The sequence below is a fragment of the Colias eurytheme genome, chromosome 9 (assembly GCF_061535395.1).
Source record: "Colias eurytheme isolate Ceu_HAF_F1 chromosome 9, ilColEury1 Martin Lab GWU primary, whole genome shotgun sequence".
NCBI classification, from domain to species: Eukaryota; Metazoa; Arthropoda; class Insecta; order Lepidoptera; family Pieridae; genus Colias; species Colias eurytheme.
This window is the reverse complement of record NC_142988.1, coordinates 11,386,763-11,963,413: the sequence shown is the minus strand read 5'-3', so window position 1 is coordinate 11,963,413 and position 576,651 is coordinate 11,386,763. Positions and strand designations below refer to the sequence as shown.

General features: G+C 34.9%; 16 protein-coding genes, 2 long non-coding RNA genes and 6 other non-coding genes across 27 annotated transcripts; 13 read left to right on the top strand and 11 right to left on the bottom strand.

The window, feature by feature from the left end:
• Positions 1 to 15,076: 15,076 nt before the first annotated feature.
• Positions 15,077 to 20,818, bottom strand: LOC149906167 (RWD domain-containing protein 4). Its single transcript, XM_090105046.1, has 5 exons — positions 20,642 to 20,818; positions 20,216 to 20,339; positions 19,786 to 19,889; positions 16,188 to 16,374; positions 15,077 to 15,503 (listed from the first exon to the last, which is right to left on the bottom strand). The coding sequence occupies exons 2-5, from the start codon at positions 20,321 to 20,323 to the stop codon at positions 15,339 to 15,341; spliced, it is 564 nt and encodes a 187-aa protein (XP_089961172.1). The 5' UTR covers positions 20,324 to 20,339; positions 20,642 to 20,818; the 3' UTR covers positions 15,077 to 15,338.
• A 470-nt stretch (positions 20,819 to 21,288) lies between these two features.
• aurA (aurora kinase A) lies at positions 21,289 to 22,555 on the top strand. The gene has a single exon (XM_090105036.1). It carries the CDS (start codon positions 21,350 to 21,352, stop codon positions 22,394 to 22,396), a length of 1,047 nt encoding a protein of 348 aa, XP_089961162.1. The 5' UTR covers positions 21,289 to 21,349; the 3' UTR covers positions 22,397 to 22,555.
• Positions 22,556 to 22,572: 17 nt separating this feature from the next.
• On the bottom strand, positions 22,573 to 25,878 carry Ir68a (Ionotropic receptor 68a). The gene is made up of 6 exons (XM_090105035.1): positions 25,849 to 25,878; positions 25,550 to 25,698; positions 24,857 to 25,238; positions 24,458 to 24,744; positions 24,101 to 24,237; positions 22,573 to 23,653 (listed from the first exon to the last, which is right to left on the bottom strand). Exons 1-6 carry the CDS (start codon positions 25,861 to 25,863, stop codon positions 22,767 to 22,769), a joined length of 1,857 nt encoding a protein of 618 aa, XP_089961161.1. The 5' UTR covers positions 25,864 to 25,878; the 3' UTR covers positions 22,573 to 22,766.
• A 1,818-nt stretch (positions 25,879 to 27,696) lies between these two features.
• LOC149906164 (peroxisomal acyl-coenzyme A oxidase 3-like) lies at positions 27,697 to 51,007 on the bottom strand. Its single transcript, XM_090105037.1, has 13 exons — positions 50,693 to 51,007; positions 49,639 to 49,776; positions 48,827 to 49,142; positions 42,119 to 42,290; positions 41,318 to 41,457; positions 40,352 to 40,494; positions 38,876 to 38,978; positions 37,534 to 37,671; positions 36,934 to 37,167; positions 36,192 to 36,346; positions 34,856 to 34,987; positions 34,048 to 34,200; positions 27,697 to 27,882 (listed from the first exon to the last, which is right to left on the bottom strand). Exons 1-13 carry the CDS (start codon positions 50,846 to 50,848, stop codon positions 27,772 to 27,774), a joined length of 2,091 nt encoding a protein of 696 aa, XP_089961163.1. The 5' UTR covers positions 50,849 to 51,007; the 3' UTR covers positions 27,697 to 27,771.
• A 552-nt stretch (positions 51,008 to 51,559) lies between these two features.
• Positions 51,560 to 71,209, top strand: LOC149906163 (uncharacterized). Its single transcript, XM_090105436.1, has 11 exons — positions 51,560 to 51,750; positions 54,355 to 54,396; positions 64,955 to 65,064; positions 65,607 to 65,798; positions 66,030 to 66,178; positions 66,429 to 66,618; positions 67,132 to 67,267; positions 67,495 to 67,648; positions 68,031 to 68,140; positions 69,395 to 70,803; positions 71,051 to 71,209. The coding sequence occupies exons 1-11, from the start codon at positions 51,720 to 51,722 to the stop codon at positions 71,195 to 71,197; spliced, it is 2,670 nt and encodes an 889-aa protein (XP_089961562.1). The 5' UTR covers positions 51,560 to 51,719; the 3' UTR covers positions 71,198 to 71,209.
• A 25,470-nt stretch (positions 71,210 to 96,679) lies between these two features.
• On the bottom strand, positions 96,680 to 201,343 carry if (integrin subunit alpha inflated). 4 transcript variants are annotated; one of them, XM_090105056.1, is made up of 28 exons: positions 201,064 to 201,343; positions 169,678 to 169,835; positions 151,437 to 151,534; positions 129,367 to 129,493; positions 128,485 to 128,505; positions 127,693 to 127,754; positions 116,989 to 117,037; positions 116,749 to 116,805; positions 115,319 to 115,494; positions 113,471 to 113,677; positions 113,274 to 113,373; positions 112,475 to 112,709; positions 112,062 to 112,228; positions 110,443 to 110,588; positions 109,824 to 110,011; positions 108,727 to 108,882; positions 107,963 to 108,065; positions 107,086 to 107,243; positions 106,306 to 106,481; positions 105,057 to 105,191; positions 103,932 to 103,997; positions 103,035 to 103,830; positions 102,563 to 102,681; positions 101,468 to 101,770; positions 101,168 to 101,256; positions 100,395 to 100,541; positions 99,282 to 99,506; positions 96,680 to 97,767 (listed from the first exon to the last, which is right to left on the bottom strand). In XM_090105056.1, exons 1-28 carry the CDS (start codon positions 201,210 to 201,212, stop codon positions 97,690 to 97,692), a joined length of 4,491 nt encoding a protein of 1,496 aa, XP_089961182.1. In that variant the 5' UTR covers positions 201,213 to 201,343; the 3' UTR covers positions 96,680 to 97,689. The 4 variants fall into 4 exon arrangements, with proteins under 4 accessions (XP_089961182.1, XP_089961178.1, XP_089961180.1 ...); XM_090105052.1 differs by lacking the exon at positions 96,680 to 97,767 and having other exon boundaries at positions 98,791 to 99,506; XM_090105054.1 differs by lacking the exons at positions 96,680 to 97,767; positions 128,485 to 128,505 and having other exon boundaries at positions 98,791 to 99,506.
• Positions 113,707 to 115,094, top strand: LOC149906162 (uncharacterized). The gene is made up of 2 exons (XM_090105939.1): positions 113,707 to 113,982; positions 114,150 to 115,094. Exons 1-2 carry the CDS (start codon positions 113,975 to 113,977, stop codon positions 114,961 to 114,963), a joined length of 822 nt encoding a protein of 273 aa, XP_089962065.1. The 5' UTR covers positions 113,707 to 113,974; the 3' UTR covers positions 114,964 to 115,094.
• A 442-nt stretch (positions 201,344 to 201,785) lies between the features above and the next one.
• Positions 201,786 to 203,934, bottom strand: LOC149906160 (uncharacterized). The gene is made up of 2 exons (XR_016457074.1): positions 203,030 to 203,934; positions 201,786 to 202,418 (listed from the first exon to the last, which is right to left on the bottom strand). It is a non-coding gene; the product is annotated as an uncharacterized LOC149906160 (long non-coding RNA).
• Positions 203,935 to 205,774: 1,840 nt separating this feature from the next.
• On the bottom strand, positions 205,775 to 234,049 carry hob (bridge-like lipid transfer protein family member hobbit). Its single transcript, XM_090105047.1, has 39 exons — positions 233,885 to 234,049; positions 233,220 to 233,346; positions 232,535 to 232,831; positions 232,088 to 232,342; positions 231,675 to 231,833; positions 231,266 to 231,355; positions 230,094 to 230,255; positions 229,769 to 229,916; positions 229,299 to 229,517; positions 228,897 to 228,958; positions 228,702 to 228,812; positions 228,098 to 228,404; positions 227,638 to 227,982; positions 227,226 to 227,415; positions 226,559 to 226,727; positions 226,364 to 226,486; positions 225,970 to 226,208; positions 225,545 to 225,717; positions 225,054 to 225,218; positions 224,502 to 224,702; positions 224,012 to 224,205; positions 222,892 to 223,007; positions 222,598 to 222,745; positions 221,956 to 222,183; positions 221,395 to 221,631; positions 221,089 to 221,202; positions 220,555 to 220,750; positions 218,799 to 218,987; positions 218,336 to 218,496; positions 212,897 to 213,061; positions 212,347 to 212,499; positions 211,381 to 211,497; positions 210,167 to 210,387; positions 209,544 to 209,643; positions 208,834 to 208,975; positions 208,119 to 208,306; positions 206,640 to 206,836; positions 206,125 to 206,236; positions 205,775 to 205,887 (listed from the first exon to the last, which is right to left on the bottom strand). Exons 1-39 carry the CDS (start codon positions 233,941 to 233,943, stop codon positions 205,825 to 205,827), a joined length of 6,642 nt encoding a protein of 2,213 aa, XP_089961173.1. The 5' UTR covers positions 233,944 to 234,049; the 3' UTR covers positions 205,775 to 205,824.
• TRNAD-GUC (transfer RNA aspartic acid (anticodon GUC)) lies at positions 208,566 to 208,637 on the top strand. The gene has a single exon. It is a non-coding gene; the product is annotated as a tRNA-Asp (tRNA).
• TRNAD-GUC (transfer RNA aspartic acid (anticodon GUC)) lies at positions 209,263 to 209,334 on the top strand. Its single transcript has one exon. It is a non-coding gene; the product is annotated as a tRNA-Asp (tRNA).
• On the top strand, positions 211,120 to 211,191 carry TRNAD-GUC (transfer RNA aspartic acid (anticodon GUC)). The gene has a single exon. It is a non-coding gene; the product is annotated as a tRNA-Asp (tRNA).
• TRNAD-GUC (transfer RNA aspartic acid (anticodon GUC)) lies at positions 211,752 to 211,823 on the top strand. Its single transcript has one exon. It is a non-coding gene; the product is annotated as a tRNA-Asp (tRNA).
• Positions 234,050 to 235,102: 1,053 nt separating the features above from the next.
• Positions 235,103 to 238,225, bottom strand: mRpL50 (mitochondrial ribosomal protein L50). Its single transcript, XM_090105893.1, has 5 exons — positions 238,069 to 238,225; positions 237,895 to 237,980; positions 237,592 to 237,788; positions 236,413 to 236,532; positions 235,103 to 235,291 (listed from the first exon to the last, which is right to left on the bottom strand). Exons 1-5 carry the CDS (start codon positions 238,111 to 238,113, stop codon positions 235,176 to 235,178), a joined length of 564 nt encoding a protein of 187 aa, XP_089962019.1. The 5' UTR covers positions 238,114 to 238,225; the 3' UTR covers positions 235,103 to 235,175.
• Positions 238,226 to 239,608: 1,383 nt separating this feature from the next.
• skd (mediator complex subunit skuld) lies at positions 239,609 to 309,140 on the top strand. Its single transcript, XM_090105016.1, has 30 exons — positions 239,609 to 239,887; positions 257,158 to 257,458; positions 272,771 to 272,855; positions 275,175 to 275,258; positions 276,326 to 276,489; positions 278,609 to 278,742; positions 279,389 to 279,532; positions 283,707 to 283,795; positions 285,934 to 286,057; positions 286,418 to 286,525; positions 286,828 to 287,063; positions 287,442 to 287,607; positions 287,754 to 287,876; positions 288,184 to 288,381; positions 288,846 to 289,026; positions 289,474 to 289,769; positions 290,459 to 290,611; positions 290,962 to 291,167; positions 292,045 to 292,203; positions 292,553 to 292,807; positions 293,254 to 293,430; positions 293,756 to 293,895; positions 294,196 to 294,491; positions 294,940 to 295,143; positions 295,503 to 295,732; positions 296,302 to 296,447; positions 305,096 to 305,373; positions 305,680 to 305,937; positions 306,349 to 306,599; positions 306,935 to 309,140. Exons 1-30 carry the CDS (start codon positions 239,819 to 239,821, stop codon positions 307,065 to 307,067), a joined length of 5,388 nt encoding a protein of 1,795 aa, XP_089961142.1. The 5' UTR covers positions 239,609 to 239,818; the 3' UTR covers positions 307,068 to 309,140.
• A 3,373-nt stretch (positions 309,141 to 312,513) lies between these two features.
• IPIP (Inositol phosphatase interacting protein) lies at positions 312,514 to 314,427 on the top strand. The gene is made up of 4 exons (XM_090105045.1): positions 312,514 to 312,921; positions 313,031 to 313,216; positions 313,364 to 313,510; positions 313,720 to 314,427. The coding sequence occupies exons 1-4, from the start codon at positions 312,717 to 312,719 to the stop codon at positions 313,866 to 313,868; spliced, it is 687 nt and encodes a 228-aa protein (XP_089961171.1). The 5' UTR covers positions 312,514 to 312,716; the 3' UTR covers positions 313,869 to 314,427.
• osp (myosin phosphatase Rho interacting protein outspread) lies at positions 314,422 to 550,585 on the bottom strand. The gene is made up of 17 exons (XM_090105379.1): positions 550,087 to 550,585; positions 454,939 to 455,019; positions 367,656 to 367,721; positions 341,624 to 341,812; positions 335,894 to 335,966; positions 335,464 to 335,613; positions 325,748 to 325,876; positions 324,496 to 324,650; positions 323,902 to 324,255; positions 320,213 to 323,782; positions 319,789 to 319,958; positions 319,206 to 319,373; positions 318,689 to 318,841; positions 318,055 to 318,151; positions 317,302 to 317,437; positions 316,235 to 316,336; positions 314,422 to 315,920 (listed from the first exon to the last, which is right to left on the bottom strand). The coding sequence occupies exons 1-17, from the start codon at positions 550,201 to 550,203 to the stop codon at positions 315,829 to 315,831; spliced, it is 5,802 nt and encodes a 1,933-aa protein (XP_089961505.1). The 5' UTR covers positions 550,204 to 550,585; the 3' UTR covers positions 314,422 to 315,828.
• TRNAD-GUC (transfer RNA aspartic acid (anticodon GUC)) lies at positions 325,037 to 325,108 on the top strand. The gene has a single exon. It is a non-coding gene; the product is annotated as a tRNA-Asp (tRNA).
• TRNAD-GUC (transfer RNA aspartic acid (anticodon GUC)) lies at positions 325,397 to 325,468 on the bottom strand. Its single transcript has one exon. It is a non-coding gene; the product is annotated as a tRNA-Asp (tRNA).
• LOC149906149 (uncharacterized) lies at positions 354,688 to 355,942 on the top strand. Its single transcript, XM_090105659.1, has 2 exons — positions 354,688 to 354,863; positions 355,316 to 355,942. The coding sequence occupies exons 1-2, from the start codon at positions 354,716 to 354,718 to the stop codon at positions 355,810 to 355,812; spliced, it is 645 nt and encodes a 214-aa protein (XP_089961785.1). The 5' UTR covers positions 354,688 to 354,715; the 3' UTR covers positions 355,813 to 355,942.
• LOC149906148 (uncharacterized) lies at positions 397,106 to 398,799 on the bottom strand. Its single transcript, XM_090105200.1, has one exon. The coding sequence runs from the start codon at positions 398,797 to 398,799 to the stop codon at positions 397,156 to 397,158; it is 1,644 nt and encodes a 547-aa protein (XP_089961326.1). The 3' UTR covers positions 397,106 to 397,155.
• On the bottom strand, positions 399,228 to 401,211 carry LOC149906147 (uncharacterized). The gene has a single exon (XM_090105968.1). The coding sequence runs from the start codon at positions 400,976 to 400,978 to the stop codon at positions 399,272 to 399,274; it is 1,707 nt and encodes a 568-aa protein (XP_089962094.1). The 5' UTR covers positions 400,979 to 401,211; the 3' UTR covers positions 399,228 to 399,271.
• LOC149906146 (uncharacterized) lies at positions 514,398 to 515,038 on the top strand. The gene is made up of 3 exons (XR_016457046.1): positions 514,398 to 514,591; positions 514,718 to 514,779; positions 514,854 to 515,038. It is a non-coding gene; the product is annotated as an uncharacterized LOC149906146 (long non-coding RNA).
• A 1,456-nt stretch (positions 550,586 to 552,041) lies between the features above and the next one.
• LOC149906144 (peroxisomal acyl-coenzyme A oxidase 3-like) lies at positions 552,042 to 571,236 on the top strand. The gene is made up of 13 exons (XM_090105260.1): positions 552,042 to 552,235; positions 552,407 to 552,547; positions 557,863 to 558,024; positions 559,227 to 559,385; positions 560,428 to 560,575; positions 564,587 to 564,761; positions 566,610 to 566,752; positions 567,835 to 567,968; positions 568,724 to 568,846; positions 569,138 to 569,257; positions 569,624 to 569,858; positions 570,178 to 570,617; positions 571,143 to 571,236. Exons 2-13 carry the CDS (start codon positions 552,419 to 552,421, stop codon positions 571,230 to 571,232), a joined length of 2,058 nt encoding a protein of 685 aa, XP_089961386.1. The 5' UTR covers positions 552,042 to 552,235; positions 552,407 to 552,418; the 3' UTR covers positions 571,233 to 571,236.
• The last annotated feature ends 5,415 nt before the right edge of the window (positions 571,237 to 576,651 follow it).

The window sequence follows — 576,651 nt, the reverse complement described above, 5'->3', positions numbered from 1 at the left end:
CGTCAGGATCTGATATTCTGTTCAGAGCCGTTTTAAAATTGGCTAATTTGGGTAAAATTTCAACAGGAATATTTACATTTTCAATGATATCAGTATGCACTGGTCCAGGAGTAACTGTATTCACTCTCACGCCATGTGGAGCTAATTCAGCAGCAGTTGCCTTCGTAAACTGGTTTAAGCCAGCCTTCGAAACTGCATACGCAGAAAAATGGGGAACTTTTGGTGTTTCACTCCCAGCTACACTCGAAATCATAATAATATTTCCCTTTGTTTTGACGATGTGAGGCGCAGCAAGCGAAGTTACATTCATGATGCCTCGTAAATTTACATTTATTATTTCATCGTAGGACTTCATCAAATTTCCATCAAGAATGCATCCAAAACGTAATATGCCAGCGTTGTTGATGAGTATGTCTATTTTACCAAATTTCTTGATAGTTTCATCAACGGCAGTAGATGCTCCACTGTCTTGAGATATATCTGCTTTAATTATGAATGTAGATTTACCAAGTTTCTTGCATTCTTCATCGACATCATGTAATTTCTTTTCATTGCGAGCAACGATAGCAACATCGGCCCCTTCCTTAGAGAATTGTTTAGCTATTGCTGCTCCAATACCTGAGCTGCCACCGATAACTAACACCACTTTATTTGAGAAACTCATAACGTCTGCCTTGTTTGATATTCGATCAATAACAATGGATTGAAGCAAGTTGTTCATGTTCATATAGTGTTTTTATTTATTATAGATAGCATTGACTCATCGACCCTTCGTCAAGATAAATATTTAATTAGTAAGTATTGTTCAGTTATCATATCAGGTAATTAATTGTTTAAGAAGATAAATTTGTTGTTGATGGACGATGTTCTATAAAATATTGAGATTTATATACCTTACTTTGTTCATCCTCATGATAGAAGCATAGGCTGTATCAATACATATAAATATGTACCTACAATACTAAGATTTATTATTTTTATGGCCTTAGACGGGAAACTGTAAAATGACCACAGAATAATGTGTGAGACATTATTCTTCTTGGCCATTTACACCATTATCAACTATAAGGGTATGAAGAGGTAAATAGAACAAGGATGTAATGTTTCTTTATTTGAAAGCATTGGAGTGTAGTTACAATACCATGAAGCATCAAGCATAAATTATTATGAATTGGAATTTGAATTTTAAGTAACTTGTATTCGCGAAGTTCATCCTCGTAATAACTTAACATTATAATACCTATCGTTTTTTTATTCTATTATTAAGATAACATTCGTAGTTCATTGCTACATTTTATTACATAGTACACATACATAGTCTAGTGAAACTTTTATTACATCGTCTCAAACTTTTTGGTCTGTGTGGCGCATGTCGCGTGACGGTCGAACCCACAGACATGTATCAAGACATGATATCAGACATGTATCATCTATGTCTGTGGTCGAACCGTACGATAATAATAATTATGAACTACGAATGTTATCTAATACTATGATAAAAAACGATAGGTATTATAATGTTATGTTATTACGAGGATGAACTTCGCGAATACAAGTTACTTAAAATAAAATAAAAAATTATCAGTGAAGATAATTATTATCGTACAAATACGATAATTTTGTGCCTAAGTTTCACTTTTACCGTGGTTTCATAAAACCACACTTTTTTCTATATCCTTTATTTGTACGCGCCTAATTGCTAAAAGTAAATAATACTCTTTGAGCAGTGTGTAATATTTTTCACGTAGGAGCATATAAATTAAGTGCATGAGAAATAAAAAAAAAAATTCGGTAAAAACTCTGTTAAATATATTGATTGTAAAATGATTCACCATCCTTAAATTAAATCGTTTAGTTTGTCCACCGATCGGCCCGATCGGGCCACGACACAATAGATTTTCTATTGTGTCTGTGATTCCGGGGGCTGAGGCATTTATGCCTTACATATATTTTTATCAGATTACATATTATGTAGATTAGATTATAACATGACTAACCTTATGCGGTATGCCTAACACAGACAGGGTTAAGATTTGTACCGTTTCTAAAATCTTATTGAATTCAAATTCAAATTCAAATTCAAATATATTTATTTGCTCGTATATGGTTCATAAGGGTGTTACACAAAAATTTTTTTTATCGCATATACTGCCATTTTAAATGGCGTGCAAAAATTTACAAATTAATACAGTCAAGTTATAAAATACATTAATAGACAATTACAAAATTACCCACAAAATACATTAATAAACAATTACAACAACAATTACACATAAAATTACAATTAAATTAAATTAAGATTCATACATTAATGTCACGATCATATAAAATAATATTCCTTAACACTAAAAATTACACATAAAACAATTACACATAAAATTACAATTAAATTCAATTAGGATTCATACATTAATGTCACGATCATTTAAATATTCCTTAACACTATAATAATTTTTAGCTTGTAGCAGTCTATACAGTTTATTTTTGAAAAAATTCAGTTTCAATTCTTTAACGTTTATGGGTAAGTGGTTATAAATAGTTATCGCCATGCAATACGCATTATTTCTATATAGTGCAAGGCGGATCTTAGGTGAGCGTAATCTTTCTTTGTGTCGTGTAGTATTTGTTTCATCATATTTTTCAAAGAAGATCATATTTTTTTTAACAAATAAACATATTTCCAAAATGTATAAACAAGGTAATGGCAAGATTTTTAATTTTTTAAAGAGGGGTTTGCAGCTATCCATAAAATGTACTCCACACATTGCTCTAATACATTTTTTTTGTAATTTAAATATTGGTTGTATTGCTACAGAGTTACCCCATATTATTATGCCGTATCTAAGTACCGATGATACGTACGCGTGATAAGCGATCATAGCAACATCTAAATTAATCGTCTGTTTCAACTTTTTTAGTACATACACAAAACGATCCAATTTATTTATAATTTTTGCAATGTGTGGTTTCCAGTTACAAAATTTGTCTAGTGTTATACCCAAAAATACACATTCATTAACAGTAGTCAATTGATTATTTTCGTATTTTATGTCAAGTTGTATGTTTGTATTATATGATTGGAAATTAATTATATTTGTCTTAGTCATATTAATCTGGAGATTATTCAGTTTTAACCATTTTATAGCGTCGTCTAGAGCTTTAATTATGTCCCTTTCTAAGTCTTCCTTAGTTTTACTTTTTATTATAAGTGTAGTGTCGTCTGCGAAAAGTATACTGTCTACGTTTATTGCATCTGGGAGGTCGTTAATGTATACCAAAAATAGGAGGGGGGCTAATATGCTGCCTTGTGGTGTACCATAATTATTGCATGTATATGTAGACCTGTATGATTTTTGGTGGGATTTATCGGTTTTAGTGATTTCCACGCACTGTAGTCTATTTTCTAGGTAGCTTTTAACCCAATTATAGGCGTTACCTCTAATTCCATAGCACGACAGCTTAGACAGTAGTGTTTTGTGACAGACAAAATCAAAAGCTTTTGTCATGTCTAGGAATACACAACTAATGAGTGTTTTATTATTGAGGCATTCTGTAATTTGTTTGATTAATGAAAAACATGCTACGGTGGTGGAGCTATCTTTTTTAAATCCGAATTGTTCTTTTTTAAGAATATTGCAAGATGTAAAGAAATTCTCAATTTTCTGAAACATAACTTTCTCAAAGACTTTTGATAATATGGGAATTAGAGTAATGGGTCGGTAGTTGCTCATATCTGTTTTTAATCCTTTTTTGTAGAGTGGCTTTACAATTGAGAATTTTAATTTATTGGGAAATATTCCTTCAGTCAGCGATAGGTTAATTATGTATGTTAGAGGGGTAATTAGGTAAATTGCACACAGTTTTAAAACTTTAGTGTCCATGTTATCATAACCTACGGAGTTAGTGTTTTTTAGCGTCATAATTATTTTATAAATGTCTTCTTCGATTACCGGTGACAGAAAGATGCTTTTAGAATTTTGAGGGATATTAGGGTAAGAGTTCTCATTGGTTTTGTTTGTAATTTTTGATTGTGATGATAATGACGTAAAGTATTTGTTAAATAGATCGCATATTTCGTTTGGTTTAGCATACATTTTACCATCAACGTAAATCTCATCAATTTCGGTCTTTAATATATTGTTATTTGTATGTCCATTAATTATAGTCCACGCAGCTTTACTTTTATTTTTAGCATTAAGAATATATCGTTGATTATTTATTTGTTGTGCTTTGTTAATACATTTTTTGAGTATATAATTATATCGATTGTAAATATATTTGTTATGTTTTTTATTATGTTTACATTGGTGATATTTTAGATATAGAATTCTTTTTTTTATACAACATTTTTTAATACCTTTAGATAATTTTTGGTTTTTTATGTGTTTGCATGTATGTTTTATTTTAAGTATGGGAAAACAAAGATCATAAAATAATGTAATCGTGTCATGGAAAGTGTTAAACGCTTCATTGGTTGTATGGTAGTTATATACTTCAGAAAACGATAAATTTGAGATACTATCTATGAATTTTGCAATATTTTCCTTACTATGATCTCGTATGTTTTTATAATAAAAAGTAGGGTTGTCTTTTACTTGGTTGTTAATTTCTAGATTTATTGAAAGTGACTGTGCTGTTTCGTGATCTGAAAGTGCTAAATAGTGTAGACCCGATTGGGCCCCTGGTATGTTGCTTACTATAAGGTCGAGGGAGGCGTTTTTACGTGTAGGTACTTGTATATGGTTATTTAGATTGTTGTTACTGAGAATAGATTGAAGATCATTAGCTTTTTTTGTATTTTTCAGTGTATCTATATTCCAATCACCGCAGATAATAACTTTTTTATTGTTTTTTTTACAAATATTATTTAATAAATGTTCAAAGTTGTATAAAAATGTAGATACGTCTGGTGTAGGTGTTCTATATATACAAATTATTATGAGGTTAAATTTAATTATTTCAACGGCACAGTATTCAAATTGAAGTAGTGTGGGGGGAATGAGGTTATGGATGAGTTTGTATTTGAGGTTATTTTTAATTAAAATGCAAGATCCACCACGGCGTTGGTTTGGCCGAGAAAAGTATGAAACTAGTCTATAATTACTTATTCTCACATTTGGTTCTGATCCATGTTTCAGGAAGGTTTCTGTGAAGCAAATTATGTCAATATCACCTAAATCATTATGTAAGTTAGATAGAGCCATCTCAATTTGTTGTTGTTTACTGAGAAGTCCGGCTATATTTTGGTGAATTATCGTAAGTTTGGCATATTTATTTTGCTCGACGAAAAAATGTTTTATTCATATTGGTATTATTGCCTAATATTTGAAAGTAGTTAGTTATCTTCGCTTGGATTGTTGTGCGTGGGATTGTTTTATTTTTTTTGTTTGATTGAAATGTGCAGAAGTGTAAGTGGTCAATTTCAGTATTTAATGTATAGGTTAAATTTATTAGATAATGTGCATGATAGCTTAATTTTTTAATAGTATCATAATATAGTGATGTGTGTATTTTTAGGTATTTACATTTTTTAAAATTAGATATTATAGTTTTTAAGTGATAATTAATTAATTTTTCGTTTAAGTAAGGATTGTGTTGCACCTGTGTAACAAATACTGTTTGGTTTCGTAGTTGATGTAGTGTATTACATAAATTTGAGAACAGATTAAAAGGATTCTTGTCATTAGCGCCGATTGCAAGTATTACTATATCTTCTGAAGAGAGAGACTTTAAAAATTCACTGTTGCAGCTACTTAAGATTCGTTCGCTGGTTGCATAGGGCTTGATGAAAGCTGTTATTATATAGTCATTATTTTCTAATTTTGATCTAGATTTTATTAAAGATTTTGACAGTCCACGGGCGCTTTGATCTCCAAATATTATTATTTTCGGTTTTAAGTTTATAGATATTTTATCTTCTATTTTCGTGTCTTCTATACTATTGTTTACTGTAAGATTTTTTGATCCCGAAGCAATATTAATCGACATTTTTTTCTTGTTTGGTAAGCCATTTTGGTTATTGATTTGAGAGGCTGTAGTATTTGCTGGTTGTGTATTTTTCTGGGGACATTCTGGAGAGTGAGTATCTGAAGAGCCTTTTTCTTTTTCCGGGGACTTGTTGGAGTTTGGATACGCACTTTGTTGTTTGAGATGCATATTTTCCAATGTTAAAGAGTCAATCTTTTTTAGGGCGTTCTGTAATTCAATATTTAGTTTTTGTATTTCATCTTTAAGAATCTCGATTTCATCGGAGCTGTTTGTAGAGATGTCTTGAAGGCTTCTTGATTGCGAGTTTGATGTTAGTGATGTGAAAGAAAGGTTTAGGGATTCTGAGGATAAATTTATTCTCCTTTTTCTTAGGGTTACGTTGCTGACACACAGTTCCTTCTCTGCATTCTCCATTTCTGAGTGTTAATGAGCTTTTATATATATTTAGTTATTGAATTGCAGTTTTTATTGTTGTTTATCCTGAGTATAGTAATTCATAAATTTATTTATTTTATTTAGCGCCATCTACTGGGGAGCGGCTGTGATTCAATTGTTTATTTTTTTAATATAGCGCCATCTATTGGGGAAGTTCTCATCACATATTATGGGTTTGAGTCTAAGTTTAATAAGTAGATCTTCATTCGTTGTGAGAGAAATTTTCGCTATTCGCCACTAGATGTCTCATTCAGTTATTTAGTGTTGGAGGTATTTTTAAAAACTTGAAGAAATAACGGTTTCACAGGAAATATTGTTTATTATTCACCTGTGAAACACCTCTGTATAACACTTCTTATTCTTAAATATCACACTGAGATTTTCCAGTTATTTTTAGGTGTAAGATTCTAGTTAATAGATTGTTTTCATAAACATATCGTCATCACAGGAGTAGTATTTACGGCATTATAAAATGTTTAATTAATTCACTTTAGAGTTCACATATTTCGGAGATAACATTTGCACTTGAAAAACACATATTTGTTAACAGTTTAATACGTATACTTTCAAACTTTATCCACTTTTAATATTTTTAATTATTATTTTTAACGGAGCGTAATGTTTACTTTGCGGCAGCGCCACCTAGCCTTAAAGGTGAACGTACCTGAAAGTAGCATATCGCATGATTGGGTATATCATTACTATGTAATCCTAAAATAAAATAAAAACATCAATATACATTATTATCATTTTATTTTATTTCCTTGTTGCATCTTATATTTCAGCTTGTTTTGTAACTAACAAACCAATAGTAAATGTAAATATAATTGCAACGTTTAAAACGATATTTTTATAGACTCTTATCACTGGAGACATGTGTATCATATAATGGGGCAAACCCAAAATCATCGTGATTCATATTTGTGTCACATTACGCAAGCTTGCGATTTGACATTTCATAATGATTATATTCCTAGCTTTGCGTTTTCATCGTGGATTCATTATCGCGTAGCAATATTTCATTTGATCAGCTTCGTTCCTTCATAATCAAATAAATCCATCACACTAACAGTTTCCCATTGTCGATCACAAAGTTTGAACCAGTTGAACTTTTTGCCTTATCGCTTGCCACATGTAAGATTAATTTCGCGACCTCTTCTGGCTCGATCCATTTATCAACCATCGAATTAAATACAGAGTTATGCTGAAACATTTCCTTATCAGAGTTTTCTAATAAATCTGTTCTGAATATGCCCGGTGTAATTGTATTAACTCTGACACCGTGTGAACTTAATTCTAACGCTGTGGCCCTTGAAAAGTGGCTCAGTGCCGCTTTTGACATGCAGTAAGCATTGTAATCCGTACATATAATCTTTTCTGCACCGATAGACGACACAAAAATAATATTTCCTCGACTTCTAATTAGATGAGGAGTCGCAAACATTGTCAAATTGACAGCACCCCGTAGATTCGTGTTCATAACTTCGTCATACGTGTCTAATATACTCCCATCTACTAATGAACCGCATCGTAATATTGCAGCGTTATTAACCAATATATCAATATTGCCAAATTCTTCAATCGTTATATCTATAATTTCTTTGGTCTCTTCTTCATTAGACACGTCGGCCTTGATCGTGAACGCCGGCCAGCCTTCGGCGTCGCATTTCTGCTTGACAGTGTTTAATTTTTCTTCATTTCTCCCCACCATTACGACAGCTGCTCCTTCTCGGGAAAATTGCAGAGCTGTGGCCGCTCCAATACCAGAACTGGCACCAGTCACAATAACAACTTTATTACTAAAACTCATTTTTGTCGCACGAAATCAGCAGCGAGCCGATATAACCACTCCGTACAGCTGTTTCTTGTGAACTGATGACCGCTAGTCCGCTTACCGCTATGCATATAATATGATATATACGTAACCGTTCACAAACAACAGGATAAAAATGTACAAAATATACCGACGGGTTTTACGTATGTATGGTGCAAGTTACGATATCGAATTCGTCATCTTCTAATCTCTTTTTGGGTTTAAGTATTTACCTTACTTATCTTGATAAATAATTTACTAATTAAATACCTACCTTTTGATGGAAGTCGTTGGAGTACAAGTCCCATACTTACTTACTATATATTTTTTTATTAAATTATGAAACGATAGACAACTTGTAAATTAAGTACATATAGTTACTTCTTGAATAAATAATACTTATATACATATGTATAAGTATAATGAATAAATACATTTATTTATTGGCGATATAGGTACAGTCTTTATGCAAAAATAAATATCGACATGGACATTATGTTCGTATTCAAATAAAATGAGAGTGCGTGTGAAAATAATATATATTATACCGAAATGCACAATACATTTTTAGAGTAGGTAGAGCACGTATTACTTTCTTATCTGAAAAATATATTTAACATTTTTAATGATACCTACCTAGGTATATAGATAAACTAACTTTGGAGTATACTTGTAAATGTTTTCTTTAAAATAAAATGAAATCGACTAGTAGTTTTTTATTTTTTTCAGAGTTGAAGGAATATAAATGCATATATAAAGATCAATTAACTACTTTTATCAGTCATCGAACCGCGAACGATACAAATAGCTAGAAAAAGGAAATTGTTCTGCCAAATACACTATGAGAAAAAAAGGCAATAAACGGAGACACAATTTAAAAAATTATTCATTATTTACTGATCTTCAGAAGGTAACCATTATCAGCGACATATTCAGAGCCAGTAATGCCCACAGCTTTGTCACTGGCGAGGAACAAAATGATGTTTGCAATCTCGATAGGCTGCGACACTCTATTCAGTGGCATTTCTTCGGTCAAATCCTCAAATTTCATATGTGTAACTCCAACATTCTCCAGGAGATCTGTGACAACTGGCCCTGGACTCACTATATTAACTCTTACACCATGACTCGCCAACTCACGAGCTGTGCAGCGTGAAAAGAAGTTCAGAGCTGCTTTTGACGTATGATATGGAGTATAATTTGGTATAGCTGGTAATGCGGTAGCGGCTACACTCGAGATATTAATAATATTGCCCTTTGTTTTTATTAAATGTGGAGCAGCCAACATTGTAGCGTGAATATAGGCACGAACGTTTACATTCATCGTATAATCGTAGGCTTCTAAAATATTACCTTCTAGGACGGAAGCAAATTTCATAATAGCTGCATTATTAACAAGCACGTCCAGTTGTTTAAATTTATCCATCACAGTATCTATTACTCTTTTCATTTGATCATCAAATCCTATATCGGCTTTAATGACGAGAGGTTTTAACCCAACTTTTTCGCATTGCTCGCTTACTTTCTTCAGTTTATCTTCTTTTCTTCCAACGATTGCAACGTGAGCCCCTTCTTTAGCGAATTCAATTGCTGCAGTAGCTCCAATGCCTGAACTACCACCTGTTACTAACACAACTTTATTTTTGAAACTCATTTTAGAAGTATAATGTTCAAGTCTGAAACTAGTACATATTCAATACTGAAAAGTAAGTTCTTATATATTTCAATTTTAATAGCACTCCAGTTGTTATTGATTGCAAGTACTAGAAAATCGATCAACAAGTGTGTTCCTTTCAGTACCCACTTGTAAAAACTGATAATTAAAACTTGTATGGTTAATTAACATGCTAATTTAATACCTACTTATGTAACAATGATGATACGTAAAACAAGCGTAACAAATTAGTTTACAGGTGATAAAAACCAAATAGAAAAGAGCTAAGTGCGGAATGTCTTGTGAGTACAATGAAAAGTAAGCATCTTGGAATTCTATTTTCCTTCGTAACTTTGTCCGGTAAATGATCACATCTAATCAATTTAGTTAACAAAGATTGAACAAATAGATTTTTTTTAAGTTTGTAATCAATCATAATAACAATACCTATTGTTCATATTCGAATATCAGAAATGGCTGATGAGTATAAGTTGATAAATAGTCACATCAAAGAAAACACATTTATTTATTTATACTTTTTTATTTCCATTTAATTATTTTGTTCGTCGTGATTTCCTATTTGTCATATTTATGCCTTCACAAGAAAACCATTATCAACAACATAGTCTGAGCCTGTGACTCCTACTGCTTTATTGCTTGCTAAGAAAAGTATAACATCCGCAACTTCACTCGATTCTGAAACTCTCTGAAGAGGTGTTGAATCAGACATATCTTCTAGTTTTATATGCGTGACACCAGCGTTCACCAAGAAATCTGTCTTAACAGGTCCAGGACTCACACTATTCACTCGGACACCTCGCTTACTCAGCTCCAAAGCAGCGCATTTTGTAAAATGATGCATTGCTGCTTTGGAAACGTAATATGAAATCATCGATGCATGTTCTGGAATCGAATGCGCAGCTATACTCGAAACGTTAACAATATTTCCCTTAGTTTTCACTAAATGTGGTGCTGCCAATGCTGTAACGTTTATATGAGCACGTACATTTACCTTCATAGTATCATCGTATGCATTTAAAAGGTTTCCTTCCAAGATACTGCCGAAGCAAGTCAGCCCTGCGTTGTTAACAAGTACATCCAGTTTGCCAAAGTTTTTAATAACGTCTTCAACCACGCGTTTCGCATCATCGTCAACGCTGATATCTGCCTTTATTATGAGAGCTTTCGGTCCAACATCTTCGCATTTTTCTGCAACTTCCTTTAGTTTCTCCTCCTTTCTACCTACTATTGCAACGCTAGCTCCTTCTTTAGCGAATGCGATAGCTGTAACCGCTCCAATTCCAGAACTTGCTCCCGTCACCAAAACTACTTTATTCACAAAACTCATTTTATTGGTTTATTTTGATGTGAACTGACTGGAATTCACTGACAATTTGATTAAAATCACGACGATTAAGAAAATTTTAACTTCGATTACGCTTTAAAATAACTTATCATGTTTTTTGGAGATATGCTATCTCTGTGGCACAACTATTCGAAAAGGAAAACTGTCACTATGCAATTTTACTACTCAGTAGGTACTCACTTACCTATTTAAAAAAAATGTCTTTCCTATTTATATTCCCTATACTTAAGCTTTGTTTTGAGAATCATGGAAAATATCGAAAATGATGCAAATATTATGACTCGCATTTTATACTATTTTTTCAGATATTTAAGACTTTTTTGTTAGTTTCGGGGACTTTTGATGTAATGGAAAGGAAATTGAGAACCTTTTTAGATCTTTTGCAGTTGACTTTAATGTGTAACTATGAGTTTACGTAAAAAAATAGAGATCTTTAAAAGTCTTTTAAGTAACTATCCATGTTTTCACGTCAGTTTAATAAGGAAGATAATAATAATTAAAATTAATAGATAGATAATAATGAATTATTTTATTCACTTTAAAGTTGATTATTCAGTTGTGTAATATTAAGTATGTCCTTCACAATAATTATGTATTGTTATCAAATTATTTAAACACAATATAACACTTAGAGCGTATACGCAATATGCGGGTAGCCGCATTGCGGGTAGCCGTCCGGCTGACCGCAAGCACAATTATGTACGTAATATTCATTTCTATGCGCACTGCGATGCGGCTACCGCAGACCGCACAGTGCGCATAGAAATGAATATTACGTACATAATTGTGCTTGCAGTCAGCCGGACGGCTACCCGCAGTGCGGCTACCCGCATAGTGCGTATACGCTCTTAATAAACAAGAGAAATACTTTAAAGATAAATTAAATGCCAGTAATTTTATTAAAAAAAAGACGTGTGGCACTCGGGGACTGCCGCGGTAAAGCTATTGCATAGCACGCCTTCAAGCCACACCTCCGCCCGTCGGAGTGGGGAGCGTGAGGTTTTTTCGTTACGGAATTTCTAGATTCGGTCCTCGCGCTCAAGGCCTGCGATAGAAGCTATGCAATAGCTTAAAAATTTAAAACCTGTGAAAAATTATGAGATCCCTAATATGTATCTATAATATTGTACAAATACGATAAAAACAATTAGAATTCAAATACATATTACATCGGTAAATTAACATTTTAATTTCGCTCCATTATCACAAACATAATTAGAACCCGTTATACTTTTCGCCTTGTCACTCGCCAAATACATAATAAGTTCAGCTATTTCTTCAGGTTCTGCTATTTTATTGAGCACCGTTAGAGGTTTGGCTTCGTCCCAGGAGGCTTGGATTCCAGAATTTTCCATCACATCTGTTCTAACTGGCCCTGGGCTGACTGCATTCACTCGCACACCAGATGGCGCTAGTTCCAAAGCCGCCGCTCGAGTAAAATGATCAACACCCGCCTTGGAAATTAAGTACGACAAAATACATGGTATCGCCGGTAAAGATGAACCACCTGAACTAGATACATTTATGATATTACCTCCACTCTTTATCAAGTACGGTAACGCAAGATGCGTCGTGAACACGTGTGCACGTAGATTTGTACGCATAACTTCGTCGTAGCATTTCATTAGGTTTTCATCTAAAATACTAGCGTATCGACCTATTCCAGCGTTGTTCACTAGAACATCTAGTTTGCCAAATGTATCTATAGTATCTTTTATGAGATTTCTTACTTCGTTGTCGTTGGATATATCGGCTTTTATTACCAAGGGTTTCGTTTTACACTGCTGTGCAACGTTCTGTAGTTTCTTTTCATTTCTACCAATCATGGCGACCTTTGCACCTTCTTTGGCGAAAAGAATTGAAGTAGCGGCTCCTATACCAGAACTGGCTCCAGTCACAAGAACAACTTTGTTAAGGAAACTCATGGTTATAAAGCTAGCGCTAAAATTGGACTGAGACAAAATATTTTTGCATATGAGATATTTCTCGTATTGACCCAAGTGTGAGTTCTTTGTTAAGTACACATTTGGTAAACATTTATGAATAACTCTTAATTGCATTTCAGAAATTAAGAATTTTATAACTGCTCTATTGTATAATATAAGTTATAGTTATAGGTATAAAAAAATTATGAGACGTTTACAAACAATCAGTGAGAGGGAATAATTTATTTCAAATTATGATTTAATAGGTATGAAAAACAGCAAGGAACAGTAAAATAAAACGTACATAAATGACTTCATCTTTATATTATAAACAAGTCTATGATATAAAATTTAAGCTATGAGTTGTAACAATATTTTCTTGAGAATTGCGTGTTCGTAACATCTTATATATAAAAATGAATCGCAAAATGTGTTGGTAAGCGCATAACTCGAGAACGGCTGAACCGATTTCGATAATTCTTTTTTTATTATATTCCTTGAAGTACGAGGATGGTTTTTATGTAGAGAAAACGTCAACATGTACCACGGGCGAAGCCGGGGCGGACCGCTAGTTTCTAAATAAAAATGTTTTTGTGTATGTAATGATTATTGCGGCAGCTATTTCACAGATAAATATTCTGTATAAAAATACTTATTTAAAATAAAGTATTTTATAATAGTGATGAATTAACAAATTTAAAATATATTAAGGAACTGTAGACATAAAAATTAACAAAGCATTTGAGAAGCGCTTCATAGTCTGTGGTGTTAAGAGATTAATTCATACAGTAATACATAATTTATTTAAAAAAGACTAACTGAATAGACCAGTTTACTTTTTTCAAATTTCCTTTAAATAATAGCTAGCTACTATTTAAAATTTGAAGTTGGGACCTGAAATGCTAAGAAAATCTCTAATAGAAATTTCATATCATTTCACAGGTTATAATATGATTTTAAACATTATCCAGGACTCAAAAAGCTATTTTTTTAATCAATCATAACAAAATGAATAAGGGCCGATTTTTCAATCCTTAGTTAAATCTTATTCGTGGAATATCGTATTAAACAACCATATCAAAAAAGTGTTATTTGCTCGTTTTTTGACATTTTACAGGCATCTGTATATTATTGTGTAATACTTTATTGGAAGGATAAGATTAATAATTATCCAAGGATTGAAAAATCGGCCCTTAATGTACCAGTACCTCTAGTCTTTCGCCTATACCGACGCATGTATAAAAAATTTTCGGCTTTTATAAAAGATTCAGGACACATTTTACAGAGCATATTCTGTGCTACCAACAATAAAATAAAAATTATTATATTAACAACACGACTAAACAACATACAGCACAGTATTCAATTTCTATAATACTTTTAAACACGAAAATGTACAAAAAATTTATTCTGTCAATATTGCCTCGCGTTTCCATCATGTTTAGTCCATTGAAATGTTACATTTTTTAGGCCTAGCCTTGCGTTTTTTAGAGGACTTTATTTTATTTTTTTGATGTGTAAGGGAGGTCAGTGTGAAGCTAACACCAAGTTTGTGGGGTCGCCCCCCTTGTCCCACGGCCGCCATATTGAAAATAGCGGTTGAAATGGTTTTTACGATATATCTCTTATACTATTTATCTGATAAAAAAAAAATGTTAGCATTATTTGTTGCAAAATAAATTCTCTACAACTTTGACTCAGTAACTTTTTGTCGTAGAACTATAAATAAAAAAGTTATAAGTGAAAATAATAATAAGACAGTGGTGGCGACCCCACAAACTTGGTGATAGCTTCACACTGACCCCCCCTACCTACACATAAAAAAAATAAAATTGCGTCCTCTAAAAAATGCAACCCCAAATGTCCTCTAAAAACTTTTCAATGGACTAGTTGTCAACTAATTGACATACAATAAACAACGACTCACAATCACGCTCAAAAATGTCCGAAACAAAACTCTACCTACGCGTGTAAAGACAGAGTTTTTAATGAGTGATGCAATAGACTTTGAACATTACTACAACGAAATAAGGTATTAATTTCAATTATCATTTTATACAACACTCTTTGACGATCTTTGCACGGCGATTGCGAGTCTAATTCTTTATAATACATCAATTGCCCCAATTTGCCCTTTGCCCCCTATCCCATCTATTGTCAAGAGGGTTGAACATGTGGTGCTTGTGACAGATGTTTGACGATATCGACCCAATCCCACCCGCGTGGTTTCTCCCCCCCACGCCCCATTTCTGCGCGATCCCACGCTCTTCGCTTTTGTGCTTTGCTTAACTGCTCTTTCTTTTCCGGTTTCTTTGTGTCCGCCTGTGGATTTGTTCAATAATTATATAAATAATAAGTAAAATATTTACTGGTAATACATTGATTCAATCATAAATTGGTTAATTAAGTAGAATTGTGTTCAGCATGAAAAATAGCTAGACCTGCAGTATTATATTATATATTAAATAGATGAAAAATCTATTGTTTTGCGTAAAATTGCGATATTCCTTTATAACCCAAAATCTGTCTCAAGTAAAGTAAATGACATTTGGTACAAATAGGCTAGAGTTTCGACTACATGTAAGTACATTACTTATACTTATATAGTGTCTGTGTAAAACATAAAATTTTTCAGCAATATCTGTTGAAAATGTCAGAGACATGGAACATAATGTCTGGAGCTTAGAATTTTAAGCAAATAACGATACCATTCTCATAATTTAAACAGCTATACTTCTATGTACTAGAGATCTATTTGCGAGGCTTAGTTCAACATCAAATATAAACTTTTATAAAATACTAGCTGTGCTCTGTGGTTTTACCTACAGTGCTCCACTCCTGTTGGTCTCAGCGAGATGATATATAGCCTATAGCATTCCTCGATAAATGGGCTATCTAACACCGAAAGAATTTTTCAAATTGGACCAGTAGTTCCTGAGATTAGCGCTTTCAAACAAACAAACTCTTCAGCCTTATAGTATTCGTACAGATAGAATGAAAACTTACTGGATCTGGATCGCTGATAGCAATCTTCTCAACTCTAGCGGCTATAACCTCATCTGTTTGTTCCGCCAATATCTCCGGAACTTTCTCCTTGAGGAACTCAAACATTGTGTATGTCATAGCGCAGCCAATCCACTGATCAGCCTCTACATTTAGTAAGTTTAAAATGTTCTCTTTTACTGATGGCAGTCTGGAATTTTAAACAGGTAGCATGTAAATATAAAACAACTTTATTTTTTTTTGTTTTCCAAACCAATTTACGTAAAGTTTACTCAAACTAGCATTAGCTTATGTTAAGGCTGCAGTCTAGCAAAATTGCGTTTTCAACAAGTTATTTGACAATTTTTTCCCGGCTAATGAAATGATAAACTGAATTTTTTTTTCTTGATTATCAATTAGTGTTATATACGCAATGCGCGTGAATTTTTTCACATTTATAAAGTTACTTTATGTTACCTTAATCAGGCCTTCAAGATAAGTCTCTTTCCCCCAAAGACATTTCGAGCTAAGTTTGTGCACTCACTACGTTGCAACCGATTACAATTTACACAATCTGATCAGCGCATTATTATCCTTATATAGTCGTTATTAAAAACTGCTGAATACAATTGCCGAAAAACTTATGATTTTCTTAATTAGAACGTTATAAATTCATTAAATTTCCCATTTTTTGCCTTACAAAATCTATTGATAAATACTGCTAAAAGTTATTTTTTCCATTAATTTATTCGAGTTGGTTGAAGACCAATGAGTATTAATCCTTTAAAAATTTTTTTTTTTAAAGGATTAAAATTTTTTAGGAGGATTAAAATTTAAAAAAATATTTAAAATAATTAGGAAAAATCCTAGCGAATTTCTTTAGTCGCGCTCCGTGGGCCAGAGCGTTCTGACGTGTGCTCTACGCTCGATTTTCCTTCATACCGAAGTGAAAGTTGCTCTACTTCATTAAATTTAATATTTTTGTTAATTGATTATTTTTATCTTAGTTTTGTGCAAATATTCGTATTTTTAAACATTTGATTTCGATATGGAAAATAAACGAAAAAAATACGCGTGTAACTACTAGAAAAAAAATTATCTTCGAACATAAAGTTAATGAAACCAAATAGATTGCAAAGGTGATTGGCAACAATTTCTTTATTTTACGGGGTGTCAGTAAAGGGATGTATATTTCTTTAAAACTAAAGTAAGCTCATAAATTTTCTTATAATATAATTTTTTTGAAGTTCCAAAAATGTTTATTTTTCGTTTGAGAAATACGAAATATAATATAAACTTGTATTGAGAACTTGAACTTCCCAAGTTCATCCGGGGAAATCCCCATACGGGGAAAATGATTTGTTTACTCCAAAATTGATCCGAGGTGTTTTAATTTTTTCTTCTAGTCATTTTCAACGTAGCGACATGTTGTTTGATTATTAATTTTGTAACTTAAATACAGGATGTTGGTTTTATATTCTGATCTTACAGACGCGCTGACAAATTTAGTCCGCCATTTCTAGTTTAGTCTACCAACTCTAAGTACCAATATTAAAACGAATGGATTATCATCACATCATCAAAACTCAGATGTAATGGAAGATCACAATAACATAGAAAATTCAGTGGGTGTTGAGAACTAAACAAACAGAAGTAACAGAGACGCGAAGAATAAAAAAAGAGGACGAAAACGATAATTCGTTGATGCTTTCCCTTTTCGACGTATTGTTAGGGTACATCACCAATCTGAAAAAAACAAAACTGATGATTCCCAATTGCTGATTAAAAATGAAAAACAAATAATCGACAACAGTGGTGAAAATTTGCTGATAACAATGAAACATCCTTCAGAGGTAGCAGATTTACTCAATTCAAATGTATCGGTGAACAGCGTAAAGGAGAGGAGGACAGGAAAACATTATGAATGTGGATGGTGGATTGTATACAGGGTGTAATCGATAAGTATGTGCAGGCGATTATGACGTTATTATTGCAGGTATCAAAAAACTTAAAACTGATATCGAAATTACTTTACCTAATGAGCAAAATGACAATAATAACTTTTTAAAAGTATAACGAGAAATATCTAAAAAATTTACTTTATACACTCCCATATCAAAAAGGGAAAATGGGACTAGTAGAAGTTAAATGTCTAATTCCGGCAAAAGACAGGAATGCGGAAGATGCGGTTAAAAAAAATTTAATATTTGAAATACAATGCAAAAAATAACACTTTTGTCATAGATAAGAATCATGACTATTTTTTCTAAATTCAGGGACAACTAAACGTTGCAGAAGCAGAAGTCTGCTTATTTGCTGTTTGGACTGGAGTGAATAATTCGTTAAAAATAGAATATATAAAAAAGTATGTAACGTTTAGGCAAAATAAAATGATGGACCATTATCAAGATTTTACATAAATTGCCTACTGTCAGAATTGATTGATTCGAGACTTCAGCATTCGATGCCCATCAAGGACCCATCCTATATCATTCAAGCGATTGAAAAAAAAGAGATAAATCCAGTGCAACCGATAAAGCATCAGAATGCTAGCAAAAGATTTATTAGGTTTATCAATATAAATCTATACAGGATGTCCCACTGTTGGTATACTAAGCTCAAAGGAGGTTATAGTTTTGCATACGCTGAGTACGTAACTAATACTTATAAAATTCTAGATGCATTTTTTTTCAAATAGATGAATTCTTAAAACTCTTTGTGTGCACCCATAACAAGAAACCCGCCCAACTTTGACACCAGCAAGTGAGCTATTGTTGATTGATTATATTTTCATAGACAAAATGCTCTGAATATTAGAGAAGCGGTATATGCCGGCTGCGCGAAACTAGAGAAGAAAACATGGATTTACAGGAAAAATTGAGCAAAAAATTTTTGGCGTAATTTTGTTGTTGAAATTTTTTTAAAGTATTTTTTACGTGATTAGTGTATGCAAAACTACAAGTCACCTCGCGCTTAGTATACCAATAGTGGGACACCCTGTATATTACACATAATATAATAAATCTGTAGAAGACGCGAAGACTGACATCCGCGCGGACGGAGTCGCGGGTGGAAGCTAGTCAGAAATAAATATCTTTTGTTTTCATTTAACACAAACATTACATTTTTTTTATTATATACAAAATTTGTTTATCCGTTTTATTAGTTAAACTGAACAACTTTCACTAAGAAACTTAGGTCGAAAAAAATGTATCAATAGAAAGTATTCGCAAATTTTGTGTACTGATAAAAGAAAAATCACCCGGTGTAATTTTCACGAAAATTGTTTCAAATTGTCATTTTAGGTACTTATTACGAATTTTAAATAATGCATACGAATGATTTAATTTTTAAAAATTAAGTGGAGCAACTTTCCCTTAGTACATTTGTATTATTTACATATAGGATGACAGGATGCATTTGTTTGCACTACTAGACCAAGCCCTTAACATAAGACATGCATTTACTTGATTTTACACGATAATATTAAAATGTCACGTAAACTGTCAAATACAGGCAATTTGAATACATTTTTAAAATGGTAGTTTTATACATTATTCAACGAATAAGTTTTAACCAAGGATTGAAAAATCAGCCCTTAATAAAAATTAAATTAACTCACAAGTGTTGATTATAGAATATTTCCAGATTAAAATTAGGTTTTTCTGTTGGATATGTGGGGCCCCACGAGATCTCAACAATGAAGGATTTCTCACCATCTTTATACTGAAATAATAAAAATAAATAAAAATGTGTGTGTGTACTAGTGTACACAACTACACACGTAAGAAGTGAAACTTTTTTATGACCTTATTTTAAAAAAAAATAACTAACTATAAGCAACTTTACAGAAATACGTCGAATCACAAGTGGCAGGGATAAGAAAAAGATGGCGCGTAACGGAAAATGTCACACGTAACAAAAAATGTTACACTAAAATTTTTTCCAACCCCGATAAAGAAGTTTCACTTCAAAAATGTTTTTCAACATACTTATTGCTCTTTATAAATTGCAATATTTTTTAAGTTAAAATGTAAAAGAAATATTCACACCTTATATTGATAAGTTTTATCATTTAACTGCTTGAAATTATCATCTCCTTCATAAATAGATTTTAAAACTTCAATTTCTTCAGCCTGTTGCTCCGCATCATCAGACATTATTACCGAAAAAAATCTGAAATTAAATATATAAATATATTTGTAACAAATTTTTTTCCTCACATTTAGGTTAAGCATTTATAATACAATAAGAAAGACATAATAAAGCCCATGTGTATGCAATTGTTCTCATATATTTTACTTGTCTCACAAGCAATGAAATGCAATGCGTCTCGTATGTGAAAACAATTTTCATTTGTGTGTTTACAGGTATTTATGAGAATTTATATCCCATGGCCTGTACACACATTTTAAAATGTTATTTTTAAAATAAAAAAACGAAGATGAAAGTACAAATTATAGGTTGCTTATACTTACCAGTGATAAAAGGGTGACTGGTTTGTGTTTTATGTCCTAATAGTTAAATACAATATTTTATAATTGTAATTATAATTAACTGTGTTTTTCAGGAGATCAATTGTTTTATTTTATATTCATAAACGTAAACGATATAATACCTATACCGTGAAAGAACAGCTGTACATTGACGTTTAAGTTTTGACGGCTCACCTGAATGTTTTTCTTGCGAATATAGCGTGGATATTGCTAATCTCAAAACTCCAAATGTTGCATATCTGGGTTTATGTTTAAATAATTTCCAAGTTTAACTATAATAACTAATATTAATGAATAGTTTGAAAAACGTTTATTATTTATTTTCATTGTAAAAAATATGAATTTAATAATTTGTTGTATTTGTTTGGTTGACAAGGTTGACAAGTGGAATGCACTTTTCAAATTAAAATAATATTAAATTCATCAAGAAAGAAGAAGCAATTTAGAAATCAATAAGATAAAATTATCTTAAAACAATTTTTTAAATCTAAAGTTATTAATATAAACGTTCAACATTCAATCACACTAACTTAGAAAGAAAAACATTAAAAACAAATTTTTATATGGTAACTTGACGACTAAATACGTTGGACTTGTCATTTTATTCAAAATTCAAATCAAATCTAAAATCCGCGAACATTGTGTTCATGAGTGCCTAACTACTAAAATAGGATTAAAGTATAATAAATTATGAATATTCAAAAGAGCGAGTCCAAAGAAAATAGACCTCCAATTGGTGGACGATCTTTAGTGCCTTCTACGAGTACACCGATGATTCAAGCAACAACAGATGGTTTCAAAGTACCAACACTGCCTGTAAGTCGACCCCTCGCTCACAACAACAAAGCAACAGCAGCGGGAGAGCCAGTAAAACCTGAAGCAAAGAAAGAGGAGAAAAAGAAACAATGGACTATTTCGGATTTCGACTTAGGACGACCTCTGGGAAAAGGTAAATTTGGAAATGTTTATTTAGCGAGAGAGAAAGAATCGCACTACGTAGTTGCGCTTAAAGTATTATTCAAAAGTCAAATTCACGATTCGGAAATAGAGCATCAAGTGCGTCGCGAAGTCGAGATACAATGTCGCCTTCGACATCCCAACATACTGCGAATGTACGGTTACTTTCATGACGAAAAACGCATATACTTTATTCTGGAATACGCGAAACATGGGGCTTTGTACAAATTGTTGAAGGAACGCGGGCGTTTCGATGACAGAACTGCAGCTATTTATGTAAGAGATTTGACCAAAGCCCTTATTTATTGCCATACAAAAAAAGTTATACACAGAGACTTAAAACCTGAGAATTTATTAATCGGACATAATTGGGAGTTGAAGATAGCTGATTTTGGTTGGTCAGTACATTCACCATCTTCTAGACGCATGACATTATGTGGTACTTTGGATTATTTATCTCCTGAGATGATAGATGGGAAGCCACACAGCTATGCCGTGGACATTTGGAGCTTAGGAGTATTATGCTATGAGTTGTTAGTTGGTTTACCTCCCTTTGACGCAAAGGATTCTCACCAAACTTATAAAAAGATACGCTATGTTATAATCAAATACCCAGATTTTATATCTGAGAAAGCCAAAGATTTGATGGGGAAATTATTAGTGATTAATCCTGAACAAAGGTTACCGTTGGCCAGTGTACTTCAGCATCCATGGATCTTAGAAAATGCCCCTGAAGGTGCAAAGGCACCGGCTTTTCATCCAGAACAAAAACTATTGTAGTATTAATTTAATAAAGTATACTCATTTCTCTTTGGATAATGTTCATATGACAGAAATATTTGGACAAATTTATTTAAACTTTGAAATACTGCATTATTTAAATTTTGTGAAATGTTTAATGAGATTTGATGTTTATGTATTTTTAATGATAATATGTTAGTCTAATTTTTAATTATGTTTAGAATGATAAAAATAAAAAAGTACATACTCAGTTAAATAGTATATTTTGTAATGACATTAGTTAATACATTCCTCTAAGTTCTATGGTGCCACTTAATTATGTTTGGAAAAAGACTTAAAAACGACTGACAAAATATTTATTTCTAAACAATCATGTAAAATAATTTTAATAATAAATTAGTTATACAAATCAATGCTTTTTATTCTTGGCCTTGTAATATTCATCTAAATAGTATTTATCAAACTGAGGGTCTTTTTTTACAATGAAATTCCAATGAATGAATTCACCTATGAGGCATAAAAAGCTCACAGAATAGCCAATGGCTAAAGCAATGAAGGCACAGTACATTTTTTTCAAATTTATTAAAGCCTTGATTTCCTCCTCACTGGTGTCTAAAGATCTTATTTTATACATGGCATCATTAAGCCATTTTTCTACCAGCCCTACTTCAACTATTCGACGTAAATATATATCGGCTAGAGGCTTCAAAGGTGAATTCTTATGAAACCCTATAGAGATAGGCGTGTTAACCACGCAATCGGACATTATATGAAGATTCCTTTCCATTCCCGTGGCATTCACCATTTCAGTGGCATTGATCGTCGAATTATCGTCTTGGATGTGCATGTTTGCATTTTTTCGTTTAACACTAAGGTATTTAAGGAAATTGGCGCTATCGTAGTATGCGAAAACCCCCTTTGCGATTCTTTCAGCGGCTTCATCAGGATCGTTAATGCTTTCAAATTTATCTCCGATTTTCTGCCCTTTCTCGTCTAAGGATTGTTGGAAGAAGTTCTTGGTTTCGCTGCCCCAGCCACCACATGTGAGCTTGCTATCAACTAGTTCTTTTAGCGTATCTATAGTGACCCTAGGTGCAGGGTTGGCTAGAATGGCCGTCATACTCGCTCTGTACGATACCACTAATAAGATACAGTATAGCCAGTACCATCCAGTCAAAAGTCGTATCGACCAGCCCGTTGGCAGCTTAGGCAGGGAAACGACAAGTAACATTCCATAGGTATATAGAATACTGTTTGTAATTTCGCCGAACAAGTATAAGCCGACTGGTTTTGCATCTGCAAACATTAGGCGTCAGTTAGCGTTCAAATGAGTCAGGATTACCTGCAAGCCTGTTTTTAATGAGTAAATTTACATTCAATATATGTATTATAAAGGCATGAGTTGAGAGGTTAATAACATTTGTAAGGTTAATAATGATATATCGGACGAAAAATTAAAGAATATTTAAATTTAACAGTTAAACTCATACAGATAAAGTTCAAATAAAAAGTAAATAGAATTCCTTTTAAGTAGTTTTCTCTTTCTAAAAATTAGATTTACCCACTAGCTGTGCCCTCAACTTAGTTCGCTCGTGCGTAAATTTAAAATAATTTTGTTTTTAAGCTGGACAATAGACAGATAGACAAAACTTTCAAAATTATAATTTTTTGCATGTAGAACCAGATTTCCATTTTGATATATAATAGATTTCAATTTTCAACTCTTTTATGCATTTGCTTTACCACTAAGGTTTTCTTTCTTGTCTGGATTTCTTGATTGTTCCTTGAAATCTAACAAGTCCAAGTAATAATAGGCTAAGCCGTAGAAAATCGATCCTGTCACCAATAGCACCAGGAGAACCGCGATCCACATGTACAATCTAGACAAAAAGTTTATACTTACATTAAAAATTAAAATAAATATTATGTTATAAAACCATTGAGATAAACGTTGTGCCGTGTGGAATGGACGACATTACCCTCATCGTTTTAATTTTTTTTTACACACAAGACAGACAGGTTAGAATTAAAATAAGGGAAATTACGCAATAAATATTAAATATTGTCAATTAAATAAAATTATCAAATAGAAGAGCTTACTTAAATGGCAAGATGAGCGTTTTCCACGAATTATCAGTCAGCGCTTCAGGCGTAAGGAACGTCCAACACTGCGATGTGTATGGTATACTTAGATCCGTTAAATCCAAATGGTACGGTGTGTACTGCAGATTGCCCAGCGCTAAATCCGCTTTACCATTCACTATTTCACCGAGTAGACCAGAAAAAGAACCATTGGCCTGCTTTTCACCCCATTTATCCAGCTCTGCGTTGATCGCTTGGTACAATTTTGGTTTGAAATTCATCTTTTGGGAGAGTGTGTTGAGGATCTGTAAGATTTATCTTCGTCATTTCTATATATCGCAGATATTTCTACTAGGTTTATGTTAGCACTATGAGTAACTAAATAAACGATAAGCATTGAAAAACAACTAAACTTACTTCTACCTCAACACCGCTGACTTTATTTGTCTCATTCGTTTTCATAACCGTCACAGAAGGGACGTGTTCCAAATACACCACCTTTAAAACCTCACCATTCAGATTGCTTGTTTTATCAACAAACAAGTCTCTTCCATAGTGAAACCTACCATTCCTCCAAGTATCCACCCTTTGAGATATAAAAACCTCTTTTATTGGGTTCGGGAATGGTATTGTAGAGAGATCGAACCAGGCTTTGCTTTTGAGTTTTCCAATGACTTTCTTATGGTGCTTTATAAAAATAACGTTGACTATTCGCTTCCAAAGATAGTGGAAGTCGCTGTGAAATAGTCGTATGTCGTGGAGCATTATGTACATGGCTCTTGTGTCAAGCAGACGGTATCTATTGAGAAGAAATGAATGGTTTTAATTACAAAAGAACAGCAGACTTGCAATTTTTTTTGGAGTTAATGCAAACTATTATCATAATATGATAGGTAACTACTATCTGACTTCGTCTGCTTTAAACGTTTTTTTCCATCTTTTGTTCATAGCTTTCCTTAATAAATGGACTATCCAATACAAAATGATATAACTTACGAGGTAACAAGCGTGCGAGGTAGGTAGGTGCGTGGCAGTATAAAAACATCATGATTGATTGCACCTATAATCAAGAAGGTAACATCACTCATAAGATAGGTGTAACAATATTACCTATCTCCAAAAGTAAGTAGTCTAGTAGCTTGTAAACCGTTGACTAAAATAATTAAGTAGACATTGCAGCCATCTTTCTTCGCTTGTCGTATAGATTCCAATGTATAAAAGTTTGGGGAGAGCAAATCTTCGCGTTCTTCTACAACAATCTAAAAACATTTTCTGATACATAAGTGATTTTTAATTACGTATCTAGTTAATTAATAAGTATATGGAAATTGTAGATGTGAAGGAATTATTATTATCAAATCGTTTCTAACTAATTAGGTATATTATTTTCAGTATAATATTGTGGTTACCGTTACAAAAGGCATTGGGAAAGTCTTCTTAAACAGCCCTCCTTCAAACACGTTCAAATAAACGGTATCGGTGATAGCGGCGACGCATGAAACGTCCTCCTTCCTTGCTATGCGATTCAATAGATCGATGATAACATACTGCAAATCTGTCTTTACTTTTAACTCTTTTATAATCGGCCCAATATCTGCAGATACCCTGCAAAATCCATACTAATATTATAAATGCGAAAGTAACTCTGTCTGTCTGTTACTCAATCACGCCTAAACTACTGAACCAATTTGCATGAAATTTGGTATGGAGATATTTTGATACCCGAGAAAGGACATAGGCTACCTTTTATTGCGAAATATGTACCACGGGCGAAGCCGGGGCGGACCTCTAGTATCAAAATATGTCTCAATAAACAATGGAATTGAAATACCGTCACTTTGGGTAAGTAAATTATTATAGAAGTTTTTTTTTTAGTTTTTTCAGCATATAAAGTATAAATGTTTCAAGCTACTCTTGTTCATTCCTTATCGTTTATTTATATGCTAAAAAATATTTTAAAATTAATGTTAAATCTACAAAGTTAATGAAATATTTTACTCACAGGAAAACCCCACACAGTACGAACGTTGTTATTCGAAGCATGGTTTAAAATGGAATAGCTTCTAGAAGGCTTCTAGCTTGTGGTGATTGACAGCTTTCGTTTATTATGTAAATTAAAGGGAACCTGACATTTAATCTAAATACATGTTTCTATCTTTACCTGTAACAGCTTTTTGGTTGAATGGAATTGACCAATACCTTGATGAATTGTTAATTTAAAATTAAGCTCTATTTCTTTGTTTATTTTCCATTCAACAATAATGTGTTTTAATATAAAAGGTTGTGCCATAGGAATCGTTACTGAGCACTCTTTCCTAAAGAAATGTGCTGTGAAAATTTATATTTATTTAAATTGCAATAGAATTTATGTTTATATTTTTAACGACAGTTATTTTGCATAGTAAAGTTTCGAGTGCAAATTAAAAAACAAAGTTGTATTTGTATAATTTATTACGTAAACCATTGTATACAATATAAAAGTATAAAAAAATCCCCAACAAATTTATATTACTTAATATTAACCATCCAACATACAAAATATAAATATCACATAAAAAAAGACTAAAAACTAAACTAAAAACTAGTCATTCATAAAAAATACAATATTATCATTAAAAAATATGATCTAAATATGTATATTTCATAATTTTTATTCATTTTTCATTTGTACAGCATTCATTAGTTGCCTATTATTGCACCATACTTGCTCATTTTTTTTTATTTATTACATTTATGTATTTATGTTTTTCATGTGATGTCAAAATAATTATTTAAATGTTAATACTATTAAGTATATTTTAAAAACCTTAATAAAATTGCAAGAATCGGCACCTATATGTAGTAACCACATTTTAAAACCAGTCTTTTAAATTACCTATTTAACTTTTAAAAATCCCATGTAAAGTAGGGTTAAGTATTTATCTTTATAATATCTTGATTATATTTTACTACGTCTATCAATGATTTTATAAGTAAAAACGTGTATATTGGTTATTTGCGCTCAGGGACACATCAAAATGTAGCTAATTAGCCAGATTTTACATCAGTTGTCTCTTTTTCATTGATTTTATAAGTAAAAAGGTGTATATAGGTTATTTGCGCTCAGGGACACATCAAATGTGGCTAATTGGCCAGAATTTACATCAGGTTTCTCTTTCGTTCACGATAATTGAAATAATGCCATCTCACTTTAAATTTGTTAAATAACTGTTTGCAAATAAATTATTTATGATTATTTTGTCGTCTAATAGTGTGTATCTCTTTCGGAGATGAAATGTGTTGATAACCTACATACACCTCTTACTTAAATATATTTTTAAGTTAGTAACTTATTATAACTTAGACGTAACATAATTGTGCCAAAACACGACGTCTTTCCACCACTCCGGTCGTGTCATAGAACCGGGGAATGTCATTACTTTGTCTTGTATATGTTTGTATGCCTGCAACAAAATATTATATTAGTTTTTGACGAATAACGGCCCTACATCTAATATATGGCAGCGTTGTTGAAATTTAAGAGATGCAGGCATTATAATTATAGGCATCTCAATCGTGTATCTCTTGTTTTAGTTATCAGTGAACGTATGTCAATAAAAAAAAGACGGGTTGCACTCCGGGAGTGCCGGCAGAAGTGAAAACTTGATTATTAACGTTGAACATGTTTGATATTTTGGAATGGTATCCGTCTTACGCTTTTTCGATCAGGTCACGTGTCCTGACGCGAGTTTAAGATTTTATACCCATTACAGAAAAAGTGCTCAACGCCGCTAAAGAAGTTTTCACTTCAACAACCAAACTTTGAAAACATACAATATGATATAAAATCCTATCAATAAAACATAATATGTATAATTAAATATACAGCTTGCAAAAATTTACACTCCTCCAAACGCGAAAATAGCTGTGTTTTACCTGAAAATAAAACACATATTAAATACTTACCTATATTTGAAGCTTACTTCATTGAGAAGGCACCTAGCTTTTTCCGCCTATTCTTCCCTCTCTTTCCGTTGTATGTATGCTATCTCTCTCGCACACCTCTCCACCAGGTGGCGGGGCGCACGATAATGTCGGGCGCTGGATGTTTTTCATTGAGTCGAAATCCACAACAGGTGGACGTTAAGTGTAAGCTTCAAATATAGGTAAGTATTTAATATGTGTTTTATTTTCAGGTAAAACACAGCTATTAAACACTTGACCGTAATTTGAAGCTTACTTCATTGAGACCTGCTTGTTACCCACCTGGTGTACAATATATGGACGCCAATGTGAATTTGAATACATAAGTAATTACTTATTTCTTTATTTGAAAGAGTAAGGTGTGCAGATAGTATACCTACCAATAAATCACACAAATTTTTATATTATATAATGTATTAACAATCCCAGATGAAAAGTTAATCAAATAAGAACCAAAAAGTTAATCATAATGATTAAAAGTATTAGAACTTATGAGATTGGTTCAAGCGTACCTTAGTTAACCTTTTGGGCTTGAAAAGTTAAAGTTACTACAATTTTCACTATCTTTAGCGTAAATCTGCGAAAGCGCCAGTAACGACTTTCAATTACGCATTTAGATGTTACTTACAAAATGAAGCAACAGCTGATCCCGACGAGGCAAAAATACCTAAAAACTCAAACCTTTATTTATTCAATTAGAACTCTGTAGAAGCACAATTGAATCATCTTAACATAGAATTACCACCTGTCTCAACTCACACAGTTTTAACCCAACCTGCTACAAGCGGACAAGAAGAGAACTTGGTCCTTACTTTTGGGGTCAGAAATAAATTTAAAAGGTCACCCCTTGAATAAGGCAATAAAATATCAAAACAGGTAAACGGTTTTAATTATAATACAGATTTTTAACATCCAACCAAACCGTGCGGTATCTATTAATGTTTAGAGCCAACGCCACCAATCATAATCTAAACATGGCTAGTACTTTCAGTACAATGCATGAATTATTTATTTAAAACTGATAGGTCATAAACTCTGTACTGGAAACAAATATACTGAACTTAAGAGACTAAAATGATAAGGAGCTTATCTGTGTCCCAAAACTGCAATTACTACAGCCAAGTACGTTACTTTTAATCAATTCGGTTTTAAGATATAATTATGATTTACATCAGAACTTATATACCGAAAGCCTCGGGACTACATAACGTGACTTATCTTCTTATACTTATATAAAAATGAATCGCAAAATGTGTTGGTAAGCGCATAACTCGAGAACGGCTGAACCGATTTCGATAATTCTTTTTATACTCCTTGAAGTACGAGGATGGTTTTTATGTAGAGAAAACGTAAGTACCACGAGCGAAGCCGGGGCGGACCGCTAGTTTATAATAATAGTGTTTGTGCACAACACTAGGCAGTCAACAGCTATATGAACGTCAGATAGGAAAAGAGCCAAATTTATCCAGTCAGTAACAAAGGATTTTAACTATAGTTACTTTATTCTAATTCAACCTACCTATTCTAACAACCTACTACTAGCTACTCCGTATGTCTTTTGGATAGACGGAGGCAAATAGGATTTTTATTCCAACTATATCATTTGATATTTTGAAAATGTACTCCACATTTTCATACCGTCAGTCATTTTGCAGATTATAGTGGTGCAGCACTGAACACTGTCTATTAGGTGGCTGATGCTGCTGACCGGGCCTTCAGTTCCGCTTTCCAGAATACCTTCACCCTTCTAGGTGTTACTACTACTGAAATAGCGGTACTCTATCGCGTCGTTCAGGTCTCTAACTGACTAGGATTTCTCATATTATCGTAACAACCCTTGCTCGTTCTAACGAGGATAAATTATCGCCAAGGAATTCTGCTGCAGGATAATGGCAAGAGAGATTATAAGCTTAACTATGCATTATTATGTTAAGGAATATGGTGGGTTTTGAATACTATCGTCGTCTGAAAGTATCTCCTTTCGATTAACTGCATTAAGGATGCAGATCTGATCCCATCTTTGTTCCGTAGGAATGCTACGACAGTCTAAACGTTACACTGAACAAAGAAAATTTCCCTGAATATAGTCGGTTGTTCCAACATCCGTAATATGGCTAGCCTAAGGTTAGTTATCCCCTGATTGTAACTGCTACCAATGGAGGCATTGCTCTTGTGTTGTCCACAGTTGTGCGAGTGCAAAAATGAAGAACAGAGCTCGTGGGGAGCTATGTCGAATGAATCTGTGTTAAGATTATGACAGTATAGGACAGTCAGCTGTGGATGCGAAGACAGGACATTACTTTATTCATCCGTAAACACGCGAGGCAGCCACGGACAGCGATATAGCAAGAACTAAGCGATATAGCAAGAACTAAACCAGCAAAGTTTAGTTCGCTTACCAGACTTATATTTTAAAAGCCGTATAGCCTGTACATTTCATTTATTGCCCCCCCCCCCTCAAAGCAAAGAAATGAGAAGTCATTTGGCAGAGCTTTCTCGTTAAGGGTAGGGGTTCCAAGTAATATCTAATAATAAGAGGCTTTTGTTTGGAAAGATTGACTTTCTGTTATTTATCCTCTATCCTATGTAACTCAACAGTCAGTATTCTTAGCATTCGTCGAGTACTTAAACGTTTTACGTTAATAGTTGTATATAACTTTATTATACAATATAATAATCCTGGTGGGATGACAAAAAAACTTGTCTAACAAACGATTATCCTAATCCCTCAGCGATTTATTGTTTGAGCCCCGAAGAAAAATCTCATGGGTGCAATAATGAGGTCAAATGGGTTGAAAAACGAGTCAAATAAATTGCCTACAAGACCGGGCAACTAAAATAGGCCTATGAGAGGTCAACTATACGTAATCAATCGTCATTTGTTACATTCAATCGCTTTGCGATTAAAAAATCTCTTCCGATGTTTGTATATGAAAATTGGTCGTCTAGTGCCATTTAATTACGATACCAAACATACCGTTGACACAAGGCTTGGTGACAATCCTCGAAACCACCGCCACAAATCATCTGCGAGATGATATTTGATCCGACTCGCCTTCCTTTGTTGTGATTAGGCTTTGCATTGGTAAATACAATTTGTTCAATTCTAATTTCCATAATTGGTAAACCAATGGTGGTTTCCTGATTCCTGAAGCGTAAACTTTTAGGATACGAAGTATCAATTTCATGCGCCCATTATTTGACGTATCTAACCTTTATTGTATTTATTAGATCATTTACTATACTGCCCACTGTGAAGTAGATTTCAAAACCTATTTCTACCTACCTTAGAAGAGTGAAGATCCGATACGGTCATATCCAAAACTTCTTTCGTGGGTCCTCGTTGACAAAAGCAAATATCTATGATCATTTTAATGATCAATCCTTTGTATATTTGCACCAATCGCCATTAAAGCCCCGCGAGGGCTGATATATATGTGCACCATTTCCCCGTGGGGACGGTTGTTATCAAAGCCCCGCGAAGGCTGATATATATTTGCACCATGTCTCCGTGAGGTACTGTTGTAATCAAAGCCCCGCGAGGGCTGATATATATTTGCACCATTTCTCCATGAGGGACGGTTGTAATCAAAGCCCCGCGAGGGCTGATATATATTCGCACCATCTTTTCCGTGAGGGACGATTGTAATCAAAGCCCCGCGAGGGCCGATATATATTTGCACCATTTCCCTGCGAGCGACAGCTGCGCGAGGGATGTTTGTAACTAGAAATAAGTAGGGCCTGCCAAAAAATGCTTAAGAGACACCCTGCGAGGGTGAATTTGACCTGGCTAACCCCTGCGAGGAGTAGTGGCCACATTTATGTATTCTGCTTCGAGCAAGAATACACCTTAGTGCTAATATAAAAATAGCAGTAAATAATAATTTAAATAATATAGCAATTAACAAGGTCCTTTAACTTATTTTCCAATGTTAGCGACATTTAATAAATTCATAATTCAAATCAATTCACTAAATTTTAAAATGAACTTCGATTCATATTTATTTTTGTTCATGCAATCGATGTAACATTTAGTTGCTTTATATCCGTTAACATTCCTTACGAACGCAACCACACCGTCGTAGGACGTTATATTTAATTGCACAAAATAATCTCCACTCACCCGCAATTTTTTACTTTTTGTCAAGGTGTACAAGTTTATAATATTATTCTAAAACGTTAGAAGTGAATTGTAAATCCTTTGAAATAAGTGTATCTAAATCTAATTTATATTAAGATATCTCGATAATTATTATACGATAACCCTTTCAGCACAAGTTCAGTAAACCAAAGAATTTAATTGTAAAATTTTTGGTACTTACTCGTTTTAACAAAAAAGTTGCATCATTTGAACATAGGAAACGTAATTTTCAATCAAATTAGCCATTGTAATATGTCTATTTTCACATAAAAACGGATCAGAATAATACTCATAAAAGGACACGTATAGACTACGGATAGTTTTGAATGTGTGGAACATTCATGGTACGTATCTACTATACATGAGCGAATTCCATCATTATTCAGTTGAGCGGTAACTCCCGTACGATTTATAAAATAATATCACAACGTGTTCTGACATGTCGTGACTTCTTGGAGCTGACTCATCTCGTTCGATAATTTTTAGTAATAAACTATGATAGGAATTCCGAACCGTTCCTAGCGATAACGACAATGTAATAAAGTCGTAGCAATGGATTGTATGCCTGTAAAGCTTTGAGTTGGCTCATATCCATACTAAGTATTAATTGTAATTTTTCCACGAAAAATTCACTTGTACCCTTGTAATAAAAACACATTATTAAAAATGAAATAAAATATTAAAAATATCTATATACAAGAGAGGGTATTTGATATATCTAGTAATATCAAATAATCACAAAAGTAATATTAACGATTCGAGTAAAGCCGAACGGTAACACCGTTAAAATAGCTTTACTCACAGTATTAAAAATTCAAATATTAATTAGTACATATTGCATAATGAAATATTTCAAAAGAAAAGTTACTATTTCAAGTAAAATGTAACGGTTGTATCGTTAATTTTAAATATCTTTATTCATGCTATTAAGTATTTAAGCATATTGAAAAATAAACTATTGCTGAAGGATTCATTAAAAACCTCAGCATTTTAAATAAAGTCCAACGATTATACCGTTGACTTTAAAGATTTTTACTCATTTTTAAGTAAAATATTATTAGAATAGATGTAAAAATAACTCACTGTACCGATCCGACGGGATACACTTTTTAACACTTTTAGCACTTGCTTTAAGCAATACTTAATACTTAATACTTAATAGCACCAAGGTTGTAGTCTTGTAGACAACCTTCTCGCGGCGGAAGCTAGACGCCAATGAAAAACATCCAGCGCCCGCACATTATCGAGCGCCCCGCCACCTGGTGGAGAGGTGTGCGAGAGAGATAGCATACATACAACGGAAAGAGAGGGAAGAATAGGCGGAAAAAGCTAGGTGCCTTCTCAATGAAGTAAGCTTCAAATTACGGTCAAGTGTTTAATTTGTTGTTTGGATCTATGTTTGTAACTCTTTCACGCAAAAACAACGCCTATTTTGATGATACTCGGCAATAACTAACAAATAACATTAAAAATACTTGCTTTAGAAGATAATACAAAAACATACCTGTCCATCAGCCATGCCCAGTATGGAGTTAAGACACCAGTCAGGCGGAGCCAGGGTATCAGCTAGGCTCACAGATTGTGTGCTTAATTTCCCACATAGATGTAGTACACCCTCACGGATTTGCAGCCCTTGGTCGTGGGTGAAGTAACCGCCCTAGGGGTAGTGATAATTGTTAGTAATTTAAGACTTTAACGGATTTTTAACCATGAGGTATTATTACTAGAGAGGACACCACGAACAAAAACTGTGCGAGGCGCGCGGCGGCTTGTGAGTCATACACTTTGTAGATATTCTGCCTCTTATTATTTATAAATTAAAACCAATCAATGTAACAAATAAATATTGTTTATCTTATTAAAAAAATATGAATAAACTTATCAATTCAAACCAATCAATGTAACAAAAATAAATTGAGTTTGAGACGATTGACTCTAACTCGTGTTACAAATAGTGTAGTAGCGATGTCCTCTCTAGTACGCAGTACATGTAACTCAATGTTTTAAACGCGATATATTCATTATATTATTTCATCAGTTTTGATCACTTTATAGCGAGTGTGGTCACGAATGGCCGTAAGGTAGATGTTGCCCCGGTATGGCAAAAAAAACGCGGGTTCGAATCCCGCCACATGATCGATTTTTAATTTTTTTTTATTTTATTTTCATTTACAAAGCATTTGAATGATATTTAAATGCTGTAAAATCGTAACAAAATTATAAAATTTACAAAATATACCCAAAAGCTAAGTGATCATAAATACTAAGAGTCCTTGATAAAAAAAATAACAGCCAAATGTAGCATTACTCACAATATACAAAGTCGCCAGATGCTTTTCCAGCAAGAAAGCTCCATACAAGGAGACCAGATCGAGTAGAACTTTCCTGCACGCTTCATCGGGGAACTCTTTCGCCGTCTTGTAGAAGTGGTTTATTATGAAGTTCTGCAAAAATATATGGTAATGTTAGACGTAACTTTTAATTTAATATTTTAGTGGATGAATAGTTATCAATGTAATAGTCATTATTTTATGTCTGAATATGCTTAGCTGTCGAATACTATAAATTGCCGGCTGCCGCTTTCATTTGACTCGTGGCGCATTCGTACGAATCGTGCCTAGGGGCTCGGACGTTGTTTATGCAACGTTCGACCCAACTACCCTCACTTTATTAATAGTCGTTGACTTGCTGCGATTTGTTATCAACTACCTGCATCAATTAGGTAGCTGTGTAGAATCGCAGTACATTCTTATTAGTTATTACATTCAAACTAATATTTAACCCAGCCTCGCGTGTAATTTCTTATAGTAAGTTAATTTTTTATGTCAATGATTTCAACGATAAAGGAAGTGTGTCATTATAACGATGGATGTAAAGGAACCTAAAATTTATGTATTTTTTACAACAACAATTTAAACACGGGATGCAATTCAATTCTATAATATAACTAGCGGTCCGCCCCGGCTTCGCCCGTGGTACCTACATGTTTAAACTATCCTATCTCTCAAGTTGGATCGAACTGCACATGGTGTGCTTAGAAGATATTCTAAAATGCAGTTCCATTAAGAACTAACAATACAAAAAAGAAGTTATTAATCAAGTGTCTTCATAGGGAACTAGTTTGTCTTGGGCCCTGGCCACTCCAGAATAAAAACCACAGGAGTTCAAAATAATTCTGAATCGGTAGAAAATACTTAAACATAAAGCTGTCATTATTTAGTACGTGTTATAATTAACTAGCTGTTCCCCGCGGTTTCACCCGCATTGCTCCGCTCCTGTTGGTCTTAGCGTGATGATATATAGCCTATATCCTTCCTCAATAAATGGGCTATCTAACACCGAAGGAATTTTTCAAATCGGACCAGTAGTTCCCGAGATTAGCGCGTTCAAACAAACTCTTCAGTTTTATAATATTAGTATACAGGGTGACTCGTAAGACGTCAGACGCATTTTGACAGGAGCTTCGTCTCATGAAACTGAACAACTTTTGTTCTACAACTTTGCTGAATTCGTAGAAAAAATTTTGGACTTTGTATGGAAATCGGTCAGCTGATTAGCGAAGTTTCCTTAGTAGAAGCTCCTGTCTTAATCCGTCTAACGTCTTACCTTTCACCTGGTAGATATGAATAAAAAATTGTTTAACTTTACCTCTCCATAAACACACGACAAAGCTACAGCATTGTACGACTGCGACTCGTTCTTAGCCTGCACGTTGTTTTTCCCCTCTTGTTTCAATTTCTGCACTTTGTCGTATGTCATCTTGAGAGTGTATGCAGTTAGCCATTTGTACATTTGCGTTATATCTATAAAAATAGTGGAATATATAAAAAGAGCATTTGTGCAGAGCATACGTGAAGTGAAACTTCTTTGGCCAAATTCACAGATACCAAAATTGTCGCCTTACTCCATGAAGTGACGGTATTGCCATGAAATTGTAATCTCAACGCTCCTTAAGATGTTTCACTTAAAAATACTCACATATATTTTTTAAATCTTTAACACTTGATTTGTTAAAAATTATGAATGAAAAAATTATAACCTCAACATTTTCAGTAGTGGTGACCTCTATTATAAGACATATAAGAAGATTTTAATAGACAGTTAATCAACAGGAATTTTGTTACAAAGATAATCATATGAAAATTTGGGGATAAATCTATACTAATATTATAAAGAGGAAAAGTTTGTATGTATGGTTTTCACGCATAAACTACTGGACCGATTTTGATGAAATTTGGCACAGATAATCTTTAGACCCTGAGAAAGAACATAGGCATACCTTATATTGAGAAATATGTACCACGGGCGAAGCCGGGGCGGACCGCTAGTAATTAATAATTGTTATTTAGCAGTACATTAAAAAGTCATCATTTTAATACATTTCACTTACTATACGGATCCATGAGCTCCTCCACCTTCCACCAGGGACAGCTCTTAGCCAGTGTATCATCAGAACCAACCAGGAACTCCAAGGAACCAAGTGGACCATCAGCTCCAGTGAGTAACTTCCTCCGAGGATACACTCCGAGCAGCCAGTTGCTGGTCTGCTGCAGCAAAAGGCTGTTCTCACCCTCGTAAGTACAATTTGCGTCGTTGTCGTTGCGTATGTCGCCTATTCCTGCCGCTGGGATTAAAAGGTAAATGTTAATAATATGAGTAAAATGATCCTTTTTTTGTGGATTGCCTGAAAAAGATCACATTTCAAGGCCACCTCATGTATAAGAATGATCATGTAAGATAATTAATCGGCAATTAATAAGTATAAATTAAAGTGAATCGTCAATAATGTTGATAAGTGCAAAACGGCTCGACCAATTCGTCAAATTTTTAACGTTTTTGTTAAGGCGAAAGGAAGGTTTCTATGTCGAGAAACCACGAAAAAGGGACAATATGGCAGAACAACGTCTGCCAGCAACAAGTTATAACTAATTTTTAACTGTATGAGAATTGTTTATTTCACTTTTCTTTTATTTTAAGTATATTTATTTACCTTTCAAATACCCATGTCCCCCGCACGCCTCCCTACAGTTCTGTATGGCGTCTCTCGCCAACCAACCACAGAGCGGCTTAACAGCTGACGACAATGCGTGCATCTCTATACCTTGGTTCGCTGCGTTTTCTAATTTACCTGTAATTTTTTCAATAAATAAATATTTCGGGACAATTTTCACACGGCACGATCTGATCCCATACTAAGCTTTCGCTTGTGTTATGGAAACCAGATGGCTGATAAACATACATATATAATTTTAAATAAATACTTATATAGATAATCAACAGACACAGAGCAAACATCTATGTTCATCACACAAATATTTGCCCCGGGTGGGAATCGAACCCACGACCTCTGGCTTGGAAGGCAGGGCCACTACCAACCAAGCCAACCAGCCAGTCGATCGAAATGTATGAGAAAATTTTAAAGAATAGAAAATAAAAACTGGTCACTAGGCGGGATTCGAACCCACATCTTTCACCTTATCGAATTTCACAGCTATCGATTTCTTCTGCCGAAACAATTTAGATCGATAAATCTTTTCTTTAAAATTTTCTCATTTATAAAGCACTAGAGGTCCGCCCCGGCTTCGCCCGTGGTACATATTTCGCAATAAAAGGTAGCCTATGTCCTTTCTCGGGTATCAAAATATCTCCATACCAAATTTCATGCAAATTGGTTCAGTAGTTTAGGCGTGATTGAGTAACAGACAGACAGACAGAGTTACTTTCGCATTTATAATATTATTAGTATGGATTAGAATGCTTAATGTTAAATGATATGTTTTTTTTGGTGGCTATACATCGACTGTATATCGATTGGGTGAAGACTCAGAGTATTTTGTAGAATTTTATAGTATAGTATAGGAAGTATAATATCTAAAAGTAAATAATACTAAAATCTAAAAATAATTTTTAAACAGACAATATGGCGATGATACAATGTGAATGTGATATCCTTAAGACTATTTACAATTACTCATAAACTTGATTGATAAACAAAAAATGGAATCGAGAAAAAATAAAAGATGGTTATCTGATATAGCCATGGTAACTAACACTGGCACGTTTACAGTTTTCAAACTAACATAATTTTCTTTTAGTTTGTTGTTAACAACAAAAAAAGAGCGTGTGTGCCAAGCCCACGTGTCAGAAGTGAAACTTCTTTGGAAAGATTCAAAGATACGAAAATCGTCACCTTGACGAATGACGTGACGGTATCACCATGATGCGACCTTGAAATTTTACTCTCAACGCGCCTAAAGAAGTTTCACTTCAAAAATCCTACTTAATATAATATGGTTCTGTATTTTTGGTAATTATACAAAAAAAAAACTTACCCATGAAGTTATCAATGGTAATATTGACGTGTGTGAGGCTAAACCAAGAACAGAAGACACGGAACGCGTAAGCTGCCGCAAGGTAAGGCAATAGTCGGATTTGCTGAAACAATAGAGATAATGTTGTAATAGATATTTATTAAGAGTATTTGAGATACACGTTCGACCTCACTCGAGTTTACCCGGGAAAATGTTGGCCAGGAAAAGAAAATCTAAAGGTCGAAATTTTTTTCTTCTTCTCTACAAGATCTTTAGAAATATTTCTTTACCAAAAGTCAAATGTCTTTTAAAATTTATTTGTATAGATCTGGGGCCCAGGTGATCCTTAATCGAGATTATTTTTATCGAGTCTATCTCTATATATAAAACTCAAAAGGTGACTGATATAGTGATCTATCAACGCACAGCCCAAACCAATGGACATATCGGGCTGAAATTTGGCATGCAGGTAGATGTTAGGACGTAGGCGTCCCCTAAGAAAGGATTTTAGAAAATTCATCCCCTAAAGGGGTAAAATAGGGGATGAAAGTTTGTACGATGAAAATTTATCTTTTCCACGCAGGCGAAGCTGCGGGCAACAGCTAGTCTAATATAAGTGTCATTGTTTATAAGTTAACAAAATATATTACACACACAATCAACTTCATAGTATGTAGTCTTGAAAACATTGCCGAAAAGTATAATTATGATATACCAACATAATATGTATATGTTGCAAAAATCCAACTATTATGTTTGATTTTTCGTGAGAATTTATACATTTAGAACATTGAACTTACGACTACATTAAATAATTATGACGTACGCTTGTATAATAAATAAGTAGTTTTTTTTATAATTCGGTAATAAAAAATTCGGTAAAATTATTATTATAACATTATTTTTCACAGTAAATATATATTTTTATAACTACCTTATCCAACATCATTAATTCTTAACCTACACTGATGAATTAGTATGAAGAGGAATAATTAAGTGAATATTTTGTAACCAATAAATTCAAAAACAATGATAACGATAAAAAATCCATTCCCAAGCGCTACATTATTACTTAATGACAAAGTAGAAACTAGAATATTATATTTTTGTATTAATCTCAGATAAACAGAGATGCCTAAAGACAATCTTTTGTGCATTTCACTTTGATAACATATTGATTAGATAAGATAAGACCGATTGCACAATAAAGACAAAATAAATAAATAAACAATATATATATATATATATATATATATATATATATATATATATATATATATATATATATATATATATATATATATATATATATATGTATATATAAATGAATCGCAAAATGTGTTGGTAGGCGCATAACTCGAGAACGGGTGGACCGATTTCGATAATTCTTTTTTTATTATATGTATTCCTTGAAGTACCAGGATGTAGAGAAAACATAAATATGTACCACGGGCGAAGCCGGGGCGGACCGCTAGTAAACAATAATTTCTCATATACCTGCTGCTGATATTCCAACACAGGAGTTTCGTCCGCGCCATTTTCGGCGCCAAATTGTTTTCTCACCGCCGAGTATCTAATGGCGATCACTATGGCCTTCACGAGGTAATGTGTTGTTATCGAAGTAATGTGCACTCTACCGCCTGGAAATAAAGCTCATTTTTTATTGGCAGATATTGAAGTAATTTGTAGTATAAACGGTTTTTAATGGAAAATTATTAATAGAATTATATATTCTGTTGTGACAAAATTTATGAATAATTCATAATCAATGAATATTTTTTATTGTACCTATTTCATCGTTTAATTCCATGGTGATTAAAGAAATATTCTTAACACAAAGTCCATCATTTTATAGCAGTATTTACGTCATAATAATTGGTTACATTTAACCTTAAATAATTACAGTTCCCTTGATGTTTTTATTAAATCTTTAAACCTATTACTATTGTAATGTAAAATATTTTTTTTATGTAGGTCTTAGGGCGATATCTCAATGATTCAATTACTTATTTTAATTATTTAATTATGATTGTTTTGACTTTGATCGATAAATATATTATATAGAATCACTTAGATTCTCTTATACCAAGTAAATAAATGAATTTTAAGCTATAGACCAAGGTTAAGGTTTTTGTATGCGATCGATAACCCAATTAATTTACAATTTAAAATCATATAAACATCGCTGGTTCAACTTCAAATTAATTTATTTTGAAGTTTGAATAAGGGCCGATTTTTCAATGCTTGGATAAAACTTATTCGTCGGTTAATGTATAAAACTACCATTTTAAAAACGTATTCTAAATGTCCGTATTTGAAAGTTTGTGTGACATTTTAATATTATCGTGTAATACTTTATTGGACGGATAAGTTTTATCCAAGCATTGAAAAATCGGCCCTAAATGTATTTATACTTAAAAAAAGGGAATTCCTATAAAACAATTAACCGTAATATTCACATACCAGATAAAATTCCCAGGGCTGCTCCGAATCTCTTGTTAGGGTCTCTGAAAGGTGTCTGGTAGACTCCATTGTCATCTACTCCACCAAGCTTGTCCAACGCTAGGTCTTTTGGAATCCGGTACTTGTTGAACATAACGAAACTGGAAAAGGAATTATTGAGGGTAGTTGAATAAAATATCTAATTTTATTAGAAACTAGATTTCCGCCTAGTATTTTTACAAGGGTATTACGCGAACGAAGCCACGCGCTCAAGATAGTAAGTATACATATACAATCAGTAAAAAAAATATGTAAATCAACTTAAATATTTGCATTATACTATGTACTAACATATTAACGTTTGTAGTATTGCACTTGGACCTTCGGCCTTCGGCATTTGCTTGCAATACTAAAGATCGTAAATCACCTCTGTATAGGTACTTAGGTATGTATATTTTGTTACTTGTTTATACATCAACTACAAGTCTGTCATTCTTAACACATATTATAAAGGATTTTTCGCTCGTTTTTAGCTAATAAATCTCAGCTGATTTGGAATTCGCCAGCAACAAGCTACATAAATATGTACAAAAGTATTGTCTACATCACTCAGAAAGCATATTTTTTGTTCGTGGGGTTTTAGTCGGTAAAAATCCAACATAACATAAACATCAGGTGGCCCATCTGCTCCTTTACTTGCTCTGACATAAAAAAAAACATAACTCTTTCCCAGGACATCAAGGGTACCTATCTATGCAAGATTTCCCCAGAAAAAACGGGAAGCTACTCAAAAACAAAGGTAAAAAAATCCCAAAACCTTACCCATTATCCACTCCATTGAGGCCAATCTTTTCTCCAATATCGCCCACAGTGACCCCCGCGAAAGGCTTCAAAGTCTTAGGGTCCCGTAGCGGCACGATGAACGAGTGCAAGCCGTGGTTCGTGCCATTGGATATCAGCATTGCGTACACGATCGCGTGAGTTGCGCATTTCCCTGTATTTAATTAACATTAATACATAAAAAAATCAATTAAAAATACCTGTAACGATGTTCAATTAGTAAACTTATATTATGTTAAGTTTGTAATACTGTGTGGAGTTTTCCTGTCACAAAAATGAGCTGATCGGATATACATATGTGGTTCAGATATAGAAAATATTTTGAAAAATAGGTTTTTACCACGGGGGTGTAGCCATTCATTCAGATATATGTTAAGCTGAAACACTTAACAGGTTTTTATAAGATAGACCCAGAGGCATATAATTCTAGTCTCAAGTTTCCTACTTAATTTTAATTAAATCGACACCTAAATAGCAAATGTACACTTTAATTGGGAATAACGTTAATTTTGTGTTAAGCGTGTTAAAATTTTAAATTGGAAATCGATCTTAGCTATATGAAAAATTGTAGAAATATTAAATTACGCTCTCCCTGTTTATGGACCTTGTCTAACGGCAAAAGTGCAGCGTCTTATTCAGAGAGTGCAAAACTCCTGTGCCAGATTTTGCGTGACAATCCCACCCAGGTCTCATGTCACCCCTTTTCTTAATAGCATAAAGTTTTTAAAAATGAAAGGTCGGCAAGATTTATTATTGGCTTGCCTTTTATTTGATACGATCCATACAAAGCAGCCTGGATATCTGTACACAAAACTATTATGGCGTAAGGATACTGAAAGGGGTGAAATAAGAAGTGGAACTCAAGATTTATCCATCCCCCAACATAAAACTACCGCCTTTCGTGGGTCATTTAAATATAATGCGACGAAATGTTGGAACAACATACCACCTCCAATAAAAAAACTCAAGTGCAAATCCAACTTTCGTCGCACTTACAAATCACTACTGCTCAAATTACAATCATCATAATTTTATTTCCTTTGACTATACGTATCCAAACTTATAAATTAACACATTATACATACATACATACCTACCTATATACCTACATATAAATACTGATTTTACTTGACCAAATATATCTAAATATATCTATTCTACTGCTTATATATTATTATTATTACACATTTATTATTTCTTTACATTCATAATTAATTATTCTATTTTTATTATACTTATATATACCTACTTGATTGGAGGCGCAAACTATTCATCTGGGTATCTGGCAGAATTATCAGCGTTGTGGAGCTTGCTCCCACAACACTATGCTGAGCCAGGGCCTAATTGCAGCCAGCGCGCAACACAGATAATACATTCGTGTACTTTTTTAACTATAAGTGTAACTAATAACTGTAAGTGTTGTAAATTCCTTATAATTTTGTGTTATTTTATGTCTTTTTTCCTTTTTTTGTATTGTGTATTATTATGTATGTTCTGTTGGTTGCAATAAATCTTTTGTATTATTATTATTATGTTTCTCGGTTCCATAATACTCGGGTACCACCAGAAGGACGGTACCCGGACCTTTGGAAGGCTTACGTGGGGACACGGATCCAACACGCAGAGGCCCTTTCGAGAATTTTACTGTGTTGTGGGACACCAGCCGCAGCATGCCCATGACTGCACTATAGAGATACAGTCCTGGGCAGTCCGCGGCCGATGTAGGACTATTGTGAGAAATGGAAGCAAAATAAACCGGGCTATGGAATGGGATGCTACATGGACTGGAATTGGGGACTATGGAAACTATGGCACCTGCCTTTCTACTTAAGGGAAGTAAAAATTTGTTGGCAGGTGGTGACTCGCCCTCTCACTGTATGGGCCCCCGAAATAAGTCGCTGCAATAGTGCGACAAGGGGGCAACATATTGCGAGCAGCTAAGGGTGGAGAGGCGTCCCTGGACTTTAAACTACGATCACGCGCTCCCTGAGGGTCCAGCATCACGTGCCCACTCGCCACTTACGATTCGCATCCACCCTTCGAGCTAAAAGCTCTCGCGACTCCACTCTGGCCGGCCGGTTAAGGCAAGCCAGAGGTGGGGGTCCTGTCCTCGTCAGGCTTCACTCCGACCAGCCGGTAAAGGCGAGCCGGAGATGAAGACAGGGGCCTCCCCCGGGAGCACTCGGTTCCCGCGGGGTCGCTACTCCCCGACACCCCGCCACAAGGTGTCCTGCGGGTTGACTGATTGCACGGGTGGAATATCTGTTGTCACGTAGACAACAGATATTCCAACCGTGGGCGATGGGGTCGTCACATCCCTACGCCCTTATTATTATTATTATTATGTTTTTTTGTATTTTATAAGTTCTCTCATAATCGAGGACTCGAACATTTTTGCGGGCTTTTGGCCAAACAAAGATGCCTATACAAGCTTATATTTAATGGGTGGGACAAACAGACAAACTTAATTAATCTAAAGATAAAAATTTGCGAACTATACGGCACGTGTTTAAAATAACGGCCTTTTGTAAAAGAATATATTGTGTGTTACTATGAATGCTTAATGTTTTGAGGCTTAAGTGAAGTGATTTTGGTATGATTCCTGTAGTGGAGATAACTATTGGGACCGTTTTGACTGTACTGACTCGCCATTGAGTTTTAATTTCAATGGAGAGATCAGTATACTTAGCAATTTTGTTGGAGAATGTGGATGTTAGGTTGTGTGTATTAGGGATAGCGATATCTATTAAATATACAACTTTGTTTCGTTTATCTAGGAGAGTAATATCAGGTCTATTGCTTTGTATTGTTTTATCCGTGATAATGGTTCTGTCCCAGTAGAGTTTGTAGTTTGTGGAATCTAGAATTATTTTAGGGGTGTATTTATAGTAAGATACTTTTTCGGTGATGAGATTATATTTGATGGCCAGATATTGATGTATTATAGACGCGACTTGGTCGTGCCTATGCTTGTAGTCTGTCTGAGCAAGCGACCTGCAAGCCCCTGTAATGTGCTGGATTGTTTCGGATGCGCTGTGACATTGTCTACATTGGTCTGTAACTAAATTTGGGTCTTTCCGTATGAACTTCCTATAGTTTCTCGTATCAATTATTTGGTCTTGTATGGCAATCATAAAACCTTCTGTCTCTGGAAACAACTCGCCGCGTTTGAGCCATGTGTTCGATGCCAGCTTGTCGATGTCAGTATTCATCAAATCGCGTCGGTGTCTGCCATGTAGAGATTTCTGTAGCCATGCATCTATTTTCTCTTGTGGTTTTCTAATTTTTTCATTTTTTTGGGTACTTCTGTCTGATAGGTTTAGAGGTGTGAGTTTTTTGTCGGTGTGAGAGATAGCCTTGTGCAGTATGGAATCTAAGGTTTTATTGTGAAAGTATGAACGTAAATTAGTAATAATTTTATTATGTAGGTTTTGTATATCGATAATACCCCGTCCTCCTTCGGCTCTAGGTAGCGTCAGACGTTCTATTGCAGATCTTGGATGGTGTTTACGGTATTTAGTGCTTAAAGTATTTATAATTCGTTGAAGCTTTATTAGTTGTGTTTGAGACCAGTTAATTGTTCCAAAAGAGTAAGTTAATATAGGTATAGCAAAGGAGTTAATGGCTTTGACAATATTTTTAGCGTTAAGATGTGTGTTCAATATTTTATGTAATCTAGCTCTAAAGCATTTTTCAATTTCGATTTTAACCTGTTTATGGAGAATATTTTGATTTTGGTAGAAGCCTAGATATTTATATCCTATTTGGTTATCTACTGGCTGGATAACTTCGTCATTATGTAAAGTGTATGAATTAGATTCTAATTTACCTCGTTTAACACTCTGTATCTTACATTTATCAATACCGAAATTCATCTGTATGTCGGAAGAGAAAACTTGCGTTATATCTGCTAATTTGTTGATTTCAGCTAAATTTGAAGCGTATAATTTTATGTCATCCATGTACATTAAATGTGTAAGTATGAATTGATTATTGTTATATTTTAAACGGAAACCTACATTAGCCTTGTTTAATAAATTAGAAAGCGGATTTAATGCTAAACAAAACCAAAGAGGGCTTAGAGCATCCCCTTGAAATATACCACGGCGAATACTTATGGGCGCTGTTTCTGTAAATTTAGTTTGTGTGTGGAGTCTTAAAACTGTCTGCCAATTATTCATAATGGTTCGTAAAAAATTTATGAGTGTAGGATCTATTTTGTAGTGTTCGAGTATATATATAAGCCAACTGTGGGGGACCGAGTCAAATGCCTTTTGGTAATCTATGTACATTGTATATATATTTCTTTTCTTGTTGTATGCCTGCTTTGAAACCACTGAATCAATAACAAGCTGTTCTTTACATCCCTGAGTCCTTTTACGACATCCTTTCTGCTCTTCTGCTATTATGCTATATTTTTCTAGGTGCTGATACATTATTTGACTTATACATGAAGTGATAATTTTGTATATATTTTGTAGGCATGTGATTGGTCTGTACTTTGCGGGATTTTTTGGGTCTGATTTGTCTTTAGGTATCATGACGGTTATTCCTTGAGTAATATATTTAGGCATTGATTCGGGTGATTTAATAAAAGTGTTTATATGAGTTAATAACAAATGGTGGATGGCAGTAAATTTTTTATACCAGTAATTGTGTAACTTATCAGATCCAGTAGCTTTCCAATTGTGTGTCTTTCCTATGACAAACCGAAACAATTCAATAGAGACATCTTCATATTTCATGTCTAATACGTCGGTAAGACTGTCTTTTTCATCTTTAATCCATTCTGCGGGGTTGTGTTGAATTGGTTTCGCCCAAATATTTGACCAGAAACCATGGACATCTTCAGGATTCGGTAGTTCATCTAACTCGTCGCGTGGCTCTGAAGAAGATTGATTAAAGTTCCTATAGAAAGATTTTTCATTCATAGTGAAATGGGTATTTTGAGATTTCCTCAGTGTAGTTTGCTTATACCTACGTAGCCTACTGGACAGAGCGCTAAGTTTCTGCTTCAGAGTATCTAAGAAATGTGAAAGATCTGTATTTTCATTTTCATGCTGAGAGTGAATTTTATAGCTGCGTTTAATCGATTCAATATGTCTTTTTAATCTTGGGCTGCTGTTTCCTTTTATGTATTCGGTGAGTCTGCCAATTTTAACTTATTATTATTAAAGTGATAACAATATATTATGGCATATGTAAAACTTTGGTATTTTCTTAATCTCTTTAAATAAGTTTAATTGATGATTTCTTGCATATACATATTAAACGAATAGCTAGCCGTTACAACACGAAAATGAAACACACAAAAATTAATAACGTTAACGTTAGTAGACATTATAAGGGATATTATCATATTAGATAAGATATTAGAAGGGACTTAAGAGGAGGCTCCCTAAATTTTATGTGAATTTGCATTAATATTCTGAAACAGTCACACATACAATCAAAATGGAATATTTACATTTTCGCTCGATTCATTTTTTATTCAAAAATTATGCCTTTCAGAGAGCGCACGCGATAATCAACTTTATTACGACTGTGTTAGCGTCTAGCACCGTAGCGGTCTAACCGGTCTCTCAGTGCCAGAAATTATGTTAGGGAGCCTCCTCTTAAGCGACTTAAACAAGTTTTTATACGAATAAAGCTATATAATTATTATTCACAAAAACAGTCATAAATAATGGTTATTAATTTCTGTAAGCACAGAAATTAATAACCATTATTTATGATTTTAATATTAGACTTTGTTCATAACTTGGTATAAAGCACTGACCTTTGTGGTGTGATTGTACACATAATGATGAATGTACATAAATTAAAATAATTCATGCAATTGTTTCCAATCGCCGCTCACAATAATATTACATAATTTAAGGGAAACCAGTATTCTATTTTTTAATGAACAAGGCCAAGGAATATCCATCAACCGACTTCAAAAAAGGAGGTTATCTATGGTATTGTTAAATTTAATAGGTTTTCAAAGAAATAATACCTCAGTACTATTTTTTCTGTAACAATCAATTGGTATTGATCTACCTATATTTTTTTACGACATTTAGTTCAAGACGTATCCTTTTTATACGAAATTGGTGTGTATTTACGTAATTTTTTTTGCAAATTAATAAATATATCAACCATTAACAATAGTTTTGTATTTGCATTATGACAAGGCATTATTTTTATAAACAATATATGTTAGTAGTTAGTACCAAGTACATATAAGTATGTAAATTAGTTAAACTATGTTGTAATATTTATTTATTAAAACCGTTTACGAAAATCACCGCCTAAAGATCTGTCATTTCATCACAGTGAGTCAGAGCTTAGGAAAAAACTTTGAAGGTTGCTCAAATACTTGATTAGTGAAATGTATCTTTATGACATGAATCTATATTCTATACTCAATACTCAATGTAATAAAGCAGAAGAGCTTATTTGTTTAGTTGTACACACTATACTTAGGAACTCCGAACTACTAAACCGACTTTGAAAAAAATTTAAGGACAAATCTCTAGCTTCTAAGCTAGGAGGTCCCATAAATGACTGTGTATGAAAAAAAAGTTTTTTAAAGCTACATTACATTAAAGCTACATCCAAAATAGTACATTCTTTCCCAGCTTCTTCCTTGTACATTTGTGTTAGACTATAAAGAAAATACACCTTTGTAAAATATTCACCACTCACCCATACATCCCACCCAGAACTTCGCAGCTTCAAAGTCGGGTGTATGCAGTATAAACTCTTTCGTCTCCGGACAATAAGTTGCAGTCGTTCTCATTCCCTTGGCATTAGAACCATGCGACACTTCTGTTAAGGCAAAGCATCCACCAATCCTTGCCTTTTCTATATCCTCTATAAATCTATAGTGGTGTGGTCTCCCGCTCCCTTGTATCGTGTTCGAGAACATTCGAAACGTGAGAGAGACCTTTACAGCAAATGAACTGTCGAACATGAACATTGCTTCCGATTCTGCTTGGAATATTCTTGGATCTTCCACTATCTAGAAGTTTTGGTGTAATGACTTTATTCGGACAAAGAAAACACATATTTACTTACAGTAGAATTAATTATTATAATGTGCATTATTATGGCATTATAATTTTATTAAATTGTATAAAATAAAACACAGGTGTAGGTAGTTTAATAAAAATGGGGCACATTTGTAATTTTATTTGTGTAGCACAAACATATTATGTTTATTTTTTAAGTATGTAGGCGTCAGGCTCCGAGATAGATTTTTTCAATCATACATTTATACATAATAATTATTTTAGTTAATATTGTAGAAATATATTATGTATATCATTCAACAATATAAAATTATTAGAAGGATTTTTAAGCATAATAACAAGTAATATTTTTAGATTAATAATTGCGATATGAATCTAATCTGTGAATCCAATATAATGATGTGAATGTCTCCCAAGAGGTCAGCTGTCGTTGAACTGTGGTCAATAACCTAGGTCATATCTACGTAAAATAATAATAAAAAATACCTTCTCCAAAGTTGCAAATTGTTCATTGTAGTATGCATACATTCTCTTAACAGCCAAATGTCTCTGCTCATCCATGGAGAGAGGTGTATCGGAGTGTTGGAATAGGGGATGATTGCGCATAAAATTCCAGATGTCATGCTAAAACAAATTTTAATGCTATGTAGTTAGAATCTAAATTTGAAGAACCACTTAACCAAATGATACTTTGAACATGAATTTAGGTTGATGATGAAATTTTAATTTTAATAAAATTTTATCACAATGTTTTATATAATAAAAGGATTTTCCAATACCTCATTTAAATAAATAACTGTTATCTATACTTATATTATAAAGAGGAAAGGTTTGTATGTATGTATGTATGTATGTATGGTTTTCAAGCATAAACTAACTACTGGACCGATTTTGATGAAATTTGGCACAGATAATCTTTAGACCCTGAGAAAGAACATAGGCTACCTTTTATTGCGAAATATGTACCACGGGCGAAGCCGGGGCGGACCGCTAGTGTTGTATATAAAGATTATTTATGGTGATTTTGACCTTTACAAGTTAATGTACAAACTACATATAAATATGTACAAGTAATTAGTGTCCATGAACTTGTATAATTACTACAAATCACTTAAGTATAAATATTAATTTGAAGATTTAGCTGAATAAAGACACATTCATAAAACTATGCATGTTATCAAGACAAAATAATAATTAGACAGTATCTGTGCAGAAATAGATACAATATCTTCATAAACAAGTAACAAAGTGATAAACAGAATAGTTTATCATTAATCGATTCACATACAAAATTGTTTCAAAAGTTTGTTCATGTTCTGGAAAATCATGTGTAAAAAAAAATTGTGTGGAAAAAATAAACTTAGTTTAATAGCAAAACATCAACACCTAACATCATTAACAACTAAGATATTACACCTATTATAAAAATTGTAGATAATGGAATAAAAATATATTGTGTATATTTATCTATGAGTTACGAAAATGTAATTATTTATAAAGTGAGTAATAACTGTAGCTAGAGAACTAAATGCTAACTTACTTTTATTTTAATGGTCGCTAAATTGTCGTAAACCAGTTTCATTCGCCGCCAATTGAACGATGCTTTTTTTCTATAGCTGTCTAAGGGCCCGCTGGGTAAATCCGGAAAATATTTAACTAACTCGTCATCATCAAGAAGCTTACTCGACCGCATCATAATTTCTTTTCGTAGCACTAATCACTTAAAATAACAGTATTCTCAATAAATTTCATAAAAGCTATTAAATAATAGGAGAAAGTAGTTATCGATTTATTATTTTAATCTTATCACTTGGAACACGGCCGCCTACAGCACTAACATAACGATTATAAAATATGACGATTATAAAGTTTATAACGTATTGTAGATTTGTAGATACAATAAAAACAGCGTAAACTAATAAACACTTCACTTTAGAATAATTAATTTTGTACTTTGTACAACTTGTACTATATTATGTCAATTGTCATATGTCACCATATGTCAAAATATCAGCTGTTTTGTCTGTGTTGCCACATGTGTACTTGCGTTGCACGCAAAGACAAGACTTTTTATGGTGGGTTCAGACGCTTTCTGCCAAAGTGACATTCAACGAGAACAACTTGAGCACAAGCACGGGCACAAGCATGTGGGCTGCTTGTCAAGCTACTTGCCGGGCTACTTGCCAAGCTGCTTTCCACGCGTCTGAACGTACCATTATTAACTATTAATTACTAGAGTCTAGACCACATAGGAACCAATCAGAACATTAGTTTATTATGTATTATGCAGCTTCTAGTAAGACAAAAATAATGCATTACAACATGTCAAATTATTTGTGGTAGTTTAACTTAGTTTTATGATGTTAAAAATTAAAAATATTGTTTATGGTTAAACTGCAAAGTGCAAATGTCAAAACTTATTGAAGGTTGTCTGTCTTGTGTTTTCAAAAGTTCGAAAACTTTTTGAGCTTTTTGTTTTTTTTAATATTTATTTTATTATGTACGATTAAGGATTTAATGAGAAGAATATACCATCTACTATCTAGTTAATAACGAATTATTGTACAATGCACATTCATAACATTATGAAGAGAAGTAGTAAGTAACCATTTTAAAAGCTTTACTGCATCCCTTATCATTTCTATTTTCTAGAATAATTTTGAGCTGTAGCTGTATGAATATTTGTTTGAAAAATAAATTTAACTCAAGTCTTATTTGTATTATTTCGCTCGAATGCAGAATACCGTGCATAACAACTTTTAAAACACAAAAACCGCACAATGAATTAAAAAATATTTAAAAGCTTCATTTCATGAAATATCTAATCACACGCAAGGCATTTTGGGGTTTCTTTAGAGAACTGCCGCACGTATTATAGGTTTTTTGTGGGGGGAGGAGGGGGGGGAGGAGGGGGGGACCCTCCCACCAAAAGGGGAAAGTTAGGAAACCAATAGTTTTGGAGAAAATTCAATTTTCCTATTCTAACCTCAAAATGTATGGAATTGGTGTAAAATCATTTTAACTAAGCATTAGACGATAGTAACATATTTTACGATACATAAATAAAATACAAACAAGTTGTGAAAACCTATGTAGTTTTTTTTATTTGAGTGGGAATCGCCCTAAAGTCGCTTCTGGCACTCGCCGGCCGCTGCTGCGGCACGCTCGCTTCGCTCGCTAAGCTCGTGCGGCAGTTCAAATGTTAACCTAACACGCTCGTCGCTTCGCTCCTCGCTACCTATTTGGATATTAAAAATAAAAGTTTAATAGTTTTTTAACCTACGTAGATTTTTTTTAAGCTATTGCATAGCTTCTATCGCGGGCCTTGAGCGCGGGGACCGAATCCAGAAATTGCGTAACGAAAAACCTCACGCTCCCCACTCCGACGGGCACGGAGGTGTGGCTTGAAGGCATGCTATGCAATAGCTTTGCCGCGGCAGTCCCCGAGTGCCACACGTCTTTTTTGTTTGAGTGGGAATCGCCCTAAAGTCGCTTCTGGCACTCGCCGGCCGCAGCGTAAAGTCACAGTACAGTGAAATGGAACGTCATGTTCTGCTTTTTTTGCACAACAAAACGGATAAATGCACTTTTTCGCAAAAAAAATTATTAACTTTAAAAATTAATAACTAAAAAACTACAAGTTTCCTAACGATAATATTTTGGAATTACAATCTTACATTACCTAGCTAACTAAAAATATAAATATTTCCAACAAATTCGTGCGGCAGTTAACTAAAGCCAACCCGGCATTTTTATCATGAAATAGGTATAATTAAATTTTATTACATATTAATTACCATTTCCGTAATTTATATATGCAAGAATATTCAAAACTGACTAAAAAGATTAATATAAACTTCTAGTATCATGCTAAGTTACCATTTCTATAAGTTTATTTAGTTTTATTTACCAGGTCTCAATAGTTTTTTCTGTGGATTTATTGTTTTTTTTATATTTGCACCATATAGGCTTAGTAGCAAAACTACTTTACCAAAAATGTTGAAATTCTTTTTCAGTACAAAGAATTACATGTTCGGTACTGAATTAATTCTTTTTGGGTTGTTATGTTTGGCATTTAGACCGAAACGGGACTAGAATAATATAATAATCCCTAATAGAAGCAAGTTTCATAAAGACTCTTATTAACAGTTAGTCGCACAATATTGTGTTTTGTGAAAGTTGGGTAGGTTATAATAAAAATTGGCACGCAACAGATTTTTATGGCATTCATTGAATATTGAGAGTTATTATACATTGATATTGAAAACTTTAAATAATTGTCTGTCCATTATAGTGAGTCCAATTGGAAAATTATTTACCGAACAGTACTTAGGTACACACACCCTTTTGGACAGGTATAAATATCAATGAATTATATAGAACAATATGCAGATAACAATAATTAGTATCTGTCTCAAATGAATAAGTATTTTATGGAATTGGAGAAGTTTCTGTTTACTTTATTAAGAACTGGTGGTCAACTCTGTGAACACATATTTAACAAATCCAATAGTAAAAGAATTTTGAAATCGGTCAGTGGAATTTACACTTTACTGACCGATTTACATAGTGCATATTATAGAGGTTTATAAAATTATTTGCCTTCTTTTCTAAGATACAAGCTTTTCTGAAACCACTTCACAATCACAATCACTTTATATAAATTTTTATTTTGCTTTTCAAATAAGTTTTTGTCCGCCAATATTCAGCTAATAATATTTAAAATTTTCTAAATTAAATATACGCAAAAACCCTTGTCTTTTATAAAAGCTCAAATCGTGCCAAGAAATAGATTGGTAATTTCAAACAAAACTGCGATCTCTTCAAACAGTCAATTTCCGAGCTGCTTTCATGTTTCATCTAAAAATTTGCACGAAATTTTCGTATTTCCTCAACTGAAACGAACCTTTGGCTGTGTGTTAACCTTTCAGTTGAGTTTTGTGTTTATCTGTGGCACGGCAGTATCGCTCGAGTCATAGAGGGGTTCGCGCGCTTGCCGCGTAATTTCCCGCCAATATGATCGCGAGAGGTAATTTTTTTTTTATTAAAATAGAAAGTCAAGATATTTGTTTCTTGATATACACATATTATCAATATGGGCTAAAAGTTAAATATGTACATCGAATTGTAAACGTATTCTACGTTAAAAAGTTATTCAAATATTATCAAATATAAAAATGATAAATTATTTATTTGTTACAGTTTTAATTCTGTTCATCTTGGCTCACGTGGCGAAAAGTTTCGGTAAGTCTACTTGATTCTATTATTATTTATTTTAGTTTTATTTATTGAATGTATCGTAGGTATTCGTATGCGATCTGTTATGACAAAACAGCTATTGTAGATATTGAGAAAAATGTTTCATGATAAGGTACTTAATTAATAAATAGATTATTATTCTTTATTGCCTATAGTGTATAATTACGATTAAACTTAAATTTAATAAACAAAGAAATTACATTGAACCAGGTAACTACCTACTCACTAGGTTTTGGACATTACAAATAAAAATAGACGCAAGTAACGTTACAAGTTTGAAGTAGGTATAAGTTGTTAAAACTAAAATTAAAAACAGTCAAAAATAAATTTGCATTTTTATAATAGCTAGCCTGTATTATTAATATTAAACCATGAAATAAACACTTCACATTGTCTATCACAGTTATTATACCTACGCAGTTCTAAATGCTAAACGTAGTTTAAAATAATTTGGAAAATCCAAAAGTGCACGCCTCATAATTTTTTTTAAATAAATATTTATTAATTATTATTTTTGTTTATTTAATAACAATTAAACCACATCGAATCAGACCCTGAAAAATGAAAGGGTTCTATTCCTGAGCATACTCAAGCGTAAGAGAAAAAAAAAAGACTCGATTAGTAAAGTATTTCGGTCGCTATCGTGTTAACAAGAAAAAGGATCCGCACATACAGACACACGGACGTCCAAGACAGAACTTTTTTAAACTGTTTTTTAACTAGTTTAAATAACAAAAATGACATCAAAAATATCATGAACGTTAAATATAGTGTTTTTTCTTAATATGTGTGTGTATGTATTATCTTACAAGTGCAATGCATGATACATAAAGACATTTTAAGTTTGAAAAATCAGATGTTTTGCGCGAAGTGACAGTAGTACCCACCTCAACGCTTCGCTTATGAGGCGTGCAAAATAATTATACGTTTCCACAAAAAATAGTTTTAATTTATTTTCTATTCTCTTTGCAAGTATCGTCAAATGGGCGTACCCGGCGTTACAAATATTAATTTTGGACCTTCATAAAATGTATTCATTAGGCTAATTGCACTCCCCACTCGTATTATTAAACTTTGTTTCTATACTGAAACGTTTATTTACCTGTTTTATTATTTACTTTTCATTAAAGAGATTTTCAAAAATAGTCTCCTATTCTGTCGTATGCTAGTTTCTAATTAAATAGACACTACAATAGAATAATTTTATAATTATTAGCCTGTGTTTTCTTTTCATTTCATTATTTTAAGGTAGTTAGGAAACAAAGTAGTCGACTGACCGGTTGGCTTGGTTGGTAGTGGCCCTGCCTTCCAAGCCAGAGGTCGTGGGTTCGATTCCCACCCGGGGCAAATATTTGTGTGATGAACATACATGTTTGCTCTGTGTCTGGGTGTTAATTATCTGTATAAGTATTTATTTAAAAATTATGTATTTATGTTTATCAGCCATCTGGTTTCCATAACACAAGCGAAAGCTTAGAATGGGATCAGATTGATGGACAGGTGTGCCGTGTGTGAAAATTGTACTGAAATATAAAAAAAAAAGAGTTGTTTAAGTTTAATATCAGATTAAAAAGTTTGTAAGTGGAAAGTATAATTAAAAGTTCCTGAATGTAATTCATTTATATCTTATATATAAATTCTCGTGTCACAATGTTAGTCTGCATACTCCTCCGAAACGGGTGGACCGATTCTCATGAAATTTTCTGTGCATATCGGGTAAGTCTGAGAATCGGCCAACATCTATTTTTCATATGTACCACGGGCGAAGCCGGGGCGGACCGCTAGTAATTTATATAATTTATATATTTATTTTATAATACAAGGAAAATGCACGAGTAAGTTCCACTCTTCCAAAATAAATACATGACCCTGTAGATACTGTCCTGTCAGAACGTTCTCTTTACTACACTGTGTTCAGTGTTACTACCGAATGTTACCTACACAAAAAATAAATAACAAATCGATCAAAACGTTTCGCAGTAGCTTGATTACAAACCCTGTTACGAATTCAATTTTAGATAAACCTACGTACCTACCTAAGTATCTAGTACCTACCTACATAATACATATCTATATGTATTTTGTACCCTGTAGTGTAGATACTGTCCTGTCAGAACGTTCTCTTTACTACACTGTGTTTAGTGTTACTACCGAATGTTACCTACACAAAAAATAAATAACAAATCGATCAAAACGTTTCGCAGTAGCTTGATTACAAACCCTGTTACAAATTCAATTTTACATAAACCTCCGTTCCTACCTAAGTATAGCTAGTACCTAGTACCTACCTACATATAGATATGTATTATGTAGGTATATACCGACCAAATATAAAAGCCATGAAATAACAGACCATTCGACAATTCATCACTCAAATTAACTAATCCCTTCTTGGTTATCAAAGCAACTAGGGGCAAAGTAAGCGTTTACCTTGCTTCCAATCAATCAGATTGATTCGTTTGTAAACCCGGTTGGTATAAAATTTATCGTGTTGCGAATACACACCGACCTTATTTATTGACTCCGACGGTACAGTTCAAAGAGCAATTTTTGTGCCGTTTGTAGGATTTTGCGTAGTTTTGTTGCTATTTCAATTAGAGAGCAAATACGGGATGATATGTGATGGATGTCAAATTGATTAATTTATTGTTACTCTTTATAAAACTATCGAAAGTTTTTGTGTCGCGTTATATGTGGGCGTTATTTGCGAGAATATTAATTTAAAAAGAACGGAATTATGTATTGTAACTTTCACATATAAAAAAAAACTAATAACGACACAAATAGGTACGTAAAAATACTAAAAGTCATATGATATTTTATAATGTAAAAAAAATTTACCTCACTAAAATAAAGCCAAGGATATTCAATATTTTGTCAATACAAAGTAAATAGCTAGCTTACAGTTAGTCATAAATATCGAGAGAACAGTGGTAAATTCAGCCTTCCGATTTAAAATCTGTTAGGTTATTTGTTACTCTATTACAATTTTTATTACTAATGGCTTTAGAGCCTCCCATATTTCCGTTTTTGTTAGATTTTTCTGTCTTTGTCGTTAGTAAATAACTGCTTACTTACGAAATATAGTAAGTATTCTATTTTCAATAAACCCGAAGCATAGATTTCTTAATAGTCAATGAATATACTACACAATATTCATGGGAGAACAGCAACAAACTTGTAAGTAATAAACGCGCTGAAATTTCATACACTGCTGTACCATACCTATCGGAAAGTTACTTCCTCCAATATTGTTAAGGAAGCTTTTATTAAGAATTTACGGTAAAGTTGTAAGCTCCGTGCAGCGTCTCCGCATAATTTAGCCGTTGTATACTTAGTCAAGTTGGTGCCCAGATTGTCTTTTAGTTGAGCTACTCTCGTGTTTTCGGTAAGAAGGTACTAATTAGTTTTACGAAGAGGTATTATTTCATACAAAGTTATTACAAAAACGACCATAATGTAGTGGTTAACAAAATGTTGAAAAATTATGCTGAAGGTAGATATTACGATAGTTTTCGGCACCCTTAAAGCTAGAAGTTGCATCAAAAGCGCTGCTTTCGTGCGGGCTCGACACAGTTCTACTTTAACAGAAACGTTTCAGAGTTTTGAGTAAACACTGCATTCTCATATTTCTTTTGAACTCAAGACAACGTTGAAATGCAAAAGCTATCCAAAACAACGTTCAAATGAAAAAAAACCGGCCAAGTGCGAGTCGGACTCGCGCACCGAGGGTTCCGTACAAATAAGTTTAAAATTATGTATTAAAAAAAAATATTATGTGATGTAACTAAAAATTTATGGTTTTCGTAATTTTTCCTTTATCTATGCTATAAGACGTTGCTTCGTACCAAATTTCAAGATTCTAAGTTCACGGGAAGCACCCTGTAGGTTTTGATTCCCTGGCAAGTGTCGAAAATTTGCGGCTGTATCTTTTGATTGCGTTGGCTTAGAAGCTTGATTTTTTCACAGTTTCAAGGGACAGTAGACCTGAGTAATTGATATAAATTTCAGCTTCATACTTCCACCCGTTCCTGAGAAAAAGGGTCTTGACAGACGGACGGACGGACGGACGGACAGACGGACAACAAAGTGATCCTATAAGGGTTCCGTTTTTTCCTTTTGAGGTACGGAACCCTAAAAATTAAAGCCAAATTATGTTGGATACGAGACCTATTTAATATTTATACAGCCTTTTGTTATATATACGTTCATTAACATATTACAGGCGATAATGTTACCTCTTTTCTTAAATTATGTGTCTCTTAAAAATAAGATTCTTCAGATTTGACTCCAATATTTGGCTTGTTAAGAAACAAGTTAGGTAACAACATTATTTCTCAGTTATTATGAAGGTAGAAGCATGAAGTAACTAAGTTTTAAGCCTCTGCCTACGTGTCTAGCATGACATTGCGAATTTTTAAGATTCAGTTTTTCAGGACTTGTTATATTATTAGTCATTTATTAAACTTTGTTAAGATTGTATGTGTTTTTCCACGTTTTTTTTATGTCCTATCATAATAATTTAAGTAACCGCTTTTTTATATAACATAAAACGATGGAAATTTAAATGTTCCTATAATTTTTTTGGGGTAGGTATAAAAATTATAATCGATGTAATTAAATGAATTTGTCTTACAACCTGCAGCTACTAGCTGCATGATGTCGAGTCAATTCTAAAATTATGTTTCGTGAACTATACGTGTTTTGGCTCAAATTGAAGTATTATTATGTAAATATGCACTGCTCAATATGACTAATAAATATTAGCAGAACGGAACGTTGAAAGGAAGCCATACAGAAAACTGTAATTTTACATTGAATCAATATGTACAAAAGATAGAAAAAGCACGGAAGTTTCAAACTGTATTCGTTTTGGAAAATATTTTATTCTGAAGTAATTTATATACATATTTACAAACATTCTATTTCACCTGATTTGATTTGTATTTACTCATACCGGAAATTTAAATCGAGAGAACTTAACGTGGGCGTTTTTAAATGTCTTCAAACCGTTTCAAAGTACTAAAAAGGATCATGCGGTATCATAAAATCAAATATTTATCTGTAAAATGTCGTAAATATATTTCATAGAAATAATACCTACTAAAAGCATTTTAAATTAACAGGAAATATTTAACATTATGTATTCACGTTCCTTTGAGCATTTCAACTCTGTTAAGAAATACGCTGCAAATATGAAAGATAAGTAATTCAAGAAAGCAAATCCACTGCAGTGCTTTCTGAAGTAAAAATATCGGTCCAAAGTTAAATCTGATAAGGCGAGTAAATACTCCTTACTATTTGAATTTCTATTTCAAGTAAACTCTACGTTCTTAGTGATCTTATTACTTGCGAGATCACAAACATTTTCGTCACTAGACGCTAATACCTACTTGACCTAGAATTTTAATTTCTCGCGTAAGAAAGAACGGAATAAAATGTAAACTCCACTCAAGGAAAATGTTGTTACATTTCTTTTGGACACTTAAATTGAAAATGACGTGTTTTTATTTTATTTTTTTCTAAAATAATAAATGATGCTAAAATTCACATACTTCCCTATTTAGACCGGGAGATACTGACACAAAATTTCGAGTCATTTGTAACAGGATGGCGGTTCTACAGGGGTCTTAGTACGCAATGACAAAAAGAAAAACGATGGTGTGAACGCTGGTACCGGCGGCTTAGTCGCGTGGGCGTTAGTCGAACTCGTCGGAAAATAGCGAAAGTCAAACGATTTGTAACAGTATGGCACTTATTTTTCCTGTAAGTTTGAGGATCAACAAATATAAATACAAAATTTCAAAGATCTATGTGTTGGAAATCTTCACTTATATAAATTAATAATAAATTAAGTTTTCAAGTATGACAGCACTTTTTCCCCCTACTAGAAGTATGGCAAATATAATAATGGTCACATTTTATCAAATACTCTCCAAAAATCCAAATGCAATACTGGTACAAAAAGTTTGGCGAAATAAAAAATTTTTGCAGATTTTCGGCGGTATGGCGACCATTTGGAATCGTCCGAAAAGTATGGCATGGTGATTTTCGTAAATGGCTGCACGACAATAGTTACCTGTGCAAAAGTTAGCCTGGTACAAATGGTTGAATAATTGTTTTATTTAAATCAACACATTCGCGTCGGTATGGCAGGCTGTAAGTCACACCGGAAAAGTATGGCATGACACTACCGCCTACTTCTTTTTTATGGGCTATCGGTAAATTCTAAAATTTTTGTGTTACAAATCGTTTGACTTTCGCTATTTTTCCGACGAGTTCGACAAACGCCCACGCGACTAAGCCACCGGTACCAGCGTTCACACCATCGTTTTTCTTTTTGTCATTGCGTACTAAGACCCCTGTAGAACCGCCATCCTTGTTACAAATGACTCGAAATTTTGTGTCAGTATCTCCCGGTCTAATTCTCCAGTGAATTAAATAAATAATGAAGTTTCGCTAAAAGTGTGGTTTTACCTGAAAATGTCAGCATGGGTCAGGTATTAATAGGATCATCTTATCTATACTAATAGTATAAAGCTGAAGAGTTTGTTTGTTTGTTTGTTTGAACGCGCTAATCTCGGGAACTACTGGTCCGATTTGAAAAATTTTTTCGGTGTTAGATAGCCCATTTATCGAGGAAGGCTATAGGCTATATATCATCACGCTACGACCAATAGGGGTGGAGCCACGGGGGTGAAACCGCGCGGAGCAGCTAGTATGATTTACTTCGTAAAGTATCATTGTATATAATGTTATTATTAGATTGACCTATAATTAAAAATATAGATACGTAAGACAGAATTTCCAAGATTTACTATTGACCTAAGCAGCGTCCTCCAGTCGAGGATGCTTATAGTTTCGAGATAGAATCTTAAATGACACGCTGACTCATATAAAACCGCTATCTCATCGTAAGCATTGTCAATCCAGATTGTATCAAACTTAAGTACTATAACGATAGTGCCACAAAGGAGCCCGTTCCCCTGTGTGAGTTCAAAGTAACCAGGAATCCAAATAACATTATTTTATTTGAGTACCTGGATCGAGGTATATGTAATTTTAAAAATCAACCTTGCATGCACTGGCAAGCAAGGTAGATACCTTCATTCTATATACAGGGTGTCCCACTATTGGTATACTAAGCGCGAAGGGCCTTGTAGTTTTGCATACACTGATCACGTAAAAAATACTGAAACAACAAAATTACGTCAAAAATTTTTTGCTAAATTTTTCCTGAAAATCCATGTTTTCTTCTCTAGCTTCATGCAGCCGGTATATACCGCTTCTCTAATGTGAGCATTTTGTCTATGAAAACATAATCTTAAACGATAGCTCACGTGCTGGTGGCAAAGTTGGGCGGGTTGCTTGTTATGGGTGTACACATAGAGTTTTAAGAATTCATCTATTTGAAAAAAAAATGCGTCTGGAATTTTATAAGTATTTTTTACGTACTCAGCGTATGCAAAACTATAACCTCCATTGAGCTTAGTAAACCAACAGTGGGACACCCTGTATATAGTATACTGGAAGATTTTTTTATTCATATTTGGAATATAGAAATTGAGCACATTTTTATCAACAAAAGAAAAAAAAATAGAAAAAGACATGGTGAGCCAGAAAGAAAATCCGGACATTCCATCCACTTCGATATTTCGCAATCTGAGACTGCATTTAAACTCAACACTCAATGAAATGGATAAATGAATTCGTAAGTCGGTAAAGGTGATCGAGTCGGTTCCCACCGGAGGCCTGGTGCACGAATTATTGATGGCCACTCGTCGAGGTGCCGCCGCTTCGAGGGGTTTTATTTCTATCTCTCCCTTTACTACGCAACGCCGCAAAAATGCCGTCGTTAGCTAACGATTCAGATAGAATTCTCTTTTTTAAACAACTCCCCACTTGGGAGGATTTTTGGAGGACGCTTTTCCTAATTGCATAACTGAAATTTAATGTTTTTGAGGATTGAAAATACAGAACACATGAAATTTCTTACACAACATTTTTTTTATATATTTTTATACCCTACCTATTCTTAAAGAAAATAACGATATTCATTTCTATTAAAAATAGAAAGGATAAAATGTAAAATTTAATAAAAGTTATAAAAATTCACAACTCTGAGCGAAATTTTTAGACATGCTAATCCTAAAATATAATATGAACCACTTATCGCTACTTGGATTTGCAGAATCGTAAATGTGGTGATATAACAGTGTCAATATAGGATCTCGGATCAGAATTAGGGATAATCCCAATAGATTTGAATGGAATCCGTCCGTTCGTAGCAATGGTTGCGAATTATTTATCATGCCTGATGCTATTTGCACCTTATCGGGATACGTCGCAGAAAACTCGACGGCAATGGAGATATAAATGATATTTGAGAAAATAAGATTCTGTAAGTTGTGAATTGGATAAGTTTAATTATAATTTTCGAAATTTTGCTTTTAAATGCTCTTAATAGTTACAATCTTGTGGTTGGGCAACTATAAAGGATAGTTCACGAATTATGAAGTTGACTAAGTTAGGCGACAGTCCGGAGTTATCATAACATAAGCTGAAATTTTAAGTGAGCTTTCAGGTTCAAATCTGAAAGTATGATGAAGTATCGAAAAATACTTAAAGAATAGCTTTTGTATTTTTATGCCACTGAATATATATTAGTAGTCTCTTAAAATATGTCCTTTTGATTCAACTATACTGTTCAAGTTTCCAATGATAAGCTTATTGAACGATCGTACGAAATTTAAGCATATTCTCTTTAGGGAAGTTTTAAAATTCCCATCCTACTTTGACTACATAAATCATGAGCGCGATTCGCGCTCGACCAAGTGGAAGAATCTCACCTTTAAATCCCTTATCCATGACCCTATCTTCAGAAGGGAATGTTGCAATAAATCCGCGAGCGGGCCAAGTTGCCGCCATGAATAATGTAGGCGATCACCTGAGATGCGACACATTAAAACCTCGTTGGCTGTACTTTATGGCACTTAAGTCAGTTTGGATACTGCTCTATTAGATATGCTCGATGGCTAATTGCGTTGGAGGAGCGCAGATAAAGCGCGGTTTTGTTTCGCATACTGCATCTTATGATAATCTATAATAGAATGATAATTTTTTAGGAATGGTCTGTCCCTTTTTTATACATTTATATATGTATAAGATAATAAAATGTACATGAACTTGGAAAAAGACGCAGACTACTTTTATTACGGAAACAACAATCGTAGCGCAATAGGGGATGAGTATAACTTTTGCTAATATATATTTAAGCGTTGTCTGCCGTATTTGAAATAGTTGCTTTCCAAAAATATGTAGTATTTTTTCCAGCGGCATTCTAATAACTTTTGAACTCGTTTTGATAATAATCAACATAGATTTTTTGCCATTCGTTATTCGTAGCTGTTCTATTCAACCGACGCTTTTAAGTAATTTACATACTATATTTTATTCATAGCGTTTATTTTAGGAGAAATTCTAATATTATTGACGCCAATAGCTGGCACGCATCCTCAACTTTACATACGATAAAATTCTCAAAAGTTTCAGACTGCATCCAGCTTCTGAGGTTATTATCTTCTGAATTATTCATCGACCTTTCTGATGTTTGTCATCTCTACATTTGTTGGATTTTAGACCATAAAGTTTTGTAGAACTGAACTGATAAGAGAATTTTCAGTTATTGAACAGACTCAGTATTGGATACATTTATGAATGTTGGATTTGTGTGTATTGATTCCATTTAATTGATTAATTGGCACATTTAAACAAGATTGAGAAATAAGGCATATAAGGAACTATAAAATCTAGAATCTTTTGATTATGGAATTGTTTTGGGCTCACTTAAGCGGAGAAGGCATGTATCCCTAAAATTTAATATTACAATGGACCTGCTTTTGATAGGAAATTTCTCCTAACTGGAACAAAGCACAAGTAGAATTGGCCAGTATAATTTCATACTGCATGTATGTGTCTTAACAGGTATCAAGTACCATTGCAACTAATGGCGAATTAAACACAATTCTACAATTTGCCGTCTTGGAGCATTGAGCCGTTGATACACTACTAAATAAATATGAGTTATGTGCCAACATGATTATACGGAAATGCCATCCAAGCCTACCCTGTTATCATATCAGATATCTGATTAATCTTCAGTTCGACACAATCCATACATGATGCCTCAATTGATTGATGTTCCCTCCGGCTCTGCATAGCTATTTGTCATAATTTGATGATGTCGTTACCGCAGGCTGTGTAGTGCTTTAATGGCATAGGTATGACAATGTGGTATCGATTGATGATAAATGTACCGTGAAGTGTTCAAACGCTTCGGTGGCGGCGTTATTTACGCGACGTATTAGTTCGATAATGATGTTTTAATCATGTCCGTAAGCACATTTAGTATACTCAATTAAGTAACTTTTGTACTAACTTTCTTTTTACATTTAATTTAATATCATATATGACTACTCCACCCGTTAACGTAATTTTACCATACATTTGGGAAATATTATTTTAACGAAAAGTTTATTTGCAGACTCTACAAATATTGTGTTCACAATAATAAGTCAATCGGAGCCTTATCATGCGAGCGTCGCAAGTCGGCTCAAAATGGATATTGAGAACCAAATATATGAGTTAGAAGGGGTAAGTTGAGCTTACTGTTATTTACGGCAAATGAATATTATGACTTACTTATTCATCCCTTGATAGTTGATACTACCGTGTTAGAGATATGAAAATACACTATAAATCATATTTTATTATTAGAAAGTTTGTTAGTTTGTTACTTTTTTGTCGGAACATATTTTTGCCAAAGCTTTGAAGCATAGCAGGCAAGCTGTGGATTGCAACTAATTAACGATATCTCATGCATTTATATTAGCCATAACGCTCTCTTCTCTTACATAAAATAATTTTTATTTTTGCCTAACGGATCTTAGTCGTCCATAACAATTAATGTACATAATAATTCAATAAAGGATATTTTATTTTATTTTATTTATTTATTTATAAAACTATAAAAAAAATCTGCCACAAAGTTTCGTATTATTTTAATTATTATCTAGCGGGATGCAAAAGTGCACTTAACGCACGAAGACACTACCCAAACACTTCCTTTGCTTATATAAAATGTTCTGTCCAAAATTTCTTGGCCAACTTTTCCAATTAGCTCCATTATTGTGTAGCGGGAAGCAAAAGTGCACATAACGCACGAAGACTTCGCAGTGCCGGGAGCGTGGACGATCATACCGTTGCTCAGACCACTAGTCACCAAATATAAGGGGAGTGACGTACGGTGGGTGGTATTCGTGGAGCCGCATACCGCTGTAAGGTGTGGGAAGCTGGTTGATGCGCTTGGTGTAGCGGATAAACAGAAGGTAGGAGTTAGAGGGTTTTAATTTTAAAGTAAAAATATGGAGATAGGTTACCAACACAACATTCGATCTTCAAAAACGGCACACTAACGCACTCAGGATTAGACGTCGAAGTGAGATAGAAAAATTTGCCATTTTTGGACGTTTGGTATTTGGACGTTTCTAAATGGTAATATGAATATCATCTTTTTAAGTACCTATTCGATCGTATAAAATCTTAATTATTTGTGACAGGACACAATGTGGATAGGTTATCCTCTAAGTGATGATGAACCAACTATAATTCATCACTTCACGGTTTTCGAAGAGCTAGAAGAAGATGGTGGATTCGTGTATCCGAACTTTGCTAGTGGATTTGCAATGAGGATGGAATTAATTGAAAGGTATGAATCGAAACTCTGCATAAACTTCTTAATTCTGAAAAATAACGATTATTGATTTGTATAATAATGAATGCATAGAAATTAAATCATTGTAGTCTTTAAATATGTTGTCGTTGCTTTAAATAGTATTTGCTCCTTTCATTAGTATAAACACAGCAACTATTTGCATATCGTATTGTTTAAGACATGCTTTTCTAAAATCGACTCCCCTTTCTATATTTAAGTAGATTAACTCTTAGTCTTTTTCCAGTCTCGTAAACAAAATCGAAAGTGGCGAAAGGCAACTAGAAGCAGATTTCTCGATAGACCCGGCGTTTGAACTAGCTCGGTTTGTGTACGGGTCCAAAGACCAGCGTGGTCCTCTACTGACTCCAGACCTTAGTTTCTGTGTCGTCTCCATGGATAATTGTGCTACGTATCCGAGGCAGTTTGAAACTTGTGTGAGTATGGTTTGCAATTAAACTATGGAATTATTATTGTTGTATCGATGCGTTAAAGTTTGAAAGCTGTTTGAAATTATTGAAGATAGAAGAAGAAGAATTATGAAGCTGTTTGATATAGAGTTAAATCTTCCTTTGTTCTTTACATATTACAAAATTCGACTCCGAACAATGATGCAGACTGTCTAAATTATTTTCCCAAAAAAGATATTGAGTATTAAAATAATTCCTAGTCGAATTGAACATTGTGCAATGATTAAAAACTTCTCAAGATTATCTTCTCTATATACTTATCCTTTTTTGCTGACAGTGCCCAATCCCTGATCAATTACCTACTATAATTTTTTTAAAAATTTAGAAATTAGAGTTTTAATGAAAATGTCCAAATCGACTGCCAACAACGACTTTACATTTCCGAAATAAACTTTCTCTTCAAAAACTATCAGCCAAAACAAAGGAACTTTTCGAAATGACCCCCTGAAACTTGTGGAAATAACCCCAAACCATCGGCAGGGCAGTGCGATACCTGAAAGCGCGGTATACTTCGCAGTGAAGACGTGGAGCGGCTTTCATGAATCACGAGCTCGGGTCGTCAAGAAGACCTGGGGCAAGCATGTCACTAATCTGCACTTTTTTAGCGATCTGGAAGGTGGGTTGTTAATGAAATGATGAGATATAAAGTATGAAGTAATAAAAAAGAAGATAATGAAATGATATAAAAAAATTATGAATCGCCCATTACAAAACTTTGCCTAAAATATGCGTAGGCAGTTTTGCTTCGGTCTTTAGTTTGGCGTAAATAGATTCACTATTTGTTATTTTACATTTATGACAGAACCCTATAAGTATGAATTTAATTTATTATTATTTCAACAGATCCAACATTACCATCTACGAATCTCGGAATACCAAATACCAAAACGGGTCACTGTGCCAAAACGATCGCCATTTTGAAAGAAGTGCTGCGAAGGGTTGAGAAGATGCCGCAGATCAAGTGGATATTCTTAGCTGATGATGATACCATTTTGGGGTGAGTTTTAGCGTAAAAAATATATATAAACTATGCCTTCTTACTTGAGCTATTATTTCATCAAATAAAATTATTGATATAAAAAAGACTATTTTTGCAAACATTATTACACATACATATTTTGTTCTTAAGTACCTATTAATTGTCTCCTCCTATTCCATTGCACAATTATTTCTTAATAAATAAATTTCTACTGAATATTTTTACGTTTTACAATTATGTAAATAAAGCTATAGAGTTTACGCACACGCCCGCACGCACGCACATACGTGTCCGTACGCAAACTTACACACACACACACACACCTAAACACAAATACAAGTCAGTTTTAAATAAATTTATGCTTCATTCTAATCAGAATATTTATTTCCTTTTTCATTAGTGTGCGAAGACTATGTGAAGTGCTGAGCTGTTACCGTGGAGGTGGTGACGTCACCATACTGGGCGAGAGATATGGATACGGCTATGGAAAAACTGAGACGGCTAGTAAAGGTAATTTAATTCTTTTATTTACATGAAATAAAAATTTTCTTTTGAATGAAGAACTTTTTCAGGCCTGCTTGTCATTTAAGGTATGTTCACTCATTACTATTATGAATGTACAGTTTAAAATCGACTTTGAATAAATTCAAATCATAAATATAATTTTTCACGTCCTTACTCTGTTCAACAATGGAATAATTATTATTTATGTTACTGGAATAAACCGGCAAATACTATCAAATAAATATATTATCTCGAGTTTACATCCGCATTGAAATTGACATTGAATTAGTAATTTTTTTCTCAATAATAATAGTGATGTTTTTCTCTATATTCATATCGCCGTCATCTGGTTGAATTTGTTATTTGATTGAGTGACTAGCGCGTTCATTAAATGACGACATTCAGTTTAATGACTAGGCCGAAAGTTGATTAAACAAGTCAAACTCAACGTCCAATTAGTTAACGCATTTTAATAGCGGATATAACGCTCGGCATACTGTAATATGCTGCGAATTTACTTTTTCCAACTAACTTGTACCATCTCTTTTTTATGCGGGCGGAGTGAGCGGAAACGTGTGATGTCGCTTCGACGCACCATACGTTGATTAAGGGCCGGCGCAAATATAGCGAGGCGCAGCGCAGCGCATTTTCATAGTCAAATTATTATCGGCATTGTCCTCGTTAAAATAATATTCAAAATTAAATTAGGTACAACAATTTATTCCCGTAGCGCGTGACGCGCTACTCCGCATGCACCCGCTTTCGGTCGCCGCCGGCCGCTGGCCGCGCCACCGACACGCTCACGCGGCACTCAAATTTCGTCAGCCCAAATGTTCTGTTTCTTTTTCTCAACTCTTTTTTATACAAGTAATAAAAAAACATGTCCCAATCCATAATTTTATTCACGATTGTACACGTGTATCTCTCGAAAAATTTCAAAACGAATCACGATGAGTGCGTCAAGTAAGCGAACGAAGACTCGAGCGTCTGCGCGCGCTGGCGCGGGTATGCGCGGGCATGCGCTTCGCTATATCTGCGCCAGCCCTTAGATTAGCTGTAAAAATATTTATTGAAGTGAAAACGCGTTGAGCACTTTTTCTGTAATGGGTATAAATTCTTAAACTCGCGTCAGGACACGTGACCTGATCGAAGAAGCGTAAGACGGATACCATTCCAAAATATCAAACATGCTCAACGTTAATAATCAAGTTTTCACTTCTGCCGGCACTCCCGGAGTGCAACCCGTCTTTTTTTTCATAGGCTATGACTACATAACCGGCGGCGGCGGCTCCGCGCTGAGCGTGGGCGCGGCGCGGCTGCTGGCGCGCTGCGGCTGCGCGGCGACACACGCGCCGGACGACATGTCGCTGGGCGCGTGCGCGCTGCGCGTGCGCGTGCCCGTCACGCACTCGCCGCTGTTCCACCAGGTGCGGCACTATACACACCGCTCCTGTATACAGTGTGTACACTACTGCGCGGCGACACACGCGCCGGACGACATGTCGCTGGGCGCGTGCGCGCTGCGCGTGCGCGTGCCCGTCACGCACTCGCCGCTGTTCCACCAGGTGCGGCACTATACACACCGCTCCTGTATACAGTGTGTACACTACTGCGCGGCGACACACGCGCCGGACGACATGTCGCTGGGCGCGTGCGCGCTGCGCGTGCGCGTGCCCGTCACGCACTCGCCGCTGTTCCACCAGGTGCGGCACTATACACACCGCTCCTGTATACAGTGTGTACACTACTGCGCGGCGACACACGCGCCGGACGACATGTCGCTGGGCGCGTGCGCGCTGCGCGTGCGCGTGCCCGTCACGCACTCGCCGCTGTTCCACCAGGTGCGGCACTATACACACCGCTCCTGTATACAGTGTGTACACTACTGCGCGGCGACACACGCGCCGGACGACATGTCGCTGGGCGCGTGCGCGCTGCGCGTGCGCGTGCCCGTCACGCACTCGCCGCTGTTCCACCAGGTGCGGCACTATACACACCGCTCCTGTATACAGTGTGTACACTACTGCGCGGCGACACACGCGCCGGACGACATGTCGCTGGGCGCGTGCGCGCTGCGCGTGCGCGTGCCCGTCACGCACTCGCCGCTGTTCCACCAGGTGCGGCACTATACACACCGCTCCTGTATACAGTGTGTACACTACTGCGCGGCGACACACGCGCCGGACGACATGTCGCTGGGCGCGTGCGCGCTGCGCGTGCGCGTGCCCGTCACGCACTCGCCGCTGTTCCACCAGGTGCGGCACTATACACACCGCTCCTGTATACAGTGTGTACACTACTGCGCGGCGACACACGCGCCGGACGACATGTCGCTGGGCGCGTGCGCGCTGCGCGTGCGCGTGCCCGTCACGCACTCGCCGCTGTTCCACCAGGTGCGGCACTATACACACCGCTCCTGTATACAGTGTGTACACTACTGCGCGGCGACACACGCGCCGGACGACATGTCGCTGGGCGCGTGCGCGCTGCGCGTGCGCGTGCCCGTCACGCACTCGCCGCTGTTCCACCAGGTGCGGCACTATACACACCGCTCCTGTATACAGTGTGTACACTACTGCGCGGCGACACACGCGCCGGACGACATGTCGCTGGGCGCGTGCGCGCTGCGCGTGCGCGTGCCCGTCACGCACTCGCCGCTGTTCCACCAGGTGCGGCACTATACACACCGCTCCTGTATACAGTGTGTACACTACTGCGCGGCGACACACAACTAACAAACAACAAAAAAAACCAGCTTCACACCCTATAATTTTACAAGTCAATAAATATCAAAAACTAATCACACGCAATTTTGAAACTTCTCTCCACCATAACATCCTAAACGCCAGAACAGAACCTAAATAAACAAGCACGATAACATCCCCAACTTAAAAAAAAAAATGTAATCTCCTACAGGCCCGACCACAAGACTACCCGCGCGAAGTGCTAGCTCGAGACAGGCCGGTATCCTTCCACCGCCTCCCGCGTGAACCTGTTAAAGTCTACGCGGCGTGGTTCCAACACGATGACCTAGCTCTTAGTAGTTTTAGGGACGAACTGTGAAATTAATTAGATTGTATGCAAAAGAAGAAAAATACATTGTTCTACGTGACACTTTCTCCGTTTTATTGTAAAAACTTAAATTGTCCTGATTGAAATCCAGACTTAAAAGTGGTTTAATTTGGTATAGAGGTTTAAACATGTCTTTGTCTATGGTTTAACGCTAAAACATGTTTTGCAATGGCTGGCGTCCACTAGGCGGATCGGGCCGGGCCGTATCGCAACGCAAAATTATGCCTATGTTTTGTATGAAACATCGTTCATTAGCGACGGATCGGGTCGGGGCGGGCCGCAACGCATTAGCGGATATCGCTTCGCAGGCGGATTTCTGCCGGCGGTGCGCTGCGGCCCGGCCCGCCCCGACCCGTCTAGTGGACGCAGGCAGGCGGATGTGAGCGGCGAGCGTCTGTTAGATAAAATCCGCCTAGGCGGTCCGCCGCGCCCCGTACAGGTGGACGCAGGAGCAAACAGCGCGTCCATTAGAGACGGCCCGTTGCGATGCGACCCGCCCCGATCCGTCTCTAATGGACGCCTAGCATAATAAGACTTTTACTTAGTCCATGGTTTTGATATATTTTAGACCCTGTTTTTTAGTCTGTGTTTTGTAATGAGACGGAAAATGTATGATTGTAATGATATTATGTGTTACCGGGTGTAGATACCAACACAATAAGCGATATTCAAAAAAGGCACACTAAAGCACAAAGTAAGTTAGCATGATTTCGCTATCGTAAGCGAAAAACGGATTACTGAAGTAAATTCGACGTGCTACTTCCGAAGCGCTAATAACATATCTACCTTTTACTTATAATATCATTGTATGATTGTATGTTTTATATTAAACTAGCGGTCCGCCCCGGCTTCGCCCGTGGTACATATTTACGTTTTCTCTACATAAGAACCATCCTCGTACTTCAAGGAATATAATAAAAAAAGAATTATCGAAATCGGTCCACCCGTTCTCGAGTTATGCGCTTACCAACACATTTTGCGATTCATTTTTATTGTATAAGAATAAAGACATTTTAAATAAAAAAAAATGTTGTATTTTAATACGCTTCGAATTATTCTGATGTAAGGTATTCACTTGCCCGATTCACTCTACCGAAAAATGTTTAGAAAATTTATGTTTTTAATATTTTATAATAAGTGGTTCATATTTTATGTAACTCGAATAAAAAGCTTTCTGATTTTATTTAGATTGAAACTAATTTTTGACAATGTTAGTTATTAGGTTTTAAAAATACGATTTTATTGAAACATTCCAATAAAAAATATTAATTAGGTACTAATCAAGTGATGCTTTATATATTATTTTGTTATTTTAGCAACATTAAGTTCTTATATAAATATACAACGAGTTTATGTAATGTTGATGTGCTTGTGATAGCACGTTTGTACTTATATTAATTTTATAATATAATAGTTATAAATAAATATGTATTATGTGCCAGTATTTGTGTAGATAAAGTACATATCAGTTGTGTTTTAAATAAATTTAATATTTTTATACTTTGGTGTTTTATTTATCAAATACCTATTTAAGAGACACAGGTTTCTACTTCAAATATAAAAAAAATACCTAGTTATTGTTTATACAGTAGAAAAATTATAGTTTTAAAAAGCTTAGTAGAATGAATGAATGGATTTTTGAAGTTAAAGTAAATTTAAATTTCAATTGTGGTATAAACGGAACTTTCATTTCAAATCAAATCAAATTTAGACCCCCTCCTTGGTACAGTGGTTGACGCGTGAGCGAAGAACCGAGGGGTCCTGGGTTTGATTCCCGGTGGAGACGAAGAAAAAAAAATGTCTCGGTCTGGCAGGACACAGATGGCTGATCACCTTCTTGTCTTTCATCTGCCCCTTACCCCACTAGGGGACACGGGACTTCACTTTTTTTATAAACGGAACTACTCAGATAATGTATTTTCTGTATATCGTAAACTAGGTTTCCGCCCGCGGCTTTGCCCGCGCAGTCAAAGAAAAACCCGCATAGTTCCCGTTCCCATGAGATTTCCGGGATTGCGTCATTTTCCCGGGATATAAAGTAGCCTATGTCCTTTCTCGGGTATCAAAATATCTCCATACCAAATTTCATGAAAATTGGTTCAGTATTTTAGGCGTGATTGAGTAACAGACAGACAGACAGAGTTACTTTCGCATTTATAATATTAAGTATGGATAAAACGTCCATACAGTATTTCTACATCGACACATTTAGCACTACTTTTTGCTTAAATAATTCTGCTCTACTAAAATATAGGTAACTGATAATTGTAAGTTTTTACGTATTCACAGATCCAAATTCCGATTTTTTAAATAAGTATACTTAAACAGAAAATATGGCCATAGGCTTTTTTAACCAATTTATATATTATCTAGTATTATTATCCTAAGTACACTAAGAAACGTACTTCACCACCATTAGTCATCTCGTAAGCCTTGTTTTACTAATGGATGTATTGAATTCAATGAAAAGCTCAAAGTGGCGAGTCATCGTCTTTTATTTTACAGTGAGACGAGCTTTGTCTTAACTCGCAGCAACTTGTTTGCTGAAATTCAAGTTAAATTGAATTTTGAGACCAATTTTAGGTAAGTAATGTTATTTCTAATAAGATTTACACTTTGTTATCATTGCTATTTGTTCTTTATCACTGCTGTTTATTATAAGAAAAATATGGATTCAAAGGTAGTCTTAAAGTAAAAAATTAAGAATATTGATCATTTAAGAACTGATAACGAATCTATTAAATAAAATACGTTTTTACGTATTTCAGTTAATAGATTCGTTATCAGTTTATATTATCTAAAAGTTGTATCGGAAAACTAAATAAAAATTGATGTAACACATAATATCTTGTAAGTAATAAATTACCATCAGTTTAGACTTTAGACAATATCTTCTACAGAAAATAATTTCCTACCAAGATACTGTGTTATATTGCTATTCAAATTTAAAAAGGCCTCTGTGATTTATGCAGCAATTCCAAACAAATATATTAGACTGGACTGGACAGACTCAGAACGATAGATTGATGAAGCAATATAGTTAAAAACAAAAACCTTACGCTTGCAGCGGGGACATAATAAACATCCATGACAAGAACAAATAACAATTGAACCGAGAACAAACTAACACGTTTACACATAAATATTTGGACCAGAGTCCAGAATTCAATTTACTGTGATTAAATTTATTAGGGGACGCTTGTTTTAAAATATAAAATGTAACTAAGTGTTCAGAATTATAATATATCACAACATGGTCACAACATAGATAGGTAACTATACATAGGTACCTACTTCTGCCTAACTGCTCATGTTACACATGTTACATATCTATACTAATAAAAGCTGAAGAGTTTGTTTGTTTGAACGCGCTAATCTCTAGAACTACTGGTCCGATTTGAAAAATTATTTCGCTGTTGGATAGCCTATTTATCGAGGAGGGCTATAGTAGGAAATAATATTGTAATACATACTGTGGCTATAGGCTATAATATATCACCACGCTAAGTCCAACAGAAGCGGAGCCGTGCGGGTGAAACCGCGGAGCGCAGCTAGTTGTAACATAAATTATGAAAGTTTGTATTTAAACTGTATATACCTACTTAAATATGATTAAAATAGAGCATTCCAAATATGGATCGAGTCATTAGGATGAAATACGAATAATAAAGTAGGTATATTTTTTAGGGTGCTCTTTACGAAGCAGGCCGACTGATTTAATAATTAAGTCTGTAGTTATCTTATAATAATATTTAGCTGCTTACTCTTATATTTTTCAGAAACATATTTTTCTACTTAAACTAATAAAAGCAATCTGAAAAAGCTTTTCAATACGCAATCATTGGGTAAGTGCTTAAGAAATCTCGTTCAAAATATCTTATTTCTACCACTAACAAAGCAAGCGGGAACCTATTTAGAATGGATAATGAAAGTCGTCAAGGAAAGCAAAAGGAAAAAAGCAAGAAAAGTAATTCAAAGCCAATTATTGTCTTGCCGCAATCGCAGAAAAGTCAAATGCTTTGTGCGAGATTTTCCAAAAAGTTTTAACTAAAAAGCTTTGAGAGACTCTATTGGCTTTAGAAACTTAATATAATAAATGCTTCGATACTAGATTATATTTAATCTTAGGATAACTTTTTATTTGTGTGTTACAGAATTAGTAATGTAGTGGAATAAATATTGTTAATCTAAAAAAGTAGAAAAATACGATTCTATTTACACTTTGAAAGCATTCTATGTAGGAACTATTATAATAATATAAGCTTTTTTATGTAATCTGCGCTTTATCAATTTATATAATACAGTAAAATAAAGTAAACAGTTAAATTATACAATAGATAAAATTAAATGTGGGCTTATAAAACGTAGGATATTTGTAGATATTATATACCTACTTTCAAACATTAATGAATCATTCATGTTTACATGCAAAACATTATAATTAAACTTCAATCGATTTGTATAGCAAATTTTTCTCAAATCCCAACAAATACTTCCACTAAATTGGCAACAGGATAACACGAAAATGATCTTAAAAGCCATTAACAGCATCCGACCGGTAATTGAAAATCCACTCTCCGATCTGTAAGGCCGGACGTGAAACCAATTTTAACGCAAGAAACTCCTTTACACGGATGCGAGATCTATTGTGATTCAATATTGGACTTAAACTAAAACTCAAACTCAAACATTTATTCACTCAATTAGACTTCTAGAAGCATTCTTTAAGCGCCGATTTTTCAATGCTCGGATAAAACTTATTCGTCGAATAATATATAAAACTACCATTTTATAAACGTATTCTAATTGCCCGTATTTGACAGTTTACGTGACATATTAATATTATCGTGCAATACTTTATTGGACGGATAAGTTTTATCCAAGCATTGAAAAATCGGCCCTAAAAGTCATAACATAGTTTTACCTTTTAGTAGGACTTTTTACTAACAGTTGAAATGCTTTGTTTATTTTGTAATTTATAAGTAACTAGCTTTCTACCAGCGGCTTCGCCCGCTTTTTTCAAAGCCTTATAAATTATATACATACTAAAACCTTCCTCTTGTATCACTCTCATCATCATCATCACCATCAGCCCACATACTTTCCCACTGCTGGGACAAGGGCCTCCTAAATCGTTCCGTAGTTTTAAAGCGTAAGAGAGTTTAGGGCACAATACAATGATTCGTTCCGAATTTTATTCAAACTACCGCGTTGGTGTAGCGCGTCTAGCATGTTCGTGGAAGCCCGCGTGCCGGTTCTCGATGCATTGATCAGGCATCGCGTTGCTAGATTTAGGAATTTTCATTTTACTTCTAGTAACTCGATTATAAATGCTTTAACGAATTTTGGTAGCAGCATCTTGGCTTTTTATGCCCGGCTTCTGCGTTAATATTTATGAATTCTAAACTTTTCTACTTTTGTATTATTTCAATAAATGTGTAATGTAACTCTTGTATTTTTTATTTTTGCCTAACGGATCTTAGTCGTCCATTAATATACAAAATAATTCAATAAAGGATATTTTATTTTATTATTTTTATTTTTAAAGATTTAAAAGCATTCATAGGGACAGAAAGTGACTTTGTTTTATACTATGTAGTGATAAACACTAAAAACTTTTTGTTTTTGTGTTAATTCGTATTATCATTTAACTTTACGTTTTGTATTAAATAAATTCATTCCTATTTTATTACGGCAACAGCAGTTTTTTAAAAACAAAAGCACAAAATTAAAGCACACAAAAGTCCCTTTAACATAATTTGTTGAGTCATGAATTATACTAATATTATATTTTTCAAGTATCGGAAGAGTTTTGTATTAGAGTTGAGTATCAGAAAGAACACGAAAAACAAATAAACTAAAAATGTAATAGCCACTTGAGAATAAGGGGCTCTCAGGTTACAAAAAAAAATTTATGCTTATCAGTCCGTGTAACAACCTTAGATCATTAAGTAATGGATGGAGCACGCTGGCAAATGTTCTAACTAAACTTTCTGCCGGTTTTGGTGCGGGGAGGGTAACTCACACTTTGAAACACAATCACACATTCACAAAAATAATTTGTGTCTTTACAAACTCAAACTATTACAAAATGGACAGACTAGCATGTTTTTGCACACATACATCGATTACACAGAAAAATCTCTATACATATACGTAATAATACAATCGCTCTAAAGGGATGTAACCATATCGATATTACAAAAATAATAATTTTGTTTAAATTAGAAATAACATTAATATTATATTCATAAAAAATACTACACAGGTCATTTGTAACGTTTTCATCATTATTATATGCATATGAAAAAACAATAAAACGCCATTTTATTTGTATTTGAATATGTATTTATTCAACACATCACATATTATATTCAATAAAATAAATATCGGTCCAGAAATTTTTATTATTTCTGTACCGAGGTGTCCATTCTGATTTTCTCCCACAGCATTCAATCCACCTTAGCCTTAAAGCAGGATTTTTTGTAAATCTGAAATATACGCAATATTCGTACATACATATAAATAAAGTAGCTGCTCCGCGCGGTTTCACCCCAGTGGCTCCACTCCTGTTGGTCGTAGCGTGATGATATATACCTTCCTCGATAAATGGGCTATCTAACACCGAAAAAATTTTTCAAATCGGACCAGTAGTTCCCGAGAATAGCGCGTTCAAACAAACAAACAAACTCTTCAGCTTTATAATATTAGTATATATTACATAATTTATAGAAAGGTTACAAGATTAACATTACAAAAAAAACGGCTAAATGCGAGTCGGACTCGCGCACGAAGGGTTCCGTACCATTAAAATGTTCTGCCAGTTAAAAGTAACCGAGCGTAAATTTTAATAAATATATACAAGACTTACAAAATAAACATTATACTCCTTTTTATGCAGTTGTGTAAATTTTTAATATAATAAAGATTAATTCTCATCTCATTTCAAATTATACTTAGAAAAATATTTTTTTATCGACGTTCAAGTTAAAAGCAGTCCGTCACTAAGAAAGTCGTAAAAATTAACGACCTTTTAAGCGACGAGTTTTTAAATTCAACTCTATCACTAAGTTCATAAAGATTAAATTTGAATTTCTCTTCAAGATAGTCTCGCTACATCACTTTATAGTCTCGTGGGGAGTGCGGTTCAATATCGCGTTCTAAATTCAACTTTATCGCTTAGTTCATAAAGATTAAATTTGTATATTTTCTCTTCAAGATAGTCTCGCTACATCACTTTATAGTCTCGTGGGGAGTGCGGTTCAATATCGCGTTCTAAATTCAACTTTATCGCTTAGTTCATAAAGATTAAATTTGTATATTTTCTTTCCATGATAGTCTCGTGAGGCCGCATCAATGATCGAGTACACACATGACTCGATTATTTGTCTTGATCATATCGCTAAACGATACATCGACGATTATTAGAAATTGCATTTAATTAGAAATGTACGTTAAATAAATAAAAAAATATACACAAATGAAAGGTTATTCCATCTTTTTTAATATTCGACATGTTTGAATTGCTTCTGCAAGACTTGACAGTGCAAAACGGCATTTTTAGCGGAGCACTCGCAGACGTCCTTTCGATGTTTTACGAATACGCAGAGTGTTCGTAATCGATTACGCAAGTAGTTTTTATGAAAGCATAAGATTTTTCGATTCGAATAATCTTATACCTCGGCAAAAGGGGAAACGCCTGCGTGTGTTATCCATTACTTAATGATCTAAGGTAACAACCGTGCCCATAAATTATACCTGTCGTAAAGCTTGCCCTATTCAAATTTGGTTGAGTATCTGTGCCACAGCTGTCACATTTATTATCTGGAGAGAACCAGAGACTACTTTAGAACAAAGGTTCATACAATTTGACGTCCTGTTTTAATGACAGACCAGTTTCAAAGGTCGTCATTTTTTCACCGTGCCGAGCAAAATATCGCTGCGCAAAAATGGCGTGATTACTTGAATGTTATTACTTCTTCCTTTGTGTGTTATATGTTATAATTTTCTATATAAAATTCTCTTTACAGTGATATATACGTATTGTAGTATTTCATTAGCCAAAGTTCTTATTTTTAACAAATAATGTAGGTCAAAATGCGCGTTCCAAACATGGCGGGTTTCGGTGTTGTTTACGAATTGTTGAAACTATATTTTTATATTTTGATACGTTATATACGTACTAGAAACTATCTAGATTAAGTAATTACTAATATAAATCTATTACATTCTTATATTTACGCAGATTCAACATTTTAAAATATTTGAAACGTAACAATGGCCAAGGACGTAACGATCCGGATAGCGTGCCGAGTCATTTTTATTAGTAAAAATAATAGACATATCCTGTATAATTTGTATATATTATGCATTCATTTTAAAGGAAATATAGTCTAGTTTTAAAATAAATAAGTAAAAATGAAGCCGAGCGCATAAATTTGTCGTAATAAAATTAAATTGCGAGAAAATCTAACAAAAAAAAGTACAATTAAGTATTATCATTTTTTTTAAAATATGAAATTGTAAGTTCGAAGTATATATTTTCTACTCTAATGATGCCTCATTTCATTACCTATCTAACAGTATTTTTTTTTCGTAATCTGAGCTATACTTTTCTTTCAACAAACGTTTTTGTAGGGATGGGTCACGCGATTTTTTTTTGAGCAGATAATGAGAGATATAGCGATAGCGTCGGACAGAGATCTCACGCGTCAGTCTGACAGTTCGGACCAGCTACTGGCAAGTTTGTAGTCTGAAATCTCAATATGTTTACAGCAGCCTTTTTCTCTACACTGCCCGAATATACCAATATATTTAAATTCAACCTTAACACGATAGGTAGAAGGGGCAAATTGGTTTGTCGTTTAAAAAATCTGTAATAAGTAAGCGAACCATTTGGCCAATACTGAAGTGATATCATACAGAGGTATTATTAAGAGCTCGTTTGGGATTCCTCTTGTGTTGCGCGAACTGGCTGTATGTTTCCATTTATTCACGTCACGTTATTAAGAAAGGGTTGTGTAGTAAAAATTTTTCAAAATCACTTTTGAATCGTTAAAATAAAACAAAAAAAAGTCGTCGATTATTATTGACTGAAACTATTTGTTAGAATATGCTATGTAAGTTTTAAATTTGACATTTTTTAATTTGCCTATCTGAAGCTTGATTTATGAGTTTTATTAATTAATCTGTATGTCTAGGTGTGTAGTATGTGATTCTGAAAAACATTTTTATTTCTTAACGTATGAAATGAATTGAAAAATGTAAGATTACCTACCTAATTCTAATGAAAAAATAAGAACTAGAAAAAAAATAAAAATAAGAACATACAACGAGAATAAAATATATAAAAAGTAGAATGGAACCACAACATCGGCTGCATATAATATTCAGGTCTGGTCCGCGGCGCGGGTGCGACTCGGTTATTGTGTCAATATTCTTTATTGTCTGCCGGACCCCGGAGATTATCCCGGCTTATTAACTCTACACTACTCCAACTTATAATTAATATGTTTGCTTTTCTCATTCCGTCGCGTCTGTGCGACGCTGAGCTGTCTTTTTGAAGTGGAATTCGATTTTCAGTTTTCAGTTGCTAGTGTAGTGATGAACTTGCTATTTTGTGTTTGCAGTTTCTTTAACTTAATTTTAAGAACATTTTTTTTTAATTTTGTTCAAAATATTTTTACAAAGAAAAGCTAAGCGAATTCGTTTAACAAATTAAAGTTCGTAGCGCGCGTAGATTTTACGTGTAGCACTATGTGTAGCACTTTCTAAACTATTTTGTTTGACTGCAAGTTTAACAGCATACCTACATTTATTTATAGCCTTAATAATCTACATTTTTTTTAAAGTAAAACTGAAAAATAAATTGTTCAATCGAAAATGCAAACCATATAATCGAGTAGCAATATCACTAAAACTGCACTTTGTACAGCGCAGCGAGCTGAAAATATTACCAATTTAAAGCTTCATGTAAAATTTCATCAGAGTGTTATCATGAATATTAATCGTTTATTTAAAATTAACCATAAATAGATGATCGTGTAGGTAGTTTGGCATGGCACGATATTGGCATGGCACGTTACGGTTATGGCACGTTACTCGTACATTAACCAAATTGGCACATACGATGATCAAATGTTATGCATTACATGTTGATTTCGATGCAAATTTGCAACTGTTTTTGTGTTGACGATTATATGTTATCAGTAATGAGCGTGTTAATGGTGGATGAAACGGTTTTTTGTTTCAGTGGATTTAAGTATAGAGCTGTTTTTTCTGTTAAAATAAGTATATTTTTCATATATATTCAGCAAAACATGATTACTAATTTGATTTGAAAAGAGGTTTAATAATAAAGCTTAATTAAAAATTAAGTACTGTATTCTTTAATACGATGTTCTTTCTAGTATCAAAGTTTTTCCAAATCGATTTAGAAGTTTTAAAGAAGCGAGCATTCTATAGACATACCTACATGTAAAATAATAATCTAAGAATTCCTACTAATACGAAGCTAATTTCATTTTAAGTAATGAAATTTTATAGAATACATAATACTAGTAAGTATATATCGATAGGTAACAGCAAAACAGGAGGCATTGGCTGTAAGTTTGGATGTAGCGAAAGCCTTCGATCGGGTCTGGCACAAGGCACTTCTAGCGAAATTACCATCTTTTGGACTTCCTGCGAAGTTATGCGATTGGGTTGCCAGCTTCCTGGAAGAGAGGAGCATTAAGGTCGTTATCGACGGTTCTTGCTCTAAGCCTCTTCATGTGAATGCTGGTGTCCCACAAGGCTGCGTGCTATCTCCTACACTGTTTCTTCTGCATATCAATGATTTGTTACAAATCAGTAACATTCATTGCTATGCAGACGACAGTACGGGGGATGCTCTTTATCCCGGCCGTGCAAACACTTCAAAGGAAAGCCTCAATGAGAGCCGAAACAAACTTGTGTCTGAAGTCGAGTCTTCTCTTCAAGAAGTCTCGGATTGGGGCGAACTTAATCTTGTCGAGTTCAATCCCCAAAAGACACAGGTTTGCGCGTTCACCGCTAAAAAGACCCCATTTGTCGTAGAACCTCGGTTTAAGAGTACTCCCCTTAGTATATCGCCGAAAATCGGAATCCTCGGAGTTGAAATCTCGAGTGACGTTCAATTCCGCAGTCATTTGGAAGCGAAGGCTAAATTAGCCTCGAAAAAGCTTGGTGTGCTCAGTAGATCGAGACAGTACTTCAAGCCGGCCCACCGACTTCAGCTGTACAAGGCTCAGGTGCGACCGCATATGGAGTACTGTTCTCATCTCTGGGCCGGAGCCCCACAGTACCAACTCCTTCCTCTTGACCGCATCCAACGTCGAGCAGCTCGAATTGTCGATGACCGTAGGCTTTCCGATAGGCTCGATCCTCTGTCAGTGCGAAGAGACGTTGCGTCTCTCTGTATACTGTACAGAATCTACTATGGGGAGTGCTCTGAGGAATTGTTCCACCTACTACCAGCCGCACAGTTCCACCACCGGACCACACGCCGTAAAAATCTGTTCCATCCGCACCATCTGGATGGTTGGCGCTCCACCACTGTCCGCTTCACCCGCAACTTCCTTCCGCGTACGGTGAAACTGTGGAACGATTTACCACCTGCGGTGTTTCCGAACAACTACGACATTGGGGCCTTCAAGAAAAGAGCTTATTTGTCCCTAAAAGGCCGGCAAAGCACCTGCAACACTTCTAGTGTTGTAAGTGTTTATGGGCGGTGGTGACCACTTACCATCAGGTGGCCCACCTGCCCCTTTGCTTGCTCTGACATAAAAAAAAAAAAAAAAAAAAAAAAAAAAGCAATGAACGGTAAATCAAATTCCGACATTGAGTATTTCCCGCCAAAGTTTGATGCTCTCAATTAATAAACAGGCGAGTCCCAAGTTGGAGCACGTCGCAAGTCGCAGGCTGCACCTGATGTATTGTGCAAGTTACCAACTTTACGTCATATACACACCTATATTAGCTCAAGTTGAATATTGTGAAGTATTAATTATAACGAATCTTGTAGTTATAACTATGTATATTGTTAAGGTAAGGGGGTTTTAAAGATTTTCAGAAAAAATTGGTTGGCATTGAATTTGGATAATACGACAATTTTGTTGAAATTAAACAAGAGAAAGAAATAAATAGTTTACTTTGCTACAAACTTATCATTAAAATTCATATTATAAAAAAAATATGAATGGAACGTGAAATAAATCATGTAAAGTTTTATGTATCTAATAATTTTAAAGCAGTAATGTCTACACAAAATATTAATTTATATCTACCACTAGCGGTCCGCCCCGGCTTCGCCCGTGGTACATATTTACGTTTTCTCTACATAAAAACCATCCTCGTACTTCAAGGAATATAATAAAAAAAGAATTATCGAAATCGGTTCAGCCGTTCTCGAGTTATGCGCTTACCAACACATTTTGCGATTCATCTTATCTTAATACTATTATAAAGGCGAAAGTTTGTATGGATGTATGGATGTATGGATGTATGGATGTTTGTTACTCTTTCACGTAAAAACTACTGAACCGATTACAATGAAATTTAGCACACATATAGAGGGTAACTTGGATTAACACATAGGATAGGTTTTATCCCGGAAATCCCACGGGAACGGGAACTATGCGGGTTTTCCTTTGAAAACGCGGGCGAAGCCGCGGGCGGAAATCTAGTTTTTATATATAAGAGATTAGGTATTCATAATTAACATTTCTAAAGTGTGAACATGGACTCAAGATTAATTGCTGAACTGAAATAATTTTTCAAATTGTAACCAACGTTTCATTAATTGGACCAATAAAAAGGAAATCGTTTTCCTTCACACGCTACATTCATTATACATGTGTCGGAAAAAATATAAAACGATGCTTCGTTAACTTACATATGTTGTTTGATAAATTCCATCAGATTGCGGTTTATTCGGTTCAAGGAATGTTAAATTATTATATAATATACTAGCTTCCGCCCGCGACTCCGTCCGCGCGGATGTCGGTCTTCGCGTGGATGGTCTCCATTTTGATTAACTCTGACAATGACATCTTATAAATATCTATTGGACCCAAATACGGCTAGGCCTATAATAATACCCAACGTGTGTTCGCCGCGGTTCTACAGAACAACATCTATGGATAAAACTGAAAAATTAAGATTAATTTTTTTTCTACGTATTTTTCCAGGATAAAAAGTATCCTATTTTACGCCCAGGATAATAAGGTATAATTATACCAAGTTTCATCGAAATCGTACCGTTAGTTTTCACGTGATGTCTTCACATACAGACAGACAGACAGACAGACAGACAGACAAAAAATTTTTTAATCACATATTTGGGTTTGGTATCGATCCAGTAACACCCCCTGCTATTTATGTTTTCAATATTTTCAATGTACAGAATTGACCCTTCTACAGATTTATTATATGTATAGATTATGGTATTATACTGATTATTTTTCCGTCCCAAATGTCGGCCAATAATTTCACAATTGAATTCAACCTGTCAGTTTGACGTCAACGACCAGAGAAAATTTTCAAAAAATTATCAGTATAATACCATGTAGGTTGTACCACGTGACGTCGAATGGTGCAATTCTATTGGTCGATATTTGGGTCGGAAAAATAATCACTTATAATACCACGAGAGCTTCAAAATTATCGGGTATTTTCCGATAGGTTCGTTGCAAACAAATGATGGAGTCAAGTTTTTAGTCAAGGTTAAAAAATCACTAGAACATTATCTAAAGCTTCCAATTTATCTTTTCCATAAACAAAGATGATCAAATTGTATTTTTCACCGTTGATCAGATGGTGTTGACAAAAATATCAAACGCTTGAACTTCCAAAGTAATTTCCAATAACAATCTTTTTCTATCGCACAAGCAATTTCCTCTAATAGATGTTTTAATTAAAACTTAACTGGATTTCCCGGGACGCGTAATTGAAGCGTTAACAAAATAGTTTGAGCCAGCGTTCATTTCTTAAATAATAAAATTTCTTCCGTAATATGTAAAGTTAAAATTCTTCAGTAAGTATTTGAAATTACAGCACAATACATTAACACGAATTTATTTAAAACATATTATGTATTAAAAAAAATCAAATTGAAACGAACTGGAGTCACCTGTTGTAAAGTTTGTAGTTATATATCTAATTAGAATTATATTTTTAAAGTTAGGTGAAAAATTGGGAGAAAGTTTGATGCTGGCTTTTAACTCTAGTTTTAAATTATAATAGGTACAATTTTTTCAGGAAACAAACTACTTAAATAAAACTTTTCTACACTGAAAAATTTACAAACATTTATATTTTACCTACATGTATATAACAAACATTAACAGTTCCATTTATATTTTCACACCAAATCCACAAGCAATTTTCGATAAAAAGATAACACTGAATCCCAATATAAGGATGTGATTTCTCGTTTCATTTGTAGCCGGAGAGGACAAAATACAATGAGGCTAGAAGCAGCTACGTCCAATTTATTTTTATTACCGTTTATATATCGTTTTGTTACATCTCATCCGCCCTCGAACATAAACTCGGCATCTAATTTTTGTGCAATTTATTGTGATGGCCCAATGTCTGGAGAAATCTAGGATTGTGATTCGTAGCTCGATTAACAGATGTTTTTTGTTTTGTAGGTTGAAGCACAGACTAATAATAATATACTACGTAAGTATTGCTAATAACTAATAAGGTAGTTAAATATACACAAATAGATATATACACAAATCGATTTATCCACAGAAAATTTTTCAATCGTAGACCAAGATTCGGACTTAAAAAACATGTTTACTGACAGTTACTTTAAAAATTATTCCTCTTAACAATATTATACGTAACTCGTAAATTCGATACTCAAATGGTGTTATAATCATTGCCTAAAGTGAAGTCCCATGTCTCCAAGTGGGTGTACGGGCCAGATGCATTATACATCTGTTTCACTGATTGATTTTCTTTAGGGACAAGTAGGTGATCAGCCTTCTGTGTCCTGCCAGACCGAGACATTTTTTTTCTTCGTCTCCACCGGGAATCGAACCCAAAACCCCTGGGTGTTACGCTCACGCGTCAACCACTGTACCAAGGAGGCGGTCAATAATCATAATAATCATTGCCTAGATATTTTTAAATCTTGAAATCCTTCCTTACAGCTCTTAGTTTGGCAACTACAACACGTGAAACAAAATATTTAGCAGTAAGTGTACGGAAAATAATTTGGACGTTTCTCAAAACCTACTTTGCTTGTGTTATGTTGGCCATATTTTCAATAAGTTTCCTGTACGGAAAAGCGTTCAGTGTAATGGCTTTTCGCATTTCGATTTGCAGATTGCATGCGAGCGAGCGAATTATAGAATAATAGAGAAATGTATTTTTCGGTAAGATTATAATATTATGAAGTCTATGGTAACTATACTTTTATTTGTGTTATGAGAAGACGAGAATTATATCAATTAACTCCTCAATACGATTACGCAGAGCTGAATAAATTATAAGGTGTTGTAATCAGGTTGTAATTGTATTGTTTGTATTTTATAATAGTATAAAAAACTAGCGGTCCGCCCCGGCTTCGCCCGTGGTACATATTTACGTTTTCTCTACATAAAAACCATCCTCGTACTTCAAGGAATATAATAAAAAAAGAATTATCGAAATCGGTTCAGCCGTTCTCGAGTTATGCGCTTACCAACACATTTTGGGATTCATTTTTATATTATAAGATAAAAAACTAGCGGTCCGCCCCGGCTTCACCCGTGGTACATATTTACGTTTTCTCTACATAAAAACCATCCTCGTACTTCAAGGAATATAATAAAATAATTTGGAAAATCCAAAAGTGCACGCCTCATAATTTTTTTTTAATAAATATTTATTAATTATTATTTTTGTTTATTTAATAACAATTAAACCACATCGAATCAGACCCTGAAAAATGAAAGGGTTCTATTCCTGAGCATACTCAAGCGTAAGAGAAAAAAAAAGACTCGATTAGTAAAGTATTTCGGTCGCTATCGTGCTAACAAGAAAAAGGATCCGCACATACAGAAACACGGACGTCCAAGACAGAACTTTTTTAAACTGTTTTTTAACTAGTTTAAATAACAAAAATGACATCAAAAATATCATGAACGTTAAAAATAGTGTTTTTTCTTAATATGTGTGTGTATGTATTATCTTACAAGTGCAATGTATGATACATAAAGACATTTTAAGTTTGAAAAATCAGATGTTTTGCGCGAAGTGACAGTAGTACCCACCTCAACGCTTCGCTTATGAGGCGTGCAAAAAGAATTATCGAAATCGGTTCAGCCGTTCTCGAGTTATGCGTTTACCAACACATTTTGCGATTCATTTTTATGTATAAGAGAAGATAAGTAATTTTAAAAATAATAATATGCTGTGAAGTGTTTTTATTCTATACCATGGATATGCTTCAACATGACGCTAACGTAAAAAAACAGTAGAATTAATTAAATTCGTGTTAAATTCCTTTTAGAACATACGACATGACGGTTGTATTTTATATTGTATTTCATTGGAGTCGTACGTCCTCAAAGACTGCCCGAGTGGCTTGATTTACGATTTCGAAGAAAACCTTCGTTTTATTTGCATTTGCTCAAAGAGGCAGCCGAGTGCCTCATCCTCGGATGTTGTTTATACAATACGATACGATTACGATATTTTCTATTGCCACAAAAGATTATGTAGAGCGAATTATCTCAATGAGAGCGAAATGATTTTTATTAGAATATCAATTTGTATTAAGATTATGAGTAATAATAATCTAACTGTAACATTTTAGATTCCTAAAAAAATAAAATAACCCTCCAAGAAAATAAAATAACGTTTAAAAAATTAAGCTTAAGCCTTAGGCCCTTAGACAACAAAAAATCTGTCATCTTTATATAACAAAATAATACTAATCGTCAGATGTGAAATAGTTTTGAATTTATCGAAGCAAATATAAAACCTACTATGGGAAATATTTTCTTAAATCTCGACGAAACGTAGGTTAATGTGTGCTTCAGATCTCCGATTTGTGACCCATTATACGTGAACGGCGTAATGATGTCTGTATGTACATATACCTACTAGCTGTGATTGGTCTGGGAGGAAATATTGATGTTTATTTAGCTTATCATTTCTAGGATCAATCTACTACAAAAGGGATTAAGAGAATTTATACCAACGAATAGTTAGTAAATAAGTAGGTATAATTACATTCTAAGATAATTCGTGTATAATGTTCGGATACATAAGAAAACCCCCCTAGATTTTCTTATGTATCCTGATTACGATTGATTTGGGATAGCTGCTAAACGTATCTATCTAATAATGTGTTGTCGATAATTTATTATGATGTACCTACCTACATTGTACATAATATTTGCTAGTAAATTCTACATAGTAAGTTAAATTTCTTTAGAATAATATCTTAAGATCTTATAAGCTTTAAGTCTTCCACGCTGATGTCATAAGAGTATTTATTTGTAGAAATATTAAAAATAATGGAACTTTCATGTTTAACCGTAAAGCGAAAGAGGATTCAACAGGCAATAAAAGCCATGCCAGTGCTCCGACACTCGGTTAATTCAGCCTTTGTTTATTGTTTAATCTGTGGACTGACATTTGGAATGCTTTAATTATCTGTCCGTGTGATTAATCGTCGCCATCTTAACGTTAATGTAACAGCAACACAGAATCATTATTGTTGGTACGCTATAAATCTTATTAGTTGCAAATAATTTATTGTTCAAGGACGTTGGGTTTTAGACTTAGTAATATACTTTAGTTTAATTGTATGTTGTATAAATATTTAATCGAATGAGAAATGTGTAGAGACATACCTAATCATACTGGCCGAAGCTCTCATATTACGCTGTATATTCTGATAAGCTTTTGATAGGTGTAACACTTTAGGAGGAATGAAATTAATTTTTAAAAACAATAATTGTAAAAGAATATAGTTTTTATAAAACAACTTTCATTTGTTGACTGAAGAATTCAACGTCGTTTTAACGTTGAAATATTTTCGCAATAACAACCAATTTATTGAATTCAAAGTGCCTTTCTTCGATACATAAAGTATATTTACTTTATGTATCGAAGCATTAAGAAAACCATACATTATTCAGCATCAATGAGTTCGTCGTGAGTGCCAATTTGATTAATAGACGTCCTAAAAGTGTTGCCAAGTGAGAAAAGAACGTGACAAGGGATCTAGCGAATAACAGTACAGATGACTTATTTTACTTCAATTATTATTGAAAGGTTGCTGTGTTTATGTTTATTTTTGTGAAATTAAAAACGTTTTCATTGAGTATATAAAGGTATATACTGTACCTAATCTATAATCAAATAAAGGTAAGGACCTTACCTACCTTTTTAAAAAGAATCTAATAATATTTAAAAAGGATTTTAATTTTCATGTAGGTATATATTAATCGCTCTAGTAAAAGTTCAGCAACAATTACATGTGTACCTATAAGTACCTATTGATACGGAATTCTATATAACGAATCTTATTATCATTGGACTGTTAGGAGAAAATAAAACAATATTTTACATACAAATGTATTTATTCAGATATTTTTATTAACAAAATAACAACATAAAATCTTAAGCCACAACATTTCAAAGCCCCACATGAGCCGACTTACGACCACAAAGTTGGTGAAAAATGCAAGTTGGAGTACTTACCCTGAGTGTCGCGTGACGCATGATTAATGGCGGACCTTAGAGGGTTTCCCGCCAACTTTCCGAAAATATCGGTTATGTGACATCAATAAGTTTCGTGATAATTTATTATTCCAATTGATATTTTTCCTTGAGAGATGAAAACTTTTGTGAACTTTTTGCGCAGCAATCTTTCACAGAAATAAGGATAAATTTGATGAAAGCATCTTGTTTTGAATATTTCATCGATGATATACATACATATAATATAATGGTTCCCATATATCTATATTCTAACTGACTAAATAGGTATATATAGATAGGTATCCACTAACCATCTAATTCTAATGAATGCGGTTTGAATTTTCAAGATTTTCTTTGTACCTATTATTGGTAAAAGTAATATCATACCCAAAATATGTAGAGATCAATTAATGAAAGACCTATTCGTATAAAAACTAATTTCAAATTATAAATTAAGTTATTACAATTATATGTTTTCAATACTCCAAGCATGAAGCAAGTACTGTACAAGTGGCTTAGAAACTTTGATAGTGAATCTCGCTACTAATACTTTGAAAACAATAAGTAGGTACCTATTTAGCTCGCTCTTGTTACTTAAGGGGGCGCATAAAGCAAAATAACCAATCTTCTACTTCTTCTTCTTCTCTTAATTAATGGCTCCACCCAATAAAAAGGGACTTCGCCAATGTCCAGTATATATGGGAGAGACAGGACTCAAATTTCAGCCAGTTAGACTTGTTCGGTTGTGACATTTAACATTTGGAACTGAGTGGGAAAATGCAGAAATTTTGATCAACTTGGAGCGGCTAGAACAAACACATAAGACAATACAGGTTATACAGGGTGTCCCGCTATTGGTATACTAAGCGCGAAGGAACTTGTAGTTTTGCATACACTGATCACGTAAAAAATACTTTAAAAAAAAATTACGTCCAAAATTTTTTGCTAAATTTTTCCTGAAAATCCATGTTTTCTTCTCTAGCTTCGCGCAGCCGGCATATACCGCTTCTCTAATACGAGCATTTTATCTATGAAAACATAATCTTAAACGATAGCTCACGTACTGGTAGCAAAGTTGGGCGGCTCGCTTGTTATGGGTGTACACATAGAGTTTTAAAGGTAGCATTCGGATCTGGGCAGTCGCGACCCGGCAGCCGCTGCCCCGCAGCCGCGACCGTGGTCGCGCCGTACCGCTTCGTAGGGAATTGTATGCGATAGTTACCGACGCAAGCGACCGAGCCGCGCGGCCGAGGGGCGTGGCCTGCTCGCGACTTTGGCAGCGCCGCCGGACCGCTCCGGGAGCAGTACGGTCGCGCTGCTGGCGATGTTTAAGGTAGCATTCGGATCTGGGCGGTCGCGACCCGGCAGCCGCTGCCCCGCAGCCGCGACCGTGGTCGCGCGTACCGCTTCGTAGGGAATTGTATGCGATAGTGTCCGACGCCAGCGACCGAGCCGCGCGGCCGAGGGGCGCGACCTGCTCGCGATTTTGGCAGCGCCGCCGGACCGCTCCGGGAGCAGTACGGTCGCGCTGCTGGCGACGTTTACCGATGAAAACGACGAGTTTTTAGTTGAATTAATTGCTAAAAATCCACCACTTTACGATCCTCGACTCAAAACCTATAAGGATAATGTTATGATAAAATAAATCGATTTTATTCCTCTTTGATGATAGTAAGACCAACATTATTTGATCGTCCTCTTCTTCGTCCTCTATCAGTCTCTTCACGAGTTCTCGCTTTCGTATATTTGACTATTATTTTGACTGAGTGCTGTTTGACTACTGCGCGTGGCAGTCGCTGCCCGGGTCGCGGACGCTGTTATCCGTAAGCTTCTGGCAGCGCCGCACAGCAGTGACAATTTTCCCGGCTGCAGGGCCGCGGCTGCCAGGTCGCGACAGCCCAGATCCGAATGCTACCTTTACCGATGAAAACGACGAGTTTTTAGTTGAATTAATTGCTAAAAATCCACCACTTTACGATCCTCGACTCAAAACCTATAAGGATAATGTTATGATAAAATGAATCGATTTTATTCCTCTTTGATGATAGTAAGACCAACATTATTTGATCATACTCTTCTTCGTCCTCTATCAGTCTCTTCACGAGTTCTCGCTTTCGTATATTTGACTATTATTTTGACCGAGTGCTGTTTGACTACTGCGCGTGGAGTCGCTGCCCGGGTCGCGGACGCTGTTATCCGTAAGCTTCTGGCAGCGCCGCACAGCAGCGACAATGCAGGGCCGCGGCTGCCAGGTCGCGACCGCCCAGATCCGAATGCTACCTTAAGAATTCATCTATTTGAAAAAAAAATGCGTCTGGAATTTTTTAATTATTTTTTACGTACTCAGCGTATGCAAAACTATAACCTCCTTTGAGCTTAGTATACCAACAGTGGGACACCCTGTATATATTACAGACTACAGGATACACTAATATAGTTTATAAATATAATAAGGGGTTAATACTTTAGTTTGTTAAAGGAAATAAATTTAGATAGAATTTCAACAAATTTGGAAGGCACTACACTACACTACATGTCAACAAACATTTAAAATTTGTGGGACGAGGGATTTCAGGAGGGAGGACATCCAGTAATGAAGAACGAAGCTTGTTACATTCAAAGAATAAGTGGTCAGTAGTACCTTCATCCAAACCACACTCACAAATAGAGTGATCACGTACTCTAATTTTCGCCAGGTGGACAGGAGTACAAGCATGGCCGAAGCGGAGTCGACAGATAGTGGATGTTACTAGTTTGTCAAATTTGCGAAAACGGAAAAACCACGGTTTGTGTGGAATAGTAGGCTGAATATCCCAATAGAATTTACCTTTTGTGCGGCTTTTGTTTAGTTTAGAAGTTTTGCGTATATAACATAGATAGATATATATTGTAAGTTGGCTTAAATAATAGGGCAGAGTTTCTCTTTTAATAAAAAAGGCAGCAGATTTTTTTTTGTAACACATACAGTAAGAATATTAGTAGGTTAAGTACCTGATTGTTATTCAATATAATTTTAGAAAACCCGATATATTTGACGAGATTTTAATCTAATTATATTATCTCACTACATAGTATAAAACAAAGTCGCTTTCTCTGTCCCTATGTCCCTATGTATGCTTAAATCTTTAGAACTACGCAACGGATTTTGATGCGGTTTTTTTTTAATAGAAAGCTAGTTATTCAATAAAAATGGACATGTGCACTCACAGTGTGCACAGATTTCGTTTTGTTCACAAATATTCAAAAGATGTCTACGTTGTAGGCACTTAATTCCTTTAATTATAACTATGATAGTTCTTTTAATATAAGTAGGTAGTAAATCCTAAGATGTTGTTCCTTTGTTATACTGGAAGTATTAACGCCAAGATAAGGTGTAAGAAACGGTTGCTCGTATATAATACCTTATTGTTTGAGTTTAATTAATTTTGTCGCTGAAACACGCAGATGCAGCTGCAAAATAAATATATAGTCTATTTTACATTTATCCTTTCGCATTGGTAATAGCGATGTCCCTAGATTTACATACATAGTATATGTATAAGCGTGCATTAAGAGGATGAAAAAAAAGCTAAAATGTTGTGTGATTTTATGAAACCACGGTAAAAGTGAAAATTAGGCACAAAATTATCGTATTTGTACGATAATGACTCCGAACACTGCTTTATACCTACTCGGCAGCCGACCGTCACGCGACATGCGCTACACAGACCAAAAAGTTTGAGACGATGTAATAAAAGTTTCACTTTAAAAACGTTTATTTGCTTAATATGATGTACAATGTACAATGAGCTTTAATTTGTCAAATTAGAAATGAGCATTCAATTCATTTCAAATTTAAATTTATTAAAAGCTCATGTAGATTTTACTTATAACACAGAATACATAATAGTAGCTGAACGGTACTTATAATTATTAAAGTACTAGATTTCCGCCCGCGGCTTCGCCCGCGTTTTCAAAGGACAACCCGCATAGTTCCCGTTCCCGTGGGATTTCCGGGATAAAACCTATCCTATGTGTTATTCTGATGTATATTGTGGTAAAGTTTCATTCAAATCCATTCAGTAGTTTTTACGTGAAATAGTACAAACATCCATACATCCATACATCCATACTTACAAACTTTCGCCTTTATAATATATATTAAGATTTTCAGAGACAATAAGATGCTGCATAATTTTGTTCAGCTTAAGCATGTGTGTGGTATGGACAATCCACAATGGACATGAAAATGGTATAATATGTATCTAATAATGCAATTATGAAAGTATGAATAATCTTTATTTTTCAATTCAAAAGTTTCATATGATCGACCAACAAAAAGGCACGCGAAACATGCGTGACTGCATATCATGTGTACTTTTTGTGGATGGTATTCGCAATAACGCGGGTATCTATGATTTATGAGCGATTCGTGTCGGCAGCGGCGCCGTTTGTGTCAACCAGCAGTTTGTGCTATTGTTTTTATTTGAGTGCCTTTTCGCGATATCGCCTAGCTTTGTCGTTTGAGAGACTGCTTGGTATGAATGTAATTTATGAATTGAATAGGAATGGATTGGCTGGGAAATGGGTGTTTTTGTGAGCCTTATAAGATTAAATTAGCGACGATTAACATTAACATTGTAGCTCTCAAAATTCTATATCAAAATTACTCATGAATCCCTCAAAATTCATACCTGTTTAGTTGAATTAATATCTGGAATAACAGAAAAGTAACTAAAGGCTTACACTTTATTTTTTATTTATTCATTGTTTAACGCTCTACATACACTACTCTAAGAACAAGTTACATTAAAAATTATATTTTTTGTGTATTCGTTTGAATGATTTTGAGTTATCCTTGACTGAGTAGATTATCCAAGACGTTTAATTTCTGTAAAGTCGGGCACCTCGCCCCACCCAACAGGCACCAGCCACTTGATAAGTCCCGCCGTGGAAAGATTTACGAATCGTTGCGTGGTACTGATCGCAACGAAGGTCTAATATGTTGAAATAAATTCTATTAAAATAGTGCTAAATATTTGTAGTATGTGTGTGTTTAATATAGGATTATTTAATATCTATGTAACTAATGAATTAATAAGTAGCCGCTTGTGAAATAATTTTTGAAATCGGTTCAGTTGTTTACGAACACAGAATAATTCCTGTTTAATTTTTTTTGTGTAGTACATAAGTTTTAAAATTTTGTATATTATGTACTTAAACAGATTATTTTATGTTCGGCTGGAATTTTTTTAAATTATTTTGTGTTTCTTTAAAGAACCCTGCAGTGGTTGGTCAAATGAGTGTGCAGCATAGGACGGTCTCCATAACATACTCATTTAAGAATCACAAATAACATATTATTATGTAATAGTTATCCTGAGAGTACCAAAATTAGTGTAAATAAAATATTTCTTTATTTGCCATCAGTACACCGTAAAGTAAATTTAATCGGTGCGAAGTTTGGCATTTGGTTGCTCATCTATCTTCTGTGCCAATCCATACGGATAGTGATTCTTACAATTGATAGACGGGTATTTGTCGAAACATATTATAAAGAATTACCTGTTTTTACCTTTGTAAACTGTCTAGATTTTATTACATCTAGACAGTTTACAAAGATGATATACGTAGCTAAAATTTGCCTGTGTAATGCACTGACATAAGCATAGCAAATTTCATAGAAATCGGTCTAGTCATTTTTGAGTGAAAGAGAAATAATATTTTTTTTACCTTTATTACCATTTTTCAAACATTTACTAGGTTTTTTATAAAATTCCTATTTAATCTCAACAGACCGTGAGCTTAGGAACTAGATAAATATAATATGTATAGTAGAATGGATTATGGAAAAGGATACAGAAATGAAAAACAGAAATGATTAAAAACAAAAAATGTAATTACAGTTCATTCTTTTTGGTAAATGCAAGTTACCGAGACAACCCAATTTTATTACATGTACATATTATGGCATCCACATTCTTCAGTTTATTTCATTTAACTTATAAGTAGAAGCGGAATTATTAATAAAGTTACGTAAAATAAATATTTAATTAATTAATATTATAATAAAATAACAATGTCCTATACTAAATAAATAATATTTAATTTTTCCACAGAAAGATTGTTCTAGAAACAAAAATAATTTTGGTATTTTTGATATACGGCCTAAAATTTTATCGAAGATTCGTCTTAAAATAATTAAGTACTATAATACTTTAAATAAATCTTTACAGAGTCTGTGAAAAAATGTTACAAAAAGAAATAAAAATCCTATTTATTTACATTAATTATATTACAGATTAACTGGCAGTTTTTAGAAGGCACAACTTTTTTATTCATACTATTGAAACTAGCATTACATTGTCTGCCCTTTTTTTATATATTTTTCAGTAATTTTTATAAACAAAATTATTTGTTACAAGGCACTAATTACATTCGACAATTGACTATAATATGATATTTTTACTTATTTCAAATTACTATTTTTATTGCTCTACAAGCTCTCAATTTTATATAATTACTGATTATGTATTTATTACCACCATTTCAATATTTAATAAACTATATAATAATATAATTGCATAAGCTCTACATCTATAGAATATTATAGAATACAATAAAAAAGTTTGACTAAAAATATTTCTCAAATAAATGTTACTATTTTTACAAAAACATTTCAATTAATGCATATTTATAAACAAATAGACTGCCTCACTAAATCATTTTAAAAATAATATATTTTTGTAGAGCCAATGATAAAAAATAAAAATTTAATTAAAATGCCTTCCAAAAAGTTAATTTTAAATCAATGTTTCTATTAGTATACAAATATAATTAGAAAACTAATACATAGTTTCATTGCTTGATGATAATAGTGTTAATAGAAGTTATAGCTCAGTACTCCCATCTCGCTCTTTCAATGCATTGTATCAATATGTTAGAGTGAGAAAGCGATAGTTTGCATATTTTATATGCGCTCGATTTCAAAAATTAAATTGAAACCCTGTTTGAAAAAAACATATTTAATGTATATTTTATATTAATTTATTTAATAATATTCCATTATCAACATGCAATGAAAACATCTCAATTTATTTTAATATAGAGTTCGTTTTATATAATTTATTTATAAAAAACGACATTCATAATCCAGCATCAAGCAAAAATACACCTAAACATTACAACATAGATCACATAATTCAACACATGCCGGACCCACGTGGATACCGCGTGATCATCTATTCGTGACTAGTTAAGTTAGTATAATTTTTAAATATTTATCGTCCCTTGAAATATTTTTAAAATAAAAATATTTAAGGATTTTTTTTTGTAATTATAATTATTATATACATTACCTATTCGAATTATTTTACAAACACACACCGACACAGGTGGTCGAAAATATAATTGTGCGACTTCTAAATTTTCTTAGCTCTATGTGAAAATTGACGAAATCAATTTTTTTAAGCAAAACACTACAACTACTAAGTTCTTTATTACTTTCACAAATCGTTTCACAGTACTTTTAACACTGCACACACTTAGAATTTGATAATAATTGGTTTCTGTCAGTAGCGATCCATGCTGGTAGTGTCGTGGCTTGTGACGTCACTCGCCGCGTCTGTGGACGAACTGTATGAAGCGCGTCTGTCGGAGATAGAGTCACTGTCATGTGTGTCGGTAGTGTCATGTGTGTCGGTAGTGTCGCGAGTGTCGGTGTCGCGAGTGTCGGTAGTGGCGTCGGTAGCGAGGCCGAGGTCGGTGGTCGGATATCAAAGGTGTTCGTCGCGACCGTTCAAGGGTTGGCGCTCAGCGTGGTCGGACGGACGGTTGCGTTTGAAGAAGCCGCACTGTGGAAAGAAGAATATTATCAAAAAAAATATGTGGTATTTTTACTGGGCATGTAAATTGTAAATTAGCATATGAACTAATCTGCTATATTATTGATGGACAATCGAGTAGTCATAAAAATTGACCAATTTTACGAAAATATTACAATACAAATCGTGTTATATTATATTGTTACTAGCTTTCCGCCCGCAGCTTCGCCCGCGTTTTCAAAGACAAACCCGCATAGTTCCCGTTCCCGTGGGATTTCCGGGATAAAATCTATCCTATATGTTTATCCAAGTTACATTCTATATGTGTGCTAAATTTCATTGTAATCGGTTCAATAGTATTTGCGTGAAAGAGTAACAAACATACACACACACATCCATCCTCACAAACTTTCGCATTTACAATATTTGTAGGAACAATACAATAAAGTATATTTTATTCATTCATACATCTACATGACCATCCTCAAGCCCATCTTTACCACCTCCCCACTCACCTTCTACAGCAGCAGCACGGGTCCATCTTTACCACCTCCCCACTCACCTTCTACAGCAGCAGCACGGGTCCATCTTTACCACCTCTCCACTCACCTTCTACAGCAGCAGCACGGGTATACTACACAATACGGCCCCAGCGGGCTCTCGCAACATTCTCAAACCGGTCATTTTCCATCTTGCAGAAGCTATACTGCCCCAGTGGGCTCGCAGTATCCTCAAGTCCATCTCTACCACCCCTCTCACCTTGTACAGCGCCAGCACGAGCAGCAGCAGCAGCAGCGCGCCCAGCACCGCAGCGAGCACGATGACCCACAGCGGCACGGCGCCGCCCGCGCGCTCCAAGCGAGGAGACACTTGTGTGTGTGCTTCTGCTGAACGCCATTACCAGCTCCCCACTCACCTTGTACAGCGCCAGCACGAGCAGCAGCAGCAGCAGCGCGCCCAGCACCGCAGCGAGCACGATGACCCACAGCGGCACGGCGCCGCCCGCGCGCTCCAAGCGAGGAGACACTTGTGTGTGTGCTTCTGCTGAACGCCATTACCAGCTCCCCACTCACCTTGTACAGCGCCAGCACGAGCAGCAGCAGCAGCAGCGCGCCCAGCACCGCAGCGAGCACGATGACCCACAGCGGCACGGCGCCGCCCGCGCGCTCCAAGCGAGGAGACACTTGTGTGTGTGCTTCTGCTGAACGCCATTACCAGCTCCCCACTCACCTTGTACAGCGCCAGCACGAGCAGCAGCAGCAGCAGCGCGCCCAGCACCGCAGCGAGCACGATGACCCACAGCGGCACGGCGCCGCCCGCGCGCTCCAAGCGAGGAGACACTTGTGTGTGTGCTTCTGCTGAACGCCATTACCAGCTCCCCACTCACCTTGTACAGCGCCAGCACGAGCAGCAGCAGCAGCAGCGCGCCCAGCACCGCAGCGAGCACGATGACCCACAGCGGCACGGCGCCGCCCGCGCGCTCCAAGCGAGGAGACACTTGTGTGTGTGCTTCTGCTGAACGCCATTACCAGCTCCCCACTCACCTTGTACAGCGCCAGCACGAGCAGCAGCAGCAGCAGCGCGCCCAGCACCGCAGCGAGCACGATGACCCACAGCGGCACGGCGCCGCCCGCGCGCTCCAAGCGAGGAGACACTTGTGTGTGTGCTTCTGCTGAACGCCATTCCCGCTTGCCCGCACCCGCCAGGGATAGACGGGAGACACGAGTAGCGGCTAGAGTGGATAGCTTTACTGCGTGTTCCGCGGATATCTGTGAATACAATAATTTATAAAGGAAATTCGATCCGTGATATAAATTTATTTTTTTAAAGCATTTCCATGCCGTAAAAGCAAAAAATTATAGTCAACAGTACAATAAGGTTCAATAATGTATAAAGGCAAGAATTCGATCATCCGTGATTATACGTTTATATTTATAAAGCATTTCAATGTCAAACCAAAAAATCAAATACAACAGTACAGTATTTTAGAAACCATTGATAGAACACGTAAAATTGTGGCCGTAAAGTATATGCTGTATGTACAGATTTTAGCAAAGCGTTAGATTTATTTGACCATGAGATTTTGCTAGAAAATATTATATTTTACATAGGTATCCAAGTATCCTATATGGATCGCATTCCCGAAATCGTACTCGACTTGTTAAGATTCAAAGGTTTCAAAAAAAAAGTTTTTGTAAAAGTTCGATTCCAACGGGAGTTCCCCAAGGATCTCAGTTTGGGCCTTTGTTATACAATTTGTATGTGAATAATGTAATTTAAATGTACATGAATACTTTATTTAATAAAAAAAAGAGATTCAATGCATTCGTTTACGATAATTTTTCAAATGAATTACAAAATGTTGATAAATGAAATAATATTGAATGAATCTAAAAAATTTTCAATCGAGTTATGTTTTAAGAAAAAAATTGGTTGTCTGTAAAGTCGGTTTACTGACGATAGTTGAACGTGACAACGTCCGATTGTGCTTCTTTGTCGCTCGTTCCGCGCTCTCGCTTGCACTTCAAACCTAACGGAACGCCTCAGAGCGAGGTAACGCCGCATGAGTCATGTTTTTTCGTGCGTGCAGCCGGCTCTATCGAATTATAAGACGTCACGTCAATAATACTAAAAACAATTTCTATTTCCAAACTAACCTCATTGAGCACAGTAGCGTTAATCCTGGCTCTCAACGCGAGCCACACCTCCTGCCCCTTGAGCAGCCGGCCCGTGCGACAGCGCACCACCTCGCACTTGTACTTCTCCTCGCAGCGACGGAGCATCTCCATTAGGGATGGGTCCACCTGGGGGCAATTATTTAATATGAGCTTTTTTCCCGCCATCGTAGTCAAAAAATACTCTGATAATTCCTGTTCCCATGGGATTTTTAGGATAAAAGCTATTCATGTTACCCGCTACATGTGTGGCAAATTTTACGAAAATCGGTTTAGCACTTTTTGCGTTTCGAAGTAACAAACAAATTCAAACTTTAGCATTTATAATATTATAAAGATACAGGGTAGAATAATTGGCCATCCAGATTGACCCAGGAGCAATTAAAATACAATTTAAATCCAGATCAGAAATAATCAGTAAGTATGCAGATATAATAAAACAGATCTTAATATGCCAATTCTCATATTTATAGTAAAAAGTAAATGATTACATATTTAATGCAATAAAGCCAAAGTAAGCAAATCTGATATAAAATCGAGCAAAGAGACACAAACTACAGAAATTTAATGTAGCAAGATTTTTAGAACCTTGAACAACACAGGCTATTTCTTGTAGTTGAAAAAAAATGGTGAAATATGGGAAAATTCGTATGAATAGTATAACAAAATTGTGCAAATTTTTACGCAGCCGAAGCTGTAAGTTAAAATTTTAACTGGAATAGAACAAATAAATAAATCTAAAAAGGACTATATACCTCATCTTGTCGCCGGCGTCTTGTGCTTTCGTGTCGTTGTTCAGACGATGAGCTGAAACCACCGCCTGATCGGGAGTAAGAATGGCCGCCTGGAAATTAAAACGATCATTTAACTTTAAAAACATAAAACACAAACAATATGTTTCATGTTGCGAAATTTCTACTACTTCTTGAATTTTTATTCTAGAATCTTTAAGTGTCCTTTTCACAATAAGTAAATTTGTATTTATAATTATTTTGATAAAAAAAATTGAGTATAATGACAACAAGAGTTAAAAATTCAAATGTTTATTATCTCACCTGATCTTGAAGAATACGAGTATCCTCCGCTAGTTCCATAAGCTCTACCGCCCATGCTTCCTTGATAACCTCCACTTTGGAACCCACCACTTTGAGCCCCACTTTGAGCACCACTTTGGTACCTAGTACCACTTTGGTACCCACCCCCACTTTGGAAGCCTTGTCTTTGCCCAGAGTTAACAGCACCGGTAACATCAGCCATGCCAACTTTGAATTCATTGTTTGAGTTCTGAGCTGCGTACGCGCCGAATCCTTCGAGTCTGTCTTCGTCTTCGTCTCCTACTACTGTGACGTCAGAGCCACCTAGAAGAAATATAAACATAAAATAAATTTAATAGCTGGAAAAATTTATTTCATTATACTTAAAATAAATTGACGAATTATAATTGAATATGTAATTGAAATTAAAATTTAACGCTGTAATTTCCTGTAATTAGGTACAGCAGACCATGGATTTAAATAAGCTGTAATATGTGTAATCTGTATCCTTTGTTGGAAATTCTTAAATAAATAGACTATTTTACAATATTTTCAAAGAATGCTAGTGCAGCAAGTTTCTTCTATTATTTTATTTGTGTCAAATATTTATGCATGTATTGCAGTAAAAGTGTTCAAAAATGAAAAATGTTGATATTGTTTTAGTCTTTTATCATATTGTCATATCGTGTATTTTACATACGAGTATATTAATGATTATTTTTCCGACCCAAATATCGACCAATAGAATTGCACCATTCGACGTCACGTGGTACAACCTACATGGTATTATACTGATAATTTTTTGAAGATTTTCTCTGGTCGTTGACGTCAAACTGACAGGTTCAATTCAATTGTGAAATTATTGGCCGACATTTGGGACGGAAAAATAATCCCCCGAATACCACACGAGCTTCAAAATTATCTGGCATTTCCCTCAAGGTTCCCTGCAAACAAATAAAGTCGTCAAGTTTTTTAGGAAAAATCACTCGCGCTTCGCGCTCGTGTTTTTTTAACCTTGACTAAGAACTTGACTCCTTCATTTGTTTGCAACGAACCTATCGGAAAATACCCGATAATTTTGAAGCTCTTGTGGTACCTATTATAAGTGAATATTACCTCCAAATGAAGCAGAGCCGACGTTCATGATATTCGGGTTGACAGTTTCAGTGGTCGCCCACGAGCCGTGGATGAAGCCTTGCGAGGAACCAGAGTTACTTCCTTGGTTGTTGAGGTAGCTGAAAAACCAGAATAAGTATTTAAAATTAAACTTTATTAATTAAATTTTAATTTATTCATTCATTCAAACGAAATAGTTTGTTTATTTCTTTTTTTTTTTGTAAAATTATTTTTTTATTGTGTGTCGTATTTTTTTTGTAATTTGTAATCTACGACAAGATTATTGAATTTCGGCATGTCTAAAATCTGATTAAGTTACCTGCTTTATTATGTTCTTCTTTATTATATTATTTTTTCACAAAATTGAGAAAATAAGAAATAAAATCAATATTATTTTGACCACTGTGACTATGACTGTATATTTTAACAAAATTTTAATAACTAGTACAATTATGAATTTTAAAATACTCACGTATTAAACGAGCTACCAGCTTCACCCTCATGGCCCAGCGATCCGTACTCCGTGCTCGTCTCCGTCTGCGATATGATGTTGTGGTTCGAATCATAGATCACAGTACGATTCTTCACTCGCACAATACGACCATCCTTGTCAAAACCACCTTCAAATTCTTGACCACCAGATACGTAAACTTTCTGGCCATAACCTTGACCCTGGTAATTACCCTGGCTTTGATAACCTCCTTGCGCTTGTCCGTAGTTCACGCTTCCGTAATTACCCTGGCCTTGACCCTGTCCCTGTCCCTGGCCTTGATAAAAGTGGCTTTCACTTTGCGATCCTTGGAAACCACGGCCAGTTTGATAATTGGGATTTTTGGCGAGTACTTCCAAGTTCTTTCTTAGTGCTTCCCGCTCTTCGACGCTCAAGTTATCTTCACTTGTCCAGGTACGGTTGTATGTGTGTATTCCTCCTTGACCGCCAACTGCACCAGAGCTACCACCAGAGTGACCACTAGACATTCCTTGACTGAATTGACTACCGTGAACTTGACCGTTTTGACTAACTTGGCCACCACTCTGACTAAACTGACTGCCACTTTGACTGAATTTAGCACCACCCTGACTAACATGGCCACCGCTCTGACTAAATTGAGCACCACTTTGAGCAGATTGACCGTATTGACCAGTTTGACTGGAATGTCCTTGGGTAGAAAATTGGCCACTTGCTGCTCCATATTGAGCACCACCAGCTTGAGCACCGCCTGCTTGAGATCCACCTATAACACCTGAATAATTTTCTTCCCAGTATTCTGTTGAAATATTAATTTAAACTTTAGTAACTTGGCACAAAAAATAATTATAATTACAGGCGTTTTAATTACCGTTATAAATAAGAAATTGGTGCACTTACTTTGTCCATAGTAGGTTCCAGCTTCACCAACTTGAGCAGCCGAATATAAGTCACTGTTCATCATAGCTGTAAACAAAACAAATATAGTATTTACTACATGTTCCAAGACATTTATATGCGAACAAATAAATCACAAGTAAATCACAAGAATATTATCAATTATAACATGAATCATGCAAAAAACTTCCTTTAGTCAATTATTATATTTAAAAAATGAACAGGAATGTTTGTTATATTTATTCTAAACAAAACATTCGCATGCACTAATATAAAATCTCACATTAAAACAATCTATACTATTGTTCGTTTGAACGCGCTAATTTCAGGAACTACTGGTCCGATTTGAAAAATTCCTTCGGTGTTAGATAGCCCATTTATTGAGAAAGGCTATAGACTCTACATAATCATTACTTCGCATCATTGATCGCAAAGTGAAAGCCACTTTTATTATCATTACCACCCACTGCGGCTGGACTAGCATGTACAGCAGGTTATATATACTGACCGTCCTTCTCCTTGGCCAGCAGGAAGGCGTACGGGTTCTGCACGAACAGGTTGTGCGGGTTGACGTGCCGCGCCGCGACCCACTGCGGCTGGACTAGCATGTACAGCAGGTTATATATACTGACCGTCCTTCTCCTTGGCCAGCAGGAAGGCGTACGGGTTCTGCACGAACAGGTTGTGCGGGTTGACGTGCCGCGCCGCGACCCACTGCGGCTGGACTAGCATGTACAGCAGGTTATATATACTGACCGTCCTTCTCCTTGGCCAGCAGGAAGGCGTACGGGTTCTGCACGAACAGGTTGTGCGGGTTGACGTGCCGCGCCGCGACCCACTGCGGCTGGACTAGCATGTACAGCAGGTTATATATACTGACCGTCCTTCTCCTTGGCCAGCAGGAAGGCGTACGGGTTCTGCACGAACAGGTTGTGCGGGTTGACGTGCCGCGCCGCGACCCACTGCGGCTGGACTAGCATGTACAGCAGGTTATATATACTGACCGTCCTTCTCCTTGGCCAGCAGGAAGGCGTACGGGTTCTGCACGAACAGGTTGTGCGGGTTGACGTGCCGCGCCGCGACCCACTGCGGCTGGACTAGCATGTACAGCAGGTTATATATACTGACCGTCCTTCTCCTTGGCCAGCAGGAAGGCGTACGGGTTCTGCACGAACAGGTTGTGCGGGTTGACGTGCCGCGCCGCGTCGCACTGCAGCGCGCCCACCCACTGCGGCTGGACCAACATGTACAGGAGATTTTCTCCTGGAAAACACAATATTTAACATAAACACATTTTTTATCCCTACTATCCCTACTAATAATATTAAAATTGCAAAACAAACTGTCTGTCTGTTTGTCTGTTACGCTATCCCGCTTAAACCTCTCAACCGATTTTGATGAAATTTGGCACAGACAATCTTTAGACCCTGAGAGAGAACATAGGCTACCTTTTATTGCGAAATATGTACCACGGGCGAAGCCGGGGCGGACCGCTAATTCTTTATAAATTCATATTTATAAAGCATTTGAATGCCATAAAACTAAAAATATCAAATTCAACAAAGAGGTCGTGTTCCATTGTAACAATATTGTATTCATTGAAAAATGTTTCGTGTTGTTTGAGATGGTTGTTAATCAATAAATGGCGCTGCGGCGCGGTGTGTCCCTTAGACACATAAAACTGAAAGAATAGAATAAATTTGATTGCTCTGGCGGGTCATGAGTGGCTGAGTTGGTCAGGCATCCGTCCCGGATTGGCGTGAAGGGATGCGGGTTCGAGTCCCACCTCGTGATCGAATTTTTTATATTCTTTATAAATTTATATAAATACAATATTTAACGTCTTATAAATAAATAAAACAAAATGAAATAACATGTATCCTGACGCTCAGAGCGGCTTCACATTTGAGTGACTCAGTAGTGCGCCAGTAGCGCTGCTGCAAAATTTCATAGTATAAACAGAAGCGAGAAAGACTGTTAAATCAACGATGAGTCATGAGCCAGTGTTGCTAGCGCACATAAATATGAACTAATTGTATACCGAACGATTTATTTTGGAAATTCCTAATTAACCCTAAAAAAACTGGATGGAATTATGTGCATTGTTTTTTTCTACTTTATTGTAGAAATATTTCCCCGTCAGAATCCATTTTTGAAATGAAGAGTGTCACACACAAGTCACACACAAAACTACAGCGCGACTTGTCACTCTGCAAACGCAGAGCTGTTGTTATATTTTGAAAGGTTAAAAAAGTTTTTTAAGGTTTTGATAAGAAAAGCTGTTCTTATATTTTGAAATTCTTACGCGCTACTGTCGTACTTATACCTCAAAAATTAATACATTTGTTTTATACATTTTATTAAGAACATAACTTACCAGTAAGGGTCTGGTAGGGCCACATGATGTATATTTCCGCCTCGTCTACAGTGAAAGGACCTTCGTTTTTGATATTGTATTTATGAATTACTTGAGGTCCAAGTTTCGTATCGTCTTTTAGATCTTGAGAATCGTATAGCGATGCGTTGTAATGGAGTTCTGGAGGATCTGATGTACTGTAAGGGTAATAAATAATAATATGATAAATCAAATAATTGCTTTATTGTCAGTTACTTCTTATTGTGGTATCGTATTTGATTAAAGTCGTGGACGATATTTCACTTAACAGTCATCTATTAAATGCTAGAGATTTTAAATTCTTAGGGATGAAAGAGAATTAATTTCAATATTAACTATTGGTCCTTCGAGCCGGATTTAGAAAAATTATTGCGTCGACAGTCATTAAAATTCTCAAAAATGTTTTGAGAGCATAAATTATAAACACAAAGTATTGTAAGATCTGACAAGGACTATACCACCATCAATCAAATAAATAAATATTTTTTCGGGACATTTTTCACACACGGCACGATCTGATCCTATACTAAGCTTTTCGCTTATGTTATGGAAAGCAGATGGCTGATAAACATACATATATAATTTTAAATATATACTTAAATCAATAATTAACACCCAGACACAGAGCAAACTTCTATGTTCATTACACAAATATTTGCCCCGGGTGGAAATCGAAATCACGAGCTCTGGCTTGGAAGGTCACTACCAACCAAGCCAACCGGTCAGTCAAATAAAATAAATTTTAAATTCAAAAGAACTTACCCAATAATAGAGAGCTCAGCTTTAATCACTACGCCTATGGGCAGATGTCGCACGTTGTCGAAGTCGGTGCCTTGTTCCGGGTTCGTGGAGTTGGTCTCCATGTCGAAGTTCAGTGACGTCACGTGAGAATCTACTTCCATGATTATGCGGAAGTTTGCCTGGAACATATAATGAGTTTATTAGAAACTAGTTTCCGCCAGTGGCTTCGCCCGCGTAGTCAAAGAAAAACCCGCATAGTTCCCGTTCCCATGGGATTTCCGGGATAAAATTTATCCTGTGTTAATCCAAATTATCCTCTATATGTGTGCTAAGTTTCATTGTAATCGGTTCAGTAGTTTTTACGTGAAAGAGTAACAAACATCCATACATCCATACTTTCGCCTTTATAATAGTATTAAGACTAGCTAGTATAATATTATAATAGCTAGAAAGATAGACGCTAGAAAATATAATGAATAAATCGCGTTTAAAATCCGTAAAATAAATCTTTAATTTAGCTAGGAGAACAATATTTTTTAAGTTTTCCTAAAATTAGCTTAAACGAACGAAATTTTTTTTGAAAGTTTTCCAAATCCTAATAAAATTGGAGAAAAATCTAAGCAGAAATTCGTTCTTGAATTATAAGTTGTGCAAATTAACACGAATTTCTTGCGTACCTTGTAAATTTAATGCAATTTATTAGTTAAGATCACAAAAGGATATTTACAAAAATCTGAATAAAGAAACAAGAGATCATGTTTGGAGATTTATTAAAGGAAGCAGGACAAAACAAAAATGGTAAAACCATCTTAGTTTTAATGCTACATAGAAATAAATTTAACAATTTCATTAAAATGAAAGAAATAAGTTATTTTCTTATTAAACAAAATGTACGTACACTCTGACCAGTAGCCATGGGGTTGCCGAGATCACATTTGAGCGTGGTGTTGCCATCGTTGTCCTTGTTCTTTATCGAGCAGTAGATCGGTTGTGTGTCCGCACTGGGAATGTGAAATAAATTATATTATTAATTATTCCTAGCCTATTTAATGTATTATGTATGTATTATTTTTAGCAAGTCTCAATTAATCTCTCACGCGTCCTACTATAACATACTGATTTAGTTACGAGCAACTAATGTACGTAGGACGCGTGACGATTTAAAGAGGATCTTGCCAATCGGAAGTATCGTTTGTATGGAATTCAATGTCGGAGTCTAGTCAAACGTTTAGAAAGTTGGTCATTTTTGTTTTGTCTGTCTGTTTCTTTCCAGTATGGTTGTCTATATTTTTAACTAGCTGCGCTTCTCGGTTTCATCCACGTAGCTCCGCTCCTGTTGGTCATAGCGTAATGATATATTATAGCCTTCCTCGATAAATGGGCTATCTAACACCGAAAAATTTTTTCAAATCAGACCAGTAGTTCTTGAGATTAGCGCATTCAAACAAACAAACGAACTCTTCAGCTTTATAATATTATAGTATAGAGTGGTTTGATTATCCAGTTTGTTTGTGTTTCGTCACATGTCCCATCCCCACGTACTCTCGATTTTAGGCAGCTTGTCAAATCGAGATGTAGAAGTACTGTTGACGCCCTTAGCCCCATCTAGGGGCCTTAGGATATTAAGTAAGCAGGTGTAAGTAAGTAAGTAAGTCTACGTACTCAGACTTGGTATCCAGTCTCTCCATCCTAGCGTAAGTAACGCCGGGCGGCAGACGCAAGTAGTACGCGGCCTCAAACGCGTCCTCCGCCGCGTTGTCCACGCGCACGTCGATGTACACGTCCGAGCCTGAGCCTAGCACGTAGTTCACTATTGGCCTGTGGGGTAAGATAAGAAAAAATAATTTAATTAAAAAAAAATTGGTTGTTTGTAAAGTAGGTTTACGATCGAGATGTTTACGTGATAACGTCTTATTGGTGGCAGCGCTCGAGATGAGACGGGAGATCGGTCCGTCTCTCTCTCGTTATACCTGCGATCGCGCTCGTGAGGTTTTGGTGTGACACAACTTTCTGAACATGTCACCCGACTAAAACGATTTTAAAAACGTTATCACGTTAACAAATGAAGATAAGTATATAGGTTTGGTGGATAAATAAATGGCTTTAGATTAAAATATCTTGGAAGTGGAAATGCTGAATGCTTTATGGTAATAAGTATTAACAGCAGAGGATAGGCAAGAATGGATAGGATGTAGTTATGTTGCAATTTGTCTCAATGTTTTTTTTTTTCAAAAGCTATTAAAGTTAAAGTTACTGGATTATTTATTTCAAATTATTTTTTCTCTTTAAGAGCCCTAGACAGAATATAGTTACAACTTCTAGTAGATATTCATAATTACGTGCACGATCTAGATATGGATTTCCAAAGGGTGGAAAAGCCATACGCAAGTTTTAAAAAAGCATAACTTATGCGACCGTCGAAGAGGGTACAGACAATGCGATTTCCCAGAATACAATCCGTTGATGTTGCACCTTTTATTATAATGAATTAATTATTTTAACAAACATATTTAATCAGCTCGCAATCGGAATCCGCACCGGGCGGAGCTCAATCATAAATCTCAGTAATCTCATATCATCCCATCAGTCCATTATAGTGAAGAAATAAATAACTCAATATATCTCAATCTTATATCTTATAATTTATCCCAACCCCCAACAGTAACCTAACCAAAACTACCCTTATAAGTAACTAGACTATATGCCTTTTTATTTCATTTTTAATTTTCATATGCCCGCAATCCTGCCCCTATACTCACGTAGTAACAGCCATTCGCAGATCCGGTACACACACATTATCCGGTCCACAGTTCTTCTGTATGTGCAACGCGTCAGCCGCAGACACGTGCGTGTTATCTAGTACGGGGGGAACTGAGCCCCCGGAGGGTTGGATGAGGGCGTAGGTCAGACGGACCTCGAGGGGGGTGAGTTTGTCGCGGATTTCTTCCTGTGGGGGAAATGTAGAGTAGATCTTGATATTTTGTTTATGGCATTCAAATACTTCATAAATTAAAGAATTTTAAGCGGATTGGATAAAATGCGGGTTCGAATCCCGCCTCGTGATCGATTTTTTTTTATTATTTATTAATTTATATTTTATAGTAGATCTTTGCAACTGCTAATGGTAATGGTGTTTAAACAAGTGATCGCAGTTTGGATAAAAACCAATTAAAGTACAGTATACAAGGGCAAACACCTTTATAAAAATGGCAGATGCTTCTGCTAGAAAATTATGTGGGAAAAGAAAAATAGACAGAAAATATTATTCCAATCAAACAGTCACTCAATCACTCAATACACCCAAAGAAACTTAAAGTAATTAACGATAATTACACCTTAAGAATTAATTGAAATACATAAGATATAAATTACACTTACGTCCAAATAAACCATAGCTTCCTTGCACTCCTGTTGTCCCTGAGTCAACAAAATGTGCGTCTTGTAAACTGTCTGTCTGCTCTCCATCAGGAACATCCGTTTGCTTGTCTTTTGGCGGGAATCCAGGTCCAAAGTTACTTCGAAATCTGTTAAAGCAAAAATCGTTAAATTTCCTTCTTCTCTTTATTATTTTTCAGTATTACAGTGATATCCTCTAAAGGATTTGTGGCCATGCAAAAATGTTTTACTACAGTCGATGTGTTTGCCAATAACTCCGAAATATCGATGTCGACCACTACATCACTATCGGTTCTTAGGCAAATACTTTCTGCTTCTTAAATATTTATTATGATTTGTGACAAAGGAATGATGACATCTATTCGACCACTATGGATACTCTGCTACTTGTATAATACATTTTTTAAACATAAAGTGAATTTTGTCTAGTTGTATTTACAGACGCAGTTTCATTGCAGAAATTTAAAATTCGCAAGCCACGAATTATAAATTTGAAAATGATATTGCGTTTAACATAAAATTTTGCCATCTACTGCCAATTGTGCTGCCTCTACGACTCACCGAAGTAGCAAATATATCCTTCCGCTAGAAAAGGGAATAAAATCTAATTAAATGGATTAATTATGACCTAAAACATTTCTAACCTCATCATCATAGACACTGATGTTGGATAATATTGTTTTCACGACCGAAAACGCAAATGCTTTAAGGAATTCCACAAGAGCATATTTAGAAAAATACTATTAAAATAGGATATCATTAAATGCTCTATTTTTGTCAATTTCAAAGTTCAAATAAGTCCCTGGGGCCTTAGACAAAGTAACAATTAAAAAACGATAACGAAGTTAGAAAGGCAAAAATGTATGGGATTGACATACGCCGCGTTAGATCACGTGGTCTATCTAATGTCAATCCCATACATTTTTCCTTGTCTAACTTCGTTATCGTTTTTTAATTGTTACTTTGTCTAAGGCCCCTGATCGTATACCAGTCAAATTCTTAATTCTGAAGTACTAGTATACAAATCTATCACACTCTTATCTTCTTTTGACCATTTTGCCCATAAACAACAAGAACAATTTCTTATTTTGACCATTTTATCCATACTACAAGAACTTACTACTTCATATTCGATCTCTAAATCTACTTCAAAACTAATGAACTATTTTCTATATAATAGCTCCATATTAGGTACTAGCGGTCCGCCCCGGCTTCGCCCGTGGTACCTACATGTTTAAACTATCTTATCTCTCAAGTTGGATCGAACTGCACATGGTGTGCGAATTTTATTATAATCGGTTAAGTGGTTTAGGAGTCCATTGCGGACAAACATTGTGACACGAGATTTATATATATTAAGACTAGCTGCTCCGCGCGGTTTCACCCCCGTGGCTCCACCCCTGTTGGTCGTAGCGTGATGATATATAGCCTATAACCTTCCTCGATAAATGGGCTATCTAACACCGAAAGAATTTTTCAAACCGGACCAGTAGTTCCCGAGATTAGCGCGTTCAAACAAACAAACAAACAAACTCTTCAGCTTTATAATATTAGTATAGATATAGTCCGTATTATATCTCTAAATCTCCAAAAATACTCACTGATCTGCTGGTCCACATTGACCCCATTATAAGTTAAGCAGAACATAAGCTGCGCACACGCAACCTGCGTGCCGTTCGCGAGCCGACAGCGCTTGTCAGTTAGGGATATTAACTTGCTTTCCCCCATGAACTTCACGTCAGCCATTACTTTTACTACTGGACGGGATCTGGGAAAAATATGAATATTAGGTAAGTCTCTTCTAGATTTCTTTAATTTTCTTTTCGTGAAATAAATTAAGTTCAATGATGACAAGAGTCGTTATAAATTTATTATCTTATAATTATTTTTTACCAAACTATGTTATTTTTTATCTAAATCCTTAAAATGTCGAGTCTTAGAATTTTCGTAGCTAAAATATAGTGCAAATTAATTACAATAAAATGATTCAAGAAATGAAATAAATATTACTTACTTCAAGAAAACAACACTGTCTGACTTATAAGCACCAACAGCCAAATCCGTATAGTTATTATTGTCTAAATCCACACCCCCAGACAATGAAAAACCAAAGGTGGTAAGAGTAGGACTTATTTCTTCAGCAGTTATCGCTTGGGAGTACTTCTCTCCAATACCCATTTCACTACCATGGTAGATGTATACCACTCCACGGCCATTTTCACCCCCGTAAGGGGCACCTACTGCTATGTCTGAAAACGGTAGGTGAGTTTAGTAAAAATATGATAAAATGATCGATGGCTAAATGATGTAAATTAATAAATCTTAATCTTAATACTATTATAAAGGCGAAAGTTTGTAAGGATGTATAGATGTATGGATGTATGGATGTATGGATGTATGGATGTATGGATGTTTGTTACTCTTTCACGTAAAAACTACTGAACCGATTACAATGAAATTTAGCACACATATAGAGGGTAACTTGGATTAACACATAGGATAGGTTTTATCCCGGAAATCCCACGGGAACGGGAACTTTGCGGATTTTCCTTTGAAAACGCGGGCGAAGCCGCGGGCGGAAATCTAGTGTTTAATAAAACTATCATAGGAATATCATTTTAGGTACATATGAAAAATATCGATATTCCGACAGTTTTTACTAACGCTATCAAACAAAACTACACGAGTGTGAAGATATAAGATATTTAAAGGGTGTACAAAATGTAAGATATTTTAAGTCAATTTGAAATTCAAGCATTTTTCAACTGTGACAATATTGCTTAGTTAGCTAATTGTTAATCAAAAGTACTTACCACCAAAACCATCGTAATTGATGTCGCCAAGTGAAGTGACTGAGAGACCAAATCTACCCCGTGATACTTCTCCAGTTCTTGCGTGGTTTTTCGAAAATGACTGTAAAAAAATAATGTGTAATATTAATTTACTTGTTGATTTTCTATCATGGAAAAATATTAGTAATATCTTCATCAATACAGAAAGATAAACTTACCCTATTCTTCCCTTGGTAAATAACGTAAACCCTGCCATGTTCATAACCATCGCTCTTAGGCTTGGTGAACATTGGAGCCCCCACAATGATATCATCAGCTCCATCACCGTCAATGTCACCACTCGCCAAGCTGTACCCGAAGTAAGCACCGATTTGAGAGCCACTGATGTTCTTTATGTTCTGGAGTTCCCAGGTGTATAATACGACCTGAAAAAGAAAATAATTTAACCCTCTATATCATGATGTAGACTGTAAGCAACATACCGTCCGATCTATCACTACATCCATACAATTCGTTTTCTGACAATACATCGCACTGTATACTGTAGTCTACTAACAGAAGTAACGAACAAGTTTAAAAACTAATCACTAGATGGCGTTACTTGTCACCAATTGAAGTTTTTTTACTAAGTCGTTAGTGGTTTGAACAAGTGCGCGCGTGCTCCGAATTGAAAATTATTTAAATATAGTTATTTCGAGTTTTAAGGCTTTATTTTCAATAACATGAACAGGTAAGTGTTTGAATATTTAATATTTGACGTTATCAATAACATTTATTTTCATTATATTGATCTTTTTTTTGAATTTGTGTTTGTTGCCCGTAAGCTACATTGACGGATAGGGGTATTATTTTGTGTGTGTATAGATTATATCGTGATCACTCGATATCATGTTTCAGGGCAGCTCGTAAGCGTCCTCATCGAGTCCTTTTAGAAGAGGATATTACCTCGATGCTGCAGGATGATGATGACAGTGAGGACGGTTTGGATTTCGACGATGACAGCCTCGCCGACCCAGATTTTTCCCCCGAATTAGAAACTTTTGAAGACAATACTTCCACCTTAGATATCGACGTTGATTCTATAATAGAAACCTTAGAAAGTAACCACGAAAGCTCAGTTCCATCACCTCCAAGCGCTGAAACTGCATCACACGGTCCTCTTCCTTCATCAGCTCAAAGCAATCAATCAAATAAAACTGCAACGAAACCTACTAAATTGAATTTACGCTGGAAGAAGAAGAGCCTACAGGTAAATTCTGAGCAGCTTAGATTCAAGGGTAACATGAACTTAGGCACTGAACTTTTAGAACTAGAAACCCCTATCCAGTTTTTCTTTTACCTCTTTCCACAAGAGCTTATCAAGATGATATCAGAAGAGACCAATCTTTACCAAGTTCAGAATGATCCTAATAGCACTTTTCGTGTGACAGAAATGGATATTAGGCAGCTAGACGCCGTTCGCTGGAAAACGAGATACAAGCCAAAAAACATAAAGGACCTGCACAGCATGCACCTCCTATGGCAGTACGGCAAGACCAGATTGGGCACTGGCCCCAATGGTCTGACAAAAAAATTAGGTGCAAGTTTCCGCGTTTCCGCGCCGGATTTACTCACAATACATGCGAAAAATGCGGGGTTGCTCTATGCTATACCAAAACCAAGAACTGCTTCAGGAACTTCCATCTCTCATAACTTCCTTTTATATGTATAGTTTTTAAGATCACAACTCAGTGTTGCCCCTAGGCAACGCTCCCTATTTTTCAATTTTTTTCGGAAAATAATTACAATAAATAAAAACTATGAAACACGTGTATTTTTATTTTGGTTTAATTACCCAATAACAACTAAAAAAATAAAAAACATGTTATTGAGTTATAGAGGGTTAAATAAGGAACGAAATAAAGATCCATGAATCGTACTTTTTTCTGTTTTATTTTTTTTATTCATTTGAAATGAAAATATCGCTATGTATCGTCACACAGTTTTGCTAAGTAAAATCTTATGCAATATACTACAATAATGTTACTTTTGGTATCGGATAAGTATGTATTTTCCAAGAATCTTACCAAGCCTCTTAATTCTGATCCTCTGGGAACACCGACTGCCACTCCTTGAATTCCTTGACCAGCGAAGTCACCAACAGTCACAGAGTATCCCATGTACGAGTCATCATACTTCGGGCTGGCTTCAGGCGTCGATATAAGTACTGGTCTTTGATTTAGCGTCTGCACTTTAAGTTGACCTAAAATAAAGAATTTGTATAGAAAGGGACTATTTGGCAGCCACAGGCCCTGGAGACAGATTAGCGTTCTGTGATGTCCTTTTAACTTTTAATGCATTTATGTACGGTCAAATAAGCTTAGGCCTTTATCTCTTTTTACTTTTTATAGTAGTTAGTAGACACGATATTGAGTTTAATTGCAAATAACTTCATGTATTCATTGAAGTATTTGACATTTAACAAGCATAATTAGGAACTGTACATCAAGCTAAGTTAAAAAGTATAAAAAATGAATGAGACTGATGACCAGACGAAAAGCTCGTGACGATGCATTCAATGAATCAAATCAACCTCAATCGATATAGCGTAAAATTTAGACAAAAGTTATTTTTCAATACAACTCGACACACCAATTTTTACGAACGATCGTAAAATAAAGAAACAACAATTAATTTAAATCACATTAGGAATCACACCTCAAAATTTAATCACCATAATTTTAATCATGTTAAGACCACCAAATCGTAGCGACCAATTAATTTTAAAGCCAATAGGAGAGGAACTTAAATCATTTCCACTATAAATTAGTTTTTAAGCAATGGGCGTATGTTTGAAGCGTTAATTAAACCTCTTTAACCCATTCTAATCGTAATACCGGTTCAAACCGTGTACCCTCATCTATTTTAATTTATGGGATCTGTTAAATTTGATTAAATGGGGTTTTGTACAGCTGTCCGAAGTTTTGGAAATCACCGTCATCAAGTAATAAGAAAATAAACAAGTATGTTTTAAATGTTGTCTTTTTTGATTCGATTGTAGACCTCTCATGAACAGCAATGAAATAAATATTGATTGAAGTAATAGATAATAGAACAATTTAAGATGGACAGGAGAACAAGAAGTTAGCACTGCACTATGCCACTATAGAGCAACTAACTCGTGCAAAGACTAAACTATGGAACGGAAACCTTCAGGACAACGATGTATGGAAAGCCGATGATGGAGCTATTCACGCCTCGTCCGTACCAACGCGTTCTAGATGGTTCGATAGCTGCATGAATAGACTGCTTTATTTTAATTGTGAATATTTGAGCACGATTTAAAATGGTTCATGCGATTTAAGTTTCTGGAAAATTTTTGACTAAGAATGACTCAAATTTTCAACAATTAAATTAAAGCTAAATGATTGGGCAATTATTTTGTTTGGATTATGCGTTCGTAAGCCGTCGCTATGTTATTCGGTTAAGATGTTACGAGGTCAGACGGTTGTTTTACCTTCCTTCGGCATATAGTAGTTGAACCTTGCACTAGGATCTATCGATAACGTTCTCCCTGTGGATTTTTATTAACATTCAGAATCACAAATACATCTACTGAGAATACATTTTTGCTAATGAAACAATCGGCAAATTTATTTATAAATTCAGTTTTTTAATTTTATATGGAATTGATTGTTTGACTAGCTATTAAATTTTTAAAATACTAGAATTGATAATAAACTGTTCAAAATCTCACCTTGCCAGTAAAAGCTACCAGGAGCTCCCATAAACAGCCTTTGTCCATCCTGTAAATAAAAATAAATAAAACATTAAACAAAGGCAGCAGTATAAACTTAAATTAATAAAGTTGCAATATTGTTCGAAATTTTATACATAAGTATGTAATTTAGAACGATAATATTTATACAATTTCTTCTACGCTATAAAAATGTGATAAAAGATAATTTAGATTACATTGTAATCTTGTAATAGGTAAGATAATTTCTTTACTATTTTATTTTTCTACAAATGCCGAGCTTTTAAATATAATACAGCGTAGTATTGTAATCAACATGTTTTACATCTTGTTAAAAATGCATACTTATAATGCGTGTGAATAATTGTTTAAAGTATCAATACGTTTTATGGTAGCACTCAGGGTATCTTGTGGAGTGCTCGATAAGTATAGTGGTTCATGTGTGAAGATCCACTTTATCATATGGAGGAAATGGAGTCAAATTATTTGGAGTAATAAGCGTAAAAGCATTGGAATGGCGCCGGTTATAGTAACGTATCGAAGTTTTGGAAAGAATGTATTTTTGGTTGATATTTCAAGTTTAGATATGAAATGAAAGAATATAACTTTTTGGGGTGAATATAATATTGAACGAGAGTAAACTGAAGTTTATAAGACGTGAATATTGAATGATGAAAAACCTGTATAAAAGTTAGTGTAGCTTTTCATATTAGGTACGTTATGCCTATTATATTGTGAATAGCGAAAAATAAATAATTAAATTACTGACCTTTTGTCAGGAGCTTTGCATGCAATTGCAATGGCAATGTCATCTATACATATAACGCCATATATATTTGTATGTACATAATAGTATTTCCTATATCCATCGAAGGATGTGTCACAAGATCATACAGAGAGATCGAGCGTAGGCGCCGGTTGATCAATAAATATGCGCAAGCGCCGTCAAGCCATATACAGAACAGCGTAGTCGGCGCAGGCGGGCGCGTTTGTGCTTGTCAAACGATTCCGTAAAAAAAGTCGATGAAACACTCATATTTTATAATAAATCATTGAATTGGTATGAGTTATTTATTGAGAAGAGGGGCTTTTTGCTCGATGTTCAGCGTTGTCGTTGCTACTATAATACGAAAGTATTGAATGTTTGTTTTAACGCCGCAGCTTAATCTTTGGATTTTATGAATTTTGATATGGACACAATAAATTATAGGCTAGTAAGATAAAGCAAACCCTATTGTTCCTTAAACAAAACTTGAATTGACCAAATAATGAATGGAAATTGGAACAGTTGTTGAATTACTTATGTAATGTTGTTTGTGAGCTAAACATTCAAAACAGATAAATTATCTGTTTATTAAAAAAATACTTTAAGTACTAAAGCAAACAACCCTTAACATACTACTAGTAAATGAGAATTAACATATAACTACAACATTCTAACAGACAAGTCGGATGCACTAATTGATATGGAGCCCATAAAGCCAAAAAAAACTAATCTCGAGAGGTTTGTGACAAATCAGTGCACATGGCGATTGGGAAGCCATCTTGTGATCTTCGTTCACACGACTTTTTTGTTTATTTGTTTTAAATTGCGAGAACGGATGTAGTGAAAGTAAAAGGTAAACATTTGAATGTGCAAAAAATATGATAGTTGTTTGTAATAAAAAAATAAAATGTCCTAGAAGACAATGTAAAATAAATAGGTTGTACAAATTTTAATCGTGTTTATTGAATGAATAAATGTTTTTTATAAGTATTATCAGTATTATAAAATTATTATAAGTTTTTTTAAATCTTTTTAAAATTCGACGCTTGAGATACGTGTTGTATTTGGTTAATTTATTAAAAAACGTTTTTTCGTGGTTTGTTTTAAATTTAAATATAGCTTAAAATTAAAGATGCTTCAATTAAATCTATTTTACGTATGACAATAAATTTTAATATTACAATTACAAAATACAACTAAAAACTAATTAATGTTGATGTGAACTATGATTTCTATTATAAAACATTTCGTTTTGATTTCGTATATATACGCCTATACTTATGTCGTTCACGTAAAACTTTTCTCTTATAATAAATATTCTAGTGTGATTATTTTTATCCAATACATAAAAAGTTAGAAACCAATAATATGAAATACGTATATAATACGCCATTGTCGACGTCCAACCATTTCTATTCTATTATTCCCAAGGGATAAGTAATTGAAAATAATATTTCTGTAGCAATTGCATAAGCACGTCCAACGAATAAAACATGTCGCAGCGATGCTAAGTAGAGCCGTGAATAATTGAATATTCTATTAGTGGTGATAAAATGAAGCCGTTTAAAACCCCATAACGCACCTATAACCTGTTCACTTCATGCTAATTTTCTCTAGGAAACGTTCACAATTGAATGTTAAAGACAGGAGAAACCCCTGTAAGGTTGAGGTTATGTTTTTAACTAAAAAAGTACTTCCAACGATATAAGAAGGAATCTAATATCTAGTTTTAAATTTAAATTACTTGTACTAGCCCCAAACGTAAACCAAGATAAAAATTATTATACCTAATTATTTTGACAAGCAAATGTTTTTAAAATTTTCCAAATAAAATATATAAGTAAGTGCATTGGTACCTGTTGGATAATACTCCTTACAGTTGTAACGTGCACGCCTTCAACAATAAATAAACACAACAATTATTCCGACAAATCCCTAAATGTCGTCGATTCAATTTCGAAATGGCGCGCGTATCGCTTTTCCCGCCAACGCCATTGTCTGCAAATGGCCGCCGTTTACGGCTGCGTTCCGAAACCATGTTTGTAGAACCACAAAGAATGTTTAAGACGTTGCAATGACAGGGAATTTTGTTTTGCATAAGAAAAAGGCAGGGAGAAATAAAATTATTTCAAGTAGCTCGTAAAATGTCTGGACAGCGTTCTGTAATGCATCTTAGGCGAATAGTAAATGCTTCACGGTTGAATCTGAGACTATGGCACGTCTATGGTATACGGCCCACCAAAGAGGTTTTACATCTTATGGTAAATATCTTTTCAATTTATTGCTTCCTACTTTTAAGATATATTGTAGTTTATTCGTTCCTATTTTTTCTACGTACATATTTGTTAAATTGTAGCTAACTTATGAGAAATAAAATTTGTCTTCGAAATTAAGTCATTCGTTCTAATTATTAAACGTAAAAATAGGAAAAAAAGTTATATTAAGTTTTTTTTTTATAGTTATGCGTAATATATATATATATATATATATATATATATATATATATATATATATATATATATATATATATATATATATATATATATATATATAAAATAATATAATATAATCTATACATATAATAAAATCGTAGGAAAGTCAAAACTGTACATTGAATATTTTTTTAAAAGAATACATAATCCATGATCTATAATCGATATAGAAGCCAAAAACATAGTTTTTAGAATTTTTGTCTGTTTGTCTGTTTGTCTGTTTGTCTGTATGTTTGTCCAGGCTAATCTCGAAAAGTACTGCATAGATTGACTTCAAATTTTGCATGAATATTACTAACAGGTCGGGTGAGGCTTTTTTAAACATATTATCATGCTATCACCTCCGGGGGAGGAGCTGTGAACCTTTTTTTTTTCTTACGTATTCCGTGTATTACGACAGCGTACAATCTAAAGACTCATGTTTAAATGTTGGTTTCGGGTAAGCCATGCTATTATCTAGCTTTACACAATAAAAACTATGTCATTTACGTAATTTGGGCAGAGAATCAGTTTAATGAATTTATTAGTATACAAATTTGAAACAGCGCCATCTATGAGATTTCGTAAAAATCAAATCAATTTACATGTTAACACTACTGAACACAATGTTAAAAATTAATAATTTAAATATAATTATGTTATTTATTTATTTAACTCTTTAACCCATATCTTCCCTTCCCTATAAGGTGCGCTTATAATTCGTGTGAATATACTACATTTTTAAAAGTGAGGGTAGATGTTTATTATTTTAAGTCAAACTAGACACCATTACAGTTAATCTAATATTGATTGTGTTCATTGGTTACATTTTTAAAAATCTTCGTGTTTTAAAAATTCGATAACGAGGCGGGACTCGAACCAGCATTCTTTAGTGGTCGAATTTTTTCTATTTCTATTCTTTATAAATTTATTGTTTATGAATTTATATTTATAAATAATAATACAAAAAGGTTAGTTCGTTGATAATTATTATTCCTTCATCATTTACATGTTGTAAGTAAAAATTTACTTTGACTGTTAATACTTTTGTTCAGTATTTACCTGTATGATTATTGCTTGGTAATTAATATATTTTCATGTCGTATACCTAATTAAAAACATAAGTTTGATGTGAAACTAGCTGGATTTATTTTTACACACTCACAGTCTTATATTTTGTGTTAATGTTAAAATAGTATTTATAGTGTAAATCATAATATTTTTTCACAATTAAAAATATTTCCTTTTTTTGATGGTGTTGGCATCGAATTAAACCGCGCTGTCGTTTCGTTCACAAAAAGTGAAGTTATGAGGACCGAATATGTAGCCGCCTCAACTTACGGAAACGAGAGTAACCTGCGTTGTCTGTTACATGGAAATTGGCATCTAATTATATGAATAATACTTATATTAAATCTGTAGAGGTCAATTCTGTACATGAAATATATTTCCTAAATAACTATCACGAGGTGATTAGGGATCGACACTGACGCCAAAAATTTTTGTCCGTCTGTCTGTCTGTATAGGGCATGCACCCGGGTTTACCCGGTTCCGAAAAACCCGGGTAAACCCGGGTTTTTTGATGATCTTGAGAACCGGGTCTGAATAGTATGAAACCCGGTTCTCCCGGTTCCGACCAAAATATTAAAATATAAAGTATTATTTATATTTTGCTGCATTATTTTAACAAATTTATTGTATCTGGCAACGTCAGACTCACGTGCATCGCGAATTTTCGTGCCACGCCTCAAACGTGGCTCGATTGGTTGTCTAACCTTAGTTATAAGTTTCCTAAGTTTACTATAAGTTTCCTACGGTTGTATTACCAAAAAAAATTAGGCTTCGAAAATGACAAAAATTAGGCTACAGAAATATTTTTATTAGATTTCTCGTGAATTTGAAAAGCTGTTTATTTTACTGATTCATATTTAATGATCCAGTCATGTTTTTGTTTTTGGTACCAAGCTGAAATTTATATCGAATACTCAAGTCTTCGGGCCCTTTTATGTGAAAAAGTCGAACTCACAAGCCAACGCATCAAAAGATACAGCCGTAAATGCTGAAAATTTTCGAAAATTTCGACATTCGCATAGGACTCAAAACCTACAGCTGGGTACTTTTCATGTTTTTATGTGATATTATGATAACAAGAGCGCCGAGACAACCGTCAAAACGCTAAGGAATACGCTATCGATACAAATTGACATAAGCGTATGATGTTTTGCCTAAGGATTCGGTCACACTACCAACGACGACGACGACCACGAACAAAATTTTCATCCAGTCGAAATTAAATAAATTGTGCAAAACACAATTAAGTAAAAAAAAATTTTCGAGATCAATGGATAAAAAAATTGGTTTTTCGTAGAAACGGTAGCTCCTAGAAAAAAATGTATTGAACCTTTTTTATAGATAATTTTATGATGTACAATTTTGGTTCCAGGTGATTGTATGATAAACTTACCGTCTCGGCGAAAATCGCAAAAAAAAAACTATTTTTTTATTAATTGACCTCGAATTAATTTTTTTCCGAGTACCGTAATGACGGGAGATTGAAATATTTTATTTTGAATAAATTTTGGCAAGATTTGAATTTTTGTCGTGGTCGTCATCGTCGTTGGTAGTCTGACCGAACCATTACCAAAATATCATGAGCTTATGTCAATAATTAGCGTTAGCAATTTCTATTCCTCGGCGATACTGACGTTTGACTAAGGGCCAAGGTACTTTTATAAGACTGATAAATAAAGAGCAGTATTGAAATTTTGTTTCTTTATTAATTTAATAAAATAAGACACAAGCCGCGTATAATAAAGGCCTATCAGGTACTTTTACAGTTACTTTTGTTTAATTTCGTATTTTTTCCGAAGTATTATAAAAGAACCGGGTAACCCGGTTCTACCCGGTTCTGAGCTCGATTTGGAACCGGGTTTCAAAAACTTGGAACCGGATCCGGTTCTGCATGCCCTATGTCTGTATAACCGTTATAGAAACAAAAACTACTCGACGGATTTAAACGAAACTTGGTACAATTATTAGTATGAAAGAAATGTTCTCCATATTATATAAAAAATATCTCCCGACATCATAATTAATGTCTATCTTTTATGGTTGAGCTTAGGAGTTCAAAGCTTTCTGATTATATTTGTCTACTAGCTGTGCCCGCGACTTCGTCCGCGTGGAATAGTGACTATGGGACCTATGACCATGGGCTCAGGGTGGGGCAACAATAATTGTTTTTATTTTCATGCTTCCACTCCCACGCCCACTCCCAGGCCCACGCCAACGCCCACGCCCACTCCCCTTCACAATTGGTACCTACCAGATCAAAGCCAGGGTAAGCGCCCCACCCAGCGCCACCGTGGCTACGCCCATGCTGAATTACTACTTAACATACAATTATTGAGTAAATACGTACTACCATAAATAATTAAAAGAATTGTTATTAAAATTTCTTACTAAACTGAGCTAAAAAACTTACGTACCAACTTATTAAATAAAATCAAGAAATGAAATGCCTAACCTATACCAAATAGTTACTACATATTGTAATTAAAAATTATGATTAGTATATAATATCGAAAATCAAAAAAGAAATGCCTAACTAATTCTACGTAAAATTTCTTTTAAATTATGTCATATTATTTTTTAGGAACCAGGGGGGGAGAGGAGCAAATTCTATTTCCTTCCTTTCTTAAATGGATGTTTTTAATAATGTATGGTGTAGCCACTGATCAGCTTAATCGATACTCAATTTTTATCAAATCCAGCAACAAATCCTAATTAGATGTTTCCTGTCTCACGCACGTAACTAAAGGCTGAAGAGAGAGAGAGGGAGCACATAACTTAACCGTTTAGACGAAGAAAAGTGTATTATTTTCCGGATATTTTCCAGGCATTTTTCAGGGATTTTCCCACGGTTTTTCCCGGTAATTTCCACGCATTTTCCAAGCATTTCCCAGGCATTTTCCGGTTATTTTCCGGGAATTTCCCAGGCTTTTCCGGGGATTTTCCGAGCATTTCCCGGGGATTTTCCGGATGTTTTCCAGACAATTTCCGGACATTTCCCTGGCATTTTCCGGGGATTTTCCAGACATTTTCCGGGGATATCCGAGCATTTCCCGGGGATTTTCCGGATGTTTTCCAGAAATTTTCCGGACATTTCTCTGGCATTTTCCGGTTATTTTCCGGGAATTTCCCAGGCTTTTCCGGGGATTTTCCGAGCATTTCCCGGGGATTTTCCGGATGTTTTCCAGACAATTTCCGGACATTTCCCTGGCATTTTCCGGGGATTTTCCAGACATTTTCCGGGGATATCCGAGCATTTCCCGGGGATTTTCCGGATGTTTTCCAGAAATTTTCCGGACATTTCTCTGGCATTTTCCGGGGATTTTCCAGACATTTTCCGGGGATTTTCCCACGGTTTTTCCGGAAATTTCCACGCATTTTCCGAGCATTTCCCAGGCATTTTCCGGTTATTTTCCGGGAATTTCCCAGGCTTTTCCGGGGATTTTCCTAGCATTTTCCGGGGATTTCCGAGCATTTCCCGGGGATTTTCCGAGCATTTCCCGGATATTTTCCGGACATTTTCACGCATATTCCGAGCATTTCCCAGGCATTTTCCGGTTATTTTCCGGGAATTTCCCAGGATTTTCAGAGCATTTCCCGGGGATTTTCCGGATGTTTTCCAGACATTTTCCGGACATTTCCCTGGCATTTTCCGGGGATTTTCCAGACATTTTCCGAGCATTTCCCGGGGATTTTCCGGATGTTTTCCAGACATTTTCCGGACATTTCTCTGGCATTTTCCGGGGATTTTCCAGACATTTTCCGGGGATTTTCCCACGGTTTTTCCGGAAATTTCCACGCATTTTCCGAGCATTTCCCAGGCATTTTCCGGTTATTTTCCGGGAATTTCCCAGGCTTTTCCGGGGATTTTCCGAGCATTTTCCGGACATTTCCCTGGCATTTTCCGGGGATTTTACAGACATTTCCCGGGGATCTTACGAGCATTTCCCGGACATTTTCCGGACATTTTCACGCATTTTCCGAGCATTTCCCAGGCATTTTCCGGTTATTTTCCGGGAATTTCCCAGGCTTTTCCGGGGATTTTCCGAGCATTTCCCGGGGATTTTCCAGACATTTACAAAAAAAGAAAAAGAAAGCTAAAATCTTTCATATTAAATGTAGGTATATGGGATATTCATATTTCATACTTAATGTATGGGAGGGTTTAAAGATAATTTTTTTGATATTTCTCGATTTATTTTTAAAAATTTATTACCGCCATTTTACTCATTAGGTTAAGTACTTTCGATATCAGTTTAAAGTTTTTTGTTATCTGTGATACTTACGGAAAAATCGCCTGTGCACAATTAACGAATACACCCTGTATAATGATGCGCTCAAACTGTTAATCTACATTTAATTTAGATTATTATTTGAATTACTAAGTAATGTAGAATTTAAATCAAATTCATGTTTTCCTCAGATTTACGATGTCCTCCGATTTTAAGATTTTCTTATCAGAGTATTCAATTTTAATGTAGTTTATTTTTATAAGAGACAATTAAGCTGAACTTGGTCCTTGATTATGCTGAACTTGGTCCTTTTTGGCGATACGGGGGCACTTTCATATTACATTGATTTATTTTTTGTTTTATTTTATTATTGTTTTCCATTTCTTTTTTGTATGTTTTTGTTTTGCTTTTATTAATGTTTTGTGATGATTGTGTCTTACTGATTGCCGAATAAACGTATTTTCTTTCTTTCTTTCTTTCTTTCTTTCTTAAGAACATTCAAAAATAAAGTGTCACGTATTTTTTTTAAACGACGAATGACGAAAAACGACGTAATCGCGGACGAAGTCGCGGGCAACAGCTAGTATAATATAATTCCAAATATAAAAAGAAGTCATATATATATATATGACTTCTTTTTATATTTGGAAGGTTTTTTTTGGGTTTTTTATTTAAATTCTGAGATGGAGTTGCAAAGATTTGAAAGACTTTTTTTATAAAAAATATATTTCGCTGAAGATCTTAAGCAGGTAGAACGAAATTTATGCAATACATGCCTCGGGTTCGTCGAAAAGATATCATCTTTCTATGCTTCTGGTGTAATATTGCTAATCTCTAGCCTCATCTCAGCAACTGGTCCTTTATTTACGTGGTCTCGCATAATAACAATGCTAAAGTATGTACTATTTATATGTATTCATTATATCGCACATACTCATTAGAGGATCATATTGATCTGATGATCGTCAATTTCCGGGAATATATAAATTTATTTATTTCTTGTATCTACTCCCATACATTGAAATACATTATAACCCGTCTTTCTACTCATGTGTTATATAACTATTCATTCATAAAGCTACATAACACTATTGTTTATACAAGTCTATAAAATACAATCCAATAATGGAAATTGATGAATGGAACGCCTACCGATCGAATACAAGATTACGCACCGCAATACAATTCATCAAGACCAAATAGAGACAGCTATAAAACAGAACAATCTTAACCATTTTCCGAATAGACCCGGTCATCTATTTTGCGATACTTTTTGCTGGCAACAATAAAAGTTAAATAATTCATAAGTTATGTTCGCATGCGCGTCACGTGCCCGCTCAGATGCGATCGCTATGATAATGCGCAGCAATGCTCTTCCCACGATTGTAAAATCACGCTTTACGTGAACTAGGATTTTTTGGCGCGAAATGGGGTCCACGATATACGTGCGTCGCGATAAAGGCGATTTATGGTTAACTTACAGAAGCCATATAGAGTGAATAAAGAATGGCCTTAAATAATTACGATACCCGAATTAACGTTAAAATAATCGCTGCGGATAAAAAGACGAACGGTACACGGAATATATTTACGATTTTGTACAGCCAATTCATTTTGCGGCATATTGAAGGTTTTTTGCAAATTCACCGACGAATTACTAATTAGCGTGTCCGAGTCGATAATGACAGTCATTTTGCAAGAACTGCAGTTTACATACGCAGCGTAAATTCAATGAATTTACAGCGTTTCGCTAATTTAAATTGTCGCTAATTTGCTTCCTTATCAGACGTGGAACGATACGACAGAATGTGAGAACATTCGCATTTTTTAAATAAACTTTAATCTATTTTTATTATGTCGTGTCATATTATGAACGACTCATAATTTTATAAAGAAAAGTATTTTTAAAATTCTTGTTAAAATAGAGAATTGGCTATGTAATAGGTAACTTATGCTACAGACATAATACTATTCACTAACAATAGATTTCAAAGTTCTTATTTTGAATTGATATTCGTTATTTATAAACCCCAATATAATAATAACAGAGAAGTTTATCACTAACTGACTTAAATTGCATAATAATAATTTGTTATAGCGACATTTATATTCCGACCGCCTCCTTGGTATTAAGAAAATGACTGTTATTAATATTGCATTAGCTTACCTTTGATACAGCCGCTGAAAAACCAGCTTGGCACACTCCGGTCTTACGTTGACCATGACTTGCTGCGGAATTATTGAAAAAAATCAATTTATAAAAGATGAAAAAATATCGCGCGCAATGCGCGCGTCAAATGGGATTATGGCGGGAACATGTGACAGACCATAGAATATGCTAATTTCTTCAGTTTGTCAGTGTTTTTTTTTGTGAAAGTATACATATACTATTTTTTTATTATTTTTTAGATATAACCAAATGGTAAATAAAATATACTGTTTTATAGAAACAATTTGGAAAAAGAATGTTTTTCTTGAATAATTTCGTAATGTCTGTAAATTTCAAATTTCAAATTAAAAATAAATTTAGTAAAAAAGTAACAACTACACTATTTAAATTATCGATTACTAACACTAAGCGTGTGTATTATACATTTATAACTGAAGCACATACGGAGATACTTACATCAATTGAATTTTTACATGCACATTTTTTTATATTTATTCATTTATTTAAACCACACTAAGTGTGATAAAATTATTCAACCTATAATATTTATATTTAATTTTGGAACTTAAATTATTTTTTACATAACGTAGTTTAAAAAGACATCACCAGTGATAAAATTTAAAAAATATATTCATTTCTAAGTTATACTACGACAATGACGAAGTTATTTACAATGTCTTGTGGGGTTACAACAACAAATGTTTTGTGACTCTGTGAACGGTTTAAATAATGATTATTTTCCTGTGTATGCGTGAAAACATCCATTGTACACCCATTTACTTTACTCACCATCGTCCTGCGTGCGGAACCCTAAACAATATTATATCATAAAAATAGTTGTCATAGAAATAAGCTTTAGAAAACATATTAGTGTTAAAATACCATAATAGAATAAATATCTAATATAATAATTAATATACACATTACACCAATTATAGAGGGAAGTATTATAATATTTCCACCACAGATAGACACGTAGATAATAATAATTATTATATGTTTTAAAACATGCGAATACATATTTTTCCAAGCACAATCTATCTCCCATTTATATAATGTAACTATTTATACATATAAGAAATATATTTTACCATAATAGTGTTATGTAAAACCAATCGGGCTCGCCCCTGAGTGATCGTCACGCTAATTTCACTTCTCAATTCGCCATTACCGGCGGAAGTGACCGGGTTATTTCGCGCGCTTTTATGTTCCGCCGCCATTTTAGTTTACCGTAACATTTCTCTGTTATGGCAACTTTTTTGGGAAATTATCATAAGTAATTACCTACCTTGTAATTACTTGATATAAAATTCTTCAAACTAAATTTAAGTACCTATGCAAAATTACATTTATATTTGTGTGTTTGATATTTTATTTTACTTTTATGAAATTGAATTTTTATTCTTTGATTTGATATCTTATTTATATAGTCTATGGCTACTGCTCTGAAGTCAGACACGTGGAATAAAAAAAAAGAATACAAATGACATTCTATTTTTAAATTTTTTGGTGGCCTTTGTAAACGGCAATGATGATTGTTTAATTTTTGTTCATAGTTTGTCTATTGTACTATCAATTAAATTCCATATTTCTGCAAAACCAGCATATTTAACTGGATTCATATACAAGTTTATTATTCGATAATAGAAAATATCCTTAACATGAACTCACAGTTTCGACAAGGAGAGAACTCATTTACATCAACAGCATCAGGTGTTTTGGCAACGAAGCAGGATCCCACGGGATCCCGCTGGTTCAGCTTGGCTGTCACGAAGGATACGTAGCGGGGAGCACAGGCCTGGAACAAAGAGAACACGTAAATAAGTTGGGACAAGAAGGTAATTAGCCAATAGCCATATTGCCACTTAAAAAATCTATAAGTAATCAAAAGAAAGGTAAGAAATGAATTTTTTCAATAAATAGGTGTCATGTTTTATCACTCTGAAACAGTTGTAAACATTGACTAAATAATAGCAAGTAGTGCCTTATATAAATAAATTTTAATAGGTATAGGAAGTGTTGATTGGGATGCATAAAAATTAAAAACTTTTCTATAGCTTTAAAACACATTTACTAAATGAATTTGAATTTGAAAGCAATTTGTTTTAAAATAACGTCCTAGTTATTTTTGTATGTTTGTTTTTTTTTTGAGTAAGACGAGACGAACATATTTTATTCATTCGAATAGTCTTTCTCCAGATTTACTTCACTGTTTATAAATTAAAATGTATTTTTATCACACTAAATCATAATCCCGGTACACCGGCCAGTGTCACGATCGTACATTTATGTTCATAACATTCGGTTTCTTCCACCTTCATTTCTGTTAACTTAAATCTAAATATATCCCTGTAAATATAACGAAATGAACTTGAAAGTTCGGCAGTTCATCTGTCCTGTAATAACACGGGGTGAATACTAGGGTTGCCAACTGCCATTGCTGTAAAAATATTTCAGAATGGAATGTTATAAAGAATAACTTAGACTTGTCGTTTATATGTATATGTCACGGCTAAAGGTAGGTGAGAACATAAACTTAAGATTAGCCGGCTAAACTTAGGTTTATTTTCGACGAGGTGTTAATGTTAGTTTGTTCTATCTTTAGCCGGCTAAACTTAAGTGTAACCGCAGGCCCGTGGCTAAAAATGTCGGGGTGGGTAGATTTGGTTAGCGCCGGGCCGGTGGAGGGCTTGAGGGGCCCGCACAGTGCCAGAAAACACTCGCCCTGTTCCTTACATGTATTATAGTAACCAAATCTACCCACCCCGACTCAGGGCAGAAAGCTGGTGGCTAGGTTAGGTTAGGTTAGAACTCTTAAGACCCGCACGAGCCGAGCGAGCGCAGCGAGCGTGCTGCGGCAGCAGCCGGCGAAGTGCCAGAAAACACTCGCCCTGTTCCTTACATGTATTATAGTAACCAAATCTACCCACCCCGACATTTTTAGCCACGGGCCTGCGGTTACACTTAAGTTTAGCCGGCTAAAGATAGAACAAACTAACATTAACACCTCGTCGAAAATAAACCTAAGTTTAGCCGGCTAATCTTAAGTTTATGTTCTCACCTACCTTTAGCCGTAACATATATATTATATAGGAATGAAATTAAAGAAAATTTGTTAAATAATATTTTATTAGTATCAGTATCTAATCACTTATCAAATCAATGTGTATGAACTGTATAATTATAAAAACAGAAAAATTATTTCATCATTTCACATTTCGGATACTTCAGGATGACACATACCTACTTTTACGTTTTCTAATTGCCATCATAATATAATAATCATATAAGTAGGCAGCCCTACAAGCCCCAACAGAATCAAATTAAAATAGTCGCGTGTGCGCGTGCGACGCGTTAAACACTATAACAAACAAAGTAACGCAGAGCTGTCAGAAACAACAGAGCCATCTGGTGTCCGTAAAATCATATCTAATGGTTATTATAGTAATTAGGCGCCTTATGGTCGAACGGGTGAGAACCTTTTTGATTAATTGAAATGCTTTAGCTTTTAATGCTAAGTTATAGTTATTGATCCCGAAATTTTACAAACTAAGTCTTGTTTCTTGGTGATTGGGTATCAAGAATTATTGTAGGAAACGTGTCCCGCTATGTGTGCCCATAACTTAACAATAATTGTTCTATCTTCGTTTTAATAATCAAGAATCATATAAAAAAACTTTCACATTTATTAATTAACTGTCATAAGTTTTAGATTCAGCTAAAACCCAGTTCTATAATTTACTCTATACCTACCTACCATTTAATGCGCACACAAAATGCTAATCACTTAGCTTCAACGTTCCTAGAAACGCAAAAATCGACCAAAAACCACACAGCTAACATGATTCATAATCCTGGCCTCTGAAGTTAAACGTAAAAGAAATAAAGAAACAACGTCTCACGAATCCAGCGTCATCTTGCAACACGACATCGGGCCCATAAAATGGTCCATCTGTTTGTTTACAACGGTTTTACGACAAGCGATCAATGGACCATTATTGGCATCACACTCGCCCGAATGACTCAAACATCGGGAAGATAAACTTTCTTTAATTTATATTAGATGTTCGCTCTTTGACCGCGGGGTATTTATGAGGCTATATACTGAGGGAGAGATTTGAGATCCCCGAGGTTAATTTTAATCGATGTTATTATATGGTATGCTTATCCAGAGCGAAAGGATAAAACAAAGTATAAAAGTACATATAAGGGTTCCTGCTGTAATTTGGCTGGTTCTTTAAAATTTCGGGGCAGTTTTATCCTATTCTACAGTCTCAACGATCAGTCAGTCAGCTCGACGATCTCCATACTTTTATATAGGTAGTTAGTTCATTTATCACTAAACGATAACATTCATTTGACCATTTATACCTTCATAATATATCCGCTTAGTATGTCTGAGATATTTATTGTTATTTTCTTATTCGATTTCTATAGCCCTTTTAACGTAGGTATGTTAGACTGATTCAGTTTCTGAGTCACGTGACAAACACAATGTCCTTTATGCTCGTCAGCTGATTTAGTGTCGGTTATTAACCTTTCGGATAATTTCCTACGTTACTCATACTTGAGCAATGGACCGTTTAAAATATAATCAGTACAGTTCGGAAGAAATGTTTCTCAAATTACGATTTCACTTGAAGAATTTTAAAAATTTAGTCACATATTATGATCATATGTGACTATTTTCTTGGCTTAAATATGGCATTAGTCAGCTGTATTTATACAAGTGTTATCATAATTTAAGCCTTGTGAATGAATTACCTAATTTACATATCAGACTACCTACACATACTTTATTACAAAACTAATCTTGAGAAAGACGATTTACTTCTTTTCCCTGTTCTTTTCGTACGAAATAACTTACTACTAAAACCCCCCATAAAAGTAGCCACAACATGGCCACGTCAAATCACAGACAACCAATATGTAGACGTAAATCAGCACAGATTGCACAAAGCGGCCCAATTGACACAACTGACCCAAATCGGCGACGAGAATAGTGCTGGAAGTGGGCTAATGTTGCCAGTTTATTGCTGTCTGTTCCATTAAACAATCCGAATTAACAATTTTAAACTAATTCGAAACTTTTACAAGTTGCATAATGTCATTCAACAAATTCTACGTGGATTAGTCAGAGCTTTTTCATTCCTTTTAATTCTTGTTTGTTTTGATGTTTTGAATTTTGTAAGGGGTTTTCCACTACTTGCTGGGTTTTATCTGAACTATTCTTACTTTAAGATACGCTAGTACACATTATTTTACCGTATGTACCTCGTGGGTCATATAAAAATAAACTTGTATTCGTTAAGAAACCGCAAAAATGTCGTATTTGATAATATGTGTAATTTTTACGTACGGATATTAAATTGGCAACCCCTTTTATGTTACGGAAACGGTAGTGGTTATCTGACCATAAAATCACAGGTGTCGTTAGAATAGGTACTTATATTTGAAGCCTACAATATAAATTGGCGATATTAATTGATATTATACCTACTGTAGCTGTGTAGCATTTGTACATTATCTTCACAATACTTTCATAACTCTATTTCCATAACACCTCAGACCTAATTTACGTATATTCTTGATCTCAAGTCATTATTTGTTTAACAAACACAGGGTCCACAGCAAACATTTGTTCACAGCACGCGCTCCCTTACATTTGACACAATGTTGTAACACATTCCCCACAGAGTATATTTGACATATTTGACTCATTTGACACATTTGACCCAATTGACACATTTGACACACACCGACACAATGCCTGTGTGATTAACGGTTGTAAATCATAGAAATGTACAACTATGTTATTATGAGGTTACGTAAGAAGTTACCTACGTAATATCGTATAGAATTATACTATCTGTTGTAATATTGATTTAAGATGTTGGATCTTGATTTAAAGCTTTATTCGAATTGAATTGTTTTGTATTGTTTATGTTCATGTTTTGTGGATTTATTAGCCGTTTAGTATCGAGATGTTTTCGAAAACAGTATTCATAATATATAGTTATAGATGTAAACAATTTTTTATAATAATTCAAAGTACATTCATTATATTCCTTAATCATTTTGAGAAGTAAATTTCCAATTTTAGAATTTCTGTTTGTGTAACTATAACAGTAAAGCATCCAATATCACATACTGGTACATCGAAATCCACTTACTCAAGTATATAGCGCACGCGCAGCTTAATTGCTTCTAAAGTCTGTCACTTATCACCTAATATTTTCGTTATCTCTTCTAAATGAATATGCAAATATCTCCCTAATAACGTTAATCTTTATAATTATTGTTACTTCTTCAAAGTAAAGACTTAAATAGGTCGATTTCATTGAAGGCCTTGTAACCTCTTTAGATACAGAAATCTAACAGTACCTACGTTTGCTGTTAATTTCGCGAAGCAACGCTACTGTTTAGGGAGAGGAAAAAGTGTCCACTACAGTTGTGCTCTTATAAGGGAGAATGGTCTCAATAGACGAGCTGGTGTAAAAACTTGATAACTGGGAACTGTTACTCGTACTTGAGGGTAAAGTTTTATTTTCTAACAATTGATAAGTATTACAGATAATTTTCTATGAGATGTATGTAAGGCTGTTTGCTTTATCTATGGTAACATTACGAAATACAAGCAAATATTCATTGCAATAAACCCTTTAACTTATAAATACGTCATGAATAATATTCTGAGAATAAATTTAAGATCCTGCACCAGTTTCTTTTTTTAATTTGTTAATTGATACGAAAATTCAATTGCGAAACAGAATTCACATGTTTTCATAATTATTGATGAAACATGCATCTTATTATACTCAGTAAATTAAGTTTCATAATATTAACAGAATGATAATTTTGCGCACTCATTTCTGTCCGAGCAGAAAGATTAAAATTGTTGATGCAATCATGAAAATTAAAATAATCACCACATTAACTTCATATTCGTACAAATTCTTGAATTGGAGGAGCGTAATTTTCATCACGTGTGTTGATGATGAGTAGAGTAGTAATATTAATTAAAATAAATTATGTTATTATAAATAAACATGTAGCTAGACATGATATTACGATGATACTCCATACCAGTAGTTGGGAAAATAAGTATAGAAATATTTAATAACATAGAGGTATTTGTGATGATATTCATTTTGTAAAATTTGTTCAAATGATAAAACCTTTAAAAATAGTTGTTTATATTAAACAGCTTGTAACACATATACGGACGCTCTTGTTCTCAAAACATTTTTTTACAGTGCATTCATGTAATTTACTAGAAACATGAACATATCCAGTCAGTATACCACACAATTAAATATAGAGCATCCAAGAGCGACAGTTACGATTTACGAAGCGACCCCTGCCATACCACGGGTTTCTTTCTCCTTTAATTGTCTACATGCCGTTAGATCTTAAAAAGGGAAACTGGGCAGGTTGAGATTAACTGTAGTGCGACATAGTACACAGTTATGAGCGATGCCAAATACGGATCAGCCCGGTATGGCAATACCAATGTATTGAAATAGAAATGAATAAAATGCAACTCGTTCCCTATATCCTTGTGTGGATTTTTGTGTGAGATTTTTGTGTCGACTGTGGTTTTGTTGCTATTTTAGGATTGTGATTACGTTAGACGATTGCCCAATCTTTATAAATTAAATTCAGTCCCTTGTTGCTAGATACTATTTTATGTCTAGGTACCTACTTGTTATTGTTATATTTTCTTTAACCGATTGTTCAAAATCTATCTCAAAATTAAGCAAAATTTATATTTCATACTGATTTTATCACAATGAAGAAAGTACTTCTTAAATTTTAGTGACGGAACTTAGAAATCGAACAATTTTTATCACAATGAAGAAAGTACTTCTAAAATATTAAGTGACGGAACTTTCAAAACGAACATTTTAAACGTAATAAAATTATTTTTCTTATCTTTAGCCTGTTTCGTATAAACGTTTTTGTTTTAAAAGTAAAAAAGACAAAATACTGATAAAATTAACCACCATCAAATTATTTTTATAAATGCACTAAAGCCGAAACTACATATAATTAATGTAATCAGAACATAATTGTTATCACTTTGCGCCTGTGCCGCAATAAATGACACAATAATATTAAGAAGTAATAAATTGTGTGAAGATAAACTATCTTCCGAAGCAAGTTATCGGAGAGGAAGCTGTAAGGGTCGCGTTATCTTGGGAACTTTCTTCACTTGTTCCTAATTATAACTACCGGTATATGATTTTTTTGTATGTAATAACTAGAGCAATTAGTTACTTGAAGACTAAGATATTATGTTTTTCTGTATAAGTGCGATATGCTCTTGTTTCTAATAAATAATATAATTCCTCATTACGCACTGATTTTCGTTACATTCAGGAAATATGTTCTTTTTTCCTAAAAGCTACGTTAACTTTTAAGTACACATTTTCTAGAAATAACTTTGGAAAAATGTATATTATGCAAAAATTAATTCAAAACTAAGCGTTACAAATGTGTGATTAAAACTTAAGTTTACAATATAACCACCACAAAAATACAGTCACTAAACGCAGCCATTGTAAAGCTCAAGATTTATACATCACATCCTGAAAGCACGCTAAATAGCAAGCCAAGTATACAATAGAGGATAAATCACATCAATTTGTCGGATAGACAAGCTTAGGGTAAGTTTATCTCGCCATGTATAGCTAAACCCATTGGCGGAGCGACGAAAACCTTTCAGTGCCATTTATCCCAAACTTGGCTTCTTTGTTTTACAAAATATAAGGTTTAGATCGTGAAAAATATGGGCTGTGTTTGGTGCGTGATACAACTTTGCCTTGATGTTTTGTGCAAAATGTACAACAAAATATAATGTTTAATGTTTAGTAAATAATTTTATAGGTTGTATTGCATTCATGATTTAGGCTTAATAAAAAGAGTCTCTCTTGTAATCAAATAAAGAATAGTAATCTGTAATACACACAAACCATAACTTCATCACAACAAATTGCTAAATTTCACAAAGATTCAAGTGTCCGCAAAACTACCGTAACATTTAATTATAGCTATCCGATGATAGGGTATTTATAATGCAGTATCTGCCGCAGGACAATGGGGTATTATTAGCTGAAGACGCCGCGATATTATACATATAGCGAAGATGTTGCCGTGTGTGGTGGTACATGGTGTAAGAGAAAGCGTTTCAGTAAGAGGAGGCTATTTTCTATGTAAAGATAGCTGAAGTGAAGAATTTTTAGTGTGATGTAAGTAATTTTGATAAGGGAAGTTAAAGGATCTTTAGATTTTATAGCCATATTATACACATTAATCATAATATTATAAATCAATATGTTACTTACAAAAACATTATTGAGATAGTAGAAACATAAATATAAGATTGAAAATATAATTTACCATAACAAAAGAATATCAATAATAAAAGTTCAGAACAATAAATTCTAAGATAAAAATAATCTTAAATACTTGTAAAAACAAAGAATTAATTAACCATTTGCTAACCGCTTATAACTGAATCACTAATCAAAGCAAGGAATAGTGAATGCCTGCGCAGTATATCACGCCTATTTGCTGCGCAGACGCCTCAACAGGAAACAAAATGATTTTCTTATTGATCTTTTATCACACAGCTCGGAGATATTGACAACAATACAAAAGGCAATGTGCTGTTAAAATTTAAATCCTTGTTAAAATGCACATGCCTTTTAGAAATCGTATGCATGATAAATGTATAATATCGCGTAAAATCAAACACTAGAAAATACTATCGTATGCATGAATTGGTTATATTTTATTGTTAAACGTACAGTTACTTTAACTAGCTAATATAATGTTATATAATATATTCTTGAGGAGATACATCGTAATATTCTTGAGGAGAAGTACCTACTTCTTTATGTTTAAGAACAACGTCGACTTCAATAATAAAATTTATTCCTGCATTATATTATGACTGATCGTATTCCAGCATTGCTTTTAATAAATCTTTAATAGTTGTCTTATAGACCAATTCAATTTATAATACGCTAGTATCATTCTCTATCTTGCTTGGATCTTATAGTACAATTCTACAATTTCACCGTGTTTGTAATAATTATTTGAAGGTATTTTTATCGTCGTATCAAAACAACTATTCAACTGTTTAGAGCACTGTGAATTTCTCTATAGGTACATTTAGAGAGAAAGTATTCTTCGCGTAACTGAAAAAATATTATACCCGTTGAATTCATCTGATTATTCATTTCTACATCAAATAAGTACCCTTGACCTTGTAAAGCCACGCTAGTGACTTATGCTTTCTCTGGTTATCACGAAGGGCTATGGGATAGTGCACAATGACTTGGCAGTCCTTGATGCCGATAATTGTCGGTATTCCTCCTCAAAGGGAGGAGGCGCCGACACTTGGCTAGCTTGCAGGATAGCCATGTTAGGCGAAAGAGTAGTATGTTATATGCTTGAGTTTTTTGTGTAATTTACTAATGTTTATATTACATAAATCTTATATAATAGATGTTCAATTATCTGTCATTAAATAACGCTGCTAATTGAAAACGTAACGAACGCTAAAAGGATCAACATTCATCAGTATCTGAGGAATTGCAAAAGTAGTGAAATATTTATGCATACTTAAGTTAAAACTTTAGTTTGAAATTGCTTAAAAATGGCAAGTAGGTAACTGTGAAGTAATTGCAACAAAAGCAGATTAAACGTCATTAACTAAATTGAAAATATCAATAAAAATATTTTGTTTTTATCTGTCTACTTTTACTATAGGTACAGGATAGGAATAAACCGCCTCTATTCAACAAAAATAGCACGCGCTATAAAATCCAATCATCTCGATTGTATCAAATTGAAATTGTTTAATTTTTAACTATAACAATACAGTAATTAAATAGTTAAGCGGAACAAATCCACGGATATAATAGATCATAATGAAGCCTCATAACCCTATCTCCAATGGTTTTTGCTACATTTCACGGCACGCGTGTCTAATTTCATATTCTTTGATACTTTAATAGAATGTTAAATGGATTTATTTGAGATTTCTATAAGATGATATGTTGTTAATGAATTAATTTGAACTATTCGTTTTTTCGATGTTTCGATTCGAATACTTGCAAGTCAATAAGACACAAAACAAATGTAAAGACAATTACGATTTCGAGACTTTTCTTTAATAAAAAAATACGGTTCATAGCGGTATATTCATACTTATGTAGACCTACGACACGGGGCACCAAAAATCATATTATTTTCATAATAGAAAAAGTCACTATGGTACACAAACTCAAACCACCTCAAACTGTTCCAAATTTGAATGGCCAATATAAATATTTTCATAATTCGAAATCGTTTTTATCATCGAAGCGCGCCATTTCAGTGGTCGCCAGCTTCGCAAACCAGCATATTTATTATCTGTTAGGGGGCTTACAAAAAAGGTCTGATAGCACAAAACATCGCAGACACGGCTGAAGACAATACGTGAAATGCGACGTATAAGGCGCAGACGCGCGCCTGTCAACTGCGGCCATATTTGGCGCGTCACAAGAAATCAACATGGCTGACAAATCACCGCGCAATTTGTTTGTTTAAATACCCTTTTCACAGGGTGACCGGAATTTGGTGCAATGTTTATTCATTAATTTTCCAATATAGGGACAAAAAGTATATAGTGATTTTATTAAATGCAGTATGTTTTTGTGGCCTGTAATTTGAATTAAGAATGTTTTGTCATTCGCGATGAGTTTAAATTTAGTAATACCAGTAGTCAGTACTACATACTTAGTATATTATCTGTTTGCAAAAAAATATTTTGACCGCGATTTTCAAAAACGATGGAATTCCTAGTAGAATGTTTTACTCACTTACCATCTCTGACTATTGATATACCTAATTCTGTTTTTTAGATTTATCATTTAACTATAACTGTGCTTTAAGAGAAGATAATATATTTTATACTTTATGTTATTCATGTAAGTACCTAGACGTATATGTAATTGAATTCATAATGTGTAGAAAATTTTAAATTTCTTTTAATTCTTAATTAATTACTTACCCGTTATGCAGCTATAAATAGTCACATAACTAAATTAATAATATTACATATCTAAAATTATATAATACTGTGAAATACATTAAGAAGCTGTAAGTGGAAGCTAGTAAACAATGCGAAGTACCTACTTAGAAGTCGTCTATCGTGACACCGATCAGTCGGACACCATATATAGCTGTCTCATCAACATCCACACAGACCTCACAAAGTATAGATATGCCCAAACTTTTAATTTCTATTAATTTTGAAAACAACCCACGTTTTTGCTAAAGTTAAAAAATAACAGGAAAGAAACTTTCTTTAATTAATGTTAATATAGCCAAAGTATTAGGTACGTAGCTTTTCCTCGACGCATAAGTTCGACCGCAAAATATGACATGTAGGTACTTTGTGGTGACAAAAAAATTGAATAATGTCATATTCATTGACCACACAAATGAAATAATACTATTGTCATCTATACATATAATAAAATCGTAGGAAAGTCAAAACTGTACATTGAATATTTTTTTAAAAGAATACATAATCCATGATCTATAATCGATATAGAAGCCAAAAACATAGTTTTTAGAATTTTTGTCTGTTTGTCTGTTTGTCTGTTTGTCTGTATGTTTGTCCAGGCTAATCTCGAAAAGTACTGCATAGATTGACTTCAAATTTTGCATGAATATTACTAACAGGTCGGGTGAGGCTTTTTTAAACATATTATCATGCTATCACCTCCGGGGGAGGAGCTGTGAACCTTTTTTTTTTCTTACGTATTCCGTGTATTACGACAGCGTACAATCTAAAGACTCATGTTTAAATGTTGGTTTCGGGTAAGCCATGCTATTATCTAGCTTTACACAATAAAAACTATGTCATTTACGTAATTTGGGCAGAGAATCAGTTTAATGAATTTATTAGTATACAAATTTGAAACAGCGCCATCTATGAGATTTCGTAAAAATCAAATCAATTTACATGTTAACACTACTGAACACAATGTTAAAAATTAATAATTTAAATATAATTATGTTATTTATTTATTTAACTCTTTAACCCATATCTTCCCTTCCCTATAAGGTGCGCTTATAATTCGTGTGAATATACTACATTTTTAAAAGTGAGGGTAGATGTTTATTATTTTAAGTCAAACTAGACACCATTACAGTTAATCTAATATTGATTGTGTTCATTGGTTACATTTTTAAAAATCTTCGTGTTTTAAAAATTCGATAACGAGGCGGGACTCGAACCAGCATTCTTTAGTGGTCGAATTTTTTCTATTTCTATTCTTTATAAATTTATTGTTTATGAATTTATATTTATAAATAATAATACAAAAAGGTTAGTTCGTTGATAATTATTATTCCTTCATCATTTACATGTTGTAAGTAAAAATTTACTTTGACTGTTAATACTTTTGTTCAGTATTTACCTGTATGATTATTGCTTGGTAATTAATATATTTTCATGTCGTATACCTAATTAAAAACATAAGTTTGATGTGAAACTAGCTGGATTTATTTTTACACACTCACAGTCTTATATTTTGTGTTAATGTTAAAATAGTATTTATAGTGTAAATCATAATATTTTTTCACAATTAAAAATATTTCCTTTTTTTGATGGTGTTGGCATCGAATTAAACCGCGCTGTCGTTTCGTTCACAAAAAGTGAAGTTATGAGGACCGAATATGTAGCCGCCTCAACTTACGGAAACGAGAGTAACCTGCGTTGTCTGTTACATGGAAATTGGCATCTAATTATATGAATAATACTTATATTAAATCTGTAGAGGTCAATTCTGTACATGAAATATATTTCCTAAATAACTATCACGAGGTGATTAGGGATCGACACTGACGCCAAAAATTTTTGTCCGTCTGTCTGTCTGTATAGGGCATGCACCCGGGTTTACCCGGTTCCGAAAAACCCGGGTAAACCCGGGTTTTTTGATGATCTTGAGAACCGGGTCTGAATAGTATGAAACCCGGTTCTCCCGGTTCCGACCAAAATATTAAAATATAAAGTATTATTTATATTTTGCTGCATTATTTTAACAAATTTATTGTATCTGGCAACGTCAGACTCACGTGCATCGCGAATTTTCGTGCCACGCCTCAAACGTGGCTCGATTGGTTGTCTAACCTTAGTTATAAGTTTCCTAAGTTTACTATAAGTTTCCTACGGTTGTATTACCAAAAAAAATTAGGCTTCGAAAATGACAAAAATTAGGCTACAGAAATATTTTTATTAGATTTCTCGTGAATTTGAAAAGCTGTTTATTTTACTGATTCATATTTAATGATCCAGTCATGTTTTTGTTTTTGGTACCAAGCTGAAATTTATATCGAATACTCAAGTCTTCGGGCCCTTTTATGTGAAAAAGTCGAACTCACAAGCCAACGCATCAAAAGATACAGCCGTAAATGCTGAAAATTTTCGAAAATTTCGACATTCGCATAGGACTCAAAACCTACAGCTGGGTACTTTTCATGTTTTTATGTGATATTATGATAACAAGAGCGCCGAGACAACCGTCAAAACGCTAAGGAATACGCTATCGATACAAATTGACATAAGCGTATGATGTTTTGCCTAAGGATTCGGTCACACTACCAACGACGACGACGACCACGAACAAAATTTTCATCCAGTCGAAATTAAATAAATTGTGCAAAACACAATTAAGTAAAAAAAAATTTTCGAGATCAATGGATAAAAAAATTGGTTTTTCGTAGAAACGGTAGCTCCTAGAAAAAAATGTATTGAACCTTTTTTATAGATAATTTTATGATGTACAATTTTGGTTCCAGGTGATTGTATGATAAACTTACCGTCTCGGCGAAAATCGCAAAAAAAAAACTATTTTTTTATTAATTGACCTCGAATTAATTTTTTTCCGAGTACCGTAATGACGGGAGATTGAAATATTTTATTTTGAATAAATTTTGGCAAGATTTGAATTTTTGTCGTGGTCGTCATCGTCGTTGGTAGTCTGACCGAACCATTACCAAAATATCATGAGCTTATGTCAATAATTAGCGTTAGCAATTTCTATTCCTCGGCGATACTGACGTTTGACTAAGGGCCAAGGTACTTTTATAAGACTGATAAATAAAGAGCAGTATTGAAATTTTGTTTCTTTATTAATTTAATAAAATAAGACACAAGCCGCGTATAATAAAGGCCTATCAGGTACTTTTACAGTTACTTTTGTTTAATTTCGTATTTTTTCCGAAGTATTATAAAAGAACCGGGTAACCCGGTTCTACCCGGTTCTGAGCTCGATTTGGAACCGGGTTTCAAAAACTTGGAACCGGATCCGGTTCTGCATGCCCTATGTCTGTATAACCGTTATAGAAACAAAAACTACTCGACGGATTTAAACGAAACTTGGTACAATTATTAGTATGAAAGAAATGTTCTCCATATTATATAAAAAATATCTCCCGACATCATAATTAATGTCTATCTTTTATGGTTGAGCTTAGGAGTTCAAAGCTTTCTGATTATATTTGTCTACTAGCTGTGCCCGCGACTTCGTCCGCGTGGAATAGTGACTATGGGACCTATGACCATGGGCTCAGGGTGGGGCAACAATAATTGTTTTTATTTTCATGCTTCCACTCCCACGCCCACTCCCAGGCCCACGCCAACGCCCACGCCCACTCCCCTTCACAATTGGTACCTACCAGATCAAAGCCAGGGTAAGCGCCCCACCCAGCGCCACCGTGGCTACGCCCATGCTGAATTACTACTTAACATACAATTATTGAGTAAATACGTACTACCATAAATAATTAAAAGAATTGTTATTAAAATTTCTTACTAAACTGAGCTAAAAAACTTACGTACCAACTTATTAAATAAAATCAAGAAATGAAATGCCTAACCTATACCAAATAGTTACTACATATTGTAATTAAAAATTATGATTAGTATATAATATCGAAAATCAAAAAAGAAATGCCTAACTAATTCTACGTAAAATTTCTTTTAAATTATGTCATATTATTTTTTAGGAACCAGGGGGGGAGAGGAGCAAATTCTATTTCCTTCCTTTCTTAAATGGATGTTTTTAATAATGTATGGTGTAGCCACTGATCAGCTTAATCGATACTCAATTTTTATCAAATCCAGCAACAAATCCTAATTAGATGTTTCCTGTCTCACGCACGTAACTAAAGGCTGAAGAGAGAGAGAGGGAGCACATAACTTAACCGTTTAGACGAAGAAAAGTGTATTATTTTCCGGATATTTTCCAGGCATTTTTCAGGGATTTTCCCACGGTTTTTCCCGGTAATTTCCACGCATTTTCCAAGCATTTCCCAGGCATTTTCCGGTTATTTTCCGGGAATTTCCCAGGCTTTTCCGGGGATTTTCCGAGCATTTCCCGGGGATTTTCCGGATGTTTTCCAGACAATTTCCGGACATTTCCCTGGCATTTTCCGGGGATTTTCCAGACATTTTCCGGGGATATCCGAGCATTTCCCGGGGATTTTCCGGATGTTTTCCAGAAATTTTCCGGACATTTCTCTGGCATTTTCCGGTTATTTTCCGGGAATTTCCCAGGCTTTTCCGGGGATTTTCCGAGCATTTCCCGGGGATTTTCCGGATGTTTTCCAGACAATTTCCGGACATTTCCCTGGCATTTTCCGGGGATTTTCCAGACATTTTCCGGGGATATCCGAGCATTTCCCGGGGATTTTCCGGATGTTTTCCAGAAATTTTCCGGACATTTCTCTGGCATTTTCCGGGGATTTTCCAGACATTTTCCGGGGATTTTCCCACGGTTTTTCCGGAAATTTCCACGCATTTTCCGAGCATTTCCCAGGCATTTTCCGGTTATTTTCCGGGAATTTCCCAGGCTTTTCCGGGGATTTTCCTAGCATTTTCCGGGGATTTCCGAGCATTTCCCGGGGATTTTCCGAGCATTTCCCGGATATTTTCCGGACATTTTCACGCATATTCCGAGCATTTCCCAGGCATTTTCCGGTTATTTTCCGGGAATTTCCCAGGATTTTCAAAGAAAGAAAAAGAAAGAAGAAAGAAAGAAACATTTATTTATCAGAGACAACACAACACACACATACATAGACATAAAACATAAAACCGTACAAGTAAAATAAGAAAACATCGCAATAAGAAATAGTTACAATAAAAGAAGCAAGTACTTAAATTAATAACATAAAAACACGTACAAAAAAATAGAATGATAACTACATTTATTAAGGTGTGTCCTACGACCCTGACAAAAAGGAGGCAGCTCAGCATATGCTGCAACGTCCAGGAACATTGGCAGCGCTGTTTTTCAGTGCCCCCTTTATAATAAAGGCTTCGAGTTGGGACGAAAGGAGTTACTTATGACTACATATTATATACATAAATATATAAAAATAAATAAATAAAGGAGTTATAATAAACTTATAGATCATACGACGATATAACGCGACTAACGGCCAAGGTAAATATTAAATACATATAAATAATAATTAATAAATACATAAATAATAAGTATTTTTAGGACAATTTTCAGGTATGTTTAATTTACCACTAAACCTGGATTTGGTGAGCTAATAATATACTTTTAAATTTAGATTTAAAAGTATATAGTGTTCGTAAGTTCCGTAGCGGTGGTGGCAAATTGTTCCAGCATTTAGTGGCGTTATATTTAAAACTACCCTTAAAACAAGCGGAATGGTGTTTGGGTACGAGGAGTTTGTGTGCGTCCCTGGTGTTGTATTGAGTGTTTTGTTCACTCCTCCAATTAAGTTTTTCAAACAGATAGCGAGGCGATTCTGTCTTGACAACGCCAAAGAGAAGGGACGCAAAGTGCAGTTGCCTGCGGTGCTCCATGTTTAGACATCGCGCATTATTAAGATATGGCGTGATGTGTTCCCTCGGAGGGACATTCCAGCAGAACCGTGCACATGCATTCTGCACTCGCTGGATTACCCGTTTTGTACGACCTAATAACCGGTGTCCATAAATCACATCCATATAATTGAACTTTGATAGAACTAGACTATCACATAATTTGAGTCTGAGGCTGGGTTCAATATATTGTCTAATGCGATATAAAACCTTAAGTCTATAGAAACAATTAGCTGCTGTAGTGCTAATGTACTTCTCAAATCTCAGATTCTCATCAAAAACGATGCCAAGATTTCTAACCTCCTCAACACGCTGTATAGGTACCCCGTCTATGTGTAAAAGTACGGATGGCAGCTTATTTTTTATTATTTTGACAGTAGAAGGGGTCCCGAGTATCATATATTTGGTCTTATTGGGGTTGAGAACAAGAGAGTTATTTTCCGACCACATTCGAATTGAATCCAAGTCTGAATTTAGCTTTTCTTCTGCTATTTGCGTCTCATGTGGGCAGAATGAAATATATAACTGCACATCGTCCGCATAGATGTGGTACCGACACGATTTTATTCGCGTCACTATGTCTGCACTGTACAGTATATATAACAGAGGCCCCAAAATAGATCCTTGAGGAACTCCTCGTGTTACCACTTTACATTCAGAGAGCATAATTCTACCATCCTCCTCTGCAACTGAAACAGTCTGAGTTCGTGACGATAGGTAGCTATTGAACCACTTTACGGTCAATGAGCTTAGACCGTAATATGTGAGTTTAGATAGTAGCAAAGGCACGTTTATGGTTTCAAATGCTCGCGTGTAGTCCAGTAATACCAGGAACGTACCCTTGCCCTCATCTTGAGCCGATAATATATCGTCTACTACGTCCGTTATGGCTGTTGCAGTACTTTTGTTTTTTCTAAAACCAGACTGACGATCTGGAAGTATATTATTGGTCTCTAAGAACTTCATTAACTGCTTATACACTATTTTTTCAATGACCTTGGAAAGGCAAGGCAGTATACTTATTGGCCGAAGGTCCTTCAGGTCTTGTGGATTATTAATTTTCGGTGCAGGATGAACGAGAGCGCTTTTCCATAAACCAGGGAAAATGCCAGTGTTCAGAGATTCATTAATAATATACGTCAGTATTGGCAAGGTAGATGGTAATGTGGATTTAAACATGTCCAAAGATATGTCATCAATTCCAATGGCTTGTGACTTCAGTTCCTTTAAAGTGCTAAACACCAATGACTCATTTACGTTCGTAAAATTAAAAATAGCATCACTGTGTCGATTAAATTCATAATATGTTAATATGGAAAGATGTAATTGGTCTTTACCAGGGACATTTAGAAAGTGGCTATTTAACACATTGGGATTACTGAGATGAGAAGGTAACAATGAATCCTTTTTAGGATTGATGGTAACATTGTCTTTTATATGTTTCCACATGATCTTAGGTTTGTTTGAATTAGAATTAATGTATGAATTAAAGTAAGCCTGTTTTTCACGATTTAAAGCTAAGCTGGTGAATTTTTTTAAATCCTTGTAATAATGTTTGTGTGCATCCTCCTTAGTAAGACGCGCTCGCGCGCGCTTTCAGAGCATTTCCCGGGGATTTTCCGGATGTTTTCCAGACATTTTCCGGACATTTCCCTGGCATTTTCCGGGGATTTTCCAGACATTTTCCGAGCATTTCCCGGGGATTTTCCGGATGTTTTCCAGACATTTTCCGGACATTTCTCTGGCATTTTCCGGGGATTTTCCAGACATTTTCCGGGGATTTTCCCACGGTTTTTCCGGAAATTTCCACGCATTTTCCGAGCATTTCCCAGGCATTTTCCGGTTATTTTCCGGGAATTTCCCAGGCTTTTCCGGGGATTTTCCGAGCATTTTCCGGACATTTCCCTGGCATTTTCCGGGGATTTTACAGACATTTCCCGGGGATCTTACGAGCATTTCCCGGACATTTTCCGGACATTTTCACGCATTTTCCGAGCATTTCCCAGGCATTTTCCGGTTATTTTCCGGGAATTTCCCAGGCTTTTCCGGGGATTTTCCGAGCATTTCCCGGGGATTTTCCAGACATTTACAAAAAAAGAAAAAGAAAGCTAAAATCTTTCATATTAAATGTAGGTATATGGGATATTCATATTTCATACTTAATGTATGGGAGGGTTTAAAGATAATTTTTTTGATATTTCTCGATTTATTTTTAAAAATTTATTACCGCCATTTTACTCATTAGGTTAAGTACTTTCGATATCAGTTTAAAGTTTTTTGTTATCTGTGATACTTACGGAAAAATCGCCTGTGCACAATTAACGAATACACCCTGTATAATGATGCGCTCAAACTGTTAATCTACATTTAATTTAGATTATTATTTGAATTACTAAGTAATGTAGAATTTAAATCAAATTCATGTTTTCCTCAGATTTACGATGTCCTCCGATTTTAAGATTTTCTTATCAGAGTATTCAATTTTAATGTAGTTTATTTTTATAAGAGACAATTAAGCTGAACTTGGTCCTTGATTATGCTGAACTTGGTCCTTTTTGGCGATACGGGGGCACTTTCATATTACATTGATTTATTTTTTGTTTTATTTTATTATTGTTTTCCATTTCTTTTTTGTATGTTTTTGTTTTGCTTTTATTAATGTTTTGTGATGATTGTGTCTTACTGATTGCCGAATAAACGTATTTTCTTTCTTTCTTTCTTTCTTTCTTTCTTAAGAACATTCAAAAATAAAGTGTCACGTATTTTTTTTAAACGACGAATGACGAAAAACGACGTAATCGCGGACGAAGTCGCGGGCAACAGCTAGTTCATAATACATAATTATATCATTTATTAAATTTATGCCTCTGAACCAAATAAGGAATATTATTTTTAAAGACCTAGCGATAAAGAGTGTTGATTGATTATGTAATTATTTTTTAGCAGTTAGTAAAGTATAATATTATTTGAATTATTGCAGATGCTTCCTAAAGATACTATGTCAAGTTCTATAGTTTTCTTAGCTCTACAAAAGAAACGCGCTTATGCAAGTGCGGTTAACGCGACGGATACGACGCGATATCTAACGATTTATCGCATGGTGTGTTTGCAATTATAATCGCTGATGTGTCGCCGATATGCGTTGATACCGCTTTGCAGAAAAATGTATATTTAAAGGGAGAGCTTCGCATAGTGGTAAGTGCATTTTTCTTATTATTTTTGTTCGTAAGAAAAATATGAAATAAATATGTAATTCGCATCATACTGTAAATCAATCTCTTATACTACATACTGTTATTAACTGTATTTTAGTTAGGTTAATGCTAGAAAAAGTAAAATGAAAGAAGAGACACAGTCAACTGCCAATACCCATGAGTAAAATATCATATCATTGAACTATGAGGTCGTAATTTCTAATTAAATAACCACTTTAACTTTATGTGTGCAAACGTTATGAAAAATGCAATCTTCTTGAAAAAGCTTAATGGCGTGAGAATGCAATGGGATAAGAATAAAATCATCAACAGCATGTGGTGGGCATACAGACGAGCTTAGCTTGCGATTTGTTATAAATAAACGATTGCAACAAAAACTCGATCGAGCCAACAATTATAAGTTTACATAGCGCTTTAAATGTACAGGGTGTGTTTATTTAACAGTGATATAAGAATTTTACAGCAAGTATCCTACTTCTAACTATCCTTATGTAAAAACGTGTAAAAAGGTGTGCTAACGAAAATATTTTATTCATTCCAAATTTAATTTTCATCCGTTTCTACAGGGAATATATCTTAAAAACAGTTTGTTTATCGAGATAATTACTGTTATCAATTTAACAACCGATAATCACCACTTAACATAAAACACAAAATCGTGTAGCTAAAACATGGCATAATTTAATAATCAATCGATATTTAAAATACGTCTTCAAACAGCAATTAAAAATCACCTCACGTAAACCCAAATTAATCGCACATAAATACAGAACAGCCTGTAACACTTATACAGCATCGGGCATTCCGCACACGTTGATTGCAAATGGAATAAAACTGCTAAACAAATTGCAACAACAGTCTGAGAAGGTCCCGTTTTTGCACTAATTCGGCATACCCCAATAAAAATTCCTCCGCATATGGGCACAGGGCAAAAACGTCCGCAGCTTGAGTGATCTCTGGGAATGCAAAAAGTGAGCCAATGAAAACGAGCCGACGGCGGCGGTATGAATAAATGCTCGTAAACGCGCTAATTTTCCTCGTCGAATCGTGTGTTGTAAATGGGACATTTATTATGCATGTGATAGATTCGTATTTAATGATATCTAATAACGTGAATATAGATATTAATGCACGTCAGTTTAAATTATCTATAGGTAATAAATATAAAATGCAGCATTTTCAGCAGGTTCATAAGTCTGTATCGGAAGGTAGATACCTCCTCGTTTATAAGTTGTTATTCCGTGTAACTTTTGTAATCACACTAGAGTCATGACAGTAATTTATTTTTAATTGACTAATACTAATAATAATAATTATGTATATGGATACTTTATCTGAAATAAATGAAAGAAATAAATAAATAAATAAAATAAATAAATACCCTTCAACTTCCTGATTCTACGAAAGATTCTTAACGTAGTTATTGTCAGAGTAATGAGATTCTACGCTCAGATTCATCTCATAATATCTAACTACCTCGTGTCTATCCACATATAAATCATAAAAAAGAAACTCACTCTCTTCAAACTGTCTTTAGCCTAAATTACTTAAAAAATGTTCCACGAATACAACTAATAAAAGTAATGAGCTGCACCAATTAGTTTTATTCTTATAAAACCTCGTACAAAGTCTACATAGGTAATGTAATGACACACATTTGACCCATGGGTTTGACCCGACACAGATTTTTATTATCAGTATCAAGTCGTAAAAGTAACCCCATTATGGCCAGGAATGACCCACTTACAAATACCAAGCTTCTAATGATGCGTTTGACAAATTGCTTCGAGTTAAGGTCACAAGAGTATAGTATTATATTATCTGTACAAGTATTGATAGTACTGTTTTAATTAGCGAGCCTATTGTTGATGACGTTATTGTGAAATTGTTTGATTGTCATGCTTTGTAAAGAAAAGTTATAATTTAAAAAGACAAAGAAAAGTTTCCCCTCTTACGATGATATTTATGTTCAATTAAAATGTATACCTCGTCGTTTCATAGTGTATCATGAAAAATTGAATACACAACATAAAAATATATATCTATAGAACACGAACGGAGAAACAATATCACACAATATCCCGAAGGTTTTTCTTTTGTTATTTTTTGCTCCAAAATGAGATTATTAGCCATACTTATTAGATAATATTTAAGTACATATTCTTACAATTCGGAAGTGATTCGTCACTTTAGCCTTCAAATATCTACCATAACTTTTGTTCTACATTACACATAAAAATGGTTGGTAAATGACAAGTCTATCAAGCGACTGGGCGCAGCAGGAAAGGGTGTAGTCGTCCCATAAACTTTATAGGTCACTCTTATGGGGTCACCGTCTTCGCAAATGCCATTGCTTTGAAACAATGCTGATATGATAAAGATATTTAAACTTAAAATCTATATAATAAATAGAATGAGACTTTGATACACTTTTTAAACGATATTTGAGATTTTGACTGGATTACATTAAGCTTTTTTTTAACTCAAGCTGTTTCGCTTCATTTATTTACTCTAATTTCATTCTTAGTTATCATTCTCATATCTCAGTTTTACTACTACAAATTTTACCGTGTTCTATTATACAAGAATTATAAAAATCTTACCACAATGGGTCCATTTCTTCCAGTGCTAGTGAGAGTCGCACCAAACCACTGGTTGGACTTCTGGTCGATCTGCCGATGAGAACTGTCCACGTTGTTATCTGTAACAATATTAAGAGAAATCATTAGTAACAATAATTTAGCATTTAAAGTGGCAAGTAATTTTAGTAACTTATTGTTTTACTTAGGTAATTTGTTTAGTTGGATATTAAGAGCAGAATAAGCTAAGACATTTAAAGTCATTTCGTCGAGAAACTTAAAATGATTAAAATCAAATATACAAGTGCCTAAAATAAATTACAAGAAAAACAATAAAACGATATTCGGAAGTGCCGGATGCGTATCCTCATCCTTAAGATTCCGAGAACATAGTATAAAACAGACATAACCATAATTCATTCTCTGAAATAATATTTACGATACATAATTGTTTGATGCACCATTTTAGATTCAGTTAATATGAAAAACTAGCTTTCCGCCCGCGGCTTCGTCCGCGTTTTCAAAGTAAAACTGGATTTCCGGGATAAAACCTATCCTATGTGTTAATCCAAGATATCCTCTATATGTGTGCTAAATTTCATTGTAATCGGTTAAGTTATAAGTAGTATATGCGTGAAAGAGTAACAAACACACACACACATCCTCACAAACTTTCGCATTTATAATAGTAGTAGGATACACTGTATTTATGAAGAATACACTGTATGTATAAATTTTAGATTATATTCAATGAATTCAAAAAAGGTACACCCAGATTACAGGCTATAATGATAAAATTAATCAACTGTGTCTTCGCCGAAATCCAAAATTATGTAAAATATAAAGATTTTATCAATCAACATAAAACCATCAGACGTCGTATCGATTAAAAGATTGGATATGATAAGAATATCGATTTTATATCAGAGTATGAGTGAAAAATCACTGGCAATAACTTAATTTAATGCCCAGGAGGCAAAATATTTCATTTTCGAAGCAAAAATTCAATGGATATGCCTTTTAGCGGAGCGCGTTTCCATTGTACGATAATCGTAAAATATAACATATTATTATAATTTTAGTATTAGTAATTTAAAAATAATTCATAATATTATGATGTATTAGCAAAAATATTTTTACGGGATTTCAGGTGACTGACTAAAAACCGTATAAATACCTAAGTACATTCTAAAACAATTCCGAAATAGTTCCAAATTTTTTAAAACAATAAAATAAGTTAATAATTTGAGCAATTTCTAAAATAATGTATATTTATTTTTAATTTTAAGATTTATTTTTTTGCGTTTTTTTTTTATAATTATTGTGATCACGTAAGTCGTAATATAATGGGCACTCTCATTCGTGACGATCGTTTAAAAGTATGTTAAAGATTGCTTGTACAGTTAAAAGGCAGTTATGATTTGTATTTAAGTGAAAACGTTAATTATTTTTAATTATTTCGGAAACTAGAGGCGTGGCCTTAACCGATGATGGATGTAAATAGGTTGTTGTAAAAATTTATTACGAAGCCACGTGCTTATTAATTGTATTTTATTGTAAAAGGTTTATATGTGCATTCTTGATGAAGAAATTTATAGCAATATTATCTTTACAAGCACTATTGCTTTGATTAAATTGAGTGTATGTTCTAAATAAAATGTTCTGTTCGAATAAATATTTCAATCATAACATTACATTTGCGAGAGTCCAATTTATTGAATACTAGCAGTCCGCCCCGGCTTCGCCCGTGGTACGTGTTTACGTTTTCTCTACGTAAAAACCATCCTCGTACTTCAAGGAATATAATAAAAAAAAAGAATTATCGAAATCGGTTCAGCCGTTCTCGAGTTATGCGCTTACCAACACATTTTGCGATTCATTTTTATATATAAGACTAGCGGTCCGCCCCGGCTTCGCCCGTGGTACATGTTTACGTTTTCTCTACATAAGAACCATCCTCGTACTTCAAGGAATATAATAAAAAAAGAATTATCGAAATCGGTTCAGCCGTTCTCGAGTTATGCGCTTACCAACACATTTTGCGATTCATTTTTATATATAAGATTATTCATATACATATAGAATGTGACCAAGCCGTAATACAATTTGTAGTTTGTACCCATTAACAAGGTAACATTCATGTAGGTACCTAATTTATTTATTTTTTTAATTCGGTGTAATTTGACACTTAAATTAAGATTAATGTAGATATTTAAAAAAAATAAAAATTATGATGTAATGATAAATGTATACGCGAATAATTTAAAAATTCATGACGTCATAAGGCAATACATGATCATTAGTTATCACCCCGACCTCGTCTCCCCACTACGCTTTAATCGGTTTAGGGATACCCTTTTAACTGATTGTGGACAGCCAAGAAGAATAATAATATTATATTATGTAATATTATTTTTATCATTCTCAGTCTAACATCATCTCGCGAACACGTGCTAAACAAGAGAGATGTTTTCTTAGTTAATAAGTAGTTCCTAGGCGTAGTAATCGTAGACTTTCGAAGGCCCTTGATAAAGCTTATCACATAACAATAATCACAATATTTATTTATGATTAATTAAATAATAATTAATTTTATTGATTAAATAACTTCCACTGTACTAATGCAACTTGTTTTCGGGTTTACTTTTATAAAATTTAAATGTGTCAGCAAATAGTATTTTTTAATAAAATTATGAATAAATGAATTTAATTTCTTGGTTACTTGAACCATTTTATTAATTACATTGTAGATTATTGTAGATTAAAATATTTTCTAACAGTAAAATCTCACTTGTCCACACGACAGTACAGAATGACAAGCCTGTCTCATTAGCCATATCACAAGTTATGTCGCTACAGCTATGTAATGCTCTGACACTTACAAATTGTACTCACATTCGTTTTAGGAAGTCGCTAAACGAATTTGTTTAATGAATCTATTGTTATATGACACCAAGTTTTGTTATATTTAAAAACACAAATGACAAATACAAAAAATCGTATAAAATCAAACAGCATTATTGAATCTCTTGCTTTCACGTTTGGAAATGCGTAAACATTATGAAAAGTTAAATTAAATTAAATTAAAAAAAAATTAAATTAAATTAATAAAAAGATATACGATTGACGAAAGATTGCAATTAAATCGATTTTGTTTTTATGCATGAAATTCTCAAAATTAGAATGATTCGAGTAATTTTTTAGCAAACTATATGCACAATAAATACAATAGGTAATTTAATTGCATAAACAAAGTATGAAGGTGAATAATATTCTAAGTTTAATCCAATAAAACTTGTTTATAAAGTGGTCAAGTAGGTACATCTAGGTAATAATTTCGAAAATAAATAAAATTATTATGACGCATAATATTGTATTTACATTACTGTAAACTAAAAGCACTAAGTATAACTTAGATGCATTAAGTCTAGTCTAGACAGAAGCCGTATAAAGCTTGCTGTCGAAGCTCAGTGATTTTAGTATAAATTCTGTTATGATTTAAAAATAGCTCCTAGTACAGACATGATCATTTAAAGAAATGGATTTAATTTTATGATATAACAAGCTGTCCGTGTAGAGTTTAATAAAAGTACAGTTGTTACACAATATTCTCTCTTTTTAAATATGAAAGAAGTATTCAATAGAAAACTTTAAAAAATTAAATTCATAAACTGAAAAAAAAAATAATGCACAACTAAACCACGATTTTAATATTTATTATTGTGAACATAGTACGAAAAAAAAAAGAAAACAGACAACATTGGCAAGATTAAATTTAAACAAGCCAAACTGGTTAGAAATATCGAAACCTTCACAAACTTCTAAATATTACCTAAATGCCTAATTAAATAAATTACGTTACAGCAATAAAGACACTTACACACTATCACCCTAATTTGGCACGTGTGAAACAGCTTTACAAAAGCACATGGCGTGAGTCACGGGGAAAACACGACATTTCTCCACGCTATGGCACGCGATATTAGTCATAACATGGTCGACATGCCTTATCTTACATGTCACATTATTGATTTTAGAAAGTATTGTCTTGTGACACTGAATTATTGCAGTTTAACTAAATGTGCCAATAAGTAAATAGACTGTAGATAAATGAGAAGATACACATGTACTAGAGTGGAGACCGCGGCTTGGCAAACGTAGCGTAGGACGCCCTGCTACAAGGTGGAGTGACGACATCCGCAGGGTTGCTGGGCAAAACTGGCGACAACGAGCGAATGACCGGGCTCAATGGCGTGCCATGACTGAGGCCTATGTCCAGCAGTGGACAAACATGGGCTGCTAATAATGATGATGATGAAATGAGAAGATACACAATATTAACTTTTGGGAATGGGGATGTAAGTTGAAGGGGTCGTATTTCATTCTAGCATTTTAAATAGGTAAAAACATACAGGCATATTACTCATCTATAGTTTATTTGTTAGTTTGTTTGAAAGCACTAATCTCAGGAACTAGGTCCGATTTGAAAAATTCTTTCGGTGTTAAATATCGAGCAAAGCTAAAGGCTAAACATTATCACGTCAAGACCAACTGGAGCGGAGCAATGCAGGTAAAACCACGGGGCACAACTAGTCTACTATATGTCTGAAACTTTAAAGTTGGTCAGCACAAGCCCTGTATTTAAAAGATCAATATCAAACTTTTAAATATATTTCATCATCATGATAAATTCGTTTTGAAATCACTCACAGTGTTTAATTACCCACCGAAACACGGCCAACATTTCACGAACAAGACATTAAACCGCGGCGAATGTAATTAATAAAATACTTAAAATGATAAAGTAAATACAATTTTGATTTCCATACAAGCCATGTATGTCCGTCGAAAGCTCTTGAAGCGATATGTATCACGATTCCTTTAATGGCATGCATTATACTGCAACCAGTAAATTATAGTCTTTTTATTGTTCTTATCTTTCTTATAAGAAATTAACGGAGGCCACAATAGCGCGGCAATTTCTTTGATATACAGGGTGTTCAATGTTTGGTTAATGGATTGGTAAGACTCTTACGGTAAGAGGATAAAGACTTGAAATAGAAAATTCTGACTCAGATTATATTTTACCTACATGGGCATTTCCATAAATTATGAAGAATGTCAAAATCTAGTCCCAGTGTTTTTTTTCTTCCTTATTGAACAATAAAACTGAACACTATAGCTTGGAAAAAAACGCTAACATTTTTGTTTGTAATTTTGAGAGCAGCCTGTATAAAAATAATAACTAACGATACCCTTCATTAAGACATTAAATTTCGACGTCGATTTGTTAACAACGACAGTTGTAATTAAACCATTCGACTTATATCGGTCGCCATTTTGAGAAACTTATCTGATGACAGGACTCGGAGTGATTTTAAAATGTCTTCGGATGTGATGAAATTATGATTGAGACGTTTGATTGGTGGAAAGCAATCAATTGATATGAAATTAAGTAGCATTTCATTTTAAACGCTTGGATTTGAATGTATATCGACACAGTTATTACCTACAATGGACGTGATTGTTAAGCTGAAACATTACTGAAAAGCTTTTAAGTTTAATAACACAAAAAATAGTTTGTAAGAAATTAGATATTAGTTAGTTCTTTAAAGAAACGAATCTTCAATGGCGGCGCTTATCATTCCCTCTCGCTCACACACGGCCGTACGGTATGCAAAAAAAAAATGGAAAAATAAAATCACTAAAATGTATTTGATTTTCCCTATAATAGTTTTTATCATAAATTTACAATGACAATTATGCATTTGCGAAAGTAAATAATGTTTTATTGGAATTTGACAAAATATGTTCTTTGGGAAAAGTTGTTCAGTTTTATGGGCTTATTACAAGTATTATGGGGATTTTATTACATTCTGTATACGTAAATATGATAATTCATATAAATACACAAATACAATAACAAAAAAGTTTGTCAACAAACAATTTGAAATAATTAATAAAATAATTATCAATTTACGTTATTTTTATTTTCTTTTTTGATGATCCTACCATCTGTCAAAGTCAGCTTTGGCCGCCATTGAAGATTCGTTTCTTTATTGAACTGACTAATAGTTACACTTTTAATTCGTCTGTATGGATAATAGAATTATTGCAATTATTTTTAATTGCTCTACTCAGTATAAAAACGTGAAAACAACAGACTTGTATAAAATACTAAACACAGCCTATATGTTTTGTTTTTTTATTAATTAAGTAATTATAATAGTGACTTCCTATTTTTAGCATAAATATTAATGTTTTGCTCTGTTCATAATATTTGAACACTGATTTAAAAATACTTATTCCTATCTATTCCTAAAGGTTCTTTAGCAAGCATTATATTGCAAACCTTTATACATATATTAAAAACAATAATTTTGTTTCATATAACCATATTATTTCGGTAACACACTCACGACTCACTCAACCGAATCATTGCCATGGCATTGTATAATTTGTAATAATTTCATCGAATTGAACGTAGGCGTCCCTAGGGTGTGGGGCCAGATTGGTGATATTACGAAATTGATACATTACATTTTGTTACTTAATTATGACGAAGAATTATATTTTAGTCAATCATTCAACAACTAACTATTAAGTATGATAGTGTCTAATCTGTATCTAATTATTGGCCTAGAAAGAAATATTAATAGTTATAAAATCTTTGGTAGAATACAGCGACCTCTACAAAATAATTAGATACGTCGTAATATGTCTCAACAGAATACAAGCAAAAATACCAACGCGACTCTCGTCATAAAAAGATTAAAAAGTTTTAATGGTCGATGAAACACGAAATGACGTCACGCAATGATAAACACACATCAAAGTATTCATTATGTCTGTACGTTATTTATATTTTCGGAGGGATTCACCCTCTCGATCCGGATAATTATCACAGGTGTGCCAGTGCACAGGCCATTAGTTAAAAACGCGTGTAAAACATTGTTTATAATTAAAAAGTTTTAAATTGTATCTGTACAATGTACATGCTAGAACTGATTTCGCGTCCGCGTCGGTGCGTAAATTACTATCTCATCACCTTAGTAAGGTAACCTTACGTTTAATTAAAACAGCAAAAGTTTAGATGTTAAGGTATTACTCTATCACCCCAAAAGATCACACCATAGTACCCTAACGTATTTCACATGGCCTCGAATCTAAATCAAGAAATCTGCAAATCAATTTTCAACATCCATCATGTAGAATGTACATACTTCACTATACCCTGAAATGTTTACGTTCAAAGCACAATAACCTTTAATAATTGCGCAAACACATGCATCACATAAACAGAAGTCGTGGGATCGGTTTAAAAACTCCAATAAGATCATTACTCCTACCGTAATCTAAAAACAATTTAACTCGAACATCGATAAAACTGTAATTTCGAGTTCAATACATATTTATTCTAATTTCCATCCGCTATATTGTTCTAGCAAACAATAAACTCCAGAGGCATCGGTGCGCTGCGCGTGCGCAACGATCACAGAACCTGTCCTCGAGGGCTTTGCTGGTGCATGGCGTATGTCTCCGATGATTTCCACAAATATTTGACGTGTAATCGAATATCAAAGGAAAAATATTTCTTGATCTGTATTTGTATTGCCTTGGTTACGATTAATTTATATTCTGTGTTTTATTAATACAGCTAGTTGACAAGTCTTCATGGTAAAGTAAGTATACATTCTACTCGTTATGACCTAGTTTTATTCGATACAATATGAAACTTATTTTTATGTTAGATCAACAATGATGCAATACTCATATCTTATTTTGATTAAATTTTATTGAAACGAGTCGTCATTCAAAAAAATTATCAATGAGAACACGACATTAGAACTTCTATCGTTATTCTACTAACCTCATGAGTACATGCTCAAAATCAACTAACAACCAAATACCTCCAATCAATCAAGCAATGAGTAGGAAGCGTGTGTTATTTGAGCATCAATTAACAACAAGTGGTTGGGTAATTCATTCAATTCAAGACCAATTGCGCCCGGATTGACCGCGGAAATAATAGACCATCAGTCGCGTGTTGTCAAAACTTTGGGAATTGTCCAATTGTTACTGTTCTAATTTAATAAATCAACGTAAGGGGGACATGTGAGGGCTTCTCGATGTGTTCTGTGTGGTAAGGTTTGTTTATTAGTTATATAGAGTTAGAAATGTTGTGACAAGATCGTATGGTGAGGAAAGTGGCGAAGAATAATATCTTCATTCTTCGCTTACGACGAAGATAAGTCTGAAACTTGGAAGCAATTATAGGGCTATTTGTACAAAATTTTAATTCTCCTAAATAGTCCTCGCATCTGTTATGGATAAATCATATTTTTATGAGTCCTTAATAACATTAATGGACTTGTTTATAATGAAGTAAAAAGGAAAAAAATATTTTGATGGAGAAAACACTTATAAACGATCGTATATTAATTGCAATCTATGTCGTGACCATGTTCTATATCCAAACGCTTCGGTTGCATCAACACCTAATTGATTCAATATATTCGCATCTCATTGTCGGCCATAAGTTAATCAATTTTAAGTAGAATTGCATGCAATATCAATAAAGAAGTCAGATGAATACCATGTGTTTTGGGGTCGGTGAACCTGGCCCATCGCGCATAATAAATGGCAATCCTGGAGTAACGCTTGGTTATGCTAAATTGGGAGCATGTTGGAAATTTGTCTTTTAATATGCATAAGATTTATCTAAACATGAAAAAGTTTAAGGATGATTATCACCAGGGAAATATTACATACGCAATTTTAAAAGATTTTTTTTAAATTACATATATAGTACTTAAAAGCTGAACTAATGAAAAGATATAAAGAAAAGACGTTTAAAGTGAAAATTAGGGGGGAAAGATCAAAGGGAGCAAAGGTTTAGGTCGTTGGATAATACAAACTTTCCCAAGTTTTCTATATAAATATTAAAAAAATATACTCTGACCAAACCATACAAGGAACAAAGATACAAGAGTTACTGGGTACAAATATGTATAATATTGTACTGCATTGATTTACGCATTATAACGCTCCATGTGTTGCACAGAAATCGAACCCACTGCCAATGTAATGCACTAACACAGAAGACGAATGGGCCACAGGTATCTTTATTGTACGCTTGGAATTCCTTAAACTCTTCAATGGAATTTGGAATTTCAATGGTGCCTTGAATTTTAAGGTCCTTATAAATTTTCAGTAAAAATTTAAATAAAATGCAAGATAATACATCAGCTTTTTTTTTTGCTTTTGGGGCAGAAACAAAAAATAGTTACCTTATAATGTTTATATTCTGATCATTTTTGGCTCATTATCTCAATGCAATTTTTGTCTATCTGCTTAAAATTCATTCAAGCCCGACAGTTTACAATTTCATACTTATAAATAAAATGACAAAGAATTTAAACAAGATAGCCATATTTGATTAAAAGACTGAATTTATCACAAGATGTTAAAAATAACGTGACTAAATACCATAATGTATACAGAATATGAGGAACGATGCAATTAAACTAAAGTATCTTCGATGGAAAATACGCAAGCGTCTTAATGACCTTCTTTGATTAATTCTAACCAATAGTTTATTGAGGACAGTTAATTACTTTATTATTAATGAAGTTACACAGTTTAAACAAACACATTAAAATGAATAGAAGAGATATCGCAAGGCTAATTCTCAAAACAGTCGCTAAAACAAACAAATTGTGTAGCTAACAATGACGACCCTATACCCTCTACGACTGGAAGAAATATATTGTGATGGACATTGTGCTTTTCTAGTAACGATCTGGTATCAGTGCCCTCGAATTTAAATTAATAATTATTTGACTATTTTCCTGTAACAGAAAATTTTGAAACAAATTCTATAGAATTTATAAAAAATGTGAATGATAAAGACTATGACATCACTCCATGTTTTAACTAGGCGTACAAACATTTAGATACAAGTTTTGACAAAACTAGTTTCCTTATAGTCGTTAAACTGTTTACACATTCACGTGTCAATTCAAAAACTTGTTTGCAAATAAAACAGGACTTTTAAAGTTTGTCCAAAAACGGTGAAAGATCTTTTTTGCTATGAGTTGCGACACGCTATTCGATTCTAACATCAACGGTATGGTTTAAAAGGTAAGAAAATCTTACAAGCAGGCTCTATTCATATAATAAAGGGAATATTACTTTATACCGTTACGTGTAATGTAACGGTCTATCATTTAAAATGAAATAAAAAAGGAAATTCAGCTTATATTTGTGATAAACGTAAAATACTAGGTGGGTTCAATGCTCTATGAATATGAAATAGTGGGAAAATCAGTCTGATTCATGCTCTAATAATTTATTTTTAAAAACACTTTTAAAACAATATAAACAAAAATTTAAATAACTTTCATTCAATATGGGTTACCAAAAGTCACAAATAGACAAACATACGAGGTGACCTTTAATTTTCGTATTATTTCGAGTCGAAAATTTACGAAGAAATACTTTTTGTAAACCAACAATTTATTTTGCATTTCGTTTCACATGTCGGTAACAAAAGGAAAAAGAAAGCTGTATGCAAATATTCGGCTTATTGTCTCATTCTCAAGTTCGATCCTTATTTAACTTGGCGAAATAAACAACCTCAAAATGAAGCCTCTTGTAGCAAATTTGTTACCTTTATTTATTTTGCATTTGAACTACTGCAGGGTGAAAATGATTTCAAATAGGTAGAGCTCTTGCCCCTGTCTGTATATCCCGCGCGTCATTAATAATTTTTTTTTTGTTTTTTTTTTCAACTTATATCAATAAATCAAAATTCTGGACCAAGAAATCCCTAAAGCCTTTTTTGTCAACTTTTCTAACTAATTAAGGTTTTCGTCATTTTTACGTATAAAACCAACTCGCACTTGACCAGTTTTATTCATAATTAAATACATGAAACGAAAGACTATGAATGTTTCGCAAATGGCTGCTATTTCGCCCCAAATGTGGTTGTAATCGGAGTATTCGACACTCAATCAACTTGTGGAGTAATCACTGTTAACTTGCTACAATGTTGTAACCTAATTAAACAACGAAGAACACAATTATACTATTACATATTATTTTAACTGCATGAGATGATTTATATAATTCTCTTTTTCCTTGATTTTGAGGTGATATTTGCTATTTGCAATATATGAACATTTTTCTTGATTCGGATTTCAATAAATAATTATAGTTAATTATATTCACGGTATCGTGCATCAAACTTTCCCTACACACCACCCTATGTTTCACCCTTGCAAGTTTTGTCACGATAGCATTTTATAGACCGAGTATTTCTGCAATGTCTAATACTTCATCATTTTAATAATTATTATATTCATTAATTCGTCCAAAAACACATTTAGGATAATTTGTAATTTTTCTGATTCGTTTTCCTATAATTAGGTATCATTTGTCTATTTCTTAGGAATAGTCATAATATTTCCCTTTCCTTTTTTATCTCTTCCGCAAGAACCACAGACAAATCATAATATTTCTAAACCACCTAAACCATGTTAGCCACAGATATTAAAACCATGAACACAGATTATTAAAGTTACATAATTATGGTAATAATCTTAATATTGAACATTTTGACGGTCCCGTCAAACGGGCCGGCGGAAACTGGATCATGTTACGGAAGCCCAGATGACAGATCTTGATTATCATTCATCATTAATTAGGCCCTTCGCTCATGGAGCTACTCAAAAATGACTGAACTAATCAGTAATTACGATTACAAACCAGTTACAAATTGTATCTCGCATACAACGCTACTCAAGTTATAAGGTTTCAGTCACTTGTCAATGTTTGCTCGTTCATTTTTATCATAAAAAACAAAGAAACTCGGGAAACCAGTAGCGTGGAGACCGACACGACGCGTCGCGCGTGATTGGTTGCTAACGCGTTACTCACCAGTTAGTAACTAGTCGCGTCGTGTGCGAATCTCCATAGAACATGTATGGGCTGTGACGCTCAGGCAACTCGTAAGTAATTTGAGTTTGTGACTAGTTCTTTTTGAGTAGCTCCATGAGCGAAGGGCCTTACTCTACTGTGAAATTTTTATAAATAAAAGGATTTTTTTAACGGAATTGACGTTTACCGTTATGGGTGTTATAATTAACGAAATAAATAGGTATAGTGTGTGTTCGAAGTTTTAGAAACATTTAAGGATTCTATAAATATAAAAAGCTCTAAATAATATGATATTTGTTGAAATTTCATGAAAATTATACTCTAGATTATCGAAATAATCTGTTCCATATACAACAATATATCTTACTAGCTTCCCGCCCGCGGCTTCGCCCGCGTTTTCAAAGAAAAACCCGTTCCCGTAGGATTTCCGGGATAAAACCTATCCTATGTCCTTTCTCGGGTATCAAAATATCTCTACACCAAATTTCATGCAAATTGGTTCAGTAGTTAAGGCGTGATTGAGTAACAGACAGACAGACAGAGTTACTTTCGCATTTATAATATTAGTATGGATTACATCTACTTAACAACAAATATTTTCAAAAACCGTTACATAGTTAGCTATCATGATCACCTAACATCTGCGACCATTTCGAGAGGCCTTGTGCACCGGATATAGCGCGTTAGAGCCTACTCCATCGATTTGCACATCTAAACCCACTGTTAGTACTAATCTTGTAGGTAAATGTTAGATGACACGCTTTCTTTGCAGAACAAATGTCTCGATTTTTTTGTATATAGGAAGGAAGAGGTTAGAAGTCCCGGTTCCTCGGAGATACGTAAAGCTTTTGATTCTGCCCCAAATTTATCTCCAATCATGACAGTTTACCATCCGATTCGACTATACTTTTGTTTACAAGTATGATTAACCAATACCATAATTTTTTTTATTTTGTTATAGGTATGGGAGACAACTGAGCAAACGCGCCATCTTATTGGTCCGGGAGCCAGCAGCAGATTTTATGACCAAGTTCCTCTCAAGCGGTAATTAGTAAAATGCATCAAAGTATAGTATTATGAAGCCTCGTGAACGTCAGCTGGAGCTCGGTTGGGGGGAAGAGCGGTTGTAGCCTCCCGTATCAGCTGACGGTTTTTCCACCAAGATACAGCCAGCTGACATATATATTTATCCACAGTTACATATAAGCTATCATCAGGTAAATTTTTGTTTGAGAGGAAATAACGGAAAATAAATTTTTCTTTAAATTTAATTTTCATGTTCGAGACACCAGCTGACGTATAATAAACCATGTTGTAACCAGCTGACTATTTTTTTTCGTTGAGATATTGGGTTAGCTACAATTTGACAAATTTTTAGCTGAGAGGAAATGAATGAATGAATGTATTTTTTTTCCTATGTGCGTGGGAGGCTACAACCGCTCACCCCCCCAACCGAGCGCCAGCTGACGTTCACGAGGCTTTATAATACTATACTCTCATGCGTCTGACGAATTATCTCTTGAGAGGAAATAGTTAACCAAATTTGCACCTGGCTCCCTAACCATATGTGATCAGCGTCGGTCGCCATAAAGCCACAACGTAAAGGACATCGCGAATGTGTTACCGAAATGAAGAGATGAGAAAACAACTATTTTAAATTTAATACCTTTAAGTACAACGTGGCACAACAAAGAGTCTTGAAGCAACACTCTATCCTACCCAACTCTCTAAGCTTACTTTTATTCATGTGCTAAAATAAACTAAGCAGTAAATCGCTTGTGAAATTTAATGGTTTGTTGATTCCTAAACAAATAAATCAAACAATAAGTACAATCAATAAAACAAAAGCATTGTACATAATTGAAAACAAATAAGAGCTTGAACCGCGAGTGGCAAGCCCACGGCGTTGATATAAAATCGAAAGCTCACTTTTTACTTGTCAATGGCGGACGTCCCACGCGTGGGCCCACGCAACCAAATATCGAGCCTACGTAAGTGTTTTTAATGACTACTGTACCGATTGAATGTACTACAGTAATGATACAATTTGGTTAACATGTGGGAGGGAATATGTTAACAAATTTACATAATAATATTGTTGATCTAGCCGCTGTTGAAGCCTTCGCGGAGGTTCAGTTGGGATTAAAAGTAAGTATGTATTAACGTAAGTTATAAACATCATGTGTACCTATTCAATTTCCTTATAAATTCAAAATATCCAAACCTAAGTTAACTAACGTGTATTGAACTTTTTGCTTTAAAGAATTAAAAATATTTAATATATCTCCAATTTATTCCTGTGTAATATTATGAAATATCATATTGTATAATATCTATTGTAAAACAGTGTTTATTATTATTTATTCCTTAATCATTCCTATATTTTAGATAGTATCAAGCTATCTCTTATCAGCGAGGATCACGGCTCGGTCGTGCGAACTGCCTCGTGAAGGGACATACAAGTAATTAGGGCACAAGACAATTGCTTGCACTAACGCTAAGCAGTGTAAATAGACCGTAAAGGAATGTTCGCCTGTTGAATGGTTTGGCTATGCCTGGTTTAAGCATGCTTGATATAGTAAAAGGTGCAATCTTAATAGGTATGTGTCCTATGTGAATATGTATATACTTTTATTGTGGAGTGCCATTTGGAAGTGAATTTGACTACGTTATTGTTGATAAGAAAAGTTTTTATTGTGTTATTCAATAAGTTCGTAATGTAAGCAACAAATAGGAAAAATATGTGAAATGTTAAAATATTTATTGTGCTTAACATAAATACCTACTTACCACAGAACTGATTTTACTGAAATTTTACATACAAATAGATATTGAGATATTTTGCCATATTTATTCAAATAACGAAGCTAAGAAGATATTAAATCCTATATTATAATACATAGTAAGATTTTATCGCATATCCTACTTATTAATAATAACCACAGATAGTACTATACTAATATTACTATAGATTATGAGATATATTAACATAACCGTAACCGAATAGTTCAAAGTGCAGTTTCGGTGCTCTATTGTTTAATTTGATACTTATCGATAAGCGGGTTCAATGAAATACCACGATACGGTATTCCTTATAGGGTTGTGCGGTAAATGTCGATAATTTGCATAATACATATTAAATTATTAATGCAAATACATTTTGGTCGATACATACATCATGGTATGTGCAACAAATGTTGTTTAGAAATTCCTTATTAAAAAGTAGAATTTTTAATGAGTAAACTAAAAAGTAAAGACTCTATATACATTACATTTTCTTTTAGTAATTGCTTTTTTAAGTTGTTTTATGCTACTGGTGGAATGGGTAATTCTGAAGTTACCTATAGATCTAGGTTATTAGATAAAATTATCATTTACATTAAATAAATCTTATTCAAACTTCAACTATTTAATAAACAAAAAAGCACACACAATAAAAGCCATTCCATTTTAGCCTTTTGTAAAACTATCGATATCCAACACCCCTCCCTACTTAAGCTTTCTTATCGAACCGGTGATATTTCACAAGCATGATAATCGACGATGGCTTCTGTAAACAATCGAGTGGCTTTATCTCGTCACTTCACTATAAAATACAGATTTTTTATTACCAGATAAAGCCGAGAACCTGGGATAGATAATACGGCAATTTGGATAAGGGTACATGACCTTTTAATATGAGCTTTAAGGTTACACGTGATTACAGATTTTTTTTCAACCATTTTTTGTAAGGTACATATAATATTTTGTGTGTTTTGCTTTAAAATAATTTTGGTAGTGTAGATATAAATGTTGAAGAAAAAATGAATCGAAACATATGTATCAATATACATATATAATATAGCTGTTGCTTATTTTAGGAAATAAAAATTTGGTATTACGTATTCAATTTCCTAGGTTCCCTACATAAATACAGGATATTATTGGCAATGTATAATTTTAAGACAAATTAATCAGTGTGATCACTACATCTCTAGATAACACCTCATAACAAACCATACTATCAATAAAACCACGATATAAAAGCTATGCATCCATTTTACAAGTACACCATACCTTTTCAATGACTCCAATTAACCGATCGGTAGCGAATTGACCGGTCCCCCCACGGGACGCCCACCGCTGACCTACAAACCAGTAACGTAATCGTATCTCTTTAGCAATGCCAGATCTAATTTTTCGGTAGAAAGTTAACTTACGTCAGATAATCGTAAATGAAAGAATCGTTTGAGATTCACAGAGAAGATGAGATAATTTTAAGTAACAATAAAAACATATGTCGCGGGCAACAGCTAGTTATAAATATATTTAACCGAAATTTAACGACGATAACATACAATTACAATACAATAGCATAAAAGTTTTGGTTGATAAAAGTTTGAAATCGATTTTTGCTTTTAAGAGAGCTCCATTTAAATACGCTTCAAAAGAAAACACGATCTATCAAAGTACACTCGCAAGTCTCATTTGTCCGGCTCGTGCATGAACTATTTATGGGTATATTATCCCCGATACAATGCCTGTATTTAAACTGACAAAGTAATAAAGACGACAAACGTTTTGCATGGCGCTATCTGCAGACGTTACATATTGCATCCGTTCACAACAAAGACCGCCTTATGAGTTGGGAGACGGATTTAAGAGATGAGATTAACGAACGTATAAAAAGTTGAATCAATAAAATATACACAAGAGAATGTATATGAATATGCATTGATAAAAATATAATTAGTTTGCGTGAACGGTGAACGTCATGTTATCGTGCGATAGTTGGTCCCTTACAAATTTTCTTTTCCTTTTCCATCCATTTGAGTTTTCAAAAGTAGCGTGTGTTGTAGAATCTTTCTTTTGCTATAAAAAGTTCAAGTTCATGAATACACAATATAAAAAAACAGATTGTACATTGTACAGTGTAGTACTGTAGTACATTCTAATCGTACTGTAACAATAAGGAAATAATATAAACTGTCTGTTTCTAGTCTCTGCAATTTGTGAACTTTAATTATGTCGTACTTCTGAATGACATACATCTTCACATTGAAACATCAATGCGTCATCTCCTGAATTACTGCTATTCTCATCGAACCGCTTTAGCCAGAATTTATATTCATTTTTATCAGTCATAGTAGTTTTATAAGGAGCGGATGACTAGATTTTCAGAAAAATCGTGCATTACGTTCAGTTACAAAAAAAAGCAATAGGTACATAAAATGCAGAACAAATCCCAATGAAAAATATATATTCGATTCGATACAAAATATTCTGAACAAGCTATCAACTCTCAAGAATAGTTCTTTAAAACCCTTGATTTTCCTGACAAATATCAAAAAGCCTTTAAACGTGGGTATTGTAAATCAAAAGCGCGTGCGCAGTGCCTGTCACGTTGCGCGGGAGCATCGCCATTCAAACCGAACACATTCATAAATCCTGCTCACCACAAGCAAGAGAAATGCCTATCCATTGAACGCCAGGAAAGGTGATTTGTTTCCCAACCTCATAGTTCACCGTAAATGGAAAGGGTACAATTATAATTTGTTGCACGTTTAGGCATGTCAGATGACTGTGACATCTCATGGTTGCAAAAGGGTGGAAGGTCAGAAACGTGAACCTAATACTTAGTTTATCTCGGGACGTTTGACGTAAATAGTTGTAGGGCGTTCTGGTTAAAAATAAAATGGACGCTTTAAAAATATTATCTTAATACTTCGCAGAACTGTATAATTTTAAATTATACAGAGGAAGTTGTTGATGTTTATCCATTTATTACTATAATACTGATTGCACTTTAATACGTGTTTGCTTGATGGTACTTAGATTATGCGCTAACTGCGCTAATAACATATATTTTACGTGTAAAACAAATTTATTTTTATAATAAATTGTCGTCACGTTACAAAAAAAGTCTCGGTAAAGACTTACGTGTTTCTTTAAAATACGCATCGCTTCTGTGCCAAATTTTCTTTCAATCCATTCATAATATGTTAACAAACAACACACAATCATTGTAATACTGGGTCACTATTTATTTTTAGAAGTCGCTATCCAAGATTTTTTTCGTGTGTATTATTTAACCTTACATATTTACGTTTTGTTTTCAAACATTTGCCTATGCTACCCACCAAATGCACAAACTAGAGCAACCTGCAAAACGTAGCTATTCATAAACAGTCATAAAAGTAGTAGCTTACATGAATAAAAAGGTTTTGAATTCGAGTAGGTACCTCTACGATATTCAATTGCTTACTATCAACTCTTGCCTTCTTAATCTCTTACCTCCTACCAATTTTCCTAACAATAAATCCAGATGCATGGCTCTTGTACTCACTTCTATTCTTATCAAACTCCATGAGGCTGCAGCTCTGCAGAGGGTTGGCGAAGTCCTCAGACGGGTAGCCCCGTCCGGGCTCGCAGCGATACACTGCGCCGGGCCTTCGCACGCCGTTCACGTGGTACGGCTCATCTTCTGGCGCTCCCACTAGGATCCTGAAGAAATTGCATTCATTAGTTGGTAATTTGGGTAACTATAAAAATAATAAATATGATTTCTTGTTTCTACTAGACTGTGTAATATGTTCAACGAGTCGAACCATCAGTGCGTAGTATACCAAATCTTAAAATCAAACAACTTTATAACTTGCAGACAACTTTATATCACCGTATAAATATGAATCATTATTATCGCAAGACAATAATTATTTATAGAGCATTATTTGTATCATTTAAGCTGTGGACATTACGTAAAGATCAAACTATGTTAGATACCAACAAAACCATAATATATCGTTACCATAGAAAATATAATTTACACTAATTAATAATTTCCTATCCCCTAGCATCCAGCATATTAATTACAAATCCAGCACAATAAGGTCAGACAATCCGTGCGCTGGCGCAACGCCAGCACGCATATAGCGCGGGTTCAAGCGCCCGCGCCGGTTCGCATCGCCAAAACGTATTTGTGTATCTGATTCACTGTTGACAGCGTTTGTTTATAATTTTGGGATCTGAGGTTTACTAGTAGCTTGAATATGAAGTTTTGATACTAGATTTTTTGGTAATGGAAAGCAATGAGTCTGACGACGTCCCAAAATTTTGTATTTCTCGATCTGGATTCTTCAAGGATTAAGGAAATTAATTTAATGTGAAAAAAGGACGTACCTACTACGACGACTCTACCAAGTATTGACACTCTATATTATATCTAATTAAATACTGTATATAAGTTATTAATTTTAAGTTTTTATGTTTATAAGTATGGAGAATAAATCATACAAGTCTTCGTTTTATTAGCAAACCTCATTTCTATGTCTAGTTATAATTATATCCTAAAGGCCATTACAAATACTTGTTAGAACAATATGGTCAATTCTATGCACTATTTTTCCATAAAAGAATACGCATTTCTCCTAGAATATCCTGCGAGCGTGCGCGTGCGCCGGCGACAAAGATATTTCGGTCGACGGAAGAGGGAGCTATTTCTGGTGCGATCACACCTTCCCGGCTTCGCTCGCGAAAGACGTGTCTATGGGAAACCGACGTATAGGATTAAGCTCATTTCAAATGCTTTGAAAGTAATACCCACATTAATTAATTATTTATATTATGTTTTTTTGAAGCCCGCAGTTCTTTTTTTAACATTTCTGATGTATGTAGTCTGTAAACTCAATTGTAGATGTCACGTTTAAGATGTGAAGTTGAAAATATTAATATTCGACCACTATAAAAATCATTTGGAAAATCCAAAAGTGCACGCCTCATAATTTTTTTTTAATAAATATTTATTAATTATTATTTTTGTTTATTTAATAACAATTAAACCACATCGAATCAGACCCTGAAAAATGAAAGGGTTCTATTCCTGAGCATACTCAAGCGTAAGAGAAAAAAAAAGACTCGATTAGTAAAGTATTTCGGTCGCTATCGTGTTAACAAGAAAAAGGATCCGCACATACAGACACACGGACGTCCAAGACAGAACTTTTTTAAACTGTTTTTTAACTAGTTTAAATAACAAAAATGACATCAAAAATATCATGAACGTTAAAAATAGTGTTTTTTCTTAATATGTGTGTGTATGTATTATCTTACAAGTGCAATGTATGATACATAAAGACATTTTAAGTTTGAAAAATCAGATGTTTTGCGCGAAGTGACAGTAGTACCCACCTCAACGCTTCGCTTATGAGGCGTGCAATAGGTAACAACTAAATAAATAAATTGATCAACCATACTAATCTTACCAGAATCATTGTTAAATCCTTGGTTAAAGTGTTTTTAAACTAGACGCAAACAAGGTGCTAAATTGGTCTACGTAACTGATATAAATAGTCAAGTACACAGTGCATCAAGACATTATACTGCCATTTGCTGGACCTCAATCAAGATCTTCCGAGTCGCACAAATCTCGTCAAGGTATCGCTATCATTTGCATTACGACTGCTGATAAAATTGTTTATACATAGTATTTGCACTGGAATATATTAAAGTAGGTTGTATATATAATTCTATTGCTATACAAGGTTTTTTCAACAAATATTAATTAAAAAAAAAATAATGCAAAAAAAGAGAAGAAAGAATCAACACTTTATAATTAATAATATCTAGTAAAGTCAAAAACTGAAGTGAATATTAGATAGATAAGACGAATAAACAGAAAACTGCCCTATAAAAGAATAAAAAATATGGGCATTGAATGAAGTTTAAGCCCAGTGTGAAATAAATACAATAATACTTCAATTCATAATAATTATTCCCACAACTGTTCGATTGTTTCATAAGAAAAATTACAACCACAGAACTAACCGCAACAGACGTAAACCAGACTAATATTGGAGGAAAATTATACATCCAATTATTCATTCAGTAATAAATATATAGTTCGTATGTTCGTACATGTACACTCAGCGTCTGTCGCAGTTTTAATTGGTGAAACGAATTAACAATGTCAAATTTGCTTATTGGAACCATGACTGTAGCATGACGTCATAATATTAATATTAAAATTAATACTTACTCATGTTGCTCATGTCTCGTATTGAATTATACTAGAGGAATTTACCTTTAAAAACTATTTAAAATGTAGAGACATTTACTAATTTATTAGACTAAGTAATAAGAAATTTTTTAGAGTTCAGTGTTTACCATTGTATGAAATTTAAAAAATATCAACGATTGATATCTGGACATTCATAGTTATAAGAGGCTTTCACTGGTAATGTATTCATGAGTTAAAAGTAAAACTAAGACTTAAAATATTTCACTGAAAAAAGTTACATCTGTCATAGCTAGGTCATCACGAATCTACTCTAGATTATGATAAAGTTAAATAAAGAGAGAAGACATAAAGAGTGAGATATACTCTATTTTGATACGTATACGTATAAATCTTTAGCTTGCATCATGTATTAAGAGAGTCAAAACAATGAACGTTAACGAAGATAATGATTATCAACATATTTGTCGAGTTGTGTAACTGGAGCGAAGGTGGTAAACACGAACATGATAACGTTTATGTATTCTACAGTGTTACCATTTTGTTTCGCTCATTTGAATACTAATCTTTAGTTATCGGTCGCTAACTATCAAAGGATTCGCAATTTCAGTTTTAATGTATAGATATTTAATGGAAGTATTTAACGTAATAAAAACTTAATTAATTCTAATCTTAAACGAAATAAATCATCATACACACCTTACATTAAATATTTATTTATTTATATAAAAACTTACCTAAAATAGTTTTTAAGAACTATAAAAGAATATTTTCATATTTTTTACTTGGTCCATTTCCTATAACAGCTACATAAAATACTATTATTATATTAATTGTATAAAATTTATAAATTACGAATTACTATTATACAGGGTGTAATCGTTAAGTGTGCACAGGCGATTATTCTGTAACTATTGCAGATATCAAAAAACTTTAAACTGATATCGAAAGTACTTAACCTAATGAGTAAAATGGCTATAATAAATTTTTGAAAATAAAACGAGTAATATCCAAAAATGTTACATTAAATGCTCCCATACATTTTATTTCCCATACATTTTGTATTCATAGCAGATTATCAACGTGACGTCCTCATTGTGCAATACAATGAGGAGCTCTATTTGCAGTTTCGAAATGAACTTCCCTTCAAATTTGCGAAGTAATTTAAGCAGAAAACCAAAAAAAGAAAGGAAAAGCTAAAATTTTTCATATTAAATGTACAATCCAAAAGTAATGATAATTGGGTATTTCCTGTGTACATAAAAATATAAAATAACTGTTTATTGCTTGCTCATGTACTCGCTAAGTTATCACAAAAAAATCATATCAATAGGCCACGTTTCCAAGTATTTACATTAATTTGAATGTGAACCGTGCGTGCCAGAATTTTTGCCGACAAAAAGAAGAAACAACAATTCGACATTTAGAGGGTGAATTTCTAAATTCTTAATGAGATCAGGATAATTTTTTGGCACGATTTGTGACCATGGACGTTACCCGGGTTCACCATGTTTATGCTGAAACCAAGAAACAATTAATGGCCTGGATGCGAGCTTCCAAAGTGACGATGAAGAAATTCAAAGTGAAAATTAGTGGGATAGATTAAAGCGGCAGTTTTTTGGGGCGCCGAAGGAATAATTTTGGTGGAATATTTTAAGAAGGTAGCCACTATGTTGGGCTCTTACTACACAGACCATATTAAAAGATTGCGGGTAGGTTAGTAAGGAAAAGAGACATGGCAAACTGCGGGCTTGAATGTTATTTCACCAAGACCACGCACCAGATCACAAAGCGTCAGTTGCAATGGCTGCCATTCAAAAATCGGCATTCCAAATGCTTAAACACCCACCCTGTTTGTTAGATCTAGCTCCTAGTTATTTCTATCTCTTTCCTGGGCACAAAAAACACCGTCTTAGCAAAAAATTTTAAGACGATAGCGAATAGATGGCCGCGTTGAGGGGTTTTTACGGATGAAGTCAAAGTTTTTTTTTCTAAGTTTTGGAAAAAAAATATCGAAGTATATTATCTAGTTAGAAGACTATCTAGCGAAATATTTTAACTGTAATGACCTGGTTTAATATTGATTATAATTACTTTTGGATCAACTCATGTACATGGGATAGTCATATCTCATACTAAATGTATGGGAGGGTTTCAAGTGAATTTTTTAAATATTTATCGTTTTATTTTTAAAAATTTATTATGGCCATTTTACTCATTGGGTTAAGTACTTTCAATATCAGTTTAAAGTTTTTTGATATCTGTAATAGTTACGGAATAATCGCCTGTGCACACTTAACGATTACACCCTGTATAGCCAAAACTGCCAAACAATTCTACTTTCTTCAAATAATCTGAGAACAAACATTTTTTTTAAGTAGAGCGTTTGCAAAACAACCGTCACAATTAACCACTGTTTAAATAAAAAGATAACGTTTCGAGAAACTCGTACAAAGTAACGAATAAAGAGGTTATTAAAATGTATTCAACAATGTCTAAGAAAAGCACAAAAACGTTTTTGTGTGTTCAGCCGAGATCGAATGTTTGACCTTAGACGAGGCGCGATAATTGTAAACTAAAATATTTTTTAATATTTATCACAATTGTATCTTGGTATGTTAAAAATAATTTTGTAGTTTGTAGTTGACGTCGACGTTGAATCAGATTATCAATTCGAAATATATAATTGTACTGGAAATATTGCATGAATATTTACATAATATAAACCGTAGAAATCTGAATAACATGTCTTGTTATTTAGATTTCTATGATAGATATAAACACTTTCGGGCTCCCAAAAAATATGTTAAGCCAGTCGTCGAATTGATCTGGTACTTGTCATCTATGAACTATATACAAAAGCTGTAAATCTATATTTAGTAGACCTATGTCTACTATAAGGAAAGTATTAACAATTAGTGTCTTGCCCTACAACCTACAAGCAAAACGTTATGTAATTATATTCAAAATCGTACTTTTCATACCGGAGCTGCGTACTGACGCAGCATAATTGATTGTCTCTCGCCGCTGATGCGTATCAGGACATTCCTCAGAAAACAATGACACCTATGCCAACCATATGCCAACTGCCAATATGTTGGCGTCTTACTGCCATATTGGTCCAGCAGTTATGAATTAATTGCAATGATTTATTGATTGCTGGTTTTGGCCTGCTTTTGGCTGCTTTTCTAGAGATTCGTCGTGATAAACGTATGTTATTACGCTATAGTAAGGCGGTTTTTTGTCCTTATTTTCTCAATTTTACTAGTCATATTTAATCTTCACTGTAAGAAACCCCCAGATGCCTTCGTTCCCATTTAAGGGTGTTAAATATTCCACAAATTTTCTATTTTATACCACAAAAAAGTACCCCAAAGTAAAGATTGGCCCAAGCGTTTGTCACAAGCAAAAGGTCAACACAATGTCAATGAGCCCAGCTCTCTTTGTCCCATTAATTGTGAGTGTGATTGATCGAGACATATTAACTTGATTTATTAGCTCATGATTACAAGACCGTAAATATGGCCGTTATTTACTTTTATGCGAAGTTTTTATTTGCTCTTCATTAACTTGAATTATATGAGAAGTTGGAACACGGAAAAGAAATAGTGCTACAAACATCAACGTATTTATTGCATTGATAGATTTACGTTTACGGACACTTAACGTTCGATCTTCTGCGAGAGATGAGTTTTTTCTACTTACTAGCTGCTTATATATATAATTTGAGATATACAAGATTTTATCCTGGCTATAAAACAATTAATAATAAAAACTGTGAAGTGATTATTATCAATTGTTTTCTAGAAAATGGTAATAACGAGGTTTCGCTAAAAATGCAAGCAATTCCTCTTATCTGTCGATGATCATGATCATGTACTGACCCATACATAAGACCCTGCCCTGGATAAATATTGCAAAACCCACCTTCTTCACTAGTAATAGGGTGAATTTCACATTGAATATCCATTATCTCTAATGGTTACCTTGACCGTAGAGAATGTAAGGGCGCACCCTTTACGGGTCTCAACTCTCAGAATGTCTCAATTAGTCACGATGTGGTCTAACCTTTATCTGAGATTATGTGTGCAGAGTTGATTTGTCCCCTATTATAGAGTAGTTTGTTCATTTAGATCAAATACACAGGAATATGAAATATCTATAGTTTGAAAGTGATTTTACTAGAAGGTGTTATTGATTTTTCGAAACAAATATTGTTTGTTTAATACATCATTGTCATTACATTACATTAAATGTAGAGATTTTTTTACAATATATATTTTTTATATTTTAGTCACATTAGCTTAATATCAAATTAAATTAATAAGAAGCAGGTGGATTTCGAGATATAAAAAGGTTCAAAAATATTGCGCACCAGCTTTTAGTGCCTAAAGCCTAAAGTAAATACTTTCCAGGGCATGTGGCGAACTGCACCTGTCGGCGACTTGTGAGACTACGCTCTGCACGTGTATTTGCATTCCTACTTCGTGCGACATTACAATTATTCCATTGTACTTGTAAACGGTACTTGATAAAGGTTTGATTATAGAGAATGTTATTTTAAATATTTTTATGAACGCATGAATGTAATTAAGCAGTTTTAGGATAGGTAAACACTGTATAATTTTATAAATATGGTTAGCTGCTGCTGTATTTTAAGAAAAAAAAGTCTTCTAACTACGTATTTAGCAATATAACCTTGACAGTTAAAAACAAAGTACATTCAACTCAATGAATCTGTACAAGTTTGTCAATAAACTGAAGCTTAAAAACCGCATGACGAAAGGATTTAATTTTGTCTGACCGTTGTGCCCTCTGACTGTCAGACGTCACTTGCTGACTTACTGGTGATTAATTTGTAGATTAGATTGACCATATTGGTCCAAGAAACAAAAACAGGCGCTAATGTAACTGGTTCTTAATTTAATTTGGTCTAGCAAGATATAACTGTCCGTATTTCAATCACAACTCTACATTGCTGTGTCATTATATAGGCTCGTTTTGGTGTTTTTGCGACAGTCTTATGTTGCGTGAATAAAAATGAAAACTTTGAACATTGAATGGCAAAATTAATGTATAGAGCAAACTTTAATGCACTTTAATTATTGATGTTTTGAAATTATTTGTAGGAAAAGTAATCATATCCTTAGAGCAAGTGATGTGAGACCTCTTTTACACATAAAATACGATTTAGTGCTGTTTATCCATAAAACGCAATATCTAGTTTCTCCTTACATAATACATATATTTATACCATCATCTTATAGAACTAGAAGTCTTGAAAACCCCAATACAAAGTCAAGCAAAAAAGCAGTGTCCCCCCGCATAGGGTGCGTCCGGCTGATTGCCTCAATGAGAAGATTGCACATAATGAGACGTCCTCGTGAGAATTGCGACAAGCACGCGAAAGCTGCAGCTAAATACATTTTTCTGGACTTGCAAGATCAGTAATATAATTAGACATTATGTCACATTCTTCTAAATGATAGGTCTCTAGGTAGAGTTGTCGAATACTTCAGAAAATACTCTTCCACCTCATGTTTGTCCCATTTTTTTTAGATTTTTATACGTTAAGAAATCCAATGCTAAACGACTTGCTGAAACTACATACATTATATGAATATAAAGAATGAATTGAGTCATGAGCTGATAATTTCTGTCCACGCAGCATAAAATATACAAAAGCACCTGTTAAATTCGAAGGTCGATAAGAAAACAATGTAGTCCCGTTTATGGCTGACAAAATTGCCCAACACACGGTTTCGGTTGATCCCAAATGCAAATGAAGGTGAAAGCAACGCGTGGGACGCATTTTTATTGGAACGGTGATTTGCGCAGGCGGCTCTAAGCCCTTTAACTTGGATTAGTCTAATCGTATAGGAGCTACCAACGTTGACAAGTGAGCATTTTAGTATAGTTGGTTCTTTGATATACTGTTCCTCTTGCTATTTCGGTTAGAGTCCGGGCTGTCTGGCTGGTCGCAGTGGTTGCGTTTATTAGTGCGCATCTTATCTGCACAGGAAAATATCCTTAATTTAAAGTCATTTTTTAACGCGTAATTTTTAATCTTTTGCCTTTAGATAGATCCATGAGACATAATTTTTTTATTGCAAGACGTTTTTTTCGTTGTTAAATAGGTGCCAGACGCAATTTTTTATTTCAAAATCATTAAGATGTCATCGAAATAAGTGAAATTCCATCAACATGAGTCCCCGTGAAGGATATACTATGTATAATATTCATTTTACTATTTACAATTTTTTAGCAACAATCTACCATGGTGCCTCCTTTTCCCAACGAATCTCAAATAGGACGTTAATGTAAACTTGATAAAAACCAAATATCATCAAATTCATATTAATACCCAAAAGTGTAATAAATATGAAACCATGTATTAAAAATATTAGTTTACTAATTATTCAATATAAGTATTAAAAAAGGATAATATAATATAAGTAATAAAGTTATTACTTACCTTTTAAGCGAAATCATGTTGATGTAATTTCACTTATTTCGATGACATTTTAATGATTTTGAAATAAAAAATTGCGTATGGCACCTATTTAACAACGAAAAAAACGTCTTGCAATAACAAATTTATGTCTGATGGATCTATCTAAAGGCAAAAGATTAAAAATTACGCGTTAATAAATGACTTTAAATTACGGATATTTTCCTGTGCGCACTAATAAACGCAACCACTACCGCCAGCCAGACAGCGCGGACTCTAACCGAAATAGCAAGAGAAACAGTATATCAAAAACCCAACTATACTAAAATGACTTTTTTTAAAACGTTAATAGCTCCCGTACCATAATAATTGTAAATAGACTGCTAATATGATACTTTATTGAGGTGATTATGGTTTATTAATGTATGATTTATCTTCTTGTATTAACTTGGAGAGAGATGACTTCATTTTATAGAAGTGTGTCGTCATCAACGTGTTTCAAATTGAGTAGTTTAAAATGGATTCTCTGGTTTCAATTCAACAAATCAGTTTCATTATTTAGTTAGTTACTTCTGATTTAAATAATACAGGTCCAATACTAACGAACAAAAAATTTTTCCAATGCCAGCACCTCTAGATATCAACACCTCTAGATATCATTGATAATAAAAGAGAACAACGCCTACAAATCCGGTCTAAACAAATCACTTCACGAATTACTGTAGATTTTGGTTCAAAACTATAGCAGAGTTGCGTTACTCGCTAATAATGGTTCAATTCTCGCCTGTTTACACTTTGCTAGAGCACGAGGAAACGTGGGAGTGCAGCCTTGTACTAATTTACCAATGGCTTGCATTTTAGATACATATAACGATAATGTTAAAGGTTTGTTTGAGAAGTACAGCATTGTAAATGAGAGGAGACAGAAAGTAATGATTTGCAAGATTGAAGATGTAAATGTAATATGATTCTTGTTGAATGAAATTGCAAACATATAAGTCCATTAGAAACTTGGTTTAAACGAAAAACAAAATCGTTATTCTCTCTAATATATACGATGGCTTTGCTTACAAAAATCTTTATTAATCATGCATTTTATTTGAAGTCGTTAGAATTTCAAATTTCGTGATGATATCAAATACCAATTAATAAAGAAACAATTCCTACACATACTTATCACACGAAGAACATTTTAAAAGACGTCGCTTTCAATAAAAATCCAAGAGCAAGTTATATATACAAGTCGAGTAACGGCAATTAGCACCTTGTCGCCGATCGTCAGTTATCTTAATGACTATCTCAGACCCCGCTGACTTACTGGCTAATTTGTATTTTGTATAATCATACTCATTTTAACAAGGTTCAAGGTATAAACTCATTACTAGTTTAACTTATTTCAATCATTAGAATAAGAAAATGTTATTGTATCTGTAACATAAGAAGTTTTGAAACTATCTAGTATGGGAACACAAACACTTAGTAAGTACAAAGTTCTTGACACCTTTAACAAAAATCGGTAACACCTTCACAAAGCTGCAAATCACGACAGTTTCTATCACCTATCATACAATATTTGATAGGTACACAAACTTTTATCATCTCCTCACGAACTTTTGTTTCTTTTGAGCAGTAAGCTTGAAGCATATTATCTTTTTAAATTATGGGATATACATCTATAACCTACTATCTATAACCGAAAGAATTTTTCAAATCGGATCAGTAGTTCCTGAGATAAGCGCGTTCAAACAAACAAACTAACTCTTCAGCTTTATAATATTAGTATAAATTTATCAGGATTTACACTAGCTGGTGTGGTGGTAATTTAATTCTGATAAAAGATCAACAAATTATTCAGTAAAGAAATATTCATAAAATTTAGATAATCTTGGTTTTTGTTACCTAATTACGTATGTGCCGACTTTACAGCCTCTTTCCTCTACATTACACGCGTGTATTTACAATGTAAAGTGAGGAAATTTATGAAGCAGCAATCATCGGACGTTGCTTAGACTATATCGTTGGAGTCACCTTCGTTTTTGGTTTTGTCGGATTTTAATCGTCGCTTTTATGATGTTTTATTTGCAAGTTGAATCAAAGTTATAGTGTAGTTTTGTAATTTAATGTTAATTATTTACTTAATAGTTAACATGTCATGCATACATGCATCCATTAGCCATACGGCATACCTACTTATTTCATGTGTCATATTTGACAAACTTTGAAACTGTGTTACTAGTGACTGTATTGCCTTTTTTTTATTTATTCTTCTAACATTTGATCTACATTTTAATCAAACATTAAAAAAAAAAACAATAATAAGACAATATATTTTTATCAATGCTTAAATTAATTTAACAGCACATTATAACGCAATCTAGATCCCAAACTCATGGTCACCGTACCGGGATCATAGTTTACCTTTGGCCACACACACGGTATAGTGTATACCGTGACGCGCCATCTTTATAATCTCGATTAGATTAACTGCTTCTTCGTTAGAAGCCCGTATGAATAAAACTCATTTCACGGTAGAGAAGTCCGTCTTTGTTCGGGATATTAAAGTTTTTCAATGTTGTAATAGTTTGTTAATTATTTAACAACAATATATTCAAAAGATTAGAGTTAAACCAGTTTTTTATTGATATTAAATATTCAAATTATTTTATTAAATACTTTGTAACACGCGATGGTTAGATATTAGTGTTAGGTTTTAGAGGCTTTGCTTAAAAATCTTGTAAGGTTGGAAATGAAAATTAAATGCCTTATAGGAAAACAATATAATTTTTAAACATAGGTAGTTATAGAATAATTACTTTGTTCTAACATTTTACATTAATAATATCTCTCGAACTTTCTCTACCATAGAAATGTTTTGACATTTTACATCAAAATCTCCGAATTCTATCATATTAGAATTTAATCTGCTTAACAACACATAATTATTAATCTAATTTGCTTCATTATCTATTCAAAGGGCATCCCTTACAGGAAGGATTGTATCTGTGGATTGTATAATTACACGAGCCGGCGGTATTTCTGTCGGCCTCCAATTAAATCAGTCGTCACCTGTCTCCCCCCCCCCCTCCCCCTCCCACTGCGGCTGGCGGCGGGATGCGCCCGCGCACGTGCCCTTCCTACAGCCGTGTATTGTAGTCCAGCATCGAGATGTTGACAGGTACATATATTTTATGATTAAATTTTCTGAATGTTTAAAAAATTAATATGAATTTTATAATATAACTAGCTTTCCACCCGCAGCTTCGCCCACGCAGTCAAAGAAAAACCCGCATAGTTCCCGTTCCCGTGGGATTTCCGGGATAAAACCTATCCTATTTCCCGGGGTAAAAAGTAGCCTTCTTGGGTATCAAAATATCTCTATACCAAATTTCATGCAAATTGGTTCAGTAGTTAAGGCGTGATGGAGTAACAGACAGACAGACAGAGTTACTTTCGCATTTATAATATTAGTATGGATGTATTTGCAACAATGATTCACTTTACTATGCAGTATGCAGCATCCAAAGATAAAGTAACATAGGTAAGTCTGTCCGATAACGTTTATTTCATGATGATTGGAAAAATTATAAAATTTTACTATGTAGTCAAAACAATGAATGTGTCGTATGTGATTTTCATTCTGACCTTTTAAGCATTACTTTCGAAGTATATTAATAAAATAATTTGATACTTTTTGATAAAATTGAATTGCAATGGACAAAAGTTTATCCTTATTCGAAAATAGATACATTACACATTTTGCACGCCAGCTCTTACACTACATCCCATGTTATATGTTATCACACTTCGGCATCTTGTAAGAAACAGGTGTCTTGTCATGACAGGATATCTACTATACTCGCCTGTTGTTTATTTGTAATGTAAGTTCATAAATATAATAACAGCGTAACAATATAAAATTGGTTGGACTTTTTTGGTCGAATAGAACAATTCGAAAAAGCATGAATAATTTAAGGTATGTCAGTCTTGTTATAAAAGAGGGAGTAAATCATCACTATCACTACGAGGTAGTATAAAACAAAGTCGCTTTCCCTGTCCCTATGTCCTTATGTCCCTATGTCCCTTTGTACGCTTAAATCTTTGAAACTACGCAACGGATTTTGATGCGGTTTTTTTTAATAGATAGAGTGATTCAAGAGGAAGGTTTATATGTATAATAACATCCATTAAATAGTGGAGAAGTACTGTTATTTTTGAGGTTTCTAATGTGATGTCGTTCGTTTCGTTCGTGCGTCACGACAAACGGAGCTTATTTCATGAATGGACGCTAAGCGCAAGCACACAATGCACCAGAATAACTTCATAACGTAACTAAGAAACAGGAGCCTGTTTATATAATAATGTTTACGCGAGCGCGCGCTGATAACGTAATACTCTAAAATTACCGCCGGAACTGTGCCGAGGTGAAACAGTATGTATTATTCTATTTATGATCGTACAGCAGACCACCGGCTCCTGGACTAGCCACAAGTTTTATAATCTGTACAAAAACTTTTCCTGTTTCTTCTTTTAACTTTTCCTGACATATTATTCGGGGGTAATACAAATAACAGCTTCTGATAATTTTCAAAGCCAGAGTTGACAAAACGTCGTTTCTTCGTAGTTTGATCGAGGGATCTTTACCACTAATAGTAATCTAAAAGGGTCCCTGATTCGTCCAATGAGCGATATTATTTCTACGATTCTTTAGAACTACCGAGAACAGAGTTAAATATAAGATACTTTGAGCAGAATAATGACTTCATTATTGTAATTTATGCACATAGTCATATATTTGCATAATTATCTCATTGCATCAAGTTTATAAGGACGTAATAAATGAATATAACCAAAAACAATATCTGGCAAATATTCACACTGACTCAGCTCTGAATCCGTCGACCTTGCAGTTTTTCTTGGCTGCTTTACGTAATGTGAATGTGGATAAAGTTTAATGTTTTGAAGAGTTTTTTTTACTGACGATAACATTTTTTTTATTTTAAGATAACAAGCGTGTTTGTACCATTCACAATAAACTGCTAATGCTTTTAAATATCGTATTCATTATTATATCGTTAATTAATTAGATAACAAACAATTTAAAACCCTTTAAGGCGTTAATAGGGGCTAGCGACCTTGGCGACGATTTACAAGGCGGGATCGAGGGACCGGCGCGAATCTACCGTAGTAAAAGTACGTATAAAAATTATTTAAAAAGATATTTGGATATGGAATCAAAATTTAAAACAACCATGCCCTGTGTTTCAATTTCATAATCACACTGTAAAACACTCAAGGTTAAAATAACAATAGTTTAATGAACCAAGCGTATCATTTTTATAACATAACCCCAGTAGACACATTCGTGCAATTTGAGAACAATACTTATCTCAGGTTTCCATAACAGCAAAATAAATTTACGTTGTAAGAATTGACGTCATTTTCTTGTGACAAGCTTTGGTTTAAAAATCTCGTATGAATTTCAAATACATTTCATAAATCTTACCTTACTCTACCTACTCTATACTCTACCTATCTTGTTGTATTTAAAAAATCTAACAGATTTTACATTTTATACCTCCAGTCAACAGTATAACTCCTCCAATAACTTTAAATAAATTGCATCTACATATTTTTATATTAATTTGTTTACTGCCATGTCAATATGAAAAATCTGTTCACAGCCGTTTCCTGAACCACCATCGTATTTCTCATTTACCAATTTTTCACACTCCATTAAAATGAGCTAAAACAATATAGACGTTGGCATTTGACGGATAGGTCATTAAAGGCCCAGCCGGATAGACCTTTGAGGGTCACGTCGGCCATAAATCTCGTGGTGTCGAATTTCGATGCGCCTGCGCCGCTCCAGTTTCACTACGGACCACCGGGACGGTAGCGTGCGAACAGACCTAGGACTATATACTATGGTTCTGGCCAACCTGTGGCCAACTTGTGGCTGATGAGTGATGACGTATGTATATTGCTTCTAAATGCGTTGTAAATTACATCTATTCGCAAAGTGGAACCTGTATGTTTAAACCTTGAACTTCAAGGTTAGGTTTAGGTTAGGTTTTAGGTTAGGTTTCAGGCACAGAGTAAAATAGATGGATGGGAGATATATCAAAATGGATATAATATCTTCAAAGTGTATTCTACTATCATAGAATGTATTCGTGTGATGTAAGGTTGGATTTCTAGCAACCGAGTGATTCATATTGAGATTTGTGACCAACACAAATTGATGACTCTTTTGACCAATTTATATACGAGATGGCGCTATGCGTAATGTCTCAGAATATTCATTAATTCATTATTAACACTTATTCTTTCCAGAATTTCAATCAGCATCACTGTTTGTATTGACCAAACTTTAGTCACGGCTTACCATATGGCCTTATGTCATGCGCGTGGGCAAACCATAATCATTCTCAGAATATAATATATTGTGTGCTCTTGGGTCACGTTCAGGTATCAAATATAGGTATTAAGTTTGAGTCATGTTATTACACAGACGACGTGATTTCTACAAGTGTGTAATATGGATTTGTCATCAAATTACTACTTGATTAAGGTCGGGGAAGTACCTTACCTTGTATCGAGTGAAAGTAAATATTATAGAGGTAATATGTATTGTATTGGTATTAGGTACAGCGATTTTTTGTATCCCTACATTTACCTTCAATTAGCATCGTGTCGTAATAATAAATTGTAACTTATTCCCAGATATAATAAATTAAAAGAAGAAATGTCTTTGATAAATACAAAGAATTAAGGTGTGATTTGTTCACATACTATAAATTCTATAAATCAATTGTTGTTTCTCGTAAAAACTCGAAAATTAAATTGTAGAGACTCTCAATAGAAGCTCTACAATTGACTTGACCATTCAATTATTCACCATAAACACAGTAATTACGAAACAGTAAAAGAAACATGCAAATAGACACTCGAGCAGGCTCTAGTGGAGATTGAATGAAGTGACGTCACCGCCCCCGCATCACCATATGGTCACTAACCGCCAACCGGTCCCATTCACCACTTTGCACCAATTATTTCATTGAAAGCTTATTATAGAGTATTTGTCTATCTGCGTTAGAATCGACTTAGCCAAGTGGGATCGGAATTAAAAATATCAATAAAAGAGGTTGTTGAAGTGTGTAAGATAACGGTAAGTGGTAACTATAGAGTCCAACTGCTTTAGTATATTAGTCACATCTTATATAAATCATGTCAAAGCGGACCAGTGCATTTTGAGTAAGAAATAAAGATAATATATTAATTTTCGTATACAGTATAATATTAACAATACAATATTATGATTAATCTATGTATTTCTGTTTCCAAGACTTTATAATTACGTCTACAATTTACCTGTCATCAGTTTTCAATGATATACAATCAACTCTGATATCAGGCATATTAATAAGAAGTATAATTGTAGACGTAAACAAAATAATTCTAACGCTAATAAATAGATAAATACATGTAATTGAAAATCAGGTCAGCGAGGTCCTAACCCCAAGTTATCTAGTTAATACAAACTTATGATAATTCATTTAATAGTGAAGACTAGATTTGTTTACATTATGAATAAACATTGATGATCTCATTACTAGACAATGATAAAAATATGTATTTTTTATTTATTTTAAAATACACGAGCCCATTACGACCTTATTGGTACCGATGTGTAGAACGGACTATTGAACTGTCCTGTGTGGAGCTGGAGCGTTATATTATTGTTTGCGTTTATAGACCCCCTTCCAGTGACTATAATATGTTTGAGACAGTCATGGAAGAAATATTAAAGCGTCTAGGCAGGAGTAAAAAAAAAGTTATAGTATGTGGTGATTTTAATATTGATTTACTCTTACAAACACAAACGGCTACACGAATTGTTAATTTATTTCAGTCATTTAATCTATATAAACTTTTTAACGAACCCACACGAATAACAACTACTTCTGCAACCTGTATTGATAATATATACTGTGACTGCATCTGTTTAGAGAAAAATATTCTCAATACATTGACTTCGGATCACTGTGGCCAGAAAGTAGTTTTTGAATGGGATTGCATACCTACATTTAAAAGGATAAATGTTAGGCCTATAACTAAAAAAGGCATTAATAAGTTTAGGAATAATATTAATAAAAACCTGCCCGTACTAAATGATCAATCCTTTTCTAATAGTCCTTGTGAAATGTTTAATAATCTTTTTAATTTAGTACATAATGAATTTGAAAAAATATTTAAAGTTAAATCTTTAAATATTACCAAGGATTTACCATTTAGTAAATGGGCGACAGCTAGTATACATAGGTGCAGGAACATTCTTTATGAATTATATGGTATGAAGCAAAGGTACGTAAAGCTGGCGATGAAAAATTAGCGAAATTAAAAAAAAACAACACCAGAATTTGTTGCTTATTTGTTGCTAATTAGTTGCTATAATGACGATTTTGTTGCTCAACCCGTTCGCTGAAAATCAGCAACAGTTCTAGCTTAACATTAAGGTAGCGTGAAGAAATCGTAAAAAGGGATGGATTGTTGCAAAAATGCAGGTGAATTTGTTGCTAATTTGTTGCTGCATAAAAACAGTGAAAATTTTGAATTTTTTTCATTGGCGCCAAAAATAACACTGGCCACGTCAACTTAATTGTCGATTTTCGGTAGTGAAACATAAGAAAAAATTTGTTGCTCCTCACATCGTTCACTGGCACAGTGTACAGAGCCAGCAACAAAATAGAAACCGGAAGTAGAGTTAATTTTGAAACCGGTTTGCTAGAAATTCGTCCACGCCAGCTTAACTGTCAATTTTCGGTAGTTAAACATAAAAAAAAATTTGTTGCTCCTCACATCGTTCACTGGCACAGTGTACAGAGCCAGCAACAAAATAGAAACCGGAAGTAGAGTTAATTTTGAAACCGGTTTGCTAGAAATTCGTCCACGCCAGCTTAACTGTCAATTTTCGGTAGTTAAACATAAAAAAAAATTTGTTGCTCCTCACATCGTTCACTGGCACAGTGTACAGAGCCAGCAACAAAATAGAAACCGGAAGTAGAGTTAATTTTGAAACCGGTTTGCTAGAAAATCGTCCACGCCAGCTTAACTGTCGATTTTCGGTAGTGAAACATAAAAAAAAATTTGTTGCTCCTCACATCGTTCACTGGCACAGTGTACAGAGCCAGCAACAAAATAGAAACCGGAAGTAGAGTTAATTTTGAAACCGGTTTGCTAGAAAATCGTCCACGCCAGCTTATCTGTCGATTTTCGGTAGTGAAACATAAAAAAAAATTTGTTGCTCCTCACATCGTTCACTAGCATAGTGTACAGAGCCAGCAACAAAATAGAAACCGGAAGTAGAGTTAATTTTGAAACCGATTTGCTAGAAATTCGTCCACGCCAGCTTAACTGTCAATTTTCGGTAGTTAAACATAAAAAAAAAATTGTTGCTCCTCACATCGTTCACTGGCACAGTGTACAGAGCCAGCAACAAAATAGAAACAGGAAGTAGAGTTCATTTTGAAACCGGTTTGCTAGAAAATCGTCCACGTCAGCTTAACTGTCGATTTTCGGTAGTGAAACATAAAAAAAAATTTGTTGCTCCTCACATCGTTCACTGGCACAGTGTACAGAGCCAGCAACAAAATAGAAACCGGAAGTAGAGTTAATTTTGAAACCGGTTTGCTAGAAAATCGTCCACGCCAGCTTATCTGTCGATTTTCGGTAGTGAAACATAAAAAAAAATTTGTTGCTCCTCACATCGTTCACTAGCATAGTGTACAGAGCCAGCAACAAAATAGAAACCGGAAGTAGAGTTAATTTTGAAACCGATTTGCTAGAAATTCGTCCACGCCAGCTTAACTGTCAATTTTCGGTAGTTAAACATAAAAAAAAAATTGTTGCTCCTCACATCGTTCACTGGCACAGTGTACAGAGCCAGCAACAAAATAGAAACAGGAAGTAGAGTTCATTTTGAAACCGGTTTGCTAGAAAATCGTCCACGTCAGCTTAACTGTCGATTTTCGGTAGTGAAACATAAAAAAAAATTTGTTGCTCCTCACATCGTTCACTGGCACAGTGTACAGAGCCAGCAACAAAATACAAACCGGAAGTAGAGTTAATTTTGAAACCGGTTTGCTAGAAATTCGTCCACGCCAGCTTAACTGTCAATTTTTGTTAGTTAAACATAAAAAAAAAAATTTGTTGCTCCTCACATCGTTCACTGGCACAGTGTACAGAGCCAGCAACAAAATAGAAACCGGAAGTAGAGTTAATTTTGAAACCGGTTTGCTAGAAAATCGTCCACGCCAGCTTAACTGTCGATTTTCGGTAGTGAAACATAAAAAAAAATTTGTTGCTCCTCACATCGTTCACTGGCACAGTGTACAGAGCCAGCAACAAAATAGAAACCGGAAGTAGAGTTAATTTTGAAACCGGTTTGCTAGAAAATCGTCCACGCCAGCTTATCTGTCGATTTTCGGTAGTGAAACATAAAAAAAATTTGTTGCTCCTCACATCGTTCACTAGCACAGTGTACAGAGCCAGCAACAAAATAGAAACCGGAAGTAGAGTAAATTTTGAAACCGGTTTGCTAGAAATTCGTCCACGCCAGCTTAACTGTCGATTTTCGGTAGTGAAACATAAAAAAAAAATTGTTGCTCCTCACATCGTTCACTGGCACAGTGTACAGAGCCAGCAACAAAATAAAAACCGGAAGTAGAGTTAATAAATTGACGAATTTCTAGCAAACCGGTTTCAAAATTAACTCTACTTCCGGTTTCTATTTTGTTGCTGGCTCTGTACACTGTGCCAGTGAACGATGTGAGGAGCAACAAATTTTTTTTTTATGTTTAACTACCGAAAATTGACAGTTAAGCTGGCGTGGACGAATTTCTAGCAAACCGGTTTCAAAATTAACTCTACTTCCGGTTTCTATTTTGTTGCTGGCTCTGTACACTGTGCCAGTGAACGATGTGAGGAGCAACAATTTTTTTTTTATGTTTCACTACCGAAAATCGACAGTTAAGCTGGCGTGGACGAATTTCTAGCAAACCGGTTTCAAAATTTACTCTACTTCCGGTTTCTATTTTGTTGCTGGCTCTGTACACTGTGCTAGTGAACGATGTGAGGAGCAACAAATTTTTTTTTATGTTTCACTACCGAAAATCGATAGATAAGCTGGCGTGGACGATTTTCTAGCAAACCGGTTTCAAAATTAACTCTACTTCCGGTTTCTATTTTGTTGCTGGCTCTGTACACTGTGCCAGTGAACGATGTGAGGAGCAACAAATTTTTTTTTATGTTTCACTACCGAAAATCGACAGTTAAGCTGGCGTGGACGATTTTCTAGCAAACCGGTTTCAAAATTAACTCTACTTCCGGTTTCTATTTTGTTGCTGGCTCTGTACACTGTGCCAGTGAACGATGTGAGGAGCAACAAATTTTTTTTTTTATGTTTAACTAACAAAAATTGACAGTTAAGCTGGCGTGGACGAATTTCTAGCAAACCGGTTTCAAAATTAACTCTACTTCCGGTTTGTATTTTGTTGCTGGCTCTGTACACTGTGCCAGTGAACGATGTGAGGAGCAACAAATTTTTTTTTATGTTTCACTACCGAAAATCGACAGTTAAGCTGACGTGGACGATTTTCTAGCAAACCGGTTTCAAAATGAACTCTACTTCCTGTTTCTATTTTGTTGCTGGCTCTGTACACTGTGCCAGTGAACGATGTGAGGAGCAACAAATTTTTTTTTTATGTTTAACTACCGAAAATTGACAGTTAAGCTGGCGTGGACGAATTTCTAGCAAACCGGTTTCAAAATTAACTCTACTTCCGGTTTCTATTTTGTTGCTGGCTCTGTACACTGTGCCAGTGAACGATGTGAGGAGCAACAATTTTTTTTTTTATGTTTCACTACCGAAAATCGACAGTTAAGCTGGCGTGGACGAATTTCTAGCAAACCGGTTTCAAAATTTACTCTACTTCCGGTTTCTATTTTGTTGCTGGCTCTGTACACTGTGCTAGTGAACGATGTGAGGAGCAACAAATTTTTTTTTATGTTTCACTACCGAAAATCGACAGATAAGCTGGCGTGGACGATTTTCTAGCAAACCGGTTTCAAAATTAACTCTACTTCCGGTTTCTATTTTGTTGCTGGCTCTGTACACTGTGCCAGTGAACGATGTGAGGAGCAACAAATTTTTTTTTTATGTTTAACTACCGAAAATTGACAGTTAAGCTGGCGTGGACGAATTTCTAGCAAACCGGTTTCAAAATTAACTCTACTTCCGGTTTCTATTTTGTTGCTGGCTCTGTACACTGTGCCAGTGAACGATGTGAGGAGCAACAAATTTTTTTTTTATGTTTCACTACCGAAAATCGACAGTTAAGCTGGCGTGGACGATTTTCTAGCAAACCGGTTTCAAAATTAACTCTACTTCCGGTTTATATTTTGTTGCTGGCTCTGTACACTGTGCCAGTGAACGATGTGAGGAGCAACAAATTTTTTTTTATGTTTAACTACCGAAAATTGACAGTTAAGCTGGCGTGCACGAATTTCTAGCAAACCGGTTTCAAAATTAACTCTACTTCCGGTTTGTATTTTGTTGCTGGCTCTGTACACTGTGCCAGTGAACGATGTGAGGAGCAACAAATTTTTTTTTATGTTTCACTACCGAAAATCGACAATTAAGTTAACGTGGCCAGTGTTATTTTTGGCGCCAATGAAAAAATTTCAAAATTTTCACTGTTTTTATGCAGCAACAAATTAGCAACAAATTCACCTGCATTTTTGCAACGATCCATCCATTTTTCCGATTTCTTCACGCTACCTTAACGTTAAGCTAGAACTGTTGCTGATTTTCAGCGAACGGGTTGAGCAACAAAATCGTCATTATAGCAACTAATTAGCAACAAATAAGCAACAAATTCTGGTGTTGTTTTTTTTTAATTTCGCTAATTTTTCATCGCCAGCTTTACGTACCTTGAAGCAATATAATAAAGACCCATCTTTTCTTAGTTATGTTAGAAATTACTCAAAATTTTTTAAAAAAGTTTGTTTTACTGCAAAGCGATTATATATCAAAGAAAAAATACGCGACTCTGATAATAAAGTTAAAACAGTTTGGTCAATTATTAATGGTGAAATGGGTAAAAGCAAATCAAGTAATACCATAAAACTTGTAAATAATGACAGGGTTATTGACAAAAGTGCTGATGTTGCGCTTGCTTTTGAAGAATTCTTCAGTAGTGTCCCTGCTACTATTACTAATAGTTTAAATTTGTCTTCAGCACTTGCAGAAACCTTTTTGAGGGACCATGTTGCGGGGTGTAGTACATTATTTGAATTACGACACGTAACTGCTAGTGATATTGTTACTGCCTTTAAGACGCTTAATCTAAAAAATACTTGTGATCTTTGGGGAATGTCCGTAAATCTAGTTAATAATATAATAGAAAATATTGCGAAAAATTTAGCTTTCATATTTAATAAGTGTTGTGACTATGGTACATTTCCTAATTTACTAAAGCTTAGTAAAGTTATACCTCTATTTAAGAAGGGCGATCAAGAAGACTGTAACAATTATAGACCTATCTCTATTTTACCAACATTAAGTAAGGTAATCGAGAAGTTAATTTTAAACCAATTGAGTAGTCATTTTGCATCTAATAATTTACTGCACACCAAACAGTTTGGTTTCACAAAGGGGCGCTCAACCACAGATGCTGGAGTTGCACTTCTAACACATATATATAAAGCATGGGAAAACTCAAAAAATGCTCTGGGGATTTTTTGTGACCTCTCCAAGGCATTTGACTGCGTTGAACATTGTACTTTGTTACGTAAACTTAATCACTATGGAATTAAAGGAAAAGCCCAGAACCTTATAGCGTCATACCTGCATGATAGGATACAGACTGTAGTTGTTAATGGAGAACGTTCTAGCGGTGCGTCAATTAACATTGGTGTTCCACAGGGGTCAATTTTAGGTCCCTTCTTGTTCTTGGTATATATCAATGATCTTCCCTTTTATTTGCAGGATAGGTGTGAAATAGTTCTGTTTGCAGATGATACCTCATTAATTTTTAATGTGGATAGGCATAACCCAAATGTTGACGAAGTGAACAGTGCTCTTTTACACATATCTAAATGGTTTACTGCCAATAATTTATTATTAAATGCCAAAAAAACCAATTGTGTTGAATTTTTACTTCCTAATGTAAAAAAGTTGAACAGAGATATTACCTTGAACGGGGAGGTATTGCATCCTACTGAGTCTACTGTATTTCTAGGGTTAACATTGGACGAGAAACTACAGTGGGGAGCCCATGTCAACACCGCTGCAGGTAAGCTCAGTTCAGCTGCATATGCAGTCCGAAAAATAAGGCATCTCACCGATGAAGATACAGCTAGATTGGTTTTATTTCAGCTACTTTCATAGCATTATGTCCTATGGAATTCTACTGTGGGGCAAGGCTGCAGATATAGAATCTATATTTATATTACAGAAAAGAGCCATTCGCTCTATATATAATTTACGTGCTCGGGACTCACTAAGAGATCATTTTAAGAATACTGGTATCCTTACTGTACCATCACAGTATATATTTAATAATATTTTGCATGTACACAAAAGCTCCGACATACACACAAGAGTAGGAGATAGACACGATTATGGCACAAGGAACAGGAATAGAATTGAAATGCCATTTTTCCGATTAGCTAAAGTTAAAAATTCATTTATGGATCAAGGTATACGCTTATATAATAAAATTCCTCACAATATTAAACAGTTTAGTAGTTCTAAATTTAAAACTTATATAAAAAATGTACTAGTTCAGAGAGCGTACTACAGTATTCAGGAATATATGGACGATAAAGACCCATGGAGGGTTGTCGCGTAAAAACCACAGGACAGTTCTTTGGCATATTATGATATATTATTATGTAGTTAGATATAAGTTACATATTATGTAATATTGACATGATTTAAAAGAGCAACTATGGAGTTTCTTGCCGATTCTTCTCCATAGATACTGCTTTCCGAATCGGTGGTAAATGTTAAAAATACTTATGTAATGACGATTCGAAAGTGCTACTAAATAGTAGTCTAATTGAATAAATGAATGTTTGAGTTTGAGTTTGAGTTTGATGTTCATCACTATGACGTTTAAAAAGCAATTAAATTTCAATTTATAGCATTTCCGGCGCGTCACATCCGCGTGACGTGCGCGCGCGCATACAAACGCATATAAAATGTCACCCCTTGGCGCCATCTGGCGGGCAACGGGGGAACCGTGTCCGTCCATTGTTTTTACGATTAAGTACGGGCTGTGGATATCGGTCATCTATTCGCAAGCGGACACTCGCCATTTTTGTCGCGAATTTAAATGCATGTGGTATACGCTTCACACGTTGCAATACGTGTGTAGTTTATTAAAGTGAAATTTGGTATTGAAAAAAATATGTTGATTTGGTATATTTGATTGTAAAATTAAGGTAGTCAATGGTATGTTAATTATATTTGCATAGATGTTTAGTTGACTTCCTTGTGTATAATTCTTAACGGAACTAAAGCACAGAATAATAACTAGTAGCCAGAAAGAAACACAAAGATTATAACTACGCTCTTGGAAGAGTCTGCGGTAGTCTCTTTAATTTATTTGCAACATTGCATATAAGTTCGTAGGTTCGATTACAAATAAAGAGTATTAAAAATGTCTCCCAGAGCACACACTACACTGATCACCTACTTGACCGTAAAAAAATTGATCTATTATGTATGATCTCTACATAGTACAGCTCTTAAAATTCTATTCTTTTCATTTATGTTTGTATGAGTTTACCTATATTAATATTTTACTTCCTTATCAGTTATCACCTAGGTATCTATTGACACGAATAACTCAAATGTAATAGCGACATTACCTTCACCGCAACCTGCGATCACAAAGATCAGTCGATGACCAACTGTTGACTCAGCCTGCGTCATCTCACCTGCGCCACTGCGCTGCCTTGACTCATCGTCACGTGATTGTGTATACAAGTTATGTTACTATTAATTATTAATTTGTTTCCTGTACTTTTTTATTGTAGATAGTAACTGTTAAAGTTAGCAGTTAATCATTTTGTTTATAATAAAAAAAAATGAGATTTTGCGCGTAAAAGCACGCAATGCCATCTTTGATTTGTCAGTATTTCATAATATCTTAATCTACTTAAGAATAATTTAATATAATTAACATGAATTGATTTAACGTAAATAAAAAGTTCGCAATTATTTTATGTTCGGTGTGTTTTAAGAAAGCTTTATTTTAAAATAAAGCTCTCAATTTGATCAATTTTGCAATATCCCAAGCGAAAGTATAATTTAATCTAGAGCAGTATTGGCCAATTAATACGAATACTGTGATTTAAAAACCCGTAAATCTACTGACATTTACGAAAATTGGAAAGAGATCGATCAACAAGAGTACTTTCATAAAAAGTATATCTAAGATATTTACAGTTATGATTCATTTATCAATATTATTAAATAAATAACTCCAAATTAAAAGTTACTCTTCCACATATTAGATATTCATAAATTTTTATGTATAAATTAAAAAAGATATCGTAAAATCGTCACTATAGAGTCACTCTTATTTTATTTTAAAAAAGAACATTTTGTTTATTGTTAAACAATTCTGTATACAGATAATCTTGTGGTAATATTTCTTGGAGCGATGTTACAATTTGGGTCAAGGAGTCTGAGTAAATTCGCAGAACAACCGATGCATCTACAAAAGGGGAAAATATTGTTTTGTGTTTGACATTGACCGGTTTTATGTTAACTTATACTTTTATCATTTTATAGTTCAAGGATTTGCGAGATTTATTTTGTAGCTTAAATATATGTAAATCGATGGCTTATAACTTTAAAGCTAGTTTCATAAGTTGTTTCTTGTTTCATTATTTTCGTTCTGTTGTTTTAGTTTTATTGAAGAAAATGTAGAGCAGTAAACACAGCAGCAGCAGCAGCAGTGTGCATTGTTAAAAATCTTTCAACTCTATTACGAATTTTATGCAATGCTTTGATTATATTGTTAAGTATATCCTATTACATATAAATAATTATATTTAGCAGAAAAGCAAAATCAAAAATAATATAAAACATTGCGATTACAAAAAATCATATGTGTAAGCACGTAAATATAACCACAAATATGCAGTAACACGGTATGTAAATGTAATGAACATTATGTTCTTGACCCAAATAACGTTAGTAACAGTAGCAATTATAAAAACAAATGTTAATTGCAGACATGTTGAATCCAAGTTCAAAGTCACATCTCAATTAGAGAGTAATTAGTGGCTTGTTAACACTCTGTGGCCAATTTATTTCGTGTCTGAGCATTTCTATATATATGTACTGTACACCTTTGTATACTTTAATTGATATATATCTCAATACATGTCAGAGTTATATATTGAACTAGCTGTTCCCCGCGGTTTCACCCGCATTGCTCCGCTCCTGTTGGTCTTAGCGTGATGATATATAGCCTATAGCCTTCCTCAATAAATGGGCTATTTAACACCGAAAGAATTTTTCAAATCGGACCAAATTCGGACCGAATTTTCCCGAGATTAGCGCGTTCAAACAAACAAACAAACAAACTCTTCAGCTTTATAATATTAGTATAGATGTGTGTTGGTTGTAATGAGCAGAAGTCAATCAATCAATATCATATGTGATCATCAATTATCTTGTATACAAACTTTTGTAAAGTTTCATCAAAAATAAACTTTTTGACACAAAAATGAGTTGGTAAGGTAATGAAAATATTATTATCTCTAAAATTTTCCATATTTACGATTTTCTACTTTTTATTCGTGGAAAGAACACCTACTTTCCTACTATATAGGTTCTTCTTCTAATAATTACTATATAGGCTAGAGATACCTCAAAAAATAAATTCAAATTTCATATTAAAATCAAATCAAAGTACGTCATCAATCCATTCCGATACATTACACTTGCTCATGACGTTCCGATTACAACAGAGAGAAGCAGAGGCCGCCTGCTAGCGCCCTGCGCCATATTAGTATCGGGGTCACGGATACTGCGCCGGCGCAGGCGTTACATGTCTTTGCTGCTGCGAGTCTGTTTGTCATTGCTATTTTTTCATATGTTCTTATAACTTGTTTTCTTACATATTTTGAGTTATTATAACTATATTAATAAATAAATAGGTACCTACTCAGTTAATGAATGTTGATTTAAACTGTTTATTCACTCAATATTGTAGAGATAATTATGTAAATGTACACAAAAAATAAACCTAATGGAAGAAAACAAATGTTTGACCTTGTTTCTAATCTGCTCGTTAGAGCTATCACTTAGAGAAAAAATATGTATAATGAACTGGTTAATCCTTTCAATATATTATAAAAACTATAAAAAGTGTAACTAAATTCAATGAATTTTCTCTATTTTGTGTTGAATTGATGCAGATAACATCTATTTTCTCAAAACAGGGCTACTTTGTAACAACTCCCTCTCTATATACCTAATAATCTAAATATCTCGATCGAGCACAACAATACAGGAAGTCACTTTATCCATCGAAACTTAGTTTTCAAGGAACATTTAACGGTTCTGCTGATAAATTGTCTATCTGAACGGTAGGAACAGATAGAGCGGTGAACAAACATAATGATGTAATTACATTTGCGGTTGTAGACCAACAATGACAATATTGTGTTGAGAAAGCTTGCTTGAGTCATATAACTTGTAGGTTTTTTTGGCGTATGAGTAAGATTTTGTACATCAATGAAACTGTGTTTTATATGTTACTAGCTTTCCGCCTGCGGCTTCGCCCGCTTTGTCTAAAACATAATAAATTATACCTTTCTCTTAAATCACTCTATCTATTAAAAAAAACCGCATCAAAATCCGTTGCGTAGTTTTAACGATTTAAGCATACATAGGGACATAGGGACAGAGAAAGCGACTTTTTTTTATACTATGTAGTGATAAGTGTAAAGGTTAATATCTAGAAAGGAGACTGTTACTAGGAGGAGCAAGCGTGTTTACTCACATGGTATCCAGGTAAAAAGAGTTATGTACGAAACTCCATACAGATTGCTCAGATTTTGTACATACAATTGAGTAGGAAGTAAGATATAACATGTGCTAAAAATCCAATAACATGCGGGGGTGTATGCAAAAAAACCAGCGCGTGCTGTATGATAATTGAGGATTTTTGTATTAAAAATAAAACATCGGAAGGCCGGACATGATAATACAGTGGAACAAAAGTAGCGGTTTAGGAGATAGCGGGGTCGCCGGTTATCAGGACAGATATGCAGGCGCCGATTCACTCGCTGCTATTGTTTTTACTCTTTCTAGATAGTGTTGTCTTATTGTGCGCTTTTGTGTTAAACGTTAATTGAATATTGGAATAGTGTATTAAAAATAATGAGGTATAGCATTACAGTCATTAAGTGCCTAAACCTAGTCTAGTAGTTGAGTTAGTTTGTAAGAAAAACAATAACCGGTTTTGTTGAAATTTATAAAAATATGTATAATTTTAGAGCATCGTATGCTAATGCCTTATTAAAACTGAATACAAAACACGAAGAAAGTTTATTCAAATATATTTAAATTCGTCTCAAATAATTTGAAACATACGACAATCCAATTAAGCCCAATCCAAACTTAGAATAAAAATATATAAACAAAACACCAATTAACCTTGTCTTAAGTGCGTGACATTTACATAAGTTACCATCTGGCGTGAATATAAGGAGGATAAATCACGAACACACTCAAACCTACATTCCGACAGCTCGACAATAAATGATTGATAAAAAGCCCATCTCACGAAGCTGGAGACGTCCAAACTCATTACTTATCTGTGCCATTAGCTATGCACTTGTTCGATACAAATGTTAATGATATGTCGACGCGTTCAGGGACGAACGTACGGGCCACTAAAGGTCGCTGCATTCGATTTTTCAAGTAGACGCTTCATACAATACAGTGAGGATATCTGTTATCAGTAATTCATTCTTCTTATTCAATTGGATTTGGCTTTGATTTCATTTTTGAATACTTGGTAACTTTCACCTTGTCATAAAACAAAATTTACGCTAATTTCACACTATGCCTAGAGTAGAGGAGAGTCTAAAACGTTCTCATTCTCACGCACTGCAAAATTGACGAGTAATTTAACTAATACTACTTGGTATTAGTTACCATCAGTAGAGGCAGTTTTTCTTAGTATTACAAAATCATATTGGATGCACCAGAACGAAAGGTCGTCGTAACTAATAAATCAAGAAAGCGTCGCCCTTACAAAAATAGCCCCGTTCACAAGTAAATTAAATAAAAAAAGCTAAAAAGGGCGTGCGGTCTGCGCGCGCGCATGTGGTGCGCATGTGACGCCGCACTGTTTCCGGTTCCAGAAATTAAATTTTTGCATCCTATTGTCTATACTCAAGGGTGTCAAAGATAATAAACATGTGACATTGAAACTAGTGAAAGATTTTTTTTTCTAAAGTATTGAGAAAAGTTTTAAGGCCATGATGGTATTCGTCTTATCTTTTTTAGATATTGAGAATAGTTATAAGGCCATGGTATTTGGCAGTACCATATTACGAAATCATTTATGACAATGTATTGGAAGAGATTTTCACCTATTGTGGGCGCTACAATCGATGACGTTATGACGCCTACTGCAATGATCACATCTCGGTTTTTCGGGACTAATGATTTCATAATCACTATTCATACACATTTAATTAATGGTGATGAATTTAACAGTGTTTAAGGTAAAAATTGTGCTTGTTAAATTGTATGAATTTCAAATAAGTAAAATATGCAAAGTTACATTGTGACTCTATGTTTAAAATTTTTGCTTGTCTTTTAAACTATAATTTATATAATTACTCCTACATAATTCAAACAAATGTCGCCAAAAGTTCTGCTTATGACAAACCTTTGAATTAAATTATCAATGCATACTCTATTTTTTCTTAGTCATAGAGCAAAATCAATTTACGAATAATTATCTAATACTCATTTCATATTCAGTAGAACTCTAGGACAATCAACAGTCATTAAAAATTTACTAAAATAACTCTATCATGTCATTTATAAATGGAATCAAATGATACATAATTAGCAAATGTAGAGTCTGTTTCATTATTATGAAAACTGTATTGAAATAAGTCAGGACTATAAATAAGTGATTTATTCAATTGCACCGTGATCAATTTAACTATGTTATAAAATGACGTTATAGAGCAAATTGGAAAACAGATATCTACTAGATATTTTCTTAGTGAAGCTATTGTAAAATTATTAGGTAAACTTTATACTTTATGAAGCAAAATCTTATAAAATGTTTTAAATGGATTAAAAACGTATAAAATTAAAAATACAATAGTTACGTAAAGCGATTGCTATTCGTCTAATAAGAATGTTTTGCGGTTTTTCCACGTGTTAGGGTTATCAACATACGTATTTGCATAATATTTATAAAAAAGGTAGAGTAGTGGTACCAAAAAATATCTCTATTATAGCTATTACTATAATGTAATCCTGTACACTCATTATTATTATTATAGAGCTAAGCTTTCTAAAATACTAAAGTCGCAAAAAATATGCATTCCTCATCACCTGAAATACAATATTCATGCTAGTTTTATGTATTATTTTTCAACGACTTAGTCTAAACATTAGAGATACAATCTAACATACGAGTAAAGACCGACAGCCCTGACCAAGGAATATTTAGTTTTTATTTATGGTATACTATCTATACATAGAAGCTCAAATAACAACCATCGCGATTTGAGTCACTCAGCACATTGTAACACTCAATGAGATGCCATATCTCTTGAAATCTCTCGGTAGAGTCAGTTTATAATCCATGAAAACTAGAGACTCTATACGACTATATATCATGAATCGGCTCAATGTCTTCGATTGAATTCGTGGTAAAAATCGCACTTATGTATTCCTTGGCCGATGATGTCATTATGATAAACTTCGATATGCCTGAACTCGTAATCGCAACCTTCATATGACCATTTATGAGGTACGACGTCGTCCATAAATACTTTTTATTTTTATCTTAAGGTCTCGCGCGAATGATGTGTGTTCGTGATTTGTATTCGTCAGACAGAAATGTAGAGTCAACACTACTTTTAGCGCTAAAATAAACAGACACAAACTCTATAAGTTTTAAACTTTTTTATTATTGAATACTTACATTTTTCTATCACCATCCACATGGGACTGGACGGTAAAGCCGAACATGGACTGATAGTTCCCGGTGTACACCACCCTGGACGGGATGTCCACATTGAAGCCGAGGGCCCCGGCCACGGCACAAGCGAATACACACAAAAAGAGCGCCATCGTTAATAGAGCACTAAGTCACAACACAACACAAATACACTTTAAAATAAAATTATATAATTCGTCCTCATGATTCGTTTCGAGTTTACGTTCGTAATTCCGCGGGTCGGCGACGTGCACTCTCTGCGGCGTCCAGTTCTACACTGAAGGCCGCGATCGCGAGTGAGGTAATCCTTAGGAAAATAAGAAAATACGTAAAGCGCTCGTTTCGCACGCTTTTCTGGGAAAATCGCTGAGTTGACCACGACATATTGTTTCGTCTGAATTGACCAATATTGAGTCAGGTCGTGATAAGAACCATTCATTGCAACTGCCAATGCCAGGTCCTTCAGATCACACACGTCAGATCATCATTTACGTAAATTAATTGGAAAACTTTTCAGAATCATTCAATTTACAAAACCCAATTACCAAAGCATTAAAACAAAACATACAATATATTATAGAGTATGGAAAAATAAACATGTTAATTTTTGCAATATGTAGAGCGACTCTACAATCCCAATAATATCAATAAAAATCATTTTCCCGTAAAATAGAAGTTGGCTCTAGGTAATAAATAAAAGACTGCAAACTATTTAAATACGTTTATTCAATAATTAATTACATTGACAACAATATAATAAGTTATATAAAAATACTAGTACATACAAAAATCTCCGCTTACAACACCAATACTGAATCATAACAATTACTTTAATAGGAATACATTTCTTATTACAATTAAAGATGTTAAAATAATTGCATAACGTGTATACTATTCGACTACATCGAAAATATATGTTAAAAAATATAAAGCACGCGTGATATTTGAAATAAGCTTTTATATTTCAAAAGTTTTTCTTCACGGATAGGTGAATTTTGACTCAAAAATTGTCAAAATCCAAACATACATATGAAAAGCTAATTATTTTCACTATTAATCAGGTGTTTAACTAATTAACCAGTTTATACCAGTGTAAGCTAGATAATACCGGCTTCACTAAATCTTAGCCAACATTTTTGCTCTAAGTGTAAACTGTAAACATCCGTTGTATTTATTGCTAATGTCTCATTGTAAAGTGTAAACAAAGCTGTTAAATATTGCACTCAAATTATACTAGTTATGTATTATTTATGGACGAGTCCGGGTGTTGTTATATGTAATCTTTTTATATAGAGAAAATATTTTTTTTATTTCTTATGTTCTTATTTTTTTCATGCAACCTGATCAAATTTTTAGAATTTGATCAGGTTGCATGAAAAAAAAAAAGAAATTCTAAAAGGCAATTATAGCCGTCAAATAAAAAAGACAATAATGGATTCCTGTATTCTCCCAAGCCTTACTTATGCAAGCCAGACATGGGTCTTTACAGAACAAGTCAAGAACAAAATTTCATCATGCCAACATGCTATGGAACGAAGTATACTGAAACTAAGAAGAATAGAAAAACAAAGGAATGTGGACATTCGCAAGAAAACCAAACTAACAGATGCACTTAATTTTAGTTTGAAACAAAAGTGGAAATGGGCAGGACACCTATCTAGATATAAAGACGACAGGTGGACATATCATACCACTAAATGGCAGGGCCCAATCGGCAAAAGGAAAGTGGGAAGGCAGAAGAAGAGGTGGGTGGACGACATAGAGAACATAGCAGGCAAAAACTGGATGCGTATGGCCCAAGATAGGGATCTTTGGTACAAGATGGAGGAGGCTTTTACCCATAAGGGGCCACCTAACAATGAATAGATAAAAAAACTAAAATGTCATATGTATATGTATTAATTATTAATTGTAAGGTGGAATAAATAAAGCTTATTATTATTATTATAACCTGATCAAATATTACAATACTTTTTATCTTTTTAAGTAATCATTATTAACAAAACCTTGTCTGATTTATTTTTTTGACGTGACAACGTCTTATAATTCGATAAAGCCGCCTGCACGCACGAAAAAACATGACTCATGCGGCGTTACCTCGCTCTGAGGCGTTCCGTGCCTTACTGCTTGAAGTGCAAGCGAGAGCGCGGAACGAGCGACAAAGAAGCACAATTGGACGTTGTCACGTTCAACTATCGTCAGTAAACCGACTTTACAGACAACCAATTTTTTTTTTATTTGCAATGACTGTAATTTTACTGCATATTGGTTCTCAGAAAAAAATTCTGAAAAAAATTACTATTTGGAGTAAATACGTCATCTGTATATTACAATGACAAAACATCATGACACGAATTGTCTATAGAAAATTCCCTACATCATACCTAAACCTACATAATATTTTATTTATAAATATATTAGTAAGAATTTTATTTCATTCGATGTGTAATATCAATTGTTCACATTTAGGTAAATACACTTAATTCAAAATGTCTTTTATTACATGTTTCTCATGAAAACATATCTTTTGAAAAAACCTTTATCAACGTTTCATAGTATATTTCATATTTTATACTAAGTATCTTTATATTGTTGACACCAGTTAGGGCTGATTTTTCAATCCTTGGTTAAAACTTATTCATCGAATAACGTATTAAACTACCATTTCAAAAATGTATTCTAATTGTCCGTATATGACAGTTAACAGGTGACATTTTACAATGTTCGTGTAATACTTTATTGGACGGATAAATTTTAACCAAGGATTGAAAAATCGGCCCTTAATTAAGTAATTTACTTCATCTAAATATTACCATTCCTACAAATATAATCAGTCGCTTATATATCGACTCTACTCGATTTATATTATAGATATATTATATTTATTTAATTAGCCTGGTAGCTCTACAAGATTCATTTACAAATTAATTCCATTAAAGGAGAATTTTAATTTCAACAGTAATTAGGGTAAGTTTGTTTATTATCAACTAGCTTTCCGCCCGCGGCTTCGCCCGCTTCGTCTAAAACATAATAAATTATATACACCTTCCTCTTGAATCACTCTATCTATTAAAAAAACCGCATCAAAATCCGTTGCGTAGTTTTAAAGATTTCAGCATACATAGGGACAGAGAAAGCGACTTTGTTTTATACTATGTACCTAGTGATGTTGGTTTATGTTATATAGAATATGTAACTTCAAACCAAAAGCTATTCAGTGTTTTTTTAAGATACGAAAAAGGCCAATTATTATTCAGCACATTCTTATTTATTTAAATATTATAAACATTATACAAATGTTATAATCTTAATACTATTATAAAGGCGAAAGTTTGTAAGGATGTATGGATGTATGGATGTATGGATGTATGGATGTTTGTTACTCTTTCACGTAAAAAACTACTGAACCGATTACAATGAAATTTAGCACACATATAGAGGGTAACTTGGATTAACACATAGGATAGGTTTTATCCCGGAAATCCCACGGGAACGGGAACTATGCGGGTTTTCCTTTGAAAACGTGGGCGAAGCCGCGGGCGGAAATCTAGTTTAATCATATTTTATTCATCTCTTGAGGATTATTAATAATACAATGATCGACTTTGTTCATTTCACAGATAATTTTTATATTATCCTAGAGCAACATCTATACTGCTATATGATTCTTTGGGCAAACTAATTATATTTTAAATATAATTTTAATTATAATTAGCAAAATTAAATTGATAATTACGATTGTGCGTTAGTAATTAACAGGACATAGTAATAAGTTGTTATTTTAATGTAAAACGCAATTAGATAATCATTATACTATTAGAAATGAACATGATTGTGTGTTTTTTTACATATTTTTAAACGTTGAGTAATAACGAAATAATAATAATAATAGTTAAAAAAAAACTAAAAAACACGCTTTTTATAGAAAACCGAACTAAAAAATAGAAAATTTTATCAAATTAGTGAATTGTCATCGGTCCTCAATAAATCTACAAAGTTAGAACGAAATCTGGCCGTTTAAAGTGGGTCAAAATCGCGCCCAAAGAAGTCGGTTACAAACAAACAAACATACAGGTGAAGCTAATATAAAGCGTGTAATAAAAATAATTGTAATTTATTAATTTATCATTGTGAATATGAAAAATTTAGCATTATACATGTTATTTATATATTATTTTAAAGATAAATACAAAAAGGCATATAATGTATTCTGAGGGATAGACAATCGATATACACGAACAAATTATATATTTTTTGGATTTATTATACATTAAACTCGAAAACAATTTAATATTAGTCGGTATAACATTTACTTTAAACATTAAGGAACATTCACAAATTTTCAACACTTTATCTTGCTTTATATCTATTTAACAAACCCCAAAGCTCCGTATCCTATTCCGGTCCCCACCATTTTCCAAGAAACATTTCCCAAATTGTATACAAAAAGATGGCAACCCATAATTTTGGAGTGTCATTTATAAATATTAAATAGCAATGATACACATAATTAAAAAAGGTGTGGATAGGTTGGGACCAACACGATTAAACGTCAAAGTGAAATTGGCATGATTCACCTATCGTGATAAAAAAAACAGACAACTGAAGCAAAATGTGCCTAATTAGCCGAATTTTGACGTGCCACTCAAAACCTATCTACACTTTTTTACTTATAATAATTTATAAATAGTATATAAAGTGACACGACTCTTACGGCAACGAGTCATGTCACTTTTTGCTCTTATGCTATGATTTGGAAAATTTGAATACGCTGGGCGTGCTCTTCTTTTGGGGCTTGTTCTCTGCTACCTGTAAGAAATGGGTCACTTTAACTACTTCATCTAAACGAATATTATAAATACGTAAAACTCGTGCCGTCTCTTCTTCACGCCAAAACCACTAAATTAACGAAACTATCTACAAAGATAGGTACTTTAGAAATTACATAGGATAGGTTGTATCCCATAATAGCACGGGGATAGAAACTATGCGATTTCCTTTACTACGCGAGCGAAGCCACAAACAAAAAAGAAAAGAATCACTCACGGTGCGGTCGCCGAGCAAAAGGCGAGCCTTATCTTCTTCGAGCGGCTCGAGCGCGGCCGGCGCGCGCCGGTGCAACTGTAGCTTCTGTCTGATCGCTTGGGACACCAGTACCCTGTATGGAAAACATTTCATAGCAAATTATAACTAAACAAAAACATAGTCATCAGAAATTACTAGTAACTAGAAAATTGTCAAAGGTAAGCGAGAAGACTTACTATTGCCACTTGAAAAAAAGAAATAAAAGACTAGTAGGCTACAAGTCAATTCGAGTCCCACGTCAACCATGCTAAAGTCCACTATCTTTCTCTTCGTTGTAAATATTAAAAACAAGGGGGAAATGGCAGAACAAGCAAAATATGGAAGAACTGATGTTAAATGGTCACGTTTGCACAATCTGTAAGTAACTTGAATGGTAAAAATGTAAAGCAAGACAATTTCCCAAGCAAAACACAATTAGGACACTTATTCTAAGACTATTTCACAACTCTTAAGACATACAACAAAGATCCACTCACCGCCTGGTATCGTTCTTGGTGGCCAGCAGCAGGTCCAGCCAGGTCCAGGTCACGTTGTGGTACTCGAGCGTGGGCAGCACGAGCGGCAGGTCGCGCACGTCCTCCAGGTTCTTCTCCTTGCTGCCCTTGTACGAGACGCGCACCGGCACTTCCGGGATCTTTATGTATATGAACAGCTTGTTCTTTTCCGCTCGCTCCTGGATGCGGCATTGTAATAAATACAATACAATATCGAAAACAATACAGAAAAAAGAGAGAAAGGTCAAATAATGATCTCTGTCATGCAGGCAAATATTCATTTGACAGAAGGTAAATGGCCTTTTTTATCAGCACTGGAAAATGGTCCTTATCCTAAACAATTATTGACCACAGTAATACTGTCACCAATTTAATACATGTTCGACTATTTAACTGATACGAAATGAACATTTTCATCAGCTTCAGTAATGCCAATTATCAATACTTATGTTTTGAGGCTAAATCGTATAAAAGAAGGTAGGCGTTAATGATATCTATTTGTTTGTATATAGCATAGCAAGCAAAGAAGCAAGTGGGCCACCTGATGTGGTCACTACCGGCCATAAACACTCGATCAGTGTGTGGGTGGTGTCGCAGGTGCTGGCGTTTCTTCTTATATTGTTATTTACTAGGTTTTTGTATAATTTCGTATTGTTGTCTATGTTCTTATCTTTTAATAACTGTTTTCTTGCCTACACAGTAATAATTGGGGACACTGGAAGAAGAAAACATTTTTTGAAATTCAAGAGATAATTAGGCACTCGATTGTAATCACGTACTTCCGTTACTTACGTTAACGTAAGTAAGTAAGTAGATCCCTAATATTTCTCTCTTTATCCTCATAATAATTTAGATATACAGTTTTCCACAAATAACGTTAAGAAAAACAAAGCCCCGATTGTTTTCTAAAATAATACACACAAGGACAGATGTGGTAGTATTGACATTGACCCATATAATGCATTTATTTTCAAGTATTATCTGAATTCTGAGTATTTATTTAGAGTCACATTCAAATGAATATTCCTTCTGTATGTGGTAAAGGGCTTTACACATAAAATGACGTCATTACAAAATTGCATATAACGTCATATAATATTTCTTATAGTTTATTGATAAAGTAGTTATCTCACGCATGTACAGAGTGTAAGTGAAGTCCCATGTCCCCTAGTGGAGTAAGGGGCTGATGCTTTATACATCTGTTTCACTGATCGATTTTCTTTAGTGACAAGTAGGTGATCAGCCTTCTGTGTCCTACCAGACCGAGACATTTTTCTTCTTCGTCTCCACCGGGAATCGAAATAATGTATGTACAGAGTACATACATTATATTTAAATATAAAAAATCAATAAAAAAAACAATATCATAATTTAAAATAATTTACAGATACGAAAGTATTCGAATTTATCAGCTTGAAATTATAAAGGAGTGCCAATGTTTTTCAACACAAGAAACCTTACCTTCATTTTCTCGACATCATCTTTGTCCCTCTTATCTCTCTTCACGTAGAAGTTAGAATTAGAGTCCTTGTTCTTCTTGCGTTTTTTTGCCGCGTTTTTGTCTTCATCGTCACCTTCGTCCATGGCTTCCGGGTCTCGCTCCGGGAAACAGAACTTTAGCATCGTGTTGAAGAATTTCTTTGTCATGCCTGTGGGGTGGGATATAAAATGGAATTTTTTTAAACAGTGACTTATACATAATATGTATTATAAACGCGAAAATTTGTAAATATCCACTTTTAGATGGCATTAATTATTGTTTCATATGATTAAAGCAACAAATTTTAATATGTATTTAAAAAAGTTATACAAAGCTGGCTTCCGATGAATTCGTTTTTCTATACATGAAATTATTATACATAGTTACTAGAGGAACAAATAATACATAATTTCGCATAAGCTCTCAAGTCTTCGGTAGTATAGTGGTCAGTATCCCCGCCTGTCACGCGGGAGACCGGGGTTCGATTCCCCGCCGGAGAGAACTCTTTTTTATTTTTTCTTTTCTATTCCACCACATCTTTTAAGTATTTTTTTGGAATTTTACATATAATTTTCAATAAAATAGCAATATTTTTTTTGTTATCCTAAAATTGCATTTGTTTCATGAAACTTATACTTACTCAGATGAATGTTAGGCGTATTTTTTTTCGGTTTGACCTAGTATTAAGAAACTCACCAATCCTTATAGGCACAATGTTCACTTCAAAGTGCTCTTTCACCGAGATACCTCCCACGGGAGGTCGGTCGCGGCAGAACACGCGCAACGCCGCGCGGCGAGCTAGCGGGGCACGGCCGGACGCCGCTTGCGGGACTAACACCTAGTTGAATGAAAATAATGTAACATGTTATTAAGTAGTAAGAGTACACAACAGACTATAAGATGTATTTTGAAATAAATAATTAAGCAAAATATTTTTCGCTTTGATTTTCGTAGCTGATGTGTCTACATTATAGCAGACAGTTTTAAACTTTAGTACATGATTATTTATTTAAAAAAAAAATACCAAACGAAATAAGCATTCAGTGAAGTTAATTTTTTTGCCTTGCGTGTCGCAATTCTTCCAATCGCAAGATATTTTCCGATAATTTCGCACTAACTCACAAGTCTTCGGTAGTATAGTGGTCAGTATCCCCGCCTGTCACGCGGGAGACCGGGGTTCGATTCCCCGCCGGAGAGTCCTCTTTTTATTTTTTTTCTTTTCTTCAAACACTTGTTTTTCAACATTTTCTTTAAAAAATATATAAATAGGAATCATAGCAATAATATAAAAACTTTATTTTTATACCACAGTTCAGCTTTTTTTTTTCTTCCTACACACAACTACATAAGCATTTTACAAAAAAGGGTATTTTCACTATTTTTTTTAATTAATGAATATTTCTTACCTCCGGGAACGGTTCATTAGGCAAGAGATTGGTGACCCGCACATAGCCCAGCTCCAACTGATGCTCGACTGAGTCGTCTGAACGAGATGTTTTCGTGTATCTACGAGGGACAACATTTTTTTTTTTCAAATTTATTTATTGTATTTGTAGATTTGGTATTAAAAGTTTCACATTAGATCATGTTTTTGGAAGTTAATTACTTATGGATGACAATGATTCTATCAATTACAACAATACAACTAAGAAAGTATTGAGTGGCCGTTCTTCCTTCAATGGAAATTCGATTAAAACATTATACTTTAGAATAAATGTGACATTACCAAGTGAATATACTACATAACGAGACTACAAATGTTTGAATTTTGACACTTCAATGTTATAAAAAAAATGTGTGCGTGTATTAGTGTACACACGTAAGAAGTGAAACTTCTTTATGACCTTATTTTTCAAAAAATAATTTACTATATGCAACTTTACAGAAATACGTGGTACGGGGTAGGGATAAGAAAAAGATGGCGCGTAACGGAAAAATGTCACGCGTAACGAAAAAATGTTACACTAAATTTTTTTCCAACTCCGATAAAGAAGTTTCACTTCAAAAAATATCATTCATCACAACTCACAAGAAGTTAGTCAACAACAGATCCGCGATGCCCAACTGCCCGTCCGCATCAGTGAGCCGCCAGCGGGCCGACTTGAAGCAGATCTCGTTGTATCGATGCGGGGGCGCGTGCGGAGCCCGAGGGGCGGGGGCCCGGGCTGCGCTGCCGGCCTCGCGCCACGCGCGCACCATCGCGTCTAGTTCCTCGCCGAGAGACCAAGCGGACTCTTTGCATTCGTTCACCTGGATAATATAATTATACTTAATAAAATACGAAAGTGTGTTCGAGTAATCTATACTATTATTATAAAGAGGAAAGGTTTGTAATTATGTATGTATGTATGTATGGTTTTCACGCATAAACTACTGAACCGATTTTGATGAAATTTGGCACAGACAATCTTTAGACCCTGAGAAAGAACATAGGCTACCTTTTATTGCGAAATATGTACCACGGGCGAAGCCGGGGCGGACCGCTAGTTATAATATAATACGAAAGTGTGTTCGAGTAATGTGAAAAGTTCATTTCTGGGCAGCTACAAACCTCTATTTAAAAAATTAAAAATCTTGCCTAGAGAGCATCTGATTTAATTGTATTATTTTTTATGTTTTACGCAATAAACAGATAACAATACCGATATTTAAAAGAAAATTTTAAATTATGTATAAAAATAAAAACCTCTATAAAAAAAAATTAACTTTGTTACTTGAATAAGCGCCATCTATCGAATTCGTTAGACACTGTTATATCGCGTTTTTCACAATTCATTGTAGCGCCATCTAACGGCATTCACAAGAAGTGCATCAAAACGATAAACGCAAACAATTTCATCCATCCGTGCCTAGCCCTGTTTTCCTTTTACCACACTTTGAATAATAGCAATTTTCTATATCAGTTATGAATTGCGGATACAAAATATGAAAATGCTGAAGTCGTAACAGTATAATAGCAGTAATTTCGCCAAACCAATCACATCTTCGGTAGTATAGTGGTAAGTATCCCCGCCTGTCACGCGGGAGACCGGGGTTCGATTCCCCGCCGGAGAGATTTCTTTTTGTTTTTTTTTTTTCTGTTTAGTTACAGAAACTAAACGCAATCAACATAATTAACAACGCATTAACAACGAAACATCCTTTTTTTTTCTTTTATTTTTAGTTCACCTTTAAATTCAATTAGTAAAAACTTAAAAATAAGCAATACATACACCGATGTTAAATTCAAAAATAAATTATTACCTGATCATCCAAACTCTTCAACTCGGCTAGGGCCACGGGATCGTTCCCGGTTATAGACCTGTTCTTCAGATAGTATTCCTTCTCCAGGCGACGCAGTCTTGCTAGCGTCTCTCTAACCTAAAATAAATTAATAAATAAATTGGGGTAAAATTCATGGATACACAATTTTCTTTAAGATATTAATTTTTATAAATTAAATATCAAAACAATAAAAAAATATTTTTCAATTATTTTAATTCGGAGCAAGAAATAAACGGAAACAACGATCACTTCAATAAATCAATAATTTAGCTGAAAAAATATAAATGAAACGATTACTTTATCAATTCACAGTAAGGTTTTTGTTGCAAAATTTCACATTCACATTCACATCTTCGGTAGTATAGTGGTAAGTATCCCCGCCTGTCACGCGGGAGACCGGGGTTCGATTCCCCGCCGGAGAGATCTCTTTTTTATTATTATTTTTTGCATTAATCGACAAAATCACGGTAAAATTCTTAAAAATAGATAATACCCAAAATCGGAGGAATTTAATCCAAATTTTAATTTCTTAACGTATTTCGAAAGTGTGTATGAATAAAGAGAAATAGTCAAAAGATTAGACTTTTTAACGGATATCAAATGCGAATATCCTGCATTTTTGCTTTTACAGACGATTTCAGCACGTTAGAGCAGTACCTACTTTTTTTTTTTTTTTATAGTGGGGAAATCTCTTAACTCTATTTCAAATTCCAAACTGTGCATTCCTGAACACCTGTATCTCTAGCTTGTGTATGAAGCGACTTTAAGATTGCAATTTTCAATGCGTTAAATCCTGGGGAATCCTGAACTATATTTTAAAATCCCAATTTCAAATTTCGAACATCATAATATTCCGAATTTCGAATTCCAAATTTAAAATTCCGAATTTTGAATTCCAAATTTCAAATTCCGAATTTCAAATTCCGAATTTCAAATGTGCTATACCTGTGTCTGCAGCTTGTGTATGAGGTGTCGCGGGTCGGTGTCGCGGTGCAGCTGCAGCTGGAAGCGCATGCGCGCGCGCCGCTCGAGCGCGCGCCGCCGCTCCGGCTCCACGTGCAGCACCACGTTGTTCACCACGTCTAGTAGCATCGCGTACTGGAATACGGTGAGTTTTGGTGTTAAATTTATCTGCGTTTAGATGAAATTTACAGAAATCGAAGAAAAATCTACCCAGACGAAAACAGGGCGAGCAAACAGTTAAAATGTAATGAATATTATAAAAAAAAATTTAAGTATTCTCACACGATAAAAATTTAAATGACAAAAAAAAATATACCGGCCGAATTGATAACCTGCTCTTTTTTTGAAGTCGGTTAAAAATTAGCATCCTTTGACAATTTTTTTTACTAAAATAAAAGTTTTTTTTTTTTTATTTTGAACCCAATTTAGCTATTCTGCTGCTTAAAAAATCAACAAACGACATCAAACTTATTTCGTCTACATAAATCTACCCAAAAAAATCGACCACCCTATACATCACATCACACCTCACCTGCAACGAATTAGTGCACACATCCAGATCGTGGTGCATCAGCGTGAACGAGTCGTAGGGCTCCGGGGCGGAGGCCCAGCCCGCGCCCGCGCCGCCGCCCGCCTCGCTCTCCTCCTGCGACACGTAGTAGAACTCGCACGCGCACCGCGACACTATGCGTTGCAACTGCGGAGTACAGTTATACAGGGTGTTTTATTAAACAGATACAGAGATGTGTATAGAAACACAATTATTCATAGACAACATTTAAACTGACAACATAATAAACGAAAATAACAGAAAAACAAATCAACATAATCTATATATATATATAATAAAACTAAGTCGATAAAATGTGCGTGCCGATAAAACTTAAAAAGGAGTCCCGACACGATAAAGGGACTTATGTGGTGTGATAGCCCTTTATCCCCCCTCGAACAAGAAAGTTCCCGTTTTAATCTAAAGGGCATGTTTTTAAAGATATAAGGGACTTTCCGACCCTTCAACTTGGAAATTAAGTGCAGTGGCGCCATCTGTTATCGAATATTTGAACTTCGGAGACTATATTACACTCCAATAGACATAGTGTGTAGTCTCCATAGTTGTGAGCCATTGCAGCATGTGTAGTAGTGGCGCGAAATTTAAAATTCCAATTTCAATAAAATCTTAAATTTAAATTTTGTGTATTTATACGTCATTATTTAACGTATATTTTGGAGTTAAAGCGACATAATTTTAGTTATCCAAATTAATTCTCAAAATATTAAAAAATTTAGGTTTTTAAATTTCGCGCCTTTACTACATACGCTACCGCTACAGAAGCTAGAAAGTTCCCGTTTTAATCTAAGGGCGTGTTTCTAAAGATATAAGGAACTTTCCAACCCTACATAGTGGCGCCATCTGTTATCGAATATTTGAACTTCATTCAGGACAACGATTGTTTGGGTTGCATTTCCAAAAGCGTTGCGAGCAAATTTCAATAAAGTCTTAAATTTAATTTGATGCTATAATAAAGTTATTAAATTTTGTGTATTTGTACGTCATTAGCTAACTTATATTTTGGAGTTAAAGCGACATAATTTTAGTTATCCAAATTAGTTCTCAAAACCTTAAAAAATTTAGGTTTTAAAATTTCGCGCTTTTAGTACAAATGCTACCGCTATAGAACCTTTTATTATGGCGGACGATAGTGACCAGAATACTCTAGAAGGTGTGAGAGAGAAAATATTTTCAAATTTTCTCGAATATTCTAGAGCCTAGCTCTCTGAATATATAAGAGCCCGGTGTCGCTCACCAGAGTTAGTTTAATTTGAACAGCGAAACGAGCGATTTCAAAACGAAAATAAGAGAAGTTATCTGTGAGCCTTTATTTAGAAGTATCACGTGTGAGTATTTTTAATAGTGTGTTTAATTAACTCTCGATTTTGAAACGAAATAGAAATAAGTTATTTGTGGGTTTTTTTCGTGAAATTTCCCTATAATATTAACAACATGTAACCCATCAAACCCAAAACAGCTATGGGACTCTTTCAAAAGGAGTATGAGTGATGATATATTGTACCAAGTCCGACAAGCTAATCCTGAACTGACTATAGAATTCAATGACGAGATCTTCAATGAAACACTCATTCGCTTAGAAGATAAATGTTTAGCAATAAATAATCAAGCCTAAGTAGAACTTGGAATGCCAGCACCACAAAGAAATGCTTTTAGTGTGCTAAACTACGAAATTATGAAGGAAAAAAGTTACAACATCAATCAACATCAATCAACTCTCAATGACAATAAAAAAAAAGTTTACGACGTTATAATGAGCCGGATAAATAACGATATTGGTGGAATTATTTACTTGGACGCACCAGGAGGCACCGGTAAAACGTTTCTCATAAATCTAATACTGGCGGAAATACGTGCTAAAAAACTCATCGCACTGGCACTAGCATCATCTGGCATTGCAGCCACACTTATGGAAGGAGGACGATCTGCCCATTCTGCCTTACAACTACCATTGAATATAGCCGAACAACAATTCCCGGTATGTAAAATTTCAGGAAAATCTGGACGTGGTAAATTCTAAACCAAGCTAAAATTTTCATCTGGGATGAATGCACCATGGCCCATAAAAAATTTATAGAAGCCATGGACAGAACATTACAAGAATTGCGAAAAAACTCTGAAATAATGGGAGGAGCTCTACTCATACTCTCAGGAGATTTTCGACAAACACTTCCAGTTATTCCCAAGACAACATCAGAAGACGATATCAATGCATGCTTGAAAAAATCACATCTCTGGCTACAAGTCCAAATACTGCAATTAACAAAAAACATGAGAGTTGAATTATCAAGAGATGAAACAACAGCACAATTTGCTAAAATACTTTTACAAATCGGCGAAGGTACATATCCTACTGACCAAACGACCGGCCTCATTGAACTTAACAGTGATTTCTGTAATATAGCCACTACTGAAGACGAACTAATCGACAAAATTTATCCAAATATTATTCAGAACTATACTAATGCAGAGTGGTTATTTCAAAGAGCAATTTTGGCCACTAAAAATAATATTGTTGACGATATCAATTTTAATATTCTGAAGAAAATACCTGATGAAGAGAAAATATATAAATCGATCGACACGATGGTATCTATTGAAGAAAGTGTCAACTTCCTCACTGAATTTCTAAACTCTTTACAAGTACCAGGAATGCCATTACACTGCCTTCGTCTGAAAATTGGAACTCCAATCATACTACTCAGAAATCTCAACTCCCCAAAATTATGTAATGGAACTAGAATGATCGTAAAACAGCTATCGAATAATATCATTGAAGCTGAACTTATTTCTGGAAAGACCAAAGGACAGACAGTATTTATACCTAGAATACCACTGATCTCTTCGGAATTGCCATTTCAATTTAAAAGACTGTAGTTTCCAATAAAATTAACCTTTAGTTTTACAATTAACAAAGCGCAAGGACAATCTTTAAAATATTGTGGCATTAACCTCAAAGAATCCTGCTTCTCTCACGGTCAGCTATATGTAGCTTGCTTCAAGAGTAGGAAATCCGAAAAATTTATGTATATATACTCCGGACAATAAAATGAAAAATGTTGTTTATAAACAAGTATTGTAAATAATGAGAAAACGTTTTCAATAAAATTTTTTTTTACTTTTTACGTCATAGTTTATTTTTTTATTTCGACTCTACCACGTCATCTCATATCAACTCCCGGGCGAAGCCGGGTTTTTTAGCTAGTATATTATAATCCCTACTTATATTATAAACGCGAAAGTAACTCTGTCTGTCTGTCTGTTACTCAATCACGCCTAAACTACTGAACCAATTTGCATGAAATTTGGTATGGAGATATTTTGATACCCGAGAAAGGACAAAGGCTACCTTTTATTGCGATAATATTATAAATGCGAAAGTGTGTTTATTCGTATTAATGTGACATGGAATGTGAATGAATTAGAAAAATGATTTTAACAATAGTTAGGGAAATTTTGATTGACAGAAAAATTACGATAAGTCAGGAAAATTTCCATAAGTCGGGAAAATTTCTATAAGCTGGAAAATTTCCATAAGAAAATAAAAATTCCTATACGCCAGAAAAATTTCTATGAACAAGGAAAATTTCTAAACGTCGGGAAAATTTCTATAAGCCAAGAAAATTTCTATACGTCAGGAAAATTTCTATACGCCAGGAAAATTTATATACGTCGGGAAAATTTGTATAAGTCAGGAAAAATTATATACGCCAGGAAAAATTCTATAAGCCAGGAAAATTTGTATAAGTCAGGAAAAATTATATACGCCAGGAAAAATTCTATAAGCCAGGGAAATTTCTATACGCCAGAAAAAAATCTATACGTCAGGAAAATTTCTATACGCCAGGAAAATTTCTATAAGCCAGGAAAATTTCTATAAGACAGGAAAATTTCTATAAGCTGGAAAATTTATATACGTCGGGAAAATTATATACGCCAGGAAAAATTCTTTAAGCCAGGAAAATTTCTATACGTCAGGAAAATTTCTATTCGCCAGGAAAATTTCTTCAAGACAGGAAAATTTCCATAAGAAAGGAAAATTTCTATAAGCTGGAAAATTTCCATAAGTCCGGAAAATTTCTATACGCCAGGAAAATTAATATACGTCGGGAAAATTTCTATACGCCAGGAAAATTTCCATAAGAAAGGAAAATTTCTATAAGCTGGAAAATTTCCATAAATCCGGAAAATTTCTCTACATCGGGAAAATTTCTATACGCCAGGAAAATTTCTTTAAAACAGGAAAATTTCCATAAGAAAGGAAAATTTCTATAAGAAGGAAAACTTCCATAAGTCCGGAAAATTTCTATACGCCAGGAAAATTTATATACGTCGGGAAAATTTCTATACGCCAGGAAAATTTCTATACGCCAGGAAAATTTCTTTAAGACCGGAAAATTTCCATAAGAAAGTAAAATTTCTATAAGCTGGAAAATTTCCATAAGTCCGGAAAATTTCTATACGCCAGGAAAATTTATATACGTCGGGAAAATTTCTACACGCCAGGAAAATTTCTATACGTCGGGAAAATTTCTATACGTCAGGAAAATTTCTATAAGCCAGCAAAATTTCTATAAGATAGCAAAATTTCTATAAGCCAGGAAAATTTCTATACGTCAGGAAAATTTCGATATGTCAATAAAAAATAATATTATAGATAAATTATGATAAAATACGTATTTAAGGCAATAGAAACGATTCAACTATAAATTTATATTTAAACATTTCATTAAGTATTTAATTTGATAGATAAATTAAAAAAAATCAGAGAGATAATGTAAAAAGCAGTTTTAATCCTACTAATATTATAAATGCGAAAGTTTGTGAGGATGTGTATGTGTGTGTTTGTTACTCTTTCACGCAAATACTGAACTGAACACTGAACCGATTACAATGAAATTTAGCACACGTATAGAAGGTATCTTGGATTAACACATAGGGTAGGTTTTATCCCGGAATTCCCACGGGAACGGGAACTATGCGGGTTTTCCTTTGAAAACGCAGGCGAAGCCGCGGGCGGAAATCTAGTATGTTATAAGTCATGTTGTGTTGCGCGAAGTGATGTATGTTGTGTTGCAGTGTGATGTATGTTGTGCCGTAGTGTGTTGTATGTTGTGCCGTAGAGTTTGATGCATATTGTGCCGTAGAGTGTGATGCATGTTGTGTCGTAGAGTGTGTTGTATGTTATGTCGTAGAGTGTGATGCATGTTGTGTCGTAGAGTGTGTTGTATGTTGTGTCGTAGAGTGTGATGCATGTTGTGTCGTAGAGTGTGTTGTATTAAATGTATGTAGTATCGTACAGTGTTTTATGTTGTGTCGAAGATTATACGATGTGTTTCTTTATACGATGCATGTTACGTCACAAGGTAAATGAGATGTAACAGGAAGTGTTTGTTCACAAACCTGCGCAAGGCCGGTATCTGCACTTGGTCCGACAGTCCGTCCAATCACACCACCAGCGGAGTGCCCGCTGCCCACGAGGCGGGGCACATCTGGTAATGTACTGATAGCCGCACCCGACCATCGCTCCTCGATCTCTTCAACTGATACCCACTGGATGTTCTCTATTGTAATATGTTTAGAATAAGTGGGTGGTCGATAGTTGGACACTTATTGAGGGGCAGAAAATTGTTTTTATACTATTTTTATAAATTGTATGGAAAATACGTGAAACACATAGGCTCTTTGATATTTAGTTTTGTAGCATTCAAAAAATCAGCTAATGTTGTTTTTTTATGTTTACTCAAATAAATACGATGAAGTCGTAACATCGATTTAGTCGAAGACAAAAGATTTAAAATGAGATGAAGTTAAGTCGCTCAAGTCGGTAAACTGCTGCCTATTCCTTGGTGAAGTGAGCGGCTACCGTCGAGCTGGTCCCGGTCCGCCGCGCTGACGGTCGCGTAGTACTGCATGGCGGAGAGCGCGCCGCTCCACGCGGTGGCGGCGGGCGCGCGCCGCACGCGCTGCCGCACCTCCGCACGCGCCGCGCACAGGATCACGTAGCCGCGCGTCTCGCACCCCTTCAGCACCACTTGCGAGTTCACCAACTCGACTGGGGACACAAGTTAATTAGTAAAAATTTCCATAAGTCGGGAAAATTTCTATAAGCTGGAAAATTTCCATAAGTAAGGAAAATTTCTATACGCCAGGAAAATTTCTATAAACAAGGAAAATTTCTATACGTCAGGAAAATTTCTAGACGTGAGGAAAATTTCTATACGCCAGGAAAAATTCATAAGTCGGGAAAATTACGATAAGTCAGGAAAAATTCTATAAGTCAAAAAATTTCCATACGTCGGGAAAATTTCTATAAGCAAGGAAAATTTCTATATGTCAAGAAAATTTCCATACATTGTGAAAATTTCTATAAACAAGGAAAATGTGTGTAAGTCAGGAAAATGTTTATAAGCCAGGAAAATTTCTATACGCCAGGAAAATTTCCTTGTATTTGAGACAGAAAAATTTCCATAAATCCGGAAAATTTCTATAAGACAGGAAAATTTCTATGTGAGGAAAATTTCTATACGCCAGGAAAAATCCATAAGTCGGGAAAATTTTTATGTCAGGAAAAATTGCCATAAGTCGGAAAAAATTCTATTGAGCTTGAAAATTTCTATAAGAAAGGAAAATTTCTATAGACAAGGAAAATTTGTATAAGTCAGGAAAATTTGTATAAGTCAGGAAAATTTCTATACGCCAGGAAAAATCCATAAGTCGGGAAAATTTCTGTCAGGAAAAATTGCCATAAGTCGGAAAAAATTCTATGAGCTGGAAAATTTCTATAAGAAAGGAAAATTTCTATAGACAAGGAAAATTTGTATAAGTCAGGAAAAATTATATACGTCAGGAAATTTTCTATACGTCAGGAAAATTTCCATACGTCGGGAAAATTTCTATAAACAAGGAAAATTTGTATAAGTCAGGAAAATGTATAAAGCCAGGAAAATTTCTATACGCCAGGAAAATTTCCTTGTATTTGAGACAGAAAAATTTCCATAACTCCGGAAAATTTCTACACGTGAGGAAAATTTCTATACGCCAGGAAAAATCCATAAGTCGGGAAAATTTCTATGTCAGGAAAAATTGGCATAAGGCGGAAAAATTTCTATAAGCTGGAAAATTTCTATAAGAAAGGAAAATTTCTATAGACAAGGAAAATTTCTATACGCCAGGAAAATTTCTTTACGTCAGGAAAAATTCTATAAGCCAGGAAAATTTCTATACGTGAGGAAATTTCTCTTTGCCGCAAAAATTTCTTTAAGTCAGGAAAAATCCATAAGTTCCGTACACTTAGATTGGTTGCAAATTTAATACGTAATATGAAATATTATATCGAAAACTTTCCCAAGTTTGCAGAACTTTTGGAATTTTTTCCACGATCATACAGCAAAAAATAATAATTTAATTGCAATTTTAACATTGTTCCGGACTGCGGACAAGGTTGTAAAATGAGATTTATTGTCGTCCCAATGTACCACTCACTTGACCAAAGTTTGAAAACTTTTGGAATTATTGTGAATTGATTGTCTTGACTGACTGGAGTAATTGCTCTAAACCGGTAATAGGCGATTGTGAAGGTAATATTATTATTTATTTAATAAAGTATTTAATTTGCTCACTCAAGCACGCAGTATGCGCGTTCTCATCATCGAGCACGTGCCGCAGGTGCGGCGGGTGCGCGGGCGGCGCGTCCCCCTCCGCGCCCGCCAGCTCGTCGCTGAACACGACGGGCGCCTCGCCGCCCGCCTCGCCCGCCTCCGCCACCAGCGCGGCCAGCATGCCCTCTGCGCACGCGCCGCCGCTCGACCCGCCACCCTGCAGACAAGCATATACACAACATACAGGGTGGAATTTTGTAATGCCATCTGAAGGGAAAGTGTAATGCCATATGAAGGAAAAAGTCGTCTTAATAAATTAACAATTGTTCGCAAAAAAACATTTCATCATTAAAAAAAAATGAAAATAGAACAGCATTTTCAAAAACAAACCAGTTTAAAAAATTAGCATTAAGCCAATTTCAAAAAGTAAACTTACAAACTTAATAACTTAATATATCGAATGAAAGGAAAAGCATGATAACTTTGAGATTTTTTTTTAATTTATCACTGAAACACAAGAACACTGGATATTTAGTGTTTAAATGTTATTATTACTTGTGAAGACGCGGGTGGCGGTGACACTACATCTGTGTCTCGTTGCTGTTTGGGAGACGTTGCGGGCTTCTCTTCTTCCTTTAGAGCTTTTGTTGATAAGTTTTTCTTTAGTTGCTGTAAAAAAAAGCTATCAGTATATAAATAAATAACCTTACTTTAATTAAATGTTAATTTCTTCCTTTTATAGCGGTTTTTCCCATTAGATTTCACATATTAAACAAATAGGTTACTAGATTTTTCTTTTGACATCGACAGAAAAAAGTCTTCTTCGTCTCAACAACTATTAACAATCAGAAACACACTCACCTGCGTCTTAATATACGTATCAATGAGCGCGAACGCCAGATCCCTGTTCAACTTGGTCCAAGCCCCCCTCAGGTCATGCACAGCTAAACGATGCGCAGGCGCAGGGCTGGCTGCCGGGCCCGAGCCCCCCGTCACCCCCGCTACCCCCGCCCCGCTGGCCTCCCGCCCGTAGGAAACTCGACGTACGGATAGGCAATAGCATTTTTCCATTGCGGGGGGACAGAGGAGGGATGGATTCTGCGGATAATGTTGTTTATACGTTATCATATTTTTATAATAAGTTGCGTATCGGAAAATTTGAGGGCAGATTTTTTTTTTGTAGTGAGATGTAGACCTAAGACTTACACCGTATATCAAGTTTATTGTTTCCATAGCGGTATTGTCGTTGTAATGTTGAATCTATCGTAAAGAATACTTCAAGATTTTATATGGAAAATGACATAAATATTATGCCAAGTTATATAACTTCAGAATTATCGAATGTACAATTTCGCAATTATAAATATCATTACAAGTAGACGGAATAACAAGGTTTAAAAAACATAATGTATCAATAACTACCTCCTCCCCATCTTTCTCCTCATGCGGCTGTTGCGCGGGCGTTTTGAGCCATATCTCTACGTCGTTAAGGTCGCAATTCATATACAGCGTCGCCCACACTGCCCGTGCACGACGTATTAACGCGTCTGACCCGGGCACAAGGGACAGGCGGTGACGGGAGCCGCATGTCACACGCACGCCCAGCATCTCTATACCGCGCTGCATGGACGAGGACGACCAGTAGAACACCTGAAAATTATATTGTTTACATTAATTAACACATAAAAAAAACTTGAGCGATGTCAAGGGACATCCGGAATCCGGATGGAAAGAAGTGATAAGTTAGAGAGAGACAGACAGAGAACCACGCGCACGCCGCACGCCACACAACTCTAGCAAAAAGTGTCGTGACAAATTTTATGTAAGAATTTTTTCCGTCTAGCCCCCTTTCACAACGCGCGATAAGGAACTTCGTTCCAAAACTTGATTGGTTTTTTTGTCAACATAAAGTAGAGATACTTTAACAGATTTCATCCTATGAAACAAAAAAATATCCTGAAAATTCGTGATTTTTTTTTAATAAAAGAGCACCGTTCCAACGGACGCATGTGTATATAACTTCAAATTCAAACTACAAATAAGATAAAATTCGACGTAAATTACCTGCAGGTTGTGTAATGTAAGCGAGACGGCTACATTCCTATAGTGCCTTGACAGTTGAGGCTTTCGTGGTTTTAAGTTGTTGAACACGCGTCCGCGTCGTGTGGGCCGCGTTGTGCCCGATAATATTAGTTTCAAACTTTCAAACCATCTAGAATAAAGAAATGTAAATGTTCAACTACCTTCATTCTCTTAAACTTAAAAACGTAAAAAACAGAGATATAATATAGATAATCAAATTAATAAACATGGAATAATTTGAATGTAAGTAATTGAATATAAAAATTTTCATTTTACCTGAGAGTACTGCCGTATAACAGTAAAACAGGGCCATCTCCCTCAATCGGCTTTGTATCCATACTCAAATGCAGATCGACACCTTGCGAGCGAAACGCTCTGTACGAATCGTGCTCCTACAACAGATAACATGCTTTTATGTTCTTTTTTTTTTTCGTTTTATAAAATACAAGCGGTCCGCCCCGGCTTCGCCCTTCGTACATATTTACGTTTTCTCTACTTCAAGGAAAACGGGTTTAATTTTCATATATATAGAAAGAAAGAAAGAAAGATCATTTATTTGACTCCACAAAAAAATAACACGCACACAATACAATTAGATTAAGACAATACAATTCAAACACAGTAAAATTAAAATATACATAACTAAATTAAAAGATATAAAATTAAGAAGTGGAGCCAAAATGGTAGCCACTCAGCATAAATTGCAACGCAGCTGTTGCAACACTGATTTTCAGTGGCCCCTCTTTGAAGCGATTGGAGCGGCAGTGCGTTCAAAAATATAATATTATGATATAATGTAAACTAATAAGAGCAAAAACATGTACTTACTTAAGATAATTTAACATGACATATAAATAGATAAATGTTTAAAATTAAATCATAATCTTATATATAAAAATGAATCGCAAAATGTGTTGGTAAGCGCATAACTCGAGAACGGCTGAACCGATTTCGATAATTCTTTTTTTATTGTATTCCTTGAAGTACGAGGATGGTTCTTATGTAGAGAAAACGTAAACATGTACCACGGGCGAAGCCGGGGCGGACCGCTAGTAATAAATATAGATTTATAATATTAGTAGGATTGTATTTAAATTTATAATATACAACATTGAACCTATATAATATTATCGTTCGTAAAATAAGTACATACGGCCATTTTTGGAGCATGTGGTGTGTTGTGAGTGTGGTTCTTTCGTGTGCGTTACGTTTTGTCGATATGTTCTATCCTGTTGTGTCATGATGTGTTCTGTTGTGATGTGTTGTTTCGTTTTGTGTTTTGTTATTTTGCGTTTTGCCATGTCATCTTGTGTTATGTTGTACTTTGTCGTATTGTGTATTTTTATGTGGTGTTATGTTGTGTTGAGTGTCATGTTATATCGTGTCGAATCGTTACCTGATTGCTGGAGTACTCGGGCAGTCGCGTGGGCGCACAGGGCGCGACGGCGTGGTGGTCGCGCGGGTCGGCCACAGCCTGCCAGCCCAGCTTGATGCTGAGCCGCAGCGCGGGCACGCGCAGCACGCGGCAGTCGTCGTACTTGCTGGCCGTGCGGACGAACACTTTCAGCTCGCCGAGGAAGCCGAGTTTACCTGGCATTAATAATATTTTAGTTTGTTTTAATAATAAAACTAACCGCTGCAGTAATAAGTAACAACAATGTCGGGCAATGATATAAATACAATTAACATCATCTAAATCTTTGATCTTGAAGTCATCATATTAAAAAAAATCATCAAAAATAAATTTGAATTTTAGTCTTTATAGCATTGAATAGCTTCAAATAATTCAATAGATTCTGAATTTTTAAAGCATACAAAAAATGGATCACGAGGCGGCATTCGAACACGCGTCTTTCACCAAAAAAATAAATAAGTTTAAACCTTACCATTAGTCCAGTCCAACACCAAATCGGTCCACGTCACCTCCATTTCCTCAGTCGTATTGTAGGGGTCAAGTGAAACGTGCAGCAGACACGTGAATTTAGCGCAGTTAAGCGTGAGTCTGCCGTGGAACAGTAATCGAACCTTGTCCCACCAAGTCAGGGGAGCTGATGGGTCGAGTGACGGGCGCGATACTTGGTCAAACGCTGCAAAGATTTACAGGGCATTTTTATAAAAATTAATACTATAATTGAACAACTGGAAGAAAAGATTAATTTTAGTTGCAAATAAAGTGCATACAAGGCGCTAATTAAAGGGACGGGAAAGGATAGCTCACTAATTACGACATTCTGAATTTTCCTTCAACGCAACCTGAGAAAATTTACTTATCCTGTACTCAAAAAACAGAATCATTTTAAACAAGCATAAAATGAACCTAAAGTAACTGAATTCACCAAAACAAATTCTTGAAAAAAAATACCAAAAAAATAAAAAAAATAAAAACAGGTCGCGTATCAACTAAGTAACAATAATTTTTCCACTCAACGCCGACTCACCCAAATTACAATGCGCGATGACCGGCTCCCAGCAGGGTCCAAACGCATAGCTGTACTCCGTCATCTCGCAGCACAGATCGTAGTACCACTTGAGCGGCATCATGCTGCGTTCTAGTTCGAACTTGCCCCATGGCTCACCCTGGTCTATAACCACTGTGCGGACCGCTGGAAAGGAGGTATGAGTTTTAAATGTAGAAATCAAGTAGTATTCCAAACAAAATAGAGATCAATATATTTACACTAATATTAGAGCGCTGAATTTGTTTGAAGACGTTAATTGCAGGAATTGCGGGTAGGAATTGAAAAAACAGTTTGTTTAGTTCCATATAACACGCTACGACCAATAAGGAAGAATAAGAAAATCAACTTTTTATACTACAATAAAAAAAAACAAAATATTTTCTACGCGATACCTATGTTTCTGTCTATCAGGTTTTGAATAAAAATAATTTATTCTTTAAAAAAAAAAACATTTTTGTATCTTATCATACCTCTGGGTGGAGCCTGTTCTTCTGCAGCGAGCATGGTGCCCCATAGCCTCATCTCGCTCATACTTAGTAGCGGTTGCGGAAAATCGCGCAGGCGCAGCTGCCACGACGCCACTGAGACGTTAATCATGCGGCACCACAGTGTTGTGAATTCTATGCCTTCTTCTGGCCACGGACTGTGAAATAAAATGAATTTGTGAGAAAACTAGCAGTTACAATTTTCTGAAAATACAAAAAATGGCATTGTTATTAATTATTTAAACATAAAAAAATCTACACATAATTTTGTTTCAAACGTACAATACCTGTTTTGATCGTACGTTCACAAAACGTGTCAGTGGTCTTGGATTTCACGAAGTTGGTCACGTGCGCACGTGCCTACATTCGCCTGTGCTGCAAGGGGGTTATCCACTGGTGCAGGGGCTCACCTGTCGCAGTCGATGTCCCGCAGGCGGCGCGCGGCGTGTGGCGCGCCGTGCAGCGCGGGGTCGGCCAGCGCCAGCAGCGCGAGGCGCGCGAGGCAGCACGCCACGAGGCGGCTGCGCGGCGGCGGCGCGGCGCGGCACCGCTGCACGTAGATCTGCGCGTCCTTCTGCCGCAGCGCCGCGTACAGCTCCTCCACCTTGCCCGCCGGTAAAAATAGATGCGGCTTGCATAGCTCTTGCACCTGACACACAATTCAAACATTCACCATCAGCAAATTCTTTAATATTTTAAAGAAGAGAAAAATAAGCACCATAAAAAAGGCCCTAAAATCCTTCCAACAAAATCCAAAAAAAAAATCACAAACGGACAAATTAAGTAACAATCCGCCTCACTCACCTTAGCATCTAGCATAGTCCGCCGCTTCTGACTCTCCTTATATTCATCTTCGAGAAGTTCATAATTGTCTCGCAGTTTAACTTCAAACGGATCATCGCTCATTTCGATCAATATCTCTTCGATCTGAAAGGAAAAACAAGACATTAACAAAAAAATTTCACTACCAAAAAAATTCAGCTACAGATATAAATTGACCTTTATGTGCAGATCGCTAGGCAGAGGGCTATCCTGGGTGAAGGGCTTCTTCTTAATCCCGTGCACGTGCTTGATCCACTTGAACAGCGACACAAAGTCGCCCTGCACCGCCTCAGCGAAGCGATGCTTGTACGGGAAGATCACGCGGATCGAGTCTATGTTCACTGACCTATAAAATTTGGAAATATGTGGTATAAAACAAAAATTTGCTTTTTAACGTGTCAAAAAAATTACATTTTTTTTACTAAACATAATTCGAATATTAGAACTTTGACTTCAATAATAAATTCTGCCCTATAAATATAAATTTATAAAGAATAGAAAAAATTCGATCACGAGGCGGGACTCGAACCCGCATCCTTCCCGGGACGGGTGTGTCCCTTCAGACACATAAAACTGAAAGAATAGAATAAATTCGATTGCTCTGGCGGGTCACGAGTGGCTGAGTTGGTCAGGCATCCGCCCCAGAATGGCGCGAAGGATGCGGGTTCGAGTCCCGCCTCGTGATCGAATTTTTTCTATTCTTTATAAATTTATATTTATAAAGCATTTGAATGCCATAAAACCAAAAATATAAATTCAACAAATTCTGCCCTGTTTGGATCACAAAAAAACACAAATTAAAAGGTGAATAATGGCCAATAAAATTTCCAGTTATTTGACTTACCAAACTTTATTCCACATAAGTTTGAATCCCTCATTAGCTTTCCTCTCAATCCTGATATCTGGATCATCTGACACTCGCTCCATAGAGTACCCCTCTACTGTGATGATCTCATCTCCATTCAATATCATCTTGAGTTGACTCCAAACTATGGACAGACCTATCTCGTGGTCGTACGCTATTGTCATGTCATCTAAAATGGTGAATTATAACTTTAGTTGTAAAATAATACCTATAATATAATATCATATTAAAATGTTTGCTGTATATGTATAAGTTAATGTTCTGTTTTAGGCAAAACTAACTAGTTTAAAAAATATGGGTGATCTAACTAGATCACCCATAATTTTTCTGCCTTTAAATAAAAATTCATGATTAAAAATTCGTAACAGTTAATAAAAGAATTATAACTTACCAGTAGAAAACACCATACTATTTTCTTTGGACAGTGCAAGTCCCAAATTAGTTTCAGTCTTAAAGGAAACTCGCCAATCTGTCGCCATCTCTTTCTTCTTTGAAGATGCTGTACCATCTATTTCTCTTCTTTCTTTCAAATCTCGGGTAAAGCCTCTAAATGCTCTTATAAATGTCAATATCTTAAGATACAAGTTAGGACTCCATTCAAATTCAACATTTTCCAAGAATTGGAAGTCTAACAAAACTGAATTTCTTTCTTTCGACGGAATACGCTCAATTCTAGCTAATTTCACGTAGAAAAAAGATGAGAGTATTTCATCAGATCTATGACAGGGTACATTTCCTGTAACAAGAGTTTTAAACTTTTGATTCACTTCACTTTAATCCAAATATTTTTTATCCTGCATAAAAGCATATGACGACATATTATTTATTTAATTATTAAAACCTGTCCTTACCTTGATATGGAACAATTTCAACCATTTTCAACCCGGATATAACAGCACCTGATTTACTTTTAGATTTCTCCAACGTAATAGCATCTATCCTGGTCATGAGGCAAATATTATCACTAACTATAAGAAACAGATTAATGTGCGACAGAGCCACGTTCACAGACACATTGTGAGTGGTCTCTGTGGTGTCTACAGTAGGAACTTTCTTAGCGGGGCCTTTAAACTGGTTGATATTATCGACGAGAGATAAAACTGTCTCTGCAAGAGCCGGACTCCATTCTAAACGGAGACAGTCCATCATTGCCTCTATCTGAAAATAAAATCATTGGTATGTAATACAATGTAAAAATACTCTTTGGTTTTAGAACACAATATCAGGTTTTTACAAGAAGTTTTAAATCCTATTTATCACACATTTTTAAATAAAAATTTTAAACGTTATTCTGCCTATTGAAATCTCTTATCGAAAGGTCAATAAGTCAAGGTCATCAATTATGATTTACTTCTTATATCCACTTAAAAATACAATTTATTTTCATTTCACCGCTATAATCGTAAATTAGACACGATAATATCTTTGCCCTATACATTATACAGTGTAGCCTACCTTAGAATGCGCCGGCGCATGCGCCCCCCACTTAACAAGAGCCACCGCAAGCAGCGCCCCGCCCCACGTGTGCGCGCGCCTCGCGCCCGCCTCACCCCGCACCCCGCCCGCCTCACCCCGCACCCCGCCCGCCTCACCCCGCCCCGCGCTCGCCTCGCTCCGCCCCGCGCCGCGCAGGCCCCGCCCCGTGCCCGCCCACCCACCGTCTATTAGCAGTTCTGCACTCCATTGGCGACCAGTTGACTTGTATGTCTCTTCTGGTGTGATATGAAAAAAAATATATAAGAATCTATGTATAAAAATTGGCATATTCCTAGTGTATGTATCATAGGAACATTTTGTTAAATTTGATGTTTTTTGTTTAATGGCAATCAAATGCTTTATAAATAAGCAAATTTATGAAGTAAAAAAAATTCTATTCCTTATAAATTTATAACATTTTCTTAGTTTTAGCACTTTAAAAAAAAAGCTTGTGTGACGAGCACACGTGTCATAAGTGAAACTTTTTTGGCAAAATTCAAGAGATATCGGTATCTCGATATCAACGCCTTAAGAAAATGATGTTGAAAAATCTACCTATTCACTCGCTCAACTCACCAGTAGTATCCAACAGCTGATCGAACTTGACCTTCAGTCCACTGCAGCCCACCGTGAAGCCCTCCCCCGCGGGCCCCGTGAGGACCGGCTCCCCGCGGGTCCCGGACCCCGGGGCCCCGCGCACCCGACTAGTGCGTATGAGCACAGCGCGCAGTTCTGCGCAACCTTGTAGTGCACAGCTACGGGACATGCGCGACCACCACGCTTCCGCATCCCAAGCTAAAATATAATGCAAACATAAACGGTAAAATAAATAAGTAAACGGTAAAATTTAAAAAATAGACTATGTTCTTTCCGTGTCACGCAACAGATAGAAAAGAGAAAATGTACTTTGAATAATCAATTTAAAATGTGAATGTACTTACGTGTTCATTTCGATTCGTAAACCAATTTTATTTGGTTTACAAAATGATAAAATTTCAAGACAACTTCTTCATTTTTATAATTTAAAGCATAAAAATAATACTTACATTTCTGCTTAGGTTCTGGGATTTGCATGGATCGTGAGCTCTTGATCCTTTGAAGTATTGTGGAATACCACATAAATACGTTTCTGTGTTCGTATGTCACGTTTAACGTGCTTATTATGAGGTATAGGTTTAAAACACCCTTTTCCAACTGAAAAAAAAGGGTTATAGCATAATTTTTTTTTAGTTACTAATTAAGATTTAATAAAAAAATGTTCCTCTCCATCATTATTTCTAGTTTGCAAGTATGTTTACCAAAAAAATCGTAGTACAATCATTATACCATTCACATCACACACCCAAGCAAAAATCAACCTTATCCCCATACCTTAGCATCCAATTTCAATTTATTCAGATACAGCAGCGTGTCATCTCTCGCGGTGACTTGGAAGCAGTCCATTTGGTATGCAACGTACACTTGCGGTAGACTGAGTACTTCTGCACCGATCGCACTCACTACCACTGATGCTGCACTGAATCTTGAGTTCACCTGAAGAAATACAATTAAATTTTAACTTCACTATATAACATACTAGCGACCCGCCCCGGCTTCGCACGGGTGCAATGCTGATAATAAATACACTACAGAAAAACTGTGAACGTTGTATATAAAAACATAGCGGCCGGTACCGCCGCAAACGCTACGTCCCGCAATTTTTAAATCTGTAATATCTTCGAAAATATTCACTTAAATCAAACGGTGTAAAGGGCCATATAGATCTATATTAAATGAACAATGTATTCAAGGTATTTAAATGGTTAAGGATTAATGCTGTATTGGTTAAAATCGCTTCGAAAATTAGCCATTATTTGTCGTAAAAAGTAAATGACAAAAAAAAGTTATTGTGGGTTATCCATAAGAGATAGACATATACCATCGCGGACTTTTCTGTAGACCTTTTCAATGTGTATAAAACTTAGTACATTATTTTGATAAAACTCGTAGGGTTCAGCCTGCGTTTGCAATGTAAGCGGGAAAAAATGTAATTTTTTACGACATCACATTAGAAACCTCAAAAATAACAGTACTTCTCCACTATTTGATGGATGTTATTATACATATAAACCTTCCTCTTGAATCACTCTATCTATTAAAAAAAACCGCATCAAAATCCGTTGCGTAGTTTCAAAGATTTAAGCGTACATATTTTCGTACATTCCCTATGTCCCTTACATAGGGACATAGGGACAGGGAAAGCGACTTTGTTTTATACTATGTAGTGATTATTATGTTTCTACGATTCCATTCGTATTTACTTTTTTAATAAAAAAAGAAACACGAATTATCTTAAAAAGTGGAAGTGTTTTTAATGTTTATGTAAGAATATCATCACAATGAAATTTAGTCCCTTACTTAAGTGAAAACTTTATTATGCTTTATGAAAGAATGAAAATTAAGAATTCTCAAATAGTGTATGTTGTACACAAATAACATATTTGTAACACTAAATTTATCTACAACACAAATACCATGACTAATGACTATATCAATTTCCTTACTTGTAAACTCTGTAGTGACACTTCAAAGCGCGTGTTGGTGATATTATCGACGCACGCAACTGACGCGGGTCCAATTTTCAAACTAAATATCTGTAAATAATTTAAGAAATTATTTTATCATATGAACTGCCATGCAATAGCAATAGTAACAAGTCTCATTCTGGCAGAGTACATAATTGATCAGATACTTATCCTTAAGAAAAAACCATTTGCTTGCGATTGAATGCAGTTGGTTACGAATTAAATTTTTCGACAAATTACAATGTCAAGGGGAGCTATCACGCGAGATTGTATTCTCAGTTTTTCATATTTTTAACACAACATTTCACTTTAGACACTAACTAATTTGAGAACTAAATTGTTCATCAAAATATAAAGTATCAAGTAAAAGCCATCTAAATTAGCTTACCTTTGGTATAACAGGAGAGAGTCTAGGTATGAGAGAGACGAGGTGATCTTCACTAGACACTGGTGTTGTTACAGGTTTCCTTCTCTTGTTCTTTTGTAAAAATATATACAAATCATCTTGCAGCACCACTGATGGGTTACTTACTACTGTGTGGATTTTCTGAAAGATGAACATTATTTATTAAGAAGAATTTAAAATTGAATGCAATTATCAAATTATATATATCCTTTTTATTGTTCTAATAGATTTTTTTTTTCTAACCTTATTGTCATGTTTGGGTTGGTGTTAAATAGTTAAACAAATTGTAATTGGATTTCTACTCACATTAAAATTACATATTTTGATGAATAACTACAATCAAATATCACACATACAAATTACTTATTAGTCATAAACTGAATTAAATAAATCACCTCAACATTCAAAGGCCCATCAGCCTTCACAGTTCCTTCGACCAGCACACTACACGCGGCATCCACTAGAGTATTCCCCCCGGCCATAACCTTAGCCTCCGCCTCTACAACATTAGCAGAGAACACTAGAGCCCTCGCTGGGCCCCCCGCAGCACCATCAGCATGGACTTCTGAAGCTTTCGCATAGACATACCAGCCATTGTCTGTCCCACTGTGCAATGTTAGTGATGCATTGAATATGTGCACACCCATGAACTGTAAAATAAGATAATTAAAATTAGCATGAAAAATGTGAAAAAAATGACAATAAAATTAAGTACACAAAAGAAACATGCTCTTTAATGTTATTTCTTAAAATACTACAAAATAAACTTATTTCAATTTGAAAAAAATATAATTGAATAAAGATTTGAAGAAGAAATAATTAATATTGGATTAATCTAATACCTGAGCAAACATAATCAAACTGGGTGGCAGTTTCTTATCCCTAAAATCCAGCAGTTTATGTTGTTTCAAGCCACATAGTTCCTTCTCTAATGCCTGTATATTGCTGCTATCATCTACCATTGCTTCTTTGGAACTTGAGTTCTGTTTCGACAGCAGTGGCTTAAGGATTGTCTCAACGACAGCATTTCTCTTCTCTTCTGCATTGTTTGTCACCTTGAGGGACTTTATCACAACTGACACCAGCTTATTTATTTCTGAATTAAAGCAGCTGCTTCGAAAGGATACTTCATCTATGTGCTGTAAAATAATGTTTGGATTGGTTTCAAGAAAACTTTAGATATAAGAAATATCAATAATTTCAGCTGTATGTAAAATCACGTATAAAATGAATAATCTAAAACAAGGAGCAAAAACAGCAAAGTGGCCGAAAATAATGTATTACTACTTCCCACAGTAATCTTATATATTACATAAAACTCAAAGGTGACTGATATAGTGATCTATCAACGCACAGCCCAAACAACTGGCCTTATCGGGCTGAAATTTGGCATGCAGGTAGATGTTAGGACGTAGGCATCCGCTAAGAAAGGATTTCCCGAAATTCTTGTGGGAACGGGGACAAACGGGGATGCACGTACAAAGTCGTGGGCGGAAGCTAGTAAAGTATATGTTTTTGACTACTTACTATAGAATAGCCATCCTTCGATAGACTCACATCCCGTAATATAAGTTTCAGGACAGCTATCCTCCCAATTTTCAGTTTGATGTGGTATTTTCTTTTGAACAGCCATGATAATAATGTAGGCAATAACCTGTAGGATGTATTTTACAATAAATTTATGGTTATTTATGATAGCTGTGTTGGAAAAGGTGTTAGCCCCTCTTACGGGACATGAAAGTACTTTTTTTAAGTAAATTATCATTCACTTTTTTGGTTATAAAGTAAATCAAGATAAGGTAAAACCATAATATTCATAAAAGATAGTTTAAAAAAATACAATAATGTGTCTTGATATTCCAATAAGATTTCAAATTTAATTTGTACCATTAGCTGTTACTAAGCAAAGTATTTTGCTTGTCATCAGATAATATCCGCTGGAATGGAAAGCAAACATCCGCTGACACAGAAAAAATTAATTGCTAAGTTTACAAGACAAACAATACACAACAGAAATTTTGATTAAAATAAAAACAGATGAATCATCACCGCACTATACCTATTAATTATAAGAAAGATTTCGTAGCATTTATTTACAGTTATCTTAAATCTTGATTTTACGGGCAATTAACCGAAAAGTTTTAAAGAATTCACATCGGGCAAAAAACAAACAAACCGAAACCAAAACTCACCACGATACACAAGAGTAAATAAGAATAAATGTGAGGAACAGTACAAGAATAGGATTCATTGTAATGTTTTAAGGCATTTCTATTATTGATTTATTTCTTCTGATAGTAAATACATTTATTTTTCAATATATTTTCGGAAGAAATTCACAAATCACAACTTCTTGCTCGCTCAAATGTAAATTGAGAAACGTCAATAGACAGCTGACAGACGTCATTTATTTGTATTTCATTAATGACAGATGGTTTTCCGTTCAGTAATTTTAAAATAATATACAATATGAAAAAGAAGGTCTTTCAGTCTTCAGATAAAACTTAGAATAACTGTACTACACGGTTAAAATCACACGGTAAAACCTACAAGCAAGTATTTCTATATCTAATGTGTTGTTCTCTTACATCACTGCAAAGTGTTATCAAAATTCGTTCAAACCCGTGTATTCTGGCCTAGGGCATAAAATTAAGTACAGTCTACAAATAAATTATCTAAGCTTATAATACATAAAAAAGACGTGTGGCACTCGGGGACTGCCGCGGTAAAGCTATTGCATAGCATGACTTCAAGCCACACCTCCGTGTCCGTCGGAGTGGGGAGCGTGAGGTTTTTTCGTTACGGAATTTCTCGATTCGGTCCCCGCGCTCAAGGCCCGCGATAGAAGCTAGAATAGCTTAATAAAAATAATAATTAAGATCCGTATTTCGTTCGTCCGATTTGTATGTAAACCCCATGGGGAATAAAATATGTTGATATCCCGTGGATATACCCTTTTGGGTTCGCCTATATACGTTTTATTAACTACTGCTTGAACTAATAAGACCTAACTTCAAAAATAGTTATTTCTCATACCCACAGCTCATACCTATACGTATAAAAAATCATAGTCATTGACAATAATATTGTTTTTAATTGTACTTGTTTATGAGATAAATAAATTTCTTTAAACCAAACTATATTATATTATTTGTTACTCTTCGCAAAATGCTGATCAGTGATCCGAATTGTATTCGATTTAGGAGAAATACAGATTACTCAAATATATACTGGTAGAGAGTTCTTTAATATTTTTTCACAAAATATGTATACTAATCGTAATTTAAGATCCAATATAAATTTTAATAACATTGCTCTCTATATATGTACTTAAATACATTTGGATAAGATTTTAATTATATAAATAAGTTCATTAAATAATTGAGCATATGGTAGAAGAAAACAACAAAAAAGCTCTAACATTTTAATTACAATTATTCTATAACACTATCTTATAAAATTGTATACTTAATACAACATAATTTAAGGCCAAGATCTCTTAGCATTGTAGCCTTCATACTTCTTGCGCGTTTTCAATCCAGAAACAATTGTAGAGCTCTGAGGGAATGCTGACTGACCATTCATTAGTGTATCCTTGTCTGAAAATGAAAAAAAAAATACATTACTGTAAATGTTTATTTAAGTAAATTTTTTGTTGATATGGGTTACAAATTTTCAACTCCATACAAGTTCATATACTATACTTGTTTTATTAATTGGAAAAAGAAAGGAGAGAACGAACTAAATGTAACCTTTTTATTGTAATGTAGTTAAAATATATTAATAACAATTAAGGCTGTGTACGCGGTCCGTGCGCTGTTTGGCTCAAATATGTGATTTTTCAAACCAGATTGTCCATCAACCACTTATCTTACAAACATATGAATTACTAATAATTTTAGGAAATTTTATTGTCTTTGTAGTTAGTTAAGAGTTTTTTTCAATTAATACAGTATTTCTGAATACCATCAAGATAACTGAGCCGATGATTACTTGATTTCACTTTTAGTGTCAATTTCGAAGCTAAAAACATCTGAAATTGCTGACAGATCTAACACACAATTATTTTTAACTAACTGCAAAAATCCTTATTAAAATAGTTAGTTAAAAGATTTTTTTATTTTGGACTCCTAACTTACGAAATTAAAATCCGAACAATGTGAATTTTTTTAGAAATTATAGTCGACAAAATGATTATTTTCACCAAGATATTTGACTTTATTGAATATAATTTATACATATTGCAATAAAAGAATGTCTTACTTATAAGATAAAATTTAAAAAATCAACTAAGGTACCTCTATTATTTTTCTACAATTTTTTTTAAAGTACTATAAAACACTGCGCGCGACCCGATTAAAATCAGTCGGCAGCGAGCCTTTCCAGAGAGAGGACATGTAGCTCGGCGCTCTCCTGTGGACCTATGCTGTTCATAGTAAAAGGATAGCGCAAGCCGCGATCTATCGTAATAGATCGCGGAGTTTTTGACTTGCGTTAAATAGAATATGCGCTCTTAATGAATCTATACTAATATTATTAAGCTGAAGAGATTGTTTGTTTGAATGCACTAATCACAGGAAGTACTGGTCCAATTTGAAAAATTATTTTGGTGTTACATAACCCATTTATCGAGGAAGGCTATCCTATAATATAAGGAGGGCTTCTATAACATTAGAAATGAAGTTGTAATTAATATATAATAAAAAAAAATTAAACATACCAGGGTGGAATCGAACATAGTCTCCTTGCACATGAAGGTTTTTAGGTAGTTCCATTTTCTTAAGAGCATCAAATGGAGTGCACACATCAACAGGGGTTTCATAGAAGTCCAATAAGTCATCTGAAATCATCATTAGAGCAGATTAAAGTAAACTTTAAAGTAAGTACTATTATAATCACTACATAGTATAAAACAAAGTTGCTTTCTCTGTCCCTATGTTCCTTCTTAGGCTTTTTTTTTTTTTTTTTTATTTATTTATTATCAGAAACAATAAGGTTTACAAACATAAGTGTACAGTTGTGACTTAAAAAACCACTGAGGTTTATAGTGATGTTCGTATTTATATAATGACAATTTCGGTTTAACTGTTCTCTTAAATCTCTTAAATCTTTGAAACTGGTTTTTTTAATAGATAGAGTGATTCAAGAGAAAAGTTTTAGTATATAATTTATTAAGGTTTTAGACAAAGCGGGCGAAGCCGCGGGTGGTAAACTAGTAAAGAATATTTAAAAGCAAAGGAAGATGCACAAGAAATTGGTTGAAAATGTCTACGTATAGTAGTTATTCAGTGATATTTAACCCATTGACCACCGAGCGCCCCGATCGGGGCGCAACACAATAGTTTATCTATTGTGTCTGTGATTCCGGGGACTGATGGATTAAATTAATTTCAGTATCATCTAATAAGGTGCTGGATAAGTCTTTCTAAATTTAAAAGAGGTTTATTTTTGTAAAATAACTCAAAGGATTCAATATAATAAAATTTTACAATAGAAGCAAAATAAAGAGAATTGAGATAGAAAAAGTATATGTTCCTTAACCCATTGACCACCAAGCGCCCCGATCGGGGCGCGACACAATAGATTATCTATTGTGTCTGTGATTCCGGGGACTGATGGATTAATATATTTATGTTTTCTGTATCTAAATTAGCCCATTTATTCAATACTAGCTTCCGCCCGCGGCTTCGCCCATGTGGTGTTTTGATAAAAGGTACCCTATGTTCTTTCTCAGGGTCTAAAAATTGTCTGTGACAAATTTCATCAAAATCAGTTGAGAGGTTTTAGCAGGAAAGCATAATAGACAGACAGACAGACAGACAGACAGAGTTACTTTTGCATTTATAATATGTATTATAATATTAAATATTCTTATAAGTAGGGAAGTAGGGATACATACCAACTGTTTCAATTGTATGAAGCAAAGAATTTGGTACACTATGTCCAGTCTCTTCATAGCATGCCTTTAGTACGTTAAATTTTACTTCCAAAGATTCAAACTCAGAATCATCTTTAAGCCCACTGCTGGTACAAATTTTAAGTACTGTCTCCTGAATGTTGGTTGGTGGATCCCAAGGCTTGTTTGGCCGTAGAAATCTAGAAGAAATAATTGTGTAAATTATTGTAAATTAATGTTTTCTTAAGCAAAAATTACAAACGTTTTGAACGGAATTAAAGAAAAAATAGGTATGAGTATTTTTACCCTCTTGAAGCCAAGGATTCTGCTGCAGCTTGCAATTTTTTATCAACTTTAGGCACTTTCTTTTGTTTATTTCTAACACAAATTACCTGAAATTTACGGTTTACATATCAATTAATTGGTCAAAATTTTTATAAATGGGATTTTATTCAAATAGTAAAAGGTAAAAATCCAAACCTGAAACCTTGCACGAGTGACTGGTAGTAAAAAGTTCCTGAACATATTGAAATATTTAGTTCACAAATTAAAATGAATTAAACGTATTGAATATTCGTCAATTTATTTTTTTAACCTGCAAATTAAAATTCCATAAACATAACTCAGATTTGACATTTACATTGTGTAATGACAAGTTTCCCTAACACGCATTCATACATATATTTTGACACTAAATTCAAAATAATTATTATTATTTCGTCATTGGTTTACATTCGAGCGTTGCTTTTTTATATTAAGAAACAATTTTTAATAATTTTTATGATATATTTATAACATACCGTAAAACGGGGTGAATAGAATTCACGGGGTGAATAGAAATATTCTTGGGAAAAAGTCTAAAAGCCTGATATTTGAGAACTACTTCAAAAATCGCAATAGTGTTTTTAGTTTTTACAATGGCAACATTTTTTTGTTGGTCTGACAACATTTGAATAGTATGAAGTTAGCAATTTATGTCAATAAGTGAGTTCAAAGTGCAACGGTTGTATGTATGTCTTTTGTGCTCTTATTAACTTCTCTCTAGTTATTATCTAAATTGTGTTTTTGATTGTGAAATAACTTTATTCAACGGTGAAGTGTATCCAGAATAAATTGAAAAGGTAAGTTTTACTGATTAGTTTGATTTTTATTGGTAAATTAGTAAAATAATTGCACCCATAAATATTTATGATTAAGAGGTGAATAGAGACGACTGAGGGGTGAATAGAAACGCCATATGAGGTGAATAGAAACGGCAAAGGGGTAAATAGGAACGAGAAAGGGTTTAATAGAAACGCGAAAGGGGTTTTTAGAAACGCTTTTGATAGGGTTGGCACTTTATGCAGGTTGTTGAGTTTTAACTTTATTACCTAAGTACCTACATTTTTAAAAAGTTGATTTTTTAATATTTAATAATTAATTTTGTGTACGCAGGTATAGTTGCGAGCAATATGCCACGCAACTACAAACCAGACCCTCGGGGTAAGAAATATATAAAATATGACCTCAACTTAATACAACAGGCTGTTAATGAATATTCTGCGAGTACCTACCATTATTTTTGAACAGATTTTTTAATATGCATTGTTATTGGTTCGGATTATTTTATTTTTAATATTAATAAAAAGGTTTTCTAATATATTATGTACACTCTTTTATTTCATTATCTCTGTGACGTCACTACCACTATATAAAATATTTTGACAACCCTATCATTTTTCTCTATTAACCCCATATGTCGTATCTATCGACCCCGTATTCCGGGAAAATAGAAATTGACCAGGTTTTTGTCTTTTTCTCCTAAGTAGATAATAATTTGGCATTAAAATTGTAATTAGCTTGTAAAATAGCAAAGGACTCCCACAATGAAAGCAGCTTTATTACCCGAAACTTACAATGTATATTTTTAAAGTCGGTTTGAAAGTCTAGCTTGTTTCTATTTACCCCGTTTTACGGTACTCTTTAAAATATAGTTTTTTTTTCATATTTTGGTATAACGATTGTATAACGGAACGTTAGAATGTTTCTGGACGAGCATAGTTATGTATTCTGCCGTTACGAGCGCTAGTGTCGGCTTGGGTTGTTGTTTCCCATCCGCCATTTTCCAGTCGCCATTGAAAGGTGAAAACTTCACTAAATGTCGGTGATGATTTTAAGATTTTGAGTGGTTTCTTTAAGTTTGAACCTGTTATTAGTGTTGTGATATGAAAATGAAGTGCCCTGGACTACCATGACGCATCAAAATCACCAAACAAACGGTGCTAGTCTCGAGGATTGCCACACAAACTTCTTTGCCTTGGTAAGTCACTTTTACATTGATGAAAGAAGTCGTAGGTACTTTTCTTTCGAAATCATTATATTTATCGTATTGCTATTGTTACGTGCTACGGTTAATGTGACACATATTCATAAAATTTGAAGTCATCAATAATATCCACGACGTGCAAACGGTCCAATTATCGTTGACTGATGATGTTACACAAAAATCACCTTAATGCAATACGGTAATGAAATCGATCAAATGTATTTAAAACTTTGTATGGAAGAATCCATGCTTAGTTGACTAATGACGTTCGACTGTTAGTCATTCTGGCATCGTACTCTGGGCTGTAGAATCATGCCGTGTTGCTAACCCATAAAATATCATCGGAATCGGCGAGCGAGGACATAAGCCCCAAGCTCATAGAGGTCATTTTGACTTTGCCTGGCCGTAACACGGACCGTAATGTGTTCGCAAGACTAGTTTCGCCAGGTCGAGGAAATAACTTTCTTACACTTACATTCTTACAGCAGCGTTCGGTTCTATACTGCGACTTAATTTATCATAGGTAGGTGGTGGGAATGTTTGTGTATGTATAAAAGAAACGGTCCGGTCATTCATTATCGTCGTTTTGTAGTATGGAGTCGCTTTGCGTAACGTTCATAGCTGGCGCGAATTTTATCAGATTGTATTCGGTTGAGGATTAGCGGCGGGTGTGTGTCGAGGAGGCCGGCGGGGCGGGGGCGGCGGGTGGCGGGTGGAGGCGGTCGGTCGTCCTCGGCGGAGAGCAGCCCGGCGCCATTTCCACCTGACGCGTTGCCACATCTCCGCGCTGCGGCGCGCGCCTGCACCCGTCTCCCTCGCCGCTCCGCCTATCTTGCCGCGACACAAATTACTGATTTCTTGCCCTGCTTGCTTATTGTCTAATTATTTATGCATCGTTTGCGGACACAACGCCTTTTGTCGAGTGGAATTCTGTCGACTGTCGTTCACATTGCCCGGTCGTGGGTCGGTGACGCATCGACTTACTAGGCTGACATTGCGCCGGGTTCAATACACTCACTACTTTAGTAGATCGCGTACGCAACTTCTTTTCAAAGAATGCACATTACAATCTGTTACTTTGATATTGCACTCGATAACGATGTTGTTATGTATTTTTCCATAACATAAAATACTACTTAAACAATAAATATAACTTTCCTATAATGGTTTATGACTACTGTTAGGTGATACATTAATGATAAAATGAACAATGTTTAACATTGCTACGTCGTATCCATATTCAGACGTCGATGTATTCATAATAATAAATATCACGCCTTGTAGGTAGAGAATATGTTTTATGTACCTATAAAGTATAAACCTATTTTGACCTTGACGATACCTCTTGATCTTGAACAAAATACCTTTATAAATTATAATCATAACATTAAACTAGGTTTATGATTAGCGCATTACTTGATTTTAATACAAGACAATGTACATAGGTACATTGTCTTGTTTAGCTCCGTGCAATGTATTTTGGTCTTACACAGTATTTAAAAAGTTTAATGTTGGTAGGTACGTAATACGTATACGAAGTTGTTTAACCACAATTTCACATATTTTAATATGCGACACGAGTTTTTATGCGTTGCGGTTTGATCGTAAAGAGATAGGCCGTAGACAAGAGGCGGCGTGGGGCGCTGCGCGGGCGGCTGCACTCATTCACCCGGTACATTGAATGGTCGGCCACGACACTTTCCCATCGCACCACGACGCGCGTGAAACCTAAGTTTTTTAACTTATTACGAGTGAGATAGATAATAATACTTATTTCTTACCTTGTACAGTTGAACCCCTGATGCTGATGATGAAAAAATTTAAATAACTAAATTTAGATTCAATAACCTCCATACTGAATGCAGGAAATTATATTGATCGAAATATAAGGTAGACTTTGAACTTCAATTTTAATATTCTTATTTCAAGGTTAAAATTTTTCTTCACACAAATACCTATGTCCTCAAATGTCCCTAAATAGAGATAACGGAATATTTATCCCATTACGACTTACTTAATACCTATTCGGTATTCTCTATCCCCGTTCCATAAAGCAGGCTTATTGCATGCAGGTTTAATATTTTAGGTTCCAGGCGCCGCTGCGGCGATATTGTCCACGGAATGGCCAAATTCCACTAAGTTATTCATGTTATCTGAAGGCGACCTTTCCCCATCTCTATACACGACCCCATCCTCTATAAAAACTCATTTTCCCTTGTATTAAAAATGCCAGGACTAAATGTCGTAGGGCGACAAATCGTCTCGTAAATGCGACGATGTTTATGGACAAATGTAAATCACTCTTGTAAGTTGTATATCGTACTAAATGGTTTTATTTATAGTAGAAACATGATCAATTAGTTGATCATTTCCTGAATCGCTTTTATGTCGGCAACCATAAAATGATGCTACGTAAACCGAGTTGTACGGATTTTCCTTTCTTCGAGACTGTGAGTGAAACAGTTGCTTAATACACCGTAATAATGAAACGTTATAAACCGAGATTCAAACATAATCGCACGGAGGTCCGGAATTCGGTAAAGCACTCAAGGTCGTTTGTCCACTTGACCATAAAGATATGCATGTTGACAAAACTCACCTTAAAGGAATCTCGAATGGCTGACGGAAAACTTGTTCCTTTTGTAGACAAGGTAATTGTGAACGCCTGATTACTTAACGCTTATAAATAATTGCATTTTAACATAACTTACGCCACCTAAAGGTTAATGTAATGTTTCGGCTAATTGGTAGGCGATTCATTATCGAATTTTTATACATATGTTTATGGCTCGCACGTTCTTCCATTGAACTGATGATAATTCATTACAATTTACAATTGACGCAGTATAAATGCTCAAGTTTCAAACTAACGAGCCAATTAGGTACCTAACTTTATAATTTTTCTTTAATAATGATAATATGTAGGTATACTTCGTAATGATAACAAAATTTAATATGTACCATAGATATCCAATGTACATTTTTATAGCAAACATGTGGATAGGTCAAAGTGAAGGTCTTTTAAAAGTAATTTTCACCAAAATGCCCTTTCCAAACGATCGCCCATCGGCCGGCCCGTTTTGCCGCGGGGGTCCCGTCGACTGATAAGCGGTCTCGTCGCCTATCAAGGTCCGTGCGACTGCGGTGATAATTATCGCTATCAGACACTGCCACTCGATTTAATTGCCTACCTTATTACTTACCGACTTTCACTGCAACGCTATTTTTTTCGTTTTTTTCATGGTGCTAAACATGTTGTCGTTGTTTAAAATCTTAAATTAATTACGTAGCTAGTATAATAAATTTTAAACGAGAAATTACTAAAAAAGATATAATCTAAATCGCCTTGTAAAGTACATAAATAATTTAATCCGTGACAGCGCCAAGTCCCCTTCCAGAGCCGAGGCATTGAAATTGATACGAGAAGATGCTCATTTTATAAATTAATGGCTTTATGTTGTTGGTTGTTATCAGCTACAGTAGCGCCATCTTTATGTAAGATAAAAAGTCTCGCTTTATTTACCATGTAATGTTGGTAAATTAAAAGCAATGGCCTTGAATATACCTACTGTGTGCTTGTGGTCAAAAGTACACGTATATAAAGAATATTTATATATTATTTTCAATTAAATTTGCAAATAATATAAATGTTTATATTGCGATGAAAGCTAAAAACATACGTTTTAATTTGCACTGAAGAAAACATTTCAAAACACATTAAGTGTTACCTTGTTCTCGACTCAACATTAAACGACTTAAAAACACTCGAAGCTATGTTTGACCTACACCCGAGCGGAGTAGCAATGACAATTGCGAATAGCGCGTCAGTCCCTTATCAACGGCTATAAGGGTTATCTTCGCGTCTTTGATCCCACTGTGTCATACGAACTATTCTCTGATGTTATGCTAAACACGGCTGTTATGAAATTCTGTATTCTAACAACTGTTAGAACACCTACAAGCGATAGCTGTGTTCATGTAATCATGTCAAAATTCAACATTTGAATAAGGATCCATATAACATATCCTCCGATTTCTATTCCTATACAATTTATAGACTTTATTCCACGTATTGTTTTGATTTGTAAAGTAACAACAAAGCACAAAGTAGTGTATTTCTTACGACCTCATTGTTGTGCCGACGTCGGTAGGTACGTGCAGTTATCGATGAAGAATTCGAAATAAAATATATTATAATGAGGTTAAGTAGCATTTCTTATCAAGGATCGCGAAGGTCGAGCGAGATGCAATACAGCGTTAACAGTGCGTCCTTCACCTACATTGTGTCCTTGCGCTTTCACAACAAAACTTATTGTTAGTATTTTGAGCTCAATGCGAAACTTTCTCGAAGCATTCGTAAGCTTTGTGGAATATGTGCACGTTTGTTATGGAACACCAATTGTTTGCTCATGGTTGATTGGCTAAATCCTTGTTCCTTTTATAAAAAAGTCATAAGACCCAGTAAACTGTTGTTTATTTGGAAGAATATGTTATATTTATCGTCCAAATTATATTCACCCTATCTCATATTTTTTGGTGTGCGCTATTTATAATGTATCCGTTATTCACACGCAGACCGGCGCATACGCACAAAAATAATTTGCATCAATAATAAATGTGACGAATCATTGCATCGGCATTTTGTTTGGCCCTTGACCCGTATAGGTACACACAGCTGGGTCAAGGTTTTATTTTGATGTCTTGAGGAAAAGTACTGCTTGTTTATCCGTCATCTTCTTAATACACTGATCGTGTATTTATGAAGGATTCAGATTAAAGGATCGATTTGGTAAATGATCTGGTATAACACCTAAGATAGTAGAAACACTTTAACACATCCTAGTAATATTAATTTCAGTTGGATTGTTTGTATATTGAAAACAAATAGATCTCGTACTAGATGTATACTCGTCATGCGATGCTCTAACAAGAATTTATGAATGAAGATATAGCAATCTACATACTTATACTTGTACAAGAAAACATCAAAGAGAAGTTACTATGTATGTAGGAAAATGAGGGAGCGAAGTAAAACAAGGAACCCCTCATTTCCTTTGAAAAGAGACCTAGGCATATATGTTGTTTTTCTCGGCCTAGGATCAAAACATCCACAATTCTTATGCACACTTGTGATAACACAATATATTCTTTATAATATCCGATGTAATATTATGTTCAGAATCGGCATCAACAGAAATTTGTATGACACTACGTTTCCTTGCAGTGGTGAACCATTGTGTCTTCCATGGAGCAATTTGAATATTTTATAGTTTTCCTCTTTCTCGTCATTTAATGACCTCATACATTTATGTGACGTCTTCATTTCATATGAAGTGTTTATGGGTTTTTTTCACGCGACTCGTTTAATCGATTTTGATACATAGCATATTTACCTACTTTGAGTTTGAGTTTGAGTTTAATAAATGTTGTACATAGATAAATAATAATAAGATCATTGTTGTAAATAGATGTTGATGTAGATAAATTCATCACTGTAAAAAGAGCGATTACGCTGCTTTTGCACTTCTCAAGGCCTAAGTTTTAGATAATTGATCAATATACCAACTTACAAATTATAAACATATAAAAGTGTGCTGAATTATATAACGTTGTTTATGTTAAATTTGATGTGTCCACTACATCCACAATGAGGAAAACCGTTTATCGCTAAGTGTATTTAGCATTGAAATTAGCATTAAACTGTTGATACAAAATTGTACAGTTGAGCGCAGCTATCAATGTGTATTGTATAATAATAGATTTTGAATAACAAACAGCACGAGCAATAATTTGGTTGTGAGCAGCAATTAGGGTCCGGCAGATTATCGAGAGTGCGAACGAGACCGCGGCCGCCGAATGTGGGTCAAGACGACTGAGGAGCCCTGCGCCTTATTGCTTTGCTCTTGATTTCATACGCATTTGATTTTTGTTCATCTTGTTAAATTTTTGTATGAAAATTGTACTGTTTGTAGCTGACTTTTGTCAATGAACATGGGATTTTAGATGGTTAAATGACAAAAAATATAAGCTGTGAACAACTATTGTGATGGTAAAATAAGATTGCTTTGTATATGGCACATAAATTAGGACACATAAAATGTAAGTGTTGACGTTGACGGTTGAACGCATATAGCCGACGCGCGTCGATTTGTTTTGTAAATAATATGATTGTGCACGGCTTGGCACGGCTCCGCCGTCGACTCGCAAGAAAGTGAGCGTTTAATCTTCCTCATCTCGCTACACAGTACACGCCCGAACACTTGCATTGCGAATAACAAATAAAGCAAAATATCCGCAACAATTGAATGCTCATGGCCATGGGTAGCTGGCTGGGTGAGCGTGCTCGATTTAGTATCGATTGAAATATCGTACACGCTTTTCACTAATGCGTGATTTCAGATCGACATTCCTTCTAGAATATTGTAGCTCCTTCGACTTTATATTGAAGCAAAATAATCCTTACGAATTTTTTAAATAAATTAAAAACTATAATAGGAAAAATATTGCCTATTTGTATCCAAAACTATGCGTAGAAATGATTCGAATGCGCTTGATACGATAGTATGCAAATTATATCGTAGTGAACAAATTATTTAAGTAGGTACTGAATGCATTGAACGCATTAACAAAAGTATTAACTTTCACCGCGATAAAAGTTATTCAAGTGAAGAATATAAACCGTTTCATTGCTTATACGAGCAAAGCTGATTCTCCATAGATTTAACGATGCTAGGGCCTAGGTCCTTACTGTATATACTTTTACTTATTAGATATAGTATGCAAAGTATAATGATTCCCTCATTACAACATGATCGTTCTCGACGGTTCACCTTGGCCCTTCATTTCGGCCCTCGACTCACGGAAAACGAGTTTTCACTCAACTGCTGCCATTACACAGTACACACATGTAATATACCTAGTGATTGAAAATCGATTAGACAGCTACAATTGCAAACATCACAAACAGAGATCGATCATTGAGATAGTAATTTAAAATGAAAGACGCCTTAAAATTGAAGAATTTGATCACCAATATTTAAGAGCCTATAGGTAAAATATTGTTTTAATGATAGTAATATAAGTTGTATCATCATTAAACGGGTAGTTCATAATAATGCAATAAAAATTGCAATTAAAATAATTTAAATTATATACGATCACTTTACGATTATGACCTCATTACTGAAGACAAAACAATACAACAGCAATTGACAATGTAACAAACTCTTTACTACGAATGTAACTAGGTTACGCCGAACTGTTTAATTAAGCGTAAGATTGTCGCAATTGTGTAATAAGGTTACGTTTGCGTGTAAACAGGGCTTAAGGTAACAGCTAGTATGTGCCCAAAAACGGTATCTCGTTAAGGGCAATATAATTAATTATAATATTATGCTTTCACTTTGTACTCCGTAGAGCTCCGTCCGCGTCGCTGTGAACTCGTTCGACTATTCACAGTTCACACTGTGGAATGAAATTGCCGACGCATTCATTGCGTACCATTTACCATATTGTATGTTGTAGCTGTATTCTGTAACATATGGAGCAGTGTTAACGTTACACGAAAAATCGAAAGCCGTTTTATAACGTACTTTCATATCGCATAATTTAAGTTAATACGAAATCTCAGTGTATAAGTATTTGTATTTAACTATAAATTCACCATAATGGCTCACTGATAATTTCTTAATTCATTCATTAAATTCAAGAGAAGTATAATATTATGAAGTATGTGTAGGTAGTTACCTCGTATTGCGAAGTGAATATCGTCAGTCTGATAGCGCTAAGCGCCGATGATTGCATTAAATTGCATCTCGGTATCACGTCTCAGACGGGCAAGCGTTCCAACTTCATCCTTCTGTCGACACACTGTTAAGATATACGCTCTTACATTCTTGTATTTCAATTTTTATTACAAGTTGTTACGAGAAATCGCAGACAAGAATATGAAAATGTATGATATTCTCACCATAATCTTTACTGTAATCATAATACCGCGTTGTCACGATTACTATATAAATAATGAAATGATATTATCTGTTCAAATCTCCGATTCCGATTCCTACAGTTACTCAGTGGAAGTACTTGCCGTGTGCCACTTAACAAATAGTGCATAAAACTTGATTTCGTGCCACCATTGTAGACTGGGGTAGAAGCCTTTGAAAATAATGAAAAGATAAAAAAAATCGCAGTCGGATGAAACCCATTAGAAAAGGAGGGGAATATGATAAAAATGTAAGGAAAAATAAATTACGGTCAATCCGAGTTCGGGAAGCGGGAGGGGGGAGCTTTTAAGAGAAAAAAATGGTTTCTCTCGATTTCCGACAAAACTACAAGTCCTATAGAAAAAAGTTCAATGGCAAAGTTGTAGGTAATTAAAAGTTATACAACTTTTGTATTCACAATTTTTTCACATAACATAAAAATTTAGGTGAAAAATTCAAAAAACCAAGTTTTTGGTCTTTTATTTCTATCTACTTCAAAATTTATTTTTTTTCTACGAAATTTGGCGGAAACTTACTTTATTATGTCCCAAATACACTGTAATTTATTTGATTGAAAATATTTATTTTTTCGCCTTATTTTGAATTAATACCAAAAAAACAACCTAATTTTCAATCGAAAAGTCACCCGTCAAAATATCAGCTTTTTTCAAAAACTTGGGGTGCCTTTTATTCATTGAAATCTCTACTTTCATATGGTGTAAAAAAAAATAAACACCACTATAGTAAATGTTCTCAGGAAATGCATACAAACACTGTGATAATGAGCTTTTACTAAATCAGGCACACTTCTTGAACTCTATATCTTCTCTTGTATCGGCTTTTCGGTAATATTTCAAAAGAAAAATAATTATCTGTTCTAAGTTTAATATTTTACAGCATATTCAAAAGCAAAATGATGTCGATAAAAACATTTCAGGTAGTTCGAGAAGTGTGCCTGATTTGGTAAAAGCTAATTTTCAGACTGTTTGTATGCATTTCCTGAGAACATTTACTATGGTGGTGTTTATTTTTTTTACACCATATGAAAGTAGAAATTTCAATGAATAAAAGGCACCCCAAGTTTTTGAAAAAAGCTGATATTTTGACGGGTGACTTTTCGATTGAAAATTAGGTTGTTTTTTTGGTATTAATTCAAAATAAGGCGAAAAAATAAATATTTTCAATCAAATAAATTACAGTGTATTTGGGACAAAATAAAGTAAGTTTCCACCAAATTTCGTAGAAAAAAAATAAATTTTGAAGTAGATAGAAATAAAAGACCAAAAACTTGGTTTTTTGAATTTTTCACCTAAATTTTTAGGTTATGTGAAAAAATTGTGAATACAAAAGTTGTATAACTTTTAATTACCTACAACTTTGCCATTGAACTTTTTTCTATAGGACTTGTAGTTTTGTCGGAAATCGAGAGAAACCATTTTTTTCTCTTAAAAGCTCCCCCCTCCCGCTTCCCGAACTCGGATTGACCGTAATTTATTTTTCCTTACATTTTTATCATATTCCCCTCCTTTTCTAATAGGTTTCATCCGACTGCGATTTTTTTTGTTTCAAAAATTATCTTCTCTAGTCTATTGTGCCGAAGTGTTACCTTCTCTAGCTTTGGATCTTGACAAAATATTGTTAACTAGCTTTCTGCCTTCGGCTTCGCCCGCGCAGTCAAAGAAAAACCCGCATATAGTTCCCGTCCCCGTGGCGATTTCCGGGATAAAACCTATCCTATGTCCCGGGGCAAAAAGTAGCCTATGTCCTTTCTCGGGTATCAAAATATCTCTATACCAAATTTCATGCAAATTGGTTCAGTAGTTAAGGCGTGATTGAGTAACAGACAGACAGACAGAGTTACTTTCGCATTTATAATATTAGTATGGATGTTAATAGTGTTGGTTATTACTTATTACAATAATCATGCACTTACTCAAAAAATATTTTGTTAAGTTTATTTTACGTACATAATATAGGAATTAAAGAAGAATTTTACTATTAAAAGCAGTAGGTAGGTATAAATAATGTTGAAAGTAACATGACTGTGATGTTGTGATGATAACTTTTAGTTATTATCACAAACAAAAGCTCTAGACGCACAGTAGGTAGTAGATATGTAGATGGAAAAACTAAAAATACCACAATATCTTCATGCCGTAAAGCCATTGTATATAAGACTCACGACGATGTAAGGCGCTGTCTTACGGTAGATACTTAGTTTGTACGATATTACATATAAGCTTTCAAGTTCCTCTTTTGTATTCATAAAAGCTTCGCGGCCTGCGCATGGGGTCCGCATTATTTTGTCGCAGTAGCTTTACAAGCAGACACGATGTAGCTCCATAGCTTGCTTTGTCATAGATTAGCATACGAAATATTCTACATTGGAATTTTCACAAGCTCAATAAAAATACATGAGATATTTTTAATTTGTCGTTTTACGTTTTACTTAGTAGATATTTTATTAGACCATAACTTGTTCAATATCTGTTACGATATATATGCTTCCTTTATACGACTATTATGCGTACGAAACACGGTTTTTGTATCAAAATAAAAGATTCGCTTCAGTACAATGTAAACATGTCGATATTCACGTCAAAAAGTAAATACGGCTGCATATTTCGAATTCAAACACACCGCATATCACGGGTATACATCGGAAAACAATGCTTTACGTACTCTTACGTAATCGACAGCCATAAAAGTGGGGCAAATCCTCAAAATTCTAGATTTACAGCGAGCGGGGGTTCGTTGACCGCGCGGTACCGTTAGCTGGGTAGTGCACTCGCGCCGTCTGCTTCATCTACCTGTAACCCTGCATGCACCCTTCGTACTTGCACCCCGTTCATTCCTGCTTTTTTTGTTTCGTTGCCGCCGTCTTCAGTAAAGAAAAATGTAAAAATGTTCTTTTGTTGCTTCACATGTATTCCTGACTCAATCTTTCGTCTTGCTTCCCCCTAAAATTGTGACTGGAATTCTCTTGAGTCGAAAATGTAAATCATGATACGGTTTTAGAACGATCGCACTCGTAGTAAATACGAGATTCGCTACGATAAACAGACTGGTTCTGTTTGTGTATTTTAAATCTTATCAATTGGATGATTATTTTCAATATCAGACGGTGTGTATCATTGATAATATCTAATATTTTAAAATTTATGGATATTTAAATATATTATGTATAATATTTGTCAAGTTTTACCTTATTAACGGCGTTAGATTGTCGCGAATCGTGACAAATTATATATGACAAATGTTCATTTTCACTGAAGTTCAGCGACCCGATGTAACGATTACTAAGTTATTAATTCTATTCGATTACGACATCGTCAATGCGTGCAAACAATAGAGCGATCACTGTGTTACGATTCGATATAATTAAAATATTGATTCAGAAACCTTTTTGGTATCAGTGGCATATTTTAGAAGTGTCTACATTTCATTTGAACCCTCTGTTAAAATGATATTCACAATATGTCTTCAAGATGTGAAACGTAGAACAATAATAATTTGACATCATCATACACTAATTGATAAAAAAGTAATGATTGAGATTTGAGTGTAGCGGTAAGTTGCGACTACAATATGAAAACTTAAATTGATTGTGAAGACTGAAGGTGTTTTAACTTTTAATCTTTGTGAAGTACTCCATATACATTAAGATTAAGATAACTCGGGAGCAAACCTCATAATAATCCATATAAACATGGTTCCGTAACATGTACGCGGTAAGCTCTATAAATATTGTCGGGCTTTGTTCGTGTCGATGCAATATGATTCATAATAGTATTGTTGAGTGGAGGTATCGGCAAGTATCGCCTGCGCCCGCGCCTGACTTCACCGATTCGCGGCGCGTGCCTCTAAGCGCTCGACGCATAACAATTTATTTGTTCGTGTATTCATGCTTACATGTTGCCATAGATTGTTATTCAATGTTCGATATGGACTTCTATATTCGGTCCATAAACTACTGTTGTTTCAGCAACGAATCAAGCCTTCTAAGGATAAACAGACCGGGTTCTCAAAGATCCGCCCTACTTGTTTTATTTCAAAACCATTCATATTCTTCGTGTCACTCTGTAATAACTCTTTGGGCTCAATTTAACGCTACAAATAAGCGACAACGAAGATATTTCGTTTACTTGGTCAAGTAGGATCGCGTCATGGATTTTTACGAAGCAATGTAATCTGTCGCGGGTCAGAGGTAATTGTTTTATCATCTCTACATTGCAGATAACCGGAGCGATACACGGCTCATTGTGGTACCGCATTGTGCGTCCTTCTCGCACGCGTTCTTGTTACAGCGAGAAAATTGAGAAGGAAATAACGGTAATTGGTTCGTTGTCGCCGCCCACACTCCCCTGTAACATTGTGCTTTTAGATGTCGGAAGAATGTTATAGCTAACCCTGAACTCGCTTCGGGTGCTAACTTATGAACCGTTTCTTCCCATCGGTTCTAACTCCTAATGAAGACACTAGTGTTTGCAGGCATTTGATATCATCGAGATAAAACAATGATATCTTCAGATTTCAATTAATTAAAGTTTTCTTCTACTGTTACAACAAATATCATCAAATGTAATCAAGCAATTACCACACCGTTTATATTATTTATGACAATTTCAATTAGAACAGTCGCACGCTATTCAAACTTGTAGAATTATCAAAAAAGATTCATATCGGCATTTAGCACATAGTAACAAACATGTCAGGCGAATACAGCCCTTATTACTTTGAAGATAAAGTGTGATGTCGTGTATGCTTGAGGGCGGTGTAGTGTGTACTGTGTAGTGGTGAAATGTAACGTGCGGTACATAACAATGATGTTCGCGGAAGTGGTCGACATACGGCGCTTATGTCACGCACTGCGTTACCGCCGAGATTGTAGATTGTGCTATATGAGCTGTGCGACTTGTAAGCATTTGTTTCGTGTTTATGTAGCATTAGAAACGAAAAAGTATATTGGTATTATGTAGTAAGATATTCAAGGCCTAATAAAAATGTTAATTTCATTTTGAATTATACACAATATAAGTAGGTATTCGTTAAACGCAAATATAATATTGATTATGAGATTATTAATTAGCGTTACTTATTTTTAAATCGACCCAATTTAAAAATAATTGTGTCAACAGTAGCTGCTAGCTGATGAGTCAATTTTAATTTTCCGATGAAGTTCACAAATCACAATATCTTATTAAAAATAAAGCCTACATTTTTGTTTCAAAATTGTAAGTAACCAGATCTCAATAACCTCATTGTTTGTTTTATTTTAAAATTTAAATTTTAATTTAACAAGACGTAACAACTATTAAATTATTGAATAAAATTGCTCACAATTGCTTAAAACGTCGATATAGATTACATTGTGTTTGAAAATAATATGTAAATAGTGTTGAAGTGCATTAGCGCATTGTAATGAACGGTGAAGCGTTAAATTGTTAAGGTCACCCGGGTATCGCTGTTTGTAAACACGTACTGCGAACTGTCCTGCCCACCGAAGGATTCAGATAGACACATCCCATAATAACATACATTTTATTATGTTTACAACTCGAACCGATTACCTACATTATTTGCATAATTGAGGAATCAGGAAACGTATGACATTTATTTTGATGTAGTGCAACTATTAAGTAATAAATTATCGGGTCCCGAGAGTGTGACGTCACCAAACAAAAATGCAGTAGCGAAGTGCAGGGCCGGGGGCGCACGCGCATCTTGCCGTCACATCACTCGGATTGTTTACCCCGCAGCCCGCTAGTAACGTAACCGGCGCGCGGTTGCCGCACCGCGCCGCGGTCGCCTCCTCTCACTTTCGCGACGCGCCATCCCGCTCGCCCGCGATACCACCGTCTCGCTCTCGTCTAGCGGTGTTCGACTTTTTTGGCCATGCAGTTTTTTCCGTTCTTGGTTATGTTCACTTTACGGGGCAGCATTGTTTACAGCCAACAGTACATTAATTGTGCATAATATTATGTAGTTAAATAGGTAATACTAGAATCGATTTTGAAATTATGTATTTTGAAGTGTTATCTGTTAACATAAATTAACCATATCAAATTATCTTATGAATGAATAATACAAAATTAATTGCTATTCATAGAATGGAAACTATCCCTGTATCTTATATATAAAAATGAATCGCAAAATGTGTTGGTAAGCGCATAACTCGAGAACGGCTGAACCGATTTCGATAATTCTTTTTTTATTATATTCCTTGAAGTACGAGGATGGTTCTTATGTAGAGAAAACGTAAATATGTACCACGGGCGAAGCCGGGGCGGACCGCTAGTTCATTATAATATTTCGTTTAATGTAAGTCACAAGTCAATCAAAAGCTTTAAATTTATGCTAAAAGATTTGCTTTAAAACGTCGGCGACAGACAAGTTTGGCCGGAGCCTTGCGGCCGGGTCAGTAGATCGCACTCGCTCCACATTTTAAATTCAAATAACCGCACATTTTCCACTATAAACTTGTGCTTTAAGCTGGGAGCTTTGTCGGCGGATATTTTTCCCAATATCCGCCTTGAACGCTGTTTGATGCAGACAATCTCCCTCGTAATCTATGGGGAATGAAGTCGAGTTAGAAGACAGTTTATAACAAAGTAGGTAGTTTTTATAAGAATATGTCCTTTATTATTCGTAAGAGATGTCGTTAGCAGAAGTCATTAATACAGCTATCAATGAATCTTGCTTAAAGTTACAGATATAACTAAATTTAAATTCACAGCAATCTTGAGCCATCTGTCGTTAAATGATCGATTTGTTAATGATTTGGGCAAATAATGAAGCGATTTAGATGAATACGTCACGTCGCACAATAGAAAGTGAAGCGGTCTGCGCGGGCGCATCGGGCGTTAGAAAGCGGCCGGCCTCGACGTCAACCGAATCGACTGCTCGCACATTCTTTCACACCCTACCACTCAGAACTGGTACGGATCAAATGTAAACCAAGCAAATTATATAACTATGTATATTGGGCACACTTTTCTTTCAAGAATTTCCATAATTTGATCAATATTTTCGAAGATTCGATGCATCCATCTGGTTTATTTTAGATAAGTATTTTGTAATAAGTGTAAAATTATTATAATGTGGTTAAAATGTAGGCTTCGCTTTCTCTTATAATAAAAGATACTGACTTAAAATCGAACAGAAGTTACTTGATTTGTGCCAAGCTACGGAAATATTTATATAAATAGAATATGAAACTAATGTAAACCATCTTTAACATTAAATAATCTGTGTTACAATGGAATTGCTTTATTTCCTCAAGTAAAACACGGACAATTTGATCTCTTTTCATATTATATTAAATTTAAGATGTTCTATCTATAGCTCAAAATAGTTCAGTTTGCTTTTACATAGAATACCATAGTTGCGTGACTTTCAAAAGCACAATCTAATCTGATCTTTGATGTCATCCGGTTGACAACAGCGTCTCAAGTCATCCCGGTGCCGCCGCTCCCCTCGCGGTGCGACCCCACGCGCGGCTCGCGCCAGGTGTAGTCGCGACTCGCAACCCCTTCCTGCAGATGGTGTCGGCGTCGCACTGCCACGACCAATGACCTTAGTCATTACCATTAGTGCACAGACACACCTATACATCTGCGGTTCTGGCTTTCGGTCTGCCCGCTTGGGTTTGATGCGGTTTACGTAATTGAGATGGCGTTAATTTTCGTGTTATATTGCCTCTGGTGGGTTTCAGTATGGTTAAAACTTAAAAGTATAGTATCATGTTTGCAAGGAATAACGTAGGTATTGAAAAATGCTGTAGATTTTGGAGTGGATAATTGAACGATACGTTTGTATTTCTTTGAATTTAAACCAGATGATAAGAAAATACGTAGATATCAAACTGTACAAAGTACAAAGCATGTAACAAATTCGTAGAGTAATCTTCGCACAGACCGTTTGTAACATCTGCATATGAATTAAGCAAGTGCTATTAAATACGGACGCCGGGCACACACGGTATTTTGACCTAATGTTCACATTTACAAGGTCACGTGAGTAGCCATTCACCTCTATGTCCGTACAATCTTATTACAATCGACGGCTCTTTCGAATTTCTGCATGTATGTAACTCAATATTTTTCGATAAAATTATATATTAAAATATAAAAATTCGTAGAATCCTGTTTCTTTTACCCATGTATAGCATTATGCCACATTTATCGCGCTAATTACAAGGTAATCAACACCAACCTGGGCTATAACATCGAGGAAACAAAAAATATAATTAAATTGCATTTACCTACTTTAGTAATGTATAAAAACCATGTCCCACGACTTCACGTTTTACGTAAATTGGTATTCAATTAATGGCCTAGGTACTATCAACTCGTACAAGCTTTATAGAAACAATCGTTCACGACTTTTTTCGTATGTAACCCATATAGTCCGGGATACATCGCCCATTTTTGCAAGTGATTACTATCAAGCTAATTTTTCGTGAGTAGCTTCATTTTGATGAGATGCCCAATAATTTCATGTACGAAACTCTCGATTGTGGTAGCTTACAGAGGTAACAAGGATAAAAATGTTTGATTTGACGGTTCTCAAATATTTATTACGCAATTTGTAGGACAATATGTCTGTTGGATTATATAAGTATTAAATAAGTGAAAATAAAAAAATCAGCTGGTTAGTAATCATTTATGATGACTTCGTTATCGATACACATTGGAAAGGGGGACTCTTTGATCAAACCATAGATTTTGTAGGACAAATATTTTTTCGAATAATTTAGATAATTATCTTGAGATTGAACAAAAAAAAACATTCAGTTAGTAATTAATATTTGAGAACCATCAAATCAAAATATTTTATCCTTGTTTCCTCTGGTAGCTACCACAATCGAGAGTTTCGTACATGAAATTATTGGGCATCTCATCAAAATAAAGCTACTCACGAAAAATTAGCTTGATAGTAATCACTTGCAAAAATGGGCGATGGATCCCGGACTAATACGAAAGACGTGAAAAAAAAGTTAGGTTAAATAATAAATGCTTCAGGTATAAGAGAAATTTAATATTATTTTTTTTTATTATTTGGTTTGGTTATCGCAAAAAGATGAGTGAATGAAAAACCTAACTTAATTAGAAGACTACAGAAATAGAAAAGAAATAACGAGTTTTCAATTGGAACGAACTTGCATTTTGGAATCGAGATCGTTTGAAATGCAGTAACCATCGAATCACAAGTGCATAAATTGGTATTACTTCCGTATGTTTTTTGTACACCGATAGTATAGCATCTTGTATGTTTCAGACTGAACTCCACGGGATAAAATGGCGTAAGCTGGTATGGGGCGAGACGAGCGGCGGCGGGGACGGCGAGGACGGCGCGGCGCCGCTCGCCGACCCGGTGATCAGCAGCTACGCGCGCTGCCTCGCCGGCGACATCCTGTGCGTGTGGCGGCGCGTGCCGGCCCCGCAGCCGCTCGACTTCGACATGGCCATGCCCGCGCCGCCGCCGCTCTCGCTGCGCGCCTCCAAGGAGCTCTGGATCTTCTGGTACGGCGAGGAGCCCGACCTCACCGGCCTCGTCGCGCCCGAACTCATGGAGAGCCGTAAGTCCCAGCTACAATTCCCGCTAATGCTAATGAGTGAATAGTATTGTCGTTGCATCACATCCAGATACGCCGTTAATGATGAATCATCCTGTCGCTCTAATAATAGATATGAGCAAATAAATATCACAGATACCTTAATTTATCAGCGCCAACGAGACATTGATAGTGTTATATTCGTTATATTATCGATATACGCTGATGTTGATTACGGAAAGCGATACATGGCTGTCTCCGCGAGTCGAACACGGATAATCCCCGCTCCGCTAGCAGCTTAATGGCTCCGTGTAACAGTTCGTTGAACAAAACCCCCGCTCGTTGTATCATCTGCGACAATTAGGCGGAAGATTAAGATCGCGTTGTCATTTTCGACGCGGCTATAGACGGGTCTGGTGAGAGCAATTAAGCTGAAAAATTAGATTAACTAGCTCGTTGCCAATTTAATTGATGTAACCAAATGATCTCTTCATCATCATCAATGCTACGTTTCAATTAGGCTTATTAATCGATTTTAATATAACTCAATACTAAAGTTTATCCAGATTAATCCTGCCAATACATTTTCTTTCGTCTTGTGACTTATGGCTTTTCCCTTAAAGGCCCCTTGAAACCTATCAAATACGGAGCATCAATAAAACACCTAAATATAGATGACAATTGCGTGTCGCGTAAGTTTCGAACTCAGAAGTTTGAAGAAGTTCACAGGTCAACAAGTCGTTGATGTCTCCGGGCATTTTTCTTCGTATGGGAAAATAAAAATCGTTTCAACGTTGAAAGAGAAAGTGAACGCTCGTTTGACGAGTTTTGCTAGTTTGCTACAAAGTATTAAGTATCCCGCCCATTCATGTCTGATCAAAGGGATTGTCTTCGGTACTTATAAAATTATTCGCAATTCTATCACCTGTAACCGTGGATAATCGTTAGGTTGTTTTAATAGAGAGAAACTTAGTTGTTGTTGGGTAATAAGCTCGTTTTAATTGGCAATAGACACGATATGTAGACGATTGTTTTCTCTCTCGCTAGCTATTACCATATTACATTCTGTATGCAATCAGTTGTGAAGAAATATACGTGTCGTACTGGAAATCAAGATTTTAGCTGATTACTGCGCTGTTTGACACGTACTTTATCTTATACATCATTATCAAGTTTAAATAACTCAATCGGAAGTAAATTATACAATCGGATAGGACTTTTAGTCCCAAGTTGTGGTCCTTCCTGTTACACAACCTCTTCGAGAACATTAAGAGCGAGCGCGCACGAGCAACTTTGTCTCCGCAACTTTTTTGTCTCCGCAACTATTTTGTCTCTCCCACCTATGGGCCAGTATGAAAGTGCGCGCACGTAGCGACGCAACTCCCCATACAAATTGATGGGAGAGACAAAATAGTTGCGGAGACAAAGTTGCTCGTGCGCGCTAGCTTTATATAAATGAACGCTACACAGTCTGCGTTCAGTAAGTTGGTTGCTTAAGCGTTATTTTTAGTGAGCCTTGATTTCCATTCTTCGTGTTTATTTAAATAATATCGTTTCGAGCACAGCAGTCGAGTGCAAGTTCAGCCGGCAGCGACCGGATCCGAAAATAGACTGTGACATAAATCTACATAAACGGTCCTTATTTTGGTGCCGCTATTGTGCACCTCTTGTTCTCGTTACCTTGCTTTATCTCTTTATGTACTTAGTCACACCCAATGTACAAGTCATCCTCAAAGTTATATACTCATATCCTAAGTGGAAGCTTATATTATGTCCATTATAAATGTGACTACATATTAGCGCGTTTCCCTATTGGTTTCTTAGTATTGAATTTCGATTAACCTGATTCGTCTTTCAAAATATCCACAACAATCATGTTATATGTAAATCCATGATTTTTTTAGGCTACTTGGTCCAATCATTTGGCTATAAAATTTTGCATAATTTCACATACCTATAACCAAACGATCATATGTTTTGATAACGGTCAAAGAACACGAGATACATTATTTTATATGAGGAAGTCTTAGCGGTGTTTGTGTTGCGTAATATCACACCTAGACGCGAAGTGGGCGTAACGACATTACGCGTGCGCGCTGCTAAGTGCTCGTACATGATAAAAGGGCAATATCATGAACGTGATTGATTTCGTTCTATACTAAGGAATTAAGGATCCTCTGTTTGGAAAGTTTCGGGAAGATTTCTTCAAACACGTTATTTTCTTGGATTAAAGTTAAAACGATGTGTTATTTAAATGTGTCATCTGAATGGTGGTAAAAATAAAAGCATTATTGCAGCAATAAATCTCCCGGTCACCCACTTTTCGCTTATATGGCGAGACGGGGTGCGCAAGGACGCCTTCGTCTCATTGTAGTATAGTACTCGCCCTATCATTCCTATTAATATTATTCTTCCTTAGGAATAACTAGACAATGATATTATTTCCACAACAAATCGTTATGGAATTGTAGACTGGAATTAATTATTGTTCGTTTTTAGGACATTCGTAAAAAAATGCGTAGTAAGACCTGTTCTGCATTTTAATATATAATATGTTTAAATAAAATGGAAGGAAAAATTGAATACAGCCGATCGAAGGTCGCGCCGCACAGTGGATCCAAATTCAAGTTTCATGGACCTAGGATTCAATATCGGTCTATCGCGCTGATTTTTTTTTTCAAGGCAGATAATTGAACACCGATCAACTTTTTCTAATGGTAAAAATCCCCTAGGCGTATAGTTTTTGAGAAAAAAAATTGTTGAGTTTTTTTTGTATGGAGAAAAATCTTTATTATTTTTTTTCTCGCGTTGCTTTAAATTGCGAATGCTTATATTCATATATTAAGTAAGTCCGGATGATATAGTATCCAGAAAAAAATAAAATATCTGCATCGACTTGCAGCCCCGCGCAGGAATGATCGATAAAAATTTCAATTTTCCTATGCTCTTTTCTCTTGTATTACCTGCGTTTTGTTGCTCAATACTTGCTTATTCGTACTCCTTACATGACATTAATGAATATTGAGAACATTTCAGCCCACTAAATACGTTAAGTTATATTTTTATATCTTAAAAATTTTCAAAAACAGGCAGTTATAAAATAAGTCACAGTACAACGTAACCCGTGCCTAGAAACCAATTAGGTAACGACAACAACCTATCTGGAATGCGGTGCTAGTCCCAGTTAGTGCCGAGTATATAAACAACCTCGTTAGTGCCCAATCGTTAACGAGGTCCAAGTACATAAACAACCTCGTTAGCTTTAACGAGGTTGTTTATATACTCGCTCGCATTTAATCCTGCATGCCCTTAGTACCTGAGTACTCTTAATTTATATAAATAAGCCGCACATTAAACTGAGCTCCATTATATTTCCGACATTTACGAATACTATACAATGGCTGGCTTGAGTACTAATTTGGATATGTTCCTGATTATGAGGAAATTTGGTGATTTGAAGAATTTCAACCATTTGTTTGAAGTTATCATCTCAAAAATCCCATATGAACTGTCTGAAGAAGATCGCAGTAAACACAAAGATTTTTCTCGTAGTTATACACATTATAACGAAAAAATGGTCTGAGTCAAGCCGATCTCTGAAGACGTTTCTGACTCGGGAAAACAATAAAAGGTGGTTGGAATCTGACATCCAGTGGCCTACTTGTGATTCGGTGGACTTAAATGTTTTGTTTGGTGATTGTGCGGATGTAGATGAAGAAACTCAGACCAACTTTTCTTCGTTTATAGTTGAATCAGTTCCATCAACGTCCACTGCTGAAGCAAGTACATCCACTGAAAAGATATCTAGAGTTCCATTCCAAGATTTGAGCAATAAACAAAAAAAAAACGACGATCCGACTCTACTATGAGTGAAAAAAATGAAGAGGAACTTTTTTATTGCTTTACTGAAAAGTTAAAAGCTCACGGCAAAGCAGCTTTTGCGAAAATTTTAGAGCATTTGGAAAAATACCCTGATACTACCAAGTGTATCAGAATTTTTGTTAATTAAAAAGAAGCAAGACATTCCTGAAGACAAATCCTTGGCTGTTTTAACATCTCTTAATCTTTCCAAGTATATAAACAACCTCGTTAAAGCTAACGAGGTTGTTTATGTACTTGTACATCGTTAACGATTGGGCACTAACGAGGTTGTTTATATACTCGGAACTAACTGGGACTAACACCGCATTCCAGATAGGTTGTTGTCGTTACCTAATTGGTTTCTAGGCACGGGTTACGTTGTACTGTGACTTATTTTATAATTGCCTGTTTTTGAAAATTTTTAAGATATAAAAATATAACTTAACGTATTTAGTGGGCTGAAATGTTCTCAATATTCATTAATGTCATGTAGGGAGTACGAATAAGCAAGTATTGAGCAACAAAACGCAGGTAATACAAGAGAAAAGAGCATAGGAAAATTGAAATTTTTATCGATCATTCCTGCGCGGGGCTGCAAGTCGATGCAGATATTTTATTTTTTTCTGGATACTATATCATCCGGACTTACTTAATATATGAATCTAAGCATTCGCAATTTAAAGCAACGCGAGAAAAAAAATAATAAAGATTTTTCTCCATACAAAAAAAACTCAACAATTTTTTTTCTCAAAAACTATACGCCTAGGGGATTTTTACCATTAGAAAAAGTTGATCGGTGTTCAATTATCTGCCTTGAAAAAAAAAATCAGCGCGATAGACCGATATTGAATCCTAGGTCCATGAAACTTGAATTTGGATCCACTGTGCGCCGGTTCAACTGCTAACGGAAATAACCGTACCTACAGCAATTTCCCGTCCGGTAGAAGCCACCAGCAATGTCGTGCTGGACACACTCTATATAACTGGATAAACTTGATACATATTTTTAAATAATGATTTATTCAGAAACGGACCTCCCGTTCCCATTACTTCTTTTTGCTAACTCCATTTCATTCCCAATACACGTTTTCATACGTACTTTTGTCTCAACCTTATTGATTTATCTTTCAATCGACCCTAATAAAGATAGTATCCCCCTGAAATGAGCCATCATTTAGTACGGAGCAGCCCCTATATTGGTTGGCTCCCGGTAACAATTTGCGAGGAATCTGTCCGAGCCGCTCTGTGTACGTGAGCCCATTTGCGCGAAAATTAACGGCTGACCCGCCGGCGGCGGATGCGACAACGGATAATCTGTTTAGATCAACCCCGGCCAATGTGAACGCTGTTAGCTAAAAGATGAGAACTTCTCGCTTAAATACCTTTTACGAGAAACGTTTAGATAACTCGAGAATGTTCTAGAAGGTGGCTCGCATTACATGGCTATGTACACGAGTGAAACAATAAGCTTCGTCGCATAGTCATTGGAACAAATTATCTTTGTTACTCCATCTCGTTTACTCATTAATTCATGAAGCCGCGGTTAATGAATCATGTTATGCACATGATCAGCGGCGTTCACATAGTAGGAGTTATTATTGTATCTAACACAATAGGTAGTTTTACGATTGTTACTGTAATCACTGTCTTTTTAATTGTGAGGTTTCAGTTATTTAATCGATCTAAATTATGATCGATTTGTCTCTATTTGTTCAAATTAAACCATGTCTATTTACGATATCGTCACAAATTGCTCTGCAACATTCTATTCTAAAAAGCGTCTCGTTTTAAATGATAAAGGTGGTGCGATTTTTCCTCGTTTAACCTTTATTACGCTTCACATTGACCGCGTAACAATTAGGGGCTGGCTATATCTCGGCACCTGGTGATGGGCGGAAGGGAGTGTCGAAGGAGGGTGTCGTGTTCCCGCATTTGATTCTACCGCACTTACTTATTCATTGTGCCCGATATCGTGTGTCGATAAGCTGTGATACTATTGTATCGCGTAACAGAACATTTAATGATTAAAGATCTGCATTTGAGGGTATAACTTATATTTTAAGTATCTTTACTTCACTCAACTTTATTGAAAATTTAGTTATACGGATATTCCAAGGTTATCGGCTACGGCTACCTATATTATTAGTCTGTACTCCGTATATTGCGGATTGCCCTTTCCCAAGCGTAAAATATTTTCATGGGACGCCCACGTTGCGCATTTTCCTATCAATTGTCACTTATTTATTTAAAGGTCACTTTGGGTTCAGTGAATTGCTTTGAGCGCGGTGTGTGTGGGTGACTGCTTAGGTTAAAGTCCGCAAACCAAAATTTCGTGCAACGACGAGTTTTATATAGCTAAAAAAACCTACAGCAAATTGAGTCCTTTTTAATAATTCCAATAAGATTCGCATAAATATTATTTGTCAAAGATATTGAAATATCAAATTGAGGAACCGATATGCTCGACATTTTTATATCTTCAATTTTGTTATCATTATGTTATGTTGCCTTTGTAGACGATCTCATTACACATCTGATACTTGTTAAATTTTATTTTAGATCATAACCGTAAAAATGTACACCAATGAAAATAGAAGTATTGACATCGAAACAATATTTACTATAACATACATGTAATAGTGGATAATTTGCCTCTATTACCACCCATATTATCGTAACGAACCCGTCGGTAGAGCGGCGGCCACAAAATTTGATGGCTGTACATTATCGTTTATTCGCATCGCATAATATACAGGCGACGTTTCAAAAATATCGCGGCACCATAACTGGCGCATGTATATAATAGAAATGGCGCGATAAATTAGGTGCGAAGTGGCGCAAAGACGGCGATAAGTGGCGTTGTGGAGCGGCAGCCGGCACCCGCGCGGCCGGCAGCCGCACCGCACGCTGATCGATACGCGCCGCCGACCGCCGCCGCTCTAACCTACCCCTACCTGCGACCTGCACCTACACAATACAATCTTCGCAACAACACCCGACGCTCTTGTACGGCCTCTTGCACGTACGCCTAGTCCTACTCTTTGACTTTATTAATTAGATTACGTCATTTTCATTTAAGCACGATCGCTATCGAACTTTTGAATAATTCTACTATCGAACATGAATAAATATGTATTGCAATACTGGTGGAGTATGAATATGACATTATCTATTGCTAATCAAACAAGATAATTATGTACACTTGCTGGGTTTCACGCACGTAGCGTACCTAAGTAATAATGTTTTGATTAATAACTTATTATTCATTAAAACAGATTTGGAAAGGATTAGATTTTTTAAACATTTGATTAAAATTATAATATTTGAATGTTACCGTTCAAAATACAGCAGTTTGAAAAGATGCCAAAAAATAGATATCGAATATCGATGGCGATGGGAACGTCAATCAAACTTTGCTATTCGTGATCAGTATTTCAATGGAAACACAGTTCGTTAATATTCTTGAAGAAATTGGAAAGTTTGTTCATTTATTACATAATGAAGACGTTCAAACTAATTATAAAATGCTTCAAAATTAGCGCTTCCTAAAACTTTCATAATGTGCAGATTCCATGTGTTTGTAACAAAGCCGGAATATGTCTAGACAGTGTAACTCGGTCATGAAGAGTTAATTAGAAGATTAATGTTTGCAGTTCTAGCTCGTGGGAGAATCTCATTGGCGTACTTTATAGTTATCCGAATAAAATTTAAATATTGCATTTGAACACGACCATTTAAAGTATTAGGTTTTACTTTCTGATGTCTGCAGCTAACAACTGGTTTGACCCGTTTCGCCAGGTTTGCCCGCGGTCAGGGCGACACCTGATCCTTACTGCACATGTCCTCCGCACTCGCATGCTAAATCATAACGTATACACATGTCGGGCGCACCGGGGGCTGGTTTGAGAGGCCCTCGGACATCAGTCGGCATTCCGTGACGAATTTCAGACAGTAAAATTATGACCGCCTGTGGTGTTTTACTCAAATAAAACAATCACTGCCATTTTTTAACAGCGTAGCTGAGATGCGACTGCAAATTAAACGTTTCGAATTCTCAGTATTCTCGAAGGCCGGGTCCAATTTAACTGGCTAAAGATGAATGTTGTTCGCGCGCATGTGCCTCTCACTCGCCCAAATTCTTATAAACGGCCTCTTTACCTAGTCGGCTGCGAACCGATCCCACCTCTAATATTTCGAAATGTTAAGAAATAAGTCGTCTGCATCAAAATATTACAAAATACACCCGAACCAATTTACCTACATTCGATACAAGATGCAATGAATTTTCTATTTAAAAGTAAGAATTACAAAATGATCAAAAGAGGAGCTTACGAATAGTAAGTTGGCCACAATTTCCATAAAGTCAGCGAGTGTCCAGTGTTGAATGTTAGACTAGGTGAAATATTTAATGACGGCCGTTGGCGTACGCCTGGGCTGCGCAGTCGTTGACCCACGCCCGCCGTGCTCGTTCCACGACCAATCGTCCATGTTACACACTCCGCCCTCCGTGCCGCAAGGTCCTAATTTAAATGAACTATCATTAGCCCGTACATGTTTGAAAGTTGTTTCTGCTCTACGGAAAACAACAATCCTTATTTGATTGTCGGAATACCTGACGACGCTTACACGACGTCTTTCTAGGTTATATTGTCTTTAATTAATTTAGACGTAATTCTAATTTATACTGCATCTGTTCTTGTGAAGTAAGGACAGTATTTTACTGCCATGGACCGCGTTATCTAACGTAAACATTATCTCATAGTAGACGAACTGTTTGTGATGACAGCAGATAACGTCTTCCGCTAAATACCATTTGTGGCGACGCTACACAACGATTTAGTGTCGATGTCAAGTGGTGTAATAAAAATCGGTGCGAAGGTACATGTTCCTACATTGACAAACGATAAGTAGTTCGTTAGTTGTTTATACCCACCTATTTAAGCGATCGTATAGATAAGCTGCATGCAAACGTTTAGGAATTAATTGGTCTCGCTTAATTCGTAGCGATCGGTTTTGTTGAAAATACTTCAGCCTTTAAAAGGATATCGCTTTAAAATACAGGCTGTATTGTTTAAGTAGGATAAATAAATCGAAACAGACGAGCCGTTAGCTTATTAATTAGAAGGCAGGGTTTGCTATGTGTGGGTTGAATGCGCGCCCGCAAACCGCGCTATTATTGTGAGAATGTACTTGAGATTGAGCGTAAGGAACGCACGCATTCCATTCCCAACGGGTTACCGAGCTTATTCTCGTTCTGTTATCGCACCGGCTTAGCTTTGGATTCATTGTAACTATCCATTATAACTTCATTATTGTTTTAATGCTGATGGAAATGCATTTTGCTTCAAATTATCTCAGTTTTTCAAAATGAAATATTTGCGGTTGGTGTTTAGAATTTTATTTTCTCCCGTTCAATTGCTACTGCAGTTTTTGTTGTATCGATTCAAGTTGAGTTTATATTTATAGTGAAATGTGGAAAATATTGTAACTTTTCTATAAAAACTCCTTAACTTAGATCTCGGATACACTTTTAAAGTTAACCTCAAAAGTTTCGAGTGCGATCACGAACCGTGGGAAAGGTGTCGGCCCCTGCGCCGACGCAGTCTCTTGTACTTAACGGTGCCACTGTCGCACGGTGTAATGTTGCTTTTTATTCATATTCCTCCACTTGATTTACCAGAAAACCTTTATTATTTCTATTTTATTGAATCTATAATTAATAATTATGCATAAAATCTAAATGTTATAATTGATTTAGTTGTAGATTTTAAACTAATAAGTCCACTACAGTGCAGTATTTGGTTCGGCAGTTTAGAAATCGTATTTTGCTCAAAAATGAAGACATTACCTCTAGACGATATGAAAAGTTGCTCAAGAATTAGATCATAGTGTTGTTGCGTAACAGAAATGCAAGTGTTGTCGTAAGCGATTCCCCTTCCGCCAGGTTGTTGAACGGTAACCGCGTTTGTGTTTGAGTTTTATTAATAAAAGCTTCTCGGTGACGTGTATCGGCCGCGCGCCCGATTGGGCTATTTATTGATGCGCGTGCGCAACACCGATCGACTATCGATCGGCCGCCGTCCTTTTCTGATATTTTCATTTTACAATCACTTTACATTGCTTTCGAATAATATGCTGTTATATCGGACATTCTCCGAGTATGCTAATGTGAACAACATTATTTTCTCATCACACAGCCGCTTAAATAAAGACTACGATATCAGCTTTAGCTTCTTCATTTTTTCTTTGATATAGGAATAGTGATCTTAAGCTGTTATATTTTAGCGTCTTGAGCAAGGGATTGTTTGTTTGCATTGATCTAAAAGAAGATTAACTAATCATAAAGGTACATACACACTGATAATAGTTTCATGACTGAATAGCGGTACATCCTGTTACCATTAGTGACGACCGCGACCGACCACCGTACCGTTACCGTCTTGATGGAATATTTCACACTCTTGATGTGCACCGCTGTTGCGTATTGGGGTTACCAAGTTCAAACGACATGCTCGCGACAATCATAACTTTGCTAATGATAGTGGACTGAAATACGTTATAATTAGCCAATGACGTAACAAGACAGTTGAAAGCTGCTCTGCAATCGTCTTGCAGGAACACAGCCGAAATAAAATCGAAGAGTTCACACGAAAGCGTTTGAGATACTTGTGTTCACATAATGATTAGGTGCGGTAGAAACAAAGCGGAGGGTGGGTCGCTACTCGCTAGCAGCTGCGTGACTCGGGCCGCGCAGATGGCCCGACCTCGCCGGCCCACTCCATAGCCTCCACACGACATACAACTTGACATACTACTATCCCGAACACTAAAGCCATAAATGTTACACGCGTTTGCCATCTGTCGCATTGCCTAATTCACTATCTCCACGACGAAGCTTGATTGTTTGTTTGGATAGGACGCAATTAATGCAAAAGTAAATATTATTATCTTTATTCCACATCTGCAGTCTTTGCCAAAACAACATTAGCCCGTAAGTAAGACATTAAAAGTCCCAGTAGTGTTATGAAGTTGACTTCATAATAAAAAGCTTTAAGAAAGTAAGTTATCAACGGGGTAGGGCGATTCGGCCGCATCGGGGTTGTCGGCGGGCGGTCCGTGACGTCGACGGAGCGACGCGAGCGTGACGTCACGTGCACGTGGGCGTGTGCGAGCGAGACAGCGCCGGGCCGCCCGCCCGGAGGGAAGAGCGCCAGCCCTCCGCGGAGGGCGCGCGCGAATTGACAGATTTCTACACGCTCGATACCATCTTGAATCGCATTACCGCCCGGCTAGCCACGGGCAAATATTATGTCGCATCTAGCAACTATAGGATGCTTTAACTTCAAACTAGAATTACAATAATAAAAACATACAAAATAACTAAAACGGTATATGAGTTATTTAATAATTCAACAATTGAGAGTTTCTGTGAATTATGGCGCAATACAATAATTACAAGTGTAATATTGAACGATATACGATTTTCACAAAAGATCTGTTCCGCTGCTATAGTTGGGCGGTTTTACAGTTTCTAAGACGTTAGTAGTGTCCGGTTTAGGCGGCATGAGGTAAACAAAGCGCGCGCGGATTGCGAGGCCGTTGTGTGGCGACGTTGCCACTCCGACACCCGCTCCTCACAAGTATCTGTCACGCGCTGTTTACTAGTTTTCTCTATCTTCACCATTCTTACATCCTAAAACATTCAGATGTCTCGGCTTTTACAATGCTCCTTACTCCCAATGCGTGAATCGCAATGTCATAATCACTACCTACAACTATAGAGTTGTGAACGGTTAAAATAAATTCCTCACATTTGTAATTTTTTCCCCCTACCCGTCCTCCATATTTATCTTGATTTTTTTTTCCAAAAAGTGTCCTCAACAGGTCTCGATGCGGGGGGAATAGGGTGGGGTAATTGAGGAGTCCTCAGTGTGCTGCAGTGGGCGGATCTGGATATTGACGACGTAAATTGATGTACCCGTCTTATATCGGTAGCGTGCAGGCGTTAATTTGAGCATATGATTTCATACGTTTATAGAAGGTTATGATAACCAACAAAATTTATGAGACAGATAATAAAAACCCGACTGTCCAGTGATGTTGTTTATAATGGACATAAATGCAAAACAGTCATACTCCGTTCAAATGCATCTACGTTTTGCATGCCTCACACATTCGCCTTGATGCTACTTATGGCTCGTTCCTTGAATTCTGCTCACGTCTGCAGAAGGTCCGAGAGAATTAGTTGTACATATATCTAATATGAGAAACAATTTTCAAATTTATATAACGACCGTCGAATAACTACTTATACCAAGTTCGAATATTTACAAAATAACTGAAAAGTTTTGTTGCAGCTTACCTCGCAGAAAATTTTTGCATTGTTGAGTTTTATTGTCATCCCGCTTTTCGGCTAAAAGCATCAACAAAGAATATCGTTTTCAGATAATTGCCATAAAAAAAAGTTTTAATCTTTCTGTCACATTTTAAATCCGCATATTGTGCAACGCTGAAAATTTTACTGGAACTAGAGTTGCGAAATGGGATATTCATAAAATCCAATAGACTATGTTTACGAGAAGGTACACTTGTTATCTTTACATCATATCATGAATGAAATATTTAGTAAGTTATAAAATGTACGACGTATAATAGCAGTGAGCTTTATTGCTGTACGGTGTTTAATGTTTATTGTTTGCGAGGTGGTAAACAGTTAACTCGCGTTGATAATTATCGGTTGGTCGGTAGCGGTGAGCGGTGAGCGGCGCGGCGGCGCGCATCTGTCCCGCTATCGATCCCGGCGCGAGCTGGTGCCGACCGCCACAACACCGCGAGAAATATGCGACCTTGAACCTCTAACTATCCCCATAATTGCATTATCAGCTATGCGACTGTTATCATTCGATTAACGCCGCCTTAATTGCTATGTAAATTGTATCGTAAGCTTGGCTACCTGCTGCGTTGAGGTGATGAACAACAAATATTTTTAATGCCACCAAGAAGTTCAGCATTGATTGTATATTGAGAGCGAATCTAGGTCAAATCTAACGAGATATGTTTAAAGAGCAGTCCGAGAGTCCCGGTGGATCGATAGTAAAACTCTTGGTGTTATCGCGATGGCACCGCGAGGCGAGCAGTCGTGACTGGCTCCGGTTACGTGGCCCATGGAGTACAGTAATCGAACCGTTCGCCGTTTTAATGGCCTTGGGAGATTCAGCGATGGGGCCGAATAGGCCGATGCTGTAATTATTGCAGCGTACCTACTAGCCATACACGTACGTAGGATAAATTCCTCGTTAATAAAACTAGTTTTATGTACGTGCTGTATATAACGCAGCGGTAATACTTGTTATTTACGTACCTAAGACTACAAGTTTCTGTGATATACAGTAGGTAGGGGGAGGGGGATATGTCAGTGAAGTAATAAATTTAGTAGAATAACCAATATCAATGCAATTCAACTATTTATTCATCGCACCGGAGAGACATTTTTCGGTTCTAAAATTAAATTTCTTCTTATTTTAGGACTCCGCCAATGTCCATTCTCTTATCCTATTTTAAAAACTCGTTTAGTTCCAAGAATTAGTGTTAGATAATTGTCTTGTTAAACAAACTGTCTTCGTTTGAAATTTTCTCTTGAAAGCCAATTTTTCTACGAACAAAGTTTTCTGAGAAATCGTTAAAACTTTTCCGCGATCTACTCTGGTTTGCACTAATTTACTTTTCTATTTCAAACCTTCGATCGGGTGATAGTTTTAATGCGGAATGTCTTATTCAATTGAATGTGATTGTGATTCGATTGCGCTATCTGTGTCAACTCATATGAGATACATACTGGAAAAACTAGTTCAGTCGCGGCTAGAGATGGCGCGCACACCTGGAGCGCGAATGTCAAGGCTGCTCGCTTGGAACCGCTCCAGCTGCCTGCACGCGCTCTAACATACCATTAGATTCTTTATTTCTACGCTTGAGCCCTGCAGCAATGTACCATTTTTCAACTAACTTAAGAAAATACCGTAGAAACATGACCAATTAGCTTAGTGGCCGGATATACGTCAATTCAATTATAGCATCATTGAAAATTGTGAGCAGGAGCAAATTAATGAAATGAGCCCCGCAAAAGAAAATATTTACATGTAACACCGTATCTATGATAAAATAAAGTGGAAAATTCAATGTCAATTAAAATGTTAGCGGGCGCTGACGTTCGCATGTGTGTCGCGCGCGCGACAAACACAAGCACGTGCGATCGTTTGCGTGACGTCACAGGGGTCGCCCCCGCCCCGCCCCTTCGCGAGAGCGGGACGGCGAGTGCAGCGCGGTGCGGCAACAGCGCGCGCCTCGTTTGTTTTCGCATGTAACGCCAGTGATAGGCCGGTTTATCTTCCGATTGCGAATGCAACAACAGCTATCTCGAGCGTTTCTTACCAATGCAACACACCAACTTATCGCTAATCTTATTTACTTTGTATTTGTTTATCTACACCTTCTACTTTTGGAATTAAGAAAGATATACATTCAGTCATGGACGTATAAAAAAAGACGGACGCCGTATTACGAACAAACAACGTGAAGCCACCATAGTAAGCTAGCGATCGTGTAAAGACAATAAACACGCACACACTCTCACCATAGTAAGCTAGTCGGCCGCCATTACGTCGTGAACTACCGACTGATTAACTGCGTCACTGTTTCACAAAAAATATTTAAAATGCCGTCTTGCGTGGTTAAATGGTGTCGCAACAGTACAATTTTAAATAACAAAACACAAGGGATTACATTCCACAGGGAAGCAAGTTATTTCTTTTATGTTTTATTGACAAAATTATTACGGCAAAATTTATAGAAAAAAATACAGCCGCCATTGTCATCAACACAGCTGTTGCCATGGCAACATGGCACACACACATGGATGTTTCGCCGCCATTACTAAGCTTCACTCAATGTTTAGGCGATATACCGTCCGTCTTTTTTTATACGTCCATGCATTCAGTACTAATTTTATAATTGAGATATCAAATAAATAACAAGCAAGTTATTGAATAATCATGAAATATTTATTGTGATAATATAAATAGCTTTTCAATGAATTGAGGTTTTGTAAGGCGCTTATTAGTTATTGGGAACTATAAAAATAATTATTAATAAACAATATATTATTTTTCAAATAATAATATTTTGTTTTCCAAAATTATTATGATACACAGAAATAGAAGAACCCTTGCTCCCACACTAGGATTCGCTGTAATAGATTTGTAAAAACGCCTATTCTAATTAAGATGTCATATTATTGTTGACATATTGATTTTTTAATATTGTTTACCATAATATTATTAATATTAAGTTGCATGAAAGATTGGCGTGGCCTTATCACTGCATACAGCATTATTCAACGTGTTTTGTATAATTACTTAGCGTATAATTATCCAAACAGTTGATAAGGAAGTTATTAATGCGTGTTGTTTTTTTTCACAGAGGGCGACCAAGGATCCTGGGAAAGCGGACTGTCGTACGAGTGTCGGTCGTTGCTTTTCAAGGCGCTGCATAACCTCATCGAGAGGTAACATATTCATTTATTTACTTACCTGTTTATTAATATATTTCAATAAATGAGTTTGAGTAGGTAATGATTGAATCTTGGTAATATAAAAGTACTCATGCAGGTTAAATTAAAGTAAATGTTCAGTTGTCGAAATAGGTATCACAGTTTTTAAGATATTATTATGGTGATATTTTATACCTGCCTTATTGAACATGGGGATTATATTTTGTCAAAGAACATTATACTCAGGCCCCCTAATCCTGTGTCAAGAATGTTATTAGAAACACATTTCTTTATTCTTATTGTTGAATTTTCGAATGTTGCACGCACAATTTACAAGTTTTTTATAGTTTTTAAAATGTACACACTACACTGTCAAACCCTTTTAATTTTATTTAATGATCAGCGATAAAATAAAAAATCATTAATGTAATTTTGGATTGACCCTTAATAACTTGTATACAATTTGATAGCTATATAATTAGATTGTGGTAATGTGAGGCTAGTTTATCGGTTCGTTGTTCCGATAACGATCGGCAATCGTCGAGTGCGCATTGCACCGCGTACCGCGCACCTGGCGCGCCGCGCGGGCGCATCGCCCCGCCTCATTGTTGCGAAGGTCGTTGCATCCACGCTCTAAACGCACCTTTTTTGCTAAACACCAGCATTAGTGTAAAAGCGAAAGTTTCCGCCGCCGTGGCCCGTGTTCTCGAATTATGATTGATGATAGCCCGTTTGGCACATAACACGTTTTAAATATATCTAACGCGAACTCTTTGTCAGTATAAAATCGATATATCGCCGGGCGAGCGGTCAATTTGTGCCCAGTCAAGGTCACCGCTTGTAGGCTGTTTGTAAACGTACAATAAGTGTCGACGCGAGTAGTCGGATTGGTTACAGTCGCATCTCCCGGCCACCGTGGAATCCGTGATATGGACGAAATCCAGACGAGTCGTTGACCCCGACTGCGGCACGTCAAAGTAACAATGCGTCGGGACGGGATCGCGACCATTTTACAATACGTGCTGTAATGTAGGGATACGAGTTCGACTTTTTCAACAATTTAATTGATATTTTTATTAGTAATTAATGTCGTCGTTCTCGCCGCGGATCGGCCTCGATCAGAGGAAAATCTTATGTGTAATCGTTTGATCGTCCTCTGAACATCGCTACCGCCATTTAGCTGCCGTTTGTTCTCGAAAGCGACATAATGTTATGGTTTTTATTGCTTGTTATCGTGTAATATAATTAACGATCACGTTTCGTTTTATCGTTGTGTTTTGTGCTCGCATGGAAGTTAGTCAAACGCCTGCGCCTGTAGGCGGTAGATTTATTGCCGTGTAATGATGTATCACAATGAGTCGAAGCGTTGTTTCATATCGTACGAGTAGCAATTAAAGTCGCAACAGACAAAGAAATTCGCTACGGCCACATATCGATCGATGTACGCAATCGCATATTTGCTACTTGTGTATTGCGATCTGCGACGTTGCAATTAATTCAAGTCAAGCTATATTGACTACTTGGTTATGAACTACTGAACGAATGTTATGATAAAAGTAATTACTTTGGTAAATTGATAATAATACTTCACTTACCTTATACCTACTTCACCAATTTATATCAATCAATGTTATTACATTTAGATTACTCGTAAAAAAACATTGTTTTGTACATACCGTCCAATGAGAAAGTGTTATTTGCCAACAGTAGCTATAAAAAATAATAATGTAGTAATGTAAGTGTCAATTATCATAATTATTTGCTAATTCGTATTCTTATTATATCTTTATCACGAGAATTGAAGCAGATATTACATTGATTTCGCAATCGGAACATAATTATCTTTTCATATAGAACGTGTTTATTTATAATAACAAAACTGTGAAGTTATGATAACTTTTTTTTATCGTAGGCATGTAAGTATCGAAACGTGAAACGAATCGATATTGTTTATGTTAACTTATAAATTTATTTTACACTCGAAATATCGTATAGGTAATATGTAGTTATGTCGACGGGTTTTTGATACATTTACAAGAAATAACGGAAAGGTTATAAATCATACACAACACTGACGATTTTTGGGAACTAAGAACGATGCATTTTTACTAATAAACGTGTTTACCAAATGAATACAAATTCAATTATGTATTATATCGAATAAAACCTCTCTAAAACTTCATATCAATATCCATTATGCATATAGGATGTAGGTATATAAACCCTGATCTGCCTTGTTCGCTGTCGCTGTAACGCCACTCTGTATGCACATCAAATTACCTCTCAACTGTTCGGGCACACAGCACTTGTAATCCAATGTCGTGCACGTTACAGATGTCTGCTGTCGCGCGACTTCGTGCGGCTCGGCAAGTGGTTCGTGCAGCCCTACGACGGCGACGAGGAGGACGTCGGCAAGAGGTAAGTTATATCACGATTGCCCATAAATCTCTACACCCAAAGGTTAAAGGAAGCTCTTGTTTTAATAGCGAACCTTGTTCATAATAATACGTGCGTAAGCTATAAACATTATACACTACACAAAGACGCTGTTACGTGCGTTAAATGGTATCATTCAACCCAAAAGCAGACCTAAATCTTCTCATTAACACGGCCATTAAACTGTCATGCACTGTAAAAAGGTCAAATGAGATTACTACTAAAGAAAGTGTTAACATTTATTGCGCTGTTGCCAAACCTTCCTAAAATCAATTGGTGTAATAAATATTGAGATAAAGAGTTTGAACTCGCGTGGAAGTTATATTTGAAGCAATTTTTTCATGGATTGTCTTCAGATACACTTATGTGGCACTTCCTATATTAAAATGGAGATTTCTGTGTTGCACTCGTTAAGCCATAAGAGTGAGACTTCGTTCCTCTTCAAACATTTATGTAATGTTATTTTAATCGGATTAGAAATAATCATATAATTTGATTGTTCAAATATGGTCCTTCGAGGCGGATTTGTATGTAATATTATTTTTAAGTTGTCTAAATTAACCAATTTAAATACGCGTCCTTCGTTTCATTGTACTCGTGTTTTAATCAAGTATGCTACTCACGAATCCGAATCACAGATCAATTTACATCATCATGTCATGACACACAACACCGCCTACTAATTGTTGCTAGTTAATTGTCATCTATTTTGTTTTAACTTGAATATTACGTTTCCGGATATTTAACTGTAGACAAATTTTCCTTTTCTTACTCACTTACTTACTAAAAGCTAATACTGTAAATGAAAATAATTTATTTTATGGAAAGTTGAATGGAACCCATTATATCAATGTTATATCATCAAATTTTTGTTACTGAAATTACCTTGCTATCCGCAACGACACCAACAGAATAACTTAACCCCAGACACTATACCGACTACCTAAAATCTATTCACTAAACAAGAGAATAAACACATCAAATAAAATGGCCATCTATAATCTATTTACCAAAGCAATGATTAACACACGTGACGTCTGCACATACAGCAGCCCGTGGCACCTGTCGTTCTCGTTCGCGTTCTTCCTGCACGGCGAGAGCACGGTGTGCGCGTCGGTGGACGTCCGCCAGCACCCGCCGGTGCGCACGCTCACCGCCAAGCGGCGCGCGCGCCTCCACGCGCCGCCGCCGCACGCGCACCCGGACAACAAGGGTATGCAGTTAATTATTTATTTAACACATTATATGGTTGTACAAGTTGAAAACCTTACAGCTACTTACAAAAAAAGAAGAGTATTTGGCGACCTTATCACTTATTAGTGATCTCTTCCAGGCAAAAACGATGTGTGTGTGTTGGCTTTGGCAGTTCTCTTGTGCAGGGTAGCGGATTGTAGGATGACTAGCGAAATTGTAAAAAAAAAGAATATAACATTTTAAAAAGCACTACTGTTATATTAGATTGTTAATGCAGTAACTGTCAAAATTATGTTTTAAAAATATGTTATAATTTCACGGCTTTAACAATTTTGCATTGCATATAGAATCTACCTACCCACTCCGTTCCTGAGCGAATACTCGAGGATGATTAATATAAATTTATTATTACAAACATAAAAATCATCACATTTTTACTATATTCACAGTATATTAATGTGGTAACTCATCATCAAAATGGCATGAGCCCAAAGTAGCCACACCGTCCTGTCGTTGACTTTGAACTATGCTATTTCAAATCCCACTTCCTGCAGTGCCATCCAAATCCGCATTCTGTTTAATGACAAAACAAATGAATAAATTAGCAAATAAAGTTTATATTCAGTTTGTTTTTGTTAAAGTTTAATATGTATCATTTGTTGTTTATGATAATGATGTTTTGTTTTGTCACTTGCCGCTCTCTGCCAAACATATTTCAGTATGTAAATATAGTTTGCTTGAATAAACGTGGATGTGGAAGAGGATATTATAAGAGATTATGCTTCTGTAAATTTAATTTTTTATTTAAAATTTTAATAATATTGCAATCATAGAAATCTAAATAACAAGACACATAGAAGTGTTATAATGTCATAATTCGTATGAAAACCGCTGTCGCCAAAATCAACACATTTAAACCGATAGCTAAACAGTACACACAAGTAAACTATGCCTTTTATTGGACAGCTTGATTTTAGTGAAAACTAACTTAAATATTAAATTAAGCTTTTTAATATGTATCCTAACGCACGAATTTACGGTTTATTTTAGAATAACATCCCTAAGTATATGAGACGTTTTGTTTATTTTTGCTCCAATACGCAATAATTCGGCTTTTCTACAACAGAGGTTGTCAATTTTCAATAGATATAACTTTGAACATAAACTCATAGAAATAAGGTTGAAATTTGTGTTAAACGTGATAATAAGAATGGTCGACTGTGTCATTCATTGTTATTTCGATTACTATGGTCACACTCGTAATACTTGTAAATATTCTATAATTTTAAGGAAAAACGGCAATATTTATAAACAAAAATACTTACCGGTGAAATTTTATTCCTTTATTAGTATAATTACAATTTATGGAAGAATTTCCGCACTGGGAAATGCTGTAACACACCATGTTTACTCACGCACGTGTCAGGAACAACTGAACAAGTGACCACCAAGCGACGAACAGACTTGTGGCATGGTAACCACCTGAGCGGCGACAATGTCACGCGCGCTTACGACTTCTATTGCCTTGTTATTTAGATTTCTATGATTGCAATGTATAAATATAAAAATTGCACACATTTATTGTGTTTTGAGTCACTCGATTATTAATATATGTAGTCACAAAATAAAGCGTCCTATGAACGCTGCGTAAAAACGTGCCAACATTAACACTTGCACTTGTGTCACGCAAGCGGCACGCGGGGAGGGGATATAAGCCAACATTCGACTTTCATTATTGGCGTGTTTATGTTATCCTACTCTTGTTAAAAAACGTGAACTTTTGTGGGAATGAATAGCTGTTTCTTGTCCAATCTAACAGATTTATTTTGCTTGTGCTTTCGGTAAAGGTGGCAGCATTGAGGTATAAGATATTTTAAATCGGACAAATAGGTTTTGTTTTAAAATGTAACAAAGAAACTTCTTTTTATATAAGTGTAGATTTATTATGTTAATTTGGTTTGTTTCATGGAATTCTGTTTTAGCACATAGGGTAACTTTATCCGCATTCCACGCTCAGTACTTGCAAAATAAATCTGTTAGATTGGACAAGAAACAGCTATTCATTCCCACAAAAGTTCACGTTTTTGACGTGATATAATCTAAATGCCTCATTATAAAATTGTATGTATGTGTTGCAGTGATCCTGGCGCCGTTCGGTCTGGAGGGGCGCGTGACGGGCCGCGAGTGGAGCGACTCGGAGCCGGCCACCGCGCGCCTGCTGGACGCCTGGCGGCAGCTCTACCCGCTCGAGCAGGCGTGCGGCGCTGTTGAGGTACATACTAACTACTAATCTATACATATATATAAACTCAAAGGTGACTGATATAGTGATCTATCAACGCACAGCCCAAACCACTGGACGTATCGAGCTGAAATTTGGCATGCAGGTAGATGTTAGGACGTAGGCATCCGCTAAGAAAGGATTTCCCGAATTTCTTGCGGGAACGGGGAAAAACGGGAATGCACGTACAAAGTCGTGGGCGGAAGCTAGTATTATATAAGTGAAAGTTACTCTGTCTGTCTGTCTCTTCTTCACGAACCACTGAATTGATTGTAATGGAATGTGGTACAGAGGGAGAGTGTTTGAGACCTGAGAATTCCCGCGGGTACTAGTACTATGCGGATTTTTAATTAAGCAAGTGTAGTCGCAAGCAGAAAGCTAGTAAAATATAATTGTATTTTTATCCACTTAAACACGGGAATACATCTTGTATTACAAATTTTAAGTTTAAGTTTAATTATTTACTTAGTGAATACGTTTTTATTCTAGTGTAATTATACTTTTAACCCCTTGACCACCGAGCGACCTGATCGGGCCACGACACAATAGATTTTCTATTGTGTCTGTGATTCCGAGGGCTGAGGGATAAATAAAATATGTTTTCAAGTCACTATAACTTTGTTGTGTATGTGCGCAGGTGGAGTGCGGCGGTGTGCGCATGCGCTACCCGGTGCCGTACGTGCTGGTGACGGAGATGGAAGCGGGCAGTGGGGCTGCACCGCCCGCGCGGGAGCTCGCCGCGCGCACGCTTCGCTCGCTCGCCACGCCTGCGCCGCACCAGGTATGCGTACTATCTGTTTACGAGATCTTTAAGGGGAGTACCGTCAGCGAAGCGGAGTAAAATTGGTTTGCAAGATCAAGTTTTTCATGTATTTGCAATTATATGACGCTTTTAGAAAAAATAATCAATTGTCTAAAAAGTGTGCTAATTTGTTACACAACCACGTGTATTTTGCTCGATCATATAAAATCATAAAAATAGGCTAAAATAAAAATCGAAAACGAATTACATATTTAATAATGAAATTTCTGATTTTGCAAATAATTTTTATACAGGGTTACAGGTTAAGTCGACCTATTCCTGTTAAGAGCGTGTAGTAGGGGTCAAAACAAACTGATTTGATCTTATAATACCATATCCAAAAGTTAGCCGTTGAAGAGTTATTGCAATTTTAATTTTTTTCTTGAAAATGCCACTTTATCTTCGCATTTAGCGTTTAATTTTTTATTTTACTTATTTGGTCTGGGTTTTTTTGAGTTTTTATGTAAAGGTTGAGTTAAACAATAATTCTCAGCAATAAAAATCCATATCGCTGCAAACAATTCAAAGAAATGGCTTTTAAACTAAAAATAATAACATTAATGTAATTAAGTTAACTCGTTTTAAACAAAGATATTGAAAAAAATCTCTATGAAAATGTGTCTGCAGATGTTTTTAAAAACATGTGCATGTTCTTAGCTATGTAAAAAGGTATGATAACCTCAGGTAGCATTCGTAGATTCCAAGAAATCGGGGATAAACATGGGACAGTGTTAAAGTACAACATCAGAATAAATTTTGTCATAATTTATTTTTCTTAAAAACTTTACAGTTCCTGCTCAATATGTCTTCCTCTGTTGCGAACACATATTCGAAACCTTTTCCGCAGAGAACTCTTGACTACCCCAGCTGTTGTTAATTGGTTCCTCATCTTATTGGCTGCATCGATAATTTTTTATCGTAAAATATCAACAGATGGAATCGGGTTCGGCTCATTGTACACCAGACTCTTCATATGCCCCCATACGTAAAAGTTCATGTGGGTTAGGTCTGGACTTCTAGCCGGCCATGGTATGGGCCCACCTCTTCCGATCCATCTGTTTGGATAGTTGATGTCTAACCATTCTCTAACACTTCTTCTGTAATGTGCAGGGCAGCCATCATGTTGGAACCACATGTCTCTTAACAAAGTCAGGGGTATGTCTTCAAGTAGGTCGCTTAAATGTTGGCGCAGAAAGGTCTCATAATTTTCACCATTTAGGTTGTCCGGAAGGAAGTATGGTCCAATTAATTTATTTGAAATTATCCCCATCCACACATTAAGACTGAATCGTCTTTGTGATTTTTTTGGATTCTTCTTGTTAGGATTGCCACGTGCTTTCGGAGTACGCCCAATAGTGAGCGTTATGGTAGTTTGTGATACCGTCTTGATCAAATTTGGACTCATCTGTCCATAAATTTTTTTTGAAAAACGAGGGGTTTTCCAGATCCGCATTCAACATGAATCTACAAAAATCTAGTCTTCTTAAAGGATCTCCTTCTTCCATCACGTGCACGGGCGTATAGTGATATGGGTAATATCCTGAAGTGTTCATTGTGAACCATACTTTCCACTGAGACAGACCAAGTTCTCGGGCAACAATGTTTGTTAATGTCGTGGGATCCATTCGAAAAAATCGCTTAATTTCATTTTCCTCTTCGTCTTCCTCATCCCGGACAGATGGCCGACCGACATCTGTTCGTCGTCTTAGAATCGAACCAGTTTCTCTAAGGCGACGATAGGTCCCTTCGAAGACACTAACATCTGGTGCACGTCGGTCAGGATAGCGGGTCATGTATTCCGCACGAGCATGTGCAGATACACCTTGACAAAACCCGTAACACATCAAAATGTCAGCATATTCTTCGTTAGTATACGAACTCATCTTGAAAATTCAAATCGCAAGCAAAAATCAAAGTCCAGTTTCGAGCCACGGTCACAGAATCGGAAGAAAATCAGTCCAAAAAGAAAGCCAAGTCGCGTTGTCAATACACAGAGGAGCACAGAAATCGCATCTACTATAGACGAATCACATAAGCAGACTAAAAAATGCAAAGCGGCATCCTTCGCCCCATACAGCTTCGTCCATCACCTTGCTCGCTCTCTCCAGTAGGTCGAAGCGAGATAGTTGCAGCGTGTGAGTGAGACATCATAATCACGCGCACTATCACGCGGCACAACCCTTTATTGTTCGCATAGGCAGATAATAACTAGACCGATGTTAATGAGCTATTCTAAGAATTATTTCCCCATACCAAGTTTATCCCCGATTTCTTGGAATCTACGAATGCTACCTGAGGTTATCATACCTTTTTACATAGCTAAGAACATGCACATGTTTTTAAAAACATCTGCAGACACATTTTCATAGAGATTTTTTTCAATATCTTTGTTTAAAACGAGTTAACTTAATTACTTTAATGTTATTATTTTTAGTTTAAAAGCCATTTCTTTGAATTGTTTGCAGCGATATGGATTTTTATTGCTGAGAATTTTTGTTTAACTCAACCTTTACATAAAAACTCAAAAAAACCCAGACCAAATAAGTAAAATAAAAAATTAAACGCTAAATGCGAAGATAAAGTGGCATTTTCAAGAAAAAAATTAAAATTGCAATAACTCTTCAACGGCTAACTTTTGGATATGGTATTATAAGATCAAATCAGTTTGTTTTGACCCCTACTACACGCTCTTAACAGGAATAGGTCGACTTAACCTGTAACCCTGTATAAGGATATGTATTTTGTTGTACTGCAGAAAACGTGCTAAATTTTGGTTTTCAACTGAAGCCCTGTAATTATTAAATATTATATCTCAGAACTTAACGTTGCCCAGCATTTTTTGACAAGCCGACGCGAGGAGCAACTCGCGCAAACGGCGCGTTGAAATAACTCGCCTTAAGGTCTCGCACACATATGCAGCGAGAGTATTGATCGCGTCGAAGATATCTCATTGATTTGTCGTACGCAAGTAATAAAATGCGAGCGCATCTGTCGAGTCGATGGTATCTGATGACGTCATCCGATTATTCTAAGATTATACGGTTCTTGCATATTCGGACGATTCGACGCGACGCAACGACGCGATTAGATATTCAAAAATTCGTATGGTTCGCTTCGTTCGGCTCTAATAAGTTTGTAACCTTATAAGAAATTGTTATTGACGAAAGAATGGAAGTTGGAAACAGAACTTTTTATTAAGCTATTAAAAGTTTTGAGAATGCTTCCTATATTAATGTAACATGAATTTTGCTTGTAGATAAGTTATATCTACATTGTAAGCTCCATGCTAACATGTCCCATATGTTAATACAATAAAGTTGCTATAAAATTGATTTGAACTATAATTATGGCCCTAAGAGCATATTCGAAGTTAGTGGTATTTGCGAAATGATTATATACTCCAACTGATCTATATTTTTTAATTGTATCATGTTTTAACACAATATAATAACCTGACCTATATGACTGACCGGTTGGCTTGGTTGGTAGTGGCCCTGCCTTCCAAGCCAGAGGTTGTGGGTTTGATTCCCACTCGGGGCAAATATTTGTGTGATGAACATACATGTTTTCTCTGTGTTTGGGTGTTAATTATCTATAAAAGTATTTATTTAAAATTATATATGTATGTTTATCAGCCATCTGGTTTCCATAACACAAGCGAAAGCTTAGTCCATACTAAGCTTTCGCTTGTGTTATGTATTCTGTGCCCATGCACAGAATATATAAAAATAGCTAAACGCTACAGAACGGACACTCTCCGCCTCCCGCCAAAATTAAACACTTACCTCACCCCACACGATCAGTCTAAAAATGGTCCACATTTTTCTACAGGGACGATACGCAACGAAGATTGACAACATTAGATAATCTAATTGACTTAAAGTAATTTTATTATTTTGGATTTGTGATTATCGTTTTTCGTAGAAAATTGTTAGATATTGTGCTGTTTATGGATGTATTGCATCAGAAAAACGCGAATTTTTTTTACGCAAGTCAAAAATGTGCCAACCATAAAGCGTTAACACACACATTTGCAGTCTCTACAGTGTGACTGTCAAAACGATAATTTTGTATGGAGTGTCCGGGGTGTGGTATGGGATCAGATTGTGCCGTGTGTGAAAACTGTCCTGAAATATTTATTTATTTATTCCAGACGGCGGAGGCTTGCTACGCGGACGCGGCGGGCGACTCGAGCGAGGACTTCGTGGACCCGACTCGCAAAGCGCCCTGCTCCTGCGCCAAGTGAGTCACCGCCCTTATTGCATCTCCTGTATGCTACATACGTACCGCTATATTTTATTATTATTACCGTATGCACGTTCCGAAGTCAACTATTTTACTTATTACAAATATAGCTTTTGGTAAGATCAAAAGTGAGATGAATAGTTTACTTCCGAACGGCATTATGATGTAGTTTGGAGCAGTAAAATAGTTGTAGTTGTATGAGAATTGTGTGTTATGCATTTTATATATTCGATAAAATATGATATATTTATTATTTTAAACGCTATTCTATTTTTTATATACGTCGGCTGTACTCAATATGTCGATGATGCGTGTTGACAGCCGTAGCGTATAAACGCGGAGTTATGCAGGGTTGTAGATGTAGATAGGTAGATGTTATGTATGTGAATGTTTTAGTTCTTATGTAGTATAAGCCGTAGAGGGAGAGTGCTCGCGACACGCGCCTTGTCGCCAGCACTGCGCATGAAACTATCGATGCATTATTGTGTTAACCTTTGGTTTTTTTTTTATTAATTTCTTTAACGTAATTAATAGTAGTGATAAATACAAAGTGCGTCGATATATTCATAGTAGACGACGCGCAAGCTTTTGTCACACTTTGCGTGTAGATACGATCCTCGCTTCTTGAGTACTCTGTGAATGAAAGATTCGCTTTTCCTTACAAATAGGGTTGCCGGCGTGAGTTGGGGAACAAAGATTTAATGCGTATCCTTAAGATAGCGCGTACGTTAAAGCAGAATAGGAATCCTGCTATGGAATTGATTTCAACATATTATACGGGAGGCACGTTTGTGTTACCTCGGTTCCGACTCGCGCGGCAACCCTCCTTCCCGTCTCAGCTACACGCGGTGTAGCGGTCCGGTCGGCGGGCGGCGCACGGTGAGGTCTAGGCGCGAAGTGTGACGCGTAGGCAGGCGGGTGGCGGGTCGATCTGTGCGGGCCGGCAGTAGCGTTGTGTTGTGCAGGTGGCGGCGCCGGCGCGCCCCGCGCCCGCTGCCCTTCCACCGCCGAGCCGCGCGCGCCCTGCCCCGCGTCCGCCCCAAGCCCCGCGCCCGGGATCCCGCCGCGTGAGTACCGCACCCCGCACCCCACCTGCGCACACGCGCACCCCGCCGGCTAATCACGCAACCCACCGGGTAACCACGCAACCCGCCGGGTAACCACGCAACCCGCCGGGTAACCACGCAACATGCCATAGTTAAACTGTAACACTCGGTACAATACTGTGAGATTCATTCGAGACGATCGACCCATCGGGCCAGCGGTGTATCTCCATCTGAACGTATGTAAACGGTCTTCATGTATCGACATATCAAACATCGCTCCCCATCCGGTCTTACATTTGTGTATGTGGGTTTTATGTTACGAGGTTAGTGTGTGAGTCGCGCGAAACCCCGAGGTCGGCCGTGAGTATTGAAGGTACACAATTAGTGCAATGCCATCCCGGTGCATGTCGTATGCCTTAATATACATCATCTGTTTACATATAATATCGCATTTAATATTATACTGCATGAGCGAATAATATTTAATGTAAATTGCATGTTTTGTGTCTTCTATGACGAATTTCATTGCGATTTGTGATTGTCTAATTTCAGCCATTGTTTGGTGAAAAACTCATGGTTCATATTTAATGTCATAAAGGTTGTTGTAACCATTCATGTGTGACATTTGATTTATTTTGTTTAAAAAAATAATCATCAGTTCCGAACTGTTATTTCTTATCTGTTTTCTTTTCAATCAAATCTTTCATTTTACTTAACCTTTAACCGCATTTAACGATACTTTGTTAATTTTTAAACGTACTATATAAGGTTTGGTTGAACAAGAAATGGATGGAAACATGGAAGGGTGTCATGGATGAACATAATAACATCTACCTCATCTCGGTACATTTAACTCGCTTGGTTATCATTTCACGTCGATTGGCAGTTTTTATCATATTGTTTTGTTATCAATTTGTTTAAAATGAAAACGTCAGATATTATGAAACAATATTTTAAAGTATTCTGTTGTTTACGTCACTTACAACAACATTACAATAATTATTTGATAACGCAATTTTCTTGAATCTTTTAGTATTTATTTATATTTAATTGTTATTTATAACTAAGTGTCAGCATGTCGCACTGCAGAGCGAGCGGGTGCGGCGGCGCGAACGGGCGCGGCACGTGCTCGCCGGCCAGCTGCGGGGGCGCTTCGCCCGCCGCGCCGGGCTCCGCCCCCTCGCCGCACCACACCGCCATACCTTCCCACCAGGTGAGACAGTTTTAATGTCAATTTTATGGAGAATTTTTTTTTTTATCTTTACTATATGATACAATATTAGTAATATAATTGTGAATGGTTTCGATGATGTTTGTTACTCTTTAACCTAAAAAAAGTTGGTCAGATCTGTATGAAATTTCCTCTTCAATCTACCGAGATTATGTTCTGGGTACATATGATACTTTTTTATAGGATACAAGGAAATCGAGTTTATATTTTATGACTTGTCATTTTCAAGACAATTATTTAGCATATTGAACAATTTTAAATGAAACGGAATTGAAAGTTATTAAATGCTTTGAAACATTTTGTTTATGGGACCAGTATGATATTGTGTTTGTTTATGTGCAGGGCCCCAACGTGCCGACGACGCTGCACACGCCGGCGCCGACGCCCGACCCGCTGGCGCCGCCCACACCTGCTCCGCCTTCACACCACCACCATAAGTTATATGCGCAGGTACGCTATCATTACATTACATTAATTCATTATTAACAAAATATTACAATTTACAATGTATAGACTGAAAAACATTCAGTTTTGTAGAAAACTTTTAAAAACAGATCTCAAGCAATACATATAATTCCTTTTAGCTTATATGCCATGTTTTTTTATAACTCTTTATGAGTAACACTTGACAGTAAATTAATATTAGCTTGTTAGTTCAATTGAGTATCCACATGATTAATTTAAAAACAAGTTGGTGATTAATTATGTAAATACATATACATATTTACCGTGTTTAAATGTGTGTGTTGCAGGGCGAGTCGCCGCCGCACGGGGGCGTCGGAGCGGCGGGCGCGGGCGGGCCGCTGGGCGCGGCGGGCGCGTGCGCGTCGCCGGCGGGCTGCGCGCTGGGGCCGGCGGGCGCGACCCCCGGCCCGCCGGCCCCGCTGCCGCGCCGCCCGCTGCTGCCCGCCGCCGAGAAGCGGCTTGACCCGCTCGAGGACGAGCACGAGCTGCACATGCTCTACGACTACAGCACCGTGCACGCCTGGTCAGTGCGCACATGTTATTGCAAAATATGAATAATGTGAAATGAAAAGAAATGCTTTGGTGAACAGAATTCACTTTGAAAAAAACAACTTCAATGTCAATTAACGCGAGATCCACGGTCACATCAATAAATGAGCAATATCGTTGTGTATCTTATTTACTCGCAATAGTATTACAGAGATGCGCAGTCACATTGGTCAAGTTTACAATGTGTGTGTTCAATGCTCGGTAACAGTTCAATTAACTAAGTTTTAACAATTAATACACAAATATTGCCTTTTGAAATACTTTCCACTGTTGATTAATGTTTTTAAAGTGACGCAAGTATCGTATTGGTCGAAATGTCACTTTATAAATTATTTTTTTATGTCGTGTGTAGGCTCGAGCACCCCGTGAAGCGTTTCAAGAGCGATGAGAACACGTTCCGCGAAGAGCTCGCGCTGGGCGTGAGCGGCGGCGACCTGTACGCGGGGCAGGAGTACACGCGCCCGCCGGACTGCGTGCACGCGGACCGCGTCGACGTCAAGCACGAGAAGGTGGAGCCGGTGAGTGTGCAGCGGCCCTTATAGTGCACAGTGTAGAGTGGAACTTATACAAGAATAAACAGAATACTACAAAAATTATTCCTCACAATTTAAAATTTAGTGTTGAACTCTATATCTCATTTTAATTTATAATATGCATTTTACAGGAGGATATAAAAGACTACAAGAACCTATTTCGATCGGACGGCCTGTGCCCGACGTTCAAAGACCTGGAGCAGATATTCGACAATTCGGACGACGCCGCCAGCGGTGATGAGACGGTAAGACTTGTGAGTGTACCCTTTGTTTACTATGTCTCTATACTGGCTATAGTCTGCATGTTGCTGCTTTTTTGTGTTCAATTAAATGCTGAAATAACGCATATTTGATATTAACAAATATTTTGTGAATTTTGGACAAAGTTGAGTGTAAAAATCTGTTATCAACTATAAATTAAACTGTTTTGAAGTTTCATTAATATTACATTTCAAGTGACTGCTTTATGTTAATTAATAAACATTGCTTGATGCTTTACTTTGTGTGTGACTTTAGAATATAACGGGACGTTGCAGGCATTAAATGTGTACCAATTGTCAGTTGCAAGTGCAGACGCCGCCGGACTCGAACAAGTCGTCGGAGGTGCGGTGCGTGCGCGCCGAGGAGCTGAGCAAGATGTTCCCGACGCCGCCCAGCATGGAGGCGCACGCGCAGCCCTCGCCCGGCTTCTGCCCGCCCGACGAGCTGCCCGCGGGCGCGCTCACCCGCCACGGCAGCCCGCCACGGGACCCCATCGAGGTGCGCCTCTACACAGACAAACATTTATTCGTTTACTAAGGGCCGATTTTTCAATCCTCAGTTAAAAATTATTCTTCGAATATCGTATTGTACAATTATTTCAAAAATGTATGGTTTACCCGTATTTTATATTGTCGTGTAATACTTTATTGGGCGGATAAGTTTTAACGAGTGTTGTGTACTGACTGCTGTATAAAAATGTGTAGGAATTTATTTTAGCAAAAATAATTATTAAAGCTTGTATAGAACTATGTTATTTGTAGTATCTACATTATATCAGTATGACATAATTACATAAGATTGTGGCAAAGAATGAAGTAACAGTATTCAGTGTATTGCATATTTGTTTTGGCGTGTGTTAATTGAAGAAAGATAGAAAATACGTTTAATCACAAACACTTAATGATTTTCACTTATAACTAACAAACTTTTAATTTATAATTGATCTAATAATGTATTCTTAGGACTGGTCGTACGTGTTCAAGCCGGCGACGGTGTACAAGTACGTGGGCTCGTCGAAGTACGCGCCGCTGACCGCGCTGCCGAGCCAGCTGCTGCCGCCCGTGGCGCTGCCGCCGCACGCCGTGTACCGCCCGCGCTGGCAGCACGACCGGGACCACGAGCACGCGTGCGGGGACGATGCGGGTGATTACTTATATACATACATATAGGAAATAATTTATAGGCTGTTGTAGTTGTAGTATTAAAGTGGCCAGAAACTGTAAATGCACAAATAATGGATAGATTTTTAAAATGCGAATTGCAACGTATAAAAATTGTCATAGGCTGATATAGTTGTAGTATTATAGCTGCTAGAAATTGTAAATGGACAAATAATGGATAGATTTTGAAAATGCGATTTGCAACATATAATGACAATTTTTAAATAAGTGATGAAGAAATCAATGTTTAGATTTGATTGGGATAACTTTGAAATTTGTCAATTAATTGCATATATAATTTATAAATTACATTAACCGTCTAATAAACGACCACTTTCTAATGGTAGATTATATTGTGATAGGTATTATATTGTAAATCGACCGTAAAATGATATTCAATGTATAATTTATAAAAAATGTACATTTACAGGTGCAAACCCAAGCACCACGACGACCACAAGCACGGGCGGCGTGAAGCGGTCCATCTCTACGCCCGCGGAGCGCCCGCCCGCCGGCGGCACGTCCTCGCGGAGCGGCGCGGGCGCAGCGGGCCCCAACACGGCCTCGCCTCGCCGCGCGGCGCCCGCCTCGCCCGCCTCGCCGCGCGCGCCCGCGCCCGCCTGCCCGCTGCTGCTCAACGTGCTGCTCGCTGACACCGTGCTCAACGTGTTCAGAGATCACAACTTTGACAGTTGCACGCTGTGCGTCTGCAACGCGGGGGGACGGGTGAGTCATTTTTATGCATATTGGTAGATTCAATATTATTCATGAGTTTAAGTTGCTTCTATAAGAAATCAAATATTTGGCCTTACTGCCTTTGATAGCACAATAAAAACCCATATGATTTTTTACCCAAGTTCTTATATGATGCTTTGTTACTCATCTTATAACCTTGATATTGAAATTAAACTATTGTTACACATTACAATTACTTTTTACAAAATATGCTTCAGTTTTTGATTTTAGAAACAATAACATGTTTGTGTTTATTTATTTATTTGATTTGCCAACAGATGTACATCTTATATTTATAATATTGAGTATGTGACATAAATTAGCATGCATAGCAAGATGCAGATCCAATTACAGGCAAATACAACATGCATTTTTGAGTTGAATCAAATTATAGCTTCGAATCGTAGTTTAAATTCTAATCAGAAAACACTATTCTAACCAGTATAATTTTTATGTAAAACGTTTTTATATGCAAACAAACTAAGAAAGTTGATGTCAACTTTTGTACTATTAAAATAATCTATTATGTTCCCGACAAACTCTAGCAATGACGCTGTTGAAGCCTAAATTGGTTCTATATCTTTTGAAAAAAAAATACATTGGTTTTCCTAGATGTGTTGTAGGAATTGCTAGCGTCTTATATGTAAATCTGTATTGTTATAATTTATTTTATGGTACAGAGTGTGGGCAACATCCGCGGCGCGGACGCGTCCACGTACCTGCCGGGCGTGGAGTGGGGCGGCGGCGCGGAGGACGAGCCGGCGCACTGCTCGTGCGGCTTCAGCGCTGTGGTCAACCGCCGCCTTGCGCATCGAGCCGGCCTCTTCTATGAGGTGACTACTTTGTGCCTTCAAATTGATGATATTTTCATTGAATAACATTAAGTTTTAAATTTTTTCAACGTAAAGGTATAGATGTGGTTCTTAAAAAGTGCGTTTGAGTCAGTGATTAAGGATACTAATGACTATATTTTTTTAGAATTTTTGATCCTTTAGTTCGAAGTCAGTTAAAGACTGTTTAAAAGCACATTGTTAATGCGTTCAAAATTCAATTATAAATAAACTATTCTACAAAATGATATATTTGCAATGTACGTAATATTATACACTTTTACTTCAAATTGTATACGTTGAAATATTAGTAGTGTGTTTTCGCGTTCAATAATAATACATTTTGTCTTCAGGACGAGTTGGAGATAACGGGCGTGGCGGAGGAGCCGCGGGTGCGGGGCGGCGGCGCGGGCGGCGCGCTGGGCGACGTGGCGGGCGTGCTGGTGGCGCAGTGCGCGGCGCCCGCCGGCGGCAGCGCGTCGGCGCTCGCGCGGGCCGCCCGCCGCGCCGCCGGCAGGCACGCGCCGCCGCACGACGACCACCGGCTCAACCTGCTCGAGTTAGTGCACCATACACTGTTTTACGTGATAAAAAAAATCGGTTGTCTGTAAAGTCGGTTTACTGACGATAGTTAAACGTGACAACGTCCGATTGTACTTCTTTGTCGCTCGTTCCGCGCTCTCGCTTGCACTTCAAGCCTTACATGGAACGCCTCAAAGCGAGGTAACGCCGCATGAGTCATGTTTTTTTGTGCGTGCAGCCGGCTCTATCGAATTATAAGACGTTGTCACGTCAAAAAATGTGTGCGTGTACTAGTGAAACACGTAAGAAGTGAAACTTCTTTGACCTTATTTTTCAAAAAATAATTCACTATATGCAACTTTACAGAAATACGTCAATCACACGTGGTAGGGATAAAAACAAGATGGCGCGTAACGGAAAAGTGTAACGCGTAACGAAAAAATGTTTCACTAAATTTTTTTCCAACCCCGATAAAGAAGTTTCACTTCAAAAATCCCTTATAATATTAATGAATTGATCAACTTATTTGTTGCTATACGTTAACTTTGTACACTGAAACAATAAACGCGATTGAACCTAATTTCTCAGAGTTTTAAACAGAAATAATATTTCTGGAAAGTCAATATTTTATCAAGATATCAAAACTTGATGCTAGTTAAACAGAGGATGGAAATATATTTGATTGTCAAGCGAAAACAAAAGTAATGTTTTCTTTTTTTAAAGAAATATAGATATATAAATATAGTTAAAAATTGAAATTGTGACATTGAACTAATCTGTAAATACTAAATTATCTCACTAACATTTGCAGATTTTCGTAGTAAACTGTTATTTTTCTTGTGTATTTTTTTTTTGTTTATGTTTTTGATTTTTACTGCGAATAAATTCTTATTCTATTCTATTCTTCTATTCAGATACTCTGACGGCGGCGCGGCGGCGATGTGCGCGCTGCGCGCGGCCGCGGGCGGTGCGCTTGCGCAGCCCAAAACTACCAACGGCATTACCTCCGGTGCAGTGCACAGGTGGCCATTCATCGGTGCACGGGCGCCGCGGTCATCAAGGGATGTTGTCAGGTAATTACCACAGAGGAAATAAAAATTTTTAACACGCTTATTATATTAGACTCCTATAGACTTGATTTTGACCCACTGTGAAAGACAGATTTAATTAAAACTTTGTACATTTATCAAGGGCCATTTACAACAATAATATCGTGTTTCTTGTATGGTGTATTTTTCTTTTGCTCCTAGTTATTAAAGTAATACAAACTCTTTTTCTGCATCTTTTTGAACTCTTTTTCTACAAAACTTTCTATTGTGTGAAATCGTTTGTTCGATATAACAATATTTATCACCTATTTTATTTCAAAGCACTCTTTTACGAAGACGTGAATCGTGATTGTAACGTCGTATTGCATCGCAGACTGATGCGGCGGCTGCGGCCGCTGCTGCAGGACGCGATCCAGAAGCGGTGCGCGGGCGCGCGCATGTGGGACGGCGTGACGGGCCCGCTGACCTGGCGCCAGTTCCACCTGCTGGCCGGCCGCGGCAACGAGGACCGCTGCGAGCCGCAGCCCGTGCCGCCGCTGCTGGTCGGCTACGACCGCGACTGGCTCTCGCTCTCGCCCTACGCGCTGCGCCACTGGGAGCGGCTCGCGCTCGAACCCTACTCATATAGGTACGTTCTACCGTTCCACCTGCTGGCCGGCCGCGGCAACGAGGACCGCTGGACGATACTTTTTATTTTTAGAGTGAAGTGATGTTTACATCAAATAATATTGTAAAATTTGTAACCTCTAATTTAGTTCCTCTAAGTTATTGTTAAAGTATGTATATAAAATTAAAATTCCAAATACAAGTTGGTAAATTTGCTATTTTATAAGTTCACATTAAATAATAATAATAATTCACGGTTAGCTCCACCTTTCTCCTTAAGACCGTTTTTATCCCATCCCATTCCCCTCTATGGTAGGCAACACCCATAACGTATGTTATGGACGTCTATGGGCGACGCACTTTGCCATCAACATCGGCCATTGCGTCTGCTCGTTTGCCTTCCAATGCTATAAAAAAAAAAAAAAACATTAAATGCATACAAATAAATAATATTTGTATCGCCTTCAGTCGAGACGTGGCGTACGTGGTGCTGGCGGCGGAGGGCGAGGCGCTGTCGGAGCCGCTGCGCGCGTTCTTCCGCGAGCTGTCCGCCGCGTACGAGGCGTGCCGGCTCGGCCGCCACCAGCCCATCTCGCGCATCGCGCGCGACGGCATCGTGAGGACCGCGCCCACGGATGTCGACCGGTTAGTGTGCACGATACAAATTATTATATTGGTGATTACTTACGTGGTTAAAAGTACGTATGAAATATAACAGAAGTCTACCGAAACAATTAAGTGTTTAAAAGTGATTTTTAGTAATTTTGTGGGGATAGGAATCAGTTATCATACTTAGTCAATTAGATAAATGATTGTCTGAAATGATATAATTAATTTAATCATCAATGAAATTACCATCATTGATAAAAAATATGTTCTGCAAAAATGTTTAAAATTAAATACAATATATTATATGAATTAATATTAAACTATAACATATAAATAAATGATTTCTATGTTATGTTTACAGAGACACGAATTGCGAGGAATGGACGGGTGAGTTACCACCGGGGCGGCTGGGCGAGTACGTGCGCGCGTACGCGGACACGATGCGCGCCAACCTCGTGCCGCAGCTGGCCGCGCTTAGTGTAGACAAGACCTTATTCGAATGTGAGTACATGCCTATTTTTATATTGGTTAAATCGGCTCAATTGAATATGCGATGGTGTATAAATTAGTGTATACGTACGGATATGGGTAAATTTCTACTTATCCATCTGTTGAAGAGAATGGTTTAGTTTATACTTTTACGATACAACAAGTTTTCTTTCGCTAAATTGTGTAATTGGAATTTTAATAGAAACTTTTTTGATAAGTTAACTTATACGGTCGGTATTGAAGTAATTTTTATAATGAGAATATTCAAGTGATATAATTTTGTTATAACATTGTTACTATTTAATGTTATAGCAAACAACAGTACGGGGGCGATGCGACCGCCCGCCGCGCCGGACCGGCCGGACACGCCGAGCGGCGCGGGCGGGGCGAGCGGCAACAGCGAGCACGAGGACACCAGCACGGGCGGGGCCAGCACGGGCCCGCTGGGCGCCGCGTGGGAGGAGGACGAGGGCGGGCCGCCCGCGCTCGTGCTGTACGTGGTGGAGCCGCCCGCCGCGCACGCGCACCGCCCGCGCGCGCTGCACGCGCTGCTGCGCCTCGTCGCGCAGGCGTACAACCACCTGCACCACCACAATCCGTTGATTAAGGTGAGCGATAAAGATGGTTAAATGAAGTGTAGAATACGAATTTTGGCAATAGTTTATGGATATGATAAAATCAATTTATGCTATTCATGTAACCTTAACGTGCAGAATTCGGTAAATATTTCAAGGAATACAAAAAATATGCATGATACAATAGTTTAGCAATTAGCAACAATTGTATCTATGTTTGTTACACACAAAATAGAAAAGCAGAAGTTAATGTGTACTGAGTTCTTAAAATATGTCATCCAATAGAAATATAGAATTCAAAACATGTGTGCATCTTATTAATATACTCATGTTTGTTCATTCACAAAATGTCACACCCATACAAACAAATGTTTTTTCAAAACTATTTTAATTGTTCTATATGTGACAATACATCAATTTAATTTTATTTTATTGTAAGTGATGGTGGATCAATACTCATGTATGTCTATTGCGTTCACAGCTGATCTCGCTGGAGGGCGTGTGCGAGACGTGGTGCGGGGGCGGGGGCGCGGGCGGCGGCGCGGGGCTCGGCGCGGAGCTGCGCGCGCTCGCCTTCAGCGTGTTCGCGGGCACGCGCCGCCTGCTCGCGCACGCGCCCAACGGCAAGTCGCTCACCGGCTTCGGCACCGCTGCTAATGCCAACCTCTTCCTCTCATCTAAAGACGTGAGTATAATGAACATTGTATTTAGCGCTAGATCCACATCAAATATAATATTTTTTTGAGATTTGTAGTCAATTTATGACACGTGACAACTTATATTTTCCATGTGCTGGTTCATGTTCTTTAATAATACTGGAATGTTTCCAAATTTTACGTTACTATTTTATCACTATGCTTATAACTAACCAATTTGTTAAAAATAAACATTACGCATTCTATTGACTCTTCAGTTATTCCTTTATAATTCCTCTGTATATTTTTAAACAAGAGCATAATTTGTCATAGTATTTATTACAAATTAATAAATTATTATAGATAATAGCCAAAACATTGTTGTAATGCGAATATGTTACTTTCACAGGAGAAGAACCGCGCGGCGTACCGTCTGTTCTCGCCGGCGTGGGTGTTGGCGCCGCCGCGCGCGCCCAAGGAGGTGGCGGAGACGTGGGGGCAGGCGGGCGGCGAGCACGGAGCAGTGCTGTACGTGGCGTACTGCCTGTCGCACGACCAGCGCCACCTGCTGGCCGCCGCCACGGACGCGCGCGGCGAGCTGCTCGACACCGCCGCCATCAACATACACGTGCCCGCCAGGTACGCACGCACACACGCACACAGACGTGGGGGCAGGCGGGCGGCGAGCACGGCGCCGTGCTGTACGTGGCGTACTGCCTGTCGCACGACCAGCGCCACCTGCTGGCCGCCGCCACGGACGCGCGCGGCGAGCTGCTCGACACCGCCGCCATCAACATACACGTGCCCGCCAGGTACGCACGCACACACGCACACAGACGTGGGGGCAGGCGGGCGGCGAGCACGGCGCCGTGCTGTACGTGGCGTACTGCCTGTCGCACGACCAGCGCCACCTGCTGGCCGCCGCCACGGACGCGCGCGGCGAGCTGCTCGACACCGCCGCCATCAACATACACGTGCCCGCCAGGTACGCACACACGCACGCACGCACGTTGTAACGTACTCACACTAAGTGTTGAAAATTACTACATTTTCTAATAACGTAGAAATTCATAATGTAATAATTTTTTTTATCCGATTTAAATTAAAAACACTTTTTACATACAAAAAAGATGTATCAAAGATCAAAGAACCATTATAAAACTATTTTAAATTGGCTGTATGACAAAAATAATAATCGTAATCGTCAGATCGCGACGGAAACGCGGCGGTCCGGCGCGGCGGCTGGGGCTGACGAAGCTGATGGACTTCACGCTGGGCGTCATGTCGCAGTCGGCGCAGCCCTGGCGCCTCGTCGTGGGCCGCGTGGGCCGCATTGGACATGGGGAGCTTAAAGGTATTGTTTGTTTGTATATTTTGATGCAAAGGCTATTTTTACAGTAATATAGAACTAAGAATTAAATTTAGAAAGATTATACAACATTTTGGTATTGAAAAATGCTTGAAATGCAAAATTTATAAATGGTCATGACCATTAAATTTTAGTTACGAAAGTTTTAGGTATTTCATCACACTTGAAGTAATTTAACATGGTAATTCGGTTAAAATCTTATTATAGAATCTCCTACACGTAAAGCTTGCGCTTAAGGTGATTGCTACGATCTGTTCCCAGCCAATATCCTGCTAGATGGCGCTGAATTCTACATTTCTAGTTTATTTGAGTTTTTGCGTAATTGGAATAGTCATCAAACCTAGGAATAGTCATGGCGGTTACTGAATATTATATTTTATTGAAATATGTTATATCATTGCCTTAAAATCCACCCAATTCGGTAAAATTATGCGTTTTAACATCTGTCATTGCATACAGGGTCGTTTACACACACAGACGTATACAAAAATGATAAAGATTTAACTCTAGATGGCGTGAATGTAAAGCGCGTCACACACGGTGAAGATACTACCTATAATATTTTATCTAATCTAGTAATATTTTATATTACAGTATCTTAAGGTATCCGGTATCAGCGTTCTGACCATCATTTTTCTTTTTTCGCTGTAGAACCGCCATCCTGTTACAAATGACCCACAAAGGAGAATGACCACGGGTGGTATCGGTAAAATTTTAGTTGTGCCACGTATTCGTTATATTGTTAATTCCTATTTGTATTTATAATGATCATATGTATCAATATTAAGTCTTAATTAAACCGGATAAATTGAAATAATAGTAAAAGTAAAAGTTTTTCTTTTGAAACATGTATGACTACGTATGGAATCGGTAAAATACTAGTTGTGTCACGTGTTCGTGATATTGTTAATTCCTATTTGTATTTATAATGATCATATTTATCACTATTAAGTTGTAATTATACCGAATAAATAGAAATAAAAGTAAAAGTTTTGTTTTGACACATACCTATATCTATCTCTCTTGCAAACGTCATATGTCATAGTTTCTATTTGAAATGTCAAATGAATGTGTTCGACGCATTGTTCGATGCTCAGGTTCGATGTTATTTTGAAATAATGTTTAAATTACGATTTACTTTTCACATTTGTCTTGTAAATTAAAATATTACCTATGTAATAAATGTAAAACTTAACGTTCATCGTTAGTTTAAACTCGATTAAGTAGTTTTTTGAAGTGTTGAATAAAACTATTGTTTTATTTTTATTGTCGCGAACTGCGGCTTATTTACATAAAAACTTTAATCATATCTAAAAGTACTAACATCAAGCTTTAAATTGAGCTATATTTCATCTTGACACAATAAGTTTGATTGCGATACCAAGTGCCATAGTCACTTGGGCAATCTCCTGTGGTTTTCATTTTTCTGTATGGGTAGACAAAACTTCAAAACGCCACCTGCTACGGTTTATATTATTATGAACGATTAGCTTTCCGCCCGCATTTTCAAAAAAAAACCCGTATAGTTCCCGTTCCCGTGGGGTTTCCGGGATAAAACCTATTCAATGTGTCCAAGTTACGTTCTATATGTGTGCTAAATTTCATTGTAATCGGTTCAGTAGTATTTGCGTGAAACACACACATACACATCCTCACAAACTTTCGCATTAGTAGGAAGTAGGATTGTTATAAAAATAAAAGTTATATTTGTTGGCGTAAACTATTTTATTGTAATTTTGGGAAATAAATAATGTCAAAATTGATTACCTACAATAAAACGCAGTTTTATTTTATTACCTACATTACACTATTGTTTTTTTTTTATCAAAACATGTATTTGAAGTAGCAAATATGATATTATGCTGATCCAAGCATTTTCACTCAAAACTAATATCACTAATGATTTGTAAAAGTAAATTATTTCAATATACATTTCATAACCAACAAGTAAGAATAATTATTCATACAACAACAAATCAAAAACACTATTTACTATGGAAAAAAAACCAGGAAGGTGAAAAACATATTTACGATTTCGATGCACTCGACTTTTAGTAAAATAATAGGTAAAAATATTATTATGGTTTTGATCACAGACATATCTGTGGTTTTGATTTTAGCTACTAGTATCAGAAAGCTGCGTGTTCAATGCACGTCGGGGTCCCACAACTGTGGAGGAAGGAAGGTAGAATACCTCCATCGAATAAGTGAAGTTTTTCGACATACTCGATTTGCCGGCCGGCCTCAATGAAGATTGTCCGAAAGTTGTATATGTGCTCTGTAACGAAAAAATTTCGCTAGCGCGATTCAGAGTGAGGTGTCGTACAATATACCTAATGAAGTTTTTCATCTTTTTATTTTACTGCAAATACAAAATAAAAATTTAACAATGGTAATGTAAATTCTAAACAAACTACTACCAAAATACAATTAGAACAAAAATCATTTGACTGGTTGATTTCACCCAGAGGCCAGAGGCGGCTCGTGACAAAATTGTATGGGTGTTCACTTGAAATAAAACAACGAAAATACAATAGCGTAGCAGGATAATTTATTACAAAAAAAAATGAGCACCACATTTTATAAATGTCTATAACACTAAAAATTACAAAGTACAGGCTATTTCAAAACGAATTCAATGACTAGGTATCAATAATTAGTAAATCACCGAATTTGCATTCGCGAGCGTAGGTATCCATAGTGTTTGTCACTGACGGTCACTGACCTCTATAACTTATAGTTATAGAGGTCAGTGGTGTTTGTTGTGTAAACATGTATGTATTTGAGTAGTTAGTAGCATATTATATTCTGAATTTCTGATCCATGCCTATTCACTCAAAACTAATAACACTAATGATTTGTAACAGTAAATTATTTCAATAGGTAGGTATTTGAACATTTCCCAACAAGACGTAAGAATAATTATTCGTAGGTATACAAGATACAATAACAAATCTAATACACTATTTATTATTTTATTATTTACTAGCGGTCCGCCCCGGCTTCGCCCGTGGTACATGTTTACGTTTTCTCTCCATAAGAAGTAATAGCTAGAGAGCTAGCGCAAAGCTACCTGTATGTATTTGACCAGACCTGGATTTTTGTGTGTTGATTCCCCTATACCTACTATACATGAGATGAGGAGTCACTAAGCCCAGAGTGGTGGACGGGGCGCGCGCTTAGGTAAGACAGGTGGAAATTTTTGGCGAACTTTGAAACCATTTGACCACGTCTGCCATTTTGATATTTGAAAATAGATTATTATTACTATCGGAAAATAACAATGGCAGACCATTATCACGCGGATAACATTCTGGCAGACACTTATGAAAGTGCTGAAAAAAATACAATTTTGAAAGTATTTGACCAGATCTGCCATTCATATATTTTATTTATTAGGTCTTAAAAACTTATTTTCGAAACGGCAGACATTTTCATTGCGTACAGACTTCAGCAGACAACAAAACTTTACAGACTTCAGCAGTCAACAAGACTTAGCTTCTACATGGTCAGATGTATATATGTATTACGTTCCCTGACCTTACATCAATGATTTACTTTATTAATGTTTTTATGGTCATTTACATTTAATTTTGAAAACTATGGAATAAAATTTATAAATTTGATGATACAAAACTAAATATACATTTGTAAAGAATCTCAAATATAAAGTTGTGTTGCAAATAACAAATCATCATTTAAATATTTAGTTTATTTCTTTATTTAAGAAACAATTAACAATTACAAAACAACATAAAAAAACACGCATGCATTTATTGAAATGTTCATTCATCATCACTATCGTATGGCGTTGTGTGACTCGTCTTCATAATCCATTGAATCGGATTCTGTAAAAGTAAAACGTAAATTATATAATAAAAGAAATGAGTCATTATAAACTTACCTAGTAAGGCAATGCCTTTGATGTCGCACGATGCCGCCGCGCCGCCAGTGTAGGTACTTCTGCTGCTACATGAAAATATGCTAGGGTTGCAACAAATGGGAAATAAAACAATTGTGATTATTACTATTATGATGTAATCATTTATTCATATTATGTACATTCAAAACAATTGCTATTATTAAATCTGATGTAATTATTTTTTCATAAATATATAATTATTATTAATTACATAATATATTGCACTGTGAAATATTTACGTATCACTTTATTTTTGATGTTCTTAATTGTCTTTTATAAAATTTAAGTGACGCATTCGCATTGGGATCAACAATCCGATAAGAAAAGAATGGAGACAACATATACATAGCTTTGATTTCAATTCTACAGATACAAAATAAACAATCTATCTAAAATGATACAACGGATGTTTCCTGCGTTTTCTCGTCAAAATACCGAAACAACGTAATTATTGTATAGTAGTTGGGCGTGAAAGTAAAAAAACAAATGAAAAGTGTTTTCCATATGATTATTTATTAAATTTACGCGATTAAGAATAATTTCAACGATACAATTTAGTAACCGAGAATTCAGAGGATTAAAGAAAATACCTGCCTGATCATTTTATCAAACTCTAAAAGAATTATGGTTATTTCGCATCACTCGGTTTATTAGTTTGGTAATAATTATTAAAGGTAGTTACAACCCTAGCCATTGAGTCGAACGGTAGGCAACACAATATCGACTTTGTGCGGGTACATATGGTACATTTCTTCTTGCTGTGAAGCGTAATTATTATTATTAAGATTTTTTAGGCTATTTTGAATCAGCTGTTCTAATTTAATTCTAGAAATTTATTAAAACGTGATTTTTTTAAAAGTATATTATGAGTTTATAAATACCTCAACCAATAGTTATTGTGTCCTATCCTCATTTCTTTATATCTTGGTAGTTAACTAAAGTGTTAAATTTACATAACCTCAACAACAACATTTACACTGCCACTGCACTAAAACTAAACTAACTAGCTCTCTAGCTATAAGAACCATCCTCGTACTTCAAGGGATATAATAAAAAAAGAATTATCGAAATCGGTTCAGCCGTTCTCGAGTTATGCGCTTACCAACACATTTTGCGATTCATTTTTATATATAAGACTAGCGGTCCGCCCCGGCTTCGCCCGTGGTACATGTTTACGTTTTCTCTACATAAGAACCATCCTCGTACTTCAAGGAATATAATAAAAAAAGAATTATCGAAATCGGTTCAGCCGTTCTCGAGTTATGCGCTTACCAACACATTTTGCGATTCATTTATATATATATACTAGCGGTCCGCCCCGGCTTCGCCCGTGGTACATAATATTTACGTTTTCTCTACATAAAAACCATCCTCGTACTTCAAGGAATATAATAAAAAAAGAATGATCGAAATCGGTTCAGCCGTTCTCGAGTTATGCGCTTACCAACACATTTTGCGATTCATTTTTATATATAAGAAGATAAGATTATGTGAAAATAACCAGGAAGGTGAAAAACATATTTACGAAAACATAGTAACATAATATGGCTGTCGCTACAATAATTATATTTCAATTTTATCTTTTTATACCTAGTAGAACTGGCCGACGAATAAAAAAAATCGTATTAGAATAAATACAATAAATTACGGAACAAAAAAAGGATTGTAACTGAATTAGGTATGTTTGTTTCTGGGCGCACCGTTTTCGACGACGCGACGCGCGACGTAAGCGTATAGGTATAGGTACCTACTTTGCTAAAACAAACTAATAAAATTGTGTGTCTGTCTGAAAATTCGGAAAAGCATATTTTGCAAGTTTGTAATTACTTTGATAGTTTACCGATTTATAATAATTGTAATTGTAATTGTATAATATATAATTTGCAATGTGGTGAAATTTCATAAAAATCACGGGCCAATTTTTTGTTTTGAATCCCACCGAAAATATAATTGCGTTATTAGAATAATTAATTACTATACCTACCCACGATCAATTATTACAATATAGTCTCAAATGCATACTAGAGAAATATTGCAATTTGATTCAATTAAAATGCATAGCATACAAAAATAAATTCACAACACAAGAAATTCCGCGCGCAAATCATAGCGCGTGTCAATGAAATCAAGAATGTTTTATATCAAGCCGACGCGGACGACGACGCGACGCCGAACAAAAGTACCTACGACGGACGACCACGCTTCGAGTTGCCAAACAACATGAGTAATAAATTGTTTACAAAAAAAACAAGTTTTCCATTTTTCTGTATGAGTAGACAGAACTTCAAAACGCCACCTGCTACGGTTTATATTATGAACGATTGTTATAAAAATAAAAGTTATATTTGTTGGTGTAAACTATTTTATTGATCAATAATTTTGGAATTTAAAATTGTCAACATTGATTACAATAAAACGCAGTTTTATTTTATTACACTATTGTTTTTTTTATCAAAACATGTATTTGAAGTACCATATAATATTATGCTGATCCAAGCATTTTCACTCAAAACTAATATCACTAATGATTTGTAAAAGTAAATTATTTCAATATACATTTCATAACCAACATGTAAGAATAATTATTATTATTCCTACCTACAACAACAAACCTAAAACACTATTTACTATGGGAAAATAACCAGGAAGGTGAAAAACATATTATTATTTACGATTTCGACGCACTCGACTTTTAGTAAAATATAGTAGGTAAACATAATATTATGGTTTTGATTTTTGCTACTAGTATAAGAAAACTGCGTGTTCAAACTACTTGTTTGTCTGTCTGAAAATTCGGAAGTACTTTGGTAGTTTACCGATTTATAATAATATTGTATATATCGTTGTTTAAAAAATATTCAAACACAATAAAATATGATATACCTACTGATTTATCACTGGTTTCAGTGATGAACTGATGAGTCAATTATAGCCACTATACTTTCGTCATACGTGTGTATGATTGATGTGATTTGCAACGTGGTGATATTTCAGAAAAATCACGGGTCAAATTGTCCCACCGAAAATATAACTGCGTTATAAGAATAACTATACCTACGATAAATTATACATAATACAATATAGTCTCAAATGCATACTAGTGAAATATTTTATTTGAATCAATAAAATAAAAAAAAAATAAAAAATAATAATAATACAAAAATAAATTCACAACACAAGAAAATCCGCGCGCAAATCATAGCGCGTGACAATGAAATCAAGAACTTTCGAGCCGACGCGACGCGGACGACGAAGGAGCCTAACAAAAGTACCTACAATCATAGGCGGCTCGTGACAAAATTGTATGGCCGTGTTTACTTGAAATAAAACAACGAAAATAGGTACCTACAATAGCGTTAGCAGTACAAAAAAAATGAGCACCACATTATAAATGTCTATTTATACACTAAAAATTATAGAGTATTTCAAAACGAATTCAATTATTATTTAGCAATAATTAGAAAATCCCCGAATTTGCATTCGTGATCGTATTCATAGTGTTTGTCTACACTAATATTATAAAGAGGAAAACTTTGTTTGTTTGTTTGATTGTAATGAATAGGCTCATAAACTACTGGACATTTTACCAATGTTTGCAAGTTTGTGATTACTTTGATAGTTTACCGATTTATAATAATTGTATACTTATATCATTGTTTAAAAATATTCAAACACAATATGATATAGGTACTGATTTATCACTGGTTTCAGTGATGAACTGATGAGTCAATGTTAGCCACAATACTAATCACTTTCGTCATACATGTGTATGAACTATGATTGATGTGATTTGCAATGTGGTGAAATTTCATAAAAATCACGGGCCAATTTTTTGTTTTGAATCCCACCGAAAATACATATATTACTAATTGCGTTATTAGAATAATTAATTACTATACCCACGATCAATTATTACAATTTACAATATAGTCTCAAATGCATACTAGAGAAACATTGCAATTTGAATCAATTAAAATGCATAGCATACAAAAATAAATTCACAACACAAGAAATTCCGCGCGCAAATCATAGCGCGTGTCAATGAAATCAAGAATGTAATTTTATATCAAGCCGACGAGCGACGACGCCGAACTAAAGTACCTACAGTACCATTTACCTTCAGTGTACAATACAGTTTACAGACCTACGACGGACGAACAATAATGAGTAATAAATAAAAAAAAACATAGTTTCTAAGGTCATTAGTTTTATTTTATTTTATTGTTATTTTCTTTGAACGATTGGAAATGAAATTACTCAATTTTTACACAGAACTTTGATTTATTAGAATTATGCTCATTATGCATAAGATAACGAACGCGAATGCACGACATCTAGCGCGTCAATGTCTAAACATCGCCTTTCGTTTAGACATTGACGCGCTAGATCTGTAATAAGTATATAGTCTATGCGCTAGATGTCGTGCTTTATGTCGTGTTTCGCTTGGCAAAAGTCACGCACACTACTGTAGAAGTGTCAAATTTTTCCGGTATTTTACTGTTGTTTTTCTAAGTAAATATTGTAAATTATTGATTAAAAAGGTCGAACGCGCACACATTTCATTATAGAGAAGTGATAAAATGATTAGTTTTAAAGAAATAGTGTCTGTGTTAAGTGTTTAGAGGTAATCAAAAATGTATGGAGGGACGGTCGGAACATCAACCTTAAACGCTTGAGTTTTGTTATAAACGCTATCATTGTATAATGTCAGGCTGGAGCTGGCTGCTGTCGCGGCCGAACCTGAACCGCGCGTCGAACATGCTGCGCGAGATGTGCGGCAGCTGCTCGCTGCTGTACCCGAGCGGCGCGCCGTGCATCCTGTCCGCGTGCCTGGTGTCCACGGAGCCCGACTCGTGCCTGCGCCTCATGGCCGACCGCTTCACGCCCGACGAGCGCTTCTCCAAGGCCTCCATCCAGTCGCACCTGCACACGCCGCGTGATGTGACCGCTACGCACATACTCGTCTTCCCCACCTCTGCTACTACGCAGGTATGCATAAATATCTATTGCTCATTGAAATGATGTTTAACATTAAAAATTAAATGATGTAAGCGTAAAAATAAAATGTGCTGTAAAAATAAAATAGCCACTATAATTTAAAATTGTATAAAGTGCCACTTAAAATCTAAAAAAAAAAATACTGCTCTTTTAGAAAGTGTTTATGCCATGCATTTGCTTTCATAATCATCTTGAAAAGAATCTATTATAGAACTACTAACTCACACATTTGTTCTTTGATAGTATTTAGTTAACCATTTGAAACATGAGTAATTATCATGTATGTTTGCATTCCAGTCGAACCAGATGCCGTACGAGCAGCCAACAGCGAACGGCGAGGAGAACGAGCTGCTGCTCGGGCTGGAGATGGTCGACGAGGAGATGGGCGAGGTGCAGATGACGGACCTGCTGATCGGCGACATGTTCACGTGCTGGCAGGGCAGCCCGCGGGCCTCCCCGCGCCGCGACGACGAGACCAGCCGCGACGGCAGCCCGCAGCGCCTGCACCCCGCCGCCGCGCCCGGCCACTACCCGCGCGAGGACGACCACCAGCCGGTATGCACTGCTACATACTACGATATTTTCATTTTAACCCATTGGGCCTCGAACGGCCAGATCTGACCGCGACACAACAGATTTTCTATTGTGTCTGTGATTCCGGGGCCTAATGGACTAATAACAAGGAAAGATGTAATATAGTACAAAAAAAATTGTCACTCGTAACAACAAAAGAACTATACAATCCTTTGATATTTTATCATTTGCGTTCTATCAAGAATGATGTCCCTATAATAAAACCATAATACGCAATTCCAACATAATTATGAAATAAAACTTTAAACTAGCTTCAGCAAGCATTTGTTTACCTGGATAGAATAGTCCATATAAAAATAGAGGCCATAACTTGTCTTCGTTTTTGTACCAAATAATCCGATATATAATGCGTGTTGCGTGTTGGTGTCGCAGGAGCAAGTGGGCACGGTGCTGCAGCAGCCGCTGGCGCTGGGCTACCTGGTCTCCACGGCGCCGCTGGGCGCGATGCCGGGCTGGTGGTGGGCGGGCTGCGCGCACCTGCGCGACGCGTGCCCCGCCTTCCTCAAGAACGCGCTCCACCTGCAGTGCAGCGCGCCGCCGCACGACGACTACGTGGCCATCACGCAGCGCCGCGACCACAACGCGCACCCGCTCGACTCCACCACCACCACCGACGTGCTCAGGTACACACACCATACCCGACTACTCATTATATGTACAAAATGTGCAATTAAAAAAAAAATCTCATATTGTTTGCATATTATTTCATACTGCACAAAAATCAATACAAAACTGCTCCCAGTCTGTCCCTGTATGCTTAGATCATTAAAACTACGCAACGGACTTAGATGTGATTAAAAAGTGGTTCTTGAGGAAGGTTTTAGTATACAATTTGTCAAGTTTTACCTTTAAAGAAAGTTCTATCAAATAATAAATTAAAATGGGTTATTAGCCCTTATTTGACGCACAATGCCTTGTAAGTCATAAGTCATAACTATAATAAAAATATCATTTGCAGATATGTGCTGGAGGGCTACAACGCGCTCTCGTGGCTCGCGCTGGACGGCACGACGCACGACCGCGTGTCGTGTCTGCCGCTGCACGTGCAAGTGCTCATGCAGCTCTACCACACGGCCGCAGCGCTCGGCTGAGTGCACCGTACCCCCATGTGTGATAGTGCTTTGTGTCTGTGAAGTGTAACCAAGTGTTAACGTCGTCTACAGTGTTTTGTGAAGTGCGCAATCAAGCAAGAAGTGTGACATCGATAGAAGCGGCATTGTGCAAGTCATTTTGACTTTAGAAGTACAATTATTGTCATCAAGGGAGTAGAAAACCACCGATCAGCACATTTCTTTATGAGTCCCGAGCCTAGGTTGATACAGCCGTCTTTAGTGCAAATTGTTTTAAAATTTAACGGCGTAGACTCTATTCATCTGTTTGTACTGCCACATATCTAGTGAGGTAAAACATTATTGGATGTAATGACACATACATCTATCTGATTGTCTATTGGCCTCATCCAGGCCTGTGTTTAAGTCACTTTGTGTCTGCCTTTTCTTAGAAATGGATTCTGAACATTAGTATATGGAAACATGATACATGCTTGTGTGTGCATCCATTAATATAGTTTGCTAAGTACCTAGGATTTATACAAATTTCTATAAACAGTTTAAAATGTGTGATTGATCACAAGTCAAGTAAAATGTGTATAAAACTTAAAATCCACTTAATTTTTTTTTATGTATTGTGCCAATTGAATTAATTTGTCTTCAAGTAGAAACCATATACAGCCTTATTTGTTGTTAAATATATAATATTATATATATGTTATATTTATTATACGCGAGAAACAATTTTGATAAACCAAATATGGCGAGATATCGCGCACAAAATGAGTAGACACTATAAAATATATTTAAAAAAGTATACTAGGTCATTCTAGTAACTAATCTCTCGGAGGTCCAATTTGGCTCATAAATGTGAATCATTGTAGATGCAACCATAAGTCATGATAGTATTCTAAGGGCATTTGATTTATTGACTTGAGTATTTAAATGACTCTTCCATGAAAGTCTTTCTGAACACATACTTCCGTTTTCACACTCTCTCCTTTCTTTTTGTAATAGAGATATTTATACCTCATTTTATAAGTAAACTTTGTCTCAATCCAGATAGAATATATTATCCTTGAATGCTTTTTAGAAATGTATTATAAATTATCTTATTTATATGTATATTATGTTGTGTACATAAAGTGTTCTAATTAGCAGCTTTTCACATACCAATAATTTTAATGTCTAGAGTTTTTCACTCAACTTCAAAAAGTAGTATTCTTAATTATGATATTTCCTACCGGTCAGATTTCTCTTAAGTGAAAGTGTTATCACAAGCTCTGTGGATCATCTTGTAATGTTAATGTGTTGTTATATTGTACTGTGTATACATATTTATAAATGTTTATTTTAGAAACCGGTATCAATTACCAAAGCGTTAGATATTTCGTTTTTAGGATTTTTAGATATTTTTTATAACATTTTAAAAAGATTCGCATCACAGGGTTCTTGATTAATTTCAACAGTCAAAATTATTTGTTATTTTTTTTTTCGCATAAAAATTATTTTTGTATGTAATTTATTGTTTTTAACAATTTTTTTTCCACTTAATAGTAAATTGTAGTGTTATTAGAGACAGTAACAAGTTATAGACCAATGTTTTTGGGTCACATCCATTTTTACAATCAGGGAGCAATCGGCAATTTTCAAAAACATTATACACAAGATTTTTACTAGGAAAATTTTTGCTACAACTATATATAGCCAACTGCCAAGCGTAGCAAACATAGTGGATGAACATTGACAACGCCGGCAACACTAATATCTTATGTACTCGTACCTCTTAATTTCAGAAGTAATTAGTAACACCAATAGTTAGTCATATATATAGATAATAACAAAGTTAGGGGTCACATTTGGAATAGCATTTGTATATTTAGAAGTCGTTTTATATAAAAAATATTTAAATATAATTGAATATGGAAGGAAAATGTTGCTTCGTCGAATCTCGGGCAGTTTGGTAGTTATATGAAATTTTCTATTTTAATATATTATAATGTTAAAGTCAATATTGTAGATGGTGTGCAGTTGTTATACATGTATGTGGACCGCGTGATGTGGATTGCGTCAAAAACTTAAGATCATTGTTTTGAATAGTTTTATCTGTAATCATCATCATCAAAATAAATTGATAAAAAATATGAAATTTTTTTTCAATTTATTTTGCCAATTATTTATATTCTCCTTTTTGCAAAAATCAGTAAAATCAGCTGCGCGTGCTGAAGCTAGACAAATTGTACAGTATGATGTGGCGTTACGCCAGTTATACATAATTTATTTAATTGTAACGTCGGCTCGACCGCCACTTAATTGAATTACGCCTAGTTGAATATGTATAAAATGTTTTAAATGTGTTACAGCATTTGAGAATATTTAATGATGTTGTATATAGTTTATATTTTGTTTTGTAAAAGGACATTTTGTAAATAGATGACGTAGAGACGTTGAGTTAATTATTCGCCCACTTTGCCATTGTGTAATGGAGCACATTTTAAAGAAACCACTCGTAATATTTTGTACAGTTGTTAAGCGAGATTCGTAGTTGAATGAATTATTTGTAAGATTTCTGTTTTTGACCTTTTTTGTTATTGTGAATTGTCAATTTTTTTAGGGAATTGGGATTATACTGTAAATAGACCTCACCATATTAGCTGTAAGATCAAATCCAATGATTGATGTGGAAATCAAATTTTCTAAACGGAGCAATCATTAGGATTCGTAAACAAAATTAGTATAATACTTGATATTAATATAACTTTATAAATAACTGAAAATAGGTAATAATAATTATGAATAAAATATTACATATTTAATGCATATTTTTATTTGACATCCCACTGCTTGGAAACTGCTATACAAGGTATTGTTAATGTTGTTCTTAATTCTTATAAATAAAAATTATAAGAACATTGGAGGTGTTTTTTCTCCTTGGCCATCCTTCTCTTATTTAATCATTTTAAAAAAATATATGTACTACTATGAATTATGATTGCACTTTTAAATCTTAATACTATTATAAAGGCGAAAGTTTGTAAGGATGTATGGATGTATGGATGTTTGTTACTCTTTCACGTAAAAACTACTGAACCGATTACAATGAAATTTAGCACACATATAGAGGGTAACTTGGATTAACACATAGGATAGGTTTTATCCCGGAAATCCCACGGGATCGGGAACTATGCGGGTTTTCCTTTGAAAACGCGGGCGGAGCCGCGGGCGGAAATCTAGTATTATATATCTTTGAAGATTATACTGGAATATATAGAAATGGAAAAAAGAGAAAGTACTACTTAATGAATATGGTTTAATTGATTGATTAGATTAGATAATTTATATAGATTGATTTTTTGAAGGAGGTTAAATGTTAGAAACTACTGGTTCGAATTGGAAAATTCTTGGGACGAATATTCTATCTAAATATAACATCACTCCACGATCGATAGGAGCAACCAAAAATGAATAAGTGCGATCATAATAGCCTTCTTAATAAAACCATAAGAAACCACGTCATCTGCTGACCCGCTTTACAAAATAATAGAAAATGCCAAAGTTTGGGTGGACAGGACGTGGACGTGGTCACGTGGACAACGTGTCGCGACCGGGCCGTGCCCCGTCCGGAGCGCGATCAAACATTATTCTATATTTTTATTATCAAATTTCTATGGATACATATTGTTTCATTTGTTTCCCGGCTCCGGCACGGTCAGTCGCAGGCTCATTGTAGTGTGAATCAAGCTAAGTATATAGATGCAAGTCAGTCAATAAAAAATTGTAAAGGGATCACGAAGGTTTTAGCGCGACGATGTATTCAACATGAGGGGAGCTGCGTGTGGCTCAATATAGTCACAGCCAAGGTTATAAGTATACAATATCTAAGACATTATCATTATAATTATTATCTCAGACACGTGAGCATTTGCGATATTTTTCACTTTACTGGACAATTTTTTATACATTTATTAAGATGAAAAATTAATTGTAGATCTTAGCCAATTTCAAAACTAGGTACACAAAAAATCATTAAAATCGGTCTGCTGTTTAGGAGGAGTTCAGTGACAAACACGCAGAAAAGCGATACTTATATTTTAAGAGCGCAGAGATTAATTAAATTAGTTAGCACCCTTCAATTTGTTTTTGCTACCCATAAAAACCACGTAAACCGGTGGTAAAATTATTAGTGTCGACGAATCTAAACTTGAAGAGTAATATGTATTTCTATAGAAAACAGTCTCAGTTCATCAAACAGAAAACGCATGTACTCGCGTTCATGCTTACGCCTTTACAGGCGCCTACCACGCCTACAAACAGATTTAATCGTGCACTCCCGCAAGTTCGCGCGTATGTATGTGTTTTACGAACCGATACGAACGCAGTGACCACAGAGCAAGTAATATAGTAGCAGCGACTGTGAACCGTATTGATGCTTCGCCGCGGCCGTACGGTTGTGTGCACAAGTTGTTTGCTAATCGCATTACGGTATCATATTCATACTGCAAATGTAACATTATTTCTTTTCATATCCCAGACAATTTTGCACAATCAGAAGAAAAAAGAAGAATGAAACTCTCAAAATCGACGGTTTTCAGTTTTGATATTATGACTAATATTCATGACCAAATTATCCTATCCTATCCTACTAGTCATATTAATCCTACTAATATTATTAATGCGAATTTATTTGAGGATGGATGTGTATGTGTATGTTTGTTACTCTTTAACGCAAATACTACTGAACCGATTACAATGAAATTTAGCACACATATAGAGGGTAACTAGGATAACTAGGATAGATAAACTAGCTGCGTCTCGAATAAATGAGTTTTTCATTTAATATTAATGTAATAAAAAAGTAACCACATTATTAATATTATGTCATATCTATCAGTCAGTGAAAGTTCTATCAAAGTTGTTCCAGCCGTTCCAGAGATTAGCCACAACAAACAGACAGATAATCAATAATTGTATGCATTTAGTAAAAAAGAACGGTTAAGTCTTAATTATTATAATATTACAAAAGTCAAAACAACATAAAACAGACATAATTTTACTTATCATACAGTTGACGGATATTAAAGACTTAAATTCAAATCCTAGGGACGATCAATAAGTATATAATGATAATATTATGTTTTTAACGTGATTTTATCCATCTAAAATCGGAGACGGATCAATTAATTATTTCATAAGCGATATGAGACTAGACCGAATAGTTCTATATTTTGAAGCAATTGACTTCAATCTCATGGTACAGAAGGTTTTTGCATCAACTTTTCATACATCCTCCCGTTACAACAGTTTTATTCGTGAAATTAATTTTATGAAATGAAATAAGATCAAAAAAGAACATTGCAAATTGCACTGTACATTTTTGTGTTTCTCTCACGTATTGAAGTTGGATGCTTATGAGTTTGAACTTTGAATACACATCGGCAACATTGTTTCTAAACGTCTGAATCATTGTCATATGGTAACGTAAGTCAAAACTCAAATCAATGTCAAAATCACACTCAAAATGAGTAATATTTTGTAAAAATAAAAACATTTCACATACAAAATTGTGGATTCTAAATGAAAGTAGCTGTTTGTGCAATCGAAGATTTCAATTATATTCGTGTATTTCACATTCACTAGCTCAATTTTACTCACATTCTAATCGTTGTACTTGTGTAGAACTTCAATTTAGAAATGAAGATAAATGAGAAAAATTTATGTGCTTTCGCATCGTCAGCTACTCCAGTAGATCGAGAAGGATGGCTCGATCTTCGAGGAGAAGTCGGCAAGAGTTATCAACGGCGATGGTTTACATTGAAAGGCAATTTGTTGTTCTATTTCGATAAGAAAGGTGACAAAGAACCCGTAGGTGTTATCATTTTGGAAGGATGTACAATAGGTTTGTATTTTTGTTAAAATTAAAGGAAAATATAAAAATACAGTTTACGTTTTAGGATAAAATATTGTATCCTAGCTTTTTTATGCAAGATTATTAATCTAACTTACAGAATTGACAGAGGAGGAATCCTATAGTTTCAAGATAGTGTTCCACTGTGAAGGTGGTCGCACATATTTCTTGTGCACAAATGCACAAGCGTCTATGGAAGCTTGGATGAAAGCTCTGGCGTGTGCTAGTTATGATTATATGAAACTTATGGTGGCAGAGTTGCAAAGACAATTGGATGAAGCACAAGGTAGGCTAATTATGGATTTTTTATTTCAATAATATTATTTTTGTATTGTAATCTTCCCATATTTTAATGTTTAAACACATTGTTTAAACACAAATAATAAAATTATTTCTTTTTATTTCTAATCAACTTTTTACAACTTTTTAACAGCTGAAGAAGCAGCAGAAGCAGCTGCTCTTGTCACAATAACTCCTCCAGAAGAGGAAGAGCCTAAAGTGCCACCACGTGGCCAGCGACACAATCCATTCAATAAAGTGGCTGATGGAGAGACCAAAGCTGTGCCAGGGAGCAGGCATCGTAAGTATTAACAGATAAAGTACTATTCTTTGTAAAAGTTTGAATTCCCATAAAAAAGTTAAAAACCTCATAGTCATGTGTATTCTATTAAAGAGTGTGCAGATTATATTGTGTATTGGGATATTACTAATAATTTGTTGAGATAAATACTACAATATTTGATTATAAACTTTATTATCTACTCATCAATTAACATCAAATCGTAACAGATAAAGAAAACGCTCGTCCCGAGGTTGTCCGCAAGCGCGTATCGTTCCGCGACATCCACACAGCGTTCGGTCGCCCCGTGCTCGCGCATCGCGCGCAGTGGCGAGCCGCACGGAATGCGCCGCAACCACCGCCGCTTATACAACTTTAAATATAGATAATGTTGTTATGTATAGATGAATTATGTATAAAAATTATTGATATGAATTTTTGTAATTTCCTTTATTGTAAGAACCTCATAATATGTCACATAGTTATTGGTGTGGCCTTATATGATTGCCCGATATGAATGTATGTAAATTCATTATAATAAGTGTTGTAGTTTACATGATCAGAATTATTTTTACAACTGGTTAATTATCCTCACACACTGAATCAATTGTGTAACCTAGTGACAATGTATATTAGCTGAATAAATAAAAATTTAGAAATACATTTTCTATTTTTTAATTTTCACTAACTTTCATATATATTTAGTTAATTGTGAATGCGTAAAATGTGAAGTTAACTTATGTACGTATTTTTTTTATCAGATAATCGAAAAATGTATATGATTTTAGTATTAATGAAATAGTAGCAGTATTTATTGTATTAGACATTTTTTTTGTTTCAGAGGCTAGAATCTATTAGTAACAGTAATATTGTAAGTGGATTAAGTTTATTTTGATATCTTATAGAAAATGAGAATGAAATAAAACACTGGATTTGTATTAAGTAGTTTTATTTAAAAATCTTTGTTATATAAACCAACACTTTACAACGTCAACTAAGACATAAGGGGAGATAATAACATAAATATCTTCTTAACTTCGGCGCAAAAGTGACTCCATTTTGTTGTTCAGTTATGTATGATAACCTCGTAATATTATAAGAAATATTTCGTCATATTTGCGCCTATTTAAGCTGCGCAGCCACAGCAAGTCGTTTGGTTACCGCTTCACAACTAGATACAATAATTGAGCAATCAAAATCGCAGCTTAACTCTCCGTAAGGCAGACAAGTGACTGTACACAACGTAGTGGTGGAAGACAATGCCCAGGGGAATGGTAACACAACGGGGAAACACGGGTGACAAGTGTTCACTCTATAATATGCCTCTATTTGGCTGTTATAATAATATAAATTTTAGTTAATTTTATTATAGTGTTCTACACAAGTAACAAATTAGGTGTATACGTAAATATGAATACTTATAAAAGTATAAATTTATTATCTTAATATTCCTCTAAAATACGTCAATTTAAGGAACTTAAGCAATACAAATTAGTACCGTTGGTCAAAACTTTTTAATAGATTATCAGTAATCTGTGTGACTACTGTGTCTAAAAAATTTTCCATCAAAAGCCGCATATATCTTATAACAGCCACTAATCTACATTCTTAACTTTCCAAAAAACGAATATATAATATCTCCCACATCCGAATACATAATATGTGTAAATCTATTTGATAAATCTACAAAAAAATAAACAGTACTAAATCTAAAGGAAACCCGGCGACCCGCGGTTAATAATTTTAATACATAAGCATACGAGCGAGTCTCCGAGTCGCCAAAAACTAAACAAGTGTCATAAAACTCATAAATAAGAAAATATTTGGTAACAAACTCCTTAAAAGATATGGGACTGTGCACTAAGGGACGAATTATAGAGACAGTATTAGTATTTACACATGTTACAAAAATTTTACAAGAAAACATCACTAACCGAACACTAAAACTATCATGAACACGACACATATACGCTACATTTTATTCAATCGTAGCTAACAAGAGATAAATATACATAGTCATTTAAATTATAAAAACAATCAAACAATAGTATATACATTGTGGTGGGTGGGAGTGATCTGGCCACTTTAGAAACTCATTTGGTTTAGTCCATACCTATGTGAGCGCTAATCATATAATATTAAACATAAATAATATTTGATCGATGAAGCTACAACTGCGGATATATTCGTGACAATAATATGGGTTTACTTCATTACAAGATGTAAAGTTGGTGCGATCGAAGCAAAGTGGCCAGGTGCGAGCGTGGTGGGAGGGGCGTATAACATTACAATTGTGATACCACAGTTTGGTTCAAGTGAAACACTAAAGTGAAGGAAGGCTACAGCTCGAAGCGCTTCTTTCTCTCGGCGACCATGCCCACTAGAGAGGACACTCGCCTGTCGTCAGAACACCGCTGTTTCGATTTCAATTCTGTAACAAAATAATAAAGTAATTAGTTATATCAGTAGAAAATCTGGTAAAAAGGTTTTTAAATTGTTTATTCTAGCTGTCGAATATTGACAATAATTTGGAAATTTTCGTATCTGCTCTAGTGACAAAACATACATTTTATCAGAACGACACTTTTTTTAAACTCATCGAACCCCAAAAGATCTCTTCACTACTATCCCAGGGATGGCACTAAATATCCAACTACCCTTTAAACAAGAAATTGAAATGTTTCCTAATAGAACGAACGAACACACATTTTTTATTGGTTAAAAATGACCAAATAATCTATTTACCTGCACGGGAGACAGCTGCAGGTTTCTGGTCTCCGTGTTGGCGTACATCTTGGCGCGACTCGCCCGCGCCTCCTGCTGCGGGCTCGAGCGACTCGATCTCGTCTATATTATACAAATATTTATTTTATATTTATATACTTAAAAGTTTTAAACAATTTCATTGCCTCTAAACAGTTGGTATATGGGCAATAAAATTGAGAAACTGCTATTTTACTGTGCTGTTTAAATAGAACACTTGAGTGAAATGTAGAGTTAGTACATAGTAATAATAATTTTTAGCATGAGTGGCTTGTATGTACAAAATAACTTTAAGTATATATAATTATTATAATATAACATTAAAAATATAAATATTATGCAAAGGTAACATTAAAATTATAAACCACATTCACATAAACCGCTTTTGAAATTATTTTAGGCGATAAGGTCATGCAATGCAAAGGCAGAATGAGAAGATGGAATAATTTGGGTTTAATGGTAAAGGACTTCATTGTATTTTAACTAGAGTTTGTAAGTTAGGTCTTTCATAATATGATTAAGAGGTTTGAGGATTAAAGTATTAAAACAATTATCAGAGTTTTTTTTTTTGCTTTGGAAATAAATACAGCAACAAAAATTATGATATAAAACTATTTTCTTAAGTAAAAGTATGTGGTACTGGTATAATATGTTTAACACTAAAATTTGTTACTAAGAATGAAAACATGTCAAGAAAGTGAACGTACCCAGACTACGTGACATTATATGGTAATTAACATCAACTCAACTTTTAAATCCAGGTGGTGACCACGGTCCATAGAAATAAACAACCGCTTGTCACTAGTGCACGTATAATGTAAAACAAGTGAAAAAAAAAAAGGAAAATCATGCACTTAAATTGAACGAAAGCCTTTTTCATATTTCCTACCACGCGAACCCTTCCTCGAAAACATTGACCACAAGATAAAAAGTAAAAACCCAAGATAACCCAACGCCTATTTTTAAAGTTCTCCCCCCAATTCCCCTCTCTCTCAAGTCACGTAGATTGAGTACGTTTTCCTACCAAGGTGTGGTAAGAAAAGCTTTACCTGGCGGGTCATCAGGTCGGTAGCACGAAGCAGGCCGCAGCCGCTGGGCAGTTTGCCCCACCTGCCCCGTTTGCCCAGCTTGCCCCACTTGGCCGACTTGCCCCATTGCCCCCGCCTGCCCCTCCGCCCCCGCATGCTGTTAGTGCACCCGCCAACCAACGATGCAACATTATGAGTAACTACTACTATGATCGCATTCATTGAGATCTTCTATCATTGAATATTTTAAGAAGAAAGAGATTCAAATGTAGGCTTATATTTCCTTACTAAAATTGAGGTAATTGACTGACTTTAATGACTCTTATTTTACACCCCAGTCCATCTAAACATACTCTAATTTACGTTATGTTTCGGATTAACAAAACAGTTTTCTGTACCTATTTTAATTTTTAATAATCTACGAATATTACCTTATATATCTTCTATTTACAGAATCATTACAAAATTATATTACAGTTCTATAGAAATATTGAGCTATAAAGTGACTTATGCGATCTACTTGCATTCATAGAATTGGTAAAATAAAGATTCAGTTTATAAAAATTCTAAAATTGTTTGAGTGCGATTCCCGTTTTTGTGCACAGATTAAAAATGTTGCATTTAAATATTATGAGTTTGGCGGAGAAAATGAAAATGAATAGTTACAGTGATCTTGTGAATCATGCAAGCAAGGCTTTGTCTACAGCTTGTATAACAAGCTTAAGTTATACAGAAGCTAAGTTAAGCATGTAATGTGTGAAGTGAGGTACATACCGGCGCAGTGTCTTCGATGAGCTGTGTGAGAGCGGACGCTTCTGCGGCTTTAAGATCATTCGCCTCGGATATGAGATGAGCTCGGAGCTGTTTGTTCCTGGAATTTGGAAGGGTAGGATTTAGTGACATTATTTTTAATGCAGTTGTGACTAGAACGTAAGCTTTGTGATGTAGCATGTTCTTGTCATTTTCTTTTATATGGACTGGACAATGCCATCTTTTAGGAGTGATTCATTAACATTTTAGCATGGTACCCAGATTATAAGATCTTTAAATCTCAACATACAGAAGAAATTAGTAGTCAGTGGCCATAAGCCACTAGGCAGAAGCCACTAAACAGCAGCTACTAATTTAAGCCATTTGTTACTAGCTCCTTGCTGGCGACTTTTGGCTAGAGGTAAAGCTGCTGGCTAGCAGCCCGCAGTCAGTAGCCACTAGCCAATAACCACTAGCTAACAGCTACTAACTAGAAGCCACTAACCAGCAAACCCTAGCCAGTCGCATCCAGCCACTTCCCAGTCCCCAGTCGTGTTCCTACTGGCACATTATCCTATTTTTTTAAACTTAACATTTAAACATTAATTTATTCAATTAGACTTCTTCTAGAAGTCCCCAGTTTCCCTGCGGCACCCACCTGCTGTCGAGCTGCATGATGTGGTTGTGCGCGTGCGCGAGCTGCGCGGTGGCGGCGGCGAGGCGCTCCTCCAGCGCGGCGCTCTCCACGCACTTCACGGAGTACTTCTCCGAGAGGGACAGGATCTCGCGCTTTATCTCCTCCATCTCTTGTCTGGAAGGGACAGGGTGAATGTGAGACGAGATTTTTTGGGGAATAAAAAAAGATTTGTCAAAATGGAAGTTCATATTCCTATATACATTTTTTTATTGATTAGGTCCATCAAACTGGATTACAAAAATTGAAACGGTTATCCTATGATACATTTCATGTAATAAGTGCTGACCCTTCTAGAGGTGGATACAGCCCGCGTGAATACAACATTTACACTAATACAATATTAACATAATTTTAAAAAACAACATCATAAATGAATATTTGAAAAAGTCACTCGGAATTTCAAAATACATTTGGTTTTTCTCCAGTATTCAAACTAGAATAAAATATGATTATTAAATAGATAAGAACTAAAACTTACTGGTGCCGAGAGCTGATCTGCGACAGGTCGCTAGAGCCCCGCGCGAGGAAGTCCTGCTTGAACTTGTCCACTTCGCGCCGCACCTCGCTCTCGTGTGCCTTGCGCATCGCGTCCAGTGCTGCTAGAGTCGCTCGAGTCTCTTCTGCTAGTGCTTGTTCTTTTTCCAATCTGTGGGGAGATAATGGTTAATTTGGTTAATCGGAGTCATTTGACTAGGAGGTACATGTGAATATTTCTTATCTTGTATGGCATAGATGGTAATAGCCAATAGATTTTTTTTTTCATTTTAATATACCTTCTGATGATTATTACGCTACTAAATACAATGTATATATTTCACTGAGAATTCTATAAATATATTTTATATGGAATATGGAATGGAGACTTAAATTTTGAAATGAAATCACAAGAATCGCAGACAAACAGTTTAAAACAGGTAAAAAAATCTATACGAGTAGCTACTGTTACCTACGGGTGAATCTTCACTTTGTAAACAAAGTGTATATTAATAAGTTACAATCTGTAAACAAAGTGTAAATTAATAAGTTACAATCTGTAAGCAAAGTGTAAATAAATAAGTTACCTAAGCTGTTCCCGCTCGGCGCGGTGCTTGTCCTCCATCTCGCGCACGATGCGGCGGTGCGAGCTCTCCATGGCCATGAGCCCCTTCTCGCACAGCGCGCGCAGCTGCTCGATCTCCTGCTGGTAGCGCGCGCGCAGCCCGTCGCCGTGCGCCTCCGCCGACACCGCGCTCTGCGACACGGGACAGTTACAGGTGCAGGCGGGGGAACGTACGTGGGAGTACGAATTCAACTTATTTGTGGTATTTAATAAGAAGCAATAAATATGATATGTTCACGCTTTACGTCACAACGTAAGGGATAGATTTTGCCTAAAGGTTTTTATATTTGACGTGGAATATTCAGTGGGAATATAAACGTTTTGTTCATTTCAAAATTAATACTATAATAATAGATGCATATAAAAAAAATAAACACGATGCTCACCTGATAAGCAGCACGCAAGCTCTCCAGCTGCGCCGAGTACTCGGAGTCGAGTGCGGCGAGGCGGCGCTGCAGCGTGCGCGCGCGGTCCCGCAGCGCGGCCCGCTCGCGCTCGTGCTGCGCCTGCAGCTGGGCCCGCGCGCGCCGTGCGGCCGCCAGCGCGCCCGCCTGCTGCGCCAGCGCGCACTCGCCGCGCGCCCGCTCGGCCGACAGCCGGTCCAGCGCGTCCTGCAGCCGCCGGCAGTGCGGGCACGGCGCCAACGCCTGCAGCGCCTCCACGCGCCGCCGCAGCGCTTCAACGCGCGCCACCGGGTCGGCCGGCGGAGTGCTCTGCTCCTCCGGCGGCTCCGCGTCGCCCGCGAGCCGCCGCCGCACCTCCGCCACCGCCGCCTCCACCCGCTCGAGGCTCTCGCCGATCTTCGTCGAGTCTTCACTGTTGCCGGAACAGTCACTGGAGAAGAGCGCGCGGCACTCGTTCGAGAAGCGCTGGAAGAGGTAGACGAACTCCGCCTCGGCGGCGGGGTCGGCTTCCAGCGAGGAGACGGCGTCGGCGTCGCGCGGCGCGGCGGCGCGCGGCTCGGCAGCGCGGTACGTGCCCTCCACCACCGCCACGCGCGCGTCCACCAGCGCCTTCTGCGCGAGCACGTCGGCGAGCTGCTGCAGCAGCGCGCGGCTGTCTCGCGCCGGCGAGCCCTCGCGGCGCTCGGCGGCGAGGCACTCGCGGTAGCGCGCGGCGATGTCGCGCACGGCGGCGTCCATCTCGCAGCGCAGGTGGTCGTGCGCCGCCTGCCACCACAGCTCGAGGTCGGCGCGGTCCTGCGCCGTGAGCGTGAGGCGCGTGGCGCGCGACTCGTCCAGGCGGCGCTCGCACAGCTGCGCGGCGCGGGCCAGCGCGCGGGCCACCTCCGCCTGCACCAGCTCGGCGCCCAGCGTGTCCCGCGCGGAGGCCCACGCCTCGCGCACGCGCGCCGCCTCCGTGTTCGCTCTGTGCTGTTCGAAGTCGCTGTCGCCGGGCGACGTGAAGGATAGCGTCTCGCAGGCGAGCGCCGAGCACAGCTCGATCAGCTTGTCCGTTTTGTATTTTTCGACCGCCTCGGCGACCTCCTTCTGCGACGCCTTCAGCGCCTCGAGGTCGGCGCCGTGCACTATGAGCTGCGACCGCCGGTTGTCGTCGCTCCGCGTCCCGTTCATGACGTCGATCTTTCGGGACAGTATCTTTGCGAGATAATCGAGGGAGCTCTTCGTCGCGTCGAAAATCTTCCCGCTCTCTCCGTTCAACTTACACTTAAGATTATCGATTAACTGACTAGTTTCCGTTATTTCAGACTTGATTAATCTAGCGAAGAATCTGCTGCCGTTCGACGATTCGAGGGCTTCCTGGATCCTGCCCACCAGGACGGCTTCGTAGGCGAGTTTCTCTGCCAGAATTTCTAAGCTCTTTCTCTGAGTGAGCTCGCCCGCTTCGTACAGTTCAGCCTTTCGCTTCGATATTTCTAAAAGTTTCATTCTCAGCTGTTCCTCCAACTGTAGGACGACCTGCGCTATGCTGTCGTTGACTTCTTCCGTTGCGTTCTGTTCATTAGAATCTATCACGCACCGGTCGAAGCATTCCTGTAGTTTCTTACTGACATCGGTCAAGCATTTTTCCATTGACTTCAAACTGTATTTCTTTTCGAGACTAGGTGATGGTGACCTTCGAGACTTGGCGGCTCTCATTGCACTCATTTGACAGAGACACTCGTTGACTTTGTTTCTTGAGTGTATTACGACGCTTTCGAGACTTTGTAATCTGTCAAGGAGATGCCTCTGAGACTGAGTTCCGATTGAATTTTCTTGACTTTCATTAAAAACGGGGCTGTCAGCTGATATTGTCGCTTGGCTCAGAGATTCACACGAGTTCGTAAAGTCTCTACGAGTCTCGAGAACGGAAGCTACTTTGGTTTCTAGTGAACTTAATCTAACAAGCATTTTCATAGGCTCCGAACTAGTTGCGCTATCCAAAGACTTTCTTCTGAGACGTGCAGCCAGACGTTTCATTCTTTTCTCGTCTGTAACACCATCGGTTTTAGTAACTTTTTCTTTTGCTGGCGAAGCACTTTTTGACGGTGAATTTATCGTTGGTACAGTTTCACCCGTTTCCAAGAGAGTTATTTTATTTTCAAGTTCAGTCAGCTTTTCCTCTACTTCTTTACCTAATGTAAACGATTCTCTCCCCTTTAACGATAAGCTGCGTCTCTTTTCTCTAGACTCAGTCTTTTGTATTTTATGTTTCAATGTACGCACTTGCTTGTCCGATGCGGTTAATTTTTGCGTTAAATCTAAAATCCTAGCAGCCATTAAATCGATTTCAGACCTACTACATTGTTCTCTTAATTTCATTTCATTAATTAATTTCATATTTGTAATTTCTAGTTCATCGTACATATTATGCGATTCACGAAGTTCTTTCTTCATCGTTTTTATTTCTTGTATCGCCTTTATAAACCTACTTCGTAATTCTACATATTCTTCGATCAGTCTGTTCTTCTCTAAGGACTCTAAATTTAAATTTTCGTTTATGTTACTCAATTCACTCAGTGAACCGACGCTTTTTCTTTTCTCCTTCGTAGGAGATTCAGCGACAACTTTGTTTTCTAGTTCACGAATTCTTGCATACAATGTATCGTTTTCTTTGACGCTCTTCATTAATTTATCATTTAAGTCGTTTAATTCCCTTTGTAGTTGTTTAACATTTTCTTGAGCTGATGTAAGTTGCCTCGTCAAAAGTTCACAGTGCTCCGTTGATTCTTTTAAAAAGTTTTGAGTTTCTGTTAATTTTGTTTCCCACATGTTTTTATCTTGATTATACAGTTGCTTGATAGCATCTAAACTTTCAGCCTCTTTTGTTCTCGCAGACAGTTCTTCTTCCTTTTTCTGCAACGTAATAACAAGATCTTCCATCTTTTTCTCTCTCAACGCCGCCTCAGATTTTAGCTTTCTCAATCGCGCTAATTCTGATTCAGCGGCATTGACGTCGCTAAGTGCTAGTTTCAACTGCTTTCGCAGGTCGTCGATTTCGATAGATTGTTTATCTATCGTCGAAATATAGCTACGTTTTCTGGGTTCATTTGGTTTCTCATTATCCTCTACTATATTGTCCGTCGGACGTTCGTTCTCTTTGGCAGCGTCAATTTCATCTCTCTCACATTTATTATCACTTTTTAGGGGTGCGGTATGACATCCTCTAGCGCGTACTTTTTCTTTGACTTTGGAAATGGGAGTACGACTGAGGATAGGGGAAGGTGGTGGTTGTGGGGCCACATCGCCCCAGTCTGCGCTGTCTCTGCGCCCACCTTCCGATGCCGTTCTGTATTCTTCGTCAGATGAGAAAGGAGCAGATTTTAAAGCATTCGGTGTAACCGGAGTGATAGGTGAGGTGGATGACTCTGACGCCTGATCGACCGAATCTTCACGTAATATAAGTGAAAGCGGTCCAGTGTCCGGCAAGCCGGCCGTTCTTCGCATAGCGGATACCCAGTTTCCTCGGATTCCGGCAGTCACTGCGGATAGTACTATATGCTTGCCGTCCCAAGTCTGAAAATATTTAATAATAACATCAAATTTAAATCGATAAGGATATAAAAGGAAAATAGTGCTTATTATTTGATACAGTACTGTAGTTGTCATAATATATTTTAACATACAATACTCACCTCTGTTTCAAAAGCATATCCATTAGTAGTTGTCGACGTCGGCAGTTCAACGACTCTAGCCACGCCACTCAAGTCTATAACGCCATCCATGAGTCCCCTGTGCTCAGCGTGAGGGTCTCTAAAGTACAGGAGAGCAGCTCCTCGCAACACGAACCAGTGCCTCGACCAGCCAGAAGCCCCTCGTCTTTGAAGCCAGCCAGCTCTTGCGTGGAGCAGCCTTTCAGCTGGTAGTTCCACACGCACTCCTTCAGCACTTTCAGCGGCTTCCACGGCATCTGTCGGTTCGCTGCCTTCACTTGCTGAGCTGGTTAGACCTTCTTCGGTTGGTGCTCCGCCATCTGGTGATCCTCTAGCCTGAAATATTTGATTTATCTAACTGAATAAATAATACATTGCTATTTATTTTTAACTTAATTTACGTAAGAAATATTATTAAAAGAATTTTCTTATACAAGTTGGTTTCATTCACCTAATTAATATTTTTTTTTTTCCATTTAACTAAATAAATTCATATCTATACAAAGACTAAATGAACATATACCACTATTCCATTTTGCATTATAATCACTTCACATAATTTTAGCACATAATTACCGTCAACCGGTCGGGCGGCGGCAATCGGGTGGGCCGCTCGAGCGTGGGCGGCAGGGCTCGGCGGGACCGCGGTCTCGTGAGCGACGCGGCTATGTCGCGCAGCTGCTCGTCGTACTGCTGGTGCTGTTGCTGTAGCAGCGGCGAACGGACGCTTGCTGCAATATGAGATGAGAATATAAAATATTTGAAAAAATTGTGTAATAAATTCGCACCTTCTATATTTAAACTGTGTCGTTTATAAAATATCACTTGCTCTTTACTATATTATGGTCTATTTTTTTATAGTTTTTTTTTATAGTTTTATTTCTTGTATTTGTTTATAGTTATGGTTTATAACAATATAATATATTATTATTTTGTAAATAAAGTTATAAAAATGAATAAATAAATTCTTTTTCTTATTCTATATGGTGTTTGGTGATGTAATAATTTTATCAAGTGGAGAGAAATAATAATCCATTTCAATTATTTTCTATGGAACAATTTATTTGAAATTTTTATGTTAAGTAAACAGACTAACAAATTCGACATCTTCGACAAGTCTTCGGTAGTATAGTGGTCAGTATCCCCGCCTGTCACGCGGGAGACCGGGGTTCGATTCCCCGCCGGAGAGAACTCTTTTTACTTTTTTATTTTCACTCGATTTATTTTTGTTACTTAAAATTTCGTAGGGTTTCGTTTTAAATAATAGTTTATAATTAAGAAATTTCAAAATTTATAATATTGTTGGCTTCTTTTCTTCTTTACAGTTTATTTTCTAAATAGAGCATGAAAAAATATCTATAATTATATTTTTATTATAATATAAAAATAATTTTAATTTATTATGTAAATTTTACAATATTTACTTACAATAGTGTTATTCAAAAATTAAATTAAAAAAAAAACTGCAAAAAGAGTTCTCTCCGGCGGGGAATCGAACCCCGGTCTCCCGCGTGACAGGCGGGGATACTTACCACTATACTACTGAAGATGTGAACGCTTGTGCGAAATTACCATTCTATTGATAAGGGTTTGTCTTTGTAGTGTAATGTGAATCAGTATCGAATTTATTTACATAGTTTATATTTTTCTACTTATTTCTATTACTTGACTCTTATCGCGCCTTCACCGAGGTTGACACGGGATAACAAAAATATAAAATACTCAGTTTATTTCTCTCGGTTTTCCGCATACAACCAACCAACCAAACAACTCTCGAAAATTCGACTCTAGGTACTTAACAATAAAGTGCAATTTACAAAAAACTCACCATCATCAGTACTAGGTGTGGTGTTAGGTTCGGGCCAGGTGTCCCTCCTTCGGGAGCGCGCTTTCTCCTCCCCGTTGATTTTGTCACGAGTGGGAGGGGACGCTGACGATACTGGTTGGTCTGTGTATACTGGAATAAAGACATAATTTCTTTATTTAAATTATTCGAAGTCGAAACTATTTCTATTGGAATTGAGAAATGTATATATAGACTAAAATATATGTTGATTTGGAAGGCGATAGGCATACAATCAGTGCATACAATGATACAACTTAGTTCAAATAATACTTTAATTTATCAAATCTTTGCGAGAAATAGAAAAATAGGTACATGTAAAGAACTTTGTGTGTAAGTATTTCAAAGTAATTATATAGGTAGTATTATTTTTTTCATTATTACAAATTACAATATGCATTTCGTGTACTGAACAATTATACACCAATAATTACAATTATTATCTTGAAAAACCCATGTAAAATATCAATAACTGCAATCTTATCTTTCTTACAAGTGGTAACAATTTCTGCGTATATTGTAAAATGCAAATATTTTTAACAAGTCACGAAACAGACCTTTAGGGACAACGAGAGTGATATATTATCTGTGTACAGATGCAATTTGTAGATGCATCATTTGTTATTTCAATATACACTGCTCGGTATATAATTGACTAGTAATAAATCTTGGAGGGCTCGCAGACATGTACTTTAAATAATTTCATCTTGGTATGTTGACATTGTTGCGCTTATAATAATTGGGGATTGGCAACCCGATGAGGGTATCGCGTGCGATTTGCGAAGGTCGTCAAGATTGGTACGAATGAACCCTTTAGCACGGTAATAATGCCTGAACTTCGCTTGGGGCTAAGCTTTATGACTAAAAGGGCGGGTTTTTTGAGACCGGTAAGGGAGAGATGCAGATATTATTAACTGTAGATTTACATGTGAACTTTTTATGCACAATCGAAGAATTATATTCGGTACAGATTTGTTGCCATTTATTTCTTAAAATAAGTATATTTGGTTTAGATCGAGTATTTAGAAGTTATACGATGACATTGAGTGTGGTGTTGGGAAAATGCATTTCAGAAGTGTTTAAGTTTTTTTGCCATACTTACAAGTTACATAATGAACATAAATAAATTGAAATTAATTCTTTGTAACCTTTAAGTTTACTTATACATGTGAAGCTGATTCGTATACCTGTTAAATATTTATATAATAAGGCTCTTGCGTGTCGTGGCCTCAATAGTTGAGTGGCAAACGATCTCGGCAAGCAGAAGATCAAATAATATAAATGAAGCTGTCATTATGCGAAATTATTGTGCTCCTACGAAACCTTTAAACAGACACGCAAACCCCGTTTTAGCATTATATTATCTAGCTTATTAAATATAATATATAATACAGTACGTGACTTTTGTAATTCGTTATATTATTGAAATCTTTATATGGTTGCCCAAAGATATGAGACGACTTGACAAATATAATATTATAGAAGACAATTTGGTACTAAAGTAAATATTTTGTTTTGTTCGTAGTTAAGACTCTACGTATTGAATTTCAAAAAAATATATTCTATAAATGTTTCAAAAAAGCGGTAATTGGTAAATAATTCAATTAACATTAATCGTTTATAACTGTGACTTAAACGTGTTAATTTAGTAAGCATGTAATCCTCAGTTATGTTTATTGAACCTATATATCAATAGATGTATAAAAATTACATCATTCAGTATAGAGCAAGTTTTATAGCGATTTATGAGATCCATAAATCATAATTACGGTGCGAGCTATTCATAGATACAACCGATGAATTGTAGCAATTTTGCATATAAAGTGTTTCTTTATTGGTTGTGAATGCCACTGGATGTGCACTATTTTATAGCCCACCTTGTTTCAATGTGCATACTATCTATACTAATATTATAAAGCTGAAGAGTTTGTTTGTTTGTTTGCACGCGCTAATCTCGGGAACTACTGGTCCGATTTTAAAAATTCTTTCGGTGTTAGATAGCCCATTTATCGAGGAAGGGTAAGGCTATATTATATCATCACGCTAAGACCAACAGGAGCGGAGCAATGCGGGTGAAACCGCGGGTAACAGCTAGTATATTATATGGTCTGTACTCTGTACCCATAGCAGTACGCTCTATTGTATATATTTCTTTTTACCTTGCACGACTACGATTAACCGAGACATAATATATTCCGAATTGAATCCTTGTCAAAAAGGAATATTTCATGCAGTATTTTACCTGCATCTAAGCATATTTGGAAAAATTGATTTTTCCCCTCACTGGTTACATAATCCGCTTGTCGGGGAAACCCATTTGCATTATAGTAGATGCAGGCATGGCAGATAAAATGGAAAATAAAATTGCATTTTCCTATGAACATAATATGTGAGATGTATGATTGACGAGTCGTGTATTCCATGGTTTTAACTGTGATATATCTATGTACCTATATCTTAATTGCAAAGTAACTACTTATATGGAATTCTTACCATATTGTGATGGTTAGGTTTTTTGTTCCTGCTGTTCAAGAACACAGAAAAATAACTCTCTTTTTTGTCCATGTAAAAAATATTCCGTTTTCAATTACCATTCATGATTAAAGTCAAAAGTTAATTACAATATTTCTTTCCTCTAGATTTGCATACGTATTCAATACACCGATATTTTTAGAAACATCAAACTAATAGCTTTAGCAGACAAGCTTTTAAAGTTCATTTAGTTATATTCATAAGTTATCTCGGAGGATGTAAAAAACTAAAAACTAGGTGCATCGTTAATAGGACCATGTCGTGGTGTCATACGCGTCATTCTGAAGAGATTTATGGCTGAAAAAATGGCCGGCTAATAAATTTCAATGATTCCATTTGTGTAAATCATTGACACCCACTGGGCCGGGTGAAATACGAGACGGTATGAATGAAAACTTATTATACGACCATGACGCTATGCGAAACGATTTTCCTCATAGGAAATGTTCCTGTTAATTTTTGTATCAAATTTCTATTACCTATTAACGGATTACCGATTAGTGAATTACGTGTTAAGTAGACTATTATAAGGGGAAAAGATTTGTGGAGACTTTTTATAGAATTGAGTAATGGTAAAAAATCACTACCTTTTTGTTGGCAAAGGTCAGTGACCTGATGCTACGAAATTATCATTTCATATCCTTCAATTTCGTAACTAATATAGGTACATACATTTTGATAAATCGCACACACAAATCACCCTTCATGTACACATACTATATAATCTGTGGTAACCCCAGACATTTAAAATAGTTATTCAGCAGGTCGTTGACCTCGATCCATTAATCATTTCGCGCGTAAAAGTTCGTCTTCGGCGAAATAAAAGCCCCCGCTTTTTGCACACGAGTGACTAATGTCACGATTCGAGAAAATAATTAGTTAATAATTGAAGATGCTGTAAAAGCTGCTATGATGTAACAGTATTAAGGTAAAAAAAAGTAATGGTATGTAGTTTTTACCACTTACTTTAGGTTTTTTTGGTTGCTGAAAAAATACAATTTTGTTTTAATTTTTAATCAAACGTGAAAATAAGATAAATTTTTAACTTTTTTTTTTAATATTTCTACATCATAATTAAAGTTATTTTTTATGATGTAGAAATATATCGTCCGACGTCCACGTAGTTTTTAGGTTGACACATTACTCATCATCATCATCATCAGCTCATATTATACGTTCCCACTGCTGGGACACGGGTCTCCTATGAGGGTACAGGCCATAATCCACCACGCTGGCCAAGTGCGTGTTGGCGGATGACACGAACTTTTTAATTCTTCGACATGTCGGTTTCCTCACGAGTCACGATGTTTTCCTTCACCGTTCGAGCAGTGGTGATGTTACAACATGCGCAGATAAATTGAAAAATCAATTTATTTCCTGCGCGCTCGCCTGGTCTCGAACCCTGAACTTATCTATTTGAAGTCCGAGGTCTCACCACTGAGCCACCACTGCTCTTGCTGCACCGTGACACATTACTACGTAAACATTTTAAAAGTTACCTAAAACTATTCCCATGGTATTTTTATTTAAACAAACATCGAATACACATATTTGCGGTCTTACGAAGCGTTTCTAACATTATTTCATAGTTACATTTTAGCCATGGGCCATTTTTGCTAACGTCTCAATCAGAATAATAATAGTAGAGAAAGTACTGAGGAATGTTACAAGTTACACACGGTTATAAGTACGCATAACGATTTGTTGAGGCCCTTATTTAATAACGTGTATGTTTTAGTAGGTTTATTAAAGCAATTTTGTTGCTCAAAGCTATTTTGATTCATATTTTCTATCGAAAAATAGTAAAAGAACATTATGTACATATCTTTTTGTTTTTACCATACTTGTAGTACCTATTCTTATGTTTTAGTACCTATGTAAAAAGGGTAATGAAAACAATGTATGAGGTTATTATGGTATTAATACGTTGTACAGTGTACTTACGTATTGGAATCATTATAAAGACGTTTCTCTCCAATCCCGTGGGTGTATGTAATATGTAGGTATCCAAGTAACGAAAAATTTAACATGTATCGAATATTTGGTCGTATACATTTTTGTCTCTCCAACTGCTTCCTACAGTAATAATGATAATAAGAAATGGTATATTTTCTCTTAACAATGATGACATTAAGGCACTTTATACGGCGCGAAGTGTCTCCTCGTAAAGTACGACGAGATCTTACAGATCTGTTACAATCGTCACGCACTGCCGCACGCGCCTAGACCAAGAGCTGCTGAAAGATTTTCTTACATTATTTTCGAGTTAAATTATGCATAAATTTTGTTATGAGCTTATGATAAATAATTCAGTTATTATGTAAATTAATTGGAATATTTGTAAATTTCCTAAAAATGGATTTCAAAAAGTTTTCTAGGGTTGAAATTTTTTGAAATTTTTGAATTAGTTGAAATTTTAATGTTAGTGTACCGAATATTAAAATTTAAAATGAATACGTGGAGACAATTGAATTGGAATGGCAATGCCATTATAATATATTATAGCACCTGTGTTGACAGTGCAAGTGACATAAAGTACCAGCAGAATCAAGTATGAGTTTACACATGTAATTTACATCATTTTCCTTACTAAAATTCAACCGATGTAATATAGTAACTGTATAATGATATATCGAAGAAAGTCCTTGCCATACGTTAAACAAATGGATGCTACAGATACATCAGCAGCTCTCACGCTAGAAATGAAAGTGAAATGCACCCGCACGCGTCACCTCGTTGTATCGAGGCGGTTTCTTTCAAGTATTTATGTTTCAAATTGCTCACTTTGCGATATAAAAAGTGCGTGAAAGTTTTTAAACAATCGAAACGAGTGCAAATTGTCAAAACGAATTCGTCTGGCTATGTTTGAGACTGGTTTGATGTATCGACTCCTTTATTTGGCGCTGTTTCTTTAGCGATGATTCATCGGGTTATATAATTGTCTTCTTATGAGTACAAGGTTTTAAAAGTGGTGTTTAATTTATATGTATGAGAGCATAATTTTGAAATCCAGGCTACTGGGTACATATTAACTCCAGATATAACACTGCAAGCTGCAACACAAACAAATATTACATCTGACACGATAGAATCCAGGACTTTCGCACTACTCATCCACGACCACTATACCATCAGACAGTTTGAAAGAATCAATGCTTTCATTACATTGACGCAACAGTACAACTGCAACGCAATAATCAATTTTCAACATAGTGCAATGTACGAACATGTACGAAATATGATTGTGAGGAAAAAGACGTGGCAAGCCTTTAATTAAACCCACGGCATTATTCATTGAATACCGACATTATCGACGAAACAATTGCATTCCGTGTATCACGTATAATATTGCAAGTTACATTCATACTACGGTTTCTCGATTCGTTATATTTTAGCAAATTTAAATGCAATTCAATTGTACTTGCATTAGGAATACGGTAGTACAATTGTGAATAAAATGTATAACAATCAATCTATGAACTACACAATTTACTATGGGAGACAATAATTTATTAGGAACGTTTTTATACGTTTATAATACTAGATCAAGTGTCTGTTTCAACGAATACAAACCCTACCCACGAAATACTAAAAGCTTATAAATCTGTTCCCATTATTTCATAGGTACAAAACTACAACATATTTTAAGATATTGGAAGACGTGTGAGCAATTCCATAGTACGGCCGTTGATTTGTAATCTGTAATTAAAGGTTAACCCTAACGCCGTTAGATCAGTAATTAGGATCGGCCAGGTGCGCGTACGCATGCCTTTAGTAGGCGAAGTTAATAAAGATAATCTTGCACGCAGATATATTGTCTATTATATTCCATTTAATGTTGAATCAAATAATAACAGAAAGATTAACAATAAAGATACAAAGCTGAATGCAAAGCCAGAAATTAATTAACCATGAGCTCGTCTTGTTTGCGAAGCATTTCTAGCGATTAACTTTTTAATTATCATGCATCCAGCAAACATTTCAAATGTAAGAGGAAGAATAGAAAAACTTGAAAAAAATTGAGAAGTGTCACTCGAATGGAACGAAGTTCTATGAGAGATAAAGACAGAGACAGACAGAGAAACACCACACGCCGCACGGCTTAAAACTATAGCAAAAACCGCCAAAAAGTGTAGTTACAACTTTTCGTCTTAATTTTTTCCGTCTAGCCCCCTTTCGCAACGCGCCTTAAACAAACAAATTACCCCTATAGATTTATCTATAAGAGACAAAAAAGCAAATGCACCAAAAACCACAAATGTATTGTAATTGAGGAAATGACCGTCTGCAAGTTGGCCCAAGCCCGGACAAGTTGTCGACGATATCGGAAACAAGATAATGCCATTCTAACTGGGTCGGGTTTGTTTTCAATTAATAATTCATTATCTGTGCTCTAGTACCCTGATATATTAACGAGAGGCTGTATATTTAGACGTTTGTTACTGGTTACTGCGAAAGGGTGTTTCGATAAATTTGGTCGCGCTGAAGGACTCGACTTTTAGGTCGGTACACATTGTAGGACTTAAAATGGAATACACTGCAATTCTTACCAATTCAGAGGACTTTTAAGGATAATGTTACCATCATCAAAAACATCATACCAATATGTTTAAAAATGCATTATTAGTTATTACACCTAATAAACTTAAGAGCGCTGAAGGACCTTTAAAAATGCAAATTGCGATCCTGAATAATACGGTACACGGTAATGACGGATAAATGCTTATAAATCACGACGTGTGCATACAGAACGTGAATAATTATAATCAATTGATACTGGCACTAACGGTGCGGTATAATTGACGATGGTCTGTGGACGTGGAACATGTGGCGCGATTTGTAGGCAACTGCGGTGTTGCGAAGTTTAGCTTCATTTTAGGGAACATTTTATGGGAAATGTTGCAGGATCGTCTTTTAATGTCCAGGGTACTGAATAAGACAATTCACCATGATTGAAATTGGCTAATGTTTAAGTTTCATTGTAGTAAATAACGTAATCCAAGTTCTTCCATAAACATTTTCAGAGGATGATTGCTATAATGTCAACAATATTTTAAGGCACAAGGAAGGTGGTATAACTGCGGGATTGTATTATTTTCCTGGAAGCTGGCTAAGTAGCCAGAGTGACTCAAAACTATAAAATTTATCAACAGCTAAGTATCAGTTATTAAATCATCCGTATACTCTCCTCTGCGCAATGTGTTTTCCCATCAGTAATATCTAAATTTCCTTAAGCATATTTTAGTTAACCATCGCCAACAGTACTGCGTAATTAACACAAATACTTTCACATTTATAATATCGATAATGAAGGATGTTATGCCTTAGGACTTTCACACGTAGCGCAGCACGCAAGACACATAGTAAGTATTAACCCGTAACTCACAGCTAAGAGCTGCTAGCCGCTAACGGCTTCTAATTAGGACTTAACCCGTTGTCACCCGAGACGATTTATGACCCAGGTGAGATCTCACACTGGGCGACCGAGACAGGAAATACCGCAGACTCCGAGCAGGAGCGGGACAAAAACAATCCTAATATGTTAGATTAATCGACACCATTATCGATAAGGCATGTGAATACGGCATACATTGCGCGCGTTAAACTGTTTTTGTTGCTCGTTGTGGTAATAAATACGCGGTGTATGTGCATCGTAGATATTTATGCGTGTCGGAAAAAGTACCGCAATAATGGCCGCATATTGCAGTTACATAATATAGTTGCGCGGAATTGAATTTATATTTGAAATTTTATAGCAACAACTCATAACAATAAATACGGAAAGTGTTACGATGGTGTTATTTATTATGCAATTTTCAATAAGCTACAGAATGTTCATGCTTTACATTATTTAAAGGCCTTTTTCGATTTTGCATTCAATTCCTTCTCATTCATCTTATTATTTTATTTTAGTTAATAAGAGTTAGTCAAACTTCGATTTTCAACTACGAATATATCTTAATGAGAAAGAAACCTTCCAACTAGATTTCTTATTAATCGCTTTTGTGATAAATAGTAGACACAGTGGGATTTATAAAAATAAATTCAAGCTTTGAAAGCCTTGCATTGAAAGCTTCGCCAATCACCGCATGATTTAACTAGGTTTTGGTTTCTCAATAAATTTCCCAGAATTGTCTAATTATTCATTGAGCATTACAGTAAACACACGTTTAATTTGCAATGCAGCTGTGGGACGGTGTTCAATAATTTGGGTCGCGCTAATAAGACTCACAATTATAAAATTATGGGACAAAATTTGAAATGCAAATCTCCATGGGCACCATAAAGTGGGAAGGTATTTATTTACAGGGTCAACACACATCTGTACACAGTCGCTTATTCGTAAGCTAAGGACGAAGTACAGATATGTTCTGCATATACGACTAGGGAATATAAAATGTATTTCTTAAAAGATGCATTTGTAGTTTCATTAGTTTGTAAGTGCTGAAATTAATGTTGTAAAAACAAGTGGCAATAAATACGCTTGATTCTTAACAGCCACATTTGATTGATACCGAACTTTTAATGGTGCAATGACAGATTTGATTCATATTTATGAAATACTGAGGTATCTGCACCACTACCACCACGTTTATTTATGCGGATAACTAAGCCTACAAAAATTACCATCGCGAATGCAGACGTTAAGATCTATGTAGTCCCAATGTCTATTGCCAAAGCCTGTATCTGATGCATGCACGTTTGCTGACATCAGCTGGGAGCGCCCGCCTCAATGAAACGCTACCTCGGGTTATCAAGGACGTGGATTTATATGCAAATAACCGTCGAACGGAATTAATGCGCGCATATTTAATTGATGCACAAAAACTATGTGTGGAATTGGACCGGATTTGCTTTTTGTTGCCAAGTGTTAATTAGGAAAGGACAGTTCTTGACATTTTGCCGATAGAATACTCAATCAAGAAAAATAAATTTCAAGAAATGGGTAAGACCCGGAGAAATGTACCTACAATTAGTGTCCTATTTTACCGTCTGATCATTAAGTCTTAGAAAAATCTGGATATTTAGACTTCGATGGTCCTATCAATAGGTTATTTCATATCCATCTAATTTAATTTTTCGACATATTTCAGTAAACTTTAATCGCGTATGCCTCCTACCATTATTTACCGTTTACTAATTTAATAAATCAAATCAAAGCATCTTACCTTTGGTGTCAATATTGGTAGGTGAAGCCAGGCTGGGTATCTCCGGCTGCGGTGGCTGAACCCTCGGACCTGGCCAGGTGGTAGTTCCCCCACAGTACCGGGGTCGGGCCTCCGCAGCATCCCGGAGCGTTGACGCGTCTGCTGAGTACTCTGTAATCGCAGGATCTTTATGGAAGGTAAACTGATTTGTTCGGCGTTTGTGGGGGTTCAGTGGTAATGCAGAAGAAGTGAATTTGGAATTTAAGGATAATAATATAAGGTAAAGATGATAGCGAGACTTCTGAGAATACGAATGTAAATATGGGAAGAAGAAATAATGAATACTTTCAAAATCATTTTTATGAACATGTTTAGTATCTTATAAATATATAAAGTTTTATGTTCCCAATAATCTAACCATTAGTATAAAAATAAGAATATGAGAACTTACTTCTCGTGGTAGAAGACTGCAGCAGGCTCGCTGTTTGCCCGCCAGGAAACGTCGCATTTCGTTTGTGTCGTCCCTATAAAGATAAAATAATTAATAATTAAAATAGAAAACAAGTTGAACAAGTCTATACATAGAATTCGTTCCGTCTATTATATTTATGGGCATAAATTAATCCATATTAGTACTAAGAATCGCAGACACATCCTTATTTTTTGTTTAAAATCTGATTTATAATGCGAACTCAACACGCTGTCAGTGATAAATCAATTAAGCGTTCATTACATTTATGTCCATGTATAAAAAGCCGACATTTTCTAGTCGGATGTATTGAAACGCTAGAAATCATAGTTAATTGGTCGAAAGCAGACAGTGCGAGATGTAGACGATAGTACGTAATGGAATAATTGGTAGTAAACGGTGATAGATATCTATGGTTTTTAGATTTTTTCAACTGCTTTCATCGTGTAGACTTAATTGTAAAAACGTGAACAATTGAAAAAGTATTAATACCCTCTAATGCTAGTATTACGAAAGATTGCCGGAATATTACTGAGTGATAAACTGTGACCAAAAACTACAGAACCTATTTTCAGGGAATTTGGTAAGAGGGTAAAGCTACGGACTGAATCTTTCCATGTCTGATGAATTAATTGTTATACAACGTCGATTTTGAAATCCAATGATCTTCACTATCAACTTCATATATAAGAAATCCAATAACTACAATTTAACGTCGGAACTTTTGACTACCATAAAGATGCCTGCACGGATTTATTCAGTAAATTTTATTGAAATTAATTCCTTATGAATATAGATTAGAATTAAAACCGACGTGTATGATTCACAGTCCATTCAGAGATAATAAAATTAATTGACAAAGCACCTCCGGTTCGGCTTGTAATGCTGGCGCCTAAATTTCGGAGAGAGGTGAATATACCCATAATATGTTAGAAAAGGATAAAAACACCAAAAGATAATATTCAAATGGAGAACGACATACGGTAAATTATATTCCTGCTTCTTATTATTGAATCTGTGGTTATGTTCAAAAACTTATTAAAATGCCAACATTTTTGAGCTTCATATGTATTTTTGGATCACTATCTGCTTTTAAATCACATTAAAGGATACGTATTATCCAACAAAACACGTAGGCCATTATGAAAAATTGGTTACTGTTCTGATCATCAACTCAAATATGTTTGAATACTATGAGATGGGATATGAAAGAAGAAAGTTAAAGAAATATTATCAGTTAAGGAACTGATACTATATGTACGTATTATCAGCAGACAAGTTCACTCAATTGGTTCTATCTAATCTCACGAGAGAAATAAAGTTATACTTTCGAGATATCTCTGCACATTTGCACGTGATTATGAGAATTCCGATTAGATCATCTAAATAGGTACATTAAGATGTCACCATATAAGGGATCATTTCTATGTCCTACCAATTAATTACAGAATCTGAATTCACTGATTACAACTAAATTTGGTTGAGTTGATTAAGCGCAGTTTCTCGTCCACTTCCTCAAGTCTATGTACGGATGACACGTTATGTCCGCTACCGTTTTCTATGTATCAATTATCTTCCAATGACTTTAATAAGCTATTTGTATTGATTATCTGCGATTTCATCCAATTAACTGCATGCTGAGATGATCATTATCTTTTTTATGTTCTTCATGATTTATACATGAAGAAGTTTCAGCTTATAAATACGATTTATTTCTCATAAAACTGCTCAAAAGAAGTAAAACATTTTGACAGAGAAGGTTGCCTTGAAATCTAAAACTACCGATATACAAGTTTGAATACTATCTAGTGTCTGTTTAACATATGGGTCTCAATGGCTAGACGTAAAATATTAATATAATGTAGACGATTTTCCAGTCTCCCGTCGTTTCGGATGTTTGTCTCATCATCTTGTTTATGAATGTGAGAGAATGGAGACTGCACCTAACTACACTCGTCTATGTTATTATCTATTCAGTTAAATATAGCTTATAATTTTGAGAAACGGTTATTTGGTTCCTTAGTTAGGCATAGACAAACGTTGTCACATAAACGATAAAACTAAATTTTATAAGTTTGTATGTATTTTCATGATTCGTAAAAGATATGAAAGTCTTCGTCATTTCAAATTTTTTGAAAACGATGAATCAAAAATAACTAACGATTCATAGCGTAGGTCCGTCCTATTAAAATTTTAAGGATAATATTTTTCTCGCTTGCTATAAAACTGTTGTAATGCAAAAATAATCGAAGGTTGACCGTCGTGTGAGTCAGACGTAAGACGATCCTGAGCTAATTACAGCCAGCTATTATTTGTATCTAGCACAGACAACTAGATCGGCCAAATAGTAACGACCTCATATATCTAGGTCGATATAAAGGACCTATTTTCCAGGAATTGTCTTGAACTGATTTTGGGACGTTGACGACGTCATTGGTAGATTTCCAGTCTATTTATAGGAGAAACATCATACCGACATGTAGGAGAAACAATTTAAAAAAAGAGCACGTGTGCCGAGCATACGTATTAGAAGTGAAACTTCTTTGACAAGATTCAAAGATGCCAAAATCGTCACCTTATTGCATGGCGTGACGGTATTGCCATGATGCGACCTTGAAATTTTGCTCTCAACGCGTCTAAAGAAGTTTCACTTCAAAACGAGCATGATAATAGAACATCAAATTCAGATAACTTTAAAGCACGTGCTCACATTTATAATAATTAACTAAACCAAATTAATGAGCAAACGATGTAATAAATTGCATTAATAGATCATTCTCTTGTTTTAAATGATGGACTAATGTTCATCAATTAAAACAAGATGAAATCGTTATTACCGCAAGTTTCTAACAATAAAGATGTGCTTGACAATATTATGTTTCTATTCATTATTTAAATCAATAAAATCTTAAAATATATAAATCTCGTGTCACAATGTCCTAAACCACTTAACCCATTATAATAAAATTCGCACACCATGTGCAGTTCGATGCAACTTGAGAGATAGGATAGTTCAAACATGTAGCCGATGTAGGTACCACGGGCGAAGCCGAGGCGGACCGCTAGTTAGTATATAATTATACATTACATTAGAATATGTAAGAGGCTTATGAAGTTGAAAATGTCAATAGAACTAAGAATTACGTAGAAGCAATTGGCGCATAAGCAGTTGGATGAAATGAGGTCGTCGTTTGAATGCTTTGAAGTTAAACGATAATAAATTGAGTAATGAGAATTCAAATTAACTGAGCATATTTATAGTGTAATTGAAAAATTATATATTTGAATATGTTTATATGAATATCTTCTTGGTAAAGAGGTTGATGAAATTAATAAATACCTTACTTGTAAATTGATGCATAAATTAAACACTAAATCAACAACATGTTCATCATAATCATGTTTTCTAAAGGATGTGTAAATTGTTTTTATTAATACTAGTACAATAATTACCACCTATAATATAATCGATGCTTTCTGTTAGAGTGGATGTGATTTTTCTTTTCTTTCTATTGAATGATTTACTTGGTACTTCTACACGTTCAATAGTAAAATAACTTGTTACTATAGTTATAAGGAATTTAATTCCACAATACACATTGCACGCAGGTGCTTTAAGATGAGCCAATTATGCTACATATTTAGTTTAAGTTTTTATATTTCTGACCTTGTCTAAAAATATATTGAACACGTGTCCTTTTGTAATTGTCTTAAATATAATAACAAATTCTTTCCATTCAATGTACTCGTCAATAGGCATCTTGTCAAAAGAATAATGAATATACAGGTACTAAAATTATGATTTGATAGAAAAATAAAGAAAAAGGAGAATGGGCAAATTGGGCCTGAAACTTGGGCTAGGACCAATACACACGAAATATTGTTGTTGTGATAGATCATTACACATACCTTACGAAATAAATAAAATAAAAAAATAAATCAACCGGGTTCTTGTACAGTCAAGGCAAAAAGTTTTATTTATTTGGCTATTATTTTTCGCACAATAACGGTGTTTTTAATTCGAGTGAAGTAAATATGAATCAAAATGTCACTGGAGTGTTTAAGTTTAACCACAAAAAACGTCTAACTACGTTGAATTATAATAAAGTGAATAAACACGGTTTATGTACCTGTTACAAAACATAATATTAGTGTATTTCGTTTATTAGAAGGCTTATGATTAGTACGTATTTGTAAGTGAAAGTGAATTGGAGTAACATAAAGATATTGTCATTGTCTTATAACAGTTATTTATTGCAAAAAATATTATACACAAAGAAATAAAACTTGATGTGACTGTACAAAAACCCGGTTGATTATTTTTTTATATATATTTTTCCCGTTATGTATGTGTTATGATCTATTATAAAAACAATATCTCATGTGTATTGGTCCAACTCAAGGGTTCAGGCCCAACTTCCATAGTAAAATGCCCATTCTCCTTTGGGACAAGAAAAATCAATGTCTAAATTTTTTGAGCTTTTGTTTAAAAATACTACAAGTTGTAAAATTAATGGGTTCGCTTACAATACTCGTTAAGGTAAAACAATCATGAATCAGTAGGTAATAGAGATGCTGCGTGACACTAGGAAGTTTAAAGAAACAATGCAGTCCTATAAACTAGCTGAACACTATCCAAAATTCGTATTTTTAGTATCAAATCTTCTATTTATCGGAATTTCATTAAAAAGTCGATAGCCTAGATATACGATTTTAATAAAATTCTTCTCTGAATTGACAAACTGTAATTGTTGAGTCAACTTGGAAACCTGGCAACCGGATTTTTGGTGAAGTTTTTAAGGAAAACTTTAATTTAATGGGTTAATTTATTTCAGCTTTCGGCGATACAATAATATGTGCCTTTATTCTTATAATATAGGAGTAGGGCTTTTTTTAACTTTATCATTATGTTTTTTGAGCGAAAGTTTTCCAACTATATTGCCTACTATATTTACAAAGTTAAGTTTATATGAAAATTAAATATCATTACTCCGGAAGCGATAAATTCTGATGAGTAATATCTCGCTGAGAGGTGACTTTCAATCTCGACCGCGTAATCATTGGCTCATGAACAATTTATGGCCAATATCTGGTCCCAGGAAGTCCAAAATATGGTCTTCAAACGTCTAAGTGGCCAAGTGGCGGTTAATAAGCCGTTTGTCAGCGAAAGCGGCGCGTGCGCAAATTGCAGGCTCGGCCTGGACTGGAAGTAATTTTCCGTTTTGTACCGATGAGTTATTTTAATTATTTATGTTGTAACTTGAGTAACGAGAACGTTGGTGCTGATTATCTAACGTTTAATGCAATTAGTGGATAATTAATTGAAACGTTAATAAATTTAATAGGGCGAGTGGCGTTTTATAGTGGCTCTCCAAAAAATATTTTTTTAAAGAAAGCTAAAAGTAGCTAAAAGTATTAAAAGCTTACTTAAAAAGTTCTATACATAGTGGACTCTGTACTTCGAATCATAATTTAATGGACAGTCCAGTTTCCATGCCGTCCAAACTTCCTAGAAAAACTTATCAAATTTCACGTTGCTCCTCGTTTTGCTAATACCCGAGTAGCCTTAGTCAATGTGCAGTTCCACAGGGTGCGAATAGTCTCGCTAAATATTTTCCGCGCTTAGCAACTCGGTCAGGTTGACGTGACGAAGCCAGGCTGTTCGCTCTATGTGTAAACCCAAATACTTTTTGCTAGTACACTAGTACCCACCTTGCTCCTCGGATACACGCTGAGCACGTCCGCCCACCAGCGCGCCTCTTCCCGGCAGGTGCCTTTCACGAAGGTGACCCGCTCCGGCGCCGTGACCGCCAGGCTGTGCGCGTGCCCCGTCACGCTGTCCGCCTCGCTCACCTCCAGCACCGTGGTCATGTCGATGCTGGCTTGCGGGACTGTGTCCGGCTGTAACAATTAAAGTTGTCTTTAGATTTGATGGACGCTTATTACATTTTGGAGTAAGTAGGTATCTTAGTATTGAAGTGGACACAGAGGTCAAACAAATAGGAAATATGACAAGATTATAACAGCTGTATACAAATGTAAATTCAACCTTTAAAAGATTTCAAAAATTTTCAAGCTCGTAAAATCGCACGGTTATTGCAAAGCGGAAATCTTTAGACCTTCAAATCATGAATATTCATGCTTAGAAAGGTTTACCATTTCTGGTAATAAATGTAGGCAATATCCTATTTAGCTGCTAAAGGCAAATTCGATTTGCGATGATGATTTACATTTTACTGGGAAGGAACAAATTAAAGGGACAAACGGTTAAAATGAGCCCGTTGAATTGTTCATCAGTCCTAACTGTAAACGTTAAATAGAAATTCTTATTAAATAGTACTGTCTATATGTTTGTTGATAGAATAAGTGTTCTGTTCGAGAAAATTATGAAAACTAATTGCATGAAATTCGGTATATACCAAACTAGCTTTCCGCCCGCGGCTTCGCCCGCTTTGTCTAAAACATAATAAATTATCTACTATAACCTTCCTCTTGAATCACTCTATCTATTAAAAACGCATCAAAATCCGTTGCGTAGTTTTAAAGATTTAAGCATACATATAGGGACAGAGAAAGCGACTTTGTTTTATACTATGTAGTGATACTTTTAACATAAGTTAGTACCTATTATATATGATAAAGTATTTAAACAAACGCATTACGCTAACTAACTACGCATTACTGCTAATTAAAAAATCTAAAGTAAATCTGCGTTTAATTATTGTAACAGCAGGGCTATATCAATGTCGCATAAGTATGTTTATATATTACTTTAAAAGCCTATATCTCATTCTGAAAGCCGTAATTAGTTCCAAACTCATTATATTTATAATCGTAATAAATAATTGCGTGTAATTAACTTATTAGTGAGCAAATTGCGACAACATTACGACTCATTACATTTAAATTTATGTACGTTTTCTATTTCAGCCAACATGTACATAAAAGTATGTGAATCTTCTCTCCTACATATTTGGTTCTACGACTTTCATATATTCTGTATTTTGTTTCAATTTATTATATTTCTTATCAAACAAGTCTAATATCGTTATCCATTTTGAATAATATGAACAAATGCAAAATGTGTTATTAAATTATAATCGAACACTTTAAAGTACGTATTTTTGTATGTGATAATTTAATGCTAAAAAAAGCTACTTTTTGGATTTTTACATCACTAATAAAGATATGAGAGAACAATCCAACACTTATTTGAAACTCTGGAACTAAAGCGACTTAAATAATTTTCAAATCCACCTCTTATGTAATCCCAGCACGAATGATTATAACCTATTGCTAAGGCATATTGTAATACATGTTTTTTTATCTATCCACAAAAATATATTTGAAATTGTATATCACTCACCGCAAGGACTAACAGTACTCGTGAATAATTATCTGTAATTACGACTTAAGAGCTTAATTTGTCAGTACTCATGTTAATTATATCCGAAAGACATAAATTAATTTGAGACATTTTTTGTGGAATTTTTTGCTCTTTTTTTCAGTGCTTGCTGTTTTTTAATTAAATTTAAACGTAGGGCGATTTTGTGTTACACTTTATTGTAATTTTGTTTTTCATATTAAGTTACTAGCTGTGCCCCGCAGTTTTACCCGCAGGTTTACCCTTAGCGTGATGATATAGCCTATAGCCTTCCTCGATAAATGACTATCTAACACCGAAAGAATTTTTCAAATCGGACCAGTAGTTCCTGAGATTAGGGCGTTCAAACAAAACAAACTCCTCAGCTTTATATAATACTAGCCGCTCCCCGCGGTTTCACCCCCGTGGCTCCTCTCCTGTTGGTCGTAGCGTGATGATATATAGCCTATAGCCTTCCTCGATAAATGAGCTATCTAACACCGAAAGAATTTTTTAAATCGGACCAGTAGTTCCCGAGATTAGCGCGTTCAAACAAACAAACAAACAAACAAACAAACTCTTCAGCTTTATAATATTAGTATAGATTATAGAGAAAAAGTATAGATGTATAGTGCATGAACTGCTTTAGACGACCGCGACGGTAATGGATGCTGATAATTTATGAAGAAAAGAAAAGGAATATATTCCAGTAAGCACTTATCTAATCTCAATTTTCCATCCACAAAAATAACATTCCTTGCCATAACAAAAGTATCAATAAAAGAACAAGTAAAACGTAGCGACATTGTGTGCAAATTCTATAAAATTGAAGATGTAACAATTAGATCGTACAGAACGTATTTGAATGTTATTGAAAAGATTATCAGTTTTACGAGGACATAAACCGAATGGTAGCCCACTGAACTCGGGACCTGTTCGATTGTAAATAATTTACTATTATCACTGCGTTTGACCTATGCTAATGTTATGTGTGGTCCAAAAATAGATGTGAAGCCGGTGTGAATACATGATGCAGTTTGTTTATTAAAACAAATACGAGCGGTGTGCTCATGAATGTATCGATTTTTTATGTAAAACATAAATAAACGGGTGTAGTTAGTATAGGCATCGATTTTGTAAAAAATGTCTAATAGTCTAATGTTAGACTATAAGTGTAAAAATAAAATTATTACAAAAAATCTTAGTTAATTACACTCGATCAGGAAGAGATTATTTATTTATTTATTTATTTACTCTTTATTGTACAACATATTACAATGAAAGTACATAAAACAAAACCATTTAAAATGTACAAACGGCGGCCTTATGGCTCAAAGCCATCTCTGCCAGGCAACCAGGCAAACAGGATTAATGCGAGTTAACCGCCGATACTCTAAATAACCTGATATTCAAGCAGTATTAAATCCCAAATAACTTACGCCCGCATGCATTAAAACGTCAGAAGCACGTATCGCACAGATTACATAGAACGCAAACATCAATCGAGCCGGGAGCCGAGGAGAAAGCCGAAAATAATGAAGCAGAAAAAGTGAAAATAAATTTCGCGTAAAACACGTTAACGAAACCAATTAAATCGAATCGAAACGCTTCATAAGCGTATATCAAACTTTATTAATCGCAGCCAATGAGACGTAAAGACAAACCAGATTTATTGTACGGCTTTCGCGTCCAGAAATGGTCTAATTTGACACTGGATCGCGACCGCCATCGATATTATGCAACCGGTGCATTCCTGGACGCGGCGGTATCGAAAAAAGTGGCGTACATTGCGCGCTGCGTTGCCATAAGTTACGAGAGGCATACGTAAGCGGTAATGTATTTATGTAATGAGGTAGTGTCGCGATAGTTTTGCTTAATAACCATTAACGATTATGTAAGCCGTGCGACAGTCGAGCAATAATTTCGGAGTAGCGGGACCCGGCCATTCAGTACCCAGTGAATGGGATGGCATGGCCCGTTGTCATGGCGACAACGCCTGTGCGATAGGTTTATGTGCGCCGTAGATAAATGCATAAGTGTAAAGACAGCGTAAAGGATTTATTGTTGTAACCTAAATATTAGCGAAACGCCTGTAGGCGTTGTATCTTGAGTGTTTATTGGATATATACAGCTGGATAATCTGTGGATGCTTTATGTGTTTCGGTCGCGTTTGGGACTAGAACAACTTTATTGTGTATTAAATTTACGTTGGCAGTTAATAATCTTCTCTTATATATAAAAATGAATCGCAAAATGTGTTGGTAAGCGCATAACTCGAGAACGGCTGAACCGATTTCGATAATTCTTTTTTTATTATATTCCTTGAAGTACGAGGATCTCTTGATGTAGAGAAAACGTAAATATGTAACTTACTTTAGCTCTTCATTGTACATTATATCGTGTACATCGAAAAAAGTATATTTTAATAGCGCTTTTAATGAAACATAATCATTGCATCATAATATAAATAATCATTTATGATTATTAATTTAATTTAAGTCATATCTTTCGTTTTACCTTGCAAAAATATCACAAAAGGCTACGGCGATTTCAGTCGTGTTATCAAAATCGTTTCTGTCGAATGCAGTAGGTACCTGCCTATGTTGAACTCAAACTCAAACATTTAATTAATCAATTAGGGCTCAATTAGGGCCCTAAGGGCTCTTTCAATTTATGCGTTTCCTATCGAACCGCTGCCGCACGTTTTCCGTGCCGCTAGTTTTAACCCGGTGCCGTGCCGTTGCAGTACGTTAGCAGTCCGTTACCAAACGCTTAAATTGAAAGCGTATCTGACTGCCGTGCGTTTGTATGCTAGTGCTGTTTTAAATTTATTTGACACCAGTTAAGCCATGGACTCTGACGAAGAAACATTACTGTTAGAGCTCTTGTTGAAAAACATCAAACAAAAAAATAAACAAAAACTACGCCTCCGTAAAAGATGATTGATTAGATTAGATCAAAAAATTAATTTTTAGAGCACGAATATTCTCTGTCAAATCATATCGATATTTTTTAATAAAAATATCAATATCGATATTGATATTTTCAAAAAACATCGATACGATATACATATCGATACTTTATTGCATTTCCGACATCCCTATGGGACTTGTGACGTTGCCGTCCTGATGTCGAGCGTTCGCGGTACGGAGTTACGGACGCCGCGCTGCTGCCGCACCGTGCATTTTGTATGAAAACAAACGACCGGACGTGCGCCGTACGACAAACGCACCGCTACGGCACTGTAGCGGTCCGATACGAAACGCATAAATTGAAAGAGCCCTTATAGAAGCACTTTTGAATCGTCATAATCGTTATTCAAACAAACATTACATATAAGTAGAATTATGAAATTATTTTATTACTGATATAAAGTTTAATATGACGATTCATATTTTAATGTTAATGTTTAACCATCAACGGGATGCTAATTATTTGTTACACGCATGCAAAGGGACCGTTAGGTGAGCTATAAACGGACGATTAGTCGGTGACCACGTCTTAGCTAATTTCTGTTTAGGCTGGTTATACAATTGCGACTTATTTCAATCATACTGGTTTTGAATTCTCTTGATATAGATTAGAAGTTACACTCATATTCAGAGGAGTTTTTTTTTAAATTTTGTATTTCAAAAGCAATCAGCAGAATTTAAATACGTTATCAAACTTTTAAACAACAAAATTTTAGACAATTACTTACTGAATATTTTTTCAAAATAGATAAAAGTTTAAGGATTTATGTAATTTATGTACTCATCTTGGCTCATAAGTAAAAAAATAATAGCATACATACTTTCTTCAATATGTATTCCTTCTAAATAAAAGAAGAAAAAGTATTAAGTATATCTAAATTGAGGTTGATAATATTAAACTGAAAGTGACTGCAATAAATGTTCAACTCACCTTTTTGAAAGTCATAAAAAAGTCGTTCGTGTATAACCAATGTAAGGGTAATTTAAACATTAACGTTAGGCAAATGCAAATTGATGGTAAACAGTCCCATAGAGGCACTAACCAGCTGGAGTCAGAGAAACTCGGCTCTAATAGCCTTAGATAAGAATATTTAATGCATTTCTAGATATTAACCGTTGTTTGGAAATAATCAGATACAGCGTTAATAATATTCGCGGTATTCATTATAGTAATGAATAATATAATACTGTTACTGTAACTTATTTATAGCAATGTATCGTATGGTAATGCTTAAAATAATTGGAATACTCTTTTAGAGATTTTTTACTTCTTACAGCTTACTAGAATTTGGGCTTTAATTGCATTTACTTAATTTACTTAAGATTATTGCAACGGCTTTAATTTTTTTCTCATTAATCTATTAAATATTTGATGATAATCTTCTTATTCATCCATACTAATATTATAAATGTGAAAGTAACTCTGTCTGTCTGTCTGTTACTCAATCACGCCTTAACTACTGAACCAATTTGCATGAAATTTGGTATAGAGATATTTTGATACCCGAGAAAGGACATAGGATAGGTTTTATCCCGGAAATCAAACGGGAACGGGAACTATGCGGGTTTTTCTTTGAAAGCGCGGGCGATGCCGCGGGTGTAAAGCTAGTTTTAAATATTTTAATTGTAAGAATAACATCTATCAAATAAGGCAGAAATCTCATCTAAACCATCAGATTTGGTAATGACTAATGATTGATGTTTCTTTATGTATCTAACCTAAATCACAGAATAATAACTAGTAACTAATAACTATCTTAATTGTAAATTAATGTAAAGCTTGAATTTCCAAAATAATCATCTCTCTTATATCAATTTGCACTTGCTAAACCGCATTGTCACAAGATAAACGAAGCCAATCACATAAACTAGTCATCGGGACCGTTAAGAGGTATGCGCCTACGCAGGTGCCCCACGCACGTAGATAGAGGTCAGGGGGTGGAATGATATCTGTGGACTAATTGAACGATATATGGAGTAGATAGATACATTATTGGCACTATAATCGTTTCTTAGTTAGGAAAACTTTGGAGATGGCTGGATATTATAGTCTATACCGTTACACATTTTATACTGCTTTCTGAATAATGCGCGGAATGAGCGTTTTTCCTAAGCATTATACTTTGTAAATATTTGTCATTTAGAAATTATGTCTGAACTATGAATTCACATAATATGATATCATATATGTACCTAGTTGAACTCGTGCTGAACAGAAGACTTAATCTACAGAAAAACTGCACAAAAAAGGATAATCTTCAAACAAGTATGTTAAGCATCCACTCAGTATTCAGCGAGATAGAGTCACCAATCGGTTCGTAATTCCATCGGCCATAATTGGCGACGCTAGCCCACATTCGACAGCTGGCTAAAGGGCCCGTAATAATAGATGTGGTGACACGCGGCGACTTTGAGCGAGATAGGGTTGCTATGGTAACGATTCTGTTTGATTACAGTAACTTGTGGTTTATGTGAAAGAGAGTAGGGATATAATCTATAATTTCGTTTCCTAAGAAGGTGGTTTTTACATTGAATTACAACTGAAACTATTTTTTTAACCAATAGTCACAAATAAAATGCTTAAGTAATAAATATCAACTGTAACTCTCTATGAACTACGGACTCTAGGCATGGCCTAATTCTCGGGTTCATTATTATGTACATGCATTAATTCCTTAACCATACAAAATTCAGTTATTATTTATACCATTTATTGGTTTTCAGAAACACAAAGATCTACAACACTAAACACAAAAGCAGTGTTTCCAATAACACCACACCAAATTGTATTAGCTAATGTTAATTCTGATCTACAACACTAAACACAAAAGCAGTGTTTCCAATAACACCACACCAAATTATATTAGCTAATGTTAATTCTGATCTACAACACTATAAACACAAAAGCAGTGTTTCTGATAACGACCAAAGCAAATTATAAGCAGATACTAATTCTGATAGCCCTGGGCTCAACTGTCACCATTTATACCGAATGTGGAACATGTTGCTGGTAATCTGTCGATGATCGCTCGTGCTACACTATGAGTGGAATTACTAGCTTTTTCACGACATTTTACCTTTAATCTTAATACTATTATAAAGGCGAAAGTTTGTATGGATGTATGGATGTGTGGATGTATGGATGTATGGATGTATGGATGTTTGTTACTCTTTCACGTAAAAACTACTGAACCGATTACAATGAAATTTAGCACACATATAGAGGGTAACTTGGATTAACACATAGGCTAGGTTTTATCCCGGAAATCCCACGGGAACGGGAACTATGCGGGTTTTCCTTTGAAAACGCGGGCGAAGCCGCGGGCGGAAATCTAGTTTAGATATAAAACATTTTTAATTCGTAAGCCATGATTGGATATTATCGAACTTGCTTATGGAAGCAAGTCAGTTTCAAAAATATTGGTGGATGACAATCAAATTTCAGAAGTAGGAGTAATTATGAAACAGGATTGTTTCATATTTTTTAATTTTTTGTATATTAGGTACTTTTTTTTTATATTTTTACTGAAACAGAAATCTGAACGGATACATGCTTCTTGTTCCCTATTATTACGGTATTAGGAATTGGAAGCGAAATTATGCCGTGTGGACCAAACAAAATAAATGTGTATTTCCAGTGTGGAGCCCCTAGCTCCACTTAACCCGTCACGCCACTGTTTTATAGATAGAAATCGATTATTTTCCTATCAGAGTACTGTAAAGTTATGCATATAATCAGAGATATTAACGAGAAAGTGCAATAATAACAAAAATATACATCAGCTAGAAATCACAAGCTGTGACGGTATGATTGACTATCACGCGACGGCCAAGTCATGAGCGAAGGCGATTATTAACTTATTATTAAATGTAATATGGCTTATGGCTTACAATTATTTATTACACGCTTTATATTAGCTTCACCTGTATGTTTGTAACCGACTTCTTTGGGCGCGATTTTGACCCACTTTAAACGGCCAGATTTCGTTCAAACTTTGTAGATTTATTTAGGACCGATGACAATACACTAATTTGATAAAATAAATAATAGTTAAAAAAAAATAAAAAACACGCGTTTTATAGAAAACCGAACTAAAAGCGTGTTTTTTAGTTTTGTCAAACTATTATTATTTATCGTAATGCGATCTGTTATAGCATTCGTAATAAAACGATATATTATATTATAATTAGCTGAGATAAGTTAAATTAATGGTTAATGCAGGTCTTGAAGATGAAGATAAGTGGTGAAGTTATTATTTATATTGAATTTATACGTTACATTTCATAATTTTATTAAGGAAGGAAGAGATAAAGGTGTAATAATTATAGTAATTATTGGAAATTACTGTTATATTATGTCCCAGGTTAAATATTTCTTCCATTCAGCGTTAAATTAAGTTTGATTCCTTATAATACATGTTTTGTAAAGTCATTCTACGTGTTTTTCATGCAGGTGTGAGCATTATTTTTTGTGAGGTATCATATCGTTGAATATAAGAAGGCACAAACGCTGTATTGTAAAGAAGAGTATAATAAAAATTATACTATTTATATTTATTACATTTTCTTACAACAGACCACATTTTTTAACTCTAAATCTATAGCAATTTTAGATACTCTCATTATTGGCCCATTAAAACACCATTCCATTTAGACAGCAGCAAGACTTCGAGCTTTGAGTTTTGCGGTCCACCCGTTAATATTTACTCGTTTTGAAGTAAAACTATCGAGTAATACTGAATGCGAGTACTGAGCATAAATATAGTATTGTACTGTAAACCGAAAGCACAGAATACATAATAGTAGCTAAACACTACAGAACGGACACTCTCCGCCTCCCGCCAAAATTAAACACTTACCTCACCCCGCACGATCACGCCTTAGATGGCCCGCATTTTTCTGCAAGGACGATACGCAACGAAGATTGACTTTGGATTTGTGATAATCGTTTTTCGTAAAAAATAGTTAGATATTGTGCTGTTTACGGATGTATTTCATCAGAAAAACGCGAATTTCTTTACGCTAGTCACAAAATATGTGCCAACCATAAAGCGTTAACACACACATTTGCAGTCTCTACAGTGTGACTGTCAAAAATAATTTTGTATGGAGTGTCCGGGGTGTGCCGAAAGTACCAAATCGCCAGCGCCTATCACTTGTCCACACTGCGTCCACTTCCTACCTGCGGCTTTGCTATTAGGGCGATATCGGTTTTTGTATCGAAATAGCGGTCCGCTCGATTGTGGTTGCACTGTCGCCGATTGTTTCCGTGCTTATCAGGGTATGAAGCTGTATGCTTCATGAGATTTAAACGGTTAGCACGCGAGCTTTGTAGAGTATGGCTGTTTTCATTTGATTATGACATTGTAATATAGGTACCTAAATATACATATACAAGAGAGATAATTCTAAACTCACACCAAAAGAACCGTATTGTATTAAGGTTTCCATAAAGTTTGAAGCATAAATTAGGAATAAGAGGAAGGAAAACACGCCACTGTTTCTTAATGAATTAAACTTAGTTAAATAAATTCATCCGATGTTTCTTTTATCTAACTATCAACCTTTAGTACCCTTGTTACATTTACATTTTCATATATAGCTTAACATAACATCCACCACAGTCCAAAAACACTGAAAACGAAAAGCCTCGCTCTCGACGGAAGTGTCACCGACAGACAATGCTCCATTGTGGAGTAATTACCGGGACATTCCAGCTCATTGTCGTGTGACCCACTTTCCTTTCGACCTAACATCACATCGCCGGTACAGAAGGGCTAGCTAGTCTGTGCTTAGTCTAATGTTGATAGACACAATATATCAACATTTCAAAGAAACGCAAGTCGTCTGTCGTCTACACTAATAGCGAAAAGATTTGCAATAAATAAGTTAAATAATAAATGATTTTCTTTCTTTCAATAAAATGATATTATTTTAGCAGTAGGGAGGTTAGATCAAGGTGACATAAATCTGACTTTTATCCCGGGTCAAACGGCGCTGAAAGTTTATGAATGCCACTAAACTAGAACTTGAATAATACTGTACCTCTAGAATTTCACATTGACTAGTTTGATAATATCTTAATTGACAAAACCTACGAGTACATGTCTTGTACTGATGCAAAAAAATCTTCGAGTTCATAATAATTTCATACAAAATTAATTTGGCCAAACATTTCTTTTATCTTAATTCAAATGCCTGCCTCATCACCTGTAATTAAAGTTACATACATATATGGAACAATAAAAATTAAATATGAACGCTCGTTAGTGTGTCGTGGGCTTTACTCGGCCATATTTAATCATCATGTCACATTACAATACAATACGCAATCAAGATCAAAGGGAAACGGACGAAGCATGGAATTGTCGCATGTATTGTAATTATAAAATGTACCACTATTATTGTGTTTCGACAAATACTATCTGGTTTTGTTGCAACAATACAGATAAAAAACAGTTTTGTGTGCTTACATTTTTAAACTAATTGCAACGGTTGATAAAAAATTGTGAATTAAGCATTAATTATGTTTGGGTTAAATATGATTTTGTTAACTTTGAAGACAACATATTTATCTGGTTTTAAAATGTCGCCAAATAAAAACTTTAAGCCCTACCTTGCTATCATTGCAGACCCATTAGTAAATTTGAAATCGCATTAGTAAGAGACATAGTTTTTACCATAAGTGCATTTTGGCTGTAAATCTAAGTTTCTTGGAATGCTTTTAAATCTTCACAAGACAATGCGGGTTATCTGTAAGATAGGTGCAGCGGTTTAGGTGTGAAAGTGGAACGAACAAACAAATATTTCTAGTGAGGAGATAAATTAAGAAGTCTACTTATGTACTCTATGGCAAAGAATTTGATAATACTACGAAGATATATTTCATATGTCTAAGGTATGATGCGTATTCTAGCATATTCTATTTTGTTAATTAAATAGGCATATATGTACCTAAGTAAGCTGAATATCATCGCTCGATAAACTTTTTGTAACCACTTAGCTCAAATCTCGGTCTCCCAAATGAAGGAAACAGTAAATCCACTTTATCATCAGGCAGTACATAATACGTATGTGTTTATCCATTTACAATAGCCTGAGTTATGTGCGCTAGAAACATTTACATAACAGGTAGCCTCTAGCTCTAATGATTGCACATTTGGGGAACAAGTGATGAACGGTGAAAGAGTAATCTATGTATTTTCGAAATGATAGAATGCCGAATGAAATATTTTTATATAATAAAGGTTAATAGAAATATTGATGTTACAGTATCTGAATGAAGGAGTCTTTTACAGGTGCATGTAGTTTGAAGTAAAAAAAAATATGTATCATACTGGATTTTGTTGTCCTATGTCATTACTCATTATAGATAGCGGTAACGAAATAAGAAATGTTAAAATAATAAGTTTAAAGTTATTTCCTTATAACTAATAAGACATTAATTTTAATTAAATTCCTGATAAAAGTAACAATGTTTAATTAAACATAAGATTACTCGAATATAAATTCGATAATGGATGAATATTTAAAATCAAACTGTATTAGTTAAAATAGTACCTACATCGCTGTGTCTCGTCCCTTGTACCAAACAGACATCAAGGGTCGCAATCAAAGTCCGCCGTTTCCGCGATGGCGTTTAGAGCATTTGCAAATCACTATTTATTATGTTTGCAGTCCACACTTCGGCTCCCAACTGCTTATCAAGCGCTGACTGATTGTGGCCTTTCGTGGGCTTAGATGGCAGTGGAATCGGGTCGACGAATGTGAACATAGAGGTATTAAGTTTTCTTTATTTTCATATTGGGCGATAAGTTCTTACATAGGTTTGTACAGTTTTGGAGTGTGTATACCTATCTGGCCTTGGCCTTGCTCGCATTAATCCTGATGAGCCTAAGGCTTTATCGTAAGAGGTAGGTACTTATTTAACGTTACCATGAGTTTTATTTAACTGTTTATTGTATTTAAATGTTTTGAAATTAAATAAAACCTTATCTTTCTGAAATCTAACGCTTAAAAGTCATCCTTTTATTTGTTAAAAATACTTAAATATTTAACGTATGTTTAGTATCATGTACGCAAAACAGGATTGTTAATGCACGATCCGTGTCAAACAAATAAAAAAATAAAGTTTATTTGAATCGCTATAGAATAAAGGTTTTATGTGTTTAATATGTATGTACACACTCTTTGTTTGCAATACATACATTTACGTAATAATATATTGTATACGCCACCGCGGCGCGGCGCGGCGGGAAGCGCTTCCTAGCGTGAGCGACACAGCGGGGAAGCCGCTTGGAAACCGCGGGGCGGGAGGGCGTAAGCGCTTGCTACACGAGGGAAAGAGATAGCGCTACGCAGCTGGCGGACGCGGAGCGTGCAAGCGGCTGCGGGGCATACATAGTTACTATACTCTTTGCTGCGGGGACTGGGGAGCGCCGAGCGGACAGTCGCCGGCGTCATCGCGTCATGAGCGGTTGTGCCATGTCTTTCGAAGAGATACTCGCGAAAGTCAAGCAGCACCCGGAGCTGTGGCTCCCGACGCACAAGTACTACAAGTTTAAGTCGCACCAAATCAAGGCCTGGGAGCAGATTGCGAGGGAGCTCAATATAGAGGGTAAGGGTGTCGGAGCGACGCGTCCTACGCGCGTCCGTCGTTGCGTAGCTTAGTTACAGCGATTAACGTCACACGACAACGTCACACGAATACAATGTACGTTTTGTTGCGCTGATCGATGTCTACCTGTGTTGTACACCTAAGCACACTTACAATAAAATTACTTTGTAATGAAACAAATTTATTAAATATTTATGGATGTGAATGTTCTTGCATTTTACATCGAATCGATACGGAATACGGATACATACATTAATATAAGTAATTTTACATAGGTATACAAGCAGTTCTACGTGTACCTATTGTTAATTGCAACTCAAAAAATATACATTATATGTATTTATATCCTGTTAAAATCTATTAACTAAAACGAGTAAAGTCGTAAAACGGTCTTTTAGGTAACTTAATATTTTCTGGAGCATTAGAAAAACCCACCCATTTTTTGTTTACAGAAAAGCTACTGAAAGCAAGATGGAAGTACCTGAAAGACCACTACCGCAAGGAAATGAAGAAGATCGTGGCTAAGGACTTGGAGAAGTCACGCTGGCACTACTTCGATCAGCTAAGCTTCCTCACAGAAGAACTACTCTCAGAAGGAAAGAGGACAATATATAAAGAACCGCCAGAGACCGACAGCGATCAAGAACCACCGAAAAAATCTATAAAGATGCTTCCAGAACCTTCTAGCAGTACGGCAGATCCCAGTCTATTCATGATCAGTAAGTTGAACGAAATAACAGACAAGATAGATAGCCAAAGCGGGAGCAGTGAAGATGTAAAGAATGACCCAGACTATATGTTCCTAATGAGCGTCCTGCCAACTGTCCGAAATTTGTCAGATGTACAGAAATTTGTGTTCAGAGGAAAGATAAACGAATGGTTGCTAGAAGCACTAACTCAAAATGAGTATTCCGAACAGTATGAGCCAAAATACATAGTTGACTCATAGCGTAAACTTGATGAAATTGTTGAAAATATCTAGTGAGTGATTTTCTTTGGAAGACAAGACTTTAAAGTGAGAATTAGGTTATATTTATGTTAGTTTGTAAGGTAAACATTAGTTATGAACATTATTATTAACTAGAGGTCCGCCCCGGCTTCGCCCGTGGTACATATTTCGCAATAAAAGGTAGCCTATGTCCTTTCTCGGGTATCAAAATATCTCCATACCAAATTTCATGCAAATTGGTTCAGTAGTTTAGGCGTGATTGAGTAACAGACAGACAGACAGACAGAGTTACTTTCGCATTTATAATATTAGTATGGATTTGAACATGATAAAGTGTACAGTCTGCACAAATTATTGTGTTTTTAGCACGCTAAGTTTTAAGATATTTTCCTATGTAGGTACAATACACGATATTTGAATCTTCCAAGTTTGTACATAATATTATGAAATAAAGATTTATGGCTATATTTTCCATATTATTAATTATTACCTCTACTGCAATATTAAATGGTAAAGAATCATAATATAAATTAATATTTTACAAAACAAAAAAATATGATTGTGTGAACAAAATATACACAGATTTTTGATAAAACTACTTAATCTTTTCAAAATAAATCATATTGTACTTTAAGTCAAAAAATAACATCCGTAAACTTCACCTAATTCTACATACCAATATGAGCGTTCTTTTATAAAATCTAACATCGTCGTCTGTTATAACCTCGGTGCAAACCCCAGACAACATCACAGACCACAGCTAGTATACAACAACAAAGACCACGTGCTCACCAATGGAAACCGAAGCCGTCGCGCCCCGCTGCGGTAATCAGACCCGTGACCTAGCTCACTATACTCCAACTATATAGCTATAGGTACAGTATGATCTACGCAGTTGACATCGTTCAATTGACCTCGGGACGTTTTATATTCTAATAGTAATCACGTTTGAGTACCTTTGAAATGTAAAGAGAATACATATGTACATTAACTTCTTAAGAAATTTTTGAATAATTTGCATAAAAACCAGTGAAAAGACTACGACATAAAATATTAATGTTCGCTTTTAATAAATCCAAATAGGAAGAAGATAGAAAACAGAAAATTTTGAAATATTAATCCAACTACAATATAGACATCATGTATTTTAATACCAGTACTAAGTTAGACTTTTGCAAAACTAATGCTTTGCGATAACATCCCCTATAATAACAATATTCACAAATCACAGGTATCTTCAGCAAATAAACAAATTAGAAACTCGATTGTGCCATATAAACAGACACAAATGCAGGTAATTAATTCGTTAGCTAATCAGCTGGTAACCGCGCAGCAAACACGTAAAGTAGGGTAAAAATCACAATAGCGGTTCTTTTGTAACTCTACACATTTCTATTGCGCGAGGGAAGTTATTCACATTATTAGGTCCAGGTTGATAATGGTTTTTAGATATTTTTAATCTTCTATTAAACATGAAGTTGTAGATATTATTAAAACATCAAACTTTTCTTAAACCCCTACCGCAGCTCAGCTCATCTGACAATCTGGGAACTACTGAAGATGTAGACCTCTTACACAACACGCAAATTTTGGAAAATCTCCGTATGAGAACGCCTCTCAAAGTCGCACCTACACTTTCGATTTCAGACACACTCAGGTAAAAGGTCGCATTCGAAGTGATCTATGCTATTGATCTTTACCAAACAACAAGGAAGCATTGCAGGTGAATCGCCGTAGGTGCGCTTGCGCATCGCTTGCTCAACGCGGCCGCATTCCGCCAACGGCCGCGGGAACGAGCGAACGTTTGTTAAGTTACCCAATGTTTGTGCTTTTGGGAAATGTATGAGAAAGAGAAAGATGTTTCACAGATACCTCTTTTAAATAACGTAAAACTTATGAGTTTCAACGTTTTGAAGAAATCTTGAAAATGGGCAGAGAGCATCACTTTCTATCAGGTGACCTGCCGGCTCATTTGCCTGATTAACTATAAAAAAAGTAATGCAGGCTTTTAGCCGTTGGATAATACTGACGGACGGTCTTTTTACTTCAACCAATGCTCTTCAGACGGTATCATCCATCGGCCAAAAATCTCCGAATTACCACGAAATGATAAATAGTTTGACAACAAATCCTTTCGCGTCTTTCCGCTGCGCTAGCTTTACGGTTTAATGGTCTCGATATAATAGCACGTAGGTAATAATATCGACTAGACAATATTTCCATATTAATTACCATTGATTAGAATGCAACGACAACATTATAGATCGGATATTGTTAACACTAATTGCTTAATAACGTTGAAATATGAACCCGATCGGACTGCATGGAACACTTTGTCATTAAAGCCGGGCGACAGACCGTGATTAACAGAAGTTGGCGCGAAGGCGATATTAACAAATAATTAAAAAATGATCTGTTGTCCAGATAATATCGGCGATACTTCCCGCTGACGGGCGTGAATATTTAAAATTCGACGTAATTAGTTGATACAATTTGTGGATAAATAACATTCGATGTGCAGGAGGTCTCATTAAATCTGTTTAATTGAATGTTATAAAATACTAGCGGTCCGCCCCGGCTTCGCCCGTGGTACATATGAAAAATAGATGTTGGCCGATTCTCAGACTTACCCGATATGCACAGAAAATTTCATGAGAATCGGTCCACCCGTTTCGGAGGAGTATGCAGACTAACATTGGGACACGAGAATTTTATATATATGAGATATGGCTATGGCGCTAGCTTAAATCGAGCGTTATGGGTTTGTTTATCAACAGGTTAAATTAACAGTGGTAAATGATTTAAAATACATGAAGCGTGGGTAATTGCTTATGAAAGCTTTATTAGTTACTTAGACAGCGGAGAATTTAGGGAAGACAGCTTTCTGAAATGATGAAATCCCCATGTTGTTTTGATTACTTTTTATATATTTACATTTCGTTATATTCTCCCTTGGTTCAAACTACATTATTACTACATATTATAATAATTGTACAAAGTCTACCCAACCTTCTTAGTGTACCTTTATTTGGAATGCCACATTCTTATTTCTCATAAACATTTTGCAAGAAGATGGCCTCTGCCTTGACAGATATATCGAGTAATTACGCTGCAATTTTTTCGAGAATTAAATATATCATTAAATATAAATCATCATTCCAGTTAACGACTTGGACATTGCTGCCTTCGTATATTTAAGTTAATATCAAGTAATTGTATGTTTATATGAGATAATATCGAGACTAGTCATTTGATTGAACATTACCTTAGTTATAGGAAAATATCATTGTTTATGTGTGTTTTAGATATAAATTAACGACGCGTGCATGTTGAAATCGTTGAGATCTTCTGAATTACAAAAAAATAAGCTTACAAAAATTAACGCAAATTAAACCTCAGGACTAACGCACTCCGTCGATTATTGTATTAAAAATTTTCTTGTATTATAAAATTTAACTTTTTAAAAGATGTAGTTGATTGTGAATAAAATAACGGAAGTTACAGTGAAGTTACGCTTTTGTGGCGTCAAAAGGTAAACATGTAAACTAAGTCGCGGCCTTCAGGTTATTCAGTCAACTGACATTATAAACCAAGGACCCGCCGCAGGTCGCCACAATTGGCCCAAACAAATTATGCCCCCGAGGCAGATTAATTGTATCGAATAAATGAAATAGTAATTGGGCGTTTAGTTTCAATTATGTGTGCCCTACAGCGAATTCTATGTAATTCGATCGTGACAACCGTATTGATGCATTAAACACCCACTGATTGCAATGCTATTAGAAAAATTATCGCTTACACCAGAGGGCGCTGACCATTGTCTCGGAATTGGCTTCATTTGGAAAGGTGATGAATTGCTTTTAAATTATTGAAACAATTAGTTTTGTACGCTGCAGGCGCTTTTCGAGGATTTAAAATTGATCGCGTCCGTGGCATTTTCGTGTGATGTAAACGAATGTTATTATCGAGTGGACACGCGTGATTACCGGCTTGTCAATGAGTTTTGTAATTTACCTTGTTTTGGACGTTTTACCGCCACAGGGCAACTATTTTGTAATACCTAGTATGGCCTGATTTTCAAAAATTACGACAAAATAATAGTGCTGAAGTAAAGTATAAGTTTGGGTAAAGAAAATAATATGTAACATTACGTATACTGTACTGCGATGTAGCAAATCGTCTAATTACTCGTAATTGACAACATTTCATTTTTTATAAGGCCAAGAAAGAAAAAAACCGTTTCTTTATTTTGCTCTTGCGATTACAGAAAAAAAATTATTTCATTTTTTAATCGCATATTTTAAGAGAAATTAAATAAAAACGATAAAAGTGATGATGACGTCATACATACGGAGGAATAAAAATACGCCTTAGCCTAATTTAAAAAAAGCTAAAAAAAAAAACTATCACTGACATTTACAGGGTATGGCATGTGTCAAATTTCATATTAATGTCATTTTTGTGAATTATTCATGTAAACAAACTTTTAAATCGTGTTATTGTGTTTTGGTTTTCTAATTTAATCTCATTAGCGTGATGTTTGTTTGATTGGAGTTGGACCAATTCATTTATATTATACAAATAGTGCCTATAGTGTTCATAATTTTCTTGAAATAAAAGACTTTGTTTACTTACTAAAAGTTGTATTTATTTAACACTTTCCAACGTTTTTGGTATAGTATATTTGTTTCCCAGAAATGTTCAGTACCCCATAACAAATCCTGCATAAAGTCATCATCATCAGTACTTGTAAATAAGTTTCTTTTGTTTAAAATTTGGATCAGCAAATAATAAATAACAATATTTACAAAGCTTGACAAATCAAAGTGACAAATGTGCCAAAATGTCAACTGCCAAGATTTTTTTTTTAATTTAAACTAGGTATGTGGCAAAGGAAAAAATGTATTCCTCCGTATGTATGACGTCATTTGGCGCTTACGACATTTTAGAATGAGATGATTTTAAAACTCAAAAAGATGAATGAAAACTTCCATATTTAGAAAAAAATACGTGTATCATAATTTTTGATCTAGTTTTCATTAAAATAAAAAAATAAGTAGCTTAAAATTTTGAAATGTTGTCAATTATAGTATTCCCAATTGAAAAGCGTTTGCAAAAATGTTTTCGCATTTTACAAATGTCTAGACGTACGCATCACGTAATACGAATTCAATTGAGAGTTACATGTAACCTTTAGTAAGAATTCGGTCAAGTAAACAGTATGGCACTGCGTACTTCAATCTTGCGAACATAGCTCATTGTACTTATAGGGCATCTAATCCAATATAACAGGGCTTCCCTTGACGTCTGCAAATGGCCACTGTATTGCGCAAATTGTAATTGATTTTTAAAGACTATAAAACTCGATTATGACTTAATAAGTTTTATGTAATGTGCGGATATTTTTAGGCTCGTTGATGCTCACGCATTGTCTGCAAGATCGCTCGTAAGAAGTTATTTTTAAACCGTTTGTTTATGTCCTAAGTATCGTTATTACATATAATGTTATAAGAAGTGTACTGTATTATATATAATCTTTAACTCAAACATTTATTTATTCAATTAGACTTCTTTTAGAAGCACTTTCGAAACGTCATTACATATTTTTAACAATTACCACCGATTCGGAAAGCAGTATCTATGAAGAAGAACCGGCAAGAAACTCCATAGTTCCTCTTTTAAGTTCTCATGTCTTTATTTTATCCGAATCGAAATGAAGCTGACGGGACTCAATAACTTGATCAGTTATCACTAAGTACCAAAAAAAAATTATCAGTTCAGAGTCAATACAATATTGAAAGTACTAAATGTTTGTCCCCTATCTACATTAACGGCATTTTATATCACATTTACCTTCATTATCGTCTTCACACCATCGATAGAACACAAGTGAGCTATTTCTAAAACTACCGTTAAAATAGAGTTGTCCAAATTAGGGACAATTATAAAATTTGAATACACGGACAGACACCCACGGGTCGTGTTATTTAATGCATTTATTATGTACACGTAGGTAGAACCCGAATTTCTTTACAAGTAAATTTCTAGTAACTATTTAACTGCATCCACGATTCGACTACCTGTTTTATACATTGGGAGGTTGTTTGATGATCATTTTATTCAATGAATACCTACTGTTTATTAAGAAATGTAACTTGAAAGTAGTCTAGGAACTTGACTTCGACTGTGAATAAATATATTTTGGTTGTTACGTGCCCAAAATACAGTCATAATAGGTTTTCGATTTTATGATAATAAAAACGGTAAGTGCCATATTTTTAAAATTTTCATAATGTGACTATTTTTAAAATTTTAATAATTGTGGCCAAAACGATTTTATTGTATTGAAAATGACACTTTTAGTTTACAAACAACGCTACTTACTTCTACCCTCATTTTATCCACAATATGTGACCATTTAGCCGGTGTCGATCGTTAACACGTCAAACGGACGTCACGCTTAGGGCATGCAGAACCGGATCCGGTTCCAAGTTTTTGAAACCCGGTTCCAAATCGAGCTCAGAACCGGGTAGAACCGGGTTACCCGGTTCTTTTATAATACTTCGGAAAAATACGAATTTAAACAAAAGTAACTGTAAAAGTACCTGATAGGCCTTTATTTTACGCGGCTTGTGTCTTATTTTAAATAAAGAAACAAAATTTCAATACTTCTCTTTATTTATCAGTCTTATAAAAGTACCTTGGCCCTTAGTCAAACGTCAGTATCGCCGAGGAATAGAAATTGCTAACGCTAATTATTGACATAAGCTCATGATATTTTGGTAATGGTTCGGTCACACTACCAACGACGATGACGACCACGACCAAAATTCAAATCTTGCCAAAATTTATTCAAAATAAAATATTTAAATCTCCCGTCATTACGGTACTCGGAAAAAAATTAATTCGAGGTCAATTAATAAAAAAATTGTTTTTTTGCGATATTCGCCGAGACGGTAAGTTTATCATACAATCACCTGGAACCAAAATTGTCCATCATAAAATTATCTATAAAAAAGGTTAAAAACATTTTTTTCTAGGAGCTATCGTTTCTACGAAAAACCTATTTTTTTATCCATTGATTTCGAAAAAATTTTTTTAATTGTGTTTTGCACAATTTATTTAATTTCGACTGTATGAAAATTTTGTTCGTGGTCGTCGTCGTCGTTGGTAGTGCGACCGAAGTCCGAATCCTTAGGCAAAACATCATACGCTTATGTCAATTTGTATCGATAGCGTATTCTATTCCTTAGCGTTTTGACGGTTGTCTCGGCGCTCTTGTTATCATAATATCACATAAAAACATGAAAAGTACCCAGCTGTAGGTTTTGAGTCCCATGCGAATGTCGAAATTTTCGAAAATTTTCAGCATTTACGGCTGTATCTTTTGATGCGTTGGCTTGTGAGTTCGACTTTTTCACATAAAAGGGACCGAAGACTTGAGTATTCGATATAAATTTCAGCTTGATACCAAAAACAAAAACATGACTGGATCATTAAATATGAATCAGTAAAATTAACAGCTTTTCAAATTCACGAGAAATCTAATAAAAATATTTCTGTAGCCTAATTTTTGTCATTTTCGAAGCCTAATTTTTTTTGGTAATACAACCGTAGGAAACTTATAGCATCTCAGGTTAGACAACCAATCGGAGCCACGTTTGAGGCGTGGCACGAAAATTCGCGATGCACGTGAGTCTGACGTTGCCAGATACAATAAATTTGTTAAAATAATGCAGCAAAATATAAATAATACTTTATATTTTAATATTTTGGTCGGAACCGGGAGAACCGGGTTTCATACTATTCAGACCCGGTTCTCAAGATCATCAAAAAACCCGGGTTTACCCGGGTTTTTCGGAACCGGGTAAACCCGGGTGCATGCCCTAGTCACGCTAAAGAAACGTTTTAGCGTGAAGTTTTTATTTGCGATACTAAAATTATACGGGCATTATGTGATATGTCGTTTTATTTAGCTTGTTAACTGAGCTATGAACAAGGTTATTAGTGTAATTTGCGATTACCTATTTTCTTTTTTAGTTGGGTTTAGTTGCGGAATTTTACTAGGACTCTTGATAATTTGTATTAGTTTTGGTCAAATCAATCAAATCAAATATATTTACTTGCTCGCATATAGTTGGGAAAATGATACTCATACCTTGCATGATATTTAGTCTTTAATTGACATGTTCACATTTTCACAACCAAGTGCTATTCTAAATAATACAACGAATTAGTCGGTATTTTAACCGTTAAAACATAAAATATCAAAAAAATTCCTTGTAAATAGGTACCTCCCTACCTACGCATATACATATATACATACTAAGAAACTAGTCCAACAAAATCCACATTATTTTAGTATAACGTTACGGGTTCGTTCCCAGCGCGGGGTGAACGTCTCGACGCTATCGCTAACAAGTCAATTACGCGATGCCCTATACGACTGGTTTCAATTTGTAGGGCTAGGGGTGGCACACGTGCATAACCGTCTGGAAGGGATGGGCCCTTTACCCCCTTTAGGGCGATTACACGTGATCTGTGTGAGTTTTGTAGTAACGATGTAGCGAAGAAGATGAGACAGTATGGTTAATGAACATAATAATTATAATAAATGCTTTTGCAATTAACTTCATAGATCCTTTACTTTGGGATGTATACTTATTTTAAGCAGATGAAAGAAGTAATTTCTTAGTTGATTGGTTTCTTGCGATTGAACTCAAAATTACTCGACCGATTTTAACCTTCCGTATACGAGGTGACTAATCTCATCATGCTATACTAGGTGGGGTTTGATATACCCCAAACATGAAAGGTAGTAAAATTAGCATAATTGATATTTAAGATTGTTAAATAATAATAAATATGTTTTTATATCTAATAATGAATTGAATTAAGTAAAACAAATGTTATTTTTACATTACAATAGACTTTTATTAATAAAAGTACAAAAACTTAACTTTTTCTTCTAACTATAATCTATTAAACCTTTTCTTGAGGACTAAAATCAAATGGCACATAATATTAGAATCAGTCTTCTTAATTTATAAGACTACAATATAACTAGTTTTAAACATTAACAATTTAGTAAAAACAAACAATAATTAATCAAATCTTAATCACTTAAGTTTCCGCAGTCTTGACAATAAAAATCTGCATGTTCCATACATATAGGCTTATTACATTTTTTACAAATGTACCTAGTTTTCCTATCTTTTTGTCTAGGACAAAGTGAGCATCTTTGCATTGTATTAGACCTTTTTGCCGGCCTTTGGTTCTTGTAAGTTTTCAAGGGGTTTTTGAAAATACTTTTCAATTCTTTGGCGCAGTTTCCTAGGAAGTCTTTGGTTCTGCCTTCTTGTTTCTAGGTGGGATCTTACTAAAGACAAACCTAATTCCCGAATGAATTTACATCTCAAGTTAGTTTTATTTTTCTCAATACCATTATTGAGCATGTGTATAATCATACTATTTATACCAGCATGATTGAGTAAAGCGAAAAATATCGTCAGAGGCCAACGCTTAGAATTACGTGAAACATCGTAAGTTCTCGATAATTTATCGACAACATCAACGCCGCTTTTAGTCTGATTGTAGAATGTAATAATAGCTGGTTTTTGCTGACTTCCTGTTTCAACATCGATTTCTTTATCATGATGCAAAGACGACATCATATACACTATTTTACGTGGCTTTGGTACATAGGATAAGATTGTAATATCTTTTTGGAATCCAAATTTGGTAGTATATAATTCACGGTTTGTTTTGAATACAGGTGGTATACAAGTTTTATTAGCACGTAAGGTTCCGACTACAGTTAGTTTATGATCTTTCAGTAAATGATTAGTGCTCTCGTAACTTGTGAAAAAATTATCCATAGTAACATTTCGTGAAGTTTGTGAAACACATTGTACCAGTCGATCAACTACGTCGTAGGGTTTATTGCTAATAGCATAAGGACCCTCAGGTTGCTTGCCGCAATATATTTCCATATTTAGGGTGTAATAGGTCTTATTGTCCACCAAAGCATAAATTTTGATACCGTATTTTGCTGGTTTAGATGGTATATATTGGCGGAAACCGCAACGTCCTCTAAAAGCTACTAGTTCTTCATCCAAAGTAAGGTTTTCATACGGAATGTAAACATCTTGAGAATTTTTTACAAATTGTTCAAATATACTTCTAATCGGGGCTAATCGATCTATCATTATTCTCTCACTTCGTGTAGCAGCGCTATCAAATCTCAAATTTTTCAGTAAGAAAACAAATCTATTTCTACACAATGTGTCTCGAAACACATCCATTCCAGTACCGTCTGTGGCCCATAAGTCGATTGTATTTTGACGACTAGAACGCGCTAAACCAGATAGAAAAAGCAATCCAAACAGTGCCTTCATTTCTGTCAGTGTTGTTTCAGATTTTTGAGGGTCGTTAGTAGATTGCAAACGAATTTTCTCATTGGTGTAATTCACGATATCAGCAATCATATCATCAGTAATAAATAAAGAAAAACACTGAATAGGTGACTTCTTGTCTCTCGCAACTGATTTTACGCCAGGTAGATGATAAATAATATTTTCAGCTCTGGTGCGAACTGTAAGCCGGTATGGATTTTTTTGCCATTTTACCCCATCTTTACCTTTATAATATTCGGTATGACTAGCTTGTTGCAACCTCGAGAGTGGTAAGTTATCACTGTCTGAATCCGAAGACGGTATGTCCGCATCCACTTCACTATCTGTATTGCTTTGAGCACTGATATGATCTGCATCACCATCCGATTCTTGTTCTGGCTCAATATCATCATCGTCTTCTCCTGTTAGCGCTCGTAATATATCTTCTGCTGATAACCCAGACATGTTTTAGTTAAACTATTACCTGAAAACAATATTTCATCACGTTAAACACCGAAATAAACATATAAATGATTAAAAAACAGAAGTAGTTACGCTTACCTTTTGGGTGACGCGCTATACAAGGTGGGGTGTGTGATACCCAAGCGCACTTTACGTACGTGTCACACGATCTGTGGCAGACGCCGGACTGAATGCTTTGCACGGATCGGAGCGGCAACGTCGCATTTACAGCTACTGAGAAAACCAACTTACGCGTTTTTTTCGTTTAAAAATTGCAACGATTTTTTTACCGCTGGGGTATGTCATACCCCACCTCGTATACGGAAGGTTAATAATTCTTTTACTATAAGAAAGCTTCATGAGCTTCCCGGGTCAATACAGAGCAAGCGACTAGTGTAATATCAGTGTGAAAGAATGCCTAGAAATATTAAGCAAAAATATACAATTGTTTGTGCGACTTAATTAAACTTTTTTGAGGGTATTTCGACAATTTATAAATATCACGTGGCAACTGACAACCCTATATCCAGCTAATAGACTGGCTGGATATCGTGCGAGATGTATAAGCATAAGAAGTTTACGGAAGTGGCCGTTTTTGCTTTGATACACAATAGGGATGACACAAGTTTACACTCGTATTTACGACCAGAAAAATCCTATTAGCGAGACATTTTATGGTAAGTTAATTGGTAACAGCTTGTCCATCGGTTTGTTAGGAGATATGGTGGATATTTCATTTGTTATTTCTTTGATTCTTATTGGCAATTGTAATTTCAGATTTTTTTATTGTGTTACGTTGAAAATTTTTGAAGGTTTATTTCCAATTGTGTTTTTACCATTATCTGCAAACGTTTGCACTAAATTAACTGTCGCTAAAACTTTTTTCACTTTTAACAGGTTCACATCATGGTGCAATAAATCTTAAGCCAGTGTAGTCAAAATAAGTAATTTATTTATAGTTATTTGTAAATAAATGTTAGTACTTACGTGTTCGTCCAGAGAGTATGTGAGCTCGCCATCGTCATATAAAACGAACCACCTCCGCTGCCATCTCTGTAACAAAGAAAATACTGGTTAAACATATATGTAACATATATAATATATATAAAGTAATTAATTATAAAATTGAAAAAAAAAACGATCAAGAGATTGGATTAATATTATGGTCGCATTTCAATAAAAAATACACTGATTTATTTAAATTTCAGGCTCTCTCCTTTCAATCTAAACTAATAAATGAAGAGTTTGTTTGTTTGTTTGAACGCGCTAATCTCAGGAACTACTGGTCCGATTTGAAAAATTATTTCGGTGTTAGATAGCCCATTTATCGAGGAAGGCTATAGGCTATATATCATCACGCTAAGACCAACAGGAGCGGAGCAATGCGGGTGAAACCGCGGAGCACAGCTAGTTCTTAATATGTAGTTATAATATTTCGTCCCGTGTTAAGGTATCTAGCATTAAGTACCTCAAATTATAGTTTTATGAGAAAAGATACTATCAGAAGAAAAAGATGTGTTTTAAGCTACAAGATAAGGGAGCATAGTTCCCAGTATACCTTGTAATATTAGCATATAAAGAAAAACAATGAGATTGTATGCATTCAATTACATTTACAAATGTCCTTAACCTGCTTTATTTCTAATGTTTTACACATTTCCCTATTTCTTCGAAGAAAATAATGCCAATGTCAGAAGCATAAAGATAATAAAATATCCATTTATAACTATTTGGTGTTGTACCCGCATTTTGAAGATATTTAACATAGCCTTATTTCCCTGCTAAGGTATATGTTGAAAAAAATTATGAAAAGGTAAAACATTTATATTTCGTTGAATATATATTTTCTGATTGCTTAAATGTTTAGCTAAGTATTTGTATTTTTGGAAATGGTTTGTCATATTTTGATGAAGATGTGACGAATATTGAACATATTAATACTTCTCAATTCTCACAGAAGATTTATGGTTATTTTATAAGCAGGCTTTACAGTAGGTTGTTGATAGCATTATCAAAAACGTAATACGACCTCCCAAGGTGTTGTTTGTTGTTACTTATCTTTGAAATTGATAGTAATATATAATACTAGCGGTCCGCCCCGGCTTCGCCCGTGGTACATATTTACGTTTTCTCTACATAAAAACCATCCTCGTGCTTCAAGGAATGTAATAAAAAAAGAATTATCGAAATCGGTTCAGCCGTTCTCGAGTTATGCGCTTACCAACACATTTTGCGATTCATTTTTATATATAAGAAGAAAGATGACAGTATTCATGGTTAAAATCATATACATACATAATTTTGTATGAAGGTAAACACTACGTTGCAGTTGTGATAATTGAGAGCTGAAAATAGTATCTATAAATACATATTTGAAATTAGATGAAAATTTACGTAGGTATATTATATAGGTACTAGCTTACTGCCCGCGGCTTTGCCCGCTTTGTCTAAAACATAATAAATTATATATTAAAACCTTCCTCTTGAATCACTCTATCTATTAAAAACCGGCCAAGTGCGAGTCGGGCTCGCGCACAAAGGGTTCCGTAGCAGCAAATATAATAAATTACAGTTAAATCAACCTATCTCAAAAACTATAAGAGATACTTTGATCAAACCAAAAATCGTTGAAAGAGTTAATTAGCATGCATCACCTCTATTTTTTTTAGAATTTTATACCCCGTAGTTATAAAAATAGAGGGGGGGGGACATACTTTTTACGACTTTGAGAGCTGATATCTCAAAAACCGTTCACTTTAAGAAAAATGTTTTTTAGAAAACTTTATATCATTTTAAAAGACCTTTCCATTGATACCCCACACGGGTATGTACATCGAAAAAAAAAATTTCATCCCTCAGTTACATGTATGGGGGGCCCCACCCCCAATTCTTTTTTTTACTATTTAGTGTCATATTTTTGTAGCGGTTCATACAACACATATTCCCATCAAATTTCATCACTGTAGTACTTATAGTTTCCGAGTAAATCGGCTGTGACAGACGGACAGACGGACAGACGGACAGACGGACATGACGAAACTATAAGGGTTCCGTTTTTGCCATTTTGGCTACGGAACCCTAAAAAACCGCATCAAAATCCGTTGCGTAGTTTTAACGATTTAAGCATACAAAGGGACATAGGGATAGAGAAAGCGACTTTGTTTTATACTATGTAGTGATTTAAGACATAATAATGGTTTTAAATGGAAAATATAGACTCAGGTGGCAGATAAGCAATCAATGAACTAAATAAAACCAAATTGAGAATAGCATATTCTTGTTACGTTTTACAGATTAAATATAAACATCGCATTTTCTTATCTTATTAAAATAACGTTCAATTTATATTAACATTTGCAACATTGTAGGTTATCTTAACAGTTCGTCAATGTGGAAGCATCACTAATGATACAGCCATTACCGGTTGATAAGGCGATACATTTACTCGTTTGAAGAGAACTTTATACGCATACAAATGGCTATTTTTGAGCCACATATAGGCATATGTTTTTTACTAAGATTGAATTCAGATAAACGCAATTTACATAGAAACCGGTGTACATGCACCAGTATTTTATAAATGTGTGAATGTTCAGTACCTAATTAAATATTTTATCTCGCAGTAAAGGCTAGCTGAGAAACACATATAAGTAGTCAGAGTTTCAAGTATAATTAGGTAAGTACTTCATACTCTTACACAAAAAAAGAACGGCTATCACCGGTTGATCTAACGCGTCATCAAAGACATCGAAGACTTCTAAGAAGGTTGAATGTTTGGTCCTCAATCACGCCAGAATCGTGGAACGGATTCGGATGTTTGTAACATCGATCATGTTATATCAACACTCGGCAATCAGGAAGGGGATAGCTTCCTTTAACAATCTCCTGTTTATATAATAATATAATAAATCGTGTGAACGTGATTACAGTTAACTAGAAAATAATAAAAATAAAGTGGCATTCGTAGCTTCATAGCACGAAAATAATTAATTAAAATTGTGTTATAAAATCTTGCAGCGTTGAATGTGTCTATTAAGAAATAATTAAAAAAAAAAACGATTTTAATTTTTGGTAACTTTAAGAAGCGGTAAGAAATAACTTAACTTTTAATAACTTATTGTCGTATCTACAATTAGGAGTTCCTTAAATATCTAGCATATTGTCGATTCAACTTTTTAGGAAAAATGCAGTTAAACAATCAAATACCTACCTATACGAGTAGAATACACTGGCACATGTCACTGGAATGCTTGCTCTACTTCCGCCAAAATAATCTCAAAATACGACACGATCAGCAAATACTAATTGGTAGTATTAGTGGCATTAGTCCATGTGTCGGCTGTCGTGTCGCCACACAGATAGAGATCGTGTCGTGTCGGTCACGCGACGTACGCCAATTTGTGTTCCGATTAATTAATTTGACGACTGGACCGCTAAGCTTAGATGTGATTTGAAGTTTGTGTAACAGGATTTACTTTAACAGGCGAGCCATGTCTACACTGATCGAAGTGTTTCGCGCAGTAAATGCACAGTTGACAGATATATGTGGTAAATGTTTCGCGAGGCTCTCGCTCAGTGTGGACCCGCCTAATCAAACTAGGTACATTATTCCGGAGTGACAAATTAAAATGCAAAACCTTTTTGTTACGAGTAAAACATTCAATAAAGACACTCATTATTCAATTAATATAACACATTCGAATGGTCTCCAATCATTTCATAAATACACACACTGCAAAATGACTCTCCATTTGCTTCTGTAAAAAAGTACATATGTTATTTTACAACCTACCATACTATCCATCTATATGCATTGTAGAATCCTCACTATAAATTCCATTAAGGCATCAAAACAGTCAAACACACCAAACATTACTCATTACATCAACACATTCACGACCATACAAGGAGATGTATAATATTATACGCTTAATATTACCTACTAAGTTATAGTATATAGTGTAGTGTAGACAATCGGTAAGAATCTGCGTTCAAATAGTCAGGGAAAGTCGGTCGTGCGTTAATAGGGTTGGGCCGGGTTGATACTGGATAGATAAGATTGCCATTATCTCCAGCAACGGGATTATTTAAATTTGAAACCCGTTCCTTTGAGTGTCGTTCAGATCCAGAGCTTGTTGGCGATAGGCTATGAATGGACTGCACTATAATCCATACTATAATATTATAAATGCGAAAGTAACTCTGTCTGTCTGTCTTTTACTCAATCACGCCTAAACTGCTGAACCAATTTGCATGAAATTTGGTATGGAGATATTTTGATACCCGAGAAAGGACATAGGCTACCTTTTATTGCGAAATATGTAGTATGTACCACGGGCGAAGCCGGGGCGGACCTCTAGTAATATTATATAGTACGCAGTACGCTATACTATACGTATACAGTGTACGTGTGTACTTGTGTACATGTTCAATTTTCATTTAAGAACGAAGGTATTAGACTGGGGTAGAAGCCTTTGAAAATAATGAAAAGATAAAAAAAATCGCAGTCGGATGAAACCCATTAGAAAAGGAGGGGAATATGATAAAAATGTAAGGAAAAATAAATTACGGTCAATCCGAGTTCGGGAAGCGGGAGGGGGGAGCTTTTAAGAGAAAAAAATGGTTTCTCTCGATTTCCGACAAAACTACAAGTCCTATAGAAAAAAGTTCAATGGAAAAGTTGTAGGTAATTAAAAGTTCTATAACTTTGGATTCAAAATTTTTTCACATAACCTAAAAATTTAGGTGAAAAATTCAAAAAACCAAGTTTTTGGTCTTTTATTTCTATCTACTTCAAAATTTATTTTTTTTCTACAAAATTTGGTGGAAACTTACTTTATTATGTCCCAAATACACTGTAATTTATTTGATTGAAAATATTTATTTTTTCGCCTTATTTTGAATTAATACCAAAAAAACAACCTAATTTTCAATCGAAAAGTCACCCGTCAAAATATCAGCTTTTTTCATAAACTTGGGGTGCCTTTTATTCATTGAAATCTCTACTTTCATATGGTGTAAAAAAATAAACACCACCATAGTAAATGTTCTCAGGAAATGCATACAAACAGTATGATAATGAGCTTTTACTAAATCAGGCACACTTCTTGAACTCTATATCTTCTCTTGTATCGGCTTTTCGGTAATATTTCAAAAGAAAAATAATTATCTGTTCTAAGTTTAATATTTTACAGCATATTCAAAAGCAAAATGATGTCGATAAAAACATTTCAGGTAGTTCGAGAAGTGTGCCTGATTTAGTAAAAGCTAATTTTCAGACTGTTTGTATGCATTTCCTGAGAACATTTACTATGGTAGTGTTTATTTTTTTTACACCATATGAAAGTAGAGATTTCAATGAATAAAAGGCACCCCAAGTTTTTGAAAAAAGCTGATATTTTGACGGGTGACTTTTCGATTGAAAATTAGGTTGTTTTTTTGGTATTAATTCAAAATAAGGCGAAAAAATAAATATTTTCAATCAAATAAATTACAGTGTATTTGGGACATAATAAAGTAAGTTTCCACCAAATTTCGTAGAAAAAAAATAAATTTTGATGTAGATAGATATAAAAGACCAAAAACTTGGTTTTTTGAATTTTTCACCTAAATTTTTAGGTTATGTGAAAAAATTGTGAATACAAAAGTTGTAGAACTTTTAATTACCTACAACTTTTCCATTGAACTTTTTTCTATAGGACTTGTAGTTTTGTCGGAAATCGAGAGAAACCATTTTTTTCTCTTAAAAGCTCCCCCCTCCCGCTTCCCGAACTCGGATTGACCGTAATTTATTTTTCCTTACATTTTTATCATATTCCCCTCCTTTTCTAATGGGTTTCATCCGACTGCGATTTTTTTTTGTTTCAAAAATTATCTACTCTAGTCTATATAGTTTTATTCAGATAAAAAATACTTACATGTATGATTTATGTTACGACAAATAACAGAAAGTGATAATAATCACTAAATAAATTATGAAGATCATTAGTAATCAGAATTAATTTAAACAGTATTATAAGAATACTATAAAGTAAATTTATAGTTACAATTACCATCACACGAAATAAATAAGTATAATTAAAAAAATATATATGCATAGAAAGCCGTCGATTCGATCTTTAAATACATGATATAGTACCGCATAAATAGTGACGACACAGCTGCTTCCCAAATAGTTTATTAGCTCGTTACCAGCCCGAATACCAAATAATTTGACTTATTCAAATGGCCGGCTTTAGATCTTCAAATTCCGATTCAATTAGCATAAATAATGTATGAAGAGAGCAATAAATCATGACTTATCTAGTATCGACGGATACTAAATTCCTTTCAATAAAATAGCGCGGATGATCGGATTGCGCACGCGCCGATATCGGCCGATCGGCCGTTTCGCACTCGCCGGCTGATCCGGAACGATTACCCGATCGAAATCCCCTAATGATGCGTATAGCATTCCTCTCAAATCGGTATTTAGAGATATCCGCCGCTACTTTTGATATTGTCAATTACCGGCCATGATTGTATGATTTCTCGTTCGCGATTTAACGAGCATAATAACGCATTAAATTGGGATTAGGAGACAATTTCGTTGGTAATTCATAAATAATGATAGATGCAAATGAAGTGAAAGTACGTGTATTTAAAAATATCGCAAGGAGGTCTCTTGTTGGTACCGTTGGCAAAAAAATACTTTTAATGTCGTATGAAATAGACTTATTATATAACTTTACGCTTAATAAAGGCCTATAACACAATTTAATCAGAACATTTTAGTGTTTATTAAAAAATCAAACGCTTCACACAACACTTATTTAGTTATTTCACGTAATAGTAACAGTTAAAACATCGAACAAGATCATATTTTATGTCGACATTAAAATAACAACGTGTTAAACAACAACATAAAATTAAATCTACATTCAGTACATTTAATTATGAGCAATGAGATAACGTCCATTGTTGGAAATATACATAAAAACGATATTAATTAAAGTCCAAATCAGATTGTGGTAACAGTGTAATAATACTAATAATGTGAAAATTGAAAGTGAAATCTCAGTTGTTAAAAGGATAGTTTTCTCATAGTGTATAATTAACGGCTATGAACCTAGGTCGTTAATATTTTATGAGTTTGGCACGGTGAAACGAAATTATAGTGTTGGTAAAAGTGGTTAAATAAAAAGCTCGTTTTGATATTGTATGATTTATGTGCGTGAGGAATTTAGGAGGAATGTCGAGTTGAATTTCACTAGAATACCATTGAAGATAGTGCAAGAAACAAAATATTTTTGGTTATTGAAATTTTTAATTTTTATATAAGAGTAAGTAATGTAGAGAGAAAATATTATTAATCCAGTTTTTTTCCACTATATGCCGCAACGTGAGCAACTACGTTTAGACATAATAAATAAATAAATAAATATTTCAGGACAATTTTCACACACCGCACGATCTGATCCCATACTAAGCTTGCGGTTATTGAAACCAGATGGCTGATAAACATACATATTATATAATTTTAAATAAATACTTATATAGCCCAGACTCAGAGCAAACATCTATGTTCATCACACAAATATTTGCCCCGGGTGGGAATCGAACCCACGACCTCTGGCTTGGAAGGCAGGGCCACTACCAACCAGGCCAACCGGTCAGTCGATTAATATGGTTTAAAAAATCCACAATTTTTAGAAAAACATTACTAAAACCGAAATTAAGTTAATTCCCAATAATAATTACATATATTAAAAATAAATTATAGATTTTTCTGCAACCAGTACCAAGTTCACAGGGTGCCACTGCGAGCTGAAATGCCTGAGCGTAATTACGGTCTAAAACAATGAAACACGTGCTCATTTCGTAACTCGATTGTGATCTGATGTAATATTATAAATCGATGTTGAATCGAGAACGGTGACCGATATCGATTATTGAAAAAACCTTTTATGTATGTATCTTATGTAATCGGCTTAATGTTTATAAAACAACATTGTATATCGGTTAAGATATAACTATAACTCAATGTATCGTAAATATTGAATCGATTACACTGTTATCAAGCAAGAAAAATTCTTGTACGACACTTAGGATGTTGTATGTAATAAACTAACGATTAATCCTTATAGATTACTCGATTGTTTTTTTTTCAATATTTTTAATAATATGTATATGGTCTAAATTAAAAATTACGAAAGACATGAACAAAAACGTTGTTTATCAAAAGATCTAATCTTAAATGTGTTTAACGAGGGACACACCCAGCGTTTCTCAAACTGTAATAAAGGAAGAATAATATGTCTTACAAATAAGTATGGATATACAAAATTAACAATATGATTAATATTTATTATAATTTATGTAATAAACCAACATCATAGACGAAACATTATCAACATTCAATCATAAGACAATTTCCTTAATTCACGAACTCCATGTTCATTCATGTCAGTTCTTTTTATAAGGTTTCTTATAGTCTGACAATACGATTACACTATTACGTGCTCGACAACACAACTCTAGTTAAAACACAATCTGAAGACTGAATCTTATTATAAATAAATAAATAGTGGTAAATTTAAAGAATGTAATGACGATTCAAAAGTGCTTCTGGAAGAAGTCTAATTGAATAAATAAATGTTTGAGTTTGAGTTTGAAATATTATCTAGCTTTAACTTTCAACAGTATGTACCACTCCCGTTTATCTACTAGCTTTCCGCCCGCGGCTTCGCCCACGTTTTCAAAGAAAAACCCGCATAGTTTCCGTTACCCTGGGATTTCCGGGATAAAACCTATCCTATGTGTTAATCCAAGTTAACCTCTATATGTGTGCTAAATTTCGTTGTAATCGGTTCAGTAGTATTTGCGTGAAAGAGTAACAAACACAAACACACACACATCCTCACAAACTTTCGCATTAATAATGTTAGTAGGACACATACAAACATTACTGTAAACAACAGGATACATTTACAGTAGCACCTCTATAAGTCGAATATCAAGGGAGACGCCAAAAAATTCGAGTTATAGAGTTTTCAACTTAAGGAGGATTTCGACTTAGGCGGATTTTGATTCGACATAAAGAGTTTGAGGTTTATTCTTATAAATTTTGAGTTAGAGAGGTAAAGTACATTAAAATTCAACTTGCAGAGGTGACAAACATGTTTTTATTTATTATAAATCAACATTATTTCAAATCATTTTAAAATAAAAAATATGGCATTAAAAAAGTCAGTATTTTTTTTTTGCTTTAGATAATTTGGTTGTTCTCTAGCATTATCTAATCTATAAAGAACAGAAAATTCTTCTTCTTCAGAGAAACTGGTTTGCTCTTTAAAATTTCGTACGTAAGGTATTCAATGCGGTTCTTGCCTCTTTGATGGGAACCCATGGAGCGCATATACCTACTATTCACGTCTTCTATGTCATCTTAATCATTAGTATCGGTTTTCTGAGCTACTGAATCGATAATTTCGTCATCAGATACCTACTTAATGCAAACACGTGTTTACGTGAGTCCTAAATTTATTATCGTATGTACTCCTAAAATGTTTTCTAAGAAACAATTATAGTGTACTGCACTGTCGGCAAGTTGTTAAAGTCCAAATCTTAGATCATTAATTAATGGATGGAGTACGCTGGCAAATGTTCTAACTAAACTTTCTGCTGATTTTGGTGCGGGGAGGGTAACTCACACTATTGAAACACAATCACACATTCACAAAAATAATTTGTGTCACGAAAGTCGTAAAAATTTACGACCTTTTAAGCGACGAGTTTTTAAAATCAACTCTATCCCTAAGTTCATAATGATTAAATTTGAATTTCATTCCAAATTGTCTCGTGGGGAGTGTGGTTCAATATCGCGTTCTAAATTCAACTTTATAACTTATATCATAAAGATTAAATTTGTATTTCTTTAAAAGATAGTCTCGTAAGGAATGCGGTTCATTATCGCGTTTTAAATTCAACTTTATCTCTTAGTGCATAAAGATTAAATTTGTATATTTTCTTTCCATGATAGTCTCGTCTCTTTCTCTCTCGAAACATGACTCGATTATGTGTCTTGATCATATCGCTAAACGATACATCGACGATTATTAGAAATTGCATTTAATTAGAAATGTACGTTAAAAAATAAAAAAATATACACAAATTAAAGGTTATTCCATCTTTTTTAATATTCGACATGTTTGAATTGCTTCTGCAGGACTTGACAGTGCAAAACGGCATTTTTAGCGGAGCACTCGCAGACGTCCTTTCGATGTTTTACGAATACGCAGAGTGTTTGTAATCGATTACGCAAGTAGTTTTTATGAAAGCATAAGATTTTTCGATTCGAATAATCTTATACCTCGGCAAAAGGGGAAACGCCTGCGAGTGTTATCCATTACTTAATGATCTAAGGTCCAAATGATCAAGTTATAAAGATTGTAAAATAAAATGTTGCCATGTTCGAGATACAGAGGTCAAATTTAATTTTTCGAGTTATAGAGTGAAAATATGTACCAAAAAGGCTTGGAGGGACTCGGTGATTATTTCGACTAACAGAGGGCCAAGATTTCAAGTTACGGAGGTTTTCGGGTTTGAAGGGAAGGGAACAAGACATTTTTTCGAGATTTGGAGGTTTTTGACTTATCGAGGTTCGACTTAACGAGGTGCTACTGTAATATAATCAGCTACACTTGATTTAATTAATCCCATTGTTGTATATTCTGACCCAAAAGCCAAAACAATGGTTATCAGATCAGGTGCGGTGGTTTAACAGCGGGGTATTGATCTGCTAATAATTGATTTCCCGATTTGAATTTATCTTATAAATGCTATGAGAGATATTCGTGAGGTGATCATATTTGCGTGGCTGGGACGTGATGCAGGCATGATGAGCTTGTTGTCTTAATCTTAATACTATTATAAAGGCGAAAGTTTGTATGGATGTATGGATGTATGGATGTTTGTTACTCTTTCACGTAAAAACTACTGAACCGATTACAATGAAATTTAGCACACATATAGAGGGTAACTTGGATTAACACATAGGATAGGTTTTATCCCGGAAATCCCACGGGAACGGGAACTATGCGGGTTTTCCTTTGAAAACGCGGGCGAAGCCGCGGGCGGAAATCTAGTGTAGATATAATTGTAATGGATATACATTGAACATTTAACATTTATTGATATTAGATTTCGTAGATAAGTTATTTTTTATATTTTACAGACGTTATTATGCGCAATAAGAAACAAAAGTAGACAGTTAAATATGTTATTTTGAAATAAAAGTTTGAGAACCGCTGTTTGTAAGTGTTAAAAGAGTAATTTGTCAAATCAAAGAGCTCAAATGAATCGTTTAAAATTCATGAGTGTTCCGTTTTCAAGTTTTTCAATGCATTAAATTTTATCAAGTTAAGATTTATTTATATTTTATGGTCAGTTTTTGTTATTTAGTAACCTAAAATTATTTTTAGTTTGCCGAGGTGCCCAAAACAACAAAAAATGATTATTGATTACCTAAAAATAATAATACCACAAAATTATAGTAGCTTATAATATAATTCATTATTAATATTGAATGCTTTTCTTATTTTTGGAATGTCGAATTGCGCATTAAACAAATAGTCAAGTTGTGATATAATTGAAAAGCTCGTTAAAGTTTCACAAGTATCACAAGAATTATGCAGCGAACATTATTATATTTTACTGACAGAACACGAAAACATGAAATTATTAACTTTAGGGATGTCAGTCACTTTACCTTCCTTTATTTAAATATATCGTTAGTGTCATACATTTTGTAAGTTTCTAATACCGAAATATTAAGTTATTTCTGTATCGTTAAAAAATTTGTACATAAATTAACAAAAAATATGTAAAAACTGATATTATTGGTAATGCATCTTGCGGAAAGATAGCTCTAACCATCGCAATATCATCTTCGTTCCTACGAGTAGAGATAATCCGTGTTTAACATTAAAATTGCATATAATTTTGAATAATATATTTTAATTTCATTAACATTTAATTAATTTAAATTCACATGAACATTTCTAGACGAAATTCTATCCAAACATTGAAAAGAAAGTTGCGTATCAGACATATTGCGAAAAAATGGTTTATAATTACGTATCGATAACTCGATATGAGACCACATCCCTATTACTTAGTAAGATTCCGAACCGCAGACTATGTTGTAGTCGGTTTTCATCACTTTATCGATATGACGCAAGCGCGCCAAAATGGCTACGTTTGCGCGGGAAACTACAAGCTCCACAGATTAAACAAACGAGACTTTAAATTATATGTCATTATCTTTTTGGGTTGAGAAATTATTTGTAAATTAACTCAAATCAACATAAAATATTTAGTGAATTAGAAAACTTTATTGCATTATGTATACAAAATTATTGAATCAATATCTAATTAAATATGATTAAATCAAAAAGATAAAATCGAAATATACCTAACCTTTAAAAAAAGACTACTCATGATATAAAATACAAATTATTTAACAAAAACAAATCATTCACACTTTTAACATTTATACGTATGGTGTTAACTGTTATTTACCTATAGGTACATAAACTTCAAAGTGTAACACCGCCTTTCGATCCTCTATAAATAGTATTTCGTCTATGATTCCTAACCTATTAAGATTTAAGTCCGTGACAGTTGACAAGACAACCAACAGCGACACCTTTCAACGCTGATTCGTTACTATCTGGGCTGAATTACAAAAGCATTGTAAGCGAAAACAATGGAGTTAACTTTTTAATCAATCAAGTCTGTTAGTTTTAGGTTGCGCAAGCGACGGCTTTGACAAATGATCCGACTGCGATGTGACGTCGTAGTACGCCGCGGCGTTATAATTTAAAAACAACCTTTATTATGTATGGATTAAGAAAACTATAAAGAAGTTAAATTTCTTTAATCTCTTAGAACATGTGTCTAGGTCAATGAAATTTGAAATTATTAGCTAAAATATTGCAAACACTGATAGTGAAAATGAGTGCATGATGTTAAAAATATACGCTTATGTTGTAAATGAAAATGTGATGGAGAGTAAAGAAGATACTTGAACTATTATGACTCGTAAAGGCTGCAAGTTTGAATGCCAAGGCTGAAGGGTACATAAATGGATTCCAGAGCTCAAATTTATAGGTAGTTGAAATTTTCTCGTACTATTACTATTAAATTCAAGAAAATATGTACATTTTATGCCCCGGGGATTTTTGTATATCATATTTACGGTAAGTCAAGGTAGGAATAAAATAATTTGGAAAATCCAAAAGTGCACGCCTCATAATTTTTTTTTAATAAATATTTATTAATTATTATTTTTGTTTATTTAATAACAATTAAACCACATCGAATCAGACCCTGAAAAATGAAAGGGTTCTATTCCTGAGCATACTCAATCGTAAGAGAAAAAAAAAGACTCGATTAGTAAAGTATTTCGGTCGCTATCGTGTTAACAAGAAAAAGGATCCGCACATACAGACACACGGACGTCCAAGACAGAACTTTTTTAAACTGTTTTTTTAACTAGTTTAAATAACAAAAATGACATCAAAAATATCATGAACGTTAAAAATAGTGTTTTTTCTTAATATGTGTGTGTATGTATTATCTTACAAGTGCAATGTATGATACATAAAGACATTTTAAGTTTGAAAAATCAGATGTTTTGCGCGAAGTGACAGTAGTACCCACCTCAACGCTTCGCTTATGAGGCGTGCAATATGTAGATTGTACCTTATTATATTTATCGTTACATCGAATAAGATCCTTAATCATGAACAATATGTATTTTCAAGGCAATAATTTTTTACACAAAAAATAATAATAATTAAGCTGTCCACTTACCTACCTCTATATTTGTTCTTGTCAAAAGTTAATTATTTATGAAATAGATTGATGGGCTCTTGGACCATGGAATTAATCAATTAAAAAATGTGAAATATGGGAGTTAAAATGTCAATTCAAACATTAAAAATGAAGCACTCTGGAAGATTTAAAACATGATTTATTTATTATAGGTTAAGGTATCCCGATATTTCGAAGACACATAGCACATGAGTAGAAAGACGGAACAGAGACTAAGCTTCAAACAACCGCGCGAATCGATTGCACTACTACAAGTACGCGGGGCATGTGTGTGTGACCTCAGGCCGCTTGTCGCGTACGCAGCGATTCTGGAAAAAACCGGTTTGCGCTTGCACAGGCTGAGGACAGTCTCAGGGTTGATACGACGCACGTTGTTTGTTTTATTAGTTGCAACTTGCAAGTTTGAATATTTTAATATAAAACGTAATATTTTATTGTTAAAAATGGTTGTTTATTGTACTGTGTGTATGAATAATACTAGAAAAACTAAAAATATATCATACTTCAACTATCCCAGGGAGTACAATAGGTGAGTAAATATTTTGATTATTACTTTTTCAAGTCAGTACCTACTTGCGTTTATTTTATTAGGTCCTTTTTTAATAAGAAGAGAATTGTACACGGTGTGTTTTTACCTTTCATTATTATTACAAGTTTAACATTTGTATGTATGTAATTGTGTGTAATTATAAAACTATTTAACAAATGTTTTGTTTAATTTGTCTTAACCTATTGTGACAACCCTACCAAAATAGGTAACAATTTTGCACGTTCTTAAGAAGCTTAGTCTCTGTTCCGTCTTTCTACTCATGTGCACATAGTGAGCGTAATCTTGGTCAGTCCAAGATATTATATTACATGCCTTGACTGAAAAATTACCCTTTTTTATATATATATTTTTATATATCACACTCGAATACTACAAAAAAAAAAAACACTTATTTAATATTTTATTCATAAAGTTAGAATGACAGACTTATGTTCACGTAATTGTTCATTAACCTCAACACAAAGTCAAGGTAACCTTAAATAATACGTAACTCGACGCCAGCCGGGCTGTGAACCGATGCGAGGAGACAGCTAACGACGGAGCATGAATCAACAAACCAAAATTGGTAGGCAAGTTACAAAAATATTTTAGAAACAAAATATGTACAGAGGAGGTGTTAATGATGAAGGAGAATTAGTTTATGGGATAATTGGAATTCAAAATAACCTTTAAGATAATCATTAAAGTGAAGAAATATTAAAATATAATGGTTATAAAAATTTCGAAGATGATGATCAAAAACGAGAACCAAAAGTAATATTCACTCAAGACCTTAAAACGCACGTCAGGATTGCACGCAAAACTTTTGATGGAATTCCGTGGTTAATAAACATTATTTTTTCCTCGATTTTTGCTACCGAAATAATGGGGTTCTTTGCACTTGCAAAATCATCTCGCAATTTATTCACTGCGTTGTACCTTCTCACTTGACAGGCGGTTGTTAGCATTGAAATTCTGCGAAACGTAGCTTAAATTAATGGATCGGTTATACAATTTGCGAAAAAATTACCTCTTAACCGCTGACTTTGAATTATAACTAATATTTGTAACCTTTCAGTGTTCCGCGTTAAGTATGGTTATTCGACGCGCATATTTTAGGCTCAAGAAAGGGAACCGCGATTGCCGCTTTTAAGATTTAATATTCTGACTCCTCTATACAGTCAGGATTAATAATGCGTATAAGTTATGATGGCAATTATTCAAGAACAAAAGACATCTGCAATTTGCATCTTTAAAATTGGTAAAATTCCTACAACCAAATCGAGAGATCGATTCAAAACTGTTCATTTAAAAGTTACTCTCAAAACCCTAGAAACAAGATCCTACACAAACCAGACCGATTCAAATTGGAAATAATTATCGCCGAGTACATTCAAATTCCTATAGGACTTACATCAGCCAGAATTACAGTATCAATTCGGGATGGTTAGAAACCTTTTGATGTGTAATGAAGGGTTTATTAAATCAACGTCATGGATCCATTAGAGCTCAGGCCGAGGTTGGACGATCAATCACGAGTACGGATGGGACGTAAATGCTCTTATCTTGTTTGTACTTTTTACTGGAAACTGGGAAGTTTGTGGTAGTCGTTGTTGGTAACTTTGGGTGGATACTATGTTTGGATTATGCGGTAGATGAAGCATATCAATAGGCAGTGGAATAATAATTAATAATAAAAATAATAAAAAATTATTTTTCAAGAAACAAGTACAGCATTATGTTCAGAAGAGTGGAAGTTAATAGGTTGAAAGGACATAATACAAGGTTTGGCGATATTATTGTATTTAATAGGAGATTACTAGTATTTTGTACTTCCGTTTACTATTGTTAAAATTCATTGTGAAACTACAAATTTAAAAATAGTTTAAAAGAAACACAGTTTAAATAGTAGAAGCACATTATACGTCTTTGACCTCTTTACCAGATAAAAGCGGCAACATCAATATTTTAGATAACTTTTTGTATTCGTAGACGTGAGTCCTTTTAAGCACGCTTCCTTTATCTACGGACAAAAACGTTTACAAAAAAGGATCTAAAATGCCCCTATCTGACACGCTTCTGCCTCACTGGATTTTGGACAGGAATTCTGATGTTTTTTAACCTTTTTCACCCATAAATATGAGCTCGGCCTGTAATTATGCGCCCCGTTAAATAGTCGTAAAGTTTAACGACAACCTGTTTGGATAATTATTAAGATTAAAATTAACGTGATTTATGGTGATAAATAGATGGGGGGGTTGTACGAGCACAACTAGGCCACGATAATGTTAACTACACCAATTATTCAAGCAGTCGACCCGTTAATAAGGTTAAAAATAAACTGAGCGTGTGTTAAAACTATGCATGCAGTGCTCAGGCTTTTAAAAAATTACCCCAAGCTTCGGAATGTGGAGATAGCATCGTGGAGTGACGTATGCATTAATGGTTGCGCTTAGAAAAATGATGGCTGGTGGTGGGTGGTATGTTTCGATTGTAAACCTGATTTTTCTATGTTGTAGGTTACATTTGTTAACGTCTGGTACATTTTCTTACATGTCAAGTTCATTATTATCCATGTTCAGTCAATTTTGAAAATGTTTGATTAGAATAATTGGAGATATTTGACATTATTAGTTTATTTGAAGAAGAGGAAAGACTGCAGTTAGCAGCAATTATTAATATTTATTTTTCGTTTATAAATATAATTTGAGAAAGCTGATTTGTCCAAAAATTAAGATGAAAAATATGATCGACTCAAAACAACAAATTTGAACTGAGCATTGAAGGGCATTTTAGAACTTCTATTCCTTTTTCTTCCGCATCCAACAACATACTAAATCTTTCAACCATTTAATTAACCATTACACGTCCCCGATTACATCTAAACGGCTAAACCCTAATGACATTTCGCAAGCGAAAACAAATGATTGATTTGAGCGAACCGATCGTATCGCCTGTTGTCGGTTCATAGTGCAAGGATCGGTCGTGCGTGGCGCGTGCGCACGCTACACGTATTTATCATCATGGGAGATATTTTACAATCACCGTAGATTTAACTGATGGAAAGGGTATGTGTGTCACGTTTAGTTCGAATGTGAATTGTGGGGAGGTAGGCATGCAGGCGACGCAGCCGTGTGAGAGTTAAGACTAGCTGGAGTCCGTGGCTTTACTTGCATGTGATACCGGAGTAATAAGTAGCATCAGTACTAATTCATACAGATGCGATCAGTTTCTTTTCTGTTAAATAGTCCATGTCCATTCATGCATTCCAACTTGAACCCTCAAAAAGTTTGATGGTTATTATATTAGTAGACTTAAAGGGATAAGAAATGAAGTAAAGTTAGTATAATGTGAGGTTGTATGTGACTTTATTTTATATATTCTTCCACTTTTTAGATCTAGGAATAGAATGTAATAAATGAGCTATCGTCTTTACATCATCCCAAGTGACACTAGCTATAATTTTTCACTCTCGATTTCGACATATGAAGCATTGTAATTGTCTCAGTCGCAGACATAGACTAGATCGTTTCTTTTGTTTCTGATTACATCATTTGTTTTTAAAATGTAATTAGTTGAAAGCAGAATGAGAAAGTTAAATACTAAATAATATTCTCCTTTAAATGAGCTACACCAAATAGGCCAGAAGAACAAACCTTGTATTTTGATACTTTTTTGTTCTTAATTAAGGTAAGAAAAAAGGAATACACAAAACACATATCATTATTATAACTCAAGAAACATTTGTTACTACAAGTAAGTACTGTGCTACTACGGCAAAACCCAAAAAGACAACAATTTGAAATCACGAGCAATCAGGTCTTTCAACAAGCAATGACTTTTAGTTCATTCAATTTCTTTTATAAAGAAGCACACTCTATAAGAAATAGATAACTCAATTACACTGCATTAGCCAAGTGCTTCCAACAACATTTCTACATAATTACATTGATTTAAAAGCGTCCAGAATGGTTTTAGAAAGACACCATTGGCATATTGTACCCCGCCATTATACTCAGAGGCTATTATTATAAAAGCATGTATTAGATGTTTGTGGTTTTATTTTAAATGTATGGGAACGTATATAGAAACCGCACAATGTATAGATTTAAAACTTCCTCCCAAGTTACCGCAAGAAAAAAGAAAAGTATGACGGGCCGCGGTTAGCTTGGGTTACCTCTTGTTAGCAAAATACCATTATTTACTGTCTATCAGATTTTCTATCGAGTTACGTGAGTATAAACTTGAATAAAAATATTGCAGTTTTACGGGATTTTTTTGATGGATTGATTTTATGTCCAATTACAAAAATGAGTTATGTAAAATTGCGAGTTGTGAGTCGATTTTGATGCATTTATTGTTGTTTGTTTACTTATCTATAGAAATAACACAAATTTCACATGCTTAATTAACCTACTCTTACTTAACCATATCGTACCACACATAGGCACAATATTTACTTCAAAGTGAAAATCAAACAAAAGCCAATTTATCAGCCAATCCACAAAAATAAACGTTTAAATTCATCCCATCTTACGCATCACTGACTTATGACAACGAACTGCAATTGTCTTACGATCCCACATTCACGATTCATAAAACCTCGATAGCGTCAACCTTTTTGCCGCGGATCCCTAAAACAAAAAAGGTAAACAAGGAACTTGATCCGTCACTTGTTCTAACCGCATACGCGATGAGCCCGAGGGGAAAAATCCTTTAATGTGCGGACACACTTGCGCGGGCGCGGCGCGCGGTAACCGTATACGTAAGTATTATGTTTTGACTTGGTATTTTATGATACGTTTGTTGTGTTTTGATTACGAATAATATAAAAATGAAACCTGTTTCGCGATGTCACGGCATCACGTGTGAACGGCTGAACCGATTTCGATCATTCTTTTTTTATTATATTCCTTGAAGTACGAGGATGGTTCTTATGTAGAGAAAACGTAAATATATACCTCGAGCGAAGCCGGGGCAGACCGCTAGTTACGAATAAACTTGTATCAAGATGTTGTAAATATAAATAGTGGAATGTTAGTGAACTTAGCAGATCATTTTTAGCAGATCAAAAAAAAATGTGAGTTCTTATCGCGTGCAGTTGAGTTCTACAGTTCCTGATACTTTTTAGAAATAGTTCTGGCGTTTTTACCTTAAAAAACGACATTTGAAAAAATGATCTGCCAACTTCCCGTAGCAGAACATTTTTAGCAGATCAGAAAAAAAATGTGAGTTCTTATCGCGTGCAGTTGAGTTCTACAGTTCCTGATACTTTTTAGAAATAGTTCTGGCGTTTTTACCTTAACAAACGACATTTGAAAAAACCCGACCTGGACCCGGCTTAACGTGATGCTAAGACGTAATGCTACGACGTGATGCTACGACGTGATGCTACGGCGTGATGCTACGGCGTAATGCTACGACGTGATGCTACGGCGTGATGCTACGCTGTGATGCTACGGCGTGATGCTACGGTGTGATGCTACGATGTGATGCTACGGCGTGATGCTACGGCATGATGCTACGGCGTGATGCTACGGCATGATGCTACGGCGTGATGCTACGGCGTGATGTTACGGCGTAATGCTACGGCGTGATGCTTCGGCATGATGCTACGGCATGATGCTACAGCATGATGCTACGGCATGATGCTACAGCATGATGCTACGGCATGAAGCTACGGCATGATGCTACGGCATGATACTACGGCGTGATGCTACGGCGTGATGCTACGGCGTGATGCTACGGCATGATGCTACGGCATGCTGCTACGGCATGGTGCTACGGCGTGATGAAATATGACATAAATAAATTTTCTAGTGTTTCATTTTACGCGAGTATTTCTAAAAAGTATCAGGAACTGTAGAACTCAACTGCACGCGATAAGAACTCACATTTTTTTATGATCTGCTAAAAATGATCTGCTAAGTTCACTAACATAATAGTGGACACGTTGTATCCATATGTAATTGAACCGATATGAAATGAATATATTAGAAATTCACGAAACGATATTGGTAAAGATTGAGACGTAGATTGACCCCCGATTTAAACATGTTTAAAGTCAAATTTAGATATATGTATTGTACGTATTGCCTCTTACATTCTATCTTCTATTAAATTAAATTCTTCTATTAAAAACCTGGAATTCGAAAGCTCGCCGCTAATTCATTTAAATTTTTAATCGAGCGTGCACGTAATTGTGTTCATACCTTTAGAGCTCATTCAACCGCATCGAGAAGATTAAAGCACCTGCCTTATGCATCAGGCTCCTCTTTAAGGATAGTATTAAGGTATAATATATCCGATACTGTTATATCATTTGCGATACGAAGGGATTTTTATCTCAAATTCAGTGTTTTATTTTTTATTGCAGAGCACGTGAAGCATTGGAGATAGAAGCATCCGCTAGGACCATGAAATAGTAATGTATAGGTATAATAGAAGAGAATAATATGAAGGTGTGTATTGTTTAAGGTTTTAAGGCCATTGCATGACGAGTTTCTTATGGAAACATGATTTTTATAAACATTAAAAAGCCAATTTCAGTTCAATTATTAGCAACACTTCAATTATTCGCCTTGCATCCTTACACTTTTCTTAAATTTAAATTCAAAATAAAGGAAAAAGTAAGTGTGCGAAATTACACCAAACGCGCCAAATTAAATGTTTCAGCAAACCCTTGTATAATTGAAAATTAGCATTAAAATGAAGAATAAAACACGAAGCGTACAATTACGAACGAATCGAAAGTTAGTTATGGACGATAATGCCGCCAATTTTCCCGCGCGAAATAATATGCAAATTTATAAATACTATACGTTTTTGATGCATGAAACTGTTTGCTTTTGTACTTTTTATAAAACGTATCGTGTTACGGATGCATTAAAGAATTTGATATATTTATCTTTTACGGGTATCACGAAACTACAAGAATTAATATATTGTTGTTTGCAAATATAATTAATTTCATTGAGTGAGAATTGAGAATTGACAATATGTTATAAACTTTTTCATACATTAAAATCAAACGCAATTATTTGTCAAAACTGAACATAATTATCGCAAATAGAACCTTAATTTTTCAGACAAATAATAAATTGCCGGGAAAAATAATAATTATGTTGTTTCATAATGAACTGTCAAACAGATGTATAGCCGCCAAATAGCCGCCAATAAATACAGATTATATAAACATTGAATTGTTTTGACAGCTAGATACATTACAATTTTCGTTTACGTCTTAATTGCGCGTGATGTATGTTTATCTTTTTAAGGTTATGTCGGAACAATGGCGCGAATGAATTAGCGATTATGAAAAATGATGTCATTTATTATTGCCTATAATTATTATTGCCGTGTCTGTGAGCTTCATTACGATTTGTTTTTGATTTTTGATAAAGAGTTTAATAGAAAAGATTGTTCGATAAATAGTTAGTGCTATTGAAGTAGTGTACGGATTTTTATCGTTAAAGTATTAACATGACGTGTTTCAATACATAAAATGAGTAAATACATTTCTTTGTACTCTATGAGAAATGGAAGAAGAGAAGTAATTCCAATTGACGCATCTGTAAAATAATCTTTGGTCGCTTATAATTCATATCGTCGATTACGAGGAAGGATCACAACAGAGCGGGCCGTGTCGAATCCAACCAGAGTCGGTTACCATTAAGGGGATTAGCTGTCCCTCCCGTAGGAGACAATTAACTGAGGAATGTTGGAGGCATTAAATTTGATTGGACTGTCTGTGATAAGACCTGATCTCTAAGCTTTGTAACTATCTATGATTCTATGATTATGTGGTTGAAAAAATCAGGGGTTGTAAAGGTTACTTGAAAATTAATGGCGGAAATTGATCTGCTAAAACCAGAAATATTTTGGAAGTACTTTTAATATTTAATCTAGTTTTATTACTTGTTGAATGTTATTCTTGAAATTTAATTATGTTTTTTAAGAACCGGTGAATAGTCCAGAAACTTTAATGTCGGACAGATGCATTTATTAAAAAAACATATGGAAACTACAGAAATATTTTACTTGAAGAAAGTTTAAAACACTGTGATAAGCATAACGCGTTGAAAGATAAAATATTATTATAAAGCATAGCTTGAAGTTATTATATTCTGTTTGTTAGCCCAGTACGGCAAATACGTCAGTCACCAACCAACCAAGAAAAAGTTTGCACTCTACCACTATTCAGCGTAATTTAAATTAACACGACCGCGACGTACCCAGTAGTAGTTCCTAACAAAACAATCCAACTCTAAATAAACTCATATTCAAATATTGATTAATTTAGCAAGACAGCCGTGAACTCCACACGAGAGATCGTATCGTACCGACGATATCGTGAGCGACCTTCGGCGCGCGTGGGAAAGTGCTTGTAAATTATTTCATCTAGGCTCGTATCTTACTGTGGGATGTGGTTTCACTTGTTGAGTGTAATGAGGATTGCGATTTTTAGGTGTGCCTAGGTAGTGTGAAAACTGAAAAGTCAATCATTTTCATGGTTAGAATAGGTCTGGGCCCTGGAATAGTAAAGCTATCATTTCTTGACTTTTCTCGCAAAACTGATGATATATCATTTTTTTTTAGGTTAAGTGATTTGACTGTACGTCTTTGCGCTTAGAATATAAATATATATATATATATATATATATATATATATATATATATATATATATATATATTATAATATATATTATAATATATAAAAATATAGAGAAATTTATATATATATATATATATATATAAATTTCTCTTGAACGAACTTGACGTATGAATATAATATATCATGCCTGAAAAACAAACATATTACTCAGAAATGACATCGTCTACATTTTCGTAAGCCGGACATCTGCTGAAAATTTTTATAAGAAAATTACATCCCAACTCAATACAACATTACCAATATTTCCTATAAGTAATATTTATTACAAGCACGTTGATCCGATCGGCTAATTATAGCGTCCGATACGACAGGTGTCACGCCAAATGTCGCGGCGCGTGCGCATTTTTTCACAAGATAACTGTATACTTTTTCATACAGTCCTTATTCGAATTTTATAGGTCAGTTCTGTTTACTATAGTTGTAGCCTTGCATCAATAAATGCAATGCATTTTATGCCTGCTGACAATTGAGATATGTAGTTGTAGAATGATGAATGGCTATAAATAGCATGATGATGAAATATAAATGTTGAAAAGACAGTCAATGTTGCAGTACCTACTAAGTTTCTGAAAAATTTTCTGTCGACTGATCGAGTATGGCGCGAAAAGAAATGACAAAGGAAATGTAAGGAAATGAAAAAGTATTAAAACGATTTCAATAAAATATAAGATGCTTTTAATTCATAGATAGATATTATTTATATACGCGTTTTACCAAATCATGGCCCATTAATTATTAAATCGTCTCCTTAATAAAGGACGTTTATAATTTTATGGGAATATGTGTGGGAATATGCGTTTATTATTTTTAATGTTTCTTAGATTCAATTTCCTATAAATAAAAGGACCATAAAGGGTTCTGTCTATAAAAACTCATTTGTTTATTACAGAAGGATTCGTTGTAAGTATATTTTGATTGTATTTTTTGTCATCGTAATTTCCATAGTTGGTGATAAATTAGAATGTTGAGTACCCCGTGGGATACGACGCGACGGGACTCGTTGGAACGATTGTGTAGGGTGACCACTTTATAATTGTTTTATGGGATAGTAGTTGGTCATGTTTAAATTAAGTACACAATTAGATCGTTTAATAATAGATAAAACAGAATTTTAGTAGTCATAATATCGTTAGGTAGAGGTAAAAATATAACAATAAATTATAATACATCAAATTGACTACAATCAATTTGTTTAATTAAATTAAATTAAAAAATCATACTGTTCTTTCGACAGTTCCTTTTAAGTATCCAGTAAACACCAAACAAGTAACTCGTATGAAAATATATGAATAAAAAACATAGTCCCATAGATCCCTAACCCACAGTCACCCTACTCCAGGATTAGATCGCCGGTGCCTTTGTGCGGTGCTCACGCGCTTCCTAATAGTGAAAATAATCAGCGCTGTAATGGAATACTGAGCTGGTGCAGGCCACTGAGATAAGTTCACTGCACTATTTTGATAGGTAATTTAACGGGTTTAAAGCTGTTTAAATTTATTAGGTAATTAAAGGTAGAACGATGAGGTTTATCGTGATGGGTGAAACAGTATTTTGTGAAAAGTGGGATAAAAATAATATTATTGTTGTTTTGTGAAAAGTGGGATTAAATTTGAGTCAAAATATTGACACTGATAAAATATTAAGTAATAAAACATTCAGTTAATGAAGATTATAACATTATTAAAATAGCTTCCTAATAACATTTAATCGAAACGAATTACTAGAATTAAATTCAATTTGCCGCCACATCTTGGGTCGATTTCTTTAATCTTACGGCTGACATAAAAACAATATGTTACGGTAATATGCGGTAAGAATTAATAAAGCATTTGTATGTAATTGCCTGTTTCATGTTCGCATCTGACAAGTGTGTAGAACGGGGGATTTATTGCTAATTTATGTGAATATAAAACGTTTAATAACTGATACAGGATATGTACAGGCTGCTTTAACCGACGTTGTCGAAATAAGGAAGGCTCCAAATTTTTTTGTTTTCTAAAAATTTTCAGAACTGAATAAAAATCAATTGTCACATCCAAAATGTATATTATAAGCAACCAATAATAACTAAAATGCAAATTTCAGTCTTCTAGTATTCTGAGGATCAAAAATACACACCCAATACTTACTCATAAATTCAATTAACAACCAAAATTAAGTGATACACATCTAGGTATAAAAAAACCGGTTAACGATAAATAATACGAATTTGGAGGTACACAGGAACGAAACAGAAAGCGATCAAGCGCAATAAATCAGTAGCGAAGTTAATGCTTAAACTATATTCAATTCAATTTCTTATCCGATCGACTGTCCCCTCCCAAAATTGGTGGTCCATTCGCCCCTCAGGCTGGTCATGAATTAAGCACGTGGTCGTTTTTATTCAGCAAGAATGTAATTATAATAAATTGCCCTTAAACACTTTTTGGAGACTAGTTTCATTTTTATTTAGGCGTGGATTGAACTCGTTATTTTCTTGAAATGGATCTGATTTTTTCTATATAATCTACGAAATTTAAATCGGTTAAAGTTATTGTAAATTGCTTATATTATTTATAGATAATGAACACGAGATGATTATAAATGAAATAGCTACAATCAAGCTACAATGCTAAGAATCTTTGATTAAACTGCGTTTACGTGTAATATTGATGACATCTGTGACAAATATGTATTTATTATACATATATGTTTTACTAGCTGTTCCGCGCGGTTTCACCCGCATTGCTTCGCTCCTTTTAGTCTTAGCCTGATGATATATAGCATATAGCCTTCCTCGATAAATGGGCTATCTAACACCGAAAGAAGTTTTCAAATCGGACTAGTAGTTCCTGAAATTAGCGCGTTCAAACAAACAAACAAAGAAACTCTTCAGCTTTATAATATTGGTATAGATCACAGACATAGATAGACTACGCAAGTACCGCGATCTGTATGAAAACCAAGCGTGTCATATTTTTTGTACTGACCTTGACGCGTTATGACGTCACGAGCGCTTTTTAGTGATGGTAATTTCATTTTACGCTTAATCGATTAGGACGCCACTCGCGCGGCGATTCTAGTATCGTCCTATCCCATCGAAGTAAATCGAAAGAAATCAGATCAAACTAGATCTATGTCTAGGTAGTCAAATAAATGAATCGTAATCGATTACTAAATCGATTCAAGACAGAAAAATGATAATCACCATAGACAGAGGAATGATAAAATATAAAGTTATAAACCTTTTAATATTCTAACAAGTAAACTAATGTGTTTTAGCTTTTTCTTACATATGCCCATTGTGTTACCATGTACTACGTACTAGAGAGGCCATCGAAAGAAAGTAATGAAACTGTCAATCAATCAATCTTTATGTCCCGTTGCATCGATCCATTTTTCTTTTATGTTCGGGTTACTTGGAAAACTGAAAAAACAGACATAGTCTAAGCAATAAGGAGTTTTCTTAAAAAACTCCCAAGATGACACTTTAACTAATGGCGTCCATGTCATAATATTTATTTTTAGTACCTTTGTATTAAAATACTTAAAAGTTCTAGGTCAAGTCGTATTAAATGACAAAAAAAATCTATGCCTTTTTTTCTGAAAAATTGCTCCTTCAAATTATCATTTTTCTGTTCGATTATAAAATCGATTAGAATCGAGAACTGTTGCATCAAATGAACATCACTAACCACAAAATTGGACAGAAAAATGAGAACAGAAAAATGAGAAGAAGCTATTCATTACTTGTTATCATACGACGCGATCTTTACCGTGCCAAGTAAAAGCCGCAATGTATTCCGAATCATTCCGTATGGTTTGGTATCCATGTTTGTCACGATCGTTTTCCACAGATATTCTTTATTTGATTTTAAAATAAATAGTGCATATTCTGATTAGAAAATTACTTACCGGTGGAAGGAAACATCTCCGATAACTCGGCCACTCACAGCTGTGGAGTTTCTACAGTTTATAACGGCGCAATTCGGCATTTTACTTTATTCAGCTTCACGTCTTTCCTTGGCGAACTGCAAGCGCGGACTGAGTGTAGGCCAGCGTCAAGTAAGGTTCATAAACTTAGTTTGGACACGGGAAGTACATACACTCGCTTAGTCTATCTTGATACATGTCTGTGGTATAGATTTATTCATTGATATGCATTTTAAAAAATAAATAGAACTTTAAACTAATATTTGCATACCAAATCGTCTGTACTATTCAAATTATGATGTCCTCGAAATTTTAGGTAATTTTGTAAACATGAATAATATTTACTGATTCCTTAAGTGTATCCCATGTATAATTAAAATGGCGGACTTCAGCGTACGTAACCGTAAACAAAGAGAAAAGTAACGTCCATAAAAGTAAAAGTTCATATGTAATGCGAAATAAGACCTGCCCCGAATTCCTAATCAGCGTGGGGGACTGCGCGTGCGCAACCACTTACTTTCTATTGACAAAATATTTAAATACACGTATTTTTGTTTGTTCATTTGCGAGGGACGGTGATTGCTTATGCTGATTTTTTACCTCAATATAGAAGTGTGTAAATATTAAGAGATAAGAGATGTACCAGCCCCTTGATGAACGCAGAAAATTAACTGAACTGATGTAAGTTCCGTTTATTTTTACTTCGTCCAGTCGTAGTTCTGTAAAAATAAATGCTAAAAACAACCCTGAAATTTTATGTTACTCTTCGTCTGGATTGGTTAGATAAATATGGCCTTACTGATTTCTTTAAAATCTCCTGAGCATACCTGAAACAGAAAACAATTTATATAAATAAATAATAAATAAATAAATAACGCTGCACGCTTACAACTTACACAGTATCCACAATTTCTACCAAACTGGGAGATTATTCAAATATGATTAGTGGAAAGTGGCTAATACTCTCTAAATAACATGGGATAAGAATGTTAGGTTTGGGTATTATCTACGTGGACAGTAATAAATAATAAATGGAAGCGTCGCGTGATGCACGCTACTGTGCGCAAGCGCATCTCTGTACCGCGCTGCTGGGCAGCCTAATCGGGGCAAATCGGTTTACTCTGTATGCTGTTAGATTTATTAATGTTTAGCAGATGTATGTGATTAGTATTATAGGTGTAAGGGCTATACTGCCGTTGTTTCTTGGATTTCGTTTCATATTTTTTACATTTTTCTGAATGGTAAAAATTCAATAAAACCGTCAAATCAACAACTCTCAACCTAGTTTGTGGAATTACCTACGCATTAAATATATGTATAGGCAACATATGGAAAATAATTGTAAATATAAAGAAAGATCTGTTACAAATACATGAATTATGTTTTATTGATCAGTTTTGCGGATCTCCTTCAAACATTGTTTCCTCTCCAGTGACATATTCTCACCATAACAAATCATTTTAGGGTAGCATTTATAATACATAAACTAAAATATATGGTATTAACTATTATAGTAGAGCCATTTTAATAGGCAACATTTGACAGTTCAACAAAATTCAACAACGTAACCTAGTAACGACGACATAGAATAACATGATATTTCGTTTTGTTAGAACTGCACATTTGCTTAACTTTTTTCAATTACGATTACATATTTATAATAATAATGACCGATGCAACTAATTTTAAGATTTGATTTTACTGATAAACCATTCTAAACATAATAAACATTTTCTTATTTAAAGAACTGACGTCGCTACAATTTTGTGTCAATAAACCTTTTTTCTTTATAAATACCAGAGACGTTACTCTAAAAATCGAAATCTGACATCTAGAATCGAATGCATTGGTTACTTGGGAATAAAAATCATCATAAATTATTGACATGTGTTTCAAGTTCGATTGACAATTGTTTCAAGTCCGTATCGATTAATTCGCTTTAATCGATGTTTTTAAGCAGGTTACCACCCTATGAAGATAAAATTGATAGACGTCAAATGTTGCCTATTAAATTGGCTCAACTATATATATATATGTATGGATATGGTCCAATTGATATTTTCCTGGTAAATCCAACAATTACTATAGCATGAACATCCTTTCATAGTAGGTTAGAAACTGGCTAATTTGAACAACGAGAACTTGAATATTCTAAAGGAGATATTCAAAGAGACTGCATGTCAGACGCAAGGCTAGCAATTAACATGTAAATGCAAGTGCTGAGCCTAGCACGTCAAAGGTTTTCCATGAGTCATTATGCATGCCGTGACGGCCTACAATGGGCACAGATCACGCATCCCGCTTTGTCTTCATAATGTATACCTAAAACATGTACATTAAGCAAATAATACAACACTCAGAATTAAATGTATATTAAAAACTATAGTTAAACAATTAACAATAAATCCGTAATCCATAAGTTAAAAGAATAATAGTTTACAAATATATTAATCTAAAATTATAAAAATTATAACTAAATTCTTAAAAATAAGTAGCTATTTCTTTTTCTTGTCCGTCTTAATAGGAGGAGCCTCAGGTTCGGGTTCGGGGGGAGGAGTAGGGGGCAACTTTCTATCAGGCCATTTACGACTTAAATAATCGACTAAATCTTTCAAATTAATTGTTTTAGACTTATCTAATATTTCACCCAGGAAAACAGTATTTAATCCCTCTAACAAATCTTCGTCTAATGGGGCTCCCATAGATTTTATAGTTTTAGCAAACTGCTTTGTATCCATCGACGGACCATTTATTTTATGTATCGTAAGAATTAGTAAGGCGATATCTTTACGCTTCTTCTTACATAGAGCTTCAGCTCTATCAAGCAAAATTTCACGCATGTCCTTAATTTTGGGGACAAACTTAGGTATCACGCCACCATAGGTAATAACAGAATTTTTACGATAGTTTAACGACATTATATCGTTTAGTAAATCAATAAAGTCTGGTTTTACAAGAACATTGTCTAGCAGAATATTCCGTACCTTAATCTTGCGGTCCAATAAGTACGCGATTAATACCTTGGCGTCGTTCGGTGTTAATGGATTAAATGATAAATCTAACGTTGTAAGACCTACAGCCTTTTTCAATCCTTTACCGATACGCTTCACTGCGTTAGATTTATTATTACTTAAGTAGATATTACGTAGTTTAGGACACTTCATCAGAATATCAATGCCCATTCCGACACGTTGTCCACTTAAGGAATTCCATGATAAATTTATCTCTTGAAATCCTTTGTTTTCACTTAATTTTCTACACAGAGTATAAATAATATTGCCTGAGATAATACTGTTCCACGATAAGTTTAGATGTGTTAGTTTATTGTGAGTTTGAAAAGCTTCGCTCAAATGAAATACGGACTTAGCGGTCAACTCATTGTAGCTTAAATTTAGTTCAGTTATATCTGATCCAAAGAAAATAGCTTTCGCTAAGAATTGTACACCAAGGTCCCCGAGTTTATTTCGACAGAGATTCAGTCTACGAAGGGCTCTATTTAAATGTAGATTTGCAAATAAACGTTTAGCGCCCTCTGGTCCAATTCGGCACCCATAAAGATTTAATTCCTCCAAATTAATGTTTTCTATGAGCATTTCACCCAGATGAAAGCAACCATCTTCTGAGATCCAGTTATCAGTTAAATCTAAGACAGTTACGAATTTATTGTATTTTAAAGAAAGCGCGATCGCACGAAATGCCATAGGGTTAATTCCATAATATTTTAGATCTATTTTATCTGTCAGTAATTCTCGATAAAAAGCTCGGATAGGACATAAGTTACTTTCCTTGCACAAAGCTAAATAGAGCTCTTGACCATCGTCGGGGTATATAACTTTTGGTTCTGGTTTGAGAAGTGCTTCTTTTATACCAGGATCTGTTACTCCAGGATAATTAAAATAAGGATGACGGAGTACTGAACTAGCAGATAACGGAACATACTTCGTGCATATTTCACCACTGCCCGGACTATACAATCCTTCCTCATACCGCAGCTTTTTAATGTTTTCTTCTGGGGATTCGAAAAGGAGGGAGGACCATTCGGACATAGGTGGCTCATCGGAAGAATTATTGTCTTCATGTTTGAAAATTACTTTTACCACGGGTACCTTTTCCGTAGATTCATTGGAATTGCTTGACATTTTTTTATATTTGTATGTAGTAATCTAAAACTTGTAAAAATATTAAAAATTATTATTTTATGTAAATTGACATTAAATGCATTCTGACTGAGAAAATTCTTTCAAAATTGCCAAGGTAGGTATTTGTCAAATTTACCTATTTTATTTTCTATTTTTCGGCTAAGCAGCTCTAAATTCTCTAAGAAGTATTACTAAATAAAGTTTCTTATATAGAAAGGAATACTAAGCATAGATCGAACATAATAATTGTAGCAGTGTTCATTCCCACTACAATAGCTTGTAAAAAAATAAAACAAAAATAACCGAATTTAAGCAAAATATATTTCAATAGAATAATAAAAATAAAATTAAAATAATATAGCTACAAATGATTATATTAAACTACAATAAAATATAAATAAATCTAAAATCAAAATTTTACATCTTCATAAAAAATTAATAAAATAATATAAACAATATCGCTTGATGGAAACTATTTAAAACCAGTATTCTTGTTTTTCTTTTGTGTTTTGGTTGGTTCATTTTTTGTTTCTTCTATTGGCTGAGTTTCTTCTTCTGGTTGCACCTCAGGTTCTGGTGGAGGTGTAGGAGGTAATTCTCTATCTGGCCATTTTCTCTTGACGAAATCGACGAGGCTTGCTAGATCTACAGTTTTTGTCTTTGCCGTTTTCGGTCCCGGAAAAGTTGAAGCGATTTCATTGACAAGATCATCATCCAATGGCGCGCCAGTTGCTGCAACTGCATCGACAAATTCTTTGGTCGGCATTATTTCTCCATTGTCTTTCAAAATCTGCATCGCCATTAGTGCAACGTCAACTTTGTGTTTTTTACCCTTCTTAGTTAAAAACTCGGCGCGATTGAGAACCAGGTCTCTCATGTCTGGACCGGCTATATCATAAGCTCCAAGGACACCGCCATGCACAATAACAGCATTTTTCTTTGTTTTCAATGATTTAATTTGATTTAAGACCTTCAAAAAGGTTATATTAACGGAAACATTTTCCATGATAAGATTTTGTATTTTAACTGCATTGGATTTCATTTTATTTAGTACCTTAAGAGCATCTTCCGGTGTCATAGGATTATTGGATAAATTGAGGGTCACCATCTTTTTTGCTTTACCGAGACTTCCTATTAAAGTTTCAACTGCTTCACCAACCAGTCTATTGTAACTGAGATCTAAGACTCGTAAATTAGGAGCTCTCGTCACTGCTTTTATAGCGGTTACAGTACGGACACCGGATAGAGCGTCCCATGAGAGATGAAGTTCTTGCAATGCTTTATTTTCAGCCAATTGATTCAGTAAATTCACAATTCCATTTTGTGGTGCACTTAAATTATTCCTTGAAATATCAATATGCGTTAGATTGTTGTGCGTTTCAAAAGCTTCAGCCAATGTATTGAGTGACTTGCCAGTAATATTATTTTTGCTCAAAGAAATTTGTTTCAGATTGATACCACGAAAGACTACTTGGGCAAAATGCTCTATGCCAAGATCACCTAACTCATTTTTGTCCAAGTTTAAAATTCGTAGTTTTTTATTCAACAGTAATCCGGAAAAGAGTTTTGAGGCTCCTGATGCTCCAATCCTGCAGCCAGATAAGTTCAACTCGGTTAAATTAGAATTTGATGTTAACATATCTCCAAGATGGAAGCATGCGTCATCGTTCAGGAAATTATCGGTTAAGTTGAATGTTGTAACATTCTTATTATACTGCAGTGCTAGTGCCATTGGTCTAACTCCATATGGGTTCACGCTATAGTACCTCAAGTCAATTGTATCCGTGACTAACCCTTGATGGAACATTCTGACTGGACATTGATTCATTTCCCTGCAAACAGCCAAGTATAAATCCTGTCCATCTTCAGGATATACAACTCCTGGTTCGGGTTTAAGAAGGGCATCCTTTATTCCAGGATCTAACACAGCTGGATAGTTGTAGTATGGATGGATGATTACTGAACTCTGCGACATACCTATGTACTTTCCACATATTTCTCCACTTCCAGGCTTGTACAAACCTTGCGCATGCAAAACTTTCTTTCGATTTTCTTCTGGCATTTCTATGATCAATGAAGACCACTCGGTCATGGGTGGATCTTCCACGGAGCTTTCCTCAATGGAGCCTTCATATATCACCTCTGTTTGAATCTCTTCCTCGTCTGAACCAGATGACATATTGAATGTTTAAGGTGTATTTAATTAAAGTGGAAATATAAATTATTAAATGGATATATAAATCATCAAAACGACTAAAAATAGTCGAATAAATCTGTAGGAAAACGATGTCAAAAATGACAATGAACAGAAAATATTGCCTAGTGATTGCCTACAAAGTACGTGTCTATGAATTTTCTGAATAGTATTCATGGTGTAAACAAATACAATTTTCCTTAAGATAAGCTCCCAAATGGACTATCTGCATCGCGATTATTAATGCAACGATGTATAACATTTAAAAGAATTATTTAGTAGATTCCAAATCAATTGTAAATCCAAAGCAAGGGTGGGCTTAAAATGTATTTATAAAAGCATTGATAGCTTATAACTGGGATTTAATTACAACAGGGGAGCACGCAATTGTTGGAATTAACATTCTATGATCGTAATTGCTATCGTGTTTGCTCGATGAGTAGTTGCTTTCGCTGTGTAATCTTGAAAATGAGTTATTGCGAGGAAGTACGCTTGGCTGTAATTCAAAGTAATTTATGTTTTTTTTACATTGTGGCTTTATAAGAGGGTATCAATATTGAAGTAGCAAATCGTTTCTTAATACTCTATGTGTAAATGTGGTGTAAATGCACTTGAGTTAATGTCAATGAGTTTGTGTTGATTTAAAAGATACGACATAATTATATAAACATACAGGTAAATCGTTTATGCAATATATTCAATATTGTCCATTTGTTCGAATCTTTTTAAAACTGCCTAGACACAATTTTACAAAATAAGAGATTTAAAAAGTGCAAGTAGGTAATCCATACTAATATTATAAATGCGAAAGTAACTCTGTCTGTCTGTCTGTTACTTAATCACGCCTAAACTACTGAACCAATTTGCATGAAATTTGGTATGGAGATATTTAGATACCCGAGAAAGGACATAGGCTACATTTTATTGCGAAATATGTACCACGGGCGAAGCCGGGGCGGACCACTAGTACGTTATAAAATCTTTATATGCAATCGTAGCGCAAGATTTGAAAATTTACATTATTTTAAAACGCCCTTTACCCTACTTTACAACTACAATACAAATAGATCCCCACATCAAAAAACTTAATTAAAAACAGAAATTAATATTAAATGTAGAACTCGAATGTATCGAAGTGACCTTCAATTTTGCAACCTGTCCGCCGCAGTGGGTCAAGTAAAGCCTAGGGCAAAGAACCTCTTTGTAAAAGCGCTACTCGCTGTCTCATCGCAGACTAGTTTTGTATAGAGACAACTGAATATATTAAATAAGTGTGTTGAAAATTCGGTGTTGAGATTTGTAATTAAGATATATAAGAGTATGTGTAGAGCAAACGTTGCTTCAATGACACGTAAAAAATATGTATCTAATGTAAATGTATGTAATAAATATAATCTTTTATAAACAGTTTTATTATATTCATCTTGTGTCAATTTTTGGATGTGCTTGTATACCTTACATTTATTTATATCTGTCTTAAATTTAGCAAAACTGCGACAAAGAACATACGTTAATAATAAAAAGCATTTAATTCATTTTGTTTATAAAGCGTCCTAAAATTATAACCTCGCTCGCGATACACTTCAATATGTTTTAAATCAAACCCAATAAAACAGTCTACAAAACACATTAATCATCCACAATCAGACAATCTATGACCCTCTGTACATTATTACTCTGTGCTAAAGTCTAGAAATAGCATAGCCGTTTGGGCGGGGCCAGTGAAAGTTGAGAGGATGCGGAACCTCGCGGTTTCTTTGAAAATGTTATCAGCTCATCCATCTTATAATGAAAGGGTTTAATTTAAAGTATAAATAATGGTGTAATTATTTTAAATTTGGTTATGTTATAATGGGAAATTGAGCTTTCTATTAAACGCACTTTTATGTTATGTAATACTAGCGGTCCGCCCCGGCTTCGCCCGTGGTACATGTTTACGTTTTCTCTACATAAGAACCATCCTCGTACTTCAAGGAATATAATAAAAAAAGAATTATCGAAATCGGTTCAGCCGTTCTCGAGTTATGCGCTTACCAACACATTTTGCGATTCATTTTTATATATAAGAAGACTAGTGGTCCGCCCCGGCTTCGCCCGTGGTACATATTTACGTTTTCTCTACATAAAAACCATCCTCGTACTTCAAGGAATATAATAAAAAAAAATTATCTAAATCGGTTCAGCCGTTCTGGAGTTATGCGCTTACCAACACATTTTGCGATTCATTTTTATATATAAGATTAACACAATTATTGAATTATTTGTGTTTGTTATTACGGTTTTGGTTTAAGAAATCGGCTAATGTAAAAATCGTATGATGTCGCGAAAATCCGCTATCTCATATAAAAATCAAAGTTGTAAATAGTAAGTTTGTGGAAATGTCGAAATCCATAAATATTCACTTTTAGCCCGAAATTAACAAAATAATACCAGTGAAATAAAAAAAAATCGCTTCCTAAATATTTCACCTATCTTGATATACCGTGAAGTTCACACAAGCGGCACCGCGTGCGGAAAACTAGTTAATCTACACATTTAACACACCTTTGTTTGCATAGCACTACATTTATGGTAATGTATAGACAATAGACTTAATTGTTCTTATCTCGGCAAATACTAGGTATTATATAACTGAAGGTTAGGTTTTACGAGCAGTTAGCGTTAGTTTAGTATGGACTTGTTTCTTGAAGGTATTCGACATTCCTTCCAAATTTTCTGAATTGTTTGTTCACAAGGCTTTTTCCGCGGTTTCATTCATGTGGGCACACATTACACACAAGATTTTTCGTCTGCTCTTCCATCGATGCGATGGAAAACGTTAACAAACTATAAATATTTTTTTAATAATAATATAGTTTAAGCAATAAGCATATAATTTATTAATAGAAGATACCTAGTTATGATATAACAAATCCGGTCATATAATTAGCATACATGTAATTTAATTATATACGTACAAAAATACAAGAAATTACATTTCGGTCTCAAATCTGTTCCGGTAGGAAGTTCCAGTACAAAATATAACATACATTTTATGTAAATTAGTTTTACATATTGAGTAATAAATTTTTATACACATTATAATGATTTGATCTACTTAATAATTGTACTGGAAAATTATGTATTTATTAGATACATCTAAACTTAAGCAGTATTTTTGTTATGCACTAATATTTATTACAGGAGCAACTAGCTCCGCGCGGTTTCACCCGCGTGGCTCCACTCCTGTTGGCCGTAGCGTGATGATATATATAGCCTATAGCCTTCCTCGATAAATGAGCTATTTAACACCGAAAGAATTTTTCAAATCGGACCAGTAGTTCCCGACATTAGCGCGTTCAAACAAACAAACAAACTCTTCAGCTTTATAATATTAGTATAGATTTTTTTACAGATTTTGAGGATGCTACTAAAATATGAATTTCTGGTGCCTAACAACGTCAAAAGCAAGATGTATGTGATAAATTACAAAATCCATTCATCTGAACAGTAAATTTCTTTCTCCTTTCTCAAATAGAAAAAATCAATAAAATCCCGAAGCAAATCGAACAGGATAACAAAGATCTTAGTTTCTTGGCTTAACCTAAAGAAAAGTAAACCAAAACAGTATAAATCATACCGCACCCATTTGACAAAGAGAAACTATTTTCCCCCAAGATAATCCGTATTTGGTTTTATAATGAGCGCCGCTGGAAAGCGAACCTGATAATGAAACAATGAAAGTGCTTTGCTGTGACTAATTTGTCGGCCAAATCTAGATGACCTATAGGCTATGGTATCGGGAAAGAAATGACACTATGCAAAGCTGTGCAATGACAACTAAGCTCCAAGATATTGCTGGAATTTAAATAAGCCCCGTAATAAATAAGATATAGAAAATGATATCTACTGATTTGACAAAATTGTTATACTTAATTGATAATTATTTCATTAGAATATGAAAAGCTAGTAATAGTGGTAAGCTTGGTTCATCTGACAATTAACTAATGAGTACTGTATATTTTCACTAGCGACCCGCCCCGGCTTCGCACGGGTGCAATGCTGATTCTAAATACACTACAGAAAAACTGTGAACGTTGTATATAAAAACATAGTGGCCCGCTACGGCTTCGCACGGGTATAAAATATATAGCCGGGCGGCCGGCCGGTACCGCAAACGCTACGTCCCGCAATTTTTAAATCTGTAATATCTTCGAAAATATTCACTTAAATCATACGGTGTAAAGGGCCATATAGATCTATATTAAATGGACAATGTATCCATGATATTTAATTGGTTAAGGATTAATGCTGTATTGGTTAAAATCGCTTCGAAAATTAGCCATTATTTGTCGTAAAAAGTAAATGACAAAAAAAAGTTATTGTGGGTTATCCATAAGAGATAGACATATACCATCGCGGACTTTTCTGTAGACCTTTTCAATGTGTATAATACTTAGTACATTATTTTGATAAAACTCGTAGGGTTCAGCCTGCGTTTGCAATGTAAGCGGAAAAAATGTAATTTTTTTACGACATCACATTAGAAACCTCAAAAATAACAATACTTCTCCACTATTTAATGGATGTTATTATACCTATAAACCTTCCTCTTGAATCACTCTATCTATTAAAAAAACCGGATCAAAATCCGTTGCGTAGTTTCAAAGATTTAAGCGTACAAAGGGACATAGGGACATAGGGACAGGGAAAGCGACTTTGTTTTATACTATGTAGTGATGAGGTATCTAAAAAAAGAGCGTGTGTAGTAGTAGCAGACGTGTCAGAAGTGAAACTTCTTTGACAAGATTCAAATATTGTCGACTTATTCTATGACGTGGAGGTATTGCCATGACGCGACCTTGAAATTTTACTCTCAAGGCGCCTAAAGAAGTTTCACTTCAAAAAACCTCAATAAAATTCGACACTATCTCAATCGCTATAAAAGTTTTCAATAAAAATAAACGAAATATTCGGAATGTAACTTGTAATTAGTTCTAACTGCTTAGAACTTGGTCTAGTCACTATTGGATTACGCTAAATTGTCGCCATCTTGAATTTGGTTCGGTATTTTTATTCATGAGCGCCATTCGCTTTGGCTCGAATAATCCATTTACGGTGTTGTTTTTTGTGCGCGTACGCATGAGCTTTGTTAGGGACTGTGTACATTTGTACGGAGTAATTCATGTTTGAATTGTATTTAGAAAAATAGATATTTTATAATTTACAACGTAATTTATACATATTAATGATGAATTGAGAATTCTTTTAAATACGTAAGTACGTTAAAGAAATGGAAGTAGAAAAAATTGAAAAGTTGTACAATTTACAATGAGCATTATGAAATATCCTTCCATTTATCATTATCGTTATAAATAAGAACAATCCAAAAAATCATAATTGTGTATAGGTATGTGAGATAATTGGCTGATTCAGGTGTCTCAATGCTTCAAATGAAGTTAGGTTCACTTTAAAATCTAATAAAAAAATTATACTCAAATTAATCCGATCAGATGTATGTAGTCCCCGCTCGATCCAGGCAATTAGCATTATTGTTTTGCGCTCTAAATCTTTCCGCTCCCGATGAGAATACATCGTGTAAGCACTTAGACGTTTTTACGTCGCTTGCCTTTGATTTTCCAAGACATACCGCTTTTGTTTAAGGCAAAGCTGCCTCGGAGGTCTCGTATGCGTGAGTTAAGAGTTTTATGCGGGTGGAATATCGTTTAAATACATTCAAATATAATCGGGTGTTTAACGATCGATTTGGTCCTTTAAATGTGTGTTTTATTTTGGTTTGGGAACACTAAGTTATTAGTTGTGGTATTAAATGTGTGCTAACTTTTAGACTTTTTTGGTGTTTGCCTAAACAGTGGTTATATTTATTTAAGGTTTTTGTAAAATAATACGCAGAGCAGACATTCATAAATAAACTGACCGTGATGATGACTTCTTAAGTTATATTGAAATTTAATCCAATCGTACTCGTAAAGGTAAAAAAATCACAGGTAGATATATCTGCTAAACTTATTGACCAGTATAAGATATGTTGTTGACCTTACCTTTAAAATACATCATAACAAAAATCATTTACAATCAACAACTCTTACGCAATCATAATATCAAAACAAAACACGTCTATCGATTAGAAAGGTATCAAATAAGAAATAAACATAAAAAACGTGCAGAATCTGTCGCTACGTAGGTACCGCGTAATTAAGAAAAGAAAGCTGTATCGGGCTACACAATAATAAATCATATATCGTTCACAATACGTCGTATATTCCCATATCAAGTATATCGTGATAAGTGTATCGATAAAACAATGGGTATTTAGATGTCGAAAGCGTGGCGATTCTAACAATATGATTGTATTTAGTTTTTACTATTAACGTTTTATGGCGTGTTATTCAACAATTGACTTCAAACTATATTTGATAATAAAACGCTTGTTATTGTTTAGATTTATTACGATTACATGATTTTATTAAACACTTTCTACGTAATTTAAACATACTGTGCCCCGCGGTTTTACCTTGCCTCCGCTCCAATTGGTCTTAGCGTGATGATATAAAGCCTTCTAGCCTTCCTCGATAAGTGGGATACTCCATCCAACACTGAAATAATTTTTCAAATCGGACCAGTAGTTCTTGAGATTAGCACGTTCAAACAAACAAACTCTTCAGCTTTATAGTATTTAGTATAGATTAGTATTAGCATGGACTAATAGAATCTATTAGTCCATGGTATTAGTATAAGTATAAATGTATTATTTTAATTTTTAAACATGTAGAGGCTTTCTTGTGACTAAATTTAAAATTAACGAAAAAAGCCTTTGTATTTCTTCTATTCCTCTAATAATAATGAACTTAATTAACCATTAAAATACACTTTTACATAAGTCTCAATTTGCAAATTATATCCTTATTAATCTCATTCAAAGACAAACACATTGATTAATCTCTCTCACGTTACAAAACCAAACGCGGACGTTAATTAACTTTAATCGAAATTAATTATAATAAAACAAAACCTGACCTTAACCAGATATTAATACATCAAATACAACCATGATTATATGTTACATTTATTTCTCAATGTATAAACAATTTCATGGTATATTGATTTAATTTGGTGTTTAGTGACTTGTCTTGACAAGGTTCCGTATATTTTATGTATTATTCACACATTTAAATAGATCTTAGAAATATCAATGACACGACTCATTTTTGTGAAAAGATATACAGCAACCTATGCGAAAATATACCGTTGGAACAATTTAGGGAAAAGAAACTAAAATCTGATGATTGTGGTGATGAATAATGCATTTTTTTAACCTACACATACGCCGTAGTTGAAAACGCAGCGCACATCTTCAACCAAAACGCTTTTGTGACTTCAAAGGCAAAAACGCGGGGTCGTATGCCCTAAGTAGAGCAAGGTGACAATGCTAATTATAAATCCATATTGGTTAAACCATAAAAACTGCACTCTAATTAAACCTGTATTACAATGGAGTAAGAATGATTTTTTCTAAGCAGTTGCGTAGTCGGGCGTGGGACAATGTTTGAGGTTATATCGATTTCTCGCAATTCATTGCCGATGCGTATGAGCAGCGATTATATCGAAGGAAAAAAACGTCGATGGACGATATGTCGCTCTAAATAACTGGGCGTTAGAAACGCGTAACGTTATAGGTGATTTTTATGGCTAATTAGAAATGGGAGGCATATTTAAAGGATGGGCTGTTTAAATATAGATGGGATGATATTGTTTAAATATAGCTACATAATGCTAAATTGACAGTTGACAGAATTGTTAAAAATTCAGGCAGTAACTGTGGGCAGTAATCTAAACATTCTGACCAAATTGTAATAATCACACTTCTCAAACTTCAAGAAATTTCTAGGATATTTTTGTCACGTAACGATGTTTATATCCCTATGTAATTAACAAAGCATTAAATAAAACACATAAATTTAATCGCAATTTGAGACGAAAATATTTTAAATGCTAAGGTTTAAACCAATAAACATATCTACATCAGAATTACAAAAGGCAGATTTAGGGCAGCCATTTAAATCGATAAATAAAAGCATACCTCCGGACAAGCACCTATTAAGAGAACTTCCGATGATATCATTCGATGCGAATCGAGACATCGAATACGCTAATAAAGTACGAGCGAATATTTTCTTTCAAACTCATTGAATATACTCTGTGAATGTAATTACGCATTCCTTTGGTTTTGTATAAATTGAAATATAAATGCTCTAAAGGAATTCGCCTAAAAAACGTAAGAGAAGTGGACTGGTGAATGCGATTTTTCGTTATGATTGATTTATTGGTTTGATTTTTTAGATTAATTTTCTTCATGGGAAAGTAAATGAGGAATATTTATGTTTTTATTTTTTTAGATTTCAAAGTTATTTGGTGACGCAACAGAAATACATATAAGTACCTATTTAATAATGTAATTTTTTCAAAATATTTCAGACTTCTGAGTTTATTCTGAATGTGTTTATTATCAACAAGCGAATTACATGGATAATAAAACCGTCATACCATCTGCATAAGAATCGAAATTTATTCGGTAATAAAATTTATTTTTCCCATAATATCCCAATACCCAATAAAGATACCGTTTCTTCCACGAATATTGAATCTTTATCTTTTGAATCTTATCTTTGCGTATAATTTAATATTTAATATGTTATTTATTTCATTGTTCCTCTTTCACATCATATTTGTCTGGGGCGTGGGTTCAATAAATATCGTTAACACGATAGAGAGTAGGTATGGGAAACTTAAATACTGATAGACGATTTCTTTCAATCAAGATAAAAAGCAATTAAAAAAAAGATTTATTTAAATTTATGCCACATTTGAGGTGCATAAGGAAAATAAGTATATTAAATATTGTCTATATTATATTATCCTTGTAATAACATATTACAATGTATGAAAACCACAAATTAACTAGGCATACAAGTCGAATTTTCACTTGATCTAAACTGAAGGGCGAGCCCTCCAGCACGGCCATAGTCTATCGACTAGTCTATCGATATCGACTAATTGTGCGTAAAATCGACATAATTGGCGTGTTAAGCCCTACCACGATCCTACTGACCTTGTGCTTCGCGACATGTCGACATGTTTCAGAATCTCTAGGTGCTACTAATTAACTCTCTTTTTTTGTAATTAAATTTACTATCGATTATAAATGCTACTGAATCGATTTTAATTATTGATTTTTTTGATTCAAGAGCTCTCGTGACCTTGCTTTTATGCTGAATGTTAATAGTCGTCTATCTTACTTACAAAATTTGAACCATTTTAGTACACTAGTTTTGAAGTGAAAGAGCTACAAATCGCATGTGGATTTATAACATCGTAGTATGACCGGAATCACAATTATGTCCACAGTCCAGCTGCATTTATTACCTGTAACAAATAAAATAAACAATAAGTTACAACATCGGTAATACTTCTAATAAATAACAATTCTAACACACATCACTATGTAGTAAGTTAGCACTTTCATATATCTCTTTCGCACACCCCTTACCACAATACACCAGAGCGAGACAAAACATCAGATTTGCTAATTAGTGCGATAGTACATTCTTTAGGGACGTCCAGTGAAAGTCGATATATCTCGCGATTTTTGCAAAAACTAGTATCAGTTTCGTGAACATTGCGTAATTTATCAAGTTTGGTAGCGGATACAGTCGGCATGCGTGTTGCGCAATTGATTTTAATTAAATTAATGATGCAGACCTGTTCATGTCCGTAACACTAGTTAAGGTATTTTAATTGAGGTGGCGTAAACGTGGGCTATAACCCGACCAAAATGAGATTGGAATTTGCTTTTTTCACTATATGGAACCTTTTTAAATTTCTTCAGTGTGTTTAATATATACCGCATAGTGGAACCAAAACATTTGGAATACATGTCACAATTATAATACATACTTACAATTATGAAGGAAAAGCTCATATTAAATGGCATGCAACATAACTTTCCAAGACCAAGCCTGCGAGCAACGCTCAATTATCACAAGAATTTGATTTATATCGCCTCTTTAAACGTGACCCAAATATGAGTGACAAAATTATTACGATGCACGCTCGTAAATTGTAAGAAAATAGTTCATAGCCACAGCTATTGAGACCTAGATGCGGCATTTGGGTTTCTATATGGCAACTACTAGGTTTTTGTATATATGTGTGTATAATACAAGATAAGGTAACTTACTAAGTCTAAGTTACTTATTTTAGTTTGTTAATAGTATAAGATCAGCCATTCATATATGAAGAAAAAAAGGGAAGTATTTTTCATGAAATATCCTATAATTTAGTTGGTAAAATTGTACCAAATCACAAAATTTATTTAGTGTGCTGTATAAAAATAACTTCTTCACATTATTTCAAATGTCAAACATAAAATATTTGCATTCTCAGTTAGCCACCTGCATAATACTCGTGGGAGGTAAGTATTCCAAATACGTCCGCTTTGGTTTGTCCCAAAAATGTTAGTAAGGTTCTGACATATTTTCCCATCCCTGTATAGCGTATCTTTAATGAATTTAAATTTGAAATTTAAATATTTTTGAAACAATACATAATTTTTTTTTGTATTTAATTAATACTAAGATTTCCGTGCGCCACTTCGCCCACTTTGTAGAAAACTTTTCAAAGTATGTACTAAAACATTCCTCAAAAATCACTGTATCTATTAAAAAACCCCGTCAAATCATACAAAAAAGCATACAGACACGGAATGCGATTTTATTGTATATTGAATACTATCTATATTTAATTAATATATAACACAGACCTATAATAAATATTTTAATGGAGTATCTAGTCAGCTCTATATCAATGCGTACGCGCATGAAATTCGCCACAACACTGTTTGACAGTTCTGAGACGAATGGCTTTTCGCGGGAAATTTATTATTTCCTCTTATTTCATCAACGAGCTTTTAACTCTTGGTTAATACTAAGAATTGAAACTTTGTATGTTTAAGAATTTATTTTAATTTCTATTACGCTTTTCCTACAAAGTTTAGACTGATATTTTTATAGATCTATACGAACGAATACATTATGTTTGCCGCTTTTCCAGGATAAAAAGGGATGTTCTTTATCTGAATACGATAGCTTAAACTTGTTGCAGATTTGTGAATTAAATTTTACAATTTGATCAACTGAAGAGCAGTACTACTAGCTGAGTGGAAAATGTTTCTTAATTCACTCCGAAAAGTTCGAAATCCTGTTTTTTCATTGATTGAATTGTGAAACAGCACTTCCAGGAAATATAACGTTTTAATTTACATGTTTAAAATATGTAAGTATGTACATTTTTATTAAGAAAAAAATTGAAGGCCTACTAAGCATGAATGATAAAGGTTATTTCAAATCTACTTTATAAGTAGGCCTAATATATGATAAAATTATTCAGATTAAGACTATTACCCGGAACAATAAATGAAGTGTCAAAATAAATTTTCATATCGATTAACGAAAAAATAACACCAAGATAAATGGCTGACTTGACCTCAGGAGCGGGAGAGAGATATTCACTTCCTCGTGTTAGAAAGAGATGGGAGAATGAAATTAGAAATGGTATCTAATCGATCTCGATTTGTTGGCCGCTGACAAACAATCAGTCAATATTAACATATAATATCCAATAGTGCAATACCCGTGTACAATGATATTTCAACTATTTTAACGGTAAATGTGTATGACGTCATATAAAGGAAAGTCAGGATTTGTCATTAACTCATTAAGTCATTAACTATTTACGAAAGACCTATTATAATTAAGAACTTTTTTGGATAAACACAACTTAAGCAATACATATGTAATTTCATTTAAAATAAATGATCAAGTCGAAAGAGACAACTCGCAAACTTGACCACCTTCCTCTATAAGTACCAGACACAAAGAAAATAGTTTTCCATAAAATTAAATCTATTTATAATTAACGTAGCTTTACTTAATTCCCATCCAAATATGGCACAAGGAAGACGGGTCAGATACACCGTTCACAGCTCGCGGAAGACACGACGCGGCATTTGATGCGCCTGCGCTGACGTAACGCAACACTTTCTTGTGAAATGTGCTAACTTGGCGCTTGATTAAAGTGCTATCTATACTCATATTATAAATCTGGAGAATTTGTTTGTTTGAACGCGCTAATCTCAGGAACTACTGGTCCGATTTGAAAAATTATTTCGATGTTAGATAGCCCATTTATCTAGGAACGCTATAAGGTTATATATCATCACGCTAACACAAACAGAAGCGGAGTACTGCGAGTAAAACCGCGGGGCACAGCTAGTAAGGAAATCATCCAAAGAACATGAAGATAAATCGTCAGTCGCGATAAGGTGAAAAGTGAGAGCCTCCAAATAAATCGAGTGATAGGTATTAAATCAAAGATAAGGGGACAATAGAGAGTGGGACATTAGCTCAGCTCGGGTGCACATCTCACGCGCTAATCTTGTTGTTGTAAATGCGAAAGTTCGAAGATCTTGTAAGAGTAAAAACTGAAAGAAGCTGGGTTGGATGCTGTGGCAAGCATGGTTGCTGAAGCTTTGGTTTTGTTTTCAACCCATTTGAAAAAAGGAGGATGTTTTCAATTCGATTGTATTTTATTAGTTATGCGAAGTTAGGGTATCGATGCGCCCGCGCTGACGTAACGCAACACTTTTCTATAGGATGGATTTATGAAACAATAGTAATATATATTCGATTATCCCGATAAAGTCTTGATAAAATAAATACTAAACTACCTATTACCTATTTAATTGTCCTTATATAGCCTGTAGGTCAGTAAAAAATTATCATTAAACCTAATTGCAAGTTTGTAACTCCAGTATCATCTTCAAATAACCTCAAAACTATCAATTTACTAATCCCAGCACTTACACAATCAAACAATATAAACTTGTGACTTGTGCAATATAATTGTTTTGTTGAACCGTGTGGGAATTTGGTGTTTTAACGGATTTCGACAATCGAGGTCGAGTACAGAAGCTTTCATCTTAAAGTATTAATTATGTTAACTAAATATATGAGAAGTATAAAATGCAATTTTATCGACTTATAACAAACTTCCAATTAGTTAGGAACTTAGAATCTATACTAATATTATAAAGCTGAAGAGTTTGTTTGTTTGTTTGTTTGTTTGAACGCACTAATCTCGGGAACTACTGGTCCGATTTGAAAAATTCTTTCGGTGTTAGATAGCCCATTCATCGAGGAAGGTTATAGGCTATATGTCATCACGCTACAGGCAACAGGAGTGGAGCCACGGGGGTGAAATTTATAATAAGGTTCGTAAGCGCGAAAGATTTTAGTTATTATCAATGAGCCAACTCTTTTAAAACTCAAACAGAAACAATAATAGTATTGCCATTCAAAACTTCATAATAACTAATTTACGAACACATGAATACTACATTTCCACCCAACTTAAGTTTATCACACGTAATATCCATCTTCAAAATAGTATGATGACTACGATACACCTAAAATCTGAAAGAAAATTCTTCAAACTAAATTTCCCATGATATTACAGACAGACAGACAGACAAACTCCCCAGTCAGAGGGGTGTAGCAGCCGGCGTGGCGCCGACTTTCACTGCGGGTCGACGGCCGCTAGCCAAAATTGACGTCACGTCGATGCCTTCGCGATTTGTAATCCTATTATCGGATAAATGCTGTCTATACTGCAGATCTTGCATTGAATATGGGGATTTGTGCAGAAGTAGATAAACGTGGTAAATGGTAATTCAACTAAATGATATTGTGTGAATGCGTCAAATATTATGAAATGTGAGGAACAATTAAAACATGTTTAAAATGGTACAAGTTCATTTTCTTGGCTAACTATAAATTTTAGGTAAATAATAAATAGGTATCTATTTGAGCGAACATTCGTGATGATTATCGTTTTCTTTAGATCTAACCCAAATATGTACTAGACGTTTCAGAACTGTTATAACTATAAAACATATATACAGGCCCAATATCTAACTGTTATCTAAGAATTTAAAGTAAAGCCTAATGAGTGAAAACGTATGACAGTACAAGCTTATTGAATTAATGGACATAGTCGCAAAGGTTAAAAATAAATCTGATTACAATGCAGCATTGTTTCAAGCAAGAGAAATTAACGAGCCAATAGAAATCATCCAAAGAACATGAAGATAAATCGTCAGTCGCGATAAGGTGAAAAGTGAGAGCCTCCAAATAAATCGAGTGATAGGTATTAAATCAAAGATAAGGGGACAATAGAGAGTGGGACATTAGCTCAGCTCGGGTGCACATCTCACGCGCTAATCTTGTTGTAAATGCGAAAGTTCGAAGATCTTGTAAGAGTAAAAACTGAAAGAAGCTGGGTTGGATGCTGTGGCAAGTATGGTTGCTGAAGTTGTTTGCTTTTTTAGGGAGACTTCTTGCCAGTTTTCAGGAATAGTACGTACACTTGCTTGGTACCCGAAAATTAGGGGGCAAATGATAAAGGCAGGTAAAAATGTAAAAGCTTAAAGAATAATATTATTCAGGTGATGCTTCTGAGAATAAGCATACAATCTACTTTATTAAGTTTTATAACGTTGTCAACGACTTTGTTTTTATTAGCGACAACTTTCATTTATTAAAATAACACCAATTCAGCTAATTTTAGACTAAATTTGTTACAAGAGTGATAAGAACTATTTGTACTAAGTAATGTATCTCGAGTGTAATCGCCCTTAAGAATTCCTAATAAATCATAGGGAATGTTCTCCTTGCCTCTTTAGAAGGCTTCGAGAAGTTTTTTCTAGAAGATTCCAATCTCGTAACGGATCTTAACGCTGAGGATGCTTACTTTGTTAATCTATTCAATTAACAACTAACTAACAATGAATTCGATGAAATCTGAAGACATCGATGTAAATGGTCGATAACCTAGAGATATATCTCAAGATAATGAATAATTATCCGCTGAAAACGGCATAAATGGTGTCAAATGTATCTCGTGAGTGATAGATCTAATCGCAATTGATAAAGATCTGTCGTTCATTAGATTTCTCTTTTAGTGCTGTCAGCGGTATCAATTAACTTTTACAATTTTGGACTTCTACGCTTTTGAACGCATTATGAAAGGCGCCAAATTTCTCATGTAACTTTTTTATTGCATGACTAGTGTTGATTTAATGTATCTGTGTTCTCAGAAAAAAATGTAAAATAACTATGCAATGCCACAGAAATGTCTGAGATAGACTTTTATCAAAACAAACACATTCCAAATTGTATAAAAACAAAGTTCGAGCCAAGTTAACAAACCGCAGAGATTTATATGAATTCTTTTACCGTTGAACACTGACAATAACACCATATAAAGCAATACAATAAATTGCTACAAATTCTAGAGCAAATACTGCATTATTAGGATTTACGACTTTTAAACATGATTAAAAAACCGACCACACCCGCCTTCATTACAACAAATCATATAAAGTAATTGAATTAAAAAAACGGCTACTATAGTTGCGCGGTTTAAAGATAAAATATACTTTAAAGCTAAGTTCTAGAGTTGAAAATTGAATGAAGATTATTCTGGTCGACCCTGACTCACATCATGACCATTATGTAGTTATCGTTAATTACCGACAATGTTCAAATCTGGACGACATAAGGCATATGAAGGTGAATGAGGCTTAATAGATGTATGCAGATTCATGTAGGGCTTCTTTCAATACATTAGCTTTTAATTGAAGAGATTATACTGATTCTATAGTGAAGGTAAGTATGAATGAATTGTACTGAATTATACTAAATTTGAATTGAATTATTTTAGGGTAAAAGAGAAAATGGTATCTGTGATGACAGTATTCTAATTCTATACTTCTGGAAGAAGAAGGGTTAATTTCAGACTGAAACCAAACACTGCCAGATAAATTTAATAAGTAAAAGGAGAACTTTCAGTTCTCACCAGTAAACTGGTCATGGTATTTCTAAGCTCATTAACGTTGTAGGTAAAGTTTAATTTTAAATCTTGAAAAAAGTGGGGAACAATACGAGCTTCAATAAGAATATAAATTATGTTTCATACATCGATGATATTATTCTTTAAAAATTCGCATGTACCACGAAGTTGTTGATGTCCTGTCAATAATAATATAGTACTGAAATGATGAACGTATCAATAAATCATAATACCGTTATCCTTTGAGTAAAATCGTCATGCATTATATCGTATTTAATTACCCCCAATAAAGCAAGACCTTTACAATTCTGCTGAAACATTTCAAAAGAAAATAATTTCATTAAGTCGTAATTTCGCGTATAATAATACCTGTGTATATGAACTGTAATAATTTATTAAATTTCTTGAGACGTAAAGACAAGTGCAAAAGTTCCATCATTAACAAGAACACGTATTTTGCTTTATACAATTCTAGCTCTTATAGTCAAGTGAATTAAGGGAGAGAATTGTTTAAAATCACGATATAGTGGTAATGACAATACGATTTGCGAAGGAACCGTGTGACAGTTTTAAAATTACTCCCGCCACGTGAAAAATGACTTCGATCAAAACGATGTTTTTAAAAATAAAATATATATTGCTATATGCAAATCGCGTATGTACGATATGTTGCTTCTTGAATTTGAATTGTATTTAAATAGGAATAGATGTCAAAGTCGCTTCGCCGTTATGACGCGAATAAAAAAGGTTTTAACTGAGGTCTAACGCCTATCCATAACTGCATTCACAACATGATCCTATCTGTTCTATAAATAGATACCTCATTAAGGGTGCACTCACACACATCAGTCACCGTCAAGTCACCGATGACTGATCGGTGACGGTTTGTGTACGTATCCACAAACACCAGTCACCGTCATGTTGTCCGTCAGTCACGTCGCCGGTTTGACTGAATCATTGAACACATACATCAGGTTAGTGAGTGATTAGACGTGTGTCACGCTAGAGAACATGTAGCAATTGACGGTAGCACGACGCTGACTGAACTGAGACGTGACGGCACCGGGTGAGTGGGGATAAAAGTATGATACATGTATGGAAAGATTATTTGACGTGCCTGACCGGGGACGTCACTGATAGATTTCGTGCCGGCGACTGTGGTGTGGGAACAGAGTCATACTAGAACTATTGATACATATTTTTTTTTAATCCTGTCCGGTGACGTGCCGTGACGGTGACTGATGTGTGTGAGTGCACCCTTAATTGAAACAATGATTTATATGCATATTTGAACTTTTTTTATATTTATTTTATTATGGTTATGATTAATATAATCATTCAACGTCTGGAAGAGTTGAAATTAGGTTTACATGACGCAAATGTACTAAACATAAAAATACCTACTAAGCAATATTAAATGTCAGGTGTTAGTCATACAAATAAGAAAAAAATAAATGGCTCCGGATTGGATTAGTCTATTTACTACTTCATACTGCTCCGCGAAAGCTGCAAGATAAAATTTAGCTAAACAGCAGTTTAATCACGCCACAGAGTAGCAAAAAGGTCAGTACCTAAACCACAGAATACTTAGTAAAAACAAGGTAGTTTAAACACCAATTACGAACAAATATTTAGACATCTATGATTGAAACAACGGTGTCCGTGCAAGGGCATTGCTGAGACAATGATTGGATCGTGATGCCCACCTGAATGCGAATGAGGAGCGTTTGTTGAACCGCCGTGTGCGTTGCATCACAATACTGGAGGTTATACGTGTGCTGTGTGTAGAGCGGAAGCGAGAGCGGTAGCGGGTTTATAAGGAATCACTTAGAGCTAATTTTTAATCGTTTGTAAAATGTATCCGTCCAATAAAGTATTATACAATAATATAAAAATGTCTCATACAATGAACTCAAAGACCAGTGATTTTCAAACTGTTTTCACAAATGGATAGCGTGGTTTCAAGGAAAATTTTCCGCGGGCGAAGCCATGCGCTGAAATCTAGTGTAATATAAATTATATTGTTTTTTAAATTTATTCGAATTTAGCAATATTATTTGCTTTTTTAATGTTATGCACTTGTTTTTAACGCAAATTAACTAGATTTACTTCATCATTGATACATTCAAATAGAAATCGCTCCCGCTTGCCACTATGGTCAGACTGTATGGGAAAGGGCTGTATTAGTCTATCCCATGTATCGTTAAATTCCAATGGGATTCGTGGGTAATTTATGTTAAATATTATGAATTTTATTTAAATTCAATTCTTGGGAAGAGTTAAAAAATTCTATCACAACCCTCATAAATATATACCTAATATGGATTTATTTTAGCATATACATATAATATAATTTCAACTAAAATGTTGTATGCGAAATGTGTATTTTTTAATAATAAAAAAATATAGTATTTCGTATTTTCTCTGCTGAATAAAAAAATTCGTTCAATTTATTTAGTAAACACTTAACAATAAAAATACGAATAAAATTTAGATTTTGTCAAAACGCAAAAAATATTCCCGTATCAACTACGCATTTGATAATACAAATGATCTCATTGTCATTAGGTGTATCAAATACGCGGAGGTTAACGTTAAATGTCATTCATCAACCTTGATCATACTCTTTATATTACAGACGCCATATTACTTAAACAACATACGAGAGAAATAAAATATTTTTAATGGTTTAAAAAAAATTCATGCAAATATACAGGATGGAGATCTATAACTATACCTAACCCTATTTAATGTGCAATACAGCGTATTATTTGCTTAGCTTTTAGACCTATTTGTTTTCCATCCTTTTTTAATATAAACTAAAAGAAGTGTAGGCACTTCAATAATATTCGTGCTGCGAAATAAATTATTCTCAGTTTCATAACTCAATAAAAAGCGTTTGAAATGCGCATCATTCACCGCGATGAATTGTAAAAATGTACAATTACGTAACGATAAGAAATGACAAATATCAACTTTCACTCCACGTTGAGTTAACACCTGACCTCTTGGACACCTGATGGACCAATACAACAAATTCAGTACCATTCACGCTTGTCTGTGGGCGTTCTCGAGTACCTACTTAATGAATGGGCAGCTTTAACTCGATAATTTCGAGTCGTTAAACTGTTCCAATTTTGAATATTTTTGCGTGTGGCATCACGCCATGATATAATCAATATAATTGTAGTCTGTGGGTGGTATTATCGAACTTATTTGAGCATTTCTTTTTTTGTGTGCGTTAAACGTGAACAAGACTCGTGCTTTAATCTTCTGTCGTCTCTTCCCAGTTCCCGGGGTGAGTCGGGATAGAAAATATACTCTATACGTGTAAAAATATAGCTTTCTACTGAGGAAAGGTTTTTCATACTATTGGACCAATACCCAATAATGTTGAAAATATCACAAACAAAACAGAAATCTTTCCTCTTCATAATATTACTAGCTTCCGCCCACGACTTTGTACGTGCATCCCCGTTTTTCCCCGTTCCCGCAAGAATTTCGTGAAATCCTTTCTTAGCGGATGCCTACGTCCTAACATCTACCTGCATGCCAAATTTCAGCCCGATACGTCCAGTGGTTTGGGCTGTGCGTTGATAGATCACTATATCAGTCACCTTTGAGTTTTATATACAGATTTTAGATATAAATAATACTTACCTATTGTTTGTGTGTGTGTTATCTCTAAAACAACAAATAAATAAAGCTATTTCATTGTTTCAACATAATGTCAATAATTGACCGGTGCAGTCTATATTAAAACGATCTTGACCTGCCGAGGATTAGCCAGTCAAGGCTGGATGGTTCACGATCGCACATGACTCTTCGATGCGTCATATTGAATTTTTATTATTCGCTAAATTCTATTGTTTGGTATTCCGTATTTGATAGGATTTCCGTTTTGTAGCATTTACATTGTGGAAGTTTTCCCGTGTCAGAGTTCAAAAACATTTTTTGACACATAAATAGATAGGTACTAAAATAATTTTATATTTTTCAGATTTGAAAGCAAAACGATGTTAGTTCTCTCAATTATTGTTGAATTAAAACTAAAGAGGAACAGAATTTTTGAAGAACAGCGAATTAAATAAAAATATTTAATACATATTGTTTTTACGTTTGTTTCCGTTTTTATACAAATGTAAAACTACTTATTTTCTTGTATTGGCAGTTACCACGCACACAGATGTCAATCCGTTTTTTTATACATACGTAATATATTATTATATTTTTTACCGCTACCAAGTAATTCAATCGAAATAATTGCTTTGGTAATATCTATTTTTTACGAATGACACTTACAAAAAGTAATTTGTAAAGTGCAATATTAGACCTTAAGGACTAAGGAATAAATACCAGAATGGTGTAGTTGAATATTAATTTGAGAGTGGAATGTAAGGCCTCCAAGGACTAGCGTGTGTGCAAAGCTTTCGAAACAATGTCATCATAATAATATGTTTGTCGAAAAATAATTATAACAATTGGCATAAACCTCAAGTTAAATGAAATTGAAATCTTGTATCCTGTAAAATTGTAGTTATTGATTCTATGTAGGTATTCTTTGATTTTTGAATTTGTACTGCAAACAATTTGCTATGTAAAAATATTTTAAATATCCTTAAGCATTTGATTATTTTTGCTGGTAATAATATCAGTTGACTAGCTACATATTGGACGTTTATAGGTAAAACACTACAATCGGATTTTCTTTAATTTCGATTTCATGCATTAGCGGGATTTTATTATAGTAAACGTAAGAACGTAACTGAAAACATACATTTTTTGAAGGAAATAATACTCATTCCAAGGATGAAGGATACAACGACATTTTATAGGCAGTTCCAACGCTCGTGTGTAACCGGCCTTACGTATATAATTACGGCCGTCACCCTACGCCGCGTGTGGATAATTTGTTTTTACCTGTACATAACTTTTTTGTAAACTATATAATGGCGGTGCTTATTAAAGATGAACAAAAACATTTCGTCTGTTTATCTTAATTATTGCGTTTAGCGCTGCAATAAAAATAAAAGTTTCACACACACCTCCACAGCACACCCACACATTGTTAAATATTCCGTATAAACAAATAAGGCGATGTGTGAAATCTGCGTAATTAAAAGAGAAACCAAATGTTTGGAAATAGGCGGTAGGTAGATAGACATTTATATGGGTAGAAAACAATTTAAGTCAAATTAATGTATTTTTAATAATTATGCATGATGAAATCATATTAGAGAATCAGAACACAATTTTTGAAAATTAAAGCTTGTTTCAGTAATATATAAGACTGAGTACCTAATGAAGATATGATGTACAGATATTATTATTATAAGAACATAGAAAAATCTCGATGTCCGAAGCTCCACTCTTCAAGTCTAAAACTTGAAATATGGAGCTTCAAACATCAGCTCTAAAAAATATGCAATAATTATTAACTTCCAAGACAAAATCTATTACAAAGATAATACAACAATATCAATGAATACTAATGTACACGTTAGATAATCACCATACAGTTAAAACAAGGCCTTCCAAGAGATGCAATTTCGTCAATTGACCGAGTGGTTATGAGTTAGAATGTGGCAGAATGTGGCTCATTAATACGGTCCGTAATGTGGTCTATCATGCGAGCGAGGATCTAGGGCATATAGCTGGGAAGTAATGCTGTATTACACAGCTTTACAGATCATTATGAGCGTGACTGTTTCTAGGCATTTTGAAGAAGCCTCATTGAATGAAAAACAACAAATAGATACTGCAGAAGCATGATTATCTAGATTTTAGATGTTACTTTTATTTAATTCATGCATCTCATTCGCAAACAGAGATCTCGACAGAGATTTTTTACATGAACCTACCTACTTATTGAAAAGTGTATTTACTTTGTAATACACAAACTCGATTTCTCTGAATTGAAATATGCTTGTAATACGATTTAAGTGCAATATTAATTGAATAAAGAGATTGAAACCCGTAAAAGTGCTTGATAAAACGGTTAGTAGCGCTTATAAAGCGTGCAGTATTGCGAAAAGAAACATTTATTGACGACATAAAATAAATAAAAATTAATAGGATTAATGTTCTATTTAATGTATGATTAGCTGTAAGGTCCCTTGTACAAATAAATAAATTACCCGATGGTACGTGCAGGTACCAAACAAAATCATCCAACTGCGATTACATATTTTTAACGAAAAACTAAACCGCCTATGTATCAGGATTAGAACAAATGACGGGACAGCACTGAAGTTAATTCTTTCAAAATCTCACTCAATTGAAAGCTCTAAAGTCTAAGGTAACACAACCAAAAATTGTTGATTAGTCGAATTATTATTAGTCGACGAATTGCGAACCTCATTTTTATTGAATCGGTTGAAAATCTCACTCATTTATTCTTATTATTATAGTCACTACGCATCCGTACCAACATGGTACCAACCTTACTTACATAATCTTATTACCGTATAGTGTATAGTCTACACGCATCACCATACATACATCCACCATACAATTGACACATTCACGCACACCGTTATCAAATCCATCATAATCAGATCAAAAGGACATATCGAGGCTCAATACTAGTCCTTACAATGGCCGACGTGCTATAAATCATCTGTAACAGTTATGTTTTAACTGTTAGACGTGTAGTCTGTCTATGTTTACTTATATGTATAATGTACGTAAAATTCAATGATTATGCATTTATAAATCGGTTGAGAATTTTCCAAAATATTTTGTGAGATTTACGAAGTTTTACAGATGATGTGACTTTTACAGATATTCTTTCTACGGTAGTGACTTTGCAAATTGCTTTTTGTTTTATACTTTCGCGGGACAATAAAAAAGGCAACTCTTCAATGAGATAATTCAGTTAGAAACTTAACTATGTTGTCATTTTTTATAAAATAATTATTTATAAAGAAGCAATACAAGAAATACGATCGTCAAAGTCATACGAAATAAATTTCCAAAAGTTACAAACATTCACAGTTTATAAAGACATACATTACAATCTGATACACTTAAACATTTTGAAAGATTCACAAGCAATATTTCTGTGAAACATGGTCGAAATGTGCAACGGTTAATGATATGAAACAAAGAAACATTATAATTGGGGGCGACGAAATTTTTAAGGTACGATTGAGTTTGTAATAAGAATGACTTTTTCACGCGATTATACTATAAGCGAAGAAGGTAACACAACGATAGAAACTCGAAAATAATAAAGACAAAATCTATAATATCATGGACAAATATGAGTATATTGGTCCATGATAATATGCAATATTTTAAAATTTTCAAAGGAAAGGAGTTCTGTACCTTATTAAATATTTTATTCTTAATGTAACGGGTTATTATTGTATTATCTTAAGAGATTCGTTTCTGAAAAATAATATTCTAGATCCGAGTTACAGTGGACTAAATACTTATTTCACTTTTTAATACATCTTTCGTTATTTGTAACATCAAGTATTGAGAGAGATCAATTTAAATAATTCAAATGCCACATTATAATTAACAAGAATTGAAAGTATTAGAAAATCCCACCATTAATGGCAAATCAGCTCTCAAACGTCCTTTTTTACAAGTTTCATACTTGGCTGTGAAAACAAACTTTCCATCTCGTTACTAATCCATACTAATATTATAAATGCGAAAGTAACTCTGTCTGTCTGTCTGTTACTCAATCACGCCTTAACTACTGAACCAATTTGCATGAAATTTGGTATAGAGATATTTTGATACCAGAGAAAGGACATAGGCTACTTCTTACCCCGGGACATAGGATAGGTTTTATCACGGAAATCCCACGGGAACGGGAACTATGCGCGTTTTTCTTTAACTGCGCGGGCGAAGCCGCGGGCGGAAAGCTAGTTACACATAATATCAAGTTGTTACTTTCAAAACTATGTCTAATTGCTAATTGCTTGATGGACGCTAATTCCTCAGTGATACTGCTATTAACGTGTGATATTAAAAATATTAACGATGATAGTTTACTTACCGTCATCGTTATACTGGGATGCAATAACTGTGTTAACGTAACATAATATTATGGTTCATTTATTTTGTACTAGCTTTTCGTCCGCGTCTTCGCCCGCGTTTTCAAAGGAAAACCCGCATTGCTCCCGTTCCCGTGGGATTTCCGGGATAAAACCTATCCTATGTGTTAATCCAAGTTACCCTCTATATGTGTCCTAAATTTCATTGTAATCGGTTCAGTAGTTTTTACGTGAAAGAGTAACAAACATCCATACATCCATACATCCTTACAAACTTTCGCCTTTATAATAGTATTAATATTGCTAATTGCTTGATGGACGCCAATTCCTCAGTGATACTGCTATTAACGTGTGATATTAAAAACATTAACGATGATAGTTTACTTACCGTCATCGTTATACTGGGATGAAATAACTATGTGTTAACGTAACTTATGGTTCATATATTTTTGTATTAAATTGTACTGCATTGGTTGAATTTGATTTCAGAAGCGGTAGGAGAGCTGGCGATCAAAAATTTACGTTTAAAGCTTAAGTTTTATCAGCACACTACGAAAATTTGGAGTAAGGTGTTCAAAGTAACAATTTAGTTACATAAAAAAGTGGTTATTTCTATCTGTAATCATAGCAACACAAAACAAGAAAGTTAAAAATATTATTAAGTTAAAAATAATTAGTAAAATGCGATCGTTATTTATTAAATGGTATTCCTATTAATATTTAATTAATACGAGTCAAAAAACCGTATATAGTTTAATTTATCGAAAATATATACGATGTAGGTACAGACAGTTTGATTTCCAAAAAATATGTATCGATATGATCAATGAGTTCTTAATTAAAAACGAAAGTCGTTCATTTGCGCATAACTCAGTGTCCATAATAAATGATACAATTTAATTTATATCTTCAACTCACTAGTATGTATAATTTAATTTCGTAAGTTATTATATTATGGGCCTACCAACAAGTAACTTAACACAAATGCATATTTCTTAAGTACTTAATTCATAAATAACACATAAAATTAATAATAACAAGGAACTACATTTTCAGGTAAAAGAACAGTAAATATTTAAAAAAAATCATACGCATTAATAATGCATATATGTTTTTGTTTCAATTATTCATCCCCAATAGAAACTGAAATTACACGAGCGGTATAATTGAAAACTATTATATTTCCAAATGGATATTTAATAATAATTTACTACGAAAATAATAATATTTAACCATTAAACCAAAGCCCAATACGATTACCAAGTAAATCGGGTTGAACGGATATCGGAAGTGAAACCGGGTGCGCTGACAAGTCGTGATTTATTTATATAGATATAAATCATTTCACTTATCGCCTGATAGTGATTTTTTAATGATTATTAGTTATCCAATGTATATTAATAATTTTATTCAATCACTCAAAAATGTCTGAATACATCTCAATGAAAGTGTAAATATAGAACTTATAATCTTATTCGATAAAAATGGAATCAAATTTAGCAGAGAGAATACAGTTATGATGTTAAAATTTACTTTTTATTTGAGTATGTACACTATCACAGAAGTAAGACAACGGACTATACTGACATATAAATATAGTTGAATTTCTAAATAATTTCTATAAAAGTAGAAGTCATAATAAAAAAAATATTCTCTTAAAAACAACATAGTAAATACTCTAAATAAACAGACGATCCTTAATCCTTTGCGGTTTGAATGAAACTACGTGACACTAGTTTCCAATAAACACGCATACATACATACTACGAGACCTAACCACCTTATTAGCATGGATATCGATCAATTATACGATACATTTAGAAAATGATTCATTACATTGATAATATCTTGCTTGAACTTGGATCGAACCGGCTACCCTACTTAAGTTTATAAACAAATTGGCCCGTTTCGTTTCCTGTTTACAACCACATGATATTTATTCATATTCTATGGTAATTTATACAAAAATAAATTGATGACAATCAGTGATAATCTATTTTTAACGCGATTTCTAAAACAGAGGTTATTAGGTGTTTTATTGTGTGTTTTTACGCGAATAAATATGATCTTGCCTGTAAGTAATTAAATGAATCGGACTAAATCTGTTATTTTTTTATCATCTAAGGCTTCTCACCTCCAAATTTCATACATACATTAATGTACATTGCAGACCCTTGCGTTTACTAAACTCACAAATATTGTTTTTATTTTTCATGTAATACAAGTGATTTAAGAATATTATTTTTTTTAAACTACCGCCGATTGGGTATCACTTCTACCATACTTCTACTGTGCTTCGAGAAGAATCTTTAAGAAACTCTCCTCTATTCAGATCTCCCAAATACATAGAACTTTAAAAATCCTCTTTTTTCATTCTAATCTAAAAAAAGATATAGCTAATTGAATACATCCGCCGACGATCTGTATCGTATATAATCAATTCTGTATGGTCACAATGTGCAAGCGATTGAAAGTGAAATCGGCGCACGGTTATCAATCTTGCGTATGCGCATGTAAGTTTTGAGTTTTGAAGCGCTTGTAGAGTTATAGCATGAGGTAGGTTAAATAACATAAGATAGGTACAATGTTTAAAAAAAATGTGTGCGTGTACTACTGTACACACGTAAGAAGTGAAACTTCTTTATGACCTTATTTTACAAAAAATAATTTACTATATGCAAATTTACAGAAATACGTCGAATCACGCGTGGTAGAGATAAGAAAAAGATGGCGCGTAACGGAAAAATGTCACGCGTAACGAAAAAATGTTACACTCAATTTTTTTCCAACCCCGATAAAGAAGGTTCACTTCAAAAATGTCGAATGTTTCATCATTTAATGCCTGTGTAAATTCTTAAATAGACTAAGATTTAGTGCCCTTGTAAAGGAAAAAAACACCTACTCTATAAATCTCGGGATTTTTAAATATATTTCGTGTTTTTTTTTTACGAAATTATACCTGAGATACAAAATAATTTAATTTTCCTATGTATTCTAAGTCTAAGAATACGTGTATACTTACATTACCTGTAACAAAAAGTACACAAATTAGTTCTGTGAAAAAACTCTGTTTAACTAGCGAACAACATAGTAAAAACGGGTCGTTAAAGATCCAAAAATAGAAACTTCTTCTAAATATAGTTACAGAATATGATGTAATTAACCGACTTCAAAAAAAAAGGAGGAGGTTATCAATTCAGCCGGTATGTTTTTTTTTTATGTATGTACACCGATTACTCCGAGGTTTCTGAACCGATTTACGTGATTCTTTTTTTGTTCGATGCGGGATGGTGTCGAATTGGTCCCATAAAAATTTTATTCGGATAGGCCCAGTAGTTTTTATTTTATGAGCATTTTTGTCTGTATATTTGTAAATGTTGCAAGTGCCAGTTTGCAGTCGGTTGTTTTTAACCCAGTTATCACTTGTTTTTTAATGTCATTGAATTTTCAATTCGATTGTCGCTATCTTCCAGCTTCATTACAACTTTTTGTTAGTGTTTATTAAATTACTAGCTTACCGCCCGCGGCTTCGCCCGCTTTGTCTTAAACCTAAATTAAAACTAAAAACTTCCTCTTGAATCACTCTATCTATTAAAAAAAACCGCATCAAAATCCGTTGCGTAGTTTTAAATATTTAAGCATAAAAAGGGACATAGGGACAGAGAAAGCGACTTTGTTTTATACTATGTAGTGAAGTGCAAATAGGTAGTAATTGTTAGTTTTCTAATCTTAAATACTACAATAAATTTCTATCAAAATACCACTGTCTATAAGTTATAATAAACAAAATGTTTTGATCATAATTCAGAGCTGATTTACAGTGTGACGCGGCCGCGCCCACTCGGCGAAAGTGTGTTTTGTTCCTCGTTAGACCGCGATCCAATAATTTATTGTAGTGAAAATTGCCTTGATTAAGCGCATTAGCTCTTGTTTCGAATTACGTGGAGATATTTTAATTAGATTAGCGAGTTATTGCTTAAAATGTATGTTTGTTAAAAATACCAAACGCTTTCTCTTTGTTGTGATTTTTTCAATTCATGTGTACTATTATTTTCGTAAAATAAAGTACTGTACACGTATAGAGCTTACAAACGCGTTCTATTCTCTTATTTATTTCAATAAACGACGCCTTTCAACAATATGCGTCCTATGTTGCGTCCGCTTTTTGTCCATCGTCTGTACCTACGTACTATCTACCCAAAGTTTCAACTAGAGTTCCAAAACAACCATACCACATCTATTCTTACTCAGGCACTAGCTAGTAGGCGGTTACGTGGTCGTTCATTAAGAGGTGTCGTTGACAAATTGTAGCTTTCGCCCGCAGGTGGCCGACACTTGTCCCTGACTTGAAAGTCATTGCTTAACTGACGTGGTGGTGGAAATTAAAATCGCAAAACTAAAAATTATGCTTGTTATCAAAGGTTGGCAAAATGTATCAAGCTTGTCTTTGTGTTTAAAAAGATATCGATAGAATTAAATTAACTGTCTTAAGAGGTACCATAACTACAAATCTATGGCGTACAGATTTATGATCACTACATAGTGAAAAGAAAGTAGCTTCCAGCTATCTGTCTGTCCCTATGTATGTTTAGATCTTTTAAACTCCACAACGAATTTTGACGCGGTTTTTTTATAGGTAGATAGAGTGGTTCTTGGGAAACTTTTAATATGTGATTGGTTATGTTTATCGAAGCGGGCGGAGACACGGACGGAATGCTAGTAGGAAATATACCAATAAGTTGCTCAGCTCATATCTTAGTTACGACTTCTTCATTACAGTGCCACAGAGAGAGTTAGTTTTATAACAAGTAATAACTATTAACGGAAATAGTGTTATTTCTCAATTAATTCAACACAATAAACAAGGACTTATGAAGTAATATAAGGAAATATAACTCTAACTGAACATTTTATTTATTTCTTGCCCTGAAGCCTTCTAGAACCTTCTGCAAATTATACTCTCTAATAATATATGAATGAATTTGAACTGTATATTGTATAATTATTGTAGTAGGTTGTAATAATCCGACCTATTTACTTTAAAGACTTACCCTTGCCCTATAACTTTTCATATTGCGAAATATTCACTTGTCAAACTGACAGGTTGAATTCAATTGTGAAATTATTGGCCGACATTTGGGACGGAAAAATAATCCCCCGAATACCACAAGAGCTTCAAAATTATCGGGTATTTTCCGATAGGTTCGTTGCAAACAAATGAAGGAGTCAAGTTTTTAGTCAAGGTTAAAAAATCACGAACGCGAAGCGCGAGTGATTTTTCCTGAAAAACTTGACGACTTTATTTGTTTGCAGAGAACCTTGAGGGAAATGCCAGATAATTTTGAAGCTCGTGTGGTATTCGGGGGATTATTTTTCCGTCCCAAATGTCGGCCAATAATTTCACAATTGAATTCAACCTGTCAGTTTGACGTCAACGACCAGAGAAAATTTTCAAAAAATTATCAGTATAATACCATGTAGGTTGTACCACGTGACGTCGAATGGTGCAATTCTATTGGTCGATATTTGGGTCGGAAAAATAATCCTAGGGTAAATGTAATAAATAAACGAAATTATCGCGACATCTGAAGAGAATATCTTAAAATATATTTTCTACGTATAATAACTTCGTCCCACAAAAAACAAAATGTCTTCGAATGTGATGTAACAAATAGATACTTTTATGGGTCATGTTTTAAAATACAAAATCTTGTTGTAAGAAATTTCTGTGGAAACTCTGAAGCTTATGTTCATGCCGATTTTTCCTGAAAATCATACCATCAGTTTTCCCTATAACCCATAGGTGCATTTTGTGGTTGCCTCTGCTTTAGGGTGCCAATAGTCCCCTCTATGTCACATACATGTACCATATACATCTGCCCATTACAGCTGTTTGTCCATTTCCTTCACTTTCGACTTACATAATAAATACATAACAAACAGGTTTATTACCATAGTTATATTAAGCTCTGACACACGTCCGTCATTTGGTATCGTTCGCGAATTCATTATACCGAGGAAATGACTTAATCTTAATTTAAGAGGAAATGCTAGGTAATGTTATGATTTGTTTGTATTTATAGAGCGTATTTGTTGCGTAATTGGATTGTTTTGAGACGTGCGTGAAAATGGGAAGTGTCGTTATAAAAAAAAATTGTGCTACATTAGATGATTGAAATGATTCAAAATAGTTAGGGGATACTGCCACCGAAGATCAAAGCAAACTAACAAAACCAGAAGACATTACTAGTACAAATGTATCATTGTTGAAAAAGCTTTATTTAAAAGAAACTCATGTTTGTCTTCAAGGTTTAACTTGAATACTCAAAACATTCGTGATTTTCTGAAACTTATTTTCACGGTTTTAAAAGAAAACGTTTTTTTAAAATTAAGATTTTGGCCAAACAATTCTGAAGACCATATATTTCGTACACCAGAACCCTCTCGAATTTCGAGATCGTCATGGAATTTGTAAACTAAACAACGATGTTTAGTGTTTACAATTACATAACCGACGAGAAGTGCTAACAGACATAATTAGAGACCACTTACACTATTGAGCTGTCACCTTGCTTCGGTTGGTTGGCGATTGGTCAATATTTGAATGGGAATAGATAGGTTTAGGCGCATGGAAAATTGTACGCAGGTGATTCGAATGTAAATAGAATAAATGTACGAGATAATTATCTAATATTATTCTTATATTATATTAATTATATTATAAAGGCGAAAGTTTGTAAGGATGTATGGATGTTTGTTACTCTTTCACGTAAAAACTACTGAACCGATTACAATGAAATTTAGCACACATATAGAGGGTAACTTGGATTAACACATAGGATAGTTTTTATCCCGGAAATCCCACGGGAACGGGAACTATGCGGGTTTTCCTTTGAAAACGCGGGCGAAGCCGCGGGCGGAAATCTAGTGATTTTATAGTTGTTAGAAAGTTGACAACACCTCCGATCGTCACAAAACATTTTAAGCTGACTGTCCAGTGTCCATCATTTCCTGCACTTTGTGTCCTATTGCAATTTAAATTATAGTAAGTCAATCTGCAAAATTCGATCATAGCACTTTATTTTGCTCCATGTCTCTATTAATTTATATGCCGCAACTAAAGAAATTATTTACGTAACCAATACGGAACTCAATTATTTTCTTTCACCAGTATTTATTTACTTTCATTCTTAAATAGGCAATCGCAAGCGCAGCTTAATATGGCAGCTTGCCAATATCCGCGTGTAAATTTTTCAAACAAGTTAGTTTCTTTACGAAAGCTGATGTAACTAACGATATATGCTCTAAGAGATTACATGTACAGTCAGCAGCAAAACTCCGTGTGTTTTGAGAGAAATTTAAGTAAAGAGCAAAATCAATCGAAATTTATGTAAAACGTCGTTGATTGACTCGTGGATCCTTAGAACCCTTAAACAATTGGAAAGATATGTGTGTTTTGACATATTTTTCATGTTTTAAAACAAAGCCTATGTAACGAGTGTAGGTTCAATTACACAAGCAAATCAACCTCAATTTCCTTCAAAACTGATACTTTTTATATCCCGGATAGAAGTCTTAACGAGCAACTTATTTTGCTATCTGTACAAGTGTCACTTTCATACGAGTTATTCGCGGAAGCTATTGAAAAATGCCATATAGTCACCGTCAGGTTTCTGACTGTTGAAAGTTATTGATAACTTTCTACGTGTTCTTCCTACATCCTAGTACTAATAGAATTAACTATGTGGAGACTATTTCCTTGTTTTAATGACAGCGGTAACTTTGTCGGTAACATGGCTTGTTTTAGTTATGACTTTGCAATGTCTGTGTAGATTTTATAGGTTTAAATAACAGGTAGTTTTTATTGTTTTTTCTGAATTTTTTACGATAATATACATATGTTTGTCAAATGAATACGATTATCAGGTGTAACCCGTACAAAATGGTTTTTATAGTACTTAGGTAAGTATCATGTTTTAGTCTAAATAGATTGAGTCGTTGAATATGAACCCTCAGAATATGAACCGTATTATGAACATAAACATCACAGTACATTGACATCGTTCAAATTACAAGATCAAGTACATATTATGTGTTTTGATTCTAATTTTTTCCACTACCTACGTCGAATGTGGCATAAGGCTACTTTTTAAATAATTAAATAATATGAAGATTTTATCTTCTCTATATTCTTATATATAAAATTCTCGTGTCACAATGTTAGTCTGCATACTCCTCCGAAACGGGTGGACCGATTCTCATGAAATTTTCTGTGCATATCGGATAAGTCTGAGAATCGGCCAACATCTATTTTTCATATGTACCACGGGCGAAGCCGGGGCGGACCGCTAGTCATTTATAAAATTCTCGTGCCACAATGTTAGTTACAATACTCCTCCGAAACGGCTGGACCGATTCTCATGAAATTGTGTATGCATTGGGTAGATCTGAGAATCAGCCAATTTTTCTTTTGTTAAATTTAAAGATTTTTTTTCAATATCAATTTCTAAAACACCTGAGTGATAAGAGTAAGGAAGAACGTTTGCCGGGACAGTTAGTATTCTATGAAAATATTGCCAAGTACTTTTACGCTTAAAAAAATGACGCAATACATCGCTCTTCCCTCATACAATAAAACACGTGCAATGTATTGTACATTCCTCTTGCTGACCGATCAAGATGTAAAAATTACACGCAATTAGAGAGGTCACTGACCGCTCGCACCTCAATCTGATGAGTCATGATTATTTAGTATATCACTAATTCAATATATTATATATTTTGCATTTTAATATGTTATGGTTGCATTTATGTAATTGTAAAAATGATTATTCATGAAGTTTATGTTTGTATGTTACTAAAATTATTTGCTTTTAAACTGCGATAAAGATAAATCAAATAAACTTAAAATCTAGAAAACCATTATATTAAGACGATAGGGATCAGTAAAAGGTAAAAGAATTAGTTATTTTTTTTAATCTTACTTTATTTAAAGGGACATTATCAACTATTGACAAAACGTCAATATAGTTGACAATGTCACCCCCGTAGAAACAAATTACACGATATCTATTTAAATACAGACTAATTAACTACTACCACTTAAATATAGTTTAATCCATACTAATATTATAAATGCGAAAGTAACTCTGTCTGTCTGTTACTCAATCACGCCTTAACTACTGAACCAATTTGCATGAAATTTGGTATGGAGATATTTTGATACCCGAGAAAGGATATAGGCTACCTTTTATTGCGAAATATGTACCACGGGCGAAGCCGGGGTGGACCTCTAGTAGTCTATAATCTATATTCTATATATATCTTTGCTTCTCGAAAGAATTAGTTAAGAGATCATTTTTGAAGTGAAACTTCTTTATCGGGATTGGAAAAAAATTTAGTGTAACATTTTTTTCGTTACGCGTGACATTTTTCCGTTACGCGCCATCTTTTTCTTATCCCTACCACGCGTGATTCGACGTATTTCTGTAAAGTTGCATATAGTAAATTATTTTTTGAAAAATAAGGTCATAAAGTTTCACTTCTTACGTGTGTGTACTAACTACTAGTACACGCACACATTTTTTTTATAATATCGATTCCATCTATATCTGCAGAATAAATACAGTAAGATTTTAATAATGTGTAAGTTGGTCATTATTTGCAGTATTCCATACACATCCCTTTTCCACTTTCCTTTCATACTATTGCCTGGATGACATTAAAGTTTAACATTTACTAACGACCTTTACGATCCTACACCTTTTTATTGAAATTACAATCCTATAGGTAATGTAAAAAATTCACACTGAATTTATCGACTCTAAACACACCGCACCTAACCCTATATTACCTTAAAAAAATCTGCATTTACAGATCCACTTACTACTAAACAAGTTTTCAACCAAAGTAATTTTGTAGCCCAGGGTCTAAATTGCGGGCTGCGGGTGCAGACCACAATCCTTCCGCATTGTGATGCGCAAAAACATCCCATTTCTGATGCAATGGAAATTGAGTTCGCTCCTTCGTTTGTTTTTAGATTTGCGAACGTATTTTTGTAATTGGTCATTTAGTCAGGCTTTTCTCAATGAACACAGCATAATCTTCACATATTATCCTGTACTTTCGTATCTTTAAAAACAGCAAAATAATGGTGTTCATAATACTCATAACACGCGGTGCTATGAGTGTCTTAATCGAGTATTTATTGCATTATATTTATATCATTGTAAAATAGTGAAGACAGTAAACATCGATATCCTAGACGCAGCTCATATCAATATTAATTAGCTTATTTACTTTACTACGTAGTAGTTAAATAAATAAATATTTCAGGACAATTTTCACACACGGCACGATTTGATTCCATAGTACTTTCGCTTGTGTTATGGAAACCAGATGGCTGATAAACATACATAATATATAATTTTAAATAAATACTTATATAGATAACTAGCTGTGCCCGCGACTTCGTCCGCGTGGAATAGTGACTGCATAGTAGTTACTACTTAACTTTTATTGAATGTTTATACCATAAATAATTAAAAGAACTGTTAGTAAAATTTATTACTAAACTGAGCTAAAAAATAAAAAAATAAATGCCTAATTAATTTTCTACGTAAAATTTATTTTAAATTATGTCATATTATTTTTAGGCACCATGGGGGAAGGGAGCAAATTTATTTTTCTTCCTTCCTTGTATGGATGTTTTTGACAATATATCGTGCAGCAACTGAGCGCCGAGATAAACGTCAAAACGCAACGGAATAGAATCCGCTATCGATACTAATTGACATAAGCGTATGAATGTATGATGTTTTGCTAAGGATTTGTTCAACCTACCAACGACGACGACGACCACGAACAAAATTTTCATCCAGTCGCAATTTAACAAAATTCTGCAAAACACAATTAAGCGCGTCACACACGGTGAAGATACTATAATATTTTATCTTAAGATACTGTTATATTTTATATTACAGTATCTTAACGCATCCGGTATCAGCGTTCGGACCATCATTTTTCTTTTTGTCATTGCGTACTAAGACCCCTGTAGAACCGCCATCCTGTTACAAATGACGCGAAATTTTATGGGTCATTTGTAACAGTATCTTAAGATAAAATATTATAGTATCTTCACCGTGTGTGACGCGCTTTAGAATAAAATATTAAAATTTCCTGTCGTTCTGGTCCTTGGAATTTTTTTTTTGAGATCAGTGAATGAAAAAATAGATTTTTCGTAGCGCTCAGATTCCTCAGCGCTCAGATCTTTCCTGTCTCACGCCTGTAGTAAATAAATCGTTTAGACCATGCAATAAAAATTAAATTAAAAAAAAAACCCAGCGCAACGAAGAAAAGTGCATAGAAAAAGGAATAAATAATTTTACAAACTTCCCGAAGATCTTTAAAAAATAAATACCATTTTAAATATTAATAAAAATAAAAAAACAAAGTCGTCGGGGCTGCCATACCATCATTATCATACTTAAAGTTATCATAAATGATATATTATATTTTTTTATAATGGTAGATACTTAATTTTAAAGATCGTCGGGAAGTTTGTGAAATTATTATTTATTCCTTTTCCTTCGTTGCGTTGGGTTTTTTTTTATTCTTAAATTTTTAACTTCGGTTTCTTATTTTCATGTAATATATCCTATTGATATCTAATAAGTTTGTTGCTCCTTGACATCTTTTAAGTTGGGCCGTAACCGTGCACAAATTGTAAGTAATGGACCACAGTGGCAAAAGAAGTGATATCTTTAGGAAAAAAAATTGCCAAGGGCCAACCTATGTGGCTTTGAGTAGAGTTCAAAATTTCCAGGGTGTGGCTATCCTCTCGCTCCTATATCCCCCTCTTCTTTCACAGACTTTCAACCCTTCCCTTTCCACCCCTAGTAAATGGCAGAACCGATTTTGATGTAAACCATATTATCTAATTGTACCTATATCTACACGTCATATCCTGTCGTTTGATGCTCCATTTCCTAAAGTACCCTATATGTAATAAACGGATGAACCGATTTCGATAAAACATTACTAATTGTAATTCACACGTTGCTCTTTCATATTTTGATATGCCGCTTGAGTTATTTGAGCATATTCGATTATTGTTCATTCCCACTTTTACCGCTGTAATCTAATAAATGAATAAACCGAATTGGATAAAAATATAACTAATATTTTTTTCCACATTCCCACTTTTACCTCTAGGTATATATAGGTATGATAAATGGATGAACCGATTTTGATACACTTTATCTAAGAACCAGCGTCGGAAAATATGCTGCCTAACAACAAAACCGCATCTAATTCGGATTAGGTACCTGTTAGCAAGCTACGGTGGTACAAACAGACACACACACACACACACACACACACAGGCACACATAGCGGTCAAACACTTATCACCCATCTTTTTGCGTCGGGGGTTAAAAATATAATACGACATAATTTAAATGACATTTTATGTATAAAATTTACCTAGAAGTAAGCATAATTCTAATTTGACCCCTCCCCCCTACTACATCAGCTTACCCCCCCACCCTTGGGGACTTTCGATATGATCACCTGGACATTTATAAGGAATAACTGTAGCGTATAACAGATAACTTACGTTTTATCGTACATTGTATAGTGTACAATATGTGTGCGTCCACACTGAATGCGCGGTGCCAATAGAATGCCTTTGCAAATGTTCGCCGTGAATACTTAAATGGTCATAACTTTTTTATTTACGAACCGATTAACATGAAATAAACACTAAATGTTAAATGAAGATTACCTCAATATATTAGTGAAAACACCATCCTAATTGGATAAGCCGTTTCTGAGATTAGCATGCACAAAAATACAGACAAACAGACAAAAAAAATTTTAACTACAGTTTTGGGTTTGGGATCGATTTAATAAAAACCCCTGCTAATTTTTTTTTCATATTTTCATTGTACAGACATCACTTTTCTAGAATTTTATTATATGTATTGATGATGATTGACCACGCGCAAGGTTACTAATTTCCACTACATCCTCAGGCAAATCGTCAATTTTTATGAACATTGAATCTGTAAATAAACAAAATCAAAAGATGACTGTACCTAACTTTATTAAAAAGCTAATAAAGTTTTATCAATAACTACAGTGACCTTCTTTGGGCGTTTAATATATAGTCTTGTAAAAATTATACATACAAATAAAATTTCATCATTTTCTTATTTTGTCATAACTTTAACTAATTAAAAACATGAGTCTAACACGATCACTGTTATCTACTATTACCTATATTAACTGTAATGGTGTCTTGTTTGACATCAAATAATAAACATCTACCCTCACTTATAAAAATTTAGTATATTCACATGAAATATAAGCGCACTCGCTACTCTGGGAAGATATGAATTATTTATCTAACTTTAAAAAAAAACAACCTCACCAACATCATAATAATATTTAAATTATGAATTTCCAAGAAGCGTTAATATTATGTAAATTGATTTGATTTTAATGAAATCTCATAGATGGCGCTGTTTTAAATTTGTCTATATACTACTAAGATTCATTATACTGTTTCTCTGCTAAAATTACTTAAATGACGTAGTTTTTATAATGTAAAGGTAGACAATAGCATGGCTTACTCAAAAACAACATTTAAACATGAGTCTTTAGATTGTACGCTGTCGTAGTACAGAGAATACGTAAGAAGAATAAAGGTTCACAGCTCCTCCCCCGTAGGTGATAGCTTGATAATATGTAGCCTATAGCCTGACCCGACCAGTAAGTAATATTCATGCAAAATTTGAAGTCAATCTATGCAGTACTTTTCGAGATTAGCCCGGACAACCATACAGACAAACAGACAAACAGACAAACAGACAAAAATTCTAAAAACTATGTTTTCGGGTTCTGTATCGATTATAGATCATGGATTATGTATTCTTTTAAAAAAATATTCAATGTACAGTTTTGACTTTCCTACGATTTTATTATATGTATAGATTAACACCCAGACACAGAGCAAACATCTATGTTCATCACACAAATATTTTCCCCGGGTGGGAATCGAACCCACGACCTCTGGCTTGGAAGGCAGGGCCACTACCAACCAAGCCAGCCGGTCAGTCCAGTCTAGTTAAAACATCTAAAATGAAATCTTTAAATTTAACAAAAGAACAATTTGCTTGATATTATGATTATATCTACTAAGTAGCTACGCAATTGGAAGGCACTTCATTAAATAATCAAAACATCCAATTCAAACCAAAACTTCTTCAAATTTTAATCAATGAATACAAAACGCTTCTAACAATGGGTAACGTAAACATACAGTATGAATACAAATTCGACCAATGAGAGTCAAATAAATTTACGATTCAGAGGTCCCAATAGATAAGCGATTTATTTCTCTTGACCCGAATATGTACCGTTAATCTGTGTGCTTGTTCTAGCATACACGTCGAAAACACGTGTCGAAATTAATGGTGCAGGGAATGGTTCAGATTAATCACTTTATAATTAAGTTATAGATGGAACGTGCTTAGAAATCAGTAATTTGTAAAGTGACGAAAATTTTTGGTTCAAAATTGGAATAGAATCATTGCTTACGCCTTACGCTATTGGAAGTTAGTGTTACAATTTTTGTACAGTGCAAATAAATCCAAAATTATTAATTATTTCTCGTTAAAAATAAGAATAATAATTGCATTCCAATAATGTATCTATTTCACGTCGTCAATATTTTTAAGTCCTTGGATAATATTCTACTGTAAAAATGTTTGATATTCAATCGACACTTAATCAATATATAATTTCCATGTAAATCATATCAGGGTACACAACATAGCTAGAAAGTGCGGCGGCGGTAGAAAGGCGTTCCACCCCGATAACGCGTCACGCTATGTGTATTCCTACAGAATTAGGTTTAACGGCCTTGCAACAAAATGCATAGAAATATATAATAACGGGATTTTCTGCATATTTTTTAAGATTAAAAGTGATAACGAAGCGAAGCTTTAAATTCGCACCATGCTTCCTATTATCAGAATTTATAGTTCAGAAGTTCAGAATTTATACAAGTCCACACCAATGCACTTAATATTCTACATATGAACATTAGAAGTATAAACAAGAATTTTAGCGAATTGAGATGCCTTCTCGTAACAATAAAACTAGATTGTGATATAATAATCTTGACCGAATGTTGGCTCCAAAACGCAGCGACAATACCCGCGTTACAAGGGTATACTGCATCCAGAACCAACAAACTTATAAACAAGAATGACGGTGTTGTAATGTATGTTAAAAACACGTTGAATTTTAATATCTCCGAGCTATTACTAGTTGACGCCAGCGGCTTAATTTGCACAATCCAAAACAACTTAATTATCATCGCTATTTACAGACCGCCATGTCAAAATAATATTGACAATTTTTTAAACAGTTTGGAAAACATATTAATTAATTATAAACAGTTTAAGAACGCCGCCATACTTGGGGATATAAATTTAAATATTGCTGTCAATAACTGTGATCCAAGAACAAATCAGTATTTGAATCTTTTGGCCAGCTGCGGCTTTCTCCCGGCTCACCACATTCCCACGCGTCTCAACAACTGCCTAGACCATGTACTGCTTAAAACAACAAGTAGAAACACGACGCTTGTTTTAGAAACCACAATAACAGACCATAGTGCCATTCTTTTAAATCTAGACACAATTAATATTAAAAACTTAAATAAAGTCAAAAGTTCATCATTTAACATATCTAATGCGATTAAGGACCTCGAAGGCTGTGATTTCTCTAGTATCTTCGCATTTACTGAGCCAAATGCAGCAATGGACCGTTTACTTCAATTAATATCTCCTATCATAATTAAAAACACTATACACAGAATTATCCCCTCTAAACATAGAATCATTAAACCCTGGATTACTATCGGGCTTTTAAGATGCATCCGAAATAGAGACAGGATGCACAAGAAAACAAAAAATGAGCCTCTAAATATTGTTCTAAAGCTAACCTATTTACGCTATCGAAATTTCTGTAACAACCTGCTTAAGAGACTTAAATTGGAATATGAGAAGAAAACATTTAATGAAGCTGGAAAGGACGCGAAGAAAATGTGGGAAGCTGTTCGGGGCGCACTTGATATCACCAAAAGCACATCCCCTCCAACCGAGCTGCTAAAATCAAACGTAGATCCTCTCGAATCAGTTAATTTGATAAATTCATTCTTTGCTAACGTAGGTACAGATCTGGCCAGTAAAATCTCCTTTAACCCTCAGTGTATTAATGCACTTAAACCACACCTACCCATTCATAGTCCACAACTAAATTCAATTGTATTTCTGGACACGGATGAAAGCGAAGTTGATCTCCTCATAGGAAATCTGCGGGTGGATTGCTCTTCCGGCTGGGATGGTATATCCGCCAAATTACTAAAAGCATCTAGGCATATCCTTGTACCGCCCATAACGTATATCTGCAACATGTCTCTTTCCCTTGGCATCTTTCCTCAAGCTCTTAAAAAAGCCGTCGTACATCCAGTTTACAAGTCGGGGGATAGGGACAGTGTGAATAACTATAGGCCGATATCTGTTCTGCCAATTATATCTAAAATATTAGAAAGAATTATTTACAAACAATTGCTTAATTATACTAACAAATATAACATCATCGCTAGGAATCAATTCGGGTTTCGTAAGGGATTATCAACAGAAGACGCCGTGTCAGCACTTGTTGAATCAGTGATAGGTAATTTGGATAGTAAACTCAAATGTATCAGCATATTCCTTGATCTATCCAAAGCCTTCGATACAGTCTCTGTCCCTATCCTCCTACGTAAACTGGATAAAATCGGAATACGTGGCACTGCATATAAGTTGATTAAAGATTTCTTAAGCAACCGTACTCAATGCGTTAAAATCGGAGACCATATCAGCCGGGAAGAGGTAGTCACTTGTGGAGTTCCCCAGGGAAGCTTGCTCTCTCCTCTCCTTTTCCAGATCTACGTCAACGAACTGTGCCAACTAGTACTACCATCTACTAAGGTTATAGCATACGCTGATGACACTGCACTAATAGCTGTCGGCAAGGATTGGAGTGAAACTAAAAAAGTAGCCGAGTACTCGCTTAGTGTAATAATGTCCTGGTTTGCATCTAATAGTCTCACTCTTAACATCCAAAAAACATGCTTTGTCACTTTTGGCCCCAGACAATCATCTCTCCCAGACGAAAATTCTTACACCCTCACAGCTCACTCGTGTACAAGCCAGAGAAACTGTCACTGCCCGTCCGTGAACCGTACTGCATCAGTAAAATATTTAGGAGTGCACCTGGACGCTTGTTTAACCTGGAAACCCCATATAGAAGCAGTTTCCTCACGTATTAGAAAACTTATTTTTGTTTTCAAAAAACTCAGACTCGCCGCACATAGGGATATCCTTAAAATGGTATATTCGGCCTTATGCGAATCCATCGTCAGTTATTGCATAACCGTTTGGGGAGGATCTTCAAAAAGTAGCATTATACAGGCAGAAAGAGCTCAACGAGCTGTGATTAAAACCCTTTTAAATAAACCATTCCGATACCCCACCGAACAAGTTTATTCTCAATTTGTGGTAATGACGGTTCGTCAATTCTACGTATACCGCACAGTACTACGCAAACATGGAACCCTATCCCCTAAACAAGTTTCTACATCTGCTCCAAAACGACGCACACTTCCCTGTCCTAAAATCTTTACTAAAACAAAATTTGCAAAAAATTTCTATCCATACTTAAGCACTGAAATATACAACACTCTTGATAAAAAATTAAATTTACTCGCCCAATTAAATTTACTCGCCCTCGCTACTACCAATGTAAACGTAAACTAAAAGAATTTCTTCTAACGCTCAACTATGACGACTCTGAGAATCTCCTTCACAGCACAATAAATATATAACATACACATATCCATACACACATCTACACATTCACACACATACACACACGCGCACACATCAATTAATCAAAAACTATAATTTTACCTGAAAATGTTATTGTTTTTTCTTCTTTTTTTTTTTTTGTAATACTTTCACCTGCACTTATGTATACCATGAATATTGTAATGTACATATAAATATAAAAATGTATTATGTATGAATGACCCCTATAACACAGGTTTAACCTAGCATAGGGGTCATTGTTTAAACTCTGGTTGTAACAAAATGTATGTACCTGCAAATTAGATCTGTATATTCCATGTGTTTGTGTTTCTGAGTCAAATAAACTTTATTTTATTTTATTTTTTTTTTATTATAGTTGAGCAGTAAGGATTTCAGGGAATGTGTCATTTGGCAAGCAATTCCTCCCCGGCCATAATACAAGTGGGTAAAAAAGAAATATTATAGGGTGTAAAAAATGCTTCAGTTTTGAATCCAACTAAATATTTTAGAACAGGCGAAGTCACACAAATCTAGTTTCACACAAACAAACAATCCTATTACACTTATTACGAGTTTACTCAAACCAATACATTGAAACCAGTCCATCCTCTGGTAACCCAGGTCAGGCTGACGAGGTTTTAATGATGATGCGAATATAATGCACCATGTTGTGATGTAAGCACTTATGTTATGTTACCTATTGGGTCTAGAATCTGTATACGTTAAAGACTAGATAATATTTGATGTATTTCGAAATACAGAGGAATAAGTATGGAACCAAAAGGTAAATATTGGCTGCAAACAACGATTTGGTTTTGGTACCATGGATATGTTTATAATTCTGACAAAAGCTATAAAATCATCGCAGAGTAGCGCATCTGAACTATAAAATCATGCCTAAAGCTGAAAGGAAAGAAATTGAATAATTTATTGTTCAATGTTTACGACATTGCACACTTATAGATGTCTGTGTTAATTTTAAACATTACTTTTAATTTTAAATACACATGAGAAAGCACACATTGGAATAACCCTACGCACGTATAAATCCTTATGAAACTAACTCATCACTACATAGTATAAAACAAAGTCGCATTCTCTGTCCCTATTTCCCTATGTCCCTATGTCCCTTTGTACGCTTAGATCTTTGAAACTACGCAACGGATTTTGATGCGGTTTTTTTTAATAGATAGAGTGATTCAAGAGGAAGGTTTATATGTATAATAACATCCATTAAATAGTGGAGAAGTACTGTTATTTTAATCCTTAACCAATTAAATACCTTGAATACATTGTTCATTTAATATAGATCTATATGGCCCTTTACACCGTATGATTTAAGTAAATATTTTCGAAGATATTACAGATTTAAAAATTGCGGGACGTACCGTTTGCGGCGGTACCGGCCGGCCGGGCCGCTATGTTTTTATATACAACGTTAAAAGTTTTTCTGTAGTGTATTAATTAGTATCAGCATTGCACCCGTGCGAAGCCGGGGCGGGTCGCTAGTAACTAATAACTCGAATTATCTCCATCTCTTCAACGCCCTTCCACATTAGGTATAATATTACAGGGAAAGCTGGCTATCAACCAATCATAGCAATTTAGCTGAACACCACAATCGCTGGAAATTGTATCGGCTATCGATTTCTACCTTTAATAACAAGGCTAAAACGTTCTGCGACATTCATCAGAGTAATGGACGAAGATCAATCAGTTTAGAAATTTACTCATTCAGAGTTAGTGGCTTTGAATGTATTAACACTGAATTTGCTTCGGTTTCACAAGTTTATAACCATACTCGGATTATGAACATGAATCTGACTTTCACGTCTCAACTACTTAATAACTGAATTCTGAAATTTGGCGAGGTGACGAACATAAGTTGTTGAATGAAATTCTTTTTGAATAAATAATTTAAAAAAATACTTTTATACATATGCAAAATTGTAATTATTGTGTCTGAAATAAAGATCTTCTTAATTATTTATGCATTTTTTGGTCGAGGCGAAACTGGGTGTCGATAAATTGTCAAATATTGGGTCAAAATTTATTTCTAAGAGCTATTCCAAGTTGAGCATTAATTACCGAAGAGAAATAGAAGAAGAAGAAGAGTTATTACAATCATTTTTACATCGGCAGACGGATTTTACTCTCTATTTTCAAATCCTCTTATAAAATGCGCACTAGAAGTACTTACATATTTTACTATTACGATATTCCAATACCATTGCAAATGAAATAATGTTAATAAATTGGCAATACAATTTCGCAACATTTATAATGACTGCGTCTCTGATTATTTGTAAAATATCAAAACCACAAGTTTGCCAACCAGTTGCATCATGCCTCGTTAAAGATAAAGCTTAGAGCGAAAACTACATGAGTTTGAAATTATTTCAATAGATGATTGCGAAATAATGGATGATTTTTGTGAACATAATATAATACATATGAACTTTGGTAAATTTGTCGATCAAATAATTTAAAATAAACGTGGAAACATTGATGAAGATTTAAAAAATGTTTCCATACTTTGCTTGTTAATTTGTTTACTTTGCATTTAAAAACTTCTTAAAATGAAGAGTAGCTGTTTTTACATACGATTACCCAAATTCAAAGACATTTTCTTATACACAGCAGCACACAGGATTGCAGCATTTCTTTCTATTTATGATTTCATATATAAGTACATAGTTATTTTATTTGTATAAAAACTGAAGAACAAAATTTGCAATGCTATCATAGCCACACCTAAGGTCAAACCGCGGGAATTGGTACATTAACCTAATAGAAGGTTGTTTAATATGACTTCAACGTTCGCCGAAATAGGCAAAAATTGATGATGACATAAAAAACAGTTTACATTAATTAATGATTGGAATACTGAATATAAGCACAGATTATGATATAGGTAAGTAATTTTTAACAATGTTCCAGAAGCATTAGTCTATCTAACTCTGTCCCAAAAACATTTTTTTTTCTGTGATGGAATACAGTAAGTACCTACTACCTCTTTGGAAGTACCTACGTGATAACTGTCACCAAACACTAGCATGGCTTAAAAAGAAGTACAATATTCCGAACTAGCGGTCCGCCCCGGCTTCGCCCGTGGTACATATTTCGTAATAAAAAGTAGCCTATGTCCTTTCTCGGGTATCAAAATATCTCCATACCAAATTTCAAGCAAATTTGTTCAGTAGTTTAGGCGTGATTGAGTAACAGACAGACAGACAGAGTTACTTTCGCATTTATAATATTAGTATGGATTAACTATTGCTTTTATTCTTATTTATACAGTTTATCTAGAATCACTAAATACCACTGGGAGCTTTCCAGACGAAACGGATAAGACGCCGAAGGTGAGTAAAAATGTTTGATGTTTTTTTTATGATGCAAATATGAAAATAATTATTAGGGGGTTAAAATAACAAAAATTGATTATATATTAGTTAGGGACGCTAAAACGACTGGTTTTATAAGTTGTTCGTGTCTTTGTGTCTATATATGTGTGCGGGGTCTAATTCTAAATTACCTATAAATAAAAACAATATCAAAATGGGTTCAGGGTGTAGCTCCCGAATGGATGGACCCATTTTGACATTGATTTTATTGATAGGTGAATAATAGGTACGGGAGTGTTCTTATGAACTAAGGAGAACTCAGGTATAAATAGAATCCCAGAAAGGTGGTAAATCCCGTATATTAACCCTTAGCTGGTATCGCTAAACTTGGCCAACTTAACTGGTATCGGGGGTAAAAAAAGACCCCATGAGAAAATTAAAAAAAAATTGTTATAAAAACAGGTTTTTTACTTTTTAATACTCTTTTATTAATTAAGTAACTCTTAAAGTAAGCATTTAACGACAATATAGTGCTCTATAAAGTAATTAACCATACTAATTTTTCAAATCAAATTATATCTTATTTTTGGTTTAATTTTAGTTATGTTCACTTTGAGATCCATAAATTCTACAAATACTAAAAATTAAAATAAAAAATATTCTAACTTTAGTTTTCTTATATAGTCTAAATAATAAAAAAATAAACTTTTATCAAAAAACATAGAAAACAAAAAAAAATGACAACTTATAACCAGTAACAAAATTCTTAGTAAAATTTCCTAACATTTAGAACATAAGATCGCTGTTCGCCAAAGGTATGACTAGCTGCTTCTTCTTCATCATCATCTCCTTCGCTGCTACTATCAGAACTTGAAGTTGAGGAGTCAGCTTCTTCACTCTCTTCAGAACAAGTAGCTATCTCTGCTTCCTCACAATCACTTGTTTGTTCATTATCACTTACAGAAGCAGTTGGTCTGTTGAAGATTTCCGGTTCATTTTCTTCTTTTTCGTCATCTAATAATTCAGCTATTTGATCGTCAGTCAAAAAGCTCTCCATAATGATCGTTAATAACTCAAAAAATAAAGAAAATAATTTTAGAATAAATTCAGACAAACTTACACAAATGGTATCGGGGGTGATTTTTGACCCCAGCAGTGTACGTACCTCGGCTCCTTGTAACAGAAAAGTAACACTTGTATGTCGTCCGTCTCACGCCCGAGATGTTATGAGATTAGCTAGATGAACAAGAGTATAAGTTATAACACTAAAAAGTTATGACCAAAATTTCGTTGCACTGGGGTGATTTTTGACCCCCGATACCAGCTAAGGGTTAAATCTCATTACATTACACTTGTATTTTAAATTTAATATTGACATACCTACCTACCTACATAATAACAAACATGCATACAAAAATACAAAATTTTCTTCTTTTTTTATATTAGTTTACTACGGCCGTAACATGATCCTTAATAATAATTGATGATTATCATACAGTGCTACGTCCACTGCGTGTTGGAGCGTAGTCTGGTGATGTCTGAAGACGGTCAGTTCGACCCTGAGCGAACAGCCGACACCTTCATGCGCAGCGACATCCCGCCTGACACCGTCAAACGTATGGCTGATGGCTGCTCTGAACGGTGTAAGTTATATCTACGTGTGCTCGAATGGCATATATCTTGTTTCCTTTATTACCCTCATGCGAGGAATGTGTTGTAAATAACCAATAGTATCGCTTCAAACGCTAAATGCTTCAAACTTAAAACTAAATGAAGCGATACGATTGATTATTTGCAAACACATTCCTCGCTACACATCCTCGCACATTATTGGTGGAAAAGCACGGGTAAGTTGGAAATCCATTTGTAGAGTCATATGGTAGGTATATCTACAAACGACATTATATTTACACCTCTGTAAATGTTCATGGGCAGTGGTAGCGCTTATCATTTGGCTAACCTTTGCCGACGATGACATGGAAAAGTATGTAAAATAAACAACTCTGTTTTCAGCTGAAACTTGCAAATGCGAGCGGGCCTACCAATAGGCATGACGACAGTATCCATAAATGATCGTATTAGTGTTTTTAAGGGAAAATGTATAATAAATAAATTAAATATAGCGACTTAGAAATCTTAAAAACATTAAGATTAATAAGATTATCAATAAAATAAAACATTGAAATTCTGAAGTTCGCCATTTTGACTAAAACACGCGTGACGTCACGCATAAGTAAACAACTCACGTCAGATGTATTTTGTTGTTATGAATATGTTGAGAATACGCATTTTTATTTATTTTCTATTGTTTCACGTATGCTTTATCGACTCAGAACAGAAATATAATTGCGAATTCACGAATACATGGTTCGGAATTCTCCGCGCCAACTTTATACAATAATTTCTTATTATTTTTTCGCTTGAAATAATTACTAACACATTTTTGAGCATTATTTTTATGTGGATTCACACTGCAATACTGCACACCACTTATAAACTTTGTAATTCGTTTCTATAACACATATTAAATAAAGACTTTTTTAATTTTCTTCGCAATGCGTACAAATAATTACGTATTTACCAAAGTTTGACGTCACGCCTACGCCATGACACCTGCGAGCTGTTTTGGCACAGATATTAAATATTTTTTGAAAAATGGCTTTAATCTTCGTTAAATTTAAGTATATTACCGAAATATAGGGTTTTTCTTGTAAACGTATACACACATTATGGAAGAGAATTTCAAAATCTTTCGTCATGCCTATACAAAACAAAAAAACAAAAAAAAAGGTGCAAAGGTAAAAAAGGTAAAAAAGGTGTGTGGTGTGCGGTGCTTGCTACAAATGGTAGTAGAGGATAAAAAGGAATAACTGCGAAGAAAACTCTTTTACGATGAACTGACGGTTCCTATGGATTTGCTGGCACTTATATTGTAAACGTTTATATTATAAACTAGCGGTCCGCCCCGGCTTCGCCCGTGGTACATATTTACGTTTTCTCTACATAAAAACCATCCTCGTACTTCAAGGAATATAATAGAAAAGAATTATCGAAATCGGTTCAGCCGTTCACACGTGATGCCATGACAACGCGAAACGGGTGCAGACCCGCCGCCTTTTTATAGCTCCCGCCGCGAAGCGCGTCGAACGCGGCAACTGATACACAAAAATAATCCTTATGGCTGCATGATTCTGTATTCACGCGCGATGACTATATAGCGTATTTCATGTATAACTTTGGTGTTTCTACACCGATTTACATGATTCTTTCACTATAACCTGCCCAGGAGTATGAAGAATAATTGTGCCAAATTTGGTTAAAATCCGTCGTGTAGTTTTTGTTTCTATAACGAATATACAGACAGACAGACAGACAGACAGACAGACAGACAAAAATTTTACTGATTGCATTTTTGGCATCAGTAGCGATCCCTTATCACCCCTTCATAGTTTTTTTTTAAATATATTTCATGTACAGAATTGGCCTCTCTACAGATTTATTATAAGTATAGATTACAGAATAGAACATTCTTATATTAATTTAATAGGATATAATAGTAACAAATAAAATACAGAAATATTATATATTACATTTGAAGTCTATCCAAAATTGAAAGGTCAATAATATAATCAAATATGAATATTAGTCCATTACCGTGATAAGCTCATATTTTAGTGGAATTGGAAGTTATAACAAAGAATGAGTTAAAGGATAATGAACAGAGGCTGGTAAATCACGAAGTTCAAGACTTATTCGATAAATCGATTGTACGAACTTAGCCCTTAGGCTGGGTACACACGGAGCGGTTTACAAAAATACTATGTTACTAATATTATAAATATATAGTCATATATATAGTTAAGAGGTTTAAATGTATGAATTGTATTAAATCTCATACAGATAGTATTTTATAGCCAATAAAAAGCACAAAAGCAAAGTGTTATCTTCGTTTGTTTCACAAATATTTTAGTTCATCCTAAAAGATTTTTATAATGATGTTTTAAAATTAGTGATAATTTTATTGAATCACACTTAAATTCTGGGTATTTTATAGATTGATTTCTTTGAATATGACTCAGATCGTACTAGGATTAATTCTTAGAGATGTAATAAAACTTAAAGTGATTTAAGATTATCTTCATCTTATTGCGTAATTGTGTTGTCATCAGTAAAACCACTTAATTTGATTTTTAACCGACTTCACAAAAATAAGGAGGTTCTCAATACGGCCGGTATATTGTTTTTGTAACTTGTATATATATAGGGATAAACTCAAACATTTTTGGACGGATTGGCAAAATGCTAATCGTAAAATAACGAAAAGTATAATTATGATAACGTTTCTACGTTTCGTCTATCAAGGGCCTTTGGCGTTAACATTTTACCCGATATCTATCTACCCAACAAGTTCTAAATTGTAATAATACACAAGACAATACTTCGATCAGGCTGATTATGAATACTTAAGGTTAAATTAACCAGCTATTAACATAATATCTGTCCAAATTTGACCCGGTTTACTGAAATGTCTTTCGTACAATCCATACTATTATAAATGCGAAAGTAACTCTGTCTGTCTGTCTGTTACTCAATCACGCCTTAACTACTGAACCAATTTGCATGAAATTTGGTATAGAGATATTTTGATACCTGAGAAAGGACATAGGATAGGTTTTATCCCGGAAATCCTACGGGAACGGGTTTTTCTTTGAAAAGGCGGGCGAAGCCGCGGGCGAAAAGCTATAGTAATATTATATTTAACAGTTTCTTGATTATGGAAACTTTGGTTTATCAATAAAAAAACCCCATTTTGTTAAAAGCCTGTGAATATTCGTATTTGCATGCAAGTTCATTTTTGTTGAAATATCTTAGTTGGAACATACTCATCATTTGCAAAACACAACAGATCAAAAAATTATATAATGGAATGTCTCCGTATCAAGACAAACCCTTCGTAGTTATTTGAGAACAAAATTGGCTTATATTATCGTTATAAATACTCAGATCAAAATGTCCTATAAATAACCACGTGAACAACATTTTTGCACACAACGGTACATCGTGATAAAAACCCACAGAATGCATTCAAATGTAGACTAAATCGTGTGATATGTTATAGATCATCAAGGAAAGAATGTCACTCTTAACGATGGTATTGAAGTGGTATTCAGTCGTGACAGAGGCGGCACCACCCACCTTTCTTGGGGGTTATTGGGTTACACAGTACACTGTTATGTGCACCAAAAATCGAGGACCATTTCTTTGTGAGTTAAAGGTTATGGTATGTGGCCATGCGTGGTGATAATCGATTTTTAAATACCTATAATCTTCTTATATATAAAAATGAATCGCAAAATGTGTTGGTAAGCACATAACTCGAGAACGGCTGAACCGATTTCGATAATTCTTTTTTTATTATATTCCTTTAAGTACGAGGATGGTTTTTATGTAGAGAAAACGTAAATATGTACCAAGGGCGAAGCCGGGGCGGACCGCTAGTTTTTAATATAGGTACTGTGATGAGCTATAGCTGTTTATGGATGATCGGTTGTGAAAAGAGGTGTTTAGAGTAAAAAATTTAGCAAATTAAAAACTTTTTCAAATCCCACAGATGAAATTACGTTCTATTGTAGTTCTTAGTCGTATTCTGAAAACTGATGTCCATTTCTTTATTTTATTGTTGATTGGTTATATTACCATGTATTACAGAAGTAATGACGCCTGATTTATAAAACAATACCATTGTTACTTCACAAAATAAAAACCCAGTTCAATATATAATATAAAGCACCAGTAAAAAAACATTACCTAATATTACCAAAGCCAATAAGAAAATCCTCCAATTTATTCGCAAACAAACCATCACGTGCCCACAATCCTGACAAGCGAATTGATAAAGTCTCTTTCAATTGTTGTGATTAATAATATTCAACTTAAATTCGCGCCTGAGTTTTTTTGACACTTTTTGGCGCCGCGCGACCCCCCGCTGGTCCGATCGTGATCACACGACGACCCTGTAGTGCAAGAGTTGAATGTAAAAGTTCGTATAATTGTATTTTCTTTAATTACTTTACCATAGGACAATATTAACGTTTACAAGCTCTCAAAACAACTAGTAATGTTGAGACTGTATAAAGTGGTGAACACTAAGAAAGATCACATGTTTTGCTTGTTCTAACTAAACAATGTCATTTTTGTGACCATACAAAAACATGTAACATAACAGATCATCTTATCCCTGCTTCTATTTCCGTTAAATCTCACACCGAAATATCTGTTAAGAATGAATTTTAGCATCGATAATACAGTAATTGATATTGACCATCGATCCGGACAAGTAAAATTTTGTTTCGAAACTAATAGTATTGAAAAGATTGAAGTGGAAATATGTATTAGTAACTTGCACGCGAACAAATCCGTGGGCGGCCAGCTAGTTAACAATAAATCCAAGATCACTGATTTATCGATAACATAGCCCATACATCCGCGGGCTCTCGGACTACAATTTTTACACGGTTTGCATAATAACCATAATTCGTTTGCAGATGGTAAACTCTGAATGCATTCCGCTTGTATCGTAAATAAGTGGGATATTGACAAAAGTCCTTTTTTTCTCTGTCTTTTATTCTGTTTCCAGTCAAGCCAATTGACTGCTTTTATGTGGTTAATGCAAATAAAGACTGGATTATGTTATTATTCGTGAAAGGTAAAAATATTATAAATTCTATATAGATATTTATTGGAACTACATCGCGAAAATGGATTGTGAATTGTAAATCAAATGTTTTATATCGATTACTTAGCAAAATAACATTTGAGACCGCATAAATACTTGTAAATTTTGTTCACAGGCATTGGTACACAATTCGATTGCAATGAGCTAAACTTAAACAAATTTTTATTTGAATATTATGTTAAAGAAATGTTAGCACTAATCATTAAATACCTAAAATCTAGGAATATGTCTGCCATTGTTGAATCTTTTTTTTTTTAATAATCATTTACTTATGATAAGCTTTTTAAATAAGTGAAGTCCCATGTCCCCTAATGGGGTAAGGGGCAGATGCATTATATATATATCTGTTTAACTGATCGATTTTCTTTAGGGAAAAGTAGGTGAAGCCTTCTGTGTCCTACCAGACCGAGACATTTTTTTCTTCGTCTCCTCCGGGAATCGAACCACTGTACCAAGGAAGCGGTCGCGGATTTTTAAATAAACAATCACACAAATTTTTCAGTTTTGTGTGGATAAATAAACATTAAACTCGAATATTGCGTAACTAAAACACATCGTTTATTATCTCGAATACGATCTGTACCCAAATAAAATCAACAAAATTGCATTCTTTTATTTTCCAAATCTTTTGTTGAGGAATCTAAAGGTACATCGAGTTGGATAAATAATCACTCCTTGTAACCGATCGATCAAGTATACAATGAATTCCAAAGGAATTTGTTTTTTTATAAAAACAAGATTACATTCAATATTTAATTTATAAAGACAGCAAACATTCATAACAAAAATTCACTCGTCATTATTATTTGTATAACTAAATTTCACGCATATAATATACTAGCTGCGCCCCGCGGTTTCACCCTCGTGGCTCCGCTCCTGTTGGTCTAATAAGCGTGAAGATATGGATCTATAGTCTTCCTCGATAAATGGGCTATCTAACACTGAAATAATTTTTAAATCGGACCAGTAGTTCCTGAGATTAGCGCGTTCAAACAAATTCTTCAGCTTTATAATATTTATAGCAGGTATACCTAGATGTATAAATTAATAAATAAAAAAATGTTAATTTACATATACAACGATATCAATTAATGTAACTGATTCCAGTTTGAGTTAATAAAATTAAAACAAAATCAATCTTAATCTTAATTACCGTTTTTTACGAATCTCTTTAATTTTTTATCAAATTGACGCATTTACGATAACGTATCAATCGTATCCTCAAAACCGATTTATTTATCGATTTATTGATATTAGTGCCAAATTAAATTATCGATGACGTGTATTCAATAGGTATGCAATGAGATTTCCGTTTAATATTTTCGCAAATTATGCGTTTAAAGTATGAATGAACTGTGCCTTATTACCGATTTTGAAAAAAAATGGCTATCTATTCAATTCCTATGAATATAACACGCTTATAAATGGACTTTATTATAAATTTCCAGAAATTATATATAAACAAATTAAGTGGTAATTAAAACTATACTCAATAAAAATAATGTTAAAAATACTACTTATACTAATTTCTAACGTGTGACAACCCTTAAAAAGTTGAAACCAAAAAGTTGTTAGTGATATATTCCAAAAGCGTTCTACTACGAATTTTAATTCCGTCTTGTTTTATTTCTGTTTATTGAAGTATTCGATTTCGCAGAACGGCCAATAAAATATCATTTCATTCAGTTTTGGGAACTACGCCTTGATACAAGTTGTTTATTATATTTGATAATAATATTTTGATTTTTGAAGTGTTTCATTCTTTCTTTGCATATTGTTAACATCAAAGCAAGCACAATGTATGTTATATATACCTAATTAAGCATAATAAAACTTACAAAATCAATTGCTGTTCGTTTGTCTCCCTAAAACTTTCTCAGTTATTATTTAAAAAAAATACAAATAGGTGATAAGAAGTCACGGGGTTATCTAGTAATTAGTATATAATCATATATTATCTAACCTTTGTCCTGTAGAGCGGATTGGAGAAGTCCCACCCTGGAGCCACGAACAGGTATCCACATTTCGATATCTTCCGACTGGCCTGTAACAATAATAAAAAGCATTAAAATACATGAAAGTACTCTATAGGAATGTTTGTAAAATCTTGTTAAATTGCTTATAATTAAATAAGTAAGCTATAGCTTTTGTTCAGTCTTGTTGTACTTTTTAATTAGTTATTTGAAGTGTTTCTCTTTAAGGTTTTCATGGGAGTAGAATCCAAGAATATACCCAAAAATATATTATGAAGCCAAGTGTATAAAAGAATATCCCATAATAATAATAGAAACCCTTTATTACCCATAATACGTATTATATTATTATTACATTATTTTCACACAACGATTACGCATCAACGTTTATATTTTACGAAATAACCCAGCCAACAATGTCAAAACATTTGACCTTTCTTGCGGCGTGTTAAACAATCGATTACAGGTTCGCATTCTCGTAATCAAAAATGGTTATTAATTATAAAACGACGGTTACGTATCGCATCGTCTTTTTTTATGTTATTGTAAGTTATTGCTCTTTGATTACATTATCGGGTACATAAATCTAACTTTTTATGGACAAAAAGATTGGGTATCGTGTGCAGTTTCGATATTAAATTAGTGTTGTTTTCTTTGTTGGGTTTTGTGTGAATAAATATTTGGGAATTAAAGCCTGAGCTGTGGCCAAGTTCGGTGATGATGTAAGAAGAGGATAACGTAATGTTATGCGTTTTAAAGAGGTAAAAAAAATCTAAAAATAATAGTAATAGAAAGGCCAAGTCAAGTCGATAACAATACAAAATTATTATTTGCATTAACATACAAATCGTAAATATCATACAATATAGGGAACCATCTAATAGTGATACTTCAATGCGTATCTTCGTTCTAAACCTATCTCTAATTCAATACACACCTGAAAGATAATAGAACCATTCTATACAGAGCTATATGTACCTAGTGGAATATTTTACTAGAGCTTCTGGTATACACATAACTGTATAACTTTTTGCGACAGACGGACAGGACGTCGACACGCGTGTCATTGTGTAAGAGGGTCAACGGTCGGAGTATATAGATTAGGTGCTTCGACCTTTGGAATTCATGGGCGTACCTGGGCTGTGCGTGAGAGGAACGACTGTTGGTGCTAAATGAAGCTGTGTGTATGAGAACTAATTTTGATTTTGAACACCAATACCAATATTATAAGAAGGTAATGTAATAGATTTATTGGTAAGTCGTGCAAAAAAGCTGTTACTAATAAAAAAAATATCTTTTTTTAATAAAGTCATACATTCTTTTAATAAAGATTACTAGTAACGCAGGTAGGCTCTCGTTTCAGTCCATTTAAAAACGTGTAGCCAAAGTTGTTAGTTCTATAAAATCATACAATTAATAAAATATTTGGATGAAAACCCAGTAGATTAACACAAAACCATGACCAACTGTGAAAAATAAATCCGCAAACATAAACAATTTCAACGATAATCAAGAATCTCAAACACTAAAACCGCAAACAGAAACATTATTCCAAAAGCACCAAACAAAAAGGGTGAAGATACCAAAAAAACTTGTATCTAAGCAAGCTAATGACCAGGCCCTTGGTCGCCACGAAATTGGTCGTAAAGCGAAAGATTAACAACATTAAACTTTATACCTTCTTGCTAACACGCTAATCATCTTAATTTTAGCTATAAAAAGTGAACAAGACATTTAAAATACCTACTGGTTGCATAAAACTTGGATGCAGGATGCATAAATAAAATGTAACATGGACCTAGGTTCTGGTAATTAACTATTTAAATAAGTAATGTATAACAGACTATTTTTAACTGCACATATTTCTAAACACATCTCTATGTTTAGAAATATGTGCAGATTAAAATCGAGATAAGTGCCAAAAACCACATTTGTTTCCAAATCAAGAGTGTAACATGTATTATTATAAAAAAATACAGATATGGGCATAAGTCACTATTTAATATTTCAATAACACATCGCTTCAGCCTCTGCCTTGAAACACGAAACATAACAACCGTTGGAGAGTTCCAAAACCCTTCATTAACTCACAGATAGCTCATAAACATTTCGAATTTCAAACACAAAAATCCACAGGCGCAGCATAGAGCACGGGAGCTTAGAGTTAAGTCTAAGAATTATTTCCTCAACAATCGTAAATTCGACGCGGACAGGCGTAAAACCGCCCCGGGATCGGTGCGGTTCGGTTATTTATATGTTTACGGATTGAGTTATAAGCGGTAGCGATTTTATAAGCCATTTTTTAAAAGATCTTTGTTCTTCTACTGAATCGTATAGTAATTTTCTACGTATAAAAATATGTTATCTGACTTGTAAATCTTTACTTTCTAAGAAAAATTCTTATGTTTTATGAGTGTTAAAATTTGTTAAAAAGTCGCTTCGTTTTAAAAGATTGTTCATTTTACGATCTCTCCATAATTTTGGCTGCTGGTAAGCAAACCATACTTGATTCTTTAAAATATAACGTCATACGTCGATTTAATTGAAATTATTAAACCACTGAAAAACCAAGGTTGATAATAATTAAAGTAGACGCTAGTTTTCTTAACTTAAACCACGATATCTAACTTGCATTGACATAATTTATACCCACCGAGTCCATATAAAGCTGTATTAAAATGACGTATCACTTCATCAATTATTCCTTTTGGATTTATAGTTTTTTTATTGTCCCAATGGAAATTAATGGGGCCATTAAATCGTTGGATAAGCTAACAGTGGGACATGGGGTATGGGACCTACCTGTACACCTGTTTAATTTTAAGCTTCTATTTATGTTAATCTTTAAACAATTACCATTAGAACTAACCTTAAGATTTGATTAACATTTTTTTTTTAAGTTAAGCATCTTTTATTACAGAACTTTTTTTAATAAATGTGTGATTTCATGTTTGATATAGACAAATTTCAAATACTGAAAAGAACCGAAATAATTTCACTGAACTTTTATTTCTATAAAATCTGACTAACACTGTTTGGAAACAATGAACAAAAAAACCTTAAAGAGATAATGAAAGACAAAAACATTATTTGAATTGTTAAATTTTGAATCATTTTTTTTATCTTAAGTCCTATCAAACTTTTTTTACTTGGGTAATCCAATAAATACAATAATTTGCTACTTACAATATTAACATTAATATTTACAAAAACGAAAAGCATCCAGAATTGACTCTTCCACGTTCACATGAGATATATTCGCGAAAGTGTAAACTATACGATTAAATATCGATTGAAGAGGGTCGTGAGAACTGGGGGACTTGCGCTTTCAACGGCATGCGACGGGTAGGTGTACCACACGTTTACCATAAATGGGACAAATTATTAACTATTATAATTATGTATTTCAGAGTAAAAACGAAGTACCTACTTTGAACTAGCAATAGCCACCTAGCTTAAAAAATGCCAAATGTTATATAGATCTGGACAAGATCTGTGTAACAATATGTACAAAATAGTAGTTCTAGAAATAATAAAAATCTTTCCGTTTATCCATCCTCGATAACTTTCACGTTTTTTATATTACTCAGATCAAAAGGATAAGTCATTGATCAAAATATGAATATTGTGTGCATAAGTATGCGTTCAAGCAGATTAAGGGTACTTTTACACGAGCAAAGCAAATACGCTGAAGTTTAACTTAGTTTTATTTTAGTTCAATCTATAGCTAAACGTTATGACTCGTAGTGCCGGTTTCAACACTTGCTGATCATTATCAGCAAGTAGTCAAACCGGCGTAAATTTCTGATACCCTATACACTTTTTGACTTATATTTTCATGCATTTGTCATTTTCACTGGCAGATAAGCGACGATATCCCAGAAGTTATAAAAGATTTACATAAATAAAGAAGCTTATAGCTCATCAAACACTTAGTAGTCTTCGTATTTGATAACTTATAAGGGTAGTAAGTATCAAGGTTCATATTAACCTTTTAGCCCATACACACGTCACATGAAAACTGGAATATGGAAAGCCTAGCGACTCGGGCGCCTCGACGTCTGCGCACGAGTCTGTTAGATTAATCATGTGGCTAACATGCGAGGATTTGTGAAAGTCGGAGAAATGCTCCTTAAAGGGGTTACTTGATATCGCTCTTTGACAACTTAGATACGGCACTAAAGTGGAAATTACTCTTACCTTTAGGTAATAGTATTTATATTAAGATGATCTTTACTGTATAGGAATCTATACTAATATTATAAAGCTGAAGAATTTGTTTGTTTGAACGCGCTAATCTCGGGAACTACTGGTCCGATTTGAAAAATTATTTCGGTGTTAGATAGCTCATTTATCGAGGAAGGCTATAGGATATACATATATCATCACGCTACGACCAACAGGAGTGGAGCCACGGGGGTGAAACCGCGCGGAGCAGCTAGTGATGAGATAAAGTGAAATACGTAAATAAGGCAAACATTCAAAGAGGAGTGCACTGTGCAATGAGTCATTTTCTAAGATTACCTAACTTACCAAACCGTAAGGTCAATGCATAATTTTTAAAGTACATAAATCAGCATCAGCAATTGAATATCTGTGCCTATCGTTGACTTTTGCCTGAGTATCAACAAGCAACAACGGGAACTTCTAGTTTTAACGTCTTCATTATGTCCCAAAGATCACAGAAGTTTCTATTGAATCATTATTGATTACTTATTTCAGTAAAACTATAATAACTACTAACAATCTGAATACAAAAGGCGAAAAAAGCAATATCTCATTAAATGTTTACTTTACAACAATCGAAATCACGATCGATACATTTGAAAAACACGCAGACTATAATAGAAAAGTCAACAATGTCACTTTCACATCGCGAAAAATAACAAAGCGGTGTCAAGTTCAATGAAGAAGTACACAATAGCGTAAATATCAGTTGTATCACGACTCGAGCTAATGAATTTTATTCATGATTCGTATTGTGATCGATTATTCGCTCTAGTAAAAGTCTCGATATTATCTTGCGACATGGTCACTCGCTTGAAAGATTATTTAATAATTGAAATTAATTATTGGTTTTCTTAAGTCAACATTGGTAAAAATACACGTTAAAATAAGATTTATGAAAACGTCAACGTCATGTTATTACAGATACAAAATTCCTCGAACATTCTATCGAAATTTAAAAATCGAATCATCGAAACAGATTAAAAAATCCAAAACGGACAGTTGAGTCGTGCATTGTTCACTGGCCCAATGACTCTGAATTCCAATAGTTCCGATCGGGTCGGCATCGACGCGGGGTCGTTACGACCTCGTCACGGATTCGCTACCGGCACAATTATCGCATCTAGACCACTCTCACTGAATCAAAAGAACACCGCGACGTAAAGAAAGAAACGTCAGGTGCGCTCCCATTTCACTTTCCAAACGCAACCGCTGACGTACTTTGGACTCAAAATTTTAAAGAATACGGTCTATAATTGGACAGTGGAAGCAACAATTATCAAGATTTGCACGGAAACCCTATAATTGCAACCATTTCATTTAACTAAGTGTTTAGGAAATTGCTTTAGATATAGTTAAGGTTGATATTGCGATTAGAAGTTTAATGAGCTTAACAATAATAATATGTGCTGAAATTTAAATGGCTGTTGAAACTCGTTTCTCGATCGATGTACACGCAATCCGAAAATAAGAGCAAGTAAAAAGTGGAAAAGAGAGAAACTGAAAGTGATTCCGACTTTTACCATGTGCTTTATTTGACATTTCATTTGCAAGTCTGTAATGAAATCTGTTTTATGTAAATTAGGAATGATTATTCATTCACTTCCACGAATTTCAGTGCAACATTTAAAGTGGATTTTTTATTGAAAATTAAAGCTCCTAATTAACTGTCGAAGAGTGGTTAAATCGTGAGAGAGTTTCTGTTTTATCTCTGGTAGAAACTAACAAAAAACATCGGATTGGCAGCGTCGTTACATGCACATGTTAATTAAATCGATCAATAAAGATTAGTAAACATCGGACGTCACTTTTTGAAACTCCTTATTTATAATGACCAAAAATATAAAATTGAATATTTATAATAATTAAAACCAATGCTATCTGGTCTTCATGCTTCAGCTCAATGTTTCATTTCATTCATTTTAAATTGTCGTCTTGATATTTTTTTTCACATCATTAAAAAATCACACTTCAACTAGCCAACCAAGAACAAAACAATTCCGCATCGAACAAAAGTGCAAACATTATAAGGTTATCAGATATTGTATCGTACCTAATGATGGACCGTTTAGTTTGGTTTAAGAACGTGTATGTCCGGTCTATATAGAATTTTAATCGACCATTGTAATGGTGTCATGTTTTACTTTTGCCTCTTAACCCATTGACCACCGTAAGCCCCGATCGGGGCGCGACACAATAGATTTTCTATTGTGTCTGTGATTCCGAGGACTGATGGATTAATTGAATTTCCTTACCATAACCTTGTCAGTTACGTCATTATTATTTTGATTGTGTTATCTGAACAAATAATTGCACTACCAAATTCAACAATAGAAAGGTCAGTTATAAAATTGATTACAACGAAAATGTAAATAGTGGCACTATGAATGAAACTTTGCAATCTTAATTTATTCCTTCGACATTCAAGAAGAATGTGGGTACAATATTTTGACATCTCACCTTGAAACCGTTTGGTTTAACGTACATAGGTAACATTGACAGGTGGTATAATCGCGTTTCCATATCAATTGTCTTTGAACGACTACATTCGTGAGCCTTGCGTTCATGTTCACCTTCTAACTGAATTAGATCGGCTAATAATTAGCCTGTTTATGATAATTACGTGGAGGCCGATTGAATGACAGTTTAATTATTGATACAGCGGGTCTCAACAATGATATCTTTGATTACCAAGGCCTGTATTAACGTCTTACTTCGGTACTATAACATTATTTAACTGTTAAACTAAGCCATGTCTGTAAACGTGTTATTAGCACATAAACATTGAACTTGGAATGTTTCGAAATGTATTTAATTTGATTTGTACTCTCGGAATAATTTAATATAACAACGTAGACACAATTAATTGCGTTTGTATAAGAAAAAAAAAACATAAATAACTAACATGAAGTTAGTTTCGATCGTACCATTTTCTTATTATTCCAATCCATATGTACTTGAGAATTAATTCTATAGAAATATAATAAACAGTGTAAACACAAATACAACATAGACAAGAATTATCACATTAATTGTATTACCTGACCTCGCATATCATCAAGGAAGCCGACAAACAATTACTAAGTTTTCACTGACGTTTTCCATTCGCCAACACCCACTTGACTTTCCACACACAATAGTTAGGAATCACTTCACTCACTTTCTATGTCAATAGAAATTATTGCTGGCGGCAATTAAGAATAGTCTCTAGCTATTGGTGTTAGAGTTGAAGTTTGAGTGATGTTAATGACAATTGTTTTCTTTTGTTGCTTCTGTCAACCTGTTAACATTGACGTGATCACGTCGGTGTATAGGATTGGGTTACGTCGTGCATCATTTGTTACGACATTAAGTATCAAATGGTTAGTACCATTAGTAGCTGTGTACTCGCTTCCGGGGTCCTTCGAGTCGGATTCAGATAGAATGCCTAGAGGCTAGTACGGCTTAGTGTCAGTTTTTAATTAATTTTGAACATGTTGTAATTATTTAAATCTTTTACGGTTGTTAGGTTACACAATGCATATATTTTAAACAAGATATTTCAAACGCTTTAACATCGAGTCATCAAACTTAGAGATTCAATTATAAATTTAGTCTTCAAATGCAATAAACAAAAAAAGTTATATGAACAACATGCGTATCGCATACCTTCAAAACCTTTGTTTTGTGTGCGAACCAAATCATAAATAACTAAAACAAGATGATGATAATTTAAATACAACGACGTGTTAAAAGAAAGGATTGCATGAAGACATCGAGACGGACAGGAATGTGAGGAAGCAATGAAAGTGAAAAACAACTGATGGTATTGTTCAATCTCCTGTTAACTCTCATTTATTTATTAACTGGCTCATATTTGGAAAATGTAGGATTGTGTATTTGATAATAAACTTTTTATTTACCTATGTAGTGGTATCAGAAATAATAGATTTCTATTAAAAATGTGATAAAATAGACAAACGAATTGGAGTTTGACACAGTAATGTAGATAAAGTCTGAAATTATGGCACAAAGGCTACTTTCTATCCAGACAAGTGAATAAAGCCGCGAGCTACAACTAGTCCGTCGTAAGTCCTACCTTAAGCTCCTGACACATAGTGCTAAACTAGTAAGAAACTATACATTTATTAATCATCGCAAATTATGCTTATCTAGATGACTTCGTTACGTAATCTTTATCACTAAAGAAAATCTTGAAAAAATGGAGCATTTGAACAAAGGTGCAGATTGAATCAAAAACAATGGTAATAATGAATAAGTTGTAACAAAATAAACATGACATAACAAACACAAAGCGTTAAGCGTGGGATACGTTGCAGACTGTAGTAGGTGTGACGGACGGACGGCATTACCGATGATTACATTATAATCATAGGGTCCTGTTCTCACACTGGGACAGAATGGGATCGGAATGTGAGCGGGATTGACTTGTGAACTCTCCTTTCAATCTCTGTCAGGAAATCCTAGTGCTGTTTTGAAGATAAAACTACTACGGGAGAGTACTTCATATTATCATCTTACTAGTAGATTGGCTATATGCGCTAGGATTATGAGCGCTTAGTGGTGGATGGTGGATGGATGATTGTCACTGATACGCAGAACTAAGCGAACCTAGATGAAATTACAATAATAAATAGAGATAAATTATAGACTACATAATCACATTTGCGTCTTTGTTACCGGATTCCACGTGTGATACGAGTTGAATTTATTATTTCATACACTGCCAAGGGTTAGGTTTAGAGCATATGTATTTTAATCTAGATCTTTACCTCGGGCACCGTATGAAGATTGACTGCCTCGTTAATTACCAAATTGATTTTCGTTTATTGATCGAAATGTCCCAGGTTCAAACGTTGATTCGTGCGTCTTATATACAGCAGAAAGAAAATAAGCGGATGTTTTCTATCTTGGGACATGGCGCATGTGCAATTTTTCGTCAGTAAATCAAGTTAAAAACCACTATAAAAATTTAATTTTATATACTCCGCGAAATTTATTTAACGGCGATGGTCTTATCTGCAAATCTTGATAACATTTTCTGAGTTATATGTGTTTTATTAACTCTCTTTTCAACGCAATGTTGTTATTAAAGATATTTTTGTTTTAAATATACAGTTATAAGTTAAGCCTTAATAAACATACAATAAATATTTTGCATTGCTTTCTGGAAGCGCATATTTATGTGTTGTTGTGACTTGTAAATGTCGTAAATTTAATTTAGAAGTACCTACTTAACTACCTATACCTAACTACCTACGATATTTTAGTCATTTTATTTAATAGCCATTATAAAATAATAATTACAGTATTTATTTTAGGTACAAGATGTCCAATAACCTTCCGAAATATTTCGTAAAATGTAAAAATAAAGCAAATTATCCTATTATAGTTCAATTAAAATTGGCCAGGGGTCGTTACCAGTTTACCACGCTGCTCTAAATAGACAGTGGAGCGGGCGGGAATTTTAATGGGCGCCATCTTGTGAGCGCAATGCTGCGTATGCGCATGTTTTTTGCGCAAATTGTTCGCGATAGGGCTGTCCAGTTATACCTGAATTAAGTATGGATAACGTAATCGTCAGAGCGATTAAAGAATAACTTTGCCAAAAAGATCATTTAAAACATGATATATAGATCGAATGCCTATCAAGTGTTTGGAACTTAATTGTTAAAGTGTGATTTAAGAATATAGATACTAGTTTTAGAGAAAAAAAAAAATACTTTATAAATTAAATTTTGGCAACCCTATTGTGTTTCGTCACATACCTTCATACATGTGCTATAAATTGGTCCTATTATAAATTACTGTGTCACAAAAACGGTTCGTCAAAATGGTACGTGCCATCGTTTATAAATATTTAACGAGGGTTTACACCTGTTCGTATTGATATTGTTTTATCGCTTGTTTTATTGTTCTTTGGTATTATTTGAGAATTAAATTTAATAGTTTTATATTTATTGTATTAGTATTTTTTTTATATTCAGCAGCGGGAAACGTTAGCTGTTGATGATGATGATTTACATTTTTTTTTATATTTTTATGGAGTGTTAGATAATGTTTGAATTTGGAAGATATAATGTTGCAGTCAAGTATCATATATTTAAAAATTAATGACTTTATAGCGGATTTAAAACTCGATTATCTCACATTATTCGCCGGATGTTTAAACGTTTTATTTTATTTTATATTCAATGAGCGTTGTCGTAACAGCAGCACCAATAATAGAAATTAATTAAGTAAATAATTAAGGGAAAATGGTTAAGTTTTACCTAGTTTCAGATGTACTTTATTAACCATCTGGATGCATGGCGCTCTACTACAATGCGATTCTCCCGGAATTTTCCGAGGTGTTCCGGAATAATCTGAGGTGTTTCCAAGCGTCTTTGACAAGGAAACCTCCAAAAAAGGGCATATAAATTTCTTAAAGGCCGGCAACACATTCGCGGTGCCCCTGACAACGCGAATGCTTATGGGCGGCGGGCTTCACTTTCCATCAGGTGACCCGCCTGCTCGCTTGCCCGCTTAAGTATATATAAAAAAAAATTCTTCGTATTTCAATTAAAGTATTGAAACACTTATTTCTGTAATTACCTTTCATTTAATCAAAACTGATAATCTTGCCATTTATACATATAACAATTCAATGTAATTAATTTAAATAAAGCATAACAATCAAATGATTTGCCTCAACGGAAAATCGAAATCAGATCATATCGATTGAATTACATTATTGTTTACTTATTATACAATACTAGCTTAGCGCCCGCGACTTCGCCCGCTTTGTCTAAAACCTAATAAATTATAAACATGCTAAAACGTTCGTCTTGAATCACTTTATCTATTAAAAAAAACCGCATCAAAATCCGTGGCTCAATTTTAAAGATTTAAGCATACAAAGGGACATAGGGACATAGGGCCATAGGGACAGAGAAAGCGACTATGTTTTATACTATGTAGTGACGATGGATTAGGGAATCTTTCACAAACACATCCCAAAAGATCAAAGAATCTTCAAAACTTACGCAACATAGAAATCCAAACACACACTAATATATTATGTAAATCGCAATATATTAGCAGAGTTAACAACTTTCACTAGAGAAGAGCCATTACGTAACATATTTGAATTATTGATAAATCTCGCCAATAAAGCCAATATCAGAATTATCAGATAACCTTCGGAGTAAACCTGAAATATAACTTCTTCTCACAATAATTCACGCTTTTATGTAATAGCGATTAATTTTAATAAATTGACATTCTATAAAAAGATTGTAACTAATTTGTAATCAATTTGCTACAATAGATAACACCTTTCTATTTTTTAATCAATATTGAAGTTATATCTTCGAAGTAATAAAATTAGAATTGATATCAGACGTAACAGAGACAGTGAATATAATAAAGCAAGTTGTAGCAAGTTTTATTAGCACTAGCTGTGCCCCGCGGTTTTACCCGCATTGCTCCCAGCTCCGCTCCTGTTGATCTTAGCGTTACGATATAATATAGCCTTATAGCCTTCCTCGATAAATGGACTATCTAACACCGAAATAATTTTACAAATCGGACCAGTAGTTCCTGAGGTTAGCATCAAACAAACAAACTGTAGCTTTATAATATTAAGTAAAGTATAGATTAGAGAAAAGGTATTTACTGGGCTATAAGTCTTCATTCATCACTTCACATACGATCTTTTCCTATATAACCCTTCTTTTTCCCCGTTTTCCAGAATATTCCTAACCCTATAACAAACTTAAATTCCATTTAAGGCGTGACCACTATCCATTCCTAACCACCAGAACCGCCTGAGGCACGTCTTGGTGAAGTCTGACGACAAAATTACAAGGAGTAAATACCAACTGAATTCTGCTCTAACTCCATTACAGGGTAACTTCGACACTTAATAAAACGGTATTATTATTATTAAGCCTACAGCTTAATAATTACATGGTTTTGTTATAGTGTAAGCAGATAAACAGATTAAAATAAGAGTGTCCAAAATTAAAAAATAAATAAATAAATATTTAATTAAAATTAATTATTTATTATTTTAATATTATTATTAATTAATAATTAATAATAATATTAAAATAATTAATTAAATTGAAGCGAAGAGTGAACCGGTACCTACAAGGAAAGCGCGTACCATCTTAGACCGGCATCTTAGCTTTCCATCAGGCGAGATTGTGGTCAAGCGCTTCCCTATCTAGAGTAAAAAAAAATTATAAGATACAAACTTTAGTGGTTTTGGCAGAAAAGTGGAATATAGTAACATTATAGATACGTCTTTTTGAAATTGAACATTACTTGAATTTTTTTTTTAATATGATATTTAAGTTTTAATTTAGCTCGAACTGTTGCAAAAAAGGCACTCTGACTACAGATACACTCAAATAAATCAATTCTATAGTACAACTGTTCGAAAACCTATAGATAAAGGGATTTAAGGGTAGGTACTTAAAACTCTCAATAGAAATAAAAAGGCTGCCTTTGATATGTTAGTGAACTTAGCAGATCATTTTTAGCAGATCAAAAAAAAAATGTGAGTTCTTATCGCGTGCAGTTGAGTTCTACAGTTCCTGATACTTTTTAGAAATAGTTCTGGCGTTTTTACCTTAACAAACGACATTTGAAAAAACCCGACCTGGACCCGGCTTAACGTGATGCTAAGACGTAATGCTACGACGTGATGCTACGACGTGATGCTACGACGTGATGCTACGGCGTGATGCTACGCTGTGATGCTACGGCGTGATGCTACGGCGTAATGCTACGGCATGTGTTACGGCGTGATACTACGGTTTAATGCTACGGTTTCATGCTACGACATGATGCTACGGCATGATGCTACGGCGTGATGCTACGGCGTGATGCTACGGCGTAATGCTACGGCGTGATGCTACGGCATGATGCTACGGCGTGATGCTACGGCGTGATGCTACGGCATGATGCTAGGGGATGATGCTACGGCATGAAGCTACCGCATGATGCTACGGCATGATACTACGGCGTGATGCTACGGCGTGATGCTACGGCATGATGCTACGGCATGATGCTACGGCATGGTGCTACGGCGTGATGAAATATGTATGACATAAATAAATTTTCTAGTGTTTCATTTTACGCGAGTATTTCTAAAAAGTATCAGGAACTGTAGAACTCAACTGCACGCGATAAGAACTCACATTTTTTTTTGATCTGCTAAAAATGATCTGCTAAGTTCACTAACATGCCTTTGATCCTACCAGCTACTACTAATTTACAATTAACATTTAGCAACAAAGACCACCGAATCCTAGTCACCAATCAGAATGCGATCATCACTGTCAAATGAGTCAGCGATGAATCGAGTTCATAAATAGTTCCCAATTGGGTCAGCTTTTTGGATCACACGTTTTATGGCGGTCTGTATACACGCGCCAAATGTTCTTGCCTTGTGCGTTTTATTGTTTCTAATTGTGTTTAATGTTAATGATCTGTTGCATTTTGTAAATGTAAATGTTTATAATATAGCCTGTGGTTAGATAATGAAAGGAAGAATGAAAAAGTAGCTTAGAAAACAATCGTCGACCAAAAAGTAGCTGTTCGTTTATTCTTAATAGGATTTATAGGATATAAAAATATCGGCAAATCGTAATATTTTCATCCGATTAAGAAAGTTGACGACTACAAAATATGTACCATTTAAATACAATTTTCCTGAATATTTTGAAATATTTCACGCTTTGTGTCTATGTTGCTGTTTACAATTAATAGTATTTGACACACGTATAACATGTATTTGCAACAATAACCATCACAATTTAAAATGTAAAGCACATAAGAGCCACACTAGTAGAACTTATTTTAATGCGTAACGGTGCTTCTGAAACACATTCATAATTTTCTTTGGGTCAAGAAAACGGCCAATTTATCGAGACCCCTTTCAAAGCAACGTTGTATCCAAGAGCCCTTTGCTATAACACATTTCGGAGTTCTTTTTATCTGTGCAACTAGTGGCACGTCCCTTTAAATATGGCGCCATAAGTACGTGACAGAAGAAAAGGCGGGAAACAATGGCGGGCCGTTATGAATATTGAGAGCTCAAGGGATAGTCTGTGGTACGCTTCACTGAATTTCGCCGCGCGCCTAAATAGGCATTCGACTATGAAATCACACATCGGAATGTATCGGCCTACTGAAGTACGTTCCGTGTCATATTTGACATGCTCTGAATTTGTAATTAGTTTTCTTTGCAATACCTTTGTTTGGTAATAATGTGGTATTCATGACTTTCTATATCCACAACTTATAATATCGGACAGTATTATTCATACTCGATTAACTCTATAACAAAATTCATATGTATTATGAAGATTGACACCTCATACAGTGGCACATTGAAAAATACATTAAATTTTTACGTCTTAATAAAACTATTCAAAACATCTGAATGACCTGATAATGATTTATGAAGGCCATAAAAATATGCGGGTAGATATAAAATGCTATTTACTAGTTATTAAGCATTGTATTATATTTTTTAACTCGATGGTTGCTCTTTGGTATGTCCTTGATAAACCACAAAACCATAAGCTACCACATGTTTTGAAATATGTATTATTAGGTAGGTACTTATCGTGAATTCTGTGAATCAGAACTTGAATTGTATTTTCAGAATTCGTCAGCTTAGACGGATCAATTCTTCGAATTTATAATAACAAAAATAATTACAACTAAATGACTGAATATTAATTAGCAACGCTGGAAATGTGTTGTTGCTAATATTTAAGACAAGGTCAGTATTTTGATAGACAGACTATGTTTGTCAAATCAACAATAATTCTCATTGATGTTTCTAAAATTGTAGCGAAATCCTATCCTACTAATATTATAAATGCGTGAGTTTGTGAGGATGTGTGTGTGTGTTTGTTACTCTTTCACGCAAATACTACTGAACCGATTACAATGAAATTTAGCACACATATAGAGGGTAACTTGGATAACACATAGGATAGGTTTTATCCCGGAAATCCCACGGGAACGGGAACTACGCGGGTTTTCCTTTGAAAACGCGGGCGAAGCCGCGGGCGGAAATCTAGTTTATTATGGTTTGAAATTCTTTCTTACCAAGAAATACTACTAATAGGACAGTATAGTGCAATAATGGGTTCTTATTTTAGAGGCTTTCGCAATAAGTCCCCTTCAAAGCCCTAAATCTATATTTGTACTAGTCTCATACGATATAGTAAAACAGTTGTAGTGTAACAAACATTAATGTGCTGTATTTAATAAATAAATTGATTTAGTCGGTCGTTTTCCACAGAAACACAGCCGTAAAACCGCGGGAACAAGTTATTTCAAGTGTTCGTATGAATCTATTTACTACAATAGGAACACAGCAATGTGCAGTTAAAATATAACATGATAGACCGCCGGTACTATATTTCTACGAAACTGCGCAAACGGCCGAAGCCCTTTACAGCCCTGCACACATTGTCCCATAACTATTATTACCCCACATGCTAATCTACCCCATAACACGTTCACACAACCACTATAATCCCTTGAACCACTTGTTCCAGAGAAAGAAGTCGTTAAGCCGGTTTACAGACATTTACTTAGATGGAAAAAAGTAATGGGTTTTATGTAATTATAATCTTAAGTCTATTACGTGAATTGTGATTGTTATATCATTTGTTATGTAAACGTCAGTGCTATCTAGAGCAAATTTACTTTTTATCTCGTAAAACTGTGAGGAAGAACAATATTATCACAATATTGTTTTGAAGAATTCACACAAAACTGTACGATACAGTTACGTTTATCTTCAAGTACCTTATTAAGTTATTAACGCTTTAATGTGTTTGGTCGTTTGTTTAATTTAAATGAGGGTAGACCAAAATCTTTAACTTTTTTATTAATCCCAAGCATAACAATGGGTGATGCTTTACACATACTCGTGTACGGTGTAATTAATGTCCAACATTTTTTTTTAATAAAAAAATGTTGAGTGACAGATGTCACAGATAATATTTAATTTTGTGTTGCCAACAATAGACCCTTGTAAAAGTTCACATGAATAAAATTATTATAGTTAAGTGTTGCATGTTCGAAGCGGAACACAAAAATAATTGAAAACATATTTGTTATACTGATCTAAGTGTCTAGTTTTTATTGTAAACTAGCTTTCCGTCTGCGGCTTCGCCCGCGTTTTCAAAAAAAAACCCGCATAGTTCCCGTTCCCGTGGGATTTCCGGGATAAAACCTAGCCTATGTCACTCAGAAATGATGTAGCTTTCCAACAGTGAAAGAATTTTTCAAATCTGCCAAGTAGTTTCGGAGACTATTCAATTCATACAAACAAACAAACAAACAAAAAATCAAACCTTTCCTCTTTATAATATTTGTATAGACAAACAATTTGTTACCTTACGCTCCGTTGAATTTTGACATATGTTCTACGCGATATAAGTCAATTCATGCAGTCGCGATTGGTCAAGGATATAAAAAGACACCACCAAAAAGCGATCAAACAAAGCCAAGAATACGTAATAATTCCATGAAATTGTTTAAAAAAAATGAATAATCTCATTCAGACAACAAGCTCATTAGAGGTGAATTAAGGAAATAACTTCTACGAAATCCGATCCTTTTTTACGTCGGTTTATCCATAATTATATGACATTATCGGCAAAAGGAATAAGTAAAGTATCTTTGAGGAAGAGAAACGAAACGGAATGATTCCGATTGTATGCCCGCTAATGGATTCGAGACTGATTTGGTAATTATTGTATTTTAAAGCTTTTTGACGGGTTTATTACCGGATACGAAGTTCACAGAAATATTGATAAAGTAATCGACAATAATTTGCATCGAGTTGTCATTAAAATTTTAAATTATCATTAAATAAAAAAAGTATCTTACCTGAAAATGTACAGGTCAATTTGTTTTTTTGAAAATACATTTCCATAAAATATTTTTTTCCAACCACATTATTCTATCGAGCTAACTATTAAATCAAACTAAACCATGAATAGCTAATGCACCAAATTATCATCACTTTAAGTCCTGCAGGCACAATTAGGCGGCCATCTTGTGCAATCCTTCAGGATCTGACTCGGGGAATGATCATATTTTATCTTAGTAGCTGTAGGGGCAATAGACGAGACATTTGTCAAAACGCGCGGACTTTTTGTTGTTTTTACTTCTATTTTCTAGCTTTTGTATATGATGGTGATAATATTTCAGTAAATTGCACGCCTCATAAGCGAAGCGTTGAGGTGGGTACTACTGTCACTTCGCGCAAAACGTCTGATTTTTCAAACTTAAAATGTCTTTATGTATTATCATTGCACTTGTAAGATAATACATACACACACTAAGAACACATTAAGAAAAAACACTATTTTTAACATTCATGATATTTTTGATGTCATTTTTGTTATTTAAACTAGTTAAAAAACAGTTTAAAAAAGTTCTGTCTTGGACGTCCGTGTGTCTGTATGTGCGGAGGATTTTCTTGTTAACACGATAGCGACCGAAATACTTTACTAATCGAGTCTTTTTTTTTCTCTTACGCTTGAGTATGCTCAGGAATAGAACCCTTTCATTTTTCAGGGTCTGATTCGATGTGGTTTAATTGTTATTAAATAAACAAAAATAATAATTTATAAATAATTATTAAAAAAAATTATGAGGCGTGCACTTTTGGTTTTTCCAAACTATTTTAAATTTCCAGAGAAAATGGAACGGAGCAAGTGTAAAATTAAAACTTAATTGTTATGTGGAGTAGGTAATAAGTTAATAAATTGTCTGTATATAAAATCATGCAATTTTATCACATCTTTGAGCGATTACCAAACAACCGAAAAAAATCAAATCATACCAATCACAATGAAACTAGGATTAATATTTTGTTTTTCATATTGCGCTACAATGCACTGACATCCATTTTTCATGTATTTTATAGAGATACACCTGTCAGTTTCGTTATAAACAAGCAAATTTCTTATTAAAATGTCACCTGCGGTTAATTCGACACCAAACACAATGTAATAAGCTATTTCCGCATACAAACTTTACCAATTTATGTCCGATTTAAAACGTTATGTTTCAAAAGTGGGCCAACCACTTTTATATTTTCATTGTGAAAGGCTTTGACACTTGGGCTCTTACCTGCAACAAGCATAAATTACAATTAATAAATATGTAATGTACAGGGACAGATACAGTTGTGGAAACTGCTTTCAGGTGGAGCAAATGTCAGATAATATGTTAGTAGGAATTAACGGCATAGGTGGAAGGTATATTAAATTCATTTTGACTAACATTTCTGATATTTATATACATTTTATTGAAAAGGATATCTACTCATTACTAATATCTATACATAAGGTCGTAAGCAAATACCTATGAGAAAATCTTTTTTGGGACTGTCACTTATAACAATCATTAGTATTTTGGAATGTGAATTTTTATGAACAATAAATTAATTATCTTATATATAAAATTCTCGTGTCACAATGTTAGTCTGCATACTCCTCCGAAACGGGTGGACCGATTCTCATTAAATTTTCTGTGCATATCGGGTAAGTCTGAGAATCGGCCAACATCTATTTTTCATATGTACCACGGGCGAAGCCGGGGCGGACCGCTAGTAATTAATAAAATATCAGTCTAACGAATTAAGATTGTGCCCATCATTATTATAGGGTTCATTTTGTGTCATATCTCTATCATAAGGCAAAGGTAAGAAACGTCTTCTAATACAAGCATAATACCTATCACAAAATGATTAATCTAATATCTAATATACAATTATAAAGGCTAAAGTTTGTAAGGATGTATGGATGTATGGATGTTTGTTACTCTTTCACGTAAAAACTACTGAACCGATTACAATGAAATTTAGCACACATATAGAGGGTAACTTGGATTAACACATAGGATAGTTTTTATCCCGGAAATCCCACGGGAACGGGAACTATGCGGGTTTTCCTTTGCAAACGCGGGCGAAGCCGCGGGCGGAAATCTAGTACACTATATAAATACAAACTTATTAACTCATAAACTTAACGCATCATACGAAAGCAGAATTGAACGGGAAATGATTATAATAAATCTCAACACCTGCATTAGCTAAAGGAAGTGTTCGATTACACACACCGTTTATATATATTTACATTAACTAGCATAAGTTAACATAATTGCATTTGTGGTGTTTAATACTGAATATTTCGATCGATCTTCTCTTTAAAATTCGAAAAATCTAAAAGCATGAAAACATTAATTAAGAAATACGAATCACACATTCAAATCTTTCACTTTTATTAAAATTAAATATAACGTCGACTGATTAATAAATGTATATTTTTGTAAACGTAACAAATCTATTTCAATATCTTCTGTTCAAATTAATTTTCGATCTCTTTTTAGAGAGCATTGTGATAGAATTGTTATCAGTCGAACAAAAAATATGTAAATAAATTGTAAATAAAACACTTAATTTAATTAAATGTAAGCGGAAGTAATGCTGACTACATAGTAACAAGTAATTATTATAATGTATACTTGAGATAAATGCCAATACATATAGGAACATGTATCCGACTATATTTTTCTAGTTTAAATTATCTAACAGTAATCAAGTACAACTTTCCCCAATTATTATCATACACATTTAACAAACCATAAACAAAAAAAATTCAACATCCATTTATAATAAACACAAGTTTGACGAATGTTATGGGCCATACAAAACCCGAAAAACAGCTCTCATTAGAGACTAGTTCGTAATAAAAGTGCACATAAACATTATTCAGTGGCGGATAACCGTCATCTCGAGATGGCCCGAGATTAGCGTATGTTGTAACAAACTTTAGAAAAAACTGAGGCCTTGTGATAAATGGGATTTATGGTGCAAGAGAGAAGAGACCTGTTGTGTACGATGAACCTATTCACGTGCTTAAAAATGACCATCTATTTCTTCACATAAACTTTGTTATTACGACAAAGGAATATAGGTTTTATCTTAGTTTGATGTCTAATCTATCTTCTGTATGGTTATTTTTGTATGTATTCTGAATATACAGATTTAACTTTATAAGATACTAGCGGTCCGCCCCGGCTTCGCCCGTGGTACATATTTACGTTTTCTCTACGTAAAAACCATCCTCGTACTTCAAGGAATATAATAAAAAAAGAATTATCGAAATCGGTTCAGCCGTTCTCGAGTTATGCGCTTACCAACACATTTTGCGATTCATTTTTATATATAAGAAGAAGATATAATTACAAACACAATACCCAAAACCCTTCTTGAAAGAATCTTTATTGGCACATAATCACAGATTTCCTTCAAATTTTACCTATCTCTCATCAGTCTGATTGGGCTTATAGGATTATGAAAATGCCCCGGAACTATCCTAGACCACACTAGACCTGTCAGAACGAATCAATCCACCTCCCACGTACCATTACCATACAATGTCGAGTTTCGCAAACAAATACTGCCGCTTAGTTGACAAATCGCCACTTGGCTCCGATCTCCTTCTAGATATGCTAATGACATGTTTGAAGGGTGTAATTGGGATTATTTCTTGTTGAAGCGACATTCCGAATTATCAGCTGTTTTGTGTTGAAATTAGGCTTATCTAGGCTTATAGTAATTGCTGTGTTAGGCCTTTCGGCTACGGAGTTATACCAGCTAAGATAGTTACGCAGTGCAACAGTCTGGTTATTTTTTTGCTTGTCGTAATCGAATTTAAAATGCGATTGTTATTTAATAAAAATGTTGATCTTTTACTATTATGAACTGAATGTTAAGCCACCGTACTACGAGCGTTGTTAACTATGTTACCGTACTACTTTGCCTCAACATAAAGTTGCAAAATCCGGAAATATTTATATTCCATTCACAACAATCGATTTGCCGTATTATATTATACAATGGTTCCTATACTCCTGTGTTACGTGGCAATTTCATAAACGCGAAATATAAAGTCGTGTCCACAGCAGTAACAGAATTAAATGAATCGAGTCGTTTTATTGCAGTGACTTCGTGACGCGGCCTCGTCACGACGGATAATCTTTATTATTTCGCTTTACTATCGTTTAACTAGTATAATAATGTTCTTTGCGAAACTCTAGTTACCGTTCGAAGGGAAGGTAACTAAGTGCCTTAATAAAGTGTTCATTTTAGCGTTCATAATGCACGTATGAAGATGGTCTTCGATTCCAGTATGACCACAGAATATACATGTAACTAACTTATATTATTATGATGAAGTATTGCTAAACACTTCATTATAGACTTTTTAAATTCTATCTAGAAATTACGAATGAGATTTTTTTTGTTATTTACCTTTTCAATGTTATATAAAATTCAATACACAATGACAAATCCCGCTATACCCACAAAATTATCCCCAAATATTTTTTCCCACATTTTAACCTCAAATTTTCCCGTTTTGCGTTCAATGGACCACAATATCGCTGACATATCCTTAAAACCCACTTGACTTCGACACCATAAAAAATAACCTGCCACTGTCCACTCAGTGTGTTGCGAGTTAAGACTGACAAGTGAGTGACAGTCCGAATCTCTTGCAATGTAAATTTGTACCTTCAAAATGCAGTAGTTTGTTTTTGCCGCGGGAGTTTTTATACTGTGGCGTCTTTATAAAAATACGGATAGAATAATTTTTTTGTGAATTTTAATAAGTGGAAATTTTCGTATCGTATTCGTATTTTTGTATCAAGTCTAATTAAAATGACGATGCTTATTACTTAGTAGTATTTATTGAGTGAGTTAATTTTCCTATCAATTATGAATGTAGAATGCCATAATGACAGAAATCCACACCATTCGTGCAAGCAAATTCGGACAAACGATGAACAATTAACATTTGCAACTTTGTTTCTGAGCATCTCAAACATTCGATACCTTAGCGTTAATTTGTTGTTGCGAGCCATTAATTATCATCATTCCAAAAAGTCATTACCTTTATTGAGCCGCGGTGACGAAAGCCGCCCAGAGATTACACGCGTGCGGTAAAAACTCAGTGGGTCAGGCGGTTCTGACATTTAACAAGTGTAATATACGAAGTATATGTCACAGGCAAAGTGAATAATTTCGCCGTTTACAAACGGTCGTCATTTTACATACGCTGAGCATTTTTGACTTTTAACTTGACTAGACGAATTCTGACGTATTCCACTAGGAGCCAATTAGGTACTAGCCAGACGGATAACCTAACCTAACCCATCTTGACGATCCCGCGTGCAAAAATTAAGTATTTTTAGAGCGCATGTGTTACTCTGATGTATGTTCCTGACCCTAGATGTATCTGTAAAGTTTCATGTAAATATGATTATGCCTCGGCATGTTACAAAATAGTATAAACTGACGTTTGAAATCGGCGAAATTGTACAACTTGCTGCAACATATTCACCAAGTAGGTATCATATACCAAGGTATGAGTACAAAGTGATTCGTATTTGGTGTGTTATGACCGTTTTATCGGCTCCTCTCATTCTTTATGATAAGTGGAGATTTTTTGACGCGATAACGTTTGCGAGAATTTATTGTACTCTTTATGGTGTCGTGTTTTATAGCCGACTGACCTTTGCGTAGAGAAACTTTACGCTACAAAAATTTAAAGATGACAATTAAGAAAAAAATATGACTAGACGGTGTGAAACTTAACCTAATTTTACACCTGATCTTGGTGGCCGTATATTTTTATCTTACATATTTACCTTAGGAAATATCGAATACAAAAACTTTCTTATACCTATATTTTCGTTAACCTATCTGAGAGGAAACAGGATCGCCTTGCCTTCATACAATAGGTAATTGGCAACCTTTTAACCTCAACTTTCAACCAGTTTTCAACCCAATATGCATTAGAAAGAAAAGCTATAATCAAATGCGATAACCAATTCTAATTCTATTTAAATAATAATTAGATAAAGTACACGCCCCCAGGTAATTATGGGTAATTGCAATTTATTACGTCCGTTTAGCAATTGGACGCTATCAAAGAATTTATATTACGGAAATATGGGTATTGACATTTAATTTATAAACTAATTGTAGCATGAAGATTTGTGCATAAATTAAATTTGATAAAAGTACTTAGGTATAAATAAATTATTTCGATTGCGCTGTTAAGAACTGGCAAGAATTCAAAGTGCTTATTGTGTAAGAAGACTCAATCAAATATTTTATGTCCAAAGAACAACAAGCAAATAAGGGTATATCAAAATGATAGCATTTAAGCGTCGAATAGTAACTTTTGAAGGCCTTCTCATAAAATTGACAGGCTAAATATCATAAAATTCATATCAAAATTTACAACTTCCAATAGAAATATCATTGCAGTGACAGCCCTACCTTAACCTTCGTTTTGTTAGCAAGATATAATACTGAGTCGAATTGGTAAGCGAACAGGTGGTCACGTGTTAGTGCGTGGGTTAGACAAATGTGCGTTTTACGAGCGATAGGGCTGCCACAAACAAGATTTTAATATATTTAAATATTCAGTGACGGCTTGCGGTTTACAACATATTCAATATAATATAGCGCATTTGATGGATGTTAAATATAAAGGCTTAGTGGCTTTCCGATGTGTGGTTATCGGTCCATTGCACTCTGACCGTGTCATGTATTTTCCGTCCAAAGGACTTACTTACGACGACGTTAATCGTTACTTTAACTATTAAATATCCTCTTTGCGTCTGCGGTATTTCAAACTAGGTTTAAAGCTTACAACCTTGAAACAAGAGAGAGATAAAATATAATCTGCAAAACGGAAATTATAGAACAGTAAAACTGAATTATTGGGAGCCATTATAAGCTATCGATTTCCAAGCATTTATCACAACAATTATCATAAACAAAAGATCTAAACGTTTAATTTTAATGGCAGTGCAATAAGTCGATGCGATTTCGAGTGAGTGTACAATCGGAGGTATAAATTGAAACGGGATAGCTGACACCCCTGGCCCGTTAGGCGGGAATTATTGGCTTCGGTATCACGAATTGGTACATGACCTGATACTTAGCAGACAGACCGATTAACAGATTTCGGGGAAAAATTATTGGAATGCGTTAAACGCTCCTTCAACATTATACTCCATTGAACAAGATAGAAATTAGAACCGCCTTATAAAAATTAAAAAATAATAACATGCATTCAGTTACAAGATATAAATGGTATATTTGTAATAAATTTCCTTGGCATGTTTTTCCAATGATTAATAGAGTCAAGCAATTTTCTTAAATTCTAATGTAGGTAAGTAATGTGTTTTTGCTGATATAAAGACTTTTAATTTTAAATGCTTTTTCATAATTAGGTAAAAATTTCGTAGAATTTCAAGATGCACCTTTACCACCTTACTTTAAAATTATTCACCTTATTTTATATTATATCACCTTATTTTAAAATTATTATATTTACATGACAGTTATAAAAAATCTAAACAAACAATCGATAAACAAATTTCACAACCATAAACTTAACCTATTAGAATTCACCACAGACAAAGCCAGACGTGCAAATATGTATGTTTGTCTGTTGACCCCTCACGTATGATCTAACATAACGTGCTGGGTTCTCGCGATCAAACTAATTGTGTACGCAATGTCAACTAACGGTGTATGGGCTATATTGTTTTATGATATTCGTAATGTATTGGAAATCGTAATTAGTTGAGGGAATAATTTGCAGATTTTGATTCCATTGTATAATTCGAAGATGATTTCTTAACTAATTTTTGAACACTCTGTTTACCTATGTCAAAAATACCTTAAATTAAGAAAGCGTATTAAAATAATATCGAAAAAACTACACACCTACTACTCAAAAATTCCTCACAGCACTACTACGTGTTAATACAGAATAGTTTTACGTTAAAAATGTATTAGAAAAAATTGAAATTACACATAAACATGTTTCTTTCAATACTAAATTAATAAAAAACGCAAACCTATAATCAGGTAATCAAATGAGGATATTACGCAAACTTACGTAACATAATCTAGTTAAAAATATTTCTCATTATTGTTAATGCGTAGGAAGTCGTTCGGAAGTGGATGTTATCCGCGCCGTGTGAACATTTCCCTTACAAGTATGTACAATAGTAAAGGTACAATGTTATGTCGCATTTCCCATATTCCATACGTTTTATATGATTGGATACAAATACTGTATGAATGCGGAATTCGAGTTAGTACATAATTATAGGTAAGTATGTATTCTAATCCGCTCTTTTTATATCTTATTGGAATGTCTGTTCAGAATACGGAAACAAATCATTGTTCTCTAGTTTAGTTGGTTATTTGTAGTTTAAATACCTTACTTAATTTTTATCCATACTTAATATTATACATAAATGCGAAAGTAATTCTGTCTGTCTGTCTGTTACTCAATCACGGATAAACTACTGAAGCAATTTTCATGAAATTTGGTATGGAGATATTTTGATACCCGAGAGGGGACTTAAGCTACTTTTTATCCCGGGAAAATGACGCAATCCCGGAAATCCCACTGAGTTTTCTCTACACATAACGATAATTATACATAAGCTTTTTTTGTATTTCAACGCAGATTTTCCGAATTTATGTATCTTCTCGATACATGCAGTGAAGAAACACAGGTAGTCAACAATTCAACACACAAAATAACAAGGAGAGTTGTCTTTTATAAAAATGTAAGGATGTCGAATTTTGGCCACTACCTATCCTAATTCAGATAGTCTGAATGTCAAATTTCGACCACCGCTCCTAACTCTCCAAATTCAAGAAGATCTTCATTTTCCTTGTTACAACCTGTTCATTTTCAAACAAAATACCAAGATTATCCTCACAGTAAAAACATTTGCCTGCAAAGCGATTTGTTCAGAGCTGCGTAATTACTGCTCTGTGATCGATGTGCTGTAATAAGGACTGACACAAGCTGGATTGATAACACACATTAGGATTCTGCACTATAATAGCTTGTTTTTTTTTTGCATTTCGTTATAGTTTAGACTGAGTTTAGACTAAGAGCTTTTAATAGTATTTAGGGGGTAGTTTTGAATAGTGACTGCATTATATGGTCAAGTGTTTGTTGCCTTTTTTTGGATTTTTTGTAGTTTAGACTTCACAGATTTTTATAGTATTTAAAATATCGTTTTGAATAGTGACTGCAAGTTTATATCGTCATGTGTTGACTAGGTATTTACTTTAATGGGTTTTATTGTAATTTAGACTTTTAAAAGTTTAAATACCTATTTATGCAGTATCAATCGTGTGTTTACTATTTAAATATTTTTATAGTATGTTATAACTAATAACTAATATTATAAATTCGAAAGTTTGTGAGTATGTGTGTGTGTTTGTTACTCTTTCACGCAAATACTACTGAACCGATTACAATGAAATTTAGCACATGTATAGAGGGTAACTTTGATTAACACATATTATTCCGAATACATTTCCGGGATAAAACCTATCTATCCCGGAAATCCCACGGGAACGGGAAGTATGCGGGTTTTTCTTAAAACGCGGGCGAAGCCGCGGGCGGAAAGCTAGTATGTTATAAAGTGTAAGTAGTTCATTGTACAAAAATACAACATTATAAGGATCGTAAAAGCCTTATAATGTTATTTTTTGTATGTTACTACTCAACAAAATTTACACCATAATCTTCATTATCCAAAAAGCTTAGCAAATTTAAACCATAATCACTAGTAATAAAGTCTAATATATTTTTATCATATCGGTTGAATCATGGCTATTCTGGGTATACTCGGTTTATCGTTGAACCAATTCGATTTAAATGAATCGAGTGATCATTAAATGGAATTAATCTGTTTTATTAAGCGATGAATTCTCGTATATTGTAGTGAAGATTAATGTGAGCCTGAAATACAGGGTCTAGTCTTCAGTTTTAATTCGTTATCTTGTAAACATTGTGTAGGTACTAAACTTCGAAATTAAAAGTGTTGTATAGAAGTGTAGTTGAAAACAGGAAGATGACGTTTATATTTAAACAATTCGTATAAAAATTGAGCTACAATTAAGAAAAGTATTAAATAGTTAAATACAGCTTCCAAGTTAAAATCCATAAAGCCTTTTACACCACTGTAGGTCAAATTCATCTATTTGCCTACAAAAAATTAAACTCAAACCTCAAACATTTTTATGAGCTCATCATACATTATACAGATATAACTATTTATTACTAGTAGGTAGTAGATATTTCCTCCACATATATGGGGTTTTTTTTTGTGTGGTGTCTCTCAATGTTAGCCAGAAGGGCATACTACATTTTAACGCGGACGCGGGGGTGAACTGAAGGTTCACCCTGGTAGCGACATGCACAAGGGCGTCCCCCCTTGACGGGGACCACGAACCTCGGCTTGAGCTGTCGCTTGAGTGGAGGAGGCCAGCAGGGCCCTAATCAGACGGGATATATGGGGAACAACCTTTAATTGTATGAATATTATTATTGCAATATGGCTGTAATAATATTCAGTTGATGAAAAGCTAAAAATATATTTCGACTTTTATCACAATGCACAATATTATACAACTTACGATCTGTTTTAGTTTTTGCCTTACAATTACGCTTATCTAGCTTCAATATCAATACTCCAGCCTTTAAATCTTCAAGATAGTTAATTCTGTACAAACGTACAGGATGATGATATGGTATTAATTTTGCTAGATAAGAGTAACAAGCTAGTGAGCGCCCCCGGCGTTTCACGCATTTGCAGCCTCCGTATTCAAGTTAGCGATGGTATTGATCAAATGATGTAAGATTGGTGCTATTTTATTTCTGTTAGTTTTTTTATTTGGTTTGTTTTTCGTCGCATTATTTATCATACTGCATTTATGTATGCAGCTTGTGGTGAATTATTATTTTTCTCAAATCGCTTCTAAACGAAGTCTATTTGAATACAGAAATGTTTGAGTTTGAGTTTATGTAATTGTGTACCTAATGCATCGTACCTCCCTTATAAAGAAATACAGTCTTATACCAAATTATTCATTTTTTAATTAGATTTTACGAAAACAAACAAAAAAAAGACGTGTGACACTCGGGGACTGCCGCGGTAAAGCTATTGCATGCTATGCCTTCAAGCCACACCTCCGCGCCCGTCGGAGTGGGGAGCGTGAGGTTTTTCGTTACGGAATTTCTGGATTCAGTCCCCGCGCTCAAGGCCCGCGATAGAAGCTATGCAATAGCTTAATAAATTAAACTGACGTAACCAGTTTACACAGCCAGTAAATCAATATATGGGATATTACAACACAATAGAGATAGGAAATAGGTGTGGAGAATGGATACGACGCTATTCCGACACTAATGATGGCGTTCTGAGAAATAGACTTACTTCGGCTCTAGATTCTTGCAAATAAACCTTATTTGACACCCTTTCAGTACTTGTACGTTACTAAAGAGATGGTTAATTGGCGCCACCTAGTTTTCAAAGGCATGCTATCTTACTAATAGATTAGCTGTTGCCTGCAGCTTCACCCGCGTTTTCAAAGAAAAGCCCGATCCCGATCCCGATCCCGTGGGATTTCTGGAATAAAACCTATCCTATATGGTAATCCAAGTTACCCTCTATTCATTGTAATCGGTTGAGTAGTTTTTTCGTGAAAGAGTAACACACATAAACATGTACATAGCATAGGATAGGATAGGATAGGATATTTAATACTAGCTGGAGGTTTCACCCGCGGCAAAATCAAGTAGGTATGTATATGGCTTATGTGTTATTCTGGCGTAAGTATCATCAAAATCCGTTGTTTCCGTGTGAAAGAGCAAAATCATACATTCCTTAAATTTTCGAGTGTTTGATATTATTCACCGAACTAGCATGCCACTGAAGTATCATTTGCACTTAATTTAAGATACTCCACACGTCATGTTGAATTTTCGTTACAGTAGGCCTTTGTGTCTACATTGTATGATACTAAACATGATCTAACACTACAGCTAGGTCTAGACTTCATTCAGGCGTGCTTTATCCTAGATCGGAAAACCACTTAGCGTAATTTAGGTTTGCGGTCAAGCGCCTCTTATCATAACTTTGTAGCATACCGTATTGTGTATAGATTTTTCTTCGAATAACAATTTTTGTTGTTTGTTTTCAATTTTTCTTGTACAAGATACATTCTTTATTAAATATTATTTCAATCTTTCAATTGTATAATGCTTTGGTCTAATTCATGCGTTTGTACGCCTTACGCAATGCAATTTCAAATATCAATTTTGTAAAATGCAATTTAAGTAAATATAAAAGTGTTATTTGCTTATTTCCTTTTAATAATCTAACCTAAATTTAAAGGTTAAATTTTTTTCATTACAAGTTATATGAATTTCCTACAAAAGACATATTTAACCAAACGCACTAGCGCGTGTAGCTAGCATAAAACAAATAACAATATTTACGCAAACGAACACTAGTTAACAGTAAACACTATGTGCTACTGAGTGTTAGTAGCCGCTCTCCTGTTCACAGTCTAGATGCTACGGACTGGAGCGAGTTACTGGCGACAGCGAGATTGAGAGCGATTAGTTGATTTTTGAAAGTCGATCATTATGAAATAAACTTTATGGAATTTTGGATAATGTGCAGATTTTGATAAATACTTACTCATACTTTTACATGACCTGAAATTTCCTGCCTTAAAGAAAAATTAAATCTACGCTGAATGATTTTAAATCGTTGAATTTGACAAGCTACTAGATTTCTACGTTTCGAAAAGACCATTGTTATTGCTTCCCTTTAAAAATAACAATTTAAAGAACTTATCGCTTACATAAAATATTTAATAAGAACTCTTCAATTCTTTTTGCAAAATTATCGCTTCAACACACTGAATAGACAAATAATAAATCGCTTACACTCTTCCCTTGTCCTACAAGGCACTCCACGGTCTGATAGTCCGCTGGTTTGTGTTACACGCGAACTTTCAGTTCAGCATCAGTACAAATAATTAAATGTAATGAAATTAAAAGTAACTTAATTAACTTTGGCGGTATTTGTCACACACGCGATCTGATTGGTGGAAATGGTGATATATGGGGAATACAAAAATAAATACTTGAGGAAAAATTCGAAATCCATACTAATATTATAAATGCGAAAGTAACTCTGTCTGTCTGTCTGTTACTCAATCACGCCTAAACTACTGAACCAATTTGCATGAAATTTGGTATGGAGATATTTTGATACCCGAGAAAGGACACAGGCTACCTTTTATTGCGAAATATGTACCACGGGCGAAGCCGGGGCGGAACTCTAGTAAGTATATAAGTTGTGAATTGTGATATTTTCGTAGTAAATCTTGAATCACAATAATTCAGTTATCTCAGATATTATCAAATGAGCTCGCAGATGAAAGAAATGAAAAAAACATTTTCCATATTTACGTAAACAGCCTTACCAGTTCCATAATCCTTAATAAACAGTGTATAAGTTACAGGCCATAAACTTAACAGGTGCTTATGAATTGTTATTATTTGATTAATCTTCCACCTTCCAAATCTTCCCAACAACACATCCCAATCCCTCAACTAAACATTCCAAATTACGTTTAGGACAGTATCAAAACCCACATAGCCCAGATATTTTCCACTAGCAATGTTTTTCCATACATTGCACACAAATCCAGTTAGTTTCACAAGCGTCTCGCAAGCGCTTGCGCAGCCCTCGCAATTAACCACCTTCCGATAACTATTCAATAAATACCAGATATATTATATTGGCCAATGAGGTTCGTGCTTTTGAAAATGGAATATATATCTGTCAATAGAATTGAATAGAAAAAGACGTGTGGCACTCGGGGACTGCCGCGGTAAAGCTATTGCATAGCATGCCTTCAAGCCACACCTCCGAAGTCCGAGCCCATCGGAGTGGGGAGCGTGAGGTTTTTCGTTACGGAATTTCTCGATTCGGTCCCCGCGCTCAAGGCCCGCGATAGAAGCTATGCAATAGCTTAATAAATAGATAAGTTTTCAAAAACAAGGTAGATGGAATACCTTATTCAAATCTAGAACTATTGTAAATAGGTTCTGAATTAGCTCCAAACAACTAAATGAGATTGCAAATGCAATTCTTAAGAAACTTTATTTACGTCAATATCGATATATCATTACGAAGAATCGATTATCTTCATCAAGAAAAAACAACTTTCACACGGAAGACCACACAAAAAGATACCTACATTATTTCGTAATATTTGTTTAAGTAAATGAACAACCTCCTACATAATATAAAATCGTTTAAAACACATAAATACAAAACTGATTAAGAAATGCCAAACTCCAAACAATAAAATAAATAAATTTAGCATAAAATACTAAAAATATGCCACTAAGGTCAAGGTTTACTGCAAATAAAGTCAACGATGACCAAAATGGATGAACTTTCCAATTCAAAATATGCTTATAACATAAACTAACAGCCCACGCTCGAAAATATTAATATCACTTAATTATTAGACCAAGAGCTCATGTATTTTTTATCAGCAAAGAATGCGGATATAATGTAACAATAATATGGCCCATGGGTACTTACAGAGAATTTAACTATTTTTTGTGACTCAGCACGGAATCATGCAGTTGATTTTAAATTTAATCAGATCATTGATTAGCTTCAAGTTTTTCGTATACCTTCAGTAAGTACGTAGGTATATTATACGTAAATATTATTAACATTATGCGGCTTAGAACACTTAAATTTCTGGCATTTCCGGGTAACTATCTTCCTAACCTATGTAACTTTGTTATAATAGATAATTAAAAATTGTTGAGTTCAATTTAAACCTTGTTCCATTTAACATAAGTTAACAAAAATTACGAAAGAAACGACTGATAGATGTATAAAACATAATAATCAAATAAATAGAAAGAAAGTGGCAAGCTCTTCGGCTATAAACAACTCTCCCACACAAGAACACACATTATATTCAGGTTTAGTTTAACCTTTATTCTCTAGGTCGCATTGCAACCAATTCCGGTCGGATTAAAATAATATATTATAATAAACTACAAAATATAATAAATTTATGTTTATAGCCATTTTATTAGTCAATATTGTACAAATATTACTATTTGCATAATATTTGGGTCGCTGATGCGTCGACTTTTGAGCGAAATAAAAATAACGCATGTTATTTTTGTATATTCACAATAATATATAATGCAATATGCATTCACTTTACATACACAAATTACGCAAGTGTACAAAAGCGGGTAATGTAATGCAGAGTTATTTTTTTATTCCGTACCTTTAAAATGCGATATACCTACTTAATTATAATACATGGGTTATCACTCGATGTTGATTGTCTTAATTGTGAAATAGCAATAATTACCTACTAGTTCCTATGATAGTAACTATCATAGTAAATTTATTAAATCTAACCAAACTACAATCCGTTCTAAATAAAACTACACCCATCCATCAAAATATATCACCTTGCAAAATGTCGATACAATACCAATTTTATTGTCAACAACAATCGATAAAAAAATCGTAACCAATACGCGTTCGATCACGATCAAATCGATTTCCCGGCATCACTCGAATGATTTATTCGGTTCACATCGATTCGCCACAACACTCGCTTTGGCATATTTCCTTATGTGGTATATAAATAGACCACACACAACGAGGGAAGTTATAAACTACGTCATAAAATGCGTAAAATTTACAGTTTTGAAGTTTGGTTCAATTTTCAGAGATATTGTATGTAATTTAGTCTCTAAATAACATTTATAATGTTAACATTAACTTGACATAAGTATCAGTATACAATAAATAATCGATGTTTGTTTAAGAGAAGTTTATCTTACAAATTTGGTAGATACCTTTTCTCAAAATCATAACATAATTTGTTGAATATTTTCAATGTATATTTACCATTTTTGAGAGTTGTGACAGTATGCACTTTATTTAAATGTTATTAAGCCATGAACACACACAACTACATTATAATACGAGAGTTATAATAATATTTCTTTTGGCTCATTATTACTTACTAACGTACAAATACAGCATTTTCAACATACCTGAAACAGAAAAACACAAATTATTAGTATATTTCGCAACAGTTACGCAAGCACAAACAATGAGTAAATAAAATGTTTGATTTTCAGTTACAATAAACAATACAATGGATAATAGCTGCTATTTCAAAAACAATAGAATGTATATTTGTTTGGCAATTTCGCTAAATGACCTTTAGTTAGCTGACCGCTAAACTGCGGTTTGAACAAAACTGTAGTGGTTTGGGGACAATCGTTTTTATTGTACAACTTTGTGACATACCGTTTGCTACTGATTAAATTCATAGATTGTTTCCTTGTACTATTATACTTGTTTATTTTTCTTGATTAGAGATCGTAATTGCGATGATTAAGACATGTTTACAAAATATATACAATATGTGGGTAGGTATCAAATTAGCGTTAGATATAGAAGATATAACTGAAATTAATCTAAATGATGATTGTAAACAGTGAAGAATTGAGATAACTAAAAACATCATTATACCAAATGATTTATTAAAACCTGCATCCAAATCAACACCAGAAGAATGTTTGGCACAACCGCATCCATTTATCTATCACTCCAAAACTCTAGACAAAAAACATGACGGATAACAAACAGTTATACTTGTCTTGTACGGTATTTTTTCCCGCTGCCATTAGTCAACTTGCCAAAACTAGGAGTTTTTTCTTAACACTATAAAAAAACCGTGTAAGTAGCCATGTCAAGTTTCTTCTGTTCAAATGCGATGCGACAGGCCACTGCCTGGACCGTTTGAGATGAATCTTAATATTAATGCGTCAAAAACCTGTCACGCTCGGATGATCCGCGCCTGAGGGTTCGAGACCGTTAGCGCTTTTTATTGGCTAATTCTTTCGTGTTTTTCCTTGATGGTAATTTGGGAGGTGCAATTTTAAATTTACAAGTATTCATCATGACTTTTATGTTACAGAGCGTGCCAAAGACAATTACACTGTTCCTCTTAAGCAATCGATTCCAGAAAATTTTCCAGATAATCTTGAGTCAAACATAAAATATATGTACATGGTATGTACATTATAAATAAGAACTGTATAATAATTAAGATATTTATGGTATAACATCACTCAAACATTTTAAATTTATTACCATGTTTGTGAAGGTCATAATATAATATTACTATATAACAGCACTAAACAGCAATAAACATAAATTAATGAAATCTTTGATTGAAATAACAGGTGTTCTTGGGTAGGTATTCTCAACAACAGTTTCCATATCAACATAATAAAATAAGTACAATATACATAATAAACTAACGGTCCGCCCCGGCTTTGCCCGTGGTACCTACATGTTTAAACTATCCTATCTCTCAAGTTGGATCGAACTGCACATGGTGTGCGAACTTTATTATAATCGGTCAAGTGGTTTAGGAGTCCATTGAGGACAAACATTGTGACACGAGATTTATATATATGAAGATCTGTCATTTTTAATATGAAACGGTGAAAGCAGACCTCGACACCTATTGCAAACGACGCCGCGGGTGTCTACTAGTTTTACCATACCTATATACTAACACCGTTTCCAATCTACAATTTTTTAGTCAGCAATTTCATACAATAAATCAATCGTTTTGCATTCATAAAAAAACTTGTTTGAAATCCATCGAACATAGTATAATACCTACTGACCTATTTACATCGGGGACAAGTAATCAAGTTTTTTTGGCGTTTTACAATAAGCATAAAATTTGATGTTTTTTGCGTATGGTAAAACTGTTTTTCTAAATGGTGAAGTATAGATGGTGGACTGAATTGATAATGTATTTTATATACCTACTAGGCCTATATCTATTGAAAACTTATACAAATTTTTACTGTTAGCTTTGAATGAGATTCATCTGCGATACTAGACTATTTTTGTTAATTAAAATGTTTTATACATTTAAATATACACGAGCTGTCGAAATTGATAATAAATTATTAGTTGTTCAACGACTACCTATTGAATAGTTATTTTTCCGCATTTGACCCAGTTTAGCATCGATGTCAGTATTGAAACAATACGAAAGAAATTTAAACAATATGATTATAATATTATGAATACGTAAACTTTTCTCAGGTTTATAGATATCACTTACTTATTTAAATTACATTTTTCCCACCAAGAACTTCCAGGACCATAAAACATGTATCTTAATCGATGGGATTCTGTATCAAATGACACATCGGACCGTTTATCCAAAAAAAATACTGGTATTCCAATAAAAATCCAATTTATATTGCGGATGGAATAAAGCTATTTTTGTATTGATTTTATCGAGAACTGGTTTCGCGTAAGTTATATGAGGTGGCGAGGATTATTCATCCTTTTTTAAGGTAAACAAACTAGTATGGGTCACCTGGTGTTGAATGATCACTTGCTTTGAGCCCCCAGTACCTATATGAGGTATGTAAAGTTATTAATCCATCAGTCCTCGGAATCACAGACACAATAGAAAATCTATTGTGTCGCGCCCCGATCGGGCCTTACGGTGGTCAATGGGTTATTGAGTAGATAAAGTACTTCTCGTATGTTGAGTTTCGCTTCTGATGGTCTAATTCGAAAAAACATTTTTGTATTGTCAATCTTAAATCTATACTAATATTATAAAGCTGAAGAGTTTGTTTGTTTGAACGCGATAATCTCGGGAACTACTGGTCCGATTTGAAAAATTCTTTCGGTGTAAGATAGCTCATTTATCGAAGAAGGCTATCATCACGCTACGACCAACAGGAGTGGAGCCACGAGGGTGAAACTGGGTAAAGTCATTTTAGATATTCGTATTCAGTGTGTTCTCTCAAATATATATTTTAATCCTACTTTCGTCACATCCAATATCCTAGTAAGTAAAAAAAATATGTATCTGTACTATGTACATGTATTCTAGTATTAGCCCGAATAACAAAAAAATATTTATATATTTATGGCCATATAAATTATTGAGACAATTCGTTATAAACCTCCCGTCAGAAGACGCATCAATGATAAGCCTAGTCTAGACCTTAAAGGCAAGGCATGCCAAGGTCTCAGGCTAGGTTGTAAAATAAGTAGGAAGTACTTTAAGGTCAGAGGCAGAGTTTCAACCAGTTTACTTCGGACACTTGTGACCCTGAATCGAAAGTTGGAAATGGCTTTATTATTATTCATTTTTAGGGTTCCGTACCTCAAAAGGAAAAAACGGAACCCTTATAGGATCACTTTGTTGTCCGTCTGTCCGTCCGTCCGTCCGTCCGTCTGTCAAGACCCTTTTTCTCAGGAACGCGTGGAGGTATGAAGCTGAAATTTATATCAATTACTCAGGTCTTCTGTCCCTTGAAGCTGTGAAAAAATCAAACTTCTAAGCCAACGCAATCAAAAGATACAGCCGTTTATGCCGCAAATTTTCGACACTTGCAAGGGAATCAAAACCTACAGGGTGCTTCCCGTGAACTCAGAATCTTGAAATTTGGTACGAAGCAACGTCTTATAGCATAGATAAAGGAAAAATTACGAAAACCATAAGTTTTTAGTTACATCACATAATATATTTTTTTTAATAATTTTAAACTTACTACCCATTTCCTCATAAACGCGTAGAGGTATTAAATTGAAATTCATACCAAATACTCAGGTCTATAATACCTTCAAGCTTGCAGGTTTGTACGGAACCCTCGGTGCGCGAGTCCGACTCGCACTTGGCCGGTTTTTATCTTATTTACAGTATGTTGTTATGTGCCTATTTCCTTATTTAATAAAATATAAATTTTACCTAATTTACACTATAATTTTTGCATACTAATAAATTCACAAAAAATCTTATGCCTGCTCGTGACGTTCATTCAAAGACACAATTTAAGTTTTATATATTACTAGCGGTCCGCCCCGGCTTCGCCCGTGGTACATATGAAAAATAGATGTTGGCCGATTCTCAGACTTACCCGATATGCACAGAAAATTTCATGAGAATCGGTCCACCCGTTTCGGAGGAGTATGCAGACTAACATTGTGACACGAGAATTTTATATATAAGATTATTTTTATGAAATCCTAATAAAAGTTACAAAGTAAATATCTACATACTAGTGTCCTCTTCTTAAGAATAGGTACGCTGTAGATACATTAATTAAAACAATGCAAATAGCAGATTGCAGCCACGAGTAGTCACAACAAGGAGATAGCGCAGGTATGGCTGATAACACTAAAATGTCATTCGATTACTATTTTGTTGTCTGTACAAGCTAAATTCTTTACCCTGAAACAATTAAAGGTACATTTACATGAGGACTAATTAAATATAAAATAATAAGAAGCTGTTTTAATTGTTACGTTTGGGTAATTTGTAAATTTGGTATAAGATTGAAAATTGGATAACAGGACAAGAATAAAATATTGGCCTGTAATACAAATTGCAGATAGATTAAATAAAGTATCTAGTCTAGTTTACTTATTTACTTACTAGAGTGTCTCAGGGACTCAAAGTGAGTCTTGGCTTCCGATAATATATTCTCACCAATAAATAAAAAAAATATACTTTTCATGAAAATTATTACCTATATATATTCGTAACCAAAATACCGTGCGCATTGCCCTTAAATATTTGAAGTGTGGCTGCGCGTGCGCAAGTGTCACTTCCGTTGGAAGGATCGCATTATTCGCATTGCTGGCTTTATGTACGAGCTTATAAATGGCTCAATTGACCCAAATAGTTATGTTAATGTATGCTAATATATCACAAATGGTAGTGTATATGATAAAAAAATTGATGTCATATGAAAAGTTATTGTATAAAAATATATACTTATCATATTAGTAACAATGAAGTTAAAAAAATCAAAACATAAATGATAAAATGTACATATTATAGTCTTTGAAATTTCCAACTACCTCCAATTTAAAGTTTGAATTTCTTAGCACTACGGTACTTTTCTGCTCCCAAAAACACCAAGGTAAAAATATAATAATCACAAAAACCTTGCAATAAATTATCTAGGAAACTATTAATTACCCGACCTTACAAAAAGCGGCATTAAGTTAACCTTCACCACCAACCTTTGCTTGTCCCTACAAGGCACAATACTTCAATACATTTAAGGTATACAAAACACTTTACAAGGAGGATTCTGTACATTGATTTATGGTGGTTTCATCTGTTGGTGTTATATCACGCATTGCTGGAGCCATTGTGATGCAGTTTGTACTATGTATTGGTAGAAATTTAGTTATTTCATACAGATTGGTAAGACCAGAATGATTCTTATATCTTTCTAAAGCGTGTGAAGTCCCATGTCCCCAAGTGGGGTAAGGGGCAGATGCATTATACATCTGTTTCACTGATGGATTTTCTTTAAGGACAAGTAGGTGATCAGCCTTCTGTGTCCTACCAGACCAAGACATTTTTTTTTCTTCGTCTCCACCGGGAATCGAACCCAAGACCCCTCGGTGCTACACTCACGCGTCAACCACTGTACCAAGGAGGCGGTCTTTCTAAAGCGTGATTGTATCTTATTTACCGAACCTTAATAGTAACTAGTTTTAGAAATAAGAATTGATTTTAAATTCAGGTTTTTTATCGCTTTCAAAAAATACTTGCAATAATAATTTATTTACCTAGGTAAGAACCTATAATAATTGCAGCATTAAATGAAACAAGAAAAAAATCTTAATTTCATTTATTGGCGGAGTAGTGAATTAAAGATATCATTTAATTAATTACCTTTATGATTCATACAGTTTTATGAAATACGGTATAGTATTACAGACATCGACACCAATGCAACTCAAGGGCGCTTTTAAGGCAAGCGGCTCCCTTACGTATCGATGAAGGTAATATAATATACATACAGGAAATCGATTTTTTGTTGATCTCTTGACAGGATAATTATTATGACAGATTGAGTCGAAATATTTCATCTGGGGGCACGGTAGTGCCCCCGCCAAGACGAGCCAAGCGAACGAAACGCACGGGCACTACCTACCTTTTCTCGAAGCGCTTCGACGTTTTTTTGAACCCTCATAACTTGGGTTTGGATTATGCTAGATCAACAAAATTTTCGGGATATATTGTCAATAGCGGACTTATTAAACATATTAAGTTTTAATTACATTAGCTTTTATACTTCAGATTTTATTTATATCTAAAAAACGCTAATTTCGTCACTGACTCACTGATGATCATCAAAATTCTTAAGGTATTTCCTAATGTCCTAGAAAGCTGAAATTTTGTATGTAAGCTAGTATTAGCACACAAACAACAAAAAAATTATAAAACTTGTAACTTTCATCCCCCAACCTCTTAAACTAGGGGATGGGAGTTTGTATGAGACCTGTAATTTTAAATTAAATTTTGATGACGCTAGAGGTCTAATCTAATAATCTAAAACTTGGTTTCCCTAGATATATATATGTATAGGTACTCCTTGTTAAAAAAAAATAACTAACTTACAAAAAGAAATGAAATCCCACCAAAAACATTTTCATGTAAAATGTTGCCAAGACGAACCCATATGACTCGCACTGTCAAAAAGTTATCAGATCTCATGTAGAGCCAAGCTTCTAACACTACATGCCCTAACTCTACAAGGCCTAACTTCACAAACTCTACACCTTAGTCAAAATATGTGGCTTGGCCGTTCGTTACTACAAGAACTATTGTATAACACAAAAGTAATGAACAGTGAATTAATTTTTCACCTTACGCCGATGTGAATGTAGCGAAATGGCCAAGCCACATATTTTGACTAAGGTGTAGAGTTTGTGAAGTTAGGCCTTGTAGAGTTAGGGCGTGTAGTGTTAGAAGCTTGGCTCTACATGAGATCTGATAACTTTTTGACAGTGCGAGTCATATGGGTTCGTCTTGGCAACATTTTACATGAAAATGTTTTTGGTGGGATTAAATTGAATCAACCTTTTATCAGTAGGTATAGTGTAAAATATATTACAGGTTTCTCCTAGTAGGAAGAAAATATTTCAAAACCTGGAGAGTGGGAGGGAGAGGATGAAAAAGTAATTTACCTTTAATTTTAATTAAGAATTGATGACAAAAGGCAGTATTTTATGATCCAATAAATATAGCATAAACGTAATTAACGCGCTGAATAAAATAGTTGTCATCGAACAGTTAGGAATGCTGCCGGAGTGAGATTTTAGAAATATAAAAGGTTATTAAAAAGAAAAAGTGTTAAAATTATGGAAGTTCGCTATTAAATTTGATACTTTGTGTTAAATATCTTCAGATTCTGTGAATTATTTTAATGGTTATGTTTTTGTATAAATAATTTCTTAGGCCTAATTTTGTATGGAAAAATTTTACTCATCGTATCTATGAATAATTTGTTGAAGTGAAACTTCTCTAAGCACGTTTAGAGTAAAATTTCAAGGTCGCCTCATGGCAATACCGTCACGTCATGGAGTAAAACGACGATTTTGGTATCTTTTAATTTTGCCAAATAAGCTTCACTTCTAACACGTGTGCACACACTTTTATTTTTATATTTCTGTTTAAATACAAAAATTAAGGATTTACAAAAAAAGTTAAAAATCGGAGTGAATTTTTGTGCTTCACTGCTTAAATTTAAATTTTAATGAATGCACATACACGTACTATGTACATACACCAATGTACGTACACACTATGCCCATCGCAACACAGAGAAAGTAAAAGAAAAAGAAATCCACGAACCAGGTAAAGTACTTAGCGATATGTCACTTGCAACATGTTGCTGTTACAACATTGGGATATAGGAAGTAACTTGGACATAGGTCTTGCGTAGTTAAAATAAAACTAGGTATAAATTGACTTTTACTCTTGGGAAATTGGGAGTAAGAAAATCTAATACGTTTCAAGCTCGACAGAAACATTATTTACAAAATAATCAATTCACTTTTGGTAGTTATAAAATTTATATCTATACATATATAATTATATATATGTACATATCTTTATATATAAAAATGAATCGCAAAATGTGTTGGTAAGCGCATAACTCGAGAACGGCTGAACCGATTTCGATAATTCTTTTTTTATTATATTCCTTGAAGTACGAGGATGGTTATTTGTAGAGAAAACGTAAATATGTACCACGGGCGAAGCCGGGGCGGACCGCTAGTAGGAAATAAATTTAAAATATGCGGTTAATGCATCAAATAAACTCCTTGATTGATTTAATTAAATACTGTGTAGTGTGTACTTTCGCTTCATTTAATTCGAAATAATAAACTTGATACTTCCCTAGATCCAATTATTTTTATTTCTAATTAATTGCATGTATTAATTTAATTGAATCACTGCATAATCAGTACTTTCTAAAAGCATTTACGTGTTATTTCATAATTCAAACTTAATTGGGTCATAATTTATCTTTTTCAAATCTAATAAATATACACCAATTAAAATTCAGTGGGTAATATGGGAGACGTATTAGGGGAGATAGCAATCTACCAAATACACAAAAATGACCTAAATTATGAGTAAGTATTTATTTTACAACAACAAAATTATATACATATTCATTAATTTTTAAGGAAATATATGCAAAAATCGGCAAAAATAACACATTGAGAAGGTCACGGCTATTATCAAAACAGCAATAAAACTCGTACACAAAATTATCCGCTAGATAGCTATCAGGAACCTGTCGCTAAACACATTGCCCTACATCGGAGACACGGATAACAATATAACCGTTACTTCATTGTGGATTAGGGCTATTGATGGACAATTTTGTATTTCTTTTCGAGTACAATGTCTATACATATCTATACTAATATTATAAAGCTGAAGAGTTTGTTTGATTGTTTGAACGCGCTAATCTCAGGAGCTACTGGTCCGATTTGAAAAATTCTTTCGGTATTAGATAGCCCATTTATCGAGGAAGGCTATAGGCTATATAATATCATCACGCTAAGACAACAGGAGCGGAGGAATGCGGGTGAAACCGCTGGGAACAGCTGGTATTGAATAAAGTCAGGAGTTGATATATTTCCCCCCGTGGTCCAAGCCTTGTCGCGGCGGAGGGGCTCAGTAGCTTGGGGTGCAAGCCAGCACCTTGAGTGAAGCGAATATGGACCGAGCTGGTTGCTCTCTGTACCTCTCTCACTAGAAGAGTATACAAGAGATGCATGGCGCTTTGGCGCGTGTCTGTGGCTCAAAGGGGCCAGCGGAGCTTTTGCTCGCAGGATGGCAGACAGGGCCGGGAGTTCTTCGGGACTGCGGGGAAGACAACCCCTATAAAAATTACCCCAATCCTAAGTCAGTGACACTCGGCGAGAGGATGAATGGTCGGTGGGAATCCGGCAGATAGAGATGTCTCAGGGGAGCGCCCCCTGGTTAACAAAAAAGCAAAAATGGAGGTCAATAAAACTAAAACTACTCCAGGAGGGTACCACCTCGCTTCGAGTGTGGAGAATCCCTCACGGGACTGTCCCGACGGGACAGTACCGTCAGCCCCATCGTATTCTGGAGGGGGCACTGGCCATCATACGGGTGATGCATCAGGCCCTAATGCTACTGAGCAACTGACCACTGGCAAACGACTAACGGATACCGATAAGCTTAGCGAAACGGAACGCGGGGTGGAGGCGCGCACCCAAACGGGGCGCGTTGAAACCAGAAGAAGGAAGACTGGACCCAGTGGGCTGTCCACGGCAACGTCCGTAGATAGTCTCATGACGGTCCAGTCATATGAGGAGGATAGGCTGTGGGCCAAGCGAAAGCGGTCCTCTGGAGCGAGCTGCTCAGGCTCCTCCACGGAGGAAGGCCGAACGCGGCAGGCCAAGAAAGCCTCGAAAAGGGGCAAAGGGCGAGGGGCTGCAGCAGCTGGGTTCTGTGCAGGTACAGCCTCTGCAAGAAAGACCTTAGCGGACATGACAGCCGCTAGGAAGGCCTTGTCGCGCGTACGGAGGGAATCGGAGCTCGAGGCTAGCGAGGAAACGCAGGTCTCCCGAGCCTCTCGAGCCGGTACCTCTCGCGCTGGAGAAACTGGGGACGGACGTCTTGCCGACGATTCTACCGCGGCCCTCCAACGCCGTATAGAGGAGAGCCTGGATGCCATTGAGCAGGTGCGGGCAAAATCGACCAACCTAAGGGTGGCGTTCAAACGCTCCCTCAAGGATGCCTCGGACACCATTCAAGAAGCAGCGGTGCTTCTTGCGCAGCGTACCGCAACAGAGGAGACGCGGCAGCTGCAAGCTGCGAACACTCAGTTACAGGCGGAAATCGCGGGCCTCCGAAAAGAGATGGGAGAGCTGAGGGCCATCATAGGGACCGCACAGCCCATGCAAACGCGAGTGGACTCCGAACTGACCGCGGAGATTTTGCGGCAAGTTGGGGGAATGGTGGACGCCCGGTTTGAAGCGTTGGAGGAGCGCCTCCCTCCAACGAGGCGTGTAAGGCCTCCATTGGCGGGGGATGGCAGGGTTGAGGGAATGGCGGTTGGGCAAGCCCCAATCGAGGACTTTCCTCCTCTTCCGCCGCCAAAGCCCCCTAATAGGGCGCCAGCGAAAGGTGCTGCCCCAGCAAAGGCGAGAAAACCGGAACAGCCTGCTGCGAAGCCTGCAAAACCGGATTCAGCTGCAAAAGCCAAGGGGAAGGGCAAGGGGAAGGCTGCACGGCAGCCGGAAAAGACCAAGTCAGCTGACAAGACTGTGCCCACCACTTCTTCTGCTCCCCAGTTGCAGCAACGTCTGGAGCAGGAATGGACGGTCGTTGGAAAGAAGGGCAAGGCGAAAAAGAAAAAGGGGCCGGCGCGAGTGCGCACGAGGGCGCAGAGGTTGCGCAATCCTTCGTCCTCGGCTGTCGTAATTGCTCTGCAGCCAGGCGCAGAGGAGCGAGGCGTCACTTATGCCTCTATAATGGCTGGATCACGTCAAAAGATTAATCTGGCGGAAATCGGCGTAGGTGCGCTGCGGTTCAAGCGTGCTGCGACTGGAGCAAGGATTTTAGAAATCCCTGGTGCCGCAAGCTCGAAGGAGGCAGATGCTCTCGCTGCAAAGATGCGGGAGATTTGGGACGAAAGCACCGTCAAGGTTTCCAGGCCGGTGAAATGCACTGAAGTGCACATCATCGGCTTGGACGACTCGGCGGCGGTAGATGATGTCGTGGCTGCGATTTCTCAGGCAGGAGAATGCCCTACAGAACACGTTAAGTGTAGTGGACTGCGCATGGGCTCTCGCGGCTTGACTTCAGCCTGGGTGAGCTGCCCGATAGCCGCGGCAAAGAAGGTGGCACAGGTGGGCCGTATCCAAGTAGGGTGGATCTCTGCAAGTGTCACGCTTGGCAGGGTGAAGCCGCAGCGTTGCTTCCGCTGCCTAGAGGTGGGGCACGTAAGAGCCACGTGCAAGTCGCCCGTAGACAGGAGCAACGTCTGTTTCCGATGTGGAGAAACAGGCCACAAGGCCGGGGAATGTTCTGCCTCCGCCGCTCGCTGCGTTCTATGTTCCGAGGCCAAGCTACCGGCAGGCCATCGGCTCGGGGGCCCGGCTTGCAAGGCTCCCAAGCGGAAAAGAGGAAATCGGGGACGCGATGGTCCAGGTACCACGCCGTGTCCTTGTCCCGCGCCCGTCGAGGCGAATGTGACGGTTAGCGAAATGGAAACGCAGTAATGGCTCCCCTCCATTTCCTCCAAGGCAATATCAACCACTGCGCCGGAGCTCAAGATCTTTTGCTCCAGAGTCTGGCGGAGTGGCGGATAGATGTGGCGGTGGTGGCTGAGCCCTATTTCGTGCCGTCCCGGGACAACTGGGCGGCCGACTTGGATGGACTGGTGACGCTAGTAACGCAGGGCGGCACAGTAATGGAAAGGGTAGTCCGGCGGCAGGGTTGTGTCTCGGCCTCGATCAATGGTAACACAGTGATCGGGGTCTACTTCTCTCCCAACCGTAGCCTGGATGAATTCGAGCGGTTCCTGGCAGATCTTGGGGAACTGATTGACCTCGCTCCTTCGCAGCCCGTGCTTCTGGCCGGAGATTTCAATGCCAAATCAATGGCATGGGGATCATCGGTGAGAAATGCGCGGGGTGCGGTGCTGCAGGACTGGGCGGTCGCAGCTGATCTCTCGGTCGTAAATCGCGGGAGTGAGCTAACATGCGTGCGGCAAAGAGGGGGCTCCATCGTCGACATCACCTTCGCTAGCCCCCCCCTTGCAAGGCGAATTAGCGACTGGAGGGTTGTAACTGATGTGGAAACGCTATCGGACCACAGATACATCCGCTTCAGCGTCTCTGCGCCATCCGCGTTTCGCGGTGAGCCTTCCCTAAATGGTGGACGTCCACGTTGGTCGATTCGTAGTCTCGATAGGGAACTCCTAATTGAGGCTGCCATAGTTCAGGCATGGATCCCTGCACCGCAGATCGCAACAGTAGAGGACGATGCAGCATGGATGGCTGATGCCATGGCGCAGGTGTGTGATGCGGCCATGAGTAGAGTTCGCTCTAATCCGCGCAGAAGACCGATGTATTGGTGGTCCGCCGAAATTGCCCAGCTGCGCGCATCCTGCGTGGCTGCGAGGCGGGCGTACACCAGGCACCGGCGACGGAGTGCACGGGACGAAGTGGAGGAAGCGCAACTGTATGCCTCCTACAGGGAGTGCGTTACCTCTCTGAAGGAGGCAATCAGCAGCGCCAAGGATAGAGCATGGGAAGAGATGCTCGAGGGTCTGAACCGAGTGCCGTGGGGTCGGCCGTATAAACGGGTGAGGCAGAAGCTCCGCCCGTGGGCTCCGCCCCTGTCTCAGTCTCTCGAGCCCCGTCTGTTAGAACAGGTTGTGGTGTCTCTGTTCCCGGACCGGGGAAGATATTCTCCTCCGCCGATGGCGGCGACACCTGCGTCACAGGAGGAGCCTGCAGAAGAAATCCCTGCCGTTACCCATGAGGAGTTGGAGTCGGCAGCTACGCGGCTTAAAGGGAAAAGCACTGCTCCTGGACCTGACGGTGTACCTGGCCGAGCGTGGGTGCTAGCGTTGGAAGCCCTCGGGCCCCGGGTGGAGCGGTTGTTTTCGGCTTGCCTTGAGCGGGGCCAATTTCCCCGTCGGTGGAAGACAGGGAATTTGGTCCTGTTAAGAAAGGAGGGGCGCCCGCGCGATTCTCCCTCAGCGTACAGGCCTATTGTATTGCTTGACGAGGTGAGCAAGCTTTTTGAGCGCGTTTTCGCAGCTCGCCTCGTCAACCATTTGGAGGGAGTGGGACCAGACCTCAGCGGGAACCAGTTCGGCTTTCGCCGTGGTCGGTCCACACTTGACGCGATATCTCGCGTGAGAGCCACCGCAGAAGATGCGGCCGCTAGTGGAGAAGTCCTCCTGGCGGTGTCTTTGGACATCGCCAACGCGTTTAATACCTTACCGTGGGACAGTATTCTGCAAGCTCTCCACTATCATCGCGTGCCGGGCTACATGGTGCGACTGCTGCGGTCATACCTATCAGATAGGACTGTTGCCTATCCAACCCGCGATGGATGGAGTGAGAAGGAAGTGTCGTGCGGTGTCCCACAGGGGTCAGTCCTCGGGCCTCTTCTGTGGAACATCGGGTACGACTGGGTCCTGCGCGCCACTAACCTCCCAGGTGTTGGCGTAACTTGTTACGCCGACGATACTCTGGTGACTGCGCGTGGGGCCACATACGAGGAGGCAGCTTTATTAGCTACCACGGGAGTTGAGCAGGTGGTGTGCCGCATCCGGCGGTTGGGACTACGGGTGGCGCTGGAGAAATCCGAAGCCATCTTCTTTCCCGGTCGCCGGAGGCTACATAGCGCAGGCTCAGAGATCCGGGTGGATGGGGTAGCGATCAGGGTCACCACCACCATGAGATATCTAGGTATCGTGTTGGATAGCCGATGGAGGTTCACGGAGCACTTCCGTCGCCTCGCCCCCCGTCTTGTAGGGGCGGCCGGAGCACTGGGAAGTTTGCTGCCAAACCTTAGAGGTGCTGGGGGTGGGTGTCGCCGGCTATACACTGGCGTAATCCGCTCCATGGCCCTCTACGGGGCCCCCATCTGGGCAGACACCCTGAGCGCCCGTACCAGACCCCTCTTGCGGAGGCCGCAGCGGGTCATGGCGCTCAGGGTAGTTAGGGCATACCGCACGGTGTCTTTTGAGGCTGCCTGCGTAATGGCCGGAACGCCGCCATGGGATCTGGACGCCGAGATGCTAGCGGACGTGTATCGCCGCGTCTCGGCGTCTAGGTCACATGGGGTGAATCCTTCCTACGAGGAAGTAGAGGAGTGGAGGGTCGAGGCTGCCGAGCGGCGGTTCCGGGAGTGGGAACGCCGGCTCGAGGAGCCCAGCGCGGGTGAGAGGACAGTTGCGGCCATACGTCCAGTCCTCCAAGAGTGGTGCGACAGGCGGCACGGGGCCATAACCTTCCGCCTTACGCAGATACTGTCCGGGCACGGCTGCTTCGGGCGGTACCTGTGTAAAGTCGCGAGGAGGGAGCCCAGCATGGTCTGCCACCGGTGTGCCTGCCCGGAGGACACGGCAGATCACACTCTTGCCGTGTGTCCCGCGTGGGCCGAGCCCCGTGCTCGCTTAGTCGCGATAATTGGGCCGGATCTCTCTCTACCCTCCGTTGTTCGTGCAATGGTGGATGGCGACAGATCCTGGCGTGCGGTGATCGCATTCTCGGAGAGCGTGATCTCGCAGAAAGAGGAGGCAGAGCGGGTGCGCGAGAGGGATCCTCACGCGGACCCGATCCGGCGCAGACGTCTTATTGGGCGTCGTCGCCGTGTTGCGGCCGCTTTACACGGTCGCAACGTGCCTCCTTGACGAAGGGCGCCGGGCGGTGGAACGGGGAATGTAATCCATCGTCCGGTGCGGTGAGGCGGCTTGAGACGTGTTCCGCTCATGCCGCCAACGGGAGGGAAGAGCAGGCAAACTACCTTTCCTGTTCTTGGCTTGCGCCTGGCCTGGAGATGGGCTGCCGCCGAGGGGGTCGCGGAAGAATTCCAACAAATACCCGCGGCCCCATCATTAAAGCGGCTCGACGGAACACAGTGGGGTTTTAGTCGGTAAGAATCCGACATAATCCACGGCTCCTTCCCCGGGGGCCGTGGGTATCTTTGGAAGATTTCCCCACTATAAAAAAAAAAAAAAAAAAAAAAAAAAAAAAAAAAAAAGGAGTTGATATATTTAATTGAAGACTGTAGCCTGGAAGTGGTGTAGGAAAACCCCCGTGCCTCGTATACACGTAAAATGTAAATCTATCGTATGTCTGATCTTTCCATCGGACAATGAGAGTTATAAACAAGTTAATTTAAAATAACTTTAGCGCAACCTTATCACGACTAAAAGCTAAATTTAACAGGTATTCTAATAATAATAGAACTAAGATACTAACTTCATGTTCACCAAAATGTGTAACTAATAGAAGATGTTTGTAACTAACAAAAATGAAACATTAAATTACCGTATATTATCACCTTTTTTGTCTTTCGCTTCAAGAAGCCAAAATGCATTAAAATAAACGTGATCACAACTTTATAATCTTATTACACACAGCGGTCAACATAAAGGTATTAATGCAAAATAACACATTAACGACAGAATTTAATTAATCCCATAATGGATGGCACGAATCAATCGAATCCTCACATAAAACCGCTGAATGTTAAATTATACCGCTACTCTTCCATTTAAATGTTAAACAATTTAATTTTTCAATTTTCGAGCCGTTATATTCTACTTTTGTATCCTGGTAACACTGTTATGTCGATTGATTCAATCGATTTATTATCTTTGCCAAAATTGTTTTGTATGTGGCACATGACACATCATATTATAGTCTGTGGTGTGTAGGCGGTGAACCATAGATACAAAAGATTTGATTCAACTCCAAAACGGTCCAATAAAAATTAAAATTCCAACTAAATATAGTATCAACCATAATTATGGAATCGATTTGATGCAATTTAGTTGCCATGTTTGGTATTTTTCTTAATTAAAATGACATTTGAAATGAAATTCAAATATTATGGTATAAAATATATAAATGGCTTACATTTTTAATCTTATTATCTTGCATTTTTACCGCGAGTGCAAATTACATTAATAAAAGAACAAGTGCTTTAAATAATTTGAGCGTATATCAGAACCGTAAGTGTAATAACATCAGTGGGTTAACAAGATAACATTTAAAAGCACTTGCAATGTATCGATTAAAAATTCAACAATGCTGGCACTTTCTCCGATTTCGTATCGTTGTTCGCGTTCACACGCACCCGAAGATTACCATTAGCCACATAAGGTGTCGACATATCCAGTAGGCATGTAAAACACACCCATACTTAGTAATTGATAGGGACTTTTTGTCCGAGCATCTGCCCTCTCACCTCGACTTCAATACGCGTTGAATTATTCAAAAGGCCGTTGGTCTCGGATTAGCAAATAGACGCGCCAACGCGTTGATATTTCAATGATGTTACTCTTGAAAGTTTCGCCAAATAAATCAAAGATTTTTTAATTTATTGTCGACAATACTATAGTTGGATATCGGTCTCTATGAATATAGACATAATCGTTAACTCTGCATTTATGGACCATATACAGTTGTAACAATTCCTTAAACTGCCTGGCGCCTGCACAATCAGCTATTTTGTGTCACGATTCGCTATGATTTATGATATACCAATCTCAATTTATAACATTTGAAAATTTATAGATTTTTAATGAAGCTTTGCATTTTAATTAACCTTTTGCACTTGACGTATTTTCACGTCTATTCTCTACTTTGATCTACTTTTGCTCAATGGAGAATACAAACCAATCCTTTTGTTTTTAGCAAGAAAGTAATCACCAGTATGTGAATCCTCTCATTTTAACAGTTGACTGAAAGACGTGTTAGTTATTACCTTGTTATTACACATGATATAAAAGTGACATTCCATATTCAGGGATCATAAACAAGAATTTATAACTGTGATAGCTCAACGGAGGCGGCAACATAATTATGTATGTATTGTATTGACAAACGGTACCATACAAGGCATTGATTACAAAATACCTTAACCGCAAACATTTACCAAAACATCTGTTAGTACAAACAAATGGGATCTTCCCAAGCCGAATCGAGAACAATACAATTACGATCGATTAATCGCTCGCTATCTGATGAAGGCGATCGTTTGGTACTTTCTCGATTGCCGACGGCCGATTATCGATTGGTGGATTCGATTAAACTATCGATACCGTTTACAAATATTTCGACATCGAGATAGCGATCTGAGGCGTTGAGTTGAAACGAGTTTTATATTAATATTAACATTTCGCCCGCGGTTTCGTTTACTGCATTCATCTGATACGATACAACTCTTTCAACACACCGTATGATCTATTGCTCGCTGTAATTCGAGTTGTTTTCACGTGTAATTAAAAAGTGATGAAACTAATTAAGTTTCCATCGTAAAACAAAACTGTAGTATCGATAAGAGGGTTTTTATTGGCCGAATGATGTATCTTGAAATTTGTGGCATTGAGAATTTATGGGGGTATAAAATCTGTTAATTTAATTTGATGGACATTCATATAATATAGATCTAGCTATACATATTTACAGATCTCTTCTAAAGTCTTAGGATATTCTACCATAAATTTTACATTAAGTATGTAAGTGGAACGGACGAATTAATAATATCAATTGGCTTCATATAAAATGAGTGATATATTATTTTTAATGAACTCATCGGCAACTGATATTTGTGTTTAAGATCCAAGTAATTAGCCATAAAACTAATGAACCAAAATCGATGTCGTTTAGATAAAATGTAGATTAGCTCTAAAAACCCATCGTGATATCAGATTCTTTGAACATTTTAAATATAATTATATCAATGTCGATTTGAAAAATGCTAACTGTCCGGACGATTCTGCACTGAACATTTATATAAAATCAGTTAAGAAAATTACAAATGTTCATATTCACCTTAAATTATTGTTATTTCTTGAAATATTTATTTATTTATTTATTTATAATACTTCATTGTACAAACATGAATGGACAAAGCAGAAAAGAAGAACAAAATTACAAAGGCATCATTTGTACAAAAGGCGGCCTTATTGCTGAACAGCAATCTCTACCAGGCAACCTGGTAGGAAAGGAAATATCTTAAAAATTCGTAACAACTACCTACCTAGGAATTGCCAATTGGTAAGTATAAACTAAATTGCAAATGATGACCTTGTAAATTTCCAACACAGGTCATGATTGAAGGAATCATCTGCATTTTGATTATTAGAAAGTTAAACTCAATTATAATCGAATAAATTTGTCATTAATGTAATTTGAAAATTTGTGTCACGATATCATTAGTCTAAATTTAAATCAAGACAATCATGGAAGAATACCTTAATAATTAACTACTAGTATAACCTATTCCTAGTACTTAGTAAATATTGTATGAATGGAATAAAACATTATAATTAATGTACCTACACCACCTACATATAGATTTGCTATTTTCACACACACATTCTTACTCATTTTACATTTCTTACGAAAATTTTGAACAAGTTGGAAAGTTGGAATCCACGTTTCCTCTTTTTATACGTGAAGCCGGAATTTTTTTTAACCAGTTTGTTTTTGAGACAACAACGCCATACAAAATATACCAGCACCAACTGAAATGTCATGTGGATATCACGAAGATTCGTAATTTTTCGTGCACTTATCCATACAGTCACCGACTACCTCATCCCCGGTCAATGACACACCTATGAATTACCTAGGAAACATTACTAAAGTTTGTACAGTACATTTAATTGCACACTGCAGTCTGCAACGCATCGCGTTAAGTTTTATTCAATTTGCTTTAGCACTTCCCGGCGTATATGTGCTTACGTGCTTCCCCGTGTTTGTCTGCTTGGACGGTGAATAACTTATTTAAGTGAGGTGTCTATTATAATGTATGTAGTAGATATGTATAAGAAACGGGAAGGAAAGTACGTAAAAGACACCGAGTCATGACAATTGGTAGTTATTAATTTCAGTTATTTTAGTAACAGATATTTCTCTCACAATTTACGTTTCAGTCTTTAACACTATATGCTACTCCACACGGAACATAATAACAGGCCTATTTCTTCTGAACATAGGAATACCTTATCATTTGGATTTCCTATTCATACCGATTATCCAGACACGTCTGTCTGACTCTTTTTCCCTTTTAGTCAACGTTATTTCTCTAAGATTTCCTAATGATTTCTCATCTCTATCCGTTGCTGTCCTCACTCCAACTTGAACCCTCAAGAATAGTTCACAACAAGCGCAAACACTGCAAATCATATTCAAGTCGAACACCAACTTATTTGTGTACACAATTATGTTTGCGAACATTATTTGTTTAGAGCCGTTCATTCCTCGCTATTTGCTTACACGGGAACCGAACAAAAGATGTTTTAGCTATTAAACTTTACGCCTACATTATGTACGCTGTTTACGTAACTGCGTGTATGTATGTATGTACCTATGGAACAAGAGTTAAAAGAATCACTGGATTTTGAATATACATGACATTGATTGTGAATGTGACTAATAATAATTGGACTAACACATTTATCTGACCTTTATCATTGTTTTTTATTTGCAGATGAATTTAGGCGATTTTTACTGACTTTCAGAACATAGATTTCATTTTAAAGATATAGAGGAATATTAAACAAAATTCCAAATTACATTCGAAAACTGGCAAAACGAGTCAAACCCGACTAGAAATCTAAACAATTCCAAGGGTCTGTGATAGCCGATAGGCGATTATAAAGGATGTTAATGAGCCAGATCATGTGAAACCGGGTTGTTAATTTTATAAATAATAAACATGTAAAGGAAGCGAGGGCTTCGCGCATCCTGGACTTGAGTAAACAACTATGCCTACAGTGTTATGATAACGCTTGGCCGTGTTTATGGTTTGTCAAGGAATATATATACTTTATTATAACTCAAGTTTTATTATGAACTAGCGGTCCGCCCCGGCCTCGCCCGTGGTACATATTTACGTTTTCTCTACATAAGAACCATCCTCGTACTTCAAGGAATATAATAAAAAAAGAATTATCGAAATCGGTTCAGCCGTTCTCAAGTTATGCGCTTACCAACACATTTTGGGATTCATTTTTATATTATAGATTTAAAAGCAAAACTTGACCTTTCGTAGCATTGATTTTAGTAAAGAAAGTGTTTAAAAACAATAAATTAGTACGAAACTACGGAAAGAGAGACTAATTTATGTTTTTTGTATCTGTGTGTTCAACTCGAAAAAAGTGCTATTAGATTTAGTTTAATATTCGGCAAACCAAAATTTATAGCGGTAACGCTCATTTTGATATAGGTATTTTTCACAAATTTTTACACAAACCTTATTTACACCGCAAACTATATTGACAAATAAAACCATAATCATTAAACCTGCAAACACTTGAATAGTTCTTACCAAAGTAACTGCGGATATAACATGATGTATGAAATAAATAGAAAATCGCAAATCATAGGATTAACCTCGCGCAGTGAAACCCGCTTTCCTCTCGCTCTCTGACTCCGAGACTTGATAGTTATTGATTTAATTACTTTATGCGTGTATATTGTATATCTATAGTGTTATAAAGAAAGTTTCTAACGTGGTTTGTTTGTAGATAATCATCGGAAGTACCTACTATAAAAATATTTCAGTAGGAAAGCTACACTATTCAGAAGGGATAAAGGTAATTAATTATACGTTGATTAATTATCTCAAATAACATTTACACAATACTTAATCAATAAAATTACACACTTTACACAATTATCGGATGTTCCCTGTTACAGTATTATGCCAAAACTTCTTCTAAGTATCAATTCAGGTACATCATTTTTTATTTATTCGTACATTTTTTTTCGTCAAAACATTTGCTTTAAGGCTGATAAGACTATTTATATATTGTCACTCTATTAATAAATTTGGGAATTCAGAATTGCAGCTTTCTCTAATATGTACCTACGCGTGACTTATCATACAAGTTACAACAGAGATAAAATAACTGGTTTTGTTCAAGTAGGTCCCATAGCGAAGCGAAGGCGAATTGCTGGTCGCAAAAATCATATATCATGACCTGATTCATACATATTTTCTAAGATAACATCATAACAATGATACAATCCAACTTACGTTCCTTAGAAAGAGGTGAAAATCAAGTGTAGCTTACCTGAAAAAGAAAAAATAATCTTGAGTAAATTGAATACAAATAAAATCAATATACCATACCAATATTATACCTATTTAATACTATCACTCCATCACCTACAAATAATACAGGTTTTACAACTTTTCCTTGTTAAAAAAGCTAAATATGCAACGATTAAGATCGTTTGTTTATCTATAAATTGTTGAACCGCTGACAACCATGATTACAGATCGCGATAGCCATAGCAAGTATTTCTATCGATGGTGACTTTGAATAAATTTATTTTCATTTAAGCGTATGAAAATCTGAGGCAATTCGCCTATCGCTTCCTGGAATACTGGTTGGCTAAAGATATTGTAATCGGTTTATTTCTTTATTTATTGAGAAAATTTATTTAACGCTTAGGTAATAAAGCGGATTTAGCATCATCGTTCTTTACCGTAAACAGTTCTATATTTTTAAGTTATGAATATACATTTCGGATAATTGTTCCATAAGATTGTCAAAAAAGAAAAACAAATAAAATATGTAACAATACAAACAAAACTTACAATTTAAACAAAAATGTTCCAAACGTGCTGTGTAAACGTACCGGAAAATTAATAATTGTTATGTACATACGTAACAATTACTAATTTTTCCTTTAATAATTTTACAGTACGAAAACATTAGATATTTTCATTTTTAATAACGTACATTTCATCCAACCTATCCCTTTTATCACAAACACACATAAAATACTGGTATTTACACCTCATTTCTCGAAGGCGCCAAAGCAATGTAAGTACATCGTCAATCGTAACACGTAACTAATTAGTTAACGGTTAACAACACTGTACAAAAGATCTTGATACTATCTGTCACTTGCGAGTTAAATTTTATATCTAGTATCTTAACGACTAGTGCGAATAACGTCATAATTTCAGAACCTTAGTAATTATTTATTTATAGTATAATATTTTTTTGTTAAAAATCTCATCTGAAGATGGAAAAAAATACGTTTCGGAGAAAAACTGCTACATATCTGCAAAAATTAACAAGACGAAGAAAGAAACGGCAACTTGAGAAGAGCTCAGAAGCTGCCCTTTACATACAAATTTTAAGAAACAAAGTAACAAAATTACTAAAAAAAAATATTTTTAAAATGAAATACACTACAAACCAATCAAATGAATTACATATTATAAATACATGTCAAACATCAAACGCAACACTAATTAGCTAGTAACGCAAGCAATCAGGCAGATAGCAGTATCAAACGATCTTGATACTTTAGTAACGAACAATCTTGATACTTCAGTAGCTATAAGGTCACGCGATATAATCGTGGTGACAATTTAATATAATAAATGTTCCCTTGTAAAGGCCTACTTGTGAATTATAGCCTGCTAGGCTCATTATTGAGCAATCCGAAATAATTGTATTTGTAAGTAGCGGTCCGCCCCGGCTTCGCCCGTGGTACATGTTTACGTTTTCTCTACATAAGAACCATCCTCGTACTTCAAGGAATATAATAAAAAAAGAATTATCGAAATCGGTTCAGCCGTTCTCGAGTTATGCGCTTACCAACACATTTTGCGATTCATTTTTATATATAAGAAGAAGAAGAAGAAGATGATGGAAGTTGTTATACAATTATCTAGATAGGAAAATAAAATTACAACTTTCTATCAAATTTAAAAGAGAAAGTTTTCACTAGAATTGAATCTTCTAAACATTACAATATTGATTTTTTTTGTTGAGTGACAGAACTAAGAATGTATGATTAGTGCAAGAAGCTTACATATAAGCTTCTTGGATTAGTGATTACTTGTATCAAGTTAACACCAAAACTTTTAAATTTCGCTTTAGTATTTATATAGGTACTACCTAAATAGTATAAAGAAAAAGCAAAATATTACATTATCGATAAAATCACATGAAATTTATTAAAACACGCGTATAATCTATTATTGTCTAATATTACAACAGATCTATAACTAAATGATACAATAATTGCATTATAGACCGGGAGATACTGACACAAAATTTCGAGTCATTTGTAACAGGATGGCGGTTCTACAGGGGTCTTAGTACGCAATGACAAACAGAAAAACGATGGTGTGAACACTGGTACCGGCGGCTTAGTCGCGTGGGCGTTAGTCGAACTCGTCGTAAAAATAGCGAAAGTCAAACGATTTGTAACACAAAAATTTTAGAATTTTCCGATAGCCCATAAAAAAGAAGTAGGCGGTAGTGTCATGCCATACTTTTCCGGTGTGACTTACAGCCCGCCATACCGACGCAAATGTGTTGATTTAAAAAAAAACAATTCAACCATTTGTACCAGGCTAACTTTTGCGCAGGTAACCATCGTCGTGTAGCCATTTACGAAAATCACCATACCATACTTTTCGGACGATTCCAAATGGTTGCCATACCGCCGAAAATCTGCAAAAATTTTTTTTTCGCCAAACTTTTTGTACCAGTATTGCATTTGGATTTTTGGAGAGTATTTGATAAAATGTGACCATTATTATATTTGCCATACTTCTAGTACGGGGAAAAAGTGCTGCCATACTTCATAAATAAATTTATTATTAATTTATAGAAGTGAAGATTTCTACCACCTAGATCTTTGAAATTTTGTATTTATATTTGTTGAACCTCAAACTTATAGGAAAGATTAATGCCATACTGTTACAAATCGTTCAAAATACGAATAAAATCATACAATAAAAAAAAATCTTATACACATTCGCCACCTCCCACAGGTATGGCATTATCACACTTCTATTTATAATCATTCAGGAGTTGTTGAAAAAAAAAATTTAGGGTGTTACAAATGGTTCGGCAAAAAAAAAATTTGCAGTTTTCGGCGGTATGGCGACCATTTGGAATCGTCCGAAAAGTATGGCATGGCGATTTTCGTAAATGGCTGCACGACGATGGTTACCTGTGCAAAAGTTAGCCTGGTACAAATGGTTGAATTGTTTTTTTTAAATCAACACATTCGCGTCGGTATGGCGGGCTGTAAGTCACACCGGAAAAGTATGGCATGACACTACCGCCTACTTGTTTTTTATGGGCTATCGGTAAATTCTAAAATTTTTGTGTTACAAATCGTTTGACTTCGCTATTTTTCCGACGAGTTCGACTAACGCTCACGCGACTAAGCCGCCGGTACCAGCGTTCACACCATCGTTTTTCTTTTTGTCATTGCGTACTAAGACCCCTGTAGAACCGCCATCCTGTTACAAATGACTCGAAATTTTGTGTCAGTATCTCCCGGTCTATTAGCACTCCAAGCGATAATTTAATTTCTTGTCATAATGCAAATGTTTCGAATTCAACAAAATAATATATACAGGGTGTCCGGTTATTGATGGAAAACATTGAAATAGCAATAGAACTTATGACCAATCAGCAAAAATGTAAAAATCATCATAATTGGAACCTAAGTAGGTATTATAAAAAGCCAAAAAAAATTCGCTTCATTTTATTTTATACTAGCTTACCGCCCGCGGCTTCGCCCGCTTAAAACCTAATAAATTATATACTAAAACTTTCCTCTTGAATCACTATCTATTAAAAAAACCGCATCAAAATCCGTTGCGTAGTTTTAAAGATTTAAGCATACAAAGGGACAGAGAAAGCGACTTAGTTTTATACTATGTAGTGATTTAAGCCTTAGCCTTTATTATATTCAATCAAACAACGCAATTACTAAAATAAATATTTCCAAGGCAATTTATGAATTATCGCATTAGGTGTGGCTGAATGGACTAAACCCATAGGCACGTTATCTGCGAGATTAAGAAAACGCGCGGGAAAATTGAGCGCCAATTGAGATAACAGATAATATAATCGTGTAATTACTTTTTTAATCCACAAGTATTTATTATCTACATTTTATCTGTGAAATATATTTTAATAAGATACGATTGATAGTTTTAACTATTCGGTCGACAAATGAATAACGTATTTTAACTTTGGGTTAGGTCAGGATCGAATGTCCATTTTCGTAAGAATTAAAAAAATGTTTTATCTATTGCAAATACTTACCACATAAATAGAATTCCAAACTTTTAATTGCTGAAAACAAAATAAAAAAAATATAGCACTCAGCAATATGAAGCTTTCTACTAGTAAAATCATATATCAAATGGGTCCATTAAGTACTTTCGTAGCTTATTCAAACAAACAAACACAATCTCTTTACAACATTACTTTAGATACTACAGGGTTATCAGTCCCTGTTATCACACAAAAAGACTGGTCAGGCCAAGTCGAAGCGGCATCTAACGGCGAGCGTGACCTTCTATTAATTACCGTTCAGACCGGCCCGCGTGCCGCAACTAGTTACCATAACAGGAGTACGTGTTTTTATCCTGGATACCTTGTATTTTGAAGTGCTCAAAATGATATAATTTTGAAGTATGTGTGTGGTAAGCTAGTAGCTGTGGTAAAGCTCCTTCGTCCATTTGTGTTTGTCCATTTTTAAAATTTGATAATACATATTTTTAGTGTGTAGTATATTATGTACTTGCTTGGTTAATCTAAACATTACTGCTAAGTCAAGTTATTATTATACAAGTAATTAAAACGCTAAATAAGCATTTTTATTCTAAAGAGACGAAGAAATTTCCATTCAAATTTGTAAGAGAAGATAAATCGAAAAGTAGCACAAAGGTTTTAAGGTGATGAATTAATTTTTCTAACATTTACGGCCCTTTTTAAACCTTCGTAATTTTTATATTATTAAAGTTGTCGTGATGAAAATTCTTGACAAGAAAGTTCAATAGTAACACAATACGTCTACCGTTTTAGAAACATGATTCCATGATATTTTCTCGATAGAAAAAAAATACAAAGTTCTCATTGTTATTTTTTTATAATCTCTGGCATCTTCAAAATAACAAACGTAAAGTTACGACTTTTTGGATATTAACTATAAAATATACAACCTATACGTCTACCGATTTAGAATTTTGAAATATGCGATGGTTTTGAAATAAACAAGAAATACTTGAAATTAGCGCGCGACCAGCCAATATAGCGAGAGTCGCCCTGTACCTTCCTACCCCGATCGCTGCACGAGTCATTCCCGCTACGGCCGTCACACGGGGAACTTGTGTCGCTCGCGCAATCGTAAAAAAGGGTGACAACACGATAAGACAAATGGGGACAATAAAGAAAATAAGAAGAAGAAACATAAAGGTTGGAGGAAAAAGAATGCTTACAATTGGAACAAATTAATGAAGTAAGTTGGTTTTATTTTAAATTTGATGATAATTGTATTATAGACGATGTTTGATATGTACCCTTGTTTTAAGTACATAACGAATGTGTAAGATTTTTTCATTTATAGCATAGATAATCTTTTCAGAAATCCGGAATCCAGAAGGAAAATAAACCCACTGATTGTTCACAATGTGAACCCACTCCTTCGTAAGTACCTTTATTCAGTCAAAAATGTATGTTATCAACGTTCTACTGGTTTTATCGCATGATTCCATTTTTAGCAAAAAGCAACAAAGTGCAAAGAAATAAAAAATCATGGTGAACTTAGTGGAAGTATGGCGGACATAATATGGAACAGGAGCTCATTGGAGTAGTATTATATTTAAAAAAAATACGAAATAATTTCAAGAATTACATTTCTTAGAAGGTGGTAGATAAGTATGTTGTATAAAGAATTTGATGTTGATATTTATTTCATTTATACTTACTACACCAGCTGTGCGGGAAATTGCTTAGTAATAAAACAGGTTTATATTCATATTTACATAGTAATGTGAGTTTTCATTTCGAAAAATTTTGTGTAAGTATATTAAATTGAGTTCCTGGGTGATCTGGAAACACAATTGGGCCCGGAAGATGGCGCTGCAGTCACTCCTCCTAATGACATGAACCGATTTGGATGAATATTTGTGTGCACATTTCATTTTTGTGGGATGATTGGTTGATTCGCTTTCACATTAGCTAATATTATGTATTTTTGTTGTTAGAAAGTAAACTTAATTTAATGTTTATAATACATTATTATTGGTATAAATAAGCCAGTGTTCGTCTCACATTGCTGTACCTGCCTACCTACCCTACCAGGGCCTAACTTTGTTCTGGCTATTTTATTTTGATTATTTGTAATGAATAATTACAATTATAATAGAGTGCAAAAAATAAATACATGCGTCAATATATTTTGTGTTTTTTTTAAACAATTTTTTTATTTAAAAAAATATCATTCCGACCGCGGCTTTGCCCGCGTGGAATTAGGTTATATCGTGAATCCTGTTTTATCCCACAGAAGTGTTCAGTTCGGATAAAAAGTATCCTATGTGTAAATCCAGGCTTCAGCTTCCAGTCTTGACGTGATTAAGTAACAACTAACAAAAAATATACAAATTAACATCCAAAGTTTCGCATCAGTTTTACTGTATTAGTGATATCTTCCACTCTTGACTTTGACTGAGAAGAATTAGGGTTTATAACTTCTTTCAGAAATAGTACCTTTCATTTCTGGGCATGATGTAATATCTACGTCAGCATCAAATTCTATCTAAATCAATTCAGTAGTCCGCGTTATTGAGTACCATTTCATTTTTTCAGAGTAACAATATTTTTTGTTATTTTAAAGATTATTTATAACCTGTATTATTTTGTAATAAAGTAAACATTACGAAATAATAATAATTATTAATAATGTCTAAGTAGTTGTTGGAAAGAAGATTATTTGTTTATAAGCAAGAAAATAAAACCAATAAATCAACAATTGAATAAATGTATAACAATATTATAACTGTATGACGACTCCATACATGTTTGTCCCGAGTCGGCCAGCGGCAGCGCGGCGAGTTTGCAAGAATGACTTCGCGCACACCGGCGTTCGCGATAGCGAGCTATTAGACTCCGCCCGCCAAGCAGTGGATTTTTTTTTGTGTATCGTCTTAAAGAATCTCCTATACAATTTTAATTGAACAGAGAAGCGATAATTATTTTCTAATAATGTAACTCGACGACGCACCTGCCCATCGTATTGTATTCGTAGTCTAAGAGCTTGCTGTAATATATGTACTTGAAATAACACAAGAAAGTTTTTATGACAATTGTGTATTCAAATGTTAATAAAATATTTTATTTACATTATTTACATTAAAATTAAGTTAATTTACATTATTTCATATCAATAAACGTAAGCTAATTGATTAAAATTTGAAACTAGCAATATGAATTTTCAATTGCACTCGGCAGATAAACGCTTTTCGGTACTGGTACTGTAGCTAAATTTTCATAAATGGTTGTGAAAATGTCATACAAATACTTGTTAAATTACACTACATTATTACATTAATAGTACAAATACGTGCGGAGATGTCCTAGAAACATTTTTGAATTTCTCCTTCAAAAATCACATTAGCCCTTCTTTTACCAGCTCCTAAACTACAGTTTCTTTTATTCAGAAGCCAAGTTTCGAAAGTCAGCATTTGCATGGTTAACAATGGCTGCAATTACTCGCAATTAGCTAGTGGATTTAATTAATAGCTCTGCAATCGAAGGCGTCAGCGTTTTGCGCTTATTGTAGCATAACAAAAAGATTTATACTCTGTGGGGATGGACATTCCAATGCTTTTTTAGTATACAATACAGATTGTATCCTTAAATAGCTCTAGAGTTGAACGAAAAAAGATTAAACGGTTTTAAAGTTTCGAATTAAAAGACATACACTTTCTGTTCTGCAAAACAAATATTATCCCAAGTTACCCAACCACCTAACTACCTTTTACCATACTAGCTGTGCTCCGCGGTTTTACCCGTAGTGCTCCGCTCCTGTTGGTCTTAGCGAGATGATATATAGCCTATAGCCTTCCTCGATAAATGGGCTATCTAACATCGAAAGAATTTTTCAAATCTGACCAGTAGACCGAGATTAGCGCGTTAAAACAAACAAACAAAATCTTCATCTTTATAATATTAGTATAGATTTTCAGTATCATATATGTACTATACTTTAATCTACGTGTTTTCCTACAGCTTTAGAAACAAGAAACAGTATTACATTAAGTCGCCAAGCAACCATTTAACCCACATATGTGCCGCAATGAACGCAAAAAGCAACGTCAAATGACTGGAATCGTTCGAGTTACGGAAAAATTATGAAACATTACCAAGTAACTGCCATATGGCATGGCTATACACGGCACAAAGACATTACGTTACCTTCGAGAAATACTGTCACATAAATAACATTTTTTAAATGGCTGGAGTACAATTTACACGTGGAAATCTATTAGAACAAATATATTATAAAATTTAATATTTGTATGGTATTATTATAAAATAACACACATTTCATTTTTCAAAGAATCGAATTCTGGCTACAAAATCACACTTTTCGTCCTCCAATGAATCGAATAATGAAACTAAAACTTAACTAACATATTGTTGAATATAACAAAATAAATAACCCTTAAAAGTGGAGTGCATAAAGTCAAAACTGTCCAACTACCCGCGAAAGAAAAAAAATAACTTTCATAACCTGCACCTCATTATTTCCCGTCAAAAAACAAGTTCCACAGAGGTATGTAAATGACACATTATTATTACGAATATTAAATTAACAAAGCGCCAAATGTTCCTCAAACGAGAATTTAATTGCACCAAATGAAACCAGTCGAAACAAATCGATTGAGCAAGATGACAATACTGTGACAATATCTATACGAATGAATTACTAAATTGGATTGACATAATATTATATCTATACTATAGATAGGTTTTATATAGAACTGCAAGTGACTGCAAAAACAGATAATTTGGAAAATCCAAAAGTGCACGCCTCATAATTTTTTTTAAATAAATATTTATTAATTATTATTTTTGTTTATTTAATAACAATTAAACCACATCGAATCAGACCCTGAAAAATGAAAGGGTTCTATTCCTGAGCATACTCAAGCGTAAGAGAAAAAAAAAAGACTCGATTAGTAAAGTACTTCGGTCGCTATCGTGTTAACAAGAAAAAGGATCCGCACATACAGACACACGGACGTCCAAGACAGAACTTTTTTAAACTGTTTTTTAACTAGTTTAAATAACAAAAATGACATCAAAAATATCATGAACGTTAAAAATAGTGTTTTTTCTTAATATGTGTGTGTATGTATTATCTTACAAGTGCAATGTATGATACATAAAGACATTTTAAGTTTGAAAAATCAGATGTTTTGCGCGAAGTGACAGTAGTACCCACCTCAACGCTTCGCTTAATATGAGGCGTGCAAGAAGATATTTCTTTCCGTTTTTGCAACCTATATTGTTACCAGATTTGCTTTTACAAATGATTTCATGCGTCCTTAAATCTAACCTTAAAGAATTTTGTCAAATTTCGCGAGATCGGAGATACCTTTATGAAAGCATTAGTAATACTATAATTTATACGATATAAATTTAATTTCATTTAAAGATATATTTATACGCGGTAACAACTAGAAGCTTTAAATAAAACTACCCTCATATATTCTCAACGAAGTGTAACTCCAGACTCCAGTGTGCATGTCTGAACTCCCAATTTTACAGTCTAGCCAACATAAATCTTAATCTGTCTTACATAGTTTTAGTTTATTTGCTTTCCAAGATTTATTCGCTCGGCGAATAAGCGATTTTTCTATTTGCAACCTTTATAAATAGTTTTTATTAAGCTGAGGGTTTTATGACTTACAATGCCAGTAATTTCATAGTAAAAGAGGTAATGTGTTTGAATAGGTATGTAATGGATTCTTTATTGCGATGTTTTTTCTGTTTTTGGTCGTGTTTTTGAAATACAGGCTTGAAATTCAGCGATTTACCTTAGTAAAATTAGTAGTGAACTAGTTATAGTACGAATGTGCCTTTTTACTGAATACTAATAAGTATTTAGTACTTTTTTACACATTTTTAACAATGGGATAAAAATGCATGAAAGAATTTGCCTGTCATAAGCACAGACGGCCCAATAGATGGGCAAACACGCAGAAAAAGGTTAGTATCCTAGACTATCCAACCCAACTAAAGTATTTACATCTATGAGTATAAAAGATTCAATATAAACACGTTGCAATAACAATAAAAGAGCAATATACCAGGAATTCGTTTACGACGATCGAGTCGCGCCGGGGCATAAAATTAACCCTACATCGAGTTTATTTTAAGGATAAATGCTTATGTAGAGACTAGGAGATTTGTATGTGCATTGCAATGTTTTCCATTTAGGTACTATCAACCATGGTATTTATATGTTTAACATAGGCCTGAGTATGTAACCTGAACACATGGCATTTTTTCTTAGGGCTTTAGTAGGCACTGGCATGAAAAAAACCATTTATTTTCTCATCATTCCAACATGTGCATTTTTCTATTATTGGAAAAATGCCTACTGACTGGCCTGAAATACAAAGTTCGTTGTTTACAAAAATAATTCGCAAACATTTCGTATTTACTGAACCGAATCTAAATTCTGAACTAGATGATACTGGTACAGTCACTCTCGTAAAAAAGAATAAACCGGTTCATCTCAGTAAAAACTCAAAAGCGTATATAATACTAGCGGCCCGCCCCGGTTTCGCCCGTGGTAAATATGAAAAATAGATGTTGGCCGATTCTCAGACTTACCCGATATGCACAGAAAATTTCATGAGAATCGGTCCACCCGTTTCGGAGGAGTATGCAGACTAACATTGTGACACGAGAATTTTATATATAAGATGTATAACACAAAAGAAAGAAAACAAATCTAGCAATCGTTATTGCTTAGCATTGCTATATTGCGATTTTAAAAAAATATTTTAATTTTATTGAAGCGAGTTTTATCTTTGAATCTTACCAAAATAGAAGGAAGCAGACAGACACGCAAAATCACAAAGTAAACAAGGCGACGCGATCAAAGTGACAACCGCGCATGCGCACGATGTATTTTGGTAAACGGGTCGGGTCGACGACCGGCGACGCGACGTCTAATAATACAGATGTTGCAGGTGCAGGGGTGACACTAGGGTTGATAGATGCAAATTCCTGTTCAATATTAATTTTATTAAATATAAAATAGTTATAGAGGTCGAATGCTGGAAAAATTGCGATATTGTTTCTAATAAAATGGTTCGTCTTATAATTAAAGAGGAGAATAGGGGGTTAAGAACGGCACTCGCATTTTCCTAGATAGAGCCACGTCAACACCTTGCTTCGCAGGCTTGCTCGCTCTGTGTGCTTCCACCAAATAACATACCGGTATTTAGTTTTATTCAGTTCTTATAAATCCAAAATAATTATATTTTCATTCACCAATGCCCTATTACTACTAACTATTTATTATTTTATTAAATTATTACAACAAGTTAAACTTTATATTCCGGATGTTGTTTAAACTAATTTTTAACAGTTGACAGCCCTGAATACATCAGATGGTTCGGCAGAAAATAGACCTTTGATATTAGGCGACGTTTAATTGGAACCTTTTGGGAACGTTTAAACTCTTAATTAATGAAAAGGTTTTAATTAAGTCTCCTTTGAATACAAAATGAGCGTTTAAATATGTCTGGTGTTTCGATTTGGTATTGTTGATAAAAACTATTTTTATATTTTGGGACTTACGTTTGTGGGATTTGGACTGCAGCGTAACTCTCAATGTGGTCGTAACCTTAGAGAGTCATATTAAAAATCCGAATTAAAGTAATTGAACACAATCATATCTCTGAACTAATCGTTCAACAAAGTAATAAGATATGAATAATATCTATAAAACATATACCGGTCGAATTGAGAACCTCCTCCTTTTTTGAAGTCGGTCAATAAGTAAATAATTTACATCAAACACAAACCTCATCAAAACTTTCTAAGTCTTTGAGAAAAGATAATCAAGTATCAATTAGAAAATTCACTTTCCTACATCACACATACGACTAACATTACCAACATGATTAACCCAGCGATTCCCTCATATCAATGCAAAAAACAATTTCTTCCACAATTAACATAAAACAACTCGTATGTATGCTGATGAGTTACTGATACTCTTTACTATCTAGATATAAATTAAAATGCACGCTTTATTAGATAGTAAAAGATCTTGCAGACATTCCGCAGAAAACATGTACATAACATTGAGTTAATATGTACTACGTACTAGAGAGGACATCGCTACTACACTATTTGTAACACGATTTAGAGCCAATCGTCTCAAACCAATTTTTTTATTCATATTTTTTAATAAGATAAACAATATTTTTTGTTACATTGATTGGTTTTAATTTATAAGTAATAAGAGGCAGAATATCTACACAGTGTATGACTCACTAGCCGCCCCACGCGCGCCCGACGTCGCTGCGCTTGTCGCACAGATTTTGTTCGCGGTGTCCTCTCTATACGTAGTAATAATACCTCAATGGTACATAAAGAAATGTTATTAAGGATCTGATTGTAGGATAAGTACTACATATCTTAATGCAAGAATATGTAAGTACATTTTTTAGTACTTAAAAGAAAGACTTGAGCTTTAAAAGCTTTAGATTAGCATCTATCCCGTATTTGAGTTTGAATTAGTACCTAGAGCATTTAGGATTTCTTCTTAGTTGTTAAAAGATATTGACCAATTTTGTTGGAGACAGAAAAATCTGTTTATTATTTACGAATAACGTTTTCATTTTTTTACGCTTTTTTCTATAGGTACAATTATTAATTAATATCGATCAAATGCTATAAAATTCGCAAAAACCTCGACCCAAATTCACAATATCCCCTATCTACCAAATCAGAGATAAACCGATAAATAACATTAACAAATTGCAAGCTACTGTTCAACGACATTACATTAAAGTTTATATAACAAAGACATATAATAGATCGATAAAGATTTGATGGATTATGAAATGTAATGATGACCTAAAGATACGCGTGTTTAGAAACAATTTTGACAAGGCTATTCGGGTATACATAGGTCAGGCTATATTGAGCCACTCTTTTAAATTTTGTTCATCTGGTAACCGGTATAGCAAGAATGTAGTAACAATTAGCGTTTATTGGTAAAATTAAAGCGAATTATTTATTAATAATTAATAATGTCATCTCCAATACAATCATGGCCCAATTTACCTCCAATGGCTCTATATTCATTTAGTTAGTTGAACAAACCAATTACAACAAAAATTTAACAAAACAAAAACAACTTCTAACGAAGAATTTTTTTTTGTTATATAATTCATTTCTTTCCACATAATAAATTACATAAGACATACCTTTAAATAATACGGAGATGCTGCCAACATCTTATTTACGTAGAATATTTACAACACCATAAACTTTACCCATAAACCGTTTCAACGTGATTGGAAACAGAGAAAAAAGTTATTAATTATATCTTACCTATAAATTAAACATAGAAATCACACAGCGAATTAGAACGACCCACAGAAAGGCCATAAAATACCAGGAGACATGGCAATAAAAATTCCATATAACTTAACATTAAGGGCGCATATAAAGTCAAATCACCAATCAACTTTTAGTTGATACGTGTAGTATTCAAGACCAAATATAAAAAATAAAATATATGTGAAACTTGATGATATTTTCGATTATATTGTCAGATCAAAAACATAAAATATTGAAATTGACTCGATAGAAAAAATTCACGAAGTTACCTCTAAATTTCACACTTTTACGTTTTTTACTGGACATGGTAATACTTATTATGATTTTTTTTTCATAAACAATTATATTAAAACATTTGCAAGATATTTGTCAGAGCATTTTGTGTAATTACTTTTAGTTTTGGTTTAATCACGATAAAACACTTTTGGCGCTTACTATATTTTTAATTACGCAAGAAATCATCTTCCATCGCACGTTCCGGGAGCTAAAAACATAATTCTATTTCATACATCAGACGCTATCGCTCCGTTGAGACGAGTAGACCACGCTAAAATTGCTGCGCCGTGTTTTATAATTACGCCGAATATTGATTTGTTGAAAATGGTAAACAACAAAATGAAAAGACTTAAGAAACGAGAACTAAAGAAGATTCAAATTGAAAAGATAACTAAATGTCGAAGGTAATAATGTATATAATGTATAATATAATAGTATTGTTATAATATTAATAAATAATAATTATAATATAAAAAGATAAGTCTTGATTTACCTATTTGAGAAAGTTTAGTTTCTGTAAAATAATTTCCGCGGGCTGAGTATTGACGCGATAGCAGCAGCAACTATAGATAGGTAAATAAAATTCATAGTGGTAGGTACCTAATTCTTACAGTCGCGGTGCAATCAATCAAGTCAAGAAAGATTTATATTATTATTATTACTATAGGCAGATCCTATGTTCGCTCCAGTAAATAATAATATAAATAATATGTAAACCGGTTGTGAATAGTACATATATATTATATTTACAATCTGTATTAGATAATCATACATAACATCTATACATAGGTATAACAAATTCGTACGAAAGTCAAAACTGTACTTACATTGAATAGGTATTTTTTTATAATACATATACATATGTATATATGTATATAAATATATATAATATATTCATAATCTGTATTACATAGTAATATGTAGTACATATCTATACATAAATATAGTTTTTAGAATTTTTGTATGTCTGTCTGTATGTATGTCTGGGCTCTAATTTTGGTGCAGATATAGCTTGAGACCTGAGAAAGGTCATAGGATGAGTTTTATCCCGTAAATAAAAAAAACTGTCTGTGTTTGTCTGTTTGTTTGTACACGCTAATCTCCGGAACTACTGGACGGATTTGAATGAAAGTTATTTTGTTGTGTAGGTACTATTATATTATCCGGGAAATATAAAATAATAATTTATTTTGAAAACTGAAACACCTGATGCAGAACCGCAACAGACCACCTAAACTATAGATTCATTTGAGAAAGTTTATCCAGGCGAGTTTGGATATTATTATTTGTGTAAATTCTGTAAATTCGTTTCCGCGAGTTGAGTATTCATGCGACGATATTTATAGATACCTACATTCATAGTGGGTACCTACAATTTACAAAGACACTTTTTATACTTAGTTATGTAGGTACCTAATTCCTACGGTCGCCTTGCAAATGCAATCAATCAAATTGACCCTGTTTGAAAGTAATTTACTAATTTCACAGAACAATTTTAAATTTGGAAAATGTGGACCCTCACTCTCAACCTGTGTCTACTGACTATTGCCACGCAGAAAAAAATACTCCAGAAAGGTACCTGCTAAAGTTACCAGCTCTCGATAAAATAATACGTAAATTTCGAAGAACTTTGTAATATTTTATAAAGGATAATTTTTATTTTTATTTTTAGAATAATTGCTGAGTCGAAAAATGTCGTACAATCTAATAGTCCCTTGAATAAAAAGTTCTAGAGTGCGTGAGTTAGTAACGTAAGATGTTTCTTCGGAAACATGTCAAGAGTCCCTAGGTAATAAACATACTAAAACCCCGGGCCACTAGGAGGAGCCCCGGAGTGGGGGGAGGGGGAAAATGGGTCCATTTTTTCATTTTTCGCTTAAATCTCAAAAACGGTACATGTTAGAGAAAAACTTTCAAGGAAAAGTTGAAAGGCCATAAAATTATCTACAAGTTGTACCTGAATCATTTTTTCCTATATCCTACCGTTTCTGAGTTATACGCAGTAAAACATGATTTTGGCTCAAACAATTTCCACATCAATCGATCAAAAAATATTTCTTTCTTCCAAAAAACTCAAAAGTGTAACTTGTGACCGGTACTGATAGATTGCTCTTAATTAGGTCTATAATTGGTAAAATAAACACATTCCTCCATGGAAGCCTTTAGGAGGAATCGATTGTCAAAATATTATATTAGGGCAGTTTGAGTTACTGAACTTGATCTTTTTATTTTTTTCTTCCAAAAAACTCATAAGTGCAACTTGTGACCGGTACAGATAGATTGCTCATAATTGGGTCTATCATTGATAAAAATACCAGATTCCACCATGGAGGCCTTTAGGAGGTATTGAATTTTATTAGGGTAGTTACGATACATGAACTTTTTAACTAACTACCCTAATAAAATTCAATTCCCCGTAAACGCCTCCATGGTGGAATCTGGTATTTTTATCAATGATAGACCTAATTATGAGCAATCTATCTGTACCGGTCACAAGTTGCACTTTTGAGCTTTTTGGAAGAAAAAAAATAAAAAGTTCATGTATCGTAACTACCCTGATAAAATTCAATTCCCCGTAAACGCCTCCGTGGTGGAATCTGGTATTTTTAGCAATGATAGACCTAATTATGAGCAATCTATCTGTACCGGTCACAAGTTGCACTTTTGAGTTTTTTGGAAGAAAAAAATAAAAAGATCAAGTTCAGTAACTCAAACTGCCCTAATATAATATTTTGACAATCGATTCCTCCTAAAGGCTTCCATGGAGGAATGTGTTTATTTTACCAATTATAGACCTAATTAAGAGCAATCTATCAGTACTGGTCACAAGTTGCACATTTGAGTTTTTTGGAAGAAAGAAATATTTTTTGATCGATTGATGTTGAAATTGTTTGAGCCAAAATCATGTTTTACTGCGTATAACTCAGAAACGGTAGGATATAGGAAAAAATGATTCATGTACAACTTGTAGATAATTTTATGGCCTTTCAATTTTTCCTTGAAAGTTTTTCTCTAACATGTACCGTTTTTGAGATTTAAGCGAAAAATGAAAAAATGGACCCATTTCCGCCCTCCCCCCACTCCGGGGCTCCTCCCAGTGGCCCGGGGTTTTAGTATGTTTATTACCTAGGGACTCTTGACATGTTTCCGAAGAAACATCTTACGTTACTAACTCACGCACTCTAGACCCCCCTTGGAGGGACTCATTCAATGGACTATAACCAAATTAATCAAAATAAAGTTCTGGAGGAATGTGTGTCGTCGACTGCGTATGTTTATTTAAAAATAGTATCTATACTCGCTATTTCGACAGACTTTTTTTACGGATTCGTGCTCTATACTGTTTCCCTAATATTGTTTTTTTTTTATAAATTACATACAGACAGTTTTTTTATTGTTTTATAATATGTATAGATTATCATTAATAATTATAAACAAATAATAATAAAAAGACATATTACATAATTTGTGATGATTTCAACTTCACTGTTTTATACAATTATTTTAGACAACATACCTACTAACTACCGAAAATACGCGTTGAACGAGCGAAGAATATTGTGTATAATTTAGCGTGCGATGAACTTTACGTACGTTGGATGAGCCGGGTGTATGAGGGTATTGTGAGGGCGCGCGGCATGGCGCGTAATGGGCGAGGCTTAATCGTAGAATTATCTGGCTTTATACGCCCTCTTAACATACTCATTGACCGTGTAATAATCGTAAACAACGCTAATTGAAATATGAGCGTAAAACTAAACGTCCAAAGAGAGAATATATTATGATGATTGTGAAAACTGCTGTGGGCGGTTAATAACTCCTGATTAAACCGTCGAAATGAAATCGATTGGGATTGAACATCGTTGGAATCCAATATTTGAAAACCGAATAAAGACAAATTAAAAGGTGAATCGCTTGGATTCGAATTTGAAAATCAAATGATCCGATTTCATAAATTGTCATTATTGCCAGCCAGTTCGTTATTAAGAAAAAGAAATTAAGCAATTATTTTCCATTGTTTTAAATCAAGATCTTAAATTCTGTTTAAACTGACGAATATTTGACAACAACGAAAGTTACAAAAATCAATATAAAATATTTATTTTAAACTTTAAAGAGTGTTTTGTGACAGACAATATCTTTATTTACATCTTCAATATTTAAAATATAGCCATAAACGAAAATCATGTTTTACTAAAGTTCAAACCGACTACCCTACATTTGTGAAACCGGTACAAAATTGGGACTCATGTTAATATAAACATACAAACACCAATATTGTGACTAAATCACTAAAGTGAATAATTAAAATATTCAAATAACATTTTACGTTTCCATTCCGAAAAGCGTGTTATTTTTCTATCGCATCAAATTGCGAATAAAAACCTACATCACTATAACGTTACAAAACAAAAACAAAATCGATACGAATACCGTTACGATCGGAGCACGTCCAAAATTGGTATGAAACACAGTATGAAACTATAAAAATGACTAGCGACATTGAAAGTGAAGGCGCACCTGTGACGCTCGCCGGGTCACTGTTACTCTAATACCGTTATCGCTTCAAACTTGGAAGATTTGTACGTCGTTTTGTATGCTTTGAGGAAATCAAATTCCATAATAATATTCAGTAGGTATATGTACCTATAGTAATGGATTTGATATACACGATAGAAAATATTATGTGTGTGACGTAGAGAACGGGTTGTGTAGATTTGCATTAATGTTTTTTCTACATAACGGAGTAGTGCGTAGTGCGTACATTATTTCTAAATGTGGCATTTTTATAGATTCTTAATAAAACTATTTTTATTAATTTCATTCAGTGTTAAACAATCGTGTGATTTAAGTGCGAATATCCGAACGTGTCAAAGACCCATAGACATGAGTCATCGCCTCCCGCGCTTTTCGTTCCAATTTCAAAATCAATGACACGACGACAGCAATGCGTTAAGAAAAACGGAAAAAGGCCTCTTTAAAAATCCAAAACGTCCCCGTTACAGGCACAAACGTGATTGAGTAATATTACATGAATTATTTACGACGTGGTAACTCCTCGGCCGGCCTTTTTAGGCGTTTCGCGGCGGGACCGAATCCACTTTGAAAGATATACGAGTTGAAACACAATATTTACTTTTGAACAGGAATTTTAACATTCTCATATTTTTGGATAAATACGCTTTTGGCTTTGCTTGTTGTCAAACCATACGAGTTTTCGGTTCGCTTTTTGTTTATGTAGAAACTCGACGCTGTTTTAACCTGGTTAAGTATTGGCCGAGTGAAATAAAGATGCGTCGTTACAATGACTTTACATTCGGATACTATTGTTGTTTTACAAAGAGATACAGACAAAGAGATTCAGACACATAAAACTGAAAGAATAGAATAAATTCGATTGCTCTGGCGGGTCACGAGTGGCTGAGTTGGTCAGGCATCCGCCCCGGAATGGCGCGAAGGATGCGGGTTCGAGTCCCGCCTCGTGATCGAATTTTTTCTATTCTTTATAAATTTATATTTATAAAGCATTTGAATGCCATAAAACCAAAAATATAAATTCAAAGAGATACAATCAATACATAACGTGTCATTGCAGCTATAGGAACAGTTTCACTTCTTAGAACAAGCTGGTGTATAAATAGCAATATATATAGTATAAACTACACTAGTTCAAGCGCTCATTACAATTTCAAAATCTATAATGCCACAGTATACTAAACTATACCCGTACACAAAGTCACCACGTATAAACTATGATATCGTGACGCAGTTTCTAATAAAATCGACAGCGTACCTCGTAAACAGCTTAACATCTCCATTCGTAGCAATGTCTAACCGCGGTATAGTGACCTACTGAACATTTAATGGTTTACCTTGTAGATACCATCTCGATACTGGAATTAATTTCTTCATATTGTGCACAAGAAAGTGGGATCGGTGCTCGTTATCTGAATTTACATTAACGATTTGTGTACTTTGTAGTATTAGAAAATTCAAAATATGCTGTTTGTAGTGGTTGAGTTTCTATTTACATAGTCGCAAATATTGGCTAGCATGACCTATATTCTTTAGGATTCTTTGATTTTTTTTTTAATTGTACCTAAATAAAAATAATATTAGTTACCTATAGATTTATGTATCAGTAAATCTCACATACGTTATATTTATAACACAAACAAGTGTTTCGTAACATAAAATTGAAACAAATATAAAGCAATCGATTCGCTCGTTTTTAATTTTATTTAGGAAGCCTTTTAAAAGACATTTTAAAACAAAATACATAACACACATATTCCATGCACGTACCAAAAAAAAAATTATGACAAACAGCATTTTTGTCTCTGTAACCGCATAGATAACTAATGACTCATACAGATAAAAAATGCACGAACTAATTATCGTCTGGCAAGATTTATAACCTTAAATACATCGGAAGCCCATATTAGATGGATTTCACCTTCATTTTCACGGAAGAAATAGGATGTTAACATCCTATGCCTTAAAATGTACTTATCATTATGTAAGTATGCCAACTATGAAAACACATGAGACTTTTCCAACAAATCGAACTGTTTGTATATAAAAATGTAACAAGAATGTTAATTGAATTTTAATGGAGACAGTATTTACAAGAAACGTTTATAAAATTAATTATTTATTGATTACATTATTATTGTACAAGACATAATCCTATCCTTCCTACTAATATTATAAATGCGAAAGATTGTGAGAATGGATGTATGTTTATTTATGTATGTTTGTTACTCTTTCATGCAAATACTACTGAACTGGTTACAATGAAATGTAGCACACATAATATAGAGGGTAGCTTGGATTATCACATAGGATAGGTTTTATCCCGAAAATCTCACGGGAAAGGGAACTATGCTAGGTTTTTCTTTGAAAACGCGGGCGAAGCTGCGGGCGGAAAGCTAGTTCTTTATATTTATAAATTGTACGAGCCATGTTATTATTTAGCAAGCGCCAGACTATAAATTAAAGACAAAAACGAACTATAAAAAGAGCAATAAATTGCATCTAGAACATAATAAGTAATAAACCATTGTAATAAAATAGTTGCGATTGACAAATCTGCACATAATGGACGAATGAACGCTTCGTGAATAGAATAAACTGTATGCAGACGAATATTGAACTCGTGATGTATTGTGATGTTCTTTACATGTATTTGTAATCGAATTTACCTGAAACGTATTTACATGTGAAGGGAAACTTAGGGATTTTGACGTTTGTCTCCAGAAAATTATAATTCAACCGACCTTAGCGAAATTATTCGGCATGATATATGATTTAAAAAATAGTTAAAGGATTTTTATAAAAGAATATATTTCTAGTCGTATTCGAACTCTCAACCCACGCCCTCTGGTATGACAATGTGGTCTAGTAAAAATAGTACCTATGTTTAGGTTTTACCATTCCTTGGGAATTAGAAAACAAATGAAGAAAGGTTAGATGGCAAGCCTCTAGAATGAACACGAGCTTTGTGTGTTTGTACAGTGCGGATCTCAGGAAAGAGATTGCAATACGTGAACGTTGATACAAACGTATAGAATATAGATAACTATCTATTAAATCCTTAAATTTATCTTAATCTGAATTCTTTATAAATTATTCGAGTATTTAGTTATTTAAGTTGTATTAAAAAAGCATATTCTATAATATAGGTAGGTATTAAATAGTTATTTCCTGTTACTGATATTTCCTGTTATCAAAGGACACAAAACCAATTATGTAGGTACAGTTATAAAATCTTGCTCTTATATTTTACGAAAACTTACGTGAAAATTCTTTAAAAAAATTCTAGGTTCTTTTTATTATTTGTTCATTTATAGAACAAGCTACTAACCATTTTAAATCCTTTTACACATTAAGAACATTATAAAATAACTTTTTACAACACATTATTCACATTAACCGTAATGGCACTCAACAAAACTACAGATAATATAAAGAAAAATAAAACAATCCAAATGGGCTTACCTGATACTTGGTATATCGAGATGAGGTTAACTACCAATAAAATTTGTAATAATTTATTGAGTTTGCGTTTTTTAATCTGTGCTTAACAATATTGTATTAATTTTATTCTGGTTCGATTCCGAAGATGATCTTATTTTTATAACTGTTTTTTCTTTTTAAAAAAGGAAGTTTTTAATCGTTTCTGCACGAGAATGGGTTCAATAAATTAATTTTACAACTACTTAATGTATTAAACGAAACACTGAAGCAAGTGCTTGTATAAAAATTAATTATACTATATTCGTAAGACACATTTCCTAGTATAGGTTCCTGGTTCCATATTCCATATACATTTCCCATATTTTTGGTCCTAAAGGAATAAGAAGGATACCGTAAAATAAATACGTAAGTAGGTTTTAGCTTTCAGTGTCCTAATCTGTTTATTTCGAGTAAAAAACATTAATTATAATTTTATAAAGGGATAAAATTCACAAAATAAAAAATGTAGGAAACATTTATTAATTTGTCACAGATACATCATGATAGGTGGATCAAAGAGTAACCAGTCTCACAGAACCGTTATTTACGTCGTGTCTTGTAAAGCTTTTAAAATTTTATGGATCTTGTCGAAGGAAACGATACAACGATCCGATTACGATTCGATCGATTCTTCCTTATTGCGTAACATTAAATCTTACATGAGTTTATGTGCATTTGTAAAACCCAGTTCTAAATTCATTGGCGACGTGTATTTTCAGAATTATTTTATTGCTGTACTGGTTTGCACTCGACTGTACAGTTTATGAGCATTGTAATCTGAAATTCTTTGTAATTGTCCAAAATCGACTAGTTTTAAACTTCATGTCATCTCTTATATATAAAATTCTCGTGTCACAATGTTAGTCTGCATACTCCTCCGAAACGGGTGGACCGATTCTCATGAAATTTTCTGTGCATATCGGGTAAGTCTGAGAATCGGCCAACATCTATTTTTCATATGTACCACGGGCGAAGCCGGGGCGGGCCGCTAGTGTCTCTATAAAATAATAATAAATAATTATACACAATATTTATTTTTAAACGATTAGGTAAGTGTGTCTATGTCTATCACAGGAAAGGTGTAATTTTTGATTAGAAGAGTACATAATTGCTTTATTTAATATAATTATAAAAATAAAATACATATTTCGTATACCTACCTTTTGTATTCATTTAATCCATCAGTCCTCGGAATCACAGACACAATAGAAAATCTATTGTGTCGCGCCCCGATCGGGCCTTACGGTGGTCAATGGGTTAATAATTATTATTAGCTTATGTAGGTCGATATATAAAAGTAAAACGGTGTCTGGCCGATTGATTAAAAACACTGCTGCAACGAAAAACCTACAAAATTATGTGGTATTTTTAATAAGATACACAAACAAAATGCAGCTTGACCTATTTAATTTTATAAAAAGCTTATAATCATTTTAACTCATTATATGTGTTTTCTTGGCAGTACCTAAATGGATGGATAATGGATTGATTTCTGGCGACTCTATCTACACTAATATTATAAAGAGGAAAACTTTGTTTGTTTGATTGTAATGAATAGGCTCATAAACTACTGGACCGATTTTAAAAATTCTTTCACCATTTGAAAGCTACATTATCCACGAGTAACATAGGCTAGGTTTTATCCCGTAAATCCCACGGGAACGGGAACTATGCGGGTTTTTCTTTGAAAACGCGGGTGAAGCCGCAGGCGGAAAGCTAGTGCAATATAAATTCGTGACGGAAACTCTTTTAAATATTAAGGCCATATAGAGGTGATATATATCGAGAAAAAAAGCACTTTACAAAGGCATTCTTTCTTCTTATACACAAAAATCTGATGGGACAAATCAATTTATTACGAAGCGATGATGCATCGTTTATTTTCTTTGAAAATAATAAACTGTGGCACATGAATGTACAACAAAGTGCAAACTGTTGACTCAGATACAGTGTGATTGGCCTGTTATTTATTATTGCTTATTAAAGCTTACATAAGATGTTTTGTATTGCATTGTTTATTTAGCGTTGGCAACTGTTGAATCTAGGTTTTGTTTGATTAACTCGCGTTAAAGGTTACGTCGTCATGAACGAAATTATTTATCTATTGTTATTTGTCAGGAATAAACGCTATGTAGAATTCTTTGTATTATTATTAGCTACTGCAACGGGTAGACGGTAGGCATAGGAAGTGATGTTCCATTTTACGACACTATAACAGAGAAATTATATCTATTATTTTTATTGACACAAGTTAAATAATTCAAGAAACATCCCATTTCTTGAAAACGATTTATGAAGTACTAGCTTTCCACCCGCAGCTTCGCCCGCGCAGTCAAAGAAAAACCCGCATAGTTCCCGTTCCCGTGAGATTTCCGGGATAAAACCTATCCTATTTCCCGGGATAAAAAGTAGCCTATGTCCTTTCTCGGATATCAAAATTTCATGCAAATTGGTTCAGTAGATAAGGCGTGATTGAGTAACAGACAGACAGAGTTACTTTCGCATTTATACCTCTAATATTAGTATGGATTTCCCATTATAGATTTAGTTATGTTTATAAATTTATATTTAGTTATCTAAACAAAAAACGTAGCTACAGTCAATTTAAAGATGCTGCTTTCATACCCTCTCGTTTTATTGTAAGTAAGTACAAAAAAAAACCTATTCTTTCTCATCATCAAAACCACTATACTTGTCATTACAAGAGACAGTCTTTGGAAATATGACATATCATACATATCTCGTCATCAGTAACCAACCCACTGAGATTAGCAGCAGCTATGATAGATGTCCGCGTAGGCGCAGCGTGTATGCTAATTTAGGCTTAAATAGTGCCCGTTAAATGCCGTTTTTACGAGAACATTTAGTAGAGATTTTATTTAATGTTCGAGCTATCTTGATATGATCAACCTCGTTTCGCATCTGGCTTTTTGTTTTTATAATTTTGGATGTATATCAACAAACATAACGACAAGGATCTTAAATTTACTATGTTAATGCGGGATTATATTCGTAATTTTAAGTTGGCTGATTTTGCTGACGCTACAGCGACCGTCTCTTTGTTAGTTACGTCATAATTTTAAAGTCTTCTAGAATATATGTACATGCTCGTGTAAAAGTAAACACAAGATAATGTCATTAAACTATAGGAACTTACCCGCATTGCCGAAAATGTATTGCCTCATGAGATAACTATTTATTTAAATGATAACGTTATTATGTCATAAGTACATACTTATATGTTATAAGTTTATAATCTTTATTTTAACTGTAAATCAGTTTCAATTACAAAACCTACTGTATAATTTTTCTTTTAAACTTAAAAAGTTATTTCACATCTAGAAATAGGTAGGTACCATAAAGTGTAACGACTATAAAATATATGAAATGGATTATTTCAAAAACAACAGCAATACAACAATTTGTTCAGAACATAACAAATTGTTAATTATATTGAAGTCTGCAATAGACATTGTCTTCATGATTCTCTTGAACTAAATGTTTGTAAATTAGCTGAGGTCGTGGAACAAGGTATTGTTTCGAGTACCGACTATACGTTGGGTATTTTACTGAGATTCTTACTTTTAATTATTAAATTAATTTTTATTAGTTCGTAAAGTTTATCATAGTTATGTTATGTAACATAGAATATACCAATATAATTTCTTTGCTTTTTAATTTTTCTATTTACCTATAGACTTCATAGAAACAAGTCTTCTGTGCACTATTTCCACTATGTTTCATATCTTAAGTAAAATTTAATTTCTGTAAAAGGAATAAATATACCTACTGTACGATTAAGTACCTGTACGAGTAAGATATCTTGCATGCATTACAAATCTGCAAGCTAATATTTGGACCGTTATCCACCTAACCGTCATATTAGGTATTTCGTAACATTATGCCAAGTGCTACCTACCAAAGTCGATTAAAAATAGCCATTATTTCATTACGAATTCAAACAACATATTAACTGCTCTAAATAAATATTCCGCGAGTGTCCGCAGAATTCGCTCATTGTTATTCCGACCGATGTTTACAGTTTACATTGACATCCGATACTTTATAAACTGTAAACTGGATGTTAAATGTAAACAATAGTTTGTAAACTGTATGTCAAATGTAAACAATAGTTGGGATGTCGGTGTGTTGCAGACAATTGCGGTGTTGAAATATAAATACGTTGTTTGTAAAATTGTACATCAAATGCGGGATGTACGATGAATTGATGCTTGTGTCGATGATTATTTTAGTTGTATCTAAATATTAAACTAATATTGAATGTATTAATGTGCAGTTATTTCATAGAAATTGTGATTGTCCGCGAAATTATATAAAATTGACGCGGTTTCAGTTAGAATTGGCAACTTCAGCTTTTAGTCCCTAAAATACGTAAGCTTCAATCAATTTTTTAGGATACTTTGTACCTATAAACCCAGGCAAATCCTTGACAAACAGTTTGTACCTACACGTATTGTTACAAACAATACAATCTTTACTCAAGGGAGCGGTACATAGCAACAAACAGAAAAATACAAACACTATCGATCACATGAATACATTACTCACACATGGCAACAATTCCCGCGCTTTATCCACGAATCTTATTTCGTAAGAGATGTTCACAGCGATGGTTCCATTTTACATATTGTATGAATAGTTGGTACTCAACGCATAGGTGTGTATTTACTTATTTAGTAATATGTATGGAAGTTAAGAAAGGTTCTGAGCCGCCGCGTGAATTGTGACTTTTATAGTACCTATGGATTAAAATTTAAAATAATAAAAAACAAGCTTTTAAAAGATCATGAAATTACTGTATTGTCACTGATCCTTGATAAATTTACAAAATTACATCTGTCAGTCTAAAGTGGTTCTAACTAATCGAGTCTAAATGAGTCGGTTCCATACAAACATACGAATAAAACTTATAAAAAGAAGACAAAACGAGAACACAGTTAATTTCCATAACCTATAAAAATACACATTAGATTCATATGCCTATCAGTTTTCAAACCTTTACATTTACACACCACGTATAAAATATGAACTTTACAATTTAAACCAGATTTCAAATTGCATTATACTTTTAAATGTTATTGGAACCAAGTTGTATATCAGGGGATTTAATAAAAACGCCGACGTATTTCAACTGCAACATTGAATTAAGATAGCATGCACATGCACAATAAATGCAGATAAACTTTGATTAGGTTCAAACGTTATTGGTAAACATAAAATTACGCGTCGACTGTTATCCTATGCTATCATATCCTACTAATATGAAATGCGAAAGTTTGTGAGGATGAATGCATTTTTGTATATATTTATGTATGTTTGTTATTAACGAAAACACTACTGAACCAATTACAATGAAATTAAGCACACATATACAGGGTAACTTGGATTAATACATAGGATAGCTTTTATCCTGAAAATTCTACGGGAACGGGAACTATGCGGGTTTTTCTTTAAAAACGCGGGCGAAACCGCGGGCGGTAAGCTATACTTTATGATTTATCATATTCTTGGTAAACATAAAATTACGCGACGCCTGTTAAATATAGTATTTTGATTTACTGCTTTCGATATCATACATAACATAATAAACGATGGTTATTACTTATCACTGGGCTTATAAACTATGAAATTAATTAGTTTCGCGTATACGTTCGAGACATACATTTATGTAACTAATGTACTAATAAGATTTTAAACTAGAATTTTCTCTTTACCTAGTAGGTATACTTATGTGTAACTGTAGTCTGTAACAGTACTTATTTATAGATATTTTACCAATAACATACATTAAAGCCCTCACATACAATCCCTGTAAATATTAATCACTCAAATAGTTATAACCAGTAATAAAACCTGAAATTAAATTGTCTCTTGCACTTCCTTCTCACGATAGGGTTGATAAGAACTTCTAAATAAATGGAGATTATTCCCTTCAGCGTTTTATTATATTACTAGCAGTGCCGTTATATAGCCAAAGCCTTCCTTAATGAATGGGCTATTTAACACCGAAATAATTTTTCAAATCGGACCAGTAGTTCTTAAGATTAGCGCGTTCAAACAAACAAACAAACTCTTCAGCTTTTTAACATTAGTATAGATTCGTTTTATTTCTTAGGTGAACATAAATTGGGTAAGCTTATCAATACAGAAAGAACGCACTAACTTATAATAGATATATGACGTTACTCACACTTTTATTTTTGTAGTATTTTTGTTGACTCACATTTTCACTATTGCACAATGTATTTTGTTTAAATTTTCCCTACTATTGAAATATTTCTTCTTATTATTCTAATATTTGAGCTTTTTCAACATATTTTAGCGAATACTTCCAATCACGAAACTTTTCAATACATCATTTTAAATTCGAATGACACACTAAACGCCTTCCATAAAAAGCAATCTGCATTCGAATTTTAAAAACATTTTCAGCCAGTCATATCATATTCTTCATTCTTCCAAATTTGAAATATGTAGTATCTATAGTCTATGATTCTTCGATTCCAATTTTAAAATTAGTAACGGCAGCCCTATTAACGAATGTTATCAATCAATTGTGAGGCCAAGATTAGTGCCGCCCGGGGCCAGCTCCTATGTTCTAGTTAGCAGTAAATTACTACTTAATTAAATATTCAAGTTGCTCCTCTAAGCTCGGCGCCGGATCGACGGACAACCTACACCTACAATTATATAGTATTTTCTGTTATTGCGAAACTCGGATTTTCTGATGATTAGTGGGTATGTGATACTGAAGCAACATCGACTTTGCTATCAATGGTCTGTTGTCAAAATAATGCAGTATAAATCAGTACAAGCTAATTCGACAGCGCTCTTTTATGATGTGATTTTTACATATTTATGGCCAATCAACCAGCGATATAGAATTGTAAGAATATTTAGATTTATTTTCTCAAAATAAAAACCTAATATTTCAGTTATTATGATACTTGAATACTGTAGCCATTTATCCAAAACTATAACAAACTCTTCCACGCCATCGATCAGTGCACAAACCGCAAGCAATTTCGCAAACATAAAAATTTATGGTTCATTTTAAATATAGAAACGTATCGCAATTACGAAATGACCATCATGTGACCGCATATATTAACGGTACGCGTAGGTCGCGACAACCGGACAAGCACGATAGACACCTATATCTGTAGTCTATACTGTGTTATACAGGGTAGTGAAGTTATGTCACCTGAATGGTAAGTACTGGTTATATTGTAGATGGAATATACTCAAATTTGTAATTTGATAATTATTTGGTTACATTGGTTTTTCGCGCATTCAATTTTTCAAGTTTGTCAGAAAGATTAATTCCTTATAAGTTATAATTGAGCCTAAAGATCGATGCAATGCAAGTAGGCAGCTGTGACAAGTGAATTTTCGGAAAACTTTGAATACCATCTTCGTTTTCAAAAATATTTGAATGTTTTCTTTTCAAAAGAAACCATGTACAATTACTAATATCATAGATAATTTTCTGTAGTAAATTCAGAGTAGGTATACTTTGCCTTCAAAGGGTTATAAAACATTCCACCCTGTATGTGTAGATACCCGTAATTTGTGCACTTACGCAGGAATCGCGGACAGCATGATGGGATGGAGTTGTTATTCGATGTCAACATTCTTCCATAGAGTATAGTTTGTATAATCTGTGCCTGTTGCGATTCCAAAATGCATTCTAAATTCAAACTTCCACAATCCTAGCCTAGTAGCCTAGTACATAGCTTCAACATTTTCGGATTCACATTAAACGTACAAATTATTGTTAGATAAAGTGGAATAGATCATGTCCATACAAAGTGATATGTTAAATTTACATTTTCCGTCAATCGCAAGATTACGCTGTGAAAACAAACGTGAGATTTGTCACGCAATTATGCGTAATTATAATGAATTCACGTTAAACTATTTAGCATTGAATAAATTAAATATTATTGACTGTAATAAAAAATAATATATCCGTTGCCGTACTCGTATAGACCTTACCCAGTTCCTTTTCAAATGAAATAACTTAGCATAGTCCATACTGCACATAGTGAATCGACGTGGGAATGAGTTTTTTTAATGTTTTAATTAGCTTCGTTCTATCTCGACCGCTATCAATGCTCTCTAGATCATGAATATGTAAGTGTAAACGCATCGTGAGTCATAAAACATTGGACAGATAACGCAAGTAAATAAACGTTGGTAATGACTTGTATCCATTGGAGATAAAGATGTTTACGCATTGGCGCTAATTGGCCAGTTATATTTCGGTAACGCATGTCATTTGTTTTGACGTTCTAAATTTGAATATAAATAAAGAGGCTGTTTGGAACTGGCTGAATAAATACTTTTTTGTGTTCGATTTTCAAAAAAAAGTTTATAAGCTATGTTATAAGCACATAGCTCCTTTTTCATTTTTGAATACTTCTGGTAAAAATACGCATAGCTGATTTAATAACACGCATCTACGCACTTATCTATCTTTTACCTACCTACATGTTGACATTTCATAATTTAAAAACAAACGAAAACCTGTTTCCTGAACAACTATCGTTATCACAAACCAAACATTTGTAAACCTAGTGACGAGTAAATAAGTCTAAATTTTCCTAACTATATAGCATTGCGTCATCGCTATGCGGTTTTGCATATCGGCTTATCTGAAGGACATCAAAAGGTCAGATTGGAGCTGGCGGCCGTGTAATTGCCGATATTTCTGATACTAGTGACCGCCCTTGACTTCGTTCGGAATCGTCTGTGAATACCGTTTTCTAACCGTTCTCTAGGCTGGGTTGAATGTAAACAATGTTAGTGTTTAAACTAAAATACGATGTGAAACTTAGGAAAACCATCTTACATTTCAAATTTTAAAGAGTCTTAATCCCTAACTATTTCAGTTTAGATCCACTCTAAATAGTTACGTTCCAAATTTTACCGATTACCTATCCATTTTAAGAAAGATAAGTCTCCTTACTCCTATTATATATATTATATATTATAGAAAATGCATAAAAAATCTAATTAACATCAAAAAATCTTATAGAAAACTGCAAAAAATAACCTTTAAACATATGTATTATAGTTACGCGCAAATACAATTGTCAATTACATTGTAAATAGTTACTACGCTCCATTTTTCCTTTTTCGTCGTAAGTTATCTCCGTATCTATTGCACATAGTGTTGCCGCTCGATAGTCCACTATCGATAGTCTATCGATTAACTATCGATAGTTGGGGAAAAGCAATAGTATCGATAGCACTATCGATACTATCGATAGTGTCGATACTATCGATAGTATCGATAGTCCTATAAGCGTAAATACTATCGACACATAGCAATACCATCGATAGTATCGATACTATCGAAGCTCAATATCGAACGAACTATCGATACTATCGATAGTGTCGATACTATCGAAGCTCAATATCGAACGAACTATCGATACTATCGATAGTGTCGATACTATCGATAATATCGTCCCATCGATAGTGACCTTTTTCTCGATAGTATTGCTTTATCAATAATATTATAGTGGATGACAGAGAACTAGATGTTTGGTTATAATACTTTTCAAGTTATCTATTGGCGCTTTGTACAATCCATTTTTTTTAGTTCGTTAATTCGTAATCCAATAAGCCCATTGACTGACCCATTATACCAAGAAATCGTGAACAATACTATTGCACAATTTACTACTATCGATAGCTCAAAACTATCGATAGTATCAGTACTATCGATAGTATCGATTGTAGTTGCAATATTCAGTAGCAATAGTATCAATACTATCGACAGTATCGATAGTATAGCAACTATTGGCAATCAATACTATCGATTTTATCGATACTATTGCAGTTCATCAATAGTATTCCATGATTAACGCTATCGATAGTATCGATAGTATCGATAATATCGATACTATCGATAGTGCTATCGATATTCTGACTTATTTTCAAGGTCAACTATCGATAGTCAAACTATCGATAGTTCGGCAACACTAAATTTGCACAGATACTCAAAGGCGTATTTGCATTTCTGACTAAGAAATCTTTCTTCATCACAACTAAGAAATCACTTTCACAAAATGTTTTGTCGATAATGAGTCAGCCAGACAAAAACACAAAAGATCTACCGATGCGATGATTCGAAACTTTCATAGAAAACAGATAACAAATGGAAAAAGAACTATTTAAATTGCCATATTAGAAATAATTTAATCATTTTTGAGAAACAAATGATACAGGTACATCGAGTAAGTATTACAATTATTGATAAGCAAGAGTAAAATAAACACTTTTTAACGGATTTTAAACTCTTTAAATTCAACAAATAAATTTCAACATTACGAACACTAAAGCATGGTCACGGCCCACGGGGAGCATTTATTTTTGTAAATGTATACATACCGTATAATTCGCGCGTAAAATCCAACAACAATATACTAAGTTAAAATAAATACATTTCTCAGTACAATAATGAAACGGATATCACAATTACGATCGCATCGCATTAATCCAACGCTATTTGCAAACAGGGCTGACTTTAATTGTTCGTGTAACCTCTTGTCTCGACCCACATATTATTGTTAGTAAACCATTGTAATGCTAACGGTAAGATAGCGCGTAAATTTCGATATAATGAAACTAAGCGAGATCTCTTACATTAATGGCAACACTGGAATTCGATAATACATTTAATGCTTTTTACTTGTAAAGAAATACACGCCCTTGCTAAAACTAGACGATTAATCATAAAATCCCTGCTTCCCGTCTAACCCGCACTGTGAACTTTAACAGCAATTTATTATGAAAATCCAAATCTATCAATCAAAATATTTGTTATGAGCAAAGTCAAACAATGGTTTACGATCGTCAATTCATTTTACATTTTCTTGATCATAAAAGACCCGCTTATATTCATTTTGTTATCAAACATTCAAATGTTAAAACATGGACATCTAACGGCTATAAAACTATTGACTGGCAACTGGTATCTGCGCATTTATGAATAATCTATAACTTTCAAAAAAGGAATGATCGAATTCCGAATTCAAATTCAAAATTCGAATCATTGGAAGTATGCATGCGTGGTAAGTAATTGGTGCTAAAATTAAACCAATCCGTGTATGGCGCTCACAAAAATGCTTCGGAGGCGTGGCGCGGGGCCAATGCACCTGGTGTAGGCGCATTCCTTACGCACTCCTTTCTGTGCCCCGAACTAATAATTCCAAATCATTCGGTTTATCAAATCTGGTAGTTATAAACCTACTATTTTATGCTAGGTATAGATGTAATCCTTTGTAAATTTTGATACGAATCTCATGTGCATTTACCGAGTTAGAATATGGTTCGTTTTCCCTTGATTCGTTTTGTCTATTAATGTCATATTTATATAAACGAAAACAGTTAAAATTGGCTAGGCAACCGTTTAATGCCAACACCGAAAGATAACCTACTTCTACAAATTAACACATTCGATTTATCAGAAACCAATGACCGGGGAGCATAATACGGCTAATAGCCATCCAAAAGGCAAGTCGCCATCAATGTTTACATTGTACAAATACTAGTTTGCTCACAAGATTTATGATGCCTTTTAGAGCACGTTCCGACAGAATTAGCGCCTCAGCTCGAAATGCCAAACGGTGATAAGATGGTACGTGTTAAGTTTATTAAATATGGCGTTTTTATGTACTACTATGTTCTTTTACAGGCTTACTGGATCAAGTGTTTCTGGACTGATTTTTATCACCGGTTGTGTTCACTGGTCTAGTAGCTTTTTATTTATGTTTAACATTTTGTGTATGAAAATTTCAAAAGACAATATTGTAGTGGTTTTATGTGGTTCGTACACAATCAATTAAATTTTCGAAATCATTGCATGTTTAAAAAATTCTTTACTATTTTGAATTAATCTTAAATCCGCTTCAGTATTTCAGTATATCTTCGAAGCTAGCTTCTACTGTTAATTTGAATTAATTAAAAATTATAATGAGTACGATAAACATAAACGTGAGCTTAAATAAATAGACCAAATTTCAGCCACAATTAAGACAATAAAATCTCTTCTGCGGTTTGCACTAATCCATCTCGATTCAAGGGCACTTAATTAAGTAATAACCTTATAATCCGTTTATTATATTTACATTCGAACCAGGTCAACGTTAAAAATAAACAGTTAAATAGTGTCTTAGCGTGTTCGGAGAAGTGTGTCAAAGTACTAAATGGTAGTTTGTACACATTAACCGCAAGTGAGGCGGCGCCGGGCCACCGTAACGAAAATATTCAAACCTGTTGCCGCAAACATTTCGTTAAACAAACACTTGGCCGACCCACTAATGCGCGAAAGCGGGAAATCTAATTTTCACTTTGTAGTTTGTTGCTGTAAGCGCGAGGGAGCACTGAAAAGGGGTGACTAAGGCTGGCAGGATAAGGTTAGGTCCCTTGGGGTGAAAGCATTGCTAAGCTAAACTTTTGTAATATGTTGAGCGATTAGTATCTAATATGTTGAGCAGTTTGTTATAGATTCGTTTATGGTTTTAGAATTTATATTACGTTTAAAGGTGTATGAATTGAGGAGATTAAAGGAACTCGCACAAAAAACGTAAATAATGTAATCACAGATGACAAGAGAAGACAAACGGAATTTCCATATCATTGTAACTCGGAAAGATATTTAATTAACATCTGAGACACCTTGTATGTGGACTTTTTAATAATTAACAAACGTCTCACTAGGAACTAGAAAGATCTTAGTCTCTATTCAAAGATAAAATTCATGCGTTTCTTGCGACATCTACACTACACAATTTCCTTCCTCCGCGGCGAATACAATCACGCAAACGCATCTGAGACGAGCAGAAAAACAAATGACACTCGGTGAGCGCACGCAATAACGATCAGCGCGAAGACATTTATTTAGCGAGACTTTCGCCGAGAAAGAAATTAGCATTCTGTTTAGATTGAGCGTCGCATCGATCGTTAGAAGACGCTGGATATCCGCGTCACTCGCTTCACCATATGGGCCGTGGCAGCCCGCTTCGTTAGAGCATTTGTCGAAATAATAGCCCACCATTTGAGGTTATGTTTCCGTATTATAAATACTCATTTTCAGTCAACCTATTGCGTAGTAATAGCGCTTAGTTTTGCAAAATTGCTGACTTAGGTCGTTCCTCTCGGACGTAGCCTTGGCTTTGACATCTTGTCACGTTATACTGCGTTATACCAAATCGAGTTGTTTTGTGCTAAATTGTCTTGGCATTCTTGAATTGTCCACTTAACTTAAGGCCAGCGTTTATGTATTCATTTCAGCCAATGTTTGAATGCTTATCGCTCAACGTTACTTAACTGAACGTGTCTAATCCGTATGACAGGCTAAAGGACGTTAGATTTGTTTCTGGCCAGACCATAATTATGTCTCATTATATCGAAGTCGGACCATTGACCATATTTGGTGTTTAAATAGAAAACTAGTGAATACCATTTTCAGAGAAAATATTGGTTATAGTGCCATTTTTAGAGTTTCAACACTAAACTTTCCGCGTCTAATAGAAATATGTATTGAGAATAGGATTTTTAGATTATTTTTACAATAATTTTATCTTCAACAAGTGAAACCGATTAGATCTAATGAAAAACTTTCCATTTCTAATCATAACATAGAATAATGAAAGGTAATTAAAAATATGTACATTAATATGAAACAAAATTCATACGTGATGATGAAATTTTTCGGTTCCTTTGAAGAAATAAACTGCAATTAGAAGCTTATTTTAAACCGGTTGTGTACCAAATGATAAAATACGACCTTATGATATTTGTGTGTCAAGAATTCTAATTCAAATTAAGTTAGCATTGATCGCATTCGTCCTTTCATTGTACTAAATGATAAAAAACAGCTTCGTTTAACATAATTTTGTTTATATTGAGTTTTACAAGCATTAAAATAATTAATTTGAGTGATAAAAATATATTCTTTACATTTTTAGACTAATGATTCAACATGTCAATAAATAAAAATCATGTGTTTTGTTATTAATGAGGAAAAAGCCGCTTTCACTAAAACCATTCAATATACAGGGTGTACCAAAAAGTAGTGATGAACGGAAGCTGAGAGGTAGAGGACCTAAAGGGCTATCCGAATCACCCCCATGTATGTTATGCGATTTTTCGTATTTTCGGAGTTATGACGTTTTTTTCAATTTTTCACCTATCGCCGAGTACGATGATATTTTCACTCATGCTGACGTCAATGATTGCGGAAGATGCTTGATTTTTTTTGTGTGCTAAGCTGAAAGATAGGCCAATTCAGTATGGTAACATTTACTATCGTTAGATCTTTGAATGGAATAAAAAAAAGAATTAAATGGCAAGAAAGATAAAATTACCCAGTATGTTCACCACTTCAAGGGCCCGTAAAAAAATAAAATCACATAAAAAAAGTTTTCCGTTTGACTTTTAAAAACTTGCTCTATCTATCAGATAGCTACCCTGAAAATTTCATTTAATTATTCAGAAGGCTTCAATCGAAAAATTTAAATCTAAATGTGGTAAGTGCAAAAATTGAATTAACTTGATGATCATTAAAACCAATAAATAGGTGTTTAATTACCAGAAATTTTAAAATAACCCCGCTGTTGCTCAATGCAAGTGCGACATCACCGTAAAAAGTTGTCTTTTGAATGTCTGAATGCCCTTTTATCATTTTTAATGGTTTCTTCTGCTACTATGAATTTCCGGGTTATTTCGTCCAAATTGTGGCAGTCTCTCGTCTTTGTAGTATCCCCAAGGAAAAAAATCAATAGGGTTTATGTCCGGGGACCGTGCAGGCCAGGCTAAAGGGCAAAGATACCCTGAAAGATGGATTGGTCGTTGCAGCCTGCGCATGCGCCGGTGATGCCTGCCTTAAAGCCTGGCCTCCACGGTCCCTCGACCTAAACCCCATTGATTTGTTTCAATGAGAATACTAAAAAGACCTCGGCTACTTGAGAAAATGTCACAATTTGGACGAAATAACCCAGAAATTCATAGTAGCAGAAGAAACCATTAAAAATGATAAAAGGGCATTCAGACATTTAAAAGACAACTTTTTACGGTGATGTCGCACTTGCATTGAGCAACAGCGGGGTTATTTTAAAAATTTCTGGTAATTAAACACCTATTTATTGGTTTTAATGATCATCAAGTTAATTCAATTTTTGCACTTACCACATTTAGATTTAAATTTTTCGATTGAAGCCTTCTGAATAATTAAATGAAATTTTCAGGGTAGCTATCTGATAGATAGAGCAAGTTTTTAAAAGTCAAACGGAAAACTTTTTTTATGTGATTTTATTTTTTTACGGGCCCTTGAAGTGGTGAACATACTGGGTAATTTTATCTTTCTTGCCATTTAATTCTTTTTTTTATTCCATTCAAAGATCTAACGATAGTAAATGTTACCATACTGAATTGGCCTATCTTTCAGCTTAGCACACAAAAAAAATCAAGCATCTTCCGCAATCATTGACGTCAGCATGAGTGAAAATATCATCGTTCTCGGCGATAGGTGAAAAATTGAAAAAAACGTCATAACTCCGAAAATACGAAAAATCGCATAACATACATGGGGGTGATTCGGATAGCCCTTTAGGTCCTCTACCTCTCAGCTTCCGTTCATCACTACTTTTTGGTACACCCTGTATAACTACACTAGTGGTCCGCCCCGGCTTCGCCCGTGGTACATATTTCGCAATAAAAGGTAGCCTATGTCCTTTCTCGGGTATCAAAATATCTCCATACCAAATTTCATGCAAATTGGTTTAGTAGTTTAGGCGTGATTGAGTAACAGACAGACAGACAGAGTTACTTTCGAATTTATAATATGTATTAGTATGGATACTGCATTTACAAATACAAACAAAAACAAACTCAGTCTTAAAAGAATAAATCATAAAATAATTAAATATAACGAATACGAAATATATTCAAATGTAGTATTTACAATTTACACAGGTGGTCTATGATAACCCCATTGAGGCCCATATCACAGTACGTTGAGCAAAAAATTCATTAACCCAGCCAGAGGTCAATTGTGTTTTGTTTTTAACAATGATATTAACTAATTAATAAGGAATTAACATTATACAATATATTAATTAATTGTACATTAAGACGTCATGGTTTGAAAGTAATTGAATTATGAAGTAATAATAGTCTTGATTGAATATAACCAATATAGCAAGACCCCTTAATAAAAGACGGCAAATACAAAATAGAGATCAAGTTGTAATTTCAATCTTTATTCGACTGTTTACATTTTTTTAAACAAAGCGAATAAGCTCGGAATTACATAATTAATATAACGACGATATTGGTATAAATATTTTAAGCTGCTTCCTAAAAAATAACCAATTTGATTTATTTATAGAGATTTATTTTTATTGTCTCTCAGAAATACTTACCATAATGATTAATGAACATAATAAGTTATCAAGTATAAATAGGAAATTTCCTTAATTACGTGTTATTTTAACGATCTTCCTCGTATTTATGGTTAAAAGCGATAACCTTCAGTATCTTTAGTTAGTATATTAATAGCTTATTTTATTCACACTAACCTAATATACAATGTCATTAAAACCACGTGTATTAAAGATATGAAAGATAACCTTTTCCTGGTTATAAAACTATCCATACTATGTCATTTATACTATGTACTAGCGTTAGTTACTATTAAGTATTCTGTGCTACTACTACTAGCAGTTGCCCGCATCGTCGTTCGTCGAATAGGACTAATCAAGTAATAATTATTATTTTCCCTCCCAATGCTAAGTTTCATTAAAATCCATAAATCTTTTAAGGAGTTATTGACGTACAAGCAAATAAACAAATGTACAAAAACTTTCACATTTATTACTTTATTAGGATTAGTAGGATTTCGAATGTGCACTTTCTCTATTTCTCTAATATAAGGAAAAAGATTTATGTTCACGTTATTTCAACTTAGGTCAACATGGTGAATTGTTTAAAACCATAGATACCCATCTGTATTCAAATATTAAGTTATTAATGCATTAGAGGCGAATAGATTAATTATCTGTGCACTGCCATTACTTTCTATCGAAATTAAAACAATACCTTCTAAAATATAATTTACTGTTTGGTGAAGAATGCAGAATCATTATATTTTTATCGATTTATAGATACTTAAATCATAAACTACGAATACTTAAGTAATTCTTTCTCTAAGAATAAACATAATTTTCGACGTGAGACAGATTAATAGTTTGTTAGATTCCATGTTCCTACAACGTTATCTTATCTGCCGTTAACTAATAATCTTCATACAAGTTAGATAACGTATTTATAATTATGATATACATAATTAAAAAAACATGCCTTCCTGAAAATGAATTACCCAAATTTCATCTTTAAAATATTTATATGAAAGTTATTTTAGTATCTATAGAGTATAATTCGTAAGCATAAACGCAAGACGCAAACCATAAACAAAACACAATTAAAAACATTGCGATATCAATCACGTTTGGTGACGAACCTGGCCGTATTTGGCGCGAGGCATAGACACGGATACCAGAGAAGATGCAATGCGCGCGCATCCTGCTTACAACGGGATAGCAGTTTTTGTCGATGGCTGGATATTGCAGCTTAAAAAAAGAACTCGTATAAAAAGTTGTTTATAGTCTGTGTTGTAGAGTATTACGTCGGGAGGTATTGTGGAAAAGTTGTATGGGCTACTTAAAATAGTTTTATGTAGATAAATCAAGTATTTTGTTAGGTATTCAATGAGATGTAAGATCCAAAAGAAACTTAAATATTATACTAGGTAATTAATAAACTTAGGTATACTAGAATCAAATAAATTTTTCAGTTATGTACTTATCTAACAAAATAACGTAATGGTTTATCAACAAATACAATAATGTTACCTACTTTAAGAACATTAATTATTATTATTTATTATAATCAATGCACATTGCACATGTAGGAAACTTTGACACCTTTGCACTAAAAAAAAATATTCCCTGTTATCATAAAATTGTAGCTTTCAATCATATCATGAAAAATAGACCTACCTATCTTATCAATGCCAATTTTTAACGAGGCCGAGTGAATCATAAGCTGCAGTGTAAGCTAGTTATTTCTAGGAAGTTTCAATAGAAAATGCATCTTGAAACTCATTAGTAATATCAATGACATATAATTTTATATTTAAATAATTATCATATTTTTTTTTTTCTATTATTACAGAGTAGTTAGGTAGGTAACTATACTTATTTTGATGCCGAAGAATTTTATTGTTTGAACGAGCTAATATCAGGATCTGGATTGAATTAAAAAAATAATATTTGTGTTGAATTGTCCCACAAATTGAGGAAAGACTAGAAAACATCAAGCTACGACTAATAAGACGATACCTACCTAGTTACCTAACTACAAATGGAAAATACAAAATTCCATTGGAGAAAAAGTTGCGTGAGTCAGCTAGTAGGTATAATTTCAATTTGGCAAATGCAACGGGTTTTTAGCAAGGTCAGCTTTTTAGAAAATTAGGTAGATAAGTATCCTAACGACCTATTAGTGGGTAGTAGATTAATTATTAAGTAGGTACCTGCATATTTATTTAGTATTTGAATGAGATATTTTTAAATATACCCATTGGTTCGTTAGTATTTTCTAGAACGTTTTACGAAAATATAAATTAACGTTTGCATTACTTATTATTAATGACGATATAAATTTTATCGTGTAAAATAATCGATTAGCTAATTTTTATCAGTGTCTGAGTATTTTTAACTATTTATCATTTTTCAAGCGATTATTTCTTCCTGATTTCTACACGAAACAATGCTTTCATATTCATAAATTGAAATACCAATTACAGGTAAGTTTTTTCTAACATGGATCGTAATCCGTTAGATCAACACCTGAGGAGTGGACTGTCTACGCACACATACAAATTGTAGAACACAACTACAAACGACTGTGATTACGGCACGACTCTTGAGCATATCAATAATATTACAGAAATTTATCAAGACTTACCCTATTGGATTCCAATGCTTCAGCACTGTGCTCCTCCTTCTGTCGGAAGCAATTAGTGCACTTGCTCTTGTTGAAGATGTTTGGTGCGAATTTCCTGCAATCCGATCGCCCAGACATGTTTGTCAGAGGTCAGGGTCAATTTTAACGTTCACTATGTCACAGTGCACAGCATGATGGTACTGTAAAACACACACACTAGACGATTATTCGCCTTTTAAAAACCGAACACGTAGTTTATCACGCGCACCAACCGTTGAGTGAGCTATCAGCAAAATCACAGCAAGAGGTGAGCGCTAGCGTTAAATAAAAAACACACGCACAACACTTATCTTTTTCGGCAACCGACCGCCGAAGAAGTCGAACAATCGCGTAAACAAAATTCGATTTCACGTCAAAATAAACATCGATTTTATAACGAACACGCAGAGTAAGCGAGCGCACAGCAATACGATCGCTCGTCCATTTTACATCTGATAGAAAACCACGAGCGAGCAGCGGCCCGAGTTGTTGTTTTACAACTTCTCTTTTCTTGTTACGTGGTGTTACAGGTGCATTAATGTGTGTGTTACTTTACATGTAGGCGAGACTATGTTCGACTCTTTCTGAATCAACGCAAATGTATAATTACCTCTCACTCGCACCATTCATTAATCTCAACCGACAAGTTATATGCTGCCATCTAGTGAAATTCTTTAAGTATTATTATAGAGCTTGTACATCATACTATTCAATTTGTTAGTTAGTATAAACGGAATCCAGTAGATGGCTCTGATATAAAAAAAAATAATGTGAAGATTTATGAGGACACTTTTGTACTTTATTTTATGAAATATAAAATAGTGCACTCAACATACAATAATTTTGAAAAAAAAAATGTATTTCGTAGGTACAATAAATATTAGATACCATCGGTAAAAATTAAGTTACATACTTTATCTAATTTTTTAAATAAAAAAGAAATCCTATTTTCGTTTCAAATCGATCTCATATTATTTATTAAATTATGCCTGTGCATATAATAATAGATTAAGTTTAGTTTTTACACTGTTGTAAAAAGTAAAAACTACTTAATCTATACTATCTATACTAATATTATAAAGAGAAAAAGGTTTGTAATTATGTATGTATGTATGATTTTCACGCATAAACTACAAGACCGATTTCAAAAATTCTTTCACCATTAGAAAGCTGCATCTTCACTGAGCAACATAGGCTATATTGCATTTTCAAAAAAAATTAGAGACCCTTACCAAAAATGCAATAATGTAACCCAAGGTCTAAAAAATTCCATAATAAAAATTCTGTCATCGCGTGCGCTGCTAATCTATTCCTTGAAGTACGAGGATGGTTCTTATGAAAAAAAAAGACGGGTTGCACTCCGGGAGTGCCGGCAGAAGTGAAAACTTGATTATTAACGTTCAGCATGTTTGATATTTTGGAAAGGTATCCGTCTTACGCATGGAATATAAGGGCTAAAAAAAAATCCGTCTTACGCTTTTTCGATCAGGCCACGTGTCCTGACGCGAGTTTAAGATTTTATACCCAACGCCGCTAAAGAAGTTTTCACTTCAAAAACGTAAACATGTAGGTACCACTGGCGAAGCCGGGGCGGACCACTAGTATTATATAAATAAGAGGGGCTATCTATTAAACTATGTCGTGGCCCCGTGGGCACGTCGTGGATAAGCTGCTCTAGCGCATAGGTATGGTCTACACTCTACATCATTCAGCTATATGATCATATTATAATACATTATTATGACAATAAATATCAGCATTTTATGTATATTTTTATTTATTTTTTTAATTTTAAGTGTACATATACCTATTATAGGTAGTTTCTTTTCAAGAACTTATTTTGTATTTGACAGTGACAACTAAATTGACGTATTGGCCATACCAGAGCCAGACGCCAGTTCTGACACTTGACAGTTAAGTCTGAAAGGCAGCTGAAAGGTGAATCACACGCCCGCCCGCTTTTAGTCGCAAAGGACTGCGGTTTTTGTAGTGCCGAGTATTTGTTATCAGATATATAAATTGTTAATAAGGCGTCTGGCCATCGCATAATACCAGTCTCGCGTACGCCGACTAACGGGCAGGAAGTACCAGTGCGGTTACAGTTATAAAATTCCTCTCATCCATTAACAAGGTGAGATCTTATAGAGTTCAATCAGCCGATCATCATTTTTTTGGTGCAATACATGTTAAATCATAAACTATTTCACTGAAATAGTTATCAATTAATATCGATTAATATTTAATTGAAAAACATGTGTTGAAATTCCGATGAAGGTTATGTGAAACAGTTTGCAATTTTCAGATATAAAATATTATGGAGGATCTAAGTTTCGTCCCAAATCTCCCGAATGGGCCCCTAGATGCGTATAGAAATAGAGCTTCATTTGACTGGAAACGACTTAAATTGGCTCTTGAGGGGGATATTGATCTACTTAGACTTAAGGTATGAAAATGATATCGTATTTAATGATAAGCTAATTTAGTTTTACTAAACATTGAATTTATATAATTTTATTGAGTTTACTTTTTTTAACAATAATTTCATATTATTTCACAATTTGCAATACTTTTGATAAAAAAAGATAATGAAAATATGTATTTAAAAGCTCTGTGTGACCTTGTCATGGGAATCAGGTGATGTTTTAAAATATTAAACTTGTTTTATTCTTCACGTCTATGAATAGAAGTTTGATTGTATTCTATAAGAATTAAAATGCTAACACTAATATTTATATACTTAATTATTTACAAAATGAGAATATTATTGAAATTAAAATTATTAATGTTTTTGTATTGTTTGAGCCACCCTCTTTTATTTCATAATCAATTGAATTGAAGCTATAGATCTACATAATAAAAAAATGTACTTATTTTTTAATGTAAATATTGAACTGTTATATTTTATAAATAAATAATGAATTTATGGTAAGAACATGTAAAATACACGCTTGTTTTTGGTTTGCGGTTTAATCTATGTATTAAGCACTCCAAGCCTTTAACTAATATTAAGTTTGTAATGTTGTCACACAAAAATTTAACCCATTTCAATAATTATTCTACCAGCAGCATACTTTTCCTGAGTAATATGATTTGTTTTTATCCTCGGTCATCCCCGGTAGTGTGTGGACTAGTTTAGATTATTTAATATAAAAAATGAATTTTAGTAACAAATTATTTATGGATTTATTTTTATGTCTGCAATTATTATTCTTTTTCAATTTAAAGAACGACGATTGTCAATCAATCTTAAAGGACGACTTATAACAATTGACAGTCTTGTTGCGCGGGTTACTTTTGAAATTATAGAAATAGGTGTCGGTAATTGGATTTAACGTTCATAATTTTTTCACATAATATCATATCAATATGTTTCATTGTAGAGTATGTACCTATGTTCTATACAATCTTAATCATTTATACATATATAGTATATATACTGACTGTGTCCTACAGTTTCACCTAGGGATAATCTTATGGGCAATACTTTGAAATCTCATCCTCTATTTCTTATATTTATTTGTTAAAAATGTTAAAACAAGTTATTGTTTCCTATGTCCTTAGTTAATTTTATTCCAAATTTCATTTAAATTGGTGCTCTAGCAGTGAAAGCGTAACAGACACACAGACTTTTGCATATATATGTATTATACGCACTGTTAACTAAATTGTGTGATACTTAATTTTTATGAACACAATCTCAACTTTTAAAATTTTTTAACCATAATTTCATATAAGTTTACATTTTGAAACATATATACGTGTGGAAATAATAATCCACTTGTGACTTTTTTTTAAACACGTTCAAACCGGGCGAAGCCGGGTCAAGCAACTAGTATCACATAAAAGGTAGGAAGTAAAACCGATATGGTTTTGTAGACATCAACAAACGGCCATTGACAGTTAACGGCGCTGTATAATTTATCTATTCGTAAAACTATCGCGTATGTATTACGTCATTTTATATTAGATTCTAGAGTTCTAACACAAGATTATTGATATGAGTACGAGTTTTAAGATAACCAAATATTTTTTCTGGCGACCAAATATTTGATCAATTTAATCAGTATGAAAATATGTAGGTGAGATTTCAAAAGTTAGTTTGAAATTTAATCATAATTCGCGCGCCTTCTCTATCTTTCTGTATATATGTATCTGCAGTCTGCTAATTCCTTCTAAATAACTTTGAAACGGTTTTCACGTTTGTACATATAAGTTTTTGGGTAATAATATTTGTATTGGTTATCGTAATTTAAACGCTAACAAAGTCAATTATTAAGATAATAACAAAACAAATGCCTAAAAGATTAACTTTCTTGACCCTAATAGAATGATTGCAGGTTTTCGAAGTATTCGCTTGCAGTTGTACTATAAAGTTTTTATAGATTTTCTTCATCGAACTTAGTTACGGTTTCCGCTGTTTTTTTATGTGTTTAATGTTTTATGACCGCGATAAATGTTTAGGACTGTAACTAAACGATCTGACAGACTGATTTTGATTTTCATCTCATTGCAAACGATATTAGAATTAGAGTGATTATATTTTGCGGTTTCTTTACCATTTTTTTCTAAAGTAGGTTGTAACTTATGATTGATGACTATGACTAGATATTTAAAATATGTCCTGACCACAATATACATTTTGGTTCTAACATAATTTTCATATATAAGTCGGTCTTGAGAAGTCTACATTATTATGTTTCAACTAAATTGTAAATCTCCTTATCTGACGTAGTTTTTTACAGTTTATCAGCGCGTATCAGACAGTACTTAGTTCATAGGGGGCGTATTACGAAATTTAAGTGAGATTGAATTACGTTTAAACGATGACAATTGATAACCTATATGAAGGGCTATGCGTAGCCATACCCTTGGCAATTGAACGTCATCTTGACCTATCCAATTAAAACTCAACTGTGGGCAGTTTTGGCGAACTAGCAGCGTTAATAGCATTAAATGGAAATACCTACAGGAAGTCTTTACTCAACGTATCTCTAATCTCTATGATACATATATTGTAATTTTCGTTATATAATAGAGAATTCTCAAATGTAGGTATGTAATGTGTAGCATCAGGAAGGCAGGTCATCCAGGTAACCTAGATGACATAGCTATATTAGATTTCTATAGTTAAACAATATTGCTACGTGCTCGTGAAAACGTATTATTATGAGACATCCAGGCATGTAGGTAAATAACATCCACACTATTGATTGGCAATTATTTTCCCGTTTGAGACTTTGTTGACGGTAATATTTGCCCTATGTGGGTGAACCACGGTATTACATGAAATCACTGCGTGACTATGTGTCAATAATAAGGATAGTGATATAATACAGTTAATCTTCCTCTATGGTTTTGCCTATATTACTGTAAAGTTTCATCCAAATGTCCAGTAATTTAATCGTGACAGAGTAACAAATATACATCCAGCATGGAAAAACTTGCATTTACAATATTAGTTAAAGATATATTAATAGATTAATTAATGATGAACACTTGAACAGGTCATTTTTTAAGATTAAATGTGTATTTAATGTTGCACCTTATGTCCTTGGAAAGCCCTTAGCATATAAGTTATGAATACACAGTATTTACCATGTTTTGTTATCTTTATTTTAATGGGGCTTAATCATTGCTGGACATTATTTACCTCAAAATGATAAAAATATCGATTTGTACAGTATTTGTGTAGGAATACACATGCACTCTATATGACTTTTATTATTTAGCACCAATTTCACTATTGTTATCTACTACTAGCGGTCCGCCCCGGCTTCGCCCGTGGTACATATTTACGTTTTCTCTACGTAAAAACCACCCTCGTACTTCAAGGAATATAATAAAAAAAGAATTATCGAAATCGGTTCAGCCGTTCTCGAGTTATGCGCTTACCAACACATTTTGCGATTCATTTTTATATATAAGATATATAATTTATCTAATAACGATGTGGGGAATAACTGGTATCACAACTATTATATTTTCAGGGCGATATAAACGTTGTGACTTATGACTTATGACACAGCCCAAAACACTGGACGTATCGGGCTGGGCATGCAGGTAGATGTCATAACGTAGGCGTCCCCTAAGAAAGGATTTTAGAAAATTCATCCCCCAACGGGATCAAATAGGGGATGAAAGTTTGTACCATGAAAATTTATCTTTTCCACGCAGGCGAAGCTGCGGGCAATAGCCTAGTAAATAATAATGCACGTATGATATCATCTCATCATTTATCATTGTATTACTTTTGGCTCCAAATGTTTACAAGCTAATAAAGCTCTTATATTGACTAACCAGAGCACATAGTGTCTGGAATAAGTTCAAGTGTGATAACTAACGGGATGGTAGATCCGCCGTCACATTGCGACAAGTTTGTTGCGGTAACCCATAAAACTGTCAAAGAAACTGTAGTAGCGATCTCGTAGGCTCACGTATCGTATTATTTTCACTCGATAACATAAATATGTCAAAGAAATGGATACCCTAAAGTTGCTGGGGCACACATGTTTCGGTCGAAAATGTAAGAATTTATCGAAAGTGAACGCCGCTCTCGCTTTAGGGCATCAGTTCGGTGCCATCCAAGAACCAGCAAAAAGTAGTAGTTTCTCTTTCCAAAAATAATGTAGAATGTATTACAACAACTAATGATTACAGATCACTAGTTAGGTCGTTCTCATTTAAGAATTATTATTGTTTGCACGGTATCATGATTTACGATTTGTATCCACGATTATACCTATTTTGAATTTTCAGACGTTAATATATAATTAGATAAATCCGACGTTACTTCATCGGTAGTAATTAGTGCAGACAGTTTAATTATCAGTTCATCAACTATTAAATAATTTAATATGGCCCAAGGCTATCATAATATGGCCGTTAGTAGGTTATCTATGCGCTTTCTTATCCATACAACCGTGACGTGCATTCTTCACTTTTTCATTTGTTTACATGAGTATTTCCTTTATTTTGATTGACAATTTAAAGTGCGTAAGGTAAGAGTTAACTCGTTCTTATTGGAATAAGGGCCGATTTTTCAATGCTTGGATAAAATTTATCCGTCCAATAAAGTATTACACGATAATATTAAAATGTCACGTAAACTGTCAAATACGGGAAATTAGAATACGTTTTTAAAATGGTAGTTTTATACATTATTCGACGAATAAGTTTTAACCAAGGATTGAAAAATCAGCCCTAAGTAAATTAATATTTGCACTAGCTCTCCTTTTTCGTGATTTAAGAAGTTTAAGTATTGAAATTCATATGAATGTTATTGAAATTGAATACATAGTTTGGTACCTAAACAATCCTCTGCATAAATCATGCTACAAATGTAAATAAAGTAATATTATATTCACAAATTGCTGATGGTACGGACAATGCAATGAAAATTTAAAAAATACTAATTTACAAAAAATACAAATTATATTAATAATTGCCTAAAGCCATATCCGTAGTAGCTGTGGATGATTCGAACTAGTATATAATACTGTTATGTGTCTCAGGAGCCAGAGGCTTCTCCCAATATTTATCTTAATATTATGTCTATAAACTAAACTAAAAGCTCTAAAATAACAAATTAATCGTACTTCTATTCTACCCACACGTACACCTTCGAAAGATTAACTGTAACATTGCTCTTGTAATCACGTTTCGATTGACCTATGCAGCTGTCACTACACCTTCGAAAGATTTACTTGCTCTTGTTTCGATTGACCCATACTGTCACTTCTATTTAATCTTTGTTCACAGTACAAAATATGGCACACGCTAGAGAACGATCCGCTCTTCGCTCCCAACCCAGTGACGCCTCCAGTGGAAGAACAGAAGAGAATCACACAGATGCAACTGCAGAAGATCAACCAGTACAAATTCTTGAGCAACGAGATGTTCAACGCCAGTTATGGGAAGCGGGTAAGATAAATTATACTAATATTATAAAGCTGAAGAGTTTGTTTTTTTGAACGCGCTATTCTCTCATTTGAAAAAATATTTCGGTGTTAGTAGCCCATTCATCGAGAAAGGCTATAGGCTATATATCATCACGCTTAGACATACAGGAGTGGACCACTGCGGGAAAAACCGCAGGGCACAGCTAGTATTTAATAATTGCATAGAAGCAGTAGCTAGTTTTATTTTTATCTCTAATAAGCATTAGTGTTTTGGCCTCTGGTTGTGACCAAATGCAGCAAAAAGTGTGCCTAAAAAAAGATTACGAACAAGAAGCACGTCATACGAAGCTTAGTCTTTTATAATATTTTTTTCTTCAGGCTTCTTAGTTTATTACAGGTTTTACAGTTTATCTTCTTATTTTGAATTTTTATTAGAAATTCGCACATGTGATGAATGTTTAAATGCTTAACTTAAAATCGTCGACGTTTAAAAAGCAGCATTAACTTTACTTCGCATAGACAATGTAGCAACACTTTTGTATTTGCATAGTTAAACGCGATACGACATCATAAAAATACAATTCAAATGGTATTTGTTAGTCATTTCGGTGTACGTAGATGATTAAGACATTCGTGAAATTCTAACTAAATGGCGATTAAAGGAAATAGCGTGATACGATACAATCAGTAATCATTCATGATACATTTTTAGTTGTAATTAGCTAAACCCTTATGCATTCAGGTTGAATATCAGGCAAATGTTTATTGACGTCGGAAATAACTAATTCTGAAACAATTTAAATGAAGTATTTCTTGATGCTTTTTGAATACGAAAATTTTTTTTGTAATGTTTAACAAAACTGATACATTATCTATCCTATATTTGGCACTCCTAAGTAACACATCCTAACGTTTAAACTGGAAATATTTGCATTGCCTGTATGGGGTGATTCAGGTAGCCCAAGGGGTGCTCTGCATTTGGATCAAAACTTGACAACCTTTTCTTTACTTCTATATTCTACAAACTCTTTTATCTAAAACAAGCTACCTTGGCAAACGTTATTCTGCCCTGTTTTTTGTCGTGTTTTTTCTTCATAAGAACCATCCTTATGCCTAACAAAATCGTTAAATAATTAGCAAAATTGGCCGAGGCGTTTTCGAGTTTTAGGCATAGGCAACATTTGGCGATTTATTTTTATTTATATAGATTTCTTCTATCAACAGACGCGAACAATAATGACAATCAACGAAGCGGTCCAGTCACTAGCGCCCAGTGTTTCCGTCAAAATGGCGATTGGCATATATCTCTTCTCGAACGCTCTGCTTTCCCTGGGCACGGAGAGACACTTGAAGTTCTACGACGCGACAATTAAGGATAGAAAGGTATTGTCTATTGGTAATTCTGTGTGTTGTTTTGGTTGGTAGAAAAAAATTATAAGTTTGCAGGGTAGATGGTTATTTTGCTTGTGACAGGTATGTGTAACATTTTTAAAACAGCGATATTTATCGTTTGTGTGGTTTGTGTAGCGAATTATTCTACGTTCCTTTGAAGTGAGTGAAGTTAAATATGCATCAAGGAATCAATTCGGTTTAATATTTTAAACAGAGAAGGAATATGTTTCACCTTGTGCATAATACATAAATACCACAATATATTTCTCATAGAGTCAGGAAAAACTAAAGGATACGTGACAATAACAAAGATACATTCCTTGTTTATTTCCTTATAAATTGCAACGGGTAATGTAATATTCCATAGGTACTGACGTCAATGCTGACTTTGTGAATTGCGTAAATCAAAGCAGTAAAAAATGACTAGGAAACATATATATTAATTTTTACGTTATTAATTAGGAGCACTAATATATTTCTATAATTATATTAATTCATAAAAAAGTTTTAATACCTTGAATTTTATTTCCATGTTTGTTCATTTAATCGTTCGTTTTATTATATTTTATGAAATAACAAATAAGTAAAAAAATGGAACATGAATCGGAATTCGAACCTGCGTCTTTATCCTTCCTTAGATACTAATACCTTAATCAAAAGGCCTATGTATAATTTAATTTCTATGTATCAGAAAAAAAAATTGCATGTAATGCTAAATACTACGCAACCAAGATCCAAGAAAAGTTCGTGCTCACGGGAACTTGAATATGATGATAAATTTCGTAATCAAGAACCTTCTGTGTTTTATAATTTTCAATTCACTTGCAAATAATAACATAATATATTACTCGTGTCCCGCATGCGGTGTACAAGCACAAAAGGACGTAAAAAAGTATTTAATTTTACATAAAAAAGGCGGAAGACGCGGGCTCGAATCGGCCACGAGATCGATTTTTTTATTTTTTAAATTATATTTATAAAGCATTTGAATGCAATAAAACTAGAATACCAAAAAAAAAATCCCCTTTTCAAGATCCTCGCAAGCTTCGCGCTCACGGAGATAGCGCATGGCTCAGATGCGCGGCTCATGCGCACCACAGCCACGTACGACGCGCACGCGCGCGAGTTCGTCATACACACGCCTGACTTCGAGGCCGCTAAATGCTGGGTTGGTAATTTAGGTAAAACTTTGTGTGAATTTTATAATTTTTTTTTTGGAAATGCTTGTTTTTTTAAGTGAAACTTCTTTAGAGTAAAATTTTAAGGTCGCGTCATGGAAATACCGTCACGTCATGGAGTAAGGCGACAATTTTGGTATCATTGCATTTTGCCAAAGAAGTTTCACTTCTGACACGCTCTTTTTTTTGTTGGCTGTACGCTATGGTCGATTTTGTGACTGATGGCGAATGTTATTCCTGACCTGAGCTTTTGACTGAGACTCTATGCATAATATTTTCTAAATTCATTATGGTAATAACATAACGACTGACTGACTAAAATTATATTTTCGTTCAAGTGTAAATAGTTTTGACATTGCTATAAATAAACTTATTCCGAAACTGTTTGCCTACTCAAGTTTTCTGAACGATATATAACAGCATAAATGATACATTGTAAGTATGTAGTAATAAAATAGTCATAAATTAAGTATTTATTTTTATGGGTTTTGCATTATTTTTATCATTTAATATAGGCTCAATTATTGCAAGCTAACCTTTTGTTTTTCTTCCGCATTAATATCCAAAAGTCGTACACAATTTTTCCACTTTTACGTCACGTTATTATTACTAGCTTTGCCCCGTGGTTTCATCTTATTTTTAACCCTGCTGTATTTATTCGTAATCTATATATATATAAATGAAACCCGTTTCGCGTTGTCACGGCATCACGTGTGAACGGCTGAACCGATTTCGATAATTCTTTTTTTATTACATTCCTTGAAGTACAAGGATGGTTCTTATGGAGAGAAAACGTTAATATGTACCACGGGCGAAGCCGGGGCGGACCGCTAGTTATTTATAAGACAGCTAGTTTCTATTTCATCAGTCGAATCAATTCACTATATTATAGTGTGCGAAAATCTTCATACTTCACAGACTTTTAAGGCATATACTTACAGACACGTAACATTAGTGCGATGGCACTGTAGTAACTATGATACATGTTATCAAACAAAGAGTACCATGTTTTATATTTGTAAATATATTAAAAATTTAAGCTTGATCTCTGTCACGTAGTCACAGATAACAATCAGAGGGGTCTAAGATTACTGGTTAACTATTTATTTATTTTATTACTGTGGGACCGCGTCGCTGTCTTCACTAAAAATAACCTTGGGCCTTAGACAAAGTAACAATTAAAAAACGATAACGAAGTTAGAAAAGGCAAAAATGTATGGGATTGACATACGCCGCGTTAGATCACGTGGTCTATCTAATGTCAATCCCATACATTTTTCCTTTTCTAACTTCGTTATCGTTTTTTAATTGTTACTTTGTCTATGGGCCCTTAAGTACCTACTGCAATGACGTGATATTTAATTTTAAACAAAAAAGGGTACCAATTAAATTAATTACTTTAGTTATAAAAATACGTACATATTTATTTTTAATTCGGATTTTTTTACATCGCCTGCAAAAGTCCAAGGTTTTTTAAAATGTTATCAGCTATAATCGGAGTTACAGTTTTCTATTTAATACAAAATCGATTAATTTATATAAAAGTTGTAAAGATTTACGATTGATAAGGATTACTTGAATTACTTAATAATTATATTGCCTATACCTAAATAACTAGCTTTCCGCCCGCTCCTTTGCCCGCGTTTTGAAAGAAAATCCTGCATATTTCCCGTTCACGTGGGATTTCTGGGATGAAACCTATCCTATGTGTTTATCCAAGTTACCCTCTATGTGTGTGCTAAATTTCATTGTAATCGGTTCAGTAGTATTTGCGTGAAAGAGTAACAAACACACACGTCACACACAATATACACATCCTCACACACTTTCGCATTTATAATATTAGTAGGATAATTATAGTCGTTGCAAATTTTTTATCGTTCAGAAATTAGCTTTTTTTTCTGGTTGATTGTTTCAAATTTCCCTAAAACTTATAATTATTATCTTTTTGTAATATTGGCTTATAAATAAATTTTAGTTGTAATATAAAACTTAATCTTTAACGCGATGATATTAATCTTTTACTTATCATATTTTAAAATTTCAAATTTATGAAAATAATTTTTTATTCAAATTATGTAAACTGTACATCTTATGTGTGTAATTTAATGCATCTTTTAAATACTAAAAACTTTAATAAGTATAGATTTAATAGTATTATCATTACTAATTTTTCTTCCTATGAAGATAAAAGATTAATAAAACAATAGTTTAAAATGAATCACAATCATGAATGATAATATGTGTTAGTTTCAGTAATGTAATATTTGATCGCACAATACAAATTTTATTTTCTAATCTTTAATACCTGTAGCTGCTTATCAAATTGTTTCGCTCAACTGCAAATACTCGAACTTTACGCTCTGATTACTATCAGTGTACCAGGGGTCACCAAATCATTTCATTGATAATCGTTTTTTAACTTTATTCTAGTTAGAGCCTGCGGTTTTACTCGTGTAGATATCCAGATAAGGCAGCTCTCTCATGTTACTGTGTGTTAAAGAAATAAACTGATATGTCTACAAATATAATCAAGATTCTTCCATACTAAAGTACAGAAGAAGTATATATAAATACTACTATCCACAAGCTGAAGAGTTGTCTGTGCGTTTGGTCTTAGGACCTAAGGCTCCGATTGGTAAAAATATTTCTTCTATAGGTATATGTATTACTATATCACCAGGCTAAGACCTCTTAGGAGCGGACCAATACAGGTAAAACCATGGGGCACAGCTAGTAAATAATACGCATACATATAACTTCAATATCCTATAAAGTTTAAGCAAGGTACGCAATTTGGTGACCCCTGATGTAAACAGTTGCTAATAGCGACACGGCCGCGGCCTCGAGTTTCGGCTCAGTTACACGTTGTTGTTTGTTCCATAGACCGCATAGTATAGGGCCATGTTCAAGGAAAATCTATAGCTAATTTAAGATAAACAGTCGATACTTTGAGGTTTAGCCTGTTGGTTAAGTTAAACCGAAGAAGTAACATTCTTATTCTTTATATTTTATACACATATTTTTTTGAAGTGAAATTTCTTTAGGCGCGTTGAGAGTAAAATTTCAAGGTCGCGTCATGACAATACCGTCACGTCATGGAGTAAGGCGACGAATTTGGTATCTTTGACACCTCCCAAAGAAGTTACAATTCTGACACGTGTGCTCGCCACACTCGCTCTTATTTTTTGTTATAAAAATTACTTTACGTTGAATTTTTTGTCGATTTTCTATAGACATTATAGTAATTGACTCGGATTTAGTAATAAAAGATTGAAAATAGATCATCGTTTATATCACTTATTTATATAATACTAGCGGTCCGCCCGGCTTCGCCCGTGGTACATAACGGGCGAAATAAAAATCAAAATCGGTTGAGAGGTTTAAGCGGGAAAGCGTAACAGACAGACAGACAGTTACTTTAGCATTTATAATATTACTAGCAGTCCGCCCCGGCTTCGCCCGTGGTACATATTTCGCAATAAAAGGTAGCCTATGTTCTTTCTCAGGGTTTAAAGATTGTCTGTGCCAAATTTCATCAAAATCGGCCCAGTAGTTTATGCGTGAAAACCATACATACATACAAACCTTTCCTCTTTATAATATTAGTATAGACTAGTAGGGATTTTAAACGAGTGTCCGTTAATTCGTAGCGTGCTTATGCGAAAAATATCATGGAAATGGAATATTTCTTGACTTGTGCAATTTTTTATCGTTGGTTATATTGTCTATTGTGTTTGTTTCATTAACATAATATAATTATTGTAAATGATTATTAAGTATAATTAGTTGTTTTATCGGCACAGCAATTAAAAATAGATCCTAATAGGGTGTTGTTAGCGTTGGAAGTCCAGTTTTTTTCTCTCCAGGACTGATAAGCCAACACTAGGCTTTTTTCATTAATTATAATTACATTTTTCTTCCATCTATAAGGGCCGCCTTGTCTGGCGATATGGCAGAAATGCCTAACTGAAAAATCTAAAAAAAATCAATTATGACATCATGTATTTCCAGGCAGAACCTGCACGCACACATTACTATTCGCGCAACTAGTGATGCCAGATGGTACGAATCACGGTTTGCACGGGTTCCTCGTACCCATCCGTGACCCGAAGACACTGGAAGTGTATCCAGGACTGATCGTGGGCGATATGGGCGAGAAGATTGGCGTCAATGGCATTGATAATGGGTGAGGATTTTGGAATATAGTTTACTAGCGGTCCGCCCCGGCTTCGCCCGTGCTACATATTTCGGAATAAAAGGTAGCCTATGTTCTTTCTCAGGGTCTAAAGATTGTCTGTGCCAAACTTCATCAAAATCGGTCCAGTAGTTTATGCGTGAAAACCATACATACATACATACACACATACATAATTACAAACCTTTCCTCTTTATAATATTAGTATAGATGGAGAAGGGTTTTTGTGTGAGGAAGTTAGGTTTAGATTTTAGATTGTTACATGTTTTCCGTCTATAGCTTTTCGTATTGTCAAAGGAAGTTGGAATAATATAAGGTAAAGTAACCTATGTATCTCTTTTAAAACATATCTACTGAAACATATATACTATATTATTTGGTATAATTAAAAACAGGTTATTTTCATTGTAGACAATTCAAATTTCAGTTTTTTTTTTAATCAGGCAAATCGCGCTTGAAATCTGTTTTTTTAAATACCCTAGTTATCATTTAGTCATTTACAGACACATCGTAAATTTCCAATAACCCAAAGTTTCCGATTGATATAATAATGCTTAGGAAATGAGTCACAAACGATTTACGAAAATTACAAACTACTTGAACTTGTTGATAATATTATACACAATACACACATAATAGTCGAATAATATCAGTGCGATAGATAGTGTCCATGGGCATCGTATGACTAACCCGATAAGATACGAATTATAGGAATTAATGTCCAAGGTGCATTTCGCGCCAAAAGAATTCCCGCCATAGTTAAAATTGTGACGTTATAGTTCTTGTATTGTGTTTTCTTCATACTAGAACACAATAACGTCTAATATGACACATCATATTAGACGTTATTGCTTTTATATAACGAGTAATATAACAAAAAAAAAACTATCAAATATTGCTACAGGAAAAGATACACCAATTAATCATTATTAACAGTTTGATAAAGTTTTGTCTTTATCTCTTTTTATTATAAGATATTTATTATATATTTGTAGAAACTTTATCAATCAAAGCAATAGAATCATTCATAAATTCCACTTTTATCTTCTTTAATATATTTTAAGAATGTATGAATAATATAATAAGTGTTGCCACAAGGACTTATTATATCACATTTTTTTACAAAATTTATTTTGAAAGTGATACAAATCAACTCTTTATATACAATAGGTCATTTTTTATTTATAAAAGTACTGACCATTTTTATCTTATCCTTAATAATGATAGTTAAAATTGCTGTTTACCTTTTTGTTAGTTCATACATTGTCAGCAGGACTGCCTTCCATCAATTCTTTATTTCAGAACATGTGAAAATATCATCTTTTTTTGAGTCTTATGGTCATCAGGAGGGCAGGGTCATTGAATGAGTTTAAAAAGCAACTAAATATTTACTTTTTATCTTTATAATATCCGTATGTATGTATATGTATACTATATGTAGTCTTATACTTATTTATTTAATGATTTTTGTGTTCTGCACCATCAACCTCATCATAAAGCGTAATTCTCATAATCCTCGACTAAAGGTTGCCTGGAAGAGATCGCTGCTTTAGCGATAAGGCCGCCTTTTTGTACGTGTTTGTTTGTATGTGTTTTTTTGTGTTGTTTCCTTTGGTGCAAATAAAGTATTTTCATTCATTCATTCATTCAAATGGTCAATAACTACTGTCCAGTGTCAACAGACTATAATTTATAAGTGTTTAAATGGTACCTTCAAATTTTAATTCTACGTGTATAGTAAAAACAGCTTAATACGTATCTTCAGGATGTTAAATGAATAAATATTAATAAGAAACAATAAATGTAAAAAATAGGTAAATATTTCAATTTCTTCTTCAGATTCATAATGTTCAACAAATACCGAATACCGCGAGAGAATCTGCTCAATCGAACAGCTGATGTGACAGAAGATGGCGTGTATGAAAGTTCCTTCTCGGAACCGTCTAGAATACTTGGTGCTGCACTGGAAAATCTTTCGGCTGGTAAGTTTTGATTGATATAGGGTAGATATTATAAGTGACTGGGTTGTAAGATCTAAGTATAAGCTACTACATATTAGTATTGTCATCAGTTGTCTTTTTTCACTCACGATAGTTGAATCATGCCATCTCACTATGACGTCGAATCGTGTGTGCGTTAGTGTGCCAGTTTTGATGTTCGAATGTTATAAATAAATAATAAATAAATAAATATTAAAGGACATTATTACACAAATCGACCTAGTCCCACAGTAAGCTCAATTAAGACTTGTGTTGTGGGTACTAGGCGACGATAAATATAATATTTTATAAATACATATATAGATATAACACCCAGACCCAAGAACAAATAATTGAGTTCATCACACAAATATTTGCCCTGACCGGGGATCGAACCCGGGACCGTCGGCTCAGTAGGCAGTTACTTTACCACTGCGCCAACCGCGTCGTCGCATATAATTATGTTACCAACACAACGTTATATATAATTAATAGCTTCGTTATAGATTGAAAAAAGTTGTGTAATACATAATATTATGTACATGTACCGTTACAATGAAAAAAAAAAATACTAAATATATCCCTCTCAAATAGATGCCTTATTCTTTATGCGTAATGTAGACTCATACGCATCGTATACGTAATATTACTTAGTCAAAAATTCTCCATTATAAAATAACTTTTGGAACGAAGTTCCTTATTGCGCGTTGCGAAGGGGGGCTAGATGGAAAAAATTAAGACGAAAAGTTGTAACGACAGTTTTTCCTCTATCTGTAGGCCGCGCGGCGTGCTCGTGTTTCTCTGTCTGTCTCTCTCTCTCGTAACTAATTAATCAAGAAGAACTTCAATCGAGTGTCCCTTGTCCCTCTCAAGCTTTATTAAGCTATTGCATAGCTTCTATCGCGGGCCTTGAGCGCGGGGACCGAATCGACAAATTCCGTAACAAAAAAACCTCACGCTACCCACTCCGACGGGCTCGGAGGTGTGGCTTGAAGGCATGCTATGCAATAGCTTTACCGCGGCAGTCCCTGAGTGCCACACGTCTTTTTTTTTTTTTTTTATACTAATTAGTGACACAATTGCAGGTCGGATCGGCATAATGCAAGAGAGCTGCCACTCGATATCGAGCGTGGTGGCCATCGCGGTGCGCTACGCGGCGACGCGCACGCAGTTCGGCGAGCGGGACAACGAGACGCCGCTGCTCGAGTACGAGCTGCATGTCAGTCGGTTTGTGGTGTGCGGAGGGACAGACAAACTAACTCGATGTCGAGCGTGGTGGCTAAAGAATTCTAACGGATCAAATACATGTTTAAATAAATAAATATTTCAGGATAATTTTCACACACGGCACGATCTGATCCCATAGTAAACTTTCGCTTGTGTTATGGAAACCAGATGGCTGATAAACATACATATATAATTTTAAATAAATACTTATATAGATAATTAACACCCAGACACAGAGTAAACATCTATGTTCATCACACAAATATTTGCCCCGGGTGGGAATCGAACCCACGAACTCTGGCTTGGAAGGCAAGGTCACTACCAACCAAGCCAAGCGGTCAGTCGATTTCATTTTGAGTTTTGAACATGTCTGTCAAAATTCTGTCTCCTCAGCCTTTTTCCGTCCACTATTGGACGTAGGCTCCTCCTAAGACCTAAGGCATACGCCATCGAGCTCTGTCTCGAGCTTTTCTCAGCCCTTTAGAACCAACAAACCAGTCAAAATCTTAGTACAAAGAAATTAAAGCTTACGCAAAATCAAACTTATTAGCATTAAGATAAAGTGTATTCACAAAACGTACCAAAAGTGATTGATTTTAACGGCCTAAGCTAGCTGGTTAATATACCAAACGGAATTCAACCTTATACGGATGAAATAAAGTCGGATTTAAAAAGTACCAAAATTTTACACTACCAATTTCGTTTATTTCCCATACACAAATAACTAACCTATACTCATTATTTCAGCAATGGCGTCTATTCGGCTACGTGGCCGCGGCAGTTGTGTTCCGGCTGTACCTGCAGAACTTCACGCAGACTTATCTCAAGATAGTCGAGAAGTCGAATACGGGACATAGGGTTGATAACTTGGTGAGTTAATTTTTTAAGGTGAAGAATTTTTTATTTGCTTCAGAAGAGGTCAATCCTTATAAATAAAATAAAAATACACTAATGTTAACGGTTTATGGACCAAAAAACTTTTTGATGTTGTTTTAATAGTCTATATCAATTTTTTAGATATTCCTAGTCGTACGTAATTAAAGAAACTGTTTTCCTAATCAGTGTTACTTAATTGTAGTAATATAATTTCTTGCCTTCTACATTATATTCAGTTAAATAAAATACCTAAACGGTTTGTTAAATACCTAACATTATTTCCAGAGCGAAGCAGTATCAGAAATTCACGCGATGGTATCATGCAGTAAACCATTACTGACCTGGACTGTGTTAGAAGCGGCACAGCAGTGTCGGGAGGCGTGTGGGGGCCACGGGTATTTAAAGGTAAGATAAAGAAAGAAAATCGGCCAAGTGCGAGTCGGTCTGTGTGTGTGTAACGTATAAAAGAGAAAAAAAAATGTTATTTTGTAAGACATTCTTAGGTAGCATAATCTGTGCTGTAGATTGTTCAGTAAAATTAAATGGGCAACGCTGACTGCCAGTATAGTCGGTTGATTACATTACCAATTATTATAATACACAGATAAATGATGAAACATCTTTTTGTCAGGGGTCATTAACAACACAATTGAAACTTAGATGAAGAAATGTTGGTGCCCGTGGATGCCTTCATTGAAAGCTCTACAAGTTAGCATTGTAGAGCTAGAGCTTCATAATAGATGATGGTAACTATTTTAACTTCTATTACAGGTGGCAAATCTAGGTGACATACGGAGCAACCACGAGCCTACAGTCACATACGAGGGGGATAACAACGTGCTTTCACAACAGACAGGCAATTGGCTACTCAAGCAGTATGAAGCAGTGCTTTCTGGTCATAGTGTGGACTCGCCGCTTGGAACAGTGTCGTTTTTGAAGGAGTTCAGAACTATATTGGGCCAGACCTTCGACTGTAAGAGCACGGGAGAACTGAAGAACTCGAAATGTGAGTAGGGGAAAATGGGTCTTATTTTCTAGTGAATAAGAGTCATAAGGTGCTCTAGCAAAACGCGCAATTAGCTACTGAAGCAGTATTAAGCAGTGCTATCTGGTCATACTCGTAGTTTGGACCAAATCGCCGCTTTGTAAAGTGGCGTTTTTTTATGAAGTAATAACAGATTCAATAGCAAAGCGAGTATTATTTCACTTGAAGTTCCAATAAAAAAATATTGTTTTTAAAGACCTGTATAATTTTAGAAATATACCGTATTAATCAATCAAAACATTAATATTTAATCATTTATCTATAATTTTTTATCTTCCAGTCATAATATCGACATACAAGTGGCTAATCTGCTGGATCCTAAAGTACACACACGAAAAGAACGAAGCAGAACTAGCGAAGGGGCTCACCAAAGTACAAGCGAGGAATCGCAGCCAAGTATACCGGTGGAGGACCTTAACCAGGGTCTACGCGGAATACCTTGCTCTGGTCTACTGCCTGGAAGCCATAGAGAAACTAGAGAAGACCCTCGTCCCAGTACTCGAAAGACTTTTCTGTCTTTACGGTCTATGGGCTTTGGATAAGCACTTAGTGGAGATGTACCAGGGAGGGTTTTCGAAAGGAGAGGACTTGGCCAAACTCCTCCGGACGGCCATCTTGGAATTGTGCGGGGATTTGAAGGGAGAGATTGTCAGTGTGGTGGATGCGCTTGCGCCTACTGACTTTGTGCTGAATTCCGTTTTGGGGAGGAGCGATGGAAAGGTTTGTTTGTTCGTTTTTTTATTTACATAAGATAATAGTTCACATGCATTGTTTTTCTCTAATTCTACCATTTATTAATTACTTTTTATACTCACCCGATATACATGTATGTCTGCAAATATGAATTATAGCAAATGACTAGCTGCGCCCCGCGGTTTCACCCGCGTGGCTCCTCTCCTGTTGGTTTTAGCGTGATGATATATGTATAGCCTATAGACTTCCTCGATATATGGGCTATCTAACACCGAAATAATTTTTCAAATCGGTCAAGTAGTTCCTCAGATTAGCGCGTTCAAACAAACAAACAAACTCTTCAGCTTTATAATATTATATAGATATAGATAATATTTAGTATTGTGTTAAAAAATGCTTTCTTTCTTTCTTTCCATAGTAATAATTCTATTATTCGAATGCTTAGAGTTGTCTAGACCCTAAGTTGTTTTAACAGTCCCTTCTATAGACCACACAATAAATTAGTACTCAATTGTACTCCAACGATATTAATTAAATATTTTATTTTTACAGTTATACCAGAACCTCCAAAAAGCATTCTTCAGTCACCCAGGAGTGTTTGAGCGCGCCAAGTGGTGGCGAGATGTGGTCTCCAAGTTATAAGTCCGATACACGAATACCGACCGTCGGTGTATGTATTATATAGTTCAATATCGCTTGCGGGAATCCTGAAGATATATCTTTTTTTGTAGAAAAGACATTTTAAATGGATGAGGATCTTCAAACACACTCATGCGAATACCGACCGTCGGTGTATGTAATATAGTTCAATATCGCTTGCGGGAATCCTAAAGGTACATTTTCTTTTGTATGACATATTTTTTGGTGGGAAATTGAGATTGGTGGTGAAATGAAGTACAACTATTTCGTAGGTGATGTAATAATGACATTTCCTTGTAAGTTTATTATTTATAAAACTGTCAACTTTTTTAAATTGAATTTAGAGGCATAGAATCATACATCTTACAATTTGAGATTTTTTGGGTTACATTTATTAATTTGCGCACAGAGAATTTGAGTAATGGTTGTCTTTTAACAAAATTATTTGTGGTTATAGACTACAAGCCCGCATAGGACAAAAATATGGGTCAAATGAACCACCAGGGGACATATCTAGAACGATAGCAGAGCAAAAAATAATAAGATTCATCACTATGCCGTCACTTGTAAGCTGTCCAACTGAGTGCAGATGAGAATTGAAAAGTACAGGTAGACTCGGTAAATTTTGGTCATATATTTTTGTACGGCATTCTTAACCATCGATAGATCCATTAAAAATAATAAGAAACCGCTCAGTGCCGTACAAAAATGGTGGTCCACCAAGTCGGAATTTTTATTTAATTTCCGAGAGTTACCGGGGGTAAATTTGGTCATTTGACCATGTACGGCATCTGTGTCATACTATTGCTATACTGCTTTTAATCCATTATTCCGCAACGCCGTACAAAAATCATGGGGACAAGGGGAAAAAATCGAGAGTTGCAATCCCCTCTCTTTCCCCACTCCAGGGGGTCATTTGACTAAGTACGGCTTCGGTTCCAAAACATTATCTAGCACTCAAAAGTACTATTAAAAGCAATGCCGTCAAAAAATAATTGTTCTTTTAAATGTATACCAATAATCATCTTAATTTCATCAAATTCTTGATATAAAGAGCTGTAAGGTCATTTGACCCTGTACGGGAACTTTTTTTTTAACATGATATTGTAAAATTCAATTGTTGTATAGTATTGCCGTTCAAAAGAAACCGTTCTAAAAAAAGTTATAGAGAAATGCAAAACCAGAAATTTTGTTAAAGTTTAAACATCGTACATTAATGAAATATAATAGTTTTCTACACTTTATCCGTTGTTTTAAATAGTATTAACATAGATAAATTAGGAAAAAACGATGCCGTACATTTTTGTGCAGACCACATCTTTTAGGCTGATGAAAGCGACGAAAGCTACAATTTTAAGGGTGCTTTATGGCCATTTGATACAGTACGGCATTAACATATTTTTACCCAACTACGGCAAAGCAAAAGGAGGGTTATGGTTGTTTACAGGTCATGTATGTATGTTCATCTATTCCCACGTAACTTCTAAACTACTTATCAGAATTCGACAAATGACATATCATTAGAAGCGTCTGAATTGTTCACTGGATAACCAGCGACCAGCTAGCTAAAGGCTATATGGGGTTTCACAAAATCTAATGTGGCGCCCTCTAGCGGACAAAACATACAGAGTAAAAAAATAAAGTTAAGATAAATATGCAGTGTTTGGTATCATTTGAAAGCGCTTTACTTGTACATTTTGAATATGTATATATTACTAACATTTGCTTGTGACTTTACCTGTATTCATGGACTGATTGCATATAATTCACATCTTTTCGTTCATAGCTTTTTTATTAGTTCATCAATTTAACGGAGTCCATTCCACCTGACTCCGACTTTCCAAGGTGATAATTAACCACCTCGAGCTTCTTAATATTAATGTATATTTATATTTTATTATAAAAATATAAAGCAAACATTTCGTTATATGGATTTTTTTCTTTTTCAGATTTTTCCCCTTTGAACCAACGAAAATGTACGGCACATGAAAAAATATTATCTATGCATAAAATACTTTAAAAATAAATTTATTTCGTGTTGTGTCAAATGACCCCCTGGAGTGGGGAAAGAGAGGGGATTACAACTCGCGATTTTTTCCCCTTGTCCCCATGATTTTTGTACGGCGTTGCGGAATAATGGATTAAAAGCAGTATAGCAATAGTATGACACAGATGCCGTACATGGTCAAATGACCAAATTTACCCCCGGTAACTCTCGGAAATTAAATAAAAATTCCGACTTGGTGGACCACCATTTTTGTACGGCACTGAGCGGTTTCTTATTATTTTTAATAGATCTATCGATGGTTAAGAATGCCGTACAAAAATATATGACCAAAATTTACCGAGTCTACCTGTACTTTTCAATTCTCATCTGCACTCAGTTGGACAGCTTACAAGTGACGGCATAGTGATGAATCTTATTATTTTTTGCTCTGCTATCGTTCTAGATATGTCCCCTGGTGGTTCATTTGACCCATATTTTTGTCCTATGCGGGCTTGTAGTCTATTAATTATACATATACTTGTGTGGATGTATGGCACCCGTTCCTTGGGAGGTTGACATTCTGTTATAAAGATGAGCGATTGAGTATTTCTCTTTTTAATATTTTTTTATATGGCCAGTAAATACTTCAGGATTCCACGCAAGTGTAGAGGGAATATACCAAATTTTAGCTGCCATTGTTGACAGGCCGTTTAGACAAGTTTTTTTTAAGTGTAAGTGTTTTTTTTATTTATCTATATTTTAGATATTTTTCCTTTTTTTCTGCATTCGCAGTGGTTTTTTTAGATATTTTTTTTTGTATTGTTGCAATGTAATGTCGTTCCAAGTATAAGCATTTGTTTTTATCGTTTAAATGTATTTTGTATGTGAGGAATGTTTATGTAAATATCATTGGGCGATAATTTTTTTGCAATTGAGTAAATTCTGAAAATTATTTGTGTTAGTGGGGATGTCAAGAAATCATCGAAAAAAATATTGAAAGGGCTAGAAAAAAATGTTTCTTTAAAATATAATAGACGTGTCTATTTTTTCATATTAATAAATTTAATATGAAGAAATAGATCTCAAAACTGTAATAACTAATAATGATAGTATTTGGCTATAATAATAAATGATTGGTGTACTTAACTCCCCTTTAGATTGATCCAACTCTCTTTAAAAAATTAATAGATTTGTTTTGAATTTAAGCGAGGACGATTTAAGTAATTTTTCCCAAATTTATATTGTGTCTCAAAATAGTGTAAGTTAACAAACACAAAAAGTTCATATTTTTGTATTATTTGTATTACTGTCCGTGCCAATAAAAGACCGCAAATAAATGATCGCGTTGTCTCCCTTACACATAGGTGGATTATATGATTGTCTCTCTCGCACTTATGGAACGCTTTATGAGTGTGTTCGTTTTTTATTGGCACGGGTTATATTTTAGATGTAGATGTATTTATTAATGACAACAGTGATTTCACGAATACACCTCATTAGGTTAACAACAATTCCTTTTTTTATTATTTTAAGTGATAAATTCTAATAATAAATTTATATTAAAATGTATTTTCCTATCTTACTGGATAAGATTTTTTTTATTTGTAATTTAATCAAATTAAATTTAATAAATTCCATTACTATATAAAAAATTATGTATGTATTTGCATGTTAAAAAATATTGTTATCAAGTGTCAATGTATGTGATTGATTTGTGTAAATTCTAATTGGAATTATGAATTTGCATAATCTGTTTGTATTTATACGGAAAGTTCTAGTACATACATATATTATTCGATTATTTATGTGAGATTGTATTGATGTTTTTAATGGTAATATATAATAATACGTGACATAAAACCCAGTACATTGTATTTTCAATAAGTCTTAATTCATGTAAGTACCTTGATTTAAAAGTTCAAATTTAGTTTTTCTTGCGTTTAAATTGGAAATTAATACAGTATTTGTTTATAGTAAGCTAAACACTGTAAATTTGTCCATTCACTTATGGAATATTCGTCAAGCAATAGTTACTAGATTTGGTGTTAAAATAGGTGTTAGAAAATATTGTACAGGGTACCAACATATTCAAGATTCAATATTATTATGAGAATATACTATTTTAAAGTACATATACGGATTTCTATACAATTGTTTTTAAATATCGCATTTACTGTTTGTAAATTTATTGAAGTGAAACTTCTTTATCGGGGTTGGAAAAAAATTAAGTGTAACATTTTTTCGTTACGCGTGACATTTTTCCGTTACGCGCCATCTTGTTTTTATCCCTTACACGCGTGATTGACGTGTTTCTGTAAAGTTGCATATAGTAAATTATTTTTTGAAAAATAAGGTCATAAAGAAGTTTCACTTCTTACGTGTGTACACTAGTACACGCACACATTTTTTTTATCCCATGTATACCTGTCATACAGTTTTTTAACATCATTTCAGTATTTTGTTTGATTCTCGTGATTTATAAAATGATTTATTTTTATATTATTTTAAATATTTAAATGTAAAGTAATTATGATTAATATTTACCACGTCTAAGTGCCTTCCTCTTATGATTGTAATAAAATAATTTTATTGAGTTGTTCATGTATTGTTACGTGCTGTAGATGTAAGATCATGATTGTTTAATTGTTTAATTAATAGCAGTGACCCTGTTGAATTTAATAAATGTGTAAAATAACATTTGTTTTTTATTTTTTTCCTTTAACACAATCCTAGGAGGTTACCATGGTTTTTTTCTGTAAATAGGATAGGTAGGAAATAATGAGAGATAAGACCAGTTTTACCGTTTATCGTAACACATCTTACAGCAATATTAAAATCGATTATGATGTGCATGTGTTCTTGATTCATTTCAAGACTCCGATAATTAGCGCTGATATTTTACTTGCACAGGAAAATATCAAGTTTTTCTATAAATTGTGTTATTTGGACATATACGCTACATCACTGCCAAGTACTGCCACTGTCGGTGTTAGACACATAAAACTGAAATAATATAATAAATTCGATCGCTCTGGCGGGTCACGAGTGGCTGACTTGGTCAGGCATCCGCCCCGGATTGGCGCGAAAGGATGCGGGTTTGAGTCCCGCCTCGTGATCGAATTTTTTCTATTCTTTATAAATTTACACTGCCAAGTGGTAATCAAAATCCGTTCCGTGGTATTTTCGTGAAAGTGTAACAAACATAAATAAAAACGTTCGCAAGTATAGACAAAATTGTTGTGTCAGCGTTATCATATCTCGAGGAAACGACTTAACCGATTTATATGAAATTTTTAAGCAACGTTGATAAAAGCGAGAGGCATTAATTGATACCACCCATTTTTGTATCTTTACAAGGCGTGTGGCACTCGAGGACTGCCGCGGTAAAGATATAGCATAGCATCGCATTGCTGTGGAGGTTGTGTTAGGTTTTTT

What these genes read in the sequence shown, in the direction of transcription:
- LOC149906167 (XM_090105046.1), bottom strand. Translation starts at nt 20,323, where the DNA reads ATGTCTGATGATGCGGAGCAACAGGCTGAAGAAATTGAAGTTTTAAAA. An exon ending in ATAAAACTTATCAATATAAG is followed by an intron (nt 19,890 to 20,215) that starts GTGTGAATATTT and finishes TTATTATTTCAG; the next exon opens with TATAAAGATGGTGAGAAATC. An exon ending in ATATTCTATAATCAACACTT is followed by an intron (nt 16,375 to 19,785) that starts GTGAGTTAATTT and finishes TTAAAATTCCAG; the next exon opens with ACTGCCATCAGTAAAAGAGA.
- aurA (XM_090105036.1), top strand. Translation starts at nt 21,350, where the DNA reads ATGAATATTCAAAAGAGCGAGTCCAAAGAAAATAGACCTCCAATTGGT.
- Ir68a (XM_090105035.1), bottom strand. An exon ending in CTACTTACTTTTGGAGATAG is followed by an intron (nt 25,239 to 25,549) that starts GTAATATTGTTA and finishes TCTTCTCAATAG; the next exon opens with ATACCGTCTGCTTGACACAA. An exon ending in ACGCTCATCTTGCCATTTAA is followed by an intron (nt 24,238 to 24,457) that starts GTAAGCTCTTCT and finishes CTTTTTGTCTAG; the next exon opens with ATTGTACATGTGGATCGCGG.
- LOC149906164 (XM_090105037.1), bottom strand. Translation starts at nt 50,848, where the DNA reads ATGATGCGGTCGAGTAAGCTTCTTGATGATGACGAGTTAGTTAAATAT. An exon ending in CTCAATGGAGTGGATAATGG is followed by an intron (nt 41,458 to 42,118) that starts GTAAGGTTTTGG and finishes TTCCTTTTCCAG; the next exon opens with TTTCGTTATGTTCAACAAGT. An exon ending in TACCATTGATAACTTCATGG is followed by an intron (nt 37,672 to 38,875) that starts GTAAGTTTTTTT and finishes AAAAAATTACAG; the next exon opens with GTAAATTAGAAAACGCAGCG.
- LOC149906163 (XM_090105436.1), top strand. Translation starts at nt 51,720, where the DNA reads ATGCACATTCATAACATTATGAAGAGAAGTA. An exon ending in AGGATGGAATTAATTGAAAG is followed by an intron (nt 66,179 to 66,428) that starts GTATGAATCGAA and finishes GTCTTTTTCCAG; the next exon opens with TCTCGTAAACAAAATCGAAA. An exon ending in GATGATGATACCATTTTGGG is followed by an intron (nt 67,649 to 68,030) that starts GTGAGTTTTAGC and finishes CTTTTTCATTAG; the next exon opens with TGTGCGAAGACTATGTGAAG.
- if (XM_090105052.1), bottom strand. Translation starts at nt 201,212, where the DNA reads ATGGCGCTCTTTTTGTGTGTATTCGCTTGTGCCGTGGCCGGGGCCCTC. An exon ending in GATCAGAATTAAGAGGCTTG is followed by an intron (nt 113,678 to 115,318) that starts GTAAGATTCTTG and finishes TTTCTTTTTCAG; the next exon opens with GTCGTATTATACACCTGGGA. An exon ending in GCTGAGCTCTCTATTATTGG is followed by an intron (nt 106,482 to 107,085) that starts GTAAGTTCTTTT and finishes TTACCCTTACAG; the next exon opens with TACATCAGATCCTCCAGAAC.
- hob (XM_090105047.1), bottom strand. Translation starts at nt 233,943, where the DNA reads ATGAATCCTATTCTTGTACTGTTCCTCACATTTATTCTTATTTACTCT. An exon ending in TGCTAATAGACGGTGGGTGG is followed by an intron (nt 228,813 to 228,896) that starts GCGGGCACGGGG and finishes GTGCGGGGTGAG; the next exon opens with GCGGGCGGGGTGCGGGGTGA. An exon ending in ATACGTATATTAAGACGCAG is followed by an intron (nt 221,203 to 221,394) that starts GTGAGTGTGTTT and finishes TTTTTTTTACAG; the next exon opens with CAACTAAAGAAAAACTTATC.
- mRpL50 (XM_090105893.1), bottom strand. Translation starts at nt 238,113, where the DNA reads ATGTTCAGGAACTTTTTACTACCAGTCACTCGTGCAAGGTTTCAG. An exon ending in GAATCCTTGGCTTCAAGAGG is followed by an intron (nt 237,789 to 237,894) that starts GTAAAAATACTC and finishes TATTTCTTCTAG; the next exon opens with ATTTCTACGGCCAAACAAGC. An exon ending in CTATGTTCGATTCCACCCTG is followed by an intron (nt 235,292 to 236,412) that starts GTATGTTTAATT and finishes TTTCATTTTCAG; the next exon opens with ACAAGGATACACTAATGAAT.
- skd (XM_090105016.1), top strand. Translation starts at nt 239,819, where the DNA reads ATGACGCATCAAAATCACCAAACAAACGGTGCTAGTCTCGAGGATTGC. An exon ending in TACAGCACCGTGCACGCCTG is followed by an intron (nt 287,064 to 287,441) that starts GTCAGTGCGCAC and finishes TGTCGTGTGTAG; the next exon opens with GCTCGAGCACCCCGTGAAGC. An exon ending in AGACAAGACCTTATTCGAAT is followed by an intron (nt 293,896 to 294,195) that starts GTGAGTACATGC and finishes TTAATGTTATAG; the next exon opens with CAAACAACAGTACGGGGGCG.
- IPIP (XM_090105045.1), top strand. Translation starts at nt 312,717, where the DNA reads ATGAAGATAAATGAGAAAAATTTATGTGCTTTCGCATCGTCAGCTACT. An exon ending in ACAATTGGATGAAGCACAAG is followed by an intron (nt 313,217 to 313,363) that starts GTAGGCTAATTA and finishes ACTTTTTAACAG; the next exon opens with CTGAAGAAGCAGCAGAAGCA. An exon ending in TGTGCCAGGGAGCAGGCATC is followed by an intron (nt 313,511 to 313,719) that starts GTAAGTATTAAC and finishes AAATCGTAACAG; the next exon opens with ATAAAGAAAACGCTCGTCCC.
- LOC149906149 (XM_090105659.1), top strand. Translation starts at nt 354,716, where the DNA reads ATGAGCGGTTGTGCCATGTCTTTCGAAGAGATACTCGCGAAAGTCAAG. An exon ending in GAGGGAGCTCAATATAGAGG is followed by an intron (nt 354,864 to 355,315) that starts GTAAGGGTGTCG and finishes TTTTGTTTACAG; the next exon opens with AAAAGCTACTGAAAGCAAGA.
- LOC149906148 (XM_090105200.1), bottom strand. Translation starts at nt 398,799, where the DNA reads ATGTCAAGCAATTCCAATGAATCTACGGAAAAGGTACCCGTGGTAAAA.
- LOC149906147 (XM_090105968.1), bottom strand. Translation starts at nt 400,978, where the DNA reads ATGTCATCTGGTTCAGACGAGGAAGAGATTCAAACAGAGGTGATATAT.
- osp (XM_090105379.1), bottom strand. Translation starts at nt 550,203, where the DNA reads ATGTCTGGGCGATCGGATTGCAGGAAATTCGCACCAAACATCTTCAAC. An exon ending in ATCCGCTCTACAGGACAAAG is followed by an intron (nt 367,722 to 454,938) that starts GTTAGATAATAT and finishes TCTTTGTTACAG; the next exon opens with AGATGGCAGCGGAGGTGGTT. An exon ending in GCCGAGCGGGAACAGCTTAG is followed by an intron (nt 319,374 to 319,788) that starts GTAACTTATTTA and finishes ATCTCCCCACAG; the next exon opens with ATTGGAAAAAGAACAAGCAC.
- LOC149906144 (XM_090105260.1), top strand. Translation starts at nt 552,419, where the DNA reads ATGGAGGATCTAAGTTTCGTCCCAAATCTCCCGAATGGGCCCCTAGAT. An exon ending in TGCTCGAGTACGAGCTGCAT is followed by an intron (nt 567,969 to 568,723) that starts GTCAGTCGGTTT and finishes TCATTATTTCAG; the next exon opens with CAATGGCGTCTATTCGGCTA. An exon ending in TGGGGAGGAGCGATGGAAAG is followed by an intron (nt 570,618 to 571,142) that starts GTTTGTTTGTTC and finishes TTATTTTTACAG; the next exon opens with TTATACCAGAACCTCCAAAA.